This window comes from Dasypus novemcinctus, chromosome 23 (assembly GCF_030445035.2).
Source record: "Dasypus novemcinctus isolate mDasNov1 chromosome 23, mDasNov1.1.hap2, whole genome shotgun sequence".
Classification (NCBI taxonomy): Eukaryota; Metazoa; Chordata; class Mammalia; order Cingulata; family Dasypodidae; genus Dasypus; species Dasypus novemcinctus.
The window spans coordinates 12,149,823-12,602,148 of record NC_080695.1 but is presented as its reverse complement, the minus strand read 5'-3'; the positions used below and the strand labels follow the sequence as shown (position 1 = coordinate 12,602,148).

At 43.1% G+C, this 452,326-nt stretch overlaps 5 protein-coding genes, 1 long non-coding RNA gene and 2 pseudogenes across 15 annotated transcripts; 4 read left to right on the top strand and 4 right to left on the bottom strand.

Annotated features, from left to right (window-relative positions):
- Window positions 1–26,584: 26,584 nt before the first annotated feature.
- Window positions 26,585–28,035, top strand: LOC131275465 (uncharacterized). Its single transcript, XR_009182917.1, has 3 exons — window positions 26,585–26,802; window positions 27,296–27,366; window positions 27,757–28,035. It is a non-coding gene; the product is annotated as an uncharacterized lncRNA (long non-coding RNA).
- Window positions 28,036–47,252: 19,217 nt separating this feature from the next.
- On the top strand, window positions 47,253–51,088 carry LOC139437430 (52 kDa repressor of the inhibitor of the protein kinase-like; annotated as a pseudogene).
- Window positions 51,089–59,585: 8,497 nt separating this feature from the next.
- USP42 (ubiquitin specific peptidase 42) lies at window positions 59,586–111,624 on the top strand. Of its 2 annotated transcripts, none has more exons than XM_058285767.2 (18): window positions 59,586–59,604; window positions 69,345–69,594; window positions 71,748–71,948; window positions 85,051–85,161; window positions 86,522–86,624; window positions 87,563–87,630; window positions 88,375–88,445; window positions 89,418–89,500; window positions 90,546–90,657; window positions 92,314–92,454; window positions 92,647–92,747; window positions 93,864–94,020; window positions 101,838–102,548; window positions 102,664–102,758; window positions 104,553–106,046; window positions 107,111–107,412; window positions 109,520–109,563; window positions 110,614–111,624. In XM_058285767.2, the coding sequence occupies exons 2-17, from the start codon at window positions 69,354–69,356 to the stop codon at window positions 109,525–109,527; spliced, it is 3,999 nt and encodes a 1,332-aa protein (XP_058141750.1). In that variant the 5' UTR covers window positions 59,586–59,604; window positions 69,345–69,353; the 3' UTR covers window positions 109,528–109,563; window positions 110,614–111,624. The 2 variants fall into 2 exon arrangements, with proteins under 2 accessions (XP_058141750.1, XP_058141749.1); XM_058285766.1 differs by lacking the exon at window positions 59,586–59,604 and adding an exon at window positions 64,856–65,005.
- Window positions 111,625–111,815: 191 nt separating this feature from the next.
- On the bottom strand, window positions 111,816–272,249 carry CYTH3 (cytohesin 3). Of its 6 annotated transcripts, XM_071211136.1 has the most exons (15): window positions 199,806–200,022; window positions 146,590–146,672; window positions 144,290–144,388; window positions 140,975–141,057; window positions 139,221–139,285; window positions 138,191–138,257; window positions 128,059–128,177; window positions 122,780–122,860; window positions 120,676–120,788; window positions 120,317–120,465; window positions 119,710–119,821; window positions 115,427–115,503; window positions 115,272–115,343; window positions 114,995–115,149; window positions 111,816–114,796 (listed from the first exon to the last, which is right to left on the bottom strand). In XM_071211136.1, the coding sequence occupies exons 5-15, from the start codon at window positions 139,256–139,258 to the stop codon at window positions 114,724–114,726; spliced, it is 1,056 nt and encodes a 351-aa protein (XP_071067237.1). In that variant the 5' UTR covers window positions 139,259–139,285; window positions 140,975–141,057; window positions 144,290–144,388; window positions 146,590–146,672; window positions 199,806–200,022; the 3' UTR covers window positions 111,816–114,723. The 6 variants fall into 6 exon arrangements, with proteins under 6 accessions (XP_071067237.1, XP_058141752.1, XP_004459755.2 ...); XM_058285769.2 differs by lacking the exons at window positions 144,290–144,388; window positions 146,590–146,672; window positions 199,806–200,022 and adding an exon at window positions 201,208–201,306 and having other exon boundaries at window positions 111,816–112,933; window positions 114,705–114,796; XM_004459698.5 differs by lacking the exons at window positions 144,290–144,388; window positions 146,590–146,672 and adding an exon at window positions 197,288–197,356 and having other exon boundaries at window positions 199,806–200,074.
- On the bottom strand, window positions 261,416–272,547 carry LOC101433296 (poly(rC)-binding protein 2 pseudogene; annotated as a pseudogene).
- A 62,837-nt stretch (window positions 272,548–335,384) lies between these two features.
- Window positions 335,385–361,910, top strand: RAC1 (Rac family small GTPase 1). Its single transcript, XM_058285765.2, has 6 exons — window positions 335,385–335,689; window positions 346,630–346,701; window positions 349,266–349,383; window positions 358,948–359,010; window positions 359,817–359,976; window positions 360,223–361,910. Exons 1-6 carry the CDS (start codon window positions 335,655–335,657, stop codon window positions 360,351–360,353), a joined length of 579 nt encoding a protein of 192 aa, XP_058141748.1. The 5' UTR covers window positions 335,385–335,654; the 3' UTR covers window positions 360,354–361,910.
- Window positions 361,911–369,008: 7,098 nt separating this feature from the next.
- On the bottom strand, window positions 369,009–401,376 carry DAGLB (diacylglycerol lipase beta). 4 transcript variants are annotated; one of them, XM_004459694.3, is made up of 15 exons: window positions 401,157–401,376; window positions 399,696–399,847; window positions 390,664–390,835; window positions 389,399–389,657; window positions 387,802–387,924; window positions 387,068–387,192; window positions 383,338–383,464; window positions 381,274–381,357; window positions 379,212–379,289; window positions 375,973–376,053; window positions 375,767–375,894; window positions 371,103–371,171; window positions 370,945–371,017; window positions 369,895–370,142; window positions 369,009–369,733 (listed from the first exon to the last, which is right to left on the bottom strand). In XM_004459694.3, exons 1-15 carry the CDS (start codon window positions 401,249–401,251, stop codon window positions 369,538–369,540), a joined length of 2,010 nt encoding a protein of 669 aa, XP_004459751.1. In that variant the 5' UTR covers window positions 401,252–401,376; the 3' UTR covers window positions 369,009–369,537. The 4 variants fall into 4 exon arrangements, with proteins under 4 accessions (XP_004459751.1, XP_004459752.1, XP_071067236.1 ...); XM_004459695.3 differs by lacking the exon at window positions 375,973–376,053; XM_071211135.1 differs by lacking the exon at window positions 390,664–390,835 and having other exon boundaries at window positions 401,157–401,336.
- A 15,270-nt stretch (window positions 401,377–416,646) lies between these two features.
- Window positions 416,647–435,340, bottom strand: KDELR2 (KDEL endoplasmic reticulum protein retention receptor 2). The gene is made up of 5 exons (XM_004459693.4): window positions 435,103–435,340; window positions 425,488–425,588; window positions 422,342–422,500; window positions 420,981–421,233; window positions 416,647–418,660 (listed from the first exon to the last, which is right to left on the bottom strand). Exons 1-5 carry the CDS (start codon window positions 435,191–435,193, stop codon window positions 418,626–418,628), a joined length of 639 nt encoding a protein of 212 aa, XP_004459750.1. The 5' UTR covers window positions 435,194–435,340; the 3' UTR covers window positions 416,647–418,625.
- Between the last annotated feature and the right edge of the window lie 16,986 nt (window positions 435,341–452,326).

The window sequence follows — 452,326 nt, the reverse complement described above, 5'->3', positions numbered from 1 at the left end:
AGCCCTCACCTTTAACGCCAAGTCTCTGGTACCCGCGCAAGCTTCAGTTATCTGCAGAAACCATTCCAGATGTTTACATTTTCCTCTTCCAACCGGTGTTGGTTTTTGTCATTTATTTTGAGCCAAAAAAAAAAGCAAAATTAAAGTAACTACAGGACCTGTCTCAACGAGTCCTGAAATTTTCTGTCAGCCGTTAAACCAGAAAAAAATGGGATGTGACAGCTAAATGCGAAATGAATGCAACCTAAGAAAAATCCCGCTGATTTGAGACTGAATTTTTAACTGAAATGTTTCCGAACTGGAGACAGACTTTTGCGGGTGGCCCCCTGGCCGCTCTGGATCAAATTTGGTCTGAAGCCCTCAGCTTCAAAAGCCCTCCTTTGCGCCCTGGAGGTGTCCTGGATGAGTCGGTGGCTGTTTGTCTCCGTCTAAACAAAGCTGTTGAAAATCATTCTTCAGAGATCACAAATCAACAACGGCTGGAATAAAAGCCTTTCAGGTTTTGGGCATCAACTCTAGTGCAATGTGGGAAGATGATATTATTTTAAGAATTATTTGAACATATTTTTTATATACAGTCACACTGCATGCCTTCAGAGACAATTAAGGATGTCGTTTTTCAGATAACGTTCGAAGATTAGGAATAACCCTTCCATCCCCTGCTCGTGGAAGAAGCATAGCCTTTCTGGAGAGTGTTTTATCTGTTGCAAATACTTTTGACTCAGCAATTCCACTTTTAGGAATTTATCCCGAGAAAAAGATTAAAATGAGCAAAAAGATTTAGCTAAAAAGCTAATAATTGCAAAATTGGTTATAACACCAAAAGCAAGGAGACAATATACATTTCGAACATTGGAAATTGGCTAAATCAATAACAAACATTATAAATGTTTTAGTTAACTATGTCAATAAACGTATGTTACCACCAGACAATGGCGCTCTTTGCAGCCATTAAAAATGGTGGCGGTGGGATGGATGTGGCTCAAGTGATAAGGACTCCACCCACCATATGGTCGGACTTGATTCCATCCCTGGGGCCTCCCCATGAAAAACAAGAAGAGAAGGCGTGCCTGCACAGTGAGCCAGTGCCTGGGTGGGAAAATAAATAAATAAATCTTTTTTAAAAATGTCGGTGGTAGTGGATATGGCTCAAACCACCTACTTCCCACATGGAAGGCCCTGGTTCAGTTCTGGTGTTTCCTAAAAACAAACAAAAAAACAAACCAACAGAAAGAAAAAAAAAACTCAGGGAGCCCATGTGGTTCAGTGGTTGAGCGCTGGCTTCCCACATATGCAGTTCCAGGTTTAACTGCCAACCTCAGTACCTAAAAAAAAAAAAAAAGTTGGTATGCGATATCTGGTTTTCACCAATTTTCCACCATCATCAGAAACGATCAGAATTGTTAAGGATTTGGGGGGAAATATAAGTTGGTACAATCTTTCTTGAAGGCAGTGTGGCAACTTGTAGTTAAAGCTTTTACATGGGCATACCCTTTGACCTACATATCCAAAGAAAATAATCAGGGAAGCAGATTTGTCTCAACTGATAGAGTGTCTGCCTACCATATGGGAGGTCCAGGGTTCAAACCCAGGGCCTCCTGACCCGTGTGGTGAGCCGCCCCATGCACAGTGCTGATGCGCGCAAGGAGTGCCATGCCACACAGGGAGTGCTGTGCTACACAGGGAGTGCTATGCCACGCAAGGGTGTCCCCCACGTGCAAGGAGTGTGCCCCATAAGAAGAGCCGCCCCATGCCAAAAAAGCACAGCCTGCCCAGAAGTGGCACCACACACACGGAGAGCTGACGCAGCAAGATGACGCAACAAAAAGAGAAACAGATTCCCAGTGCCGCTAACAAGAATGCCGGCAGGCACAGAAGAACGCACGTTGAATGGACACAGAGAGCAGACAAGGGGTGGGGGGGCATAGAGAAATAAATAAATAAATCTTTTTTAAAAACACAAAGAAAATAATCAGAGTGGTGAAAAGAGGAAACTACAAGAATGATCATTAAAGTATAGCTCATAATAGAAAAACACAGATGTGAACCCATGTGGGGGTCCAGTGGGTCCCCTCCCTGAAGGAAACTCAGTCTGCAGTAGCAGCTGCCTGCATGACCCAGGACACAAGGTAAAACGCAACAGTCCTCCTCACAGGAGAACAATGTATATATGGTATTGTAGATTGTAATGCTCTCCAGGCTATACAATTCCTCCCTACGGTAACAGCGTCAATCCCTTTTATGTGTCTCATGTAACCCTAGCAGAAATGCTCTTATGAGATGTCTTTGTTCTGTGACCCCATATTTTGCCCCTCATTTTCCCAGTTTCTTTGCAAAGCGCTATCTTCATTCTTCGGATCACCACCACCAGAGTGAATCTCTCCTATCCCTAAGTCCCAATAAATAAAGCTTATGCCTGATACTGGGCCAAGTACTTCCTCTGGTCCTGCAGCGACCCCATCCTATGCCCTCTAGGAGCTGGGCTGTAACAATCCAAATTCCCAATAGAAGGGCAGTTGAGATCTATCCATGTAATGACACTTCTGCAGCCATTACAGAAACTGAAAAAGGGAGCATGTTCCTCTCTTGGCTTCCATGAATCACGTTCTTCTGGTTGTTCTGTGTTTTACTGTATTTTATCCCGGTATCCCTTGCTGGATCCTCCTCCAAGCATGTAAATTCTGTAGGGCTTCCTTGCCTCTGTCCACATGCTCTCAGGAGATAACCACAGGCACTGCTATCGCTTTAAATACCATCTGTAGGCTGACAGCTCCAAATGTGTCTCTACAGCACACATTTGTTCTCTTGGATGACTCAAAAACACCTCAAATTTGTCTAAAAAAGAACTCTTGATATTTCCCTCTAAAACTTGTTCTCTGCTACTCTTCTCAGTGTAAATGGTATACCATCCACCCATTTGTCCAAGTCAAGGATTTAGGACTCGACTTTTATTTCTCCTCTTCCTCATCTCTTCACACTCATTTCATCTAGCAAACTCTGTCATCTCTACTTCCAAATGCACACACACACATACATATATTATATGTGTGTGTATATTATATGGAATATGCCCTGGCTATCTAACAAAAAAATAGAAACATAATATAGCATATACACATGCAGTATTACACATGCAGTTAACTGAAGAGGAACCCCAAATGGTCAATAAACATAGGAAAAGATGCTCAAATTTCACTAGTTACAGGTAAATGCAAATTAAACAATGAGACATTTTAAACTGTCATATTTGCAAAATCAAAGTTTTTTAAACCAGCTGTTTTTCAGGATATGGGGAAAGAGGTCCCACACATTGCTAAAGAGTTTGGTAACACTGAGTAACACTGACCCAGTAATTCTCCCTAGCTGTCCTTTGGACAGCCCCATGTGTCCAAAGAATGTATGAATAAGGCTGTTTATTGCAACTCTGTGTGTAACAACAAATTTGGAAGGGACCTGATATCCATCAATAGGGAAGTAGATAAACTTATTATATATGTATTCCATGGAGTACATTATTATGGAACAGTTAGAATGATCAGCCAGGTCACACATATCATCAAGGACAATGAAAACAAGCTTGAGGGACGGGAGGTGGCTCAAGGCATTGGGCGCCTCCCTCCCACATGGGAGATCCACATGGGTTCAGTTCTGGGTGTCTCCTAAAAAGAAGATGAGCACACAATGAACAGACACAGAGAGCAGACAGTGAGCACAAACAAAGGCGGGGGTGGGGGGAGAAATAAATAAATAAAAATAAATCTTAAAAAAAGAAAAAAACAAGCTTGAAAACGTAAGGTGTAGAAGGCTATATATATAATAATAATAACAATTGCTAATGTTTACTAAGCACTATGCCAGCCTTCCCCTCCCCGCCCCCGTTTTAGGTGCTTTTACACATATTAACTCATTTGATCCTTATAACAAATATACGAGCCTGATGCTATAATTTTTCCGTTTTATAGATGAGAACATGGAGGCAAAGGGAGCTTTTTAAATACCTTGCCCAAAGTCACACGACTAGTAGATGGTACAGCCAGGATTTTTTTTTCACAGGCTGCCTTTTATTGTTATCGATATTTTATAACTGCGTTATTGATTCGTAATTCATATGTCATAAAATTCACTCTCTTCAAGTGTATATTTTGTGCCTTTTAGTATAACGCAAGTTGTGCAACCATCGCCACTAATTTTAGAACATTTTAATCACCCCAAAATATAAAATGGATGCCAAAATATAAATCCAGATTGTTTGGCTCTAAATTCAGTCTGATAATGTACAGTAAGATTCCATTTATGTAAGAAAAAAACGAGTATGCAAAATACTGCATAATGTTTATGGGCACATACATTTGTAGTAAAAATATTAAAATATAGATGAGAAAGATACCTGACTACAAAACAGAGAGCTCCTCTGGAGAGAGAGCAAGAATAGATTCAGAAAGGATTACAAACAGGAATTTAACTGTATCTGTAAATTTTGTTTCTTTAGGGGAAGAATTTCTCAAGCAAATATAGCAGTTCAATTTGGGTACAATAACATAAGTGTTTCTTTACATTATTCTTTGTATCTTTTTACATGTTTGGAGTATTTTACTTTTTTTCTCTTTTTCAAGAAAGCAAGATACTGAGAAAGGGAGTTCGTTAGGGAAGGGGGAGAGGAGGTACATTAGATTGGGTGACCAGAGAAAACCAAAGGAGGCTCTTAAAAAAAATTTATTTTGAAATAATTTCAAACTTGTACAACAGTTGCAAAAATAATACAAAACCCAAACAAAGAGTCCTGACAACCCCCCCAGACACGAAAATCCACCAACTTTTAACATTTTGCCACATTAGCCTTAACATTCTTTCAACCCATCCATCTACCCATCTATCCACCTATCCACTCATCTATCTATTGAGGAGGCTTCTTTTGAGCCTTCACTTGAATTATGAGAAGGTGTCATTTGTGCGAAGATGGGGGGTGAAGGTGTCCTGAGCAGAAAGGAAGTGCAAGGATCCTGGGTTGGGCAGGGGCTTAGTGTATTTCAAAGAAAGAAGGCCAGGGGAGAAGAAAAAGGGCAGTAGTGGAACTAGGAAAATCAGTGAGGTCTTTTGGTGGGTCACACTTTCAATTCTGCTTAAAACAAATTCCTGGGGTGCAAAGTGTAAATCATAATGTAAACTATAGACCACAGTTAGTAGCCATGCTTCAATATGTGTTCATCAATTGTAACAAATATACCACACTAATCAAAGAAGTTAATGGAGAAGAGTGTGGGAGGGGGAGGGGGTGAGGTATACGGGAATTCCCTATATTTTCTTTTTTTTTTTAATATTTTATTTTATTTATGCCCCCCCCTTGCTGCTTGCTTGCTGTCTGTTCTGTGTCCATTTGCTGCACTTTCTTCTGTGTCTGCTTGTCTCTCACTGTTGCGTCATCTTGCTGCACCAGCTCTCCGTGGGCGCAGGCCCTCAGCTCTCCGCCGGGTGCATGCCATCTTTCACAAGGAGGCCCTGGGAAGCAAACCCAGGGCCTCCCATATGGTAGAAGGGAGCCCAATAGATTGAGCCACATCCGCTTTCCTCACCAGTATTTTCTTTTTTTTTTTTTAAGATTTATTTATTTATTTATTTATTTATTTATCTCCCCTTCCCCCCTACCCCAGTTGTCTGTTCTCTGTGTGTATTTGCTGTATCTTCTTTGTCTGCTTCTGTTGTCAGCGGCATGGGAATCTGTGTTTCTTTTTTTTGTTGCATCATCTTGTTGTATCAGGTCTCCGTGTGTGCGGCACCATTCCTGGGCAGGCTGCACTTTCTTTCGTGCTGGGCGGCTCTCCTTACGGGGCGCACTCCTCGCGGGTGGGACTTCCCTACGCGCGGACACCCTTACGTGGCACGGCACTCCTTGCGTGCATCAGCACTGCGCGTGAGCCAGCTCCACACGGGTCAAGGAGGCCCGGGGTTTGAACCGCAGACCTCCCATGTGGTAGATGGACGCCCTAACCACTGGGCCAAGTCCGCCTACCCCCAGTATTTTCAATGTAACATTTATGTCATCCAAAGCTTCTTTAAAAATAATAATAAAGGAAAAAAAACTCTCTAGGTGATTCCTCAGGTTTAGGGAATGCTGCATTAGACTGTGTGAGTTCCACAAAGGCAGATGTTAGGTATTGTCTACCATTGTATCCTAAATCTGCCTAGAACTGTGCTTGAGCATAGTAGGTGTTCAATAAATATTCACTGAATGAATAAAGTCTTAAAAAAAAATTCCTGGCTCCTCACAAGGTCTTTCAAGAGCTGGTACTTGCCTCTTTTGCCAGTCTCAGATCTCAACGGGATCACCCTAGCAAATGAACAAGGAAAGTAGGACCCATGACTTCAGAATTCCCAAAAGAGCCAGAGTAGACATGGAAATTGTTCTTTTTTTCTTTAAGAGGTACCAGATTTTGAACCCAGCAACTTGTACAAAGAACAGCAGTAACACAGACTCCTGACACTAAATCCCTATGAAAGAGAGAGAAATTGAGCATCTGAGTAAACTCATAATCATAACTGGATGCAAAAAATTACAAGCCAGCCCTGAGGACATTGCTACTGTACCACCAACCTGCCTGAGGAGTTACACTGAATGCATTCCCCCCGAGCACTTGGAGTCTGAGCTAAGAGTTCTTCCAAAGAGTATAATCTGCTGACCAGCCCAGAAAAGTACAGGAAAAATGAAAAAAATAAATAAATAAACAAAAGAAGCAAAGAGGTGCCTTTACTGCCACCCTCTCCAAGGCCCTTAGAAACTGACCTGCACCCCATTACTCAGTCCTTAACCCTGGTTTGAGCAGTTAAACAGGGGCAATTCTAAATATATAGAACAAGTTGAACCAAGAGTGCTAGCACACAGCTACTTAACAGTAAATCCCTAGGCAAGAAAGAGAAAGTAAACATCAGAGTAAACTCAGCATCAGAATCAGATACCTAGACATCAACAAAACCTTCACAAGCCATACGAAGAAAAAGGAAAATATGACTTAGGCAAAGGAACAAATCAAAGCTCCAGATGTGACACAGGACTTGACATAGCTAATCAATGAGGTTCATACTAATCTCCTAAATCAAATCAGGGAGCTCAAGGACAACATGGCCAAAGAAATAAAAGATATTAAGAGGACATTCAGTGAGCACAAAGAAACATTTGAATTCTTGGATAGAAAAATAACAGAGCTCATGGGAATGAAAGATGCAAAAAGATTAAAAATACAATAGAGGGGAAGCAGCTGTGGCTCAATCAGTTGGACTCCCGTCTACCATATGGGAGGCCCTGGGTTTGCATCCTGGGGCCTCCTTGTGAAGGCAGGCTCGCCCTCATGCTGCGGAGAGCTGCCAGCCTGGGCACCATGGAGTGCCACCAGCCCGCAAATGCCACAGAGTGTGCCCGGCCCACAAAGGCCATGGAGAGCCAACTCAGCAAGGCGACACAACAAAAGAGGGAGACAAGGAAAAACACAGAAGAGTGCATAGCAAATGGACACAGAGACCAGACAACAAGCAATCTACAAGGAAGTCGGGGGGCAGATAAATAAATACAGACAAAGAAGAATGCACAGCAAATGGACACAGAGAGCAGGTGGGAAGCAAGCCACAAGGGGGGGGGTGGATAAAAAAATACACTAGAGGCATATAACAGTGGATTTCAAATCATGGAAGAAAGAATCAGTGATACAGAGGAAAGAACAACTGAATGAAGAGAAAGAGAAAAGAATGGAAAATATTGAGCAGGGACTCAGGGAGTTGTATGATAACACAAACCACACCAACATACATATTATGGAAGTTCCAGAAGGAGACAAGAAGGGAAAAGAGGCTGTTTTAGTCAGCCAAAGGGGTGCTAATGCAAAGTACCATAAATCTGTTGGTTTTTATGAAGGGTATTTATTTGAGGTAAGTGCTTACAGTTACAAGGTCCTAATGTGTCCAACTCAATGTACTATAAGAGGTACTTCCTCACCCAGTCTGTTGCTATATCTTGAAGCAAGATGGCAGGCGATGTCTGCAAGGGTTCAGCCTTCTTCTCTCTCTTAAGGTACCGTGGGCCTAATTTCTTTCCTTGCTCAGCTGCTCTGTTCTCTTCATGAGGTCAACTGTAAACTATCAGGCAAATGGCTCATCTCTTCAGTGGCCCCAGGATCAAGTTTTCTCCTCTGCCATGTCTAGGGAGCTCTCTCTCTATTCCTGTGTATCTGCTCTTGTGTATCTACTTCCTTGATTGAATGTTCATTTATATAGCCCACCAAGGGAGTGGAGACTCAACCCTGCATTACCTAATGACATGTTCAAATCAAAGCCCTAATCCTGATTTAATCAAGTAAATGTAAAACCTTTGGATTTAAATCAACCAAATGGTAACATGACCAGAGAAACACACTAGTTTACAAACATAATCTATATCTCTTTTTGGAATTCATAAATAATACCAAAGTGTCACAGGAGCAGAAAGAGTATTTGAGGAAATAATAGCCAAAAATTTCCCAACTCTCATGAAAGACATGAATATACACATCTAGGAAGTGTAGCCTACTCCAGTTAGAATAAGTCCAAATAGATCTACCCCCATATGCAGAATGTCAAATGCGAAAGATAAAGAGAAAATTCTGAAAACAGTAAGGGAAAAATGAAACATCACATACAAGGTAAGTCCAATAAGGCTTAGTGCTGATTTCTCTTCAGAAATCATGGAGGCAAAAAGGCAGTGGTATAATATAATTACAGTACTGAAAGAGAAAAATTGCCAGCCAGGAATTCTTTATCCAGCAAAATTGTCCTTCAAATATGATGGCGAGCTTAAAACATTCACAGATAAACAGAAACGAAGAGAGTTCAAAAACAAGAATCCAGCTCTGCAGCATACAAAAAAGATAGTTCTGGAACCAGAAAAGAAAGGACAAGAGAGAGAGAGGCTTGGAGTAGAGCATAGACAGGAAGACTATCAGAAAGGGTAACCAAAAATGTACAAAGATGGACAAACATCAGGTATGATATATGAAAGCCAAAGGATAAAATAGCTGAAGTAATGCCTTTACAGTAATAATGAATGTTAATGGATTAAACATCTCCATCAAAAGACATAGGCTGACAGAATGGATAAGAAAACATGAAGCATCCATATGCTTTCTGCAAGAAACTTATCTTAGACCCAAAGATGCAAATGGACTTTAGGTGAAAGTAAAAGGTTGGAAAAATATATTTCATTCAAATAGTAACCAAAAAAAAAAAAACAACCAGGAATGGCTATACTTGTTATATAAAAATAGATAATCCAATATCTATTTTTGGAATTCATAACCATATCGAACTGCTACACTCCACCCTCTGAATTCCAAAAAGACATTACAATATTTGAAAAAAACTTAAATCAGTAACAATGCAAGTACTAAATCATATCACAATCAATTTAAAGAAATACAGTTTGTCTTAGGGCAAAGTCCTGTTTGCTATAGACCTTTGAAACTTACAAAACAATTCATCTACTTCCAATACACAAATGGACAAAGGATAAACATTTTCATTACAATAAGAAGAAATTGGGAGGGAAACATGAGTCATGGGTCCTCCACAGTTCAGTAAAACTTCAGGGTATCCTCCATTTAATAGACATAGCCCCATCAAAGCCCCAATCCTAACTCAATCATGCCCAGGTACAGACCAGATCACAAACACAATCCAATATCTATTTTCGGAATTCATAACCATATCAAATTGCTACACTGGTGTCAGTCAATATAGACTTTAAAAATGTAAAAAATTGATGAAAGATGCAGAAAGTCATTATATTTAATAAAGGGGACAAACCACCAGGAAGGAATAACAATCATAAATATCTCTATGCACCTAACCAGAGTGCCCAAAATACATGAGGCAGCCTGAAAGAAAACATAGTTGTCTCTACACAATAGTTGGAGACTTCAACACAGCACTCACATCAATAGATAGAACAACCACACCAAGTATCAACAAGGAAAAAAAGAACTTGAATATGATAAACGAGCTGGATGTGACAGGCATATACAGAACATTGCACCATAAATCAGTAGTTTATACATTCTTCTCAGGTGATCATGGATCTTTCTCCAGTATAGACCACATGTTGGGCCACAACACAGCTCTCAATACATTCAAGAAGATTGAAATAATATAACGCATACTCTCTGATCATAATGGAATGAAGCTGAAAATCAATAATAGGCAGGAAAGGGAAAACTTTCCAAACATATGGAGGCTAAACAACATACTCTTAAACAGCAGCAGGTCAAAGAAGAAATTGCAAGCGAAACTAATAGATAGCTGGAGACAAATGGAAAAAAAAACCCCAACACTTCAAAACTTATTACAGTGAAAACAGTGCTGAGATGGAAATTTATTGCCTTAATTACCTATATTAAATAGAAGTGGGAAGCGGACATTGCTCAACTGATAGAGCGTCTGTCTACCATATGGAGGGTCCAGGGTTCAATCCCCAGGGCCTCCTGACCCATGTGGTAAGCTGGCCAGCTGAAGTTCTGCGGCGCTCAAGGAGTGCCCTGCCATGTAAAGGCACCCCCACATAGGGGTGTCCCACATGCGAGGAGTGTGCGCCCCGTAGGAGAAAAGTGCAGCCTGCCTAGGAGTGGTGCCACACACACAGAGAGCTGACACAGCAAGATGATGCAACAACAACAAAAAAAAGAGATGCACTTTCTCAATGCCACCGGAGAATGCAAGTGGATGCAGAAGAACACACAGCAAATGGACACAGAGAGCAGACAACAGGGGGAAGGGGAGAGAAACAAAATAAATCTTAAAAAAAAAAAGTGGGGGAAGCAGATGTAGCTAAAGCGATTGAGATCCCACCTACTATATCTGAGGTCTGGAATTCAGTTCCTAGTGCCTTCTGGAGAAGATGAGCAAGACAGTGAACTGGCATGATGGGCAGGCATGATGAGCTGACACAACAAGATGACACAACAAGGAGACACAAAGAAGAAAGATAATGAGAGAAACAACAAAGCAGGGAGCTGAAGTGGCTCAAGCAATTGAGTGTCTCTCTCTTATATGGAAAGTCCCAGGTTCAGTTCCCATTGCCTCCTAAAGAGAAGATGAGCAGACACAGAGAGCACACAGTGAATGGACACAGACAGCAAATGCAAACCATGGGTGTGGAAGGGATGAATAAATAAAATAAATATTTAAAAAAGAGAGAGGGAGAGAGAGCTAAAATCAAAGAACCAACTGAAGAAACTGGAGAAACAGAAGAGGAAACCAATCCCAAAGCAAACAGAAAGAAATAACAAAGGTTAAAGCAGAAATAGATGAAATTGAGAATGAAATAAAAAGCTAATTCTTTTAGAAAATCAATAAAATTGACAAACCCTTTGTAGCAGTTTGATATAGTTATGAATTCCAAAATAGATATTGGATTATGTTTGTAAACTGGTCTGTACCTGGGCATGATTAAATTATGATTAGGGCTTGATTGGCCATGTCAGTAGGGCATTGAGTCCCCACCCCTTGGGGGGTGGAAACACACTAAAAGACATGGCAAAAAAGGAGAGCTCAAGATTTTGATGTTGGAATTTTAATTTGGAGTTTGACACTGTAGTCTTTAGCTAGAGCCCCAGGGAGTAAGCACACAGAGGAAAGAGAAGCAAGCCCCAGGAATAGAGGACCTGAACCAGGGGAAGAATGCAGAGGAATAGAGACAGCTCCTTAGACACAGTAGAAACCCCAGGGAGAGAGACAGAGCCATTCACCTGATAGTCTACAGCTGACCTTGAGGAGAGAGGCAAAGCCTAGAGAGCCTCATAGTCTATAGCTGACCTTGTGGAGGAAACAGAGGACCTGAGCCCAGAGAGAAGCAAGACCTGGGAAGAGAAAAACCCAGGAAACCTGAATCCTGGCACACATCAGCAGCCATCTTGCTCCAAAAGGTGGAAATAGACTTTGGTGAGGGAAGTAACTTACACTTTATGGCCTGGTATCTGTAAGCTCCTACCCCAAATAAATACCCTTTATAAAAGCCAACAGATTTCTGGTATTTTGCATCAGTACCCCTTTGACTAATACACCCTTGGCTAAACTAACAAAGAAAAAAGAGAGAAGATGCAAGTACATACAATTAGGAATGAGAGGGGGACATTATGACTCACTGTGCAGAAATAGAGAGTATCATAAGAGGATATTATGAAGAGAACCAGCAAGATGGCGGCAGAGTAAGGTGCTCCTAGAGTCAGCTCCTGCTACAGGACAGTTAGCAAACACGCAGAGCTCTCTGCAGCTAGCTAAAGCATCTGTTTGTGGCTCCAGGAGACCAGAAGACCATCCTGCAACGTCCTTGGGGGAGTGGAAGGAGGAGACTGCCCGTCTGCAGAGAAGACTAGTAAGTAGAGGCTCTACACCCCAGAGGCCTGTCCATCCTCCACGGCAGGCACAAGCCGCCTCGGGAGCTGTTCTGCGGCTGGAATTGAAAGCTCCATTTCCCAAAAATGGGAGAGGAAGAGACCGTTGGGCATCGGTTTCAGCTATGATGAGGAAATTCAGTGGCGACAGTATGATCCTGAGCACAGCTAAGGTTTGAGCCTGTCCGGGTCAGAAAAGGGCCTGGAGCTGTCATCTCAACTCCGTGCCTGGCACGAGGGGAAGCGGGACAGACTGAGGATCCCAGTGCTGGTGGGGACTGGCTTCTTCCCATCCAGGTCAGACTGCAGCTCCAGCCTTGGCCCCAGTGCCACCTCTAGCAGGGAGGAAGCTGCCGGGACCTGCGCTAGCTTCTCCAGGAAATTACCTGCCAAGCCGCGGAAGCTGGTGATTGTCCTACTCTGGCGGCATGAGCCGCCCCAGGAGCTGCTCCGTGACGGGAATTGGAAGCTCCATTTCCCAGAAACAGGGGAGAGGGAGATTGTTGGCTGCTGATTTCAGCTACTGATTGGGAGACTTGGCTGGCTAAGAGGTAACCCTGGGAACAGCTGAGGTGAGAACCAGCTCAAATCAGAAAGAGGCCAGTAGCCACTGTTCTGACTCCACCCCCAGCCTGAGGGCAAGGTGGGCTGACAGTTTCTTCCACACAGATCAGCCTGCAGCCCTAGCTAGGCTTCAGTCCCGCCTCTGATAGGGAGGAGGCTGAGGACCCCTGCACCAGCCTATACAGGTAACCGCAGGGAACTTTGGCTGGTATAGACTGAAAATCAGAAGTCTACCAGGGGAACTGTGGTCATCTCAGGACCCGCACTGCATAGATTGCTGCCCATACCTGCAACTCCATCCCTGCCCCAGGTAGGGGAGAAAGGGATGTGAAGCTCCATCAGTCTCCCTGGGCAACTGCAGTCTAGGCCTGCATGTGGATTATTCCATACAGCTGCGACTCTGTCCCTGCCCCTGGCAAAGGACAAAGTTGGAAGAAGCTTTATTGGCCCCTGGTGCAATGAGGGCAGCTTGAGCCTCCACAGCTTACAGCACAAACTACACGCTTGGTTCCTACTGCATAACCAGCAAGGGAGAAACGATAAGAAGCACTAAACTAGAGAGAAAAACTGCACCCAGAAAAAATACTCTAGTAAGCCAGATGCGAAGACACCAATAAAAAATTACAATCCACACCAAGAATCAGGAAGCTATGGCCCAGTTAAAGGAACAAGATAAGCCCCAGATGACATAAAGGAGTTGAGACAACTAATTATAGATGTTCAAACAAATCTCCTTAATAAATTCAATGAGATGGTTAAAGAAATTAAGGCTATTAAGAAGACATTGGATGAGCACAAAGAAGAATTTAAAAGCATACATAGAAAAATAACATCTTATGGGAATGAAAGGTGTAATCAATGAAATTTAAAAAACATTGGAATCATATAATAGCAGATTTGAGGAAGCAGAAGAAAGGATTGGTGAGCTTGAAGAAATGACCTCTGAAAGGAACATACAAAAGAAGAGATGAAGAAAAGAAGGAAATAATTGAACAAGGTCTCAGGGTACTAAATGACAGCAAAAGGCATGCAAACATACATGTCATGGATGTCCCAGAAGAAGAAGAGAAGGGAAAAGGGGCAGAAGGAATATTTAAAGAAATAATGGGAGAAAATTTCCCAGCCCTAATGAAGGACATAGATATCCCTGTACAAGAAGCACAATGTACTCCCATCCGAAAAAATCCAAATAGACCAACTCCAAGACACATACTCATGAGAATGTCAAAGGCCAAAGACAAAGAGAGAATTCTGAGAGCAGCAAGAGAAAAGCAATGCATAACATATAAGGGATATCCAATAAGATTAAGTGCTGATTTCTCACCAAAAACCATGGAGGCAAGAAGACAGTGGTCTGATACATTTAAGATACTACAAGACAAAAACTTCCAGCCAAGAATCTTATGTCCAGTAAGACTGTCTTTCAAAAATGAGGGTGAAATTAGAATATTCACAGATAAACAGAAACTGAGAGAATTTCTAAGCAAGAGACCAGATTTTCAGGAAATACTGAAGGGTGTGCTAGGGCCTGAAAAGAAAAGACAGGAGAGAGGGGCCTGGAAGAGAGGCTAGAAATGAGGATTATATATCAATAAAAGTAACAAAGTGTCAAAAGAGTGGTGAAAATATAATACGACAGATAAAACTCAAATAGTCAGGAATAAACTTAACCAATGATGTAAAGCACTTGTATTCAGAAAACTGTAACTCAATGTTAAAACAAAACAGTCCTAAATAACTGGAAGAACATTCCATGCTCATGGATTGGAAGACCAGATATCATTATGATATCAATTCTACTCAAATTGATATACAGATTTAATGCAATCCCAATAAAAATTCCACCAGCATTAAAGAAAAAATTGAAAACACAATCATTAAATTTATTTGGAAGGGTAAGGAGTCCTGAATAGCCAGAAACATCATAAAAAGGAAAAGTGAACCCTCATCTCCAGACTTTAAATCATAATATGTGTGTATAATGGTAAAAACAATATGGTACTGGCCTAAAGACAGACACAAGAGAAAAATGGAACCAAATTTATGGTTCAGAAACAGACCCTCACAGATATGGTCAAGGGATTTTTTTACTAACCTGTCAAACTCACACAGCTTAGGCAGAACAATCCATTCAATAAATGTTGCTGAAAAAATTGGACATCCATAGCTGAAAGAAGGAAAGAGGACCCCGATCTCACACCTTATCCAAAAACTAACTCAAAATGGATCAAAAGACTAAAAATAAAAGCAAGAACCATAAAACTTCTAGAAGAAATTGTTGGAAAACATCTTCAAGACCTGGTGGTAGGTGGCGGATTCTTAAAGGAGATAAGAGGACTGAGTGGACTACTGATGTTTAATGTATGTAGAAGTTTTAATTAGCTTTACTGTAAAATTGTGGAAATGTATAGAGCGGATGGTAACACACAGCTAGTTTATAAATAGCGATGTGACTGAAAATGGTAGTCTAGTTATGTAAATGCCAATTGACAGAATGCTTGAGAATAATCTAGGAACTGGATAGCACAGTAAACCAAGAGGTGGGTAAGAACTGTGGTTGATGGTACAGATGCAAGAGTGTTCTTTGTTAGGTAGAACAAATGTACATCGCTACTGAAGGGTGTTGGGGATGTGGAGATGCATGGGAAAAATACAACTGGAGTGACCTATGGACTGTGGTTAGTAGTAATAATATAATATACTAGCATCAATGCAAAAGATGTGTCAATACTGAGGTAGTATGGAAACTGTGAGCCAAATGAATACTATGGACATGGCAATAATCAGATGATATTATGCTATCTGTAGCAAATAACACACCACATTGTGGTGTGTTGATGGAGGGGTGTTGTTTGGGAATTCTACACATGTGCATGATAGTTTTTTACGTTCACAACTTATGTCATAAAAATATATTTAAATAATAATAATAGGGTGGGTTGGGGGAAAACACACCAAATGTAAGAAAAGAACTATGGTTAGTAGTAAGATTTTGACAGTGTTCTTTCATAGTTTGTAAGAAACGTCTCATGACAATGCAAGGTGTTGGTGGAGGGTTGATGTATGGGACCCCTGTATGAGGTTATGCATGTTTGCTTTGTAAGTTCACAACTTTTACTATACACTTAATTGTTTATGTATGTTCATGTATAAATGATATAAAAATAATAATTGGATTGGTTAGGGGAAAAATACTTTAGCAGAAATATTTTGACAATGCTCTTTAATCACTGGTTAAAAACGTTTAAAAACAATGCAAGTTATTAGTGGTAGGGTGAGATGTTATATATGTTTGCTTGATGTTATATATGTTCATTTTGTAAGTTCACAACTATTATACATTTATTGTTTATGTGCGTTTATGTATGACTGATATATTTCAATAAATTTTTAAAAAAGGATATTATGAAAAACCATATGCCAACAAATTAGACAACCTAGATGAAATGGACAAATTCCTAGAAATGCATAAATAACCTACACTGACTACAACTACACTCAACAAACCAATCACATTTACAGAGATTGAATCAATCATCAAAAATCTCCCAAAACAGAAAAGTCCAAGACCAGATGGTTTCACAGGTGAATTCTACCAAGCATTTTGAGAAGATTTAACACTAATCCTTTTAAACTCTTCCAAAAAATTGAAGAGGAGGGAAAATTAACACGTTTTATGAAGCCAACATCACTCAAACACCAAAGCCAGATAAAGACAATACAAGAAAAGTACAGACCAATCTCTCTAATGAATATTGATGCAAAAATTCTCAATAAAATACTTGCAAATCAAGTTGAACAGCACATAAAAACTGTTATACATCATGATCAAGTGGGTTTTATTCCTGGTATGCAAAGGTTCAACATAAGAAAATCAATTGATATAACACACCAGATTAACAAATAGAGGGGGGAAAAAACACATACTTACCTTGACTGATGCAGAAAAGGAATTCAATAAAATCCAGTATTCTTTCTTGATAAAAACACTTTGAAAAATAGGAATAGAAGGAAAATTCCTCAACATAGTAAAGGGCATATATGAAAATCCTACAGCCACATTGTACTTAATGTGATGAGGTTGAAAGTTTTCCCTCTAAGAGCAGAAACAAGACAAAGTGTCCCACTGTCACCATTGTTAATCACCACTGTGCTAGAAGTCCTAGCTAGAGCAATTAAATAAGAAAAAGAAATAAAAGACATCCAAATTATAAAAGAGGAGTAAATCACTATTCTCAGATGACATAATCCTATATTTAGAAAATTCTGAAATATCTACAACAAAACTACTTGAGCTAATAAATGAGTTCAGCAAAGTGGCAGGATCAACATGCAAAAATCTGTAGCATTGCTATACAGAAGTAATAAGCAAGTTGAGGAGGAAACAAGAACTAAATTCCATTTACAATAGCAACAGAAAGACTCAAATACCTAGGAATTAATTTAACCAAGAATATAAAGGATCTATATTTAGAAAACTATAAAACATTGCTAAGAGAAATCAAAGAAGACTTAAACAAATGGAAGGATATTCCATGTTCATGGATTAGAAAACTAAACATAATGAAGATATCAATTCTATCCACATCTTATATTTATAGCCAATGCAATACCAATCAAAATTTCAACAGCCTACTTTATAGAAATAGAAAAGTCAATTTCCAAATTTATTTGGAAGAGAAAGGGGTCCTGAATAGCCAAAAACATCCTACAAATGAAGAGCAAAGTCAGAGTACTCATGCTTCCTGAACTTCATGTGCATTATAAAGCTACAGTGCTCAAAAGAGCATGAATTGGCATAAAGATAGACACAATTATCAATGGAATAGGATTGAGAATTCAGAAATAAACCCTCAACTCTATGGTCAACTGATTTTTGATAAGTCTACTAAGTCCACTTTACTGGGACAGAATAGTCTGTTCAACAAATGGTGCTGGGAGAACTGGATTTTCATAAACAGAAGAATGAAAGAGAACCCCTTTCTTACTCCCTATATAAGAATCAACTCCAAAGGGATCCAAGACCTAAACATAAGGAAGCAGATTTGGCTCAATGGATAGAGCATCCACTTACCACATGGGAGTTCCAAGGTTCAAACCCAGGGCCTCCTGACCCGTGTGGTGAGCTGGCCCACGCGCGGTGCCAATGAACGCAAGAAGTGCTGTGCCATGCAAGGTTGTCCCCTGCGTAGGGAAGTCCCACGTGCAAGAAGTGCTCCCTGCAAGGAGAGCCTCCCAGTGTGAAAAAAGTGCAGCCTGTCCTTGAGTGGCGCTGCACACACAGAGACCTGATGCAGCAAGATGATGCAACAAAAAGAGACGTAGATTCCCGGTGCTGCTGACAAGAATACAAATGGACACAGAAGTACACACAGTGAATGGACACAGAGAGCAGACAACTGGGAGCGGGGGCGGGGAGGGAAGGGGAGAGAAATAAATAAAAAATAAATCTTAAAAAAAAAAAAGACTTAAACATAAAAACCAGGACCATAAAACTCCTAGAAGGAAATATCTACAAAAATTTGTACTAGATGGGGGTCTCTTAAACCTTATACCCAAACCACATGCAACAAACAGAAAAAACAGATAAATTGAGCCTCCTCAAAATTAAATACTTTTGTTCCTCAAAGGACTTCGTCAAAAGGATGAAAAGGCAGCTGACTCAATGGAAGAAAATAGGTGGAAATCACATATCTGATAAGGGTTTAATATCCATGATATATAAAGAGATGCTACAATTCAACCATAAGGAGACAAATGACCTGATCAAAAGACTGGCAAAAATCTTAGACATTTGTCCAATGAAGAAATACAAATGGCTAAAAAACACATGAGTAAACGGACTTGGCCAGTGGTTAGGGTGTCCGTCTACCATATGGGAGGTCCACGATTCAAACCCCAGGGTCTCCTTGACCCGTGTGGAGCTGGCCCACGCGCAGTGCTGATGCACGCAAGGAGGGCCGTGCCACGCAAGGGTGTCCCCCGCGGAAGGGAGACCCACGCACAAGGAGTGCATCCCGTAAGGAGAGCCGCCCAGTGCGAAAGAAAGTGCAGCCTGCCCAGGAATGGGGCCGCCCACATGGAGAGCTGACACAACAAGATGATGCAACAAAAAGAAACAGATTCCCGTGCCGCTGACAACAACAGAAGTGGATGAAGAAGACGCAGCAAATAGAGAGAACAGACAACCGGGGTGGGGGGGCAGAGGAGGTGGGGGAGAAGGGGAGAGAAATAAATAAATAATAAATAAATCTTTAAAAAACAAAAACAATAAAAGCACATGAAAAAACAATTCACTGGCTCTTAGGGAAATGCAAATCAAAGCCACAATGAGATATCATTTCACACCTATTATAACAACCACTATTAAAAAGTCAGAGAACTACAAGGGTTGGAGAGGATGTGGAGAGAGGGGAATGCTTATTCACTGCTGGTGGGAATATAGAATGGTACAGCCACTGTGGAGGACTGTTTGGCAGCTCCTAAAAGTTAAATATAGATTGGCCATGTGACCCAGAAATAGCACTACTAGGTAAATACCCAGAAGAACTGAAAGCAGTGACACAAAGAAACATCTGCAAACCGATGTTTACAGAGGCATTAGCCACGGTTTCCAAAAGATGGAAACAACCCAGGTGTCCATCAACCCATGAATGGATGATGTACAAACTGTGGTGCATACACATGATGGAATATTATTCAGCTGTAAGAAGAAATAAAGTCGTGAAGCACATGACAACATGGATAAAACTGGAGGACATTGTTGATTGAAGCAAGACAGACATAAAAGGACAAATACTGTATGATTGCGCTATTATGAACTAAATAAATTGCGTCAATTCATGAAGTTAATAACTAGAATATGGGTCACCAGAAAATAGAATGAGGGTAGAGTATGGAAAGATGAGAGTTAACCTGTGCAGAATTGGTTCGAAGGTTGTTAATCTTTGCAAATGAATAGAAAATGTGAGAGCAGAACACAGTGTTTGTAACTCGCAGTGCTGTTACATGGGTACGACAGTGATTGAAAGGGAAAGTCTAAGGTCGTGTATATTACTAGAAGGAAAGCTAAAAAAATGTAACACGGGACTGTGTAGCATAGTAAAACCTCAGGTGAAATATGAATATGGGCAATATTGCATATATAAGACTTTTACTTTGAACAAATGTATGTTACTAGAAGATGTTAATATCAGGCAAACATTATGCTAAGTGAAAAGTTAATAAATAAATTCACAATTGTTTTTTCTTCTTTTGAGGTCCTTGGGGCGAGGGATTGAACATGGGACCTCATATGTGGGAAGTCGGTGCTCAACCACTAAGCCACATCAACTTCCCTGAGTTGGTTTCATCATTTGTTTTATCATGAGGCACCAGTAATGGAAGCCAGGACCTCCCATGTGGGAGGCAGGTGCTCAACTGCTTGAGCCACATCAACTCCCAAAATTTTTTTAAAGTTAAAAAAATAAATACGGAATATACAATCCCAAATACAGGAGAATCTTTTAAACTGGAAAAAAAAAATTATGGGTAAGTTCAAATGTTAGTTTTAATTTGAATTGTAATGATGTTTTCTGGTTTGTAGTGGTTTTTTTAAATAGTTGCCTTCTTTTTATGGGGAAAAAAAGAACATTAAAGAAAAGAAATGGACAATAAAAAATAAAAAATAAAAAAAGAAAAGAAAAGAAATGGAGGGAATTGGACATGGCTCAATTGATAGAGCATCCGCCTACCATACGGGAGGTCCAGGGTTCAAACCCAGGGCCTCCTGGCCCGTGTGAACTGACCTGCGCAGTGATGCCATGCGCAAGGAGTGCTGTGCCACGCAGGGATGTCCCCTGCGTTGGGAACCCTACATGCAAGGCGTGCACCCCGCATTAAGCTGCCCCACGCAAAAAAAGCGCAGCCCACCCAGGAGGGGTGCCACATACACGGAGAGCTGGCACAGCAAGATGACACAAAAAAGAGACACAGATTCCCAGTGCCGCAGAGAATGCAAGCAGACACAGAACACACAGTGAATGGACACAGAGAGCAGACAACGGTGGGTGGGGAGAAGGGGAGAAAAATAAATAAGATAAATCTTTAAAAAATTTAAAAAAGAAATGGAAACTTTACGGCAGGGGCAGGGGTTCTTGAAGCTGGAGTTGGCATCCCAGAGCAGGGTCTCTTCTTTTTGGCAGTGTAGTTGCATGTGTGTGTGTGTCTATGTGATGTGTCTGTTTATCTCTGTGTGCATGCGCGTGTATCTACATGTCTTTGTTATATGTGTCTCTGTGTATGTGTGTACATGTTGCCTACCCAGCCCCTAACGTAAGACCTTCCCATCCATATCCACACAGACTTCAGTAGATATTGATTAGTCGGGAGGTCAGTAAGACCAGAGGGAGTCCCCACCAGCTACCTTTATTAATCATCATGACTACATGAATACTTAATTATGCTTACCCAACTGATGATAAATGCTATAAACCTTAGTAATATAAAGGTAATAGAATATTCATACATGTTTGGAATGAATGAGATGGGAACAGGTAGATATTTCTCATCTATTTAATAGAGGGTCAAGAGATACTGTCTCACTCTAAACAAATATTTACAACAATTATTTAAGGTAATTAATAATGTGTCCAAGTATATACCTGTGGTTGTATACATTTTATCATCTTTCCTAAATACTTAGACTGATGTCAACAAAATAGTACAAGAGTAATTTTGGGACCCAATTTTCTATCATTGAATAGTGCCTCTGGTTCCTTTTTCTATGACAGGTCTAGAAACCATGTAGGCATCCAGTTATCAGTGAGAATGTGGGAAACGGTACCCTACTATGACAACTAGCCTTCAGTTAGCCCCGTGATCTCCACTTCCTGGTCTTCTTATCCTGTTTAGTTCCCTCTCACATTGTGTCAGGGTTGGTCTGAGTGACCATTAGGATACAGGGAAGTGATGGTATGCCACTTCCAAGATTAGCTTATAAAGACTGCGGCTTCCATCTTGGTTTCTCTCCCTCATCTCTCACTCTGGGGACAGCCAGCTACCATGTTGTGAGCAGCCCTATGGCACAACCCCAGTGAACTGAGGCATGCCAACAACACAAGTGAGCATCAAAGCAGATTCTCCACCCCCAGTACAGCCTTGAACTTGCTGCAGCCCTGGCCAAAAGCCTGACTACAACCTCAAGACTGAGCCTGCACCAGCAAGCAAGTTTTCTGACGTTCAGGAACTGTGGGAGAAAAAGAAAAGTTTGGGAGTAATTTGTAACACTGTTATAGGTAATACACATGTTAAACCAAATTTCAGGCATATTGTGAAGGTGATGAATATCATAAGCCAAGGCCCAATGAAAATGCTGAAGTGGCTTGCTACCAAGCAACAGTTTGTGATGTCAGCAGGACTAGAACACTCACTTAGTGAGGTCTTGCCAACCATGTAGTGGAAAGTCCCAGATGAAAAGGATCTTGGCAGGTAAGCACACATACTTCAGCTGTCCTCTTGACTTTCCCAAATAAGGTGAATAACTAAGGAATCCTCAAACCAAAACTGTTCTTAGGTCAACTACTTATCTTTTAATGTAATTCCCAGTGGTTACTGCCAGTTAGAGCAGCAACAACTAGTCTCATCCCTTCTGATTTCTGGGCCTCAACCCCAGTACAATGGGCAAAAGAGATGTTGTGAAGATATTTTTTAAACATAAGTTTTATATAAGGTCACCAGGCTTGATTTTAGCAAATCTTTAATAATTTTATTAAAAATGAAAAACTATAATAATAATCAACTTTTTATAGTTACATTACAAAATATTTTAACTGAAAATATTAGGTTTTATCATAAATAACTCCCATAAATCCCTGACTATCCTCCCTTCTCTATTCACTGTTGTCAGTTTAGTATATGTTTTTCCAGCTTTTTCTACTCCTTGGAGAGATAAATATGTACCACAATAAAACAGTTTTAAGGAGCTTGTTTTTGTATAAAGGAATCACTTAACATTGTTCTCTAACTCGGATTCCCCCCTCCTCCCCTACCGCCCACTTAAAAATATGCCTTCGGGGAACTTTCCATTTTAAGATAGTATAATGGGATAATCCATAGTTAATTTAGACATTCCCCCAGCTGATGGGAATTGTTTCTTACATGTCAATATAATAATTCGAAAACTGTCATCTGTAATGTTATTACAGTATTTAGAAAATTGTCGCTACCGGCTGCGATTTTGAGCAAGTTATTTAACCTCTGTCCTTCAGTTCCTCAGCTGTAAAGGAGACTCTACTATTACCGAACTTAGAGGACTGTGTTGAGGAGTAAATAAATTGGCATGCTTATGGTAAACTAGTATTTTCTCTTTGGTTAGCGCTGACCCTTTAGGCGTGGCTCCTGGGATACTTGATTCTAGCTGCAGAGCACTGATCGTCAACTTTCATATCATTGTAACTCGGAGCCAGGTGGGAGAGTCTGCTCTGACATCCCTTGCTCTCCCATTTTGAAGTGAGATCATTTTCTGACGGTTGTGGCTTTCCTCTACAGCGGTTAACTACTGGACACGCGTTCTCTTAGACCGTTCTCGTGCCTTCACTCTGCCTAGAAACCCAGCACGGTCCCTCACCACCGCCCTGGGGGCCCGAGCCCTCGGCTGGGAAGTCGAAGGCAGGAGGCCCCAGAGCTGCCCCGAGCACCGCCTGCCGAGCGCTAGCCGCAGCCGGACCACTTGCCGGGCGGCCATAGCTCGGCAACCTTAGCAACGGCCATTGGATCCGGAAGTGGCTCCTCGCCAGCCGGAAGACCCGCCCCGGACGCCACTCGTCCGCCCTCGGGGGCGGGTCCTGGCCCGGGGTTCCGCCCCTCCCCTCTCCCGGGCGGAAACAAAGGGCTGGTCGGCCGCGCGCGGCGTGGTGGGCTCGTCCTCGGGCGGCGCGGGTTGGGGTGCCGGGTCTTCGCCCTCGGCCTCTCCCGCGGGCTGGCCTAGATAAAGCCCAAAGTCTCGGGTTTTTACCCTCAATATCGGTCTATTTCTCTCCCCAGAGGAAGTGGTTTATCATTTGAGGGGCCTGCGGAGTTTTATATTCATTCACACACACGTTGTGTTCCTACAGAAAATGCATTTTGCTATTTGGGCTTTTTTTTTTTTTCCCTTAATCATTTTTATTTCACTTAATTGATAAATACCAGAGAAATGTTGTGAAACGTCTGGCAATACAGTAAATTTTAAAGAATTTATTTCAACTTCACTCACGTATTATGTTTCTTGGAATGGGAATATGTAGATTATTCACCAGTAAATGCTAAATGCTTTAAATTTTATAATTACTCTGCAGGAACTTGAAAATCATTCCAATTTAATGAAAAAAAAATGTACCAAAAGTATCTTTTCTTTGGACCTTAGAATTAAAAATACATTCAAAATCTATTCAGTAGCCAAACCTTCAACCAAAAATTCAGGGCTGCGGTCTCGTAAGCTTAACAGGCACATTCTAAGTTTAATTATCTTACCATTAACACTGAAAAATTAAAATATGGTGACTCCTAAAGCAAGACAGACTAGCAACTGGTACAGCTTTCCCTTTGAGACACTAAAAGCTTTGCCCTTGATGGCTTTCGTTTTCTCAGTTCAAACAGACGATTGGGGGTTGTTGTTTTTGATGTCTTATGGAATACTGTTTTGCGAATTACTCTGCATTTTACTTTTCCCCCTCTGTCTTTGAGAACTCTCCAACTTGGGTTACTCTTGGGCAAGGTTAGGGAGCAGTTGGATATATTTTGGGATCCTCCAGCAAGAGTTGATTTGTATCATAGTTTCTTAACCTCCTGCCTCATCTATTTTCCTAACTGTGAAATGGAATTATTAATGCAATGGAACTCCCAGGATTCCAAGACTTTAAGTCATTCAGTGAGGTAACTTAAATAAACAACTTATAAGTCATATGGAAGAGGTGATTGTTAAATTGTATCCTTTCAGTATCTTGCTAGTATTAGTAAGTCTTGCTAAGGCTGATGTTCTCAACTTTGCCCAGTGTCCAGGAATCCTGGAAACAACCACTAAAATTTTGCATTACTAAAATCACTTTTGTATGCCATCTTATGGAATTTCCTCAAAGCATTTTCTTTGTTATACTCACCAGTGCTTTAATGGTGCGTTTCTTTCTGGAATCAAACATGTCTTCGAGAGGCTATTCTAGATGAAAAGTGAAAGCTAAAACCAAGTAATAGATATTTTGGGCAAAACAAAAATTTTATTATTAATATGGTTACACAAGGGATAGGTCAGCTCTTTGAGGAATTTTTTTTTTTCATTAAACTATTTTAATGGGTCTTGAATTTTTGTGACAGATTTTTGGTCAAGTTGTTTCCATTTAGAAAGTACTGATTTTAAAATCTAATTTACACTTAAAACTGCCATACAAAAACAAATTCCTTTCCTTTTACGAAGCATTTCTTAGTAACCAGTCCTTTATTATATTAAACTTAAATAACCAACTGACATTTCTGGGAAATTTTAAAACATTTCATTTAAGGGTCAAGTTCCTTTTGACCATTATACTCCATCTTCTTCCCCCTCTCAAGATTTAAACACCTTTTCCTTTTCACTTTCTATTGTCTGTCCAAAACTTTTTCTATTCATTTACACACATAAGCATGTACCCATAGAAACTATACAGTATTTTGGAGTCTATTTTTTGGATCTTACAGTATGTCATAGAGTTCTATAACTTTTTTTTTTCTTCTTCTTTGAACCATTCAAGAACTTTTTCATTACTGCATTTTAAATATCACCTATATCTAGAGCTTCTATGACAGAATTTGGGTCCAGGTGAAACATATTTTTCAGATCACCCAGCAAGACTGGATTAGTACTTAAGTGCAAGATATTTTTGGTCACTGTTACCATCATTGAATGCCAGTCTCCCCCACCCCGTCTGCTAGCCTGGTGGATCCTTCATCATGTTGTTTGTTTTTGTCTTTTAGTCATTTCCCCTTAGTCAATGGAATCTGTAAATCAGAAATCTAATTATATCTTCTCTCATGGTGTTACCCAACATAGCTATTGAGAGTAATTCATGCTGATTACATGAAGAGGTACCTGGCATACAACATCACATTAACAGTTTTTATTAGTATCTTCCTTTGTTGACCCTGATGTGTTTATTGCTCTATAAGCAGTTCTTTCTTAGAGCCTTTGTCCCTCCACAGACACTGGCAGCATTCAGATCAGGGAAACCACCCTAAATGCAGCGACACTTCTTTAATTCTCTTTATTACACCAAACTGATATCATGTTCAGAGAGTTGGAATTTGCTCCAACTCCTTGAGATAAGTTACACACTGAGCTTCCCTCTCTCATTCTCTTACTCCTTTCTTTCTGATCTTCCATACCCTGTCCCATCTGCCTAGAAAATTCCCGTCCCTTGTCCACATTTCCGGCCTTGCAGGGAACATTTCGACAAATGCCTTGATGCTGAGGAGCATCTGTTCTCACACTTATTAACTGTGAGACCATGAGCAATGTACTTGACCTCTGATCTGTCAAATGGAAATACTAATTGTACCTACTGCATCATCTTGTAAACAGTAAACGAGTTAACGTATATAAATCATTTCAAAGAGACATCTGGGACAGAGTAACCTGTCAGTGTCAGCTGTATTGATTTCTTTTCCTGATGATGACTTTTCCCCCTTTGCTTCTAGGAGCCTGATTCTACTGATCGAGAGCACTCAGGTCAAAATTTCTGACCCTGGTGCTAGCGTCTTTTCATTGGTCTTTCACCATTAGAATCTTCCTCAGCAGAAATATTTCTTCTGAAATTGTGTAACATTTTATCTTCATCAACTCATGGAGGTGAGTGTAACTCTTTGCTTTCTTTCTCCCCACTTCTCTGCCTGCCTGCTCCTTGAAATGGGCCGATTCTTTCCTTCTGCCCAGAACACTGCCCCGCTCCTGTCCTCATTGTCCCAGATGTTGACCTCATCCCTCAGGTCTCTAAAGAAATAGGCTGGGTTGCAGAGACATTACCAGCTCCACACTTGATTTTCCCTCTCGTCTCTGTACCTCCAAAGGTCTTCACCTGCCGCCCCAATGCCTAGCATTTAGTATCCTCTACTGTAAATGCTACTTTGCTTGAACACAATTCCTCTTCCTCCCTTCAATACCCCCCATATAAACACACTGAATGTCCCATTAGTAAAAGGACCTTTAAAAGTCTCTTTTGCAGAAATTGTAGCATTGATGTGGAGAAAATGGCCACAGTAGTTGCTGAGGGCAGGGAGAGGGAAGAAGAGATGTGATGTGGGGGCATTTTGGGGACTTGGAGTTGTCCTAAATGATATTGCAGGGTCAGATGCTGGACTTTATATATCCTGCCATACCCCACTGAATGTACTGGACGAGAGTGTGAACTACAGGGTAAACTATTATCCATGTGATGCAGCAGTGCTCCAAAATGTGTTTGCCAAGTGCCATGGGTGTGCCACAATGATGGGGGAGGTTGTTGGTGGGGGAGAAGTGGGATGGGGGGTATACGGGAACCTCATGTTTTTTTTTAAGGTAACATTTTTTGTGATGTATGTATCTTTTAAAAAATACAATTTATAAAAATGATGGGGGGGAGGGGACTAGGTTATATGGGAACCTCTTATGTTTTTTTAATGGAACATTCTGTGTGATCTATTGACTTTAATTAAAAAAATGTGTTGGGAAGCAGCTGTGGCTCAATCAGATGAGCTCCCGTTTACCATATGGGAGGCCCTGGGTTTGTGTCCTGGGGCCTCCTTGTGAAGGCAGGCTCACCTGCAGGTGCCACAGGCACCATGGAGGGCCGACTCAGCAAGGTGACACAACAAAAAAAAGAAGGGAGACAAGCAAGGACACAGAAGAGCCCACAGCAAATGGACACACAGAGCAGACAGCAAGCAAGCCGCAAGGCGGGGAGGAGAAATAAATAAATACAGACACAGAAGAACATACAGCGAATGGATACAGACAGCAAACAGCACACAAAAAGCTGCAAGGGGGTGGGATTAAAAAATGTGTCAAAAAAAAAAAGATATACAGTTGCTAAAAATACAATAACATTCTGTCTCTGAAAAAAAAGTCTGTTTTGCATCATTTTTCTCTGACTCATACACACTTGCCTATGTTCAATGGACACTCAATGGAAAACTGGTGAATGAATTTAAGAGTGAACTGTTTGTGGGGAAAGATGACCAGTATACACAGATATAGGTGTTTTATGTGTTCTCTAGCCACAATAAACATTTTACAAAATTCCAGAAGGAATCCTCTTGGGATACATTATATTATACTTGTAAGTGTAATGTAAAAGGTATTATAAGCAATTTGCTGTGTTCCAGAAAGAATCCCAATGGAATCCATTTCATTATACTTACAGTCTATTTTAGGGGCAAAAGATGCCTAGTTAGTAAGTCTGCCTCTTTTATGTTTGGTCATTTTCTTCATTTAAGTACTACAAATTATTTAAGTTGTTTATTATTTAGTTTGTTTCAGCTTGATGACAAACATGTGACTGTTTATAACATTTTCTAAGTAATAGAGATAAAATGACTTTACATACATATTTCATAACCCACCCTTTTGAAGTCTAACTGGATCTTCCATTGATTATATTGATGTTCTCTTCTACTGTATTTTATTTTTTCTTGTTTTGTACATTAGCCTGAACAATGGAAACTATATTTAATCATTATGGTAATAACAGGCATTCCAGTTTGTTCCTAAATTTATAGAAATTATTTTTAATATAAGACACTGTTCTTTCTTTGTATGTTCAGACAGCCAACCAGATTTTTGCTTTTCAAGGCTCAATAAATGTGTTTTCATTGTTTCTCCTCTCTAATTTGAAACCTCAGCTTCTTAAATACTTAGGTCATTAGGTACTATTTTCTTTGCTTTCATCTTCTGACCTCCTTCTCCCTTCTTTATGTTCATGAGAAGGTGATACATCCCAACTGTTTTATCTTTCCTAACCTTATCATCACTCTCAATTTCAACATCCAGATGGATGATAAAACAATACTAAGTCACCATGATATATTGTTGCCATCATTTTTCCAAGAGATGTGGGAATAATGAAGTATTTGAATACACAAGAGAATAGTAAGTGGAGCTCTTTGAGTGACTCTTTGAAGACTCTAATGGCCATGTTTCCTGTATTTTCCATGCATAATGCCATTTATATGATGTCCAAACAAAAAACATGACAGGGAAAAAAAAATCTTAAGAGCGATTTCAGCAAAAATGACAGAGTAGGGACGTTCAGGGGCCATCCCTCCCAGAAGCATCAGAAAACAAAAAACAAACCTGACAAAAACAGAATCAACATTATCAGAACTCTGGAAGATAGCCAAAAGTTTACATCAAATAAGCGAATACTCAACCAGGAAAAGACCTCTTAACAAGTGAGAGAACTTTGTGATGTTTTAACTTGGCCTTACTCCATCACCAACTTCAGCATGGCAGCAGTCTCAAAGATAGAGCCCACATTCTCGGTATGGGTAACTGGTCCAGGGGCAAGCAGAGTGGATCCTCTTCCCAAGGAATTAAGTTTGTCTGTGAGTTCCTTGAGGGATTGACACAAGGGCGGGCTTTTGTTTTGCCTAACTTGGAATTGTCTCAGGGCAGAGCAGTGGCTATGCATATATGGAAGACATTCCTTGAAAACACTGAAAACCATGAACAAGCTGCTGCTACCTAAAGCAAAAAAATAATGGTTGGGGTAAATAATGGATATTCTGAAAGTTGAGGAGTGAGAATCTTTGGGAATAAGGGCTTTGAAAACCATCCACATATACCAGGGAACCTAGACAACCACCTATATGTCAAGGACAGGACTCATGTGCAAAGAAACCTGGGAAGAACCTAAGCTTTCACTGATGGGAAGAACATAGGCTCTGTACAAGCAGGAACTGAAGGCCAAGAAAGTTTTGTAAATGGACTGGCTAAGCATTGAATAGTGCCCCAACACAGAGCCAATCTACAAGGACCTGGAGATTATGTTTTCTTTTATTTCTTGTCTTTGTTTCCTTTTTCTTTTTTTCTTCTCTTCTTCTTTTTTTTCCACATCATAATATTAAAAAGATCCAGTTTTCAACAAAAGTTTACCAAAAATGCAAAGTAGCAAGAAAATATGGCCTATTCACAGGTTTAAAGAAGAAATTAACAAAAACTATCCCTGAAGAAGCACAGACATTGGACTTACGAGACTAATATTTTAATAAACTATCTTAGATATGCTGAAAGAGCTAAAGGAAACCACAAAGAATTAAAGGAGATCAGGAAAATATTGTTTCAAGAAATGGAGAATATCAATAAAAAGAAATCATTAAATAGAACCAACAGAAATTCTGTAGCTAAAAGACACAACAGAAATGAACAGTTCACTAGAGGGTTCAACAGCATATAAGCAAGAAAAAGAAAGAAACAGCAAGCTTGAGAATGAAGTGAAATTGCCCACTTTGAGGAGCAAAAAGAAAAAAGAATGGGGAAGTGGATGTGGCTCAACTGATAGAGGGTTCGCCTGCCACATGGGAGGTCCAGGGTTCAAACCCAGGGCCTCCTGACTCATGTGGTGAGCTGGCCCATGCACAGTGCTGATGCATGCAAGGAGTGCCCTGCCAAGCAGGGGTGTCCCCCATGTACAGGAGCCCCATGCACAAGGAGTGTGCCCCACAAGGAGAGCCGCCCTGCGTGAAAAAAGCATGGCCTGTCCAGGAGTGGCGCCACACACATGGAGAGCTGAAGCAGCAAGATGATACAACAAAAAGAGACAGATTCCTGGTGCCACTGACAAGAATCCAAGCGGACACCAGAGAATATACACAGTGAATGTACATGAGAGTAGACACCGGGGGAGGGGAAAGAAATAATTTTTTTTAAAAAAGAAAAAAGAATGAAGGAAAATGAACAAAGCCTCAAGACTTGTGGGGGACACCAGAAGCATATCAGCATACCCATAATGAGAGTCACACAACGAAAGAGAAAAAGGGGCAGAAAGAATATTTGAAGAAATAATGGTTAAAGATTTCTGCAAATGATGAAAGCCATGCATCTGCACATCAAAGAAGCTCTACAAACTCTACAAATCATAATGTTAAGCAAAAAACAAAAGATTGCAGAAGGGTATATGTTTCATCCCACTTATATAATGTTTAAAATTTAAAAAAAAAACAACTATGCAGAGACATTAATCCAGAAACAAAAGGACAAATGCTGTATGATTCTGTTTATATGAAATACCTAGAATAATCAAATTTATGGAGCCACAAAGTATATTAGAGGTTATTAGGGGTTCAGGGAGAACTTATTGCTTAATATAGGTGTAGAGTTGTTTGAGTTGATGAAAATGTTATGGAAATGAATGGTGGTGAAGGTAGCATATTGCCAATGTAATAAATACCATAGACTTATATACCTAAAAATGGACAAAATGGAGACTTCTTGGAAGATGGAGGATTAGGGAGACACAGGACTCACTTCACTCCCAGAAAAATAGCTAGAAGACAGGCAGAAACAGCTTGAAAATTTTTTTTTAGGGTTTAGGAATGATAACATGAAGTGTAACAAAATATGTGTCATGGGAGTTCCAGAAGGAGAAGAGAAGGGGAAAGGGGCAGAATGAGTATTTGAGGAAATAATGGTTGAAAATTTCCCAACTCCCATGAAAGCAATGAGTTTACCTGTCCAAGAAACACAACATATCCCATTTAGAATAAATCTGAATAGACAAACTCCAAGACACATGCTACCCAGAATGTCAAATGCCAAAGATAAAGAGAAAATTCTGAGAGCAGCAAGGGAGAAGCAAACTATCATGTATAAGAGATTCCCAATAAGACTTAGTGCAGATTTCTCATCAGAAATAATGGAGGCAAGAAGACAGCGGTACAATACAATTAGGATACTGAAAGAAAAATACAGCCAGCCAAAATTCTTTATTTGGCAAAATTGTCCTTCATTTATGAAGGTGGGTTTAAAATATTCACAAATAAACAGAAACTGAAAGAGTTCATAAAAAAGAATCTGCCTTTGCAGAAAGTATTAAAAGGGAGCCTTATAGCCAAAAGAAAAAGTTGGGAGAGAGAATCTTGGAGGAGAGTGTAAAAGGGAAGACTATAGGAAAGAAAAAGAGTATAAAAAGATAGATGAAAATATGAAAACCAAAGAATAAAATAGTGGAAGTGAAAAATGCATTTATGGTGATATTATTGCATATGAATGGATTAAACTCCACAATCAAAAGATATAAACTGACAGAAAGGATAAAAAATATGAGCCATACATATGCTGCCTACAAGACTCACCTTAGATCCAGGAATTCAAATCATCTAAAAGTGAAAGGTTGGAAAAAGGTGTTCCATGCAAACAGTAACCAAAAAAGATCAGGGGTAGCTATACTAATATCAGACAAAACGGAGTTTAAGTGAAAAAATGTAATGAGATACAGATATATATTAATAAAACAGACAATCCACCAGGAAGAAGTAACAGTCATAAATATCTATGCACCTAACCAGGGTACCCCAAAATACATGATGCAAACTCTGGCAAAACTGAAGAGAGAAATAGACATTGACATTTCTACAATAATAGCTGGAGACTAACACAGCACTCATATCATTAGATAGAACAACTAGACAGAAGATAAAAAGGAAACAAAGAACTTGAATATGACAAATGAACTGGATGTGACAAATATATAAAGAATACTGCACAGCAAATCAGCAGGTTTTACATTCTTCTCAAGTGCTCATGGATCTTTCTCCAAGATAGACCACATGTTGGGCTTCAAGATAGCTCTCAATAAATTCAGGAGGGATGAAATTATAGAAAGTATAATCTCTGATCATAATGAAATGAAACTGGAAATCAATAATAGAGAGAAAGGAGGAAAATTCACAAATGTGTGGAGGCTAAACAACACACTCCTAAACAATCAGTGAGTCAAAGAAGGAATTACAAAAAAAATTTGTAAATATCTCTAGACAAATGAAAACAAGAACACAACTTATCAAAACTTATGGGATATAAAAAAGGCAATTCTGAGAGGGAAATTTATAGCCCTAAATGACTATATTAAAAAAGAAGAAAAAGCTAAAATCAGAGACCTCACCTGGAAAAACTAGAAAAAGAAGAGCAAATCAATCCCAAAGCAAGGAAAAGGAAAGAAATAACAAAGATTAGAGCAAAAATAAATGAAATTGAGCAGACACAAAAAAAAAAACTAGAGAAAAATCAACAAAACCAAAGGTGCATACTTTGAGAAAATCAATAAAATTGATTAGTCTTGGCTAGACTAACAAAGAGAAGAGAAGATGCAAATAAAATCAGGAATGGGGGGGGACATTACGACTGCACAGAAATAAAAAGCATCATAAGAGGATGTTATGAGAAGTGATATGCCAACAAATTAGACAATTTAAATGAAATGGACAAACTCCTAGAACAACCTATACCGACACTACAAGAAATACAAGAACTCAACAAACTTATCACTTTAAAGAGATTGGATCAGTCTTCAAAAGTCTCCCAACAGAGAAGCATATGTGGCTCAAGCAGTTAGGCTCCTGCCTACCACATGGTAGGTCCTGGGTTTGGTTCCCAGTACCTCCTAAAAAAGATGAGCAAGATAGCAACCTGATGCAATAGACTGATGCAAAAGATGATACAAGATGATGCAACAAAGAGACACATGAGGAAACACAATGAGAGACACAACAAGTGGGAGTGGAGATGGCTCAAGTCATTGGACACCTCGCCCCCACATGGGATGTCTCAGGTTCAGTTCCTTGTGCCTCTAAAAAAGAAGATAAGCACACAATGAACACAGAGCAGACAACAAATACAAAACAACGGAAGGGGGGAATAAATAAATAAAATCTTAAAAAAAATCTCCAGGGAAGCAGATGTGGCTCAACCGATAGAGCTTCTGCCTACCTTATGGGTTTGATCCCTGAGGCCTCCTGGTGAAAAAGAAGAGAAAGTGTGCCCGCGCAGCAAGCCAGTGCCCACATGTGTGCCTGCGTGGTGAGCCAGTGCCCTGAGAAAATAAGTCATACAGCAAGATGATGATGCATCAAAAGAGAGACAAGGGGAAATGCAGCAGAAACCAGGAATTGCGGTGGTGCAGCTGACAGGGAGCCTCTCTCCCCATCAGAGGTCTCCAGGGTAGAATCCCCGTGAATCCTAGAGAGAAAATGAGAAGAGAAGACAGCACAGACAGCAAACACAGCACAGCAGGAGGAGGGGAAGGGGGAAAATAAATTAATTAATTTAAAAGATAAATGAAGTAAATATATAAAAAACAAAAAACAAAACAAAACAAAAAAACTTCCAACAAAGAAAAGTCCAGGACCACTGGTTTTATAGGTGAATTCTACCAAGCATTTTGAGAAGAATTAGTACCAATCCTGTTTAAACTCTTCCAAAAAATTGAAAAGAAGGAAAAATTACCCAACACATTTTATGAAGCCAACATCACCCTAATACCAAAGCCAGATAAAGATGCTACAAGAAAAAATTACAGACCAGTTTCTCTAATGAACATAAATGCAAAAAATCTCAACAAAATACTTGAATATAAGATCCAACAGCATTTTAAAAGAATTTTACCATGATAAATGGGATTTATTCCTGGTGTGCAAGGGTGGTTCAACACAAGAAAATCAATTAACCTAATAATTACACCACATTAACAAATTGAAGGAAAAAAAGCATATGATCATCTCTATTGATGCAGAAAAGACATTCAACGAAATCCATTATCCATTCTTGATAAAAAATACTTTGAAAGTAGAAATAGAAGGAAAATTCCTCAATATGATAAAGGAAATATTTGAAAAACCCACAGCCAAGATTGTATTCAATGGGGAAAGGTTGATCAGATCAGGAACAAGCAAGGAATGCCCACTGTCACCACTGTTATTCAACACTGTGCTAGAAGTTCTAGCTAAAGCAATTAGACAAGAAAAAATAAAAATAAAAGGTCTCCAAATAGGAAAAGAGAGGAAGTAAAACTTAGTATTTACAGATGACATGATCCCATATTTAGAAATTTCTGTAATATCTACAACAATACTACTTGAGCTAATAAATGATTTCAGCAAAGTGGCAGGATACAAGATCAACAAACAAAAAAATCAAGGTGCCAGCAGGATCATGTTTTCTCTGAAGTCTGTACTATCCTGGTGGTGGCTTGTCAGTAATCCGTAATTCAATCTCTGCCTCCATCAGGTGGTCATCTGTGTCCTTCTCCCTCCTTCTCCTGTCCTTGTCCAAATTTCCTCTACTTATAAGGACTCCAGTTATACTGGATTAAGGTCCACCTTAATAAAAAATTCTACTTAAAATTGTGTTCTTATCCACAAGACCAGGAGCTAGGACTTGAACATGTCTTTGTAGAGGACATGATTCAATCCATACCACTGAATTGTACATTTGAAAGGGGTGGAAATGGGAAATTCTGAGTAGCATATAAGTTAAAATAGTTTTGTTTTTTTTTTAAAAAGATACCATTAAAGAAAGTGAAAAGATAAGCAAAAAATTGGGAGAAGATATTTGCACCATGTATAATATCCAAGGATTTGTGTGTAGAATACATATAATGTACTCCAGCAAATAAAAGGAAAATGCCAAACAATCTAACAGGAAAATGTGCAAAAGACTTGAAAAGCCATTTCACAGAAAAGCAAAACCCAGATGGTCAATAAACATATGAAAAGAGGCCCTACTTCATGGAAATGCAAATTAAATCAACAATGAGTTACCATTTCAGCCACCTGATTGGTAAAAATCTAGAAATTTGACCACACTGGGTACTGGTAAGAATGGAGAACAACAAATACACACATCCGTTTATTAGTGGGAGTGAGCACTGGTTCGTCCACTTGAGAAAACACTTCAGCATTACTGATGCATCTGAGCATCTGAGACCCAGTAATACAACTCCCAGTCACATATCCTAGAACATGTATGCAACAGAAAACATCTAAAAGTCTATCGGTAGTAAAATTAATAAATAAATTGTGGCAAATTCATTCAACAGAATATTATGTTGGCCAGAATTATTTTACATGCATCAACATGGATAAATCTTAAAACATAATGTTGAGGAATGACGCAAATCTCAGAAGAGCACAAAGAGTATACAGCCAATAAAGTTCAAAAAGGGCAAAGCTAACCTCCACTTTGTTTAGAGTTGTATTTAAGAAAGAAACTTATTAATAAAAGTAAGGAAATGGGGAAGCAGATGTGGCTAAAGCAGTTGGGTGCCACCTACCACATGGGAGGTCCCGGGTTTGGTTCCTGGTACCTTGAGCAAGACAGCAAGCTGACGCGATAGGCTGGCATGGCAAACTGACAAAAGATGACACAATGAGACAATGCAATGAAGAAACGCAATGAGAGACACAACAAGCAGGAGCTGAGGTGGTTCAAGCCATTGGGCGGGCATCTTCCTCCCACATGGGAGGTCCCAGGTTCGGTTCCTGGTACCTCCTAAAAAGGAAACGACCACACAACAAACCCACACAGAGAGTAGACAGTGAGTGTAAACAATGAGGGGCAAGGGGAAATAAATACATAAAATAATCTTAAAAAAAAAACAAGTAAGGGAATGGTTCACAGAAGTCAGTATAGAGATAACTTCTTGGGGGTTATGATCAAAAGAGGGACACTTGGGTATTTCTAAGGTCTTGACAATTATATTATCCTGAGTGGTAGATATATAGGTGTTTATTTAAACTGTACATGTTTTATAAACTCTTATGTAAGTATGATATATGTCAGAATAAAATCAACGGTGGAAAAGAATGAGTATGAGTGTGAAGTTAGGAAGTAGAGACTCTTAAGTGTGGCTGGGAAGCAGAGAAGAACAATGAGACAATAGTTATTTAAGTGGGGCACAGGGAGGTAGGGGTAGATTAGTCCTGAGTGTGTCTAAATATCAATGAAAAGGTGCCAATAGTGTTAGAGGACTTTACACCATAGGAGATTGAGGAAATAATTTTTAGAAGAGGTTTCTAGAAGGAAGGTAGGGATAAGATTCAGAGCACATGTGAAAAAAGGATACTTCTCCCGCTTTAACTTGCAGAAACAAACCAAGGACTCTCTCCCCAAAAACTATTATCCCCTTGAAGTTCAGGCATTTTAGAACCTAGCACAGTGCTAAGGGCAGAGAAAACTGCATCAGGCAGTTTCACAAAATGCCAACTGGATTCCTAAGAAGAGAACATAGTTAATATTTAACAAACATTCAGATCAACTATTAGCTAACTTCACAAATACTCAAATCACCAATTAGAAAAAGTCCATAGTAAATTTTGATTATCAGATAAATTCAAAACAGTAAAACTTTAAAAGTCCAAACTGTACTTTTTTATGACATACTAAATATTTTATATTGACATTAGGAATCTTTTACAGTTAATTTCCGAATATTAATTCTTACTTCACTTATAAAAAATAGGAAAAAAATCAACTACTTACTTGAGTTTCTAAAGTGGTCTTTTTTGTTAGTTTGTTAAATGTTTGTTTTTGAAAGATTTATTTTATTTATTTCTCTCCCCTTCCCTCCACCCCTGCCAGTTGTCTGCTCTCTGTGTCCATTCACTGTGTGTTCTTTTGTGTCCGCTTGTATTCTTGTCAGCAGCACTGGGAAACTGCAACTCTTTTTTGTTGCATCATCTTGCTGTGTCAGCTCCCTGGCACCACTCCTGGGCAGGCTATAGTTTTTTTTGCGTGGGGCTGCTCTCCTTATGGGGCACACTCCTTGTGTGTGGGGCTCCCCTATCCCCATCAGCACTGCACATGGGCCAGCTCCACACGGGTTAGGAGGCCCTGGGTTTGAACTCTGGACCTCCCATGTGGTAGGCAGACGCTCTATCAGGCGAGCCAAATCTGCTTCACCTAAAGTGGTCTTTAGCTGGGTTTTTTACAGTACAACTATTCAGAGTCATAAATCTGCATCTGATGCATTGTCTGTAATTTTGCATCCATCAGTTCGCTGTCCAGCCATATATTCTCCATCTGAATTGTTATGAGAACAACCCCATGTTCATATCCATATTTTCTGTATGCCTGAAATAATGCTATCACTTGGTGGAGTAGTTTCCTCTTGTAAATATTTTTTTATTATTTTGCCTTTGCACCTTTGGAACCACATGCTTTCTTGCAAATTTCTATCTTGTGGCATTGAATCATCCTGTGATACAGTATCTTCTGTGCCATGCAACAGTGTATCACGGGATGCAGAAGTCTTCCTCTCTTGATTGTCTGCACTTAGACTCAAGTCTTCTTTTTTTTTTTTATTTTTTTTTATTGACTTTGTAATAATATTACATTAAAAATATATATGTGAGGTCCCATTCAACCCCACCCCCTCCCTTCCCCCCCCCCAACAACACTCGTTCCCATCATCATGACACATCCATTGGATTTGGTAAGTACATCTTGACTCAAGTCTTCTTGAAAGATAAGTTGGTTCAAAGAAAGAGATTCAACATGCCACTCTCCAGAAGCCACACATTGAACATACTTAAAATAATTGATTCAAACTCTTTTAGTAATATTACAGTGTATGAGCATTCTCAGGGATCGTTTCTGACAAATTCTTTTTTTTCCTGTGACTGGGCTATACTTTCCCTTTCCTTGTTTGCGTTGCAGTTTTTTTTGTAGAGATCTGGGCATTCTGAATATTATGTTGCTCTGGAAATCGAGTTCTCCCACACTTCTGGAATTGCTAGGATTTTGTTGTTGTTGTTGAGAGCTAGAGTCATCAATTGGTGACTTTTCCAAAATATTTTTCTTCCCAAAGGGGAATGGAAAGTTTCAAGAGGAGGGGAAAAAATGTGCTTTAAGATTCCTCTGCAGCTTTTGCCTGAGGGTAATTAGAACTGAAGAGGGGCATGGGTGGTCCGCGGCTGGGTTCCTTTCCTGGTAGTGAAATAGGCACACTGAACTAGGTTAGGAAGGAAAGATTTATTTGCCAGCGGGAGACCGAAGATGTACAATCTCAACTCAACCTCCCCGAACTGCAGAAATTCTAATATTTTGTACCATCGGGGTGCTAATGGCTAGTTGGGGTGGAGCTGGACACGTGTTCTTCATTAATAAACATTAAGGGATTGAACATGGTGGATGGTTACCAAACTAGGGTGACTTACAAGACTGCAATCATTATCAGAGATCAAGATTCTGGGATAGGAAAGTACAGAGTAGAGGTCAGTCACAAGGTGGTCCATATGGAGACCAAACGAGAGTGGAGTGGTTATCCTCAAGGGAGAGGCTAGGTTTTGAGTAGCCATTCACAGGGATGAGACCTGTTTAGGATGGCTCTGGAGAGTGGCAGTCACTTAGAAATAAGATGTGGTAGTTTTACGATAATGTGCTTGTGAGGCAGGGATCAGTTGTGAAGGGACAGCAATTTCGAGGAACAAAATGAAGGAAGCCAGAAGCGATGTGGCGCAAGCTGTTGAGCACCTGCTTCCCACATGGGCGATCCCGGGTTTGGTTCCCAGTGTCTCCTAAAAACAAAGAAAACCAAACAATGAGCAAACAAATGAAAAAAACCAACTCAGGGGAGCCAATGTGACTCAGCAGCTGAGCGCCATCTTCCTACATACAAAGTCCCAGGTTCAATCCCTGGCTCAGGTACCTCAAAAAAAAGGGGGGGGGGGTGCTATGTTAGTATTTAGTGGGGTTGGTTTATGAGGAAAACCCAAAAATCTAGGTGCCAGACGATCCCTGCCACTGGGAGATTAGAACAAGAAGGCAAGGTTGGCACTGGTGTCAAGTTAAACATTCAGGTTGAGGTTTCCCTGGGCATTGAGGGTGTTTCCTAAAAAGTCTTTTTCAGGGTTGCACCCAAAGATTTAAAATAGTGGATAATGGTTCACTAGCATGCATGTTACTTTTTTTAAGAAATGGCCTTCTATGAATCATTTTATAAGAACTTCAACCAAGTCCTCTTTGGGGAGCAATTCTTACTCTCAGCAGGGCAACAGGTAAGGCTTTATCTCATTCAAGGTGAGCCACTAAACACATAACCCTGCACAAGAGTAACCTCCAGAATGACCTCTTGACTCTATTTGAAATCTCTTAGCCACTGAAGCTTTCTGTGTCCTATTTCTTTTTCTCCGCACATTGCCAGGGAAACTCATCCCTGGGATAGTCAAGTCCAAATTGCCAGAAAAATCTCTGGAAGTCTAGTCCCATGTTTGCAAGGCAAATTATTCCTAGAAGTCCTGTCCCACAGAGCGGGGAGGTGGAGAGAGTTGGGCTTAGAAAGGTAGGCCACAGTTGAGTAAAAAAGAGGTTCTCTAGAGGTCACTCTCAGACTTAGATTATAGTTAAAGCTTTATCTTTACAGAAATAACTTTCATGAGTGCAAACCTCAAGACCAAGGACTCAGCTCACTAGCATGTTTCTTTTTCAAGGGTTTACTTGCAGAGTTTTACCATTTCAATAAGTTGGGAGTTTGTTGTTTGAGAGTGGTAGGAATTTCCCCGATGAAGAAGTTTATTTCTACATTTTCCCTAGATTTCCAATGGAATAAAGATTATATTTCTAACACCTTGATAAAAATTCTGATCAGAATAAAATGTGGGGAGGTGGATGTGGCTCAGGTGATTGGGCTCCCATTTACCACATGGGCCCATATGGGAATCGAACCCAGGGCCTCCTGGTGAAGGCAAGCTGACCCGCACCGCGGAGAAGAGCTGACAGCCCATGCTGCCACAGGGAGCTGGCAGCAGACAGTGAGCACAATCAACAAGGGGGAGGGAATAAATGAATGAAGGAAAATAAATCTTAAAAAAAAAGATTAGTTTAAAAAAAATAAATGAAATGTGACTAAAATTCAAAACATTGTCAAAATAACATCCCATTTAAACTTTTCCACAGTTTACACAAGTATTATGTAAAGTGTTTTCAGTTTTGGAATATGTTTTTTTATTGTGAATTAAAATATGAATATATATTTATAACATTAATTTTCATAAAATATATATTTAGCACCTCACTTTTTACAAGGTGAAAGAACAAATTCTTTTAAAACAGTTAGAAATTAGATATATCCTTAAGGGTTTTATTAGAACATTAAAAGGTGCCTCAGGTTTGAACATTATATTTAAACATGCCTAACAGGCCTCCATCACAGTGACAAATTAATAAAATAGTTTGGAGAACTTCCAAAATAGCAGCAGCTTTGTTTTTTTGTTTGTTTGTTTGTTTTTAAACTATTAAACTTGTGGTAAGGTCAACATGCCTAGTTAGTACAGATCATAACAGAGTAAGGGGGTACCTGACAGGTTTTTCTACTACAAAGTTACTTTTTTAAATTCAGTATCAACTCCTAGATTTCCCAGAATCGGTCATTTACATTGTAATCTTGCAGTTTAGAAAATGCTTTTTAACATATTTCCTGTAACCATCCATAAACACATAGACTATTACTTCATCTCAAGAAAAATTTCACCTTTAAATAAGTTTATTGAATTACAGTCAGAAAGAAGCAAAATTTGCTTCTACTAACCCGTCTACAAATTTCCATATCTGTTCAAGTCTTGTCCTATATATATCCACCCTGATTTTATGAAAACCAGCCATCTTATCTTAGGACGAAACATACTCCTTTAAACAAACTTTCACAACCCTTCTACTTTTTTCCATAACCATTTAAGTCTCACATCCCTCATTCTAGTCTGTGAAAAACTAGTCATTTTAATTTAGGCAAAACAATTATTTTCAAATGAGACTTGTAAAAACTTCATTAACCAAAAACTTACAATTTTCATCATCTTAAAGATTTAACAGACTTAATGCTACCTTATTTTATTAGTATTCGTATAAATCAAGGGAGATTACACTAAAGTAGAATAAAATAAAAGTGAAAGTTTACATAAGAAATGTTTTCTTTTTCTTTTCCTTTTTAGGAGGTTGTGACAGTTTGATATTACTTATGAATTCCAAAAAGAGATAAAGATTATGTTTGTAAACTGGTCTCTTCCTCTGGGCTTGATACCCTTTGATTGTATTAGATCCAGCTGAGATACCTGTGATTCAACCACAGCATTAGGGCAACTCTGAGTCCCCGCCCCCCCCTCACCCCCTTGGGCCATATAAACAGACTCTCAATCAAGAACACAGAGACCTACTGGGTTTGGTATAAACTGCCAACTCCAGTTTCCCATGGTGATGGTTAGGACTAGGACAGCTAGGAAAGGTATGAGGAAAGGCACTGCCCTAGATATACATCACAAAGACAGTATAGACAACAACAAGGCAACCATACAGCAAGCAAAATTATTAGGCACATTCATTAATTACTTAGAAAATGAATTAAGTTTACCAAGACTTTTATTAACATGTTCAATATCCCTCTGCATATGATCTAGAATTGAAGAGATATCATATTCATCAGGTAAATAGTTACAGTACTTAATACTAATTTATGTACAAGTTCTTCTTTGAGCTACAGTTAAGATCTAAGCTCCAGGTTTGCAGTACTATACATATTTTCTCTCCATGGGAATAGGTCATAATACCAATTGGGTTTGTTTGTGTTCTTCTTACATTACTCTTGTAATTATTGCTCCATTTGGTATGTCCTTCACACATGCATGCTGCAGCACTGTTGGCCCTAGAGAGAGGTTCCAAGTGTTTCCCCAGCCTGGTGCATAGTGACATTTGGCACTATGAACAGAGCCAGTCTGGAGGCAATGTCCATTGCAAATGTGGCCATATCAAGTCATTGCCAACTGCTGCAGGAGCAGGGGTCCAAAACTGCAAAATACTTTCCATCCACTTCAGGAGCATGCCCAGATGTGGTAGATACTTATATTGCTTTATGGTCGTAGTGACTGGCCTAGCCAATAACTCAAATAGAGTGGCACCATGCAGGGTACTGAAGGCCTGGTTTGAAATGCACCAAGGGAGTTTTACAATACTGAAATCTCTTAATTTGTATACACTTTCTAAACATTTCCAATGCCATCATCTTAAAGATTTATATAGATTGTATAACATATCAAATGAACTTAACTATTTTAGTACCTTGCTTTTTACTTCTACAGCTTTACCATGATGATATTAACAGGTATTTTACTTTGGCAGTACAGGAGGAACTACTTTCTCCATTATTTTATGAAAACCGAAGATTCCCAACAGAATCAAGATTGTCTTTCCTTACCACCCACTTTAATATGCAAGCTGAGGTGCCCTCTGACAGGTTTCTCTGTTATGAAACTACTTTGATATCAATATCAATTTTGGTTTCTAATTAATAATGGCTTCCTGCAATTAGCCATTTAAATGCTTCAGTTTAGAAGATGCTTTTACAAATGCCTTATAATTAACCATAATTTACTTTGCCTTTAAATAAGCTTGTTAAATTATAATTAGCAATCAATGAAATTTATCTTTATCCATTTTTTTTGTAATTATTTTTAAAAATTTATTTCTACCCCTCCCCTTGTTGTTTGTGCTCACTGTCTGCTCTCTGTATCTGCTCATCTTCTTTTAGATAGCACTGGTAACCAAACCTGGAACCTCCCATGTGGAAAGGAGGTGCTCAGTCACTTGAGCCACATCTGCTCCCTGCTTGTTGTCTCTCTCATTGTAACTCCTCATTTACTTCATCTCATTGTGTCAGCTCCTTGCACCAGCCCATCATGTCAACTGCTATCTTGCTCATCTTCTTTAGGAGGCACCAGGAACCAAACCTGGGACCTCCCATGTGGCAGGCAGGCACCCAAAGGCTTGAGTCGCATCTACTCCCCACCTTTATCCATTTAAAAGTCTTGTCTTAGAGTCCTCATTCTGCTGTGAAAAACAGTCATTTTACTTTAAGACAGATCATTAAACACAAACTTAAAATTTTCATTATCTTAATTTAATACATATGTTAATTTATTTAATTAGTATTCTACAAACCTAGGAAGATAACACCCAAGGTAAATAAAATTGAAACCATTATAGTTTATGCAAGGAATGTTCTTTTTTCCTTCCTTCATAGGAGGCTAAAACCTATTTTATTTAATGAAATTCTAAAACTGTGAATAATCTTAAAAGCATACTGACTGCTAGGTTCTGGAATGTATTGTAATTGTTTAATTTGTTTTAATCATAATTTCGAAAAGATCTTTCCGTAACTTTCAAGGACTTCCTTTTCTTACTGAAATTTGGTAATAGGATTATTAACCACCCTTATTTTAAGCCTTTTAAAAGGTTTAAGTTGGGGAATTACAGGACAAACTATGATTCCTAATTCCCTATCCTAGAAGATAGAGTTGTAATCTTCCACACCTAGCCCCTCTATCATAGCTCTGGGAAGAGAAGACCCTAGGGGCTGGGTAGGTCAAAAAGCTTAGGAAAACCTTTTTCCCCTTCCCAATAGTTTCTATATTCAGATATCTATATGGCCTTTCCATCCTACTTAGCCTAATTTGGGCTCCAGGAATATACATTCACATATATGAGCACATATTTAATTTTTAACAATTTGAATAGAACTCCTCTAAGAATTTTCATCTGTTACTTTGATATTACCATCCCAATGTATGAAGAAGATCATACACTGCAAAAGATCTCTTTGAAGGCTATTTCTAAGTAACCTGCACTGTGACCATGCAGTTTTGTACAAGAATTTCATTCCTTTTAATTATTGGCTTATGACCAAATTGTTTCCAATAGTTTAAAATACAATTTACAACATTTTCCTTTACTTCAGAGCTTTGCTTATTTCCCATTTTGACTTTGACAGACCTTGGATGAGCAACACTAATTCAGTATATGCTCACTGAGGACACTGAGGTCTCAGGGAAACCTGGTTTTTCACATGACCTGCTGCTTATAGAAAACGCAACCCTTGAGGCGGGAGGCCCCCTACTGCCCAGTTAAGTGGACATCTAACCTGGAGGGTTGAGAATTCCATAAGGCAGCCATGTAGTCCACACCTGGATAACCATGAGAGAAAGCAGGGCTATTAACACCAGTGGAAAGATGGGAGACAGGCTTGTCTCAAATTTGCCTTCCCGTGAGCCACAGGGGGCAGAACTTGCCATGCTTCAAACAGCGGAGAAGAGAGGAGTCACCATCACAATGGTGAGAGTCTACCCAAGGTAAGGCCAGTCCTGCAATAACCAGAAGCAAAGGTAAGCTCAGTTTAGAAGTTACCATCACAATAGCAAGCAAAAAGGGTGAGGCTTGACTTGAAGTAACCATGAACAAAGGTAAATTAGTCTAAGATTGCCATCACAATAGTAGGTCTAGGGTAAATCCACTCAGTTATAGCTATTTCAGCATTTGCTGTTTTATAATATAGAGGCATCTATATAATGATCTTAACTCTTAATTACAGTTTCTAGTAAGTTTTTACTTCAAAACAAATTGGGCATTTTTCGTTTACTAACTAAGCAACTAGAACAATTTCATTAGTAACAAATTTGCTAAGTTTTTCTGCTTTTCCAGCAGTTGAACCAATTCCATTTATGATTCCTTTATACATAAAATTCAATTCCAAGATAGTATTGACATTTAAAACTCATCTTTAGGTTACCTTTTACCATTATGCAATTTGTAACCAGTGAACCCTATGTCTGATTTATGAGTTCCTAGGCACAAGCAGACTTGTTACTGGATTTTACTCAGGTTTTTGACTTATGCTGCAAAATTGAATTTCAAGAGCACGTGGGTTAGGCCAGTAGTTTATTCAGGTAGGGAGGTATGCCATGGCAAGGGTCATCTGAGGGTCCCCCCCCCCCCCCATGGCTCTTGCGTGGCCTCAGGTCTTTCCATCCTCCCCTGGGGCAAAGCCCCATCTGGGTGGTGAGGCAGCTCTGGGCCAGGTTCCTGCCGACCTGGAGCCTGGCTTCAGATTGCCCTGAGGTGACAAGCCTTTAATGGCAGCAATGAAAAGGTGAGCCTGTTTCTAGGCCCTGTGCCTGCCCGCTCCTCACCTGCTTCTCCTCGGCTGCTGGGTCTTGATTGTTGAAAACTGCGAAGGCTGTTTCTAAAAGGGAGTTAATGGAAGTTTGGGGGGCCATGGAAAGTTTCTGTGGCTTTCTATGGATATCTGAGACAGATTGGAGTTCCTAGGAGGATCTGCTCTTCTCTAGAGTTAAGATCTACGGGATCCTACCAGCTTTCTTTGAAATAAGGCTAAATTTCTAGGTTGTGCCTCCCTGAGCTTTTAATTGACCCGTTTGGTAGTACGTTTCCTCATCCCTTTAAAGAGACATGGCCATGTGGTCTCCGGCCCTCAGATCTGTCCTTTCCTCTTACACAGGTTTAACTGGAATTCAGGGTCCCATACAGAGCCCACTCTTGGCTGGACTGTGGCCATGTGGTGTGGAAGGAAAAGATTAGCCTCTTCCTTTTTAGGCCATGAGTTGGCAGGTTGTCCCGATTAGAAGCCACCCAGTACCCTAGGGGAGGATAAACTCATTCATCAGTCTCGGTGGTGTCCCACTGCGAGACCTGGTTGAACAGATTGCTTGCCAAACCTGCGTCCTGGAGGTTGGGAGAACTGCTTGCTGTCCCCACATTCTGGGGATTGGGAACCTCATATCTCTGGGCATCCCCAGAACCTTAGATATATCTGGGTCCAGTTTCCAGACCAAAGCTCCCAAGCCAGGCTTTCCCACTAGGAAAGGGAGAGTTTATTAAAAAACAAGAAAAGAGTACACAATCTGAGACATAGGCTGCAGGCAGGCTGTGGGGTGAGATGCACGTGTGGGGCCCCAGGTTAGGCCTTTATGAAGTCTTTCCTCCTCTCCTTACCTAATTTTGGGGAGGGGTCCCAGCTGTTTGCTGTTCTGATTGGTTTCCCTACCTGTTAGCTCTCAGGGGGCCAATGGTGAGACCTTTTGTTTGAAGGTATCCAGGGCTTCCCCTTGACCCAGAAAGAGTTCCAAATGGGATCTTATGGCCAGAGTCTCTTGGGATCTTTCTAGCTTGGCTCTTCAGAAGCAGCCTCAGGAGGTTTCTGGGCGGGGTCTCATAGCCATGTTCTCTGCCGGGTCAGAGCCGCCTTGCCTCTTTCACTAAACTAACCCACCTCATAAGCACTTATTTAATTTTTAGCAGTTTGAATTTTCATTTATTAATTTGATATTACCTTCCAGAGGTATGAAAAATATATACCAAACAGACAGACACAAATAGAGTTAAACACACCTAAAGAAACATGAAACTCACTAATATGGTTCATCAGGGTGCTAATGACAACTGGGGCAGAGCTGGACACAGGCTCCTTCATTAATAAACACTGAGGGTTGAACATGGTGGGGCACGTACCAAACCAGGGTGAGTCACAAGGTCATCATCATTATCAGAGATCGAGATTCTGGGACAAGAAAGCACAGAGTAGAGGTCAGTCACGAGGTGGTCCATATGGAGACTGAACAGGAAGGTGGAGTGGTTATATACAAGGGAGAGCCTAAGTTTTGCATAACCATAAACAGGGATGAGACCTATTTAGGATGACTTTCACAATAGCAGGTCTAGGCTAAATCCAGCCAGTTTCGGCAATTTCAGATATTAATCTTTCTCTTTTATTTTTAATACTATAAAGGCATCCATATAATTCTTTTTTTTTCTCCCCTCCCCCCCCACACCCATTGTCTGCTCTCTGTCCATTCACTGTATGTCCTTCTTTGTCTGCTTGCATTCTTGTCAGTGACACCGGGAATGTTTCTCTTTTTTGTTGTTGTTGCATCATCTTGCTGCATCAGTTCTCCATGTGTGCAGTACCACTCCTGGGCAGGCTGCACTTTTTGTTTTCAAGTGGGGTGGCTCTCCTTGAGGGGTGCACTCCTTGCACATGGCGCTCCCCTACATGGTGAATACCCCTGTGTGGCACGGCACTCCTTGCACGCATCAGCACTGCACATGGGCCAGCTCACCACATGGGTCAGGAGGCCCTGGGTTTGAACCCTGGTCCTCCTATGTGGTAGGCAGACGCTCTATCAGTTGAGCCGAATCCACTTCCCAATCTATGTAATTCTTAACCCTTGGTTACATATGTTCAGTATGCCTCAATATTTAAGCTCTACTTGGTTTTTCTAGTACTACAGAACAATAGCCAGCCTCCCAGTGAGGGAAGTAGCTGATCCAAAGCAGTGATCACTGGTTAGAGCACCCTTCCCTGGCTTTTGGAGGACTAGGTCTTCACAGCTCATCCTGACACCGGCAAGCTGCACCAGGGGCCTGGGCTGCAGTCCCTGCTGCTGCCTGCCACCTGGTTAGGGAATGGTAGATGGTAGCCACTTCATGGAGGGTGAAATTCACCAGTTTTTATTACTATTTACTGGCCACGTCATCTAGCTCTTCCTTGGAGGTTGCACAGTGTTCCGCTAGACCCCAGAGTTGCAAAATAGTTGATTCAAACAGCTCCTGCCAGCTCAATAGTTATTTTGGTGGAGGGGCTGACTCCTGGAGCTTCCCACTCTGCCATCTTCTCACAGTCCTCTCAATAAATGTTATAAGACTGAACTCGTACATAGTATCTTCCCCAATTACAATGGGATGCAATTAGAAACCAATAACAAAGAAAACTGGATAATTCATAAATACGTGGAAATTAAACAACACATTCTTAAACAACCAATGGGCCAAAATAGAGAGCAAAAGGGAAATTAGAAAATACTTGGAAGCAAGTGAAAATGAAAACACAACCGACCAACAGTCATGGGATGAAGTGAAGCAGTGCTGTAAGGAAAATTATGGGTGAAATGCCTACATTTGCAAAGAATGACGGTCTCAAGTTGATGCTAGGCAGGTATACTCAGGGGTGAGGCTACTCTAGGGTTGGACCAGTTTAGCAGTGTCAGTAATTACAGGTTTTAACATTTGGCTACTATATAATATACTGGTAATAGGAAAAGCATCTGTGTAATGATTCAGTAATCATAATCATTTGTTAATTCTTAACCTTCGGCTACAAATTTAAAAGATGAATAAAAAGAATTGAGTGAAGGTGAAATCAGGACACTGAAACAGAAAAAATTATGAAACTTCTGAACAGGAACAACATAAAGACACAACAGCAACGCCCAGAACCCTGATGCTGAAGAAGGGGGTGGGAAAGTGGATGTGGCTCAGGCGACTGAGCTCCTGCCTACCACATGGGAGGTCCCTGGTTTGGTTCCCTGTGCTTCCTAAAGTCGACAACGAGGTGGTGTGACAGGCAGGTGTGGTAAGCTGATACAAGATGACACAACAAGAGACACAAGAAAAAAAATATTGAGAGACACAACAAAGCAGGGAGCAGAAGTTCCTGGACCTTCCTAAAGAAAAAGAAAACAAGCAGGACAGCGAGCTGCTGCGACGGGCAGGCATGGCAAATTAACATGAGAAGATGATGCAACCAGAGATACAAGAAGAAAAAACATGAGAGGCACAACAAAGCAGGGAATGGAAGTGGCTCAAGCAATTAGGTGCCTCCCTCCCACATCAGAGGTTCCAGGTTCAGTTCCCAGTGCCTCCTAAAGACTCAGCACACAGCAAAGTGGAAACAACAAGGGGGTGGGGAGAAATAAATAAATCTTTAAAGAAAGAAGAAGGGTGTGAAGAACAGGATGATAACATTTTACCTTGAACCATTGAAGAGAAGGAAAACAAATCGTAAAATTTTTATTTGAAATTTTTATTCTTATGGGAAAACAAAACAAACCTCTGAATGGACATGAGGCCAATGAACTCCCTGAAGGTCTCATCACTCCTGATAACTTTCCAGCACTGCCGGAGTGCCAAATAAATTCTGGTGAATAAGTTCGGAGAAGCGCTTTGACACAACGGCTGTTAACACGTTCTGTTAGAAAACACAACAGAAGCAGATGCTAGAGGTATGCAAGAGCTGCATTTGGGAAGAAACTCTCAGGGAAGTAAGAGACTCCCACTTCTTTTCCATCATCACTGATGATGTGGTGGACAGAGCAGATTTGTCTATGAATCTCATAACCTGAGAGAGGAATTAGTAGGCTTCCTGCCTTATGAAGCTGATGTAGAAATTTGGCTGTGAAATTTCATGCTGTAATAACTGAGAAGTGGGGACAAAACATGGAGTACTGTTGTGGACAGGCTTACATTGTGTCTAGTGGATTTTCTTCCAAAATGAAAGTTGTTGTTTCTAGACTTCTTGAGAAATCTCCCCAAGCTGTCCACATACTCTGCTCTTCCTGCACCTTAAGTATGTTGTTGGCAAAATCAGTGCCTATGATGGGAGTATCTATTGCATTGGGAACGACTGAGGAAGTTTCTTTTTTCTGTCGATTGCTTCAACTACTTATAGAACCTGCTTTTTCAGAGCAATGAAGAAAGGGGAGAGAACTGAAGGAAATTTGACATCCTCAGTGGACAGGCAGGCATGATGCTTTTGAAATTTTAGTGAATCTCCTGCAAGCACTTGTTTTGTGTCTAGATGGTATAAATAGTGACACAAATGTTAGATGGAATAATCTCCAGAGACAGATTTCTGATGTCTTCTTTGTAGCCAGTGGCCTGATTGCAATGCTGCATTCACTCAATGGAGTGATGTAAAATATTGAGGTTTATCATGAATTTTGGTTTGAGGAAGCCACAAATTAGCAACCAAACTTGATTCAAATGAAACTCCCTGGCAAATTCCACAGGGCTCAGCAAGGTAACCTGGAATCTCAGCTAACCTCTGAGTGTTACTATAAAGAAATCCTAATGTTCCAACAGCGACACATGTTATTCAGGAACTTAAAGACATATCCTCAGAACAGCAGCTCAGCTCTTAAATACTTATCTCTGGTTAACTCTCTTATGGGACAGCTCAAATTCAATACATTGAATGACATGTACTGACATGTATAGAAGTGACTTACCCAATTCTGACACATTCTCAACTGAGCTTCATTGTTGGAGAATCAAGTGGAAACACAGAGGGAAAGGTATATGGCTTCCACCACCATTTACGAAGCCCTCCATCTGCCTGACATCAGACCTCCCTCACACATGGGAGGTCCCGGGTTCCATTCCTGGCGCCTCCTAAAAAAAAAGATGAGCATACAATGAACAAACACAGAGAAGACAGGGAGTGCAAACAAAAAGGGGGAGAGGAGAAATAATCTTTTTAAAAAACTAGGGGAGTGTGGAGCTGGCCCATGCGCAGTGCTGATGCAAGCAAGGAGTGCCCTGCCATGCAGGGGTGTTCCCCGCGTAGGGGAGCCCCACGCGCAAGGAGTGCGCCCCATAAGGAGAGCGGCCCAGCGCGAAAGAAAGTGCAGTCTGCCCAGGAATGGCGCCACACACACACAGAGCTGACACAACAAGGTGATGCAACAAAAAGAAACATTCCCGTGCCGCTGACAACAACCGAAGCGGACAAAGAAGATGCAGCAAATTGACACAGAGAACAGACAACCGGGGTGGGGGGGAGAGGGGAGAGAAATAAATAAATAAATAAATCTTTAAAAAAAAAACAAAAAAAATTGGGGAGGGGGAAGGTGGAGTGGATGTGGCTCAAGTGGTTGCGCTCTCACTTCCCACATGGGAAGTACTGGGTTTGGTTCCCAATGCCTCCTGAAAAGACAAAAATGAACAACAGATGAAAAAAACAACTCAGGGAAGCTGATGTGCCCCAGTGGTTGAGCACTGGCTTCCTGCATACGAGGTCCCAGGTTCAATCCCTGGCCCCAGTACCCACCCCCCAAAAAAAAAATTCTTGGGGATTGGATGTGGCTCAAGTAGTTGATTGCCGGCTTCCTACGTAAAAGGTCCTGGGCTGATTCCCTGGTGCTACTACCATAATAAAACAAACAAAAAATCTGTAAAGCAGCTTCTGGCACCTTTGTACTCCCTGCAGCTTGTACTCCTATTGTGAGTCCCTGTCCAGGTTCCAGAGGGAGCAGAGTGACCTGTACACACATACTGGGGTACATGTATATTAGTGCCAATCTATATGTGGAAGTCTGAGAGCCTGAGCCAGGGAACTTCTCTCAGGCTCACCCTCTCAGAGTCTGTGTCAAGAGCACAGAACTGGCTTGCAGACAGCTGGGATAATGTGAGAAACAATTAAGTTGAAGCAGCCTGGACAAAAGACTACCTACATTAGGTCACACAAGAGAGGACCCAGGAGTAGAGGGAACATTCACTTAAACTTCTGTAAACTATAAATGGGGAATTCCTAAGGCCTCTAGAAAGCACAAGCCCAGAAAAAGAAGAAGCAGGCTCTGCAGCTTCAAGCAGGCTCAGATAAGACAGGAAGGACCCTGTACTTCGCATCTGCTGATCTCCTTGATAGGAGGGCTAAGCTCTGAAGGAGACCCCAGCCAAAGCAGAGCTGATTTGCAAAGACAGTGAAAGGTGCTTGATGCTTTAGTTTGTTCATTTTGATTAGCTCCTGGCATTAAAAAAAAAAAGCTATCATATCACTACCCGGATATAGACACCTCACAGACTTTATCTTTAAGTTAACACTTTAAAATACTAAAATGTACAGTGTGCAATAAAAGATTAGAAGCAAAGAAACAGGAAATGGCCCATGCCAAGGAACAAGATACAAATCCAAAAACCATCACTGAAGAGGACCAGAGTTTGGATTTACCAGACACAGAATTAAAAATATAGTCCTCAGTATGCTCATGGAGATAAAGGAAAACACAGAGAAAAGCAAAAAATATGAGAAAAACAATGAACTACAATGGAATCTCTTTTAGATTCTCAATAGGAACCAAATAAAATTATCAGAGTTGAAGACAACAACGAAAATGAAAAAAATCCCTAGATGGTTTCAACAGCAGATTGGAGGTGGCAGAAGAATCAGTGATCTCAAAGACAAGACAATTGAAATGATTCAGGCTGAGGAACAAAGAGGAAAAAAAATAAAAAGGAACAAATAGATCCTAAGAGATCTGTGGGATACTATCAAGCATACAAAATATGCATAGTGGGAGTCACTGAAGAAGAAGGAATAGAGAAAGAGGCAGAAGGAATATTCTAAGATATAACAGCACAAAATTTCCCAAATTTAATGAAAGACACAAATATGCCCATTCAAGAAACCCAACAAACCCCAAACAGAATCAACTCAAAAAGAACCAACCCTGATACAGTTATCATATTGTCCAATGCCAATGCCAAGGAGAGAGTTCTTAAAATTGTAAGAGAAAAACAACAAGCTATGTACAAGAGAATTTCAAGATTAAATGCCAATTTCTCATCAAATACCATCGTGGAAAGAATGAAGTTGTATGAAATATTTAAGTTGCAGAAAGAAAATAATTGCCAACCAAGAATTTTGATCTGGCAAGATTTTCTTTAAAAAAAAAAAAAGTGAGAGATTAAGACATGCCAGATAAACAAAAGCAGAGAGAATGAGTGCATTACTACCAGACATGTCCTACAAGCAGTTCTAAAGAGTCCTTTAGACTGAAAGGGAAGGACATTAGACAGTGGATCAAAGTGGTATAAAGTAATCAAATGGGTAATTATCAATGCTGGTACTATTGCATTTTTTGGTATTTAACTCCACTCTTTACATCTTACAGGTGCTAAAATACAAATGCATAAAAAGTAATGATAAATCTATGGTTTTGGGCATACAATGTACAATGATCATTTGTTACAAGTACAAAAAAATGATGAAAGAATGGGTGCAAATAAGAACAAAGTATATGTATGCTACTGAAGATAAGTTAATAGAAACAAATATGATAGTTATAGATTTAGAATTTTAAATTTTAACCCTATAGTAGCCACAAAGAAAATACATAAAAAATATATTCAGAAAGAAATGAGAAGGAACTCAAAGAGCACAATTCAGAAAGCCATATAAACATGAAAGTAGACATTCATAAAAGAAATGAGGGTTAAAGATAAATTAACAAAATGGCAGAAGAAAGTATTGCATTATCAATGGTTTCTTTAAATGTAAATGGATTAAACTCTCCAGGCAAAATGCAGATATTGGCAGAGTAGATAAAAAAGCATGGCCAAACCATATGCTTTTTACAAGACTCACTTTATATTCAAAGACATAAATAGGTTAAAAGGTAAGGATGGGGAAAACATTACCATGCAAGCAGTAAACAAATGAGAGCTGGGGTTGCTATACTAATATCAGATAAAATGGACTTTAGGTCAAAAACTGTTATGAGGGGAAAAGAAGGTCATTTTATAATGATAAAAGTATCAATTCAACAAGAAGATGTAACAATTACAAATATATACATGAACCTAGCAACAGAGCCCCAAAATAAAGGAAGAAAATGCTGACATATTTGAAAGGAGAAATAGACAGTTCCATACTAATAGCAGGAGATTCCAATACATACTTTAAAATATGGGTAGAGGGGAGCAGGTGTAGCTCAGTGGTTGAGCGTCTGCTTCCCATGTACAAGGTCCTGGTTTCAATCCCTAGTACCTCCTAAAAAAAATGGATAGACTATCTAAACAGAAGATGAATAAGGAAATAGAAGACTTAAACAAAACACTAAATCAGGTAGACTTACATACATATATAGAACACTTCACCCGATAGCAGCAGAATACACATTCTTCTCTAAGCTAGACCATATGTTAGGTAACCAAACAAAGCTCAATACATTAAAAAATACCTTTTCTAAACCACAGTGGAATAAAGCCTAGGAATCAATAACAAAAGGAGATATGGAAAATTAACAAATATGTGAAAAGTAAACAACATACTCTTAACCAGTGGGTCAAAGAAGAAATAGGGAAATTAGGAAATATCTTGAGGCAAATGGAAACAAAAACATAACACCAAAACTTATGGGATGCAGCAAAGGCAGTGCAGAGAGGAAAACCAATAGCTCTAAACACTTACATTAAAAAAGAACGATCTCAAATTAGTGACCTAACTTTGAAATTGGAGGATCTATAAAATGAAGAGCAGACTAGACCCAAAATAAGCAGTAGTAAGGAAATAACAAAGATTAGAGCACTGATAAAGAATAAAAAATAATAGAATTAACAAAACCAAAAATCGTTTCTTTGAAAAGATCAATAAAATCAACAAAACTTTAGCTAGTCTGAAAAAGAAATAGAGAGGATACAAATAACTAATGTCAGAAATGCAATGAAGGACATTGTATTTAAAATGGGCAAAAGTCCTGAATAAACATTTCTTCAAAGAAGATTATACAAATGGCAAAAAGGCACATGAAAAGATGCTTAACATCATTAGCTATTAGGGAAATGCATATGAAAAACATAAGAAGATACCATTTCATATGCACTAGAATCTAGAATATCTACTATTTAAAAAAAACAAACAATTACTACTGTTCGAGAGAATGTAGAGAAATAGGAACACTTATTCATTGTTTATGGGAATGTAAAATGGTGCAGCTGCTGTGGAAGACAGTTTGACAGTCCCTAAAAATGTTAAGTAGAGATTAACATATGATCCCACAATCCCACTTCTAGGTATATACCCCTAAGGACTGAAAGCAGGAACTTGAACAGATATTTGCACATCGATGTTCACCATTGTCAAAAGGTGGACACAATCCAAGTGTCCATCAACTGATCTTTGGATAAACAAAATGTGGTAAAAACATACAATGGAATATTATTCAGGCATAAATAGGAATGAAGTTCTGATACATGCTATAACATTGATGAACCATGAAGACATCATGCTGAGTAAAATAAGCCAGACACAAAAGGACAAATATTATATTATCTCACTGATATTAAATAATTAGAATAAGTAAATCCATAGTCAGAAACTAGAATATAGGTTACCATGGGCTGGAGTGGTAAAGAATGTGGAGTTAATTCTTAATTTGTAGAGAGTTTCTACTTGGGGTGATGGAAAGCTTTGGTAATGAATGCACAATATTGTGAATGTAATTAACAGCACTGAATTACGTATTTTAATGTAAAGGTAGAAATTTTAGGTTGGATATATGTTACTAGAATAAAATTTATTTAAAAAATAGGACTATATAACACAAACATGGATCCTAATATAAACCATATTTAACTGTACAATTATTAAAAGGTTCTTTTATCAATGTAACAAATATATCACAATAATGCAAGGTGTTAATAATAGGGTAGTATCTGGAATTCTGCATTTTGTGCAAGAGTTTTCATAAACCACAACTTGTCTAATAACAAAAGACAACAAATCCAGTTTAAAAAATGGGCCAAGGAGTTGAATAGACATTTCTCTCAAGAAGTATACAAATGGTCAACAAGTACATGACAAGCTAGTCAATGTCATTAGTCATTTGGGAACTACAAAACTAAAATGAGACACCACTTCATATCCACTAGGCTGGCCATAATTTAAAAGGGGGAAAAAAAAAAGAAGGTAAATGACAAGTGTTGGGGAGGCTGTGGAGAAATTGAACCCTCATACATTGCTTGGTCATGTTATATGGTTCAGCTGCTGTGGAAAACAATTTGGCGGTTCCTCAGAAAAGTTAAACATAGAATTACCATATGACCCAGCAATTCCACTCTTGGGTATACACCCCAAAGAACTGAAAACAGGGTGTCCAAACAAAAACTTATACATAAATGTTGATAGCAACTCACAATAGCCAAAAGGTGGAAATCCTTCGAATACCCATCAAGAGATGAATGGATTGTAGTATACACATACAATGGAAAGAGAGATACTTAGAGGATTTTTGTGAAGTGAATTGTCACGTATCATAGAAACTCAAGGTATCAATCTTTACAAGGCATGGTTTGGGGTTCCTTAGTACTGCAACTTGAGATTTTATTACTTGATAATATGCAGTAGAGAACTTTGCTCATTAGTAGATTTATTTTCTTCTCTTCAATTGACGGGTAACTTATAGACCCAAAATGTCCAAACAGTAATCACTAGCTATGTGTGGCTATTGAGCACTTGAAATGATAATACCTTGGATATCTTGGTTTAAATCACATGTTATTAAAATTAATTTTAAAAAGTCTTTTAAAAGTGATGGCTAGAAAGTTTTAATTTCATATGTAGCTGACATGTACATTTCATAGTTTATTTAGCCATTGCCCCTTTTTAAGTCATTTCTATAATTTTTCAATATTATAAACAATGCTATAGTGAACATACTCTAATGAGAATAGAGTTGCACTGTACAGTAAAATTAAATAAGATTAGAAATCCAATTCCTTAGGCACACCAGCCACATGTCAAGGGCTACTAGCTAGATGTGGCTTCTGGCTACTACATTAGCTCAGGATGTCATCACAGAAAGTTTTACTGGACTACTCTATTGGCTTAGAGCTTTAAGAACAGGGATTCTGCTTCTTTCTAGCTTGTGTGATCTTGAACAAGTTCCTGAACCTCTCTTTGCCTCATTTCACTCATCCATAAAATGGAAATGTCTTTAGTACCTACCCCCACAGGGTAGTTGCAAGAATTAAGTGAGTTAACGTGTAAATCTTTAGAAGGAGTGCCTGGCATATTGTAACCTCTATATAACTGTTAGCATGACTAATAGAACCTTTGTCAACTCCTGGTAACTTCTACTTGGTGTCTGAGAGACCGAGGGCTACCTGTCAGGCACTGGCTATCATCTTTCTGAATGGAGAAACCCTCAGCCTGGTGGTAAGGACTCTTCCTTGGCATCCTTTATTTTGTTCAAGTCTATGTTGAGAAATTTCTCTGAGGAAGCTATAAATTGTTTGCTTCCAACACTCACCCAGGTGAATTAGACCTTGAGTTCTCCTTTCCTCTTTTGTATTTCTCGATTCATCTCTGTCTCTGAGTCTGTCCTCTCTGAATTGTCCAGGTCCCTGCTTCATTGCAGCTCAACCTCCGATTCATCCCCAGTGTACCTTCTCGTGGGCAAGCTCGCACAGAACTTTCCTCTCCCATTTACCTGCTCTCCCCACCCCCATTATATTATTTTCTCTTGCTTCCCTCCTGGAATATTGCCATTAATTGCTCAACAGTTTACCTCGTCTTCTTTGCCCCACCCTATTAAACATACCGAAAGCTCACAGGGCAGGGACTGTTTGGGCCCACCCCATCATTTTTTTTCTCCCTGCCTTACAAGGCAAATGCCTGGTGGCTACTGGCTGAATGGATGTCAGTGTGGAAAGGAGCTAATGCACCTAAGTGTTGAGTATATTACTGAGTGGCTTTATTGCCCAGATAAACATTCAAAACATTTTAGTAAGTGCCAGAAGGAATCCTTTTAGGACTAATTACATTGCATTTGTAAACTAATTTTAATATCCATGCTATAAGCATTTTGTTACTTTCCAGAATCTCTTTGGGATCAATTCATTATACTTAAATTCTTTACAGATTGAGGTAGTCATCATTCAGAAAGTCATTCTATATAGGTGGCTAGGCGATAAGTTTTAGGTATACACATTTCTCATATTTAGGTACTGCATATTTATTCTTTATTGTTTTGACTTAGCTCTTGTGATTATGACTATTTTTATTATAGTTACATAATCAGATATTACTAGTATATATATTTCAATTGATGTTTGTATATTCATCTGTTGATCAGTCACCTTTCTGAAAACTCTTAAATGGGTTGCATGTGTTTTCTCTTTTTTTCAAACAAACGTATAAAATGCAAGTGAAGATAATTTTGTCTCCAGTCTAATAGAAGGCTCTTTTATTAATGGTGGGGGTGAGGATGGGGGTGGAGGTAGGGCAAACTTACAGGATCATGTTTAATCATTGTACGGATAGCATACATTCCTGTCTTGTTCATGAATTGGATAGGAATGGGTTTCCATTATTTAACTCTAGGAAGTGATATTTTCCTTCATAAGCTCAAGCAGCCAGTTGTATATCTCTACTTCTCAGTTTCATAACTGTTTTTTCTTTGAAACCCCCAAGTCCTTTGGACCCAACTACCTGCTGGCCCTTCTTCTTGCAAGTAACTGCATTATCAGTCTTCACTTTTACACATTTCATAAAATCCAAGGGCAAAGGGATTATAAGAGAGGGAGAGATTTAATTTGCTTCCACTTCATATTTCCTGAAATCTTGGCATCCTTTTTCTGTACCTTATTTGCCTGGAAAAAAATTCCACTTAATACTCAAGGAGCCACATCAAATGTCACCTTCTTTGTAAAAAATTTCCTGAACAGTATCCACTTCAGAATTAGACCCACCTTCTGCCCCTTAAGCTTTGCCTTCCTTATCTGGAGCATTGTCACAAGGCATAACTCTGGCTTCCAAACAAAATAGTCTCTGGAAAGTATTCCTAAAGCATGGCTCATTCTCACTTCTAGGTTAATATTAATATTTTGGCAAAATGTAAAAGAAGTGACTTGGGTTCCATCAACTAAAAACAAATTGGGTCTAAGATTTGGCCAGCAGTATCAGGTTTCCTCCCAGTGAGTTAGTAGTTTTCTGAAAATCAAATACATTCCTCCTTGAAAATTTTGGGCTTTAATATCTTATGTTGAGTTGGGGGGGAAGACTGATAATTATCCATTAGAAAAAAGACTACTCTGCTAAATTAAACCAGGCTTTATTTCATGAGAGTCCAAAATAAGGGTTAAAGAACTCAGGTAATAGATAAGAACTGGAGCTGGAATTTACACCTGGTCTGTCTGTCTCCTAACAGCACCCTCTGAAGACTGAGTCTCAGCCCAGGCTGCTGGGACGAGTCTATTGACGGTGTCATCTGAGCATTCCAACAGCTAAAGGTAGGTACTTCTTTTGAAAGTGCCTTTGGACTAACCCAGTTTTTGGTGGTCATCTTATTTCTTTTTTATTTGCTCATAGTCATAATAAGTAAATCTGTAAGAGCTAAAGGGCCTGGTCTATGTTTGCTTTGAGGGACTCAGCACAAGGATTGACTAAGAGATTCTAAGTACTCCTCTGTTCCATTGAGGGGATGGAAGAATTCTAAGGAATGGACTGGCTAATGGTGGAATTAAGCTGGTGTTAGGTGAGACCCTGATGTTAAGTTTGTGGCAGTCCATTGTTAGCCCCTATATCCATCCAGTGGATTAAATGGGAGATGTGATGAGACCACCACCACTGCATCCTCTATAACTTTGAGGGTGGCACTATTCTCTGCCATCTTCCCCCTACCCCCAGGATTTACTCTCTTGGCCAGAGAGGGCAGTTTCAGGGGCTTTTTCTACTATAATAGCTCTTACTCTATAGGTCAAGGAACTTACGTGAGGTGCTGCCAACTGCTAAGTTTGTCCATTTGGATTCTATATGTGGGAACCAGGGAAAGAGATACTGTGGGCCAGGGGGCCCACTGAGGGACCTGGGGCAGGACCCGCTGTATTACATGACCCTATATGTTCTTACTCTCTTACCAGTAAGAGTCTTGAATGTGCTTTAGGTCCCTATAGGTCTGCAGTAACTTGGGTTCTGTTACCAATAACTTTAAAATGTCTGCAAATTCCCCTTTTCTCAATGTACGGTTACCCAAGTGTTGGGAATTGGATCATATCCCCCAGAAAAGGCATGTTTGGGCCCCAACTCCTGGTTCCTATGGGAGGGAACACATTTGTAGATAGGCTCTTTGAAGATGTTATTAGTTAAGATGTGCCCCCCCAAAATGAGGATGGGCCTTAATACAAAATGGCTGAAGTCCTCATAAGCAAAGAAAGTTGGACATGGAAAAAAAGAGAAGCCATGGGGAGCAGCCAGAAGCGGAAGTCAACAGAACCCGGAATAGAAAGAAGATGCTGCTGTGTGCATGGTCATGTGATAGAAAAGCCAAGGAATCCCAAAGATTGCTGGGCAGCCAGAAGATACAACACAGGAGAGGAAGCAAGCCTTCTAGCCTCCGAAACCGAGAGCCAATAAATTCCTGTTGTTAAGCCAACCCATTGCATGGTATTTGTTTTAGCAGCTAGGAAACTAAAACACCGAGTAAATTAAATGGCTAGAGGTCTCTTTGAGGAAGGAGTTGGAGAATCACTATTACATATACTTGCCATGAATCCAGCTTCTCCTTGAAGGGGATGAGTGTTTTGGGTCTGACAACTGGCTCAGGTGGGAAAACTGGGCAGGTGATTGTGATTTTCCATTGGGGAAGCTAATCTCAGGCTTCCGGGCATCCATATCCTTAGAGAATGTATTTTATGCCTTCGTTGACTGTCCATCTGTCTTGCCCCATGTTCTATTAGCCATCTCCGTGGATCTCTGCAGTCAGGTGCCCCTATATCGGACTTTCTGACCTTGCTGCCCAGCACAGCATGTCATGCCCCCTTGCTTTTCCCGTGGGTAAGTGTTGCCCCCCCGTCTCTGCTTCTGGGATCCTATCACCCCCCTGGTAATAGCATCTCCCATGGTCAGCTCTGGCTAGTGGTGCCTCCCTGACTCCCCACGGCCTTGGTGAAGAGTGTCTTCCAGGCCTTCTTGCAGAATGGTCAGCTGGTTGCATTCATTCTATCACAACCACTTCCCTGAGCCTATTGATCCCTTCCTCCACTGCCTGACTTGGAGGTGATGGCACCTGTACTTGATTTCCGCTTTCTGAATGCTGTCTCTACAGCGCATCAGAACCAGCTCCCACCTACTGGTGCCCTGGACAAAGTGGTGAATCTGTCTCCCTTATCCATGCCCCTCCCTTGATCTCCTTCTCAGGATCTATTCCCAAGTTTATTTGCAGTTCCTGCCAGTATATAGGAGCCAGGTCCTGCGGCTCCTCCTACATAAAATCCACCCCCTTCCTAAACAAGCTTAACTCTTCCCCAGTCAGACCAAAGGGAACTTCACCTTGGTGAGTAGTGGGGGGAGCCCCTGAAGAGAGACCGCATTCATTGTTTCGTAGGGTGTCTTGTAGGGTCCCGTCTCATTTGAGTCTTCTTCATAGCCTTCGGGCAGGAGTGGGGGTGGGCGTGGTGCTTTCCTTAAGTGGGAGTGAGCCACTTTTGCAGGCCTAAAGGGCTCAAAGGTATCTGAAGTTCTACCAACATTGAGTCTCATCCCTAGTCTGATGCCCCTTTCCTTATCAGAGCCCTAACCTTGGTCTTGGAGACCGACCACAGCCGAGAATTCCATCTTCTTTAAAGTTCTGCTCCTTTTAAATTAAATCCCGAGCCTGCGCCTCAGCACTGTCTGCCCTCTAACTGCAGAGGATGGTAAAACAGGCTGCTGAGGAGATTCCCTGGCTTTCATAGCGTGCTTTATGTTGCTGGTTGACGGCTCTGAGCCTGTCATTTCTTCTCTTTCTGTAACAGCAACTCCTCTCTTCAGCCCTGGTGAGGATATCATCAGTGGCCACCCAATCTCAGATTCCAAGTATGCAGTTCTTATAATTCGTATTTCCCCTATATCCTCAAACACCAGAGAGAGTGAACAAGCCAAGGCATCCCTTCTACCCGTGGCCCGTCCCAGCTCCCCCAAGGGCTGAGTCTTAGCTGCACAGCTAGGAGTATTCCACATATCACCAGTGACTCTGCATCTTAGGACCCTTCCTGGAACCTGCTGCCTTAAGTCAGGCTACCTAGAAGTAGGGCTTGAGAGAGAAAGTGGGAGCACATGCAGCACTGATGCATTGTCCTGGGGAGAAGGGGAATGAAAGCTGCAGAAGAGGACGGGGAAAGGGGTTGGGCCAGGATGGAGTCTCTCTCAGTGGGAAAGCTTTTGGAGGGAGCGTATGTTGCACTGCAGAACTGGTCACAACTGAAGCACGGCCTTTCTTACCCCTGTGTCAGTAAGTCATCAGAGTGCACTGGGAGGGGAGGCTGGGCCAAGAACATTCAGGCCAGGGGAGCTAGGTAGGGCTTCTTTTTTTAAAGATTTATTTTATTTATTCCCCCTACCCCACCCCCGCATTGCTTGCGCTCACTGTATGATATGTCTGTTCTTTGTGTGCTCTGTGTCTGCTTGTCTTCTTTATAGAAGGCACCAGAAACCGAACCCAGGACCTCCCACTTGGGAGTGGGGCTCCTAATCACTCGAGCCACCCCTGCTCCCGTGGGTAGGGCATTTTTAGCATCCACTGCAGGCTCCCTAAATTCTCTGAGAAAGTCTAATTCATCCCTCTTTTGACACTTTTGCCCTTTGATTATTTGGTCATCCAGACTGGGGGTGGGGAACTTGGAGTCAGTTTGCCTCTAGCACACAGTTTTGGTTACATAATTTCTGTAAATTGTAACTTGTAAGAAAAGAGACAACAATGAAATCCTTTCTCCATGCTCTGGTCTAGAGGAAAACAAATTTGCTTACCATCTCAGCCAAAGGCCCAGTTGTTTGAAGGCAGGAATTTAAGATGCTTCATAACTTCTGCATTTGTATTGTCAGATTTGCTGAATGGCAATCAAAGGTCTAGGGGAAAAGCCCACTGTGTTTACTCTGGGGACATGAGGGAGGCGGGACTGCAAGTCCCCCTCCAGAGCCTGTTCTGGGTAGAGAATTCCAAGGAATGACTTTTTGAAAAACCTCTTTTCTTACGCAAGTTGCTCAGATTCTCTGTTAATATTTAAGAGGCTGACTGCAGAGGCAGTTTGTCAATAGAGCATGAAATGATAAAATTAGAAGCCAAACTTCTCATGTGACTTCCAAGGGAAGCAGTTTAAAATCCCACAAAGCTCAGGTGAAAAATGTTAAGGATTTGGCTTTTTAATTCCTTCTCAATCTATACCTAATCATCTCAAAGTCATTTAATAAGGCAAGCAAATTACTGAGCCCATCCTGACGACTGTCCCTGTAAATCTCTTAATAGTGTAGAAGGGGCCATGAAGGTGAACTTGTGGAACCAGTCTTCATCAGCAAGAAAGTTGTGCTGTTAATCTTGAAAGTGGGTGCTGAATTGTGAAGGTCTGAAATTCACCTTTTCCATTCTTGCTTCCTCAAAGTACTTCATTCAGTGTTGTGCTCCAAATAGACAAATATTTTGTCTCTTCAATGATTTAATTCCATAATAATAGTGAAATAAGCGCTACCAGAAAAGATAAATGCCACCTATTGGGGGAGTAATAAAATTTTGATTGGGGACTCAGGAGGGTTTCATGGAAGAAGCATGGGTAGGATTTGAAGGACAAAGTCTGTAACAGCTGGAACCCATGGAAGAGAAAGGGGACTTGAGGTCTTCCATATCAGGCTGAGGGTCTTTCCTGTGGGTCAAAGAAGTGGCTGAAGGCTCTGAAGAGGGGAGTAACGTGATGCGAACTGTGTTTTCGAGGTGACGCAGGTCACCATACGAAAGGTTGAAAGGGAGCAGAGATAGACGAAGTGGAGCATCAGAGGGCGGACTTGGAACGGGCTTGGTGAGAAGAAAGTCGACTCAGGGAGAGGTCAGAATCACATCCGTACGTCAGGATGATGCGCCTTGGTGCCAGGAGTTCGAGCGTGTGGAGACAGCGAGGAACTCAGGCCAATGGACAGTACTGTGCCCTTCGTCGGCGAGGAGCCGACAGCAGGAGCAGGGCCGGAGGGGGGAGAGGCAACGGAGCCAAGGTCCAGAAAGTGGTGGCCAGGAGGGCTGTGGCCCTGGAGAGCAAGAGCTGGCCCAGGTGCCGCCTCAGACCGAAGAATTTGAGACGAACTCCCGCGGGGACGGCCGGGGGGCGAGGCTGCCCCGGAGCCGGATTTAAGGCGCTCTCCTCCCCGCGAGGCGCGGCTCGTAAGGACCGAAGGAGCTCCGGCGCCGCGCGCGCTGCGCCGAGGGCCGCACGTCGGGGCGCGGCGGGCGACGCGCCGAGGGAGAGGGTCGCGCCGGGCGGACGGCCTCCGCGCCGCGGAGAGAGGCGCTTCCGGGCCGCGCGGGGAGCCGGGGCGGGCGCGGGCGGCCGGCGGGAAGGCGGCCCCGGCGCGCCCCGCCCGCTGCCGCCCGGCGCTCGGGTGACGCGCGAGGCCGGCCCCGCCCGCGCCCCGCCCGCGCCCCCGGGCCCGTTAGCCGCGCGCCGCGCCGCTGCTGCCCGGCCCCTGGGCGGCGGCGCGTGCGGCCGCGGCCCTGGCGCGCCCCCTGGCGGCCCGGCGGGGCGCGGCGGGCGCGGCGCTGACCCGGAGGCGGCGGCGGCGGTGCCCGGATGGAGGCACGTCATTGTCCCCCGCCGGGCGGCTGGGCTGTGTGCGGCGGCGGCGGCGGCGGCGGCGGCGGCCGAGGGGGATGGAGCGAGCGCCGGGCCGGGTCAGGTAAGCTCCCGCCTCCTGCCCGCGGCCGGCGTGGGGCCGGCGGGGCGCCCCGCTCGCCGCAGCTGGCCCGGCCGGCCCCGAGCCCGGCCGGCCGGCGCGGCCCCTCGCCCGCCGCCCCCTCCGCAGCCGCGGGCCGGCCCGGACCGCGCCGGGGGCAGCGCCGCACCGCCGGGCCGGGCCGCTGGGGAGGGGGCGGCGGCCGCCGCGGTCGGGCGCCGGGGGAGCGGGGCTGCGCGGGGAGGCCGGACCCCCCTGGTTGCCTTGGCCACTGCGCGCCCACCCCCACCCGGCCCCATCCCGCCCCCTTGCCCCGCGGGCCGGGCCGGGAGGGCGGCTCCGGGGCGGCCGGGCCGGGTCCGCTCGGGTCCGCTCGGGGTGGGCGTGTGCCGGCCGCCGACCCGGGCAGCCCGCCCGCCGCCCCCCGCGTGGCTGCCACCTCCGGCCGCCGGGCGCCCCTCGGAGCTGCGGGCTCGCCTCCCCGCCCCCACCCCGCCCCCAAAAGAGAGACAAAGTTTCCCACCCGCGGCGCCCCCCGCCCGCCCCCGCCCCCGCCGAGCGCCGGGCTCCCCGCGGCCGCCCTGGCGCAGCGGGCACCGCCGGGCGCGTCTCCGGCGGCGAGAGCGCCTCCGTCACGCTCTTCATCTTGGCGGCAGAAGAGCCAACTTACCTGCGAAGGGGGCGGTCGCGGGAGGGGGTCTCCGTTTCGGAGGTTTGCAATGAAAATTTGACGGAACAGAAGTTTTATCATCTAGGACTGTAAACTAGCTGTAATGAGTGCAGTTGAGATTACTTGGGTAGAATAGCTCTTTCATATTCAGGGAGGCTTTAGTGCTTGTTTATGGGGAAGAACGTGCTGGTTACTTAAAGTAAATAATTCTAATAGTGAAACTGGTAGAAAAACTAGTTAACGCCTCTTTTTCAAGGTAGAAACGGTTTTATAGGTTCCTATAACGCTTTTGTGGAGAGCCACACTTTTTTTTGAATTGTGCATTTTAAACGTAATTCCATTCTATTATTCATTCAAAGTGCAAAGTGGGTATGAATAGTCAGTTTCACTTTTTGGATTTTACTTAGGGTCGGTTTCACTTTCTTTTCAACATCATTAAATCAGGTCTTCAATTTTTGGTTTGTTAAGGTTTAAGGCTAATTGTTTTGTTTGCTTAGATAAAGATCAAAGTTATGTCTTTCTACAGCTTGCGTCTGTTTTTCTCTTAAATGGAAATGCTACAAGAACGTGTACATTGTTTACTAAAAGGTAGAATGTAGCAGTTTCTTTTTATATGGGTTGATAATGTTACCTCAGGTGTATGCGGAGTGCCACAATGTCTAAATAGTGACATACATATATATTTTTTGACGAAAAAGAATTATTCATTCTACCATTTGGTCTGCACAAGGATGAAAATACCCGTTTACGGGACTAAGGATTTTAAGTTTTTCAAAGAAAAGATCATACGTAAACAAAACACTTGTGAATTTTCTTACTCCTTCACACACATCCAGTTGTGTCCGTGTACATGTTTTTTTAAAGCATGTTTCTGTAACTTTTTGTATGCCTTCATTAAAAGGTGTTGAAAGAAATTCTAACTTTGAAGTAGTTGTTTTAAAAAGTCCTGATCTTTACAGCAATAATGTCAAGAAGCTTTACTGGGAGTAAAGGACATGTAATTTTATGAATCTTATGTCCTCCACAACCTTGTCTGACTTCTAGAAGGGGTATTTCTGTGGCAGATGGAGTTTAGTTTGAAACTTGAGGGCTTTAGGGTAAGAATTCATTGACTGAATATACAAATGAAAAAGAATGGATGGTTTGAGTTTCTCTTCCCAAAATTATAATGGTTATTGATGACTGAACTGTATGTTTTCCTTAATATATATTTTTTTCATTTAAGAGGCTTTTTTTTCCCATAAAGGTAATTGAAGCAAGTAAACTGGCTTTATTTGATTCTTTGTTAATAATTATCCTGAAGGGATGTTTTTCCTAGAAAAATCAAGGTTTTTGTTGTTATTTAATGTATTGTAAATAAGGCTGGATTAGCCTTTTCTTATTACTCTGGGCCTTCTTCCTTTTCCTTCTCTTCCTCCTCTTCCTCTTTTAGTTTTCTTACTCCTGTCCCCACACTGTTTCATAATTTCTTTTGACTGTTATATGAGGAAAGTGTATACTATATTTAGATAATAAGGCTTAAGCTTTCTTCCTGAATGAGGGTCATGTATCTGAGATTGATTTAACATATCAATTCAGTTTTTTAAAGTTTGTTAAGACCTAATTAACATCGGGTTTTCTATTTCTATATAAGATTTCCAAATTACTTTTCAAGGTTGTACTCTTTTGGGGTGATAATCTTTTCTTAAAGATTGTAAACAACAATATTGAGGCATTGAAAAAAAACAGCCAGTGCACTGTAACAGTTGCTCATTGAGGTGGCCAGTACATGGGTATTTATTTTGCCGTCCTTTGTATTTCACAGTTTTGAGTTTTTAAAAAATATTTGAAAAGGCCATTCCTACTTCAGAGTGGTTTTTTTTAGGATTAAGTGAGATACTATGTATAAATCACAACAAGGTGCAAAAGCAAATGCCATTCGCTTCTTGTCTCTAGAATTTGTTCATTTATTTGTTCAACACATTCAAATAAGGGGATGTGAATAAGAACGTCATGGCGAGCCACAGGGAATATGGCCTGTGGAGTAGGTGCTGAAGTACTACAATCAATATCACACAACGGGTGCTGCTGGAACTCATAGTAGGGACTTTTTTTTTTTTTAAGAAGGTACTGGGAATTGAATCTAGGACCACCTGGTCCATGGGAAGCAGGTGCCAAAAGCTGAGCTACATTTGTTCGTCAATGCAAGTTGGTTTTATTTTCATTTGTTTGGGTTTTTTTTGAAGGTACCAGCTATGGAACCTGGGAAGCAGGCACTCAACCACTTAAGCTATATCTGCTCCTCCATAGTAGGGATTTTAACCCACTTTTGGGCAAGGGGGAGTTGTCAAGTTAAGTGTCAGGAAATGCATTCTAAACTGAGAGGTGCATCATGTAGAGAGAGCTGGGACTGAAGGTGAGCTCAGAATGGCAGGAATGTGACTGAGAGAGTGCAGGGAGGTTACTAGGTCAGACAGTGCCCTGTCTAGCTAGGTGCAGGGATGTTGTGCTGCGGAGTGCCCTCCTGAAAGGTTTTCTACAGAGGAGTGGCATATCTAGATTCTGTTACCAGTTTGGGGGTGGAGGGGAGCTACTATTTTTCAATGCTAGCTGCCATTGAGCGGTTTTAGAAACATTCTTGATAGTGCTCTGTTGACTAGGTAGTGTAGCAAAAGGGAACCCCAGCTGGAAGTGTTGGATCTGGCTCCAAGTCCCAGCTGCTGACTAGCTTGGGTTACAGTTCCTTCATTTTATAGATGCTGTGGATGTAAGCTTATGTGACCCTGGGAATTTTGTCCGAGCTCTCCATAAATTCATTATGAAAAGTAAGCAAGTTAAGGTATATACAACAATTAACATAGCGCCCAGCACATGGAAAGTACTCAATTAGTTGGAGCCCTAAGACTTTAAAATAGGATTCAGAGAGGAAATTATGATTAAGAACTTTTATAACATTTGTGCTCAAGTTGGATGTCATTGTCTTACGGGCTTCATTAAAAAGTCATGCATCCCGTATAAATGAGTCTCTTCAGAAAAATTTGTTTGTTTTAAAGGGGAGAGTTTCTATAACTATGTATTTTTAAAATATATATATATTTCAAACATCATTTTGGACTTTAAGTTCAAAGTTAAAGCTAGATTTTTTCTTTGTATAGTTGAGACTTTTCCCTGAGAAAAATTTAGTCAAATGTGCTAGAGTGTCTAATGTTCGAGTTTTAAGCACTAGAGAGAGAAAAACAGTCACTTAGTAAATATATAGAATTGGAAATTGAGGTGCCTAATTATATATTGAAACATCAGTTTTTGTCGGGTATGGAAGAGAATAAAATCTTCTAATTAAGTGTATCACTGTGGAGTGGGTGTAGCTCAGTGGTTGAGTGCCTCATTTGCATGTACAGCATCTTGGGTTCAATCCCAGGTACCTCCTGAAACGAAACAAACGAACAAAAACCAAGAATAAATATATCACCGAAAGTTTTAAAATAAAAATTTTGACACGTTCAGATTAGCATGATGCTAAATGTCCCCAAAATTATTGCAAAGCTGTTTGAAAATATTATTGATTTTCTGTTTGGATGATTTGTTGAAAAATAACTGAGAATGGCTAGGATAATTTTCCAGGATCTAATAGGAGAGTTGTTAGATTACTTTTCTTACCTTATGAAACAAATCTATGCTTTTTGTCTTTTGCAGAGTTGAACAATGACCATAGTTGACAAAGTCTCTGAATCTTCAGAACCATCAACCTATCAGAATCAGCCTGGCAGTTCTGAAGCAGTCTCACCTGGAGACATGGATGCAAGTTCTGCCAGCTGGGGTGCTGTGTCTTCATTAAATGATGTTGCAAATCACACACTTGCTTTAGGACCAGTACCTGGTGCTGTAGTTTACTCGAGTGCATCTGTACCTGATAAATCAAAACCATCACCACAAAAGGATCAAGGTACTAGTTTTAAAAAGACAGACTCATACCAGAAACTCCTGTATAAATACTGTCAGTGGGTTGGTGGTTTCAGAGAGGGGCTAATTTTGTGAGATATATTGCTGAGTGGCCAGCTGAGTTACGTTATTTGTAATTACATTGTTATCTTGTTGCTTGTGCATGATTAACATGTATTACAGCAGGTAAGGTAACTTTTATTTACTAGGATGTTTGTAGTTAGTCTCTTTTAGTCCTAATTTTTCGAAGGATAAACTTTGTCTTGGTAAGAATTGAGATGGATATGTGAATGTTAACTTGTCGGTTAACTAGTAGTTATTATGGTTTCCTAAGTAATTGTCTGTCTCTTAAAAATTTAAAGATGCTTTTTAAAAAATGGTTGCTGTACCCAACTTGTCTTGCCAGCTAAAGTCAATTGTAAGTAATAAAGCTCTTGGAAAGAGAGCAGATAAAAGTTACGTTTGTTAAAAATATTAGTGTTCATTTGTTAAAGTTTATCCAGATAAATGAAATATTGACACATTTAGTTGATACTTCTAAGACTTTGGGATTTGGAAGCTTTGAAATGCGAAGAAAGGGAATAGATTAGTTCCTACTGTATAAACGTTTGGCTTAGTTTTAGTGTTAGTTTGGAATAATTTTATTTTATTTTTTATAGTTTGGAATAATTTGACCCTTGTTTTGAGTCCTCTTAGTAAGTGTGATATTGTGATTTGGGAGTGAGTAGTATGGTTTGCTGAAGGTTTTTAGGGTGAGAGGAAGACTTTCTATCACAGAACACAAACAACTTAATTAAATATTACAGATAGAGGTTTAAAGTTCTTTGGCTCCCATACCACCAAGAATTTCCCACAGGGTATCTTTCTCCACAGGTCCCAGACTCTTATTGTGTTGCTTGAGCTCCTCTTTGTTTCCCGAAAGACTTAGCGCACATCTTCCCACCTTACCCTTTTCTGGCTCCCTTGCCCCACTCTTTACGGACTCATTTTTCTTTACCTGATGTTGCTGTCTATTCTCTACCACTCTGAAGCCTGCTTTTGCATATTTAAATACTCGTTATTATCTCTGTTAAAATAGCCATCTTTAAAAGCTTTTTACCCTTTAAAAGCATCAAGGAATTAGCAAGCCTTTGAAAAATTAGTCTTGCTGTAATTGATTTTGAGCTTTCCTAAATAAGTTGTTCCTTTAGCATCACCTGACTTTTGTTAGCATATTTAGTCATAATCTGTTAATAATTTGTAAAAATAGGTATAAACCTTTTGGACCAAGGATAGTATACTTAAAAGTGACGTAGTGCCTCACAGCCTGAATTCAAAGCCTGTTTCCTTACTGGTAAAGTGGGTATAGCAACAGTGCTTGCCCTTAGACTTAGCTCTGTGTCAGCTAGTAAGGCCTCAGGAAAGAGATGATGGTGAGGACGACAGTGATGGTGGTGGGACTGAATACAGGCAACCATAGCAATGATTAAAGAATTGACTTATCCTTATTTTTAAAACACTTTATTATGGGAAATTTTCAATAGATATAAAAGAAGACAGACTAATTATAATGAACTCTCATGTTGCCCACAGCCAATTTTGATGTTTATCAATTCATGGCCCACCTCTATCCATTTACTCCTTCCTTGCCTTCCAATTATTTTAAAGCAAATCTAAGACCTCATATTTCATCTGTAATAGTACGTCATCTGAAAAATAAGGATTGTTAATAAAAAATAAAAATGTCTTTATATTAAACATCCAGTCAATGTTCAAATTTCCCTGGTTGTCATATTTTTTTTTTTTTAGGTACCAGGGCCATGGCTTGAACCCGGAACCCTGTGTATGGGAAGCCAGTGCTCAACCACTGAGCTATATCAGCTCCCCTAGAGTTGTTTTTTCATTTGTTTGCTTTTTTTGTTTTTAGGAGGCATCGGGAACTGAACCTGGGACCTTCCTGTGTGGGAAGCAGATGCTCACCCACTTGAGCTACATCCACTCCCCCATATAATTTTTATAACAGCTGTTCAAATCAAGATCCAAAAAAGGCCCACACTTTGCATTTAGTGGATATGTCTCTTAAATTTATCTTGACTAGATTCATATTTGATGTGTTGCTGTGTGTTTAGCTTCAGAAGAGTGCAAAATTTTGTTTTTAAATATTTGTTATTTTTCTAGTCCTAGGTGATGGCATTGCTCCTCCACAAAAAGTTCTTTTTCCATCTGAGAAGATTTGTCTGAAGTGGCAACAAACTCATAGAGTTGGAGCTGGGCTCCAGAATTTGGGCAATACGTGTTTTGCCAATGCAGCATTGCAGTGTTTAACTTACACACCGCCTCTTGCCAATTACATGCTATCACATGAACACTCCAAGACATGTAAGTGTTCTTGTGTTATGGTACGTTTGTTGTATTGTGATATGCTAACTTTTATTTTTCTCTGAAAATAAATGTGAATTGCTAAGCCAAAAACTCTATGATCATTTAGAAGCTGGACTGCAGTCTTTTAGAAACCAAAGAGATACGATTCTTAGGATTCTTACTCAGGTAGATAAAAAGCATTTTGTACCTAATTTGATCTGTAACGTTATTTTAAAAGAAACATTTTATGAGCATTTTGCATTTCTGAACCCCCTGCTGCTTTTCTTCACTTGCTATAAAAAACACAACATAACTGTCTGATGCTAATAGCTTGGGAGCAGGTGTAAGAAATCCTGACTCTCCTGGCTTGATCCTGCATTGTAAGGCTTGATTCATTTACAGTCTTCTAAGCCTTAGAGCAGAGGAGCCCTCTCTCTCCTGTCCCCAACCTCCTAGGACATCCATATAGGACTTCTCCTTTAGAGTTTGAGAGCTAATCTTCAATTGAAAGAGAATGAACTCAGTTACGTATATTCTAGTGTCCTTAATTAGGTGAAAGTCAACTCAGAGGTTGACCTGTGAAATTTGGCATTGAGAATATCTCCATTTTGTGAGATTTTGGCCTTCACGTATTGTAGAAGTTCTTTATAAATCAAATCTCCCTGTTCTTTATCTAAATGCTAAGATGCCTGTGTCTGTGAGTATGTGTTTGTGATTATGTTTTGGTGCTGCTGTTCATTAATTAGTGATCAGGATTAAAAAAAAGCCTCCCTTGGTTTCATTTTCCTTTTGCATAGTTCTTTATTTAATGGTGAATTTAATCTGATTCCCTCCCCCCCAAGAAAAGCAAAGTAATGATTGTAAAGAATTTGTATAGAAAAATTTTAGAAGAAACCAAAGGAAAATCACCTGGAACCTCACCATCTAAAGGTGTTTATTATGCCAAGGGTTTTTTTGTGTGTGTGTTTTTTAAGGTACTGGGTCCAGGAATTTGAACCCAGGACCTTGTATGTGGGAAGCCGACATTCAACCACTGAGCTGCACTGGCTTCCCCAACTTGTTTTTTTCATTTGTTTGTTTGTTTTGTTTTTAGGAGGTGCCGGGGATTGAACCTGGGACCTTTTTATATGGGAAGCAGACACTCAACTGCTCAAGCTACATTTGCTCCTGCCCAGGGTGTTTTTTTTTTTTTATTATTTAGCAAATTTTTAAATTGTCTTTTAAAAAAAATACATAGATCACACAAAATGTTACATTAAAAAATATAAGAGGTTCCCATATACCACACTCCCTTCCCCACCACACTCCTCCCACATCAGTAACCTCTTTCATCAGTGTGGCACAGTCATTGCATTTGGTGAATACATTTTGTGTGTTTTTTTGTTTTTAAAGATTTATTTATTTATTTATTTCTCTCCCCTTCTCTCCGCCCCAGTTGTCTGTTCTCTGTGTCTGTTTGCTGCGTCTTCTTTTGTCCGCTTCTGTTGTTGCCAGTGGCATGGGAATCTGTGTTTCTTTTTGTTGAGTCATCTTGCTGTGTCAGCTCTCCGTGTGTGTGGCACCATTCCTGGGCAGGCTGCACTTTCTTTTGCGCTGGGCGGCTCTCCTTACGGGGCGCACTCCTTGCATGTGGGGCTTCCCTACCCGGTGACACCCCTGTATGGCATGGCACTCCTTGTGCGCATCAGCACTGCGCGTGGGCCGGGTGCACACAGGTCAAGGAGGCCGGGGGTTTGAACCGCAGATCTCCCATGTGGTAGACGGACACCCTAACCACTGGGCCAAGTCCGCTTCCTGGTGAATACATTTTGGAGCACTGCTACACCGCATGGATTATAGTTTACATTGTAGTTTACACTCTCCCCTAGTCCATTCAGTGGGTTATGGCAGGATATATAATGCCTTGCATCTGTCCTGCAATATCATTCAGGACAACTCCAAGCCCCGAAAATGCCCCCATAGCACACCTTGGGGTTTTAAATTACAGAATGAACAGTCTGTTTGCCCTCATTTTCTCCCTTTCTAAGTCCATAATTTATTCCCCACAGACAGCTTTCCTATCACTTTTGTGCTTATTAGAAAGTAGGGTGTGGATGAACACCCAGCCCTGGTACCTGGACTGCAAGAGTGGCCCAAGCCAAAAATTCAGAAGCCTCCCCAGTGTCCAGAATTAGGTGCTTATCTTTTATGCTATTGATAGTTTTTTCTTTTTCTCTTCCTCCCACTTCCCAGCTTTATTGGGGTATAAGTGATATCCAATAAATTGTACGTATTTAAAATATACACTATGATGCTTTTTTTTTTAGAGACCTAGACTAAGTTTAATGGGCATGACACATTGGTAGTGATAAATGAATTGTATGATACGTCTTGACATTTGTATACAGCCATGAAACTATCACCACAATGAAGATAATGAACATATCTGTCACCCCGAAAGTTTCCTCATGCCCTTTGAAATCACTCCCTTATACCATTCCTGCCCCTCATCCCCAGGTAACCACTGATACAGTTTTCCGTCAGTATAGATTAGTTTGCGTTTTCTAGAATGTTACATATGTGGAATCATATTTTTTTATTGTCTAGCTTCTTTGACTCAGCATAATTATTTTAGCATTCTATGTGTGAATAATTCCATATATCAGTAGTTCATTCCTTTTTATTGTTGAGTAATATTCTATTATATGGATATACCACAATTTATTTCTCTGTTCTCATATTGATGAACATTTGAGTTGTATCAGGTTTTGGGCCATCACAGATTAAACTGCCATGAATATTTGCAAACAAGACTTTGTGATGACATACGTTTTCATTTCTCTTGGGTAAATAGCTAAGCTTGATCCTTTGGTAGGTATATGCTTAACTTTTTAAGAAATACCCATACTGTTTCTGAAGGGTATTGTAGCATTTTACATTCTCATCAGCAGGGAATGAAAGTTCCAGTTGTTCCACATCTTCCCCAACACTCGGCATGGTCATTCATTTCCATTTTAGCCATTCTAATATGTATGTGGTATAATATAAAGTATCTTATTATGGTTTAATTTTGCATTTCCCTAATGAATAATGATGTTGAGATTTTTTCATTTGCCATCTTTTTGTTTACTTTGTTCAAGTGTCTGTTCAAACTTTTGCCCATTTTAAAAATGGGTAGTTTTCTTACTGTTGAGATTTGAGAGTACTATATATAATCTGGATATGTCTTATCAAATATGTAGTTTGCAAATATTTTTTCTCAGTCTGTGGCATGTCTTTTCATTCTCCTAACAATGTTTTTTGAAAAGCAGACAGTTTTGAAAAGTTCTAATTTGTTATTTATTTTTTTAATCAGTTGTGCTTTAGGTGGTGTTTTAAGAAATCTCTACCTAACCATAGGTCACTAGATCTCGTGTTTTTTCTTCTACATGTTTTTAGTTTTATCTTTTACATTTAGTCTTTGATCCATTTTGAGTTAATTTTTTTTGTGTGGTATGAAGAATGAATCGAAGTTCATGATTTTGCGTATGGATATCCAGTTGTTCAAACACCATTTGTTGAAAAGACAGTCCTTTCTCCCCTGAATTATCTTTGCACCTCAGTCAAAAATTAGTTGCTCAGGGGAAATGAGTGTAGCTTAGTAGTTGAGCTCCTGCTTCCCACGTACAAGGTCCCGGATTAAATCCCTGGTACTTTCCTAAAAAAAAGTTAATAAATAAATTGCCCATATATGTATGGATCTATTATCTAGACACTTCGTTTTATTCCACTGATTGGTTTGTCTTTCTTGATATCATACCACAATGTCTTTTTTTTTAATTTTTAAAAATTATTTTTATTAGAATAGTTGTAGGTTTACAGAAAAATTATGCATAAAGTACAGTTCTCATCTATCCCCCTCAAGCATGTAGTTTTCCCTGTTAACATTTTTGCATTAGTGTAGAAACAATGTTATTATAATTATGCTGTTAACATTAGCCCACTTTTTTTTTTTAGAATATTAGCTCATTTTTATTTACAAATATGTCTCCTGCATGAGTATGCTAACTTATTTGATCAAATATACACATCAATATTCCTGATGAAACAGTGCCAGTATACTATAACAGCATGCACCTTCAAAAATAACACTGGTAATATAGCCCACTTTTAACATAAGGGTTCACTCATTGTGGTGTTCAGTTCTGTTTTGCGTGTGTGTGTGTGTGTGTGTGTGTGTGTGTATGGTAGTTTGCAAATAACCTGAATTTTCCCTTTTTATCCCTTTTCAAATATAGAATTCATTGGTGATAATTACATTCACAAGAGTTGTGCCTCCATCATCATCATCTATTACCAAAACTTTTCCCTCATCCCAAATAGAAACTCTGTACCAGTGGACATTAACTCTGCATCCCCCTCTCCTGCCCTGCCCCTGGTAACCTGTGTTCTAGTTTCTTTCTCTACGAATTTGCATATTCTGATTATTTCATATAAGTGAAATCATATAGTATTTATCTTTTTGTGTCTGGCTTATTTGACTCAACATGAAGTCTTCAAGGTTCATTCATGTTGTAACATACATCAGAACTTTATTTCTTTTTATGGCTGAATAATATTCTCTTACATGTATATGCCATATTTTATTTATCCATTCATCTGTTGATGGACACTTGGGTTGCTTCCACCTTTTTACAATGTCTCGATAACTGTATATTTACAAATTTTGAAATCAGTTAAGTTCTCCAACTTTTTCAAAGTTGTTTTGACCATTCTTGGTCCTTTGCATTTCCAAATGAATTGTAGAATCAGTAAGTTTCTACAAAAGAACTGGGAATTAATTGAGTTGACCATATGGATCAATTTGGACATCTTAACAGTATTGTCTTTGACTCACAAATGAGGTTTATCTCTCCATTGTTTGTCATCTTTAATTTGTCTTAGCAATGTTTTATAGTTTTATAATGTATGTCTTACTCATCTGTCTGATTTATCACTAAGTATTTTATTTTTAACACAACTTTATTGAGGTATAAGTTGAACAACATAAAATTCATCCATTTATTTTTGTTAACTATTATAAATGGTTTTTAAATTTCAATTTTTAATTTTTCATTGTTAGAATATAGAAGTATAGTTGATTTTGAATATTGTCCTTTTATCCTCCAACCTTGCTAAACTCACTTAATAATTATAGTGCCTATTTTTTTATGATTCCTTAAGATTATATTTGGAGAGGAGTGGGTATGGCTCAGTAGTTTGAGCGCCTGCTTCCCATGTATGAGGTTCTGGGTTCAATCCCTGGGACCTCCTTTAAAAAAAAAAAAAAAAGAAAAGAAAAAGATTGTTTATGTAGACAATCATGTGATCAGTGAATACAGGCAGTTTTACTTCTTTTTCAGTCTTTATGCTCTTTATATCTTGTTATATTACACTGGCTAGGACATCAGTTACAGTGTTGGATTGATGAGGTAAGAGTGGACATCTTTGTCTCTTTCCTAGCCTTGGGGAAAAAGAATGTAGTCTCTCGCCATAAAGAATTAGCTGTAGGTTTTTCATAGGTATCCTTTATCAGGTGGTTGAGTGTTTGAATTTTTTAATGTTAAGCTAACCTTGCATTTCTAGGTCATGATTGGATTTGGTATGCTAAACATTTTTAAAGAATTTTTATTTTTAGTTGTTTCCCCCTCATGTCTTTTTCTGGCTTTGGCATCAGGGTGATGGTGGCATTGTATTAATCGAATATGTCAGGACCTGTTCTCTCCTTTTCTGTTTCCTGGAAGAGTTTGTGGAGATTCAATTTTTCCTTTAAATCAGTATTCAGTAGATTTTATTAGTGAAGCCATTTGGGCCTGGAGTTTGTTGGTGGGTAGGTTTTATAACTACATATTTGAATTTCTTTACTAGATAGAGGGCTCTTAAGGTTCTTTTTTTTTTTCCTTCAGGGAGCTTTGGTAGTTTGTGTCTTCTCTTTTTTACCCAAATAAAGTCTTAACTTGAGGATTATTAATCATATTGTTCTTCTCAAAGAGCCAGATCTTTTTTTAAAAAATGTTTTTAACTTTATTTTGTACATTTAATTTAAAATTATAAACAATTAAAAACTAAAAGAAAACACAATTGAATAAAAACATACCTTTCTCAATTAAATGTACTGGATACCTGTAAATTTTTTTTTGAATCGTACATTATGTTACACAAGAGCTAGATCTTGATTTCATTGTTTTTCTGTTTTCTGTTTCATTGATATATTTTTAATTCCCTTTCTTCAGCTTATTTTGTCTTTAATGCACTTTTGAAAATCTTTTAAGATGGAAGCTTAAAATCATTTGGTTTAAGGTTTTTCTTTTCTAATATGTTTAATGCTGCAAACGTCTTTAGAAGTGCTGCTTTAGCTTCATCCCAAGCATTTTGGTATGTCATGTATTAATTTTTATTGAGTTCAAAATACTTTCTAAATTCCCTTGTGTTGATTTAGATATGTGTTATTTAGTTGCTATATATTTGGGGATTTTCCAGAAATCCTCTTAATAGATTTCTAATTTAATTATATTATGGTAAGAGAATATATCTTATTATTTGAATCCTTTTAAATTTGAAACTTGCTTTATGCACTAGAACAATGTCTGTCTTGCTAAATGTTCATGTGTATTTATTTATTTTTTATTTTGGAACTGGGGTAGGGATTGAACCCTGGACTTGGTATGTGGGAAGTTGATGGTCAACCATTGAGCCACATTGGCTCCTCTGAGTTGGTTTTATTGTTTATTTGCTTGTGTTTTTTTTTTTTAGGAGGCACTGGGGACCAAACCCGGGACCTCCCATGTGAGAAGTAGGCACTCAACTTCTTGTTCCCCCATGTGTACTTATTAAGGATGTGTATTCTGCTGTTGTTAGTTGGAGTTTCAGTAAATGCCTATTACATTTATTTGATAGTGTTTACTGTTTCGGTTTTCTTTGGTCTACTTGCCCTATCAAATTTAAAGAGTTGTTGAAATCAGCCATAACTGTGAATTTGTCTATTTTTCCTTTCTGTTCTATCAGTTTTTGTTTCATGTGCTTTGAAATTCTATCACTTAAGGTTATTATGATCTTTTGATGAACTGACCAAGTTTTGATTATGAAATGTCTCTTTTTACCCCTATTAATATTGTTTGCTCTGAAATCTTTGTCTAATATTAGTATAGCCACTCCAGTTTTCTTATGATTAATATCTTTTTACCTTTAATCTAATTTTGTCTTTGATGTAAAGTGGATTTCTTATAAAGAGCCCATAGTCTTTTTTATCCACTCTGACAATCTCTGCCTTTTATTTGGGGATGTTTAGACCATTTACATTTAATGAGATTAAATGAGATGACTGGGTTTAAGCCTTCCATTTTGCTATTTGTTTTATATTGTCCCTTTTATTCTTTGCTCCCTTTTTCTTTTTTTAAGATTTATTTCTTTATTTATTTCTCTCCCCTCCCACCCCCCCGCCCTGGTTGTCTGTTCTCTGTGTCCATTTGCTGTGTCATCATCTTTTTCTGCTACTGTTGTCGTTGGCACAGGAATCTGTGTTTCTTTCATTGCGTCATCTTGCGTCAGCTCTGTGTGTGTGTGGCACCATTCCTAGGCAGGCTGCTCTTTCTTTCGTGCTGGGTGGCTCTCCTTACAGGGTGCACTCCTTGCGCATGGGGTTCCCTTACGCGGGGGACACCCCTGTATGGTGCGGCACTCCCTGCGCACATCAGCACTGCGCATGGGCCAGCTCCACACGGGTCAAGGAGTCCCGGGGCTTGAACCGCGGACCTCCCATGTGGTAGACAGGCGCCCTAACCACTAGGCCAAGTCCGCTTCCCTTTGCTCCCTTTTTCATCTTTTTCAGTTGGGTGCTTTTATATTTTCTCTATTATTGGCATATATTCTATAACTTTGCTTTCTTTTTTAAATGGCTGCTTTAAGGTTTTAGTGTATGTCTTTAGTTCATCACAGTTTACTTTGAAATAATATTGCACTTCATGTGTAGCAGAGAAAATTGTGACAGTATACTTTCATTTCCCTTCTCCCATCATTTCCTCTATTGCCATATATTACATATTATAAACTGCATAATTCATTGTGCCTTTAAATAAATAATAAAAATTTCTGCTTTAAATAGTCTGTTAAGTTTTTTGAAAATTTCAGTCTTTTATATTTACTTATTTACCATTTCTACTGTTTTTCATTCCTTTGTGTGTATCCAGATTTTCATCTGGTATATTTTTCCTTATGCCTAAAGGATTCCCATAAATTTTTTTGTTGCTGAAGAACTGTTCAGGGGGTTTTGATTTTTTTTTTGGGTCTGAAAAATTTTTATTTCAACTCTTTTAAAAATTAAACTTTTTTATTTTGACATAATTGAAGATTCACTTGACTTGTAAGAACTAATATAAAGAGATCCTGTGTACCCTGACCCAGTTACCCACAATGATAATACTTGCAAAACTGTGATGCAATGTCTCAACCAGGAAATTGGAATGGATACAGTGAAGATACAGAGCATTTTCACCACCACAAGGATCCCTCATGTTGCCCTTTTATAGAACAAACCCACTTCCCTCTCATGCCTACCTACTCTATAACCCCTGGCAACCACTAATCTTTCACAGAGTAAAAACTGTTTAATTTAGATGAAGTCCAATTTATCAGTTATCTTTTTATGTATTGTGTGTTTGGTGCTAAGTCTAAAATTTCTTTGCCTAACTCTAGATTCTGAAGATTTTCTGTATTTTTTCCTAAAAATATTGTATTTTTACATTTTACATCTAGGCTTGTGATCCTTAATTTTTGTATAAAATGTGAGGTGTAGGTTGAGATTAATATTTCTGGCCTATGAATGTCCATTTTACCCAACAGTCTTTGTTAAAAAGGTTGTCTTTTCTCTATTGAATTGTTTTTGCGCCTTTGTAAAAAATCATTTGGGCTTATTTGTGTGAGTCTATTTCTGGCTTTTCTATTTTCTTCTGTTGATGTATGTGTCTTTTCCTCTATCAGTACTACACAGTCTAGATTTCTGTAGCTTTGTAATAAATCTTGATATTGGGTAGAATGATTCCTCTCACTTTATTCTTCCCTTTCAAAATTGTTTTAGCTATTTTAGTTCCTTTACCTTGCCTTTTAAATATTAAAGTAATCTTGTCTACATCTATAAAAAAACTTGCTGGAATTTTGATAGGAATTGAATTAAAGCTATCAATTTATTAACGGTTTCACTATGTTGTCATTTTGAATCTTTGAACATGGTATGTCTCTTTTTAGATCTTTGATTTCTATCATCAGGGTTGTGTAGCTTTCGGGATGTAAGTTCTTTACATGTTGTGTCACGTTTTGTTAGATTTATACCTAAGTATTTCCTTTTTATTTGAGAGATAAAATTGGCATTGCATTTTTAATCTTGGTGTCTACATGTTTACTGCTGGTAGATGGAGATACTTTAGTTCTAGGAGTATTTTTGTAGATTCCTTGGAAGTTTTACAGACAGTCATGTCACATGCAAACAGGAACATTTTTACTTATTCCTTAACTGATGAGTATGCCTTTTATTTCCTTTTCTTGCCTTACTGCACTGGTTAGAACGTCCAGCACTGTGTTGAATAAGAGTACTGAGAGCAGACACACTGGCTTTGTTCCAGTCTTTAGAGGGAAAGCATTCAGTCTTTCATCATTAAGTATGATGTTAGCTGTAAAATTTTTATAGATACATTTTATCAAGCTGAGGATGTTCCCTGCTATTCCTGCTTTTCTTAGAAATGTTATAATGAATGATCGAACCATATGGTTTTTCTTCTCTAGCCGGATAATATAGTAGATTACATTGGTTGATTTTCCAATATTAAACCAGCTTTGTATCCTTGGAATAAAACCCTTGTGTACATAATGTATATATATATTTTCATATATTGCTGAATTCTATTTCCTAATATTTTGTTAAGAATTTTTACATCTATATTCATGAGAAATATTGGTCTTTAGTTTTGTTTTTGGTATTTGTCTAATTTTGGTATCAGCATAATATTGGCTTTGGAAAGTGAATTGGAATGTGTTAACTCCTTTCTGTTTCCTGGTGGAGATTGTATAGAATTGATCTTAATTCTTAAAACACTTGGTAGAATTCTCCAGTGAAACTCTCTGGGCCAGGAGATTTCTATTTTGGCAGATTTTAAATTATAAATTCAATTTCATTAATAGGCATAGGTCAACCTAAAGTATTTATTTTTGGGGAATTACTTGTGATAGTTTGTTTTATTAACACCTTGCTTTCTGCAGTATCTGTTGGTGATACCCCGTTTCGTGCCTGATGTTGGTAATTTTTGTTTATCTTCCCTTTTTCACTTTGTCAGTCTTCCTAGAAGTTTTCCAGTATTATTGATATTTTCAGAGAACCAGCTTTTCATTTCATTGCTTTTTCTCTATTTTTCTGTTTACAGTTTCGTTGGTTTCTTTTCTTTTCTTGCTTTTTGCTTGCTTGCTTTGGGTTTATTTTCTTCTTTTTCTAGTTTCTTAAGGTGGGAGGTTAGACTAATTTTTCTCTTACTGATTTTTACTTTGATTTCATTGTGGTTGTAGAATTCAGTGTTATTTCAATTCTCTTAAATTTTTTGAAATTTCTTTTATGGGCTAGGATATGGGATCTTTTCAGTGAGCACTTGAAATAAGTGTGTCTTCTGTTGCTGGGTAGAGTAGCATAAATATCGATTAGATCTTGTTGGTTGATGATGTTGGGTTCTGCTATATCCTTTGTGATTTTCTGTCTAAATTGTTCACAAATTGTTAAGAATATTGAAGTCTTTAATCATACTAGTGAATTTGTTTCTCCTTTCAATTATATTATTTTTTGCTTCACATACTTGCAACTGTTAAGTGTTATAAACACATTTAGGATTGCTATGTCTTCTTGATTAACTGACCCATTTATCATGATTTAATGTCCCTTTCTCTGGTGACTTTCTTTACTCTGAAGTCTACTTTATGTGATATTAATATAGCCACTCCTGCTTTTTTTTGATTAATGTTTGCATGATACATCTTCACAATAACAGAAATTAAAAGTTCTCCAGAAAACTTTTAATTTCTGTTATTGTGAACTTAAGCTATTGTTTGGTTCCTTTTCTTAGTTTCCATCTCTCTATCAATATTTCCTGTACTCATCTATCATTTTCCTGGTATCCTTTAGTTCTTTGTCCATGTTTTCTGTCAGTTCTTTGAGCATATTTGGCATTTTTTATGTGTGTTTGGTTTTTTTTTCAAGCATTTGTCTGGGATGTCCCAAGTATGATCCTGTGCATTGAAGGTTTCTTAATGATTTAACCTTTTCCTTTGCCTGGGTCATTATTTCTTATGTTTTGTAATATTTTTTTGAGACTTTGACATTTTGATATTTTAATGTGTTATTGCTGGAATTTGGACTTTTGAGGCATCTCTTAAGCTTGTATCTAAATAGTGTTTTGTGTTTTTTTTTTAATTTTTTATTTATTTTTCTTTTTAAAATTTTTTCCTTTTTTCTTTCAAACAGTATTATGACAGATTTCCTTGAATTCCAGGAGCCAACAAAAAATTAAAAAGTTAAAGAAGGAATAAGAGAAATACCTTACCTAGTCCTTGCAGATTGACCTTGGGTATTACCCTTCTTCAGGGCTTATCCATACACTGAGTTTAGAGAAGAGCTGCAGGCCAAAGCATAGGGACCTCCCTGATTCCTTGTTTTCGTGCTTGTGATCCTATGAATTCCCACATTTACACAGTTCTGAGTGTCCCTTCACAATTTGGGTACTGCATTTAATGCCCTACAGCCAGCAATTTCTTGTCCAGGCAACACTACTTGGCTCCTCTCCCCCAGCATTCTATAGGAGAGCTCTCAGAGCCACATCCTGTATGTTTATTTGTATGCATATATGTGTGTATGGGCCAGACATACATGCTTACAGTATGTACACAAGGGTTACAGTCTTCCCTCCAGAACCAGGACCAGGACTCCACACTGGGAATGTGGACCAGCTCTGCGCTCAGTTGGTGAGAGATAATGAAGGGCCTGGACAGGCACCTATAAGATCCACATTTAAGTACCTTTTTTCTTAATATATCACTTGCCCTGTAACTGAAGTTCTTCGCCTGTGTTCTGAGCATTGAGAAATGCTGCCACTTTTTGTTGGTTGGTCAAAGCTTTTATGGATATGGAGCCCTGAAGCTTCTGATTCTACCATCCTGACTGGGGTGGGTCTCTACCTACTTTTTTTTTTTTTTTTTTTTTAAGGTACTGGAGCTGGGGATTGAACCTGGGCAGACCTTGTATGTGGGAAACCAGTGCTCAGCCACATCGGCTTCTCCAAGTTGGTTTTTTCATTACTTTGTTGTTTTGTTTTAAGGAGGTACCAAGGAGTGAACCCAGGACCTCTTATGTGGGAAGCATGTACTCAACCACTTGAACTACATCTGCTCCCTCTTCCTAATTTTTGAAAGTTAGTTTTATCACATATAGAATTCTTGTTTGGCAGTTTATTTTTTTCAGTGCTTTAAATATGTCATTCCTCAGCTTTTTTACCTCCAGGTTTTTGTTTTTTGTTTTTTCCCTTGAGATTTTTTTTCCCCAGTAGCTTTTTTTTTTCAATAAGAGAATTTGTGAGCTTACAAAGGAAGAATGATTTTTATGTTTTTTTTAAGTTGTTTTTAAAAAAAAAAAAGGAAAGAGGAAAAGGAAGAATATGCGACAGAGACCCCACTCTATGTGGCCAACAAAGCGAAAATATTTACAGAGACGTTTTCTAATCCTGGCATAGACTTTCTTTTACTATTTGGGACAAATGGTATAGTATAAGGAAAAGTTATTTTTCTTGCTTAGAATACAGGCTTTGAAATTAGAAAGACTATGTATGATTTGAGTCCAATTTTATGTCTGCCACTTAATAACTACTTGATGTTGGGCAAGTTTTAACTTTCTGAGCTTCCATTTCCTCTCTTGTAAAAACAGACCAATACATATTTATCACTTAAATTTGTTGGACAATTAAGATAATGAATATGAAGTAGATAGCTCAGTTCATGACACATAGTAGCTATTGTTTCATTTCAGGAGTGTGCCCCTTATTTCTGATTTACTGTGTATAGTCATATTTTTGCTAATTCAGAGGATTATCATCTCTTTCAGGTCATGCAGAAGGTTTTTGTATGATGTGTACAATGCAAGCGCATATTACACAGGCACTCAGTAATCCTGGGGATGTTATCAAACCAATGTTTGTCATCAATGAGATGCGGCGTAAGTACCATTCTATAGTTGTTTATATTAATATTTATCAACTATTTGGTCTTCATAGCCTAATTGGTAAAAACGGGCTTTGTGTATTAACAAACAGAAACTTACTTTATTGTACACGATATGCCTTTTTACTTAATGACACTATTTTTAGGAAAGCATATACTTATATAAACATATTTTGAAACCTGAAAGTGAAAGATGACAATATAATAAAGAAGATAGTACTTAATTAATATAAGCAGATTTAATTTTTTTTCTTTTAAACTCAGAACTTAATAAAGTCATTAAGTTTTATAACTTTCTCCCTGGCTATTTGGATTTCTGTGTTGAGTAATGCTAATATTGATAAATATTTTTGCAGTTTTAAAAAAATTTTTACTATGTATATTGTAAAACCCATTCATTCAATAAATGAATATTATACACAGTAACAAATTGTTCAAGTGAAGCTAATTGTAGTCTGAAAGAAAAATTTATACTCATAGCTTAACAAACTTGTGGATAAATTTCACTTTTTTTCTATTTAACTTTTAAATGAATTTTTAAGATTTCTTTTGCTTTGTAATAGGTCCTAAGGTGTTGCTTGAAATTTTCTTTTGTACCTTGAATATGTTTTTTGCAGTAGACTCTTACGTCATCTTACTTTGTCAGAATAAAAAATGCATGCAAATTGAAAAACTAAAACTCTTAATCTGGTATCAGTGGGATAATTCTAGGTACGCATAATGATACAGTGACAAATCATAATCCTTTTTCCTACAAAGTTATGTTGGCTCTTGACATTTTTACAAGCCAGAGCAGCCACACAAATATCTTGAAAACCCTTTGGATCCTGGCAAAATTTTAACCATATATATAGCAATTGTGATTGATTCTTTTAAATCTAATTTTTTAAAAAATGACATTGCTGTGTGTATGTATATTGGAACAAGATTTAGATACGTTTGGACATTTAGTTTTGCATTAACTCTACTGACATGGAGATCTAGCACCAAATTTTAAAATGTGTGCCCCAACCATAACATTTTGGACATGTTTTTGAGACAATATAGTCTCAAATAAAGTTGAATTTATTCAAGTGTAATTTCATTAATTTGCTAAAGACAGACTATTCTGTGTGTAAGACTATTCTGGCTGCTCTGTACTCTCAAAAATGTGGGCTTACAGTGATCTAAAGGGCTTTGTCCTAGTTTTTCTCTGGGCAGCTTGTATTGGTGCTGTTTCCTCATAACATAATTATTCTGGTATTTTTCTAATCAAAGTATTATCATAAGATAATAATAATACTTTGGAAGGGGCCCATCCAATGTGGGCACATTGTAAGTGGTGATTAAACTTTGTCTTTCCTTAAATTTTGTAGGTATAGCTAGGCACTTTCGTTTTGGAAACCAAGAAGATGCCCATGAATTCCTTCAATATACTGTTGATGCTATGCAAAAAGCATGTCTGAATGGCAGCAATAAGTAAGTACAACAACACATCAGTCATTTCTTACATTTGCTTCTCTACTGTATCAGTTTTGCCTTTAATGTTGAAAAATGTGCGGATCTGTTTGCTTCACCTTTGCACTACCTCTTCCCCAACCTAAAGTGAATGATTTTTGTGTACCTAAAATTAAAAAGGTATACGTACTATAACAGTTTGAATTTGTTCAATTATAGGTGTCAGGAAATGAAGGTTGGTCTTGCCTTTATTTAATTTCTACATATCATTTTAACTCTGCAGATCTAAAACCGGCTACTTCTACCTTATGGTCATGTCTGCCGTTTTCTCTGTTTTAACATCGAGCCTTGGAAATCTGTATTCATTCTTTGCCTCTTTCTCAGTTTGGTCAGTTACCAATTTCTATAGCTTAATCCCAAAAACATAATGCAGCCTCCAGAGAGAGATTGGGAAAGCAATTAAATAACAAATCCTAAACCACTTGATATTGCCTAAACATACCTGGTTAACTCTCCTTGACCATTCCCATTGCTGCCGCCACTCCCTAGCCCAGGCCTTCATCATCTGGCTCCTGGCAGACTACAGAACAGTGGAATGTGCTCTGGGTTTCCTGCGAGCACTTTGGACTTGGTGGCACAAGCCTGCTTATGGTGTGTTCCCCTTTCTTCTCAATTCAGGGCCAGATGTCTACCTTGCTTTCATGTTCCTCCATCCACTAGGTCATACTACCCTGCCTCTTTTCCTACCACTCCCCAAACCTTCACTGTGTTCTGGTCAGGCAGGACTATTCTCTGGTAGCCACACATACTAATGTCTTTTCATTTTGTGATTCTCCTGTTGGAATTCTTGTTCAAACATATATGCTTGATTTATAGACATCTATACTTTTAAAATCTGTTCATAGAATCTGTGATTTCCACAGAGTTCTACTATCATATTACTCTTTGACTCTTTTCAGATTAGACAGACACACCCAGGCTACTACACTCGTTTGTCAAATATTTGGAGGATACCTAAGATCTAGAGGTAAACTTTTGCTTAAAAGTTAATAAAGTGATATATGTATGTGGTTTTTAAAATATGCAAATGGTGGGAAAGTTTTAATAATGAAAAGTCTCCTATCTAGCCCATACCCCATTCCCTCTCCTCAGAGGCCAACCACTGTACCAGTTTGTGGTATATCCTTCTAGAAATTTCCTATGCATAAACAAAATGGGAGCATACCTAGATGTATACCTTTCATTTTTCTCTTAGCATTAGAAATCATTTTACATTTTGGCACATAAAGATCTAATAGTCTTTTTTTAATTAGTATTCCATTTATTTATCTAATGCCTGTTGATGGATATTTAGGTTATTTCTAGTTTTTAAAAAATTTTTATTATTACCATCAATGCTTCATTGAACATCCTTGTATACATGCCTTTGTAGTCATTTAAAAGTAGATATTATATATATATATATATATATATATATAGGTAAATTCTTAGTGTTAGAATTTCTGCATCAAAGGGTATATTTTAAATTTAATACTGCTATACTGTCCTTTAGGATGATATGCCAATTACTATTCCAACCAGCAGTGTATGAACAGTACCTCTACTGTGTGTAGTATTCAATATTTTTAAAATTTCCCATTCAGTTTGGGAGAAAAATTGTACCTTGCTTCATTTTTATTTGAAAATAGTATTTGTATTCTGTTATTTTGATAGCTGGTACTGCCATATTGCTTACACTTTGCTTATTTGTTGCATTTTGGTTTTATTTCAGTCAAATGTTTAAATTGCAAGGGCGTTTCAGATACTTTCGATCCATATCTTGATATAACATTGGAGATAAAGGTAAATTTGATAATTGTTGTGGTAGTTAAGTTTTTTAAAAAATCAGTCTTACTTTATATAACTTTATGTATTTGTAGTTAATTTGTAATTTAGATAACCTTTTTAGATACTATGGATTGAAAATTTTAATATGCTCAGGCTTCATTTAGAAGTAGATATCATAAAAAAACTGAAAAAAATCTTTTCACTACCCTCTGCCTTTTCATTTAATACATCTTAATAATACTTGAAGATTTTGATGCCTCTGTTTGCATTTTGGCAGAAGAGTCTAATGTGATATAGATAGCACCTTTACATGTTAGCCAAATTTTGCTGGCCTTTATTCTTTTTTTTTTTTTTTACTTCTAAAAATTTTTATTTATTTTTTGCCTTTATTCTTTAGAGGCTTTTATTTCTTGCATTTTATAAACTCCTTATTTTTTGTTGTTCTTAAGCTTTTGTTTTTCTGCCTACAAATGTAATACATGTTTAGGATAAAAAATGACAAACATTACAGATATATGTAAAATCTAATCACTGAGAATTAGCTCTTATTAAATTTGATATGTATTCTATTATTTTTTATAAAAATGGGATTATACCTTATGTCTGTTTGGCTACCTGCTATTTTCATTCAGTTCTGCTTGGAGATCATTGTGTGTAAATGAGTTGTCAGTTGAGTAGTGGTCAGTGAACGGATATACTATAATTTATGTACCTAATTCCTCTGGTAGATAGTTTCCAGTTTATAGTATTTTAATCACTGTTGCAATGAGCAACCTCTTTACCTATTTTTTCACTTTAACATGCTCATTTTTTAACAGAGTGAAATAACTTAAGATGTGTCTGTATGTAAGTGAACATAAAGGAAAATTATTTTTTTATCATAAACATTCATTTGCTTTTTCTATCTTCTGAGTCTTCAGGGTTTTTGTTTGTTTGAACAAGTGGCAGTGAGTTGTGATGTGGTGTTTATGCTGTTTTTCTTCCTAGGCTGCTCAGAGTGTTAACAAGGCATTGGAGCAGTTCGTGAAGCCAGAGCAGCTCGATGGTGAAAACTCCTACAAGTGCAGCAAGTAAGATGGATGGTGGCTTAGACTTTGCCAGTTGCTACAGTGGGGATGGCAGGAAGGCTTAGTTCGAAAGAGTTTTGTCTGTCTGAATAACTCCTCTAGATTCCCTTTAGCTTCTGATACCCTCTCGGAAGACTCTGGGTCTCTGTTCTCCAAGGGCCAAAGCACGCAGTGTCTAAATGTTTACACCCTTTAGAGATGTACAACTCTGTGCCCTTGGGAAACTTGGTGCATTATTACTATGTGGATTTAGTGGGAGGAGAGCAAGGCAAGATTGTCCATAGTCCACAAATTAATGCTGCCTCCTTGGAGGATACAGCTTTGGATTACATGTTTTTGTCAAGCAGTATTTTCATTGTTTATCCTGTTGGGAAAGGTGTCGGGAGTCACTTTCTCCCAGAATAACTCTCTCTCTCTCTTACGGTGGTTACTCAGGTTTTGGGGTAATATCTAATGTAAATCTCTAATTTTGATTATTCATGATATGTTTCTCAATGAAGTCGAGCAAGCCTATTTTAAGAAAGCCTTGTTTCATATGTTTTAAGTAGATTATCATTTGTAGTTAGGTAATGTAGGTGGTCTTTATCATCAAATATCCATTTTTTGAAGAAGAAGGCTCTCTTCAAGATCATAGGAATTCCTCCTTTGTTTTAAACTCCATCAAGATTTCTTATCTTTATTTTTCTTTCTTTCTCTATATAGGGTGTTATATTCACAGCATTTATAGCAGTTAGAAATGTATTTGTTTTTCAGTCTCTTTTGAATTGAAAGAAACCTATATTAACCTAATTTAAAAATTAGCAGTGAGCCTACATGGTGTGGCATCTCAGAACTGTCCTATCTTCCTTTTTCCTTTCATGCAATAATTAAGCAACCCCTCTCCCATGTTTTTAATTTTAATATTTTCACTGTTGGTGGTGAAGAGGGTGGTGTTTCTCATCTAGTGTACTTCTTTTGGAAACCAATTTAGAATGTTTCAGAGAAACAATAAAATATCAGGAAATATGTATGTTAATCATCTTAATCCTTTGTTTCTGTTTATTTCAAGGTGTAAAAAGATGGTTCCAGCTTCAAAGAGGTTTACTATACATAGATCATCCAATGTTCTTACACTTTCTCTGAAACGTTTTGCAAATTTTACTGGTGGGAAAATTGCTAAGGTATGTAGATAATATTACTAACCTTTTATGTTTAGTCTTTTTGAGGCTTCAGGGTCAGTAACTATGAAGGGATATAAACAACCCAATTGAATAATTTTGTTGACCTGATTTTCTAAGTCTTTCCAGTTTTTGGTAGTGGGAAGAAAAAAAAATGTCAAAAAATTGAGCCAGTAGTTTGATAGGTGTGTGTATGTGTTCTTTCTTTTTTTTTGGTTTGTTTTTTTTTCTCTCCCCTTCCCCCCCCCCCCCGCCCCGCCCAGTTGTCTGCTCTCTGTGTCAATGCACTGTGTGTTCTACCGTGGCCGCTTGTGTCAATGGCACCCGGAATCTGTGTCTAATTTTGTTGTATCATCTTGCTGTATCAGCTCTCCGTGAATGCAGTGCCATTCCTGGGCAGGCTGCATTTTTTTTGTGCTGGGCGGCTCTCCTTACGGGGTGTACTCCTTGCGCGTGGGGCGCCCCTATGCAGGGACACCCCTGCTTGGCACGGCACTCCTTGTGCACATCAACACTGTGCGTGGGCCAGCTCCACACAAGTCAAGGAGGCCCTGGGTTTGAACCCTGGACCTCCCATGTAGTAGGTGGATGCTCTATCTGTTGAGCCAGATCTGCTTCCCTATATGTGTTGTTTCTGTATCCTTTAGTTGGCTAGACTTTCCGATGATAAAATTGGTAATTATTATCTGCATTTGGGCTTCATCATCAACTCTTGATTATTCAATGAATAATGGCAATGAGGGGACACAGGGAGGACTTGTATAATCCAAAGAAGGCTTCCCTGACTGATCTTGCCACTCTTTCTTCAAAGTCCACTTTCTTGTTTGCTTGTATTCTGCCTAGTAATATACTGAGTTTTCATGTTTTCTTTCCACTTTTTTTTTTTTTTTTAAGATTTGTTTATTTATTTATTTAATTCCCCCCTCCCCTGGTTGTCTGTTCTCTGTGTCCATTTGCTGCGTCTTGTTTCTTTGTCCGCTTCTGTTGTCGTCAGCAGCACGGGAAGTGTGGGCGGCGCCATTCCTGGGCAGGCTGTACTTTCTTTCGCACTGGGCGGCTCTCCTTACGGGGTGCACTCCTTGCGCGTGGGGCTCCCCTACGTGGGGGACACCCTGCATGGGGTGGCACTCCTTGCGTGCATCAGCACTGCGCATGGGCCAGCTCCACACGGGTCAAGGAGGCCTGGGGTTTGAACCGCGGACCTCCCATGTGGTAGACGGACGCCCTAACCACTGGGCCAAGTCCGTTTCCCTCTTTCCACTTTTTGAAGAACAGAAGTGGTCAAGAATTCAGTAGCATATAAGAGAAATAAGTCTACTCCTGAATTAAAAATAAAAATAAATGATGATTAAAATTCAGCATTGTCATTCTGTTATCTCCTTTGATGGATTTGAAGAATTTACTTGATGTGGATCTTTATGTTTAAAAGGAAATTAAAAAGTACACTAGGTTGCATCAAGTCCATTTCACTCTTAGATTCATGTGTAATCCATGTTAACTGTGTCCTTTGAAATGTGACTAAATGTGTTAGGTTTCACAAGGACATCACAGTGTGTGCATAGCTCGTGGGCGTGTGCTGCCTACCTGCCCCTCAATATGTAGATTTGTTCTGGACCTTCAAAAATGATGCTCCTCTTACCTCTTTCCATTTCTCTTTAGGATGTGAAATATCCTGAGTATCTTGATATTCGACCATATATGTCTCAACCTAATGGAGAACCAATTATTTATGTCCTATATGCAGTACTGGTACACACTGGTTTTAATTGCCACGCAGGCCATTATTTCTGCTACATAAAAGTAAGCTCTGTGAATTTTGCTAACAATTATTTAAAAAATTTTTAAGATTGTACTTATTTTTCTGGGGGAAAGGGTGGAACCTCCAGTTGAAATGTGAATTCCAATTTTTCCTTCCTTCTACATCTCTTGTTTGGGCTTCCATGTTTATCTAATTTTACCTAATATATCTCTTTCATTGACTCTGTTTTACAGGCTAGTAATGGTCTCTGGTATCAAATGAATGACTCCATTGTATCTACCAGTGATATTAGATCGGTACTTAGTCAACAAGCTTATGTACTCTTTTATATCAGGTATTGTCATGAAACAAATTCTCAGTTTTCTTTAATGTCACTTTTCTTTGTCTCAACATATATATATATTTAATATTGGTTCTCTTTTTTTAAAAAAACAGCTTAATAAGTAACTTTGCCATATGCTGGGGTAGAAAGTAAGGTAGCTTTTGAGTTGGATTATGAGTTTGATTTAGTGTTCAGCTCTTTGGCAGGTTCATTTTTATAAAGATAAAATGTGCAGAGGAGAAAGGAGTAGGTGGGAGCTGAGAAGGGTCGGCTTACACTGTGGCAGTAATTTGGGTGAGCCTGGGGGCAGTGGGAGCTGTCACAGCTGGCACCTCTGCTCATTAGCCTGGGATCCCCCTGTCTCTTCTTGGGCAGGGACTGGGGCAGCTCCAGCATTTGCTACTGCACACTCTACACATTCTGACCTGCTCAGTCTGTTTCTGGAAATGTGGCCTTTGGAAAAAATCTGACATATACTCCAAGGTGCCAATTTTTAACGGCTAAAAATTAATAATATTTAGCCAAAATGTCTAACAAAAGTAGAATAATCAAGTAAATTGTAGTATATTCATTTGTAAAAATGTTACACAGCTGTTTTCTAGAAGTGTTTTTTAGAAAGTTTTTTTCAAACAACATGAGAAAGTGCTCAATATATATGGAGGAAAAGCAGTTTAAAATATTAGGTACTGGTACCGAGAAAAACAGTATAGGTGAAAGCCGGGAGAATGATCCTTCAAATCTGAGTAGTAGGTGCCTCAGAGTGATGAGATGAGGGACAGAGTTCGATTATTTCTTTCTAATTTTTCTTACTATTATAGATTTTCTATAATTGGTATGTATTTATAATCAGAAAATTATAAACAGAAAAGAAAAAATAGCTTTCAAATAGTGGCATCCTCAAAACATAAAAGTAAAAATATCATTTACCCAGTTTCTCTGGTTGTCTCACAATCTGAGTGCCTGGCATTAACCTAAATATTAAGAAGATGCTAAGTGAGATGATGTGTGGAACGTTGTATATATATTTTGATCAGTCTTTTATCTGAGGACTTAACTGTTGAGTTTTTAAATTAATCTCTTCTAAGGAGACTCTGTGACCACATGCAATATCACTATATTTGTCTCCAGGTCCCATGATGTGAAAAATGGAGGTGAACTTAGTCATTCCACCCACAGCAGCCCAGGCCAGTCCTCTCCCCGGCCAGTCATCAGTCAGCGGGTTGTCAGTAATAAACAGTCCGCATCAGGGTTTATTGGACCACAGCTTCCTTCTCACATGATAAAGGTAACGTTTCTTAGGGAAAAGGTAGTTCTTTATGTTAATTAAAAACTATCATCAAACTCTCAAGTTCACATTGCAGAAGTTGCCATCCTTCATTTGCAATGGAACTGTCAGAAAAGCTTATTCAAATCCTTTTATTCATTTATTATAAAATATTTCAGATATATAGAAAATCTCAGAGGATAAATACAATCAAGAAGAAAGTCTGTGTATAAGTATTTCAATGCTAGAGATTTTTATTCCCACTTTGGACTTCCATCATTTTCTGGAGTAAATATTCAGGGATTCATTTCTTCTTTTCTTTCAAAACAATAAATTTTTAATGTTTAGGCAGTTATAAAAAATCAAAAGCTGTACATAATGTTAGAAAACATCCATAAATATGTTCATTTACCTGCATTCTTTCTTTTCCCTCTGAGGTACTGGGGGCCAGGGATTGAACCTAGGACCTCTTATGTGGAAAGCCGGCACTCAACCACAGAGCCACATTGGCTTCCCTGAGTTGATTTTATCATTTGTTTCTGTTTTTTCAGGAGGCACCGGGAACTAAACCCGGAACCTCCCATGTGGGAGGCAGGTGTTCAACTGCTTGAGCCATATTTGCTCCCTCCCTGCACTTTTAGCAATAATTCAGTTCCAAATAATAAATATAGCACCCATGGATATGTATTTACCAAAAAAAAGTTATTACAAAAGGCAAGTACATACTAAAGTCATAATCTGTGTACAGTAATACCACATCCTCAGCCTGAAAAAATAACAAGTTTTGACGCCATTAGACAAAATACATTCACAAGTGTAATGCTTTGAAAAAAAAGTTCAAGACGTAATAGGAGTTAGGCACAGTTTAAGACTGAGAGTTTAAACAATCACACTAAGGAGAAGAAAAATTTCCATTGATTTAACATTACCACCACCACCAAGACATCTTTAACTTTCTCTCAAGAAACAGGACAAGTGATAAAATTAATTGCAGGAGTTTAAGGAAGGAGGGTGGGTAGAGAACAGAGGAAAGGGAGGAAAACACAGTTAAAAGATTTTTTTTTTTAAACCCTTCAAATGCCAAAACATATTTTCATAAGCCATACAATTTAAAATATACAATCAATGGCATTTGGTATATTCACAGAGTTATGCATTCATTACTTCAATCAATATTAGAGCATTTTCATTACTCAAACACAAACCACTATCATAGCCATATGTTAGAGCTACTAATTACAAATCCTATGATGTGTTTTTACCATTTCTTTTCATTTCCAAACATTTACAAATAACTTTTTACCAAGTCTACACAGATTAAACCTCAGCTTTCCATTCTCTCACCATGTTCTTTTCTCTGGTGACTTATATTTTAGTTATTAACTCCATGAGTTTGTGCACTGTATTTCATTCTTAATAGCAAAATCATACATTTGTCCTTTTGTTCCTGCCTTGCTTCACTCAGCATAATGTCCTCCATGTTCATCCATGTTGTCATATGCTTTACAATTTCATTTCTTCTTATAGCTGAATAATATTCCATCATGTGTACATACCATAGTTTGTTTATCCATTCATCTGTTGTTGGACACTGGGTTGTTTCCACTTTTTGCTAATTGTGAATGATGCCACTGTGTACATCAGTGTGCAGATGTGCTTGTGTCACTGGTCTCAGTTTTTCTGGGTATATACCTAATAGGAGTATTTCTGGGTCACATGGCAAATCTATATCTAACTTCCTTAGGAACCACCAGATAGAGTTCCACAGTGGCTATACCATTTTTCATTTCCACCAGCAGTGTGTAAGTGTTCCTATCTCTTCCTATCCTCTCCTGCACTTGTAGTTTTCTGTTTTGTAAATAGTGAGCATTCTAGTAGGAGTGAAATGGTATCTTATTATAGCTTTGATTTGCATTTCCCTAATAGCCAGTGATGTTGAACATTTTTTCATGTTTTTTGCCATTTGTATTTCTTTGGACAAATGTCTATTCAAGTCTTTTGTCCATTTTTTAAATTGGGTCATTTGTCTTTTGTTGAGTTGTAGCATCTCTTTATATATCATGGATATTAAACCCTTATCAGATATATGATTTCCAAATATTTTCTCCCATTGAATTGGCTGCCTTTTCACCCTTTTAACATAAGTCCTTTGAGGTGCAAAAGTGTTTAATTTTAAAGAGGTCCCATTTATCTGTTTTTCTTTTATTGCTTGTGCTTTGGGTGTACGGTCCAAGAAACCACCACCTACCACAAGATCTTTAAAATGTTTCCCTACGTGTTCTAGGAGTTTTATGGTCTTTTTATATTTAGGTCTTTCATCCGTTTTGAGTTGATTCTTGTATAGGGAATGACATAGGAGTCCTCTTTCATTCTTTTAGTTATGGATATCCAGTTCTCCCAGTACCATTTGTTGAAGAGACTGTTTTGTCCCATTAACATGGCTTTGGTAGGTTTGTTGAAAACCAGTTGGCCTTAGAGGTGAGGGTTTATTTCTGGACTCTCAATTCTCTTCCACTGATCAATGTGTCTATCTTTATGCTAAATATCATGCTGTTTTGACCACTCTATAGCTTTATAATACGTTTCAAGGTGAGGCAGTGAAATTTCCTCCCACGTTGTTCTTTTTTAGAATGCTTTTAGCTGTTCAGTTGCACTTTCCCATCCAAGTGAATTTTCTGTTTCTGTAAAGTAAACTGTTGGAATTTTGATTGGTGTTGAATTGAATCTGTAAATCCATTTGGGCATAAATAAAACCCACAGCCAACATCATACTCAATGGGAAAAGGTTGAAAGCTTTCCCTGTAACATCAGGGACAAGACAAGGATGCATGCTGTCACCAGTGCTATTCAACATTGTGCTAGAAGCTCTAGAGCTATTAGACAAGGAAAAAGAAGGCATCTGTATAGTAAAAGAAGAAGTAAAATTTTATTTGCAGAAAACAGAATTTAGAAAATTCTGAAATGTTTACAACAAAGCTACTTGAGCTAATAAACAAGTTCAGCAAAGTGGCAGGATACAAGATCAACACTCAGAAACCAGTAATGTTTCTATACGCTAGTATTAAACAATCTGAGGAGGAAATTGGGAAAAATTTCATTTACAATAGCAACAAAAGGACTCAAATACCAAAGAAGTACAGGATCTATATGCAGAAAACTATAAAACAATGCTAAAAGAAATCGTGAGGACCTAAACAAATGGAAAGACATGCTCTAATCTTTCTGTTTATTTTGGGATTGGTTTACTGTTCTTTTTCTAGTTTCTCAGGTATTGAATTTGGTCTTGGATTTTAGTCCTTTTTAAAATATTGGCATTTAGGGCTGTAAATTTCCCACTCAGCATTGCCTTCGCTGTATTTAATAAATGGTAAATTTGATAAATTGTATCGTTTTCATTCATCTTGAGATATCTACTGATTACTTTTGCAGTTTCTTCTTTGACCTACATTGTATGGGAGTATGTTGTTTAGCCTCTGTATATTTGCAAATTTCCCCCTTTCCAACCTATTATTGATTTTCCGCTTCATTCCATTATGATCAGAGAAGGTGCTTTGTATAATTTCAGTTGTCTTAAATTTATTGAGAGCTGTGTTATGCCCCAACATGTGGTCTACCCTGGAGAAAGATTCATGAGCATTTGAGAAGAATATAACCTGCTGATTTGAGGTGCATTTTTCTATATGTATCTGTCAGGTCCAGCTCATTTATCATATTGTTCAAGTTCTCTGTTTCCTTGTAGATCCTCTGTCTAGGTCTCTCTATTGATATGAATAACATGTTCAAGTTTCCAACTATTATTGTAGAGATCTCTGTTTCTCCTTTCAATTATACCAAAGTTTGCCTCATATTTTGGGGCACCCTGGTTAGATGCAGAGATATTTATGATATTCCTTCCCAATGGATTGTCCCTTTTATTAATATATAATGGCTTCTGCATCTCTTACCACTTTTTTGAGTTTAAAGTATGTTTTGTCCAACACCAGTTAGATACCTGTGTTCTTTTTGGTTAATGTGTGTATGAAATATCTTTTTCCATCCTTTCATTTTCATTCTACTTCTATCCTTGGTTCTAGGGTGAGTCTCCTGCAGACAGCATATGGATGGCTCATATTTTTTTATCCATTCTGTCAGCTTATGTCTTTTGATAGGGGAGTTCAGGCCATTCATATTCAGTGTTAGTACTGTAAAGACATTATTTCAACTATTTTATCCTTTGGCTTTCATGTGTTGTATCTTTTTTTTTTTTTTTTTTAAGATTTATTTATTTCTCCTCCCTCCTCCCTTCACTGTCTGCTCTCTCTGTCCATTCACTGTGTGTTCTTCTCAGTCTGCTTGTATTCTCATTAGGTAGCCCCGGGAACTGATCCTGGGACCTTCCAGAGTGGGAGAGAGATGATCATTCTCTTGCACCACCTCAGGTCCCTGATTTGCTACATCTCTTATTATCTCTCCTTTCTGTCTATTTTTGTTGCGTCATCTTGCTGCGCCAGCTCTCTGCGTGGGCCAGCACTCCTGTACAGGGCAGCACTCCACTTGGGCCAGCTTGCCAAATGTGCCAGCTTGCCTTCGCCAGGAGACCCTGGGTATCGAACCCTGGACCTCCTATATGGTAGACAGGCGCCCAATTGCTTGAGCCACATCCGCTTCCCCATGTGTCATATCTTTTTACTGTCTTTTTAAAATATATATATATACTTTTTTTTTTTTTTAAGAGCAGTTGTCTGCTCTCTGTGTCCATTCACTGTATGTTCTTCTGTGACCACTTCTGTCCTTATTAGCGGCACTGGGAATCTCTGTTTCTTTTTGTTGTGTCATCTTGCTGTGTCAGCTTTCCGTGTGTGTGGCGCCATTCTTGGGCAGACCAGAGCAACTCTCCTTACAGGGTGCACTCCTTGCGTGTGGGACTCCCCTACGCGGCGGATACCCCTGCATGGCAGGGCACTCCTTGCACACATCAGCACTGCACTTGGGCCAGCTCCACATGGGTCAAAGGAGCCCAGGGTTTGAACCACGGACCTCCCATGTGGTAGGCGAATGCCCTATCCATTGGGCCAAGTCTGCTTCCCTCTTTTTACTGTGTTTACCCCTTTTGGTTACCCTTTCTGATAGTCTAACACTTCTACACACTCCTCTAGGCCTCTTTTGCCTTTTTTCTGGCTAAAGAACTCCCTTTAGTGTTGCCTGCAGAACTGGATTCTAGCTTGTGAACTCTCTTAGTTTCTATTTATCCATGAATATTTTAAATTCATTGTCATATTTGTAGGACAGTTCCTGGATTATACCATACCACTGCCTTCTCAGCTCCATAGTTTTTGAAGAGAAATCCACACTAAGTCACTTGTATGTGATGTTTTACTTCTTCCTTGCTGCTTTCAGAATTTCCTTTTTATCTTTGGCATTTGGCATTTTGAATATTATGTGTCTTGGGGTAGGTCTACTTGTATTTCTTCTAAGTGGAGTGTGTTGTGCTTTCTGGACACATATATTCATATCTTTCATGAGAGCTGGGAAATTTTTGGCCATTATTTCTTCAAATACTCTTTCTTCCCCTTTTCCATTCTCTTCTCCTTCTGGAACTACCTTAACCTGTACGATGTACGTTGGTGTGCTTCATGCTATCATTCAACTTCCTGAGCTCATGCTCAGTTTTTTCCATTCTTTCTCTGTTCTCTTTTCCTTTTCAGCTGTTCTGTCCTCTATGCTACTGATTCTTCCTTCCATGATTTCAAATTTGCTGTTGTATGCCTCTGTTGTATTTTTAATCTCACTTATGTCTTTGATTCCCGTAAGCTGTTATTTTTCTACCCAAGATTTCACGTTTTTCTTTGTGCTTGCCCAGTGTCTTCTCAGTGTCTTTTATTTCTTTAGCCATTCTGTCCTTCAGCTCCATGATTTAATTTGGGAGATATGTATGAACCTCATTGTTGAGGTGTTTTAAGTCCTGTGTCTCATCTGGAGCTTTATTTTGTTCCTTTACCTGAGTCATATCTTCCTTTTTCCTAGTATGGCCTGTAGTTTTTTGCTGATGTTTATGCATCTGACTATGATGTTTGAGTTTATTCTGATCAGTTTCTCTTTTTGACTAGGATTTACTGTTAAGCAGCTGTGTGCTACCACTGTTTGTTAATTCTTGGTTCAACTTGTTCTAGATATCTAGGATCGCCCCTGTTTAACTGCTGAAACCAGGGCTAAGGCCCCAATAATGGGGTGCAGGCCACTTTCCAAGGGCCTTGGGAAAGATACTTTCTTTCCTCTCTGATTTATTATTTTTTCCCTTCTTTCTGTGCACTTTTCTGGTCTGCCAGCAGATGGTGCTCTTTAACCTCTCAGTTTAGATCCCAGCCCCTAAGAGGGGATTACAGTCACTGTATCCCTGCCCCAGTGGACAGTGCAGAAGCATTTTCCTTGGGGCAAGCCAAGCCATGCAAACAAACTTGCTCAGAAGCTGTTTTCTTCCCTTGGCCAGCCTCCCTCCCCCTGTGTCCTCAGGAACCGTCCAGGGCAGTAGGGAGGGTGTTTAAAGGCAAATTACCTTTTGTTCCCTGCCAGCTCTCCAGGTAAACAAATGTCATGGCCCCACATGACCTGAATGTGCGGGGCCCCTCTACACAGCAGACCAAGTTTCCTGGCAAAAATGTGCACTTGCAATGGGCTGTGTTGTCCTTTCCCTCTCCTCTGAATGGGGAAGAGGATCCCTGCTGCCCCCTCAGTCTGCAGCCACTGGCCAGGGGCCGGGGTACCCCTTTTTTGCTCTGGAGGGTGGGGGGGTGGGTGCCAGCAGCTACTGCTGCACCTTTACTCGTGGGAATTTTCCAGCCAGCAGAGACCTTTCCTTCGCCCCTCTCTCGACTAGTGGAGTCTTGCCTTCCCCTGGTGTCCTAAGTCCCAGACCAGCCCTTCAGACAGTCTCCACCTGTCCCCTAGCTGTATTTCTAGGAGAGAAGTGATCCCTCTGCCTCTCTAATCCTTCATCTGCCCTCTTTGGGGATTCTTTATTGATGCTGGACCCAGGAAAGTGACCCCTTTACAAGGACACTTTTGTTATGTCCATTTAGCCATTTCAGGAATGTGGCATCTCTCTTCTGCTGTTCAGGTAGTTTCGATCGTGTTCCTTAATGGTCCTGTTTTACCCCCAGGTGCAAAATCTCCCCAGAGTGGGTAGAGGCCTGGCTTTTGCCAGACTTCCTTGGTGACATTTTCTATAGCCCCTCCCCACCTTGGAACAATCAGCATCATTTGTGCTATTGTGTTTTAACAGGTTTTCAGTTTGAGTTTGTTTTGAATTATCAGAGATTGTCTAGTTGAATGATTTTTTAATGGACATTGGACAACATTTGGATTATAGTAGAGTCATAAATCATATGCCTTTGGGCATTCAGCAAAGAGCAGGGACAAAATAACCACAAGTAGACTTCAGAACTAGATTATCGAGTGACGCTTGGCTTAGAGAGGGTGCCTGAAACCACCTTCTGTTTCTGCCCACTGGATTGTTCTCCCAAGGCCAGTGGGAATTCTCTTCTTCTTGGCATTTCCCATTTCTGTCCAATGGTGGGCTCCCAAGACACCCAACCAAGGAGAGCATACCTAACTCCATGCCCGAATTTGGAGCAGAAAGAATTTGGTTTGAGGGTTATGCAAGCATATTTGTCCCTATTTGTTGATTAATTGACAGAAAGATATATGGTGGGCAGGAAGAGAATGAAAGGAAAGGTCTGTGAAACTCGTTATTCATAAAAAGGAAAAACAGACCAAAATGGGAAGGGCTCACAAGGCAGAATGGATTTTGATTCTGTGACTATTAGGGAACTCTAACTTCATTATGGTTTTCTTAATTACAGAATCCACCTCATGTAAACGGGACTGGACCATTGAAAGAAACTCCAAACAGTTCCGTGTCAAGTCCTAACGGTAATTCCAATGTCAACAGGGCAAGTCCTGTTAATGCTTCAACTTCTGTTCAAAACTGGTCAGTTAACAGATCCTCTGTTATCCCAGAACATCCCAAGAAACAAAAAATTACTATCAGTATTCACAACAAGTTGCCTGTTCGCCAAGGTCAACCTAACCTTCATAACAATTCTTTGGAGAACCCTAACAAACCTGTTCCCTCTTCTACCATTACCAATTCTTCTGCAATACAGTCTACCTCGAATGCATCTACAATGTCAGTTTCTAGTAAAGTAACAAAACAGATTACCCCTGGTGAGTCTTGTTCCAAGCCAGTGATGAATGGCAAGTCCAAGCTGAACTCTAGCGTGTTGGTCCCCTATGGTGCCGAATCATCCGAAGAGTCTGATGAGGAGTCAAAGGGACTAAGCAAGGAAAATGGAATCGGTACAGTCGAGAGCTCTCTTTCTTCTGGTCCAGATGCTGAAGAGGATGAGGCTTCTCAGCAGGAGCTTCAAGATCCTGTTACTCTAAATGGTGCTAATAGTACAGACAGTGACCCGAAAGAAAACGGTCTGCCTTTTGATGGTGCCATTTGCCAAGCCCAGCCTGCTTTGCACTCAGAAAACCCCTTTTCTAAGGCAAACGGTCTACCTGGCAAGGTGAGTGGGTGCCGGGTGGCAGGCTTGTCTTTGTTTTCTCGCATTTCACTTGGCACCTTTTCAGTAGGCACAGAGTTGGTGATTGCAAGTGAAATACCTTGTTTGTTTCTTATAGCTGATGCCTGCTCCTTTGCCACCTCTCCCAGAAGACAAAATCTTAGAGACCTTCAAGCTTAGCAACAAAGTGAAAGGCTCGACAGATGAAACAAGGTAAAATAAGAATATAAATAATAAGGAAATGAAACTGCATAGTAGAAAATCATAATAGTGCCTTTGGATGTGTCAGTATTTTAACACTGTAGAAGTCTTACCATGAGCTTTTGAATCCTAGAATGATGTGAACACTATCTATAGAAGTTGTTAATTTGCCTTTTAGAAGAGATGAAAAACGATGAGAGTCCATGAGTACCTGATGTATTTGAGTTAACACTTTCCCCTCTCCTTGGCCAGGTGTTAGTGGCATACTCCTGATTTTGATGCTTCCTGCTGTCTCACTTTTAATGACAAATACGTGAAGCTGTATTAAGGTTGGGGCATGTCAAGTAGCAAGTATTTTGTAATGACCCCTCTACTATTCTAAAATAAGTTCATCACACTTAATATTTTATTAAATCAACAGATGGACCTCACTGTACCGTAACTACCGTATAAAGTATTTTATAATAAAATAGCTCTTCCCATATGTAAATAATCAGTAAGACTACATTGCAAGACTCAGCAAAGCAGACAGGTGCTCGTGCCTGTGCGTAGGCTTGCCGTGGACGTGGTGGTTTGCCGTGGACGACGTGGTCTGCTGTTTACCATGAGCATCACCTTCAGTGAGGTCACGTTTTCAGAGTGAACAACTCTTGGTGAATTTCTGACCACATCATAGTACAATTGTCCCTAAATTTACAAATTCCTAGAAAAAATAGTGTCTTTTAAAACTGTGCAGATAAATATTGTGACCAGGTTTTCACCCACATGAATTTCAGGACATGTGGGATGGGGGCACTTGCTCGTTCTGTGGGACTGCCCTGCCTTGCAGGTCGGTTCATCTGTCGTCCTTGGCCCCTGCTCACTCGTGCTAGTGTAGTTCACTGTGAAAACCCAAAAATGGCCCCCCACCCCATTTTCAAAATTGTTTGTGGCAGATGGGACTGCCCTCATTGAGAACCACTGCCATGAAGGTTTAATGATTAAAATAGGGCAGGGCAAATCCAGTAGGCAAAAAGGGTATTCAGAATGGTTTGAGTGCTCTGTTATTGGTAATGACTTTGCTTCTGTTGGTTTCCTGGTCTAGTTTATAAGCCCTCAGATCTAGCATGCACAGAGCTGTGAGCACCGTGGCCTGCAGCTGTCACCACTCGCACGGCGCTCTCCAGGCCTCCGCTCTCTGGGTGACTTCTCTATAGTGAAATCATTTGTTACTTTCCCCAGATGGGGCCCCTCTAAAAGATGGGGACCCCTGTAGGGTTTCTCCTGTTTTCTGGCAGCTTTTGGTAATCTTGAGGATAAAACAAAAGCTCTGACGCAATCAAGAGCAGAGTTCATTTACTACAGAAAGTTTTTCTAGCGCTTCAGTGATTCCTTGCAGTTTTTTAAGTAATTTCAGGAGCTGGTGGCTCTTTTTGGAGGGACCTACTCACTACCTTTGAAGGGCTAAGAGAAATTCAGAGAAAAGAAATCCAGAGGAAAAGTGCTTTGTCAGCATTTTACTTTTTAATTGTTTAGACTATCTTTTAAGAAGGGTTAGAAACTGGAACTACAGAATTATTGTTGCTGAAAAATGGATAGCAGGTAGGCTTGGTAAAAAATTCTGTATTTTTCTTTAATGAGAGAAGGAAAAAATTTCAAGTTTCCAGAGATGACAAGCCCAGTAATGGGTTTCAGTCAGATATATTTAAAGGTATAAAATAATGGGTTAAATGGATGTTTGGAAATACTTGTCATTGTAAGTCAATGACAAAAGCCTCTTACACAAACCAATTATTTTATTTTATTTTATTTTGGTGGGGGCTACAGTACAACTGGAATAGAAAAAACTCCTAAAGAGGATCATGATGCCGGAGTTGAGGCTGGTGGCAGCAGCACTCTTGATTCCAGTGAGAAACTGGAGGCAGTTCCAAGTCTTAGCAGCAAGTTAAAGAAGGCTTTGCCTCCTCCCTCTGATCCCAGCATCAAATCTACCAAAGAAGAAGCGTCAGAAAACATTTCAGCAAAACCCGATGAGTCTTTGGCCAGTATCAACAATCTTTGTAATGCCAACAAGGATACTACAGGGGATGGTCAACTTTCTCAACTCTGTGACTCTGGAGATTTAACAAATGATCAGATCACACCATCTCAGGATATAAAAGGGACGTTAATAGAGAGTCCACAGGACACAGTGTCCACGGAAACGGCAGAGAAATTGACCCCAACTCCCTCAGTAAAGTCAGATGATGAATGTGAGCATAAACTGCTAGTTTACATCCATAGAGAAAAATGCAAAGAAACGGAGGACCTTTCTAAAAGCAAAGTTCTGTCTGCAAATGAGCTGCCTTCTCTTCAATTGGACAGGATCATAGGAAATCATTCAGAAGGGGGCACTGAGCAGAATAATGGCGATAGAGGTGAAGAAAATAAAGTTGGGCCAAAAGTTCAGGATTCTTCTCCAATTAAGGAAAAAATAAGTAGCCTCAGAAAAGTTGATCGAGGACATTATCGTAACCGAAGGGATCGTTCCTCCAGTGGAGAACACACAAGGGAAAGTAAGACCAAAACAGAGGACCATTATCACAAAAAACGGTACTGCTACATCAGAGAGCGGCCTAAGCAGGACCGCACCAAGCCAGAGCACTGCAGCGGGAGTCAGCACCACCCCTGTCGCGGTGAGAGGGTCAGCTCTTGTGAAAGCCACTCTCTGGGCACGTATGGCCATCGTCACTGTCGTGATGGAAGCGGCTTCGAGCAGGACTGGAGCAGGTACCACCATTCTCAAAGCGAGCCCTTCTGGGGTAGGGAGAAATACTATCCTGATAAAATGCGATGGGACCGATGTCGCTATTACCATAGCAGGTACACCCCTTACGCGGTGCGGGACAGCAGGGATTGGAAGCCCTTCCACAGGGACCGAGAACACGACAAGGGCCAGTACAGCGGACGGCTGTACAAGGACCACTGTGAAAGTAGGAAGGGCTATGAGCTGGCTGCTAAGGAGAAGGGGCGGCACCATTTCAGCAGCCCCAGGGCAGGTCTGCCCCACGCTCCTCTTTACCCAGAGAAATATTCCCACGAAAAAACTGCATTTGTATCTGAAGAAACAAATTGCAATCTCTCTGATCGGTTTCACGAACCTGAAAATGTAAAGTCACGAAAACGGCGATATGATAATATAGAAAATAATGACTGCAATGTAGAAAAGCAAGCCCGGAGAAGTTTACAAAAGGATTATTTAGAAGAGCCGAAAGCGAAGAAGCACAAAAAATCAAAGAAGAAAAAGAAATCCAAAGACAAGCACCGCGACCGGGACCCCAGGTGAGTGCTGGGCTGCAGGTGCGCGGGTGGGGCCTCTGCACTTTACGGCGTTGTCGGGACGGGCTGTCGCAGCTGCTGCTTTCTAACCCAATATAGTAGCGAGCGAAGGGCTATGGCGCTTTTATCTTGGTTTGGTTTGTATTTTTCTTCTGTGTGGGTTTGAGATTTCAGTCTTTTCACAGATTTCTAAAGCTTAGTGACCCTTTCAAGCTATGTCTAACTTTGTGGTACGGTAAAATACCCATCAACCTCATTTTTTAAGGCGGTACCACCATTTTCAGTTAATGCTTTGTAACTCTTCTAGGAGTGTGATGTTCTGTAAATGATAGACTCCCTGAGAGTTTTTGATTTCACAGTTAATACATTCTTACCAGATGTGGTTATTATTTTCTTATCTGTTCTTACCTATACCTTATCGGTTATATTTTATCTGCTTCTTATCAGCGACTCTCAGGTGGGCAGAGAACGGGAGCTCTCAGTCCTTGCCTACTTGTCTACTCAGCATGGGGACCTGTGATTCTTATTTTGTCTTTGTTCTTTGAGTTCCTGACTCCATTTTTCATTTTGATAAGCTACTTGGGAACTTTGTTTTTGTATTTTTAAATTTTGACTATCTTGAAAATGACTTGTCTGTGATGTGGTGGATGAGCATAAAAAGAATGTGTTTCAGTTGACATGTCCCTAAATTGAAACGCTGGAAAAGTGATCAGAAACTGGGAGGTAGAGACATGGCTGTCAAGGGCAGAGGAGACGACGGACCGCTTCCTTCTGTGTGCTGGAGACACCTGGCAAAAGGGCCCTTCGCCGTGAACTGCTAGTTTTAGGAAAAGTTAGCGAGATCCTCCCATCATATTTTGGCTAATAACTTTATCTCCAGTGTTGAATGTGTTCAGTGTGGAGTTGGCGTTAGAGAATTCAACCCTGGACTTAAAAATTATTGAACTGAAAGACAACGCGTGTTAGATGAGACTTTTACTTGTGGTTGCATCATGGGTATGAAAGCCAACACCTCTTTGAGGTGTTTTTTGTTTATTTATTACTGAATTCTGGCTTACTCTTTGCAGGCATCAGCAGGATTCAGATCTTTCAGTAGCATACTCTGATGCTGATCTCCACAGACATAAAAAGAAGAAGAAGAAAAAGAAGAGACATTCAAGAAAATCAGAGGACTTTTTTAAAGATTCAGAACTACACTTACTCAAGGCCGCTGGCTGTGAGACTGTTGACCATGTCCAGAGGCCCGAGGGCGGCGCTCCTCTCACGGGCGGCCTGCCTCTAGAAGGCGCCGGACCTTTCCGTGAGAAAGCAAAACGTGTAAGGATGGAAAGCAGGGATGACCAATTTCATCTTCCCGAGTGTGGCCAGGGTAAGAGGAGATACTTGGAATTAAGAATATAGAAACTTTTATTAATAATTTGTGTGTGTGTGTGAAAAGGTAATTAGCCCATAGAAAGAAAGCCTCAGTGGCATAGAGGGTATTCAGTTAAATCTGGGTCCCCCTTTTGCCCTGTTTCATCTAGCTCCAATTCTTAGACACACAGTGTGGAGTAGTTGCCTGGTCTGCATGTTTATCTCTTAACATTTCTTGAAAGTATTTTTATTAGAAGTTTTTATAGCATTGGACCCGACAAAACCTGTGATATATCTGGAGCCTCTGATATCTGAGTATGTGCCTCTTTAAGGACTAGAACTTTTATTTTAAAACCATGTTTGATAGAAATATTTTTGTAGTATATTCTTTAGTCTCCTAAGTCTGCAAGCCTCTAGTGTTTAGTGTATAATCTCACAATTTGATGGCTTTGGGTCATTAGAAACATTAGCTGGAGGCTTTTGGTGTGCAGGGGGCTGGGGGCTGCTAACGCAGCTGAATGGCTGCAGACTCCAGGTGTCTGGAATTCTAGTTTCTGCTTTGCACTTTGTTTCTTCCCTTGTAATTTTGTAACATTTCCCCCTCTCCTCCACCCTAATTTGCTTCATGGTCTTTGGCCCCAGAAGGGAGTGCTAGGGTCATTAGAACCGCAAATAACAGAAGAGGCGGTCCTCCCCTCGTATGTGAACCGCACGTTAAGAGTGGCTTTAAAACATTTATAATGGTTGGGGGGAAATCCAAATACTACTACTTCGTTTCACATGAAAGTTACAGGAAATTCAAATTTCAGAGTCCCTAAGGAGAGGGTATTGGGGTAGAGCCACACTCATTTGTGTCCGTCTTGTCTCTGACTCCCTCTGGCTCCACTGGAGCTGCAGTGGCAGAGCAGGTGCACCTGAGACCATCAGAACCACCAAGCCAGGGATGCTTCTCTCTGGCCCCTTCCAGAAAGCGCTTGCTACCCCCTGCTGTGGCATGAACAAAGCACTAGCCCAGAGGCCTCTTGGGCCCCCTGGTTCCTGACTGTCCTGGACTTGGCTAAGATGTAGCTGTTATGGGGGAGGCATGGGGAGAAGAGGCAAGGCCTGTCCCTTAGTGGCCCCCAGCCGGCTAGTGACTGTTGGTGGAGGAGGGGCAGGTGGTCCCATCAAGTGCTGGTGTCCGTAGAGATTGGAGGATAAGCACACTGTTAAGTGTTGTGGGGAAATTTGGGTGTGGACAGCAGGTGGAAAGACTTGCCACTGCTAGCAAGAAAGTGAGGGCTAAAGTGGAACAGTTCATAATGAAGGAATGAAGACATTCATTAGATGCGTTTTAAAATTGATTTCACGAGCATTTTGGTGATTTGGGAAGGGGGTTGGTTCGGATTGCCATGGCGTGGCATCTCAGGAGTAACTGATGAGGGGTGGGTGGCCTCTCCACCACTGTCAGAATCATCCTGTTTCAGCTGCCCGGGGACAGTGGTGGCAACTTGACTCATAGCTCCAGACAGCAAGTAGATTAGCCCAGGCTCGTGTTTGGTGGCCCACACGAGTGTTGTGAGGCCACCCGCGTCAGGGATGGCCTGGGCAGCCCAGGGTCCGTCCCATCTCAGCTGCCTTGGGGCTGAGGACAGGCACCCCTCCCTTGCCGTCTCTGTGCTCTTGAAGTCCTCTGTCCTGGGACTTGGACCATTTTCTTGTTCTTTTTCTACAGTTAGTGTCTCTGATTCCGTTCAGCTCTCCGTGAGTTTCTTTGCCCTGACACCTATTCTGTCGGTGTTGAATGCTGGTCTGTTTAATGGGGCCAAGGTGGGCAGATGAGACTGCTCCCCCAGGGGCTGGGCTGTAGCTCCATCTTCCATGGGAGCATTGCCCCTTGGTCCCCACATAAACTACTTTTTTTTTTCCTGTTGATTTTTTTCTTTCCCACATAAGCTCCTTTTCAGGAAAACACTGATAAAAAGCTACGTGAGTCTGTAGTTGCTTATCCTCGTGTAGGTTGATTTCAGGTGACTTACAGTCAACTACAGACAACTGATTTTAGTCATTTAATGCACATAGAGCATAGGCACAAAAACAACAAAACTGTCAGTAAAACCTGTGTCCTAACCTTTGCTTTCTAGGTGATTGAAAACTTGGCCTCAAAACAGAAACTTCACTAGTCATGGTAAGCTGCCTTCCTACCTGTGCGTTTTGTAATTGTTTGTAGAGGCAGGTGAGGGGCCGGATGAAGGTGTTTCCATGTGAAACTGAGGGTGCGCAGCCAGTCTCGCTCCCGCGCCGGGTGCTGGCCTGATGCTGCGTCTGCTGAGCCCCGGGGAGGAGCTGCAGGAGTAGGTCTGGGGAACCTGCCTCTCTGGGTCTCGGCTAGCTCGGGAGGCAGCAAACCCGTTGTATAAAAAGGCCAAATACCCGCAAGCATCTTTGGATCCCCTTTTCCTCGTTAAACCCTCTTCTGTGTTGGTTAGAGATTTGTGCCCCTCCACTCGGGTAGAGTCGCTCTTAATCAGCCCTGAGCAAGGTCAAAGCATCAGGAACACCAGGGTGCTCACCTGACGTGCCCGAGGACAGGGAGGCTCCCAGCTCCCGGGCCTCAGCGCCTCCTGGTCTGGAAGCTTGCAGGGTCAGCAGGCAAAGGGCCACACAGAGGCAGTGACGCCCTGTTGGTGGTGAGGAGTGACTTTAGAGCAGCAGATCCAACCCCGAGTGTCAAGGCTGCGTCCAAGTAACTTAATGCTGGCATTTTATTCAGTGGCCTGGAGAGCGCAGTTCAGGTTTTATATACCCTGCACTTGCCGAGGTAAAGGGGAGAGTCTGTCATTTTGCCCTTGAAAGGGAGTTTCATCCAAATATGTCTTTTAGTGTGTGAGGGGGATTTAAATGGATCTCGATGAATTTTCTCCGTTAGATTAATTTGTAGTTAATTAATACGATGTATCAGTGTGTCCTCAAAAGACACCTCTAACCCTAATTGAGGGCTTCAACTCACACCCTAGTCAAAGAGGTAGATTAAACAGGCAGTTGGGGCCCAGGCTGCCTAAGGTGGCCTGTTTTGAGGGACCCCCAGGGACACACACCCACCCACCCCCCACCCCCGCTACAGGGGAGCCCCGAGGAAGCTGTTGGCGTGGGGAGGGGGAGGCCCTGGTGACAACAGGCCTTGGTTCCGCACCTCCTGCCTCCGCGGTCACTGACTCCTGCGCATCTTATCTTTCAGATTCAACTCGTTCAACAGAAGCCATCCCCAACTCAGCTTAAATTATAAATATAGAAAATAACTTTGTTCAAATCTGCGTGGTGCTTCTTTAGTAAATACTGTACAGATTTTACCATGGAGAACTTTTTTTTTAGTTTTTACCTTTTCTTAATTACCCTTATTCCAAATGGATGAACACTTTCTACAACTGCTGACCATTGTAAAATACCGTGTATATAAACCACATTGAGAATAATGCCCTGGAATAGAACATCTCAAATGCTGCTTAATTACAGACTCAGGTTGATTCCTTGTATTTCATGTAATGTTCCTCCACGTTAGACATCTGGTGCAAGGCCATCGGGAACCATGGAATTATTAGAAGTACAAACTGACAGTGCGTATATTTAATTTAAAGACTTATTTAAAGATTCACGAGCTCTCAACTAGACTTTTGAGAGCAGTCTGTTTTCTGTAATGTCTGATACTAGAAACTAATTTGCTTCATATTTTAGTTGTATTCAAGATTTGAAGATGTATTTTATAGACAAGTTCTGTTTTTGAACTTTGTGGAACTATTCCAATCAATTTACCAGTTATAATGAGTATTTACATTATGAATGTATAATCCAAACATTATTTGTAAAGCCTACAGTATGTTTTTATTACATAACACTTTTTTATACAGTGTCTCTTGTCTTGACTATATGATATTGGAGTCTGAGTTGTCAGCTTGGTCCCTTAAAGTTTCTAGTTACAGACAAATTCATACTGTGATTTTATTTTTAATATGGATATGCTATCAAACTGTGATACACTTTAATTCACTGGTCCTGCATCAGGAGATGGAGTGGGGAAAACTGTATTTAATACAGTTTGTATCTGAATAATCTGTATGGTTTATACAGTTTGTGTTGTTCAGAGATGTCTAAAGTTTGATCTTTGTTTTTTTAAAGATTAAAAAAGCACTTGCCCCACTGTAAATATACAGCATGTAAAATTTATATAGTATATAAATGGCAGCAAATTAAACATTTGGAGTCTTATTTTTTTACTGCTGTTCTCCCCATTCACTTAGACTCTTCTTTCTTCTCCCTGCGGGCCACCCTACCGAAACCAACAGAGAGCGCGGGTTCGCCTGGCCTGGGACATGTGGTGTGGAGATCAGAGCAGGGAGGGGGCTGAACTCAGCAATGTCTCCAAGAACCAAATCTCAGACAAACTTGTTTAACAATAATTTGCTTTTTATTGCATAAGCAAGAGCTTTTACAGCCAAAACCCTTCAATTTTACTAATTCTTTACAACAAAATAGATACAGAATATTTCTTCATGCAAGTTGTGGAGTATATACATTTAATAAACATTTTGGAAATCAAGATATGTACATTATATACATATTAACTACACTTATTGTAAATAGAAATGTTTTCTAAGAAAATGAAAACTCAAGTTGTGGTTCCTGGCTTGCCACAGACCTGACTTCTCAGCAAGCACATCTGTGCAGATATGCATTTGTAACTTGAAAAATAGACATTGCTTTATATGAGGCATTAAATGCTGCCGCGCCTATAAATAGCTTCTATATTGACTTAGTTTGGTACCACGATAAACTGGTCAAAAACACAGGGACCCTAAAGACACTTGCTTTGTCTCGGGCCCACGGTCAGCCCAGTAAGACCTCAGAAAATGCTAGCAGGGCCCAGTGCGAGAGGCCGGCAAGGCCGGGACTGGCGCACTCCCAACCCGAAGCTCCTCCTCACTGCCTGCTCCCTGCTCTGTCTCTGGAGGAAATTTTCTTTGGCCACAGCTGAACTGATAATTCAAGCACGGAGCACAGATATTTGGGGGTGCAATGAACATGACCAGTTGTGCTCAGGTGACAAGACCAGGCCCCCTGCTGTGAGGAGGGGACCGCATTCTGCCTCCAGCATGGAGCAGACCTGGCGGGCAGGTTTTCCGGGCAGCCTGCTGGAGGGCTACACGCCCCTCCTGTTAACATTGCAGAACCAGGAATTAGAGGGCGGCAGGCTCCACGACTCTAAGCACCATGGCTGCAGTGGTCCTGGAGAAACCGCAGTCGGGGGACGCTCCCTCACGTGGGACCCGGCAGAGGACCACTCCCATTAGGTGTTTACTTCCTGCTCACTTCTCCCAAACCCAACCCCAAAAGACAGGAGCCCTGCAGTTCCAGGGTCATACCTGGGGTCAAAGTCAGGAGGAAGAAAAGATGGTTTTTCCGAGTGTGAAATACTGATGGAACGGTCCTGGCCGCGGAGGGTGGCATCGCTGTGGCAGGCCTTGGGGACGATTTCTGTGCTCATGGAAGACGGGAGGCCAGAGCTGCATACAGAGCAGTCAGACAATTCGAGTGCTGACTGGTGCCTTTCTCAGAAACTAAGGTTTAAGATCCAAGGTTTTAGCACAGTAACGAAGCCTAAAAGCTTGGCAGTGAGCCAAAAGAATTAGTTTGATGCATGATGTAGATTACAGGCTTAGACCCCTCTGCAGTCTAGTGTGACTTAAAGCTACGTCAAGGCAAAGGGCCACAGCGGTTCAAGGCAACTCATGGGAATTGTTACGAATAGTTTCTTCTGCTATTCAGAACCAAACGTAAGTACATACAATCTCAGGTTCTTTGATTTTCTTTTTGCACAGAAGTAGTGAATGGCATCTAAAGGGTGCAACTCAAGACGTGTACGCAGGTGGGGCAGGAGCAGGAAGTTCTGTGGGGACAAAAGCCCCCTCTGCACAGACCCCGGTCACAGAATGGTCCTTGTGGCAAGCAGGCCCGATGTGTCTAGTGTGCGTGTCCTGGAGTGGAAATAAGCTCCCGTGGAACAAGAAAGAGGCTCCTGTCACTGGGCCCTTCCGGAGGCCCAAGGCCTCTGGTCCAGGTGCACTCGCCCTTGGCTGCGCACCAGCCCACTGGCTGCCCGACCACCTCCTGGTCAGGGTCCTTGGGTTTTTTAAACTGTTGCCAGAAATCCCTAAGTGCCACACTGTTAGGTCTAAAGGTATTGTATTTTACGTCACGTTTCCATCCCATAGCTTGCTTTTTTCTTCCTCATAATGGGAGATTAAATCTCTGAAAACAGTCTATTCATTACATTAAGAATTTTGGTCAAATTGTTAGGTCAGTAAAATAAAGCATCCGTTTCACCAAAACCTTTTTAAATAGGGCAGAATGTGGTGGGAAGCCAGGCAGCCTGTGGATTCGGGCGAACCTGTGAGACTGCCCCTGTGGGGCTCCATTTCCTGAACTCAGCAGTTAAGAGAATCATATCCCAAACCATTTATATTTAATGCTTTGCTTTTTAGAATATATTAGTGGGCAAAAACGTCTCCACCTGGAAGAGCTCCCAGAGCCCTGGCCCCCAGTGGGCAGGTTCCACCACGGTGGCCGCTGCCTAAGGGGGGCCGCCTGGCTCCCCGACCTGAGGGTGACGCCAGCTTGGTGGAACCGCGGGTGCTCCCCAAGCCCTTCCCTTTGGGTGCTGCATATTTCTTTTTCCAGTGCACAGTAAATGCCTGTGTCCACGAGTTAAATTTATAGCTGCCACTCTAAAAATACTACCATTAGAAAGTATCTTCCGTTATAATTTCAGAATACAAAAAGGCATATAAAAGCTATAATCCTATATATCTGAGAAAAAAATCTGCATAAGAAGGTGGTAGCTTTTCCTATCCTGTTTTGATAATAAAACAGCGGCTTCTAGAACGGCCAGCGCCACTGACTACACAAGCATCAGGCGGCCGAGGCTCCAGCGACGGCGAGCCTGACTCGGCTGCACAGCCGCGTGAACGGCAGAGCCAGCGGGCTGCTGCGGGTACGACTGTGAGGCGCTCGCCGTCACTGCTGTGGACAGCGAGCTGCGCAGCAGGGAAAGAACGTGCCGGCGCGGCCCCAGAGAATGGCCCCTGTGAGGCTTCGGAGCACTCGGTCTGGTCCTCAAAGCTCGACCCGTTCAATCACCCCTGCAAAGCTGCAAGCACCCCTCAGAAAGCCCTGCCTCCTGCTGAGCCTTCCGGAAGGTGCTGCCTCTGGAGGTGTGTCCAAGAGTCAGGCAGGGACGCGGTCACTTGCTGCAGTGGAGTCGGGTTCAGCGTTTACCTTTCGGGTCAGAAAAGCTCTACTTCTTGTTGGCAATCCTCCTCTTCCTCGTCGCCAGCATGTCGTAGAAGGGGTCCCTGCTGATGCTTGCTCTGGCGAAGAAAAAGAAACCAGGTTAGGTCAGCGCTGGCCCTGGGCTGGCGGCGGCACGGGGTCCTGTGCGTCACCAACGGAGCAGGTCCGACTCCTTCAGAGCGGGCAGAGCGGGTGCGAGCAGACAGGTCTCTGCCCGGACGTCCTGGCCCGAGGGTCCTGCCCCGGCCCCAGGAGGCGGCGCGCGGCCCACTCACCGGATGGACTTCATCCACTCCTCCTTCTCCTCGGGGGTGGGGGCGGAGATGCGGTACACCACGTGGTTGCCCTCCACCACGCGCCCGTCCGCCTCGGTCTTACAGGCTTTGATCACCTGCCCTTTGTGGCTCGGGTTATAAAGCTCAAAACAGTTCTGGTGGGGAGGAAGACAAGGGCGGCCGTCAGCCGGGGCCCTGGGGAGGGTCTCGCCCGGGCGGGCACGGCAGCCACGCGGGCCGGGGCTTCGCGCAGGGCTGGGGGGCGCGGGTGCCTTACGGGTTTCCGGGGGTCCTCCACCTCCCGGATGCTGAGGTTCTCCAGCGGGATAATCCCCCGGGGCTCCTTGTCCTACAGAGAAAGGAGCACCTGCAGGCGCTGCGGGGCCGCCGGCGCTGGGGTGGGCTGGGCGAGGGCTGGGCGGCCCCACTTACTGTGGTGTACTCGAAGTAGTAGAGGCAGTTGTCGGTCAGGATGAACCAGCGGCGCTTCCAGGTCTTGACGCGCCCCCCTGCAAGCAGAAGGCCGGGTGAGGCCGCGCCCGCGCCCCAGCCGGCGCCACCTCCCTCCTGCGGAAAGCGCTCCACTTCCCACCGCCAGGCAGGACAGCGCGGCCCGGCCCTCAGCCCCTCTGCCCGCCTGGCCGCAGAGTGGGCGGCTGGGCCCACCGCGGAGGCCCGCACGCCTGCACCCCACGCCGCCCCGCCCCACGTCCCTCTTCAAATCTGCTTCTTGGAGTCAGTCCCAAGAGGTGGACTTGATCTCCCCCCCCCCCGTGGAGATGACGGTGACGAGGTGGCCACCCTCCCCCCCCGGCCTGTCGGGGCGGTGTTGACCGCGAGGCAGGGCCCCGGGAGGCCGGGGTCCTCAGCCATTACCCGCTTGCCGGAGAGTTACCAGGCTGAACTAATCCACGAGAGCTGGGGCACACTGAGGCACACTGAGGCGCCAGCGGCTCATCTACGGCCACTTCCTTGAGCTAAAGGAAGGGAGTCTCGTTTTCCCCCAAACACCAGCAGACTCAGCCCCACTGCCTCCACGTCTAGCCTGGGCTTCTGACGCTGCCAGTGTTTTTAAGAGAAACACACGCTCGTGGTAGCGGATCTGAGCACGCGGGGTCTGGGCTCCCAGAGCTGACGCCAGGCAGGGGATGCTTCTTGGGGAGCCACAAGCTCCCTTGGGGTCACACAGGTCGGGAGTTGGCAGGGGAGCTCAGGGCCAAGCCGGGTGGCAGAAGGCTCAGTCATGACGGGAAGGAGGGACGTCTGTCCATCCACCTGCTGAGCCGAGCAGGCTGAATGCTTTCCCAGGGCGAGGGGGAGGGTCCCTGGCCTCTGCTTGGGCAGCATCCACAAGCGCCGAGGGTGCGATGCAGTGTGGGGCCCAGGGCATTGGCTCAAGGACACCCCAGGAGGGCTGCCCGGCAGCCTCCCAGCTTGAGGGTCTCTACGCACCGCCGGCCCCTGCTCCTGAGACCTCCCGGCGGCCCCAGTCCAGGTGCCTGGAGCACCGCCCTCCTTCCCCAGCCCCTCCTGACTCCTGGGCGGGCCCTTTGCCCCCCCAGCCCCCACGTGCAGCTCCTGTAGCCCTCTCCCCACAGCAGGGCTGGCCGGCAGGACCCTGCTTGCCAGCTCCCTGAGGCTTCCTGCAGGCCCATCCTGGGACTTGTGCCGCCAGCTCCGTGGGAGCAGAGCGGGGTGGCCCAGTCCACACCAGGGACCTGGAGACCCTCAGGCAAGGCAGTTCTGTCCCAGCGTCTTCCAGTGACAGACGCACAAGGACATTCTTAGCGCTGGAGTTGTGAGCCAGGGAGGGAAGGCCGAGCCCTTCTAGGCACGTCCCCAGAGCCTGAGGCTTTGGGACCGGAAAGTCCGAGCCAAAGTGGAGGCGTCCAGTCATCTCGTCAACATCCCCGACACCCAACGGGCCCCAACGCCACCCACCAGGCCCCACAGGCCCCCTCCTCACTCACCCTCCCGCCATCTTCCAAACAGCAGCCAGAGACTCCGAAGGCTGCCACAGCTCCCGTCAAGCCCGGATTCCTCCTGGAACCTTGCGGCCACTTGGCTCCCAAACAAGCCCCCTTTCAGAAAATCCCCCGGGTGCCCCCCCCCCCCGCCCTCCTGGCTGGCACCTGGGCCTCCCCTGTCGCCTCGTGGGACCAAGCATTTGATTCTGGACTGCGCCCTCCACTGACTTGGTCTCACGAGCAACCCTGAGAAGCAGGGTTTGCCAGGAAGGCCCCTTGGCTCTTTGCACCTTGACCCATGCCCCCTGCGACCATACTCAGGGACACGTGGGGGTGCGCGCCCTCAAGCCAGGGGGGCCTCGCAGGCCTGGGGCTCGCTCGCTCCGGCTGCACAGCAGGCTGACAGTGAGGAGGCGTGCGCGTCGCACCGCGTGTGCCTGCAGAAGGGAGCCTGGCTTCCCCGGGATGCCGTCACGCCCACTTCTGACATCTTCCCTACTGCTTTCCTTGCTGTTGCCAGGCATGTGTGCACACACACACACACAGACACACACAGACACACACAGCTGCACACGCACACATGGACGCACGTGCCCACAAGTACACATGCAAACGTGCTACCACACAGGCCTGCAACACACTTTTCTCCTACAATAACAGCAACTCTGATGTTGTCGTCTGTATTTTTAATATAATCGATCCTCAAACCTTAAGTTTACTTGGCCATCGCGACACTGCATCCTACAAAAGGCATAAAGTCACTCCTGTGCTCTGGCAAAGCAGTCAGGTGTTTTAAACGTGGCGCCTGTTCTGAAACTAAATTTTCTAGGAGGATGCAGCCAGGCAGGGCCGCATTTGTGACCTCATGTGCCGGCTGAGAGCCCTGCTGTGCAGAGGGTCCTCTGCCCTGAGTGGGGACAAGGGGCCATCCATTTTCACTGGCTGTGGGGTGCCCAAAGCCGTGCAATCTCCTTAGGCCCGTGAACCACCTCTGGGGGCTGGCCTGGCCCCTCCAGCCGCTGGGCTGGGTGCGGGCAGGAGGGCTGGGTGCAGGCCCACCTCGGCCACTCCCACACCGGCTCGCAGGGAACGCTGGCTGCCTGGGGATGGTGGGAGGCCTGTTTCCCGGGGGATGCCGCTTCCTGGCACCCAGCCGGCACTTGGGGTGCTCCTCACACAGGTACACCCCACGCTGGGGGGATGTGGGAAGCAGGCAGTGCCCGAGGGCTGGGGTGCGCCTCAGGCCCGCTGCACCAACTCCCTGGCTTGCAGACCCACTCACCTAAAACAGGCTGGAGAAGAACTCTGCCTCGGCCACCCCTCCTTCCCCGGCGTGAGTGTCCCACCCAGCCAGCAATGAGGCCACGCCGGCTCCCTGCCGACACGCACTGGCCATTCGGGAACCAGGGGGCAGGGTCTCGTCAGTCAACACCCCTTTTCCACCCAAATTGCAACCACTGCTTTCTGGGATGCAGTCCTCCTGCCCCGCACTGTGGGATCACGGGTTCTAGGAGGCTCAAGAGTCCAGGGCCGTGAGCAGGCCAGTCCACCTGCAGGCAAGGAGCCAGAACCCTCCTGGCCACTGGAACGGCCCGAGGAAGCCACGGGGGCGTGGCCCGGGCAGAGCCTTGCCACTGCCGCTGCAGAGCCGGGGGCAGCCCCCCTTCAGCTGTCACCACATGTCCGCCTGTCCTTCCTGGGTCAAGTAAATCACCTGAACTGTCGTGGGTTTTAATATCTTATGTGCTAAAGAGAAACCATCTGTTCTCAGAAGTGCTGACCTGAAACAGCTGGCCATAATAAACAGGTTTTAATGTCAGAGGGAGGCAAAAAACCCCAATCCCCACACAGGCAAAGCACCCCTAAAATTTCCTTCAACAGCCCACCAAATAAACAGCGGCCGCTCTGCTCCTCCGGCAGCGGTCAGGAGCCCTGGTGTGGCCCAGACTCCCCCGGCTGATCCGCGTCAGGGGGCCGGGCTGTGCCAGGGGCGGAGCCGGCTGTCAGCGACTGTGCCCCTGCCGGCGCCCCACAGACCAGAGGGCGGGCACAGCGCGTCCCCACACAGCATTCCCATGCGCAGGAAGACGGGTGCCGTGGCCGCCCTCAGCCCTGCTGGCAGGGGGCCCTCCACTCGCCACACTCTGCGCGGGAGTCTCCAAATCCCCACGAGTCCAAGGCCAACGATCCGGTGGACGGCAGCCGTGAGCACGAGTGGTGCACGCCCGGCAGGTGGAGAGAGCGCCACGAGAAATGCGCAGCCGAGGGAGGGGCAGGAAGCAACGGGGTACGTACCTCCTACCGCAGGACAAGCAGGGGCAGCCCGTCACAGAACAGAAAGGTGGGAGCCACAGGCAGAAGGGAGACAAGAAGGCACATTTAAACCACGCATCGAAAATCACAGCCACACCAAAGCAAGAGAGGCGCGAGGCGCTCAGAGAGAAACGCACTTGCTTCTCGTACAGAAAACTGGCTCGGACTTTTATCTGCCCAGTAACTTGGCAGTTTTCTGGGATGGTTTCGTGCAGCCTGACACACTTCCTCTGCCGTGGAGGTGGGCAGGGTTGCCCTGCTCTGACATGCCACAGCTCAGAGAGGCAGGCACGGCTTCTGGGAGGGGCGGCGGCCCGGAGCGGAGCGGCTCAGCTGCGTTTCCTCCTCAGTGCCGCCGCTGTGGTCGGGCCTCGCTATGCTGACACTGGGGGACCCCGGGGCCACGCAGCCGAGCAGGGGCGGGCCTGCACTCACCCAGCTTCAGGAGCCAGCCTTCGCGGTCAGGGTTGAAGAACGTGTGCGTCAGGTCGTTGCCGTCGTCCTCTGGGATTTTAAATGGCTCGTTCTTAATACTTTCATATAAATTCTGTAGAGAAGGGGAAAAACCCCAGCAAGTTCAGGGACTCAGAGGAGCCCTCGCCTGTCCTTTCCATCACTCTCAAGTCAAGAATAGAGATCACAGACGGGCTGTGGCTGGAAGGACGAACACGCGCGTTCTCTCGTGAACCGTAACAAACGGGCGACGCAGGTGCATGGCGTTAACGACGGGCATGTGCGCGGAGGGCCAGCCAGTGGTGACAGCCCACGACGTGCATTCACACCCTGTAGGGCCAGGTGTTGGTGCAAGGGGGACGGACAAGCCCTCACACACGTGCACGCTTGCTCTGCGAGCACACAACTCCTCTAACAGAAACACAAAAACACGTAAACAAACATCAGCAGAACCAGAGAAGGGGCTCTTTCAAAGTGTGCTTAAATAGTACAGGGGGCCTGGCCAGGCCGCACAGCCAGACCGCGGCAGCCCTGAAACCCAGCGCGAGGCGAGGCCGAGGAAGGCCGCCCGCGGCGCCCCGGCGCTCACCCGCAGCAGCTCCTCAGGCAGGTCCCCGCCCTCGTTGATGCCGCGGTTCATGGTGACGAAGCGCTCGGCCGTGGGCTTGTCCCGCACGTTGTGGTTGTGGAGGCTGGTGTTGAGCATGATGATGGCGAAGGACAGCACGTAGCAGGTGTCTGAAACGGAGGCCCCGGGGCCGGGCTGAGCGCCGCCAGGCCGGAAGGCCGGAAAGCAGCCACACGTGGTCTGAGCATCCCGGTCAGCGAGTGCCCCCGCGCGGGGGAGGGCCACCCCAGGGCGGCGGGAAGGGGCGCAGGGCAGGCCATGCCAGCCTCACCCAGCCTGGGCCCCCAGGGGCAACGCGGGAAGCGGCGGGCGGTGCTGACCTGTGGACTGGAACACCCCAGGGTTGCACAGGCAGTAGCGCGACGCGAAGGCCTCCATCATGCGGTCAATCTTCTGGGCCTCCCCTGGAAGCCGGAAGCTCCACAAGAATTGTCTGTGGAGAAAGGCCTCTGCCATCAAACGCCCGGGGGCCAGAGGGCCCCGCTTTGCGGCCTCGCGAGTGCTGTCCAGTGGGCCGGACGGAGGGGCCTCGAGACCCCTGCCTGGTGCCTCCCTGTTTCGTAACTGCCACCAAGCTGCCAGCAAGGCCTGCTGCCTCCAGCCTGCTCCCGGCCACCCACCTTCAGCCCGGAGGGCTGCCCGGACCGCGCCGGCCCCACACAGCCGCTGGCAGCGCACTCACGACCGCCCCGTCCCACCCAGCACCTGGTGTGACCCTTACCTGGGTACCTGTGCCACCACCTCCGACCCCCCCTGCCTCGCCCTCGGTGCTCCCCGCCTGTGGGTCCTGCTGCGGCCTCGCCTCTCTCCAGTCGACCCCACCCAGCGCAGCTCTCCCAAGCTGCGTGCCCCCCCATTGCCCAGGGGCTCTGTCCTGTTCCCTGCCGGTCCAGGGCTCAGCCAATGCCAGGTGCGTTCACAGAAGGACTAGGGCTGAGGTTAGACCTGAGGGCTCTGGTGACATTTCCGAGCTGACTGCAGTTTCTAGACACTGACCCCCGGCCAGGGAGGCGAGGAGGGAGGGCGGCTGCACCCTGCTCGCCCTGGCTGCTGCTCCGCCCGCAGGCGCTCTGGACACCCGTAGTGGGGTTCTCCCCGAGGCCCCTCTTGGGGGTCCCAGCAGCTCAGTCCACTCCCCTAGGGCCAGCTCCAAAGGCCTTCAAGGGGACCCAAACCTGCTTCTCCTCCCACACAAGCCACTCCCTCGGGACCACCCCCAGGTGCATCCTCACATCCCTCCTCTCCTACCCCTTGTCTGTCAGGACAGCCAGGTGACGCCAACTGAAATACATCAGGACCCAACCTCCTCGCCAGGCCCCTGGTCTCCCTACAGCAGCTGGACGAGCCTCTTCAGCCTGGGGACTGCCCACCCAGACCCGCCCCCAGGCACCCACTTCCCTGGGCAGAGGTCAGCTCCTGAGGGGCTCAGGAGAGGCCGACCAGCCTGCCAGCACCCTCCGCAAAGAAAGCAGCCCAGTTGCTGCCCCGACCTGCCCCTGCAGATGTAATCAAGCATCTCCTGCACCCAAGCGGAGGCCAAGGACCCCAAAGCATTGGAGCTGCAGCTGCAACGACCGCGTCGTGGACGTGCCTCTCTCTGGCATACGTTTTCCAAAACTGAACCTCAAACACTTGAACTGCGGCTCAGAAATCACACCTGTCGCCATCCACATGCTCTAAGCTGCTGACCCTGCCGGCACCATGTCCACCCGCAGCCGAAGGAGGACCACAAGGAAACAGGCCACGTAACAAGGAGCTCGCGCTGGGACACAGGGACTGAGTGGGGAGGAGCAGGTCCAGAATCGAGCCAGAGAGGTGGCCGCCCTCGGTCCAGAGCCCAAGCGCTGGCTGGCAGAGGCCCCTGGGGAGGCGGCACTGGGATGCCACCAGGGGCTCCTGCCCTCGCAGGCCAGGAAGAGACCCAGAGCGCCCCCAGGACGGGGACAGATGGCGCAGGCTTGGGCCCAGGACACAGGGCAGGAGGCGAAACGACCCCCCGTAGTGCTACCAGGAAGGGGAGGTGCCGGGACACGGGGCGAAACTGGGACACGGGACCAGGGCCTGGATCCACCCCAGGACGCCGCTCCCCTTGGCAAGGGGGGACCAGGCGGCCTCTGAGGGTGGGAAGCCTACCCCGGCTGCACTGAGACCCTGGCACGCCGGGGGCATCACGCCGGGCCGGCCGGGTGAGACCGCGCGGGGTGTGGGGAGATGCGGCGCTGCAAGCAGCAGGCTGGGAGGCACGGCCAGAGCAGAGCGCGCCCGAGGGAGCACCAGGCCGTCGCATGGGCGTCCCAGTCCCCACCGGCCTGCCGGGCGCACAGCTGCCTCGGGGAGGGCGACGGGGCGAGCGCTGCCAGGACCCGCAGAGCTGAGGCCGCCAGAGCCTCGACTGCTGGGCCCGCAGCACGGGGCGCTTCTCACCTTAAGGCTTGCACCAGGTTGAGGTCTGCGAACTCATGGAGCTCCACGAAGGCCTGAAGAACTTTGATGTTAAATCCATCCCTGCGGAGGAGGAGAAGAGCGCCCTGAGCCTGCGCCTACCATTTCACCCGTTTTAAAAGGAAGGAAATTCCTCAAGCAGATCTGTGGTATTCTGAGTGATGAAAAATCAGGACTTTTCACTGGAATCTGCTCCTGGGTGGCAGGATAGCAAGTCTTCACCTCACAGCTGCTAAGAATGGCCCCGGCCGCTCCTAAGCGCTGGTGTGTGCTCACTCTCCCCACCCCCGAAGGACCCCACTGCGCTTGCTCCCACTGCACTGACGGGACCCCGAGGGGCGCCTTCCCACGAGTGGCAAACAAGCTGGTGCGGCGCGGCTCCTGTGGCCAAGTCCCGCTGACCGTGGTGCGGCCAAGGGCACATCCGGCGCAGGCGAGGGAGCCTGCCTGTGGCTGAGGCTGAAGGAGGGAGGGCAGCAGCCAGGGCAGGCCTGGAAATCCCGGCCGCCAGGCAAGGGGCAGGCCGTGACCCCCCCTGCCAGCCCCCACCCACTTGGGTGGGCTCTGGAGGCAGTGGTGAGGGTGGAGGTCAGCGTCCAGGCCACCGCTGGGCGCTCGCCACGCAGGGCGCGGGAGGGCCCAGGCAGCGTGCTAAGCGCCGCCCCCGCCGTGGCTCCGCCGCAGCAGCCCACTTAGCACGTGGACCGCGACTTGGGTTCCAATCCAGCCAGGCTCAAAGCCTCAAGACTGTCAGAGGCAAGAGAAGGGGCCCGTGACCCCACCTTTTACCAGGGCCCCTCGCAGGTTCCCCACTGCCCCACGCAGGACAGCCGTGCTCCGAGGCCGTCCTGGGTCTCGCCCTCTTCTCTGGCCTCTACCCCCATGCTGACCTCAGCCAGCCGGGAGTTCTTGAGCCCTCCCCAGCCAGCACCTCCGCAGCTCCTCGTTCCCACACCTCTCCACCTGGAAGTCCACCAGACACGCGAGCTCGCCGCCCCCCTGACCCCTGAGACCTGCTTCTCCCGCAGCTGTCCCATCTCAGCTCGTGGCAACTCCACCTCCCGGGCTGCTCGGGCTCACTCCTGGCATCTTCCCTCGGCCCACAGTCGACACGTTACAAGTCCCCGCCGGTTTGAGGTGGAAACCGGACCCCTCACCTCTGTGGCCGCTGCCTGCCTGGCCTGAACCACTCTCACTTCTGCTTCTGTCGCCGTGCAGCTGCCTCCGGGCCCCCTCCTCGGCTCTCGCTCGGCCTCATCGAGATGGCTCGAGTGACCTTGACACCTCAGAGTCACTGGGGCTCACCCAGCCTCGGCCCTCGGAGCACATTCTCCTAGACCAGGTCTCAGGAAGCCCGAGGACCTGGGCACTTTGTTTTCCCAAGTATCACTACTGAGATATAAGCCACATTCTACACAAGTCACCCCTTTAAAGTGTGAACTCAGTGGCTTTCAGTAATTCACAGAATTGTACAACCAACGCCACCACTTTCATTACCCAGTAAGAAACTTCACAGCCCTAAGTCACCACCCCCGATCCCCTCATCCCTTCCAGCACCTGGCAACCACTACTCTACTTTCTGGCTCTACAGATGTGCCCATTCTAGCCATTTCATATAAAGGGAATCAGATGACGCTTGTACCTTTGTGTCTGGCGTATTTCACTTAGAGTAATGTTTTCAAGATTCTTCCACGTTGTAGCTTGCATCAGAACCTCATTTCTTTCCACGGCTGAATAATAAGCCACTGTATGTACATACCACATTTCGTATACCCATTTGTGTCATAAACAATGCTGCTATAAACTTTCATATGAAAGTTTCTATGTGGAAATGTGTCTATTTCTCACACATATAGACCTAGGAATGGAACTGCTGGGTAAGGCGGTAACTCTACGTTTAACCTTTTGAGGAAGTGCCAGACCGTCTTCCACGGCAGCTGCTCCACTTTATTACATTCCCATCAGCATTGTATGATGTTCCAATTTCTCTGCATCCTCACGAACCTTAACATCTGCCATTTTATTTCGGCCAGTCTAGGCGATGGGAGCAGTAACTTATTGTGGCTTTGATTTGCATTTCCCTGGTGCCTGCTGGCGTCCTTTCGTGTGCTCACTGGCTTCTATAGATCATCTCTGGAGAACTGTCTATGCAGATGCTTAGCCTACTTCATAATTGTGTTTTTGTCTTTTTATTATTGAATTATAAGAGTTCTTTATATATCATCAATTCGTTTATCAGATATGTGACTTAAAAAAATTCTCTCTTCTGTAAGTTGTCTTTTCATTTTCTTGATGATTACCATTAAAGCACAAAAGTTTAATTTTGATGATGTCCAGGTATCTATTTTTTTGGTTTTTGGTGCTTATGCTTTTGGGATCAGAGCTGAGACTCTTGCCTAATCAAAGATACACCTTTCAGTTGTTCTGTTTGGGTCTTTGGTCCATTTCAAACTAGCTTTTGTGTATGGCCTGAGGTAGAGACCCAACTGCTCATGTTTCTGCATGTGGACATCCATTTGTTCCATCACCATTTATCGAAGAAACTATTCTTTCCCCATCGAATTGTCCTTGCACCCCTGTCAAGCATCAATTGACAGTAAATTTGATTACTATAACTTTGTAGCCTCTCATAATTAGGATGTGTGAGTTCTCCAATTTTGCTCTTCTCTTTTAAGACTGTATTAGCTATTCTGGATTCTTGAATTTCTACTGAATTCTCTTCAATTTTAGGATCAGCTTGTCAGTTTCTGCAAAGGAGTTAAAAACTGGGAGTTTGGGACTGTATTAAGTCTCTAGATCAATTTAGGGATTACTGCCATCTGTGATGGTTAATGTCATGTGCCAATTTGGCTAGATTATGGTGTCCAGCTGTTTGGTCAAGCAAGCACTGTCCTGATTGTTACTGTAAGGGTATTTATTTCATGGATTTAAATCTTTAGTAAGTTGACTCCATTAATGGCAGATTATATCTATAATCAATAAAAGAGACTGTGTTTCTCAATGACAGAAGTCTCGCCATCCAATCATCTGAAGGCCTTAAAGGGAGAAGTGAGGATTTCAGCAGTCAGAAATAAGAATTTTTCTCTCTATTCCAGAGAGCCAAGCTTCTCCTAGGGAATTCACCACCACCTTCAATGGAGCTCGCAACCTGAAGCTTGTCCCGGTGAATTCAACCGTCACCTTCATCGAGTTTCCAACTTGCGGCTTTCCCTATGGAACTGAGACTTGCCAATCCCCGCAGTGGTGTGAGCCAATTCCTGTAAGTCTATTATTTATGCATATATCCTGTTGGTCCTATTTCTCTGGATAACTGTAACACACCATCTTAGCACTCTTAAGTTTTCTTTTCATTAAACCCAGGACCTCTTACGTGGGAAGCCGGCTTTCAACCACTGAGCCACATCAGCTCCCCTGAGTTGGCCTTTTCATTTGCCTGCTTGTTGGGTTTTTTTTTGGGTTTTTTGAGGCGGCAACAGGATTAAGTTTTCTGATCCATCAACATGGGATGTCTTTCCATTCGTTTAGACTTTAATTCTTTAAACTATGTTTGTAGTTTCCAGAATTATAAGTTTTGCACTTCTTTTTTAAAATACATTACTAAGTATTTTACTCTTTTTGATGCTAATATAAATGAAATTGTTCTTTTGATTTCCTTTTTGGCTTGCTCATTGCTACTATGTAGAAATATAATTTTGAGTTTTATATATTTATTTACCTTGTGTCCTGTAACTCTGTCAAACTCATTTATTAGTTTTAGTAGTTTTCCAGTGGATTCTTCAGAGTTTTCTAACACATAGGATATCATCTGCAAACAGAGGTAATTTTACTTCTTTCCAATTTGGATGCTTTTTTCCCCCTTGCCTAATTACTTTGGCTAGAACTTCCAGTACTAAGTTGAAGAAACATGGCAAAAGTGGGCATTCCATCTTCCACCATTAAGTATTTTGTTAGCTGTGGGTTTTTAATAGATTCCCTCTATCAGACTGAGGAACTTTCCTTCTCTTCCTAGTTTGAGTGTTTTTATCATGAAGGGGTATCAAAATTTGTCAATTGCTTTTTCTGAAAAATCTACTGAGACCGTCATTTGTTTTTGTTCTTTATTCCAATGACATGGTGTATTACATTTAGTTGATTTTTGTATGGTGAACCAACCTTGCATTCCTGGGCTAAACCCCACCTGGGTCATGGTTTATAGGTCTTTTAAAGTGCTACTGTGTATAGTTTGTTTTATGAATTGAATCAAGTCTACCACAAAGACCTGTTAAGTCCTAACCCAGGTCCTGTAGATGTGAACTCAGAAGAGGCTCTTAGTTCAGAAGAGGCCAGACTGGAATAGGGTGGACCTTCCTGCAGTAGTCACTGTAAGCAGAGGAAACGGGGACACTGTCCGGAGACAGTGGAGAGAGAGTGAGCCGTGGGATGGGGTGGAGACTGAGGGCGCTTGGCCCTGGTGACACTGTGATTTTGGACTTCCAGCTTCCACAACTGGGAGAAAATAAACATCTGCTGTTTAAGCCAGCTAGTCCTGGCAAACTAAGACAGTTTGCTAGTATTCTGTTGAAGGCTTTTGCATCTATATTCATAAGAGATAGTGGTCTGTCGTTTCTTTTCCTGTAATGTCTTTGTCTGGCTTTGGTATCAGAGTAATACTGACCTCTTAAAATGAGTTGGGAAATGTTCCACTTGATAAGAGTGTTTTTAATAAAAAGTTAGAAACAGAAACCATCCTGACTGAGCGACTACTGGTTTTTGTTTAAAGATACTCTTGTCTCTTGACAAAAGTCTACTCTGGCACACATGGGGATGTGACACCTCAGAATTCCTGCTCTGCTAGGCAGAGTAAATGGAAAAGGTTTGGGAATGTAAATCTGACCAGTTAATTTCCATTTTAAGAGTTAATGGTAACTTCCCACCTTTATTCATACCCTAAGGGGGAAAGAAAATCACCAAGAAATCAGGTGTGTATCTGGGCAAAGTCATTCAAAAGATGATTAAGACGCTTTCCAAGATAGGGAGATTTTCAGTTCTGCCGTGGTTTCTTCAGTAGAAGATTCCAAAGGACCACAGATCCTGTCTGATCCCAGAACACCCTGACATTGCTCTACTCCAAAGGGCACAGGAGAGGAAGCAGGAGGGGACTGGGCCAGGGTCAGCTGTACTGGGAGCACCTGTGAGTCCCCACAGCCCAAGGCGAAGCAAGCATGACAGACCCTGACCTGGAGGTAAGCCCAGGTGAGACTGCTCACTCTCCTTCAGCTTACCTTTCACCCAGGTAGTCCCCGATTACGGTCTTATTTAGGCCTTCTCCTTTATAAAGGAACTGGGCTACGTCTTCTGGGGAACTCTGCAGCAGGTCGTTTTCTATTAGAAACTGAATTCCCTGAAGAACACAAGAAAGGAAGCACTGGTTAGGAGGGCTGCACAAATTCATTTTTCAGAGACAGAAATACATTTAGTGTAATGATCTTACTGGCTTATACAAAGCAAAAATAATACCACAGCAAAAATAATTGCCATAGAGACCCATACGACAGCACAATCAGGAGCTGAAAATTCCACACTACATCTTATTCATCAGAGGAAAACACATTCATTACCCCTGGCAATTTAATGGGTTAAAAGAAATAAATGGGTGACTGAACAAACCATTTTAAGTGGTTATTAGAGATTATAAAGGCAGACCTAACAATAATATCAAATTTTCCAAACTTAGGAAAATGATTCATTGTGTCTGAAACAAATTATATGTGGTAGACACTGCTGGGTGGCCTAGCCAATAGCCATTCCCACCCCCTTCTCCTTTGCCATCTCCACGAGACTGTGTTCCCCTAGCCTCCCTAAAACCAGAAGTGACCTTGTAAGACAGATCTGGCCAGGCCTAAACAGAACGCTGTAGGGAACCCCTGGGAAAGCCTGGGACTTCTCAATCAAAGGGAACCCTGTCCCCAGCACTGTTCCTGCCTCTTGCCTCCTCCCTCCTGCCTTGAAAGCAGATGTGGGGAAGCATACTTGGCCCAATGGTTAGGGTGTCCGCCTTCCACATGGGAGGTCCGTGGTACAAACCCTGGGCCTCCTTGGCCCATGTGGAGCTGGCCCATGCACAGTGCAGATGCATGCAAGGAGTGCCCTGCCACGCAGGGGTGCCCCCACATAGGGACTGTAAGGAGCCACCCAATGCAGAAGAGAGTGCAGCCTGCCCAGGAGTGGCGCCGCAAACATGGAGAGCTGACACAGCAAGATGACGCAACAAGAAGAAACACAGATTCCGGTGCTGCTGCTAAGGATAGAAGTGGTCACAGAAGAGCACACAGCGAATAGACAACTGGGGGGGGGGGGTGGGGAGGGAAGAGAAATAAATAAATAATAAATCTTAAAAGAGAAAGAAAGCAGATGTGGTGACTGGAGCCCCAGAGGCACCTTATGAGGGAGAGGCCAAGAGGAGGGCAGAGACCGGAGCTGCCATCTGGGAGTCATTCAGTGGTTCTGGCAGCAGGTCACCTACAGCTAGACCAGGTGGGTGAGAGAAATCATCTCCATTTGCTTGTCTTTAGCTGGATCTTCTGTTATCTGTGTCTGAACATGGTAACTGGTATACTGTGCCACCATCCCTCACCTGGTCAGGACTCGTGCCTGTTTTAAAGACCCACAGGGCACAGCTCTCTGGATGGAAGACCTCAGGGGGCTGCTCCTGGCCTGGACTGCTTGTGCCCTGCCTCATGAGAAGCTTTAGGGACATACAATAACAAGAATTTACCCGTTAGCACTTCTCAGCACGTCGGTAAGGCTAGCAGCAAGTAAGGAAACAGGAGACTGTGCTGAAGGTTACGTCTACAAGCTCAGAGACGCTCTTCCCACTCACACTCGGCACTAAAATCAAGCCCCCGCAAGCGCGACGGAAAAGCTGGAGAGGTTTTTTGTTTTTTCTCTTTAAATACATGAATGTCCATGGAAGTCTTATTTAGAATTTCCAAAAACTGGAATCAAACCAAACGTCAATAACAAAAGAAGCGATCAATACACCCTGGTATCACAGGATGGAACACGAGGCAGCAGTGAATGGGTGACCGGCCACATTCAACAGGAATGACACGCACAGACGTGGTATCAAAAAGAGGAAGGACGCAAGTATATTTTAATCCCATTTATATGACATTTCTTCAAAAAAGGCAAAACTAATTACAAGGTGTTAAGAACATGGTGACACATGGGAAAAATACAATGTAACAGACTATTGTTAACAATACTGTTGTACTATTTTTGTAGCAAAGGCAAAGGTACTTTATAACACTGGGTTAAAAAACAACCAAAAAAAGTATATGGGACTTAGTTTTAAGAAAGATGAATATGAACAAGCTTTGTTTTTGTTTTTTCATTTTCTTCATTAACAAGGAGACCTTGGTCATGTCATTTATCAATTTGTGCTCACTTGTTCATTTTTTGGAACAATGGAGAAACGATGGAGTTTATTTTTAGGATTAGAAACGATAAACGTACCTAGACAGGATTTTTGGAGTAATCCTTCCATGATTTGTTGAGCTGTTGTTTGTCTGTTGTTTTGTTTTTTGACATTGAAATAAAGGTACAGGGGGAAGAAAAGAAAGAAAACCAGGCTACAATGACAGACCAAGGTTGCCCTGGGAAGTTGGTGTTCACTGGGGGGTGTACCAGAAAGGCATCCTTCGTTAATTTATAAAAACCCTTCAAGCTGTACATTCAAAATTTGTACACCATATAGTACATACGGGATTTCCCAAAAAGTAAAAGTTTACCAAAAAATTAATTTACAATCCTACATACATTTCTGGTGGGAGCTAAACTGAGTTCAATCACATGGCTAACATCTTCTAAATCTGAAGATTTTTTATTTTCAGCCTTCCCGGTATTTGCACGAGGTGTCTCTCAATCAGAAGATGGTTGGATTCTGTTGTTGGTTTTCAAGCTAATATGAAAGTGTCTATTTGTTAAGAAGTTAATTTAACTCATTCCCAGTCATGGTGATTACGGACTTACTCCTGACCTCTTACTTTGTGCTCTTTCCCATGCCTTTCCAGCCTTTTGGTGACTTGATCAAGCTTTCTTTTTTGTTTTTTAAAGATTTATTTTATTTATTTCTTTCCCTCTCACCCCCCGCCCCAGTTGTCTGTTCTCTGTGTCTATTTGCGGCATGTTCTTCTTTGTCTGCTTCTGTTGTTGTCAGCGGCACAGGAATCTGTGTCTGTTTTTGTTGTGTCATCTTGTTGTGTCAGCTCTCCATGTGGGCGGCACCATTCCTGGGCAGGCTGCACTTTCTTTCGTGCTGGGCAGCTCTCCTTACGGGGCGCACTCCTTGTGCATGGGGCTCCCCTACACAGGGACACCCCTGCGTGGCAGGGCACTCTGCACGCATCAGCACTGCACATGGGCCAGCTCCACACGGGTCAAGGAGGCCCGGGGCTTGAACCGTGGACCTCCCGTGGGGTAGACAGACGCCCTAACCACTGGGCCAAGTTCACTTCCCCTGATCAAGCTTTCTTTAGTCATTTTTTTCCTAATAATTTAGAAATTCTATTTTATTCCAACTGTTGGCAGTTACTCTTAAAATTTTAACAAACACTTAAACTTATATTTACCTACCAACATCGAGAAATCTTGACAGGCTTCCACTTCCCTCCTTCCTCCCCCCTTGCCCCACTCATGCGTCGAGATATTCTAGGACTTCAATTAAAATCTTTTTTCACCAATCACCTCTTATTTAGACTTTAAGTTTTGCTGGTTTCTTTGCTCATCTTTTTTATTTTTAAAGATTTATTTATTTCGCCCCCCTCCCCGTTGCCCGTTGTCCGTCTGCTCTGTGTCCACTCACTGTGTGTTCTTTTGTGTCCACTTGTATTCTCATTAGGCAGCTCTGGGAACCGATCCTGGGACCTTCCAGAGCGGGAGAGAGGCGATTACTCTCCTGTGCCATCTCAGCTCCCCTGTTCCGCTACATCTTCTTATTTCTCTCCTCTGTGTCTCTTGTTGCGCTGTCTTGCCGCACCAGCTCTCCACGTTGGCCGGCATTCCTGCACAGGGCAGTGTTCCCACGCAGGGTGGCTCTCCTGCTTGGGGCCACATTCCCGCATGAGCCGGCACTCTGCATGGGCCAGCTCGCCCTCACCAGGAGGCCCTGGGCATCGAACCCTGGACCTCTTATATGGTAGACGGGAGCCCAATTGGTTGAGCCACATCCATTTCCCTCATCTTGCTTTTTTTAATCCTACATCTTGCTCTTGGAGCGCTCACTTGTTTGGGTGTTATTATTCCAATTACTCATTACTAGAGTCCAGAGGTCTTAATGGTTAATTTTTTGAGTCCTTGCACTTGAGAAAATGTTTTTACTTGAGTTCTCTCAAGTGATGGTCTGGATGGACAGAATCCCAGGTTTCCAAACCATTTTTCCTACAAGGAAGCAGGTGTAGCTGAGTGATTGAACTCCTGCTTTGCATGTACGAAGTCTCTGGTACTTCCCCAAAAAAGAAAAGAAATCATTTTTCCTCAGACCTTGGAAAATACCGTTGCCCTGTTGCCTTTGAGTCAGTGTTGCTGATGATAAGGTCATTGTGAATCTTATTTCTTCTTAGATAACCTGGTCTTCTCTTCCTGGAAACTTTCACAAATTTCTCTTTATTCATAATGTAGCAGTTTGGTATTATTTATGAATTACAAAAAGAGATGTGGATTATGTTTATAAACTGGTCTGCTTCTCTGGATCTGATAACCTTTGACTGTATTAGAGTCAGCTGAGATACATGATTAAATTATATTAAGACTAGGGCTTTGATTTAATTACGTCAGTAGGGTATAACTCAGGTTAAGTACCCCTTGCTGGGCTGTTGTAAACGGACGGACACTCACTCAAGACGACACATGGAGACACAACCAAGCCAAGGTCCACAGGAAGGAGGAATACAGTAAGGATTAGAGTGGCCTTAATGATATTCTATTCATGAACTATTGTGGTTAATAATCGAGAAAATGTGACATTGGTGTGGAAAAAGTGGCCATGGTGGCTGCTGGGTGCGGGGAATGGGAGGAAGAGATGAGATGTGGAGGCATTTTCGGGACTTGGAGTTGTCCTGGGTGGTGCTGCAGGGACAATTGCTGAACATTGTATGTCCTCCCATGGCCCACTGGATGGAACGTGGGAGGGTGTGGGCTATGGTGTGGACCACAGGCCATGGGGTGCAGCGATGTCCGGAGATGTACTCACCAGATGCAATGGATTGTCATGATGATGGGGGAGAGTGTTGCTGTGGGGGGAGTGGTGGGGTGGGGGCAGTGGGGGTGAATGGGGACCTCATATTTTTTGAATGTAATATTTTTTAAAAAATGAATAAATAAAACAAAATTAAAAAAAAAAAAAGAAGAAGAAGACACATGGAAGATGACAGAAGAAGGTACACACAGGAATAGAGAGAGCTGCATCGATGCCAGGGTAGAGAAGGCTCAAACAGTGAAAGCCTGGGAAGAGCTGACGCACAGACTGATAGAGGAAGCCTGAGACAAGCCCCCTGCCAGCCTAAGCTGCCATCAGAAGTGGGCCCACGGAGCCGCCAGAGGAAGAAGGCCTGAGACACCAGACAGAGCTCGCCCATCACCTTGCTTCACCACACGGCAACAGACTTCGGTGAGGAAGTACCTCTCATGGTACCTTGTGTTGGACTCTTTAGGGTCTTGTAAATATAAGCTTTTACCCCAAAGTAAATACCCTTTATAAAAGCCACCCAAATTGTGGTACTTTGCATCAGCACCCTTTGGCTGACTAATAAACAGAAGTTTTCTGATATTTTACTTTGACTTATCTATATGTAAGGTCTCTAAAACTTATCCTGCTTTGCATCTGGTGGGCCCTTTGAATCTGAGGGTTTTATCTTAATCAAGTTCTGAAATATTCTAAAATCTCTTGAATATTCCTCACCCCCTCCATTTTCTATTCTCTCCTTCCAGGGCTTCTGTCAGATAAAATGTGAGCTTCTAGGTCTGTCTCCCATGTCTTGTTGTTCTGTGTAAAACCACGGGGAGAACTGTTCAACTGTATTTTCTAACTCACTAGTTTACTCTTCAGCTGCGTTCTCTGTATTACGGCCCAGTTCTTAGGTTTTTATTTGACACTATTTTCCACTGCTCAGACATCTAACTGGTTCTTTTTCACAACCCCTGTTTTTGTATCATGGATAAGAAACATTCTCTCATAGCTCGCTGATCTCATTATAACGTATACAAACATCCTACTACTAAGGTTTCCTTCAATTGTTTCTATTTCCTCCATGTGATGGTTTAAAGCTGTACGTACCCCAAAAAGTACATTCTTAAAGTTGATCCACTCCTGTGGGTGTGGAGCTATTGTAACTAGGATCTCTTGGTGAGTAAGATCTTAAATTAAGCTGTAACCCCCCTCATTCAGGGTGGGTATTAATCCTCTTACTGGAGTCCTTTATAAGAGAATGAAATTCAGACAGAGAGAGAAAGAGAAGGAGCTGGATGCAACAAAATCCAGAAGAGGAAAGAGACAAACAGATGCTGCCATGTGCCTCGCTATGTGACAGAAGAGCCAAGGATCACTGGCAGCTGGTCTTTGGGAAAAAGGGGTCATTTTGATGATGCCCTGATTTGGACATTTTCACAGACTCAGAACTGTAAGATTTTAAGAGAATAAACGCCCATTGTAAACCCCAACCCATTTCTGGTATATTCCTTTCAGCAGCCTAGCAAACTAGAACACTCAGCATTATTCTGTTTGTTGGATTTCATGCCTCTTTTATGGTGCTGGCGTCCTCCAGTGTTTGGTGATTTCTGGAGAGGAGTTCACCTTTGTCACAAGAGGCACAGGCTCAATGCTGAGGTTCTGTTTCTTACTTCAGCCTGCCTCCCAGTGACTGGGCAGAGGAGCACGTCACGCAGCTGTGCCAATGGCTAGTCTCTGGGAGCAGGTGTCCCTCCCTCCTCTGCGTGGCACCAGCTACCTCAGGTGCTGCCTCATGTTTGTGGACCGAGTGCTCCCTCTTGCTCCTCCCAGTCGGCTCACACTTCTGCTGGGCACAAGGGCAGCAGGGGGCGAGCAGTCTGGATGGCCCTTGTATTAGTCAGGGTTCTCTAGGGAAACAGAATCAACAAGAGATTGATGTCAACAGAAAGAGATTTTTATCAGAGTCTCTCACGTGACTGTGGGGATGCAGGAGTCCACATTCTGCAAGGAGGCCACAACCAGGGCTCTGATGAAAGTCCAGTGGAGGTCCTTGATGAGTTTCTGGGAGATGCTGGCTGTCCAAAGATGAGCTGGGAAATTCTCCCTGAATGCTGGAATCACTTCCCCTTCTAAGGCATTCGACTGATTGGATAAAGTGTCACCCATTGCTGATGGCAATCTCCCTGACTGATGGAACTGTAATCAGCTATCTATGTAGGAAAGTCAGTGGTGACTAAAGTCCATAAATGTCCTTGTATTACAATTAGCCCAGTGCCTGCTTGACCAAACAACTGGGCACAATTAACTGGCCAGGCTGACACATCAGTCTAACCATCACACCCCTCCTCTGAGTTTCTTGAATCCCTGGGGCAGCTCACTTTCTGCAGCAGTTCTTTCTTGTGTGCAGTTTGGGCTATCATTTCCTTCTTCATTCGATGCCATTTGTCTTTCAGGGATTCCTCAATTCCTATTCCAGAGTTAATACCTTCTCGTTATAGATTTTCCTATTATATTTAAGGCATTTCTTCTAGTTAATTTGAAATGAAAGAGAGGGTTTTCATTTGACTTTCTAGATCTGATCAACTTTCCCTCTTATTTATATGCAAACCTACGTGCTACTTCTGGGTATATAATGTACTCGAACAAACCAACACAATCTTACATTAAAAAAAAAGGAATTTCGGAACTTAAAAGATTGCTTACCTGCTTAAAACTATTTATTCTGACACTATCCTCCTGTCTCATGGTGAAGCATGGTTTGACAGGGCACAGGGGGAGTGTGATGTAATTCTGAGCTGTATCTGAAGCATGTGAGATCGTGCAGTGCTGGAACCAAGCCTACAAACCAGTGGATTCTGGTATTTTTTTCCCAGCAAAAGAGCCATATGCAGACTAAATGTGCTCTTTTTCCAAGCAACATAATTACAAAATAATTGCTAAATATAACCAGTAAATAATATTAAAATAACTTTTAGATGAAGAAGAATGAAAAATTAAGCTTGTTGAGCAATTTGCCACCGCCCAGGTGAAGTAGATTAAACGTGGGCTCACTCAGACATGGCAAAGGATCCAGACAAACTCAGGTCAGCCTGCAGACCAGCCGCTGGGGCTGCGCACATCCTCATGGGACACAGCACTGCGGGCACAGGTTTGAGAGTTGGATCCCATGAGTCTGAATGCCTGCTCAGTTCCTGCAAGCCACCTGAGGTGGGTGAGTTCCGCAGCTACTCTGTGCCTCATTTTCCCCGACCATGAAATAGGAATTAGCGAAGAATCTGCCTAGGAAGACTATGGAGTGAGGACTGAAGTATATGACTTAAGTGCTTCCTTAGCACAGGTGCTGACATATTCTCAGTTCTCAATAAATGCTTGCCCTTATTACTGTAAACCTGATTTGTAGTATATAAAACAAGACGACAAACAAGAACCGACCACAGGACTTGATAAGGCTTAGTGGTAAGCTCAGCTCATGAAACTGAAACCTAATGCAGAATGGGAGCACTTCAAAAGCAAGCAGGGAGAGCAGAAGGGGTCCAAGCAGTTGAGCACATGCTTGCCACATGGGAAGTCCCGCGTTCAGTCCCCAGTGCCTCCTAAAAGCAAAACAAACAAACAAACAAACAAGCAAAACACGAGCAAAGAAAAGGGGGAAAACCTCACGGGAGCTGATACAACTCAGTGCTTGAGGTCCAGGGTTCAATCCCCAGCCCAGGTACCTCCATAAAACTAACAAACAAAAGCCCAAGGAAGTATTTATGTTTGTTTCATGAGCAAGATTTGAATTTATTCATGAACTTATTAGTGTGCCATCCTGGTAAACAAGTGTGTTTTTTTTTTTTTTAAGGCAGTACTGGGGATTGAACCTGGGACCTCATAGTACATGGGAAGCAGGCGCTCAAACCAATGAGCTACCACTGCTACCACCTTGGATCGCTTTAACATAAGGCACAGTTTTTAAAACATCCATTTCTTAAATGAGCTCTCTCCTGAGGTGCTTCCAACACTTAATAACTGCTGATAATTCAACTCTATAAACTCAACTCCAAAACAAAACAAAACAAAAACCACCTCTCATTAACACCAAGTATCAAATCATTACCAAGTTTCCAAAATGACAACTTTGTTTCACTTTGTTCCCACTGTAGTTGGTTTATGCCCCAAAGGCAGAGCATTAGAAAGCAACAGGGCATTTCCACAGTGGCTGGAGAATACCCTCCTCCAGCTGCAGGCCTGCTGGGCCCTACAAAAACCAACTTACAAACCATGAAAAGGGAATCATGACAGGTGGCCCTTTAAATAGCAGCAGCTACTTGCACTTATAAATGTCTGGAGATCACAGGTCTTGCACAAGGTATGCAATCAATAAATATTTATTGAACTAACAAATAATTAACACAGAGGCTCAAACAACTAAAGGCAGAAAGAAATGAAGAATGCTGGCTCTGAAGCCAGAAGCCAATGGGAAAGAGATCACTGCATCCCTTCCCTCCTCTCTTGACCAGAGCTTGGCGGTATGCTCAAGTCTACTCTTCTTTCTCCAAACCCAAGCAATGTCACAACGAAATCACACATTCCAAAAACCTTTACAGATTCTGCTAAATCTTTTGAGTTCAATCTCAAATACAAGCAGTTGCATATTTCCAGTTTCATCACTTCTGAGTATTTTCCTAGAAAATAAAACTTGAGGGAAGACCAAGACATGGGCTTAAACCTAGAGGGACCCCTTGGTCTTTGCACACAGACATCTTCTCTCCAGAAGGAAAGGAATAAAGTCCTCTTACCTGAAGCTTTTCAATCACTGAAGCTATAAAGTTCCTTACCTGCCTGTACACCTGGATCCCACCCCTGCCTCTGCCTCTACTTACCAGGTGATTCCCTGGCTACAGGGCCTGGCTCCAGCAGGAAGCCAGGGGGAAATCGGGCTCCCCCTGGCTGCACGGCGGGGCCTGCATGTCACCCGTGCCCACTCCTCGCTGGGAACTGAAATGAAGGCCTTTCAGTCCAGGGAGCCATTTCAAAGGACACGTGGGTCAGCCCTCACTAAGCAGCCCTTATCCTGGTAACAATTAACAACATAAGCTCCCGATCTCTTCATGAGGTGACAGAACCACCTCTGTCCAAAAGGGAGAGAGCCATTAAAACCAATCATCAATCTCTTGCATGCCAGGGAACTAAAAATATTCTCTTACCTTTTTGGGATCCATGTTGAATTTCTTTCTTCCCATAGCTATTTGCTTGTTCCTCTGAGTAGTTTTGCTGTTCATTTGAAATAATTAAGAAAATTATTACCAGATGTGTTCACAAAGCACAGGGATCTCAGCCTGCCGGCTGCTGTACATTCCTCCAGTTTTCCCCCTCGCAACAGCTCAGCGAGGTGAAAAGGCTATGCCCTCAAGCAGGAGCCTTCCACCCTGGGCTGGAAGCAGAAGTTACAGGGCTGCTCTGATTCCTTTTTGCATCTGATCACTTGAGATTTACTTCTTCAGAAAAAGCTAATGAAAAACAGCAATTTAAAAAATAGCACAGTTCCTTATTATATACAGAACTGTGTCATAAGCAAGGTGAAGCCTAAAGGCCCTGTACTTATTCCTGAACCTAAAAAGTGAATCAGCAAATGTAGGGGGGAAGGAGATGTGGCTCAAGCAGTTGGGTGCCTGCCTGCCACATGGGAGGTCCCAGGTTTGGTTCTTGGTGTCTCCTAAAGAAGACGAGCAAGACTCTGAGCTGATGCAGTAGGATTGCACGATGAGTTGACACAACAAGGAAAACACACAATGAGAGACACAATAAGCAGGGAGCAGAGGTGGCTCAAACCATTGGGTGCCTCCCTCCCACACGGGAAGTCCCGGGTTTGGTTCCCAGTGCTTCCATTAAAAAAAAAAAAGACAACAAGCACACAATGAACAGACAATGAGTACAAACAATGGGGATGCGGGTGTGGAGAGAAAGGAATAAATAAGATAAATCTGAAAAAAAAAAAAAAAAAAAAAAAGAAATGTAGGGAATGTGAAGTAACATCCAGAGACTTATCTCCTGACTCCTCCACAAAGAGCAGGAAAGAGTGTGGAGGTCGAGAGAAGATGAATGGATATTCCCAAAAAGGCCCCCACTTCCCAACCCTGACCCTTCTCACCGCCTGCTACTGTCAGCCCAGATTTTATAAATTCAGCTGGAGAGCAGAGATGGGAGAATGTGAAGGCATACTCATAAATCGTTTACCTCTCCTCTACAGAAGTTAGGTTGTCAATCTCTGTCATCACTTCTGCAATTTCGTACTTCAGCCTCTGTCGGCAAAGAAGAAGCTGGTGTGAGGAGGCGGCGTCCCAACCTCCCTCCTCTAGAGGCACAGAGGTCATAGTCTCCCAGGCAGAGGGAGTATGGATGCCATACAGGCATCGCCAGTATGGAAAAATAATTCTTTTATCGATACAGCTAGAGTTTCATAGTCAGAACACCACAATTCAGGAGAAAACAGAATTATCCTTTGTCTGTTTTTCATCAGATATGAGGTTAGAGGGATCCACAGGGCAGATTCTAGAGTAACTGTGCATCAAATCAAGACACACGGGTGAGAAAATCACAGGTGTGAAAAATAAAACCAGGCAAAGGGAATCAACGCACTCCTGCAGCCATTAGTCAACCCACTCACAGTCACCTGCCGCCTGCCCCATTGCTACCCAAGTTCCTGGGAAGATCAGGTGAGAAGCTGAAGGATGGACACATCAAGTTACCTCATCAGGGGCCTCAGAGTAATTTCCATCGCTCTGGATGAGATGAAGTCCAAGGGCTGGGGCCAGGAGGCGAGCAGAGAACGGATCCCCAGCACAGATAAGCCCAAGACACCAGCGGGGACGACCTCCCTCCCCTGGCTGGGGCTCCCCACGTTCTGGCAAGGACCTTGGCAACACCCTGGACCTTTTCAGTCTCATCCCAAAACCAGGGAGTCAGAGCTGGACTCCAATTCCCTTAAACGACGAGGCAGTGGACCTGGCCGTTACTCACCTCCAAACAGGTCTACTGATCTTAAGACATGTTCTGATTCCTAAGCCAAAGCATGTGTGCTGGGTTATCTGATTTTTCCAAGAATTAAGGGTAACCTTCAAAGAAAAAGTCCCACAAACTACCTTTCTAATACGAAGAAATTTTTATTCAGAACCCTATTATTTTCTGTGCCAAGAAACCTCAGACTTAAAGTAAAAGCTCTAGAAAGGAGTTATTGTCCGAGACAAAGCCTGGTCTTAGAGTGTGGCCAGGGAGGCCACGTTTACTTTGGCATGACAATGAGGGGGAGGCTTCTGAGACAAGAGCTCTGCCTGACCGACTCTCCTCACTTCACTAGCTGGTGTGAAAAGCCCGGCCGGAGAAGCCCCAACAGCAGCAGCCCAGACAGCGCCGGCCTCCTGAATAATTTCTGCAACAATCACAGCCACTGAGGCTGAGACCACAGCTCTGTTCCTTGGCTTCTCCTCAGGGACGCCCTCCTCACCCTATCCTCCGCGGCTGAGGACACAAATATGGAAAAGTGCAATGTTTATTTGACTGCGCCATTCGTTTTTGTGCCTAGGAGGCACGTGCGACATAGCTGGAGCTCAATGTTTATGAATCCACTCAAAATTTAAATTTGGGAGCCAAAAATGTGAACAATGGGCTAGGTGCTAGAGACACTAGTAAACAAAATAGGGTCTTGTTGTGCAAGTTTAGAGAACAATACATTTGTAACTGCCGTGGTTGTTTAAAAAAAGCTACCCTGTGACCCTGGAGCCACGACCCCTGCAGACCCCAGGCCCACACTGCCTTCCTCCCGACTCCAGCCTGCGCTGCCAGGATGTCTGATCCGGGCCCACCAACCTGGGTACCTCTCACTTTGTCTCTCTGTGATGGTCTCACACACAAACACTAGACACCCAGTTTTACATTTTCATGAAGCTATTTTTTACCCCAAAGCAAAAGTTAGAAGTTGTTTTTTTTTTTACCTCGATGTCATCAATAAGTTCCTTTTTCCTTCGACGAATGTCTAAAAGTTCTTCTCTCTCTTCTAATGAGAGATCTTCAGGCACTGAGAGGAAAGAAAAATCAAATCAAATCAAACTATTTTAGAGAACACTTTGGGAATAGCCAGAAATTTCAAAGATGGGCGCATGCTACAGCTCAGCAATTCTGTACATACGGATTCATCCTAAGGAAACTCTAGCACATGGAACACATACAAGATATTCATTAGCAGCACTGTTTATAAGAGAAAAACGACCTAAATGCTCAGCAATAAGAAATTGTGGTATATTCACAAAACAGAATACCATGAAGCAATTTTAAAAATGACTGAACTAGGTCTATCAACACAGAACATTCCACAAATGGACAACTACGGGGCAGACTGAAGAGGCAATACCGTGGGTGAGGTCTTCCACATGGACTGCACTGAGCCTGTCCCTGTGAGCGTGTGGGGACGCAGCTTACAGCAGAAGGATAAGGGGCATACAGGACTGAGGGCGAGCGGAGTCTTGAGAGCAGTTCTTGGGACAGGCCAGCGGTGGAAGGAGCACAAGCAGGGAGGAGACTTGGGCTGCTTCACCCGCAGGATACTTGGTGGATTATTTATTGGCACAAAGCTGTTTACAATATCCCCCTAACTTCTGCAATATTTCCATTCCTACCCTTTTTTCTTTGATTAATCTTACTAGAGTTGGTTTATTTCATTAAACTTTTAAAAAACATAGCTCTTGGCTTTGAGAATCCTATTTTGTGTTCAATTTCAATTTCCTTAACTTGTTTAAAGAGAAAAGATTAAGAATATGAGTACATAGTGAGAGAATATCTAGAGCTTCTGCAAATTAAAATAACGTGAGAACAGCGTAGGGACAAACTGATTGATGAACCAGAAGACAGTGCACAGAATACCACCCCCAGACCTACACACAGGATGGACTTGTCAATAAATGATGTGTTAAATCAATTACATGGAAAAAAAAATGAAACTGGGTCCTTATTTATTAATATTTTCAGTCAATTATAGATAAAGACCTAAACATAAAGGCAACACCACACTTGTCTTTTAGCAGAAAACACGAACATTTTCACTATTTCAAAGTAGGGAAGGATCTTAAACAAGATAGGGAAAAATGGAAATCACAAAGGAAAGCACTATTAAATGTAATGACATCAAAATTAAGGACCTTCGGGAAGCAGATTTGGCCCAACGGATAGGGCGTCCACCTACCACACATGAGGTCCAAGGCTCAAACCCAGGGCCTCCTGAACCTTGTGATGAGCTGGCCCATGCACAGTGCTGATGCACACAAGGAGTGCCATGTCACACAGGGGTGTCCCCCGTGTAGGGGAGCCCCATGCACAAGAGTGCACCCCGTAAGGAGAGCCATCCCACGCGAAGAAAGTGCAGCCTGTCCAGGAATGGCACCGCACATGTGGAGAGCTGACACAGCAAGATGACACAACAAAGAGAGACACAGATGCCAGGTGCCGCTGACAAGAATACAAGCGGGGAAGTGGACTTGGCCCAGTGGTTAGGGCATCTGTCTACCACATGGGAGGTCCACGGTTCAAACTCTGGGCCTCCTTGACCCGGTGGAGCTGGCCCATGCACAGTGCTGATGCGCACAAGGAGTGCCCCGTAAGGAGAGCCACCCAGCGCAAAAGAAAGTGCAGCCTGCCCAGGAATGGCGCCGCACACACGGAGGGCTGATGCAACAAGATGACGCAACAAAAAGAAACACAGATTCCTATACTGCTGACAACAACAGAAGCAGACAAAGAAGAACATGCAGCAAATAGATACAAAGAACAGACAATTGAGGCAGGGGAGGAAGGGGAGAGAAATAAATAAATCTTTAAAAAAAAAAAAAAGAATACAAGCGGACACAGAACACACAGCGAATGGACACAGCAGACAACCGGGGGGTGGGGAAGGGAGAAAAATAAATAAATCTTAAAAAAAAAAAATTAAGGACCTTTGCCCATCAAAAGTTTCACATCATAAAGTGAAAGGCAAAGGCAGAAACTGTCGAAAGATTGGTATCAGAATATGTAACTCCTATAAATCAAAGCTTAAACAGGCACAAGACCAAAAAAGTCATATGAGTGGGTATGTGAAATGCTGTCAACTCTTAATAAATCAGGGAAATGCAAATGAAAAACCACAAAACTGTAGTAATGAAACCTCACAATAATGATAGTAAAAACAATTTTTGTGAAAACTCATAAACCCACAAGGACAAAGAGAAAAGGGAAAGGAAGAACAACCATATTTTAGAAGTTGGAAAAGACCCTGAACCAGCATTAACCAAATCAGCTGACTTCAGGGAGGAGGCGCTGAAGCCACCAGGGGAGTCAGAGTCCACAAAGGCTCAGCAACTGGCCAGTCCAGGTGGCTGAGGTGGGCTGTGAAGGGGCTAAAACGAGAAGGGCTGGCTGAAAGGCTGTTTCAAAAGCAACTGGAACACTCAGGAGGGGCAGTTCTGTTCCAAAGGAATAGAGTTCACTCAAACTCCTGTGGACTGTGAGTGGGAATTCCTGGGGCCTCTAGCAAGCATAAACCCTGAGGAGGAGCAGGCACCCTGTGGAGGAGTAGCAGGTGCCCTAGAGGAGCAGACGCCCCGTGGAGGAGCAGCAGGTGCGCTGGAGGAGCAGCAGGCGCCCTGTGGAGGAGCAGCGGGTGCGCTGGAGGAGCAGCAGGCGCCCCATGGAGGAGCAGCAGGTGCACTGGAGGAGCAGCAGGCGCACTGGAGGAGCAGCAGGCACCCTGTGGAGGAGCAGCAGGCATGCTGGAGGAGCAGCAGGCATGCTGGAGGAGCAGCAGGCACGCTGGAGGAGCAGCAGGTGCCCTGTGGAGGAGCAGCAGGCACCCTGGAGAAGCAGGAGGTGCAAAGAGGACCCTACGCTTTCCCATTTGCCTCATGGTGATCTGCCTCATTATCCTCATTACAGTCAAAGAGATAAAGGAAAACACTGAGAAAGAACTAAAGAATATGAGAAAAACAACAATGGGGATCTCTCCAGACAAATACATTAGCTGAGCGCCACAATATCTGAAATGAAAAATTCCCTAGACAGTTTCCAAAGCAGACTGAAGGTGGCTGAAGAAAGAATCAGTGAACTCAAAGACAAGACAACAGAAATGTTTCAGACTGAGCAAAGAGAAAAACAGCAAAAAAAGAAGGAACAGAGCCTAAGAGACCTGCGGAAACCAATATACACACTATGGGAGTCCCGGAAGGGAAGAAAGAGAAGAAGAAGAAAATGTACCAAATTTAACAAAAGACATGAATACGCACATTCAAGAAACCCAACAAACTCCAAACAGGATAAATTGAAGGAGAACCATGCCCAGACACAAGGTAATCAAACGTCCAATGCCAAGGAGATTCTCAAAGCTGCAAGAGAAAAGTAATGCATTATGGGCTAGAAAATCTCCATAAGATTAAGTGCAGATTTCTCATCAGAAACCATGGAAGCAAGAAAGCAGTGGTATGAAATATTTAAAGCACTGAAAAAATAAAAAGATGGAGGGACAAAGGGGTATAGGAACGGTGTAGGTTTACATATTGAAGTTGTTGATATTAAATAAAAACATGATTGTGGTAGATTTAGGATGATTGATTTTAACCCCGCGGTAACCACAATGAAAATATGTGAAAACTATATTAAGAAAGAAATGAGAAGGGTCTCAAAATAGTATAATACAAAATGCCAAATAAATACGGAAGCAGGCATTAATGGAAGAATTTAGGCTCAAAAATGGTATAATACTATTTACAAACAAAAAATTGTAAAATGGCAAAAGAAAATATTGCATTATCAGTAGTTACTTTGTGTGTTTTTTTCTTTTTTTAATCAGTAGTTACTTTAAATGTAGATGGATTAAACTCCCTAGTCAAAATGCAGATATTGGCAGAATGGATTAAAAAGCATGACCTAACTATATGCTGTTACGAGAGACTCACCTTAAATTCAAAGACAGGATGAAAGTGAAAGGATGGAAGAAAAACAAAACAAAACAAAACAAAAAAACATGCAAGTAGTAACCAAAAGAGAGCTGGGGCAGCTATACGAGTATCAGATAAAATAGACTAAGTCAAGACAGTTATGAGGGACAAAGAGGAGCACTATATACTGACAAAGGGGTCAATTCAACAAGAAGACATAACAATTATAAATATTTAACACCTAACAGCAGAACCCCAAAATATATGAAGCAAATACAGATTTGAAGGAACAAATAGTTCGTTCTATATTAATAGTAGAAGATTTCAATACACCATTTCCAATAATGGATAGAGCATCTAGACAGAAGATCAATAAGGAAACAGAAAACTTGAATGATACTCCAAACCAGCAAGACCTAACAGACATATATAGTACACTACACCCAACAGCAGCAGAATACACATTCTTCTCTAGTGCACATGGGTCATTCTCCAGGACAGACCATATGCTAGGTACAAAACAAGTCTCAATACATTAAAAATTACTGAAATTATACAATGTATCTTCTCTGACTATAAGAAAATGAAGCTAGAAATCAATAACAGGGAGAAATGGAAAATTCACAAATAAGTGGAATTTTAAAAACTCTCCTATATTCAGGAGACAGATAAAAGAACGCTCATGGCAGCACTGCTCATATTAATAAAAAACTTAAAACACCCAAGCTGAAAGCCACATGTGAAAGTGACAATTTAATAATGACAGAATAGTGAAGAACAAAATAATTTAAAAATGGGAAATCTAAATATCCATGAATATGGGAATAGACAAAATATGGTATATATATATAAACTGAAAACTATAAGCAATTAAAAGGAATGGACGTGTATCAAATGTCTTAAGAATATAAAGTTGAGGGAAGCAGAGGCAGCTCAACTGATAGAGCATCCGCTTACCATATACAGGAGGTCCAGAGTTCAGTATCCAGGGCCTCCTGGTCTGTGTGATGAGCAAGGAGTGCCGTGCCACATGGGGGTGTCCCCTGCAGAGGGGTGCCCCATGTGCAAGGAGTGTGCCCCAAAAGGAGAGCCATCCCATGCAAAAAATGTAGCCCACCCAGGAGTGGTGCCACACACACACAGAGTTGACACAGCAAGATGACACAACAAAAAGAGACACAGATTTCTGGTGCCACCTGACAAGAATGCAAGTGGACACAGAAGAACACACAGCAAATGGACACAGAGAGCAGGCAATGGGGGGGAGGGCACAGGGGGCAGGAAATAAATCTTTAAAAAATATTGATATATAAAGTTGAGTTGATATTGGAGGATCTGTACAGTATGGTCTCATTTATGAACATTTTTTAAAAGACACAAAGCAATACTATATAGTGTAAATGGATATGTGTATATATATACTATATATGTATAATATAAAAGGATAGGCAAACATCAAATTCAGCGTAGTGTTTCCCTCTAAGGAGACGACACTTGGAGTAGAGGTCAAAGTTTACAACTTTGCCTCCAATTAATTTTTAGCTCCTTTATTAAAAAAAAAAAAGATACACATAAATACGACAAAATGTAAACCACTGTCGATGGTGGGCAGTGTGAACATGAAACTTAAAGTGAACACAAATATTTACTGTATTTGTCTTTGGTTTTTGAAGTGGGTCTGTTTTACACATCCCCAAACAAGAATACATCAGTAAGTAAAATGGTAGTAAACCTGAAAGAGAAAAAGAAGAGTCAGATAGGAAAAACTTGGCAGTACACACTCAGTGCCACCCAGGCAGACACTCCTCCATGGACACTAGCCAACAGGCTGCCGAAGTCTTGTCTGCTGGAAAGAGGGAATGGTCAGTCAGGTCACGCTGGCTTTCTGTAGTTCTGATTCTAAGTTTAGCAAGGAGACTTCTGACTACCAATTCAGTGTCTCATTCACCCTCCCAGTGGGCAAAACGATGCCCTAGATTAGTGCTACTCAAAGTCCAAGGGCTGAAGCAGACTTGGCCAATGGACTTGTCATCCACCTACCACATGAGAGGTCCGTGGTTCAAACCCCAGGCCTCCTTGACCTGTGTGGAGCCGGCCCACGTGCAGTGCTGACGTGCAAGGAGGCCGTGCCATGCAGGGGTGTCCGCCGTGTAGAGGAGCCCCACATGCAAGGAGTGTGCCCCGTAAGGAGAGCCGCCCAGCGCGAAAGAAAGTGCAGCCTGCCCAAGAATGGCGCCGCACACACAGAGAGCTGACACAACAAGATGACACAACAAAAAGAGACACAGATTCCCGGTGCCACTGATAAGGATAGAAGTGGTCACAGAAGAACACACACAGAACGGACACAGAGAGCAGACAACTAGAGGGCGGGGAAGGGGAGAAAAATAAATAAAAATAAATATTTTAAAAAAAAGAACAAAGTCCAAGATCTGGTTTATCACCAGTTCACAATGTGAGACAAATACAGCAACTTTTAGAGCCATGTGACAGTAATTTCACATCTGTTGAATCTAATAAAAGTTGGGGATTTGTAGATTATACATAGTTGGGCTTTTTTCTACATTTCATCTTCCAAGTAATTCATTTTTATTGCATTTTACAAAGATACCAATGACAAACTGAATATTGAAAAAAAAAAAGTTCGAAAGATTGTGAAGAACTGCCCCAGACGGCAGAGTAAAAAGTGTCTTCTAGTCCCTGGATAGGGAGCTTCACCATCTTAAATCACATTGGTATTTTGAGTTTATACACCAGTCTCTTGTGTGCTTGGCAGATATTTAGCTGTCCACAAGAAACTGCTCCTTGCTCAAGTTGCTGGCCCTGTGATGGTAAGATACTGACCCCAGGATTCAGGAACTCAACACTCCCCCTGAAAGTCTGCATCAAGAACTGATTCCTTTTCAAAATCCTCAACAGACAGAAGGAAGAATTTCCTGGGGAAAAAAAAGGCACTACAGCAGCACACCAAGAACCTGCTGGACAGGAACAGAGCTGAGGCTAACGCACTAGGATGGCACCATCTGGTCTGAGAGGCAGCAGCAGTTTGGAGGCCTCACTGCCACCTCTGCCCGACGTTCTGTGATTCCAAAACACAAAGCACAAAGCAGGTATGGGGAGACTGTGGTCACTTTACAAAGCGGGATCTCTGTTGTTCTTTCTAGAGTGACAGAATAAATAGTAATATTCAGCAAATCTAAAATACGTTGAGTGTTTGGTATGCCATTTCGTTAGTTTGTTATTCATTAAGAAAGAAAAGGCGGGGAGCAAATGTAGCTCAAGTGGTGGAGTGCCTCCTTCCCATGTATAAGGTCCTGGCTTCAATTTCTGAAAGTTCCCCCCATCCAAAAAAAAAAAAAAGGGGGAGGAGAAGAAGAAGAAAGAAAAAGTATCAACACTATAAATTTTAATTATAAGATGGCAAACTGTAAGATGCATTCCCAATTTCAGAGAGGTTAAAATGTGCATCTTCATGATCAAAATCATTAACAATTAGGGAGAATCAAAATAAGATGTCACTTTATATCAAAGAGGTTGGCTGCTATAAAACAAATGTAAAAATAGTATAGGCAAGGATGCAGAGAAACAGAAACCCTTATTGCTGGCGGCAATGTAAAATGACTCAGCCTTTGTGGAAAATAACATGGTTCCTCAGAAAGTTAAACATAAAATTACCATATGGACCAGCAATTTCACTTCTAGGAATAGGGACTCAAACAGATATTCGTACACCAATGTCCATAGTAGCATTATTCACAATAGCTAAAAGGTAGAACCGAACCCAAGTGTCCATCAACCAGTGAATGGATAAATAAAACGTAGTCTATACATACAATTGAGTATTATTCAGCCATTAAAAGGAATGAAGTTCTGATACATGCTACAATGTGGATGAACCGTGAAGACATTATATAAGTGAAAGAAGATGGACACAAATGGACGCATATTGTATTATCCCATGTATAGGATCTAGAATAGGCAAGTTCATATATAGAGAAAATATATTTAGAGGTTAACAGGTGTTGGGGCAGAGGAGGTTACTGCTTAATGAGTATAGAGCTCTTGCTGGGGTGATAGATTTTGATAGCGGTTTTGGTAGTGGTAACACAAAATTGGGAATGTAATTAATATCACTGAATTGTACATATGGAGTGGTTAAAATGGGAAGTTTTGTGTTATATGTATTACAATATAACTTTTTTTTTAGGAAACAGGTGCAGCTCGGTGGTTGAGGGCCTGCTTCAAATGTATGAGGTCCTGGGTTCAAACCTCCCCCCTGCCCCGTAACTCTTAAAAAAAATGAAAACATTTTAATGTGCATCTTAGACTCAATGAAACAGTTACAAAGAATACTTACTTTATAATAAAATAATATCTCTTAATTCAAAATTGTTTTGGAAACAGGTAAAACACAACTTTACTAAAAGGACAAATACCATATGAGCGAGCTATTAGGAACTAAATACACTGTGTAAACTCACGGAGTTAAATAACTATAATATAGGTCACCAGAAAATATAATGAAGTTAGAAAATGCAAAGCTGAGGGTTAATCTGCACGGAATTGGTAAAAACGTTGTTTGTAAACCCTTAGAAACGAATAGAAATGGTGAAAGCACTTCAAACATGGTGTTTATAACCAGCAGTACTAATATACATGGGTATGACAGTGGTTGAAAGGGAAAGTCTAAGGTCATGTATATAACTAGAAAGAAATCTGAAAATGTATCATAGCATAGCAAAACGTGAAATATGAGTATAGGTAATACTGCATATATAAGACCATTTTTCTTTGAAACTAACAAATGTACATTACTGTTACAAGATGTTAATATCAGGTAAAAATATAGCCGAACTATAGACAGCACTATATAGTAATATACTAATAATCTTCCATTAAGAGTTAAAAAAAAAAAGGGAAAAGGAAATATACTAAATGAAAGAAACTAGATACAAAGTACTCCATATTGCTTGACTCCATCTATACAAAATATAGATACAAATAAACTAGAGAGATGGAAACAGAATAGCAGCTATGTATGGAAGGGGAAGCATAGAGAGAAGGAGAGGAGATGAGATTGCTTCGCTTTTATTATTATTGGAATAATGAAAATGCTGTAATAAGGAATGAAGTGATGAATGCACAACTATTTGATTATACCAAATACCAATAATTATAAACTTTGGATAGATGGTACACTTTAGATGGATTGTATGCTTTATTATATGTAACAAATAAAATCGATTTTTAAAAAAACATTACTAAATCTTCTATAAGATGATATCTTTGAAAGCTATGACTGTTTTTGTTCCAAAGTCTCCTTCCACCTGAGGTAGGCACAGTTATCAGCCGCATGAGACAGATAAGAATTTGTGCACGATACAAAGATAAAATTTGCAATAAACTAAGAGCACTCGTAAGTTTTTAAGAGAACTACTTTGTCTTTACACTCACATGATGTTGCACTCTTCCCCAGATGAGCTTCTGAACTCAGGTATATAAAGTAGCCTCTACACAACCAACATGCCAACCCACAATTGTTGCTCTTCCTGTTTGGGTAAAAGAGCCAACCACCAACAAGCCACAGGACTTCCAGTGGTTAAAACATTTTTTTTTTACTCCCTGGTTTCATTTAGCAAAACTGAACAGAAGAGTCAAGGACTCAGCCGGCTCTCTGGAATCCTCAGCAAGTATTTCATTTGAATCTCTGATTCTAGCTCATTTTCTATAGCGATTTCTTACAACATAGTCTACACACCATCTGTATCAGACACCCTTAGACATACTTGACTAATTTCTTAGCCCTTACCCCATGCCGACCATTTAAGAACCTCGCCTAGGACTCTGCATTTTAACAAGCTTCCCAAATGATTCTGTTGGACACCAGTTTGAGGACCACTGCTAAAATGCAGCCACCAGCCACCGTCACAGCAGTCACCAAGGAAGTGCAGACTCAATGTGGCACGAGTTCAGAACATGGATCCCCTAGCCAGACTACCCAGACTCAACCTGTCACTTACTAGTAGTGAGACTTGGGCAACTTACATAACCTCTCTGTGCCTGTATCTTCATGTATAGATGGCATAATATATACTACTATCTCAAAAACCTAATGCTGATCTTCAATGTTAATTGACATTTCAAAATAACTAGTATGTGGAAAAATAAATATCTTTTAGAAGTGTTAAAATAAATGTTCCTACTGTATATTTAAAATTAAAAAAATAAAAGATTTTGAAAGATAAATACATTTACCTCAGCTGTGTCAATTAATAATGAACACTGAGAGTTTCTCTTTTAGAAAGGTAAAGGATAGAACAAAATAATTAACTTTTGACACCAAGTCTGTTAAACTGATTTTCTTCATGGCCCAAAGTTGTGGGTGGGGATGGGGGAGGGGGAACAACTTCACAAATACACATTAATAAAAGCCATATAATGTGCTAAGGGTGTGCAGTCTTTCTTTTTTAGAGTAATGAAATTGTCCTAAAATGTTTGAGATGATGAATGTACAACATTGTGATTATACTAAAAGCTGCTGATTATATGCTTTGGCTAGAACAGCCAAAAACAGCAGCTATATACAGTGGGGGAAGCATAGAGAGATTGAGAGGTGAGGAATTTTCTTGTTATGTCTGTTTATTATTATTGAGATAATGAAAATGCTCTAATAATGATTAAAGTGATGAACGCACAACAATGTGATTATAGCAAATACCACAGATTGTATACTTTGGATGAACTGTATGCTTTATTAATATGTATCAATAAATTGATTTTTTTAAAAAACATCAAATATAATGACACTTTGGAAGATGGTCTGGCAATTTCTTAAAAGTTCAACATAGTCTTACCATATGATCCAGCAATCACACTCCTAGGTGTTTATCCAATTGAGTTGAAAACTTACATCCACATGAGAAACTGAGCATGAATGTTTCTTGCAGCTTTATTCGTAACAGATAAAAACCAGAATCAACCAAACTGTCCTTCAAAAGGTGAATCAATAGGTGGTACATCATTCATACAGCAGAATTTTTTTTTTTTAAAGATTTATTTATTTATTTAATTTCCTCCCCCTCCCCTGGTCGTCTGTTCTTGGTGTCTATTTGCTGTGTCTTGTTTCTTTGTCCGCTTCTGTTGTCGTCAGCGGCACGGGAAGTGTGGGCGGCGCCATTCCTGGGCAGGCTGCTCTTTCTTTTCACGCTGGGCGGCTTTCCTCACGGGCGCACTCCTTGCGCGTGGGGGCTCCCCCACGCGGGGGACACCCTTGCGTGGCACGGCACTCCTTGCGCGCATCAGCACTGCGCATGGCCAGCTCCACACGGGTCAAGAAGGCCCGGGGTTCGAACCGCGGACCTCCCATATGGTAGACGGACGCCCTAACCACTGGGCCAAAGTCCGTTTCCCATGAATTTTTTTTTAAAGATTTATTTATTCCACCCCCCCTTCCCCACCTGTCGCTTATGCCTGTCTGCTCTCTGCGTCTATTCACTGTGTGTTCTTCTGTGTCTCCTTGTCTTCTCTTCAGGAGGCACCAGGAACTGATCTGGGAGGTTCTGACGTGGGAGAGAGGTGCTCAATCGCATAAGCCCTGTTTCCTGGTTTCTTGTATCTCTCCCTGTCTCTCCTTTGCGTCTCTTTTTGTTGTGTCCCCTTGTTACGCCAGCTCTCTGCACCACAGAGGCCAGCTTACTTTTCACCAGGAGGCCCTGGTAATCGAACTGGGGACCCACCATAAGGGTAGACAGGAGCCCAATCGCTGGAGCCACATCCACTTCCCACAATGGAATATCATTCAGTAATAAAAAGAAATGAGGGGAGGGAAGTGGATGTGGCTCAACCAACTGGGCTCCCATCTACCACATGGGAGGCGCTGGGTTCACTTTCCTGGGCCTCCTTGTGAAGGCAAGCTGGCCCGCACCTGTGGAGAGCTGATAGCCCGTGCCTGCGGAGAGCTTGTGCAGCAAGATGACTCAACAAGGGGAGACCAGCACATATAGAACACACAGCAAATGAACACAGAGAACAGAGAGCAAGCAAGCGGTGGGGCGGGGGGTGGGGGGGATAAATAAATATTTTTTTAAAAATTTAAGAAATGAAATGAGGGCAAAGGGATGTGGCTCAAGTAAATGAGCTCCCCCCGCCTACAACATGGGAGGTCCCAGGTTCGGTTCCCAGTGCCTCCAGAGAAGACAAGCAAGAAAGAGAGCTGATGCAACAGGGCTGGTGTGGTGAGCTGACACAATGAGATGATGCAACAAGATGATGCAGTGACAGTGAGGAAACACAATGAGACACACAATAAGCAGGGAGCAGAGGTAGCTCAAGTGATTGGGTGCCTCCCTCCCACATTGGAGGTCCCAGGTCCAGTTCCCCAAGCCTCCTAAAAAGATGAGCAGACACAGAGAGCACACAGCAAATGGACACAGAAAGCAGACAGAGAATGCAAACAATGGGTAGGTGGGGAATAAATCTTAAAAAAAAAAAAAAAAAAGAAATGAGGTATTAAGCCATAAAAAAGACATGAAGGAACCTTAAATGAATATGGCTAAGTGGAAGAAGCCAGTCTGAAAAGGCTACATATTGGATGATTCCAATTTTGACACTCTGGAAAAGGTAAAACCACAGAGATAGTAAAAAGCTCAGTGGTTGCCAGAGGTTCTAGAGGAGGAGAGGAAGGATGGAGAGGTGAGTACAAGGCATATTTAGAGCTGTGAAACTAATCTGTGATATTGTAATGGTGGCTGCATGATATTACGTATCTGCCAAAACCTTAGGTAATAATAACATATCGATACTAGTTTGTCAACTATAATAAATGGTACCATACTAACACAAGGTTAATAATAGGGAAACTGTGTGTGACGAAGGGCCTAAATGGGAATGTTGTACTATCTGCACAATTTTGCTATAAATCCAAAGCAGTTCTAAAAAATGAAGTCTATTAATTTTTTTTTAAATTGGATAACATCCAAGCTACCAAATAATTCTCTAAAACAATTTTTTGGAAGTCATCTTGAGCAATTTAATTAAACCTAACTGCCAATAAATCCTCTTGAAAATTGGACAGAAGATCAAAGAGGTTCCTTACACCAGATTTCAGGTGAGATTTTCAGCCATGCCGTCAGAAAACTGTCTACTAAAATTTAAGATGAGATTTTCCTCTTTTCATTGAAATTATTTTCAAATTTGCCCTTGAGTGCGTCATTAAATTGAGAAGATAGACATTTTTATAACCTATCCACTGTATCCAAAAGTGCATTTGGCTAAAAATTCATGAAATTTGAATTAGCAGGTATGCTGCCAGTGCCCCAGGAGAAACCATCAGAGTAGACGCCATTCCTTTTCTTCCAGTTCACGCACTAGCTCTGAGTAATTCAGACACAGCCTTCTTCAGTGCAGCCTCCAAGGCCTCTGAGGACAGCAGCATTTTTTCTTCCACAGCAGTTTCAACCATACTCTTCCAAAAGGAAATGGGTGGACATAATTGCCTTTATCAATAGAGTCATCACACTTAAATATTCTTAAACAGCCCCCCATAAAAAAAAGAGGGGTGGGGATTGGGGGAGCATGACTCAATTTTTTGTTAAACTTGAAGTCCGATATCCTTGGCTAAGGTTTCATTTGACATTTAATTACAAAATGGACAATATTCTGAAATTTCATCTCAATTTCCTTTCTAATTAAAAGTCTTGGCAGTACTCATTAAAATTTAAATAAAATCATGTCTCTCTCTGCCTAAAATACATATGGCTTCCCACTGTGCTCAGAATAAAATCCAACTGCTTCCCCTGGGCCTACAGCCCTCCTGGATCTGCCCCCACCTGGGACCTCAGACTCTCCCCAGCTCCCTGAGGGCCAGCTGCTGCCAGTCGCCCCTGCAGCTCCCTCTCCCACAGATGGCAGCTCAAGCCTCCCCTGGCCACCTTTGTCTGAAGGATCCCCACCTGCCTGCAAAACCCTGTTCTAGAACGCATCACTGCTCTATGTTTGTCATAGCATTTATTACCAAAAGTGTTTTGCAGGCAATACAGAATAAGGATTAAACGCCTGTGCTGTGGAGTCACACGGCTGGGTTTGAATCCTGGCTCTGATGCTGAATCAGCTACATGGACTTCCAGGCTTCACTTTTCTCATCTTTAGTAGGGATAATAATGGCAACTACCCCACCAGGTTGCTGCACACAGAAGTACTATGTGCTGGTATTACAATCATTTCATCTACTTATTGCTTAGCTTACATCATCTCCTCCTCCTAGAAGATGAAGTCGCAGTATCTAAGGACGGGTTCTTCCTGTCCTCTTTCATCAGTGCATTCCCAGCACCGGGAACGGTGACACTTGATGCATACTCAAATATATCTGTTGAATTATCAGGGTACTCAGACCATAGATTTCTCACAAAAGTTGCTCCAGGGATGAGAGACTGTTGTTAGTTTAAATCTTTGTCATTAAAAGAGCTACTTCATACATTTCATGGTCTTGAAAATGTCCCCACACAAAACACTGTCAAGTGCTACAGAAAGAAATAAAAGGGGGAAAGGGTCTGGGGAAGGGGGAAAAATTCTAAGAGCCTTTCATTCATTCTACAATTATGTGTCAAAATATTCTTTAAAGTCAAGAGGGCATAAATGAGCAACGTCATCAACATGGCGACCTAAGGCATCCCCTGAAAAAGCCTCCCAGGAGATGTAGTGAATAAAAGGACAAATCCCACTTGCTTAGAACTCTTGGAGGATGGAAGAGACAGCATAAGGACTCCACAAACACTGAATCCAAGAAACAGAAACATATCAGGTAGGAAAATTCCATCCCAGACAGCCGGTAGTTTCCCATTCCCTCCCCATCACTGGTCCACACAGCTTGGGAGTCGCACAGAGGCAGCACTGCCCGGGTCCCTCCCAGTGTGGACAAAGACCTGGAGCGGTCCACAGCAGCGAGTTAGAACTCCACAAATATTCAGGCACAGGGACCTAAATTCGCAGAGACCCAGGGTGAACACAAGCCATGGAGGAATGCTGCATACAAAATACCAAAGGGCCCTGGGGAAGGGGGAGAGACCCCAAGAGAAATGCCAGCAAGAACCGCTGTTTTCTCACTCAGTCCACTTTCAGTCGGCTGGACCACCTAAATGCAAAACAGAGAGTTTTGAAGTGACCTACCTTTCTGATTGAGACCATCTGGCTCCCCAGAACAGGACACCCTAACCGGAAACAAACTGGGGGCAGAAAAGCCTCACAGAAAAAAGGGGAGGATTAAATTGAACTCTACTGTAAGACAGTACAGGTCTCAGAACTGAAAAGTAAAGGAAAACAGTACTACGTAAGGGAGAGAATTTAAACAAACCATAGGAGCTGGGGGGGAAAAGTCTGCACAAAAACAAACAGAACAGATCAAGATTCCCCGAGACCGAATAGAGGAAAGGAAACTCTCTCTCCTAGAGGTGAAACAACTGCACAAAAAGTGCAACCTTACAAATTGCACTGCCTATCCAGGGCAATAATCCGAGGAAGAAGAGCTGAGAAAATCTGAACACTTAAACACAGGCTACTCTAAAGGTCTAGAATAAGTTGGACTGAGTGTCAAAAAAGCAATCAACAATAAATTCCTGGAAAAGGAAAAACGAAGTTTCGGAGTTAACTTCAGATCATCAGATGCACAGACATCAGCAAAAAATTACAAGCCATACTAAGAAACAGGAAGACATGGCACAGTCAAGGGAACAAATTAAAGCTTCAGAGGAGACTCAGAAGTCATCAAAGATGTTCAAACAAACCTCCTAAATCAGTTCAAGGAAATGAAAGAAATTTGCAAAAAGAGATAAAGGATATTAAGAGGACAATGTGTGAGCATAAAGAACAATCTGAAAATACAAAAAGTAACATAACAAAGTATGGGGATGAAAGGCACAACAGCAGAGATTAAAAATACTAGAGGCATACAATAGCAGATTTGAACAGACAGAAGAAGCAGTGCACTAAAACATAGAACAATCAAAATAATATAGTTAGAAGAACATAGAGGAAAGAACAGAAAAAAATTGAGCAGTGTCTCAGGGATGTGAGTGACAGCACGCAGCGCACAAACATAAGCATCATGTGTCCCAGATGAAGAGAAGGGAAAAGTGCAGAAAGAATATCTGAGGAAATAATGGCCAAAAATTTCCCAACTCTTACGAAGGACATATACATGTCCAAGAAGTGCAACATACTCCAGACAGAATAAACCCTAACAGACCTACTCTGAGATACAAATCAGAATGTCAAAAGCCAAAGATAGAGACAATTCTGGAAACAAAAGAAAAGTGATTTGTCATATACAAGGGAGCCTCAATAAGACTAAATGCTGATTTCTCATTAGGAACCATGGAGGCAAAAGGCAATGGTATAATGTATTTAAGATACTGAAAGAGAAAAACTGCCAGCCAAAAAGGCTTTTGCCTGGCAAAACTGACCTTCAAAACTGAGGAAGAGTTTAAAACACTCACAGATAAACAGAAAGAGAGAAGAGACCTGCATAAGAATTACTAAACGCAGTTCTGCAGTTTGAAAGGAAAAGGCGAGAGTGGCTTAGTTATCCTTACTGAAGAAATGAAGATCTTCAGTAAGGGTAACTAAAAGCAATGTCCAACAGTGCTGTGTCCTCAATATACAACTCTACTCCTTAATTCACAGAGTAAATCAGAATACAATTTAACAAGAAAAAGGCATATTGCCTGATAATGGATGTGCAAAATACAAAGTGGTAAAATGGGACAAAAATGACAAAGAGGGGAAACAGGGATATGGGAGCAGAGACCATGTATACTACTCAAGCTAAGTAGGTATCTTTTCTTTTTTTTTTGAGATTATGCCAACTTTTTACTTTAGTAAAATTAGATTAATAAGTTATAGATGTAGGTTGTCTAATATATGATATATATAAAAACCAAAGGATAAAATTGCTGAAGTACTGCCTTTACAGTAAAAACACAGAATGTTAATGGATTATACTACCCAATTAAGAGACAAAGTGGCAGAATGGATAAAAAAGCAAGATTCAACTATATGTTGTTTACTATGGACCTAACGAAGCATAGTGCCCCAAAATACATGACGGCACTGACAAAACTGAAGGGAGAAATAGACACCCCTTAAGTAATAGTTAGAGGTGTCAATATACCACTCTTATCAAAAGATAGAACATCTACACAGAAGATCAATAAGGAAACAGAGAACTTAATACAATAAATAGTTAATAGTACCAAATTTAATATTCCTTCATCAACTATAACAACGGTACCACACCAATGCAAAGTGTCAACAATGGGGAGTATATGGGAATGCTGTATTATTTACACAACTTTCTTGCAAACCTACAACTTAACAAAATCATTATTTTTAAAATTAACATTAAGCTAAGTGAAAGAAAGCAGACACAAAGGATTACACGTATGATTCCATTTATATAAAATGTAAATATAAATAAATCTACCAAAGACACAAATAGATCAGTGGTTATATAGGGGTGGGGAAAGATAAAGGGACTGAGAAGTAACTGCTAAGGCATATAGGGTTTTCTTTTGGGATGAAAATGTTCTAAAATTGATTGTGGTGATGAATGCATAACCAAGAATATACTAAAAGCCACTAACTGTACTCTTTGGATGGATGGATGGATGGAATGTGAATATATCTTAATAAAACTGTTTAAAAAGAAAAAGGCAGGAAGCAAATATGGCTCAAGCATATTCTTTGCAGTACACTTCAATCCCAGTAAAGTGCCCCTCCCCCTCATTTTTACTATTTTACTATTGCCTTTAACTACCCAACAAGACATAATTCTTGTGATTTTTCTGTATATTTGAAATTGTTTGTAATAAAAAGCTGAAGTATGTTTTGAAAATTCAAAATGAAAAAAATTAATTTTAGAAGCACTATTAGAGATATTTGTACATTTTTAAACCATATTTAACAGTATTATCCCCTAATTTTCTGCATAAGATATTCTTTACCGAAAAATATTACTTTATTTGCTCCTCAAATATTATTAAGTATTTCCAAAATAATCTGTGCCATTTAGGCTCTTCAAAATCATATAAAATGGGGAAACGGATGTGGCTCAAGCGATTGAGCTCATGCCTACCACATGAGAGGTCCTGGGTTCAGTTTCCAGTGCCCTCCTGGAGAAGGCAAGCAAGACAGCGACCTGGGCAACAGGCTGGCATGGTGAACTATGCAATAAGATGATGCAATAAGGAGACCCAAAGAGGAAACACAATGAGAGAGACAACAAAGCAGAGAGCTGAGGTGGCTCAGGTGATTGAGTGCCCCTCTCTTACATAGGAGGTCCTAGGTTCGGTTCCTGGTGCCTCCTAAAGAAAAGGCAAGCAGACACAGAGCACACAGTGAATGGACAGAGAGAGCAGACAGCAAGTGCAAACAACAAGGGGGGAGGATAAAAAAATAAAATAAATCTTTTTACAAAATCATATAAAATGATGTAATTTTCAAGAAAAACATATGTTCAGCCCCGGAATTCCCCTATGGGAGCTGGTGCCTTTTAAAAGGGCCACAGTTAGGAAACGGACTTTGGCCCAGTGGTTAGGGCGTCCGTCTACCATATGGGAGGTCCGCGGTTCAAACCCCGGGCCTCCTTGACCCGTGTGGAGCTGGCCATGCGCAGTGCTGATGCGCGCAAGGAGTGCCTTGCCACACAAGGGTGTCCCCCGCGTAGGGGAGCCCCACGCGCAAGGAGTGCGCCCGTGAGGAAAGCCGCCCAGCATGAAAAGAAAGAGCAGCCTGCCCAGGAATGGCGCCGCCCACACTTCCCGTACCAGACGACAACAGAAGCGGACAAAGAAACAAGACGCAGCAAATAGACACCAAGAACAGACAACCAGGGGAGGGGGGGAAATTAAATAAATAAATCTTTAAAAAAAATAAATAAATAAAAGGGCCACAGTTCTCCCAGCATGCTTTGGTTCAGAAATGACATCAGAAGCTAAACAAATTGGGCACACCCTAACTGAATCCTATGGAAGGAGAACAAAAAGATGAACAGGCATGAAGCAAAGATAACTTCCTAGTTCAAGAGATAAGAAGAGTGTTCCTGTGTGATGGAGCTGGAGTGTTTCTGTGTGATGAAGCTGGACTCAGATGTGATCTTTATCCACAAAGATCTGGTTACTTTTACTAGATCTGTAGTTGGTGCTGGGGTTTAGTGTATACCCAGGGGATCTGAATCTCTGGACTGACCATGTGATAGCCAGGCCCTGAGCCTCAACAGACTTGCAACTCCTACACTCTGGTTTATTGGACTTACCCCATTCAGCTAACATGGAGGTGAAGAAGGTCAACCACCACACCAGGGAGCCAAGAGTGCCTACAACTGAAAGCAGGAGAATTGTATCCAGCATCCATGTGGAATCTAAGGCCCCTCTTGATATAGATGTGGAGTGGACACAACCATTCTAAGGTCCACAGGATGGAGGAATAGAGTATGGATTAGAGTGGACTTACTGCTATTCTATTCATGAACTATTGTGATTAGTAATCGAAGAAAATGTGGCATTGGTGAGGAGAAAGTGGCCATGGTGGCTGCTGGGGGTAGGGAGTGGGAGGAAGAGATGTGATGTGGGGGCATTTTTGGGGGTTGGAATTGTCCTGGGTGGTGCTGCAGGGACAGTTACTGGACATTGTATGTCCTCCCGTGGCCTACTGGGTGGACTGAGGGAGAGTGTGGGCTATGGTGTGGACCACTGACCATGAGGTGCAGCGGTGCTCAGAGATGTATTCACCAAGTGCAATGAATGTCTCATGATGATGGAGGAGGTTGTTGTTATGGGGGGAGGATTGGGGTGAGGGGGGGGGGGTATATGAGGACCTCATATTTTTTTAATGTAACATTAAAAAAATAAAGACAAAAAAAGAACCTATAAAATCTATTGTTTCCTTCTAATCTAATCTGCAGGATGCACAAGACTGACAAGCTATCCCACAGTCAATTTAAAATTACCACTTATAACAAAAACTGATTTAAGATTAATGTGGGCCCATGCTAACATTTTCTCTGTGAAGGCGGAGGCGTGAGGCAGAGAGACAACAATGTTTTCCTAACTTGAGTTTGACGGGTTTTGCACAAATGGATAAGGTACTTTTGGTAAATAGAAAAATAGACAAAATTTTAAACAAAACCTACCCTAAATTAAACTATGGAGTTTTTCTGGGTATGAGGAAAATGGAAAATGGGAAGGGGCAATCTTCCTTTGATGAGATGTATACTTGTTATTTTTCAAGTATTTTGAAAAAAAAAAAAAAACAAAACGATTTTGGAAAACCACCACTTCCGATGTGGCAACTAAGCCCATGAGTCAGCAAAGGAAATCCCAAAGGAATGAGTAAAACCAAGAAGTTCTTCTTGATTCTTCCCTGCGCTCTAACGAGCCAAGAGCAAAAGACCCTACTGCTGGAAAGAGGCACGCAATTGTCCAAAAGCATGCAGAGAATTTCCCTGATACACACGTGGGGCGTGTAAGGTCTGACCCACCTCTGTCCCATGAAAAAAATGGGCCACCAAAGGCACGCGAGTGATCAGATGATTAGGAACAGAAACTAAAAAAAGCAAAACTAATAGCTTGAGACAAAGGTGCAAATGCCAGCCTCACAGTTTGAGCCAGCCATACCAACCGGGCTGGTAAACACGGTTTAAACAAACTGACCAGAACAGAGAAAGTTACGAGAGGTGTGACAAGCCACAGAGAAGTCAAGAAGGAACGATATGTAACTGAGGGTCAGAGCAGAACCAACTGGAGTTCAAGAAAAACTATGTGAAACCCAACTAAAAACAGCACTTCCTCCTTGAATTGGTAAAGGCCCAAGCGAAGAGTCACAGGGCCAAGAGTCGAGTCACAGAGCCAAGACCGGCTGCAGGGCCACACCCAGGGGACAAGTGAGAAATGGGCTCTGGCAGGGAGGGGGCTTAGGAATGATACCACACCTGGGTAACAATCCCAACCTAAACCTGCCCAGGGTCCAGACAGATTAGAAACCTGCGTGCTGTAAGGAAAAAACACAATTTCTTGTATATTTGGGCTGCTCTATGCAACATGAGTCCTTAGTAAAACTATCTTTACAACACTACCTCAGACTTCTGCTTCTTTTCCCTATTCCTCCAACTAAATACAGTTAAACTCCTGGACATTATGTGTAAAACAAACAAAAAGACCCACACCACAGTACTGAGTTCTCAGGTTTTCTTTTTGGCTCCTATGCCCCAGACTTAGTGCTGGAGAACACAAAAACCCGGAAACGCCAGCAGGTGCAGACAAAAACAGTCCCAGCAAAAGCCAGCTCTCTAGACCCAAGAGCCAGCCAAGAGGCAGCCTCTAAGAAGAGAGAACTTTTGGATGAAAACCACCTACTACTGACAAACCCAGAGAAAACTACAGCCTCAGCTCCACACCCACTCAGAGCGGCAAAAGGGCAAGTGGAAGCGCAGAGCCCACCCCACCAAGATGGAAGGAAGCGCCCCACTCCACCCCACCCCCACGGGTGCTGGTGGGAAGGATGACTAGGGAGCAGGACCCTATGCCACCACCCACAGTAACCAGCGCACACCCTCTGTGGAGAGCAGCGCGAGGCACCCACATCCCTGCCAGCCACGGTGGTCTCACTTGAGACCTAGGGGAGCCCAAACTCATACCCCAATCAGCAGTTAACGCTGTTCCCCGTTGCAGCTCAAGGTGTCACCACAGGCCAAGAGAACACCGGAGACTTCACTCCCATCCGGCAGTGACAAGGTAGAGCTCCCCCCACCACTTCCCTTCCCAACCTCTGCCACGCTTCCTTTACTGGAGCAGGTCAGATCAAGCAGGTAAAAACAGAGTATTTATGTAAGACATAAAGTCTCATGATACCCAAAAGGACCATGTTTCCTTCAAAAATCACTCATCATAATAAGAACCAGGAAAATTGCAAACTGAATGAGAAAACTGCCCCATCTAAGAAGAGAGAAATTAGTCTAAAAAAAAAAAAATGCACAGAGCCTGAGGGACCTGGTCGACTGCAATAAAAGAGCTAATATTCCTGTCAGAGTCCTGAAAAAAGGACAGAGCTGAAAACATATTCAGACAAAAAAATGGTTGAACACTTCAAATTTTTTTGTCTTTCAGAAGTGATTTATGCTGTGTCGTGGCACAGATTTCTTTGGATTCATCCTGATTGAGGTCTGCTGAGCTTCTTGAGTTTCTCAGTTTATTTTTTACCAAATTTAGGGCTTTTTAAATTTTGTTAAGAATTTCTGCATCTATAATCAAGAAGGATATTGGTTAGTAGTTTTCTCTTTTTGCTGTCTTTGCTTTTTTTTTTTTTTAAAAGATTTATTTATTTCTCTCTCCTTCCCCCCACCCTGGTTGTGTGTTCTCTGTGTCTATTTGCTGCGTCCTCTTTGTCTGCTTCTGTTGTTGTCAGAGACACGGGAATCTGTTTCTTTTTTGCTGCGTCATCTTGTGTCAGCTTTCCATGTGAGCGGTGCCATTCCCGGGCAGGCTGCACTTTCTTTCGCGCTGGGCGGCTCTCCTTACGGGGCGTATTCCTTGCGCGTGGGGCTCCCCTACGCGGGGGACACCCCTGTGTGGCAGGGCACTCCTTGTGTGCATCAGCGCTGTGCATAGGCCAGCTCCACACGGGTCAAGGAGGCCCAGGGTTTGAACCGCGGACCTTCCATGTGGTAGACGGACGCCCTAACCACTGGGCCAAGTCCACTTCCCTGTCTTTGCTTTTAGTATCAGTATAATCCTAGCTTCATAAAATGAACTGAGAAGTGTTTCCTCCTTTTCAGGTAGAACTGGTGCTAAATCTTTAAATATTTGGTAGAATTTTCCTGTGGAACCATGTGAACCTGGAGATTTCTTTTGGGGGAGTTTTAAAATTAGGAATTCAATTTCTTTGTTATAGGCTCTTCATACTGCTGCCCCCTGCCCCCCACTTTGGGTGAGTGGTAGTCGTTTTTACCCCTATATGAATAGGTCCATTTCATCTAGTTCTGCTACATAGCAATATTTAACAAAATATACGCAAACAGAATTCAGCAATATGTAAAAAGAATTACACATGAAAACCAAATGGGGTTATTCCACGGATGCAAGGTTGATTCAATATTCCAAAATCAATAAATCCATCATATTAAAAGGCTAAGGGAAACAGATGTGGCTCAATGGATAGAGCATCGGCCTACCATATAGGAGGTCCAAAGTTCAAACCCAGGGCCCCTAGCCTGTGTTGATGAGCTGGCCCACACAAAGTGCTGCTGCACGCAAGGAGTGCCGTGCCATACAGAGGTGTCCCCTTGTAGGGGAGCCCCATGCGCAAGGAGTGCACCCTGTAAGGAGAGCTGCTCCGCGCGATAAAAGCACAGGCCACCCAGGAGTGGTGCCACACACATGGAGAGCTGACACAGCAAGATGATGCAACAAAAAGAGACACAGATTCCCGGTGCTGCTGAGAATGCAAGCAGACACAGAAGAACACACAGCAAACAGAGAGAAGAAAGCAGACAATGCGGGAGGGGGAGAGACATTTTTTTTGTTAATCTTTGAAAAAAAAACCACAGTGAAAGACTGATGTCCCCTCTCCAACCCCAGGAAAGAAAACAAGGATTTCACTCTCACCACTGCATTTCAACATAGTACTGGAAGTTCCAGCCAGTGCAATAAAGCAAGAAAAGGAAATAAAGGGTACACTTAGAGCAAAGAAGAAATGAAACATCCCTATTTGCAGAGGACAAAATTTTCTATGTAAGAAATTCCAAGAATTAGGAAGCAGATGTGGCTCAAGTGATTGGACTCCCATCTACCATATGGGAGGTCCAGGGTTCAATTCCTGGGACCTTCTGGTGAAGGCAAGATGGCCCACACACTGAGCAGAGAACTGGCCCATGTGGAGTGCTGGCCTGCGCAGGTGTGCTGGCACAGCAAGACAACACAACAAAAAGAGACACAGAGAAGAGACAATAACAGATGCAGCAGACCAGGGAGCTGAGGTGGGACAAGAGATTGAGTGCCTCTCTCCCACTCCAGAAGGTCCCGGAATTGGTTCCCAGTGCTGCCTAAAGAGAAGACAAGCAGACACAGAAGAACACACAGTGAATGGACAGAGAGAGCAGACAATGATGGGGGGATGGAGGGATAGATAGATAGATAGATAGATAGATAGATAGATAGATAGATAGAAATTCCAAGAAATCTACAAAAAACCTCCTAGAACTTTAAGTTCTACAAAATTGCAAGCTAGATATAGGATCAACATTAAAAAATCAATTATAAATCTACATGCTAGTAGCAAACATGTGGAAATCCAAATTTAAAATGCAACTACTTTAGAAAAAATACACATGGGTATAAATCTAACAAATCATATAAGATTTATATGCTTAAAACTAAAAAATGTGATGAAAGAAATTGAAACTCTAAATAAACTGACAAACATACCACGTTCATGGGTTGGAGGACTCAACATAGTAAAGATGTCAATTCTCCCCAAATTGACAAATAGGTTTAGTGCAGTTCCCACCACAATCCCTGCAAGATTTCTGTAGATACAGCCAAATCTAAAAATCTATGGTTAAGAAAAAGGAATTAAAATAGCTAAAGCAAAAATGAAAAGGTGGAAGGAATAACTCTACCAGATTTTGGGATGTACATAAATCAATGTGGTCTGGTACTGGTGAAGAAAGAGACACATAAATCACTGGCACAGAACAGAGAATGCAAAATAGCCTATACAAATACAGCCAACTGATTTTTGACAAATTTTGATAGCAATTTAAAAGAGGAAGGATTATCTTTTCAATAAATGCTCCTGAAATAACTGGATATTCAAAGGCAAAAAACGAACCTTGACCTAAACCTCACACCTTACATAAAAAATTAACTCAAAATGAAAAAAGATCCCTGGTCTAGACTTAAGAAAATGATAGAGAATAATATAAATTAAACATCAAAGTGTTGTGTCTGTATATATTTTATTGTTACTAATACAAAAATTAAAGAAATATTCTTCCAAAATTCAGTAACTATTTCCTGACTCAGAAGTCATGCCATCATTGATGAACAAGTAACATTCTGTCAAAGTCTTTGTTGTTTTACTTTTGTCTTACTCTTTACTGCCCACGAAAATATCAACCAACACCTACCAGAACTCTAACCATTCATCCACTGCAGCCATGGTTTGGCTACGGCTGCAAGAGCCAGCCCAGGCAAACATCAATAAAAGCATTCTGTGAGAATTAATCGACTATGTGGAACAATCTTGTGTACTTAATTAGTATTTGTAAATGATGTGCTACAATCCTTTACATGGTCAAATTCATAATAAATTTAAGTTTATTTAAAAAATGAATCAGGAGCAGGTGCAGCTCAGTGGCTGAGTTCCTTCCTTTCATGTACAAAGTCCTAGGTTCAATCCCTGGTACCTCATTAAAAAAATAAAAAATAAAAAAGATTTAAATATTAAATATAAAACTATAGAACTTTTCAAAAGTAACAGAAGAGAAACTCTTTGGGTCCTAGACATGACACAAAAAGCACTATCCATAAAAAAACTATTGGATAAATTAGACTTCATCAAAATTAAAAACTTCTGTCCTAGGAAAGACCCTGTTAAAAGAATGAAAACATAAACTACACACTGGGAAAAAAGACGTGCAAGCCACATATCTAAAAGTGATATTAAGCAAAAACTGGTACTTTTCTCCCCATGTATCTTTAAAGCCAATTTATAAGCCACCTGGGTTTTAAAGAGAAAGAGTTTACTGGTACAAGCAACAAAGCAAAGTAGCCTCCTGGCCCAAAGGTGTCCCTTTGAACTGTAGGAATTTTAATATTTTATAAGATCAGGGTGCTAATGAATAACTGGGATGGAGCTGGACACATTAAAAATCACTAAGGGGCTGAACAGGAGAACTGCAAAGTTACAATCATTATCAGAAATCAAAGTTCTGGGATAGGGGTATACAGAACAAAGGTTAGTTACAAGGTGTGTCATATGGATAGTAAACAGCGGAGGGTAGAGTGGTTACCATCCCAATAATAAGAATACACAAAGGTGAGCACACCATAAACAGGGCTAAGTCAATCTAGAATTACCATTACAAAGGTAAGCATACACAGGGGTGAAGTTAAATCTAGAATAACCATAAAAGGGTAAGATCACTAGCTAGCTTCAGTAATTTCAGATATTAACCTTTTGCAATTTTATAATATAAGGGCATTGTCATACTGATTATGTAACCATAATTATTTGTTAATTCTTAACCCCTGTTACAAAAGGACACCTATCCAGATTTTATAAAGGACTCTCAAAATTTAACAGTACTGGACTTCCAGAAGATGGAGGAATAGAAAGGCAGAGAGATCACATTTCTCCCAGAAAAATACAGAGGACAGGCAGAGAGACTGGAGGACTGTTCCGGGGCTTAGGACATGAGGGGAAGGGTAGCCACCACCCAGAAGGGAGCGTGTCAAAGGAAAGGAGTCTCAGCTGGCTGGAAAAATCCCACGAGTAAAGGTGCAGTAGCTGTTGGCACCCAACCCCCCACCCTCAGAGCAAATAAAGTGAGTCCTCTGGCCCCTAGCCCGTGACTATGGACTGAGGGGGTTGCAGGGGTCCTCATCCCCAAGAGAAGGGAGAGGGAGGGACACAGCCTACAGCAAATTCAGATTTTGGCCAGCGAACTTGGTCTGCTGCACTGGAGGGGTCACACACCTCCAGATCTGACAGAGACATTAGATTGTTTACCCTGAGGTCCTGCAGGGAGTGAAAGATAATTTGCTTTCTCTAACACCCTCCCTACTGCCCTGGCATGGTTACTGAGAATGCAGATGGAGGCAGACTGTGGCCTGCGGAGGAAACCAGCTTCTGAGAAAATGTGCAAGGCTTGGCCAGCCCTGAGGACATTACTTCTGCACTGGCCACTCGTACATTCCCCCTAGTATCTGGGATCTGAGCTGAGAACTCTGTCAAAGAGCACCATCTACTAGCAGACCAGGAAAGTGCATGAAAGGAAGGGAAAAATATACATAAGAGGCAATCAGATACCCTTACTGCCCCCGCCTCCAATGCTGTTGGAAAGTGGCCTGCATCCCATTACTGGGGCCTTGGCCCTGGTCTGAGAAGTAAAGAGGGGCAATCCTAGATATCTAGAACAAGTTGAACAAAGAATCAAAGAACAGTGGTAGCATGCAGTTATTCTTCCTAGGCAAGAATAAGAAACTGAACATCAGAGTAAACTCAGCACTGGAATAAGATGCCTACACATCTGCAGAAAATTACAAGTCATATCAAGAAAAAGGAAGCTATGACTCAGGCAAAGTAACAAAACAAATCTCCAGATGAGACACAGGACTTTAAAACAACTAATCAATGAGGTTCATACAAATCTACTAAAATCAAATCATGGCATTGAAGGACACATGACTAAAGAAAGAAGATATTAAGAAGACACTGGGCGCAAAACTATGAGATAACGCCAAATACTATTGATTGTACACTTTGGATGAACTGTATGCTTTATTAATATGTATCAATTAAATTGAGGTTAGAAAAAGAAGACATTGAATGAACACAATGAAAAATGTGAAACCTTGAATAGCAAAATAACAGAGCTTATGGGAATAAAATACACAATAAGATTAAGAATACAAAATAGGGGAGTAAGCGTGGCTCAGTGGTTAAGTACTGGCTTCCCAGGTTCAATCCCCAGTACCTCCTTAAAAAAAAAAAAAAAGAAAAATAGAAGCATAAAACAGAAGATTTGAAATCATGGAAGAAAGAATCAGCTAAGAAAAGGACATAACAGCTCAAACTGAAGAGAGAAAAACAGAGTGAAAAGAATAGAAAAAATTAGAGCAGGGGCTCAGGGAGTTGAACAGCACGAAGCGCACCAACGTGTGTGTCATGGAAGTTCCACAAGGAGAAGAGAATAGAAAAGGGGCAGAAAGAATATGTGAGGAAATAAAATCCAGGACCATAAAAACTCCTACAAGATAATGTACGGAAACATCTACAAGACCTTATAATATGTGGAAGTCTCTCAAACCTTACATCCAAAGCAGGAGCAAAAATAAATAAATAAATGGGAACTGCTCAAAATGAAACTTTTTATTAATATGTATCAATACAATTGATTTGTTAAAAAAAATTTAATACTTCTGGACCTCAAAGGTGAAGAGGGTAAAAAGGCTGCCTGTTTAATAGGAGAAAATATTTGGAAATCTGCATTGGGCAAGGATCCAATATCCATAATAAATAAAGAGATATGGGAAGCAGATTTGGCTCAACTGATAGAGCATCCACCTACCACATGGGAGGTACAGGGTTAAAACCCAGGGCCTCCTGACCCATGTGGTGAGCTGGCCCACGCACAGTACTGATGCAAACAAGGAGTACCGTGCCATGCAGGGGTGTCCCCTACATAGGGGAGGCCCACATGCAGAAGTATACCCCGTAAGGAGAGCTGCCCTGCACAAAAAAAGCACAGCCTGTCCAGGAGTGGTGCTGCACACATGGAGAGCTGGTGCAGCAAGATAACGCAACAAAAAGACACACAGATTCCTGGTGCCGCTGACAGAATGCAAGCGGACACAGAAGAACACAGAGTGAATGGATAGAAAGTGCAGACAATGGGGCGGGAGAGGAGATAAATAAATAAAAATAAATCTTTAAAAAAAGAGAGATCCTACAACCCAACAATAAAAAGGCAAACTGATTAGACAATAGGCAAAAGACCTAAATAGACATTTGTCCAAAGAAGAAATATACATGGTGAAAAACAGATGAAAAAAATGTTTAACATCACCAACTATTAAGCAAATGCAAATCAAAGCTACAATGAGATATCATTTCACTATTAATAGAAAACTGTTTTGAAGAGGATGTGGGGAGAGAGAACACTTACACACTGTTGGTGGAAATGTAGAATGGTATAGCCACTACAGAAGTCTGTTTGGCAGTTCCTAAAGAAGTTACATATAGATCTGCCACATGACCCAGCAATACCCCAACTAGGTACATTCTCAGAAAAACTGAGAGCAGTGACATGAACAGATATCTGCACACCAATGTTCATAGCAGTGTTACTCATGACTGCCAAAGGATGGAAACAACCTAGACGACCACCAACAAATGACTGGATGAACAAACTGTGGTGGATACACACGATGGAATATTATGCAGCTGTAAGAAAAAAATGACATCATAAAGCACATAACAACATGGATGAACCTGGTGGACATTATCTTGAGTGAAGCAAGTCAGGAACAAAAGGACAAATATTGTATAATTCTGTTATCATGAACTAAATACAATGAGCAAACTCAGGAAGTTAATAGCTAGGATATAAGGCACCAGAGAATAGATTGTGAAAGCTGAGGTTTGGAAATGGAAAGCTGAGGTTTAATCTGTGCAGAATTGGTAAAAAGATGTTTGTAAACGTTTGGAAATGGAGAGAAATGGTGAAAGCACATCATAGGATTTGTAATTAATAACACTAATATATGGGTATGATAGTGGTTTTTTGTTTTTTCTTTGAGTGATAAAAGTTGCTCTAATATTGGAAGTGATGAATGCACAACTCTGTGACTGTACTAAATGCTCTGATTGTACACTTTAGATAAATCATATGATGTATGAACAAAAAAGAAAAAATAGGGTGGATTGGGACAAAAATACACCAAATGTGGATATATACTATTGTTGGTAGTAATACTTTGATGATGCTTTCATAATTTGTTACAAATGTTTCACAACAAGGCAACGTATTGATGGTAGGGTGATGTATGGGAGCCCTGTATGATGTTATGCATTTTTTTTTGTAAGTTCACAACTTTTACTATATAATTATTCTTTTTTTTTTTTTAAGATTTATTTATTTCCCCTCCCCCCATTGTCTCCTCTCTGTGTCCATTTGCTATGAGTTCTTCTGTGTGTGTTTGTCTTCTCTTTAGGGGGCACTGGGAACTGATCCTGGGACCTTCTGGAGTGGGAGTGAGGTGCTCAATCTCTTGCACCAGCTCAGCTCCCTGGTTTGCTGTGTCTTTCTCTCTCCTCTGTGTCTCTTTTAGTTGCGTCATCTTGCTGTACCAGCTCTCCACTCGGACCAGCACTCCTGCATGGGCCAGCTTGCCACGTGGGCCAGCACTCCGCACGGCCAGCTTGCCTTCACCAGGAGGCCCTGAAATTCGAACCCTGGACCTCCCATATGGTAGACAGGAGCCCAATCGCTCAAGCCACATCCACTTCCCAAACTCACAATTATTCTTTATATATGTTCACATATGAACGATATACCTCAATACACCGTTTTTAAAATGAAAAAAGTGGATAAGGATGTTCTACTTCCGCTTCTCTTAAACGAAGATGGGACACTTAGAAGCAAATTAATTCAGAATTGCAAGAGCAGATGTGTATAACCATAGCGGTCAAACCATCAAAACCTGTGTATGATACAATTACTGTCTTTTCAGTTTGTTTGTTTGTTTTTTAAAGATTTACTTTATTTATTTCTCTCCCCTTCCCTCCCTCCCGTTGTCTGCTCTTGATGTCCACTTGCTGTGTGTTGTGTCTGCTTGAAACCTCGGTGGCATGGGGAAACTGCGTCTCTTTTTTTGTTGCAACACCTTGCTGTGTCAGCTCTCCGTGTGCGGCACCACTCCTGGGAGGGCTGCGCTTTTTTCGCACAGGGCGACTCTCCTTGCAGGGTACACTCCTTGCATGCGGGGCACCCCTGCGTGGCACAGCACTCCTTGCATGTGGCAGCTCTGCGAATGGGTCAGCTCATCACATGGGTCAGGAGGGCCTGGCAATCAAACCCTGGACCCTCCATGTGGAAGAAGGACACTCTTATCAGTTGAGCCACATCCACCTCTCCCCTATCTCTCTTTTGATGTGTGACTCCCTTGTGCTTGCGTGGGCACTGGCTCACCATGCAGGCACTTGCGCTCACCACGCGGGCACTCACGCAGTCATGCTTTCTCCTCTTTTTCACCAGGAGGCCCCAGGGATCCCAATTTTCAAGGCTTGCATAATAAGTCGACAAAAAAAAAAAAAAAGCGTTCAAGTTAATTTTTAGCTTTCTATGCACAGGAACAGTGGCAGTGCTCTCATGGCTGCTCTATGCCCAGGGCCTTGACCTTGATTCCCTCCACCCCAGGACCCTGCTCCCTAAGCCTCACCCTCTCCATTGCCTGGACTTTTTCTTTTTCTAACAGCTTCCTGCCACCAACTCATGGCCAAGCTCAAATCCCTTCCATCTTGCCCCATGAACTCACATCACAGGGAGACTATGTCATATCAACAAACCCCCTCCTCCCTTCATTTATACTACTGTAAAGAGTAGTTTATTCTTGCATTCTGCTTCTTGACCAAAGAGAGAAGGACTCTAAATCACTATTGTTTTTTCCCCTACTTGGTTGTGTCATCCTCTTTTTTTGGTGCCACACGGGGGCCTGTGCCTCTCCTCGTGGGTGGGGACCCGCATCTCACTGTGCATGTCTGGGACACCATTTTTCTTTTTTTACCAGGCGGTCCCGGGAATCGAAGCTAAGTCCATATGGTAAACAGGAGCTCAGTTGCTTGAGTCACAACCACTTCCCTAAATCACTATCAATAAGCTTCAGTCAGGAAGTATATGGGGAAATGCATGTGCATTCATAGCAACTCTAATAGTTACAGTAGTATGATACAGGAACAAAAATATACTAAAATATCAAATAAAAATTTTTAGTTTTTTACACACAACCTTCCAACCAAACACTTGAGAATTAAAAGCCAGTCTCCTAGGGAGGCAGACATGGCTCAACTGATAGAGTGCCCACCTACCATATGGAGGGTCCAGGGTTTGATACCGAGGGCCTCCTGGCCCATGTGGTGAGCTGGCCCACACGCAGTGCTGCCGCGTGCAAGGAGTGCCCTGCCATGCAGGGGCATCCCCATGTAGGGGAGCCCCACATGCAAGGAGTGCACCCCACAAGAAGAGCCACCCTGTGCAAAAAAGCACAGCCTGCCCAGGAGTCGTGCCGCACACATGGAAAGCTGACACAGCAAGATGATGTAACAAAAAAGAGACAGTTTCCTAGTGCCACCTGGTAATACAAGCGGACACAGAAGAACACACAGCAAATGGACACAGAAAGCAGACAATGGGGGGGGTGGGAATAAATAAATAAATCTTTAAAAAGAAAACCACACACATTAGAGGAAGTGGTTGTGGCTCAAGCGGTTTAGCACCTGTTTCCCACATGGGAAGGTCCCAGGTTCAGTTTTCGGTACTTCCTATTAAAAAAAACCAACCAAAACAAAGGAAAAAAGCAATTCAGGAGAGCCAATGTGGCTTAGTGGTTGAGAGCTGGCTTCCCCATATACAAGGTCCCAGTTCAATCCCCCATCCCTGGTACCTTTAAAAAAAAAAAAAAATTAGAGGCATACAATAGCAGACTCAAAATGACAGAAGAATAAGTAATACCAAAGACAAAATAGCTAAAACTGGAGAGCAAATAAAGAGAGAGAGCAAAGAATGGGAAAGAGAGCAGGGGCTCAGGGAGTTGAATGACAACACAAAACACAACCACACGCGTCATGGGAGTTCCAGAAGGACAAGAGAAGGGAAAAGGGAAAGAGTATTTGAGGAAACAGTAGCTGGAAATTTCCAAACTCTCAGGGAAAATGAACTTACATGTCCAAGAAGCACAGTAGACCCCCATCAGAACAAATTCAAATAGACCTACTCCAGGACATAGACTATTCAGAATGCCAAATGTCAGAGATAAAGAGAAAATTATGAGTGCAGCAAAGGAGAAGCAAAGTGGCAGGATACAATATGAACAAAAATCTGTAATGTTTCTCTACACTAGTATTGAACAATCTGAGGAAGAAATCAGGGAAAAATTCTATTTACAATAGCAACAAAAAGACTCAAATACCTAGGAATCAATTTAACCAAAGTAAAGGACCTATATGCAGAAAACTACAAAACGATGCTAAAAGAAATCAATGAAGATCTAAACAAATGGAAAGACATCCCATGTTCATGGTTTGGAAGAATATCATGAAGATGTCAATCCTACCCAAACTGATTTATAGATTCAAGGAAATACCAATCAAAATGGCAATAGCCTACTTTACAGAAATAGAAAAGGCAATTACCAAACTCATTTGGAAGGGAAAGTGCACCCGAATAGCCAAAAGCATTCTAAAAAAGAAGAGCAATGTGGGAGGAAACAAGCCAGACACAAAAGGACAAATACGTTATGACTGTGCTACTATGAACTAAATATATAGCACAATCTCATGGAGTTAATAACTTGAATTGGATCACCAGAAAATTGAATGAGGTTAGAGAATGGAAAGCTGAGAGTTAACTTGTGCAGAATTGGTAAAAAGGATGTGTGTTAATCTTTGGAAATGAACAGAAAAGATGAAAGTATAACATGTTTGTAAACGGCAGTACTTTTATATGGCATGATGGTGGTATAAAGGGGATGTCTAAGGTCATGTATATTTCTAAAAGGAAAGCTTAAAAATTTAACATGGGAATGTATAGCATAGTAATGCCATACATGAAATGAGTATGGGTAAAATTACATATATAAGACCCTTTTCCTTTGAAACTGAAGTAATATATGTTAATACTATAAGATGTTCGTATCAGACAAAAAAAAACATTATGCTAAGTGAAAGAAACCATACACAAAATACTATATATTATATAATTCCATTTATATAAAATATAAATATAAATCAATTTATAAAGATGAAATTAGGGAAGCGGTTGTGGCTCAACTGATAGAGTGTCCGCCTACCATACAGAGGGTCCAGGGTTCGATACCCAGGGCCTCCTGACCCGTATGGTGAGCTAGCCCACACATAGTGCTGCCATGCACAAGGAGTGCCATGCCACACGGGGGTGTCCCCTGCATAGGGGTGCCCCATGCACAAGGAGTGCATTCTGAAAGGAGAGCCACCCCACGTGAAAAAAGCACAGCCCACCCAGGAGCAGCGTCACACACACAGAAAGCTGACACAGCAAGATGATGCAACAAAAAAAGCGAGTTTCCCGGTGCCGCATGACGAGAGTGCAAGCGGACACAGAAGAACACACAGCAAATGGACACAGAGAGCAGGCAGGGGGTGGGAGGAGTGGGGGGAAGGAGAAAGAAATAAATAAAAATAAATCTTTAAAAAAAAAAAGATGAAATTAGATTAGTGGTTATGGAAGGCTGGGAAAGGATAAAGGGATTGAGAGGTGACGCTAAGGGGTGTGGGATTTTTCTTTTTGGAGTAATGAAACTGTTCTAAATTTTTTTGTGGTGACAAATGCACAACATTTTGATTATAGTAAAAGCACTGATTATACACTTTGGATAGATTGTAGAGTATATGAATATATCTCAATGTAACTCCTTAAAAATAAATAAATGTTCAAGGTTAACCAAAAATAGCAGGCAGGGGAAGCATAGAGGAATTGAGAGGTGAGGAATTTTGCTTTTTAATTATTATTGAAATAATGAAAATGCTCTAATAATGACTGAAGTGATAAGTGCATAACTATGTTTACTATACCAAATACCAATGACTATACACTTTGGATGAACTGTATGCTTTACTAATATGTATTAATAAAATTTGTTTAAAAAAACTAGTTAAATAACTAAAGTGAGCAATACATGTTTGAATTTAAGGAACAAAACTGAATTCAGAGGTAAATTCAGAGTATACAAAAGCATTCAACTGCAAAAGCTATAAAAAATACATATATAACAACAAACCAAACCTTGGGATAGCTAAAGAAATAATAAACAGAAAAAGAAAATTCCTTAAAAGGAAAAATCACAACACATAAAACAAGATAATTCAAAAAAATCTTTCAACCCTTTTAATATTCTGGTGGATAAAATGCAGGCCATGGGAAGGCAATTTGGCTCAACTGATAAAGCATCCACCTACCACATGGGAGGTCCAGGGTTCAAACCCAGGGCCTCCTGACCCATGTAAGTGAGCTGGCCCACACGCAGTGCTGATGCACACAAGGAGTGCCGTGCCACACATGGGTGTCTCCTGTGTAGGGGAGCCCCACATGCAAGGAGTGTGCCCCATAAGGAGAGCCACTCAGCACGAAAAAAGCGCAGCCTGCCCAGGAATGGTGCCACACACACAGAGAGCTGACATAGCAAGATGATGCAACAAAAAGACAGATTTCCAGTGCCGGTGACAAGAATACAAGCGGACACAGAAGAACACACAGCGAATGGACAGAGAGAGTAGACAACAGGGGGGAGGAGGAAGGGGAGAGAAATAAATTTTAAAAAATAAATCTTTTTAAAAAAAAATGCAGGCCATTTTTTAAATTTTTTCTGTTTAATAAACTTTTGGAATATTAAATAATAATGGTTATAGTGAGTATCAATATTTTGTTCCTGATTTTAATGGTTTATTTCTAACATTTTACTACTAACATCTTCTATAACCTTTTAGCTAGTCTAATATTTTAATGCTAGTTTAATATCTTTTAACAAGAAAAATGTAAACATGTGTTAGTTATAAATTAAAAAGGAATTTACAGGGAAACGGACTTTGGCCCAGTGGTTAGGGCGTCCGTCTACCACATGGGAGGTCCACGGTTCAAACCCCGGGCCTCCTTGACCCGTGTGCAGCTGGCCATGCGCAGTGCTGATGCGCGCAAGGAGTGCCGTGCCACGCAAGGGTGTCCCCCGTGTGGGGGAGCCCCACGCGCAAGGAGTGCACCCCGTAAGGAGAGCCGCCCAGCGCGAAAGAAAGTGCAGCCTGCCCAGGAATGGTGCCACCCACACTTCCCGTGCCGCTGACGACAACAGAAGCGGACAAAGAAACAAGACGCAGCAAATAGACACCAAGAGCAAGACAACCAGGGGAGGGGGGGATATTAAATAAAATAAATAAAATCTAAAAAAAAAAAAAAAAAAAAAAGGAATTTACAAACTAAAAGCAAATTCAATATAATCTAAAAAACTGGAAATTCTGGATGAATAGAAAAATTCCTGGCTCAGGATGCTGTTGAAATCCTAGGAAGCCCAATAATCACCATCACAGCTAAATTTCAGTCAGGGTCCTCAGGCACCATCTGCGGGTCTGGTGCCCATCCTGAGTGAGTGCCTAGACTGTAGCAGTTGCTAAGTACTTTGCATATCACTCCTGCCAAAACAATTTAAAACGGAGAAAAAAAAAAAAAGCTCCCTAGCCAGATAGTGTTACTGAACTCTGGAGGAAGGATTATATTACAGAATAGAAATATCTTTCTCATACACAGAATTCTTACAAATAAAATACTAATAGCTCAAGAGAAAATAGGTAACAAGCAATAATAACTTACAGAAGAAATACAAATGGCCAGTAAATACTTGAAAAAAGAATTTTGTCTTCACTAAAAATGTAACAATAATGAAGTGCCATTTTTTACCTATCAAGTTGGCAAAGATTAAAAAAACGTAGTAATAGTCCATGTTGGCAAAAGAATTCATGCAAAGGCTGGTGGAACTTTCCTTTCTGGAAAACAAGTTAGCAATATATTTTGGAGCCTTTGAAAACATACTCAGTGAAAGAAGCCAAATGCAAATGACCAGAAATTGTGAGATTCCATTTATATTTGATATCCAGAAGGGGCAAATCTATGGAGACAGAAATAAGACTGGCAGTGGCTGGGGTTGGTGGAAGGACTGACTGTAAAGAGAAATCAGGGATCTTTTTGGGGTGATGGAAATGTTCTAAAACTGGGCTGTGGAGGTGGTTGCACAACTCTAAAAGTCATTCAATTGTACACTTAACAGCAGGTGAATTTTATGGTACAGAAATTATAAAGAATAAAGCTATTTAAAAACACGGTTTTTGCTCAGTCTTTTTATTTTGGAACCCTAGAGTACAGGATCCTTGGGTGCCCACTCTGTCACCTTATAACTATTTTTCACTATCATTTTCTGTGTTTTCTCATAGAAATCAGAAAACATGGAACATGCAGCACTCTGTAGTAAGGCCCAAAACAAATTCTAACCAAGAGATTGTCTCTTATATAGTGAATGTCTAATATTAATAAAATCTGAATTTTAGGTCAAGACAGTACAATATTATTTATCATATTGTCTAATATATATGTACATATTCACTATTAACATAGCAAACGAACTGGTCACAGAAACTGCCCTGGATGCAAGTTACGGATAATTATTGTCCAAATAGATTCTATATTACTACAGAACTTGAAAAAATTAAAAGTGGAGAAAATTGACACTGAAGATGTTGATTTTTTAAAAAGAACAAAAGTAGTCTTTTTTCTTTAAACAAAGACAATTTGAAATGTTTATCACTAGAGGGCCAAGAACATAAAACCTGTGCCACTAACCTGACAAATCCAACCCTAGGCAAAGAGGGTCTTTAGGAAAAAGCCAGTTCACCTGTGACAGGCATCCTCTTTTAGCTGGAATAATGTCAGAGTCTCCATACAAAGATCTAGAGTCCCTTCCACACCAACCACATGGCTACACCTACAAACAATATTCCCTAGTAAAATTGCTTAGAAAGCAGTATAGATAACTTCCTCTATCCTTGCTAAGAAGCCTGAGCCACATTTCCATCTTTAGCAGATTGGATACAGCTGGAGAACATCTGGCATTTCGTTTCCACTCACAAACATCTAAAAGGTAGAATACTTGAGGAATCTAATGTTTAGATGAGGGGGGGAGGCAGGGAGTGCTATTTCAGGACATAGCAGTCAAGTCAGGGTATACGACATGTGGTTTTTATCTCACAGTCCAGGAAGGCAAAAAAAAAAAAATAGGTAGTCTGGTCTTAAAATCCTGAGGCCCAAGGAGCCTTTTAGTTATCTCCCAAAACTTCAGCCCACTTTACCAGGTTTTATAATTTAAGTCCAAATTCTGTTTCTCAATCAGGATCTCAAAAGTAGTAAGCAACAAGACATCTAAAAGGCTGTAAAAAGACATAAAACCTTGAAGTTGCTATGTATAGAATTTGGCAAGCCTGGCATTTTTCAAGCCCCAGAGACCGGTCCAAGAGGGCAGACTTGGCACACAGGACTGCTCTCCCTCTTATCTAAACCCATAAAATGATGGAGAAACTTTTTAAAGGGAATAAATGCTAACGTTTCTACAAAAAGGCATAAAGGAACAAATCAAAGGAGAAATGAAATTCAAGGAAAAACACAGGCAGAAGACTATGAAAGTGAAAAGGTTTAAAGGAGTTTTAAGCCTCAAGTTAGAAAAAATATGTGTAAATGGCAAAAAAAAAAGTCGAGAAAGGCTCATAATGAAAAGCACAGGGTCATCTCAACAGATGGGAAAATAGCATTTGATAAATTTCAACAGCCTATCCTGATTTTTTTTAAAAAATTCCAGTAAACTAAGAATAGATTATTTTTTAAGCTAAATGAAAGATTTCTGGCAGAAACCTACAAAAAACATCAGACTTGGAAACATTTCCACTAAAGATGGGACCAAAACGAGGATGCCAATGTCCCGGCCGCTCTCCAACTTAAAAGGCTCTCACAGCAGGTTTCCCAAGGCCATCAAAAAAATTGGTTGGGCTCTAGTTAGCAAGCCAAAGGGAAGCATTTACACTAGCTAACTTTTCAATAATTAGGACACTTGTATTTATCCACCCAAATCTTTCAAGCCAACAACCTCTCACCGGTATTACTGGAAAAAGTGCCTGAAAATGTAATCTGGTTGCTCAAGCCGACAGAACTCGCCCCACAGCGAATGCATGCCTGCCTAGACTCGGCTGACCAGAGCCGACTTTCTAAACCCTTTGCCTCAGGCCCATGTTTCCTGTAAAAATGTGGGTGGTGGACTAGATCTCAACAGCAAGAACTTGCTCAGGTTTGTTCTGACTCAGATTCTCCTATTTTTAAAAAATTATTTTTTAATAAGGAATGTGAAGCTTTCTCTTTTATTCTTATTTAAGTGTTTAACTCAGCTAAACCAGGCTCCTGCAAGGGAAATTACTAAGAAATTACTTTCTTGATTCTCTACTCCTTTTTACCTCAAACGCATTGCTCCTGAAGCAGGCTAGTAAGATAGGGAATAGACGGATCTGGAACCTGGCAGAGTCCACGTGGACATCTGGAACTCCCAAGATGGCTGCAGTAGGACCCCCCCTTCCCCGGGATTCTGCTTCCTAGAACAAAGACTTCTTCCTGGGAACAAGGAAAAGTCCAGGATGTTCTCTAGAAACTTTATCATTGGGTCCTCACTACGGAACTGAGTGGGGACTTATAATTTATAATGGTTAATAGTAGCTTGTAAATTAGCCCTCTTCATCCCCTTCCTCACTACCTGGGACCCCTGCTGTTATTTTCTGTTATTTTCTCCCATTTCTCTTCCCTACCTGAATAAATTACTGGCCTAACTCACGTACTCAACGTGCTCTTGAAATTCATTTCTCTAGTGTAGTCAAAGAACCTGATTAAATCCGGTAACACTCCTTTCCAGTTTCAAAGAAAATACATCGTGTACTCCAGCACGTTCATAGGACAGTGTGCCTTGGCTTACAAGGACACTTGCCATTTTTACATACATTCGCTTTAAGGCTCAGCCTTTTCCATGCATATGGGACAGAAGAACATACTTGACATGCCCTTTGGCCAGCGCTCTGCTCACAATTACTGAGCTCCAAATACCGAGTGTTTTGGGGGAGGCAAGGGGTTGGAAAGAAGCCTTTGTGAGAAAAGAATCATGTTCTCAAGTTGTGTGGGAGGATCTGGGGTCAGGCCACACTGAAAGAGCCATGCTGGTAGCAAAGAAACACCCCCCAAAATGACCTTAAAAATAAAAAATGCGCACTTTTCATGCAAGTAGAGGCTAAAGAACTTCTTGTCTGCATCCAAACGATGCTCAACTTTAACATTTAGCTTCTGGAAATCTGGGCTGTTTCCTGCTCTGGGAACTGTCCTCCCCCACTTTCTATCAACCCGGCCCCCAGTTCTAGAGTCACAAAAAGGATTCCCTCACACTCAATGCATGGAACATTTGTATTTTTAAGAATGTAAAATCTATTCTTTTTTTAAAAAGTCCCTCTTTCCACTTTGTCTAAGTTTCTTCTTTTCCTTTATTCCTCAGACAAGAAAAAGCACCAAATTTTGTTATGCATTTTTATTGGTAATTAGTGAGTTATTAGCCTAGAGTGACAAAGGATAGGCTATTACACAATTGCTGCAGTCTTCATTCTGAAAGCTCCTAGGCATACACAGGATATATGGAGCCACTGTATGTACACACAAAAATCACTGCAGAGAGAACAGATGTTTAACAGATGTCCAGCAACAGAATAAAACAGGAACAAAAGGTAAATCTGAATTAGCCAGAAAGTGTAGAGGGAATTTCAAGGAGGAAATATGTAGTTATTAAGTAAAGGTGGCCAGAGCACCAGTTTCCAAAACCCAGAGAGGCCACTTCCTTCCATCATTCATCTACAACCAAATAAAAGCAGTTACATCGATTTTAAATTTTTTAAAATGACAAGATATTTGTTTCTAGTTTTAATAAAGTGTCTCAATCTTATAAAGCAATTATATCTCACAACTATCAGGTACTCATTTTCTGGAGAGGCAGACCCCGGAACGATTCAAGCACAGTTCAGTGCCAGCTTTCTTAACCAGGTGCAAGGTATTTAACCTTCTTTTTTTTTTTTTTTAAAGATTTGTTTATTTATTTAATTTCCCCCCCTCCCCTGGTTGTCTGTTCTTGGTGTCTATTTGCTGCGTCTTGTTTCTTTGTCCGCTTCTGTTGTCGTCAGCGGCACGGGAAGTGTGGGCGGCGCCATTCCTGGGCAGGCTGCACTTTCTTTTCACGCTGGGCGGCTTTCCTCACGGGCGCACTCCTTGCGCGTGGGGGCTCCCCCACGCGGGGGACACCCTGCGTGGCAGGGCACTCCTTGCGCGCATCAGCACTGCGCATGGCCAGCTGCACACGGGTCAAGGAGGCCCGGGGTTTGAACCGCGGACCTCCCATATGGTAGACGGACGCCCTAACCGCTGGGCCAAAGTCCGTTTCCTTAGTTTCCTCATCTGTAAAATGGGGTTTAGAGCATCTAGTGTTAGCGGAACGTTCTGGGTTCCGGGCTTCTAGGTTCTTGGCTAGATTTGTTTACATGCCAGGCACGGACGGACCCATCTCTCAGGTACATATATGTATGCATCAATCACATGAAAATTCATGTATAACTCAGGATGCCATTTATCAATTAACAGGAACTGCCAGACAAGTACGGATCCTGGAGTATATGACTGCTGCATTCTCTCAAGGCTAACTGATCAATTCAGAGCAATAAATATACACCTGTCACAGGGAACACAGTACTAGAAATGGACATGACCACTGCTTTACATCCCACGGGGGAGCCTGTCATAATGAGACCTCCACTGTGAGAACACACAATCAAACCAAGGGCCAAGGTCTCACGGGGCAGTTCAGCAGCAGCTCCCTGCCTGCAAGTCCATCCTGAGGACACCTTGCTGGACACCCACATTCCCTGTTGGTGCCTGCTGCTCAAATCTTCACTTAGGGATGGGTCTACCTGCCCGCCTTTGTGCTGATTCTTTCAACTGACACACCCTCCTCAATGGACACATTCTTTCCTCGTCTGTCTTAACAGACAACAGCCATCCCGTCTCCTTCCAAGAATTAAGTCTAAGACTGCTATAAATTGCCCCTCATTTACAAACTGCAGGCCCGAGAAGTCTGACAAGGTCCTCTTCCAAATTCTCTAATCCTAAAATTATTCTTGAACAATCCTCCTGCTCTGCTTTCTTGCCCCCATCCCCACCCATCTTTCAACCTGCCTATTCGCCTAGTCTGTCCCTATCAAGACTTCACTTCCCTCCCAATCCAGCCCATGGATACACCTTTTCAACAGTTTCCTTACCCACTGGCCCGTCACCATTCCCACTGCCAATCCCCAACCCTGGAAAGGCTCAAGCGTCCTTTAATCCATCCAAGCAACTGAGAAATCCTTGTGCCAATGTCAATGACAACCAGGACCTGCGGCAGTAGCTCCAGAAGCAGCAAGAGGCCACCTAAATCAGCCCATCCGTGTGGCATGACTGTGGCCAGGTCTCTGGCTGCCCAGTTCCTTTGGCTGTGACCAGTTTTCTGGGAATGGCTCTCTCCCCTACAGTCTTCCGGTGATTTCCTTCTACACTTAAATTAGCCAACTGGTTCGTCTATTTTCAGGTGCTCTGCTTTTTGGTCCCCTTGACTACCTTGACCACCTGCCTCCAACCTTCATGAGACACTCTACTCTTTTGATCACTCAAAACCACCCTCCCGTCACTTCTACTCTCGTACTTCTCAAATCCATTCTATCTCAATCCCCTGGTAGCCCAGGATTCTTCTTTCCAAGCCCCTTAAATATTGCCACTCCCCAAGATTTACTCCATACTCATCCACCTTCCTCATTCTACACTTTCTCTTACTAATCTCATGCGCACACCTTCCGCTACCACCTGAGGGTTTGCGGCACCAATAAAGTCAACGGCTGCTGGACATCTTCAGTAGGATACATGGTGTGCACCTGATAACGTGCTGCAATAAAAATAAAATGCCAGATGTTACTCACATAATACAACAGCTGGTAGTATCCTGATACGCATTTAGACAGTTTCTTCATATTTGGAAATCAAGCAAACTAGAAAGCCACTAGGAATTGAAAACCCATTCAAGTATGGAGTTTTCCGTTCTCTCGACAGCGCAAAACTATCAGAAGTATAAAGTCTCCCATTATTTAAAAAAATAATAATAATAAATAAAGTCTCCCATTATAAAAAACTATTGACGAGTCACTATAGGTCAGTAAATACAAATCTACTGCTGTTTAAGGAAATTAAATGTTTGTATCTACACTTCTTCAGATAGAATTGGCTGCTACTTAAAAATTAAACCAGCCCAACCAGTTTAGGAAATCGCAGGTGAATATCCCTTCAATAACTAAGAGTTGCAACCTGACCACCTGGCATTTACTGGGGTGTTGCCAGGCTGGTAAGCCACTTTAATTTTCTTTTTTAACTAAGTCTTCTAGGATTTAAGCCAGAGTATGAAGATGGCCCTGGAACCTTAAACTATACCATTTAGAAAATGGTCTTGGAAATCGTGGAGAATATATTAACAGCAATAACCATTTCTTAGGGTTAATTTTCAGCCTCCATTCTGACAGTGTACTTATATCTACCTGCTACTGAGTATTGTTTCAAAGAGGTTATCAGAATTTCCCAATTCATGTTCTAGAAATGAAAGTTTTCCTCTCTTTACCACAAATAAAGCTGTAACTATGCATATGAAAGACAACTTAATCAATGAATAAAATAGCTGCTTCAAGATCAAAGCTCATAGGAGGCTCATAACCAACCAGAGGAACACTTGTCAGAGCAGCAGTTCAGACAAAAAAATTGATCAAAGGAGTCGTCCTGTAGCACAAGTGCTCCATTTTCTCAGAGAGTTGTGCTTCTACACAAACTGTCCTCCCAAATCACATAACTTTAGACTATGACTGTGTGGTTTGTCAGGCACTAGAGGCACAAGTGCAACAAAACTGCCAGAAGGGTGCACTTGCCTGGGGGACAGTCTGAGCTCCAGTTAGTTTTCAGAAAATGGCAGATGTCCCCATTGATAAAGGCTCCAAAAATAAATCCTCTCTATTGAGAAAATCACAGTTACCTTGGCAAAGTAGTCAACTTTCACCTATCTTGTTCTCTGACTTCTTCTGGAAAAAAGTAATGCCCAAAGTTTTCATTCCCCTAAGAATTTTGCCATTTATATGTCCAAGCAGTATAAAGGAATTTGACTACTTATAAACGTATCTTTACTTTCATTGTATAAGTCTCAAAAGTCAGCCAATTTCCAGGGATGGCAAAAGTGGCAAATTAAAGAAAGAATGTTTAGATTTAGCTACACTCAGGAAAGTAGTTGTCCTACATTGCTAAAATATGGCCTGTGGATTAATTTTGTTGAGATGTTAAATTGAGTACAGAGTCAGCTATGGGCAAAGACACTAAGGTTTTCACTCATTCTAACACTCTAATTTATAGAAGAAAACACGTCAAATATCTGAGCCAATCTTTATGCTTCATCAAGTCTCCTTAGAGGTTATCATCCAAACCTAGGAAACTTGTTACAACCAGAAAAAGAATGAAATATTAATATTTGAAGAGTTAGTTGTGTTCTTCATAAATCGATTGCTTTTCAAGTTCCCCTCCCTGAAAATCAGAGCACTCAGAAAAAACCACCGTGAATCTTAAAATCGGTTTAATAGCTCCATTTGTAACCAAAACAAACAACCCACAGGCTCCCATTCAAACTTAATTCCTCCCTAGGGGTAACTATTTAAACAATTCCCACTAAAAGAAATTCTCTTTTAAAAAGAATAAAGGATTAGGGGAAAAATATTGAAAGATTAAAGTGAAGTTCAATAGACTAATGAAAAATAGTATGCTTTGTAAAGAAATACAAACTACAGTACAATGTAAATAAAATATACCTATGGGTAAACATTTTGAGGAAGCAAAAGTAAATTTAACAAGCAATTTTCTGCCGTTTATTATTATTGGAATAATGAAAATGCTCTAGTAATGACAGAAGTAATGAATGCAAAACTATGTGATTATACCAAATACTGCTGATTGTACACTTTGGATGGATTGTATGCTTAATATGTATTAATAAAATTGTTTTTAAAAAACTTTTAAAGAAAAAACAACAACAGAAGCCCCTGCCTTCCCCGTCTCCTCCGCAGCTCCTATTGCCTGTCCTTGGTTGGGTCTTCACAGCCCAATCCCTTTTCCTCTCTGCACTTTCTCCCTTAGCAAACATGCAAACTCCCCTGTCTTTAAGCAATTATTGTCTTCCAAATTTGACTGCTAGTCCTATTCCCCCTCCTAAACTCCAAACCTACATCTGCATATGGAAGCCCCACTGGCATCTCAAAATCAGCACTTTCAACCCAGAATTCATTAGTCAAAGCAACTGGACAAGGCACTGAAATCAGAATAAAAACTGGAAAAGGAGATAAAAGTACCATATGCCAAAGAAATGACTGTATAAGTGGAAAATCCAAGAAATATATAATTCCATTTATATCATGGGCAATAATGGGGCAGGAGAAAGAGGTAGAGGTCGTGTAGGAAAGTTTCTTTAAGGATTATAAAATATTTCTTTCAGTGGGAGGCTGAAAATAGTAATTTGTGAAAACCCAGAAGACTAGTCCTCCTACGTAAAATGGGGCCAGGATTCTTGAAAATCTCGTTTTTGCTGGTACAGATCCAGCAGTGACCTGTGAAAGAGAGCAAACTACTCTTAAATGTGTGTGGTAGTATTGACCTAATATATCCACAACAACTGCCACTGGTTCATTACTCCTGTACAGTTTAATCAACATTAAGACACTATTTTTGAGCTGAATAATATAGTACTGATACCCTGAATCACAGAAAGGTAGAAAGATCATCTAAAAACAGAATACGGAATTTCAAGAATACCTGTCTATGAAATCACATCTAAAAAAATAACTCAAAAGATGACTACAGAACTGCACAATTTCTTCACAGGCAACTAGTCTCAGTCCTCAAACAGGATATCTGGCTACAATTTCAAGAAATCTGAGAAACAGCATCTCCTCACCATAAAAAAAAATAAGCAAAACATTTGAGACACACCAAGTATGTGAAAATCATTAGCCTTGTGATAATTATATTTATAATAAAAACTATTTTAAGAAACAATTTATCTTCAATCACAGGGTGAAAATATGTACTTGGTCCCATAAAAGAGAGTAGATAAAAGATGCAAAGCTTTAATAGTAATTACACTGAAGCAGGTATGCAAAATAGAAATTTAATTTTTTATGTACTATATGACAAATGTAAAAACTATGAGTAGTACAACTGAACACATTTAAGAGAAGAGCACTTTGCTTTTGTTCACAGATCGCTGCCATACTTACACCAGCAGGCACGAGATTTTGAAAAATCCTGGCCTTATTTTACCTTAGAAGAGTTCAGTCTTCTGGCTTCTCATAGTTACTGTTTTCTGCCTCCTACTGAAAACAATCTGCCATCTCCTGTTTATTCTGTTACCCGGTTATATGCATACTATTACTAAAAGTGGAAAACTAAAATGCCTAATGGACTAGTCACGGACAAAGTAAATACCTGAGGATGGAATTCCTATCCAGAGGCTGCAAGGGAGACTCCTAGATCCTGTTGCTACTTCTTGAATACTTTTATAGAGTGTCAGTTTTTTCCCACCCTGCCCTTTCCTTTACTGAATTTTCATACAATGAGTCTGCCATGACCATCACCGGATATAGGAAGAACAACAAAAAAATTACAGCTGGATCCCGTATTAGTCTCAGCTGCTGAGGTTAAATTTTTAAAAAGCCAATAGCAAAGTGTTGAGAGTGGGAAGAAGTAAAAGGAAGAACTTGTTCCTGAGAGGTTGAAGGTTTGTTCTTCATCCAAGGCTGTGTTCCCAGTTCTAGAACTCATTTCTTTGAAAAGCCTTGGCCAAATATTAAAATAAAATCCTTACTATGTTAACCCAGATAACTAATCATCTCCACATGGGTGTAGGTTTAATAAACCGCTGTGTATATTTGTTCCAAGTTCACCCACTCACATATTTCACTGATATCTGAGCCTTTGGTCTAACTTTAATTACCAATTTAATCCACATTTACCAAAGAACAAGAAAGAAAAGTGAATGATTTTGACTAGAATCAAGTAGTTGATTTTAACATTTCTTATAATAAAAAGTGACACTAAAGAAACCAAAGCATTAATCTCTTCTGCTTAAACATCTCATTTGTCCTATAAAATGCAAAAAATATTAGACAACAGACATGGGTTCTTAAAAAAAAAAGTCAATGGCACACAACAATTTAAAAGACTGAAGAGATACAGCTCCATACAAGGTATGAACCTTGATTAGAGCCTCAACAGGCGAGAAAACAGCTATAAAAGACATTTGGGGACTCAAAGGGAAAAGCTGAATTTGGACTACATGTGAAATGATTTTGTGGAATTATGGTTAATTTTCTTAAGTATGATAATAGATGTAGTTATGTAGGATAATATCCTTCAGAGACAAATGCTAAAGTATTTTGGGATAAAGTTTTATGATGTTTGCAACTTACTTTCAAATGGTTCTGATTTTTTAAATTGTAATATACATTAAAGAGAATGTGCACTGTCGTGCCGAAAATAAAACAAAAAAGAAAGCAAATGAGCAAAATGTTAGCAATTGGAGAATTCAGGTGAAAAGCACAAGGGCATTAATCCTACTATTCTTTCAACTTTCCTGCAAAATAAAAAGTTGGGGGACCTATCTCATACCATATGCAAAACTCAACTCAAAATGGATCAAAGATCTAAATAGAAAAGTAAGAACTGTAAAACTTCTAGAAGAAAGTGAGGGGAAGAATCTTCGGAACCCTGTGCTAGGCAATGGTTTCTCAGACTTTATAACCAAAGTACAGCAACGAAAGAAAAGATAAATGGTAATTCACCAAAATTAAACATTTCTGTGCAAAGGACTTTACCATGAAAGCAAAAAGATATTTCATGGAAGAAAATATTTGGAAACAACATATCCAGTAAGAGTTTAATATCCAGAATATAAAAAGAAATTCCTCAACTCAACAACAAAAAGACAAATAAAAAGACAAATTACAAAATGGGCAAAAGACCTGAATAGGCATGTCTCCAAAGAAGATATACAAATGACCAAAAACCAAACGAAAAGATGCTCAACATCATTAGCCATAGGGAAATGCAAATCAAAACCACAATGGGGAAAGCGGATGTGACTCAAGTAGTGGAGCACCTACCTACCACATGGGAGGTCCCAGGTTTGGTTCTAGTGCCTCCTAAAGAAGATGAGCAAGAGAGCAAGCTGGCACAACAAGATGATGCAACAAGGAGACACAGGAGGAAACACAACACGAGACACACAAGCAGGAAACGGAGGTGGCTCAAGAGATAGGGCTTCTCCCTCCCTCCCGGGTTCAGTTCCCAGTCCCTCCTAAAAGGAAGACGAGCAAACACAGAGAGCACACAATGAACAGAGAGAGAGAGCAGATAGCAAGCCCAAAGAAGGGGGGACGGGGACAAATAAATCTTTAAAAAAAAAAAGAAACCACAATGGCATACCATTTCACAATTTCACACCCATTAAAATAGCTACTTTTTTTTTTTAAAAAAAGGAAAATTACAAGTGTTGGGAGAGGATGTAGAGAAACAGGAACACTCATTCATTGTCAGTGGGAAATGTAAAATGGTGCAGCCACTGTGGAAGACACTTTGGCAGTTTCTCAGAACATTAAGTATAAGATTATCACACAACCTGGCAATCCCACTTCTAGGTATACAACCAAAAGAACTGAAAGCAGGGACTCAAACAGATATTGGCACACCAATGTCCATAGCAGCATTATTCACATTAGCCAAAAGGTGGATGTAACCCAAGTGTCTATTAACAGATGAACGGATACACAAAATGTGGTATGTACCCACAATGAAATATTGAGCTGTAAAAAGAAATTAAGTTCTGATACATGTACCAACATAGATGAACCCCGAAGGCATCATGTTGAGTGAAATAAGCCAGACACAAAAGAACAAAAATCTATGATCTCACTGATAGTCCAATAATTAGAATCTAGAATATAGGTTATCAGGGGATGGTGTGGGGCTAGGGAATGGGGAGTTAAGCTTAAAAGGTACAGACTTTCTATTTGGGTTGATCATAAAGTTTTGGTAATGAATGGTGGTGATGGTAGCACAACATTCTGAATTATATATTTGAATGTGGTTAAAAGGGGAAATTTTAGGTCTTAGGTATGTTACTAAAATAAAATTTCTTAATCCATGGAACCACACAATACAGTGAATCCTAAATTAAACCATGGACTACAGATAATAGCACAATTATAAAAATGTGCTTTCATCAATTGTAACAAATGTAGCAAATCAACACAAAATATTACTAACAGGGGAATATGGGAACATTGTATTTTATGCACCATTTTTCTGTAAACCCATAACTTTTCTAAAGGAAAAAAAAAAGAAAAAGCTGGGATAAAAGATACAAATAAAACTATTGCCAAACATCCGTTACTCCTAAACCCAAATTTACAACAGTTTACAATCAACCACCATCCGCACATAGTATGTAAATGTGGATGAGTTTATTACACTGAAGATTAACAATTTGCCTGCTTACTAATTGTTTAGGATTTCTGTTAAATTCTTCATACAAATTATTTTTCTTGTTTTTTTTTGTAATGTCCATTTTACACAAGAAAATTAAAGCTTAGGGAGATCATTTAACTTACACAAAGTACAAGGTTAGAAGTACCAAAGCGGCATATATATATATAGTTACTTAAAAATATGTAAACACCAAATACATCAGGTTCAAATGCTTTATAAAACTTATTTAAGCACACAGAAAGTAGAGACACAAATTGTCAGGAAAAAAAAGACTAACATTAGAGTTATTTTCTGCCTTGAACTGAGAAAATTATTGGAAATATCCTCCACGGCTGACCTGACATAGGAAACAGGCAAAGGCTGGGAAATCATAATTCCTTCAGACGTCAGAGAGAAAAGGGGGGTCCATCCAATCCCAGAAGAAAAACGCTACTTAGCACAGCATGGCGGCACGGTTCTAACATAAGCCACCCCAACAAAATCGACAGCCAAGAAGCACGGCCCACCAGGGCACTGCGATGGTCACAGGGTTTCAGCTCCTGATAAGCTGATGGGGTGACAAGGATGGACAGAAGGAAGGACGTACATGTTGGGGACACCTGGAAAAAAAGATCTTTCATAAAACAACCAGAAACAGTCTCTAATAAAAGCAATAACTATACTCAAAGACATGGCCCCTCTCCTCTCCAGCACTGGGAAAAGACCCCTAGGATGGCCTCACCACCAAGCCAGGCCTTTAATTCCTTTTACACATGAAAGTTGGGATGACCCTGAAAACTGTCCATTAAGGAAATGGCTCTCCTGAAATTCCCTGTCACTAATCTAGCCAACCATGTTTCTTGACAGCTAAAGCCAAGATAAAACCAACTCTGCCAAGCCATGAGGGAACTTCTTTCAGAAGCTTCTCTCCAAAGCCAGTCAGCAGACTGTACCCTTGGGCAGGACACCTGGCAAGGCCCGTGCCAAGCCTCCAGGTGGCTGGAAGCACTAGGGGAAGGGAGTTTTCTCTGAAGAGCAAAACTCCTTTTTGATCTACCTCAAACCTTTACAGATGAACTAGGAAGGGGAGATGAAAAGTTTGCTCTAGAACTAGTCCAAACACCTCTGAAATAGACTTGTCTTCATTATCTTGTGGTGTAGGATAGCCTGCTGCTGGCCAAGATCATCATTATTCCCAGGAAGATGGCAAAGACAGGAGGCCCCAGACTCATCTACTGCAGAGGGGAAAAAAAGAGGGGAGGGGGCGGACAGGACGCAGGGGAAGAGAGAGTTAAATCTTAAAACCAAATGTCTAAGCACTAACAGCAGCAGAACCCAAGGGAAACATCTCGGCTTATGTTCTTTGCAGACACACTTAAAAAAAAAAATTAATCATGTTCTGAATGTCCAGCCAAATTATTGGGCACTCATGAGGCAGAACAACTACTGGGGGAGCCAAACGAGGGTGGGATACACAGCTTGCAATCCAGAGGGAAAACCTCTGCTCCCCGTCTGCTTGTCATCAGAAGTGAGCAGGATGTAGGGTATTTTAAGACACAAGTCTCACCACAGAAAGGAAGGGAAAAACACATTTGACTTTCTTTTGTAAAAATAAAAAAACCTCATATAACCATTTGACTAGTATACAGCTTAACTACTATTTTAAATGAAACAGCCATAGCAGTAGCTCTGTGATTCCGGAAAATATGCATTATTTTAGAAGAATATCCAATATTAAGATTCTTTTTACATAAGGCAATGAAAGGCATCATTTTTTCCTCAAAAGGTTATTGCTGTCAAAAGTGCGGTCATATGGTGAACCAAAGTCTACAATCACTTGTCCTCCCACCCTTGGGAAATGCCGCCTCATCATGTGAATATGCCAAATGTTTAAAAGACTCTAAAACTTACAATTTTCCCATACTCTAACACAAACAAAAAAAGAATTCATTTGTCTGGTTCTTTCTCCATTCAAAAAAATTTTAATCTAATTATTGAAACTTGGAAAAGAACATTCTTGGTCATTTTATTTCCTTTCTGCTAAGAACTAAAAGGAAGTCCTGTCTTCTAATGGCATATTAAATTGCCATTGTCTGCCCCTTTCAATTACTGCATTTTTCTAAATATTTCTGTGTTAAAATATAAAGATTTTCCAAATGGAATTCCTACTGGATTTGTGAAACACATGAAAATATAATTCGTTTTATTAAAAGTTGGAGGGGAAAAAAAGCTGGCAAGTGTTACTCTCAAAAAGAAAATATACCCTAGCTCAGGTCTTAGTATGATAAATACACATGCCTAAAGAATACTCATTATGGAAGAGAAAACATGTTTTTCTCTTCTGCACTCTAATCATGAGACCCTTTATGGCCTGGAGTTAAGCCTATCTGCAGTTACAGTTTGCATCAGTCAGGAAGCCTTCTGTTCCAAGTTACAGTACACCTTTACTCAACCATTTAAACAAGGAGGCTATTTATTGTCCCACATGACAGGAAGTCTGGAGATAGGGAGACTCCCAAGTCGGTTAAATTCAGCAACTCAACAGCACTGCCAAGGATCCAGAATGAGGGTTTGGAATCTGGGGCTACTTCCATCACTGATGAAAGACAGCTATCCAACCAGGCACACACAACTCCACCCTAAGAAGAGGGACTGTTTCTTCCTTGTATACATATATTTTTTTTAAGTGGAAGAACCTTTGCCAGAAGTTCCCCTGTAAACTGCCCTCACATCTCATTGGCTAACTTGGGTCATACACCCATTTACCCCTTTCAGTTCATAGCGTGCCCTTCCCCCAGTGGGCAGATACCTGAACAAACCAGGGTTCCCTAAGCAAGAAGGAAAGGGAGGATGGATTTGCAACAGGGATCCAGCAGTGTCTGCTACAGAGTCAAACATGGCTTTAACAATGACTACCAACTACATGGCAGTGGGCAAAAGAGAAACGGGACAAACACTCCTTTTGTTTCCCCCTAAAAAACCTAGACCCCATTTTATGGTTTCAGATCAAGAATTTTCATCTAAAAGTCATATTTTCTAGGGAGAAAAATATATGTTTTAATTCTACCAGCTATGCTACACCACTTAAATCAACTAAGAAACAACTAAATAGTTTTTGCTTTAATGAACCCTCATATTATCAAGTTGTGGTTTTAAAGATCCTCTAGAATGTAAAATAATAAATGCAACCCAGATGTTCACTAAAAAATGAAAACAAGACTGTTTTTACTTCATAGCAACCAAATAGGTCAACTCGTTTCCTCCTCCAGAGAATTCTCAGAGGACTACAAACTCTACTCAGAGTACGTGTTTCATATGTATCTGTCTGCAGGAAAAAAAGGAAACTCCACTGTCCAAAATAAATGAAGAATATTATATGTTCTCATGAAAGTGAATTAGAAAACTGCAGAAAGGCTGTCTGCACATTGCCAAACATCTGTATGAAAACTGAAAAACAATTTCCACTCATCTGGATATTGGGAAATACTCTTCAGTCATCATTACAACGTTTATTGTTACAGCAAATTGCTATTGTTTTTATTTATTAACTATAGGAATAAGTTTTTTAAGAAGAGTACGATAATTTATAAAGGAACCTAAAGGCTTAAGATAAGAACTTTATTTTCTATTTGAACAGTTTTCCTGGTAACTTATTGAAAACTAAGTCAACTAAAGGAGCAAATTTGGCCTATCAAAGTATACTGCAAACTCTTAGCAACTGAATTGACTCAGGTGAGTCTTTTCTAATATTTACATAATACTGAAAGATATTTATCCAAAATAAATGCTTGCTTATTTAAGTTGTCTCTAGCCAAATTATAAAATAATACAGAATCTCCTATCTATGCTATGGCACATCAGTTGGGGAACTGACATTAACTGTGAAAAGCTCTTAAGTTAACTTAAAAAATCAGGTTAGACATTCGTGTATTTTCTACTCTCATTTAAATTATGTACTGTTTTCCCACAAATTCAAAGTATTTCATTATTTTAAGTAGCTTTTAGGGTACTCTGGCAAAATCTTTTTTTCACTGCATTTCAGTTCAAAAGTTTGAATAGTCCTAGCTTACAAACTGATAAACTGCTTCCTAAAGGATCTCCCAATAATTTTTAAAAACTAATCTACCTCCCCAAAGTTATTCATACTAAGACAATGAGCCTGCAAACAGCATTACTGTTCTAAACTCACCTGCTATAAACTTTTGGTCCTCTCTCAAAACAACTTACTGAGAAATGTTTAGTGGCAAAACCAGCCTTCCCCCACTGAGTTCCCACTACTCTGACCTCCGGCTCTTCTAATAACAAGCCAAAGTCCTCCAGGTAAGGGCCAAGGTGCCTGCTACCCCTTCGGCCAGGCCTAGCCCTGCTCCCACCCACTCCCTAACTCACTCTGATCTAGTTTGCTCCCAACCTTGCCTCCAAATCCAACAGAGCTCCTCTATCCTCATTTCGGTCACCCTCTCAAGAGCATTCAACCTAGCTGTCCACTCTCCCTTCTTAAAACACTCCCTCCTCCCTTCACTTCTGCAATGTCACACAGTCTTCAAGGTTTCCTCGATCTCGCTGTCCCCCTTCTCAGTCTCCTTTGCTGCCTTGCCCTCAGTCCTGTGATTCTTCTCCTCTCTCCCCTAGGTGATCCAAGCCATACCCATGAATTAAAATCTTTCAATTGTTTGTCTCCTACCCAGATCGGCCTTCTAAGCACAGATTCCCCACACAGCCAGCTGCCTACCTAACAGCTCTACTTGGATATCTCATGGACAAGTCAAATTTTAAATAAAAAACAGAAGTCTTTAGATTCTACTTCTATCAAAAGCTGATTTGTTTGCTGCAGACCAACCCTTCTGCCAAGAACAATTTAAAAAACTGAACCAATCATAAAAAACAATTGTTTAAAGACATCGGAGAGCTGCCAAAGCAGTCAAAGACTTAGGGGGCCAAGATGCCAGACAGAAAGGAAATGCAGAGAGGTGAGCCCAAGAGTCAAGGCACATTTCTTCTGGAGGTATTTAGAAAAAATAACGTCTATGTAATAACATGGACCATCTCAAATGCAGACTGCAGACTACTGCATACAGTAGGAAAACATCATTTTTATAATTTTTTAAACAAACCAAGAACAAATGTGTGCTAATCGACACACACATTTATATATCTGCTGAAGTATTAAAAATATCTAGGAGGGCCTCACGTCAAATTCATAATGGTTGTCTCCAAGAAATATGAAAGGAAGGAGGGGACAAAAATGACTTCAACTTTTTTCAATATTTAACATTTACGGAAGGCCTCCCGTGCACCAAGCAGCACTCTTGGTCCCAGATACAGCGGTGCATAAAAGCAGACAATATTCCTGCTTTCATAGTACTTACATTCTAAGAGAGAAGAGACAGACACATAATAGGTAAGAAGCCATAAGTGCTAAAAAGAAAAATAAACCTGGGAAGTGGGGGAGGATGGTAACAGGGTGTTATTTCAGACAGGATGGCCAAGGAAGACCTCTATGATCAGAAGACGTTTGAAAAGAAACCTGAATGAAGGGAGCATTGGCCTGCAGAGCACCAAGGGAAAGCCACTGGAAACAGGAATACGCTTGGCAAGTTCAAGGAGTAGCAAGGAGACCCGTAAGGCTGGAATGGCAAGGTGAGAAGAGTGACACAGAAATGTCAAAGAGACAACTGTAGACTGGTGGGTAGGGGGGTGTTTCAGCAACAGTCCCCAAGGTAGGACTGGTTCTTATATTTTTAAAAGGTTGTTAAAAAAAAAAAAAAAGGATTTGTGACAGAGACAGTACCTGGCCTGCAAAGTCTAACATTATTTCCCCTCTAGCCATTTTAGAGGGGAAAAAAAATTGCAGCAGCCAGGCCTAGAGTTTGAGGGAAGAATGGCACGATCTGTTTTAAAAGGATTACTAGCTGCTGTGGAAACAAGGATGAAAGCAGGGGGAACATTAGGAGGCCGTCTTATTTTCCCAGGGCTGCTCCAACAAACCAGTGGCTCAGAACAGGATTTCAGTGTCTCAGTTCTGGAGGCTCAGAGGCGACGTCAAGGTGTGGCAGGGCAGCACTCCTGACCGCTCTAGGGAGGGAAGACTCCCGCCTCGTCCAGCTTCCTGTGGTTTCCGCGTGCCACGGCTTGGAACTGCAAGCCTCCAATCTGCCTTCATCTTCTTCCAGCCTTCTGCCCTGGGACTGTGTGGCCTCTCCTCTTCTTGCAAGGACTCCAGGCTCTGGATTTAGGGCCGACCCTAATCCAGTGTGGCCTCATCTTAGCTAATTATATCTGCAAGGACTATTTCCAAAGAAAACCACATTTTCAGGTTCTGGATGGTCATGAATTATGGGAGGACGTTATTCAACCCACTGCAGAGGCTAATGCAAAAGAAATGAAGGATGTCACCTAAATTTTTTCCTGCGCAACTAGAAGAATGAAGTTGCCACATACTGATGGAGAAGACTTATTTTCAAAATCTAAAACAAATGTGCAAAACATTAACAGCTATTAATTCTCAATAATGGCAACACAAGTGTTTGCTTCATTATCTCTGTACATTTCTATGTTTTTATATTCATTGTTGCGTCTTTACATATATATAATCCTTCCATCCATTTTTATCCTTCCCCCAAACCACTAAGCCCCCCATAATTCTCTAACGAACCACTGCAACAGCTTCCTCACTGAGGTCCCCATTTCATCTCTCCTCCTCCTCCAATTCATTTGCCACAGTACCTAAGAAAACACCTCTTTAATAGGCAGGGTTGTCTAATGGTTAAAAAGAGAGCTTCTGGAGCCAGACTGCCTGGGTTCAAATCGCTGCTCCACCACTTGTCAGCTGTGTAATTTGGGGCAAGTTACTTAGCTTCCCTCTGTCTCTGTTTTCCCATCTGTAAATAGTGATGGTAACATTAAGTACCTAATAGGGTTATTGTGAAGTGTAAGTTAAGCCCTGTAAAGGATATAGGGCAGAACCAGGCACAGAGAAAGCATTATGTAAATATTAGCTAAAATTCTCCAAACGTAAACCAAATGTCACTTCCCTGTTTAAAATCCTTCAATGGCTTCACACACTTAGAATAAAATCTGAATTCCTTACTTACTGACAATGCCTCATAGCTGGCCTCTTCCTCTCTCTTCAAGCTCACTTCATGCCACTTCCCCCACGCATTCTGTTCAAGATACACACAAAGCTTCTTTCAATTCTCTAGACACAGATCTTCCCAGCGCCAGTCCCTTTCCTTCTGCTTGGCCTGCGGGGTGCTTCGCAAGACCTTCTCACCCTGTAGGATGTACCTGAAAGAATGTTTCCTCAAAGAGGCTTTCCCCTTGTTGAACCTTAAAGAGACTTTCCATGCAAATGCAAGCACTTGCTTTTTTAAAAAAAATTTAAAGAATTTTTAAAAACCAAAAATGGTAGTGGACTACGTGCATTTTCCTACATTTAGCATTTGTAATTTAAATGAGACGTCTGGAGCTCTTTCCTATCAATTCATAAGGAACTTCCTCATTCCTTTCTACGACTTCACCATCTGGATATTTTATGATTTATTTGAAGAGTCTTCTATTAATGGAAGTTCAAGTCATTTTCCATCCTTTCCTATTACAAGCAATGCGATGAATAATCCTGTACCTGTATTATCTCACACATGTACTATGTATATAGCTGCAGGTTAAATTCCTAGGATGGGTGTTGCTGCATCAAAGGATTTATGCACTTGTAATTTTAAAAGATACTGCTACATGCCCCCTGTATCTTTCGGGAGCCAACCAGAGAAAGTGAAGTCACTCTAAGTACTTGAAATCGAGGAAATTTAATACAAGGAATTGGTAACATAGGTAATGGAAAAGCTGAGGAGTCAAAGAGGAAATGGTGAGACAACCCAGGGATTAGCAACAGCAAGAAACTGCTCCCCCTCTAAAATGGGGGGGCCACAGGGAGGAGGTATTGCCAAGGTGAGAGCGGAGTGTTAGGGTCCCTGGGAGAAACGGAGCCAGAGAGGGCCTGACGGCGGGAGCCAGAGCCAAAAAGGAAGCAAGACAAATGCCAGAGACACTGTGTGCGGCAGGAGGAAAAGCTTCTCCCTCCCTCCTGCCGTCCAACCTCCCACGCCGGCTCCCACTGGCCAGACAGCCCCAAGCCAACACCCCCTGGGACTGGGGAATGGAGCCTGGCCTCCCCCCAGCAGAAGGGCAGGGAATGGGCCTGCAGGCCCAGAGGACAGAGGCTGGCGCTGCTTCCAGGAAGGCTGAAATGAAGCTACACTTCCACCGCAAGGAGATGCCTCACCAGCAGGCTGCCTTCAAACTTGGGGGCCATCATTTGTCTGACAGGTGAAAGACAGACTCAATACAGTTTTAATTTATATTCACTTCATAATGAGGGAGGCTGAGCACAAATTCAACCCTCAGCTACATGAATGGGGGTGGGGTGGCAAAGAGATTTGACATCATCTGCCCTGGACGCTCCATTAGGAACTTCAAACAGATTCCCAAACTGGTCATTAAGATGGTGGCAGTGGGCCAAAGTAGCCAGTCACCTTCCAAGTAGGGAGATACTCAGAATTGTTCTATTAAAACTGAAAGGCAAGAGTCCCAAAGGAATTAAAAATACCTTAACTATGCTCTGCACACATTATAAATAACAATGTGTTCTTGTAATCTTGTGCCCCCCACTTGTTCCTCCTTATAAACTGCCTTTCAACCATTCATATCACCATCCTCTCTCCTTATCTTGCATTGAAAGAATAATAAATACACCCTGAGCTAAAATTAAATTACAAAAACAGCAAATAGGGATCAATTTTGGCAGTCTTTTAAAATGAGCAACAAGATATTTTTGTCTTTGGCCTCTGCCATAACTATTTGACTAGTTTATTTATCTCAAGCTGAAAGTGACTCCCCTGATACAATTCTAAATTCTGTACTATACTCTAAAAATATACCCAAAAATGTTACTTTTACAATTGTCTGGCAATTGACTGATAACTGAAATTACCACCTTTCAAAGTGCTAAACTTTATTTTAAAAAACATGAATTTAAAGCAAAGTATTTCAAGAAAATCTAAATACATTAATGACAGTCAACTGTAAGGAGGTATGTTAACTTCAAAACTTCCAACAAGAGTTAAATGCTGAAGTACAAATTTATACAATAATCAATATATAGGTTCTTATTTCAAAACTTTGAAAAACACTTTCCCTTAATTCAAAAATAAACATTTATTCTAAGATTGCCAAACATTTTTAAAGGGTCTTCCACCAGACAATGGAGAAAGATTTTAATAAGCCAAATCAATAAAGATTACAAGTTGTTTTCCAGCACTGCCTGGAAAACATGCTGCCTGGCATTTTAGTAGGCAATCAATAAATACCTGTTCACCATTGAAAATCCTGTTGAATTGAATTACATGATATATAAAAACAATCACATGCCTTTCCCACTGTAGTTACTTTTTTTTTTCTTTTTAACAGCCCAAAGAAAGTTAAGACTCTTGGTATTTAATATCACCTTTTGTTATAGTATTCAAGATCTGTGAATTGCTCTGGTACACTGGTTTTTTTTTTTTTCCCTTCTTTACCTGCCTGTTACCTTCAAGTCACCTACAATTCTTTACTCACAGAGACCAAAGGACCTTTCAAACAAAATCACCAAGCCGAGCTTCCAAGTCAAAGGCTTAAATATTACAGTTATTTCTCTACTTTCTAAAAAGGAAAAACTGCTCTGCCGGTGGAGTTATCCAAATTGGGTAGGCAGGAAGCACCGCATCCACTGGGAATCCATCACTTAGAGTCCTGTCCTCGGACGGACAGCCTGGCTGTAGGAGGTTTTGCAACTGGGCTCTTTCTTTCCACAACACTTTCTTTCATGAACAACACACCCACTTGGTGTCACAGTGCAGTCCCTCGCTCTAACTATGAGAACTGAACTCTCCAAATGCCACCACTTGTGCCAACTTCCCACCACGCTCCTTGAAGCAAAAACAATTCCCTCCCTGCAGCAAGGAAGTTCTAGACAGCACCTTGATTAATTAAGCACTCTGTCCCGAACCTTCGATACTGCTGATTCTCACGGGAGCTGCTGGGGAGCCTGGAATGGGAATTTTCAAAACGCTCCCTCATTCCAATGGGTTTTGAATACAATTCGGTCTGTCCGGGGTGGGGGAAAGAGAGTCAAGGAGGGAGAGCTCTTTAGCTACCGTCTAAAGAACCGAGAACCTCAGCTCCCCGGGTTCCCGTACCATTACGAGCGTTAACCCTTTGCTTTCTGGAACAACGCCCCCCTCCGCAGGCAGGCACGTTCCTCGGCTTTATAAACGGAGTTCGCAGCGGCCCACGCCGGGACACAACGGCGGACTGCACGCCACCCGAGTATCGCGCGCCGCCGGCGAGTCCCCGCGCGAGAGCCCGCCACGCGGCCCGAGCCGCGCCGGGGGAGCCGCCCGCTTCCCGGGGCTGCCCGGCGCCTCGCCCGCGCGCTCGCGGCCGCGGCTCTGCCGCCTCCGAGCGCTCGCCCGACCCAGCCCCTGCCCCTCCGCGTTCAGGCACCGCCAGCGCCCACTTCGGACCCCGAAGCCCAGAGCGCTGTCACCGCGCTCAGCCCCTCCGCCCCTTCCCCCCGTTCCCCGCGGAGGACCCCCAGCCCCAAACTTTGCCTCCGCCCGGGAGCCGAGGCAGAGAGGGCTCGTCCAGACCCGGCGGCGGCTCGCGAGGGCGTGGACGCCCTTGGCGACGGGATGCGGGGAAGGTCGCCGGCCGGCGGCTGCCCGCCCCTCGCTGCGACCCCCGCCGCCCCGAGCCCCCGGCCGGCCCCTCGCTCGGGCCCGGCGGTGACCCCGGTCGGCGCCCCCAAAACCCCGCCTCGGGCTCCGGGCCCGGCGCGCCGCGGGCCTCGGGCGGGGTCCCGCCGACCCCCGGCCTGTCCCCTCAGGCCGGGGCCGGAGCCCGGCAGCCCCGGCCGCCCGCCGGGCGCGTCCGCGACCCTCAGCCCCGGGCCGCCGGCGGCCACACCTCCCACACTCACCGCCGCCGCCCTCGCCGCCGCCGTCCTCGTCCATCTTGACGCGACTCCCGCTGCCGGCGAGCGCGGGGCCGGCGGGCGAGGGGCCGCGGGCGGGGGGCGCCGCGGGGCCGGGGCGCGCGCGGGAGGCCGGCGGGGTCGCGGCCCGGAGCCTCCTCCGGCCGGGCGGGGCGCTCGCGCTCGGCGCCGCCCGCCGCCGCCGTCGTCACGTGACGCGGCGGGCCCCGCCCCCGGGCGCGATGGGCGGGGCCCCGGGGCGGCCGCCCGAGCCGGTCCCCGGCCCACGTGGGCGCCGCGCCCGGGCTCCCGCTCTGGCCCGCGTGGGAAGGGGCGCCGCGGGCCCGGGGGCCGGAGATGAGGACCCTCGACGACGAACCGCGCGTCGAGACGGCGCCCCCCGGCCCTGGCGGCCTGGGGCCAGAGGTGGGGTGTGAGGTGCACGAACGCTCCATCCTACAAATCCCGGGGGCGAGGGGCTCCTCTGCCCACGTGCGCTCAGGGGCTCAGGGGAAAAAAAGAACGTACGCCCCTCCCGCCCAAGAAATTGAAGGTCGCCGGGGCCTTCGGGATAATTCTAGTCTTTTGGCTTTCGGATGTATAATGGAGCCTCTCCTTTCTTGGCGATAAGCGTGCGCTTTAAAATGCACCACGTGTAAGGCTTATCAATGAATGTCATCATTAAGTGGGAACAAGTTGGGCACACCTGGGCCCAGCCCTCCGCGGGCTTTTGGGGAAGGGTGGCCAGTTCAGTCTCCTGATGCCTTTGGAATTTAGCTCTATTCTCCCTTGAAAAGCTGCCAGCTGCCCTGGATTTATCATGCAGACACACAGAGAAGAGAGGGCTCTGAATTCAATTTCCCAGGAGCACAGCCGGCGTCCAAGCACAGGTCTCCTAGGGAGAAGACGGTACATTGTGCCTCCTCCAAACCTGCCGTGCATTTTCCTCCCTCCACGTTTTGCTTCTAGTAACTCCCGCAGGATGACTGGATGTGGCCCCTCCCAGGCCTGTCTTGTTCATTTTGCATGAACTAATTGCGTTAAAGAAAAACAAACATTGTAATGGAGGAGATGATTCCTACCTAATATAATTTTCTAGCAACTGTTATATATTTACAAATGGCTCATGGAATCCAAGAAACCTGCTGTGGTCTATCAAAATGAACAGTTTTCACCTTTTCTTTCGAGGTCCTGGAATGATTCCAGACCTGAGTTGCATCTCCTAATAATCTCAAGCATTAAGCACGTGCATTCCGGTGCTGGAGCCCCCGGAGACACTTCTGGGTGCAGATAAGATGTTTGGCAGCTTATGTGACAAATGAGTAACAGAAAAGGGAGTCAGAAGACATAGGTTCAAGTTCCAGCCCACAAACTTGGCTTCCTGATCTTGTTCCTGTCAGCTTTATCTTGGAGATAACTATATAGTTACTGAGAAAAATGACAGCATACTCTGAACTGGATAAATGTGCTATGTGGAGTTTTGCACTCAACAATACTATCAATTATAAATGCTTGTCAATGTCAATTCCCAATTCTTTAGGTTTCTTGGAATGTGATCCACAGATGCTTCTCACAGAGTTTGAATTATTCAGTTCCAATTGTGGAATTCTTGACAAGTAAACAACTGTTTCTTGACCTCTGGATGATAACATCATGAAGATATCTAATAATTCTCTTTTTGATCTTGTCTCCTTTCTAGTAAAAATTCATCCAACCGTGACCACTGTAAAAAGGTAAAAATTGGCTCAAGAAACACACAATCAACCCTAGAAAGGAATGAAATTCTGATACATACTACACCAAGGATGAACTTGAACACATCACATTGAACAAAATGAGCCAGACAAGGAAGGACAAATACTGTATAATGCCACTTATGTGAAATATCCGGAATGGATAAATTCATAGCACAGAAAGTAGATTAGAGGTGACCAGGGGCCAGCGGGACACAGGGGAACGTAGAGTTATTCCTTGATGGGTATGGAGTTTCTGTTTGGGTGTTGAAAATGTTTTGGTAACAGATGATGGCAATGGTTGCACAACATTGTAATTGTAATGCTACTGAACTGTACACTTAAAAATGGTTAAAATGGCAAACTTTGTAATAAATAAGTGTGTGTGTGTGTTTCCACAATGCTTTTTTTTTTTTAAAGACACAGAAAATTCTGATTTGAATTAAAGGTCAAGATTTAGGAAGGCAGGATACTTCTCCCTGAGTTAAGAGCAGCTGCCCTTTTCTGAGCTACCATGTCCTTAAGACACAGGGGAACCCAGGGTCTTGCTCTCAGTAAGTCACTGTAAATTGCAGCTCTGATCTCCATGTAATCTAATTTGTGTCAGAATAAAGTATAGTCCATTTATTTGTAGGCAGATATTATATTATCCCCATAGTTAAGCCTGGGCCCCATTTCCACAAAGCCTGTAAAAATGTTGGAGGAAAAAAAGCTTAATTTTAATTTTTAAAAAACTTAATTAGGTACTGGGGCTGGGGATTGAACCCTGGACCTTGTATTTGGGAAGCTGGCAGTCAACCATGGAGCCACATAGGCTCCCCTGAGCTGGTTTTTTTGTTTGTTTGTTTGCTTGTTGTTTGTTTCATGTTTTGTTTTTAGAAGGCACCAGAAACCTCCCATTTGGGAAGCACGCACTCAACCACTTTAGCCACATCCGCTCCCCTCTATACTTTAATGGGGGGACTTAGAAGACTTCAGAACTTTCACAAGTGAAAGGAATTAATATCGAATGGGGAAATTTGATGTTTTAAGAAGAAGCATGTCCCAGCATCCCTCAAATCCCAGCACGATAGTGGTCCTCTAATCTGCTTACAAGCTGGCTGCACCCACGCATGGGAACACTAAAAATCTTGATGAGTCCACTAAGATTAGGCATCACTCTCTGTCTAGCTTATGTGTGGTTTACTTGGATGTTGAAAGTTTTATAAGTGAATTTGTAAGGAAAACTATTTATGTAACAGACATTTCTCCCAAGATAACAAGTATTGAAACCAAAGCCTTGTTGCAGTCATTCAATCAGACAATAAATATTTAGGCACCTGCTGTATTCCAGGCACTGTCCTAGGAGCTGGGAATATGATGATGAAAAGATAGATTCAATCTCTATCCTCATGATATAAATGGCCCAGAAGCAACATAGTCATTGAGCAAATAATGACAAAATAATTATGTCATCGTACTTTCGATGCCCTGCCCTACGCAGACTTTCCCACAGTGTTGCCTGTGCCGTGTGTATCGCGATGCTTGGCAGCCTGGAAGCTCCTTTGGGATGGAGACTGCAGCCTGTATTTATTTTTTCTCCACCACCCACTGCAGGGACAATCCAGGTCAAAAAAGAGAGAAAGCAGCAATACTTGTTGCAGCTGCTGGACCATCAAAAGTGGGGGACATTTTGAAAGCATGTTGAAACCCATTTATCAGCCCTGTGACCATTGCAGAAACAGTTTAAGAAATCTCGAATGTGCACATTCTGAGAAAGAAAGGTCAAAGAGACTTCTCGTTTAGACGTTCATCTCCATCGTTCAAGTGGAAGTCCATGAAATCGGACAGAAGTCTCCTCTCCCAGGGCTAAAGGCCACTCTCCCGGCGAAACCCTGCCAAGGCCGTTTTCTTCACACGTGGCCAGAAAGAGGCTGCCCAGGCTGCGTGAGCCACAGCTGCTTTCAGACCCTGCACCGGGCAGTTCCTGTCTCCTCTGATAACAGTCAGGCAGTGCAGACACAGCAGTGACCTCCAGCAGACCGGAACTTCAGCTAATCCGCTACATCTGCTCAGAGTTCTGGTCCACTCGGGCCAAGGCACAGGGAGGGGCCCTCTCGATGTAGGCTCACGGTCACGAAAGGAAAGTCATGTTTTCCGAAATCTAATTTCATATAGGAAAGAAAGCATCTCATTGGAATGGAGATGATCTTGTGCAGATTAGCACTCTCTGCTCGACCCGGACAAACAGCATCGAGTCAGAGCTCATTAAATCTTCAAAAGCCCAGACCTCCTCTTCTGCGCAGCGCCCCGTCCTCCCCTTCGGTTCCTTCAGTGTGGTCTGCCCTGCTCTTGTTTTCCCCTGGAATCCACCCCATCGGCACCAGCTCTCTGGCCTCGTGTTACCAAGGACAGATTAATTCCTTCTAGATTGATCAGTAACTTGCCTGATTACAAGAACAAAGGCGGCCACATGTCCCCTTAGTGGTAAACCCGGAAAAATGAAGTTAACCACCATTTCGAGCTATTTGTCCTTGGAAGAAAGGGGCTCTCTCTACCCATGCAAAGCAGTGCCAGGAATTCAACTGTTAGGCACAAGGTGTCTTTTATCGTCATTAAAAGCTGGGTTATTTTTAGTTAGTTCTCCAGTTTTAGAGCATGACCCTGACCTACTAAAAACAAAAAATAAATTTTAAAAATGAAAAGCCTCCCCCCCTTCAGAGGTTGGTCAGAGTCTGCAGATTCCAGCTTAAAGTCATCAAGGGATTCCAAACTGGGCTGCAGCGTGTACTAGCAGACTGGCGATGAAAAAGAAAAAGGCTGGAAATGCCTAACAGAAGGATATAGAACATCTGTCCACAATCAGGGTGCTCTGAAGAGAAAGTGGGTCCCTAGCCAGCAACTGAGGGGCAGAAGAACATCCATCACGAAGGGCCGAGATCCAGAGGGCCACGGGCCAGCAGCCAGTGTGACCTGCACTTTGACAGGGTGACAGTTTGAAGGTGTTTGTGAATTCCCGAAAAGATCATGTCCCTAGAGCTAATCCATTCCTGTGCATGTAAATCTAAGTAGGTAGGAACTCTTCATTCAATTGCATGACCCAGGGTGCATCTTAATCTTTTTACTACATCCTTTATAAATGGGATTAAAAGCAGCAGACATAGACAAAAGCAGCAGAGACAGAAAGAAATCTCCAGAAGTTAACAAGACTGGGAGAGAGAAAAGCCACAGGACTGGCACTGTGGCCTGATCACCCACAGCTGCAACTTGGAGAGAACGTATCTCTTTTTTTTTTTTTTTATACAACCTACCCTCAAAGTTTTATTTTATTATTATTATTTTTTAAATATTTATTTATTATTATTTTTTTTAAATTACATTAAAAAAATATATATATATGAGGTCCCATTCAACCCCACCGCCCCCGCCCCCCACTCCCCCCACAGCAACACTCTCTCCCATCATCGTGATACATCCATTGCACCTGGTAAGTTCATCTCTGAGCATCACTGCACCCCATAGTCAATGGTCCACATCATAGCCCAGACTCTCTCACGTTCCATCCAGTGGGCCCTGGGGGGATCTACAGTGTCCCGTAATTGTCCGTGAAGCACTATCCAGGACAACTCCACGTCCCGAAAACGCCTCCACATCTCATCTCTTCCTCCCGTTCCCCACACCCAGCAGCCCCCATGGCTACCGTTCCCACACCCATTTCACATTTCCTCTGTGGCGTATCTCTTAATAATGCGTTGATTTGGACACTTTCACAACTTCAAAACGGTAAGCTTTTAACCTAATAAATTTCCATTATAAAAGCCAGGGAGCGGATGTTGCTCAGGCTGTTGGGCACTCACCTCCCACATGGAAGGTCCTGGGTTCAGTTTCTGGTGCCTCTTGGAGAAAATGAGCAAACAATGAGCAGACAGACAAGAGAACCATCTGGAGGTGGGGGAAGGGGGAGATAAATTAAAAATAAATCTTCTGAGTTAAAAAAAAAAGCCAACACATTTCTGGTCATTGCTTCCAGCTGCCTTTAGGAAACTAAAAACAGATGGCAAGAGCCAGCTCTGAGTTCTGGCCATCAATTGCGGTAGCAAAGGCTACATCAGGTCCCTGAGCCACAGTGCTCCACACACGTCTGTGAAATGGGGCCAACAGCCCCGCTGATGTAGATCGAAATGTGTCCCCCCAAAAGATATGTCCAAATCCTAATCCTGGTCCCATGATTGTAACCCTATTTGGAAATAGGATCTTTGAAGATGTGATTTGTTAAGATGAGGCCAAACTGGATTAGGGTGGACCTAAGCCAATATGAGCAGTCTCCTTATGAGAAGAGGAAATTTGGACACAGACACAGACAAACACACAGGGCGGAAGGCCATGTGAACGCAGAGTTCGGAGGGATGCATCTACCAGCCAGGGAGCACGAGCAAACGCCAGGAGCTGGAGGAGGCCCACCAGGAGCCTCCTCTACAGCTTTCAGAGGGCGCGCGGCCCCGCCCACATCTGGATTTCAGACCTCTGGCCTCCAGAACTGGGAGACCATACATTTCTGTTGCTCTAAGCCACCCAGTTGGTGACAATTTGTTCAGGCAGCCCTAGGAAGTTGATGCTTGCCTCCACCAATTACTGTGAGGACTGGATGAGATCATACCCAAAGAGTGCGTGGCACACAGCGAGCGCTCAATGGATGTCCATCATTACTACGCACAGAGGTAGAACACTTCCTTACCCTCCCTGTGCGAGCTCAATGGGAGCCAAACTCAATGGGGGCCAAGCTCAAGGTCAGGGGCGGGTCTCACTTCCCTTGCCATCTTCCAGCTACTGTATGTATGGAACCTGCCAGGTTCCATGCCCTCTGCTTGCCGACTGCCCCACACTTCATACCTTATCATCCTCGAAAGGACTGGGGGCTTTTGGAGCCACAGTCACACATGGTATTTCCACGAGGGGGTCTGGGTACTGCGCTGCATGTTCCCTCCTGTCTCTTAGCATCACTGCCGTGCAGGCCCCTTGGGATTCCACAGGTCCCAGTGGTCAGTGGCTTTTTTTTTTTTAATTTAAAAGTAAATTTTATTGTAGTAAAATATACATAATATAAAAATTTCCATTTTAACCATTCTCAAATATATAATTGAGGGACATTAATTCCATTCACAAAGTTGTGCTGTTTCATCACCATCCATTACCAAAACTTTTTCAGTCCCCAAACAGAAATTGTCCCCATTAAGCAGCCCCTGGTAAACTGTAATCTACTTTCTGTCTCTGTGAATTTGCCTCTTATAGATATTTCATACAAGCAGAATCCTACAATATTTGTCCTCTTGAGTCTGACTTATTCCACTCAGCACAATGCTTCCAAGGGTCATCCCCATAGCAGTGTATATCAGAGTTTCCTTACTTCTATGGCTGGATAATATTCCTTTGTATGGGTAGACCCCATTCAGCCAGTGACTTCTTTTTAGCAAATTTTTTAATTCATTTTTTTTGTAAAGATACATAGATCACACAAAATATTACATTAAAAAATACGAGGTTCCCAAATACCCCCCACCCCACCCCCACTCCTCCCACATCAACAACCTCTGTCATCAGTGTAGTAACACTTTCATTGCATTTGGTGAATACATTTTGGAGCACTGCTGTACCGCATGGATAATAGTTTACATAGTAGTTTACACTCTCCCCCAGTCCATTCAGTGGGTTATGGCAGGATATATAATGTCCTGCATCTGTCCCTGCAATATCATTCAGGACAACTCCAGGTCCCAAAAATGCCCCATATCATACCTCTTCTTCCTATTCCCTGTCCTCAGCAATCCCCGTGGCCACTGTCTCCACATCGATGATACAATTTCTTCCATTGCTAGAGTCACAATAGTTCTAAGGTCGAATACCAGTAAGTCCACTCTAATCATATTTTATTCCTCCATCCTGTGGACCCTGGGATGGCGATGTCCACTCCACCTCTAAATTGAGAGGGGGCTTAGATCCCACATGGCTGATGGATGCGATTCTCTGCCTGCAGTTGTAGACTCTCTTGGTTCCCTGGTGTCAGCCAGTGACTCTGAATGGTGGTCATATCAGACCTCAGCCCCCAGAGTCCCGGCAATGGCCTGCACCTCCTCACAGCTGCCAGGGCTCCTTTTATTGGGGGGAAAATCATATAACTGTAATTTTTAGAGATCTGCTGTTTGTTTATTTTAAGGCCTAATGCATCTTTAGCATTTAATAAATGTAATTAAAGTTTATTACTAAGGTTTCAAATATGTATGTAACCAGACTAAAGAGGACCCAACCTGATTGGAATAAAAACATGAGGTGACTGTATTCCTTCCAGTCATGGTCCTTAATGACATAACATCAAATCTCCCTTTCTTTTCTTCTAATGACATCCTGGGCAGATTCTGGGACTTTCTGGTGACTTTCTTTGTTAAAAATAACGTGGTTTGGACAGATTTCTGCTTTCCGAAAGTTGGAGAAGGACTTTTCCCGATTCCTGCCACTGAGTACAACTACAGTCTATGGGCTTTATGTAAAAAACAAACATAGGACGACTCAGAGAGGCGGAGGGAAGAAGGCAGAAGAGCTAGAGAACTCAAGACCGTGGTGGATGCTCTGGGTTTTCGTTGTGCCTCGTTTATCCAAGATTTGATGCTGGAGAAGCCAAAACCTCAGAAACACAAACTAGCACACACACACACACACACACACACACACAAAAGCCTCAACAAAAGCCTGCTCTCTCTAGCCAAAGACCAGGAAAGCACAGCCTCAACGACGGAAAGCCTTTAGACAATGACGGCTCTCCTCCAGCAAGCCCCTCCCCTCCCGGCAAAGGCCAGGTGGGGGCCTGGATTTCCACCCTCAGCGGGCTGGGACGAGGTGTCCTCACACACACCCCCACCACCATCACCTGGGGGGTCCGAAAGGGCCAAGTAGGAAACCAGGACTTTCACTCCAGACCGGCAGTGGGAGGCGCCCGGCCTACCCCCTGGGGCCAGGCACAAGGAGGCAAAGTAGGGAGTCCAGACCTGGAGCGCCACACAGCCATCCTACGGCCACCTCCACCACCCTTGGGGGCTCAGAGGAGGCCATGTGGGGGAGGGAAGTAACAAGGCACCCCTGCCCCTCCTGGCCAGGGTGAGATCCACAGAGGCCTAGCAAAATGATGTCCCTTCCCCCAACCCCAGGGTGTCAACAGAGACCACGTGGAGAATAGACGTCCACCCCCAGCTGGCAGGGACGAGGCGGAGCCCCTGTTCCTTTGCTGGAGTGGTGTCAGAGCAGGCAGACCAGAACAGAATATTTATATAAGACCCAGCCCCCCGACATAATACCCAAAAGCTCCAGGGCCTAGTCGAAAATTATTTGTCATATCAAGAAGCAGGAAAATCCCCAAGTAAATGAGAAGAGACAATCAATAGACACCAATAACAAAATGACAGAAATGTTGAAATTATTTGACAAAGATTAAACAGGAAACAGCAAAGATAGAGAAGAATTCAACCCCGCTATCAACCAACAGGACCTAATCGACATGCACGAACACTCCACCCAGCTGTAGCAGAAAACCCATTCTTTTCAAGTGCCCACGGAACGTCAACTAAGATAGACCATATCTGGGGACGTAAAACAAACCTCCACAAATGTGGTAGAACTGAAACCCCAGCATGTGCTCTCTGACCACAAGGAGTCAAATCTATAACAGAAAAATAATGGGAAAATCTCCAAATATGAAACCACACCCTTCTAATTAACCCATGGATCAAAGAGGAAATCTCAAGGGAAATTTTAAAAAACAATGAATTGAATAAAAATCAAAATACAATATATCGGGAAGCGGCTGTGGCTCAATCGGTTGGGCTCCCGCCTACCACACGGGAGGCCCTGGGTTTGCGTCCCGAGGCCTCCTTGTGAAGGCAGGCTCACACACACGCTGCAGAGAGCCACCAGCCCACAAGTGCCACAGAGTGCCACCCAGCCCACAAGCGCCGCGGACAGCCAACTTGCTAGGTAAAGCAACGAAAAGGGAGACAAGTAAAAGCACAGAAGAGCGAGCAGCAAATGGACACAGAGCAGACAACAAGCAAGTCGCAGGGGGCGGGAATAAATAAAAATGAATACAGACACACAGAAGAACACAGCGAATGGACACAGAGAGCAGGCAGTAAGCAAGTCACAAGGAGGGGGAATAAAAAAAATACAATATGGCTACATTTGGTCCGGGCTCGGCAAGGAGGCCGTGGCTGCTGCATCAGAGCTGACGTGGCGGCTACGTGGGGCCAGCGCTGGCACCAGGTTGCTGGGCGGTGGCTCCGGCTCAGGTCCCCACCTTCTCCGGCCCGTAATCAGTGACGAGGTCCGCTACGTAAACCCATCGCGCGGGATAAAGAAGAAAACGGGGAAGGAGCAAAGCTTTGGTTACAAATGTCTTAATAATGAGCAAATGTGGCAGGAAAAAATATATTAAGACAAATCTAAGACAAATGGCCATGGAAACAATTGAATCCCAGCAGGATGGAAGTGTAACAGACTCTGTGGCAGAGAGCAAGTCTACTCATATGCAGACTCAGACTGGTCAAAATTCAATCCCTACTTTAGCTCAGGTAAATTCAATTTAGGCAATAGGCAGGCATTGATAAAGCGTATGGAAATGAGAGTTATGTGCAGATACTGTTTTCTTGCAGTTGATCTTTAAATTTCCCATATTCCTAAATTATCAACCATTCTACTCATTTGATATTGAAGAGAATAGATACACTAATTATCTTTGCATTGTAACACTTTCATCGCTTCTCCCCCCCACTACTATGGGAAGGATAAGCAAAAACCCCTCCAAAAACTGTAATCCTCAAATTACTATTGGTGAGGGTTGGTAATTCCAAACTGATACATTTCTATATTCTTAGCTACAAAGGTGGCAGAAATCTTAACCATTTTCCCAGCGTATATTTGGCTTGATCTTTGCTTTCTTTTCAGCTAGGTCTTGAATTTTGAATTGGTTTCATTCAGAGAGCGCCAGTGCGAGTTAATGCCTGTTTTTCAACTCCTAAAATTTTTTTCTGAGTTATCTATAGAAACATGTAATAAAGACAATTACCTACAAAAAAAATACAATATATCAAAATGTATGGGGGACACCTAAAGCAGTGCTGGGGGGAAATTTACAGCACTGAAATGCTTACATTAGAAAAGAAGAAAAGTCTCAAATCGATCATCGAAGTTTCCATCCCAAGAAAGGAGAAAAGGAAGAGCAAAATAAAGCCAAAGCAAACAGAAGGAGGAAATAGTCAAGGACAGAAATCAATGAAATTGAAAACAGAGGGAAGTGAATGTGGCTCAAGTGATTAGGCTCCCGTCTACCACATAGAAGGTCCAGGGTTCGATTCCCAGGACCTCCTGGTGAAGGCGAGCTGGCCCGTGTGGATGCCGGCCCATGTGGAATGCTGACCTGCACAGCGCGCTGCCCCATGCAGGAATGCTGGCCTGCACAGAAAGCTGGCACAGCAAAATGATGCAACAAAAAAAGAAGAGACACAGAGGAGATAATAAGAGATGCAGCAGACTAGGGAGCTGAGGTGGTGCAAGTAATTGAGCACTTCTCTTCCACTCTGGAAGGTCCCAGGATTGGTTCCCAGTGCTGCCTGAAGGGAAGACAAGCAGACAGCAGGATGCGCAGTGAATGGACACAGAAAGCAGACAGCAAGCACAAAACAATGGTGGGGGGAGGGAATAAATAAATAAATAATCTTAAAAAAACAAACAAACAGAAGAACAATAGATAAAAGTAGTAAAACAAAAAGTTGGTTCTTGAAAGGATCGATAAAATTGGCAAACTTCTAGCAACGCTGACAAAAGAAAATGAGATGACCCAAATTACCATTATTAGCACTGAAACCGGGACATCACTACTGACCCTGCAGATGACAAAAAGATGATAAGGGAATACTAAGAACATCTCTACACTTACAAATTTAACAACTTAGAAGAAATGGACTAATCCTCAAAAGCAAAAACTACCACCACTTACCCAAAATGAGAAAGGTCATATGAAGGGACTAAAATAATTAAGGAAATTGAATTTATAATTTAAAAAATCCTGAAAAAGAAATCTCCAGGCCCAGATGGTGTCCTGGAAAATACTACCAAATTTTTTTAGAACTTTTATCAATTGTATGTAACTTTTTCCAGAAAAGAAAAGATGAGGGAACACTTCCCAATTCAGCTAGTATTCTAATGATAACAAAACCAGACAAAGACAGTACGAAAGAAGAAAATCACAAATCAATATCCCTTATAAATATAGATGTAAAAATCCTTAACAAAGATATCAGCTAATAGAATTCAGCAAAATATTTTTTAATATTATATAGCAGGACCAAGGATGTTTTATTCCAGGGATACAAGGCTGGTTCAATATTCCAAAATCATTGTATCCATGATATTAATAGGCTAATAAGAAAAATTACATGATCATATCAATTGATGCACAAAAAGTTTTTGACAAAATTCAGCACCTATTCATGAATAAAAGCTCTCCAACACTAGTAATTAAGGGAACTTCCTCAACTTGATAAAGAACATCTACAGTAAACTTACAGCTAACATCATACTTAATGATGAAAGGCTGAATGCTTTCTCTGTTAAAATCAGGACCAAGGATTTCCCTCTCATTATTGCTATCCAATCTAATACTGGAAGTTCTAGCCTGCACTATCAAGCAAGTAAATGACATAAAATGCATACATATCACAAAGGAAGAAATTAAAGTGTCCCTATTTGCAGATAACATGATTGTCTACAAAGAAAATCCCAAGAATCTACAAAAAACTCCTGGAATTTATTAATTCAGTCACAGAATATAAGATTTAACATAGAAAAATGAATTGTGTTTCCATATACTAACAATGAACATGTGGAACGTGAAACTAAAAATGCAAACAAAAAATAGAAATCTGGGGTAGAGAGATAATAAAATGTACAGAATTACACTGATGAAAGAAATCAAAGATCTAAGTAAGCTGAGAGATCACAGAGAGACTTAACGTAGTAAAAACATTAATTCTCTCCCAAATGATATACAAGATTAAAGCAATTCCTATCAAATTCTCAGCAAGATTTCTGTAGCTATAGGCAGGATTATTCTTTAAAAAAAAAAAGATTTATTTATTTATTTATTTCTCTCCCCTCCCTCCATTGTCTGCTCCCTGTGTCCATTCGCTGTGTGCTCTTCTGTGTCCGCTGTATTCTCATTAAGTGGCTTGGGGAACCGACCCTGGGACCTTCTGGAGTGGGAGAGAAGCGATCATTCTCTCGCACCACCTCAGCTCCCTGCTCTGCTATGTCTCGTCTCTCCTCTGTGTCTCTTTCTGTTGCATCATCTTACTGCGTCAGCTCTCCGCGCTGGCCGGCACTCCTGCATGGGGCAGCAATCCATGTGGGCCAGCTCGCCATGTGGGCCAGCTCGCCTTCACCAAGAGGCCCTAGGTATTGAACCCTGGACCTCCTATATGGTTGACGGGAGCCCAATTGCTTGAGCCACATCTGCTTCCCAGGCAGGATTATTCTAAAATTTATATAGAAAGACAGAGGAACTAGAATACCTGAAACAATTTGTGAAAAAAAGAAGAAAGTGGGAGGAATCACTTTACCTAGTTTCAAGACTTTTTATATAGCTACAACGATCAAGACTAGTATTGGTGGAGGAACAGACACATATATCAAAGAAACAGACTAGAAAATGCCGAAGTAGCCCTGCAGAATTACCATCACCTGATTTTTGACAAAGGCATAAAAGTTATTCTTGAAAGAAGGAGAGTCTTTTCAATAAAAGGTGCTGGAGCATTTAGATATCTTTGGGGGGGAGGAGGGGAATCAACTTGACCTAAACCTTAGCCTTTTTCCAAAACATTAACTCAAAATGGATCAGAGATGTAAATGTCAAATACAAGACTATGGAACTTTTGGGAGAAAACATAAGAGAAAAATCTTTGGAACCTAAAGCTTATTAAAGAGTTCTGACATGAGACACCAAAAGCATAATCCGTAAAGGGGAAAAAAAATCAATAAATGGAACTTCATCAAAATTAAACACTTTAATTCTGTGAAAGACCCTGTTAAGAGGTGAAAAAATGAGCTACAGACTGGGAAAAAAAAAATTTGCAAGCCTTGTATCTAACAATGGACTCTAGAATTTATATAAGAAAAAAAAAACACTCTAAAAAATCAACAGTAAAAAAATAATACAATTATAAAATGGGCAGGGACAGGAGTGACGCCACCACAAGCCAAGGAAAGCCAGGGACTGCCAGCGCCCAGCAGGGGATGCGGAGGCAAGGCAGCCTTCTCCACCAGAGGCTCTGGAGCGACCACAGCCTTGCCAACACCCTGCTTTCAGATTTCGGGGCTCCAGAACTGTGAGGCAGTACATGTTCCTTATATCAAGCCACCCAATTTGTGGTCAGCCCAGGACAGTTTGATTTTGTCTTTACTCGGGACACTTGGAGGGAAGGAAAGTTTACCCCATCCTGGGGCAGTCAGCGTGCCTCTCACCAAAGAGGAAAAATCCCAGATCCCATCTTGGAACCGAAGGCTTGACTTCACAAAAGGAAAAGAAGGAGCATACCCTCAAATACTCAAGCAGATTTCTGTATATAAGGAGCAGGAAAACCAGCCAGCAAAGTTTACCTTCTTTGTGCTGCCCCATAAATGTCTGGCACGGCCAGGGCGCGTCCTCTCCTAGCGCCTGCTCTCTCGTCAAAAAGCTCCGAGCCAGCCAGCAGGGAGCTTAGTCATGACCTTGCAAACCATCCATGACTTCCAAGTTCAAGGACCAAAGAAACGAGACCTTCCGGACCTTTGCAAGGAAACACCCAGGTGAGTCAGAGTGGAGATCATCCTAATGTCTTCCAAGGCTTTCGCTTCATTCGGCAGGAGGTCAACTCCTCCAGTCTTTCCCATTCTGCTCCCTCTTCTCTCCTGTGCTGGGATAAGAATCAGGTGTCCAGGGCACATGGGTTTCCTTGGCACTCTTCCATCTGTAATACCAGCCCCGCCGTCGTCATCATCATCGTCACCCTCTTATCATTTAAGTACAATTATATCACAAGTAACTACTTCCAAGCACATGCCGTGTGCTGGACTCCATACTAAATGCTCTTCCCTGAAACCCTCCCAAACCCCCAGAAGGTAGGTATTGTTAGCTCCCTTTAGAGACAAGGAAGATGAGGTTCAGAGATGTCAGTAAACTTGCCTAAGGCCAGACAGATAGAAAGTGGAAGGACTGGCAAACATCCTGCCTCTGCATCCACTGTTCTTTCCAGGCACCATCCAGCTTCTAGAATACAGAGAGGGACAGAGCGCGAGAGGGAGCGCGAGAGAGAGCAATAAAGAGAGAGATTCCAGTTGCTTCTCAAGCTCTGGAAGCAGCACACGCGGAGGGTAGCCCCATCCTGCAGCTGGACTCCCCTCTGCTGTCCCCGTCTTCTTTTGCAATCTTCTGTCATGTGCTCACTGAGCTCCTACCTCGTGGTACAGGCACAGCTCGAGGGGCCAAGCCTTTCCATGGAAAACTGAACTTTCAAATGGCTCGTGGTCAGAAGGACTTGGGATGGGGGATGGCTGCTTGATGGGTCCAGGCTTTCCTTGTTGGTGATGAAAATATTCTGGAACTAGACAAAGGCGGTCTATACACCTAAATAGGGTTAAAATGGGAAATTTGGTATTGCCTATATGTTACCAATAATAATTTTTTTTTAAGGTACCGGGGTTGGGGATTGAACCCCAGACCTCAAATTTGAGAAGCAGCTGAGCTATACTGGCTCCCCCGAGTTGGTTTTTTTGTTTGTTTGCTTGGGTTTTTTTAATTTTCATTTTTTTAGGAGGTACCAGGGATTGAAACTGGGACCTCATTAATAATTTTTAAAATTACACATAATTTACTACACATAATTTACTGCAAGAGCAATTTTTTTAAAAAAGATTAGTTTTATGTTAGATGAATTTCATCTCAATTTTTAAAAAATTTGGGAATTGCACAATAAAGGAATTTTTTAAAATAATTTTTAAAACTTCTTGTATTGTGGTAAAAATATATACAACAATTGCCATTTTATCTTGTCCCCTCCCCAGATGGCTCCCTCGTCTGTCTGCTTGTTGTTGTTTTTCAATCCCTCCCACTGTGGTTTTTTTTTTTGCTTGTTGTCCGCTTTCTGTGTCCATTTGCTGTGCGTTCTTCTGTGTCTGTATTTATTTATTTTTATTTATCTCCCACCCCACCCCCGCGGCTTGCTTGCTGTCTGCTCTCTGTGTCCATTTGCTGCATGTTCTGTGTCTTTGCTTGTCTCCCATTTATGTTGGTGTCACCTTGCTGGGGTGGCTTTCAGTGGCACCTGCGGGCCGGCGGGTCTCCGCAGCGTTCAGGTGAGCCTGCCTTCACAAGGACGCCCCAGAACGCGAACTCAGGACCTACCATATGGTAGACAGAAGCACAACTGATTGAGCCGCAGCTGTTTCCTGCTTGTTGTTTTTGCTCATTGTTTCTGCTCCTTGTCTGCTGTTTGTCTTTTTTAGAAACCAAAGCTGGGACCCTCCCCTCCCCAAGTGGGAGGCAGGCACTCAATTGTTTGAGCCACATCCACTCCCCAACATTTACCACTTTAACCATTTTTAAGTGCACGGTTCAGTGGCATTCATTACATTCTCAGAGATGTGCCAATGATGTGCAACCGGCACCGCAATCTAGTTTCAAAATAGCTGCTTATTTTTCATGCCTAAAAGCCCATCCATCCTCTTCCCTTGCCAGAACCACGGTATCTGTCGGGTGTGCACAGGCCCCGCAGGAATGCAGGTGATGAGCTGAGCAAGTCTGGCACAGAATTTGGGTTGCCCCACTCCGGCCTCTTAACACTGAAGTTGAGGCAAGTCAGGGGAGGCTCACAGAGAGCTGACTCAGGGAGTGGCTTCTGACGCCGCCTGTCCTGTAGCAGGTTGTGATTTCCTCTTCCTTAGTGCTTTCAGAAAACCAGGGCAGCCAGAGCTGCCCGCCCTTTTCCCCAAGCCCCCTCCCCCAGGAGCGCGGCAGGACGGCTTCCTAATTGTTGGGTGGCTTCTGAGTGCCACGAGCCCTGAGATGTCACCTGGCAGGTTCTCCAGGAAGCACTGCCTGCCACACAAGCGAGAGGAGGCCACAGCAGGGCCAGCAGGGCCACAGGTGTGAAAGGGCAGCTGCCAGCCTTGCTGGCAAGGAGAGAAAGAAACTGAGAGCAAAAAGCGGGCCATCCCAGCAGCCTCCTCGCCCTGACCCTAGCCCAGGACTGAACCTTAGTTGAGGTGACCAGAGCCCCCCTTGGGTCCACCTCCCCCATCACCCTCTGCTGGAGGTAAAAACCAAGTATGAAGAAGTGGATATGGCTCAAGCGATCGGGCTTCCGCCTACCACATGGGCGGTCCTGGGTTTGGTTCCCGGTACCTCCTGGAGAAGGCAAGCTGGCAGGGCGGGCAGGTGCAGCGAGCTAACACGATAAGATGACGCGACAAAAGAGAAAAACAGAGGAAAGACAGTGAGAGACACAACAAACCAGGGAGCTGAGGTGGCTCAGGTATTGAGCGTCTCTCTTCCACATGGGAGGTCCTGGGTTTGGTTCCTAGTGTCTCCTAAAGAGAAGATGAGCAGACAACAGAAAGCACACAGCAAATGGACACAGAGAGCAGAGAGTGACCACAAATAATGAGGGGGGATAAATACATAGAATAAATCTTAAAACAACAACAACAAAAAACAAATGTGCCTGGAAGCTGCCGCCAGCCGTTCCGAGTGCCCTGCCCCCTCCACCCTGCAAGAACGAGGTGGGAAAATGCCGTCAGGGGCCTCAGGCACCTCTTGGGGAGCAAACCTTAGGTTTAAGTGCATGAAAGTGGTTCGCCTGTGATTTCCCCTCTGCAGACAGCGCCTTCCTGCTAATGCAAAGGCCCAGGTCCGCTTCCCGGATTTTGTGAATGGGGCCAAACCCCTGAGGAAAAGCTAGCAGGCAGCACAGCAGGTGCACCCCAGGCATTTGTTTAGACCCATAACTTCTGGTGAATTATTTTCGAGGGTGCTACCAATGAAGTCTTCGTCATGCACAGCCTTCCTCTTCTGGTTACCAGGTTTCTTGAGAAGTAGCCGGAGCCTAGAGGAATTCTGTGATTAGAAAGAAAGGAAATAGAAGAAGGTGAAGTATGCTTTGGCCAGGTCCAAAAGAACAAACGGCCAAAGTCCTGGAAATTAAAAGAAAAAATATTATTTTTTCTAAAAGTGGGGTAATATATACAAAGCATAAAATTTGCCAGTTTAACCATTTTTAAGTGTATCATTCAGTGGAATTCATTACAATATACAATGTTGTGCTGTCATCACCGCCATCCGTTACTAAAACTTTTTCATCACCCCAAGAAAGAAAATAACTCCCTATTCCCCCTCCCCACAGCCTATGGTAAGCTCTACTCTACTTCCGGGCTCTATGAATTGTGCTTCTAGCTATTTCCTAGAGGTGGAGTTGTACAATACATGGCCCTTGGCATCTGCTGCTTTCACTTAGCACAGCGTGTTCCTCCGCGAGGTAGGAGGTCTCAGGACTGCAGGCTTTTTTTTTTTTTTACTTTCTCAAATATTTTATTTTATTTTTATTTTTTTACACTTTTTTTCTTAAAGTTAATAGATCACAAAGAACATTACATTGAAAAACATAAGAGGTTCCCATATAACCCACTCCCCACCCCTACCCCCATCATTTTTGTAAATTGTATTTTTTTGAAGATATACACATCTCAAAAATGTTACATTAAAAAACATAAGAAGTTCCCGTATACCCCCACCCCCTGCCCCACTCCTCCCACACCAACAACCTCCCCCATCATTGTGGCACACTCATCGCACTCGGTGAACACATTTTGGGGCACTGCTGCAAAATGGATAATAGTTTACCCTGTAGTTCACACTCTCCCTTAGTACATTCAGTGGGTTATGGCAGGATATATAAAGTCCAGCATCTGGCCCTGCAATATCATTTAGGACATCTAAAAGTCCCAAAAATGCCCCCACATCACATTTCTCCTTCCCTCTCCCTGCCCTCAGCAACTACTGTGGCCACTTTCTCTACCTCAGTGCTATAATTTCTTCTATTAGTAGTCACAATAGTTCCATAGAAGAATATCAGTAAATCCACTCTAATCCACACTCTCTTCCTCCATCCTGTGGACCCTGGGATGGTGATTTCCCCTCCACCTCTAGATCAAGAGGGGGCTTAGATCCCACATGGATGACGGATGCAATCCTGCTTGCAGCTGTAGGCACTCTTGACTCCTTGGTGTGGTGGTTGACCATCTTCACTTCCCTGTTGGTTGACCTGGGTAAGTCCCATGAACCAAGGGCTGCAGTATTTTTGTTTTTAGGAGGTCTGGGGGATTAAACTTGGACCTCGTGTGTGGAAAGCAGGCGCTCAACCACCGAGCTACCCCCAGTCCCCTGGGCTGCATTCCTTTTAGAAGCTGAGTAATACGCCATGGTGGGTACAGACCACATTCTGCATATCCCTTCATCTGTCCAAGGATGCTTGGGTGCTTGGATGCAAGGATGCTTCCACCTTCTGGAGCTTGTGAATAACGCGGCTGTGAACACGTGTCCACCCTCGATTCTTTGGGGGTGGATACCTGGAAGTGGGATTGCCAGGTCCACTTTTTGAGGAGCCGCCAAACTGTTTTCCACAGCAACATCACTCTTTTAGGAAAAATGAATTCTTAGCCAGAATATGAAAAGAGAAGGCAGACCGAGGAGACATGCTTTCCCCAAGAGTCCTCTTGCTACTAGGCCCTTACCTGAATGAACTTCAGCCAGAAGCCGGGGGCCGCTGTCCGCTAAATCACCTGTCCGCAACGGCGCAGACTGGCTGTTTGTTCTGAAAGTGACAGCATAAACCTGGCTTCTGGTGGGAAATTCCAGAGTCAGGCAGGGGCTGGGAAGAGGAGGCTCATGGAATCTAACTGAACTTTGTTTCTTCAGAACAAGGCAGCTTGCATGGCACGCTCTATTTAATTTCTTGCCACTCTTGTCTCATAAGAGCATCTTCCGGCATATCCCCAGTTGCTTCTTATTTGGACCATTGATACCCAGCCCTTGGACCATCACATTCTACCAGACTAAATGAAAGAAAAAAAAAAAGGAAAAAAGGAGCCAGTTTCCAAACAGTCCTGTTTTGCTACCTACAGGAGATTCGACGGGGGAAGAAGTTATCATGACAATGTTAGCTAAAATGCAAGTTGAAGGTTGTCTGTCTGTGCATGTTTTCCCCTGGCCGCCAGCTATCACTGACAACTAAATGCTGCATTATATTTATCATTTTAAACCCACATATTCTTCATTAGAGGCAAAAAGTAGCATGTGAGGAAGTGAGGAGAGGTGCCCTGGAGACGACACAATTTTTAGCTCCTTTGCTGAAGGGGTGGCTTCCATCCCGCCAGGCAGGTCTGAGTTTATTGGACTCCTGAGGCACATCACACTTCGTGCACCTCAACAAGAATTCTTTATTTAGGTGTGAAATTTAGTAACAGACACATTTAATTATAGATTTTGCCTTCGCCTGACTTGAAAACTAAGCATCTCCTAGAAAGCCCCAGATAAGGAGCAATAAAGGGGCTTTGATTCCCAGGCCAAAAGTACCCCTGTTCACCAGAGCCAGAAGGTGGGAGCACCCCGGGTGTCCATCAACAGATGAACAGATACACAAAATGTGGTCTGTCCAGTCCACGGCCTGTTAGTCAGTTGAAAAAAGGAAGGAAGTGCTGATCCAGGTGACAACATGGATGAACCTGGAAAACACGAGGCTGAGTGAAAGAAGCCAGACACCAAAGGGCACCTTCTACATGAGTCCATTTATATGAAATGTCCAAAACAGGGAAATCCATTGAGACAGAAAGTAGACAAGGGAGCAGCGGTGGCTCAAGCCACTGGGCACCTCCCTCCCACATGGGAGGTCCTGGGTTCGGTTCCCGGTGCCTCCTAAAAAGAAGACAAGCATGCAACAAACAGATACAGAGAGCAGACAGTGAGGGCAAAACAAGGGCAGGGGATGAAATAAATGAACAAAGTAAATCTTAAAAAAAAAAGGAAAAGAAAGTAGACCAGAGGTTTCCAGAGGCTGAGGAAGGGGAGTTATTCCTTCATGAGTGAAGAGTTTCTGTTTGGGGGGGTTAGTAAGGATGGTGGTGATGGCAGCACAACAAAGTGACTGTAATTAGCACCACCCAACTGCATAGCTGAAAGTGGTTAAAATGGGAATTTTTAGGTTGTATACATGTTACCAGCATAAAAGTTTTTTAAAAAGCCATAGAATTGTACAGCACAAAGAGTAAACAAACCCTAATGTAAACTCTGAACTATAGTTAATAATATAATTACTATAATATTGGGTTGGTTTTTTTTTTTCAGGAGGTACCGGGGATTGAACCCAGGACGTCATAAATGGAAAGCAGGTGCATAACCACTGAGCTTACATCCAGCTCCCTATGTTGTTTTAGCAATGGTCCGAAAGGTACCAACACTAATGCAAAATGTTAATAACAGGGAAAACTGTGTACCAGGTCGGAGGATATGGGAACTCTGCAGTTAATGCATGATTTTTTGGTAAACCTACAACTTCTCTAATAAAGAAATCTTAAAACAGGTTAATATTGGGAATTTTATGTTATGTAAGTATTACTGCAATAAGATCTTTTAAGAAAATGGAAATCACTGGGTTGAAAATGAATACTTATTTTGTGCCTGCTGTGAGCCGAACACTTTCCACATCAGAGCTCAGTTTATCCTTGAGACTTGAAGTATGTTGTTATCCCCATAGGTTTTTTGTTTGTTTGTTTTGAGGTACCAGGACTGGGGATTGAACCCGGGACCTTTTATAGAGGAGGCCGGCACTCAACCTCTGAGTCACATGGGCTCCCCTGAGCTGGTTCACTCGTCTGTTTTGCTTGTTGTTTGTTGTTTTACTCATTGTCTGCTCATTGATTTTTTTGCTCATTGTTTTTGCTCATTTCTTCTTGTTGTTTTTTGATTATTGTCTGCTTATTGTTTTTTGCTTGTCTGCTCATTGTTTGTTTTCTTTAGGAGGCACTGGGAACCAAACCTGGGACATCCCATGTGGGAGGTGGCCACCCAACTGCTTGAGTCACATCCGCTCCCCCCACGAGTTTTTTTTTTCTCCACTCCCCTCATTGTCTGCTCTCTGTGTCCGTTGGCTGTGTGTTCTTCTGTGTCTGCTTGTATGCTCTTTAGGCGGCATCAGGAACCAATCCTGGGACCTTCCAGAGTGAGAGAGAGGTGCTCAGTCTCTTGCACCACCTCAGCTCTCTGGTCTGCTGCATCTCTTATTGTCTCTCCTCTGTCTGTCTTTTTTGTTGCATCATCTTGCTGTGCCAGCTCTCTGCTCCGGCCAGCACTCCATGTGGGCCAGTACTCTGCTTGGGCCAGCTCACCCCACAGGCCAGTTTGCCTTCACCAGGAGGCCCCAGGAATCGAACCCTGGACCTCTCATGCAGTAGACGGGTGTCCAATTGCTTGAGCCATATCTGCTTCCCCACTGTGAGTTTTTGAATCCCATGAGCCCACAGAGTGGATGGAGAAGCCCAGAGAGGTGATTAGTTGCCCATAGTTACACAGCTTTGGACTTGTCTTGACTCCTTTGGGCAAGTCCTCCCTACCTCACCAAGGAACACAGCTCAGAACTCTCGTAAAAACAGAAAAATCCTTAGAATCTGATGTGAACAGCTTGCAGTGTGCCTGAGGCTTGACAGTCCATCACAAAAGTCAGCCTACCTGTGCTATTAATCCTAAGAGCAGCTACAGCTTAACGTGCTTCGTTTCCACTGTGTTTTCTCCCCAAAAGTAGTAGCCAAATACACGCAGGTCTTTCACAAGAGATAATAAATACAAATGATGAAAAAATCCAACCTCACCAGCAATTAAAAAATAATAACAAGCTGTCATTTTCACCTACCAAATTGGCAAAGAGGGGAAAAAATGAGACTGTGTTGGGGAACGTGTGGTGGAGTAGGCAGTCGTGGGCAGAAATGACCTGATAAAACCCTTTAGGAAGGGCAAGTTGGCAATAGTTTTAAAAAGCTTTACAAGATTTCACACTCTTTGATCTGGTCATTTCCCTTGTAGGAATTCTTTCTAAGGAAAAACTACATTAGTAGAGTTTTTTTTGTATGTCCCAAATGCTAATCGAAGCATTCATTGTCTATAATGGAAAAGCAGAAAAATCCAAATGTCAATAGGGAGTACAGTTCAATAAATTATTATATGAATTCACACAATGGAATACTATGCAGTTATAAAATGATTTTAGTGATGTGGAAAAATACATATAATATGATACTGCTTATAAAGCAGGAGAATAGACATATACATGTACATATGTGTTTGTGTTTATATGTATGAATTATATATACAATATGACACACATAAAAAGAATATATATATATATAACCAACAAAATAAACCAAAATAAAAATAATAATATGGGTTGTCTTTTGGAAAGAAGTCTATAGGTGACTTTAATTTTCCTCTCTCTATTTTTCTGTATTCTCCTTATATTTTAATATGTGAATGTATAATATTCCAAGTAAAATAAACTTTCATATTTAAATGCAGCCTAGGCAAACAAAGGAAAAATGGAAGCTTTTCTGTAAAGTTCTAGCAGGCACACATTCAACAATTAAACACACGGCAGTGTTCACAAATATAACAGCTTATGCTATGCATTCCTTTCAGAGATGAGAAACTGTTCTATAAAACAAGAAAGCCAATATTAAAATGAACAACATTTTAATAAATAAAGTAGTATCTGGCTTTGTAGACCCATTTTGGCTTAGTCCTATTCTTACTCTCTTTAGCTCCTCATGAACTTGGAAGACATTCAGCCACAATGCAGCTAAAATTTTGCCTTTGCTAATAACTTGGTTTATGAATGTTATAAATATAACTGATTTGTAAGGGAGAAAGCACATTCTTGGCAAAAAGCAAATGTCCCTTAAGATGCGCTTAATTAAAACAAAATATTCTGTAAATAAAATACCTCACCAGAACGCATCAAAGTTTCAGAAGTTGACCATGATAAAGTATGTTTACAGACATTAAGAATATTTAAAGCAAACATTCTTCTTTGTAAGAGTCCCAAAATATATCTAAGAGTGCACAGAAAGTCAAGAGTCCAAAACAAAGACTGTGCTCAAGATCTTAATATGCACATTTAAGGACCAAGAAATACAACTGTAATCTGGGTGAGATTAGACAAAACCAGGAAAGTGATAAAATAACAGAAGGAAGTGCCTTTCAACATAAGAATTTTCAGCTTTATACAAGAGACCTTCGCTCTGAAAAAGTGACGGTGGCAAGCAGCCATATTCAAAGGCGAAACTTCATGGCTAAAACAGACAAAAGACATTTTAAAAAGCTATCATTTCAGTTTTCCCACTTTGAATAGGCTTTTCTCATTTGCTCAGTTGAATATGAAGGTTTACTAGGTTTCCCAAATGGATCTTAGCCACATACTTTGTAAGAAAGAACAGAATTCTCCCATTGGAATTTCTGAAACAGCTACAATCCCAAGTGGCACGGAATCTGGTCAGCCCAGAAGATTGGTACCTTTCCCCTGGGTCTCGGTGTTTCCAGGTCTACATCAGGGTCCTCGTTCTCTCGGCAGGAGGGGGATTGGTGGAGAAAAGCCTGTACGTTGGCGCCCTTAAACAAGGCTGTGCCATTAGCCGCCTCTGGGTCCCTGAATAAGGGCCTGGGGCTAATTTAGCTCACCAGTGATGTTGGGCCTGGCCCAGAGCCTAACACGAAGGAGGAGAAGAATAAATATGTATTCAGTGAATGAATGAATGACGGGCCTGGGCGTGAAGAGGCCTGGCCCTGTGCCAGCAGAGAGCAGGCACGGCATAAGTGCTCCCAGAGTGGGCCTAGAACCTCTACAGCAGGGGTCCTTAACCAGGGGTCCCATCGGGTGCAGGGTAAGATTTCAGGGAGTCCGTGAGCTTGAATTGAAAAAAGTCAACTTATTATCTTTATTTTCTCTGACTTCTAACAAGATGATGCAACAAAAAGAAACACAGATTCCTGTGCCACTGATAACAACAGAAGCAGACAAAGAAGATGACGCAGCAAATAGACACAGAGAACAGACAACTGGGGGGTAGGGGGAAAAGGGAGAGAAATAAATAAATCTTAGTAAAAATTCTTCTAATACAATGTAAACTTTCTTGCCTTTCAAATGAATGTTTTCATCATGGTTCCAAAGTTTCATGTATGTAACTGAAAAATCATGTATGATTTTTCTGTAAACCTATAATTTCTCTTTAAAAAAACAAACAAAAGAAAACAGAACTATGAGGTAGATCTCTATGGACCAATGTAGAAAGAGGTCCACCACACAATGTAAAATGAGAATAAAGCAAGTTAAATGGTTTTTGCACAGCATCCCATTTTGGTCTTTAAAAAAAAGTATTCACATGAATATATTTGCAGTATATGCACAGGAAAAAAAATGCTCTGTTGAACAGTTAACATAGTTCGATCTGTGCTGGAATGACAAAGAGCGCTCACATTCTGGCTTATATATTTTTGAACTGTTGGAATTTTGCAATAATGAATATGTATTACCTCTGTAATGAGCAAAGGCAATAAGGATTTTTTAAAGTACGGAGTATCTAGAATATATAAATATCTCTCAAAATGCAACTGTAAAATAAAATCTAATTTAAAAATGGGTAAAAGAGGGAAGCGGATGTGGCTTAAGGAGCTGGGCTCCCATCTACCACATGGGAGGTCCCAGGTTTGGGCCAGGTGCCTCCTAAAGAAGACAAGCAAGACAGTGAGCTGATGTGACGGGCTGGCGCGGCAAGGTAATGCAACAAGATGACACAAGTTGATGCAGTGAGATGACGCAACCAAGAGACACAGCGAGGAAACAATGAGAGACAAAGCAGACAGGAAGCAGGGGTGGCTCAAGTGATTAGGCACCTCTTTCCCACATCGGAGGCCCTGGGTTTGGTTCCCAGTGCCTCCGAAAAAAGACGAGCAGTGAGCACAAACAATGGGGGGGGGGGGAGAAATAAATAAAAGTAAATAAATCTTAAAAAAAAAAAAAGGGTAAAAGACATGAGACATTTCATCAAGGAAGATAATAGATGTATGGAGGGCACATAAACATGTGACAAGATGTTAGACAGCATTAGCCCTTAGGAAATGCAAATGAAAACCACAATGTACAAACACCTATCAGAATGGCTAAAATTTAAAATAGTGACTATAGCAATCTGATACTATTTATGAATTCCAAAAAGAGATTAAGTCTGTAAACGCATCAGTTCCTTTGGGTATGATACCCTTTGACTGATTCAAATTCAAAGGTTTTACGTTTACTTGATCATGTTAAGATTAGGACTTTGATTCAACCACATCATTAGGGTGTTCAGGGTTAAGTCCCGCCCCTTGGGGGCTAGATAAACTGACACTCACTCAAGGAGAACATAGAATATATATGGGAGTAGAGAGAGCTCCATAGACACGGCAGAGGAGAGAACTTTGATCCTGGGGCCCCAGAGCAAGCTGAGCCATTCACCTGACAGTTTGCAGCTGAGAAGGCCCAGAAAGAAACGAGCCCTCCAGGCCACAGCAGAGATGGGAGGAAGCTGGGCCCATGGAGCCTTAAGAGGAAAGAGCAAGGCTGAACCCTCACAGGTGTGGCCTGCCATCTTGCTTCAACACATGGCAACAGACTTTGATGAGGAACTAACCTTGAATTGAACCCTTTAAGGCCTCGAGACTGTATGCTTTTACCTCAAATAAATACCCTTTATAAAAGCCAACAGATTTCTGGTACTTTGCATCAGCACCCCTTTGGCTGAGTAATACAGTAACAATATCAAATCCTGGCAAGGATGTGGAGAAACTGGATCACACATCCATTACTGGTAGGAATGTAAAATGGTATAGCAACTCTGAGAAACAGGTTGGCAGTTTCCTAAGAAACTAAATACACACTTACCATACCCACTGATTGCATGCCCAGGCATTTACCCCAGAGAAATGAAAACCTGTGTTTGCACAAAAACTTAAACAAGAATGTTCATAGCAGCTTTGTTTTTAGTAGCTCAAAACTGGACACAATGATTAAAAGGTACAAACTGTATGATTCCATTCATATAATTCTTGAAACAACAGAATTTGAGACAGAGAACAGATTTGTGGTTTCAGAGCAGGTGCAGCTACAAGGAGGTAACACAAAGGAGCTTCTGTATGAGTTCTGTATCTTGGTTTTGTGGTGCTTCCACGAAGCTATATATGATAAAATTGCATGGAACTACACACACAGACACACACACACACAAGTGCATGTGAAACTAGTTAAATCTGAATAAACTCTGTAGACTGTACCAATGCCAATTTCTGGTTTTCATATTACATATTACAATTATGCAAAATGTTACCTTGGATGAAACTGGGTGAATGGGACAGGGGACCTCCTTGGACATTTGTTTTGGTCACTTCCTGTGAATCTATAAATATATTTTTTAAGTTAAAAACGAACAACATATGGGTACAGATATAAGTTACCTCAGGATTAACAAAACCTTCCTTTTGTTCATCAAGATTTTTAAAATATTTCTTCCATTTTCACCATATATATATTTTATGTTGGTAGATTCTTTGAGATTTTAATTAATTATTTTAAACATATCTTTCAACTTGTGTCAAAAAAAAAAAGTTCCATTGTCCAATATGGTAGATTGCTGTTGGATAACTCAAGATATCTGTTTCATAACGTATTTCTATATGCCACCTGGGGTTCCTAAAAAGCTACAGATTTCTGGGGCCTGGCCCAGCCTTTCTAAATCTGACAATCTAGGGATGGGACCTAGCCGTCTGCACTTCTGTCTTACAACCAGTCAAGCTTGAACGCCACTGGTACAATTCATACCACTGACATGAGAGAAAGCTCCAAACAAAACAAACATTTTGCATGGTTTGGAATACAATAGTAGGGAGTTGACTTAAGTGACAATGGCCTTATGTAACTTTTTGATGATCAAAAAGCACAAAATGAAATAAAAAGACCAAAAAAAAAAAAAGTACAAAGTCTTCCAAATGTCAAAATATAAAAATGAATCCTAGAAGAAAAAAATTCCCAAGGGTAATACTTTACAAGTCCCAGATCTAGGAATGTCATGCTCATTCATTTTATTTTACGTATGTTGACAGTTCTGGCACATAAAGAAGAAAATGCTGTCGGATGTGGGGGCCTTCCAGCTGAGATAGCATTAGTCTGAAGGCAATAGTCTAAAGGCCAAATAGTCCATTAGGCTGGCCAGTGCTATCCCTTCCTCCTCCTTGGTCCCTGACTTCCTTCCCCAAGTGCATGGAGAGGACTTTCTCAGAGAATGAGCGATATAGTCAAGTGAGCTACTCGCCGATGTGACAACCATGCCAATAACCAATAAGTTATCAGACAGTGACAGCTGTGCTCTCCAAACCTCAGTCCCAGCCAGGGAACAGAAAAGACTTCCTTTATCCTTTATGCAAAACAATGTAACGGAATTAAACACAAAATCACCATATGACCCAGCAATCCCATTCCTAGTTTATACCCTGTATTAGTCAGCCAAAGGGGTGCCAATGCAAAGTACCAGGAATCTGTTGGCTTTTATAAAGGGTATTTATTTGGGATAAAAGCTGACAGTTACAAGGCTCTAAAGAATCCAACTCAAGGTTGCTTTCTCATCAAAGTCAGTTGCCACATGTTGAAGCAAGATGGCGGCATCTCTGCCTGGTCTCTCCTTTCTTCTTCTTCTTAAGGCTCTGTGGTCCAGCTTTTTCCAATCTTCTTCCAATCAACTGTAGACAGGCTCCTCTCTCAGGGCTTCCTACATCAGTCTGGCATAAGTCTTGTTTCTTTCTGGGTCTTCTCAGCTGCTCAGCTGCTCTGTTCTCATCAGCTGTAAACTATCAGACAAATGGCTCATCTCTTCCAGGAGCTCCAGGATCAAAACTGACAAAGTTCTCTCCTCTTCTGTGTCTTCCTCTCTCTTCCTGTGTGTCTTCTTGAGTGAGTGTCTGTTTATATCAGCCCACCAAGGGAGCAGGGACTCAACCCTGACTCACACCCTAATGACATGGCCGAATAAAAGCCCTAATCTTAACGGGTAATTTAACAAAGACATGTCAGCTGAATTTAATGCATTCAAAGGGTATCACACTCAGAGGAACAGAGCAGTTTACAAAAATAATCTCAAATTGCCACATACCCCAAAGAACTGTAAACAGATACTTGTCTACACATGTTCACAGCAGGATTATTCAAAATAGTCAAAAGGTACAAACAAAGCAAGTGTGATTCAACAGATGAATGGATCAACAAAATGTGGTCTGTCCATATAATGGAATATCATTCAGCCATTAAAAAAAGATGCTGATACAAGGTACAATGTGGATGGACCCTGAAAACATGAAGCAAAGTGAAGGAAGCTAGATGCAAAACATCACGTTGTATGATTTCATTTATGTGAAATAACCAGAATCCATAGAAAAAGAATGCATATTGGTGGTTGCCAGGGGCTGGGGGGTGAAGGGAATGGGGATCAACTGCTTACTGGTACAGGGTTTCCTTTTGGGATGATGAAAATGTTTTGGAACTAGATAGAGGTGGTGATTGCACATTGAAAAAGTGTTCAATGCCACTGAATTGTTCACTTAAAAATGGTTATTTTTATGTTATGTGAATTTCACCTCAATTTAAAAAAAAAAGTAAAAAAATAATGTAAGGGATAATGATTTGATATAAAAATTAATCTGAGTATCACAATCAATTTAAAAAGATGCTTTGTGGGCAGGGAAAAAGCAATTTGTTTAAGGAAGGCACATACTTTCACCTCAATCCCCCCAAACTAAAATTAAACATGTGCCCTTAGACCCAAATAATTCTGATTTAGGGAAGCAAATCTGGCTCAACTGTTCGAGCGTCCACCTACCACATGGGAGGTCCAGGGTTCAAATCCAGGGCCTCCTGACCTGTGTGGTGAGCTGGCCCATGCACAGTGCGGATGCATGCAAGGAGTGCCCTGCCACGCAGGGGTGTCCCTGCATAGGGGAGCCCCAAGTGCAAGAAGTGCGCCCTGTATGAAGAGCTGCCCTGCACGACAAATGTACAGCCTGCCCAGGAATGGCACCGTACACACGGAGAGCTGACGCAGCAAGATGACGCAACAAAAAGACAGGTTCCTGGTGACAAAAATGCAAGCAGACATAGAAGAACACACAGTGAATGGACATAGAGAACAGACAATGGGGGCAGGGTGGAAGGGGAGAGAAATAAATAAAAAATAAATCTTAAAAAAAAAAACAACTCTATTTAATTAATTTCTTTCACCTTCTTCTGGTGTTATTTGAAATACCAAATGGAAATAATTACAGGCTGATCATACTGGCAGTTTATTAAAAGCCAAGCTGTTTGCTGAGATAAGGGACCCAAACTCCAGCAAGCAGAGATCACGGGCACCTGTCACTTCGGTGTTAGGGACTGCATCGTGTCCCCCACAAGACATGCTCAGGTCCTAACTCTGGTCTTGGGGGCGTGAACTCATTTGCAAACAGGAGCTTAGAAGATCCTGCGAAGAAGAGGCCACCACTGATCAGGGTGGGCTTTAATCCATGTGACTGGCCTCGTAAGAAAAGGCAGATTTGGACAAAGACACAGAGGGGCGGCCGTGGGAAGGGAGACTGGAGTGATGTGTCTGTGAGCCAAGGAACCCGAAGGATTGCCGGCCGCCCCCGGAAGCCAGAGGCCAGGGAGGACCCTGCCGACCCCATGATTTTGGACCTGCAGGCTCCAATACCGGGAGGCAAAGAAATCCCTGCGGTTGAAGCCGTCCCGTCTGTGGCACCTTGTTACAGGGACCCTGGCAAACGAAGACACCTGGCCAAGGACACGACCGTACTAAGAAGTTTGCACACCCCACAGCAAGTCTCAAAGTTACTGTCTAAATAAATTCAGCAGAATTTCTGCAGTCCCATTTATAAGTTGTCTGACTTCTTTAATACCGCGGTGGGCTGTGGCAGTAAGTGGCGGAGCTGGGCCACCCAGGTGGCCCGACGTGAGAACCCACACACTGAAGCTATGAGGCACTCAGACACTACTGGTTGACCGACTACATAACCTTTTATTTCCTCCTTTTACATCTTTAAATACAGATCATATTTATTTCATATACTTCTGATTCTCAACCTGGACTACTCATCGTGAATCTTCCCCCTGCAAATTGTTTTGTCTTAAACTATTGGATGATCAGGCCAATAACCAGTTCTTACTTTAGCCATAAAACAACCCTTCCCAGTGTCCACAACATACACACACAGTATTTGGGATTAGCAACCAGGAGGCGGAAATCAGTTTTTAATCTTAACTTTAATGAGCCTGCTGGCTAGAGGGGGAAAAAAAAGTAGTCTTACCATTATTAGAGCAAAGATTATTTTTTAAGTACTTTTATTTTTAGGAGGTACCTGGGATTGAACCCAGGACCTCATCCATAGGAAGCAGGTGCTCAGCCACCTGAGCTCTATCCACAGAGCTAAGTCTATTTTATAGTTATTTAATGAGTAGCTGAATGAATTCAAGCTTTCAAGGAAGCAAGGATTTGACTACGGATTGTATCTACCATTTCCTGGGTACCTCCAATGGGCCAGGCATGGTACTAAGTCCTTTGCATGCTTTAGCACAGTAACCTACCAACATTGATATCATTTATACTATTTTATAAAGAAGGTAGGTGTGCGTCAGAGAGATTAAGAGCCCGCCCGTGGCCATCCAGCAGTAAGAAAGAGGTGAAGGCAGGGTTCAAACCCTGCTCTGAATGACCCCCGTTCTCTCTACTGAGCTCCCCTCCCTCATGAGTCTTCCGCTGACTAAGCACTTCCCAAAGGAAACTACTCTGCTTACCTTCAAGTCAGCCTGGCGCTGAGCCTGTGGCCAGGTCGGAGAGAAGCAGAGACCTTGCTCCCCTAAAACTGTGGGGATAGCCCTGGGGCCAGATGATTTCCAAAGAGACAGAGACATCAAACCCACTGGCTAAACCAGCATGTACGGGGCTTATCCGAAAGAGGTTAGGAGATGATTTCTTTAACTTCAGTGTTACAGAACGCAGTTCTTGGTCAGATGCAATGCTATTTATCACTAATGAAGGTAAGTTTTCTTGGTTTTGTTTTGTTATGTTTTAAAATCTTTGTTCTAGTAAGGAATTCACTATTCACAGACCTCTACAGCAATTACTTGGCTTTCCTTCTTTCCTCCTTTCCTTCCAGAAAGAAATTGGTGCCCGTGTTTTCCAGATTCAAGCTATTTTTGCTAATCTTTTGGATTAGACTTTAAACGGCCAGAGAAATGCAGACTTAAAAAGGCAATGTTTCTGCCTCAGAACTTCTACTTAGTTGAAAATAGTCATGATCAGTTAAGGGGAAAAAAAGCTGCATAAGTACCCAAAAGACTTACCTCAAAACTGGTCTAGGGTGGCTAAAAATAGCTTCTCAACAAATTAACAAAAACCCGAGCAGGACCGGCGTAAAGAACCAGAGCTAACCTACTTTCAGAGGTGAAGAACCTCTGGGTTAAAGGGCAGACCAGCTCTTGGTTTCATTTTATTTTGTGCAAGGGTCAAAACCTGACGCAGGAGAGGCAAAAGGCTGATGCAGCGATCTATTCCTATGGTTGCAAAAATGCAACAGACCTTTTTTAAACCTTCGGGGGTGAGGCACTAAAATACATGATGATAACTTCAAGAAGTTTCCCTCTGGACCATGTTCTTCACTTGGGGGAAGAATTAGGAAAGAGAGTGCTAGTGCGTGGAGCTCTTCTTAGTGTGCAGGGCTGACCTAGGCATGGAAGGATTTTAGCGTCCTGAGCTCCCACCCTCTAAATGCTGATGGCACTTCCTCCTCTTTGAGTCAACCGAAGACACACCCACACCCATTTCCACATGCCTCCACCCCACCTTCAACAACCTCGTCAGTACAGACCTCAGGCTTCTCTAACTCCATTCCGTTTCTTCCCCTATTAACTGGCTAGTGTCGAAATACTGGTTCTCTCTATATTTTAAGTCATATTGAAATGTAATTCACATTTACCCATTTAAAGGGTACAGTTCCATGTAATATTCATAGATTTGTGCAATTATCAGCACAATCAATTTTAGAACACTTTCATCACTCCAAAAAGAAACTCTATTAGCATCTATTAGTAATCACTCCCCTTCCTCCCACCCCAGTCGGAAGAATCACTTATTTACTGTCTCTTTGGATTTGCCTATTCAGGACATTTCTTATAAACGGAAGCATACAATATGTGGCCTTTGCCTAGCTTCCTTCACTTAGCATATTTTCAAGATTCTTTCTGGTGGTAGCATGTATCAATTGGTCATTCCTTTTTGCTTGTTTTTGTTTGTTCAGGAGGTACCGGTTACTGAACCCTGGACCTCCCATGTGGGAGGTGGGCACACAACTGCTTGAGCCACATCTGCTCCCAGTTGTTCATTCCTGTTTATGGCCGAATAGTATTCCACTGCACGGATATACCACATTTTGTTTATCTGTTCATTAGTTGATGGAAATTTGAATTGTCTCCATTTTTTGGCTCTTATGAATAATCTCAATGAACATTCATTTACAAGTTTCTGCGAGGACATGTTTTCATTTCTCTTGGGTAGATAGCCAGGAGGGGAACTGCTGGGTCAAATAGTAACTATTTCTAAACCATTCAGAAAATGCCACACTGTTTTCCACAGTGGCTGCACCACTTTACATTCCCTCCTGCAGTGTATGAAGGTTCTAATTTCTCCACATCCTTGCAAACCTTATTATCTTTTTGATTCTAGCCATCCTAGTGGATGTAAAATGGTATTTATTTATTTTTTAAATAAATTAGTAAGTTCACTTTTTTAAAAAGATTTATTTATTTATTTCTCCCCACCTTATTGTCTGCTCTCTGTGTCCACTGTGTGTTCTTCTGTGTCCACTTGTCTTCTCTTTAGGTGTCATCAGGAACCGATCCCAGGACCTCCCAGAATGGGAGAGAGGTGCTCAATCTCTTGCACCACCTCAGCTCCCTGGTCTGCTGCATCTCTTATTGTATCTCTCTGTGTCTCTTTTTGTTGCATCATCTTGCTGCACCAGCGCTCCACTTGGGCCAGCTTGTCATGTGGGCCAGCATTCTTGTATGAGCCAGCACTCTTACACAGGCCAGCCCTCCCGCGCAGGCCAGCACTCCACGTGGGCCAGCGCTCCACTTGGGCCAGCTCACTGCGCAGGACAACTTGCTTTCACTGGGAGGCCCCAGGAATTGAACCCTGGCCCTCCCACATGGTAGACGGGAGGCTAATCGCTTGAGCCACATCCACTTTACAAAGCGGTATTTCACTGTGGTTTTGATTTGCATTTCACTGATGGCTAATGATGTTGAGCATCTTTTCATGTGAATTGGTAATATTTTGGCCAGTTTTTGTTCCTCACTTTTACCAAAAAAGCAGAAAAGCATAATATTTGACATTTCTTCTCCCTGAGTGCTTTTCACTCATAAAGCTTCAAGGTATTGTTTTGTCCCTAAAGTCTAAAGATGGGGGAAATAAAACAAATTGGTCCACCTCCATTATGGGAATGTCAATTAATTCTCTCACTTCATCTTCCCAACAAGTCTGGGAGGGAGGTGGTCTAGCCTTGATTTTGCAGATAAGAAACCTAAGGCCAAAATTAAAAACTAACAAACAGGGAAGCGGATTTGGCTCAACTGATAGAGCATCCGCCTACCACATGGGAGAGCCAGAGTTCGAACCCAGGGCCTCCTGACCCGTGTGGTGAGCTGGCCCACGCACACTGCTCATGTACGCAAGGAATGCTGTGCCATGCAGGGGTGTCCTCCGTGTAGGGGAACCCCACATGCAAGGAGCGTGCTCCGCAAGGAGAGCCACCCTGCACGAAAAATGTGCAGCCTGCCCAGGAGTGGCACCACACACACAGAGAACTGACACAGCAAGGCAACGCAACAAAAAGAAACACAGATTCCGGTGCCGCTGATAAGCGGTCACAGAAGAACACACAGCAAAGGGACACAGAGAGCAGACAATGGAGGGGGAAAGGGGAGAGAAATAAATACAAAATAAATCCTAAAAAAAAAAAACCTAAGAAATAGATAAAGTGAAAACAACAACAACAAAAACAAAACCACACCCCTCCCCAAAAAAAGAAAGGAAAAGAAGCAAAAAGTAAACATACAAAAAACAAAAGAAAACTAAGGCCAGGCAATTTAAGTATCTGTCAGCAACTGCTCCGCCTAAACAAACCCACAGTCTCTGTGACTTTCTCAGTGACTCCTTTTCCCCCTTGGGCCTCTGCAGCAACAAGGTAGGAAACAGAAGGCTGAGCCCTTGGTGAGAGGCGGAGGGCTGGGAAACGGGGGCCCCAGGTCTGAGGATGATCCCCAGGGTGAAGTGCCGTTGAGTCCCGGAGCCAAGGTCTGGAAAACCGTGAGTGGGAAGAGGTTTGAGGCACTCCCCCTTCAGGAACGAGAGAAAGAGGGAGACGGAGGAAGTTCACAGAACAGTCTAGAAGCCTGGGGTTACGGGACAGTGCCTCACCTTGAGCATCCTCCCAAGACACCCCAGAACCTCCGCTACTTCTGTTTTCGCGATCTCTCATTCTCCATGCCCGTGTCAGCTTCACCAACTGGGTGACTTACAACCACAGAAATGTGCTATCTCCCAGCTCAGGAGACCAGGAGTCCCAAACCGAGGCACAGCCAGGCTCCCTCCAAAGGCTCTGAGGGAGGCGCCTTCCCGGCCTCTTCCTGACTTGCATTGTTGGCCGGCAGTCCTTGGGGCCCCCCGGTTTGTGGCCCTCACTCTGCCTCCTCCGTCTTCACCTGGCCCTCTTCTCCCCGTGTCTCTGTGCCCAATCCTGCCCTTCTACAGGGCACCTGTCCTACTGGGCCAGGGCGCCCTGCTCCAGTTTGGCCACATCTTAACTAACGACATCTCCAGATGCCCTGTTTCCAAAGAGGGTCACGCTCTCAGGACCGGGGTTAGGACTTGAGCATGTGTTTTGGGGGGACGCACTTCACCCCCTAACCTCACCTCCACAGTCCTGACAGCAAAGCCTTTCCTGTAACGCGGCTCACAAGGAACTGGGGAAACTGCACCTGACGTGAAGAAGGAAAACGCTGTCAAGAAATATGAGTCAGTGCTGGCAGCTGGCAAGGCAAAGGGAAAGCAGGCTGGATCCCAGGAGGCCTGTGGGAAGGAAGGGAGGAAGGGCTAGCCTGTGACGGAGCGCAGACTGGGGGCCTTGCCAGCGGCAGGTCTGGGTGCCCCCCGCCCCGGGCGGGCACAGGGCCTGGGAGGCACCCAGGGAAGCACCCGGCCTGCGGCTTCCCAGGATCGGCGACGCGGGAGCCGTGAATGGCCCCCTTTCACCACTGCCTCAGACGCTTTAATTTCCACCCTACGAGTTCCCAGTAATTTGCTGTCCAATTTGGTGGAAATACACCCACTTAATGGCAAATCCAATTAATGCGCTTTCCCCATTTGGCAACTTAAGTAATGGGGGTTTTGCTTACATTGGAACTTAACAATGAATTACTTCAAGCAGCAGGGCACGATCTGACTCTAATTTCTTGTTTTCTGTTTGTTTCCACATTTTATTTCTTTTAAGCAATGAGGTGGTGGTGATAAGGCTCTTGAGCAAAGAACCAAAAAGGAGGCAAAAGCCCCCTGAGCAGAGTGGGAGCTGGGCCACAAGGGGCAAGACTATCCTTGACAAAGAGCCGCTGGGGAGAGGAGAGTACGTGTGTCGGCGGCTGACGGGCAGAGGAGCCTGCTTGGATTTGTCTGAGATGGGCCTTCTGGACCCTCGGGTTACAAGGACCGGGAGTTAAGGGGCGCTGAGGGCTGTGCCCAGAGCGGGCGGGCAAAATCGCGCTCCTCCAGGACAGGAACTGCTTCTTAGACATTGTTTTAGTTTCCCGGCTGCTAAAACAAATACTGTACAATGGGGTGGCTTACGCCACAGGAATAAGTTGGCTCGTGGTTTTGAAGCGAGAAGTCCCAAGTCACGGTGTCAGCCAGGCGAGGCTCTCTTCCTGCAGGCCGCGGCGCTCCGGGGCTGGCCTTGCCGCTGCTCAGCGGTGCGCGTGGTGGCATCTGCTTTCTCTCCCCGGTTCTGCTGACATCCAGCTTCGGGCTGCTCCGTGTGGCTTCTCTTTCCGTGCCCAAATTTCTTTTGCTTATGAGGACTTCAGCCCTTATCGGATTGAGGCCCACCTTTATTTGATTTGGGCACACCGCAGCGAATCACACTTCAAAGATCCTTTTTACAAATGGGTTCCCCCAGGATGAGGCGTTGGGCCCTGAACATGCCTTTTGTAGGGGTCATGATTCACTCCCCAACAGATGTTTATCTGGGAATTGCAGCTCCTGGCACAGGCTGGGCTGGCATACCACAGGTGCTCAGCAAAACTCCGTGAACTAGCTAGGGCTGAGACCGGGCTCCTTCTATGGAGGCCTCAGCCCAGTGAGCTGGAATTGTAATAACCTGTGTCAGAGAGCTACTTCCAGCACCCTCTGGACGTTTCTCCAGCCCCTGGGGATAATCTCAGCACTTAGAAGTAGCAGCAAGCTAAAGACAGGGTTTTGGTGTCAGCTTCCTCCCCACACTGGAGCTTGAGGTCGACTCCCATCTGTTCATCCCTAGGGTTGGTGCAGAGTTGCAAGGAAAGGAAGACATCACTCATTTTCTTACTAAAAATCCTGAAAACTCAAAACCGCTCTTGCAAAACTTTGTGAACCTCTGCCGGTGTGGGCCAGTTGTCCATCCCTCCTGCTCATGGCCGTGGGTCTGCCTGCCTCATCACATATTTGCTCGGTGAGCCAAATTCTGTTGTCTGCTCTAACAATTTGAAGTATATGAATGTATTTCCCTAGTGAGACTATCTCACTGCTTTCATAAATCCCACCGTGCCCAGGAGAGGATGCAGATAGATGGAGAGGATCCTTACTAACTTGGTGAAGCACACTTTTAAAAACACTCAGATCATCCAAATCTAGCCCATTTAATCTCTTTTGCAGCAGAGTTTTGAAAAGCATGCTGTGTTTGAAGACTAAAACACACACACACACACAAGTCTTATAGGCACACTGGAGTTGTACTGCAAAATAGGACAGAGAACAAATATCCTTTACAGTCCATCTCATAATGACTTTGCAGGCCTGGCAGGGAAGTATCCACTTCCTGCCTGTGACTCTGAGATGGATTATGTCACATGCTTAATAAGTTCCAAATCCTATTTTTAGGAAAAGAGTTTCAGTGGGAGGGAACAAGGCAAAGTCCACTCGTGCGCTGGAAAGAACTCAGGGCTTTCAACAAGCATGCAATTCTAGAGGGACAAATGCTTTCAAGACCTACCTCAATCCCTAAGGCTGCTTGCTCTCATGTTTCACAGCTCCAAGTAGCTCTAGAGAGGCAGTACAGGATGTTCTTATAAATCATCCCAAGTTTGATGACCTGTCTCAACCACAAAGTTGCCTCATGCCCCATAAGAGCCAAAGTCAAGTTCTAAACCTGAATACGTATTTCCTTTGGAGAAACTTTTTTCTCCAAAAAATCTCAAGCTCAGGGTGACAGCATAATAGAAAAGGAAACATTTCAAAAGGCACAAGAAATAGACTTTAAAAACAACTGCTCCAGTAAGCACATGAAAAGATGCTCAACATCAGTAGCCACTAGGGAAATGCAAATCAAAACCACAATGGCATACTACAACATACCTTCTAGAATGGTTATAATTAAAACAAACAAAAACACACACAAAAAAAACAGAAAATGACAAGTGTTGGTGAGGATGTGGAGAAAATGGAATTCTTATACATTGTTGGTACAGCCACTGTGGAAGTTTGGCAGTTCCTGAAAAAGTATAGAATTACCATATGACCTGGCAATCCCACTCCTAGGTATATATCCAAAGAATTGAAAGCAGGGACTTGAACAGATATTTGTACACCAGCATTCATTGGAGCAGTATTCACACTAACCAAAAGGTGGAAACAAAGGTAGTATCAATGGTTGAATGGATAAATAAAACGTGGTCTATCCATACAGTGGAATATTGTTCAACTGTAAAAAGGAATGAAGCTATAATGTATTGTACAACAGGGATAAACACTGAAGACACCACCTTTGAATGAAATAACCCAGAAACAAAAGGACAAATATTGTATGATTTTACTTATATGAAATACTCAGAACAGGGAGATTCATAGAGACAAAATAGATAGCTGGTAGGATGGGATGGGGAGTTCATGCTTAATGGGAACAGAGTTTCTATTTGGGGTAATGAGTTTGCCTAATGGCTGGTGGTGATGGTAGCACAACATTGTGACTTTTTTTTTTTTTAAAGGTTTTTAAAAATTTCTCTCCCCTTTCCCTGCCCCATTGTCTACTCTCTATGTCCATTCACTGTGTGTTCTTCTGTGTCCACCTGCATTCTTGTCAGTGATACTGGCAATGTGTGTCTTTTTGTTGCGTCATCTTGCTGCATCAGCGCTCCGTGTGTGCGGCGCCAGCTGCACTTTTATCACGCGGGGTGGCTCTTCTTGCAGGGCACACTCCTTGCACGTGGGGCTCCCCTACATGGGGGACACCCCTGCATAGCATGGCACTCCTTGTGTGCATCAGCACTGTGCGTGGGCCAGCTCACCACACGGGCCACAAGGCCCTGGGTTTGAACCCTGGACCTCTCATATGGTAGGCGGATGCTCTGTCCATTGAGCCAAATCTGCTTCCCCATTGTGGCTCATTAACACCACTGAATTGTATATTTGCAAGTGGTTAAAATGGGAAATTTTAAGTTGCATATATTTTGCAATAAATTTTTTTTTTAAAACCTGACTGCTCTTGGACAATAAATGTTTATAATTCAACTAAAAAAGGCCAAAGAGGGAAACGGACTTTGGCCCAGTGGTTAGGGCGTCCGTCTACCATATGGGAGGTCCGCGGTTCAAACCCCAGACCTCCTTGACCCGTGTGGAGCTGGCCATGCGCAGTGCTTATGCGCGCAAGGAGTGCCGTGCCACGCAAAGGTGTCCCCTGCGTGGGGGAGCCCCACGCACAAGGAGTGCGCCGTGAGGAAAGCCGCCCAGCGTGAAAAGAAAGAGCAGCCTGCCCAGGAATGGCGCCGCCCACACTTCCCGTGCCGCTGACGACAACAGAAGCGGACAAAGAAACAAGACGCAGCAAATAGACACCAAGAACAGACAACCAGGGGAGGGGGGGAAATTAAATAAATAAATCTTTAAAAAAAAAAAAAGGCCAAAGATTACATATTTTAAAATATATAGTATAATACAAAATCAAAACAGAGAGGCTGCTGCTCACTGAATGTAGGTACCTAGTACTGTGTGAAACTTTCACATCTACTCAAGGACAACTCTGAAATAAGACTCGTGAATGAGATAAAAAGTGAGAGACTATGACAATGCCTTTTTGTAGATCAAAAGCTTACGGAAAATCATGTGCAAACTTGTGATTTTTTTTTCTTCCTACTTTAAGAGAATGGTGTTTTTGTCTTAGATTGATGGGGGGGTTAAAAGTAAAAAAACCCACATGCCCTATTAAAATAAGATCTTAATATCCTGAAGAGGTATAGTTGCCACAAGTACGTCAATAATTGGTTGTCCAGCAGAACGTTCTGTGAAGTTGGGAATGTTTTCCATCTGTGCTGTCCAAAATGGCCACATTCAGGACTTGAAACGCAACTAATGTGAAGAGCTGAATTTTTTACTTTATTTTAAATTTAAAAATTTTAAATTGTCTTAAATAAAATTTAAATAGTCACATGTGGCTAAAAGCTATCGTATTCAACACTGCAGACATAATATTCATAACTTTAGCTTTATTCAAATTTTTGGTTTTTTTGCATCTTGGACCATTAGTGAAAAAATCTGAGACTGATGTGGTAAATAGACTGAACTTAGTGAAGATTCAAGCATGACATGGAAAGTTTGACTTCCATCCCCCAAGACCTCAGCACCAAAAAAGTTAGCAGTTAAAAAATTATTCTCTGTAGACAAAAATTTGGTTCATTTAACAATGATTGTTTTCACAGTCAGAAATCATCTACTATCAAGTATCAGTACAATAGTGCTTTTTTTGACAGGACTTTTTCATTTCAATTCCCCTTCCCTGTACCGTGATCCTTTCACTTCTCTACTTAATGAGGAACAAATCTGAATCACTGGGCTTTCAGCAGCCAGGGGTCTTGGTTTTACTTATCACTTTATGACTAGCATCAACTAGGATACCTGGTATATAGTAGGTGTCCAAGAAATATTTGCTGGATGTTGAATGACAATGTTGAAAGGAAGTGACAAGGGAAAAAATCAAAATGGCATGAAGAAATAAACTGCATTGGAGCTGGACAGGGTTTAAATTCCAGCTCTGCCAGCTACTAGCCAAGTGACCCAGCCTCCACTTCCTCATCACTAAAATGGGAACTTTTTTTTTCAGGGTTGCTCTGCAGATTAACATTGCATAACACCCAGCAGAGTCACTAACTGTTCACACAGTCGGGGTGGGAGCTCAGAGAATGGCTGTTTTTAGTTGAACAGCAGATGAAGTGTTTTTAGGAGTCATACCGCTATCTTTAATTTCTCTTTTAATAAGACGTCCTCATTCGAACACATCTTAAGAGAACAGTAAGGGAGAGTAAACACATGAGGGAGAACCATGTGCACAAAACAGAAGCTTTACAATATAGATAGGAGTTTTATAATAAATTCACCCCAGGTTTTAAGATCTCACAAAATGTATCCGAGGAGGTTTGAATACTAAATGTCTGAATCGAGGAGGAGAGAGAACGCACCACCCTAACAATTTTTCCACAACAGACTAGAATGGAAATATTTAACAAAGAGAAAGCCTGGAGTTTATTCAGTCAAGTTGCTATATCTTAATAAGTCCTAAGTTGTACTCAAAACATTTCTAAGAAATTAAATAGTATGACATTTGCATATACTCTATTTTTCCAGATTTATCCACACGGAGTCAGTCCAGAGTTGCGACTGTTCCTGGAAAGGGCTTGAAGAGACTCAACAGAACTGAGAGGCCTGTGTGCATCCTTAGGCAGAAATGAAAATTGTGAGAAGATTGCTCAGAACAATACTTGTTGATGCAGTGTGAAAATGTGGTTTCATACTAAAAGTCACTCTCCAAAATAAAAAAGCAAAAACAAAAAACCCACAAAATTAATTTTTCTAACATTTCTTTTAACACATCTCTCTAGGTTTTGAGGGTATCGGGTTGACTATGAGTCTTGAATTAACTGTTATGGTCCTGTTTAAAGTTGGACATATTATACGTACAGAGGTTAACAAACCATATTGAACTGGATTGAATCCAGCATTTTTGCATTAATTTCTGCTAAAGAATTTGTATAAACAAAATTACCAGAAAAAAACTAGGCCTTCACTGATGTAAAACTCCCTAACTGAACCCGTGGCACCCTCTTGTGGCAGGACTGGGCCTTATATGTGCAACTGTCACGAAACAGAAGGCAGGGGATGGGGTTTCTATCATCCAGCCCCCTCAAATAAAGCAGCTGCAAAAAATATCCTGCAATTCACTAAACATAATTGATTTCCATTTCTATGGACACAAAACCCTTGCCTTACTGAAAGTTTTTTACAACTTATGGAGTTGTAAAATAGCTCATGGGCAAAAAATAGGTACAGGCCCCTGTAATATTAGAAAACCTGGAAAGATCTGCTAGACAGCACCTACCTAGTAGTCTTACTTTTGTCCATTCCAAAGTCTATAAAGGAAAAAGTAGAAAAGTGTTTGTGACTTTTCTCCTAAAGCTGCTCTTAGGAAAAATGCCTCTTATTCTAACATAGCCACGTGAGAAAATATCTCAAATTTATTATTTCAGCATTTGACACTAAATAGGAAATTCTGTACTTGTTCTTGCAATGGGTTGAATACATTTATACACGTGCAATTTACAAAGCAAAGAAATACAGTTGATGAGTCATGGAAAGTTCCATCCCAAAGGAGTAGACTTAGTTTAAAAAAAAAAAAAAAAGGAAGTAAAACAGGGAGGGTTTCACCACAAAAGTTCCCATTTATTTTAAAACATTACCAAAAAAATGTGTCTCCATTTCAAAATCCATCAGTGACACTTAACAGGTGTGTCCATTAACCAAGGTTTTACTTGCCCAATCACTAAACGTTATAATTTTAAGAGTAGATGGTGATGGCCTGTTTTGCAAGGGCTTTCTTACTTTGGGGCTTACATGGGCACCACCCAATAGGTCACAGTACACTATTTCATTACATCCTGTGAGGAAAGTGAAAGCAGAGTTCTGACCGAGCTTTACACTTACACTTGGGTTTTCAAGCTCGGCTTCCAGTCTTCTAAACTGGCAACCTACTTTGGTGCTGAAAGGTTTTTAAGTATGAAGATGACAGCATTAATAGAAAAACAAGGTAATCAAGACCACACACGTAAAATAAGACTTTTATTAGCTAAAGAACAGATTTTTTTCATTTTCTCAAAACACTAAAATAGCACACAGCATAGTAATTAAGCACACAATATAAACTGATATATGCAATCAATAATCCCAAAAATGTTTTTTAAGTCATACTTTGGGATTCCTTAAAAACTTACACACAAGTATGATTCTTAAATGACCTTTATCAAAGTTATCATCAAGAGGAGTTACTGCAAAAAAAACCCTTAATTGTAAAAGATGTCTCAATCCCTAGAAAGTGGGAGCTCTGTAATGGAAATACTTGAGCTGCCCCTTTGTAACTGAGCTACATCAAATATTTTCAAGCTCATTTGCATTTTACGGTAACACTGCTAGGTTCCTAATTGGAGAAAGGATCATTCTAAAGTTTAATATTGCAACTTTCACCATCGGGCCTCCTTTTAAATTTTGCTTCAAGTCGAAGGAAAAAGATATGAGAAAAGAAATCACAAATATTCCTACATACCAAAATTATTTTATAAAATGCAGAAATGGTAAGCTTCCCATGAACTCAGCAAGGCTTACAGCAGAGAAGAGGGTGGTTTTACAAATTTGCACCTCCATTCGATGAAAAGCTATCTGGACTGGAGCCCTTTAGAATGGGGAAGGAAGATATGTGAAGAATTTTATGTTAAACAGAGTCTTAAACTGACATGAAAGTAGTGTATATGTCAGGATGCTTCTGAGATGCTTTTCCAATTCCGAATTTTTCAAGTTCAAATTCTGAATTTTTTTAGGTTCAAAAAGTACCCTTCCAGATCACCTAGCCTGTCAGGAGTTTAAACTGCACTTACTCTAAGTTTGTCGAGTCCTTCAAACCAAAGCAAGAATTTAATAGCCACACTGTATGCATCAAGACCTAATGTGAAATAAATCATTCTAAGACAACCTTTAAAGGTAATATCACTCTTTTTATTGTTCTGCCTGAGCCTATGGCATGACATTTGCTAATCCAGAAGTTCATCATGGAGCTAATAATCCCAGTGTCACCTGCAGATCATCGGATGCACTTTTTACCCTTGAAAACACTTTTTTGTATTCTATTGTTTGCTCTGAAAACACGGGCTTTAAAGCATCAAAGAAAACATATTCTGTCTCATCATTCAGGAGTTCTCCAGGACACGGGTACAGTGTTGCAGAAATGATGGAATGTAGGCCAGACAGTTCCAACTCCGAGCCCATCCCCTCAAGGAAAGCACTTGGAAGTTCATCTGCAGAAATTCCTATTTCTAACTGCAACAAATTCATTTTTTCATGGCAGGGCAGTTCTGACAGGCAGGGGAACTGTTCTCTGCCACGGTGAGTGGCCCTAGGTTTTCTTCCCAGCCAGGCCCCCGCCAGAGCCTCGACCACAAGAACAAACACCTGGGCCAAGCACTCTTCTGCAGGAGCACAGGACAGATGCGCACCTGTGCTCTGAGAAGCTGCTGAAGCTGAATTTCTTCTAAGTGATTCTCTCAAATACCACAGCACTTTGCTGCCACTGAGAAGCAAGAGGTCAATCTCATTCAAATCATTTTTCATTTCCAATGATAACTCATTTTGTGAATTTCCATTCCCAACTACCGCAGCTTTAATCATCCAGGAAGGCATATCTGAAGGCATAAGGCTCTCCTTCTGGGTTCTTTGATTAGGCCCACAGAAGCGTGTGTCCACGTCATCTCCTTCCCCTGTCGTTGCTGCAACCAGGTGGCTGCCGAGCACGCCTCTTCCATGCCTCATGTTTTGTATTCTTTGATGCAGGGAGCCTGAGGACACACCACTGTCACAGCTGGAGGAAGGCATTCAATGGATCTCAATATGAACCTGAAAAGATAATCAAATTAAAACTGAATAATGAAGACAGAGGTGTGTAAGAGAGTTGACATACTCCAGATTTTTCCCAACAAATATTAAGGTCTCTAAAACAGTCTGTGATACCAACAATTCCTACATTTTGATGGGAAACAGGATGACAACCTATATACAAGAGAGCACAGCAAAAAGAACAGTATTTCATTAATGCGGTGTTTCTTAAAAATATGCATAAAATCTGAGGCTTCATACTTTTCATGGCAACAGTTATTTGCATAGGTTCAGTAAAAATCTGCCCTCCCTTTAACCAGGATATAAATGGATGACTCAATTATGCTACCTAAGGTGTCATATTTAAGAATGATTCTCAGGAAGTGGGTCTGGCTCAACGGATAGTGTCCACCTACCACGTGGTAGGTCCAGGGTTCAAACCCAGGGCCTCCTGACCCGTGTGGTGAGCTGGCCCACATATAGTACTGATGTGCACAAGGAGTGCTATGCCACGCAGGGATGTCCTCCGTGTAGGAGAGCCACCCTGTGTGAAAAAAGTGCAGCCTGTCCAGGAGTGGCGCCGCACACATGGAGAGCTGACATAGCAAAATGACATAACAAAAAGACACAGATTCCCGGTGCCACTGAAGCGGACACAGAAGAACACACAGCGAATGCACACAGATAGCAGACAACTGGGGGGGGGGGGGTAAGGAAGGGGAGAGAAATAAAAATAATAATAATAATAAAAAATCTTAAAAAAAAAAAAAAAAAAAGAATGATTCTCATTGAATCAGGTCTGACTAGCCACTTCTAAGGAATCAAGGTTGACTTTACTCATGGATCCAGTGTCTACAAAGCCCTCCAGTAAAGCGAGCCAGGAAAGGCCCTGGCTTACGAGACAGCCTTGAGGTGGTAAGCAAGATCACTTCCTGGCAAAGCTCTTGCTACATCTATAAGCCTACCAACACCAGCCTTTTTTTTTTTGTGATCAAGAATAATCTTTCTTTGACATTATTATGATCCAAATGGAGAAACTCAGAAAAAAATTGTGAAAGACTTTGAAATGAACAAAAGTAAGACTATTAGGGGCTGTCTAGCAGATCCTTCCAGGTTCTCTAATATCACAGGGGCCTGGACCTATTATTGCACTTGAGCTGTTTTGTAACTCCAGAAGTTGTAGAAAACTTTTAGCAAGGTAAGAGGTTCGTGTCCATAGAAATGGAAATCAATAGTGTCCAGTGGAATGTGATTATTACCTATGGGTACTACCCAGTTTTGCATCTATTTGCAAATTAATTTTAGCTTTCCTGAATATCTATATTTTGTCTGAATTCTCCTTTAAACAGGTTGTACAGAAGAGGATGTGGCTCAAGCAGTTGGGTGTCCGCCTACCACATGGGCGATCCAAGGTTTGGTTCCTAGCGGCTCCTAAAGAAGACAAGCAAGACTGCAAGCTGACGTGATGGGTTGGCACAGCAAAATGATGCAATGACATGACAAAACAAAGAGACACAATGAGGAAACACAATGAGAGACACAACAAGCAGGGAGCGGAGGTGGCTCAAGTGATTAGGCACCTCCCTCCCATATGAGAGGTCCTGGGTTTGGTTCCTGGTGTCTCCTAAAAAGAATATGAGCACACAATGAATAGACACAGAGAGCAGACAGCAAGCACAAACAATGGAGGGGATGGGAGAAATATATAAATAAAAATAAGTAAATCTTAAAAAAAAAAAAAAACTGGTTGTAACATTTTACTAATTTCCTCATTAATTGATGAGTTAAAATAAAATCTGTGACACATTCTTTTGAGAAAAATACAACTCAAGAATATTAATAAATGTAAAGTAAATAAATTGTATTCAATAATTTTTCTACTAAGAGTCTAGCCTAAGGAACAGCAACCCAACCAAATTGCAATAACTAAAATGAGAAGGAAAAGGGATAGAAATGTGGGTACAGAAATTAAAAGCAGGGAAGCAGAGTTGGCCCAATGGATAGGGTGTCCGCCTACCACATAGGAGGTCCATGGTTCAAACCCTAGGCCTCCTTGACCCGTGTGGAGCTGGTCCATACGCAGTGCAGATGCACACAAGGAGTGCCCTGGTGTCTCCCCCACTTAGGGGAGCCCCACGCACGAGGAGTGTACCCCATAAGGAGAGCCGCCCAGCACAAAAGTGCACCTTGCCCAAGAATGGTGCCGCACACACGGAGAGCTGACACAACAAGATGATGTAACAAAAAGAAACACAGATTCCCGGTGCCGCTGATAAGGACAGAAGCAGTCACAGAAGAACACACAGCAAATGGACACAGAGAGCAGACAACTGGGGGGGGGGGGGAGAGAAATAAATAAAAAAAAAATGTTAAAAAAAAAAGAAGTTAAAAGTTGGGCAAAATAAAGCTAATGCCTAATCTTCAACAGTGGGAAGACAAAAGACAAAGCCTTTTACAAATGAAAAATCAAGAATCAACAACATAAGCATGCAATTTAGAGATAAAGTAGTAAATACCAAAAGAATCGGGCTAGAGCTGAAAGTGCTTGCAATGGGGATGGAGGCATGGGAGCTAGGAACAGCTGGTTCTCTTACAGAACTAGGAGACTCCTTAAGTACTATGTAAGTGTAGAACGGTGGTAATTTTTTAAAAAATTTTAAAGGAGTACACTAGGAGGATTTACTAAAGAGAATTTTACCCAATTTTAACACAATTCTTGACATACTTCATCTTTCTGAACAATATACTAAGTCCTTGTACATCCATCGTTAGGGGCTGAAGAAGGTAAGGAGGGCTAAGGAATGGGGCTATAGAGCTACACAGGGGCCAGAGAGTGAGAGGTGTTGACCACCCTTTCGAGGAGCTTGGACTTCGTTCACTAGGGAGAAAATCATGGCCAGATTTGCCTTTCAGATGAATTCCTCTAGCTGCAGTGTGGGGGCAAGTTGGAAAGGAACCACATTAGAAACAGACCAGTCAGGAGGCTATTTCTAATGAGAAAAGATGAAGTACTGAATTAAGCCATGAAAGTAGAGATAAATCCGGGGAACTCCCTCCCCACAAAGAGAAACTATTAGAACATCTATGTCTATTTTCTTTTTTTTTTTTTTTACAAAATGTGTTAGTTTACTAACTCTACTATGCCTATTTCATTTTTATCTCTTGCCTCTTTTAATATTTTGTATACTTTATAATACACCATTACTAAGCCATATCATTAATTACACCACATTTTTAGAGTAAACTATATAATTTATGATTAAGTATACAGATATCTTGAAGTGTGTGAGACCATTACTCTAGATGACAACTGATAAAAATATATTCAAATAGAAGGAAATTTTCTCAACATGATAAAGGCCATATTTGAAAAACCCACAGCTAACATTGTACTCAATGGTGAAAAACTAAAAGCTTTCCCATGGAGATCAAGGACAAGACAAGGATGACCACTGTCACCACTGTTGTTCAATATATTGCTAGAGGTTCTAGCTAGAGCAATCAGGCAAGAAAAAGAAATAAAAGACATCCAAATTGGAAAGGAAGAATTAAAATTTTCACTATTTGCAGATGATATGATTGTATATCTAGAAAATCCTGAGAAATCTACAACAAAGCTGCTAGAGCTAATAAATGATTTCAGTAGAGTGTGAGGATACAAGATCAATACGCAAAAATCAATGGTGTTTCTACACACTAATAATGCACAATCTGAGGAGGAAGTCAGGAAAAAAATTCCATTTACAACAGCAACTAAAAGAACCAAATATTTAGGAGTAAACTTAACCAAGGATGCAAAGCACCTGTTTTCAGAAAACTATAATGCATTGCTAAAAGAAATTTAAAAAGACATAAATAATTGGATGAACATTCCATGCTTATGGACTGGAAGATTAAATATCATTAAGATGTCAATTCTATACAAATTGATATACAGATTCAATGCAATCCCAATAAAAATTCTACCAGCATTTTTTAAGCAAATGGAAAACACATTTATCAAATTTATCTGAAAGGGTAAGAGACCCTGAATAGCCAGAAACATCTTAAAAAGGAAAAGTGAAGTTGGAGGACTCTCACTTCCAGACTTTAAATCATTTTATCTAGCTACAGCAGTAAAAACAGCATGGTATTGGCATAAAGATAGATACATAGAGCAATGGAACCAAACTGATGGTTCAGAAACAGACCCTCACATCTGTGGCCAAGTGATTTTTGACAAGCCTGTCAAGCCCTCCCAGTGGGGACAGAACAGTTTATTCAAGAAATAGTGTTGGGAGAACTGGATATCCTTAGCCAAAGGAAAGAAAGAAGATCCCTATCTCACACCTTATACAAAAATTAACTCAAAATGGATCAAAAATCTAAATATATAAGGAAGTACACTAAAGCTCCTAGAAGAAAATGTAGGGAAATATCTTCAAGACCTGGTGGTAGGTGGTGGATTCTTAAACCTTACACCAAAACCACGAGCAATGAAGGAAAACATGGATAAACGGGACCTCCTCAAACTTAAATATTTCTGTGATTCAAAGGACTTCATCAAGAAGTTCTGAAAAAACAGCCCAGTCAATGGGAGAAAATATTTGGAAACCACTTATCTGATAAGGGTTTGATTTCCATTCTATATAAAGAGATCATACAACTCAACAATAAAAGAGCAAGCAATCCCATTAAAAAATGGGCAAAAGGTTTAAATAGATATTTCTCCAAAGAGGAAATACAAAAAAGCACATGAAAAAATGTTCCATATCACTCACTAGCTGTTAAGGAAATGCAAATTAAAACAACAATGAGATATCATCTAACACCACATAGAATGGACATTATTTTAAAAAACAGATAAAAATAAGTGCTGGAGAGGATGTGAAGAAACAGCAACGTTCCTTCACTGTTGGTGGGACTGTAAAATGGTGCAGCCTCTGTGGTAGACAGTTTGGCGGTTCCTCGGGAAGCTAAATATAGAACTGCCATATGATCCAGCAATTCCTCTACTAGGAATATATCCAGAAGAACTAAAAACTAAGACACAAACAGTCATCTGCACATCAATGTTCATAGCAGCATTGTTCACAATTGCCAAAAGATGAAAATAACCCTAGTGTCCATCCACCAATGAATGGATAAACAAAATGTGGTATATATGTACAAAGGAATACAATGCTGCAATAAGAAATGAAACTGGGACATATGTGATAACAAGGACGAGTCTTGAAGACATTATACTAAGCAAAGTAAGCCAGACACAAAAGGACAAATACTGCATGGTCTCACTAATATGAACTAAATACAAATAATAAACACATGGAATTAGAACCTAGAGTATAGGTTATAAGAAGAGGAGGGTTGAGAAAAACTATGGATGCTTAATGTATGTAGAAGTTTTAATTAACTTGACTGTAAAAGTGTGGAGATGGATAGAGTTGATAGTAACATATTATAGTAATGACTGGTTTATAAATGGGATTGTGACTGAAAAAGGTAGTCTGGGGAAATAAAAGTCAATAGAAAGAAAGCTAAAGAATCTAGGGACTGAATAACACAGTGAACCCGGAGGCGGTTGAGATTGTGGTTAAGGGTGAAAATGGAAGAGAGTCTTCTGTTAGCTAGAGCAAATGTACATCACTATTGCAGGGTGATGGGAATATGGAGAAACATGGGAAAACTATAACTGGTGTGACCTATAGACTGTGGTTCACTGCAATACTATAATATTCTAGCATTAGTGCCAAGCTATACTGTGTTGATAATGGAGGGGTATGGAAAAACTGTGCCAAATGTATGCTATGGACCATGATTGGTGCTAACAGTCTGATGATATTATCTCATAATCTGTAACAAATGTTCCACTAGGGTATGAAGTTGTATGGGAAATCTACAAATCTGTATGATTGTTTTGCAAGTCACAATACCTGTAACAAAAACACATTTTAAAAAATTGTATGGGTTGGGGGAAAAATACACTAAATGTAAGATAAGGAATATAGTTGGTAGTAATATTTTGATGATGCTCTTGTATAGTTTGTAACAAATGTTTCACACCAATTCACACCAAAGAGTTGGTGGAGGGGTGATGTATGAGACCCCTGTGTGATGTTATGTATGTTTATTTTCTAAGTTCCATCTTTACTATACACTTATTGTTTATGTGTGTTCATGTATGAATGATATACTTCAATTAAAAATATATATATATTCAAATAGTGTAAATGGAAGGCAGTATTATCATCAGTGTGGACTGCAGCTACAAAATCACCCAGTGGCAAACCTAATCAACTTTCTTGACAGTTCTCTCAAATTACCTTTCCAAAGCAAATTATTTCAACTTTACATTTATTTTATTGATTGGAAATGTACTAAAAATGAACACTCTCATGAAATGGAAGCATTCATAAATACATTTTTAATGCATATTAAAAGAGTTTTAATTTTAATTCTTAAGAAAAACAGGTCACTTAATATGGGACAACTCTCAGGAAAATTAGCTTCTAACTATTTCTATTTTGTCCTAGTACCAGGACTTAGTATATTGGTCAAAAAGATGAAGAATTTTCAGAAGTACTATAATTGGAAAAAATTCTCTTCAGTAAAGGAAATAAAATGACAGCTGGGTTTCTAGGTTCTTGGCTATATCGCATAAAGGAATTTAAGGACACACCATGGGTAGGTAAGCAAGTTAAGAGTCTATTAAGAAAGGAGAGAAGGGAAGCGGACTTGGCCCAATGGATAGGGCGTCTGCCTACCACATGGGAAGTCCGCGGTTCAAACCCTGGGCCTCCTTGACCCATGTGGAGCTGGCCCATGCGTAGTGCTGATGCATGCAAGTAGTGCTGTGCCATGCAGGGGAGCTCCAAGAGCAAGGAATGCACCCCGTAAGGAGAGCCACCCAGCACAAAAAGAAAGTGCAGCCTTCCCAGGAATGACACTGCACATGGAGAGTTGACACAACAAGATGACACAACAAAAAGAAACACAGATTTCCAGTGCTGCTGGTCACAGAAGAACAAAGAGTGAATGGACAGAGAGAGTAGACAACTGGGGGCGGGGGGAAGGGGAGAGAAATTTTTAAAAATTAAAAAAAAAAAAAAAATCTTAAAAAAGAAAAAAAACAAGGGAAAGGGAAAAGAGGCACCTGAGACATGGGTGCAAGTGGGCTCAAGAGAGAAGCGCACATTGGGGCTGGGGCCTTTTTAAAGCTGACCTTACCCCCTCCCCCTTCCCCTGTTCGGGAGAGATCTTAGCTACCTGCTGCCCTGACTGGTTGCTTTTCTGCCTTCCTACTGGTTTATTCTATGGGTCACTCAGGTTGTACCTGTAAGCTTTCAGGGAACCAATGAAGAGGCCTTCCTTTATGTAGTTATCTGGGGCTTTTTTGAGCCCAGGACCTTGCCACCAAGTTCTTGGCGGGCTTTTTGGCGATAATGGTTATGGCTCTGTTTTCCAATAGCTGCCTTCCCTCAGCATGGTGGGGTCTCCCGGCCATGCTCTTTCAGAGTCTCAGCTGTGATGATTACAACTTTTTTCTGACAAGCTGCCTTCCCTCATTTTCTATATTAGCCTGCCTCAGTACCACTGACATAGTCATGTATTTAATATCAATAAAATATTATTTATTTAATAATGCTAGAATAAATTGTTTACTGAAGATCTTTTTGTTCTTTGGTAAATTCAGTAATAAACTATATATTTAGCTTTCTTTCCAAAATATTTCAGTAGGTCACTGAAAGCATCTTGGCTCTGAGCCCTCAACTAGCCCAATTCTTAGAGTCTGTGGTATTAGACTAAGTTTGTGACATTAGTCTATGTACGCATATTTTGAGAAAGAGAAAACTTTCAAATAGTTTCTAAACATATTTAATAGTTATTTGTGAAAGTTTTTTTTATAATTTATAGAAGATAGTTTTCAAAGTTTATGCACTAAATATACATTATACCAAAGTATGCATAATTATATAGTTAATGCTTCTTAACCACAGCTATTCTCTTCATCTCTCTTCAACTCAATTAAATCTACAAAATAAGCAGTATAAGTTATAGCAAACCAACTTATCCAGCAAAACTGAGGTCATCAGAATGAAGGAAGGGATATTTTTTGAAGTTCAAGAGAATATGACTCAAGAAAAGTAAGTAAGTTCCTGGGAGTCAATTCCTGAACTTCCTGCTCCTTCAAAGACAAAAAAACCTGAAAAATAAAAAACGCCCTCCAAAGAAGACATACAAATGGCTAATAAACACATGAAAATATGCTCAATATCTTTAACCACTAAGGAAATGAAAACCAAAACAACAGTGAGATACCACTTGACACCCACTAGGACAGCTATTATTTAAAAAATAGAAAAGAAATACTATCTAGAATTGGAAGAAACAGGACCCTGGTACATTGTAGATGAAAATGTAAAATGGCACATCTGCTGAGGACAACCATTTTGTGGTTCCTTACAAAGTTAAACAAAGAATTCCCATATGATCCACAAGTCTACTTCTCAGTACATAGCCAAAAGAACTGAAAGAAGGGACTAGAAAAGATACTTGTACACCAATGTTCATAGCAGCAATATTCACAATAGCCAAAAGTAGAAGCAACCCAGGTGTTCATCAATAGATGAATGGACCAACAAAATGTGATCCATCCACACAACAAAGTCCTAGCCATGCACAAAAAGGAATGAAGTTCTGGCACAGGCTATAGCATGGAAGAACCTTGAAAACATTATGCTCAGTGAGATAAGCCAGACTCAAAAGGATAACTATTGTATGATTCCACTTATCTAAATACCTAGAATATACAAGTCAGGGACTGTTACCAGAGTGGGGAAGGATAGGAGAATGGGGAGTGATAGCTTAAAGGGGAGGCAAGAGTTTCTGCTTGGGGTGATGAAAATGTTTTAGTAATGAATGTTTCGGTGATGGCAGCACAACATTGAATATAATTAATATCAATGAACCATACGCATCGAAGTAGTTAAAATGTGAAATACTGTGTTGCACATGTCACCATAATAAAAATTCACAAACAAGAAAAAGAGGCTCACTACCTTGGACTCAGATGGAACCACGGAGAGGTCAGAGGGGCTGCTGCACTGAGAGAAACGAGGCTGTCTGGGTATGTCCATGTCCTCAGTGCAGATCCGAGACCAGCATTCACAAAAGCTCTGCCTCTGTGAGCGACAGCCGACAGGTGGATGACAGCAGGCCTGACCAGCCGGGCAGGATTCTTGGGCTCCTGTCTGCCTACCTTCCCTGACCCAGGCTATTAGCAAACAGCCTCAGCGACGAGGAGCAGTGCCTTGGCAGACAGAAAACACCCGGCCTCGAAAGGGTCCTGGGAAGAAGACGCTGCAGCCAAGGTCAGGCCGACAGGGCGCACGCCTGCTCCAGGGCCACGCGGCTTCCCCAGACTTGGGGATGTGCACTCGAACAGCCCTGGACGTGCGCAGGACCAAAGCGCTCACACTGGGGAGGGGCTGGTGAAAACTCCCCCAATTCCTCCACAGCTCAGAGCATGGGAAACAGGAGTGACGCAGTTGTTTCTAAACTGAGCCACATCTAACACTTTACTAATCGTTTGCATGTCTAAAGCCCCTGCCCTGACAAAACCAGCAATGTGCCTCTCTCTGGCCACCACCCTCTTTCCTCATTCCTACTGAAGGTGCACTCACGCTCATGGCCTGGGGGCCCCCAAGGGGAGGAGGCTCCCCCTTTTTCTCAAGAGATTTTGTGAGGATGAAAGGTGTGAAAAGTGCCCAGCAGCCTCTCAGACTAGTGGGCCTACAGGCATCCAATAAACAGCAGCTGTTATTATTATAATCAAGAATGTTCGAGGGAGTGACAAAATGTTGCTGAGAGGCTCAGTAAGGCTGAGGACAAAGAAGGGACTGCTAGATGCAGCAATGTGGAAGTGGCCTTAACCCAGACAAGTATACCAAAAAGTGAATGGACAGGGGCAGGGCTGGAGCGGGTTGAGGAGTGAATGGCGGGCACAGAAGGTCCCCTCCTGCATGGCTGGTGGCAGCACAAAGTGGAACAACCTCACCAGAGCGCAATCTGGCAGTAACTGAGAATGACAAATGCACATGACCTTTGGGTTCTACTCCTAAGACTTTCTGCCACAGATTCCAATCAGTGAATGTTCATTAGCCCCCACCATAAGCCAGACACTGGTATTGGGATAATGTACAAAGCAGACCAAAATGACTCTGTCTTCTTAAAGCTTACAAGGACAAAACTATCACATGTACAAGGACATTCACTGCAGTACTGTTTGGAAAAAGATCAATTTGGACCCATAATGCCCACCCCATATACCAGGATAAGATCCAAATGCATTAGATTTGAAAGTAAAACAATAAAGTAAGAGTACCAGAATAAAATACGGGTGATTTTTAAACCAAGGTTAGAGTTGAGAGGGTCTAACTATGACAACAAACCATACAGCCATAGAAGACTGTTGAATTTGAATACATAAAAACAAAGTAAAGTATGGCCAAAACATAGCAGAAGCAAAGTCAAAATATAGTAACAATCTAGAAAAAAATTTCAACTCTTATTACAAAGGGCTAACAGATACAAAGATCCAAAAAATTAAGAAAAAGGCCACCCACCTAATAAAAAAACCAGCAAAGACAAAGACAGTTGGGGAGGGAGGGAAGAAATGCAAATGGGTCTTGTGCTTCCACACCACCTCTTCTTTAAGGCAGGCAGGCCTGGCTGTGCTCTCACACAACCACCTCCGATGCTACAGCCTGCTGAACCATCATCATTTGGTACCTGCATTTCCTCACCCGGAACTATTATAATGTACTTCAGTGAGCCTTTTGAAATGATTAAACATCGAGTTATAATATGATCCAACAATTCCACTCCTAGGCATATACCCAAGAGAAATGAAAACATGTCCACGCAGAACAGGAATACAAATATTCACAGCAACACTATTCATCAACACTATTCATCATAGCCCCAAAGTAGAAACCACTCAAATGCCCGTCGACTAATGAAGGGATAAACAAAATGTGGTGTGTCCACTCAATAAAATATTATATGGCCATAAAAAGGAATGAAGTTCTAAATAAATAAAAATTTAAAAAAAAGAAAAAAGAATGAAGTTCTGATCCTTGTTACACAGATAAACCCTGAAAACATTCTGCTGAGTGAAAGAAACCAGACATACAAGGTCAGTAATGTATAATTCCACTTACATGAAATATTCAGAATAAGCAAAATTATAGACAGAAAGTACAGCAGTGATTCCCTGAGGCTCAGAAGGATAGAGTAATTAGGGGGGTAATGGCTAAGGGGGTGTGGGGCATCTTTATGAGGTAATAAAAATATTCTAAAAGGGAGCATGGTGAGGGAGGGACATATCTATGAATACATAAAAGCCATTGAACTGTATGTTAAATGGGTAAATTGCACAGTATGTAAATTATATCTCAATAAAGCTGTTCGAAAGACCTCCCACTGGCTAAAGCTGGAACAACTGGAGCAACAAAATAAGTAACAGTAGTATTGGGTGATAACCCAAAGAATAAAATAAATATCTATGAGTCCATATTGACATAAATGACCAAACAAATGTCCAAATAAATAAAATCTTACAAAAGAATTCCAATTAATAAATGTAGAAAGAATGAGAGAAATAAAAAATCATCATCAGAACACTAAAGCACTAATTGCTGGAGATGAAAATCTACTGATGAATGCTCACATTCACAGGCAAACATTAAGGGAGATCAGGATAGGTGTAGAGTCTCAAAGTATCTTCTCCCAAATATTTTTCATTAGAAAGGGGAAAAGGTGACTACAGAGGGAAAGCTGGCTGTCTAGGTGTCCTAGGGCTGCTGTAACACAGCACCATAAACTGGGGGCTTCAAATAGCAGAAAATGGTCCTTCCAGTTCTGGAGGCCAGAAGCCTGAAGCCAAGGTGTGGGCAGGGCTTCCTTGCTTCTTCCAGCCCCTGGCAGCTGCGGCTCAGCTTGTGGTTGCTGCGCTCCAGTCCCTGGCTAGGCCATCACACGGCAGGCCTCCTTTCCTGCTGTCCGTATCTCCTCTCCTTTGCTTAAGGACACCAGTCATATTGGATTAGGGCCTACTCCAGCCCAGTTCGGCCTCATGCTAACTAATCACATCTTCAAAGAGCCTATTTCCAAATAACAGAGGTAGGACTTCACCATGCCTTTTACACCACCTCAGCCAAGTTGATTAAAGCTAACATCGCAGTATTAAGACAACAGGTGGCGGACTTGGTCCAGTGGTTAGAGCGTCCGTCTACCACATGGGAGGTCCACGGTTCAAACCCCGGGCCTCCTTGACCCGTGTGGAGCTGGCCCATGCACAGTGCTGATGCAAGCAAGGAGTACCCTGCCATGCAGGGGTGTCCCCCGCGTAGGGGAGCCCCACACGCAAGGAGTGTGCCCATAAGGAGAGCTGCCCAGCATGAAAGAAAGTGCAGCCTGCCCAGGAGTGGTGCCGCACACACGGAGAGCTGACACAACAAGATGACACAACAAAAAGAAACACAGATTCCCGTGCCGCTGACAACAACAGAAGCGGACAAAGAAGATGCAGCAAATAGACAAAGAGAACAGACAACCAGGGTGTGGGGGAAGGGGAGATAAATAAATAAATAAATAAATCTTGAAAAAAAAAAAAAGACAAAAACAGCTAAGACATAACAGCATGGACTCCAGCATGATGCACTGAGATGGGCACATCAATTTTGTGGTGTTCTTGCTAAAAATGCATAATATCTCAATCTAATCACCAGAAAACATTAGAAAGTATCAACTGGGGACATAGTACGAAACAATTAGTATTCTTCAAAAATGTCAAGGCCAAAAGACAAAACAAGACTAAGGAAATGCCACAGATTAGAAGAGATTAAGGAGACATAACAACTAAAACACATGGAAAAGGACATTAGTGGAAAAAAATGGTGAAATTCAAATAGTATTGGGAAGCAGACTTGGCCCAATAGATAGGGTGTCCACCTACTATATGGGAGGTCTGCGGTTCAAACCCCGGGCCTCCCTGACTCATGTGGAGCTGGCCCATGTGCAGTGCTGATACGCACAAGGAGTGCCATGCCACACGGGGATGTCCCCCATGTAGGGGAGCCCCACGTGCAAGGAGTGTGCCCCGTAAGAGCCGCCCAGCGCGAAAGAAAGTGCAGCCTGCCCAAGAATGGCGCCGCACACACAGAGAGCTGACACAAGATGACGCAACAAAAAGAGACACAGCCAAGTGCAATGGCAAAGACCAAAAAAGAACGAAGGTCCAACAATGAGCCCCTGATACTAATGGCTATGCTTGTGAGCCTGCGCACCTGAAATAAGAACAAGGCCTAGAGCAGCAGTGTGCCTAAGAGTTACCTCCTGAGAGCCTCCGTGTTGCTCAAATGCGGCCAGTCTCAAAGCCAAACTCAGCATGTAAACTCGTTGCCTTCCCCCCAGCATGGGACATGACTCCCGGGGATGAGCCTCCCTGGCACCAAGGGCTCACTACCAAGTACCAGCTGATGATGTAATTGGAAAATGACCCTGAATAAAAGGTTCAACTCAGACCAACAGAATATCTGTCTACATATAATAACAGGAGTTAAAAATGCTTTTTGACCTAAATCAAGGGGGAAATGGAAAGGACAAATGAGTTTATATGGCTATGAGTCTCTAAAAAAGAGCCGGGAGGTTATCAGAGGGGTTGCCCTTATACATACCTGAGCAGAGTCCCAGAGACAGATAAAGTAGATACAACCCCAGTTACTGGTTCTTCTGAGGGCTACAGAGACCCACAGGTTTTATGGTCATGGCAAATGGAGTTCACTGCCATGTCAGTTGGCCCTTCTTTGGAGTTGGTGTTTCTGTGTGATGGAGCTGGACTCAGATGTGATCTCTTTTCACAAGCCTTTTCTGTTACTTTACCAGAATTGTAGTTGGTGCTGGGGTTTAAGATTTACCCAGGGGATATGAATCTCTGGACTGACCATATGATAGCCAGGCCCTGAGCCTCAACAGACTTCAGCTCCTAAACTCTGGTTTATTGGACTTACCCCACTCAGCTAACATGGAGTTGAAGAAGGTCAACCACCACACCATGGAGCCAAGAGTGCCTACAACTGAAAGCAGGAAAACTGCATCCAGCATCCATGTAGAATCTAAGCCCCCTCTTGACATAGATGTGGAATGGACACAACCAATCCAAGGTCCACAGGATGGAGGAATAGAATATGGATTAGAGTGGACTTACTGATATTCTATTCATGAACTATTGTGCTTAGTAATCAAAGAAAATGTGGCATTGGTGTGGAAAAAGTGGCCATGGTGGCTGCTGGGTGTGGGGAATTAGAGGAAGAGATGAGAATTAGAAGCGTTTTCGGGACTTGGAGTTGTCCTGGGTGGTGCTGCAGGGACAATTACCAGACATTGTAGGTCCTCCCATGGCCCACTTAACGTGAGAGAGTGTGGGCTATGATGTGGACCACTGACCATGAGGTGCAACAATGCTCAGAGATGTATTCACCAAATGCAATGCATGTGTCATGATGATGGAGAAGAATGTTGCTATGGGGAGAGTATGGGGTGAGGGGGGTGGGGGGTACATGGGGACCTCATTTTTTGTAATATTTTTTAAAAATGAATTAAAAAATAAAGAAAGTTAAAAAAAATCAAATGGAAGGGAAAAGAGTAGGGTTTACATATAATTGGGCAGATGTATGCTGGTCAAATGTTCTTTCATCATTTGCAACAAATGAAAGAACATTTGACTAATAAATATAGTCCTTATTTTGTTTGGAGTAAAAAAAGAGACAGTTTCCCCGTGTCGCTGATAAGGATAGAAGCCGTCACAGAAGAATACATAGCAAATGGACACAGAGAACAGACAACTGGAGGGGGAGGCAAATAGTATTGTCCCAAAGTCAGTTTTTTCCCCATCTTTTTAATTTTTGTTTGAAAATTCCTGACATTACAGAACTAAACTGAAATGTATTAATATTCCACTCTTAGATTTCCATGACAAACAGGAAAAAAAATTCATGAGCGAAAAAAAAAAACAACACAAAACAAAAAACAGAGAGAGGCATATAAAACTAAATATGGATCTCAGCATTAACAGTTCAACAGAGAAAGGAATTAAAATGCGTTAATTGAAAAATCACGAGGGGATGATAAAATGTGTAGAAACTGGAACTATTTAAAACCTGGAATCGCTGACTGTTCAGAAACTACCCAGATGGATCACGGGTGGTGGTGAACAGCAGAAAGGGATGAATCTGCGTTGTTCTAGCTGCTCCCCATGCCACCTGTCTCCAAGGAAAGCCTGGCATTGATTAGATACTGAGTCAGACTAATGCTGGCAGCAGATCCAGTGATGGTAACCTGCCTATCAGTAGATTCTTCTACTCGGTTCACTATTTGATCTGCACCCCAGACATCTGACGGATCTCACTGATTTTGGCGCCTTGACATCCGATTATCCAGCCAATCAAATCACTTGGAATGGTGAGTTCATGAGAAGTAGTCTGAGCAGATACATCCCAGCCCGCACTGAATCCGGTGTTGCCGTGCATCATAGGCAAATGAGACTGTTGCATCTCCAACTGCTACAGCTTGGTCAAATCTGGCTGTGGAATGGCATGCTGTCCTTGAACGGTATAAGCCTCTAGAGGTGGTCCCTCCAGGTCAGGGTTGAGCCACATGGATGTGGTGGTACGGGGAATGCTTGCACTGTCGCTGCCTGTGCTGTACCTGTCCTGACCACCTGCAAAGATGACCGGAGAACTGGACAGCTTGGGCTGGGACGGGATGGTCCCACCCTTCGGGGGGGACTCCAACATGACCACGCAGATCTGTTTGACACACTCAATGATGGATTGTGGAATGCCAGCAATAGTGAAAGCCCGCTCAGATGAGTTGGGGAGCACAATCCCTGCCACCTGGACCTGAGCCCCTGTACTCTCTCGTACTTCCTTGATCTTGCAACCACCTTTTCCAATGAGAGAGCCACATTCACTAGCAGGGACCACCAGCCTCAGGGTGACTGGGGGTCTATTAGTCATAAATTTTCTGATGTCCTCTTCCAGTTTGTCAATGATCATAGCAAAGGCTTTAAAGATTGGCATTAGTGGGTTGAGCCAAAGTAGTAATTTTCTCAGGACAATTCCCTCATGAGATGTTGATATGTGCACCACTTTCCTCCTGTATGTTCTTAACTGATTCTTTCTTTCCAGTGATACTCCCGATTTCCTTTCCATGCATAAGTAGTCGGATGGTGAGAGTGACATTTAATCCACCTTCAATCCACCTCCATTCCTGTCAAGCAGTGTTCTGGGGAGCTGGACTTTGAGTGGTCAAGTCTTTGGTCACTGCAGGTGTGAGGCAACTGTGGGGAAGAGGGGAGCCAGCGGGAGGTTTGGGCCAGAACAATAGGGGCTGGTGGGAAGGCAAGCTCCACCCCCATCCTCCCCACCACCCCCCATCCTCCCCACCTCTGCAGATAGGCAGGTGGAGGAGGAAGCGGGGAAGAGGGGTGGAGGAAGGGGGAAAGAGGTAGAGGGGGGGATGTGTGGGCCCACGGGAGAGGGCAGAGGCTGCAGCTGCTCCGGCTGCTGTCTCTGCTGGTCTGGCCCAAAGTCAGTTTTGAGAACTGTACCATGGTTCTGTAAGATGTCAACATTAGAGGAAGTGGGATGAAGGGCCTATGTAAACTTCTGGTTTTGCAACTTTTCTGTAAGTCTAAAGTTATTTCAAATTGAACAGCAAAAAAAAAAATTAAGAAGTGATCCATTTTGCCTGAGATTTATTTAATAAAAATAATGTGGGGTGGATGGTAAAGCCAGTACAAGGTTGGAAGGAATAGAGAAAACTAGATTAGCAAAGAGTCAATCCTAATTGAAAAGGGGTAATGGAATCATGGGGTTCATTATACTATTTCATGTTTGTGTACATTTGAATATTTACAAAATAAAGCTTTTTTTAAAAGATCCTTTAAAAAAGTAATGCAGTTTATGTCACACCTCAGCTCAAAATCTTATTTCCCATTTCACTCAGTTTAAACCAAAGTCCTTACCTAGGTACACACAAGTGCCCCCCCCATACTTTTCTGCCCTCCTCCTGTCTCCCCCCCTCCCTCGCACCAGCCACACTGGCCTCTCACTGCTGTCTCTTTCATGCACTGCTACTCAAAGTGTGAACTGCAGACCACCAGTCTGTCACCAAGACCACATTAAGGACAGAAAATAAAAAGAGGCATTTAGAAACTTCTATAGCAATTTAACATTGCCAGAACATCCAAGAATGTGACCATTTTTCTAGTAATAATCTTTTGCCAGTCAGTTTAATTTAATTAAGAAACCTACACACACAAAAATCTAAACTAAAAAATCTAAACATACAACTCAGAACACTCTAGTGTGGATCACTTTTACTCACAGAGACTCCAAAATAGAGTAGTGACAGAAAAGGAGAAGATGAACAAAAGGAAAAGCAGCCACATCTATTTCAAACTGTCTTTAGATCCATCCTAGGGCGTGGTCTCAGGATGCACTACAAGGGAGCCTGTGTCCACTTTGAAAACGTCTTTGTTTTGCAGAGGTAGATGGGCAAACGTTTTGTTGCAGAGACACAGTGTACCTCTTCCCAACACTGATGGTTGAAGGTAGATACAAACGGTGTTTCCAAATTCAGTAAAAAATATGAACAGAACAGGTTTTCCGATTATGGTGAAACTGCAATGTACTAAACTTAAAAAAAAAAAGTTCTCTCTGCTCTATAAAGGCTCCAGCCTCTTTCTTCCCTTCCCCACATTGTGCCTTGGTAGGGAAGGCCCTTGGGACACACTGGCCGGAGACATGTGCTCCAGGAGTGAAGGGCTCAGTCCACGGGGAAGTGATTCATTTCTACTGGACCGTAAAAAATGACCCGTAGGTAAAGGAATAGGGGGAAAAACACTGGTCCTTCTCCCCAGGTTATTTCAGAAGCTAAGTCCAGGCTCTCTCGTAGGTTAGGGCTGGCTCCTCACCCTAGCCTGCTTTCCTCTCAGATATGGACAAGCATATTTATGAAAAAAATTGTAAATGGGATAATACTACACCAACCATTTTTATTTTTTTTTAAGATCCATTTTTATTTCTTTATTCCCCCCCCCTCATTGTTTGCGCTCGCTCTCTGCTCTCTGTGTCCATTCACTATGTGCTCTGTGTCGGCTCGTCTTCTCTTTTAGAAAGCACCAGGAACTGAACCTGGGACCTCCCATGTAGAAGCGCTCAATTGTTTGAGCCACCTCCGCTCCCTGCTTTGTTGTGTCTCCTTGTAGCACCATCTTGTTGCATCAGCTTGCCATGCCAGCTTGCTGTTCTGCTTGTCCTCTCCAGGAGGCACCGGAAACTGAACCTGGGACCTCCCATGTAGTAGGCAGGAGCTCAATTGCTTGAGCCACATCTGCTTCTCACCAACAGTTTGATTTTTCTTTTTAATATTATTTTTCTTTTTTTGTTATTTTATTTATTATTCCCTCCCCACACCCCCCACCACTGTTTGCAGTCACTGTGTGCTGTGTCTGCTCGTCATCTTGTCTTCTCTTTAGGAGGCCCCCAGGTTCACCTGGAGACCTCCCATATGGAAGAGAGGCACTCAATCACTTGAGCCACTTTGGCTCCCTGCTTTTTTTGCAGCTCTCGTTGTCTTTACTCTTTGTGTCTCCTTCGTTGTGTCATCTTGTTGCATCACCTTGCTGTGCCTGCCTGTCATGCCAGCCCGCTGTCTTGCTCATCTTCTCCAGGAGGCACTGGAAACTGAACCCGGGACCTGCCATGTGGTAGGCAGGAGCTCAATCACTTGAGCCACATCCACTTCCCACCAACGGTTTTTTCCCACACACACACCAGTTGTTTTTTTTAAAGATTTATTTTCCCCTTTCCTTCCCCTCCCCCCACCCTGCTGTTTTTGCTGTGTCCATTTGTTATGTGATCTTCTGTATCTATTTCTCTTCTCGTCTTCTCATTTTTTCTCCTCTAGGATTCACCAGGATTCGATCTTGGGCCCTATCACCTGAGCCACATCTGCTTCCCCACAACAGTTTTTAAACTTGCTTTTCTTCACCTGAAAGGCTGCTCCTTCTGCTTGAAATGAAGTTGCTTTCTTAACCCAGAAGTCTTCATGGATAAAGTCCTCCTCAATGAGGCCAACTGGCTGCCCTATTTAAAATGGTAAGCAGTGCCTCTAACCAGCCCCGGCACCCCAAAACACCTTTTACTTGCTTGGAATGAATGAATAATATAGATTTTCAAGTGGTAGATGAACACTAAAATGTGGAGCTGTGTATCTGGAAAGTCAACTCAGAGACAGAAGACAAAAAGTGAGCTGTTAGACTGACCGAGGGAAGGTTCTCAGTCTCAGGCCTGGCCAGCACTGGGCGGTGCAGCAGGCAGACACAGGTAAGGCAAGGGCGTTGTTTGGTTTGACCCTATCATGAACCTTCTCCTCTTCTTTCCCTGACTGTTCTTTTTCAGGCCTTCTATTTTAATAGGTACAAGAATCTAGGTCCTGGAGCTAAGAGACTTGATTCTTCCTACAGGCTATATAACTGAAAAAGGCATAGGCATAACTTATTAAATTACAGTGGGTTCTAAGAACAATTTTTAAAAAAATATTATTGTGGTAAAAAAAATATATAACATAAAGTTTGCCATTTTAACCATTCTTAAGTATACAATTCAGTGGCATTAATTATATTCACAAGGTTGTGCAACCACCACCATTATCTATGTCCAAAACTTTTTATCACCTCCTGTAGTAGTTTGATATGGTTATGAATTCCAAAAATAGATACTGGATTATGTTTGTAATCTGCTCTGTACCTGGGCATGATTAAATTATGATTAGGGCTTTGATTGGGCCATGTCATTAGGGCATTGAGTCCCCATCCTTTGGTGGGCGGGGACTCACAGATAAAAGACATGGCAAAGAACAGAGTTGAAGCTTTTTAATACTGGAGGTTTCTGATGTTGGAGATTTTTTTTTTTTTTTTAAGATTTATTTTTATTTTATTTAATTCCCCCCCCCCCCCCCCCGGTTGTCTGTTCTTGGTGTCTGTTTTGCTGCGTCTTGTTTCTTTGTCCGCTTCTGTTGTCGTCAGCGGCACAGGAAGTGTGGGCGGCGCCATTCCTGGGCAGGCTGCACTTTCTTTTCACGCTGGGCGGCTCTCCTCACGGGCGCACTCCTTGCGCGTGGGGCTCCCCCACGCGGGGGACACCCTTGCGTGGCACGGCACTCCTTGCGCGCATCAGCACTGCGCATGGCCAGCTCCACACGGGTCAAGGAGGCCCGGGGTTTGAACCGCGGACCTCCCATGTGGTAGACGGACGCCCTAACCACTGGGCCAAAGTCCGTTTCCCTGATGTTGGAGTTTTGATGTTGGAGTTTGATGCTGAAGTCTTAAGCTAGAGAACCAGGAAATCAGCACACAGAGGAAAGAGAAGTAATCCCCGGGAAGAGAGGACCTGAGCCAGGAGAAGAACACAAAGGAATAGAGACAGTTCCTTAGACATGGCAGAAACCTCAGGAAGAGAGACAGAGCCCTTCACCTGACAGTCTATGTTGGGGGCGCGCCCGCCATTTTGCGGACCGCCCCACATCAGTAGAAAAAATGGCGGGCGCGCCCCCAACAGGCCCGCCAGCAGGTGTACGGAGACCACGAGGACAACAGGGTACCCGAGAGAGGGAGTGGGCAGATGGCAGGGAAGAACCACTCAGAGCCGCACCATAGTGTGTCTTCTTCTTCCGTTTATTCTTTTTGTACAGAGCAAGCTTATATAGCGTCTTAAGCATTCGCGTTGCAAGGGGATTGGTCAGGGCTGGAACAAGACCTTATATGGCTTGGAAAGGGCTGGGGGGGGGGGGAAGGGGCGGGGAAAGGGCAGGAAGCAGGGGGAAACAGTGCTGAATCATGCCGCCTGCCATTTTTTCTACTGGTGTGGGGCGGTCCGCAAAATGGCGGGCGCGCCCCCAACAAGTCTACAGCTGACCTTGTGGAGAGAGGCAAAGTTTTGAGAGCCTCATAGTCTACAGCTGACCTTGCGGAGAAAACAAGGTGCTGAGCCCAAAGGAAGCCAGGAAGCCTGAACCCTCCAGACGTTGGCAGCCATCTTGTTCCAACACGTGGAAATAGACTTTGGTGGGGGAAGTAACTAATGCTTTGTGGCCTGGTATTTGTAAGCTCCTACCCCAAATAAATACCCTTTATAAAAACTAACCAATTTCTGGTATTTTGCACCCCTTTGGCTGACTAATACATCTCCAAACAAAAAATTTGTACCATTTAGCAGTAAGTCCCCATTTGCCCTTCCCCCAACAACCTCTAATCTACTTTCTCTGTGATCCTGCCTATTCTAGGTATTTCATATAAGTGGAATTCTCCAGTGTTTGTCCTTTCATGGCTAGCTTCCTTCACTGAGCACAATGTTTCCAAGGTTCATCCATTTTGCAGGGGAACTTCAGGCCTTTTATGGCGTGTAATATTCCACTGTATGTAGACACCACATTCCATTGATCCATTCATCTGTGGATGGACACTTGGGTTATTCCACCTTTTGACTATTGTGAATAATGCTGCTGTGAATATCTATATACAATATCAGTTTGACTACCTGTTTTCAATTCTTTTGGGATCTACACCTAGGAATGAATTGCTGGGCCACGTAGTAATTCTATGTTTCACTTTTTTTTTTTTAACTTTTTATTTTGAAATAATTTCAAACCTACGGGACAGTTGCAAAAATACAAAACTCATACAGATAACTCTAACAAAGGCCCCCACCCAGATCCACCAACTTTTAACACATTTTGCTACATTTGCCGAATCTTCTTTTTATCTGTCTTCTAAACACTGGAGAGTAAATTATATACATCATGATCCTTGAACATTTAATACTTCCATATACATTTCCTAAGAACAAGGATATTCACTTATGTATATGTTTAACTTTTTGAAGCACTGCCAACATCAGTATGATTTTTTATCTTTGTTCTGCTAAATTTAGTATCTGGTATGGACTCTAATTTTTTTTTTAATGCCTTGTATTTCAAATTCTGTTATTTAAATAAGTAGGACACAAAAAACTCTAGGGAATTAAGGCTAGCTTGCAAACAGTATTTTTAAATAACAGCCCTTGTTAGTTCATAAAGGCATTTTGCATCTATTTTCTCATTTAATCATCTTTCATGCTAATGAGGTATTAACCTTCTTAAAAAACTTCTCACTCCCCTACAAACAAGAAATTTGGGGGGTCCTAGATTATATGGTATGTGAAAATATCTCTATAAAACTTTAAAGAATAAATAAATATGCAAAAATAGCCAGAAATAGCAGCTATGTACAGCAGGGGAAACACAGAGAGATTGAGAGGTGAAAAATTTTGTTTGTTTGGTTTTTATTATTAGTGAAATAATGAAAACACTCTAATAATGACTGAAGTGATGAATGCACAACTATGTGATTATACCAAATACCACTGATTGTACACTTTGGATGAACTGTACATTAATGTGTATCAATAAAATTGATTTGTTGAGAAAAAAATGGAGTCCTTAATTCCTTATTACTTGCAAAACAGATTCCAGCAACCCAGCGATAAAGAGGATGGGTACAGAGTGTTCTAAGAAAAACAGAAGGCAGGGAGCTGGTGCTGTCCCCCTTGTTCAGATTCTATTTCCTGTTGCACTTCCCTTTTTAAAGGCCAAAATAATTAAACCTTCAAGTCAGGTAAATTAGTGATTTTCTGCAAATGAACAAAAACTAAAATGTGTAGGGGTTTAAAGAAACCAAAGTAAATGCCGCATTTTATTGAGACCTCTCCTAATACAGCAGAGAGCCTATGCGGCCCCCGGTCTCACTCAGTTTGGGAAGGGGTTGCTAATTGCACTCCCTCAAGCCCATGATCAGGTCTAAAATCCTCACCCAGTTCTTAGTAGCCCTTCCCCAAGGTACCTGGTGATTACCTTGTCTGTGGGCATTACCAGGCAGTCCTCCTCCCACTTGCCCCCTTCCTTATTCCTCACGCATTCAGCTCCCAGAGTTTTCAACAGCCCTGCTCATCCATCATGGGCTTTGGGGACTGATGCATTCAGCTCTCCTGACTGCCCACCCAGGTCCTGTCTTATAGATCTAATTTCCTTCCTGCAAAATGTTCTTCGGTGCATTTACCTACCCTCAACCATAACAGTGCAGATCCCTTCTATCAATTTCACCTACTGCACTTATTTTTCACATATTTATCTCCACTATTCATCAGGCAAATACGTATTTCAAAACCTCTCCGGAGATTAACTTACTGCTGTATCAACAAAAGATTTTGAAACCCTGAGCATTATTTAGAAATGGAGTTCTTTATTGCTTATGAAACAAACAAGACTTGAGCATTCCCACAATGAGGGTAACAGGCACAAGATGACGTAGACGCGGTGGTCACAAAAGTCCTTTCTAAGAACTGAAGTGTGAAAATGCACCAGCATTGGAAGAGGCAGGGAATAACAGTCAAGCCAAGATGGAAGGGCCAGCGCATGCAAGCACCCAGGGCAGAAAGGAGCGTGGGACATGCAGAGAGTAGAAAGGAGCCCAGTGTGGGGAGTAAGGAGCTAGCCAGGTGAGAGGTTCCTTGGAGAGGTGGGAGGGAGCAGAACTGTAAGACACATGTGAAATGCATTCTGCCTACACTAGGAAACTTTTTGTTTTCTAAGGAATAACATGATCTAATCAATGTTTTTAAAAGACTTCTCTAATGGTTTGGTGGAGAATAGATGGAAGCGACTGCAATAGTCCAGGGAGTGATTATGGTAGCTTGGACTAAGGCGGTGGTTGTAAAGAGAGGAGTGGATACAGGAGAGAGGTGATTTTCTCATGATGAATGGCAACTTTCAACAGGACAGCATTATTAAGTAGGTTTTCCTCTTACAAACTCTATTAACTTATAAAATGACTGCAAATTACTAATGTAATTCTAGGCAGGACATTCCAAAGTGGGAGTTAGCCCACAGACACGTTCCATTTTGCCCACAAAGTTTCTTCGTAAAAATCTGAGTTAGTTTGAGATCTAAAAATCAGGATTTCCAATTTCTCTTGGAAGTCATTAGATCTTGCAAACCCCAGGCCTCAATCTCCACAGGATGACAACTGGCTACAGCACAGGCCCTCTGGTTTACCACAGTTCCCAGCCAGCATCCTTCACTCATTGACACCTGCTAACTGTAAAGATATTTGAGTTTTCTACTTCTCCTATCTATTACCATTTGAGGATGCCACAAGCACCTGCTCATATGAAAGTATCTTAGCTTAGACCTTGAAGTAGAGAGGCAGGTTCATCTCAACTCATTTTAACACATTTTGTTCAACAATTGCTTTTGTTTGTTTGTTTGAGGTACCAGGATCAGGAGATTGAACCCAGGACCTAGTATGTGGGAACCCAGCACTCCACTGCTGAACCACATGGGCTTCCCTGAGTTGGTTTTTTCATTCGTTTTGCTTGTGGTTTGTTTTTTCAGGAGGCACCAAACCAAACCAGGAGCCTCCCACATGGAATGTGGGCCCTAAACTGCTTGAGCCACATCTGCTTCCCAACAATTGGACCAAAACCCTGTAGGTGCAAGCACAATGACAAGTACACTCTGACACATCTAAACGCCAGGGTGGGGACACCTGCCCCATCTCACCACCCCCTCTACTACTGCTCAGGTTTCCTCATTTTGCACACAAGGAAGCAAAACCAGTGCTTTAGAGTGTAGGCTCCTTCAGGAGAGGGACCAGTTTCTTTCCCCATCACAGAGCTTGTGTCCAGAGACCAACACATGTAAATGGAATGAAGGAGGAGCTTTGGTCACTAGTGACACGGCTTGAAAGAAACAATTCTCAAACTGACGACTTTCCCTCCCACTAGAAAAAGGCACCTGTACTTCAAAGGATGTAATATGTCAGCCATTCATGGCAAATGGGTGCTGGGGAGCGAAAGCACTATTTCGGTGTGAATTGTTTGCAGCTTCTGGAGCCTGACCGCTCCTTTTATCATGTCTCTTGATCTCTTCCCTCATCCTCACCACCACCCAGCTCCCATCTCGGGTCGAGATAAGTAAAAAAACAATCATCAGAATACCATTAACTTCCAATCCATGCTAAGTTTCAAGGATAACATAAAAGGGCGCCACAAAGTTTATTAAGGAACTAGAAAATGCTCCCATAAACCCACCACTCCCACCCCCAAATTTTGTATTTTTCTCGGCCAAATTTCCTCCTCGGGGCCTTTCCAGCCCGTGCCATCCATCCCACCTCTCGTCGGATCCCACCCACCCGCCAGCAGCGGGACTTGACCAAGGCACGGAGCTTCCCGGGCTCCTGAGGGACCGCACGAGAAAATGCACGGTGCTTGACACACACTCAGCATCCAACCCAGGGAAGCTGCCGGGAGCATCTGCAGCACCCTAGGCTGGCCGGGGCGCGCCCACCCCGCACTCTGGGGAGGGTCGCGAAGAGGGGGCCGGGCCGACCAAGCGGGCCCGGGCGGGCGCGGGTCACCCACCTGCAGGCGGACGTTGAGCATCATGGAAGCCACGATGTAGAGGTAGGGGAAGTTGATGCGCAGCCGCCAGGCCAGGTCGAAAAAGATGAGCAGCGTGCGGGTCAGCCCCTTGCAGAAGACCCCATAGGAGCGGGCGGCGGCCGAGCGCGAGAGCCGGACAGCCAGGCCCGACAGAGCCGCCGCCATATAGAGACCGGCGCCCGCCGCCCGCCCGCCGCGCGCTCCGACTGCCCGCCCGCCGGCCGGCAGCCCTCCGCGCGCCGCGTCGCCCCGGGCCTCCGCCCCGGCCGCTGGCCCGCGCTCGGCGCGCTGAGGGAGCGAGGGAGCGGCGGCGAGGCCGGCGGGCGGGCGGGCCGCGGGCTGGGCAACTCCGCGCGTCACGCCGCGGAAGCGTCTCGGCGCGGCCGCCGGCTCTCGGCCGGGCCGCGCAGCTGACGTCACAAAGTCCGCCGGCCGCGCGCGCCGCGCCTGCGCGCACGCGGGACGCGCCGCCGGCCACCTTGCCCAGGTGAGTCGCGCATGCGTGCGCGAGGTGGCGATGCGGCCGGGAGAGGTTGCGTTGTCTCGGTCCGCCCCCTAAGGGCTGACGGGAGAATAAAAAGCTAGGGAGTTCAAGCCTTGCCTGTGGTCATGCTGGCGCCTCTCTGTGAATCTATTATAAGCCATTGAATTATTTACTTTAAATGGGTCAGTGGTATGATGGTGTTGGAATTATCTCTCAGTAAAGCTGTTGAAGGGCAAAGGGCTAAGCTAAAAATCAATAAAAATTAAAATAACAATCGAAGGCTTCTCGGGAGCTAAGAGCATTCTCTATGTGAATTGCCAGCGGTCTCCAGCTCTGTTTGTTCGGTGTCACATTACATGTAGTTTAATCTTTCATTGTTATGACATTAAAACCTCTGTTGTAAAAAGTACAAATAGTTAAACCCCCTGAACTAAAAGTGTTCTGAGTTGGGTTTTTTTAAGATTTATTTTTTATTTATTTCTTCCCCCTTCCCCTGACCCTGTTGTCTGCTCTCTGTGTCGGTTTGCTGTGTGTTCTGTGTCCACTTGCATTCTTGTCAGTGGCACCAGGAATCTATGTCTCTTTTTCTTGCGTCATCTTGCTGCATCAGCTCTCCATGTGTGTTGCGCCACACCTGGGCAGGCTGTGCTTTTTTTGCATGGGGTGGCTCTCCTTGCAGAGTGCACTCCTTGCATGTGGGGCTCCCTTATGTGGGGGACACCTCTGCGTGGCACAGCATTCCTTGTGCACATCAGCACTGCACATGGGCCAGCTTACCACACAGGTCAAGAGGCCCTAGGTTTGAACCCTGGATCTCCTATATGGTAGGCAGATGCTCTATCAGTTGAGCCAAATCTGCTTCCCTGTTCTGAGTTTTTTGATAGTGATTTTTTTTTAACATTCCTTCTTAAACATACAGGTTTCTATTAAAAATTAGCCTTTGGTGTGAAGGTAGCTAGCTACCTTCCTTCTAGTTTCAAGCAAAACATTTCATGTCTTATTACTTGTGTCCACCAATGAGAAAGTCTGGAAATTTGATATACATGAGAAAATAGTTTCATAAGCAAGTCTTAAGTTCCTTAAGAAAGCAATCGTGGGAAACGGACTTGGCCCAGTGGTTAGGGGTCCGTCTATCACATGGGAGGTCCACAGTTCAAACCCCGGGCCTCCTTGACCCGGGTGGAGCTGGCCCATGCGCAGTGCTGATGCGCGCAAGGAGTGCCGTGCCACGCGGGGGTGTCCCCCACGCAGGGGAGACCCACGCGCAAGGAGTACGCCCCATAGGGAGATCCGCCCAGAGCGAAGGAAAGTGAAGCCTGCCCAGGAATGGTGCCGCCCACATTTCCCGTGCCCCTGACGACAACAGAAGCGGACAAAGAAACAAGACGCAGCAAATAGACACAGAGAACAGACAACTGAGGGGGGGGGAATTAAATAAATAAATAAATCTTTAAAAAAAAAAAAAAAGAAAGCAATCGTGGAAAGTAACAATGTAAAAAAATGTAAAAATGGATTTATTTCACATTGAAATCCTTTGCCCCAAAAGGGATTTGCAATAATAATCATTTTTTTAAAATCTTCATTTATTCCTCTAATTCTGAAGAAGAATAAGACTATAAAACACAGAGGACATTTCTAATATTGCCATCATGATTATTCAGCATGATCATTTTTCTTTAGACATATACTGTATAAAAAGAACTACACTATTTGATGCTCAATAATACTCTATTCACTATCATCTGCATTTTAGGCCAAAATCATAATAAATAAATATTTCAGGGGGTTTGGCTTTGGCTATTTTTTAAAACTATTTTTCAAAGAATTTTCACAAACCCTTTGTTTCTCTTATTTTTACAGCATTATATTTTGCCATACTTGTCAACATTGAAAAGCTCACTTCCAATTTCTCATAAGCTATTTTTTCGTTTTAGCACACATTGTCTGCAATCTTTGAGGAATGAAGAGCACATTCTGCTGAAATAGCACTGTTTTTCAAGTTATCTTTATATGATACAAAAGAAAACCATTCACAGATCTTTAAGGCTAGAGTCCTTCAATATAAAATTTGCTGAAAGTCACAAAATTAATCTAATAATGCATAAAAGATTTGGAGAGACGCTAAATTTATCCTTCGACCTGTAAAAATTGTCACTGGTGGAGAATTGGCAGCCCCATTTGTTTAAACTGTGTTGAAAGAACAGATGGGCTGTGGCAATGTGTAACATATATATTTATTTATACATATGGTTACTCATTCCTGAACCTCTAAACACCATTTAGGCACCAAGGCATTTTTAACAAACCACTCGCCATAAACAATAGCAAACAGAATTACCACAAGGCTAGAAGGAGCAAGATAAGAAACCTGTTATAATTAGGTGTAATGAGAGATCGAAGAGAACACAAAGGAAAGCTAACCAGATTGCAGGTTTAGTAGTGATCAGCGTTCTCCAATTCCATGCTACAGAGCCAGCTGGTAAATTAGGCTGATGACTTAAATTTCCATCCAACCCCAATTTACTGAGCATCTCTGGGAAGACATTTTGCTAATTAGAATTTGAGAAATAAACACAGACAGAACTAATTAGAAGTCAGTGTGAAAATATGTTTTTGTAGCGGTAGGAAGGGCAGTGAAAGGAGGGAAGAGAAAAGAGGCTAAGACAAATAGGAAAATAAATTTATTTTCTTTAAAATAAATAAATTTCTTTAAAATTATTAAGGATCCTCCCGCTTTACCTACAATCTTCCAAAGCACAGAAAACTCGGGTTCCAGGGCGACTTCTCAGCGCCCCGGTGACCTGGTTCTGTAAAATGAGGATAATAAGAGCCTTGCACAGGGGAATTGTGATGAACAAATGAGGTCAGGTGTGGAGAGGTAGCACACACAGACCTGGGCATAGATAGAGCAGCTATTTTCATACTCAGAGCCCTGGAGTCCCGGAACAAAATGCAGGTTTAATGGACCCACTAATCATCATCATAATTAAGACTATGTAATCAAGGATCACAAGCAACCTAAAGATTGGGAATGATGTGGGCTATGGGTGGGAGGCTCTTTGTCTCTTCAGAGATAACCTAAGCTGTTTGACTTGTGGGTGTGGAACGGTAAGAGGCTGCAGTCCTGCCCTTAGTGACAATGGCAACGACTCCAGTCCCAGGAAACAGTTTAGCAAAGCAAGGGCTATAAACTTTAAGTATTTAGGGGAAATGCAAACAAAATATGCTAAAAGCCTATCTAGAATGTCTGGAGTCCATGCTAAAAGCTTACCTAAGATGTGGAAGATATGTATGCTAATTGAAGCCTATTGAGAACTGAAACAAAGGGACCATTTGGCCTTTCCTCTCTGTATAAAAGACATTTGAAAATCTTGTTCAGGGCTCGGGATTCAAACAGAAAGCTCCCGAGTCCTGCCGGCTGGCCATAAACCATTTTTCCTTCTCAAAATCATTCCTGAGTCCTGGCCTCTCTATACCCGTCCATAAACCATTTTTCCTTCTCAAAATCATTCCTGAGCCCTGGCCTCTCTATACGCAAATAATTGAACCTCTTTCAAATTCTACAACATTTTTGGCGACTCCGCCGGGACTGCAAACGAAGGCCAGAGACGGTAGCATTTTGCTGCCCCTTCCAAATCCCCGAGGAAGCCAGGAGGACTCGGGTGAACCCCAAATCTGGGCGCCCCTGGATTAAATTTAACCCAGAAAAGACGTGGGCTCCACCAGAATCTTCCCGACAAAAATCGAGGGCAATGGAAGGTCTGAAGAGAAAGATTCTGGGAACGAAAAAGAACTCTGAACATGGAAGAAGGTAAGACTCCCCGGGTGAGCACAGTCTGGAAAGCCCTAGCTTTAAGTGCTAGGAAGGGGAGGCTGATCACCTCCCAAGAGAACCCTAGTAGCCCCAGAAAATTAGGGGGAAGCCGTTCTCTCTAGGCCTGGGAAAAGGAGAAAAACCGGGAAAAAGCCCTGGTGTTTTGGGTTTGTCTAACTGCATGTTAGAATCTGGTACTAGTCTTATATCCACTAAAGGAGTGGAGGCTTGATTTTAATAGGAAGGGTTGTTTATAGGTTCGAGTCCTAATGTCCTAGAAATTGGTCTAGATTGAAAGAAAAAAAAAAAAACTTGGTTACAGAAAAATGGATCAGCTTTTCTAGTGGAGCTTGTTCTGGGTGTAAAGTTAAACAGTGGAAAAAGTCTAGCTAAAATCTTTTGTTATGGTGCTAAATTGTGAATGAATTCGCTTTATACCAAATGTTAAGTGTTCTGAGGTTTGTAATGGCTGTGGGGGCAGCAGTGCTGAAAATATATATAGAGAACTTTTCAGATTAGTGACCTTTGTGCTTCTATCTGTGTCAGCTCAATGCTAGTGCTGGAGTTGTGTTGTTATGTAAAGTAGAATTCAGTGGAGCTGGAGAAATGATTATGGGGCAAAACTGTGAGGAGTCTGGATGTTTACGGAGTCTAGATGTTTGTGCATGCTCTGCTGTCTTGTCTCTGGTCTGCCCCTTTGCCGGGGCTTGGCGGCCGTCTGTGTCCGCGCCACGCGCCCAAGTTTGTTGGGGATGTCCCAGTCAGGGTGGTTGGGTCCCCGGGAGAGTTGCCGAATTTGAGTAGGTTCTATCTGCTCATTTTGGCTGAAAGCTGGAAAGGGGGGAGCAGCTTGCCCCTTTCCAGTGAATCCACACCTTCTATTCATAAGCCGCATTCCTGTTTGATTGTTGTGCACCCGACTGCCTGGAAGGGGGGAAGTGAAAGGGGTGAAAAGCAGAATCAGAATAAATGCAGTAAAGTTCCCTCCCTAGGGTGTCAAAGCCAAAATACGTTTGCATTCTGCCCAGGTTCTTAGAAGGTATTGTAGTAACTTTAAGTAAGAGAATGTGTTCTGTGAAGGTAAAATTTGTCTTAAAGGTATAAATAATTACAAAATTTTAACAAAGCATTGTTTAAATTAAGGTATTTAAATGGCTAATTGCAGAAAGTCATTATTAAACAAAAACTGAATTGATAATAATAATAATAAAAAGTAATTTTATAATAAACTTATTCGGCAGCCAGCCTCCCCTGCCAACTTGCTTCCAAAGAAACTGTTTCTGGTATTACATGCTACTAAGTATTTTTTTTTTTTTTAAAGATTTATTTTTTATTTATTTAATTCCCCTCCCCTCCCCCGGTTGTCTGTTTTCTGTGTCTTTTTGCTGCGTCTTGTTTCTTTGTCCGCTTCTGTTGTCGTCAGCGGCACGGGAAGTGTGGGTGGCGCCATTCCTCAGCAGGCTGCTCCCTCCTTCGCGCTGGGCGGCTCTCCTTATGGGTGCACTCCTTGCGCGTGGGGCTCCCCTACGCGGGGGACACCCCTGTGTGGCACGGCACTCCTTGCGCGCATCAGCACTGCGCATGGGCCAGCTCCACACGGGTCAAGGAGGCCCGGGGTTTGAACCGCGGGCCTCCCATGTGGCAGACGGACGCCCTAACCACTGGGCCAAAGTCCGTTTCCCACTAAGTATTTAAAGTGAAGAAAAGTTCATTATTTTAACAAGCTTTTTAGTATTAATGGCAATTATATGTTGTAAGAAGTTTGCCTGGGAACTTAGTATGTGGGATATATGGAAGTGTTTTTATTGTTAAGGAAACAGAAGATGATTTTGTCCTAAGATAAAATGATTGATTATTAGAAAGAGTAGAGTGTGGGACAAAACCTGAATGAATACTGAAAGTGTAGAAGGTTTGTGGAAGGAATTTTTATGATTAAAATTGAGTAAGATCAATATACAAAGAAACTCTTTTATCAAAATAGCTTCTTTTGCTTTAACCTCATCATTTCCTCAGTGTTTGAAAAAGAAAGGGTCTTCTCTTTTAAAGAACATTATATTCTAGAAATCAAATCCTGAAAAGTAGCTTTTTATTTCAAACTAACTCCAAGAGATTTATTCTTTTACCTTAAAAGAAAAACTAAAGTAATAGTTAAGTTCATTTAATATGTTATAAGTCGAATAAAAGTTGTTTAAAGGTGTTACAAAATTAACAGTTTTTTTTTAAATTAATAAAAACTGTAACTAAGTTAAAATCATTTATAAATGCATTTATATTATAAAACAGTGGAAAGATAATAACTGAAATTATAGCTGGGTGAATTTAGCCTGAAATTGTTATTTAAGTATAAACTCTAAACTTAACCTTTCCTTAGTTTATGGTTACTTCAAGCCTAACCTCACCCTTTGCCTTTGCCTGTGGTTATTTCATAATAGTTTCTGCCTCTGCAGGCCAGAGAAGAGCTGGGACATCACTGTCTCCTGTCTTGGTATTAGTAACCCTTTCTCTCATGAATTCAAGTGTAAACTAAATAAATTGCTGCCTGATGGAATGAGGTTAAATGACCTGGAGTTTTATTATCTTCAAAATCAAAAAGGGGGGTGGAGGGGGAGACGTCTCCTGCCTTGACGGTCAGTGTTCCTAAGAGTGGCAATTCATGAGAAAACCAGTCTGTCTCCCTGAGGCTTCAAATAGCCTCAGTAAATATATATAAAATTAATCTTGTTGCTTATCCAAAATTCTGCTAAATTCAAAGTAAAATATAAAGTTCTGAAACAAAAAAATAGTGCTAAAGCATTGAGAACATTTTGGTTACAATCCATTAATTAAGAAAGAAAATTCTTGTGTAAAACTGCATAGTCATAATATAAAACTGCACAGTCATAGTGCAAATTAAGAAGAGTTTCAGGAGTCTTTGTAATGTTTTGCAGTCACTTGTTTTGTAAGAATTAGAAGTTTAAAGTAACTAAAGTTATGTTTTTGTGTCAAACTATTCATGTCTGCCTATTTGCTCAAATTGTTGAGGTTAAATATGCAGTTATAAGTAATATATATTTCGGGACCCCAAATTAAGCTAAACAGTATATAAAATAATGCAAATTATAAGTAATATCAATGAGTTTTGTTTCTGTGTCTAACTCTTTGTGTCTACCCATTTGCTCATTGTATGTCTTCATACATCAGAATAATATCAAATTAACAAATGAAAATTCTTAAAAGAGCTCTATTCAAATTGTTAAAAATTAAATATGCAGTTATATATGCAAATAAATATTCTTAAAGCCCAAATTAAACTAAGCAGGATGAAAAGTCATAGAAATCTGATTATAGAAACAATTGGGAAAGGGCCTCCTCTTTGCAAGAGCTTTAAGGCAAGACTAGGTGTGGCAGATTAAACCAATCTACTAGGCTAGGGAATTAAAAATCAGTTTGCCTGGTAATTTCCCAGTTTAAACCTTTTGTCAACCATAAAATGTAAAAAAACAAAAAACAAAAAACAAAGATTAGGTTAGTTTTCACATAAAGAAAAAATGTTGATTGGTGTAACCTGGCGGCCTGCTGCCTCGGTCTCCCACTCCCGGGTTGGACAGCAGTGGAGGAGACCAGTTTAGGCCAGTCCTATGGGCAGTAGAAGGATGCCCAGGAAGGAGCTAAGTCAGTGCCCTTTCAGCACTAAATTCTATTCCTTATTTGACAAAAGGGAGCAGGTAAAAACTAAAATGGTTGGAATGTGATAGAGGAAGCAGTTAAATCACAAACTTTTGGGCGGGAAAGTTAGATCTCAGATAAGCTGTAACTTCTGAAGTATCCAATCTATGGAAAACAGAGGAAGAGCTTGTGTGCTAGGCTTAGGGGTATAAATTGTGTCATTTTTCTTTGTTCGGGGCTGGCTCTGCGCCCCTTCTTGCAAGATTGAGAATAAATTCTTTTCTTCTCCACAATCTGGTAAGCCTTATTTTCTTCCAGAAGATTTCTTTCCAACAAAATAAAAGTAATTAATGGCTCTATTAACACATTTCAGTAAGTAAAGGAAAGTCCATAAAAACTATGGAGAGATCTTTCCTGGGTTATGATTTAAAAAATTAAGTAATTGTGTAATGTGTTTTAAAACCTGGTAGTCAGTATGCTTTTAAATTATTAATTTTCATAACTTAAACAAAGAAAAGAAGTTTTTAGCTCCCTGTAAGGGAAAAAGAACATTCCTTGCATAAACTATTATGGTTTCAATTTTATTTAACTTCAGTGTAATCTCCCATAGTTAACTTATAAACTAAATTAACGTATGTACAAAATCCTTAGAGTAATGAAAATTGTAAGTTCACATTGGTGAAATTAGGCTAAAGGAAAAAGATTGTAGATATGATATAGCCTGTGTATTAAAATCAAAATTATTTCCAAGAGTACCTAGTCTCCAAGATGGCCAAATAAGTAATAAAGGCCCTACAGTCTTTAAATGTTCAGAAGGGATGTGAGACTGAATGTGTATTCAGGGCTGCCTCCAGACAATGTGGAGCTATGCTAATCCAAACTGGCTTGGATGTGGAGAATATGTAACTCACCTGGAAGAAATAACCTATCTGATACTAAGATCTGAAGAACCTAACCAAAGGTCTGTTTACCATCACTGTTAGTCTTCCTAATCCTATATCCTCTGTATAAAAGGGTCTGGAAAAGGCTGTTCGGGGCTCGGTTTTTATTAGGACAAGAGTCCGCCGAGCCCGGCCAGTCGAAATAAACCAACTTCCTTCTCAGTATTCTCTCGTGTCCTGGCCTTCGAAACCGCGCCTATCCGAATTTCTCCACTACATTTCTGGCGAGCCAGGCAGGAGGGCGCTGAGAAGGTCAGAGGCGGCAACAGTTGTTTGCCCCTACCGGACGTCTCCGGGGAGGCCGGGAGGGCCCGGGCGAAGCCCAGCCCTGGGCGCCCCTGGACACCCCATTTGAGTCCAGAAAGAGGTTGTAGTTTTCGCTGGAGCCCTTCCGGAGGAGCCGGGGACACCGGGAGGTTTGAGAGACCCTGAGAACGAAGCAAGGAGCTCCACACGTCGGATTGGTAAGACCCCCGGGGGCATAGTGCAGGGAAGGCCTAATTCTGAAATTAGGAGGGAGTCTGATCAACTCTCATAGAGGAGGCCCTAGTACTCCTGAGAATACAGGAGGAAGCCGTCTCCTCTTCAGGTCCGAGGAAAGGAAAGGGGGGTGGTTGTGTGCGTGTGCTTGTGGCGACTGAGTGAGACGCGGAAAATTGCTTCTGCGGCGCGAGTGCAGAGTCCCGATCCGCGGTTCCGTGGCGACCTCATACGATCAAGGGCGGTCTGGGGGGTCCCTGCAAAGGGACCCTCTTCCATATCGGGGGCTTATACCGATCCGCTAAGGTTAAGAGGCGCCTGAAAGTTCCCGCGAGGGACGCGGCCGGAGACGGACGAAGCGAAAGGCTTGAGTGACTGTTGTACACCGCCGGCACAGGGTGAAAATGGGAAACACACACAGTAAAACCCCGTTAGGATGTATGCTAAAAAACTTCCCCCGTGCATTCCAGGGAGAGATGTACAGCATAAGGTTTCAGCCAGGAAAGCTTAAGATGCTTTGTGAGTTAGAATGGCCAACTTTCGGCATGGGCTGGCCCCAGGAGGGCACTTTAGATCCCCGGATCATCCGTAAAGTCCACGAAGCAGTAACTGAAAATCCAGGGCATCCAGACCAATTCCCCTACATTGATGCTTGGGAAAACGCTGTGAGCCAAAACCCACCTTGGTTAAAGAAGTGCATAGCTAAGGAAGCTAGAATTTGCTTAATGCAGAAACCGAGGAGTGCCGTCCCAGGGACCAAACCAAACAATCACCGTGCAAAAGGCACAGAAGAAGTGCGTCCCAAGTCCAGTGCTAATCCGCCCGTTTTGAAAGGGCCAGATGAATTTGAATTTCCACCGCCTTATGCGATGACTCCCGCCCCGGCGGTACTAAGGAATGAAAATGAGCTAGTCTCCCTAAGCAGTGACCCACAGTCGTCATCCGCACAGGGAAGTGCGATATCCTCACCATCCCCGCCGCTGCTTTTGTCACCATCAGAGAGGGCACCTATACTATCCCCGCAGTTGCCTTTATTGCCATCTGCACCTGAGAGCCCTACGCCATCCCCACAGCAGCTTTTACCGTCTCCGCAGCAGTCTTTGGCACCTTCGGCAAGAAAAAATGCAGACCAGCTGCTTTTACAGCCGGTTGCCTCTGGCAACGCCGCAGCAGCGCTGCAGGTCGGTCAGAGAAGAGACGCTAAGAGATTACAGCTGGAACCACAGGGAGCCCCGGGGGCAGAGAGAGCAGGGGAAAAGGCTGCTTTCCAGTTCCCGCTCCGTGAAACCCGGGCCCCAATCTTTTACGATGCAGATGGCCAGGTTCAGGGAGGAAGCCGTACATTCCTCTATGTGCCCTTTACTACGACAGATCTCTTTAACTGGAAAAGCCACACCCCACCATTTTCAGAGAAGCCTCAGGCCATGGCAGACCTTTTCCAGTCTATCATACAGACCCACAGACCCACGTGGGCTGATTGTAAACAACTTATAATGACTTTATTGAACTTTGAAGAGAGAATGCAGGTCACACAGGGAGCGCTAGCCTAGCTTAGAGAGCACCCACCTGAAGGAACTTTAGACAGTGATCAATATGCCCGCATGCAGTTCCCAGAAGAGGACCCCCTGTGGGATCCAAATAGCGCTGTCGGGCTCAACCGACTAGAGACATTCCATAGGGCATTAGTTGAAGGATTCAAGGCGGGGAGCCGCAAGGCAGTGAATATGGCAAAGACCAGTCAAATTCTACAGGCTCTAGATGAGAGTCCTGCTCAATTCTATGAGAGACTGTGTGAGGCGTTCCGTGTATACACGCCCTTTAACCCAGATGCTCCTGAGAGCCAAACAATGGTAAATGCAGCATTTGTTGCTCAGTCACAGGCTGACATTCAGAGAAAGCTGCAAAAATTAAATGGGTTTGCTGGAATGAATATCTCTCAGCTCATAGAAGTAGCTACTAAGGTTTATGTCAACCGTGATGAAAAAACAAAAAGGGAGGAAATTAAGAAGATGAGGAAAAAGGCAGATTTTCTAGCTGCAGCCATAGTGGAAAAGTCCATTCCTGTAACAAGGAAAGTAACTTGGCAAGCCCCAGCCCCAAAGAGAGAAAAAGGCCCACGTCTAGGGCGAAATCAGTGCGCATACTGCAAAGAAGATAGACATTAGAAGCGAGAGTGTCCTAGCTGGCCACTTGACCCGGCTGCCTCTGCAGCCAAAGCATTAGCCAGAAAGGCCAGTGGGGTATCACGACCCAAACGCTGCGACCGTAAAGGTTCAGAGAAGAAACCTGCAAATCAGATCATTGGGCTGGCAAGAATAGAGAACTCTGATAGAGATTATTAGGACAGACCGGGCTCCTATTCCCTTGGCCCCGAGGAGCCTATAGTCGGAGTTCAAATTGGGGGCCGCACCATACAGATGATGGTTGACACTGGGGCTCAACATTCTGTAATGACCAAGCCAGTTGGGCCTCTATCAAAAAGGCAAGCCAATATCGTAGGGGCAACTGACAAAAGTGCCCAACGGCCTTTCCTTCAAGCCAGGACCTGCAACATTGGGGGAAGGGAAGTCACTCACGAATTCCTCTATCTTCCAGAGTGCCCAGTCCCCCTCCTGGGTCGAAACCTGCTGTCAAAACTACAGGCTCAAATTACCTTTAGTGCCACAGGGCAATCCACACTGATCTTGGGGCCACAAGACCCTCCGAAGGTAGCGCTGACCCTTCCTCTGCAGGAGGAATGGAGACTGTTTTGCCTGAGTGAGACTGGCCAATCCATGGCCACACAGCTCCCCTTTGAAAATGTGCCTAAAGTATGAGCAGAAAGGAACCCGATGGGGATGGCACATGACATTCCTCCAGTTATTATTGAAATAAAGCCTACAGCCAGTCCAGTAAGCATAAGGCAGTATCCAGTTCCACGCGAAGCGCAAAAAAAGGTCCAGCTACATATTCAGAGATTGCTGAGTGAGGGCATATTAAAGCCGTGCCAGTCTCCGTGGAACACCCCTCTCTTCCCAGTTAAAAAGCCAAATAGAGATTACCGCCCAGTCCAAGACTTACGAGCAGTTAATTTAGCAGTAGTAGCCCTTCATTCTGCAGTTTCAAATCCTTATACTCTGCTCAGCTTAATACCAGCATCGGCAATCTATTTCTCATGCCTAAATCTTAAAGATGCTTTCTTCTGCATTAAGGTAGCACCAAGGAGTCAGCCGATTTTTGCCTTTACATGGGAAAATCCAAATTCAGGTGAAAGGCAGCAGCTGACATAGACGCGATTGCCTCAGGAATTTAAAAATGCACCCACTATTTTTGGACAAGCCCTGGCCAGTGATCTCAAATCCTTTAAAGCAGAAAGCCATAACTGTTTTCTTCTCCAGTATGTAGATGACCTCATTCTCGGAAGTTCCACCTATCAAGACTGTGCTGGTAGAACCCATGCTCTTTTAAAACATCTACAGCAAAAAGGCTATCAGGTGTCTAAGAAAAAGGCCCAAATCTGCCTACCTCAGGTCAAATACCTAGGTTACAAAATAACACAGGGGCGCCGTGAATTAAGACTTGAGAGAAAAGAAGCGATCTGTAGTCTTCCTGAGCCCAATTCTCGCCGAAAGCTGCGAGAGTTCCTTGAGGCAGCTGAATTCTGCCGCAATTGGATCCCCAATTTTGAGGTTCTCACGCGCCCTTTATATAAAGCCACAAAAGGGGGAGATAGGGATCCCCTGCTCTAGGAAAGCCCACAAAAAAATGCTTTCACTGCTCTCAAACAAACTCTAATGGAAGCACCGAGTCTCGGACTTCCGGACCTCAGTAAGCCGTTCTACCTCTATGTTCACAACCGCCAAAGCATAGCAGTAAGAGTACTCACTCAATACCTCGGTTCCTGGCAAAGGCCTGTAGCGTATTTATCTAAACAACTGGACACTGTAGCCCAGGGATGGCCTTCATGTTTGCAAGCTGTAGCGGCTGCAGCCGTGCTTACAGTAGAAGCTATAAAATTGACTCTTGGGCAGCCTATTATTGTCCGGGTTCCACATGCAGTAGTCACAATCTTAGAAGCCAAAGGAACACATTGGCTTACTAACAGCCGCCTGGTTAAATATCAGACTCTATTATGTGAAAACCCATCCATCCAGCTAGAACTTGTAAAAACCCTAAATCCAGCCACCCTGCTACCCGTAGAGCCAGAGGTTCCAGCCCATAACTGCCTGGAAACATTGCAAAAAGTATATTCCAGCAAGCCAGACCTTCAAGACCAGCCATTGGCAAATCCTGACATGGAGTTTTTTACAGATGAGAGTAGCTTTATGCAGGGCAGCAATCGACGAGCAAGATATGCTGTAGTAACATCTGAGACCACAGTAGAGGCACAGCGCCTCCCAAATAACACATCAGCACAAAAAGCTGAACTCATTGCCCTCACCCGAGCCTTGCAACTTGCAGCCGGAGTCAAGGTTAACATCTACACAGACTCCAAATATGCCTTTCTTACCCTGCATGCGCATGGAGCCTTATATAAACAAAAGAGACTCATTAACTCGGGAAGCAAGAGCATTAAATACGGCACACAGATTCTAGAGCTACTAGATGCAGTTTGAGAGCCTGCCAAAGTAGCTGTAATGCACTGTAAGGGACACCAGACCAGCCACAGCCCCATTGCCCAAGGAAATCAGAGGGCAGACGCTGAAGCAAAAAGAGTGGCACAGGAGAGATCCCTATCTAAAAACCTGGCTGCTGCTCTCATTCCTCAACCCCTTAATTATCAAAACATCCAGCATACACTGCCTGTCCTTGCCCCGCAGCCTCTGAGTCACCGAGAGCCACAATATACTCAAGCTGAGAGAAAGTAAATACTCTCTGAGAGCGGGACACAAAAGGAAAATAGATGGTGGACATTGCCTGATCACAGAATAGTTGTGCCACAAATATTAGCAGCAGCCGTAGTTCAAGACTACCATGAAAATACACACTTGAGAAAAACTCATCTTAAGGAAGTGTTAAAAAGATTCTTTTACATCCCAAGACTAGTCACTATCACCCATGCTGTATGCCAACGATGTGTGACATGTACAAAGAATAACCCTCGCCAGGGGCCCACAACAGCCCCAGGGGTCCAGAAAATTAGTAATATGCCCCTCAAAAATCTAGTAGTTAATTTCACTAAAATGCCACAATCTAGAGGCTATAAATATCTCCTAGTCCTTGTTTGCACGTTTTCTGGCTAAGTGGAAGCCTTCCCCACTCGAACAAAAAAAGCTGAAGAAGTAGCCAAGGTTCTTCTTAGAAAAATTATTCCTCGCTATGAGCTACCGCTCTCAATTAGCTCTGACAATGGACCAGCCTTTGTCTCTGAAATCACTCAAAAGATTGCAAAAGCACTGCGCATCCAATAGAAACTGCACACCGCTTACCATCCTCAGAGCTCAAAAAAGGTAGAGCAAATGAATCGTACAATAAAGACTTATATTGCCAAGATTTGCCAAGAAACTGGGCTAACATGGGTGCAAGTACTTCCAAGTGCTCTCCTCCAAATTCGAGCCAGCCCAAGCCGAAAACTAAGCCTAACTCCTTATGAAATCCTCTTTGGGAGGCCTCCTCCCTTAATCAGAAATATAAAGGGGGATCTTAGAAAAAGAAAAAACTTATCAATAGCTCAGCAGATGATAAGCTTAAAAAAAACCCTACATAACCTGCATCGCTGGGTCCAAGAAAAAGCCCCCATTAGCTTAAGCAGCTCTGTACACCCGTACAAGCCAGGAGATGCAGTCTGGGTCAAGGACTGGAAGTCAGCTCCACTAACTCCTCGATGGCGAGGGCCCTATCTTGTCATTTTATCCACCCCCACTGCAGTTAAAGTAGCTAAAATCATCCCGTGGATTCACCATAGCCGAGTCAAGCGAGCTGCCTCAGAGTCCTAGACCTGTGTTCCAGATACCCACAGCCCAACCAAACTCATCTTGCAAAAAAGGGGAACGCCGAGCCCTGCTCCAGTCACACCCCAGAAGCTGACTGGTCTACGCACAGCTGAAGATTGAAGAGAGAACACCGAGCCCTGCTCCAGTCACACCCCGGAAGCTGACTGGTCTACGCACGGCCAAAGATTGAAGAAAGAACACCGAGCTCTGCTCCAATCACACCCGGAAGCTGATTGGTCTACGCACAGCCGAAGATTAAGAATCCAGTTTAATCTGTTGCAATGCCCCTTTGCCTGTTTTTCCTACTTCTAGCCCTAAACCTCCCCTGGTCCCAGGTCGACACCACAAAATGTGAGCCATGTATTCAAAAGGTGCGTACAGGGGCCCATGTCAACACCACATTAATATATCATAGTCATTACACCTGCAAGGGCCAAGTAACCACCTGTCAGTTTCAGAGAACCTCCTATAGTGTCTGTAATGCATCTGGCCAAATAACCTGCTATGATCCTAGACCCCCAACAGTCTCCCGTAAATGGGAAATAAGAGTGCTTAATCGAAATAAAAAGTTGCTTTCCTCCACCCCAGTCATGAGCCAGAATGAACAAGTGTCCCTCCTATTTGACGCATGTCAGATTATAGACTCTGAAACACCATGGAACACAGTTTGTAGAAAGCTCGGCTGGGAGCAGAAGTATACTCATAGCAATAAGTACATGTGCACCCTAATAGATAGTGTAGTAAAAAAGCAAACAGGGGAAACGGACTTTGGCCCAGTGGTTAGGGCGTCCGTCTACCATATGGGAGGTCCGCGGTTCATACCCTGGGCCTCCCTGACGTGTGGAGCTGGCCATGTGCAGCGCTGATGCGCGCAAGGAGTGCCGTGCCACACAAGGGTGTCCCCCGCGTGGGGGAGCCCCACTCGCAAGGAGTGCACCCGTGAGGAAAGCCGCCCAGCGTGAAAAGAAAGAGCAGCCTGCCCAGGAATGGCGCCGCCCACACTTCCCGTGCCGCTGACGACAACAGAAGCGGACAAAGAAACAAGACGCAGCAAACAGACACCAAGAACAGACAACCGGTGGGGGGGGGCGGGATTAAATAAATAAATAAATAAATCTTTAAAAAAAAAAAAAAAAAAAAAAAAAAAAAAGCAAACAGCTGCCCATCTCATGGCTCTATATATATACCAGCCAGTCCAGAGGGACTCAGACAATAGTGATGCCGAAGTTTAATAACTTAAACTCGGCCTCAAAGGGGGGAATATGATATAGCCTGTGTATTAAAATCAAAATTATTTCCAAGAGTACCTAGTCTCCAAGATGGCCAAATAAGTAATAAAGGCCCTACAGTCTTTAAATGTTCAGAAGGGATGTGAGACTGAATGTGTATTCAGGGCTGCCTCCAGACAATGTGGAGCTATGCTAATCCAAACTGGCTTGGATGTGGAGAATATGTAACTCACCTGGAAGAAATAACCTATCTGATACTAAGATCTGAAGAACCTAACCAAAGGTCTGTTTACCATCACTGTTAGTCTTCCTAATCCTATATCCTCTGTATAAAAGGGTCTGGAAAAGGCCGTTCGGGGCTCGGTTTTTATTAGGACAAGAGTCCGCCGAGCCCGGCCAGTCGAAATAAACCAACTTCCTTCTCAGTATTCTCTCGTGTCCTGGCCTTCGAAACCGCGCCTATCCAAATTTCTCCACTACAGATATGCTCTCTTAAATAAATAGAGTAAATTTGTTTGGTTGGTAATTGTAATTTAATAAGTTTATTTAAACATGAGGTGGCTAGTCAATGTGGTTATAGTCAATTATAAAGAGTTTGTAAAACATCTTCCAAACTGAAAATGTTTAAATAGTTCTAGTTCCAGAAGTCATTGTTAACTAAAAAACTTAGATTGGTATTGGTAGCACAAATAACTTCGTGATAATAAAACCTATCTGAAGGCCACTGCAAAGTACACATTTAAGTAAATGGTAATAAAAAGTTATCTTGATTCTATTGGAAATATTCTGTTTTCATTTTAACAATGAAAAATAATTTTTTTCCCCTCTATTACTAAAGTACCTACTGTTATCTTCATGGTAAAATTGTGTAAGTAAACAGTCATTTGATATAGGATGTGTTGCATTAAATTGTTTAAAATATATATATAAAAACAAGGAATAAACTTTAACATTATCAAACTCTTTTGTGTATTCAAACCAGGCCTTGTATACTTTGCATTTTGCCTCTTCATGTGAGTTATTGGCTAGGCTGGTCACTGCTATGTCAGCCTCTGGTTCTGCTCCTGAAGTCGATGGAAACTACGTTGCAGTTTCAAGCTCCTGCAGCAGCCAATGATGACTCGGTACAGCCAAGTGTACAATGGATATCGCCTCCAGACTGGCACTGTTCCATAGTGCCAGAGAGCACTATGCACCAGGCTAGTAGAATACTGGAAAATCTCTCTAAGATCAAGGATGCTGCGACTTGCTCACTGCGTTGAAGAACATGCTAAGTAGAGCCATGATACCAGGATACTGTAAGTGAAACTTAAACACAATTAGCATTATGGCCTGCTCTCATGGAGAGATAACATGTAAAGTATTACAAACCTGAAACTCAAAACTAATAATTGCAACTCTGAATCCTTATGCATTAAGTAATACATTAGTTAATATTAAGTGCTGTACTTTTATCCTGTACTAAATATATGCCTAATAATTATAATGTTATCTTTTCTATTTTGGATCAAGTGCAGAAGTATATTAAACATGTTAAATTCCTGGTAAAATCATTTTCTAAACAGTTAATAACATGTCTATAGAATAAGGTGGCAGTCTCAGCTAGTCTCAGTCAACTTCTATATTCTACTGTACTCTGCTGTGTAGCAAAGGTGAGGCTTGCTTGCTGATGGTAAGTCACCTATTGAACAAGTCAAAATTGCTAGAAATTGTACAATTAAAACCAAGGTGTAAAAAACCTTTATTCTGTAGTTCTGATCACTCCACAGGTGAAAACTAAGAGAATTTCTAACTTAGTGTTCTAATCCCGAGTGAAGCCAGTTGCCCAAGGAGTGCCAGTTGAACAGGAGCATCTGACAGAGCGAATGAGTGCCAATCATTGAACAGCTTGGAATGTGTCTTCAGACAAAGCTAAGTGTCTGTTGCAATTTCTCTCTAAAGATGAATAACTTAAAAAAGAATATATATGCCGTTCCCACCAGCTTTTAAGAAGGAGGGCCATCTTTATAGGCACCTAACCTTGTCTACCTCTGTAATCCAATGTCCTCTTTTAAAAATGGGTATTCCAAATTTTTAATTAAGTTTGTTTCTTTCAGAGTGAACATCTTATTAACCATATGAAAACTTCATCCAACTTCATACAGAATGCCAGATCCATCTTCCTCCAGTTAAAATTAATAAGAGTTTTACACCTTATTAGTCAATGACTACAGCCCATGGCCAGCAGGAAGCAGTTACAGAAAAGAGATCGTCTCCCTTCAGCACCCCTTTTAAATTAAAGGTGTAAACTGTTCAAGGGTAAAATAAAATTAATAGATGGATCTGGAACCTGACTGGAAATCCACGTGAGTGCCAGTGGCAGCAGAATAACTGCAGGAGGCCCCTGCCCCAAGATTCTGCTGTCCAGAATGAAAAGTTCTAAACTTCTAAAAACAATCCTGGATGCTGCACTAAAGACTGATAAATAATCAATCAAAACAGCAAACAGCCATCCACCTCATAGCTCCAACAATAATTATGCCAAAGCTTAGCAAGTTAAACTTTGGCAAAGGGGGGGGAATGATGTGAGCTATGGGTGGGAGGCTCTTTGTCTCTTCAGAGATAACCTAAGCTGTTTGACTTGTGGGTGTGGAACGGTAAGAGGCTGCAGTCCTGCCCTTAGTGACAATGGCAACGACTCCAGTCCCAGGAAACAGTTTAGCAAAGCAAGGGCTATAAACTTTAAGTATTTAGGGGAAATGCAAACAAAATATGCTAAAAGCCTATCTAGAATGTCTGGAGTCCATGCTAAAAGCTTACCTAAGATGTGGAAGATATATATGCTAATTGAAGCCTATTGAGAACTGAAACAAAGGGACCATTTGGCCTTTCCTCTCTGTATAAAAGACATTTGAAAATCTTGTTCAGGGCTCGGGATTCAAACAGAAAGCTCCCGAGTCCTGCCGGCCGGCCATAAACCATTTTTCCTTCTCAAAATCATTCCTGAGTCCTGGCCTCTCTATACGCAAATAATTGAACCTCTCTCAAATTCTACAACAAGATAACTCTATTCTGTTGCTGGAAGAAAGGATGGACATAAAAGATGCAGAGTATCAATCAGGAATAATTGATAATACTTTGCTTGTGCCTGTGGAGACCTGATTTAAACCTGGGAGCTTAGTGGCCACTTTGAGAGACATGCACGTTTCAGTCTCCCACTGAAGGGCTGTCAGTTAGTTTTCTGGGGTTACTGTAACTGAGTACCAGTTGACAACAGAAAGTTGTCATCTCACAGTTTTGGAGGCCAGAAGTCTGAAGTCAGGATATCAGTGGGGTTCTGCTCCCTCTGAAACCTTTAGGGAGAATTCTTCACAGCCTCCTCTGGCTTCTGTTGGCCAGAAGTCCTCCACCTCCCTGGGTTTGCAGACGCATCACTCCAGTCTCTGTCTGCTTCCTCTTCATGGGATCTTTTCCCCTTGCCTCCCCGCTGATCCCTCACAGTTTCTTATAAGGACATCAGTGATACTGGATTAAGCCTCCCCCACCCCCTACCCCAAACCAGTTTGGTCTCATCTTAACTAATCTTCAAAGAGTCTATTTCCAAATAGGGTCCCATGCCCAGGACAGGAGGTCAGGACTTGAGCATTCCTTTCGGGGACATGATTCAACCAATAATAGGTTCTTTCTGCAGCTCCACAACACATCACTGAAACAGACTAAGGTCAACATGAGTTGTGGTTTTTTTTTTTAAGATTTATTTTATTTCTCCCCACCCCCTCATTGTTTGCACTTGCTGTGTCTATTCATTTCCCTTGTTTCTTTAGGAGGCACCAGGAACCAACCCCAGACCTCTGATGTGAGAGGGAAGCACCTAATCACTTGAGCCACCTCCGTTACTGCTTTGTTGTGTCTCTCATTATGTTTTTCTTCATGTGTTTCTTGTTGCATCAGCTTGTTGCATCAGCTTGCTGTGCCTGCCAGTCACATTAGCTTGCTGTCTCGCTCATCTTCTTTAGGAGGCACCGAGAACCTCCTTTTTCTGCTTTGTTGTGTCTCTCACTTTTTTTCTTCGTGTCTCTTTTTATGTCATCTTGTTGCATCAGTTTGTCGTGCCTGCCCATTGCCCCAGCTTGCTGTCTTCTTCAGGAGGCACTTGGGATCTGAACCAGGGACCTCCCATGTGGTAGGTGGGAGCTCAATTGCTTGAGCCACATCTGCCTCCTGGGTTGTTTCAATGGTACTTTTATGAAGTAGTTAGTAATGTTAAGGGGAAAAAGTAAAGGGGGAGCAGATGTGGCTCAAGCAGTTGAGCACCATTCTCCCAAATGGGATGTCCCAGGTTCTGATCCTGATGCCTCCTAAAAATACAAAAACAAACCAACAAACCAATTCAGGGAAGCCAATGTGGCTCAGTGGTTGAGCCTGGGGGCCCTGGTTCAATCCCCAGGCCTGGTACCTCAAAAAAAAAAAAAAAGAAAAAAGTAAAGGGGAGAAAAGCATGCATAGGATGCCTCTGTATGTTTGTTTATTCCTTAAATGAAATGATAACCTATAAATCTGTTTTTTTTTAAATTATTCTACTCCTTATGGCTTGCTTGCTGTCTGCTCTCTGTGTCCATTTGCTTGTGTTCTTCTGTGTGTCTGTATTTACTTTTATTTACTCCCCCCCCCACCGCCCTTGCAGCTTGCTTGTTGTTTGCTCTGTATCCATTCGCTGTGTGCTCTTCTGTGTTTTTACTTGTCTCCCTTTTCATTGCGTCACCTTGCTGAGTCTGCACTCCGTAGCACTTGTGGGCCAGCGGCTCTACGTGGCATGCAGGCAAGCCTGCCTTCACAAAGAGGTCCCGGGACACAAGCCCAGAGTCTCCCATATGGTAGAACGGAGCCCAACTGATTGAGCCACAGCTGCTTCCCTATAAATCTATTTTAAGGTGGTTACCTGTTACCTGTTTAGGGAGGGAAGTAATGGGGTGATAACAGTTATAATTCTCTGTTTATCTTTTTTTTTTTCTTGTAGAATTTAACTTTGGAACCATGTAAATATTTTACACAGTTAAAAAAGCAATAAAGTTTTTAAAATTCTTGAAAATTGAAAACAAAATGAAGCAAATGAAACTGTATATCCATCCAGTTGTTGGCACAACCACACAGACTATTCCAAGAAACATTAAAACTGAATTTTGTATATCATAGTGAAATATACCCTGTGGTGGTTTGGAGCTATACGTACCCCAGAAAAACACGTTCTTGGGGCCTTTTGATGAGGTTACTTCAGTTAAGGAGTATGTGGCCCAGCCCAAAGGGATCCTATTTCTGGAATCCTTTATAAACAGAATGAATTCAGTCATGAGAGAAAAAAGCCACAGATGGAGTAGCCAGAAGCTGAATATCAGCAGAATCAGATGATACTCACCATGTGCCTTGCCACGTGACAAACTAAGGACCAGCCCCAGAAGACACAATCGGGGAGAAAGTATCACCTTGATGACACCTTGATTTGGACATTCTTTTAGCCTCAAACCATAAGCTAATCAATTCCCATTTTTAACCTGACCACTTTAATGGTATTTGCTTAAGCAGCCTAGAAGACAAAACACACCATAAGGATGAAAAAACAAAAACTGCAGTAAAATCCTAAACTGTTTTCAGTAATCTTATTGTTGGTGGTGGCTTGGTGTTGTTATTCTGAAGTTGTGTGTGTGTGTGTGTGTGTGTGTGTGTGTTTGGTAGGATAAAGCAAATGAGGGATTATGTTGGCATTATTGAGAACAAGGATTTTGAAAGAAAGGAATTAGTGACAAAGGCTTAATGAGGTTCATAAATACACTATAGTCCTGGATTTGAATTGGAATGAAGGTATGAACTTATGATGTATTTATCTTTAAAAAGTGTTTTAAAATCTATGTGTGGGAAGCAGATTTGGCTCAACTGATAGAACATCCGCCTACCACATGGGAGGTCCCGGGTTCAAACCCAGGGCTTCCTGACCCGTGTGGTGAGCTGGTCCATGCACAGTACTGATGCACCCAAGGAGTGCCATGCCACGCAGGGGTGTCCTCCGCATAGGGGAACCCCACAAGCAAGGAGCGCACCCTGTAAGGAGAGCCACCCCACGTGAAAAAAGTGCAGCCTGCCCAGGAGTGGCGCCGCACACATGGCGAGCTGATGCAGCAAGATGATGCAACTAAAAAAAGACACGATTCCCAGTGCTGCTGACAGGAATACAAGCAAACACAGAAGAACACACAGTGAATGGACACAGAGAGCAGACAACTGGGGGAGGGGTGGAAGGGGAGAGAAATAAATAAGAAATAAATCTTAAAAAAAAAATAAAAAATAAAATATATGTGCATGTGCATGTGTGTTCACTGAAAAGACCTATAAAATGATCAACCTAATGGCATTAAGCATCCCTAGTAGGTCTCTAAATACCATTCTCCAAATATGTGACAGATAAGGTACAAGATGAGCTTGGCACTTCCTGTCATGCTAGATAGCAAGGAAGTTTTCTTTAATAATATTCTGTGGGAAACAAAGGCACGGTGGTGCTGTTTTTAAGTTCTCCATTATTTCACATCTTAGATTTTACTGCTTTTAAGATTTCTTCTAGAATCCATGTTGCCCGTAACATGCAAGCTTGTGCTTGGAAACACTTTTATTAGTTATCAGCAACCAGTTAGGATAACCTAAGCAGCATAAATGTAGTTAAGCTCTTATTTAGCAGTTTAGACAGAGAGTTAACACACATCTTTTAGATTACTACTCTTTAAGACTACACTAAGACTGGAAGTTCAGGTAAACTATTGATTTAAAACCAAAAATCCTCTTTTAACACCTTGATAAAAAATTTTGTACTAATGTTATTATTTTGGTAAAATAGGCCCAATCAGAATTAGCATGGAAACAAAACAGAACACAAATGTTGCTATGTTTTTCTCCTTTTTCCTTTGGCTTAATTCTATTACCCCCCATTAGCCCACAGATACATTATCATGTAGACAGCAGGGGGTTTACAGAGTTGCTGCCAGAATAGTTTCCTTTTCTTAGTTAACACTTTAACAGAGAGTTTTCTTACAAGCCTGATTTCATTAACAAGGACTTTAGTATTTTTGCCTGTTTTAAATCTTTCAATAGTTTAAAAGGTATTGGTTCATGATGAAACTCGATACCCCCTTGCAGATTATTTATATCTGGTGGTATCGCATGTAATGTTACCGGGAAAACAGATAATGATTGCATAGCTTCAGGGTCGCCTTGTCTAGATCCCTGCAATAAACATCTCATCAAGGGTGTTTGTGGAGTTGGATTAGGAACAACAGTCTTATTAACATAAGGAAAAACATCGGCAACCTCTGAAAACATTTCTGACTTAGACTTAGTAACAGAAGGCAACTCAGTAGGTGCAGAGGCTTGCACTAGATACACAGAAGATATTTCATTAGGACGCTTTATTGAGCTTTTGTTGATGAAAGGGTTAGTATCAAGATGAGGGGAAAAACCTGGTGGTTCCCCAGTCGCCTCAATCTCCTGTTCTTATTCCAATTTACTTTCTTTTATTTCAAATTTACTTATGGGCTTAGAAAATATAGTAATTTTATCTTTCTCTCCTTCTTTAGACTGTAAAGGATCTAAAGTGGCTGCTATTTGCTGGCCTAAAGCCCAAACTGACAGTGGAATAGATTCTCCTTTTTGATATGCTCTTCATAAAGCCTTCGTTACTTGTTTCCATTGTTTCAAATTTAAAAAGTTTTTGTAGTTACATCATTAGCAGGTGCTTGGTAGTAATTCCTTGGTGCCAGGGAAGCTCATCCCCAGGAGTCATGTCCCATGCTGGGGGGAAGGCAATACATCTACATGCTGAGTTTGGCTTAGAGAGTGGCCACATGTGAGCAACATGGAGTCTCTCAGGAGGTAACTCTTAGGCACCCCACAGCTATAGGCCTAGTTCATATTTCAGGCACACAGGCTCATAATCAGAGCCATCAGTATCAAGGGCTCATCGTTGGACCTTCCATCTTTATTGGTTTTTGCCATTGCACTTGGGGGATTGTTGTTGTTCCATCGGGGAGTGTGATAGAGCTCCCCTGGTCAGGAATTCAGCACTCTCTCATCTGTCATTTCCAACTGAAACCACTGCTGGGGAAATATTATGATTAATAAGGGAAGAAATTGTAGTGATATGGAGAGAGTGGCCACGGTGGCTGCTGATGGTTGGGAGAGGGAAGAAGAGATATGGTTTGGGGGCATTATCAGGATTTGGAGTTGTCCTAGGTGGTGCTGCAGGGACAGATGTTGGATGTTGTGTGTCCTGTTGTGGCCCACTGTGTGGACTGGGGGAGAGTGTGGACTACAATGTGGACCACTGTCCATGTGCTGCAGCGGTTCTCCAGAATGTATTCACTGGGTGCAGTGGATGTGCCACAATGATAGAAGAATTTGTTGATGTGGGAGGGGTAGATGGGTGGGGTGGGGGGTATATGGGGACCTCATATTTTTTTAATGTAACATTTAAAAGAAAATAAAGAAGAAAAATAAGTTTAAATAAATAAATATGTACGAAGTTGAAAAAATAAACTCACACAGAACAGAAACATAATAAATAAATAAATGAATTAATTAATGAATAAATAAATAAAAGGTTTTTACCTTGTGGTTGAAACCAATAACAATGTTTTTTAACTAGAGCAAAGAGTTCTAGCAAATCAGCTGTTCTAACTGGCACCCCTGTAGTATTTAATAAAGTTTTTAACACTTGAGAATATTCTTCTAGACGTTCCAGTTGATTACCCATACCCTGATGACTTCGCGGAAATGCTATTTACTTAATCTTGAAGACTCTTCTGCTTTGGACTTCTCACTTGACCCTCGACAAGGTCTGTTCCACAGGTTCCCAATATGATTATGGAAGACTCACTCACTTCTTTGGGCCCCACATTGGGCGCCACTTGTCAGAATGTCGGCCCAAAGGCGGGAATGAAAGACAAAGAGAGATTGGGATCAGGGGTTCTGAGAGCATTGAATCCTCAAGCTCATCAGACAACTTTATTATTTCCAAATAGTATTATATATACTCAAACTACTTAAGCACAAGCAATAGCATGCAGCTGCACTCTAAAAATTCTCACAAGCTGCAGGACTAAAATCTTATCTCAGAGTACAAAGTCATAGTGCTCTCTCAGACTACAAAGTGTATTTTCTCATATTGCTCCCTGCCCGGGACAGCTTCAGTCCTGTTTACTTTCTGCATTCCTGTGTTAACAGCATAACCATGGAAACAGCACCACCATGCCTTTGTTTCCCACAATATCCTTTTTTTTTTAAGATTTATTTTTTATTTATTTCTCTCCCCTCCCCCCACCAGTTGTTGCTCTCTGTGTCCATTCGCTGTGTGTTCTTCCATGACCGCTTCTATCCTTATCAGTGGCACCGGGAATCTGTGTTTCTTTTTGTTGCATCATCTTGCGGACCTCCCATGTGGTAGGCGGACGCCCTATCCATTGGGCCAAGTCTGCTTCCCAGCAAGGAAGTTTTCAATAATTGCAAAGTTTGTGTCAAAATGACTCTAGAGCCAATTTGAAGATGCTTCCACTGGCCAGAAATTCGACAGTTTGAGCATCAATGAGGAAAATAACTGCAATGGATTCAAATACACCAAACGTGCAAATCCTTGAGTTCATTATGGTACTCCAAAACACAAAACAAAGCAAAAAGCAACCTCCTTGGTCATCTTTGGAAAATGCTTGGAGACAAACTCATTTTTATTTCTTAATTTTTAAAATAGATTTATTCTACTTATTTCTCTCTCCTTGCTCCGTCATGTCTCTTCTTCCTTATTTCTTTAGGAGGCACTGGGAACTGAACCTGGGACCTCCAATGGGGGAGGGAGGCACCTAATCACTTAAGCCACCTCCATTCCCTGCTTGGTTGTGTCTCTTGCTATGTTTTTCCTCTTGTGTCTCTTATTGTGTCACCTTGACATGTCAGCTCGCCATGCCCACTGTCACCCCAGCTTGCTGTCCTGCTCATCCTCTTTAGGAGGCACCGGGAACCTCTGCTCCCTGCTTTGTTGTGTCTTTCATTATGTTTTTCTTCTTGTGTCGCTTGTTGCATCATCTTATTGTCTCAGCTTGCTGCACCTGCCCATTGCCCCAGCTCGCTGTCTTCTTTAGGAGGCACTGGGATGGACCTCCCATGCGGTAGGCGGGATCCAGTCACTTGAGCCACATCCACTTCCCCAAACTCATTTTTGTTTGTTTGTTTATTTTTGTTTTTAAAGATTTATTTTTATTTATTTATCTCCCTCCCCCCCTGGTCCCAGTGGTCTGCTCTCTGTGTCCATTTGCTGTGTGTTCTTTTTGTCCACTTCTGTTGTTGTCAGCAGCATGGGAATCTGTGTTACTTTTTGTTGCGTCATCTTGCTGCATCAACTCTCTGTGTGTGCAGCACCATTCTTGGGCAGGCTGAACTTCTTTCGTGCTGGGCGGCTCTCCTTATGGGGCGCACTCCTTATGCATGGGGCTCCCTTAAGTGGGGACACCCCTGTATGGCAGGGCACTCCTTGCACACATCAGCGCTGCATGTGGGCCAGCACCACACAGGTCAAGGAGGCCCAGGGTTTGAACCATGGACCTCCCATGTGGTAGACAGATGCCGTATCCACTAGACCAAGTCCGCTTCCCTCATTTTTTTTTTAAAGATTTATTTTTTAATTTATTTCTCTCCTCTTCCCCCCCGTTGTCTGCTCTCTGTGTCCATTTGCTGTGTGTTCTTCTGTGTCCACTTGCATTCTTATCAGCGGCACGGGGAATCTGTGTCTCTTTTTGTTGTGTCATCTTGCTGTGTCAGCTCTCCATGTGTGTGGTGCCACTCCTGGGCAGGCTGTACTTTTTTCACGAGGGGCAGCTCTCCTTGCGGGGTGCATTCCTTGTGTGTGGGGCTCCCCTAAGTGGAGGACACCCCTGTGTGGCACGGCACTCCTTGGTGCACATCAGCACTGCGCGTGGGCCAGCTCCACATGGGTCAGGAGGCCCTGGGTTTGAACCCTGGATGTCCCATGTGGTAGGTGGATGCTCTATCAGTTGAGCCAAATCCACTTCCCCCCCAAACTCATTTTTAAACTGGTCAGTGAAGAGAAAAACCAAAGCGTTTTCCCAGTTGCTGAGCTGTTCCCCGTTGCTTCCCCAAGCCCCCTGCTTTCCTCCACTCTTTCAAGCCCTTTGTTGATGTAAAGGTGATGGCTGGCTTCCTACTTGGTCTGAGGATTATAGCCATATAAGAATTCCAGAGAGAAGCAGCAGGAAAACCATTAACACTGTCCAAGAGAGGCTGATGGTTACGATGAAAAGCAACTAGTGAAGGTGTTTAAGAAAAAATTCGCCTGTCTTGACTCTGTGATTGAGCATCCAGGATATGGAGAAGGGATTCACCTACAGGATCACCAGCACAAGAGCATATGCCACTTCCCTGGAGACTGGGTTGATTAAAGACAGCCCGCTGAAGGTCATGGGTTTGAAGTGCTGTGGCTTACTGAAGCTTAAGTGAGGATTTCTTTGCAATGAATAAAAAATTCCCCTCCTTTCCCTCATCAGAAGTTTAAAAGCCTCTCAACTTGTATAGTGTAACTGTTTGGGGTCCTTGTTTAACTTGAACTAGTATAACTCCTTCATGCAGTAAAGTGAAAAGAGCTGTGCTGTCTTGCCTGGAAATCCCTCACTGAAACAGAGGTCAAGCAGTAGGTGCCTATTAATGTTCGCACTGACACCAGGCAATAACCTGATGCTTCAGGCAAGCCCAGAGTCCCAAGGTCATAGATGGCCGTATCTGGCCAGAAGCTCCCTGGATTTCCCTTGGCAGAACTCCCCGCCCTGAGATGATGTCACGCCCTGACCAGCCCTGGGTGGAGCCAGAAGGGTAAGGATGCCAGGGCAACTGGACCACAAGAGGGAGCCTTTTGACAGCAAAAGCAAGTTTCCGACCAGGAGGGCAGTGAAGAGAGGCCACCTTCCCTCTAGTGAGGTGATGGGACATCAGGCTGGCCGAGGGGTCTTTGTTCTTCTTGACCAGAGATAATATCCTTTCTCTAAGAGCTAAGGGATGTGCAAACAAAACCCAAGAGAGGAAGCAGATGTGGCTCAAGCAGTTGAGTGCCTGCTTCCCATGAGAGAGGTCCCAGGTTCGGTCCACGGTGCCTCCTAAAAACAGAGCAAACAAAGGAAAAAAACAACTCAGGGGAGCCGATGTGGCACAGTGGTTGAACACCAGCTTCCCATCTATGAAGTCAGGGTTCAATCCCCGGCCCCAGTACCTACAAAACAGCAACAACAACAACTGACAGAATATGACACGAACCTTCTATCAAGGTTAAACTTTTGGCCAGGAAACAAATTTCACACTGATGTAAGTGTCACATAGCTAGCTGCAGAGCTTGCGTTTTATTAGCAACAGTTGCCCAATGCCACGTGAAGTAACAAAACTGGTTTTGTTTTTTTTCCCCTTCGGTTTTAATGTTATGTAATGCATTTAAACCAGGGGTTCTTAACCTCTTTTTGCTCCATGGACCCCTTTGCCAGTCAGGTGAAAATCACAGACCTCTTACTAAGTCCACACTATACTGTGTATCATTTAATAAACATATCACACCCATATCAACATCCCCACAAGAAAAACACTTTTTTTAAAAAAATTTCAATTCAGGTTCACAGACCCTTGTTAAGAACTCCTGTCTTAAACTCTTACTTAAATAAAATTTATTTTTAGGAAGTGAAAAAAAAAAAGAATGACGTATTTATTCTGCTTGGCTATCTAATCTGTATTTCAGGGTGAATAAGCAGTGGGTAAGGAAACGCTTCTCTTTTTAGATGAATCCAGCTAATAAATGAAGCAGAAATATTAGAATTACAATGCCACCATTCTGCAGCCCTTAATGAATTAATGAATCTAGATGGTAATCATCGATGGTGGCTAACATCACAAAAAGAAACAACCAGACATGTGATTCCCAATGAAATAATCTTGGGGGGAAAAAATTTGAAACTGAGTCTATCAAGCTGCCAAATCTAATAATCAGAGGAACATATTAAATGACAATAATGATGAAGTGGGAAAAATCAAGATGATGGCATTAAGAAATTTTTTTTAAAAGAGAAAGAGTGAATAAGAGAGTCCGTAAGGACTCTCAGTGTAACTCAGTTGTTGAGTGCTGGCTTCCCACATATGCGGTCCCAGGCTTTACACCTAGCCCCAGTAACAGAAGAAAAAAAAATTCGGAAATTGAAAGAGACTCGAGACATATCTACCAAGTCCAATATATGGAATTTATTTTAAAAAGTCAACTGATTTTAACAACAACAAAAAAAGACAAAAAGCCCAATTAAAAAATGGGGCAAGGGATTTGACTAGACCTTTCACCAAAGAAGAAATACAAATGACCAACAAGCACATGAGAAGATCAAATCATAGCTGTTAAGGAAATGCAAATCAAAACCACCATGAGCTATCAATTCATACCCGCTAGGATGACTACAATCAAAAAGAAAGACAATGTGAATTTGATGATTGGCTGTTCCACTTCTGCAAAAGGGACTGCTGAAACTTTTATCTAGTTTGTGCTGAATCAGTAAATTGCTTTAGGTAGTATCAACATCTTAAAAATATCTTCTAATCTGTGAACATGGGATGTTGTTCCACTTATTTAGGTCTTCTTTAATTTCTTTTGCCAATGTTTCGTAGTTTCCAGTGTAAACCTATTTTACATTCTTGGTTAAATTTATTGCTAGGTATTTTATTCTTTTAGATACTGTTGAAAATGGACTTGTTTTCCTAATTTCCATTCTGGATTATTCATGGCTGGTGTGTAGAAACACAACTGATTTGTGCGTGTTCATCTTGTACCCTGCAACTTTACTGGATTCGTTTATAAGCTTGTCTGGTGAAGTTTTTGGGATTTTTGTATAAAGAACCGTGTCATTTGTGAACAGGGAGTTTTATTTCTTCCTTTCCAATTTGGAGGCAGCCCTGCCAGCTGCTTCTATGCCAAGAGCAAGTTCCAGGACCGGTGACAGCGATTCGAGCACCAGGCACCCGACAGATTGGTGCAGACATACCCCAAGTGCACGCAAGGGTCTGCTTCCTCCAGAACCCACGACCAGGGACCCCTGCCGGAACGCAGGCTGGCACTGCACACCCCAGGCAGGGCCCAGAGGGTTTGCACTTGGGGGCGCGGTGAAGGGACCCAGGGCTGTGGAAGGCAGGCTGTGCAGTAACGCGGGGGTGAGGCGCCCGCTGGTGGCCGCAGGAGGACGTGCTCGTCCTGTTTGGATGACGCTGCGGCCGACAGACCTGAAGCCCGTTAGGTTGAGGGCCGGTCGGGTGCAGCTGGTCTGGCTGATAGGGTGGCAGCATTTCCTGCTGGGCAGGGAGTCATATCTGGTGAGAGCAGGGAAACCCACCATTAGGTCTCTGGGGCCATGTGAGGCTCAGTTTTAGGCCTGACGGACACTGGGCCCTGAGACCTCAAGGAAGAGTGTCCAGTACCAGCCCGGAGTCATTCCCCTCCGGATGTTCCCATGCTGGAGAAATCAGCTTGGATGCTGTTTAGGCTCAAGTCCCAGTGCCTGCGCAGGACGTCTTTCACTTTGGCCTGCCCGGCCTCAGCTTCCTGTTCTTCTGGGGAGGGGAATTCCTCTGTTGCCTGTGGCTCTGGTGGGCTGTGAGTCACGACGTCCACCCTGTTTCCCCGCTGGGTGGGCTGAGCACCAAACACTCCAACCAGCTCCTCCTCTCCGCCGGCCCAGGAAGCCGGGGTGGAGCGTGGCGGGTGCGGGTTGAGGCAGGTGGCTCCACGTTATCGTGAGCCACTGCCCAGAAAGGGCTACCCTTAACCGCCCCGGAGTGAGGCTGCTTCCTGTCAAATTTTCCTTTGATTCTGTGAGCTACCTAGGATTATCCTGATGCTTTTCTCTTTTTTCCTTAATCCTGAGTTGCTTTCTGTTGCCTGCAACCCAAGGACCCCCGCTGGCGGGGATATTCTCCCACCACGCCCCCTGCCTTCCCGTCCTTTCACCTCAGATTGTCCAAGTGTCCCCACCTGCAGGCTCTGATGCTCCTTGCTCACTACTGCTCCACCACAAAGCACCCCAAGCTTAGTGCCTTCAAACAACGACAGGCATTTTTTTACCATCTGTAGAGTAGATGCAGACGGAAGGACTGCCCTGCCCGTGACCCCGCGGCCCTGGGAGGAGGGTGGCCCGTCTGGCAGCCCCTGACCCTCATAACCGGGGGGTTGGGGTGCCAGCATAGAAGCAACACCTGCGAGGGCTGTCAGGGGTCTGGTGGCTGCTAACTAGTCCCTCCGTTTGCGCTGGTGAAGGCTGACGCGGCTGTCAGGCGGCCGGAGCTGCCCCGGCCCCGCCCTGGGCCTGGTCATAGGCCGAGCACCCCTGCCCGCCCCCCGGGGGCTGCGGGTGGGAGGTAAGAAAGGCTCGGCTGTCCCTGGGCTCCCAGGGGCGTCTCTGGAATATCAAGTCGCTGGTCGGGCTGGATGGCCTGCGTTACGATGGGCCCAGTGGGCAGGCAGGGGCTCCACCTGCGGTACCATCGGCCCAGTGGTCAGGATATTCCAGAGTCTACTAGCGTGTAAGAGCCATGGAGGGCATGGCAATCCTTTGCTGGAAAAGTCTGCGGGGAGAAATCCCAGGGTGGCCCCCATCCTCTCTGTGGTTGTGTTTAACCTTTTTTTTTTTTAAGATTTCTTTATTTATTTCTCTCTCCTCCCCCTAGTTGTCTGCTCTCTGTGTCCACTCGCTGTGTGTTCTTCTGTGACCGCTTCTATCCTTATCAGGGGCACCGGGAATCTGTGTTTCTTTTTGTTGCGTCATCTTGCTGTGTCGGCTCTCCATGTGTGCTGTGCCACTCCTGGGCAGGCTGGACTTTCTTTCACGCTGGGCAGCTCTCCTTCTGGGGCGCACTCCTTTGCACGTGGGGCTCCCCTATGCGGGGGACACCCCTGTGTGACAGGGCACTCCCTGCGCGCATCAGCACTGCACACCATTGGGCCAAGTCAGCTTCCCGTGTTTAACCTTGTCTATTTGCTTGTGCCTGGGAAATCAGATTTGGGGTGCTGTTTGTGGCTTGGCGGAAGTCCTGTCTATGCCTGCAGGGTTAGTATAGTTAGAGAAGGATGCAGACCATGTCTTCATGAAAAAGGAAGAGCCTCGGGCTGTGGCTGCCGCCTGCGCCTGGCCCTTGTTAGTGACCTTGGAGATTGCTCCGATAAACCAATAAACCGCTGGCTGCAGAATCCCATGCACGACGGGTAGAAGAGGAGCTGGAGAGAGAGCTTAGGCTACTCAGAAAGAAAGTATTACAGAGAAGCTGGAGGCGACACAGGAACAAACACAGGCTTTGGCATGTTGCTCTGCACGCCTCTAGGGGAGAAAGTTGTGCAGAACCGAAGGGGTGGATCTCCAGAAATGGGGTCTCCTTTCTGACTCCGACGCATCCAGTAGTGAGGAGGAAGAACTTGTCTGACCCGTTATAACCCAGAAATTAAAAGTGTTTGTAAAAACGAGCTTGCTATTACAGGCACCACTGATTCCAGAGGGGATCTCGAAAGCAGTGAAACAGAGATGTGAAATGGTGGAGAGCGTGGGGACCCCCAGGAGTAAGGGAGGGGAGGCAGATTAGCCTGTGGGTGTGTCTCAACTCTTTTTGTGTTTGTCTGTTTGTTCCAAAGAGGATACAGAAAATGCAGAAGGTTCATGGAAAAGGAATTTTTGAGTTTAAAGTTGAGTGAGATTTGATGGGTCTAAAGGTTTTAGCTGCAGAACAGAATGAGGGATATGAGACTTAAATGGATATAGAAAGAGGCCTGGTTTTCGTAAAATCAGGTTGGAAATTCGTAAGCCAAGGCGTGAATGAATAAAGGAATGTGTTTTGTAAAGGAGCAGTGGCCACCTCAAGCTGCATATTAAAGTGGAAGAGCCTAAAATAATTAAGAAGCTTTTTCTGTGCTGCTGAAGTAAAATACCTTTAATTAACATCATCGTGGTGGGGGGTAGAGGTAAAAAGCAACATAAGTTCATATGATGTGTTATACTTTGCGTTGGAAGTATTTAGGAAGTGTGAAAATTAAGAGAAACTCCAGCACGTTGCAGTTTTGGACTCCTGCAGTGGCCAGCAATGGCTGCATACGGCCAGGTGTCCAATGGACATTTCAAGTGTTGTCGCGGTTATGTCATAGCCCCACGTTGTATCCCCACCTCTAATGATTTGTCTGCTTATGCGTTCATCAGGGAAAACTGCATGAGAACAGGAGGAACCCCCAGCAAGCTGCTTTACAGAAGTGAAGAGGGTGATAGCGCGGGTTCAAGCAGTAAGGGGAGAGGGGTGGACCCTGACTGACCCTGTGAATTGGATGTGACCAGCTCCACTATTGGCTTTGGGCGAGGTTTGTGGCAAAGGCAACATTCTCCAGTTGTGAAAAAGGGCCAGTGGAAGCCCCTTAGAAAAGCAGCTCTGCAACATACCATGCCCTGTTGGGAGTAAAGGGCTTAACCCAGTACTGTCCGGTCGCTCTTGAGGACTGCCGTCCCCATCCAGGGCTGGATTGCGGAGGGTGCTGGAAGAGCAGGGAACTGTTGTGGGCCGCTGTCTGTGGGGGAAAAGGTCTGTGGGATGCCACTGGCAGCTAAAACCCGAGAGGCGGCAGAGCGGCTCCACTGGAAGAGTGGATGTCGTGGCTACCGGACCTTGTGGGGCATCACCCAGCAGTTCCGGCTTTGTCGTGCTCACTCCAAGGACTGTGTGCAGGATGGGACAGTCCCTCGTGCAGTCTAGGGCTATGGACGAGGGAACAAGTCAGAGGCGATAAGGGATCACCATCAGCTGCGGCCCCTGCTCCAGCTGCAGTGCATCGGTAAAGGGCCAGCGCCCTACCGTGGGGCAGAGGCTGATGGGTCGAGAGCTCGTAGGAAGATACCCAAGGAGGCTTCCTGGAAGAGTCATCTGCTGTTGCTTGGAATGTAAGTTCCAGAAAGCTAGGTGGGAAGCCTTCCAAGCAGAGGGAATGTGCTCAGACCTGGGAAGCCAGATCTAGAGGGGGAAGCAGTCATAATCTATTGTTGCCTGTGCCTCAAGCCATACAAACTGGGAAAAATGAGGTCCTTTGGCCGTGGAACTAGCCTAAGCAGCTTCGCTGACCAAAAATCTTAATCCCATTTAATATTAGTAGAATTTAGAAGGGGAAAAGATATGGTACCCCCAAACTATAGAATGCAAAATGAATGTAGGGTCTCTCAGGAAGATGGGAAAGTTTGTTGTCCCACCATAAAAAAGGAGAAAGAAAAAAAGCAACTAAAGAGACAATGAGGGAAGCGGACTTGGCCCAGTGGATAGGGCATCCGTCTACCACATGGGAGGTCCAGGGTTCAAACCCCGAGCCTCCTTGACCCATGTGGAGCTGGCCCACGCTCAGTGCTGATGCGCGCAAGGAGTGCTGTGCCACACAGGGGTGTCCCCCTTGTAGGGGGAGTCCGATGTACAAGGAGTGCACCCCATAAAGAGAGCCACCCAGTGCGAAAGAAAGTGCAGCCTGCCCAAGAATGGCACTGCACATACAAAGAACTGACACAAGATGACGCAAAAAAAAGAAACACAGATTCCTGGTGACGCTGATAAGGATAGGAGCAGTCACAGAAGAACACGCAGCAAATGGACACAGAGCAGACAATGGGGGGGAGAAAAATAAAGAAATAAATCTAAAAAAAATAATAAAGTCTTGAGTTTAAAAAAAAAGACAATGACATCAAAGACAGTGCATGACCCTGGATGAGATCTAACAAAGGAGCCAAGGAGGCTCAAGGACAATATTGGAGCCACACTTGGTGATTACATAGGTGACTATCCTTGTAAATGTATGGGATATTGTTGTAGAAGACACCAGGTCACCAGAAAATGGATTGGGGACAGAGAATGGAAAGCTGAGGGTTAGTCTACAGAATTGGTTCAAAGGTTGTAAATCTTTGGCAATGAATGGAAGTGGTGAGAGCACATCATGGTGTTTATGACTAGCAGAACTATTAAATAGATATGACAGTGGTTGAAAGGGAAAGTTTATGGATATTACTAGAAGAAAAATTTTAAAATGTAACGGGGGAATTGGACTTGGCCCAGTGGTTAGGGCGTCTGTCTACCATATGGGAGGTCTGCGGTTCAAACCCCGGGCCTCCTTGACCCATGTGGAGCTGGCCCATGCACAGTGCTGATGCGCGCAAGGAGTGCCCTGTCATGCAGGGGTGCTCCCCGTGTAGGGGAGCCCCAACATGCAAGGAGTGTGCCCCATAAGGAGAGCCTCCCAGCACGAAAGAAAGTGCAGCCTGCACAAGAATGGCGCCACACACACGGAGAGATGACACAACAAAAAAAGGAACAGATTCCCGTGCCGCTGACAACAACAGAAGCGGACAAAAAGAAAGAACATGCAGCAAATGGACACAGAGAAGAGACAACTGGGGTAGGGTGGGGGGAAGGGGAGAGAAATAAATAAAATAAATCTTTAAAAAAAAAGTAACATGAGACTAGTGAAAACTTACATAAAATGTGAATATGGGTGATATTGCATATACCAAATGACATTGATTATACATTTTTTTTTTTGTTTGTTTGTTTTTGTTTTTTTTTTTTCTCATTAAACTTTGTTGATTATACATTTTGGATGGCTTTATGCTTTGTGGTGCCTTATACTGTTGCTGTGGACAGGGGTACACTGTACTAATCCCTAACCACTCAGATGTTGTGGATGATTGGGCATTGCGGTGGAATGTAGGGTAAATGAAGATGGAAAGTACTTCCCATGATCCCATGGCCCTGGGATGAGGATGGCTGGTCTGGCAGCCCTTGGCCCTCATAAGCAGGGGGTTTGGGTGTAAGCATAGAAGGAACACCTGCTATAACAATCAGGACGTTATTTATTTTTGTACAAATGTAGCGTATGCCTGTATTTGTAACATTACCTTAACATCATTATAAATATACCCATCAGAAATAGTAAATTAAGAGTTTTTTGGGAAGCAGATTTGGCTCAACTGATAGAACGTCCACCTACCACATGGGAGGTCCAGGGTTCAAACCCAGGGCTTCCTGACCCGTGTGATGAGCTGGCCCATGCACAGTGCTGATGTGCGCAAGGAGTGCTATGTCACACAGGGTGTCCCCTACGTAGGGGAGCCCCACGTTCAATGAGTGTGCCCCTCAAGGAAAGCCGCCCCATGCAAAAAAAAGTGCAGCCTGCCCAGGAGTGGCACCACACACACAGAGAGCTGACACAGCAAGGTGACACAACAAAAAGAGACACAGATTCCCAGTGCCACTGATAAGAATGCAAGTGGACACAGAAGAACACACAGCAAATGGACACACAGCACACAGCAGAGAGGAGACAATGTGGAGAGGGGGCAGGGGGGAGAGGGGAGAAAAATAACATCTTTTTAAAAAGTTTTTGCATTTAGACTCTAAGAGAATGAGTATTTGATTTCACCAAAGTCAACCAGGATCAGGCTGAGAACAGATATTGGTGACTTTCCCACTACCGTTTGTTCTCTCTCTCACTGTCCTCCTGTAGAGACATTTGGGACGTCAGTTGCCACCTCCCTCATACACTGCGTCTGATGTCATTCACTGCCTGCAGGAAAACACTCAGAGTCATCTTTCCCAACCGAGCAACCTTGCTGTCAGGAAGGTCAGGTTGCTTCCTAAGGACCTTCCTCAAGGCACAGAGAGCTGCTCCCTTGCACAAGGCTTTTAAGTCTGCCCCAACGTGCCCATGGGCGCTATCTGCCAGCTGTAGCAATTCAGCTCCAGTGAGAAGACGGGGTCCCCTTTGAAGGAGCTTCTGGAGGATATCTAACCAGTCCTGAGCATTAGGAACTACACTCCCACTCTCCTTATCTAATCATCCAGGTCCTCAGAGTGCACCATCCAAAACATGAGGGCGATTTGTGGCCCCACTCTAATGATGTGGTTGAATCAAAGCCCTAATCTTAACATAAGTTAATCAGACATCTCAGCTGAATCTAATACAATCAAAGGACATTGCACCCAGAGGAACAGACCTGTTTACAAGCATAATCTATTGGAATACTCTTTTGGCATTCATAAATAATATCGAACTGCCACACTAATCAATAGCTGTCTCTTCAAGACCCAGGCCGTGCTCTTCCTGCAGCCTCGCCTGAATGTTGCCCTCACCCTCATTTCTACCTGAGGGATTTGCACACTGATGTTCACAGCGGTGTTGTTCACAGTTCACAATCGCCCAGGATGGAAGCAGCCCAAGTGTGCATTAACCAATGAATGGATACGCAACGTGTGAGGTGCACACAATGGAATGTTATTCAGCCATAAAAGGAACGAAGTCCTGATACATGCAACAACACCGGTGAACCTTGAAGACACCGTGTAGAGTGAACTATGCCAGACACAAAAGGGCAAATATTATATGAGCTCGCTGATAAGAAATAATTAGAATCAATCAATTCAGAGCATCAGAAACTAGAATACAGGTTATCAGGAGCCAGGGAAGGGATAGGAAAGGAGTTAATGTTGAATGGGCACAATTTCTATTTAAGTGATGAAAAAGTTTGGTAATGAAGGAGGGTGCTAGCACAACACCGTGAAAGTGATTACAACACTGAATTATATATCTGAGTATGGTTAAAAGGGGAAATTTTTGACTGTATATACATTACTGAAATAAACATTTCAAAAAGTATATTTGGAAAAAATATATAGTTATATTATGAAAAAAAATCATATCTGAAATTTACTCTCAAATGATTCCATAAAGGAAAAAGTCTGTATCACTCTAAAGACAGAGCAAATGTGGTAAAATATCAACAATTGGTGAACCTAGGTCAAGGATATACAGGGGTATAGCAGTTTGATATGGTTATGAATTCCAAAAATAGATATTGGATTGTATTTCTGATCTGGTTTGTACCTGGGCATGATTGAGTTATGATTAGGGCTTTGATTGGGCCACGTCATTAGATTGTTGAGTCCCTGCCCCTAGTGGGTGGGGACTCACAGATAAAAGGCATGGCAAAGGACAGAGTTAAGTGTTCTTAATGTTGGAGTTTGATGTTGAAGCCTTAACCTGGAGCCCCAGGAAGTAAGCACACAGAGGAAAGAGAAGCCAGCCCTGGGAAGAGAGGAACCCTGAACCCAGAGAGAAGCAAGACCAGAGAAGAAAGGAACCCAGGGAGCCTGAACCCTCGCAGACATCGGCAGTCATCTTGCTCCAACACACAAAAATAGACTTTGGTGGGAAACGGACTTTGGCCCAGTGGTTAGGGCGTCCGTCTACCATATGGGAGGTCCGCGGTTCAAACCCCCGGCCTCCTTGACCCATGTGGAGCTGGCCATGCGCAGTGCTGATGCGCGCAAGTAGTGCCATGCCACGCAAGGGTGTCCCCCGCGTGGGGGAGCCCCACGCGCAAGGAGTGCGCCTGTGAGGAAAAGCCGCCCAGCGTGAAAAGAAAGAGCAGCCTGCCCAGGAATGGCGTTGCCCACACTTCCCGTGCCGCTAACGACAACAGAAGCGGACAAAGAAATAAGACGCAGCAAACAGACACCGAGAACAGACAACCAGGGGAGGGAGGGAAATTAAATAAATAAATAAATCTTTAAAAAAAAAAAATAGACTTTGGTGAGGGAAGTGACCTATGCTTTATAGCCTGGTATCTGTACGCTCCTACCCCAAAAAAATACCCTTTATAAACCAATCAATTTCTGGTATTTTGCATCAGCACCCCTTTGGCTAATACAAGGGGTCTTCATTGTATCATTCTTATGGTTTTTCTGCAGGTATGAAGTGTTTAGATTAAAAAAGATGGTAGAAAAGGGGCAAAATAAAAGCCATGGGACTGAGCCAGAAAGAAAGGGTTAAGAATCAATCATCAGGTATTTCACAGGCAACATAAAACAATGGGATGAGGTCTTCAGAAATCTGCTGGAAAAAATGTCACATATCATTTGACTACATATAGAATTATGGAAGGGCCTAGATCCCCATATACCATAAACGTAATGTAAAATATTTAAGATAAAAATATAAGCACATTATCTAGAGATGTGTTGGGAAACACAGGTAAAAGACTTTAATGAAGAAAAGTATAACATTTTGCTGAAAGACTTAGTTTTTTTTTTTAACTAAATGGAGATATAAGCCATGTTCCTGTTCAGGTAAAGAAAGGGAAGACTCAATATTCTAAGTCCCATTTGTCCCCAAATAATATAAATGCAGTGCAGTTCCAATAAATACCGAGGTTTTTCACTGAATGTGGCAAACTGAATCAATAATCATATGGGAAATAGATGTGGTTCAAGCAGTTGGGCACCTGCCTACCACACAGGAGGTCCTGGGTTCAGTTCCCTGGTGCCTCCTAAAGAAGACGAGCAAGACTGTGAGTCAGCACAGCTAGCTGGTACAATGAAGAGGCACAACAAAGAGGCACAACAAGCATGGAGTGGAAGTGACTCAAGTGATTGGGTGCATCCCTCCCACATGGGAGGTCCCAGGTTTGGTTCCCAGTGCCTCCTAAAAAGACGAGCACACAACAAACAGACACAGAGCAGACAGCAAGTACAAACAATGAGGCGGGGGTGTGTGTGGAATAGATAAAATAAATCTTTAAGAAAATCATATGAGAGAAAAGAGGGCCAAGAATAGGGATGAAAATTTTTTAAAGAAATAAAAAAGGGAAGGGAACACTAAGCAAACTAACAAATCAAAGCTTATTCTAAAGTGTAAGTTAATGGGAAACAGATGTGGCCCAAGTGATTGGGCTCCCGTCTACCATATAGGAGGTCCAGAGTTCAATTCTCGGGGCCCCCTGGTGAAAGCAAATTGGCCCATGTGGCGAGCAGGCCCACACAGAGTGCTGGACTGTGCAGAATACTGCCCCGCACAGGAGCGCTGAAATGTGCAGAGAGCTAGCACAGCAAGATAACACAACAGAAAGAGACACAGAGGAGAGACAATAAGAAACTCAGCAGACCAGGTTGCTGAGGTGGCGCAAGAGATTGAGCACCTCTCTGTCACTCCAGAAGGTCCTGGGATCGGTTGCTGGTGCCGCCTAAAGAGAAGACAAGCAGACACAGAAGAACACACAGTGAATGGACACAGAGAGCAGACAGCGAGCACAAAAACAATAAGTGGGGGGGATAAATAAATCTTAAAAAAAAAAGTGTTATTTAAGACATTGTGATTTTGATTCAAGGACAGATGAACAGACCAATAGAATAGACTAGAGAGCCTAAAAATAGACTCATACAAGAAGGAAACATAATATCCGATAGAGGTAATGTTGATAGTCAATAGGTATATTGGGTGGTGGTGATGGTAGCACAACACTGTGAATGTAATTTGACATCACTAATTCTATACTTGAAAGTATTTAAAATGGGAACTGTTATATCATATGTTATCCCAATAAATGTTTTTAATAAAGAAAAGTGCAGGCCCTGGCATCAAACTGCTTTGGTTCAAAGTGCCATTTGCTAGGGAAATGATTTTGCAGAAGTTACTAAACTCTCAATATGCTCCAATTTCCTTATCTATTAAATGGATATAATAGTATGACTGTCTCATCCTTGAAGTTGTTTTGATGAATATAAATAATGCAAAACACATTCCTAGAGCAGCGGCCTGGTGACAGGGTGGACACTATGGACCTTGACCTCAAAAAATTGGGAGTTGTGTGTTTTTTATTTTTTAAGATTTATTTTATTTACTTCCCCCTCTCCCCTGCTGTCTGCTCTCGGGGTCTGCTTGTCTTCTTTTAGGAGGCAAGGGGAAATGAACCCAGGACCTCCCATGTGGGAGAGAGGTGCTCAATCACTGGAGCCACATCTGCCCTCTATTTGTTGTGCCTCCTCATCATGTCTCCTTGTTGTGTCAGCCCATCACGTCAGCTCACTGCCTTGCTCATTTTCTTTAGGAGGCACCAGGAACTAAACCCAGGACCTCCCATGTTGTAGGCAGGCACCCAACTGCTTGAGCCACATCTACTTCCCAGGGTTGTGTGTTTTGATAAGTCTGCTTTTGCTTCAGCTCCCTCAAGCTATAGCATTTATTACAAGATTTAAAGAGACATGCTTTTTTTTTTTGATACAGATATTAAGGAAATCTCTGTCAGGTCACAGGCTGACTGCAGGGATAATGGAATAGAAACTTCAGTGACCACATACACCAAGAAATACTGTTGGTTAGGAGGAGAGATACCTAACGGGATGTCAACCCACTCAATACAGGTGTTGGGGTTGCCAGCAAAAACATTCACACAGGCTCTGGTGGAAATACATTTTACTCACATAGAGAAGAGACAGAGCAAGGTCAGCTTCACTAGAGGACATCAGTTCCCCATAGCCAGCGGGTATCAATAGGGAGTTGTTCTCCACATAGCACCCCTCTCTTGTGTTCATGTGCTGCTGCAATGGTGCAACCCTACATCCTCTCCACCAGGGACAGATATACCACCCAATGTGAGCTAAAGTGAGAGTCAGGCTATTTCCAGGGAATGTTTACCTATGTTCTGGGCAATAGGGGAAAGAATGTACCAGTCCACTAGGGGTTTATGTTTTATCCCTCGAGGCTGACACATCTGGTTCTGAGTACAGGATGTAATTTTGGGTCCCAGGGAAAGGCAGCAGGCTGTGCTAAGATTGCCTCCTATCAGAAAATACAGTTTTTGCACAAATAGTTTGGAAAAGTCACTGTACAAATAATTGTCTGCAGCGCTTAATAAGCAAAAAAAAAAAAAAAAAAAAAAAGCCATCCCTGAGGAGGGGGAGAATCTGATTTTTAGAGTTACCATATTATAATACTCTAAATGTCCAGTTGTTAATAAAAAGTTACAAAACATACAATGAAACAAGAACATTTGGCTCATTCACAAGAAAAGAAAATTAACAGGAATTATCCCTAAAGTGCAAACATTGGAATACTAGTCAAAGAATTTAAATCAACTGTCTTACATATACTCAATGAGAAAAGGAAACATGGACAAAGAACAAAAGGAAATCAGGAGAATGCTACATGAAAAAAATAAGGAATGTTAATAAAGAGATATAAATTGTAACAAGGAACCAAATAGAAATTGTGGAGCTCAAAAGTACAATAGCTGAAATTCAAAATACACTAGAGGAGTTCAGGGATGGATTTCCTCAGGCAGAAGAAAGAATCGGTGAACTTGAAGATAGGTCAAATGAAATTATCCAGTCTGAGGAAATGAAAACTAAAAGAATGAAGAAAAGTGAAGTCTTGGTATACCAAATATACCAACACATGCATCATGGGAGACGTAGAAAAAGGAGAGAGAAATAGAAAAAAAATCGAAGAAATAATGGCCAAAAACTTCCTAAACTTGATGAAAGATATGAATATTACACATCTAAGAAGCTCAATGCATTTCTAAGCAGTATAAACTCAAAGAGATCTGCACTTAGACACTGTATAGTCAAATTGCAAAGGACAAACCTTAATAAAAATCTTGCAAAGACCAAGAGAGAAGCAATTCATCATATACAAAAGGCCTTAGGTTTTCTTATTAGAAGGCAGTTTTGAGATTAAAAAAGTAGTCAGCCAAAAATTCTATACCTGGCAAAACTATCCTTAAAGAATGAAGGAGAAATTAAGACATTCCCAGAAAAACAAAAGCAAGGGGAGTTTGTTATGAGTAGACCTGTATGATAAGAAATGCTGGGAAACGGGCTTGGCCCAGTGGTTAGGGCGTCCGTCTACCACATGGGAGGTCCGCGGTTCAAATCCCGGGCCTCCTTGACCCGTGTGGAGCTGGCCCATGCGCAATGCTGATGAGCGCAAGGAGTGCCACACCACGCAGGGGTGTCCCCCGCATAGGGGAGCCCCACGCGCTAGGAGTGCACCTCCCTAAGGAGAGCCACCCAGCGCGAAAGAAAGTGCAGCCTGCCCAGGAATGGCGCCGCCCACACTTCCCGTGCCACTGACGACAACAGAAGCGGACAAAGAAACAAGACGCAGCAAACAGACACAGAGAACAGACAACAGGGGGAGGGGGGGAATTAAATAAATAAATAAATCTTTAAAAAAAAAAAAGAAAAGAAATGCTAAAGGGAGTCCATCAGGCTGAAATGAAAATACACTAGATTCTAATTCAAAGCCACATGAAAAAATAAAGAACACTGGGACAGGTAACTATATAGGTAAATATATAAATATATATAAATATATTTTTTACTTTTGTTTATAACCCTTCTTTTTTCCCTATACTATTTAAAAGTCAAATGCATAAAACAATAGTTATAAATCTATGTTAATGGGCATGTAATGTGTCTGTGACAATCAAAATATTAAGGGAGGTAGATGAAGAGGACAGGAATAAAATGTTTATATACTATTGAAATAAAGTTGGTAATATTCAAACTCAAAAGGAAGATAAGATAAAACAAACAAACAAAAGAGAATAAAAGAAAGCAAAAAAAAAAATTCAAACTCAGCTGCTGTAAGTTTAAGGTGTTAAATGTAATCTCCAATATGACCACTAAGAAACAAAAGAAAGAAGCAATAGAGGGATCAAGGAACAAAAAAGATACGACACACAGAAAACAATAAATGGCAGAAGTCCTTCTTTATCAGGAAATTACTATAAATATAAATGGATTAAACTCTCTAATTAAAAGGCATAGAATGGCACAATGGATTTTTTTAAAGTTCCATTTATATACTGTTTACAAGAGACCCGGTTTAGATACAAAGACATAAATCAGTTGAAATTAAAAGGATAGAAGAAGATATTCCATGCAAATAGTAACCAAAAGAGAGGTGGGTGGCTGTAGTATTATCAGACTAGGGTTTAAGAAAAAAAAAAAAGTGACAAGAGATATAGAACGTATATTGAAAACTGGTTCAATCAAGAAGATGTAATAGTTATAACCATGTACAACAGAGCCCCAAAATACATGAAGCAAATATTGCAGAATTAAAGGAAGAAATAGTTCTTCAATAATAGTTGTTGTCTTGGGAAGCGGATGTAGCTCAAGTGATTGAGCTCCCACCTACCACATGAGAGGTCCCGGAGCCGGTTCCCAGTGCCTCCTGGAGAAGATGAGCAAGACAGTAAGCTGGCATGATGGGCAGGTGTGGCAAGCTGGTGCAACAAGATGATGCAACAAGGAGACACAAAGAGAAAAGACAATGAGAGTTACAATAAAGCAGGGAGGTGAGGTGGCTCAAGTGATATAGCTCCTCTCTCCCACATGGGGGTCCCCAGGTTCAGTTCCAGGTGCTTCCTAAAGAGAAGACAAGCAGACATAGAGAGGACACAGCAAAATGACACAAGAGCAGACAGTGAGCACAAACAACAAGAGAGGGGGGAATAAATAAATAAAATAAATCTTTAAAAAAAAGTTGTTGGGAAATGGATGTGGCTCAACCAGTTGGGCTTCTGTCTACCATATAAAAGGTCCAGGGTTCGATGCCCAGGGCATCCTGATGAGGGCAAGCTGTCCCACGTTGCGAGCTGGCCCATGTGGAGTGCCGGCCTACATGGGAATGCCACTCCATGCAGGAGGGTTGCCTTGCGTGGGAATGCCACCCAGTGAGGGAAGGCCACCCCACGCAGGAGTGCCAGCCAATGCAGAGAGCTGGCACAGCAAGATGATGCAACAAGAGACACAGAGGAGAGAAAATAGGAAGACCTAGCAGAACAGAGAGTTGAGGTGGCACAAGAGAGTAATCATCTCTCTCCCACTCCGGAAGGTCCCAGGACCAGTCCCAGAGCCACTTAATGAGAATACAGGCAAACATAGAACACAAAGCTAATGGACACAGAAAACAGACAACAAGGGAAATGGGGGGAAGAAATAAATAAAATAAATCTTTTTAAAAAAAGTTGTTTTCAATTCTCCACATTCAATATTGTATAGCACAATCTGAGATAAGATCAATAAGGGTTAGAGGATTTGAACAATTTTATAAACTAATTACACCTAACAGACATATGCAGAACATTCCACCCAACAACAGCAGACTACACATTCTTCTCAAATGGATAGGGATCATTCTCCAGGATAGACAGTATGTTAGACCACAAAAAAAGCGCCTTACCAATTTTAAAAGACTGTATTCATACAAAATGTCTTTAAAAAAACTTTTCCAACAACAATGGAATAAAATAGAAATAAATAACAACAGGAAAACTAGACAACTTGTAAATATGTGGAATTTAACACACTCTTTTTTTTTAAAATTTCTCTCCCCTTCCCCTCCCCCTGTTGTCTGCTCTCTACGTACATTCGCTGTGTGTTCTTCTGTGTTCACTTGTATTCTTGTCAGCGGCACCAGGAATCTGTGTCTCTTTTGGTTGTGCCATCTTGCTGCGTCAGCTCTCCATGTGTGCAGCACCACTCCTGGGCAAGCTGTGCTTTTCTCGCACAAGGTGGCTCACCTTGAGGGGTGCACTCCTTGTGTGTGTGGCTCCCCTACACGGGGGGCACCCCTGCATGGCACAGCACACCTTGTGTGCATCAGCACTGTGTGTGGGCCAGCTCACCTCCTGGGTTAGGAGGCCCTGGATTTGAACCCTGGACCTCCCATGTGGTAGGCAGACACTCTATCAGTTGAACCAAATCCGCTTCCCTTAACACACTCTTAATCAACAAATGGTCAAAGAAGAAATCACAGGGAAAATGAGAAATTATCTGGCAACAAATGAAAATAAAATACAACATATCATGTATGGGATGCAGTGAAATTAATACTTAGAGAGAAATTTATAGCCATAAACACCCTCATGAAGAAAGAAAGTCTCAGGGAGCAGATGTGTCTCAAGCAGTTGAGTGCCCATCTCCCACATGGAAGATCCTGGGTTCAGTTTCTGGTGCCTCCTAAAGAAGATGAGCAGATACGCAGCCAGCAGACACCCTGCAGCCAGGAGGGAGTGGATGTGGCTCAGGTGGTTGGGTACCCTGCTGAGGCATGCATAAGCATCACCCCCTGATGACCTTCTGACTCTTTTTTGGATACTCTTAGCCATATAAACTCACTTGTCCTTTCCATTTCCCCTTTTTATACAAAGTCAAAAAGCAGTTTTTAACACCTGATATTACATGTAGTCTGAGACATTCTGCCAGTCTGAGTTGACCTCTTTGTTCATAGTCTTTTTGTAGTTACATCATCAGCTGGTGCTTGGTAGTAATCCTTTGGTGCCAGGGAGGCTCATCCCTGGGAGTCATGTCCCATGCTGGGGGGAAGGCAATGCATCTAGGCTTACAGTCTTTATTTCATATTTTCATAAGTCCTGATAATGTCCTTTTGAACTTCCTCTCTCCTCCTCTAACAATCTTTTAAAGAATTAATACCAAACTTCCTCAAACTTGTCAAAAAAACTGAAGGAGAGAACATTTCTTCTTCCTCTTCATTTTATGAGGCCAGCATTACCCTGATATTAAATCCAGACAATGATATCACCAGAAAAGAAAAGGAAAGGCAGTAGTATCCTTTATGAGTATAGATGCAAACATTCTCAACACACTACTAGCAAACTGAATTCAGGAGCATATTAAAATCATTATACTCCATGATGGGTGGAGATTGAATCATGGTCCCTATGAAAGGCATGTTTAGATCCCAATCCCCGTACCTATGGATGTGAACCCATTTGTGAATAGAACCTTTGAAGATATTGTTATTTAAGGTATGCCCAAACTGAATGAGGGTGGGCCTTAATCCAATTTGGCTGAAGACCTTATAAGCAAAGGAAATTGGACACAGAAGAAGAAGCCATGGGGAGCAGCAAAAGCTGGAAGTTAATGGATCCTGGAAGAAAAAGGAGAAGATACCACCATGTAGATTGCCATGTGGCAAAAAAGCCAAGGACCAAAGATCACAGTTGGCTCCAGAATGCCACATTCTTTGGGGAGAAAGTGTCACCTTGCTAACACCTGAATTTCTGACTTCTCCCAGCCTCAAAAACATGAGCTAATAAATTCGTATTGTTTAAGCCAATCCATTGTATGGTATTTGTTCCAGCATCCAAAAAGCTAAAAACAATGACCAAGTAGGATTTATTCCAGGAATGAAAGGGTGGTTCAACATACAAAAGTAAATCAAGGGAAAAAAAAAAAAAGGTAAATCAATGTAATACACCAAGTTAATAGAAAAAAAGGAGGAAAAAAATAATCTCAATGGATGCAGAAAAAGCTTTTGACAAAAATCTAACACCATTACAACATAAAAACACTCAAAAGTAGGAATAGAAAGGGACTTCCTCAACATTATACAAGATATATATGAAAATCCCACAGCTATTATCACACTCATTGGTGAAAGACTGAAAGAAAGCTTTTCCCCTAATATGAAGAAGAAGGCAAGGATGCCCATTTTTTGCCAATTCTGTTCAACATAGTACTGGAAATTCTAGCCAAAGCAATTAGGCAAGAAGAAGAAACGAAGCATCAAAATTGGATGAAACCCTATTAGAGCTAATAAACGAATTAAACAAAGTTGCAAGACACAAAGTCAACATGCAAAAATCAATTGTATCTCAGCTAGTTTAAGAGTATATGTTCATTATACTAGCAATGGACAATCAGAAAAGGAAATTAAGAAAACAGTTCCATTTACAATAGCATAAAAATAATGAAACACTTGCTTAACAATAAGTATAATCAAGAAGGCACAAGGGAAACGGACTTTGGCCCAGTGGTTAGGGCGTCCGTCTACCACATGGGAGGTCCGTGGTTCAAACCCCGGGCCTCCTTGACCCGTGTGGAGCTGGCCATGCGCAGCGCTGATGCGCGCAAGGAGTGCCATGCCACGCAAGGGTGTCCCCCGTGTGGGGGAACCCCACGCGCAAGGAGTGCGCCCGTGAGGAAAGCCGCCCAGCGTGAAAAGAAAGTGCAGCCTGCCCAGGAATGGCGCCGCCCACACTTCCCGTGCCGCTGACGACAACAGAAGCGGACAAAGAAACAAGACGCAGCAAATAGACACCAAGAACAGACAACCAGGGGAGGGGGGGAAATTAAATAAATAAATAAATCTTTAAAAAAAAAAAAAAAAAAAAAAAGAAGGCACAAGTCTTGTATACTGAAAACTACAAAATACTGCTGAAATAAAGAAAGCCTAAATAAATGGAAAAACATTCTGTATTCCTATATTGGGAGATTAAATTAATATTAAAATGGCAGTACTAGCCAAAATGATGTGGTGTTTTATTATAATCTCTATGAAAATCCCAGCAGCATTTTTTGAAAAAATGGAAAAATCCATCCTAAAAACATCTGGCCAAAACAATCTTGAAAAAGTACAACAAAATAGGAGACCCATGCTTCTTGATTTCAAACCTTACTACAAAGGTACAGTAATCAAGCATGTGCCACTTGAGGAAGAACAGACAAATAACCCAATGGAATAAAATTAAAAGCCCAGAAATAAATGTACATATCTACAGTCGAGTGATTTTCTTTTGAGCTACCGGGGCAGTGGACTGAACACGGGACCTCATATGTGGTAAGCCGGTGCTCAACCACTGAGCCACATAGGCTCCCCTAAGCTGGTTTCTTTCATTCCTTTACTTATTTTTTTTCTTTTGAAGATTTATTTTTTATTTCTCTCCCCTTCCCACTCCCCAGTTGTCTGCTCTCTGTGTCCATTCACTGTGTGTTCTTCCGTGTCTGCTTGTATTCTTGTCAGCAGCACTGGGAATCTGTGTCTCTTTTTGTTGCTTCATCTTGCTGTGTCAGCTCTCCGTGTGTGCGGTGCCACTCCTGGGTGGAATGAGCTTTTTTCATGTGGGGCGGCTCTCCTTATGAGGTGCACTCCTTGCACATGGGGCTCCCCTACGCGGGAGAAACCCCTGTGTGGCACAGTACTCCTTGTGTGCATCAGCATTGCACATGGGCTAGCTCACCACATGGGTCAGGAGGCCCTGTGTATCAAACCCTGGACCCTCCGTATGGTAGGCAGATGCTCTTTCGTTGAGCCACAACTGCTTCCCAGCCAGTTGAGTTTTGACAAAGGCATCAAGATCTTTCGATGGGGAAAAAACAAGGTCTTCATTATGTGGGGCTGGGAAAACTGGCCATCCACATGGGAAAGAATAAAGTAGGACCCTTACCTCACACCATATACAAAACTTAACTGGAATGTATCAACAACCTAAATACTAGAGCAAAAACTATAAAACTCTGAAAACATAGAGGCAGCTCTCTATGTCCTTGGATTTGGCAGTGTTGTTGTTTTTCAACCTGACACCAAAACCACAGGTAATAAGAGAAAAAGCAGACAGTGAATCTGGTGGAGACCGGCTGTGGAGGGGCACGGGGACAGGGCATGTGGGCAGAGCAGGGAGTTGCCACCCCGGACAGGAGCTGCCAGACCTGGAATCCAAAGCTGCAGAGCTGGGGCTGGAACTGAAGGAGCACAGCCTCGTGGCCGTACCTGGAAGGAGGAGACGGCCCCGCGAGTGCTACCGCGAGGTTGGAGGGTGCCTGGAGCAGATCCAGAGGACCCCTAAGGCCTTAGCAGACCAGCTTCAGGCACAGGGAAGGGAGCTAAACGAATGCTGGGAAAAGCACAACGTTCTCCCTTGGGGCGGAAGCTGAGAAGCCAGCAGCCAAGGAAACTCAGAGGGGGCTTGCAGTCCGAGGACCCAAGGCCTTTGCACAGTTTCTACTCTGAATCCCACTTCTTCTAATGCCTTTATTATTATTTTCTCTGCTCTTGTACTGTTTTTTGGTGGTTGTTAAATAAATGTTTTGGTCATGATAAAAAAAATTTTTGAAGAAAAAATAGATAAATTGGACTTCATTAGCATTTAAAACTTTTGTGTATCAAGGAACACTAGCAAGTAAGTAAAAAGGCAACATACAGAATGGGAGAAAATATTTGGAATTTATATATCTCATAAGAATTTAATATTAAGAACATTGAAGAACTCCAACAATTCAACAACAAAAAGACAATCCAAGTTTTTAAAATGGGCAAAGGACTTGAATAGGCATTTCTTCAGAAGAGATATGTAAATGGCCAATAAGCACATGAAAAGAAGCCAATATCATTAGTCATTACAGATATGCAAATCAGAGGCACAATGAGGTACTACTTCACACCTACTAAGATGGCTAGTAGGGAAGCAGATGTGGCTCAACTGATAGAGCATCTGTCTACCATATGGAGGGTCCAGGGTTCGATCCCCAGGGCCTCCTGTCCTGTGTGGAGCTGGCCCACGTGCATTGCTGCCGTGTGCAAGGAGTGCCGCGCCATGCAGGGGTGCCCCACATGCAAAGTGTGCACTCTGCAAGGAGAGCTGCCCCGTGTGAAAAAAGCACAACCTGCCCAGGAATGGCGCCACACACATGGAGTGCTGATGCAGCAAGAAAAAAGAGATGCAGTTTCCCAGTACCACTGGATAATGTAAGCAGACACAGGAGAACACACGGTGAATGGACACAGAGAGCAGACAATGGTGGGGGGGGCGGTGGAAGGGGAGAGAAATAAATAAAATAAATCTTTAAAAAACAAAGATGGCTAGTGAAAAAAAAAGAAGAGGGCAGCAGATATAGCTCAAGTGGTTGAGTGCCTGTTTTTAGGACCTCCTAAAAACAAAACAAACAGAAAATAGCAAGTGCTAGTGATGAGGATGTGGAAAAACTGTAACCCATGTATGTTGCTGGTGGGAATATAAAAAGACACAGCAGCTGCAGAACACAGTTTGGTGGTTCCTCAAAATGCTAAACAGGAAATTACCATATGACCCAGCCATTCCACTCCTTGGTGCATACCCAAAAGAACTGAAAGCAGGGACTCAGACACTTTTTGTACTGTTTATAGCAGCATTGTTCACAATAGCCAAAAGGTGGAAATAACCATGTCCATCAACAGATGAATGGATAAACAAAATGTGGTCCAGCCATTCAATGGAATACTATTAAGCCTAAAAAAAGAATGACGTTCTCATCCATCCCATAACACGGATGAACCTTGAAAGTATTATGCTAGGTGAAGGAAGGACAAATATTGTGTGATTCTGTTTACATGAAACATCTAGAATCAGCAAACACATAGAGACAGAAAGTAGATTAAAGGTTACCAGGGGCTGAAGGAGAGGGGAATTGGGAGTTATTGCTTAATGAGGACAGAGTTTTCGAAATTTTGGAAATTGACATTGGTGATGGTTGCCCAACATTGTGAAGGCACTCAGTGTCACTGAGTTGCAGGCTTAAAAATGGTTAAAATGGCAAATTTTATGTCATTTCACCCACAGTAATAAAAAAAAGTACTTACACTGTCTGGTATATAGTAAGTGTTCAATTGTTAGTTGCTTTGTCCTTGTTATTATGTATTATTAATGATTACTATAATAACAAACCCCTCTAATACCTGTAATCATAAGCACTACTCTAGTTTTTCATAGCATTTATCAGTGTATCTTAAATTAGATATATAGGGAAGCAGGTGTGGCTCAACCGATAGAGTATCCACCTACCATATAGGTGGTCCAGTGTTCGGTACCCAGGGCCTCCTGGCCCATGTGGTGAGCTGGCCAATGTGCAGTGCTGCCATGTGCAAGGAGTGCTGTGCCACGCAGGGGTGTCCCCTGCACAGGGTGCCCCAGGCGCAAGGACTGTGCCCCAAAAGGAGAGCCGTCCTGTGCGAAAAAAAGCACAGCCTGCCCAGGAGTGGCGCTACACACATGGAGAATTGATGCAGCAAGATGACACAACAAAAAAAGTGGCACAGTTTCCCAGGGCCTTATGACAAGAATGCAAGCGGACACAGAAGAACACAGAGCGAATGGACAGAGAGCAGACAATGGGGGGGAAGGGGAGAGAAATAAATAAAATAAATCTTTTTAAAAGAAGATACATAAAGACAATACAACATGTAATGTATTTTTGGAAGCACAGTTTTCACTTTTACGGAGCCCTAAAAGATGCTTTCCCCACAGGTCATCAGAGAGCTGACGGAGTGGGCAGGATGGGCCATAAACAGCCCCAAAATGGGGGGCAAAAACAGCAGAAGTAACATTAAAGGACGATATTTCTGACAGTGCCTTAAAGCATCGCTAGCCTCGCCATCCACTAGTTCTGCACCATCCAAAACGCAGGCAGATGTGGCTACTGAGCATTTGAACTATGGCTCCTGTGACCCAGAAACTGAATTACTAATTTAATTCAATTTCAATTTAAAAAGTGATGCCCAATCCAGTCATTGGAAAATATTTGAGTATGTTTGGAACCACTTAGGTGTGAGAATCTACTTTTTGACAGTATATTTTATGAGATCTGAATACCGATCAAATATTTATGGGAACATTTAGTGTCCAAATGGAGATAGATGTGCACCATTTCAAAGACTTTGTATTTAAAAATAAAAAGTTAAATTACCTCATAATAATGTTGTATATTGACTACATGTTGAAATGATATTTTAACTATATTGGGTTAAATAAAATGTGCAATTAAAGGGGAGCGAATGTGGCTCAGTGGTTGCTCACTGACCTTCTGCATATGGGGTCACCTCCAAAAAAAAAAAATAGGAAATGAAAATGAATTATAGGAAGCGGATTTGGTTCAACTGACAGAGCATCCGCCTACCACATGGGAGGTCCAGGGTTCAAACCCAGGGCCTCCTGGCCCGTGTGGTGAGTTGGCCCACTCGCAGTGCTGCCACACGCAAGGAGTGCTGTGCCACACAGGGGCGCCCCCCCCCACGTAGGGGAGCCCCCCGTGCAAGGAGTGTGCCCTGCAAGGAGAGCCGCCCTGCGAGAAAAAAGCACAGCTCACCTAGGAGTGGTGCCACACACAGGGAGAGCTAACGCAGCAAGAATACACAACAAAGAGACACAGATTTCCCGTTGCCGTGAGAATGCAAGTGGACACAGAAGAACACACAGCAAATGGACACAGAGAGCAGACAATGGGGGTGGGCGAAGGGGAAAGAAAGAAATAAAAAATAAATCTTTGAAAAATAAAAGAAAATGAATTGCGTTAGTTTCTTTTTCTTCTCTTTAATGTAGCTACAAGAAAATGTAGGCACAGCTCACATTATATACCTTTTGGACATTGCCAGGGAGAGCATCTGTGTGATCACAGCCAGGAAACTTCACAGACGAGGGACAAGTAGCATGCACGCAGCCTTGAGCTCTGGTGGGGTGGCAAACAATCCTAACAGCTCTCCCACCCTAACCCTCCAGGTGCTCTCTGCCCTGACTCGGTGGGCAAAAGCCGTGAATCGGCCGTAAGGGAAGCCCAGAGCCTGGGCAGAGGGTCAGAAGGCACAAGCCCACTTGGCTCACGGAGCTCGGTCACTCTCTGATGGCTCAGCTTTCGGCCCTGCAGGGCCCTGGTGAAAGCTGTGGAGTTATCTTCATCCATCCAGGAGAGCGTCAGAAGTGCAAGGAAGAAAGGGCTAAGTATGTTACTAAAGTTTCCAGGGTAACCAATGGAGACCTGAAATGGAGATATATATATATATAGTAATGGGCCAGTGGTGGGACCCCGAGCTAAATCCTTACCGCAGCCTGACTCCCAAAGGGCACGCGTTGGTGCAGCCGCGAGACCAAAGGACACACCTGGCATTTAGCCGGGCGTAAGCTTTATTGGGACTTACAGCCAGGAGAGAAGCTCTGATGGTGGCAGTTCAGAGAATGAAGACAGCGCTCCACAAAGAGATGAGAAAATGAGGGGTGATGTGTAAGGGATTTCAGAACAAGGACTTTCCATATGGTATGAGAACAGAGTTCCTGCCAGGGTCACATGAAGCATACACACAGGGTGTGGAAGGACGATGACTGCTTTGGGGAGATCATAGTTTACGATGACATCTGTACCTTCTCTCACCTCTGGGGAGGGTTGCCCACCTTTAAGCTACGTCTAGGTCATGCAGGTGGCTGCGTGCTGACTTAAGGGGGCCCCTGGGTCCCCACAATCCTCAATTATCATAGCAGAACACCAAGACAGAATGATTATAGGTGATCAAGACATGGTATACACTTGTTATTTGGAGATGTTACAGGCTGAATGGTGTTCCCCCAAAAAGATACACTGAAGTCCTAACCCCCAATACCTGTCTTTGGAAATAGGGCCACAGCAAACGGGATTAGTGAAAATGAGATTGTACGGCCGTGTGGGGGTGGGGGGTGCTGAGTCAGTGAGACTGGTGAGCTTAGAAGAAGGGAGAGGAGCCCTGGACAGACGGGCAGGGGCGATGGCCCTGCGATGGAGGCAGGCACTGGAGAATTCCTGCCAGACCCCAAGGACGGCCGAGGATTGCCGGGACCACCGGCAGCCTGGAGGAAAGCGTGGATAGACCCATCCCTCCAGACTTGAGAAGGAGCAGAGCCGCCCTTGGCTGTGGACTTCCAGGCTCCGGAACTGGGAGATGATACGTTCCCGTTGTTTGAAGGCGTCTGAGTTGTGATGCTCCGTTGCTGCAGCAGCGGGAAGAAGCTGGGGCAGGAAATCACGAATGATTTCTCACCGGCGGTCGCCCCTAACCTGTACGTTTCAGTGTGGTGCCCTTTGCTTTAATTTGGTTACATTTCGCAATCTAAAAAGAAAACAGTGACTGCCCCTTGGGGGTAGGTTGGGCAGGGGATTGGGGTCTTCAGTATGTTTTACTGAACTTGATAACTTTAATAAAGTAATTAAAGAAACTCAGAAGTCATTGGCGCCGGCTTGTTCCTCCCCTCCTTTGCAGCCCTTGCGGGGTGCGTGGCCTTCCAGCTTCCATCCCCTGCACCGTGCAGCTGAGCAGGAAAGCCTAGTGACTTGGCAAGGGCACAGCGCCCACGGGGGCCGAGCCGGGTGAGGCTGGTGGGGGTGGCTCCCCGGCCCTCTCCCCAGTATTCCCCGTCCTGAGCCACGCTCCCGTGTTAACTGTCAATGCGCCTTACTCCAGTAAGGGAAGGCAGCCGTTTCTACAAGCCGCTGGGCGTCATTTTGAAGGCATTTGGAGCCCACCCTGGGATTTTTTACTCTATTTCCCACTGAGATAGCAAAGTACATTCCGGCACTTTACTGATTTTTTAAGATCTATTTTATTTCTTTATTTCTCCCCACCCCCTTGTTGTTTGCACTTGCTGAGTCTGTTTCTTCCTTGTTTCTTTAGGAGACCCCGGGAGCCAAACCCGGGCCCCCTGATGTGGGAGGGAGGTGCCTAATTGCTTGAGCCACCTCCGCTCCCTGCTTCTATTGTGTCTCTCATTATGTTTTTCCTCCCAGCGTCTCTTGCGGCGTCACCTCGCTGGGCCTGCCCGTTGCGTCAGCTCGCTGCCTTCTTTAGGAGGCACCAGGCACCTCTGCTCCCTGCTTTGTTTTGTCTCTCATTATGTTTTTTCTTCTTGTGACTCTTGTTGTGTCAGCTTGCCGTGCCTGCTCGTTGGGCCACCTTGCTGTCTTCTGTAGGAGGCACGGGGATCCAAATCAGCAACCTCCCATGTGGTAGGTGGGAGCCCAGTTGCCTGAGCCACCACACCTGCTTCCCCATTCATGCGCTTTAGATTTTTTAAAAATATCCTTTTGCCCCTAGCCTCCTTCCCCTAAACCATCACTGTTAACCAGCTTCTTGTGTCTCCTTCCAGAGATAGTCTGCACACACATAAGCATGTAGATATAATGGACAATTTTTCTCATTTGGGCCGGTATGTTTTTTTCTGCATTGCCTGTCCATAGACACCAGAGGACTCTTACCAGGTTGTTGGTTAAAAGAGGGGCACAGAAACAAGCACACACACAAAATATTAAACAGTATCAGCCATCAGGGAATGCCAATAAAAGACACAATGAGATACCACCAGAAGGACTAAAATTAAAAAGTACTAAAAAATTAAACACGGCGGGGATATAGTGTTGGTGGGAATGGTACATTCACTGGGGGAAAAGATTGTGCACTTTCTAATAAAATTAAATATACACGTATCCCAAGACCTGGAAATTCCTTACCCAAGAGAAATGAAAGCATGTGTTAAAAAAAAAAAAAAAAGTATAAGAATGGTCCTAGCAGCTTTATCTATAACAGCCCAAACAGGAAACATCCTAGGAGTCCATTAGCAAGAATAAAAAAGGAATGAACAATGAACACCATGAATAAATCTCAAAAGCATCATGCTGAGGGAAAGAAATCAGAAACAAAAGATTACATACTGTATGATTCCATCGATACGAAGTTCTAGAATAGGCAAAACGAATCTATGGAAATAGTGGTTGCCTGTGGGGGTGGGGGCAAGGTTTGCCTGGGAAAGGGGTGAGGAATTTCCTGGGGAGTCTCCACGGCTACATATCTCTATGGGGCTTTGCATTACACAGGTATATGCATTTGTCAAAACTCGGTGAATGGTAGATCTGTCATTTCGTTGTGTGTGATTTTTACCTTAAGAAGGAGCTGTAAACAAATACTGAACTTCAATGAATAATAGTCATGCTGAAATGTTTAGGGGTGAAATGTGCTGATTTCTGTAACTTATTTTGAAAAGCATAAAAAAGTTAGATGAGTTGCTAAATGGATAAATGGGTAGCTATGTGATCAAGGAAGCACGGGAGAACGTTCATTGCAGAATCTAGGCGGCTATTTGGGTGTTTACTGTCTATTTCTTTCAACTTCTCTGTGTGCTTGAATATTTTTATAATAAAATGTTTGGGGCATGCCTAGAGAAAGAGAGGCAGAGGCACCGGAGAGACCAATCTCAAGGAGAACACCCTTCTATATTGCCTCATTGTTCTCTTCTTGTCACATCCTTGCCCTGACGTCTGAATAGAGCTTGTCCAAGAAAGAGCTGGTGTGTCCTCCGCTCCTTCCGGCTGGTCACCCTAGGGGAAGTGGCCTCGGATGCCCACCCCGTGTGGTTTCTGGTCACCCTTGCCCTATTCCAATGTGGGCTGGTCTGCATCAGTCACCAGCACCCAGGGGCCCCTTCTCCTTCTGCCTTCTGCTGGGTTGGATCTCTGGTTTCCGGGTCTCACAGCTTTTTCTTTTTTCTCCTCGGTAAGCTCCAACAGCTTTTAGAAATAGCTTAGGAAATGTGTGGGAGCCGAAAGTGTTGGAGAACTCTTACTTGTCTGAAAATGTCCTCATTTCATCCTCCCACTTGATCAATACTTTGGCTCTGGGCGGAATTCTCCGTTGAAAATAATTTTCCTTCCAAGTGTTGGAGGCCTTGTCCCACCAGTGTGAGTGCTGGGAAACCTCAAGCCATTTGTTTCCTGTTTCCTTCGCCCTGTGTTTTCTCTTTGGAAGCTCCAGGGATCTCATCTGCTCCCGTTGTTCTGAAGTTTCACAGTGCTGTGCTCTGGGGCTGGCACTTTGAACATGTAAACTCTTGTCCTACAGTCTGGAGAATTTTCTTGAATATTTTCATCAATGATGTCCTCCTTTGCTTTTTTTTTTTTTTGTTTGCTTTTTCTTTCTGGAACTCCTTATTATTCAGAAAATTGGCCCTCCTGGGTGGTTTCTCTAATGTTCTTACTGATTCCTTCCTATTTTCTCTCTCTCTCTTTTTTTTGGAGGTATCAGGTCTTCATATGGGGAAGCAGGTGCTCAACCAGTAAGCTACACCCACCCACCCCTCTCTTTGGTTTAAAAAAAAAAAAATGTATTTCTCCACCCTCGTTTGTGCTCGCTGTTTCCTCTCTGTGTCTGTTTGTTCTGTGCTCTGTGTCTGCTCATCTTTTTTTTTAAGAAGGCACCGAGAACTGAACCTGGGAGCTCTCATGTGGGAGGCAGGTGACCCAATCACTTGATCCACCTCTGCTCCCTGCTTGTTTTGTCTCTCATTGCGTCATCTCGTTGTGTCATCTCGTCGCGTCATCTCGTTGCGGCATCTCGTTGCGGCAACCCGTCGTGTCAGTTTGCTTTCTTGCTCGGCTTCTTTTAGAGTTGCTGGGAACTGAACCTGGGATCTCCCATGTGGTAGGTGGGCGCCCAACTGCTTGAGCCACCTCCTCATCCCCCACTCTCTGCCTTTTGAGTCTGCTTCCCAGAAGATTTCCTCAACTTGATGTTCCAACCTTTCTACTGAGATTTTTTTCATTTCTGCTAACTTGTTTCTAATTTCCAAAAGATTTTTTTTCTATTTTTGTTCAATCTTCTGAATGCTCCTTTAAAAAAAAAAATCCCCTTTCTTATTCATGGATAAATGAGCTATATTCTCTTAGCTGAAGAGGTTGATATACTTTGGGAAAACAAGTTTTCTTCTCCCTGCCTTGTTTTTGTTTTCCCCAAATTTAGTTATTTTGATTATTTTGTTTATTTTGATTTCTACCTTCTGTTCTGGTTTTCCTTGGTGGTCTGTTGTCAGTCAAGGGCGAGGAACTAGAAGTTGATGGGAAGCTCTGAAGAGGCTGGGATGGCTTCCCATGTCGGTGCCCACGTGGTCTTTCCAAAAGGGCAGAAGAGCCTCTGCCTCCCTAACTGGAGGAAGCGGTCAGCATTCTTGAAACTGGGGGGAGGGAAAGTCGGGGGGGGGAGTTCAAGATTCAGCCTAGGGCTGCTGCGTCCCTTCTTGTTTTGTTACCCAGGCCCTGTGCCTGCAGTCGTCCATCCAAACACCCTCCAGTCTCACCTCCCCAGAGAGGAAGAGGGGAGGTCGGCTGCCCTGCCCAGGGCTGTGGCAGGAGGCTATCTCTAGCTGTTACCTCCTTCTCAGCTGTCATCCCATCCGCCTTCTCCTACTCTACCTTCGCCTCCCCTTCCCTAGGTACCTGGTGCTGCCAGCTCAGAGCCCTTTGATGATTCACTGGTGTAGATCTATTGTTGATCAGCTTTTCCCACTGACAGACTAGGTCTATCTCAAGGGGCTGAAGTGGTTATAACCCCTCTCCACCTTGTCCACTCGTTTCATTCCAGCTGCCAGAAACAATGATCTTCTTCCATGTTCTCTCTAGGATTATATATATATATATATATATATACCTTTTAATGTTTCACATTGTAGATTATGCCTTTTAAAAAGGAAACTTCACTGAAATTCTTGTGGGGTTTTGGGTGGAAGCAAAATTAGATACTTGCGTCCAATCCATCTGTTCAGCTGTAAATGAATATATTTTATGTTCACTTGCCTGTTTTGCATCCCCTCTGCTGGAATGTTAGTTCCCTGATAGCAGGGATCTGTTTTGTTCATTTCACACTTCCGGTGCCTAGACAGTGACTGGAACAGAGTGGATGCTCAGTAAACGTAAACAAATGACCTCGAATGAAAATATAAGATTCTATTTATAGTAGGCACTTGATAAATAACTATGCAGCGCATTCAGAAATGCACTAATTTTTTTTTAATGAGTAAGTTCTTTTTTTTTATTTATTTCTCTCCCTTCCCACCCTCCCCCCCAGTTGTCTGCTATCTGTGTCCATTCGCTGTGTGTTCTTCTGTGACTGCTTCTATCCTTATCAGCAGCACTGGGAATCTGTGTTTCTTTCTGTTGCGTCATCTTGTTGTGTCAGCTCTCCGTGTGGGCAGCACCATTCTTGGGCAGGCTGCACTTTCTTTCGCGCTGGGCGGCTCTCCTTACTTACGCGTGGGGCTCCCCTACGTGGGGGCACCCCTGCGTGGCAGGGCACTCCTTGTGCGCATCAGCACTGCACATGGGCCAGCTCCACACAGGTCAGGAGGCCCGGGGTTTGAACTGCGGACCTCCCATGTGGTAGGCAGACGCCCTATCCTTTGGGCCACGTCCGCTTCCCTAATTTTTTTTTTAAAGATTTATTTTTTTATTTCTCTCCCTTCCCCACTCCCCAGTTATCTGCTTTCTGTGTCCATTCGCTGTGTGTTCTTCTGTGTCCGCTTGTGTTCTTGTCAGCGGCACTGGGAATCTGTGTCTCTTTGTGTTGCTCCATCTTGCTGCCTCAGCTCTCCGTGTGTGTGCGGTGCCACTGCTGGGCAGGCTGCGCTTTTTTCATGCGGGGCACACTCCTTGCACGTGAGGCTCCCCTGCGTGGGTGACACTCCTGCGTGGCAGGACACTCCTTGTGCGCATCAGCACTGCACGTGGGCCAGCTCACCACACGGGTCAGGAGGCCCGGGGTTTGAACCTTGTACCTCCCATGTGGTAGGTGGATACTCTATCCATTGAGCCAAATCCACTTCCCAGAAACGCACTAATTTTAATTAATTTTTTTTTATCATTTGTTTTCATGGGGAAAATTATAAGTAGACGTTTACGGCAAAACTTGAAGAAGGGATATTGTTCTAGAAACTTACAACTTCTCGGAAAAAATAAAACAAAAAACTTTAAGACGGGTAATCACACGGTTTTAAATTAAAACTGATTTTCATATGTGGATTGTTATTTTATGGCCACAAACTCTGGTGTGATGGACTTTCACTTTATCTAGTTGGAGAAATGATCTGAATTTGTGTCACATCTTGGCTCAAAAACTCATGTCATTTTAGAATAAAGTCCACACTCAAGCAGTCTGCAAGTAGCCTACGATTCTCTCTCTAGATTCCAGATTCAGCAGCACAAACCTCTGGCTTTCTCTGTTACATCTGAAGGTGTCCTACTCCCCTGCTAGCCCTGCAGCCTCTGATTTACAGTACTTTGTTCTCTCTGTGGAAAACTTTCTTCTTCTCACTCCATCGATAGCCATCAAGAATCTTACCCAAACGCATCTTTCAAGTCTCAGCTCCACTCTTATGTCTTTGATGAAAGCCTTCTTATTAGCATGATGTCTTTTCTGGGCTTTGCCTCCCAATAAACATCATATTTGTACCCCACTCCCAGCACTAAGAGGAGTGGGACTGATACCAACTGACTGTCTTGTCCATTCAGGCCCTTACGCAGTGGCAGAACTCTTCCGATGTTTGTTGAACTGAACTGCATTATTGACGTGAGGCTCCACCCTTTTATTTGCCCCTGGTCTAAAGACATGAAGGTAACTATGCCGAATAGTTCAGGTGTGTCATAAATTCACGAGAAATTTTCATCAGCAGTGACAGTAAACAGGATGTTGTTGCTCTACTACCCTTGAAATTTCAACTACTCCTCAAGGTTGATTTTTATGGACAGAGCAAAAAGATGTCCTTTCCCTGGGAACATGTTTATTGGGATGTAATTAGAATGTAAAAATGCTCCTTTTTTCTTTTTAAATATTTGGGCAGAAAAGATCTGCTTTCAAACAGGGAATGTAATTACTTTTCAGGAAGGCAGCACAACTACATGAATGAAAATTTTAAAAATACTCATACCTTCTGAAGTACTAACTCCATTTATGGAAATGTAATCTAAAGAAATTAAGCTATAGATTCTTGCGGAAACATGTTCCTCCAGTATTGTTTATCATAAAGACTAAAGACAACCTAACTGTCCCACTATAGGGGAATTGGTTGAATTAATTAAATTACCCAAACACAATGGAATAGGAAGCAGACATTAACTATGTTCTAACAGTGACTCAGTATGATCTCTCAATTTTGTTTGACATGTTCATTACATATATAAAGTAATAACTAAGACAATATGGATGAATCTGGAGGACATTATGCTAGGTGAAGCAAGACAGATACAAAAGGACAAATACTGTATGATTGCGCTACTATCAACTAAATATACTGTGTAACATTGAGTGATTCCATTTATATAAAATGTAAATATAAATCAATTTATAAAGTAAAAAAAACTAGAAGGAAGTATACCATATCATTTGCAATTTAATGGTCTGCTAACACCTTAAACGCAAAGGAACTTTTTAAGATTTATTTTATTTATTTCTTGCCCCCACCTCATTGTGCTCGTGTCTATTGTGCGCTCATCTTCCTTTTCTAGGAGGCACTAGGAACTGAACCTGGGACCTCCCATGTGGCAGGGAGGCGCCTAATTGCTTGAGCCACCTCCGCTCCCTGCTTTGTTGAGTCTCTCATTTTATTTTTCCTTCTTGTGTCTCTTGTTGGTCATCTTGTTGCAACAGGGTGCTATGTCAGCCCACCACATCAGCTTGCTGTCTTGTTCGTTTTCTTTAGGAGGCACTGGAACCAAGCCCAGGAACTCCCATGTGGTAGGCAGGAGCTCAATTGCTTGAGCCACATATGCTCTCCCTGCAAGGCTACTTTATTACGATTATTTTTTAAAGATTTATTTATTTCTCTACCCCCACCCCACCATCTGTTCTCGGTGTCTATTTTTTCTCTGTGTCTTCTTGTCTGCTTCTGTTGTTGTCAGCAGCACGGGAATCTGTGTGTCTTTTGTTGCGTCATCTTGTGTCCGCTCTCTGTGTGTGCGGCGCCATTCCTGGGCAGGCTGCACTTTCTTTTGCGCTGGGCGGCTCTCCTTACAGGGGTGCACTCCACGCAGGGACACCCCTGCACCACACGGCAGGGCAAGGCACTCCTTGTACGCATCAGCACTGCGCATGGGCCAGCTCCACAAGGGTCAAGGAGGCCCCGGGTTTGAACCGCGGACCGCACAAGTGGTAGAGTACGCCCTAACCACTGGGAAAGTCTGCCGCCTACAAGGCTACTTTAGTTGGGTTTTCTCTCCAGAACTTGGTAAAAAGCACAGGACATAACAGGCACGCAATGCATTAAAACTAATAGAAAATGCATACTCAAGAAAAAAAATTCAAATGTTTGGCTGCATGAACATTGCTTCTATCTGAAATAGCGTGGTGTACGCATTTTTCTCCTTCATAGTTTTAGACTACGAATTTTCTAGAAGAACCTGTCATGTTACCCATCACATAAAAAGGATAATAAAAAGTGGGGTTGTCAGTGTCTTTCAGAGGGCCTGTGTCAGAAAAGGACCTCGAATCCAGGATCCTGGAATCCAGAGCTTCTTTCCAAGCCTGAAACCCGGGGACACGGACAGATTGGCGGCTCAAAGATGGCGGCCAGCCCCGCCCCGCCCCGCCCGCGGCGGCAGCCGAGCGCTCCCGAGCGTTCCCGAGCCCTTCCCGAGCGCCTCCGAGGCCCAGAGGAAGCCCCGGGAGCGGCGCGGGCGGCCGCGGCCCCGCCCGGGAGCCTGGGAGCGCCGGCGCCGGCGCGGGGGAGGGGAGGCCGGATGTGAGTGGAGCGGCCATTTCCTGTTTCTCTGCAGTTTTCCTTCAGCCTTGGGTGGTGGCCGCCGCTCGGCTTCGGCTGCTAGAGCGCTGAGGGGTAGGCGGCGTGGACAGCGGCCCCGGCACCTCGCGCCCAGAGCCCCCCGCGCCCCGCGCCCGCCGCGCCTCGCCTCAGCGCCCGGTCGCCGCCGCCGCGGCCCAGCGAGCGGCCCAGATGCAGGCCATCAAGTGTGTGGTGGTGGGAGACGGGTGAGTGCGCCGGGCCGGGCCGCGCGGGGGGCGGCGGGGGCGGGCCGGGCCGGGCGGGCGCCGCGGGCTCGCGGGGGGCCGCGCCCGGGCTCCTCCGGGGGGCCGCGGCGCCCCTACCGTCCGCTGGGCCGGCCGGGCGGCGCGTGCCTGGTTCCGGCTTTTTCTCTTTCCCTTCTTTCTTTCTTCCTTTTTTTTTTTTTTTTTTAAGTGCGGGGAGGGAATTGGGCGCTGGCCGGAGGGAAAAGTGAACTCCACCCTCCCGCTTTCTTCCCGAGCCCGCGTCCCGCCGGGGCCGGCGTCGCCGCCTGCCTCTGCCCGCCCTCCCCGTGTTCGCACGTCGATTAGCTGGCGTGTGGAATTTGCCTTTTATTTATTTTCTTTAAGCTCACTCCTTTGGTTTTCCCATTACCCTCCCGTGCCCGGTCGCGGTGGGCCACGGTGCGCGGTCCTCTTGCTGGATGAATGGTTCTCGGGGCTGCTTGGGTGACACTAAAGTTACTGCCGACGGGCTGGGGACGCTTCTTTGACTCGTCCTTCGCCACTCCTAGGGCTTTTCAATCATTTGCGCCTTCTGGGGGGAAGCTTTTTAAGATTCGAGCTGCGAAGGACCTGGGTGTGATTAAGGCTCTTCGTTGGAGGGGGTCGGAGAAAAGGGTGGGGTGGGGGCCTCCTCCTCGCGGGAGGCGGGGGCGGGAGCGGAGCGGGCGCCCTGCGCTGGGCTGCCCCGTGCGGCTCGAGGCGTTTCTTTTCATTACTGTCTGCTGGTTACGGGCCCTCGAGGAAAACAAGACTTGGCTTATGCCGGGTTTTTTTTTTGTTTTTTGTTTTTTCCCTCCCATAGAGACAAAAATCTCAGTGTCATCCGAGCTGAGTTGTGCGTCTCTGCCTTGCTTGTGTAGTTTTAGCGTTAATAAGGAAGCTCGAAGAATTACGGGTAATTTCGTCAAACTCAGTACATTTTCAAGTGTGTAAGGTCGAGGGAATGGTTCTGGCATCGCTGTTCTTTCTGGTTAGTGTTTTCCTTACTTGTCATTAGCATTGACTTGGCTTTTATACCTTTAAACTGAAGTTGTGATTTCCCAGCTTTTTAAGATAACTGTAAGTTAGACATTTGAAGTTGTTCCTCTAACTAATTCAGATGCAAGAACAATTAGGCACCTGGATTTTTTTTTTTCAAAGATACCCTTCTGACTAATTTGTCAGACTCACAAATGTGAAGGTTTGTGAACCCTTTGTGGTTCTGTGTATATAACTAAAAATTTCAGGTTTTAGGAATATATATATTTTAACCTTTTAGAAGAAAGCTTTACTTTCCATCATTTTGGGGGAAAAGTTCCTTTAATTGGTTTAACAGTGTAGTCACTAAATTTGTTTAAATGAAGTTTTGATTCTTTTGTATAATGAATCAACTAAACAGATGTCACTTTGACAAAGGATCTTTTTTCCCTTTTTATTATAAGGGTCATTTTTTGTGATGTGAATTATTTTAAAAGTTAAAAAGGTGGAATCATAATGCTTAGAATATGAAATAATGCACACTAGATTTTTTTAAAGAATCAATAAATTGCTGCTAATTCAATATTCAACCATAGTATAACTTATTGTAAAGTTTCAAAAACTAAAACATAAGCACTAGCAGATATATTTAATTTATATAATACTAACAGGCTGTGGGCTTCTGTGGTTTGTATTGGCTTATGTATCTAGTCAACTACATTTTGAATTCCTCCTGCCTTGAGATCTGAATCCTCCCTTCAGATCTCTACTTCACCACTTTCTTACGGGCAGCCTTGAGCAGGTCACCCATCTCCTAAGAGAGGGGCCCTCAAGGGGAAGTCGTGAAGATTAAATAAGATGCTGGGTATGAAGGGACTCATAGGCGCAGGAGCCCCGTGGTGCCTGCTTAGGGAATGCGAGCCACCATTCTTACTGCGCCTTCACTGCCAGGCACTGCTAGGCTCTGTGAGGGAGGCTTAGGCATAAAACACAGCCCCTGACCTTGAGTTTTCAATCATTTTTTAAAATACTTTGATATTCTTGATGTGACTAGGGCCAGCACTATTAGAAGTAAAATGTATCTTTATGGGAAAAAGACACAAACACAACTAAGCTATATTACTTTAAGTAAGGGATGATAGTAGCAGCCATTATTTCATAATTTTCCATACCAAAAATATTTTGTCAACTTCTAAGGAAACAAAAGATATAGGTAGGATTTTTTTTTTTATTAAAAAATTTTTAGTATGGTTCCATATCTTATTAGGCTGAAGAAGTCACTTACTATGGACAAATTAAGTAGTAAAGAGAAACTGAGGTTTTACAAACTGCACGTTTTCTTATTTAAAAAAGTAATCTTAGGGATTGTGGTTAAAAGCTGTGTTACAACCATATTATAACTAGGATCTGTCAACCTGTAATGCGTTATTTCCTTTATAGCAATCTAATTAGCATTGGGTATAAAATATGAGATAAATTTTAATATTTTTTTGTTAAGATAGTCATTCCTAAATACAATGTCTTATCACCTTTATTTCAGGGATCTCTGTCCCAAGATTTCCCCTCAACTTTGCTTAGGTGAGATAGCATCTCACATTCAGATATATATAAAAACAACCATTTCTACTAGTATTGTTTTGGCTTTGGTTGACTAGGAGGATGGGAATGAATGAATGGAAGTTTCCTTCATTTCACTCATACAAAATGGTGTCTTGCTGGGCCTGGTCTACCTAGCCCGGTGTCTACCTTAGACATTGCTGTCCAGGAATTTTATTAGTTGAGCATGATAAATGCCTTCCATGATGTCATCCTTATAGGAATGTGCAACTCTACTTCCCTTGAACAGTGATAGCATGATCCATGAGTTTGTTTAAGCTCTTCATGAATTGTCCTTGAGGCAAGGAGTTCATATTTATTCTTAATTTGTTGTAAGGGTATTTGAATTCCACACTGGTATCCAAATATAAGTTTAGTATCTGGCTTTGATCTAAGTTGATAAAATTATATATAGTGCTTTTTAAAAAAATTTCAAATGAAAAACCCAATAAAATTTGAGATTGGGATAAGTGGAGGAATATCAAGAATCCATTTTAGAAACTTTAAATCCACCTTTTTGTAATGTTATGTATTTTGCATTTGTCATCTGCTCTCTCAGTACTTCCTACTTTTTTCTTTCAACTCATATTATCGAGTGGTTCTATCTTATAATTATAGTCTTTCTAGAAAGGTGGCTTTTTATCAGGAATCCTGCTACCCTAGGCAGTTAGTTACCACAAGTCATCAGAGGGAGTATTTTTCCTCCAGTGTCTTAATATAAAAATTTCAAACATATAGAAAGGTTGAAAGAATTATAGTGAAACCCATATACCCACCACCTAGATTCTGAAGTCAACATTTTGCTCTATTTGCATTATGACATACCTTCCCATTATCAGAGGGAATATTTTATGAAGGCTCTACTAGTAGAGTTGATTTTGAAGGAGAATGGGGCTAGTGTGCAGTTAGGTATAAAATCTTTTTTTTTTTTTTTTAGTTTTTTATTTTTTCCCCCCTGTCTGCTCTCTGTGTCCATTCACTGTGTGTTCTTCATCCACTTGCATTCTTGTCAGGGGCACCGGGAATCTGTGTCTCTTTTTGTTGGGTCATCTTCCTGCGTCAGCTCTCTGTGTATGCGGTGCCACTCGTGGGCAGGTTGCGCTTTTTTTGTGCAGGGCAGCTCTCCTTGCAGGGGCGCACTCCTTGTGTGTGGGGCTCCCCTACACGGGGGACACTCCTGTGTGGCACAGCACAGCACTCCTTGCGTGCAGCAGCACTGCGCATGGCCAGCTCACCACACGGGTCAGGAGGCCTTGTGTTTGAACCCTGGGCCTCCCGTGTGGTAGGCGGATGCTGTATCAGTTGAGCCAAATCCTCTTCCCAGGTATAAATTCTTATTTTTGAGCAAGATACTTTGAATAAGTTGTTAGTTGGCTGACTCATATCAACTACCCCAGGGGTTCGACTTGATAGTTTAGAAAGTAAAGCCAGCTTCAGATTTGAAATCCATTATAGGTAGCATTGTCAGCCTAGAGTGTTCAAGAAACTTTATGCAGAAGCTTAGTGTATGAAGCCCCTGTAACAGAACATCAGAATTTCAGGTTGTGTTTTGTGTGGCTTTTTTTTTTGGTAGTTCTAAACTACTTTATCAATTCATATATTTTCTGAATGTATATGCATAGTTATGCATTTATTGGGGGCCTGCTCTGTACAGAATCCAAATTCACATTTCCACTACATTCTGTCAGTTTGTCCTTAAGATCTAGGTACTTCCAGTAGCAATACAAGCTCCATATTTTGGTTTGCAATTGTTACTAGAGTAGTTTTCCTGTCCTATTAGGATAAATTTATACATATGTATTTATATATATATGTATAAATGACAGCAAGAAAGTTCTTGAGCTTCCTAGTTCCTTTTTAATAAAATTTCTCTCCCCTTCCCCCCCCACCCCTTCCCTCCCAGTTGTGTGCTCTATGTCCATTCGCTGTGCATTCTTCTGTGTCCACTTGTATTCTTGTCAGCAGCACTGGGAATCTCTCTCTCTTTGTTGCGTCATCTTGCTGTGTCACCTCTCCGTGTGTGAGGTGACACTCCTGGGCAGGCTGCGCTTTTTTTCATTCTGGGCACCCCTTAATGCACTCCTTGCTCATGGGGCTCCCCTATGTGGGGGATACCCTTGTGTGGCATGGCACTCCTTGTGCGCATCAGCACTGCACATGGACGAGCTCATCACACGGGTCAGGAGGCCCTGGGTTTGAACCCTGGACCTCCCATGTGGTAGGCGGATGTTCTATCCGTTGAGCCAAATCCACTTCCCCCTAGTTCCTTTCATTATTATTTCTCAATGTGAGAAAAATGCCAATGTTTCCAGATTTGTTGATCATACATGCTTTTTAGTTTTGGTTTATAGAGTTTGGGAAGTAACATTGAAGCTTGCAAAACAATAAAATTGTGAGTATAAAGTTTCCTTACAAGTTCCACTTAATGGGGGAAAAAGGACATAATAGGAATATAAATTATTGGCTTTAATTTTAGTTATTTCTACAAGATAGGGTGGGACTACAAAAGGGTAAAAAAACAAAATGTAATGAGCTAGAGGGAAATCCTGTATAGAATTGGCATGAACTTCCTTCCAGTAGGCTCTTGTTTGTTTTCTAGAGTTAAGGCATCTTTCAGAGATTAAAGAGGTTGAGCTGAGCAGTTAAATAAATAAATTGGAAATGCCAAAGCAAATAGTAACTCCCAAAAATTCTGTAGCAGCATCAGTTAAGGCTGTGACCAAATACGGCTTCCATTCTTCATGTGGTGAAAGGCCGTGTTTTGGTGATGTTGACTTTGGCTTCTAGAGTTTATTTGTGCAGTGTGTTCACAAAGGAGTGAATAAATACATTAATGGGGAGGTGAATAACCATTTTCTTATCCATTTAAAAACATAAGTAACATTTAATCAAAGGTAGGATATGTGCTTATTTGAAAAGTCAGGATCTACAGTTTAATCATTTTCTTATAGAATATAGATGTTTAACAAATTTAGTTCACTGTTAAAAGATTTGTAGCAAATAATGACTGGTAATAAAATTTCAGTCAATATCAGATTATGCCAGTTTCTTGAATTCTTTCACAGTTAAGCCTTTTAAAAGATGCTTCAGCTGAAGAAAGGAGATTTTAGAGCATCCAGGACACATTTGTTCATTTTCTATAATGGCTTTATTCCTTATGTACTTAAAAGAGACTCAGGGCAGAATCTTAAAGAAAGTGTTTTCCCGTGCTGCTGACGACAACAGAAGTGGACAAAGAAACAAGACGCAGCAAATAGACACCAAGAACAGACAACCAGGGGAGGGGGGGAAATTAAATAAATAAATAAATCTTTTAAAAAAAAAAAAAAGTGTTAAGGCATTTTATCATTAACAGTCAAAACCTTTATTTATATGGCTTATCCTTCTTTAAAAAAAGATTCGTTTATTTCTCCCTCACCCCCCTCGTTGTCTGCTCTCTGTGTCCATTCGCTGTGCATTCATCTGTGTCTGCTTATCTTCTCTTCAAGCAGCACCAGGAACCAATCCTGGGACCTTCCAGAGTGGAAGAGAGGTACTCAATCTCTTGTGTCACTTCAGCTTCCTGATCTGCTGTGTCTCTTATTGTCTCTCTGTTGCGTCATCATGCTGCACCAGCTCTCCGCTTGGGCCAGCACTCATGCGCGGGCCAGCACTCATGCGCGGGCCAGCACTCTGCTCAGGCCAGCTCATTGCACAGGCCAGCTCTCCACTCGGGCCAGCTCTCCACTCAGGCCATTTTGCCTTCACCAGGAGGCCCCAGGAACAGAACCCTGGACCCTCCTGTATTGTAGAAGGAAGCCCAGTCGCTTGAGCCACGTCTGCTTACCCATAGTGGCTTATACTTGACATTTAATGGCTTTTTAAAAAAAATCTGGAAACTAAATCAAAAAAGTTTTCACATTGCAAGACTTTTTTTTTTTTTGGCTGTAGTTTGTGATCCATTAAAGATGTGGTAAAATAAAGACGCAACCAGGCAGGTGGGTGGTGAGAGGGGCTAAATGGTACTTCCACTGCAGGGTGGAGCCCACTCATGCTGTGATGACTTAGATTTGGGGTGGTGGAGCCAAAGCAGGGAGGAAAGTGAGCCTGACCTGGTGGATGGGCCCGGCCACTGCCTGGTGACAGAAGGGATGCAGGCAGGGTGTGGTAGATGGTCTTTGGAAGGGAATGGGCTGGTTGGGCCAGAGGGGCAGGGAGTTGCTATTGAATGCCTTCTCTGTGCTCCACATTATGAGAATGGAGATCCACCTTAACCCAACAGGGAGCAGTAAACAGTGTTTTTTTTTGTTTGTTTTTTAATATTTCTCTCTCCCCCGCCCCCCCCCCCCAGTTGTCTGTTCTTTTTGTCCGCTTCTTTTGTCAGCAGCATGGGAAGCTGTGTTTCTTTTTGTTGCGTCATCTTGCTGCATCAATTCTCCGTGTGTGCGGCGCCATTCCTGGGCAGGCTGCACTTTCTTTCGTGCTGGGCGGCTCTCCTTATGGGGCACACTCCTTGGTGGGGCTCCCCTACGCGGAGGGCACCCCTGCGTGGCACGGCACTCCTTGCGCGCATCAGCACTGCACGTGGGCCAGCTCCACACGGGTCAAGGGGGCCTGGGGTTTGAACCGCAGACCTCCCATGTGGAAATGGACGCCCTAACCACTGGGTCAAGTCCGCTTCCCAGTAACAGTGCTTTTATGTAACATTTGTCATTTTGGAAAAGGGTTCACTTGGGATGATCTTAGACTCCACTCTCTCCCTCACCTACCATATCCAGTCCGTGGCCAAGCCAAGCTAGTTAGTTGTGCCTCAGGTCCTAGTAGTTCTTGAAATGGCCTACTTTTCTGCACTGCCGGACCCTCTCCTTGGTCCAGACAACCGTGGTAGTTCCTGGAATACAGCTGCAGCTTCCTTGTTTTCCTGCCTCCAGTCCCAGCTCTTTCAGTCCTCTCTCCATTCTGCAGTCAGAAGCTTCTAAAAAGGCAAACCTAGTGGTTGCATGTCAACACAAAAGCTTCCCAAGCAGGATCAGGTCCCATGTCCTTAACAAGAAGAGATGACCTCCTCTTCAAATTTTCCTTCGCTACTTCCCCCTTTTTCCTTTATTCTTTACTTATACCGGGCTTTAGTTCTGGTCTCCCCATAAGCTGGTGCTTTCCCTACAGTGTACGTCCCTCTTCTGTCCCTATTCCTTATCAGTTTCAGCAGACATTATGGCCTCCTCTGATGGTCCCCAAGACTAGGTTAGATCCTTTTGCTGCACGTTTCCTTTAAAAAGATTTATCATGCTTTTAAGTTTTAAACGTAGTAGCTATATTCTTTTTTAAATTTAATAACTGAATAAACTTTATGAGTTCTCATTTGTTGCGATATCTTTGTCACCTAGTGTATTAGTCCGCCAAAGGGGTGCTGATGCAAAATACCAGAATTTGGTTGGTTTTTATGAAGGGGGGTCTTTATGGGAAGCAGATGTGGCTCAAGCAAGTGATTGGGCTCCCATCTGCCATGGAGGAGGTCCAGGATTTGATTCCCAGGGCCTCCTGGTGAAGGCAAGCTGGCCTGTGCAGGAGTGCTGTTATGTGGCAAGCTGGCGCAGCAAGATGACGCAACAGAGAGAGACACAGAGACACAGCGGACCAGGGAGCTGGGGTGGTGCTAGAGATTGAGTGCCTCTCTCCTACTCTGGAAGGTCCCAGGATCAGTTCCCGGTGCCACCTAAAGAGAAGACAGACAGACACAGAAGAACACACAGCCAATGGATACAGAAAGCAGACGAGCACAAAAATAACGGGGTGGTGGTGGGAATAAATAAAAATAAATAAATCTTTTTAAAAATATTTGGGGTAGAAGCTTACAGTTACCAGGTCATAAAGCACAAGGTATCTCCTTTACCAAAGTTTATTGCCACATGTTGGAGCCAGATGGCTGCCAAGTCTGCCAGAGTTCAGGCTGTCTGGGTTCTTCCTCTCTTCCTGGGGCTTGCCTCTCTCTAGGCTCAGCTGCTCTGTTATCTCCACAAGGCGAGCTGTAGACTGTTAGGTGAACGGCTTATTTTTCTTCCTGGGGTCTTCTCTCTCCTCATGACCAAGCTCCTCTGTGTGCTTGCTTCCTGGGACTCCAGCTCAAGACTCCAAACTCCCTTCTCTGCTATGCAATTTCACTCAACATTTTACTGATGTGGCCCAATTAAATCCTTAATCATTATTTAATCAAGTAAAAGTAAAACCTCTGAACCAATACACTCTAATATGCCCAGAGGAAAAGACCAGTTTACGAACATAATCCAGTATTTCTTTTTGGGATTCATCAATTATTATTTATGTTACTTCAAACTGCTACACCTAGTATACTTGCTGGAATAGTACACAGTTTGTTAGTATAAATCGAAATTGAATTAATGCTCACTATAGTTGTGTAATGGAGTTGGTAGTTTTGTGTCCATTTTACAAGTGAGAAAACCGAGGCATAAGGAAGTTGCAACTTGCCAAAAATTAGGCCAGTTAGTGATAGAGTTGGCCCTGGCTACTCAAATCCAAGATTTTGACTCCAAATCTCAGGCTTCTGGTCATACTGGTTTATCCCAGCATTTTAAACTTTAAACAAAACTTACCTCCAATGAGTCATTTCTGTTTCGAAAGCCTTTAGGAGTTGGTAGTTCCCTCCTAACTGATGATGTCATGTTTGGCCCTGTGAGGTCTTTGGGGTGGGGAGTTCCAACTTTCATTAAGCCCTTAATAATGTTACGAATGAAATAAATATTGGCAAGACTGGTTGGGCCTGTAATCTGCTCTTGTTGAGAGGTTCTTGCCTTAAGCTAGGAGGAGTGTGAAGGAGAATAGAATAGCACTTCTCCATGGCAAATCCTAATTTATAGCAGTTGAAATTGAACAAGATCCTGTAAATCACAACTGCAGCATATGGCCATGACTTTGGAAAACTGGCAGAGGACAGCATGCTGCATTTGGTGAACCCTTAGGATGCCAGGGATTTGGCTCTCAGAAGCCCCTGCAGCAGCCCTATGAATGCTGTAGAAGCTGGGGCCCTTTTCTTTATTCATGGTTCATTTAGGGAATATTCTCGTGAAAAACTTTATGTGTTTGGGAGATTTGCAGCCACCACTCAGACTTCTGCCTGGGGGCACACTGGTAGTGTTAGTCTGTACCCCTTACTGCTCCATCCAGGCCAAGGTCCTGTCTCTGGAGTATTTCTACACGTTTCTCCTTTGCTGTCTCCAGTTTGCAGCTGTTTGGGAGGTTCACTTCATCACCCCGAGCCATTAATGAATATGTCTGGAGGACATTGTGTGGCCCTTGCCTTAAAAGCCTGTGATGGTGTGTGAGGAGTGGGCCGGGAGAAATGACAGGAATACAGATGAACTCATGTGAGCACAGTTGTGTGCTGGTTTATTGACTAAGCTCTCTGTTAACAGGACTGCTTTCCAGAGGGAAGGCTTTAGGAGGGCAGTGGGGTTTTGAGCTCTGCCACTTAAGAGGTGGCAAAATAAGTTACTCACAAAGTGTACTTGCAGGGGGGAAACCATGTTTGCATGTCAGTAATTCATCACAAAATAATTTTAAAGATTTATTTATTTTGTATTTATTTTTCTCCCTCCTCCCGTTGTCTGCTCTCTGGGTCCATTCGCTGTGTGTTCTTCTGTGTCTGCTTCTATTCTTGTCAGCAGCACCAGGAATCTGTGTCTCTTTTTGTTGCATCATCTTGCTGCGTCAGCTCTCCATGTGTGCAGTGCCCTTCCTGGGCAGGCTGGACTTTCACGCTGGGCAGCTTTCCTTATGGGGTGCATTCCTTGCACGTGGGGCTCCCCTATGCAGGGGACACCCCTGCGTGGCATGGCACTCCTTGCGCGCATCAGCACTGTGCGTGGGCCAGCTCCACACGGGTCAAGGAGGTCCTGGGTTTGAACCGCGGACCTCCCATGTGGTAGGTGGACACTCTATCCATTGAGCCAAGTCCTCTTCCCACAAAATAATTTGAAGATAGAGTTTAAGATTCTTGGGTGAAAGACATTTCTACAGATTTTTACAGGAGACTTTAAAGATTTTAACGTACCATTCCTCTTGAATAGGACTTCTGCTTAATTAACAACAACTTCTTGACTGTTAGAGCTGGTGCTGTGCACCTGAGCAGAATGCAGAAGTTCTTGATCCTACCTTTATGAGAAATTCGGGTTGTTTGGCTTAAAATTTCAGGATAAAAATATGTGTATTGTGTTAAATAAAAGATTATAGGAAGTGATTATTTTCTTCAATCTAAATACTCATTTTTTTTTCCTAGAAATTATTTTAACAGAATCATGGTAAAAGTTCAGTATTCATGTTGACTAAGTTTATACTTTTTTCTCTCTCTTTAGGGCTGTAGGTAAAACTTGCCTACTGATCAGTTATACAACCAATGCATTTCCCGGAGAATATATTCCCACTGTGTAAGTATTTTCAGTTAAGTTTTGAATTAACTTGTCTGTGATATGTTTCTTGGATTCCTTTGCATATTTTGCTATTAAGCCATTCTTAATACTTGCATGTACCAGATATGGTTAATTTTCCTTTCATTCACTGAAATCTAATTATAAAGTATCTTTTTTATGTTTAATCTAGTGTTAAGTTTCCTCATTGTGATGGAACACACACAGCTTTCCTAACTGATATGTAGTCACTCAGGGAAAAGAAGGTTAACAAACTAATTCTGAAGTGTAGAGACTGGTTAATGTAAGAGTTTCAGATAAACTTGGATCTCTGGACTCTGTGTGAAGGATCAAGGAACCGGAACGTGAGATATTCCTTAGTGTTTTAATTGGCCTTTTCTGTCCAAGTCATCAGTTGGTTACCGGTCACTGCTGAGTTACAGGCTTTGGAACTGAACCCAGGGTGGAGGGGTGGGAGGATGCACTTGCCTAATGGCTTTTGTGGGCAGCAGAATTGGGCAGAGATGGAAAAATGCTTTTCTGATTATGGGGTTACTGGGGAGCCTTGTTATGCCTATCTTGGGCCACTGTGAGCTCTGGCCTCATGGTTGGTCCTCCTGGGGGAGGCGGGGTGCTCAGTGGCTAGTCCCACCTGTGTCCACTGCCTCAAGCACAGATGTGCTCTCTAAAGGCTCTGCACACGATTTTTAACGTAAGTGGGAGTAGGTTGTCCCTAGTGTCGCCATATGTTGAGAGAACTAAATTGTTAATAACTGTCAGTGATTTTGCAGTATGGTAGCTGATTTAACCACTGGTCGTTTAAGTGGTTTCCTTTTTAAAATGTTATTGTGGTAACATGCATTTATAAAACATAAAATTTGCCATTTCACCCTTTTTTTTAGGAGGTACTGGGGATTGAACGCAGGACCGCATACATGGAAAGCAGGTCTTGAGCCACTGAGCTATTTATTATCTGCTCCCCAGTGAGAGTTGTGTTTTTTTTTTTTTCTTTTTTTTTTTTTTTAAGAAGGTACTGGGGTTTGAACCAGGACATACATGGGAAGCAGGCACTAAACCACTTGAGCTACATCTGCTCCCCAGTTTTAACTATTTTTATGTGTACAGTTCAGTTGCACCAATCACATTCGCAGTGTTGTGCTACCATAACCACCTTCCATTATAAAATGTTTTAATCCCCCCAAACAGAAACACTGCCCCCATTAACTCAAAACTCCCCATCTTTTTTGGGGGGAGGGGCATTCCAAACTGGGCTGAAGGTCAGGGGATGTGTTTCTGTCCACATCTACTAGTATGTTTGTAGGGGAGATGATTTGAAGTGAGATCATGCCAAATCAAAAGGGTATGTGTGTTTTAAATTTTGATAGATGGTGTTAAATTAAACTTGCTTTCCAAAAGGAAATGTTTCCTATCCATTTGTAGCCTTCTGTGAATTACCTGTTGAAATCTAAGAAATATTAATCCCTTCTGTGTGTCATTAGACTTTGAACTTTGTTATGGTGTCTTCTGCCATACAGAAGTTTAAAGTTTTATGTAAATGTTTATTCTCACCTTGTTGGTCTGAGTTTTTATGCCTCACTTAGGAAGGCCATTACAGTGATCTGAAACTATTCTGTCTTTTTCTCTAGGATTTTGTGTGGGTAAAGTTTTTATTTTTCATTCATTTAGAACTTACTTTTGGTATAATATGAGGCAGGCACCTGATTCTTTTACCTAGATTGGGGAAAAAATTGTGACAGTACCATTTACTGAATAATCTGTCCTTTTCTCACTGAAGAATTACCAACGTGCATCCAGCCTTTTCTTTTTTTCTTGTTTGTTTGAGGTTACTGGGGCTGGGGGTTGAGCCTCATATGCAGGAAGCTGGCACTCAGCGACTGAACCATATTGCTCCCCTGATTTGGTTTTTTCGTTTGTTTGCTTATTGTTTGTGTTTTGTTTTATTTTTGGGAGGCACGGGAGACCAAACCTGGGACCTCCCATGTGGGAAGCAGGCACTCAACTGCTTGACCCACATCCGCTCCCCAGGCCACTGTTTAAAAATTAGATAAAACACATAATATGAAAAACTTAACAAGTAGGGTTTGAAAGAGGGACTAATTTTATCTTTTGTTTCTTTCTGGGAAGTAAAAATCTTAAGGTTCTGTTTATTAAAAGCAGAGGCTTCTGGGTGGAGCTCAGTGGTTTGAGTGCCTGTTTTCCACATATGCAGTCCTGGGTTCAGTCTCCGGTACCTCCTTAAAAAAACATCAACACTAAACTAAAAGCAGAGTCTTTTTTTCCTCACACTAAATTATTTCAAATAAATTCAGCAGCTTCTTTGTTTCTCTGGCATTTTTCTTTCTCAAGTTTGCATCCTCTGTGCTGCAGTCCGTTACCCACTTCAAGCCCGTAAGGGTTCTTGTCATGTCTGCAGGGATATGTGCTGCCCTGTAGCCTTCAGGCCCACTCCCTACCTTCTCCCCAGCACACTTCCTCCGGGACATCAGCTGGGAACTGACCTATGTCCCTTGCCTGTGCATTATGCTCCAAGGCCAAACGCTAACTGTTTTTATCTCATTCTACAGCTTTGACAACTATTCTGCCAATGTTATGGTAGATGGAAAACCAGTGAATCTAGGCTTATGGGATACAGCTGGACAAGAAGACTATGACCGATTACGCCCCCTATCCTATCCGCAAACAGTAAGGATTTCCGCTGGTTTTTAATGTGTCCTTTAGAACACACAATTTTCAATGCTTAATTAACTGCATAACACCTATGGATTGCTTATATTGCCACATCGTTTGGGTATATCAAGTAAAAGCATATAAAGTTAATTTAGCTCAGCAATAAATATCCCTTAGATGCAGACCAGCATTTTGTTTTGTTATGAAAGCATTATGGATTGTGGAGTAGAGGTACTATGCATTTTACATACTTCCTTTCATTTGAGTTTTAGGACTGCCATATGAAATACATTCTATTCTGTTTTTTTGCAAGCTAGTTTTCAACAGCAGTTTCAAGATTTGTTTGCTGTGACAGTTCATACAATAGAATCAAATTAAGCAATTAAGAATAAGATTTCTTTAAATCAAGTTAGTAACTAATCTTTTTTTTTTTTTCTGTAAAATTTTTGTTTGCTATGACTTTAAAACCTAAATCGTTCCAGTGTAGATTGTGGTTTCAGGTTTTTTTTATGCTTTTATTTTTTTATTTTATTTTATTTATTTTTTGAAGATATATGGATCACAAAAAATGTTAACGTTAAAAAAATAAGAGGTTTCCATGTGCTTTCAGTTTTTGTAAAATGTGTCCAGTCAGAAAAACTTTTTGATTTGTTTCCTGTATATCAGTTGCAGACAAAGAAGTGATTTAATTAAAAACTAATAGCTGGTGGACATTGGGTGATGACGGTTGTGGCTAGAGGCAATGTTTGTTTAAACACACAAATGATTTTTGTTGTATATGTGTTATATAGTTGTCCTTGTTATATATTTGTCCTTCATTTTAAAGTGTATTTTATTTTATTTGTTTATTTTTTAAGATTTTTTTTCTTTCCCCCCGCCCCAGTTGTCTGCTCTCTCTGTCCATTTGCTGTGTGTTCTTCCGTGACTGCTTCTATCCTTATCAGCGGCACCGGGAATCTGCGTTTCCTTTTGTTGCGTCATATTGTTGTGTCAGCTCTCCGTGTGTGCGGCACCATTCTTGGGCAGGTTGCACTTTGTTTCGCGCTGGGTGGCTCTCCTTATGGGGCGCACTCCTTGCGTGCATCAGCACTGCGCATGGGCCAGCTCCACACGGGTCAAGAGGCCCGGGGTTTGAACCACTGACCTCCCATGTAGTAGGCGGATGCCCTATCCATTGGGCCAAGTCTGCTTCTCTAAAGTGTATTTTAAAACAACTTTGATGACTGAGTGACTGAGTGGTTGAAGCAAAACTGAAATACACCTGCGAGGTAGTCAGGCATATTAATTGGGTTCAGCTCCCAGTTCTCCCACTTCCTTGCTGTGTGACCTTGGGCAGGTTTCTCTATCTCTCCAGTCTTTAGTTTAAACATAACCCCTCCTAGGATTAAAGAGTTAATACATGTAGAGCAGTTCCTGGCACCTAGCAGACACTCCACTGTTAGCTGCTGTTGGCATTCCTCTTTGTTCTTACTTGTATCTACATCTGGAGGGCTCCACTGGTAAGAGCTGCCACTCCTTGAGTGGAAAAGTTGCTGTGAATTCTCTCAGCCAGGCTGAGCTGGCCAGTCAGTCAGGGTCAGGGAGACATCCTGGAGAGGGGCAGACTTTGGTGGATTTCAGCATTGCATTGTCTTTGAAGGTAGTCTGGTTGAGAATAACTAATTAGTTCCAGACTGCCAAAATCTTGTTTTGTTGTTTTAAAAGAATTTCCTATTTAGTAATGATAGTTTTGGGTTTTTTAAAATAAACTTTTTTTTTTTAAGATTTATTTTATTTATCCCGCCCCCCCACCAGTTGCCTGCTCACTGTGTCCACTTGCTGTGTTCTTCTGTGTCCACGTGTACCCTCAGTGGCACTGGGAAACTGCATCTCTTTTTTTGTTGCGTCATCTGTCTGCGTCAGCTCTCCATATGTGTGGTGCCACTCCTGGCCGGGCTGCGTTTTTTCACGCGGGGCAGCTCTTCTTGCAGGGCGCACTCCCATGCAGGAGCACCCCTGAGTGGCACAGCATTCCTTGTGTGCCGAAGCTAGGTGCGTGGGCCTGCTCACCACATGGATCAGGAGGCCCTGGGTATCAAACCCTGGACCCTCCTATGGTAGGCAGACACTTTATCAGTTGAGCCACGTCCGCTTCCCAGTAATGATAGTTTTTTAAACTTTTTTATTTATTTAAAAAATTTTTTTAGGAGGTACTGGGGATTGAACCCAGGACCTCATGCATGGGAAATGGGTGCTCAAACACTGAGCTACATCTGCTCCCCTAAACTTTGTATTATTGTTACTGTTTTTAAAAAAAATTTATTTCTCCCCACCCCACCCCTCATTGTCTGCTCTGTCTGTCCATTCGCTGTGCGTCCCCTAAACTTTTGAATACAGATTTGTCTATGTAACAGTCACTGTCTCTTATGTTAGTCTCATGCTGCTGGAGGTATTGTCAAACAGTTTGTTTCTTTGAGCTGTAGATTTTTGCTAGTTATCCTTTAGCTGAATTTTAGTGGCAGTGAAGGACAAAAATAAAACCTGTCGTATGGAAAATTTGAATTGGCTATGTCTCAGTTTATCTCAGGCTAGAGACGGAACTGATTAAGTATTAAAAATCATGGAATGGTTCAAATTCTTTAATGTCCTTAGGACACTATTCTGTACCCAGTGGTGCTTATACTCAGATTTGAAATACATTTGAAAATGGGTTAATGGGCAAGGGTCCTTGCTGATACCGTCTTCTTGACCCTGGTCAGACTGCAGCCTTGGAGAGGGCCCCGTGTGGCCCCTTTTGTTCCTCTGGGGTGTGTGTGTGGCTGCTCCAGGGCCTTCTGTAGAAGTACTCATTTATTTTTAGCCCAGAGCTGCTGGGGGTAGGTTTCTAGCAGAACACACTAAAGTTCTTCCCCTTTCCTTTTGAGAATATTGTTTTTTATGCAACTCTCCCTGCCTCCTTGATAAAGCTTCCCTTGGGCTCTAAGATGACTCTTGACCTGGGAAGGAGCCTGGATGGTTCCAGCTGCTGGGTCTGCTTGTCGAAACTCCCCATTGTGACAGTGACTTCTGCTCTTCCTGGAGTTGAAAAAGCTTGGGCAGCATTGTGTGTTCTTTTCTTCTACTGAGAAAGAAAAAAAAAGACTTTGAAAATATTCCAAAATCCCACTCCCCTTACTTGCGGAATCACAGACCAAAACTGGACTTCAGGGTTTTGTCGCAAACGCTTCATATGAGCCCCAAGGAATGTTACTTCAAGAACCAATAAGAGGATTTCTTTGTACAGTGATGTCTCTGGGATCTTGCTTTAGCAGTGTTGCTGGACCTGAGGACGTTAATCTAATAGGCCCTTACTATAGCAACTGACAGGAATGCACTAAAGAGATTTTTAAAGTTGTAGTTAGGGTGTGGGGCCTTGAGGAAAGAGCACCTCCACTTTGTCTTCTGGTGGAACTTGAAGTAAGTTGCAGATTTGTCTCAAGTTGAGCAGGAGAAGGTGAATACAGTCCACAGGGTACTGCTGAAAGGGCGTGGTGTCCCTTCTGAGAAATGAGAACCACCCTCCTGTGACTCAAGTTGTGCAGGATAGGGTGCGGCCTTTCTCTGCCAGGGCGTCACTCAGTAAGTCAAAGGTGAGGTGGTGGGGTCCCACTCCGTGTGCTCACAACCTCATGCTAAGTAACAGTGTAGACCTCCCTCAGCTGACTAAAGCTGTGGAGCAGGACAGTGCTTCGTGGGGGAGGACCTGGAACTCCTTACGGCTCATCCCTGTAAGGTGGTGAAGTGTTTTCCTATAAAATACTGGAAGAGCGAAGAGGGAGTAGGATGTTGTTCCTGCCTCAGTGCTCACAGAAGAATTGTGTCAACCAGTAACTGTGATGTACCATGTACAGCATGGGGGTAGGGGGCGCTTAGGGAGCAAAGGGGAGAACACCCACGTTAGCAGTTAGACACCCCCTTGGACTCTGGAGATTAGGAAATCATCTTGAGAACAAGTCAGGGGCAGGAGTCCTGAAAGCTCTTGCTCCTTTGAGCCTCACTTTCCTTCCGAGAGGAGCGGGCTCTGGAAGTTCCAGGCTGGCACCTTGATCTCTCGCTGGCAAAAGGAGACGCTGTAAACTTTGTACTAAATGGACCACGGAACCGGCTTGCGGGCTGTTTAGTCTGCCGCTCGTTGGTCTAGGACACTGTACTCTGACCCACTCCTGAAGGGCCGACTCGATTTCTTATCGGAGGCGTCTGATTGGATTTCCTGTGGCCATCTGACTTTGGTGTTCTTCTCTGCTGGGTGTGATCCTTGTCCAGCGTCTTATCTTGGGTGGGGTTGTTTGGATTTGCCATGGGCCAGGATTTAGTGGTGTGCGTGGGCGCCAAGACGGAGCAAGGCCCAGGGCCTGCGTGTGCTCGAGAGACCCAGACTCCCCAGCCGAGGCGCTGCAACCTGGGGCCTCTGTCGGGCCAGCCGGGACCCCAGTGTGCAGAGCCAACACTTAGATTTTCTGTTGGACTTGGCAGTTTTGTTTTTCAAAAGGTTCCGATCTCTCTCGGGGTCAGCTGTGACCCTTGTTGCTCTCCTTTAGCCAGAGCTCACTAGGAGCACACCTGCAGTTAAACGAAGTGTGCTTGCTCCTCTCTGCTGCCAGGGAGACTCCCACGGAGGCGAGCTGTGGGGCGAGATCTGGGTTTGTGTTGAGTGATACGTGGGAGAGCCCAAGGCCTGAATGCCACCAGGAAGCAGGAGGAACTCGCTGATTGGCTATCGGAATACATATTGTCTAGAGCAGGGGTTCTTAACCTTTTTTGTTCCATGGTCCACTTTGCCAGTCAGGCGAAAACCATAGACCCCTTTTCAGAATGTAGTGGCAGATAGTTTTTTGCCACTCACCGTTGGCATGTCTTTAAGTTAAATTTTAGGAGTATTCAAAATTATGTTTTACGACTTTCCCATAATTTCAATACCTGATAACCCAACACAGTTCACCGTCTGTTCAAACGGTCATTTTTGGCAAAATCTAGAAATTTGAGTTTTCTCACGGCATCCTAAAACCATCTCCACCATCCTTATCAACCTTTTTGCAGGCAGTTATTCACTGCACTTAGAACATGATACATCAAAATAAAAATCATACTGAGTCCACACTATACTGTGTATTATTTAATAAATATACATGCACCAACACGTCCCCACAAGAATAATGGTTTGTTTGTTTTTAAATTTTCAATTCAAGCTCATGGACCCCTTGAAATCTTTGGTCTGTGGGCCCCTGGTTAAGAACCCCTGATCTAGAGGATGGAGAAACAAAGCGAGGCTAAAGCTCTGATTGGTGAAGAAGTCGGCAGTCACTCGCTCATTGGCTAGGAGTGGGGGATGTTTGGTATTTTTGTAGTTTCTTCAGTGACCTTAGATTTGTCTATGCTTAGATGAGATTATGAAATGGTCAGTGATTGATTGATAGACTGATTGATTCGTCATGGTCACAGAGTGACCTTGGCTGATGTCAGTTTTCTGGGAGAGTGTTCTATTCAAAAAGGAGTGCACCATGGCCTCCATGTGAGAGCCAGGCAGCTCCAAGCACCACCCGGGCCAGCTGGAGTCCCAGGCTACTTCCATGGCTTTTTCATAAGCTCGTGCTTAGCAGCTCCACCTTGACGACGTTTGTACAGCTGGGGAGACCTTTTAGTTCTGCTTTCTCTTTTTTCTCTGCCATTGTATATATCCTGGTCCTTTTTCCTGTGCATAGAGTACCTGTATTGAAAAAAAATTCAAAGCCTGAAAGTGAAAAACAAGTAGAAAGCATTTGGAGGAGAATAAATGAAATAAAGAGAAATGATAATGTGGAGTTTTGAGCCCAGCTGTCCAGATGTCAGCCCCATCTCCTTCTCCTAAAGCACAGCCTCTGGTGGTTCTTTTTTTCTTTTTTTTTAAGATTTATTTCAATTCATTTCTCTCCTCTCACCACCCCCCCCCCAGTTGTCTGCTCTTTGTCCATTTGCTGTGTGTTCTTCTGTGTCCACCCACACGCTTGGTGGCACCAAGAATCTGTGTCTCCCCTTGGCCGCGTTTTTCTTGCCACGTCAGCTCCCTGCATGTGCCACGCCGCTCCTGGGCAGGTGGTGCCTTTCTCGTGGGGGGGCAGCTCATTGCGGGGCGCACTCCTTGAGTGGGGGACACCCCTGCATGGCACAGCATTCCCTGTGCGCAGCAGCGCTGTGCGTGGGCCAGCTCACCACACAGGCCAGAGGCCCTGGGTTTGAACCCTGGACCTCCCATGTGGTAGGCAGATGCTCTGTCAGTTGAGTCACGCCTGCCTCCCTCTGATGGTTTTTGACTCTTCCCTTTGTGCCCTGTACCATAGACAAGCAGAGCAGGCAGCCAGAAGAACTGCTCCTTTGCTGTGATTTTGGCCAGTGAGGCACACCTGGTCTGTGATATGGCAGCAAATAGAGGTTGCAGAACTAGCCACGTGCAAAAAGGCACTGAGGGGGTCTGGTGTAGCCAGAAATGCTCTGAAGAATATAGGGGAAGTAGCATTCAAGTTCAGAGGAAATGGGCAGGACAGCGGGGCTCCAGCCCACACAGGACCCTGCAAGGCGAGGAGCACAGCCACACCCTAGGTGGTGCTTTCTGAGGCTCCCAAGTGCTCCAAGGACAGAATAGTGAGTCCCCGCCGAGGGCTACCGGCGTGAACTCCATGTGTGAGACGTCAGGAAAGCAAAGGTCATAATGAATCAGTGCCAGAAAATAAGTATCAGAAGCACTAGAATTGTTCTTTTAAAGCTATTTTTAGCTGGGGGAAGAACAAGGAACAAGGAAGGCACAGGCCCCTGCTTGGACAGATGGCAGGGTGTTTAACACATGACGCAAAGTGGAGCGGCTGGGCTCCTTGTGCGCTGCTTCTCCAGCAAAGAAGGTGTCGTAAAAATTGCAAAGGGTAGGACAAACATGGTTAGAGGATATTTCGAAGCTGAATTTTCTATGGCTGATCCCAGAGGAGTCACCGTATCTCAATTAAGATTTGGCATCATTTCAAGGCCTTGGGGGAGGGCAAATCTTCAGAAAGAGCCCATACATTAAATCAGAATAGTTAGGGAAACTTTAATATTCTCTTTGAATTGTGAACCAGAGAACCTAGGGAGAGATGAAATTCAATTTAAACAGTTATTTCGTCCTTTCTCTTCAGAGTCCCAGTGTTGGGCATTCCTATGTGGCAGCAGTAAAAGAACAAGTCTGTTGACTTTTATTGGAAAAAAGGAATGAATTGAAAGTATTGAGTGATAAACACTGGAAATGTCGTCTCTTCTGAAAGTTGTAGCTAAGGGCGGCCTCATCCAGACCCACGTGGGACAGGCGGCTTGTGGTCCTAGCGGCAGCGTCCCTGTTCATTTTAGTAATCCAGGCCCATCGGGTTCAGAACCTGGTGGGCCGTAGGAATAAGGTTTCTGCATGGGAGAGTCTCATTGTTCAGACAGTATTGAAATTGTAAACTCTCAGAGCCCGACAGTGTCCTTCGAGCTGCCGTTGTTTATTGGGCATTTGTCATAGGTAGGTGCTTCTCCTGTTTGCTGCAGCTTCAGCTCTGCTGCTAGCCTCTCCTCAGCGCCAGGAGCAGCACACAAACCTGTGTTGATGCTAAGGGGAGGGATGTTACCTTTGCATTTCTTTCCTAAGCATAAGCCATGTGCTTTGAGTACTTTAAGTTGGAAAGAAACATTCTTTATGTGCTGCCACAGGCAGAAGTGGCATCTGGCCTGCAGCACTGGCCTGATTTGTCTGTCTTCACCACTGTTTAACTGAACAGGGCCAGACAATCCCCTCGGCCAGGTTAGATGAAGTGTTTCTGTGACATTAGGTCTCATGGATGCTTTAGATCATTATCTGCTTTTTGATTCCATGGGAGGGTGGAGACAACATTCTGCTGAAGAATAACAGGTTTTATTTATTTTTATTTTCTTCAGTTTTTACTAACTCAAACAGTTCTCATGCATTACCAGGTTGGAGATACGTATGGTAAGGATATAACCACCAGGGGGAAAGACAAGCCGATTGCCATATGTAAAACTTTCAGTCGACTTCAGTTTCAAGCTTTTTCTCTTCTCTCATTTCACTTAGTTTTCCTAGTATATCTTATTGAGCCTCCAGTTCCCCGAGTGTTTTATATTTAATTCACTCAAAATTGGGTATTTTGCTTGATGAAATATGCTTTAATTAGAGCCTATTAGTTCTCCTAATTCAAACTACCTCCTAGTTTGAATTAAAGCAGCTGGTGAACTGCTTTCTTCCCTCCTCCAAAGGGAGGACATCTTTCCTGGCTGGCTGGAGACGCCGGTGTGGAGGCTCCCCCTTGACAGCTCCCCAGAGCTGAGTGCTTGAGCCAGAGCAGGATTCACCCGCTGCCGCCTGGTCTCCTGGCTCCCGCTTCTGTGTCCTGGTTCTGGGGCGTGGGCCGGTCTGGGCTGGCTGTGCAGGGCTGGTGTGCTCGCCCAGCAGTGCTTGGAAATGGTCTGCAGACACCTCCGATGCCGAGATGCTGCGGTGATTCCTGGACAAGCTTGTGCATGTGCCAGCATCTTAAAAATGTCATTTATAACAAACTCTTGTGTGGGGTGTTTCTTTCCCTTTCAGGTACAAGATATCAGTTGGATGCTTGAAGGGGTTAGCTTGGGGATTGCATGCATTTCACCAAGTAGCACATTCCTTTTTCCAGGAAAATGTTTTATAAATCTAGCATTTTAGATGTTCCTGGGCATTTTTAAATTTGATAATTTGATTTGGTACACAATACAGAATTTGAAGAAAACCCAAACATTTTACTTTTAGCCAGAAATGCTCTTCAAGTAGTTATCCTGCACCTACTTTGCTTTGACTCTCCTTTAGGTACCTAAAGCGAGGTACCAAGTGGGGGACTTGGGCGCTGCTGAGAAGCTACAATAGGATGAGGCTGGCTGGCACCCAGGAAGGCACTTACCCTTCATCACACGGCAAAGTGTTCACTTAGCAAATATTTGAGTCTCCACTTTATGCCAGGGATTTTGATGAATAGTTCCTAAAGAAGTAGTTGTAACTGGAGCCCAACTAATCTATAAAGGTTTGATGTACTTAACATGCAGATGGAGCTTAATAAAAAGAAAAACATTCATAGCTAATGCCGCTACTTACTCTGCTTTTGAGAAACTGAGAGAACAGACTTCACTGACATACTGGAGTATAGTACCTTCATCTTGATTTTGTCTCTGCTTATAGTAGTAATTAGGTTCCCAGTTGGGGATGGGGTCCAGAGAGGTGATGAGCTTTGTGGGGAAGGGCGGCCTCCCAGGGGCATGATTTGATGCTGCCTCAGCCTCACGAGCTTCTGACGCTGCTCCTCCACTGTTTTTTTTTCTGAATATTTAAATATGGGCATAGTAGTACTGCAACAAAGATTAGAATTTTTCCCTCTACTTTTTGACTAGTAACTGGTTGCTTGTGGTGCTGGTTCTGGTTTGGGAGCCACCCAGCACAGCTGGAGGGGCACGGCCAGGGTCCTTCCTGCAGCCTTAGAAGGCAGAGCCCCCTTGTCAACTTCAGTCCATCTCTGAGCTTGACCCTGTGTTTCCTTTCTATAGGATGTCTTCTTAATTTGTTTCTCCCTCGTGAGTCCTGCTTCATTTGAAAATGTCCGTGCAAAGGTAAGTGGGAGTTTTATTTTTTTATATGTGATAAAAATGTGTCTTTAAAATACATAATGCCACTCTCAGGAAGAAATATTAAAAAAATAAAATGCCATTTACTTCTAGGAATTTTCAGTTATTTAAATTGGGTTTGGTAATTTTACTATTTAGGCAGATAATCTGTTTTAGAAGTATCTGACTTTAGTATGTAGCTTGCTGAAGTTTCAGAGGTAATTCAGAAGTGATGTTTCTCATTGTTAAATTAATGAAGCACCCTGGAGTTGGTCTAATAAAAAATGATGACCATTACTTTTTAAAAAATTTTTATTTTTGTTTTTTATTCTTTCTTTTGACCATTACTTTTTTTTTTTTTTTTTTTTGCTGTCTTTTCCAGATTTCTTAGAATTAGGAGAGAGAGACCATTTAGTTTTGGTGATCAGGGAAATTTTCAGTGGGGGTAAAGGTGGCAGCGGGGAGGCCTCAGTCCAGGTCATTTGTTTTTTTCTCATCCCTGAATATCTGGTGAATTTTCAGGGATGACCTGAAAAACTGGACTCATTTCACCTCAGACTAAGTGATTTCCTTTTGAGGATTTCCTTCTTTCCCCTTCCTTCCTCTCTTCCTTAGTGAAGCAAGCCTGTCCTGTAGCGCCACTAAGCTCAGGAGCCCTCTTGCTCACCCTGGACCATCCTCTTGGCCCCTGAAGGTCTGAAATGAGGTGTGAGCGAGTGAGGCTGGGGAGCAGAACCTGCCGATCTGGCCTGGTGGGCAGGATTTATAAGGAAGGAGCACGCCATAACCTCTGTTGTCTTCTTCACATCCAGTGGTATCCTGAGGTGCGACACCATTGTCCCAACACTCCCATCATCCTTGTGGGAACTAAACTTGATCTTAGGGATGACAAAGACACGATCGAGAAACTGAAGGAGAAGAAGCTGACCCCCATCACCTACCCCCAGGGGTTAGCCATGGCGAAGGAGATTGGTATGAAATCCTCCCCCTTCACCCTTCACATCTGCTCTGCACACATTGTTGCAGAGGCTGACATGATGTTCAGTCTAGGAAAGTAGAACGTTTTTCTTCTACTCCGGGTCTGGCTCACTGTGAGGGGACCAGCTAAGCAAGGCCCTTCTGGGTGTGAGTGTAGCATTTGAGATGGGGACAGGGGAGGAGTGGGCACTGCTCAGCTCAGAGGCGGGCTCGTTGAGCAGGACTTGCTGTTTCCCACAGGTGCTGTGAAATACCTGGAATGCTCAGCGCTCACACAGCGGGGCCTCAAGACAGTGTTCGATGAAGCTATCAGAGCAGTTCTCTGCCCACCCCCTGTCAAGAAGAGGAAGAGAAAATGTCTGCTGCTGTAAATGTCAGAGCCCCTCGTTCCTTACTCTGTCCCACTTGGAACCTTTGTACGCTTTGCTCAGAAACAGTGGAGCCTTCGCACTCGATGCCAAGTTTTTGTTACAGATTAGTTTTTCCATAAAACCCTTTTGAACCAATCAGTAATTTCCAGGTTTTGTTTGTCTAAAGTGTAAGAGTACAAACTTTCACATTCTATTAAAATTTAGCCCTAAATGACAAGCCTTCTTAAAGCCTTATTTTTCAAAAGCCCCTATTCTTGCTAAGATTAAGAGTTGCCAAAATACCCTTTGAACTAAGTTGCATTGTTGTGCTACCGAACACTAAGCACTAAACTGTTTTAAAGACCTTTGTCTTCAAGAAGACTGTAGCTTTTGATGCTAGGAAATGTAGACACTTTCTAACTAGTTTTCAGGTATGGAAAACCTGAAAGCACAGCCTCCTTAATGAAATGTTGCCATTTAATGCATTCAATAATTTATCAGTCCATGTTCATTACATAACATTGTACTGTATAATATAATGGAACGAGTATAACAACTCAACTCTTTGGATCAATCTTATTGATTTTGTAATGAATTTCCTTTTTTTCTTTTTTTCTTTTTTTTAAAGTTAATTAGCTCTTGCTGAGATTTTGAACAGAAACCTGATTCCTGTGTTCCCTCTAATGAAGTGTTCTGCTCTTAGTGGATTGGGGGGTGTACTGGGCTGGGGTGTGTGCAGCACTTGATGTGATCAAAGGATGAAGACAGTATTTTGACAATATGAAGTGGAGATTAATTTAATTTACACTACATTGTACACAATAATTAAACTGAATAAAAGTGTCACGGGTACAATTTTTAAAAGGTTAATTTCTGTCAAATGCAATAGATTATGAAGAAAGCTCGGTATTATCAGTGTTTTTCTTAAGCTTTTCCTTTCTCTTGCACCTGCAATCCCTCCCAAAACTGGGCATTTAATTCCCACGGTTTGCTAACTTGAATTTAGTAAGTGCTTTTCTTATACAACCCTTTCTTAACGAGCAATATGTCTCCTTGTATTATAAAATCTTTCTGATAATCCATTAGAATTTTGTTTTGCAGATTAGTAAAAGTGCATTCCTGTTTTCACATTACTTTATTCGAAGCTGATATGTGCTTTCCTTTGTAACTAGGTGTAAAAATCATGTGTTGCAGCTTTACAGTTTATAAAATATTTTAGATATTCTTAAGCTCTGACCCTTCTTAACATCACTGTCTTGCCAGCTGACCTACACTGTACCTTGACTAATACTGACCCTACCCTTTACCTAAACCCCTTCACGGACACATGCTTCCCCTGTCGCTTTTCTTAAGAATGTTCCTTGGGGTCTGTGAGGTTCTGTAAGCTCAGCACTAGTGCTGACAATACTCTGTACATCTTCCACACTGGCAGGAATACAATGTTGGACCCTTAAACCACTAGAACAAAAAATTTTAAATTGACAGTTGCAGAATTGTGAAGTGTTTTTACATTGATCTTTTGCTAATGCAATTAGCAGTATGTTTTGCATGTATGACTTAATAAATCCTTGAATCATATGACTGGTAATACTTGAATTTTTGAGAACTTGGTGAACAACTACCTGGTATATGTGATCATTTGCTGTGCTTTCAAATCCTGGGTTGTTCGAGAAATTCACTTTCAGTGCATGTTTCATGCTGGCGTGACTGAGAAAGAATCTCCCTCCAGGGGAAGAAGACAGGTGAGTCAACAGCGGGACAGTACGGTGGGGCCGAGGTTGACGGTGTTGGGCTTGGGCCTGTTGGGTGGTGGGGAGAGGCTCACACGCAGATCCGCAGCATTTGGGCACATGTGGACATGTGCATGGACGTGTGCACTTCATAGTATCTTGGGCCTCTGGTCTGGGTTGAACATTCAGGTGTTGGGAGGTCTGGGTCCACAGCTTGGTAGGGTGGAGGCTGGACTATGACGTTGACCCTGAAGTGGTACTATATAAAGTTTACGATGTTAAAAGCAATCTCCTAAATATTTTTATTGCTTGGAAGATTTCATTTTTGAATCTTTATTGCGTATTTATCTCTGGTAAAAACGAAGTTGTCAAATAGAACTAATAGTTTGTTACAAAAATAGCAATCTTCCTCCACTTCACATCTCCCTAGAGGCAACTACTGTCAGTTCTTTAGCTGCTTTTTTTTTTTTTTTTTTTTTTTAAAGATTTATTTATTTATTTACTTTCCCCCCCTCCCCTGGTTGTCTGTTCTTGGTGTCTATTTGCTGCGTCTTGTTTCTTTGTCCGCTTCTGTTGTCGTCAGCGGCACGGGAAGTGTGGGCGGCGCCATTCCTGGGCAGGCTGCTCTTTCTTTTCGCGCTGGGCGGCTCTCCTTATGGGTGCACTCCTTGCGCGCGGGGCTCCCCTACGCGGGGGACACACCTGCGTGGCAGGGCACTCCTTGTGCGCATCAGCACTGCGCATGGGCCAGCTCCACACGGGTCAAGGAGGCCCGGGTTTTGAACCGCGGACCTCCCATATGGTAGACGGACGCCCTAACCACTGGGCCAAAGTCCGTTTCCCTTTAGCTGCTTTTTGATACTCATCCCTGTATGTCTAATTATAGGCTTTAATGGCTAGTTGAAGTATTCTTTTTCAGCCAGTACCACTAGTATTCTCTCTGGGTCACTGGCACTCTCTTTTCCACTTGCACAGCTCCCCGCTCCCCCCCCTCCCCCCCAATGTATACCTTTCCAGTCTCAGTGTAATCATTTTGCTAGGCTCACTATTTAGTGTCTACCAGTTATTACTGTGTAAGCTATTAGCAGCCAAGCCAAGTAATAACAATTTTTTCTTTTCTACAGCTTTTGTTTTCCTTGGAGGCAGTGCTTTATTGGCTTAGTTTTGATTATTCAGTTGTGACTTTCATGTTGTCTGAGGCTCTCATTTGTTGTGATGCATTAACGTATTTTACTGTTTTTTGTTTTCCCTGAAGCCCCTGCGAATCCTCAGCCTTTTACCTCTCACGTGGCAACCTGTTGCATCCTATGTCCTGACTCCATTTTCTTTCTCCTCATCTTGATGAATCTATTCTTCATGAGCTTCCTGAGGATGAGGAAGGGTATGTGGGAAGTATAGATTTTTGAGCCCTTGTTTCTTTAAGAATAATTGTATTTTACCCTCATACTTTGTATTGAATTGAGTGTGCTTTTTCATATTTGCGGATCTCTTTGGCTATACATCCTCAGGTTTATTTTTAGCTATGTGGTCTGCAGATGGTGGCTGGGCTCTTTTCATCTGGAAACCCATGCTCAGTCTTTCAAGTTTTCTTATTTCTAGAATTTCTATTAGATATTGGACCTCTTGGAATGGTTTATTTCTCCCCTCACCCTTCTCCCCTCGTTGTTTGTGCTGGCTGTCTGCTCTGTGTTTGTTCACTGTGTGCTCATCTTTTTAGAAGGAACTGGGACCTCTCAGGTGGGAGGGAGGTGCCCAATCTCTTGAGCCACCTCTGCTCCCTGCTTGTTGTGTCTCATTGTGTTTCCTTGCTGTGTCTCTTTGTTGCATCCTCTTGTGTTAGCTTGCTGCACCAGCTTTCTATCTTGCTTATATAGGAGGCACTGGGAACCAAACCCAGGACCTCCCATGTGGTAGGTGGGCACCCAACTGCTTGAGCCACATCCTCCCCCTGGAATGGTCTTTCCCTTTGAGCTTTTGATTTCATCTATCATTCTTTTGTTTTCCAAGTGTTCTCTTTTACTAAGGCAGGGTTTTTTGGCCACTTGTGTTCTGAAGCTCAGAGTTTGGAGCTGCTCCCTGTATCATCTATCTTTCTTTTGGTCTCTTGTTCTTCAGGTGTCTGGCAATCCCTAGCTCATGGTTAAGGGTTGAGAACCTAAAAAGCAGATTGGAAATGGGTGAGTTATGTTAGTGCCGTGCTGGTCGGCAGAACTCTGGGATCACATCTTTCTGCTGCTAAGAAACTACAGGAAATGTGTAGCAAAACTTGTGCTATTGGACATTGCCTTAGTATTTCATTGCATGTTAAAGTATCTTTGAAACATGGAAATTTAAAAAGCTGTCCGTCTGCAGTATGGTGCTTTGGCTGGGATGGTTGAGGAGAGGCCCTGAGGGAAGGATCGCAGGAGGTCAGACTTTGCTGGAAAAGCTTCTCCCTAAAGGTTTTGGGAGCCCGGTAGGAAAAGCAGGGAATGTCATCCCCTTGCTTCCAGCTGCCTGCGTGTCCTGTCATATTCCTTCCAGTTGGCTGCCTGTGGTCTGCTTTGCCCATTTCAGAGGTACTTGGAGAGAGCCGTGGTGGAAATGGGTAGATCTTGGCTTCCTTCCCAGCTTAGGATTCCATTTACCTCCAGCTGTCTGATTTCCAGCTTCCAAAATTTAAGCTGTTCTTAGTGTTTTCCTCATCCTTGTGGGTTTATATTTTTTATTAGAGAAGTTGTCAGTTTACAGAACAGTTATGCATAAAATAACAGTTCCTATATACCACCCCATTATTAAACACCTAGCATTGGTGTGGTACATTTGTTACAACTGATGAAGGACATTTTTACGATTGTACTATGGTTTACTATAGTCCATGGTTTATGCTTTAACTTAGGGTTCACTGTGTAGTAAAGGTTGCATGGATTTTTAAAAAGTTTTATTCTATCACCATATACACAACCTAACATTTCCCTTTTTAACCACATTCAGATATATATATATATCTCAGTGCCGTTAATTGCATTCACAGTGTTGTGCTACCATCACCACCATCCATTACCAAAACATTTCCATCTTTCCAGATAGGAACCCTGTATTTTTAAGCCTTAACTTCCCATCCCTGTTACCACCCTGTTGCCTGGTACCTATATATACTTTCTAACTTAATACTTTGAAATAATTTCATACAGGACAGTTGCAATAATAATACAAAACCCAACTCAAACCTAACTCTAGTGTACCCCTCAAAAGTCATTTGAGGAACATGGCTTTGTGGTGATTATTTCACCCAGATCCAGCAACATTCTGCCACCTTTGCCACAGCATTCCAGCCATCCCCTCCAAACCCCCAGGAGCAGACTGCACACATCATATCCCTGAACACAGCAGCCTCCACGTGCACTCTGCAAACAAGGCACCCAGCCATGCAAGCACTTCCAGGGCAACCATCAAGCTCAGCCAATTCACACTTAATGCAAAGCTTACTTCTATATTCCATTTTTTTCTTATGTCCCAATATTGCATTCAGTTTTCATTGTCACCTTAGTTTTTTTTTTCTTCTTCTTCCCTTTCTAACTGTGCAAATACATATACAACATAAATCTCCCCGTGCCAGCCCCTCCCAGGGGGGTCAGTCACACTGGCAGTGCTGCAGTGCCCTCACCACCCTCCATTGCTATAGGCCTCCCTGCTCCCTAAAGAGAACTCTCACCCGTGACCAACTCTGTTTCTCCTACCTTATCCCTTACCCAATGGCACCCTACACTCTACCCTCCACCTTTCGTCCCGTGAATTTGCACTCTTTGTGGTTACCATGAGGCTTAAGTTTAACATCCTAAATCTAATAATCTCATTTCCTTTGATACCACTTAGTTATATAAGCCATGTTCCTATACCTCCTACCCCCCTCACCTTTATGTAGTTGCCACAAATGCTACATATTTATAGAGTCCAAGACCAATAGATATATCATTACATTTATGCATTTGCCTTTTAGAATAGGTAAGAAGTAAAAAATGGCATTACAAATCAAATACAAAAGTGCTATTATTTATATTTACCTGTCTCATTATCTTTCCCAGAGATCTTGATTTCTTCATCACAGCTTTATTTTCTAGTGTCTTTCCTTTCAACCCACAGACCACAGAACTCTCTTTAGCATCTCTCTTTAGAGCTGGTTTAGTGGTGATGAATTCCCTGAGCTTTTGTTCATCTGGGAATGTCTTAATCTTGTCCTCATGTTTGAATATTACTGGAAACAACTTTTGGTTGGCAGTTTTTTTGTTGTCTACTTTAAACATGTCTTCCACCACTGCCTTCTTGGCTCCATGGTTTCTGCCGAGAAATCGGCACTTAATTTTATCGAGGCTCCTTTGTATGTGACATGTGGCTTTTCTCTTGTGGTTTTCAGAATTCTCTATCTTTGGCATTCAGCAGTTTATAACGTAGTACAGTGTGGGTCTATTTGGGTTTATACTGTTTGGAGTTTGTTGAGCATATTGGATGTGTATATTCATATCATTAAATTTGGGAAGTTTTCAGTCATTATTTCTTTGAGTATTCTCTCTGCTCCTTCTTCTGGGGCTCCTGCAATGCATATATTGGTAAGCTTGCTGGTGTCCCACAGGTTCCTCATTCTCTTCCTCAGACTGGATGATTTCACTTGTCTAGATTTTCAAGTTCACTGAATCTTCTACCCTTTCCAGTTTGCTCTTGAACTTGCTTGCCGAATTTATTTCTGTGACTGAGGCCCTCAGCTGTTTGGTTCCTTTTCATACTTTCCTCTATATCTTTGCCCATGTCTTCCTTTAGCTCTCTGGTATATATAGGACGTCTTAATTTGCCAAAGGGCTGTTGATGGAAAGTACCAGAAATGGAGTGCCTTTTATATAGGGGATTTATGTGGCACAAAAACTTGTGGTTTTTACTTAACGTGAACTGTTCAAGGCATCAGCAGAGATGCTTTCTCACCAAAGTCAGCTACTGGTGCTCCTGACGCATTGCTGCATGGTGGAGCGAGATGAGAGGGCAGGTCATCTCTGCCAAGGGCTGTGCTTTCTCCTCCAGAATCTACCATCTCCCAGAGCTTAGCTATGGGCAACCAGGCATAGAGCTTGTCTCTTTCCTAGCTTCCTCCTCTCAGTCTCTCAGGGCTTCTGCCTTTCTGCAGCCGTAGGCAAACCTGGAGGCCTCACTTGGCCTGATCATATATGGCAGCTTCTTTCTGTGCGTGTGTTTATATCAGACTAAGCAAGAGGGTAAGGAGCCAAGCTGACTCATGCCTCCTAATGTAGTCCAATCAAAAGTCATTTTATCAAGTAATCTGTAATCAGAGGCCCCTCAACCTAATTTAATGTAAAGGCCCCCGCACCCAAAGAAATGGATTAAAGAACATAATCTGGGATTCACAACATTCTGTCAGGACCATTTATTTATTTAAAGTCTGCCTGGGATGGCGGACTTGGCCCAGTGGTTAGGGCATCTGCCTACCACATGCGAGGTCCCTGGTTCAAACCCCGGGCCTCCTTGACCCGTGTGCAGCTGGTCCATGCCCAGTGCTGATGCACGCAAGGAGTGCTGTGCCACGCAGGGGTGTCCCCCACGCAGGGGAGCCCCACGCGCAAGGAGTGTGCCCCGCCCAGCGCGAAAGAAAGGGCAGCCTGCCCAGGAACGGTGCCCCACACACAGAGAGCTGACACAAGATGACGCAACAAAAAGAAAGATTCCCGTGCTGCTGATGACAACAGAAGCGGACAAAGACGACGCAGCAAATAGACAAAGATAACAGACAACCGGGGTGGGGTGGGGAGGGGAGAGAAATACATAAATCTTTAAAAAAAAAAGTCTGCCTGGAATGTCCCAGGTCTGATCCTCTTCATTGGCGGTGTCTAATGCCTTATTCTCCTTCACCTGGGCCATCAGTTCCTGTTTCTTTGTATGTTTTGTGATACTTGGTTGAAACATGGACATGTTAATATTTTTTTCCTTTTTATTATTTTTCTTTTCATTTAAATATTTTAATGTGTCATTGCTGGAATTTAGATCCAGAGGTTTCTTGTATCCAGCTGGTGTTAAGATAGTTTTCCTTGAATGGCAGAACCAAAACATAAAGAAGACAAGACCTTTCCTAGTCTTTGCAGAGTGACCTCTTCAAGTGCTCTTCTTCAGGGATTTTCCAGTGCGTTCAGAGAACAGCTCCAGGCAGAAGTCGAGGGGCCTCCTGCTCCTTTCTCGGTGTGCCTGCATCTTGTCTTGGGCATGGGTGTGTGGCCCTAGGAATTCCCATTTACATGGATAACGAATATCTCCTCCTCCTAGAAAATAGTTTCTTTGGGGTCTGAGTACTGCACCTGACTGCTCTCCCAGTGTTCTGTAGACCTCTGTGAGCTGCCTTCTATACTCAGGGCAAGTTCTAGAACAAGAAGTCCCTTAGGCCATGACCAGACAGATTAGGCAAGACCTTCATGCTCCCGGGTATGTGCACAAGGGCAACTCTGCTCCTCCAGAACCAAGACCAGGGACCTGCACACTATAGGCCAGCTCTGTGCTGAGCCCGGGCAAGGGGCCAGCCGGGGTGCCCTGAGATCCTCCTCCTCTAAGTGGCCTTTTTCTTGATTAGATGCATCCTGTTAGTGCAGTCCTCTGTTTTCTAGAGCTTTTAGAAAGATGTTTCTGTCCATTCTTACTGGTTGCTCAAAGCTTCTATAAGGGGAATGGAGTCCTAATGTGTCTCTGCCATCTTCAGGGCTGGGCCTCAGGTTTTACATTCTAGATGCCGTGGGTGAAGTTAAGATGCTTATGCATCTTTTGTCAAAACTCCAAGAAAACTTAAGACTTCATTTTTTTCTGTTTACAGTGGTTGGAAACAAACCTTTGAACATGACTACTGTAAGGGCACCCATTAAGACAGCCCTTCCTAGAGTCACAGACTCCTATGAGTGCAACACTGTATGGACAAACGCCAGAGCAGTGTGGAAGGGCTTTATTTTTTTACTCCCTCTGCATTCACTGGCTGACCTCAAGGAATTAGACCATTACATGAGAGTGACCCTTCTCACTGGTGGGTGGCACAACTAGATGGGCGACTGCAGCCCTGAGCTGCTACCGGCTTGGGCACCTATCCTCACACCCCACCTGCGTCTCTGGTTGGTTGCTGTATCCTCACAGTGGGGGCAATTTGTGTAGCCCGGAAAACCCTGTAGGTGACAGGTGGTTCTGGAGGTGGGGGCTGTGGTGTTCCCTTTGTCCTTGGGGAAGTTCTCAAGACGGTCCAGGGATCAGCAGGCCAGTGGGGACAGGGCTTCTTGAGGCTCTTGATACCAATTCTGTCGGCTGAGTCCCAGTATCCTCTCTTGACACAAGATTCTGCTAATACCATGATCCAAATCATGTCCCCTAAATTACTCATTTAGAAGACCACTGACATGGCAGAGTAGGAACCACGCTAGAGAGTTTCAGAACAAAAGCAGGAGTGTAGTGCTCCTTGAGTATGCCTAAGCCATGTCCACAGTGGCTCCCCCTTGGACCGGGCAGGAGACACAAGCCGCTCTGTCTGAGACCACAATGTCCAAAGCTCTCATCAGGATGTCAGGCATGTGGTCTGTTAGCATCTTTGGGGCTATGAGTATCTTGCTGAATTCGGATTCATGTGACCATTTTGCCCGATACCGTGAAGCAGGACAGCAAAACCTGAGAAAGAAAAGGTGAGACATCACTTGAGTTTAACTGCCTCACACGTGTAGTCTGTTCAAGTCCTGAGCTCAGGACTTGCAGGGAGGGGGCGAAACACCAGGACACGGGCCCTTAGGTGGTGGGGGACTGACCCTGGAAAGCCCACCGTCCACACTCACCTCCCTGAAGGGCCCTCTTCCTCCAGGTAGATGATCCTGCCAGGAGGATACAAAGGGGGGTACTTGGTGGGGGAGTCCAGGGGCGAGTCGCTGGAGCTGTATGTTGGGGACCCGTGGGCCAGCAGACTCTGCTCCCCAAGGAGAGGTTGCGTCAAGTTTCCCTGGTTGTCCCCATCCAGCTCTATTGGAAAATTATTGGGGTCTCCTCCAAACAGCTCATACCAACACCCGTGCAGTAAGATCTTGTACTAAGGGGGAAACAGAGAAAGACAGAACGGTGGTTACTCTGAACGGCCTTGCCTGCGCCAAAAGATGCCTTCAGGGGGCTGCAAACCCTGACACCAGTGAGCCAGCCCCTGGGTGGAGGCCCCCATTAGAGTTTAGCACATACATACTCGGGGGCCTAGCTATGGCTACTGTTTTTGTTTTGTTTCTTATTTACCTTTTTTTTCCCCAGCAGGTAACAGGGATTGAACCCAGGACCTCGTACATAGGAAGTAGGTACTCAACCACTGAGCGACATCCACTCCCCACTGAGAGCTGGATTTTTCGTTTGTTTTTAGGAGGTACCGGGGCCAAACCGAGGACCTAATACATAGGAAGCAGGCACTCGACCACTTGAGCTACACCCGCTTCCCTACTTTATGTTTTTAAAATCATGAGTCTTATGAGTGTGGAGGTAAATGGGCTTCCACATTGGTGTTCCTTGGGCAGTGAAGCCACCATGCAGTTAGAAGCAACATTTAAAAACCAAATCATGCAGTTGTGAGGGAATATTACCCTTTCTTTAAGGCAATGCTGAAAACCCTTCCCTTAAAGACATTAGTCATTTAAAAATTTTTTGTTTTGGTAATTAATAAGGAGAAAATTTACTTTCATAAATTTTAATTTTTTGACAGTAAAAACCAAGTGTTTTAGAAAACATAGTGGTCAAAGAAGTGAAAATCATCTCTAATTCCATTATCCAGATAAAACTAGTATCCAAGATACTATTCAGTATCCTGGATAGGCCAGAGTGCCTGCAGACTCCTAATAAAGTGCCAGGTGTACCTTAGGCTTATTACAGTGGGCCACGACGCGCAGGAGTCTCTTCTTCAGGTCTTCCAGGTTGGTCACACTCAACCTGGTTAGCAAAACATCCAGGTAAGACTGCGAACTGGTACTTTGGACTCTGCTTTCAACAACTCCAATACAGAGACAAATCTTACCTAGGAATCACATCCATTCCAAGGACAAGTGAAACAATGAAGTTCTTAGAGTATTCGTGAAGGGATTTGCTGAAATTTTAAAACAAGAAAAGGTTTGTGGTTACATCTCCCATAGGGACCATCAAAGAGATAAAGTAACTTTTTCCCAGGTCAGTAAGCAGTTTTCATAGAAGTCAACTCTTCTTTCGCCTCTAAAGGTGAGGAGAAAGTAAGCCAAGAGACTTTATTAGAGTGATCACTGTCCCCATTGTATTACAGCCATAATACAGCTAACAGAGACCTTCCAGAACAAAAATTTCAAACCACATCAAGATGGCAGACTGAGGTGAGTTTTTCTTTGACCCAGCAACCCCACCCCACTAAAGGAATCTATCTCCCAAAGATGCAATAGCAAAAATGTGAGAAGACAAATATCAGCAGCTCTTACTGCAGCACTACTCGTAATAGGGACTGGTAATAACCCAAACATCCTTCTATAGAGAACTGTATCCAATTCATAAATTATGGCATGTCTATATAATAATGAATCCTTTGCAACGGTAAAAAGGAAGGATTATTATCTCTACTGTTAGGGGATGAGATCCAGGATATACTATTAAAAGCTAAAAACAGCAATGAAAATGATGCAGAATAGTACATAAAATATGCAATCTTTTATCTAAGGAAAGGGGTAGATCACAAATATATATACTTACACGTGAGAAAATAATTAAAAGATAAACCAAAAACTATTAAAACTGGCTACCACTGGGGAGAGAAAGGACACTGTTGAGAAATGGATGGAAACAAGATTTCTCTAAATGTGCGATGCTTTCCAGAATTATCTTTGGAGCCATGTTGTTTTACAAAATTATACAACAAAATTAAATGAAAATAATCAAGTGAGAAAGGAATTCCTAAAAAGCCAAATGAAACAAATTAATCTAATTGTGTATTAACCAATTATTTCAAGTGACTCTGAAACAACAGTAGTTTGACAGTACATCCCTAGAAGGAGTATATCCTAAGAATAAAACAACCTGCAAATAAATCTCTTTATGTATAAATAATATTGAACTACTTTCAGAAATCATACTGTTAGATGTGATATTTGTATTACAAATTGTACGCAGAAATGCAAAGAGGTAACTAGGTTAATGTTGACTGAATCTGACCAAGATTTTCAGCACAGAAGAAAAAAGATATAAAGAATTTCAATAAAAACAAATACACCATTTAAGTAAAAACCCTGATCTTTAAATTGGAAGATATCAATATGAAGGAAGGATGCATGTTTTATCTGGAATATTTCCTACCTCTTTCCACGGAAAAGGCCTAGAATTTATGCCAAGCCTGTGGCAAGGGCATCCCTACTGCCCACCCAGGTTGTACCTTCTAAATATCAATTCCTGCTGAAAAGAACCGATACTCCTTAAATATTAAAGCATTTAAGCAATTATCCTGCTTTTCCTGTATGAATAATATCTCGGGGTAACCTAATAACTGGTGAGAATTCCCTCTTAATGAGTAATTTTCAGTTAATAAATGCAGAAGGAATGACAGAGATTACAAAATTATAATATTCTATTCCTAATAATGGCTCTAAATGGTGATCACTGCTGCTAATATCACAGAGACAGACAGACAGTACGTGCATCAGTGTGATATACAATTCCACACTGCTAGTTTTCATATATTATTGCCTCAAAATTCAACTGCAATGTGGTAACTACCATTTTCTGGGAAATACAAATAACCAGGGGGACAGAGTAAAATGTTAAATAACACCATGAATATACAATAAACAAATCCAGAATAAGGCAAGTTCCCAGAACAAATGACCAGGTTTCTTAAAAAAATTATAGAAAAATGAAAGGGAGGAGGGAAAATGTAAACATTAAAAGAGTTAAGAAACAATTCAATGTGAGGAATTTGTTTGGATCCTAATTTGAATAAAACAACTCTAAAACATTTATGAGACAATTAGTAGAATGTGATCCATTACTGTATATCAAGGAATTCCTAATTTTTGAACCCTTATCTTTTAGAAATGTACATTAAGTTATTTATAGTTGAAACAATGTCTCAGATTTGATTCAGAGTAATCTGTGGGGTTCTGGGGAATGGGGGGGATATGAAACACGATTTGTCAATGAAACACGATTTGTCATGTTGATAATTACTGAAGCTGATTAAATGGGGGTTCATGCATTATACTGTGTTCTTGTTTGAATTTTTAATTTTTCTTTGGATATTTCCAAAATAAAATATCTGTTTTAAGAGATTTCTATATTAATATACCTAAATTAAAGCTGAAGAGAGAATGAGTGAACTGGAGAACTTATTTGAAGAAAATGTGCAGAAGACAGAACAAAGAGGCAAAGATGGCAGAATAGGAATGAGAATAGAGACATGGAAGTTGAGTGAGAGGTCTAACTGGAGTCCCAGAGAAAGAAGAGACTACTCTGAGAGAACGGAAGTGAGGTAATATGTATAAAAACCATGACTAGGAACTCAGAGATTCAAGAATCTAAGAATTTAAAACAAGAGACATATATTTTTGAGAATAAAACAAACATCCATGCAACCTGGATGCATTCTGCTAAGTGAAAGCAGCCCAGACACAAGACTACATAATGGGCGGCGGACTTGGCCCAGTCGTTAGGGTGTCCGCCTACCACATGGGAGGTCTGTGGTTCAAACCCCGGGCCTCCTTGACCCGTGTGGAGCTGGCCATGCGCAGTGCTGATGCGCACAAGGAGTGCCGTGCCACGCAGGGGTGTCCCCCGCGTAGGGGAGTCCCACGCGCAAGGAGTGCGCCCCGTAAGGAGAGCCGCCCAGCGCGAAAGAAAGTGCAGCCTGCCCAGGAGTGGTGCCACACACAGAGAGCTGATGCAACAAGGGAAACAGGGATTCCTGTGCTGCTGACAACAACAGGAGTGGATAGAGAAGATGCAGCAAACAGACACAGAGAACAGACAACTGGGGTGGGGCGGGGAAGGGGAGAGAAATAAATAGATGAATCTAAAAAAAAAAGACTATATAATGTGTGATTCCATTTATATGACATTCTAGAAGAAGCAAAGTTACAGTGAGAGAAAGCAGATAAGTGGTTGTCGGGAATGGGGGAAGGGACTGAACGCAGAAAGACATGCTTGTGTGTGTGTGTAGCAAGCACTCAATGACTTAAGCTACATCTGTACCCCTAACCTTTAAAAAAGGTAAAACATATAATCTCCCCCCCCCCCCAAGATGGCTCCCTCATCTGTTTGCTTATTGTTTTTGCTTAATTGTGCTTGCCTGCTTGTTATTTTTTCTCAATGTCTGCTTGCTGTCTGTTTTTTTTTCTTCAGGAGGCACTGGGAACCGAACCTGGAACCTCCCATGTGGGAGGTGGACACCCAACTTGAACCACGTCTGTTCCAACACTTTTAAAAAGATAGTATAGGTAGGTGATAGTTCAGGTTAACAGAAAAGCCAAGGACGCAAAGAACACCAGCAACCAGCCCCAGAATGCCAGTCTCTGGGGCAAAAGCATGACCTTGCTGATGATGCCTCTGTTTTGGACTTCTAGCCTCAAAACCATGAGGCAATAAATTCCCATTGTTTAAGCCAAAAATTTACAAAAGTAATATATAAGCATATAAGTTTTCAAAAAGGTAAAAAGGCACACAAATATTTATGTACAAAGATGTTCATGGGATTATTTGTAATGAAAAAATGAAAAGAATGTAAATTCTTACTCCATCAGTAGTGGAATAAAAAAAAAAAAAAAGCTACTGTATTACCAGATGACAGAATACTGACCAGGTATTAAACAACATGTTCTTGGTAAGTGGATGTGGCTCAACCAAATGGGCTCCCGTCTACCATGTAGGAGGTCCAGGGTTCAATCCGCAGGGGCTCCTGCTGCAGGCAAGCTGGCCTGTGCGGAGTGCTGGCCTGTGCGGAGTGCTGCCCCCCACAGGAGCGCTGGCCTACATGGAGAGCTGGCGCAGCAGGATGACGCAACAAAAAGAAACAAAGGAGAGACAGTAAGAGATGCAGCAGACCAGGGAGCTGAGATGGTGCAAGAGAATGATCACCTCTCTCCCACTCTGGAAGGTCCCAGGATCGGTTCCCAGAGCCACCTAATGAGAATATAAGCAGACACAGAAGAACACACAGCAAATGGACAGAGAGAGCAGACAATGGAGGGAGGGGGGAGAAATAAATTAAAAAAAAAAAATACATGTTCTCAAAGATTTAAGGATATAATGTATCTATGGTATTCTTTCAGTTTTGTGAAACACATATCCATACACACAGCTGGAAGAAAGCAAACCTAAATGTTTACACTAGTGATTTCTGCATAGTGATCTTTAATCTCTACATTTCTCTATTTTTTTCAAATTTTCTTTGATGGATACAAGTTCTTACAATCAGGGCTAAATGTCCAGGATTAACAAATCAGAGAAACAATGAATCTTAGAATTAAATCCTTTAAGAAGTCAAAGCTGTGGTCAGGTAGATTTTAAGAAAGGGCTGTCAGTCTTTCTCTGATAACCAAACAGGGCTTTGAAACACAAACTTCTTAGGATGAGGCAATTATAATTAGGTTACCAATTAAAGATGTCTTGACCAGATGACTTGTAAGTACCTCATCATAACATGCACAAAAACCACACATGAAAATAAAGATTTACCTTAACAGCCCTCTGGGGGGTGAAAAGGTGTAGCACCTGACTTGTGGGTAAGCACTTCTGAGCATGATGCCCAACAATGCTGCAGCTCCTGCCCCCAAGCTGTGTCCTACAATGACAAGCCGGTATTCCTATAGGACAAGAAACAGAATGAGGTTAGAATAAGAGATGGCTGATGACAGAAAATAAATAAAAAAATAAAATCTCACAGGAGCAATGCTGAATGCTTGGCTCAAAATCCCATCATTGATGAGTCGTTGGTAAACATATCTGGCAGCCTGAGAAATCCCCTAAAAACATAGACAAAGGTGGCAATTAACCCTCAGACAAGGCAAGTTCAATCATGATTCAGAAAACAAGGTTATAGTGTATATAGCCTTATCTATGATTTTCCAAATGCCTCAAACGGAACACAAGAACTGTGGGACCAGGAGCCATGTGTGTTGTTGTCTACTGCATGCCTGACACCTTGCACAGAGTTAAACATGCAGCAGGTACTCGATATTAAAAGGAATGAATGGATGACACATCAGGAACAGCTTTCTATGTCAATAGATGCATTTCTGTGGCCTTTTTCTGTAGCTACACAATATTTTCCTCAATGGATATACCACAATTTATTTCAGCTGAGTCCCTATGGTTGGTAAGGTTTAGACTGAAATGCTTACTCTTTTTTTTTTTTAAAGATTTATTTTTATTTATCTCTCCCCCCCCCCCTCGTTGTCTGCTCTCTTGTCCATTTACTGTGTGTTCTTCTGCGTCTGCTTGCATTCTTATCAGGTGGCACCGGGAATCTGTCTCTCTTGTTGCATCATCTTGCTGCATCAGTTCTCCATGTGTGCAGCGCCACTCCTGGGCAGGCTGCACATTTTGCATAGGGCAGCCCTCCTTGCACGTGGGGCTCCCCTATGCAGGGGACACCCCTGCATGGCATGGCACTCCTTGCACACATCAGCACTGTACCTGGGCCAGCTCCACACGGGTCAAGGAGGCCCGGGGTTTGAACCATGGACCTCCCATGTGGTAGGTGGACATCCTATCCACTGGGCCAAGTCCGCTTCCCCCACTACTCTTTTTAAGTGACTTCAAAACAAAGTTCTAAGTCAGTGATGCTGTTTCCACTGTTCCTCCAAAGGCAAAAACCGAGACCTTAAGAAGTGAGTTCTAGGAAGGTCAGAGGATGGTTGAATTTTTAAAAATCAATAAAATTTAAAACTTCCTAGCTGTTCTACCAAACAGACTCCTTGAAAATGAAGCAGAGGAAGTGGATAGGCCCAGTGGTTAGGGTGTCTGTATACCACATGGGAGGTCCGCAGTTCAAACCCCGGGCCTCCTTGACCCGTGTGGAGCTGGTCCATGCGCAGTGCTGATGCGCGCAAGGAGTGCCCTGCCATGCAGGGGTGTTCCCCGCGTAGGGGAGCCCCATGCACAAGGAGTGTGCCCCGTAAGGAGAGCCGCCCAGTGCAAAAGAAAGTACAGCCTGCCCAGGAATGGCGCCACACACACGGAGAGCTGACGCAGCAAGATGACGCAACAAAAAGAAACAGATTCCCGTGCCGCTGACAACACACAGGGAACAGACAACTGGGGCAGGGGGGAGGAGGGGGGGAGGGGAGAGAAATAAATAAAACAAATCTTTAAAAAAAGAAAAAAGAAAATGAAACAGGTCCTATAGTACAGACAAGCACCTGTGGCTCAGCAATAGTTCTGGAGTGTTTACTTTCTGTAGGTTACTGGCTAGGCCCTGAGACAGGACAGGCCCAGGCTCTGTCCTTAAGCAATTATATTGTAACAGGAAGAGGAAGAAACTTGGTGTAAAATGAGTGACTGCTCTGAGTCATCTCTAAAATGACTGCAAATTCTGAAATTTCAGCAATTTGATAATTCTGCAAGTAGGATGTTAAACCTGGCATTATATAAGAGAAATCAAAAAGAAGGCATCAATGTTCTGTGTACATTCTGACAGCAATTCCTAGCTACAAAATTCCCTTTTACTATCCTGCAGCTGCACAATGCAGTCAAATTCATTCAACATTTATTAGGCACTGACCCTGTCTCTGGTTCTGGGGGTTTTATGAGCGCTGAACAGAAGAAAACACAACTGCAGTTGGTGAGCCTCCCTGGCACAGGCATTAAGCCAATGAAATGCCAAGATGGTTTTCAGCTGCACGGCTTTGGCATCCATTACTGAGGATGGCACCGGAGCTAAAACCCAGCACAACTGAAGCCAAGAGCAGAGAGCAGATCCTGCCCCAAGGCCTCAAGCAGCTGCCTTCCAGGCCGGAGGGTAAGAGCTGTCACCAAAAATCTTATCCCATGGGGCCTGGGGGAAGCCCCAGAGTCAGGCCTAAGGTCCCTGTCAGAGCAGAACTGCAGCCATGGCCAGCGCCACGCCCCCTAGCCTCCGAAGTACTTCGTGCTTGGCTGGCTGGAGTGTCCCTGGAATAATCTGATTCAGGAGTCACTGGCATCAGCACATGCAAGGCTTAATGATTTTCTTGTTTTCTCTTCATGTACTTGCATCCAGGAATAGTTAAACTGGAGTCTTTTATGAATTGAAGAACAAAAAGAGAGCTAAGGGTTAAAGAAAAAAGGAAACATGCCAGGGACTTTCAAGCTTTTAACTAGTGGTAGAAAAAGCCCACATTTTAGTCAGTTGCATGGGGTCCAATCATCTGCAGCTGCACTATCTAATATATATATTTTTAATTAAACATTTTATTTTAAAAATAGTTAAAACAAACACACACCTACACCAAAACGAGAAGTGTATAAAAGAAGAAATCTGCTGTCCCCGCACATCCTGCAGACTTCTCCCCTTCCCCAGGGGTGAATCAGTCCAAACTTCCCCCAAGTATCAAAGCCTCAGCTCTGCAGAGGGAGCGTCTATCCTTCAAGAGGAGCTTATGTCCCCCCCCCACCCCCAGTCCCCCAACCCTGAAATAGTGACACTGAGGAACTTGGCTACTGCTATGCCTGCACAAAAATCTTGTGGAATGATAGGCCAGAAACCAGCAGCCTCTGCCATCTGCCTCTGCGAAGGGGTGGTACAGTTTAGTTTCCACTAATACTGCTTTGTATTGTATGAAATCTTTTTTATTCCCTCATGAGGATGTGCTATTTTAATTACTGCATTTTGCATTCTGAGCCACAGACCTGAGCTCAAATGCCCCATCTGACACTTATTTCCCACATGGCTGCAAGCAAGCTACCCAATCTCTCTGAACCCTGGTTTTTTTCTCTTAAAAAATAAAACAACCTCATAGTGTGATTGTGCGAATGAACAGTGTAAGAATCAAAAGCACTTACTTAGTCAAGCATTTGGGACATGGTCAGTATTTCCTACATGGTTAGCATTAATGGGAGAGATTCAGCATTGGAAAAATTCTGACCCCTGTGATTTTCTCTACCATGGAACATTCCAGATCACAAACCCCAGAGCTTATACCTTGTGTGCCAAACAGTCTTGCACCTCACACTCTACGTCGAGGGTCTCACTCTCCGCTGAAAGATCAGTAAGGATGTCCTATTAAAAAATGCATGGAGAAAAGAGGCCGTGATTCTGTGAAGTGCCTGAGGCTGCCTGTTGGTCCCTGTTCCCACAGTATACCTGCCTGGGAGCAGCAGGGGGGTCCTGCCTTCTAGGTCAGACTGCTGAGCAACTCAGCCCTGGACGCTGGGACTTGGGAGAGAAACCCAGCAGCAGCATCCTGCTGGAAGGACCTGGGGGCTGGTGTGAATACCAGGGGACAGGATGAGCCACTGCAGGCATCTAAGAAATACTCTCTGCCCGCCCTCACACACATTTTCTAGGTGCCCACAAAGCATACAGCTCTTTGCGAGGGTTTTGAACAAAGCACAGCTGCAGTCCTGAAGGAGCTCATGAGAGAAAAGGCCAAGTAAGAGACGCATGAAACTAGTCTCAGCCAGGGATGGAAGGACAGGGGGAACTTCACAAAGGAGGTGGTGCCCGAGCTCCACCTCAGAGCAAGAGCCCGACTTCGGGAAGAGAAGTGGGAAGGGGGTTCTCACATGAGGGCCAGCCTGACTGGCCACCGAGGCCCTGCCAAGGGGTGAGCAAGGGTGCAGCCTGCAGGCTCTCAACACCTTGCAGCACCTCGAGCACAGCTGCGGAGCAATGGCTGAACAATGGCATGCAGACCTACGAGGCAGGGCTCCCCACCTACACCGCAACTCATTTGCATGGCCAGAGCTCAGGACCACTGGTGTGCAGTGTGCAGAGAGGAGGCTGGGAAGGCGGGCTGGACCGGGCCAGGATGTATCTGCAAGCTAAGGATGCAACTCTGCACTGAAGTCAGTGGGAAGCTGCTGGAGGTTTCTGAGGTGTGGTAACACCTGACCTGTGTTTTAGGGATACTCTGTGGCAGAAAAAAGGGCTGATGGGGAAGGTGAAGGACCACAGACCCAGACAACTACACTAGGAAACAGGACCAGGAATGCAGAGGAGACAGCCAGGGAATGGGCCTCAGGAAAGAACTTCATACACTATAGACTGAACTTGGCAGGTAAGGGAGGGGGGAGCCGAATGACAACCACACCATTTCTTAAATGGGCAACCTGGGAGGCACTGGGTAATTAATATAAACAAGAGGCCTGAGAGGCAGAGAAGATCCTAGAGAAGGTGAGGTGCTTGGTTCTGTGGTACCAGAAGCTAGAGCCACAAACCTTGAAGATGGGTGAGACTGACCCACAGAACTGGCCAGAAAGGGTGGAGGGCACTGAGGGTAAAGCTTTGGAATCTCCTTCCCTTTTCTGAATCAGCAGCAAAATAAGAACGAGGAGATGAGAGGAAGAGTGGCCAAGAAGAAACTAAAAAGCACTGCACAGAGATGGGAAGAAGAAAGTATCAAAGGGAGGAAGCCGTTCAGTGTCCGTGCAGGACAAAGAAGCCAGGTCTGAGAAAAACTGAAGAGGAATAAATGGGGTGCTCGCTGCATCTGGAGACTGAGCAGGCCACGTGGGCAGCGGCAGAGAAAGTCAGCCAGGGAAGCAGCCTAGCAGATATAAGGGGCCTGCCAAGGACACGGAATAGGGACTCATAGGTGCTGATAAATGGTTGTGTGATTCTTGCCAGCAATGCCGGCTGTGGGAACAGAAAACTAAGGTGGTTGGTTCGGCCAGGTTTGGGAACTGGCTGGCACATAGGGCATCAGGTGGGAAGGCATTCAAGCAGGTGTCCCTTCTAGAGTTGTAACTGGCAAGCCCAAAATTGCTGTCATGTAAGTTTCTGATGCATCTTAGCTAAAAGGAAATTACTTCATTTGTTTTTATAAAGGAAGTATTTTACAACCCTGAATTTACTTCCCCATTTCATGTCCCCATAAGTTCCTGGTTTTTCTTTCTGTCTAATGCTGTTACTTAAGAACGATTTTTCTCAGTTCTGGCAAAAAAAGGATCTAGCACCCGCAGCTTGCTTTCGCCGCCTGTTGTGTTACTGTCTGCCCTCTGCTTCCCGCCGACCTCCCAGGTCTAAGGCACCGGCTCCTCACCTGGAGAGACATGGTCCCGCGCACAGACACCACCACGGCCTCCCGCTGGTGGTCCAGGGCCACTAGAAAGGGGAGCTCGTACACCTGTGGAGTGAAGAGAGGCAGGAGGCATCTCAGGACGTGCACTCAGGCCACTCCAGTTTCCCTACTACTACAGCAGCTTAGGACTACAATGAACACCCCGGTTCCCATAACAGAAGGAAAGGGATACATTGATGGGTTCTTTCCACTCTTTACATAGTAAGACTACTTTGATCCTCTAAATGAAAGGCTTTAATAAAACATGACATTATATATGAAACATCTTTTCTTTCTTTGCTTCTCTTTGAACCCCCCAAAATCCAGTCTATGACACTGCTGCACTGTTAACCTCATCTAACTTTATCTCCATCATTTAGTCCTCAGCCTCACCAGGGTAGTCAATGGATAAACTGAGTTCTGTGGTGACCAACTAAAGATTGATCTCTCAAGGCAAGGACAAACAAGTACATGTGTTCACCAAAGACTCTATTCCCATTATCCCCACCCTGTCACCTACCAGGGGCGGGGCAGGGACTAGGCTCAGCAGCATTACTCTGCAATCGAATGCAAAGCCAACCAGTCAAGACCTCTCCAGAGTCCCCTGATTTGTGTTAAGTCTAAGTAGGAGTAAAAGGTTTTGGGCCTTGTAAGCACTCATCATTTTGCCTCCACAGCCATTAAGGGCAGGCATCTGAGCTCATGCCTTTAGGCTCAGGGTCCCGAGAGCACATGAAGAAGGTTCTAGACACAGGAGACCTTCGTTAGAAACTCAGCTGCCTCTTTCCTGTTGCATGATCTCAAACAAATGTCTTCGGTTCTCTTAGTCTCTGGCTTCTCATCTTTAGACAGATAGATGGACTATCACCAAGCTCTCAGGGTTGGTGTACAGACTAAAAGGTGCCAATGCCTAGCTCGTGGGAGGCATTTGACCACCGGTAGCAAAAGTGATGATGATGGCCACTTGATTAGGGTGAGTACTTATTGATCTGCAGCAAGCAGAAAAGAGACTGCTGACTTCATTTTCCTTGCTTCCACAGGGGAGGTATTTTCTTACTGTGAAACTATGTATGGACTCCTTTAAAGAGCTCAAAGAACAGACACATTCTGTGAAAAATTATCTTCCTTAAAATAGATCAGTTCTTCCTCTCATTACCATTTAGAAAAAGAGCAATGCAGGGGCTATCAGTGGTCCCTAAACTGGGCTGCACTATGGACCCTCTGGGATTATTTTTAAAAGACGGATGCCTGGTTCTCATGTCCAGGCACTATGATTTAATTGGTAGGAGTGTGACATGGGCATCGGGTGAGGGTGGGTTAAAAGCTCTGCACTTGTGTAAAAGCCACTGGGCTCAGCAGCAGTGCTCCAGTGGACTGTCTGACATGGAACCACTCCTGAGTGGTACTGTCTCCAGACATGCAGATTTAATTGATCTAGATGGGATGGAACCTGGGCTTGGGGAGTTTTACACACTCCCCACATGACTCTGTTGGGCAGCAAAGTTTTCCAACCACTGTACCGCGCCAGAGGTTCTCACTTTTAATGGGTCTGAGAATCACCTGGAGAGCCAAGAAACACCACCAAAACACAGAACTGCTGAGGCCCTGCTAAGTTCCCAGGTACGAGAACCCCTGCAGCACACTACTGTGATGAAGCCCAAGACCCAGAGACAGGGCGTAATAACCCGACACACCGTGTGGGATTAATACCAACTGCAACTCATTGCTCTTCAAGAAAAGATGGGCATAGTCACTAACGTATCTCCTATAAAGATTTTTTATTCCATTTATGTCAAACCTTAGTTCTTAACCTAAATATATGGACATGGGTAGGCTTTAAGGTAATCTGTGAAAACCCCTGAAATGGTATGCAACTTAGGGGAGGGGTGTTTGTATGTGTGTGCATCTACGCATATTTTTCTGGGAAAACTATGCATAATTTCCATCAGAATCTGAAAGGACTCCAGGGTCCAAAAGAAGTAAAGAAACAACATCTTATGCTAAACGTAACAGAAAACATCCTGAAAATCCTGCCATCACAAGTACCTTGTCATGGAAGCTTATGTGGATGAAATCTCTGTACTGTAGGCCAGTCGTCTGCAGGATGGAGCCAAAATGACATCTGAGCCCATCCCCTCCAACCAAGTCATGTTCTGCTATTCTGTTTCTGCAACTAAAAAGGGAGGCAAGAGCATTACCACACCGGCCTGAGTCCCCAACCAAGGAACATCGATCCCTGCTGTCATGTTTGCCCAGCAAACATAAGGACTGGACTCTATCACTTTCAGGACTTAGGATGGTGAACATATATGACCTCTAAAGGATAAATATTTCTTTGGGTATACCTTTTACCAGCATTGTGACTTCTACAATCATGTTAATGGTTTACATGTCCAAAAAGTAAATTAAATCAAGAAGGATAGGAAAATCCCTAAAACTGTACGCCAAAGAGATGCAAAGGAACCAAACCATTTAAAATGAATAACATATCCATTCTGGAGAAGAAACAACAAGAAAGAACTAATCCAAGTAACTTCTAAACACAGTACCCTGCGTCTAAAAACTAAAAGAACTACAAACAAACCTCACGCTCTACTTGAGAGATCTGTTTGTTTGTAGTAGTATTGGTATAGTAGTTGGAAATTACTTTGTGTGTATCATGAACTGAGCACAAGTAACTTGCTAGTGATGCTGGGTGCAGGGTTTTCGTCGGAGAAAGCAGATACAGCTATGGTATAGGAAAAGGCAAGGAAAAACTCTGTGGCATTGGAATAGAATTAAAAGATATCAGCATAAATTCATAACCTGAAAAATAAATATATATTGGCCTGAATTCTATGAAACAACTATTTTGTCCCCAACTCTGTCCACTGAAGAGGGTCTGAAGCTGTGACACCCTAGGAGCAATGAACACACTTGGATCCTGCTTCTAAATACCAATCCCCAGAAGAGGGTGCCTGATTCCAGGGAAAGTACAAGGTGAGCCTTTAATATCTTATGTCAGAAAATGAGGAAGCACTCAAAAAATGATGGGCACATAAGAAAAGGACACTGGAGTCATCCTGAAGGGCCAAATCTTATTACCAAATGAACAGCATAACCCATTGAATAAAATAATAATCTGGGGAAGCGGATTTAGCCCAGTGGTTAGGGCATCCGTCTACCACAGGGGAGGTCCGCGGTTCAAACCCTAGGCCTCCCTGACCCGTGTGGACCTGGCCCACGCGCAAGGAGTGCCGTGCCACGCAGGGGTGTCCGCCGCGGAGGGGAGCCCCACACACAAGGAGTGCGCCCCGTAAGGAGAGCCGCCCAGCATGAAAGAAAGTGCAGCCTGCCTAAGAATGGCACAGCCCACACGGAGAGCTGATGCAACAACAAAAAAAGAAACACAGATTGCTGTGCCCGCTGACAACAACAACAAAAAAGTGGACAAAGAAGAAGATGGGGAAATGGACTTTGGCCCAGTGGTTAGGGCGTCTGTCTACCACATGGGAGGTCCGCGGTTCAAACCCCGGGCCTCCTTGACCCGTGTGGAGCTGGCCCATGCGCAGTGCTGATGCGCGCAAGGAGTGCCGTGCCACGCAGGGGTGTCCCCCGCGTAGGGGAGCCCCACACGCAAGGAGTGCACCCATAAGGAGAGCCGCCCAGCGCGAAGAAGGGAGCAGCCTGCCGAGGAATGGCGCCGCCCACACTTCCCATGCCGCTGACAACAGAAGCGGACAATGAAACAAGACGCAGCAAAAAGACACAGAAAACAGACAACCGGGGGAGGGGAGGGGAATTAAATAAAAATAACAATAAATCTTAAAAAAAAAAAAAAGAAGAAGATGTAGCAAATAGACACAGCGAACAGACACCCAGGGCGGGGGTGGGGGTGGTGGGGGTGGGGGTGGGTAGAGGAGAGAAATAAAAATAAAAATAATAATAATCTGTGAATACAAACAATAAATAGAGAAGGAAAAGTTCTTCTTTACAGTACAATACCAACAGAATAATGAATTTAGAAAAATCATCATTTTGCAACTATCCTAGCAATAAGATTCAGACAAGAATCATCAATGGATGCTAAAACTAAAGGGTGAAAGTTTAAAGAAGAACAGCATATTTAAATTGTCTCAAAATAACTCCCCAAGATTACTTATTATTTAGAGCAGGGTTCTTAACCTTTTTTGTTCCACAGGCCCCTTTGTCAGTCAGGTGAAAACCATGGACCCCTTACTAAGTCCACACTATATTAAATAACATATTATTTAATTAATATATCACACCTGTACCAACACATCCCCACAAGAATTTTTTTTTTTAATTTGAATTCAAGCTCACGGACCTCTTGTTAAGAACCACTGATTTAAAGGGAAGAAAGATAACTCTTCTGCGAGACTCCTGGCAGACACCAGCTTAACCCAGCATCAACATCAACATCAAAAGTAATGGGACAGGGAAGCGGACTTGGCCCAGTGGTTAGGGCGTCCGTCTACCACACAGGACGTCCGCAATTCAAACTCCGGGCCTCCTTGACCCATGTGGACCTGGCCCACGCACAGCGCTGATGCGCGCAAGGAGTGCCCTGCCACACAGGGGTGTCCCCCATGTAGAGGAGCCCCACGCGCAAGGAGTGCGCCCTGCAAGGAGAGCCGCCCAGCATGAAAGTAAGTTCAGCCTGCCCAGGAATGGCGCCGCACGCACAGAGAGCTTACCCAGCAAGATGACGCAACAAAAGGAGACACCAATTCCCATGCCGCTGACAATAACAGAAGTGGACAAAAGAAGAACACGCAGCAAATGGACACAGAGAACAGACAACTGGGGCAGGGGTGGGGCGAGGGGAAGGGAGAAAGATTAAAAAAAAAAAAAAGGGACAAATGGCACCATGTGTCTCCTGGTATGATGTAAAAGGGGGACACAACATTCCTTATGTAGCATTCCTGCCAAAAAGGCATAACTTGGATGTAGCTCAGTGATTGAGTGCCTGCTTCTGATATACAAGGTTCCGGGTTCGATCACCGGTACCTCCTAAAAACAAAACAAACAAACAAAAAAACATTTCCCATTGGGGAACAGATGTAGCTCATGGTTGAGCACCTGCTTCCCATGTATAACAAGGTCCAGGGTTCAATCACCAGTATCTCCTAAAAAAAATAAATAACTCAAATCTAATCATACGAGAGACAAATGCAAAATAAGATATTTTACAAAATATCAGGACTATCGTGTTCAAAATGTCAATATTGTGAAAGGCAAAGAAAGGCCAAGGAACTATTTCAAAATGGAGGAGATTAAGAAGACACGACAATGAAATGCAATGTGATCCTGGACTGGAGGGAAAATTGCTATGAAGGATAATATTGGGACAATCGGAAAAACTTGGATACAAACTGTAAATTAGCTAATGATCAAAAATGAAGTTCCTGAATTTTATAACTGTAATAGTTACATATGAGAATGTCCTTGTTCTTAGGAAATACATGCAGAAGTAATTAGAGATAAAGGGGCATAATCCCTGCAGCTAAAACTCAAATGGTTCATGGGAAAACATGTGTATGCATACACAGATAGAGAGTGACAAAGCACTTGTGACAAAAATGAGTCACAACTCATGTCCATAGATAAAGGATACATGGGTTTTCTTTGTACTGCTTTCACAAGTTTTTGAAATATTTCAAAATAGATTTTTTTTAAAAATGGGAAATATAATTATCTTTAGAAAATATAGTACCATCACTAGAACAAGCTACATCTACAAGGAAGATGCATGCCTCAGGCCCCGGTGACCTACCAGTCTCCACCAATCTTGCACAGTCCTGTAAATGGGTTTCTGTAAATGTAGAGAGGCCACCCATAAGCAGCTGCAGCAAACTGCATATAATGGTGGCAGTTTTCTAATTCTGCATCCAAATCATCCTGGAAGACAAGGGAAAAAAGTGTTCTGTTCAGGGGGACCCTTTACAGAGAAGATCTGCACACTAAGATCTTTAACATGAACTCAAATTCCTACTTCTCCGCTTTCCTCAGTGAATAGAATGCAGAGAACTTCCATAGGAAAACTGGTCCTTACATATAGAAATGGACTCCTCATTTTCTAGGAAGGCAGCAAGTACAGTGGGGGTTAACCGCAAAACAAAAAACAAACAAATAAAAAAACCATTTTCCGACTCCTGTGGAATGAGCTGGTGACTTCCTGCCATCATCAAGCACAGCTAAACTGTTCCTTCTCCTCCACCAAGAGAAGAAGGTAAATACGCCCTGGAAGAATCAATTTTTCTGACAGGTAGAGTTCAACAGCCAATAAAAGAAGCTGTAACAATACCAAGGATGGTGACCTGGACAGAAATGTGGTCCACTGCCCCAACTGAGGTGATGAAGAGATACCTCACCTGACAGGTGACAAACTACAAATCAGATCCAACTCGACTACTACTGAAACTGCTGCTGGCTAGCAGTGTATTTTTGTAAATTTCACATGAGGGTAAATGTCAAAACCTGTATGATGAAATGGGAGACTGGAATTACCTGGGAGGGCCCTGGGGAGTGGCTGATCACCGCATCGGGTTCCTGACGAATCCTGGTGTTATCCTGTTGCTGATGGAGCAGCGTGAGGCCCGCTGCGATGTCGCTGGGCACCAGGTCCGTGTCCTGGATGAGAACCACAGAGCTTGTCATAAAACCCGGCAGGAGCTGCCGAGGAGCTCCTTCAAAGTCAGGGTTATATAGCTCAGATACACACACCCATGTATAAAGAGATTTTAAAAAATCATTTTCTTTGTAGAACTCCTTGTATACAGGAAGTTTAACATTTTTTTTTTTACTATTCCTTCCTCAGACAAATCCACCGGAGAACCTAAAAACTTTGCTGATCTCTTATCTTAAATTTTACTTCAAGTGACAGTTATTTTAAGTCTACTTCAAAATCCTTTATAACATGGAAGAATGGACAAATTCTCTATCTTTGTAGTAATGACCAATTTTAGCCCAAATTTATACTCATATATCTCAAGATTCTGTGACGATTTTGTTGAAACTTAGTCCATGATAGAGATCTGTGAGGCTGACGACCTTTATGTTGTGGGTATGGAAAGCCTCAGAACCCCAAGCTCGAAAAGCAAGTCTTCTTGAACCTGTCCTTCCCCCTTTTTCTTCAGGATTGATATGGAGGAGACAGGAATCCTTTAACCCACTAGAAACGGCTGTGTTCTGGCTGGCCACTTGGCCACAGAGCCATCAATTCAGCATAAGATAGAGATTAAGACATCTAAGAAAAACAAGATCTTCTTCCTTTTTCTAAGTTGAAGTAGTGTTTGAAGATTATTTAGAGGGACACACTTCTCTGAGCCCTGCAGAGAGGCTGCTGCCATGGCCTGGTGTTGGGCTACAGAGCCGGCCCTGAAGAGGGCAAAGCCAGACCCCACCAAGTGTGACAGAAAGACACCAAGAGGTGTGCAGGGTGGCAGCAGAGCTCCCCAGCCCTGACTGGTTTCAGTGCTGACCTGACCAGCAGTTTATCGGAGATTATATGCAAAGATAAAATCACACTGGATGTGAAAGAAAAATGAGTATTTCCAAATCACGGAAGAAACCGCTCTAGAATGATGATACTCTTCTGCATTGCAATAATCTCTTCAAACTTTTCTTTAAAAACAGAATATTCTAGTACTTCTATCAGGATATAAAGTGGTAAGAAACAATGTCTGATACTACCTTGGACATATAATGACACTGCCTATACCTGGTATTTGCTGAGTACCAGCTAGATATAGGATACGTAAAAAAAATAGAGGATACATTAAAAAAATAACCAGCAGTTGACTCCCCAAAAGTAAGGCTCCAGTATTTAGTTCCTTTAAAAGCAAATTCAAAATCTTGACAATGTAAAGAACAGGTATCTATGCAAGAGGTGGGGTCTGAAAACGCATGGCCTTTGAAGTTATTTGGTCCCGAGTACTCATCCCTGGTGGAATAGCTCCCCACCCACATACCCCCATATATTCCAGGTTCTCTAAAGCTATTTTTGAGAACGGGGGATTGACTCAAAACGCAGAGTACTCATCTTAACACAAGACGTATTTACTTAAACAGAAGAAAAAGATCAAACCAGACCCCTTCAGCTTACTGAAAAGTAGGTTGAGAAAAGTTCTGCCGTACTCGAAAAAGCAACTCGAGTATGGTCGTCTTTCCCAATGCAACAGCACAAGAAGTTGATTCTGGTTTCCCACACGCTTGTAGCTGCTGTCTTGAGGCCATTAAATAACTGGCTTGAATCATGACTATCCAGGTGACAGGGACCAGCAGAGGAATATGGAGCCACTTTCCCCCCCAGTGGGTCAAAGACAATGATAATGGTAACCACAGTAGAGGCGATGATAATCCAGCTGCAAAACAGAGAGAGGAAAAGACTTGGTGACTGTGGGACCGATATCCATATGCAGGAGCCAGAAGCTCCTTCTTTTGGGTTTGGCTTTTTTATCTGTACAACTGAGGCTCCAGTTACCAAGGAGGACATGGGTCTCCCAAAATTTGGCTGAGGCAAGCAATTCACTTCTTCTGGAAAGTTCCTTATCAGCCCAGGACTAATCCAGGCCCCACAATCCAGAGCCCTAAAAGTAAAGAACCAAAGAAAAAAGCATCTGTCTGGAGGGTAGAGCTGCAGTCAGGGAATGGAAGCAGCTGCCACTTCTTCTCCCCGGCCTCCTGACCCACTGCATGGCCCAGGCCCTTACTTCTTAGTTCTTCAGGGTTCTTCTCAGTCAAACCAAGAGAATGTAGTCACGTCACAGGATCCTTTCCTAGGTCCTTCATTCCTGTGAACAGCATTTATACACTGCCCACAACACGCAAAGCCCTGCATGTTCATGCCTGCGTGTACTACTGAGAAGAAAAACCTCTGTGGAATGACTCTGCTGACCAGCTGTGAGACTCTGGAATGGCAGGAAGAGCAGCAAGTCCCACCCAGGGGATGTGACTAGATACTCCCTAACATTTTTAATTTAGCCTCCACAATGTTAAAGCCTTACCATTCCAGAGTATTATTCCCTGTCACAATTCCTGACACTCTTTCCTCTCATCCTACCTTAAGTTTTTGCACTTGTTTTAGTCTTTAGTTTTCTTCCTTCTTAGAAGAAAAGGGAGAGAATAGCGAGAACCAGTAAGGGAGAAAACCAATCTAATAAATGCATAATGGAAGATGAATTATCTCTTATATATATATAAGCAACTGTTTCTCTACCTCTCACGACTTACTCAAAAAGATGCAATTTCCAACTAGTTTAGTAAAGCTCCACATGTCAGGGTGCTGTCGTGTTACTCAGAAAGGCCTGTATACCTGCATCGCAAATGCATTTGTGTCAATAAACTAAAAGAGAAGACAGAAGACCTCACCTGACAACGACAGTTGCAATTATGCCATTCACAACTATCTTGTCACACTGGACGCCATGTGCCACCCAGGCAGCCCCCAGAGAAGCCCAGACCATCTCTGGCAGAAAGAGCGCTAGACGGATGTAAAGCAGCTTAGACATAGATTTCCGTGGTGCAGGGTTACAAATGGTTCCTGAAATACAGAAAATATTCAGATTGGTCACTGAATGCTTCCTCAGAGATGAAAAGCTTCCTCGCTACATGGCGGGAGCTCCTAGAGCACAGCTCAGCGCTCCACCGCACTGGTACTGGAGGCAGGCCCACTGTCGGGCTTTTCCCATTTGTGATCAGTAATCAGGGCTCAAGTCTGAGAGCCAGTGAAGCAGTGAGGGAGGGGAAACATTACCAAAAGCCTCAGATTCATTGCTTACACTTGCTAGGGATTAAACACACATCTGGGTTCTAAACAGGGACCATATAATCATTGTCCAAATTGGGATTTCTTGGGAACGAGATGGAGTGCTATTGATAACTATGCTGGGACAACAGGCAAAAAACACAAGTGTCCCAGGCAAGCGAGATAGTCTCCCGAGTTCTAAGAGCCAGGAAAACAAGCTCCAGAGGCCTCTACTGTTCCAGGCACCAGCCTAAACACTTCACCCCCAATTCCTGTGAGATATGAAATAGTCAACCCTCATTTTACAAATGAGGAAACTGCAGTTCGGGTTTGGGTAGTTTAACAGCGACTCTAAAAAAAAATTCCAAGTCTGTTTGCCTGGTTTCTTTCCCTCACCAATGCCCCATGGTCCCCATTTTGGAGAGCAAACAATTCCAATGTACAAAACCACATGAAGGAGACTAACATTGCAGTAAGACTTTTTTTTTTTTGAGGTACCAGGGCTGGGGATTGAACCCTGGACCTCATATGTAATAAGCCAGTGCTCAACCACTGAGCCACATCAGCTCCCTGACATGACATCAGACACAGAAGGGGGACACAGGGGAGGGGGGAAGGGGAGAGAAATAAATATTAAAAATATATCTTAAAAAAAAAAAATCTGCATACACATTGTTTCCTGAAGGGCTGGGATTCTTTCTCTTTTTAAGATTTATTTTTTATTTATTTCTATCCCCTTCCCCTGCCCCTCCAGTTGTCTGCTCTCTGTGTCCATTCGCTGTGTGAAATTCTGTGTCCACCTGCATTCTTGTCAGCAGCACGGGAATCTGTGTCACTTTTTGTTGTGTCATCTTGCTGCGTCAGCTCTCCATGTGTGCGGCACCACTCCTGGGCGGGCTGTACTTTTTTTGCACAGGGCGGCTCTCCTTGAGGGGCACACTCCTTGAGTGTGGGGCTCCCCTATTTGGGGGACACCCTTGTGTGGCACGGCACTCCTTGCGTGGTCAGCACTGCATGTGGGCCAGCTCACCACATGGGTCAGGAGGTCCTGGGTTTGAACCCTGGACGTCCCATGTGGTAGGCAGATGCTCTATCTGTTGAGCCAAGTCCGCTTCCCAGGGCTGGGATTCTTAACAAGAAAATGCTGGAATGCTCCCAGCAGTACCTGGACTGGAAACTCCAACAGCGATGACAACTATTGCTACTGCATTAATGAAATAAACATAGAAACAGGAAAGTAGGATATGGAGTTATTCTGAGTACAGTTCCCAGAAAATTTCCTTAACATACACCTTTAGGCCTGCCTAGAAAAAAAGATTTTATTTATTTTCTTGTCATCAAAATAAACTCAAGATAAAGCGTTGCCAGTGTGGACAAGGTGTTTTGAATGTAATGTCCTCCCTGCAGTATTTGAGAAGTAACCCTGTCTTTCTTCATCAGGCACAGCGATTTACATAAAAGCAACAAAAAGAAGGCCTATGTTGCAGAATCTTTCCATCCACCACATTAACCTTCTCTGGCATGAGGTCAGCAAACAGTTCTTGCGACACAAATGTAGAACAGTGTCAAAGAGATGCTCCACGATCAAAACCAAGTGTGGCAGAATGGCAGACCTTGTAAGGAGGCTGTTCGTGTATCAACAACTTCGCAGTCACCAGGGAACCTTCCCAAATTAAACCTCCCGTATGGTAGGAACAGGAGGCTTTCATCTGGAATGTTCTCAAATCAAAATCAGAAACTATCACAACAATATCAACAGGTTTTTCCCCAACTGAGCTACATTTATGACCAAGAAAAAGAGGACAAATAAATACATAAGCATCAGTCTTTTGAATAAAGATGACTGATTTCTATTTGTTCCAAATGGTCTCTCTACAACTCACTGGTGTGTGCTTTAGAGAGGTGTAGCAGTCAAAAGCTAAAGAAATGTTGTCTTTCAGCTCAAAAAGATTAATTATTGAGATGGCACAGGAGATAAAAGGGGCAAGGTAAACTATCCATGTATTAAGAATAACATTTACTAATGCGAATATACTTAAAATTTGCAATTTCCACAGGTAATGTAAGTAAATGGTCAAAAGTTCAAACCGTGTCAAGTAAAAATTAAGGCCTCCTTCCATGCCTGAGCCCCAGCCCCTCCATTCCCTTTTCTAGAAGTTAGCCAGTTATTTATGCATCCTGCCAGAGACGGTCTGTGCATAAACAAACCATATATAACTTTAAGAAAAAAGTAGCAAACTATTTCCATGTCTTGTACATTAGCATATTGAAAACCATTCCTCAGCTGCTCACAAAGCATTTTCTCTTTTTTTTTTTTAAAGAGAGGCATAATAGAACATCATACCTAACCCAGCCTTTGACTGGCATTAGGTTTTTCCAATCTTTTATTCCTACAAACAGCACTGCAATAAATTTCTACTGTGAGTACTTCTTCACACACATGCAGCTCTCTAAGAAAAAAACACACACACATGCAGCCAAACTGGCCTGCAAAGAGATTAAACCAATTTACCCTTCCACCAATAAAATAAGTCACCTGTTTCTGCACATCCTTTCTAACTCAATGTACTAAGTGAATTCTTCTTATTGTGACTGAGATCGAACACTTTTTTTATACATTTAAATTTGTGTTTCTTTTACTGTGAACTGTTTAGTAGCACATTTTGCTACTATTGGTCTTTTTCTTATTTATTTGTAGAAGCCCAAATACATAAAGAAGATTGGGTCTTTGTTCCATGTGTTAGAAATATTTTTTTCCCTTTCTGTTTGTTTTTTCCTTATGATATTTTTCACTGAAATTGACACAATATTTTTAAAATAGCCACATAGTATTATTTATTTGTAAAAATCTGCAATTAAACCAACATGTTTTTATAAAATATTGCCTTTGGTTCAGTTGGAATAGCTCTAGTCACAAAGAAAAGAAAATCCATCCCACACTGGTTTAAAACTAGTAAGGACAGTGTTGACATGCCCCAATCCCAGGACCAGCTCTGTCTCCCTGTGATTCTCGCAGCTCTGCCCTTCTTTGCATGTCACCTCTTCTTGGACTATGACTGCACATACAGCAGCAAGTATGCAGCTTATCCAAGCACACAATCACGCAGAAGGAAAATGATACATTGCTCCTGGATCTCTCCTGGAGAAGTAAGGAAGGACTTTTCCAGAACCTCCCAGCAAATTCTCTCTGAATTACAGTGGCCCAAACAGGGTCACATGTCCATTCCTGAATCAATCATGGACAAATCAGGATCATCTTGAAGTTGGACACCGAACCAGTTTCTCTGACACATACTTGGTGGGCAGGGGTGGGATGGGGGTTGGGGAGGCCAGACCAAAACTGGTTTCTGTTTGGAGGAGGCTGCTGGACAAACAAGCCACCACACTTTCTAACCACTAGTGTACAATTCAGAGATATGAACATCCAACACAGGGCTGTGAATGGACCCTGCTACCTCCAAAAACATCCAAAGAAAAACATTTAAGGGGAAAAAAAGTTTGCACTTACTTCTTCAAATCTGAGCTTCCTATGACAGCCTGTCTAATCAGAATGTGAGATGAACAGACAGGGCACATAAGTTAAATAATGCTATATCTGAAATGACACCAGCCTAAATACTTTTCAGAAATTCTGCCTTCATGTGAAACAGCAATATAATGCTAAAGCTATACTGGACACACAGTTTCTTCTTTTCCTTCTGCAACTAGCACCAAGGACAATCTGTGCTGAACTATAGTAGCATTCTACTTTATATATATATATATATAAAACACTACAGTAAGCAGACACATCCATGCTTCTTAGTCATCCAAAACCTGAAGGTCTTTTTCCCATAAAACACTTTTTGCCACTGACACTTCTCCCCTCTACATTTCTCCCCGTGAATTACCATCCAGTAAATTTCAGTCCACTTTTCTGAACTGTCAAGATCTCAGTTCTGTCACCCACTGCATCTGCCACCTCCTCCCAGTTTCATCATGTCCTGGAATCTGATAAGCATTCTCCCACATCCTGACCTGAGCAGTGATAAACCACTACAACACGCTGGACGGTGCTGACGGCCCGGGGAAAGAGCCCTGAGCCTGCCAGACAGCCCTGCCTTGGACTGATGGAGACTTATTTACAAATGCTTTGCATTAGTCACCAGAGTGCTCAGCTCATCTAACAAATCGGGAAGGTTCCCAATGCTTTCAGAGATATTCCAGGTAAGTGCCTGCAGAAAACGACATCATGTAGGGAAAAAAATTACCATTAAGAATAAGTACAGGGAAGTGGACTTGGCCCAATGGCCCAATGGATAGGGTGTCCGCCTACCACATGGGAGGTCCGCGGTTCAAACCCCGGGCCTCCTTGACCCTTGTGGAGCTGGCCCATGCGCAGTGCTGATGCGTGCAAGGAGTGCTGTGCAGCATAGGGGAACCCACCCACAAGGAGTTCGCCCCGTAAGGAGAGCCGCCCAGCGTGAAAGGAAGTGCAGCCTGCCCAGGAATGGTGTTGCACACACGGAGAGCTGACACAACAAGATGACGCAACAAAAAGAAACAGATTCCCGGTGCCACTGACAAGGATAGAAGCGGTCACAGAAAAACACACAGCGAATGGACACAGAGAGCAGATAACTGAGGGCAAGGGGGGAAGGGAAGAGAAATTAAAAATAATAATAAGTACAACTCTTTCAACTCAATAATAAAAGGACAAATAACCTAATTTAAAATTAGGCAAAGGACTCCAATAGACATTCCTACAAAGATATACCAAAAAAATAAAAACCACACAATTATGTAAAGTAATAATTAAAAAAAAAAAGAAGATATACAAACAGCCAGTAAACACACGAAAGGATGTTCAGTATCACTAGACATCAGGGGAATGCAAACCAAAAGCACAATGAGGTACCACTTCCCACCCACTAGGATCAGATAACAAGGTTGGGAGGATATAGAGCAACGAGACCCTCACATATTGAGATGGTGGGAATTTAAAATGGATGCAGCCACTTTTTAAAAGTTTGGTGGTTCCTACAAATGTTAAACATAGTTACCATATGTATTAGTCAGCCAAAGGGGTGCTGATGCAAAATAACAGAAATCGGTTGGTTTTAATAAAGGATATTTATTTGGGGTAGGAGCCTACAGATACCAGGCCATAAAGCATAATTTACTTCCCTCACCAAAGTCTATTTTCACGTGTTGGAGCAAGATGGCTGCCGACATCTGTGAGGGTTCAGGCTTCCTGGGTTCCTCCCTTCCTCAAGATTCTCTCTGGGTTCAGAGTTCCTCTATTCCCAGGGCTTGCTTCTTTCTGAGCTCAGAATTACTCTCTTCCTGGGACTTGCTTCTCTTTCCTCTGTGTGTTGACTTCCTGGCTCCAGCTTAAGGCTTCAGCATCAAATTCCAATATCAAAAACCCTCAACTCTGTCCTTTTTCCATGCCTTCTATCTGTGAGTCCCCACCCACCAAGGGGTGGGTACACAACGCCTTACTGACACAAGAGGTTTACTTGATTAAGTAAATTAAGTTTACCTGATTACTTAACCAAGTAAACCTCTGAATCCAACATAATCTCATATGCCCAGACGAAAAGACCAGTTTACAAACATAATCCAATATTTCTTTATGGAATTCATCAATAATATCAAACTGCTACACCATATAATCCAGCAATCTCACACCTGAATACACCGAAGAGAAATGAAAACATATGTCCACACAAAAACTTGTACATGAACGTTCACAGCAGCGTTCACAATAGCCCCAAGCTGGAAACCCCCCACATCTATCAACTCATTAATGTGTAAACAATGGAATATCATTCAGTCCTAAAAAGGAATGACAGGTTAGCCGTGGACGCCTGGAGAGCGGCAGGTTCACTGTGAAGGTGGTGGTGGACAAGAGGTTCCCTGAGGGCACTGGGCCCCACGTGGCCTCGAAGAGGTGGAAGGCAGCACCTGCTTTTGATGGACTTGGCAGCCAATGAAAGGCCAATGCAGAAATGTTTTCTGCAATGTTCATGCAGACTTTTTCAGTGATTTTGAAGATCTTTTTGATGATGATGACATCCAGTAAGATACCATCCCACTGTGCACATCGGCAAGCCTGTTACATAGCCGTGTGGGGGATCTCACATGAGTTTTAAAGAACTTGGGGAAATCACTTGAAGTTAGGATATGGTTAACTAAGACAGAGGATGCTTTGCCTTAGCCATCAGGAAGATACTTGTTAATCTCTGAATATGAACAGCTTTTGTCCTTATTTCAATTTTTTACAAAAGGAATGGCATTGTTTGCAGGTTTCTTATAGGTCCAGCTCAGCAACTGATAATGGCTACAAAGAATATTACTATTTCATGTTGCTCTTGAACTGAAGCATGCTTCTTAGACCAGGGAACACCCATGCTACACAACTTTAGCAATCCAGTTTCACAGGTCTACTTATCAAGAGAAACTGTACTCAGTGAACTGTAGTTAAGGAACTACACCTGAGGAATGTTGGCCACACCTGGACCTAGTTTAGATAAGAGTCAAAGCTGATGCTGTCTTGGGATGAGATTCTGGGGACCCTGGATGGAGTAAGAATATTTTCACTATGGGAGAGAAAAGAATCAAATAAATGGAATACAGGGGAAATAACGGGATATTACTTTTGTGGTTAGATTATGACTATGGCATCCACTGAGGGACACTCTGGTGCCCTCTCTTAGTCACTAATTCTGGGGGAAGCTCACTGCTCTGTCATGGGTCAGTCCTATGGAGAGGATGCAGAGGCTCAAAACAGATCTTCTGAGGCCAGTCAGTGCTCACACAATTGAGCTCAGGGGTGGATTCTCCCCCTGAAGAGAGACCTTCAACCAGAACAACGATGCTAAGCTGCTCAAACATTCCTGACCAACAGAAACTGTTGGTCTTTTCAGTCCCTAAGTGTCGGGGTACTTTATTACTCAGCAACAGATTACTAAAAGAGCTGTTCTAGTTCCTTTGACTTTCCATATAAAATTTAGAATTGGCTCATTGATATCTACAAAAAAGCTTGCTGGGAGTTTGCTGGGATTGCGTTCAATCTAGAGATCAAATTTGGGAGAAATGACATTTTAACAATATGGAGTCCTCCAAATCATGAACACAGTTTTTCCTTCCATTTATTTAGGCCTTATTTAATATTTTCACTAGTGTTTTATAATTTCCCAAAAAAATACCTTGAACATATTTTATCAGACTTATTACCAAGTATTTCATTTTCTGGTGCTATTGTAAATTATATACATTTTAAATTTTAAATTCAAGTCAATTGCAAATTATTGCTAGTATGTAGAGACATTATTGATTTTGTTTGCTGACTTCATATCCTGAGACTTTGCTAAACTGATTTATTGTAGGAACACTGTTGTATATTCTTTGAAACTTTCAACAAATGTATATTATATATATACAAATAACATATAATTATATATAGTTTTTGAAATTTTCTTGTAGACAATCATAAAGTCTTCTTTTCTGATATGTGAGCCTTTATTTCTTTTTCTTGCCTTCTTGTACTGGCAAGAGGAGTGGTAAGAGTGATCATCCTTGCCTTGTTCCCAATCTTTGAGGGAAACTATTCAGTCCTCATCATTAAGTATCATGTTTGATGTAGGATTCTTTAGATACCCCTTATCTGATTAAGAGAATTCCCTTCTATTCTTAGTGTGCTGACACTGGTTATCATGAATGGATATGGAATTCTGCATAATGCTTTTTGGCATTTTTTGAGAAGATCATATGATTTTTCTTAAGTTTGTTAATATGGTGAAAAACATTTATTTTTAAATGTTGAACCAACTTTGCATTTGTGAGGAAAGCCCACTTGGTCATAAATGTGTCATCCATTTCATACAAAGCTGAATGTGATTTGCTGTAATATCTTTGTATGGCTTTGGTATTAGGTAATGCTGGGATCATCAAAGAAGTTGAGGATTCCTTCCTCTTCTATTCTCCGGATGAGACTGTGTAATTGGTATTATTTCTTCCTCCAATGTTTGGTAGAATTCACTAATACAATCACCTGAGTCTGAAATTTTCTTTTTTGGAAAGTTTCAACCTTTATTTGATTGACTGATTATTCTAGCATTTCCTAAGAGAACTATAAGAATTTTCTGTTATCATTGTGTATTTTTCTATTTCTCCTTGTAGTTATGTGAAATGACATATATACATATATTATACTTAGAGGTGCATAAAATGTTAGAATTGTTTTAGTCCTTGTGAATTGAATGCTGAATTATAATAAACTGTCTCTCTTAAAAATAGAAAATGAAGTGTTGATAATGTCACAGCATGAATGTATCTTTAGAACATTATACTAAGTTTAAGCAGCAGCCCAAAAGACTACATTGTATGATTGATTCCACTTTCACAATGTCCAAAATAGAGATAGAAAGTAAAGTAGTGGTTGCCTAGGGTTAGTGGAGTTAAGGGAAGTGGGGAGTGATTGCTAATGTTTTCCTGGGCGAGGATTCTTTTCAGAATGATGAAAATCTAAAATTGATGTGATAGTTGCACAACTCTGCAAATATACGAAAAACTGTTGACTTGGTATGCTTTTTTAAAAGGGTAAATTGTAGGAGAATTATATCTCAATAAAGATGTTAAAATAAAAAGAACAGAAAAGGCTCCTCTTTACCTTTCATGCTGACACACACAATGGCTGACACAGTACATATTATTACTGCCAGGAGAACCATGAGAACAATCAGGTAATTGCTGAGCAGAGCTCCGCCAACACAGTCCAACTTCCTTCTGTACCTGAGATACAAAGTCAGAATGCCGATCCACCTGTTCAGAAACAGAGGCTTTGTAAGATATGATACAGGAAATGAAAGATGTTACTATTTTCCAAAACAAAGGCAAGGTTTGCTTTGGGATAAATTCTCACCAATAACAGATCTACTCAACCAACTACAGAGTACGACTTTCTTTTTTTTTAAGTGAGCTTTACATTTTCCATGCTTATATAGAATTGTTCTTATTCTATACCTGCTGTAATACATGAGAGGCATTTAAAGCCATAAACAAGCAAATGTAACATGAGCAGTTGGAAAACAGCCCCGTAATGACTCAGAAACTGATAAACCACCAAGTTATATTCTTGCTAAATTAGTAACAAGTGAATTTTTACTCGTGTGTATCAATGAGAAATTGACAAATACATTGTAATCTGGTGTGTATAAAGTAAAACAAGACGGTGGGAAGTAAGCTACGCAAAGGTGTTCTATGGTAAACACTGATAAACATGAAAGGATGCGTTTTCATAAACATACTTTGTAATTCAGTGCAGAACAAGGAAAGACAGCACGGAACAATGGAAAGTGATGAGTAATCCATCCCATAGAGGGGTTCAAGCAGAGGTCAGCGCATCACTTCGCAAGAATGCTGTATTAAGGCTTCAAGCCCATAACTTTTTATGTTTTGGTCAGTTTTGTGGTTACAAGGCCGGTGTCTAGAACTAACAACGGGAAAAGATCTGGGAAGGACCTGGCCCTGAAAAATATAACGCTGTTGAGAAGCAACTCGTAACATCTCATGGTTTTAGTTTCCTTTCCCCTCAGGAATCCTTAATTTGATAACAATTATATCTTTCCTTGGCAAGACCCTCTGGGAAGAGGCTTCACGTTCCTAATTCCACTTTCCCGCTGATTCCAAAGGGAACCACGATACGACACTTTCAAAGACAAGAGCGTATCTCGCAAGCCAGTCTGCTTCTCAGGGAATTCGGCCACCCTGAAGGGGAACTACCTCCCATCTTCCACTCTGCACCTACAAGGTGCCTTGCTTTTTCCCTCGATGCGAGTGGCTGCTCCTGGCTCTAAACACAAACTACCCGGCACGGGTCGGCCTCGAGGAAGGAGACTCCCCAGGCCATCGCTGTGGTCGGCCACGACGCCCTGGCCTTCCAGGGCCTCAGTTCTCCGTCCGTAAAATGGAGCCGTACAGGAATTGGACCGATCTCGTAGGGCAGCCGTGAGAACTAGGTAAAGGAACGCCTGGCAAGCGCTGGGCCCTCGGCACGTTGGCCACTTCTTACTCTTAGCTTCTGCAGGCAAAACCCGCCCCGCTCTCTCCTCCAGCCGACGGCCGCCCTTACCACAGCACTCGCAAGAACAGCTCCAAAAATCCTGGGAAGACCAGGTCGTCGCTGGCGATGGCCCAGCGCCGGCCGAAGAGCACCATCCCGGGCATGGCGAAGGCCCCCGGCCCGCGCGTCCCTCTCCCCTCACGGAGCCTCAGCCTCCCGGCTCCACAGCTAAACTGCCCGCGACGCGGCGCAGGCGCATTTAAGAGAGGGGGCCGGCGCAGGCTCACGCTACTGTAGGGCCGACGCACGCGCACTGAGCCCCATCTGGCCTCCACTGGATCCCTCTGCGCCTGCGCGGATTCGCTGGCTGTGGCGCTCCCTGGCTCCCACCTGTCTGTGGAGATTCTGTCGATATTTTCAGTTTATAGATGAGGACTTTTCAAGGCCCGAAGGATTGGTTAACCCAGAGACACAAGGCTATTAATGGCGGGTCTGGGATTCATATCTAGGTCTGTGAGAACTTTGCGTCCGTCTGAAGTTCCTCTGGCTGCTTGGGGAACCCGGGGCATGGCCTGATCCCTCTCCTTCCTCCCTAGCGGGCCGCTCTCAGGCCCGGAGCCTGCCTCCGGAGTACTGACCGGGTCGGCCGGACCATTAAGCACCTCCGCTTTCCCCCCACTCTGGGCCGAGCCACCCGCGCTCTCGCTTGGAGTGGTCTCCATCCCTGCGTCCTTCTGCCCTGACCCCCGCATGCGTTCTCAGGCAGCAGCCCCGGTGGCCTCGTCGAACCATCAGACCACGTCCACCCTCGGCTTAGAATCTTGCAAGGCCGCCCTGTGCACAGGAAATAGATTCCAGCCCCTCCCAGGGGCCGCTTTCTCCAAGGTGGCCACACGTCAGAAGTCTGTACGTGCACGTTTATCCATCCCTTACCGGACCCCAGGCTCCAACTCTCTCCGCCCATCGCGCCGCGGCCGGCTGCCACCCGCTCCCCCGCCCACCCATCAACCTTATTCTCATCCCAGGATTTTCACATTCCCTGTTCCCACTAACAGAAATGCGCACCGCCCCCCACCCCCACCCCCACCCCCACCCCGGAATTTCCATTTGCGGGAAACTCCAATGAAGTGAGGTCTCATTACATTCAGGCCTTAGCTCAAGTGTCACTGCCTCAGAGAGGCCTTCTCTGACCATCTCATCTAAGAGGCCACAAACCCGCCCCATCGCCGCCAGTGTGTCTTTATTCTGTTTTGAATTTCTCCATAGCACTTAATCACTCCCTGACCTACTATGGTAATTTATTACCTGTCCTCACCCTCTTAGACCGTACGCCTCCCTAGGGTGGACATTATAGGCACATTATAGGCGTTGACTAAATAGTTGATGAGTAAATAAACTCATTAAATGTAAGATTTTCCAAGTCTGAAGTTCCTTTAGGGGTCTTCTAAAGAATAAGGTTTCAGGGTTAAAAATAAAATATTGAGGGAGCTGATGTGGCTCAGTGGTAGAGCGCTGGCTTCCCACATGTGAGGTCCCAGGTTCAGTCCCCAGCTCTGGTACCCCAAAATAATAATTATAATATAGAAATTGTATTGATCGTTCTGAAAATTAGAACTGTAAATAGGGAAGGTGTGAGGTTTTTATAGAAAAAGGAACCATCCATTCATTCATACCAAAAGCATGTGTTGGGCACTTGGTGTGGCCAAGAATTTACCTCATCAGACAGGTCAGGGAAGGCTTCCCTAAAGAAGTTATTAAAGTGAACTCAGGAGGAAAAGTAGAGATTAATTAGATGAAAGAAGTGTTTTAGTCTCCTAGGACTGCTGCAACAAAGTACTGCACACTGGGTGGCTTAAAACTACAGACATTCATTGTCTCCCAGCTCTGAAGGCCGGAAGTCTGAAACCAGCGTGTTGGCAGGGCTGTGTGTCCTCTGAACCGTGTAGAGGAAGATCTTTGCTTGTCTCGTCCAGCTTCTGATGGCTTGCCGGCAGTTCTCTCTGTTCTTTGGCTCGCAGCTGTGACACGTCAGTCTCTGCCTCCACCATCAGTGGCCTTCTCCCTGTCCATGTCCAGATTTTCCTCTTTATCAAAGGACACCAATTCTATTGGATTAGAGTCCACCGTGATCCACTTTGGCCTCATCTTAACAAATACAGCTTCAAAGATCTTATTTCCAGATAAGGTCACATTCATGGGACCTGGGCTTAGCCTTGAACATATCTTTTGGGGGGACACAATTCAAAGGGTGTGGATAGTGACCCTTCAAGGCAGAGGGAACAGCATTTGCAAAGACTCCAGGGTAGGAAGAAGGCTTTAATTTTGTTTTTCATGGAAAGCCCGTTGGGAGTTGATCCTGTCCCCTGCAAAAGACATGTTCAGGTCCCAAGCCCTGGTCCTGTGGGTATGAGCCCATTTGTAGATAAGACCTTTGAAGATGTTGTTAGTTAAGATGTGCCCAAACCTAATGACAGGGTGTTACCGCATTCTACCTAAGTTCTTGGCTGTGCTGCAGAAATCATTTCAAAAGCACACCAGGTGAGTTAGGCCAGAAATTTATTCAGGTAGGAAGGGAAGAGAAATGGGAGAAAATAACAGAGAGGAGTCCCAGGTAGAGAGGAAAGGGGTGAAAAGAGATCAAGAGGGCTGATTTACAAGCTACAATTCCCCATTATAGGTTATAAATGCCCAGGGTTACTTGCGTGACGACATGGCAGAGGAAAAATGGCGAAAGCGGCACAAAGAGGGCAGGGAACAGGTCCAGAGGCAGGAGAGCAGGATGAAAAGCCCCCACTCCAGTTTGTGCCTGGCTGTTAAACTGTTAAATATTCCACCCCTTTGCTAATGGCAGGGGAAGGGGTTCAGCTGTTTGCTGTTTTGACTGATTACCCCACCTATCAATCCCTTAGTGAGGACCCAATGATCAAGTTCCTAGAGAACATCCGGGCTTTTCCTTGTTCTCAGGAAGGAGTCTTTGTTCCGGGGAGCAGAATCCCAGGGGTGGGGGTCCTCCAGCAGCCATCTCGGGGGTTCCTGATGGCCACATCTGTCTATTAGTTCCCTACCTTACTAGCCTACTTCAGGGAGGCCTTAATCCAATGTGGCTAAAGTCCTTCTAAGCAAAGGGAATTAGACACGGAAAGAGGAGCCACAGGGGGTGGCCAGAAGGGGGCTGTCTACAGAACCCAAAAGAGATGCCACCATGTGCATTTCCATGTTGACCGAAGAGCCTAGGAACCCCAAAGATGGCCGGCTGGCCAGAAGACGCCGACCCTGGCAGGGAGCCAGCCTTCCAGCCTCTGAAACCGTGAGCCAATCAATTCCCAGTGCTAAGTCAACCCATTGGATGGGATTAGTTTTAGCAGCCAGGAAGTTACAACAGAGCCTGAAGCATCTTTTTTTTTTTCAATTGAAGAATTTTATTGCATCTTTAATATCACAAATAGATCTTAGGAATTATCTGGTTTCTTTTTGTGTCCAGACAACTCTTGAGATCTTTTTCATCAGCTTGATGAACTGTTCCATTTTCAGAGACATGGATAACATCCAAAAATGTTCAGTATATCCTTGTTCTTGAACTGTTGTAGCTTGATGAATCAAAGCAGCTGAATTTGCTACGAGTTTCCTTCTAGAATTGACTCATCTTTCTGGGCTTGAGATACTGAACATGTAAAACCTGACCCCATCTGAATCCTGTGGACATATTTTTCACCAAGGAAATTTCGGATTGCAACAAGAGATCCACTCTCTTGTACTAGCGTGGAAGGGGAAGTGAGCAGACACATACCTCACCTTGTAACGGAAGCGCAGGGGAACGGTCTTGCTCACGCTCCGTTCATGGCTACAGAGAGTGGGGGATGGAGTAGTTCCTTTCTATTTCCCCTCCATTTGTCACCCTAAAACCTCTTGATTTTCTTTCCAAGGAGACTGAGTTCTACACTGCTGGGCTTGAAATCCCACTGCAGCCGCCTGGGGCCCTTCGCAACTGTGCATCCCTTCAACGTGATTCAGCATTTTCTGGAACGTTGACAGTCTGGTTGCTGGACATGGTCTTCATTCTCGAAATAGGTGTGGCAAAGAAAGAGCTGGAGGCATCTTTGGTAGACAGTGGGGAGGATCCAGTTGAGATGGAGAGGTTAAACACAGGAGGGAGGATGGAGAGGGCTATGTCATGCGCCCAACTGATTCAGGACAGCTGCTAACGGGAGGGAAGGAATTGGGAGGCGCACGCATAGGGAGGTTTTTAGTCTTGTGGTAGGAAGAGTTCTCTCTGGTGGCTTCTATTTCTTTCCTCTGTGAATAGCAGTGAAAGCAGCATGATGAGAGAGGGGCTTAAGAAGAGAAGCATGCAAATCATTATGGAGAACAAGAGCGTGAGTTGGCCAGGATATAGTAGGCTTGTCAGGCAGGCTTCAAAGCCCATTTGAGATTTCTGACATGAGACCAATGTGCCTGGAATCTCCAGCGTTCCTCCTGCAGTTGGTGCAGGCCACAGAAAGAAGAGGTAGGTTTTGTCAATAAAAAGACTACCTGGCAATTCCACTCCTAGGTATTTACCCAAAAGAATTAAAAACAGGGACTCGAACAGATATCTGCACACCCATGTTTATAGCACCATTATTCACAAGAGCCAAAAGGTGGAAACTACCAAGTTCCATCAATAGATGGATGAGTAAACAAGATGTGGTATATACATACAGTGCAATATTATTGGGCCATAAGAAAGAATGAAGTTCTGACACAGACTGCAACACAGCTAGACCTTGAAGACATCATGTTGAGTGAAACAAGCAAGACACAAAAGGACGGATGTTATATAGAATAATTCCACTTATATGAAATACCTAGAATATGAAAATTCAGAAATAGAAAGTGGATTAAAGGTTACCAGGGGCAGGGAGTCAGGAGAGGCAGGGGAATGAGGAATTATAGTTTAATGCGTACAAAGCTTTTGTTAGGGTGACAAAAAAGCTTTGGTAGTGGCTGGTTGTTTCAGTTTGCATCAGCTTTCTCCCTAAAAGTCAGCTGCTGGTGGTCCTGGACTCCTGCCAGGTGGCAAGACACAATGATGGCTCAGCTGCTCTCTGCCTTCTCCTCCAGGTTCACTTTCTATCCGAGCTCAGCTGTTGGCAAAAAATTACATGGCAGGGGACGTTTCTGCCTTCTCCTCTGGGCCGTGTTGCTTTCAGCTCCTTGCTCTCCTGGCGTTCTCTCTGTCTCTGTGAACTTCTTTCTGTGTTAGTGGCTCTTAATTCTCTTTTGGAAGTGGACTTGGCCCAGTGGTTAGGGCGTCCGTCTACCACATGGGAGGTCCGCGGTTCAAACCCCGGGCCTCCTTGACCCATGTGAAGCTGGCCCACGCATAGCGCTGATGCACGCAAGGCGTGCCCTGCCACGCATAGGGGAGCCCCACGCGCAAGGAGTGCGCCCCGTAAGGAGAGCTGCCCAGCGCAAAAGAAAGTGCAGCCTGCCCAGGAATGGCGCTGCCCACACAGAGAACTGACACAACAAGATGACGCAACAAAAAGAAAATACCGATTCCCGTGCTGCTGACAACAACAGAAGCGGACAAAGAAGAAGATGCAGCAAATAGACACAGAGAAAAGACAACCGGGCAGCAGGGGGAAGGAGAGAGAAATAAATAAATAAATCTTAAAAAAAAATAATTATCTTTATTCCTCAGTTTATAAAGGATTCTAGCAAGAGGATTAAGGCCCACTCTGGGTCATGCCCTACTGAAGTGATCCAGTAAAGATGAAGTTCCCTTGACTGAATCTAATCAAAAGTTCCCATCTACAGGCACAGGAATGGGTTCCCTATAAGAAAAGGATTTTCTGGAGTCCACAAAAGACCCAAACCAGCACAGCGGTGGTGATGACAGCACAATAGTTAGACTGTAATTAATATCATTGAGTTGTACACAATAAAAGCGGTTAAAATGGGAAGGTTTGTGATATATATGTGTTATACAATAAAGTTTAAAAAAAGAACTGGGGGGAAACAGATGTGGCTCAACTGACAGAACATCCATCTACCATATGGAGGGTCCAGGGTTCAATCCCCAGGACCTCCTGATCCATGTGGTGAGCTGGCCCACGTGCAGTGCTGCCGCGTGCAAGAAGTGCCGTGCCACACAGAGGCACCCCCTGTGTCAGGATGCCCTCATGCAAGGTGTGTGCCCCGCAAGGAGAGCTGTCCTGTGTGAAAAAAAAAGTGCAGCCCACCCAGTGTGGGGAAAAAAGTGCAGTCCACCTAGGAGTGGCGCTGCACACGCAGAGAGCTGACACAGCAAGATGATGCAACAAAGAAGAGAGACTCAGTAATGCAAGTGGATGCGAAAGAACACACAGCGAATGGACACAGAGAGCAGACAACGAGGGGAAAGGGGAGAGGAATAAAATAAATATAAAAATTTTTTTTAATTAAAAAAAAAAGAACTGGGTGGGGAGGACAAGGGAGAGTTGGCAAGAGTATTGCAGACATGATGAACCCCAGACTTTAAACAGGGGGGAATCAGGAAGGAAGGAAATGTAGACTCTTGGAAAACACAGGGTTAATAGAGTTGGGGGGTTCTAATGAGGGCACAGGTTAGTCATGGTGATCTTTTTGAACAAGTGAACCTTGGTGGTTAGGAAAGAGGGCACTGGAATTAGTGGCTTAGGAGGTGGAGCAGCCACCTGAGATGACCAAGTCCAGCCTGTGACCTTGGGGAGACAGTGGCTAGAGGGGAGAAGAGTGGAGGGAATGAGCATCCAGGGGCTGGATGGAAGTTGTCTGGTGTAATGGTAGACCTTGGGGTACAGGAGAAGAGGGAAACCAGAGAATAGCCCCCAGGATATGGGTATTAAGTTTCCAAGGTCTGTGGGCAGATGTATTTTTACAAAAGGATAATTCATCAGGCCTGATGAAAATCTCTAGAAGTGAAAGACACTTCCTTTCTGGTGCATTTGCTTCTCACAGCCCTCCTATGAAGTAAGTACTGTAATGATCCCCATTTTCCAGATAAGGAAGTTGCCAGGAGCCATGAGAACTGGGACCCCCATTGTTGTAAAGCTAGCTTGTATTTAGCTGGCAATGGCCGACTGTTAAATTTTCAAGAATTTTGTGTTCTTGTTTTTAACTACAGCCATTATTAACAATTAAATCACATAAATGTATAATTAAATATATATTTAAAATAAAAGTAATTAATACTTAAAATGCATGACTTTCTAATATTTCTAATTAATTTCCCTTGTTTTAGTTTTACCTTTCCTCTTGAGGTTTTTTCTGCTTATTTGGTAGAGGAAATACTGCATAATGGTGAGCCACTGCATATCTCTTCCCAACTTCACCTTCAGTTATGCCATGTTGGTAACTTAACATCAGCTATAGTGGGAGTATTTAAACCATGAATATTGGCAAATGTTACAAATCAGGGCTTGATTTATTGTTTTGATTGTCTAGACTTAAGAAAATGGAGAAAATGTTAACACAGATTAAGTTTAAAAGGGTGTTGCGTGCCTTGCCATTACATTGTGAATAACAGAAAGTTGAGGAAATAGTCTTCCAGTATTTGAAGCCACTTTGTCATTGACAAAATAGTCTAGCGCTGACATCTGGCTTCTTTATTTTACTCTCTGCTTATTCCTTAACATAAAGGAAACCATCAACCAACGGTCATATGAGAACCATGCTGGCCCATCAGTTGTAACCAGAGGTGGCCAATGGATACAAGAGATAGGCAGAATTCAGCAAACCATTCTGTGAGATCAATTGACTATATGAGATCTATAATAGAGAGTATTTATATTAAATGTAAGATATGTACTGTAGTTAGTAGTAATACTTCGACGATGCTCTTTCATAATTTCTTACAAATGTTTCACAACAATGCAAGGTATTTGTGGTGGGGTAATATTATGTATGATGTTACGCATGTTTGTTTTGTAAGTTCACAACTTTTACTATATTTATTGTTTATGTATGGTCATGTATGAATGATATACTTCAATGAATTGCTTTTAAAATAAAAAAGTATTATAGATTGTATTATTGTTTTTCATTTGTGTGCCATACATCCGGGCTGTTAAGGGTCAACCCAGTAGGCCTGGATTGGTCAAACCCTGCATGTTCCAGAGGGGTCTGGCCCTTGACCAGCTCCTGGGAGGTCACCTCTGAGCCCCCGCAATGTCCTGCCTAATGAGAATGTCTTTGTGCAGTGGGGCCATCCCAGACAGTTTATGCTGAAATATGAGGTAGGAGTTCGACCTCTGAGAGGGAGTGTGGCTAGAGACTGACCCCCAGTTAAAACCCAGGACCCTGAGGCTCAGCTGAGCCTCCCTTATTGGCAATACTTTGCTCGTTTGTCACACGTGGCTACTGGTGAATTAAGTGCTGTTCACATGACTCCACTGGGAGAGGACAGCTGGCAGCATGCGCCTGGTCTGTCTCCTGGACTCTGCCCTATGCCTCTTTTTCCCATGCTGATTTTAATTGGTATCCCTTCACTGTAAGAAACCATAACCATGAGTGTGTCGACTTTTCTGAGTCCCATGAGTCCTTTTAGCAAATCAACAGCCTTTAGATCAGTTAAATTCATGATAGACATATGCAAAGTTTTGTGAAGAACCGATTGCTAAACAGCAGCACAACATGCACTGTACTGTACTCTTTAAAAGCTTGAGTGCGGCTGGGGAGTGTCCAGCCTTTGTTGTAAGCTTTGAAAAGTGATGATGAGAAGTAGATGTGGCTCAAGCGATCGGGCTCCTGTCTACCATATAGGAGGTCCAGGGTTTGATTCCTGGGGACTCCTGGTGAAGGCAAGCTGGTCCATGTGATGAGCTGACTCAAGCGGAGAGCTGGCCCATGCGGAATGCTGGCCTGCATGGAGCGCTGACCCATGTGGGAAGCTGGTGCAGAAAGATGACATAACAAAAAGAGACACAGAGGAGAGACAGTAAGAGATGCAACAGATCAGGGAGCTGAGGTGGCACAAGAGATTGAGCACCTCTCTCCCACTCCGGAAGGTCCTAGGATCATTTCCTGGTGCCACATAAAGAGAAGACAGGCAGACACAGAAGAACACACAGTGAATGGACACAGGAAGCAGACAGCAAGTGCAAAAACAACAGGTGGGGGTGGAATAAATAAATAAATAAATCTTTTTTTAAAAAGTGATGATATGGCCACTATTAAAAAAACAAAACTACAAGGGTTGGAGAGGAAGTGGGGGAAGTAGCAACACTCCTTCCCTGCTGGTGGGAATGTAAAATGGTACAGCCGCTGTAGAAGACAGTTTGGCAGTTCCTCAGGAAGCTAAATACATGAGCCCTTCCACATCGTAACTTTCCCCATTGCGGTTTTGATATACTCTGTGCTGGCATAAGAAATTACATGGAAATTTTGGGGGAATTTTGCAGAAGACACAGACAAAACGCAAAGACCAACAGATGGCACAGAGAAAGTTTAGAAACTCAGAAATGCATAAAATGTATGTATAGCATTGTGTAATATAACATTTTCTCTTTTAATATTATAAATCTATAATATTTTTTACAATACATTTTACAATAAGGTATTGTAAATACCCATACAAGAAAGAGAAAAATTTCTGCCCTCTTCTCTGGTACAAAGGGAGGGCCAAAAATTTTTTTGTGGATTTTCCAGATCTTGGGGGCCCTCCACCCCTAGCCCCTGAAATGTGGAAGGGATAACTGTATAGAATTGCTGTATGATTTCGCAATCCTGCTACTAGCTACATACCCAGAAGATCTGAAAATAAGGACATAGACAAACATTTACACATAGATGTTCAGAGCAACATTATTCTCAATTGCCAAAAGATGGAAGCACCCCAAGTGTGTCAACAAATGGATGGATAAACAAAATGTGGTATAAACATACAATGGAATATTATTCATTTGCAAAAAGGAATTAAGTCCTGATGCATAAAACAACAACATGGATGAACCATGAGGACATTATATTGAGTTAAATAAGTCAGACATGAAAGGACATATATTGTATGGTCTCACTAATATGAACTAATTATAATAAGGAAATTCATAGAATTAGAATCTAGAATGTAGGTTATCAGGAGATAGAATGAGGGTAGAGAATGGGGAGCTGATGCTTAATTTGTACAGAATTTCTAATTATTTGGATTGTAAATGTTTGGAAATGGATAGAGGTAGGATAGCACATTATTGTGTGTAATTAACAGCATTGAATTGTGTGCAAATATGGTTAAAAGGGGAAGTTTAGGGTTGTGTATGTTACTAGAAGGAAAACTAGACATTAAAACATAGGGTTGTATAACACAGTGAACTTTGTTGTGGATGATAACTGTGGTTAATTGTACAAATATAAGAACATTCTTTAAGAACGATCACAAAGGCATGTCATTATCACGAGGTATAAATAATAGGGTGGTATATGGAAAATACATCTAATGCAAACTATGGACTATAGTTCACAGTGATGTTTACTATTTTTCCGTCAGCTGTAACAAAGGTACCACACCAATGCTAAGGGTCCACAATAGGCGGGTAAAAGGGCAAGGGGATTTTCTTTTTTGGAGTAATGTAATTGTTCTAAAATTGACTGTGGTGATGAAGGCACAACTTGATGATTATATTGAGAGCCCTTGATTGTACACTTTGCATGGGTTGTTATGGTGTGTGACTATATCTCAATAAAATTGCTTTAAAAAAACACACAAAAACTCAGGGGCCAACTCGAAGACACTCAGGCTGGCCAAAACTGGAAGAATTTGAGCAACTAAAAGAATCACTGCAATGAACTGAAACACACAAAAGACGTTAAAACCCACGAGTTCACAATGGTACTAAAAACAACTAATTTGGGTGCTAGGGAACTAACTCATTATTCAGAAAACTGGTAAGTAAAGGGGGGGAAATCACACCTGCATCCTGCCTTTCCTATATAGCCTGTATCTCAGGGTAAACAGCACATTGATGAGGACACAGTCTTCTTTATAGAAGAATTCCAGCTGATAAATGCAGAAGGAATGATAGAATTCAAACATTCCCATTTTGCAATTTCTAATGGAACAACGTAGCTAGGTGGCGGTGATCCATGGATGCTCGAACAATTACGTGGAAAACTGATGGGGGATCTTTATAACGGATGCATCAGTCTGACTGCATCTGAACCCAACGCTCAATCATAACAACAGAAAAAGGCAAGCAGGCATCCTGATGTGATGGAATAGAAGTACAAACCAGCAACCATGGCGTATTTTTACCAGCAATTAAACCAAAAACTGAACAGCAGCTAGATTAGACAGCCAGTTTACAGGGGTTTATGAATACGTTAAATGGCAAGAACACAGCCTACAAAATGGCCCAGTTTCTTAAACAAATAATTGCAAGAAAATAAAAGGAGGAAGAGGAGAAGGAAATTCCAAGATTAAGAGAGATTTTATCAATGAATATAAAAAGATTGAAATTATACAAAGCACCTTCTAAGATCAAAATGGAATGAACCTGGAAATCAATAATAGACAGGAAAAAGGTAAATTCGCAAATTTACCTTTTGAGGAAATTAGGGGGAAATTTCTATTTACAATAGCAACAAAAAGACTCAGATACCTAGGAATCAATTTAACCAAAGAAGTAAAGGACCTATATGCAGAAAACTATAAAACAATGCTCAAAGAAATCAATGAAGACCTAAACAAATAGAAAGACATCCTGTGTTCATGGATTGGAAGACTAAATATTGTGACAATGTCAATCCTACCCAAACTGATTTATAGATTCAATGCAATACCAATAAAAATTCCAACAGCCTACTTTACAAAATTAGAAAAGGCAGTTACCAAATTCATTTGGAAGGGAAATTACACCCGGATAGCCAAAAGCATACTAAAAAAGAAGAATGACATGGGAGGAATTTCACTGCCTGAGCTTGAAACGTATTACAAAGGTACAGTGGTCAAAAAAGCATGATACTGGCATAAAGATAAGACACATCGATCAGTGGAATAGAATTGAGAGTCCACAAATAAACCCTCACCTCTACAGTCAACTGATTTTTGACAAAACTACCAAGTCCATGTTAAAAGGACAAAACAGTCTCTTCAACAAATGGTTCTGGGACAACTGGATGTCTATAACCAAAAGAAGCAAAAAGGACTTCTATCTCACTCCCTATACAAGAATCAACTCAAAATGAATCAAAGACCCAAATATAAAAGCCAGAACCATAAAACTACTAGAAGAAAATATAGGGAAACATCTTCAAGACCTTGGAGTAGGTGGTGGTTTCTTGGACCTTATACCCAAAGCATACACAACAAAATAAAAAAATAGATAAATGGGATCTCCTCAAAATTAAACACTTTTGCACCTCACAGGACTTTGTCAAAAGGGTGAAAAGGCAGCTGACTCGATGGGAGAAAATATTTGGAAATCACATGTCCGATAAGGGTTTAATATCCATGATATATAAAGAGATGTTACAACCCAACAATAAAAAGACAGACGACCTGATTAAAAAATGGGCAAAAGACTTGAATAGACATTTGTCCAAAGAATAAATTCAAGTGTCAAAAAAATGCATGAAAAAATGCTCAACATCATTAATTAGGGAAATGCAGATCAAAACTACAATGAGATATCATTTCACACCTATCAGAATGGCCACTATTAAAAAGACAGAGAATTACAAGTATTGGAGAGGATGTGGAGAGACAGGAACACTTATTCACTGTTGGTGGGAATGCAGAATGGTACAGCCATGGGGAGGACTGTTTGGCAGTTCCTAAGGAAGTTGAATATAGACTTGCCATGGGTAGAAAGTTTCTATTCAGAGTGATTTAAAAGTTTTGGTAATGGATGGTGGTGATGGTAGCACAAAATTGTGAACGTGGTTAACAACACTGAATTGTGTCCTTGACACTGGTTAAAAATGGGAAATTTTAAAAAATCCATTGAACTGTATAATAGAGTGAACACTAATGTAAACTATGGACTAGAGTTAATAATTGTCATAATTTGTTCATTCAATTGTAACAAAAGCACCACACTGATACAAAGTGTTAATAGGGAAAACTGCATGTGTAGGTGGGTATATAGGAACACTGTATGTTCTGCATGATTTTTCTGTAAACATACAACTTCTCTAAAAATTAATGTAAAAAGAATGATGATAAGAATATGCCATGTGCAAACCGTGCTTGGATGTGATCTGAATGAACAAATCCTAAAATGTTGTGCTTGAGAAAATCTGGAAATTTTGAACATGACTGAACGTTAGATGATATTTAAGAATTATTGGGAAGCAGATGTGGCTCAACTGAAAGAAAAAAAAAGATCTCAGATCTCCTTCACTGCTTATTCTTTCAGGTTAATTTTCACGAATTACTTGCAAATTACTGAAAGTATCCTTCAGAGACTCTTGGCAATTTGTTATAGTTTCATATTAGTTGGAGAAACTGGACTTTTAACTCTTTGCTTTCCCAAATTAATTCTTATCTTCCTCTATTTCTCCTTTTGGACTTAATTTTCTTTGGTTCAAATAAATCCCTCGGTCCCGACTGAAATGACTTTTATTTTTTTATTCCCCGTCCCTGCTCCGATGGGTCTCTTGTCTGTCTGCTCACCTTCTCCAGGAGGCAACAGGAACCCAACCCAAGACCTCCCACGTGGGAGGCATGTGCCCAACGGCCTGAGCCACATCTGCTCCCTGCAGGCTGTGGCGTCTGCTAGCTTGTGGCCTCTGCTCAATTAGGTGTTTGATCATTGCGGCATCTGTCTTCTCTAGGAGGCCCCAGTTCCCAAACGTCAGACCTCTCATGTGGTAGGCAGGTGCCCAACTGGTTGAGTCACATCCGCTTCCCTGAAATGACTATTTTTAATGATTGCTGCTACTGTTTGTTAGATTAATGGTGACGGGTGGAGGCAGTTTTAGGCAGGTGATCTTTCGGGAGGTTGGATCATTGTTTTTCTTGATATATATATATATATATATTTTTTTTTTTAAAGATTTTTTTATCCATCTCTCTCCCCTTCCCCCCCAGTTGTCTGCTCTCTGTGTCCATTCACTGTGTGTTCTTCTGTGACCGCTTCTATCCTTATCAGCGGCACCGGGAATCTGTGTTTCTTTTGCTGTGTCATCTTGTTGTGTCAGCTGTGTGTGTGGCACCATTCCTGGGCAGGCTGCACTTTCTTTTGCGCTGGGCGGCTCTCCTTTCGGGGCGCACTCCTTGCGCGTGGGGCTCCCCTACGCAGGGGACACTCCTGTGTGGCACGGCACTCCTTGTGTGCACCAGCACTGCGCATGGGCCAGCTCCACACGGGTCAAGGAGGCCCGGGGCTTGAACCGCAGACCTCCCATGTGGTAGGTGGACGCCCTAACCGCTGGGCCAAGTCCGCTTCCCTCTTGATATATTTTGAAGTCCTAAGATCTTCAATTTTCAGGACTTCAAGTAAACCAATCACTCTTTTTAGTTTCAGGGCACATTGTTTTTACAGACCACCCAGTTACAGAAACCCTATAAATAGATGGGTTCTGTATTTTTGGACTGTTCTGTTGACAGAGTCAAGCGTAGAATGGGGTTTGCCTGAACAGAAACTAGAGCCGGAGTATTATATTCTAGTATTAAAAAAAAAGTACTTTGTCATTATTCAAAAGGATAATGCTATCCTTTATTTTGATATTGTAGGGATAAAAGAGGATTGTTTAAAAACTGGAGCAAACCCCCACAGCACCTACAGAAGATGCCATGTTGTAAAGTCTAACCCAGACCAGGCAGAGTGCAGGGTCCTGGGCGATTCCACATCCAGCCAGTAGAGGGCGAAGGCGCACGGGAACAAGGGGTATGTGGCCTTAATTTGGCTCATCCCAAATCAGATGGGTGGTTCTGCATGGCCTCGCAGAATCCATTTCTACACCTCTGCTTTCTTGTTTGTGGGGTTCCAGACCTAGCAAAAACTGATGTCATCAGATAGGTCAGAGGGGCTAGAACTGGTTCTCAGCTAGCTTTGAGGTATCTGTCCTAAGCTAGCCACAGAGGGAGAGAAAAGGGGGCGGCTGAGGTGCTTGGCATGTGCCAGGCTTTGCACTGTGAGCACTACTGACATGTGTTTGCTTAATTCTCACAGAAATCCTGAGAGGCAGGAGTTGCTCCGTGCAGCTGAGGGAAGTACTGGAGTGTAGAGAACCAAGGCTCAAAGGCAGCTTGTGCTTCCCTCCTCACAAATCATTTACAACTTCTGTGATAACAAGCTCACTCACTGCTTGACCTGTCCAGGAAATTGCCCAGGCTGGTGCCATCTTTGGAAATGCTGGACTGAATCTTCTCTAGCCAGGCCTTTTCACCTACCCTTTTTTCTTTTGCCACATATTTCTCTTCCTACTCCTCTCTCAACCTGTCAAGCCAGGAGCATACTCACTGTCATTGAATTGGACAGGGAACGGACTGGGGTATTAGCAGCCCAAAGCCAGCAGCTTTTCATGCCGTCATCACTTACTGGCCAAGTTAAAGTTTCCTTTATTTCTCTTTATGCTTTTAAAAAAACACACACACGCAAAAACATCTCTACAAAAAATATTAGTTACCCAATAACCTTTATTCAGGAAGTGAAAGTAACTGACAGTGCTTCATGATGTGGCATACAAGGCCTTTATTTCCAGGGGGAGCGAGGACGCTGCTCAAGTCCCTGCACACAACTGAGGCACCCAAGTCATTAGGACGTCCTCCCTGCTGACCACGAAAATGGCAGTGACATCTCGGTCCATTTTATCTTTGCTTGGGCAGCACAGCAGACAGGGTGCTGAGGTGTTAGCTCCTTGCCTGGGCCGCGTGCCTCAGCTGGTGTCTGGTACACACCAGCCCATTTGGGCAGGAAGCAGTCCATCCCACTTATCATGATGGGGTTTCCCATCTGTCCCTCATGCTCAGAATCTTCCAAAGAGGGTAAAACCAGAAACCAACTAGGAGGCTAGAAGGAAAGAGTTACTCTGACATACAAAAGCAAAATCATGAGGTAAAGAGGGAAAAGTGAAATAAGAGCGATGTAGACGGGGTTCAACTATTCAGTTGCATTGCAAATTTAGATTACAGTTAAGAAACACACCAAATAAAAAATAAAACCCATCCAGCTTCCTTCTGCCAGAAGATATTTTAATGCAGAAAGCAAAAATACTACACCCTTCTTCAGTAAGCACTGCTAAAAATTCAACACTTTAATATTCACGGTGCATCACATCAAAACAAAGTCATGGACTCTGAATACATCAAAGGAAAAATGGAGAAAATCAGTATAATGGAAAAATCAAGATGGAAAAAATCAAATATTTCCACAAAATACAAAAACTTTATAGACTCTTAAGTGGGCTCTGAATGTTTGCACCTCTATAGAGATTTTATTGCCAATTGAGAAACAAAAAAATTATCCCAGCATAGGATGTTCCAAAAGTCTAAGCCATAAGCAAAGACAATTTATTCTACGTTTAATAAGATGTTTATTTAGGATGATAACACAAGATAAATCATGCAAGAGTTCAGTTAAAAAAAGAAAAAAAAAACATAAAAAAAAAAGATGTACGAATATAAGGAATGGTCATTGGTGTTGCCAATTAAAAAAAAAAAGTAAATCATTTTACTACCTGAAAGTGACAGGCAAAGCTGCCTGGATCTGAGCACGGCCATGGCTGCAGTACCCCTTTAGAAGTGTGAACTGATGTGACAGATGACAACATACATCCATCTTCAGGGGAGGAGAGTCCTGTATCCAAGACAGTGACCCATGTCCTTTCCAACCCCCACTCAGACAGCAAGCAGCCCTGACGCCCTGCCCACTGCTGTCGTCAGCACCCTTGGAACAGTCTCAAACCCACAGTTTTCAGCAGAGGAAGGGGGCAGGCACCTGTGGTGACCCTAAAATGAGACTCCATCTGTATTCAGAATCTTCAATTTTGGTAATGAAAAACGAGACTTGCAAGTCATCCACGCCAGCCTGAAATGTAGTGTTGTGATGTCCAGGGAAGGATTTCCACATTGGGTGTCAATAAATTTGCACATATATGCCAAATTGAGCATAGTGTCTCAGATTTCAAACAGATATAACTCACCTTTTGGCAAAAAAATAAATATAGTGGAATGCAAGTTTGAAAGATGGAAGAATATATAATCTACCAATTGTTAAGGAATACAATTTCATTGTAGACACAAAGAATCAACAATTTCAAAAAGTTTTTAAAATAAAAAAAATGTTTGCACTTATTCCTCACAAAATCTTCACTTTTGGAACTACCCCAATTGAAGCTACACACTGAATTTATTAATACAGCATTAAGTTTCTTTGTGTAAAAAAATCTTTGTACATAGTAATAAAAAAAGATAAGGCAAGATGCATTAAACAGAAACCTTCTGGTTCTTTTCATCTGCGTCCTTACAGAGTCACTGATGACTATCTGCAATAAGAGTTAAGTTTCTGATTCTTCATATCAAGCATCTTTTGCCTTTGCTGTGGTAGGAATTCTGTCCGAGCACCCTGAAGGACAGATGCTGGTGACGGTCTTTGGCACTTAAGCTGGCAAGCTGAGTTTCTTCCCCTTGAGTACTAGAATGTCAGAGACAGAAAAAAAAAAAACACAATAGCTTACGGTTAGTGACAACCATTCAGTCATAAAAAGGCTTCCTTCACCCATTCCTAAAAGTCTGTCATACACAGGAGTCTACAGAGAAAGGTACAAGGAGAATAGGTTTTTGACAACAGTCAATTGATTTTGTTGTCATTAAACAAAGCCCTCTGAAATATAAAGATGTATATGAAACAGATTTTGTGAAATCTCATCTCAGTTAGAGTCAGCACAGTCTGTGCTAAGAGGCCAGTCCAGGGCCCTGCATCTAGCCAGCCTGTTAGCGTCACATTCACAAGCTCCAAGGACAGTGATTACCCATCTGAGGAGTCCTGGGTGAGGACTAGGTCCCTAAATTCACAAGGTCCAGAGCTGATTTAAGAAACATGAATTCATTTTTTTTCTCATTGTGACTCCCCCACACCTCAATCAATATATATTAAAATATAGCTATTATGTAGGAAGGTCTATGAAATTTTTGGATTCTAAACAAGAGATAAAATGGGCATGCCCTTATACAAAACGTTTCCCCCAAAAGAATTTTATTCTACACCAGGGATTCTTAATTGGGATGAAAAGTTGGGTTTCAGGAGATCCTGAATTCCCTAAAACTTGTACGTGTAAATTTGTGTGCATATGCATAAATATGCATTTTTTTCTGGGCAAGCACCAAAGCTTCCATTTGATTTTTATCAAGTCCACATGTCTTTATTCATATAAATGCAAAAAAACCCATATATACAAGGATGCTGATTTAAGCACTGTTTTTAAACAATGGTATGGCTTTTTATTAATAATGTTTAATTATATATATGAGAGTCTTAAAAATATCCAAGTCTTTTGACCCTCAATTCCCCTTGTTATCCTAAAGAAACAATCAGATATGTACACCAAGATTTGTGTCTAAGGATGTGCACTGCAATTCTATTGATAAACTAGAAGACAAGAAATACTCTTGAATGTACAAGAGGTTCATGGTTAAATAAATTATGATAAATCCATATGGTGGAATTTTTATAAAACTATTAAGAATATATAATGACATGGAAAAAGTTCACAATGTCATGGTATGTAAAAAATAGAGGATGCTAAACCAAAACACTCATAATTTTAGAAGATTTATGTTAACAGATGTTATTGATATGTTATATCATATATACATAGATATATACACAGAGAGAGAGATGTATGCATATATATTTATATAATATATGCAGAGAGAAAAGACCGGAAGTAAATTCACCAACATATTAACTTTGGAGGGATGGGATTAGGACTAATTAGGAATATAATTTTCTTGTTTATATTTATTCCATTTTCCACAGTAATACTTTTATTTTCTTTTTTCCCCCATAGTAATACTTTTAATATTAGAGTTAAAAAAAAACCACATTAAAAAAAAAAGCATGTTTCATATGAAAACATAATCAGAACATCAGATCAATTAGAATTGTACTATCTTTGAGTCTGAAAAAGTCTTATCATAGGATCTCATTAGGAGTTTCAAACTGGCGGCCACAGTCTAAACGCGTCTACCGGTGAGTTTGGTTTGCTTGGCCTGCTTGAATAAAGTTTTGTGTTTCCTGTTTCTCTTGGAAAAAAAAAATCAAGAGTTTGCCACCACTGGGCCCATATTCCCACTTGGCACAACTTGGCTGGACGTGGAAGTTGCAGCCTGCATGTTCCAGGTCTCCATGGGGATCCCCAGGTCACCACCTTCACCATCCCTTTTACACAGCACCCTGCCTGCAGGCCTCAGGCACTGCTGCTGACCCTGCTCAAATCCACTCCTGTTTTGAAGTGGCTTTTTCATCTCCACACTCCTAGTACTTCTCAGGCTGGCACTCAATGCTTGCTCAATGACTTTACGGTTGAGCAGAGGGACACTCAGGGAAGGATGATCAGTTGTCCAAGGTTACCCAGTGACTTGATGGCATTAGAAACCATCAGTGAAGAGGATCAGACCTGGGACATTCCAAAGACTTTTAAAAAATGATCCTAAATATGCTCAAAGAGCTAAAGGAAACCATGGACAAAGAACTCAGGAAAACAATACATGAACTCAGAGAATATCAAGAAAAGGATGGAAAGTATGAAAAGAAACTAAACAGAGCAGAAGATCAGTGTGCACAGAAACTTAAAACTCCCTAGAGGGGTTCAGCAGCAGATTGGAGCAAGCAGAAGAATCAGTGAACTTGAAGAAAAGAAAACTGAAATCAAGCAGTCTGAGGCGCAGAAAAAAGAATGAAGAAAAATGAAGAGCGCCTGAGGAAGCTGCAGGCAGGACACAGCCCGACGTACCTTTTGTGATGTACAAATAGAAGAAATCGCAGTACAGAATGGTCTGGACTACGCCGGCCACCACAGCAATGAGGTCGAAGAAGCCCTCAAAGTAGAAGCGCCAGATCCAGTTGACGAGATACAGAGCACGGTAGAGGCCCAGGAAGAACAGGTAGTGGGTGGTGATGGTCTCCGCCTCGCCTGTCTTGCTGATCATGAAGAGCTGTGGGAGGATAGTCACCGACTCAAGGTAGATGGAGAAGGTCCACAGAATCTGTAAGATAAACAGCAAATTTGTTCAGGACCCAGTGCTCACCATGACTTTACAGGAAACTCTTGGTTACTGGCCTCGCAGAGCAGCGCAGAAAGCAGCAGGGGGCCTGGGAGTCTGGGTATCTTAACCCAAAACGGTAAATCAGCAACTGAGTAAAGCACACAAACTTAAGCAACATTTAAGAGGCATGGGTGCTGCCTGTGGATGCCTCTACTCTTAATTTTCTTTACCTTGCTTCTCCAATGTCTCCTTCTTCCCGATACAATTTCTATGAATCTATTTATATGATTTCTATCTATATTTATATCTCCTGGATAAGCCTGTCCCACTCTAAATCAGGGGTCTGGAATCAACCCCGCTTTCTCTTGTGTCAAAAACCCTGTTGACCAGAGTCTTCCCATTCCCTTGTGGCTGGTTTTCCTCACAAAGTGACCTCCACTTTTCCTTTCCAAACCACCTAAATGCTTTTGTTATTTTTCTTATTCTTTAGGATTTTTGGTGCGATTAAATCAAAAGTTATGAGACTGGATTCATGCTGATGCACTTTATTCATGCTGATGACAGGAGGACTTGCTAGTAGTAGTGGGAGTATTTTGAAAAGTCAAGGCACTCTCAGAATCTACCAGACAACCCAGAGCAGTATGGTAACTTAATAAACCCAGGGTCCCATGCAGCAGCTCATGCTGGGGAAGGAGAGGGCACTCAGGAGCAGGCCCTGTGCTGCACTGCCAGGGCTGCCGTGCACACTACTTTCCCAAGGAATGAAGTCAGTGAGAAATCTGTACACAACAAAAACACAAGTGGGGAAACAGTAGGGGAAAGACCATGTGCTGCAAACTCACAGACAGGCAGGGCACTGTGTGTGACAGCGGAGACATCAAGACTGTGAAATGCTGCCTTAAGTTTACATTCCAAAGGCGTCGGGCACTAACCTGTCAGCAGACACCCAAATACCTGGGCACTTAACTACTGTCCACTGTTTGCATCAAATAGTGTATGGTGCAGCAGAAGTGTGCCAAATTAAAAAACAAACTAACCTCACGTTAACTGTGAACAGATCTATTTTCCTAAGAACAAGGCATGACCAGTAAGCAACCTCTTCGCTAACCTCGAGAGGAGAGAAATCATGATTGACTAGAAACGAGAGGCCTCCCACAGGGACCACCAGGAACTCGACTCGGAAGGTATCGTGATTGCCATCGTAGGTTGCCTTAAACTTCATGTAGATCAGGTACACGGTGGCATAGGAGCAGACAATGTAGATAAGCTGAAGACAAAAGAGAAAACACCAAGTCATCAGCACCTCACGGCTGTTCCAATTCCCTCAGCTTTTATACAGCATCCATGTATTCAGAAAGGAGAAATGGCTTTTTCACCTCAGCTTTTTTCTTCTTCTGGTATTTCTGAATTTAAATATAATGAAATTCAATGTTTTGGCTGTATAATTCTGAGACATATACCCGTCACCCAAAGTTAAGACACAGAACAGTCCCATCACCCCAAAATATTCCCCCATGCTGCCCCTTTGTAGTCCAACCCTGCCCCCCTGCCCCCCTCCAGACCTAAACCAACCCCTGGCCCTCACTGACCTGGACTCTGTCCCTACAGTTTGGCCTTTTCCAGAACGTCATGCAACTGGAATCATACCGTATGGAGTCTTTTGAGTCTGGCTTCTCTCACTTGGCATAGTCACTCAACCATGTTGCTGCATGTTATTAATAATTTGTTCTTTTTTATCGCTGCATAGTAACCCAAGAGGCCCATGTGTAGAGGTACCGCAGTTTGCTTATCCATTCAACAGTTAAAGCACATGTGAGTTGTTTCCAATTTGGGGGATGATGGATAAAGCTGCTATAAACATTTGTGTACAGGTTTTTGTGTGAATATAAGTTTTCATTTCTCTTGGGTAAATACTTAGGTGTGGGATTGCTGTCAGTCATGTTTAACTTTTTAAGAAATTACCAAAGAAATGCATTTTTAATTTCATTTTAAATGGCTATATACCATCATAAGAAAAAAAAAAAGAATGTAAAATTCAATATAGTTCAAAATCCACACACTTCCTTCCAGAATGAAAATATTTCTTAACGGGTACTTTATTAAGCAAGGGTAACAATGTAATTCATGCTGTGCACAAAGTCTTACAACTAAGTTGTGTGTTCTTCCACCACCAGAAGGACAAACACCTATATTCATCTGACCCCAAGGACAAGGTTGACATTCTGAAATTGCACCAATTTAAAGATTATGGAGTTTTAGGCCCACAAATGGAGACAACTGGGACACTGGCTGCACTGCCTGGTACTCCTTTTCTCCTTTGGAAAGACAACTTGCAAAACTAAACTAGGAAAATGTGGTGTTAGTGACTTAACGGGACGATGGGAACAGTCATCACACCTACCTATGGTCAGGGAAAAAAGATGCTAAATTGCCCGCGAGACCACACCACATAGCTATGATATGGGGAAGTTATATTTGTACTTGAACAGCCAACATGGTATTGAAATTGTTAGATCCTATACCCATATATCAAAGAAGTATAAAAAATAAATAAAAAATAAAAAAGGACCACTGGTATCTTATGATAGCTTATGCTGTTAAGGGTTCTTTCTACAGATATATAAATAGGTACTTGCCGCCACACACACAAATACACGTATATGAATAAGAACATGACGATATAGAACCTACACCTATAAACAAAACACACATACATCTACATACACACAAAGACCCCCTCCAGGGGAACATCTAGCCGAGGCACTTTAGCCAGGGTCATGCCAGTCCCCAACTATGGCCAGCTGAGATGATGCCCATGAAGGCTTTAGTGGCTAGGAAGCAGCAGTTGCTTGGCATTTATAATAAAAAGACACAAGCACATAAAACTCAGCTCACTCTCCACTGATTTTCAGAGATATACTTGGAAACTATGAGCGAGAAGGAAGGATTCCTGTAAACACCTAGGGGTTTCTCCTGGTGGGGAGGGAGGAGGGACTCTTGCTCACACCCCTCTAACCTTTGCAGCCTCAACTTGACTAGACAACTAGTAGGCACCTAGCAGTTTTTACGTAGGCTAGTTTACTGATACCAAGGCCCTATTACTTAGTAATGAAGAATGAAAAAACTATAGGTAACACAAATCTGCTTTTTAGTAAGGATCATGGGCTTAAATATTGCTTACTCTACTCTGACCTGTGTTTCTAAAACCACTTTTGAACAACCAGTGCTGGAAGGAGTTATTTTAAACACACCAGTGGGCTTTAGCTTAAATATTACTTCCTTAGCTATGCCGATAGGTCCAGGGCTTGTAAAGTTCCTCAATAAGGTATCAATATTAAATTTATTAGAGCAGTTGTAGCAATAAGAATTTGAAAAATAATTTGCAGAATAAATTAGAGAAATTAAAATCCTATTACAGGAACTGGGTGTGGCTCGAGCAGTTGAGTGCCTGCCTCCCACATGGGAGGTCTTGGGTTTGGGTCCTGGTGCCTCCTGAAAAAACAAAAACAAGCAAAACAGACAAAAAACCAACTCAGGGAACCGATGTGGCTCAGTGACTGAACGCCAGCTTCCCACATACAAGGTCCTGGGTCCAATCCCCAGGCCTTAAAAAAAAAAATCCTATTACACCTCCTGAGAAGGCCCCATAGTTTTCCTTCATCATTTGCAATCATTTAGTATTGTGATGGTTTGTCTACTCTCCTCCACCAGTCTCTAAGCTCTTCTGCTTGCTTCCTGCCATATCCTCCATGCCAGGAAAGTGCTTGACCCTGTATTAGTATGTATGAGTGCACTGACTGTGAGGCACTGAGGCTCACGTAGGCCAGTGCCTCCCCAAGCATGGAGCATCTCCCATCAGTGGTATACCATTTGTTAGGTGGTACACAAACATTTTCAAGCAGTGGGAAACTCCTGACTCCCAAGGGAAACCCAGCAATATGCTATTAAAAACAGCATCCCTCTTTCTTATAGGACTATCAAGAGTTTTAGAAGATTCGGCACCCTCAAGGAACTTAAGATGAAAAAAAATCTTAAAACTCAAAGTACTTTAATTACACACTGAAAAAAAAAAAGGTTAATGATAACTCTTTTATTCCCAGTCATATGAGCAAGGGTTCTAAAAACTTAAGACAACAGGAGCATATCTAGACATTATTCTCAAAGGTTTTAAATAATTAAAACCCAGCTGACATCAATTAGTTTCCATGAGTCTGCGTTATGGGAAAATACATTCTATTGGATGACATACTATACCTTCATAGATGTATTATATAATGAAACAAATGAAGTAAAAAGATCCAAGTAACGAGTTGTGAAGACCAGTGCAAACAGAAGCTGGCTTTTCCCAGAAATACCTAAAGAAACAAAGGGAAAGTATTAGAGAAGCCTCAAAGAGCTTTATGATTCTGCAGCTAACACTGTGCAGGAAGTGCAGCTATGGAAAGTGGAGATACCACGGGTCAGAAGCAGATGCTGGGGACAACACTAAATCAATAAGAGCAGTTATAAGTCTTCTTTTTCTTAACATTTCTGAGCATGCACCTCTGGGGTTGTTCTAACACCTTTTCTGTCTACCTATGATGGGTGAGTCTAGGAAAATGACTTAATTACAAGAGAACAGGATGTATAAGGTTCAAATGAACACTATTTCTCAACTATGTCACCTCACAAAGGAATAAATTTATTTTAATACTTATGTGATTTAGACAGTGTTATAACCTGTTACATTCAGTATCTTTATGTTCCACAATATCTCCCTGGTGACAAATCTTTTGAGGATGGAGTTAGAATCTAATTTGATTAAGGACAAGCCTGAGCAGTAACAAATTCCCTGGAAAAGAGGTGTGACCTCTTTGGTGAGGGTGGCATCTACTTGGGTATGTTAAAATTTTACAAAATTAGGGAAGTGCATGTGACTCAAGTGACTGAGCTCCTGCCTACCACACGGGAAGTCCTGGGTGCAGTTCCCAGTGCCTCCTGGAGAAGACGAGCAAGACAGTAAGCTGGTGCAACGGGCAGGCATGGTGAGCTGATGCAACAAGATGGTGCAACAAGGAGATATAAGGAGGAAAGACAATGAAGGATATAACAAAGCAGGGAGCTGAGGTGGCTCAAGTGATTGAGCCCCTCTTTCCCACATGGGAGGTCCCAGGTTCGGTTCCCAGTGCCTCCTAAAGAGATGAACAGACATAGAGAGCAGGCAGCGAATGGATAGAGAGCAGACAGAATGCACAAACAATGGGAGAGAGGGGGATAAATGAATCTTAAAAATTTTTTTTAAATTAAATTCCATGTCGTAGATTCATCACACAACCAAACCTCATATTCATATAAAACTATTCCTGGATGCTATGCCAGGATGGGAATCTGAGGCTGCAACCAGTCTTCAGAAGCAGCAGTCTTTCATCACTTTGAAACTGGTTTCCACTCTCAACCACCAACCCACCTCAAGAGCACATTTGGGGCATATCCAGGCTCAGCAGAGGTAACTTCAGAAGTTTACAAAGTGTCCATGTGGCTTTTTTTGTCATCTATTCGGCCAAATATTTGTGCAACAAAGGACATGAACTATTCGTGACTGAGCAAATTCATTAAGGAAGCTGAGCTCTAACTAAATGTCAGAAGAGAAAAACAGCCCAGTGATGAGCAGGTTTCTTATCCACCCTAACCCACAAAGCAAATTTCATACCTCATCATACTATTAGGCATATATGTGTATAATGCATTTAATTTCAGTATGCATGTATTTAACAAAAATGTCACTGCCTCCAAATCATTAGCAACATTCCTTAGAAAGAGGAAAAACACAATGATATTTTCAATGATATTTTACAAAAAAATCTTTTTTGCAGCTTGCTGAAATTAAAAGACTGGATATAGGAGTGTTATTTCTAAGTATGAATAATTGCAGTTCTAGCCTAGTCACAAAAACACCTACATTGAAAGCAAAACTTTGACTCTTATCTTTCCAGATTCAGCAACAGTAACCAATTTTAAGGGCCAAAAGAGGAGATACAGACAGTAAATCTGCTCCTTTTAGTCTTTCCCCAGTAACGGGGAACTTTCCCCTATCAAAGATTAACGTTCCAAAGAAGAATCAACAAGGCTGACGTAAACAGAGAGAGAACATGGGAGAGAAGACAAGATGGGGTAAAAGAAGAGGGAGTATGCAGTTCACATCTGATATGTGTGGAAACCTGGAGAGGTAGATTTCCAGCTCATTTCCTATATGGTCTTTTTCAATATTTTAAATTAAAAAAGCAGAATACATACAAGTTTTGTCATAAAGGTTTTATTCTAATGGGAACTTTGGAAGCTAGGCAGATTTAAAATTTCGTCCTCATTTTCAGCATTCCTCTACTAAAGCATCAGTCTCACTTTTAGCCCTCCCCTTTGAGAGCCTGGCAGCAGCTCCTCTGGGAGGCCATCTTTAAAGACACCATTCCTCGGCAAGTGTCTAATGGGAAGGACTCCAGGCCAGCTGCCGTCCCTGCTCCTATTACCACAAGTATTAAAAAACCCCACCGTGGTTATCCCACACCACCTCCTCTCTCCACCCCTCACCAGACCCTGAGATCTCTCAAGGCAGGTAGTACCTTACTCGACTTTGTATTCCCTGTGCTGAGTGCTGGGTCTGACAACACAGCAGGGCTCAGAAAAGATCTGCTGATTGAGTGAACAAAATGGACAAAGGAAAATGGAATTCATTTTCATGCCAGGGGGTAAAGTCTCATTTTGCGGTATTTGGGGATTATACTTCTGAAGAATTTCCAAGTCATCCTGTGTGTCTGTAAGGATAAAGAGACAATGCAGTCTGGGTTCTGCTCTATTTCACGACCCACTAGGGCAGGCGGACCCCTGAGTGGAGGGACGGGCGCCGTGTGGACTGGAGCTTGACAGCATCGTGGAAGCCATAGACGGGCGGCTACGGACGAATCTAAGCATGCTTACACAGCTGGCCCGTTCTCCCTGTCCTGGAATCCTGATTAGCGAGTAGCAGCTTCTTCCTTTCAAACAGAAAGACTGGATCCTATCTTCACAGGAAGGCAGGGGTCCCAGCTTAGGGTAGCAGGGGGTACACCTGCTACTAAGCAGAGGGGTTCCCATGGTCAGTTTCTGAGAGCCAAGCATGCTCAGGCTGTCGGGGAACAAGTGCTCACAGATAGACGTCCACATTTGCACCCCCATTAAGAACTCAATGAATGGAAATTGCTTATTCAACTTAAGAATGCCATTCCTGCCTTTTCCTACTGTGCCAAGTTTAATAAAAGCCCACAACTCTTTAGTGTAGTCTTAAACCCTTTCAAGCTGCAACATAATTTAACAGAACAGATCCATCAACCAAGCAGGAAAGCCTCCCACACATCGTTTTGGTCCTAGTACCAGCAGAGATGTAGCCACGCCCTGCAGGTCAGGCCCCAGGGAGCACCTAGCATTCGGCGAGGGCTCCTGGGGACAGTCATTTGACTGTTAAAGAACCTGGGTGTTCTTCCAACACCCATGAAGTGCTCCTGGATTCAGCAATCCAAGAGTTAGGAGATGTCTCCCAACAAGGCTCCTGAGCTTATTTCGAAGTGTGACGGGGGAAGAGGCTGGGATCCAGCTCAGCCAGTGACCTCGCAGGCAGGCCTGAGCCCGAAACCGTCTCAGCCTCTTACACCTCACTTTCTGGATCTATAATATGGACAAGGTTACCAGCCTTGTGGGACTGTTGGAAAGAGAAAAGGCCAAGTGCTTTATGCCATCCTGTGCATCGTGACTGCTTGATACAACAACTCGGTGCATGGTTTGATCACTTTTTCTTGTTTTCAAAGAACTCTATGCTAATTATTTTATTAAAAATTCCAACTGTGCTAAAATATGTGGAAGAAAAAGCAAAAGGCTCTTTTTAACACTTTTCCTACCTCCATTTTCAGTGTCACTTCCCAGGATTTTTCTGTGTTTGTGCACCTGTATTGGCTTTCCTCTTAAATTGGGGCCAATCTTTTATTTTAGTTTCCTTTTTCAATTTAATATCTCAAATTCATTCTGCTTCAAAGCTCTAGTTTATTCTTTGTGAGGGATGCAGTGTCCCAGAGGACGGATGTACCAAAATTTGTGTGAATACCCCATTAAGAGACACGTGCATTGTGGATGGTTTCTGTTGTTATAAATTCTGCAAGAACACCTTTGTACCTACAGACTGTTTTGTGCTTAAATAGGTACAATGACCATCTTTATGCCTGTATTTAGTTCATTCAAACAATGACAACAACCTCTGTAGAATTGCTGGGATAAACAAAGGGCACAGACATTTGAAATTGTTAAAAACTGTCAATTTTCCCCCAGAAAGACTGTGATCCACTACCACTGGCTGGGAACGCCCTCCTCTTCACACTCCTGTCTACATTAGGTATCGTAAACTTCTGCCAACTGGGCAAATACCAGTATCCCCATTTTGCTGGGCATTCTTTTAGGCAACTGGCCTTTTGTCAGTCTTCCATGGACTGTCCACTTTGCCTGTTTCTCTCTTATCTTTTTTATTTGTAGAAGTGCTTTATTATGGATATAACTTTTTGTCACTTAGACACATTGCAGGTATTTTTTCTCAGTTTATTGCATGTCCTTTAACTTTGATGATGCTTGCAAACAGGGCCGCTGTCCTGCTTTTTCTCCATTGACCAGGTTTCAAAAAGTATTTCTTGAAATGACTGAGGTTGCCTACTGTCATACAGGCTTATTCTTATACTCTAATTTGTGTATCTTTCCCTTTTTATAGCTTCCGGGCTTTGTCTCTTGCTTAAGACCTCCTCCACCCCTGTATTAGATAAATACATTTTTTTTTTTTAAGATTTATTTTTTATTTATTTCTCTCCCCTTCCCCCTGCTGTTGTCTGCTCTCTGTGTCCATTTGCTGTGTGTTAAGTCTCTGTCCGCTTGCATTCTTGTCAGTGGCACTGGGATTCTGTGTCTCTTTTTGTTGTGTCATCTTCCTGCATCAGCTGTCTGTATGTGCAAAATCACTCCTGGGCAGGCTGCGCTTTTTTTCGCACTGGGCAGCTCTCCTTGCAGGGCGTACTCCTTGCGCGTGGGGCTCCCCTACGTGGGGGATATCCCTGCATGGCAGGGCACTCTTTGCTCATCAGCACTGCATGTGGGCAGCTCACCACACAGGTCAGGAGACCCTGCGTTTGAACCCTGGACCTCCTATATGATAGATGGACTCGCCATCAGTTGAGCCAAATCTGCTTCCCGATAAATATATTCTTATCTTGCTTTGCACATTACCTTTAATCCAACTAGAATTTTTTTTTTCTGTATGTTGTAAGGTAGGGCTGTAATTTTATTTTTCCCCAGATTGCTGCTTATTGATCATCATTTAATGATTCCTTCCTTACTGACGTGGAATGCCATCTTCAACATATTTTAAATTCCTATAATAGCAAACACGTATTATGTGTCATTTATTTATTAGTCGGTGATTGTGCCAATACCAAACTTCTAAGTACTGTGGCTTTCAATTTGTTTTGATATCTGGATGGCACATCGTCCTTTATTACTATTCCTTAAAAAACTATTTTTTTAAAAACATTTTTATTTCTCCCCTGACCCCATCTCCCATTGTCTGCTCTCTGTACCCATTTGCTGTGTGTTCTTCTGTGTCTGCTTGTATTTTTTTTTTAATATTTAAAAAGTTTTATTTCCCCCTCCCCTTCTCTGATGATTTTTGCTATGTCCATTTGCTGTGTGATCTTCTGTATCTATTTCTCTTTTTCTGTCTTCTCATCTTTCTCCTCTAGAATTCAGAGGGATTCAATCCTGGGGACCTCTGATGTGGAGAAATGTTCCCTGTCAATTGTGCCACCTCAGTTCCTGGTCTCTGCTGCGCTTTACTCTGACTCTTCCCTTTGTCTCTCTTTTGTTGTGTCATCAATTTGCTGAGTGACTCACTTGTGCAGGCACTGGCTCACCACGCAGGGACTCACTTGGGCACTCGGCTCACTGCATGGGCACTCTGCTCACCACATAGGCACATTTTATTTTCGTTCTTCTTTTTCACCAGGAGGTCCCAGGGATTGAACCTGGGTCCTCCTCTATAGTAGGCGGAGGCCTTATCACTTGAGCCACATCCACTTCCCCCTCTGCTTGTATTCTCATTAAGTGGCTCCAGGAACCAACCCTGGGATCTTCCAGGGTGGGAGAGAGGTGATCACTCTCTTGCGCCATTTCAGCTTCCGTTCTACTACATCTTCTTTTTTTCTCTCCTCTGTGTCTCTTGTTGAGTCATCCTGCTGTGCCAGCTCTCCACATGGGTCGGCAGTCCTGTGCAGGGCAGCTTTTTCCATGCGAGGAGTCATTCCCATGCAGCGGTGCTCTCCTGCACAGGGCCACATTCCTGCGTGGGCCAGCTTGCCCTAACCAGGAGGCCCTGGGCATTGAACCCTGGACCTCCTATACGGTGGAAGGGAGCCCAATTGGTTGAGTCACATCCATTTCCAAAAAAACTTACTATTTTTGCATTTATATTTGTCGATGAAATTTACCTGTCTGACAATTCCATAAAGAAATTCTGATTAGCCTTTTACTAGGATGTTCTGACTTGATAAATTAACGTGGGAGAAGTGTCACCTTGCTTCCTCACCAGCCTGCCCGAACCAGGACCAGTCTGAACACACATTCAGGCCATTTTCTATACCCATCAGTAAAGTTCTATGGTTTCTTCACAGAGGTCTTATACATTCCTTGCTTATCTAGAGGTCAAGGAGCCTTTGCTGGGATCTTACTCACCACTTCACACCCAGAGGATTTACCGCCTATAGAGTTTGACACCCTATAATTTTATCTGTTCAACATATCTTTTCATTTCACTAAATTGCAGCTTTCTTGGGAGCAGAAACTTCAATAGCTGCAAGCTGCTGCACTGAACTGCACCCCAGCGCCTTGCACATAGTAGGCTGTCAACAAATGTTGAGAACAATGCAAGAGACTGGAACTCAAGAGGTGAGAGGGGACAGTTGCTACAAAGAGGGAGCAGGGAAGGTGATGCAAATGCTTCTTCAAGTACTCAGGGTCGACAATAAAGGAAGAGATGCTTCCCATTTATGTAAAAAATAAACATTGTCCAATTAAATGTCATGCAGGGACACTTAAATTCCCATTGTCTTTGATGGATGAAAATCTGCAACGTAAAAACAACAGCTAACAATGATATAAGCAATAGATGATAGAGGGAGGGGAAAGACCAAGGGAGGACGGTGGAGGGTCATGGCTCTCCACCAGTAATTTCAACACTGGCGATTGGCACTTGTACTGTCAGCCCACAGGAAGATTTAGATAGGAAGCTCTTCATCTAAACACCACCGCCATTCCCCCAAGGCGATCCAAGTCAGCTTAGCAGACAAAGACAAAGCTTGAGCATACTGTGCCTCAAGCAGCAACAGTAGTCCAGGAACATGAGAAATTCACAATACCTAAAATCTTTGCACCCCTGTAATGACAATGTTAGATATATCCAAAAGAGAATGCTGATTCAAAACAAGAGCTAAAGCAATATCGACTTCCCCTACTCCCCCTTAAAAAATCCTAAAATGAACCTCAATATTGGCGTTTTCAAAATTAGAAACATAACCTGGATGTATGTCTCCTCTTCCAGTTATTTGAGAAACTCGTATCGGATTCTTACTCTTTCAGAAGTCTCTAAATGACTTTCATAATTTAGTATGGAAAAACAAAGTACCTAGTCAAATTTAGCATTTTATTTAGAGTAAATTTTGATTTTGATTTTCAAAAGGCCAGGAAAATTCATGTAACAGAACTAAAATGATCTTAAGCCTGAGAATGAAAATAGTTTAATAAAGCTCTATAACTGCAGACTACAAAGCAAACACACACAAACTATTTATCTTCCTTTATTATTTTAGCTGATTTTTTTATACTATCCTAAACTCTCCTAAAGGAAAACTGTGAATATTAAAAACAACAAAATAGCAAATCTCACTTTCTCTACTCAAGCTCCCATTAAGAATTCTATTTCTGGATTTGTACTTAATTCTCCCAAACATCTTAGTTTAGATATATATTTAGCAGGCAGTACACTTCAACTATTAATGACTTGACAAAAGAAGGGATTCTGATATGAAAGAAGATCAAGAGATTCCTACAGAGATTTTGGACAAAAACTAAAAATTAAAAACATTTCTGACTACAGTAAAAAATGACCCAACTACTGGTTTGGCAACAAATGTTTAAAACAAAATTACTTAGGCCACTTTTGCTCTTACCAAAGTATATACGTATTTATTCAAAATCCTTAATTAGGAGTTACTGATTGTATTTCAGTCCTGGTTACCACTTAATTTACTCACCTCCCTGAGACTCAGTTTCTTCCTCCATAGAAGGGGACAACAGCACCTACTTCACAAGGTAATTGTAAAGACTGTATGGGATAATCTATACGAAAGCACTTAGCACACTACCTAGCAGGTATTAAGTGCTTAAATGTCAGCTATTATAATCATTGCAATCTATTTGCTGTCATTGCAAATCATTCGACTGAGCCCCTCAGAACAATGTATAAATTGAGAGCAGTCAGACACACTGGTACTGGTTTCAGGACATGAACTTTGCCACATTCACTTTGATTGCTCAAAGGTCTTTTTTTTTTTTGCTTACTTCCTGGATCTCAGCTATGTTCCAGAGAGACAGGTGAGACCTGCAGAGAGCAGTGTCCCAGATGTGGTGTTACTTTAGATGTGCAAACTTTTAGAGAGAAACCAGGGAAATGAAATCTCTGCCACCTAGGTCCTTTATCTTTTACTGCCTCTGGAAAACAAAAAAGAGTCACTCAATTTCCTAAAAGTTATTTCACTGAGGCCAAAGAATCAAAAAATAACTTTAAGAAAGACGCTGCATTTTAAGAAATGATTTAAAATAGACACAATTCCTAAGCTTTAGGGGTTAATGGAATTAAAACCCCCACAGCTGTTATCTGGAAAAGTGTCATTTCACTGCCTCCAGCAATGCCTGCATGAAATGAGTATTCCTGAGAAGGGAGTCGGCCAACTCACTGGTGACGTGGAGTGAGGAATTACAGGAGACCACAAGAGACCTCAGCAGCAGCGGGCGCCGCAGTTGCAAGAGAACCCGTTATTAGATGGAAGCACTTGGGGGTGGACAAACTAGTTCTTTTTCTCAAACCAGCATTAACTGCCACAAGAAATGGACTTAAAAGACCTTCCTAGGGTCCCTCCCGAGGCGGGTGTGCTCCCGGATGTGGGACTCAGGCGAAGCCCACAGAACCTTAAGAACAGGCCGGGCCCGACCCCCCAAGCCGAAGCCCAGTGTGCAGAGAGGTTAGGGTGGGAACCGGCCGACCTCCCCGGCGCCGACCGCTCCGGCCCGTCCCACCTCCCCGGGCCGGCCCGGCTGCCACGTCAGGCCGGACCCGCCGCGCCCCTGCCCATCCTCCCCCAACCCGGCCCATTGATTCGCCGGCTCCCCGCACCTCCGCAGCCCCCACCCGGGACCCCGCCGCGAGAGACACCTCATCAGAGCCGAGCACGAGGGGCACGCCCGCAGGATCCCCACCCCCGATCCCCGCCAAACCCAAACTTTTCCGCCAGCGCCGGGCCCCGCACAGTCGCTCGGCGCCTTCCCCTCACCGACGCCTCAAGTTCGCGGCCGGGCAAAGTGCGGAGCGGGGCCCAGCGCTGCGACAGCCCCACCCGGGCCCGAGCGCCCACCCGGGGGGCCGCGCGGGCTGCTCCCGGCTGCCGCCGCCCCGCCGAGCCGGCCGAGGGGTGTGCCGGGCCGGCGCTGAGGGGCCCGGGGGCGGCGGCTCCTGCGGGCGGCCCGGCCCCGCGCCTCCCGGGGCCTCGCCCGGCCGCTCACCCGCGCAGGAGCGCGTCTTCCAGATCTTCAGCAGCAGGATGATGATGGCCGCCAGGTGGGACAGGTCCCCGGTCAGCCGGAAGATGTTCATGGCGGCGGCGGTCGGCGCGGCGGCCCCGGGGATGGGCGGCTCAGGCGGCGGGGACGCCTGCGAGGAAGCGACGAAGATGGCGAGAACGGGCGCGACGTGGCCAGGGACGTGGCCTAACTGCCGGCGCGCGCGCGGGGCAGCCTGGGAGAGCGCGCCGCCGCCGGCACCGCCCCCGGCCCCGCCCCTTAAAGGGCACTCGGCCGGGCCTCCCGCGGCTCCGGGCCGCGCTTTTCCCCGCGGGGTTCCCGGCTTCCCTCGGGTGCCAGCGATTTCCTTTTATTTTTGCAATGACAGTTCCTGGTGAGTTTTCCCCACTTCTTCCCACTGATCATAAAAGCTGTACAGGCTTATTGTAGGAAGAACTCTAAGAAGAAAGTGAAAAAAATCCGTGTCACTGAATTGTACACTTAAATGGGCTAAAATGGCACATTTTGTTGTATATATTTCACCACAGTAAAAATTAAAAAAAAAATTAATCCGTGACTGCAATCGCTCGAGATAAGATCGAACTTGGGGATAATGAGGATGTGGCTTACTGGGGGGTAGGTAAACATTTGGGACTCTCTTACGAAAGAGAATGCAAAATAAGATCGGAAAGTGAATATTTCCTAAGGATTAGAAAAGAAACCACAGGAAATTACCAACAGAAAAAAGCGTGGCCATTTCACCTCGAGGAGGGCCACTCTAGGGGACCACACTTTGTGTGGACGTGGCTTTGTTAGGGTCTCACTTCCCCATCTGCCCAACCCGGCTTCCTGCGCCCCCTTTCACAGGGAGGGGTCTGGGAAAGCAGGTAATTAGATGGGATTTAGGAGCCGGATCCTTCCCTGCCCAGCTGGCGGTGAAGGCCCCATCCCCACTGACAGCCTCTGGTAGAAGGGAGAGGCCCCTTAGGAAGACTTCCAGTGGCTGCGGAAGAGAAGGCACTTGAGGTTTCAAAGTTTTCCTTGGTTGAACCTTGTGCAGGAAATAGTAGCTGCAGGGATAATGGGACATGCCGACTCTTGCTCAGTGCCCCTGATGCTCTGTGTCTACAGGAAGTGAACGAGGAGCTGAGGGTCTTGAAAGTCAGGTGGGAAAGCCAAGGGCCTGTTTGTTCCCAAAGCCCCTGCAGTGGGAAACCTGCGATCAAGCGCAAATCTTTATAGTGCCAGAGCCGAACTTTAAAGGAATTTAGATGCCCAACTATCTTAGTGTCCTGGGGCCCCCATAACAGAGGACTGCAAACTGAGGGGCTTAAAAGAAAAGAAACTTACCGCCTCACAGCTCTGGAGGCTGCAAGTCCAAAGTCAAGGTGTCGGCAGGGGCAGGGCCAAGTCCCCTTCTAAGTTTCCGAGGGAGGGTCCTTGCTGGCCTCTTCCAGCTTCCGGTGGCTCCCAGGGTTCCTTGGCTTGTGGCCGGACCACTCCAGCCTCTGCCTCTGTCGTACACAGCCGTCTCCCCTCAGAACCCTCTGTCCCTATGTCTCTTCTTCTTATGAGGGCCCAGCTCCAGTATGACCTCATCTTAAAATTCTACCTGCAGTGACTTTATTTCCAAATCAGGTCAAGCTCACGGGACCAGGATTAGGATTTGAACAGACCTTTTCTGGGGGACAGACTCCCCCCCCGAGTGAAGCTGCAATGCCAGAGCTGCCGTGGCGGGCTCTAAAGGACAGCTCTGCGGACCCACCCGTGCCCAGGCCCTAACTCAGCGCTCCTCAGCCGTTAGCACTAGACTCCCTTGGAGGGCTTGCTAAAGCACGATTGCTGGGCTCCATCCCCAGAGTTTCTGATTCCGTAGGTCTGGGGGGAGGAGGGCAATAATTTAATGCTGGTCCAGGAACCAAACGTGGAGAATTACCTCCAGAGGAATGACCTGGTGAGAGGGGCACCTGCGCCACTACAAAGTCCTGTGGTGACTCTCCCATGGGAGAAGCTGCCACAGAGTTTGGCTCACAGAAAGCAACGGGCTGCTCCAACTCAGCAAGAAAGACCAGAAGCTGGAGGAAGGGGTCACACTTATAATGGCCAGTGAGGGAAATGTGGCAGGCAGCCCAGGGACCTGATCTGTAGAGAATTACGGAGATGGCTCAAGAACATTTTGTCCTGGGGCAAAGAAGACAGGGCCCTGCCAGTGCTGCATCCCAGCTCTCCCAGCTTTCTCTGCAGGCAGGGGCTCAGCCAGCACTGCTGTCTGAGAGCCTCCTGCATGCCCTCCACCAGCATGGAGTTCTATGTAAGCCTGCAGCCAACTGAAAGACCACTTTCCAGCAAAGGCGGTGGGGAGGGGTCCCGTGAACCTGAGGTCCACTAGTTATATCACACCCCACGCCACCCAGAAGCTGCCAGCTGGCTAGAATGTCGGCACAGCCTGCCCTTTAAGGTGCACTGCAAGGCTGGGGTGCCATCCCCCAGGACATCGTGTGTACACTAAACCAGAGACCTCTGAAGGGTGCTGTGTCCCCAGTGGAAGAACGTGGATCCAGAACCCAGGGGGTGGAAGCAGGAGTGGTCCATATACTAGCTACCTGCTGCTGCAGAACCAGTTACCCTACAGCTTAGCAGCTTAAAACAACAAACACTTATTATCTCGCCATTTCTGTGGGTCAGGATCTAGCTGCGGCTTAGTGGGGGGGGTCTCTGGTTTGGGGTCTCTCAATCAAGGTGTTGGCCGGGGCTGCGGTCATTTCCAGGAATGCCTGGGGATGACTGGGGAGGCTCTGCTTCCTAGCGCCCTAACGGGGCTGCTGGCAGACCTCAGGGCCCTGCCGGCGTCGGCTGGAGGTGTCCATTCTTTGCCACGTGGGCCTCACTGTAGGGCAGCTCAGAGCATGGCAGCTTCCCTTAGAGCAAGAAAGAAAGAGAGTGAGAGAGAAAGCTCAAGACGGAAGCCACAGACTTCGTGTGACCTAATCTGGGAGGTGACTGCCCGTTACCTGTGCTGTCACAACTGTGCTCTGCAGGAATAGAGCACTGGTCCCAGAACGGGAAACACGTCCCCCGGGGGACACAGCCAGGGTGCCATAGGACTACAAGCCGTGGCCCCTATCTGGGCCCTTTGGGCTTCTTGTGTGAGGGACCAGCAGGTAAGAAGAGAGAGACCCTCCCAGCAGAGGTGTTTGATCCTAATCATCAGGACGTGGGAGAGCCGCTGCTACAGATCAGGAGGGGTGGGGGAATTGGCCTAGAACCTCTTGATATGCCCTTGCCCTTGCCCTGGTGCAGGACTTCTTACCTTCTCTGTTCCACGGACCCCTGTGCCAGTCAGGTGAAAACCACAGACCTCTTATTAAGGCCATACTCTACTGTGTATTATTTAATAAACATATCACACCCTCACCAACACAGCCCCACAAGAATAAAGTTTTGTTGAATTACAGTTCGCACTCACGGACCCCTGGCTAAGAAGCCCTGCCCTGGTGTGCCTGTAAATGAGCAGTACAGCAGCCCCAGCCTGAGAGGGGCAGCGCCCGCCCTTGGTGTGCGGGGCTGGCTCCTGCCTCGAGGAAGGTCCTTCAGTCTATCAGTCAGGCGTCTCCAGAGAAACAGGACCGACAAGGTACAGCAGGATATAGAAAAAACAGTATTTATTTCTTTATTTTCATTAGCTCGTGTGACCACTGGGGCTGGCAAGTTTGGAATCTGCAGGGCAAGCCCACAGGCTGGGAACTCAAGGAGGAATTTATGCTGCAGCCTTGAGGCAGAATCTCTCTTTTGGGAAACCTCAGACCTTTTTTTGCTCTTAAGGCCACTAATTGATTGGATGAGGCCCACTGCCATTTTTTTTTTTAAGATTTATTTTTTATTTATTTCTCCGCCCCCAACCCCCCTTTTGTCTGCTCTCTGTGTCCACTTGCTGTGTGTTCTTCTGTGTCTGCTTGTATTCTCATTAGGTGGCTCCAAGAACTGATCCTGGGAACTTCCAGAGTAGGAGAGAGACGATCACTCTCTTGCACCACCTCAGCTCCCTGTTCTGCTGTATCTTCTTATTTTCTCTCCTCTCTGTCTCTTGTTGTGTCCTCTTGCTGCGCCAGCTCTCGGCACTGGCTGGCACTCCTGTGCGGGTTGGCACTCCTGCGCTGGGGGGCATTCCCACGCAGGGGGGCACTCCTGGGCGGGGTGGCATTGCAGCATGGGCCGGCACTCCGTGTGGGCCAGCTTGCCCTCACCAGGAGGCCCTGGGCTTCAAACCCTGTACCTCCTATATAGTAGGTGGGAGCCCAATTGGTTGAGCCACATCTGTTTCCCTCCCACCCCCATTATTGAGGATAATTGCCTCTGCTTTGTTACAGTCAACTGTAACGGCAGCATCTGGATGAGTGTTGGACTGCATAAGTAGGTACCATGGCTCAGCCAAGTTGGCACGTAACACTGACCATCTTGGAGGGAGAGGCTGAAGGGGAGAAGACTCTAGAATGGAGGAGACAGGTGGCCCAGGGAGGGTGCTGAAATCCTGGAGGACCAGCACCCCAAATATATACCTGAGAGAAGAGAGAAGAGAGGGAGAGGGAAAGCAAAGGAGAGAGAGAAAAGGAGAGAGATAGAAAGGAAAGAGACGGGGAGAAAGAGAGGGAGGAGAGAAAGAGGTGTGCCTGAGCTGCGTAAGAGGTGGGCTCTGGAGACACGGAGATGCGCTGCGAGATCCCCCTTGGACTTACTGTCCGGTCGTGGGGAGTGGGGGCAGCTGCGGGCAGCCATGCTCAGCTCTGGCGAGTGTGGGCAGGCTCAGGCAGTCAGCCCTTGGGAGTCTGCCTCAGTTACAGAGCCGCTTCACCCAAGGTCAGGTCCTTTCTGGGGCAGCCACACCCCATGGCCGAGCAGAGAGGCCCCTGCCACCTCTGCCCAAGGTGGACACTCCAGTGAGCAGCACTCGCTGCAGAGCTCCCCACCAGGTGGGCCGAGACCTCGTGGGGCCTGCACCTGCCATCTGGCTTCTCCCTCTGGCCAGGTTCAGTTCTGTCGCCTTCCTGTCACAGGTGTGATCCCCAACAAACCTCTTGCACCCTGGACTCCATCTCAGCGCCTGCTTCCAGAAGAGCCAACCTTTGACACCTTCGGTGCTAGCTGCTGTGGGCCACACTTGTATCGTGATCTGACCTTTGGCCTGGCACCTTCACCAGGTGACTTGGCACTGGCAGGGGGAGGAAGCATTCCTGGAAGCCATCTGTACTTGGGACAGCCGGCAGCCACATACTAGGTGCCTGGGTGTGACTGTGGACCCCATAAATGTCCCCTACTGACCCCAAACCAGACATGTCCCCAGTACAACTTCTCCCTTGACCACCAGAGAGCCCGAGGCCTCTCCGTTAACTCTCAGCACGAGGAGAATGTGAGGGAGGGAAACATGGGAAGTGTGATCTTAACCAATTGTGGTGACAATATCTTATTTTCACCAAAATTTTAAAAACGTATGACCTGTGAATACATTGCTGGGGTCCCTTCCAGGGCTTTGGAATTGGCCTGTGTGAATGAGGACCCTGTATCTTAAGCTTTCTTTGATTCCCGGTAAATATACTGCTAGGAGGTATTTTCTCCATTCGTATTTTATATACATACTAATACATATAACTAAGTTTAAAAATTATAACTCTTTCTCATCATTAATTCTTTTAGGCACCATTTTTTTTCCCCATGGTATTTCTTAACCTTTTTTAAAAAATTTCTCTCCCCTTCCCAGCCCGCCCCCCATTGTCTGCTCTCTGTGTCCATTCACTGTGTGTTCTTCTGTGTCCACTTGTATTCTTGTCAGTGGCACTGGGAAACTGCATCTCTTTTTTGTTGCGTCATCTTTTGCATCAGCTCTCCGTGTGTGCAGCACCATTTCTGGGCAGGCTGCACATTTTTTACATGCTGGGTGGCTCTCCTTAAGGGGCACACTACTTGTGCGTGGGGCTCCCCTATGCAGGGGTCGCCCCTGCGTGGCACGGCACTCCTTGCGCGCATCAGCACTGCGTGTAGGCCAGCTCACCACACAGGTCGAGGAGGCCTGGGGTTTGAACCCTGGACCTCCTATATGGTAGGTGAACCCTCTATCTGCTGGGCCAAATCTGCTTCCCTTCTTAACCTTTTAAAATATCCTTTTAATAATAAAAGGAATTCATGCTCACTATAGTAAATTTGAAACTATAAAAAGGTAAACATAAGGGGAAAAAAACAGCTGTAAGTCCAAACCCAGTAATGGAGACCTTGCCTGCTCTAGAGCCGAAGCTCAGAGAAGATGTGGTTTTGAGTGGGCGACGTTGCCCTGCTGGGGAAGCCACAGGCATGCTCAGTGGCCATCTCCCAGCCCTCGCCTACCCCTCCCCACCTCCTTTTCTGTTGTGCCCAGAAATTCAGGATGCTTCCGTTCTGTAGCCCGAGGGAGATGTTGAGTCTAATGAAAGGGCCTGACCAAGCCTTGACCCTGGAAACGAGAACAAGCAGCGCCAGCTGCTTCTCAGGGTGGGAAGCCCCAGGGGCAGCCCCCTCCCCGGGCATGTAAAGACCCCACCCTTGGCAGCCAGCTTGGTCTCCCCTTTCCGACTGAAGTGGGGCCCGCGGAGCTGCCACCCACCGACGCTGTGCCGAGCGGCTGGAGCCCGGTCTCGTGGGATCTCGTCCCCGGCTCTTCGGACCCTTTGTGCCATGTAGGTAACACAGCGGTCATTGCTGAAGGGCTCTCTTGCGCCTGAGCTTGTGTTCCCGTGACACACCTGTAACGATTGGCTCCACCCCACCCCACCCCCGGCTCCCTGATTCCCAGGGGGAGATTGCGAGTTGCAGTGTTACTGCTTCTGGGTGGGGGTGAGGGTGACTTGAACATCGTCCTGAATTGGACCGCCCGACTTGTTTGGGCAGGGGGAGAGGGGCGGCAATGGCTGCTCAGTCCCAGAAGATACCTGGGGGCCCCGACGGGGACTCCCCGTGGGTGCAGAGTTTGCTGAGCGGTAGGGCTTGAGAGTCCAAGGGGGCAGCCTGCCCCCGGTTATCCTGGCAAGAACACCCGTGAGTGACCTTGGACAGTTGTACCCCTGGACTCTGTAATTGGGATCCCAGCAGTTTGGGTCGGAACCTTCTTTGACACAGCAAAACCCAGAGGAGGAGGCTGGAGAAGGGAGCCCGTCACCTCTATCCTTGACAACTGGGTGCCAGGAGGTTAAACATCAGGGGACTACGCTGGGAACCTCTGCAGGATCTGCCCCCTACCCCCGGTTCAGCAAGGGGGTGGGGAGGGGACTGGCCAGCACCTGTGGCGGAGGGTTTGCAGCAGAGAGAGCCCCAGCGTGGCCTGAGCCTCAGCCCTGGCAGGACACTGGGTGGGGTGACCGTGTGGGGCGGTCTCCTGTATGTGAGTCCTTGCATAGTGTCTCCTGCGCTGAATCCGGGCTCATACTGTGCCTCGCTTTAGCCAGCACAATGCAGCAGAAGTGAGGCCGTGCTGGGGGGAGCTGGAAGAGGACTGGAAGTTTCTACTTCCTTTCTCTTTGGTCATGTGCTTTTGGGAGCCCTGAGATGCTACGTGGGAGATCTGGGTACACTGCTGGGGAGGTCACTGTGTGGAGAGAGACCTGTATGTAATATCTAATGTGACTGAGCTGGCAGAAAGGTGAGATATACCCAGAAACTGGGAATGATAGGAAGGCAAAAATCCCGAGAGAAAATAATCCTGGTTCGGATGCTCAGCTTGGCTGCTTCTGTTGGTGGCTTGTGCTTTAGAAGAATGCAGGAGAAAAGCCTAGAGCCTGTGCAGAGGGGGAGGGATAGGGGGAGTATCTCTACATAAAGTGAGACATTCAAAAAGTGACACCCTCATGAGCACATTAGGGAGAAAATCCCTGAGAAAGAGAAGAGGTTGTCTTAACCTTCACTCAAGAAGACCTTGACTTAGAGGAACAAAAAGAGTAAACTGCCCCTGAGAATTCTTACCAGAATCCCATCCTTACAAGGTTTGAAGCTGAAATTCATAGTAACCATCTGGCCCCCAAAACCTCCAAGAGAAATATCTGTAAATCCCTGACTTCAAAGAATTGCCACAGGCAGGGTTACAAGAGTAAAGTTCCCAATAAAATATCGCAAAGAACCCAAGTAAAAAGCCATTGTTAGAAAGAAACAGGAGAAATGATAGAGTGCAATATCAGACCTGAAAAAACTTCAGTTATTTGGAATTATCAGACAAGGAATATAAAATAAGTGTGTTTCGTATGTTTTAATAAATAAAGGAAGAAGTGAAATTTGAATGAGGAGCAGGAGACTATCAAAAAGTTTGTGTATATTTCAAATAGAACCAAATAGAACTTTTATAAATGAAAATTGTAATAAGTGAAACTCAGTAGATGAGTTAGACAGAGATTAAACACAACTAAAGAGAGAATTACTGAACTCGATGCTAGGTATGAAGAAATTAAATAGCATGTAGCACTATGAGGCAAAGAGATGAAAAATATGAAAGAGAGGGTCAAGAAGCAAAAGAAAAATAAAGTTAACAAAAATGTCTAATTGGAGTTTTAGAAGGAAGAAAAAAATGGAGAGAATTGGAGAGAAGCAGTATTCAGAAAGGTAATGGCTGAGAATTTCCCAGAACTGATGAATACTCTAATTTTCAAATTCAGAAATCTCAGTGAATGGAAGTGAGATAACAGAAACGAAATCTCTTCCTTGACCCTGTAAAATGCCAAGGCAAAGAAAAGACTCTGAAATCAATCACAGAGAAAATACTTTTTACAAAGGAATGATATTTAAACTGGCTGTTGGGGAACAGATGTAGCTCAAGTGGTTGAGAGCCTGCTTCCCATATATGAGGTCCTAGGTTCGATCCCCAGTACCTCCTAAAAACAAACAAACAAATTGAAAGACCAACTCTCATTGGGGAGTGGATTAGCTCAGTGATTGAGTGCCTGCTTCCCATGTACGGTATGAGATCCTGATACCTCCTTAAAAACACACACACACATTGTAAAATAACTATAAATAAATAGGCTATTGACTTCCCAAGACCAAAAATGGAATAACATATTCAAATGCATGAGAAAATATAATTGTCAACCTAGAACTGTACATCCAGTAAAACTATCTTTCAAGAATGTGGGGGAAACGGACTTTGGCCCAGTGGTTAGGGCGTCCGTCTACCACATGGGAGGTCCGCGGTTCAAACCCCGGACCTCCTTGACCCGTGTGGAGCTGGCCATGCGCAGTGCTGATGCGCGCAAGGAGTGCCGTGCTACACAGGGGTGTCCCCCGCGTAGGGGAGCCCCACGCGCAAGGAGTGCACCCATAAGGAGAGCCGCCCAGCGTGAAAAGAAAGTGCAGCCTGCCCAGGAATGGCGCCGCCCACACTTCCCGTGCCGCTGACGACAACAGAAGCGGACAAAGAAACAAGACGCAGCAAATAGACACCAAGAACAGACAACAAGGGGAGGGGGGGAAATTAAATAAATAAATAAAAATCTTAAAAAAAAAAAAAAAAAAAAAAAAAAGAATGTGGGTGATAAAAGACATTTTCAGAGACAAAACCAGAATTAATTAATTTACTACCAACAGACCCTCATTACAAAACATTCTAAAGTAAAAAATGTTCCAGAGAAAGAACAAAAACGATCCTGGAAGGAGATAGGAGAAGCCGGAAGGAATGATAATTCAGAAGATAAAAGATCTGCAGAGGAAAAAACTTGGGAGCCCTGGATAAACACTAAAACTCAGTGGCCATCCTTTCTTTCACCTAAGCTTTGCCTCCAGGGAACTATAATCTGCTTATTTCCCTGGATGGAGTTTTCCATTAAGCATGAAAAGAAACTGACAAAATTAAGTCTCCTATACCAGTGTTTCCTTTGACTCAGTAGTTCAGCTCCTGAATCAGCATTACTAGTAAGTGTCAACTTTCACAGCATGTTACATCATATCATTTGGTAGTTAGTATATGGAAAGGCTAATCGAGCTTTTTAGATGACTTTAGCAGGTGAGAAGTGACTCCATATTCCAGATACAAGGGTAAATCTTCTGATTTATTTTCAGGAACTTTAGGTTGCTTTTGGCAACTGTGGTGGTTTGGAAAACACGTCCTTTTTTTTTTTTTAATGAAGAATTTAGATTTATTCTCACATTTACATGCACATAATTTGTAGACTTCTTTAGAAAAGGAACCAGTCTCTGAGCCTAGCGTTTTAAACAATAAAAATACTGAGTCTTTGCACATTTTATACTGAAGAATAGCCAGCTTATCTCTGCCTTTCTCCACACCATTCTCTTCTGCTCACAAATACTCTAATTGAATAACCATAAAGCTGTCCTGATCCAAAGATAACACCCTACCTGCTTCTTTTAAATGAAAGTTTGGAAGGGAAGGTTTGAAGGCAGAATATGCTATCTTGGCTATTTGCATTCATGGCTTGAATTAAAATGAAAGAAAAAAAATTTGAGCATAGTGCAAATTTCATCCTACTCTCATTGCCCAATTCTACTAGCCATTCATCTTTTTTTAAAAATCTAGGCAACTTACATATTGCTAAATTTAATTTTACCTTTTGGCATTCTTTAATTAATATTTCATTGTTTAGGAATATTTATAAGCTCAGAAAATTGAGAAATCAAATCTTTTTTTTAAAAAAGATTTATTTATTTCTCTCCCCTCCCCCCCCCCCACCCCGGTTGTCTGTTCTCTGTGTCCATTTGCTGCATCTTCTTTGTCTGCTTCTGTTGTTGTCAGTGGCACGGGAATCTGTGTCTCTTTTTGTTGCATCATCTTGTTGTGTCAGCTCTCCGTGTGTGCAGCACCATTCCTGGGCAGGCTGCACTTTCTTTTGCGCTGGGCGGCTCTCCTTACGGGGCCCACTCCTTGCGTGTGGGGCTCCTGTATGTGGGGGACCCCCCTGCGTGGCTCGGCACTCCTTGCGCGCATCAGCACTGCGCATGGGCCGAGAAATCAAATCTTAAATGGCTGCTTTTTGTTGTTATGTGGCATATTTTGTGTCTTTGCAAGCCAGCCTCTTGGCTGGAGACTTTTTTTCCTTTTAGATTTGCTAACTCTCCTTTTAAGTCACAAGTCTTCTGTGGTTTAGGATGTGTCATAAATTATATTAGCCATTCTCCTTAAACCTAATCCATTCCTGTGTGTGTGAACCCATTGTAAGTAAGATCTTTTGAAGAGGTGACTTCAGTTGAGGTGTGGCCCAACCCAGTCAGGATGGGTCTTAATCCTATGACTGGAGTCCTTTATAAGCAGAATGAAATTCAGACAGAGAAAGCAACAGGAAGCAAAGGTTGAAAGACAACAGGCCAGAGGAGAACGGAGAGGCCAGGAGAAGCTGCCATGTGCACTGCCACGTGACAGAGGAACCCAGGACCAAGGATTGCTGGCAGCCAGCCCCAGGACGCCAGCCTTCAGGAAGAAAGCACGACTTTGATGATGCTTTGAGGTAGACTTCCTTCTAGCCTCAAAACCATGAGCTAATAAAATTTCATAGTTTAAGCCAACCCATTGCATGGCATTTGCGTGAGCGGTCAAGGAAACTAACACAGCAGCTAAGTTTGTGGTTTCTGTAAGTCTTGCCCATTTTACATACTTCTACCGAGTGTTAAGTGTAAAAATCAGGGACTCCTCAATATTTTGGTCCTCTCAGTGGCAAGGAGAACATTACAAAATAAACTGATTTATTGCCAGTCATATCCATAACAACACACAGTGTATAACTGCGTATTTCAAATCCTTTGAAAGCTGTCCTCTTCCCATTTCTCTCTTCATCTTGGGTAGAGTGTGTGTATGTCTTTTTTGGTATAGAGTAGGCTTTGTGAACTTTTTCTTTGGTAAAAATTATAGCACATAGATATTGACATAGTCATACTAGGAGGTTTGTAATTTCACTTCACTCTTTTCAAGAGCTTATGAGATAAAGTTTTAGTCTTAAGTACTGCAGGTTGATGCTATCTACAGGTGACCTTCGGGCCTCAGCACCTCACCTCTCTCTGTACCTCCCACAGGGCAGGTGCTAGCCTACCTCCCACTAGTGGGAGAGTCCCAGCTCTGCTCCAGAGGGTTCCCTCCTTCCTCATCGGAAGTCCTTCTTGCCCTTGGATGAACAGCAATGGGGACATCCATTTCCTTCCATGGAAACCCCTGCACCAACCCATAGGATGTTGCCTGGCCCAGGATCCCAGGAAGCACCGTCACTGGCTTTTCCTCCAAGTCTTGTTTATTTTATGTTGGGGAAATCGGCAATCCAGTCGAAGTATCTTTTTTAGAGAAAAGGTTTTTCTTTCATTTCAGGGCACTCTCAGAATAAAGGCACAGCCAATTCACACGACTAAGCAATCTGGAATTGCACTGGTTTCATAGAGACCTCACAGTTTTCCCCAAGAAGGCTTTGTGGGGCTTGCCTTCCTGTAACTGGAGGACCCATGGGAGAATTTCCTAAAAATGGGGCAACTTCCTCATAGGAAATAAGCATTCTTCCATCCAGCTAGCCCAAACATAGTTCCCTTGGTAACATTTAAAAATAAATCAGGGAAGCAGCTCAAGTGATAAGGCCTCTGCCTACTATGTGGGAGGACCCAGGTTCGATCCCTGGGACCTCCTGGTGAAAAAGAAGAAGAGAAAGCGTGCCCGTGTGGTGAGCCAGTGCCCGCGTGGTGAGCTGAGTGCCCACACGAGTGCCCACATGGCAAGCCAAGGGCCCGTGTGGTGAGCTAGTGCCCATATGAGTGCCTGTGTGGCAAGCCAAGTGCCCAAGTGAGTGCCTGCATGGCAAGCCGAGTGTCCACGTGAGTGTCCACGTGGTGAGCCAAGTGCCCGTGCAGTGAGCCAGCACCCACACAAGTGAGTCATGCAGCAAGAAGATGACTCAACAAAAGAGAGATGAAGAGCAGACAAAAAGAGAAATAGATACAGAAGATCACACAGGGAATAGATACAGACAGCAAAAACAGCAGGGCGGGGGAGGGGAAGGAGAAGGAAAAAAAGTTTAAAAAAAGAAACACAAAAAAACAAATGAGGGAAGCGGCTGTGGCTCAATCAGTTGGGCTCCCGTCTACTAGATGGGAGACCCTGGGTCTGTGTCCAAGGGCCTCCTTGTGAAGGCAGGCTCGCCCGCACACTGTGGAGAGCCGACTCAGCAAGGTGACGCAACATAACAGGAGACAAGTAAAAACACAGAAAAGCGCGCAGCGAATGGACACAGAGAGCAGACAGCAAGCAAGCCACAAGGGCTGGGGGATAAAAAACAACAAATTAGAGGGTGTAGATGTAGACCAGGCAGTTGGTGTCTGCCTCCCACATGGGAGGGCCTGGGTTCAGTTCCATTTACAATAGCAACTAAAAGAATAAAATATTTAGGAATAAACTTAACCAAGGATGCAAAGCACTTGTATTCAGAAAACTATAATGCATTGCTAAAAGAAATTTTAAAAAAACTAAATTGGAAGAACATTCCATGCTCACAGATTGGAAGACTAAATATCATTAAGATGTCAATTCTACACAAATTGATATACAGATTCAATGCAATCCCAATAAAAATTCCACCAGCATTTTTTAAAAAAGATTAATTTTTATTTATTTCTCTCCCCTTCCCTGCCATCCCTTCCATCCCCAGTTGTCTGCTCTCTGTGTCCATTCGCTGTGTGTTCTTCTGTGTCCGCTTATATTCTTGTCAGCGGCACGGGAATCTGTGTCTCTTTTTGTTGAGTCATCTTGCTGCGTCAGCTCTCCGTGTGTGTGGTGCCACTCCCGGGCTGGCTGCACTTTTTTTGCACTGGGCAGCTCTCCTTACGAGGCGCACTCTTTGCACATGGGGCTCCCCTATGTGGGCGATACCCCTGCATGGTACGGCACTCCTTGCGCACATTAGTACTGTGCATGGGCCAGCCCATCACACAGGTTAGGAGGCCCTGGGTTTGAACCCTGGACCTTCCATGTGGTAGGTGGACACTCTATCCATTGAGCCAAATCTGCTTCCCAACCAGCATTTATTAAGCAAATGGAAAACACATTTATCAAATTTATCTGGAAGGGTAAGAGGCCCTGAATAGCCAGAAACATCTTAAAAAGAAAAAGTGAAGTTGGAGGACTCTCACTTCCAGACTTTAAATCATATTACTGGGAAGCAGATTTGGCTCAACTGATAGTGTGTCCGCCTACCATATAGGAGGTCCAGGGTTCAAACTCAGGGCCTCCTGACCTGTGTGATGAGTTGGCCCATGTGCAGTGCTGATGCACGCAAGGAGTACTGTGCCACACAGGGGTGCCCCCCATGTAGGGGAGCCCCATGTGCAAGGAATGTGCCCCACAAGGAGAGCCACGCCGCACGAAAAAAGCACTGCCTGTGCAGGAGTGGTGCGGCACACATGGAGAGCTAATGCAGCGGGATGATGCAACAAAAAGAGACACAGATTCCTGGTGCCACTGACAAGAATGCAGGTGGACACAGAACACACAGTGAATGGACACAGAGAGCAGACAATGGGAGGGGAGGGAAGGGGAGAGAAATAAAAAATAAAGCTTTAAAAAAATCATATTACCTAGCTACAGTGGTAAAAACAGCATGCTATTGGCATAAAGATAGACACATAGATCAATGGAACCAAACTGATGGTTCAGAAACAGACCCTCACATCTATGGCCAAGTGATTTTTGACAAGCTTGTCAAGCCCTCCCAGTGGGGACAGAACAGTTTATTCAACAAATGGTGTCGGGAGAACTGGATATCCATAGCCAAAAGGAAGAAAGAAGACCCCTATCTCACAGCTTATAAAAAAATTAACTCAAAATGGATCAAAGACCTAAATATTATTGTATATAAAATATACAATAAAGCTCCTAGAAGAAAATGTAGGGAAATATCTTCAAGACCTGGTGGTAGGTGGTGGATTCTTAAACCTTACACCAAAACCACGAGCAATGAAAGAAAACATGGATAAATGGGATCTCCTCAAACTTAAACATTTCTGTGATTCAAAGGACTTCATCAAAAAGGTAAAAAAGAAGCCCAGTCAATGAGAAAAATACTTGGAAACCACTTATCCGATAAGGGTTTGATTTCCATTCTATATAAAGAGATCATACAACTCAACAATAAAAGAGCAAGCAATCCCATTAAAAAATGGGCAAAAGATTTAAATAGACATTTCTCCAAAGAGGAAATACAAATGGTCAAAAAGCACATGAAAAACTGTTCCATATCACTAGTTATTAGGGAAATGCAAATTAAAACAACAATAAGATATCATCTAACTCCACATAGAATGGCCATTATTAAAAAAACAGACAACAATAAGTGCTGAAGTGGATGTGGAGAAATAGGAACACTCCTTCACTGTTGGTGGGAGTGTAAAATGGTGCAGCCTTTGTGGAAGACAGTTTGGCGGTTCCTCGGGAAGCTAAATATAGAACTGCCACATGATCCAGCAATTCCTCTACTAGGAATATATCCAGAAGAACTAAAAACTATGACATGAACAGACATCTGCACACCGATGTTCATAGTGGCTTTATTCACAATTACCAAAAGATGGAAACAACCCAAGTGTCCATCCACCAATGAGTGGATAAACAAAATGTGGCATATACATATGATGGAATACTATACCGCAGGAAAAAGAAATGAAATTGGGACACGTGATAACATGGTGAGTCTTAAAGACATTATACTAAGCGAAGTAAGCCAGTTAAGGGACAAATATTTCATGGTCTCATTAACATGAACTAAATATGAATAATAAACATATGGAATTAAACCTCAAGTATAGGTTATTAGGAGGTAAGAGGAAGGTTAAGAAGAACTGATTCTTAATGTATGTAGAATTTTTAATTAACTTGACTGTGAAAGTGTGGAAATGGATAGAGTTGATGGTAACACATGATAGTGAGTAGCAACTGTTTTATAAATTGGATTGTGGCTGAAAACAGTAGTCTGGGGATGTAAATGTCAATAGAAAGAAAGCTAAAGAATAATCTAGAGACTGAATAACACAGTGAACCCAGAGGCAGTTAAGAATTGTGGTTAAGGGTACAAATGCAAGAGAGTCCTTCTGTGAGCTAGAGCAGATGTACACCACTATTGTAGGGTGATGGGAATATGAAGAAGCATGGAAAAACTATAATTCGTATGACCTATAGAGTGTGGTTAACAGCAATACTATAATATTCTTGCATTAATGCCAAAGCTGTACTGTATTGATAATGGAGGTGTACAGAAAAAGTGTGCCAAATGTTTGCTATGGACCATGATTGGTGATAATGCCTATGATATTATCTCATAATCTGTAACAAATGTTCCACCATGGTGTGTTGTTGTACAGGAAATCTACACATCTGTAAGATTGTTTTGCAAGTAACAAAAATATATTTTTAAAAAATAGTGTGGGTTGGGGGAAAAATACACCAAATATAAGATAAGGACTATAGTTGGTAGTAATATTTTGATGATGCTCTTGCACAGTTTATAACAATGCAAAGTGTTAGTGGAAGGGTGATATATGAGACCCCTGCATGATGCTATGTATGTCTGTTTTGTAAATTCACAATCTTTACTACACACTTATTGTTTATGCATGTTCGTGTATGAATGATACACTTCAATTAAAAAAAAGTAAAAAAAAAAAAAGGCAAGGCTAGGTGACAGAATTATTTACCAAAGAAAAAATAGAATTTAAAAAAAAAGCAAAGGTCAAATACTGCATAATATCATATATATGAAATAGCTGGAATAAAGCAAATTCATAGAGACAGAAAGTACAGTTTACCAGGGGCTGGGGGGGACAGGGGAATGGGGAGATTGCTTAATGGCTACAGTTTCTGTTGGGGGTGGTAGAAAAGTTTTAGAAATGGATGGTGCTGGTGAACATTATGAATGTAGTTAATATCACTGAGTTCTACACATGAAAATGGTTAAAATGGAAAATTTTGTATATGTTACTGCAATAAAATTAAAATAAAAAAGGAAAGCAAAAAACAACTGAGAAAAAGTGGAAAAAAAGAAAACAAATCAGGAGGTATAGATGTAGATCATGCAGTTGGGCTCCTGCCTCCCACAGGGGAGCTCCTGGGTTCAGTTCCCAGTGCCTCCTAAAGAAGACAAACAACAAGCAGACATCAAGCAAAATAAATGAGCAGACAATGAACAAAAAAAAACCCTCCAACAATGAGTAGACAATGAGCAAGACAATGAGCAAAACAACAAGCAGACAG

What these genes read in the sequence shown, in the direction of transcription:
- USP42 (XM_058285767.2), top strand. Translation starts at nt 69,354, where the DNA reads ATGACCATAGTTGACAAAGTCTCTGAATCTTCAGAACCATCAACCTAT. An exon ending in AACTCCTACAAGTGCAGCAA is followed by an intron (nt 89,501 to 90,545) that starts GTAAGATGGATG and finishes GTTTATTTCAAG; the next exon opens with GTGTAAAAAGATGGTTCCAG. An exon ending in CTGGTGGGAAAATTGCTAAG is followed by an intron (nt 90,658 to 92,313) that starts GTATGTAGATAA and finishes ATTTCTCTTTAG; the next exon opens with GATGTGAAATATCCTGAGTA.
- CYTH3 (XM_058285768.1), bottom strand. Translation starts at nt 201,241, where the DNA reads ATGGACGAGGACGGCGGCGGCGAGGGCGGCGGCG. An exon ending in GGGGACTACCTGGGTGAAAG is followed by an intron (nt 122,861 to 128,058) that starts GTAAGCTGAAGG and finishes CCTCCTCCGCAG; the next exon opens with GGATGGATTTAACATCAAAG. An exon ending in TGGAGGACCCCCGGAAACCC is followed by an intron (nt 115,150 to 115,271) that starts GTAAGGCACCCG and finishes CCTCCCCACCAG; the next exon opens with AACTGTTTTGAGCTTTATAA.
- RAC1 (XM_058285765.2), top strand. Translation starts at nt 335,655, where the DNA reads ATGCAGGCCATCAAGTGTGTGGTGGTGGGAGACGG. An exon ending in TTGAAAATGTCCGTGCAAAG is followed by an intron (nt 359,011 to 359,816) that starts GTAAGTGGGAGT and finishes CTTCACATCCAG; the next exon opens with TGGTATCCTGAGGTGCGACA. An exon ending in AGCCATGGCGAAGGAGATTG is followed by an intron (nt 359,977 to 360,222) that starts GTATGAAATCCT and finishes TGTTTCCCACAG; the next exon opens with GTGCTGTGAAATACCTGGAA.
- DAGLB (XM_004459694.3), bottom strand. Translation starts at nt 401,251, where the DNA reads ATGCCCGGGATGGTGCTCTTCGGCCGGCGCTGGGCCATCGCCAGCGAC. An exon ending in ATTGCAACTGTCGTTGTCAG is followed by an intron (nt 389,658 to 390,663) that starts GTGAGGTCTTCT and finishes TCTGTTTTGCAG; the next exon opens with CTGGATTATCATCGCCTCTA. An exon ending in ACATAAGCTTCCATGACAAG is followed by an intron (nt 381,358 to 383,337) that starts GTACTTGTGATG and finishes TTCACTCCACAG; the next exon opens with GTGTACGAGCTCCCCTTTCT.
- KDELR2 (XM_004459693.4), bottom strand. Translation starts at nt 435,193, where the DNA reads ATGAACATCTTCCGGCTGACCGGGGACCTGTCCCACCTGGCGGCCATC. An exon ending in ATGATTTCTCTCCTCTCGAG is followed by an intron (nt 421,234 to 422,341) that starts GTTAGCGAAGAG and finishes TTTATCTTACAG; the next exon opens with ATTCTGTGGACCTTCTCCAT. An exon ending in CTATTTGTACATCACAAAAG is followed by an intron (nt 418,661 to 420,980) that starts GTACGTCGGGCT and finishes CTGACATTCTAG; the next exon opens with TACTCAAGGGGAAGAAACTC.